The following is a 412,150-nucleotide window of genomic DNA, read 5'->3' as shown; positions in this document are numbered from 1 at the left end:
CCATCCAGGCTGGCAGGACTAGCACTGCATCAAAGCCTTAGGAAGTTCTTGCACTCCTCTGTCCATATTCATAGCAACACAAGAAGCTGCTTATCCTGAGTCACAATATTGGTTTCCCCATGTAATTTGTCTACCAGTGTTACCCAAACTTGGGTGGCCCGCTGTTTTTGGATTACAATTCCCATCATCCCTGACCACTGGTCCTGCAAGTTAGGGATGCTGAGAGTTGTAGTCCAAAAACAGCTGGACACCCAAGTTTGGGAAACACTGGTCGACAATGACTGGCAGCAGCCCTCCAGGGTGCTTTCCTCCCCAAAGAAATTTATTTAAGGAAGGACATACATTTCAATAATGTAAGAGAAAGGAAGGAAGGAAGGAAGGAAGGAAGGAAGGAAGACAATACAGCTGATTAAAAGTTAAAATTAAAATTAAACATATACACAAAAGAAATTCGAGTTGTTACATTCACAGTCCCTAAACAGAATTATTAGTGGGAGTAACTCCCCTTGCCAACATTTAATTATTTTATTTCAAATAACAATACAAATGTTTGAGAGATACAGAAAGAAACAGTGGCTTGCCTTGTCAACATCCAATGGTCCACAACTTAAGAAATGAACATTTGATGCGGAGTGGCGAAATGGTTATTGCAGAAAGATGTAAACAATACTAAATGATAAGATCATGATTCAATTGAAGTGCAATGGATCAGTCAACAATAAATCCTGGAATACAATTAAATCCAGGAAAAAATCATACTTTGTAGGTATCTGCCAGGCATGAGTATGTATTTTGGCATAAGTCATGAACAACCATCATGTACCTGTATAATCCATAGCTTTGGCTTTACCCCTGGAAACTCTTAAAGAATCAATGAATTTTTCAGCTATTGTGATAAGCAAGACCTTCTTAAACCAGGTATCCAGGGGAAAGGCCGAGTTAGTTCTTCATCCTAGGGTTAGTTGAGCGGCAAGCATGTATTTCAGACAGGGATTCTCTCCTAGCCTTCCCTGCAAATTCTATCGGGGATTGAACCTGAGACCTTCTGCATGCAAAGCAGATGCTCTGCCTCTGAGCTACGGCCCTTAGGCAAAGTGAAGATCCATTTGGCAGCTTACTCCATTGCTATAGGCCTTTGATGGCTTGTGTTTGCCGGCAACTGAGATCTGTGACACCCCTTGGTTCTGGGTAGAGGAGTGGGAGCAGCTGGAACAGAAGAGCTGGCTGTAGGGATTCAGTCAGCAATCAGGGCTGGCCCCACACATTTTGCTGCCCAGGGCAAAGGGCAAGAAGCTGATTGGGCTAGAAGTTGACTGTTGACACTGGCACTGGAATGGCGCTCGGGTGGGGGGTTGCCGCTGCTGCCTACCCGCTGTATCTGCTGCCTGAGGCATTTGCCACACTCCGCCTAATGGCACTTTCAGCAAATGAGGGAGAGCTGAATTTGCTGAGCTGGGGTGAGGTGCACTCCACAAGCATATGGTGTGCTTTTGGGGGATTGCACTCAACTTTAAAGCTTAGCATCATCTGCAAGCTCACTTAACCTCCATGCTGGCCTTCTGCTCTGAAGAATGAGCTGGTTGAGGAGAAAGTGCACCAGCTAAGCTCTCCTCCTCCTCCTCCTCCTCCTTACCTGAAGGACCCTTGTTCCCCGTGGCTGTCTCATGCAACCTGTGTGACAGTCTGTGCTAAGATGAGCCAGTGGAAATTTCCTCGCCATCCCTGGAGCCTTGGGAAAACATAATAAAAACATCTGCGGGCTTCTTTACCTTCAGCCGACAGAGAACAACAGCAGCTATAAACAAGGTCTCTTAATTACCCAACACAGAAATAAAGCCAGATGAATGATTGATCACACAGCGGAAGGACCAAAGGATTGGCATTCCAGGTCCAAGGGCCACCCCCTGCTCACTGCACCCCCAAAGAGCTCTCTCTAGCCGCTGTGTCAACAGCACAGCCCACCCCGACTGTGATGCACTGCAGTGTCACAGCAGGCCACTCTGAATGCTACACCCTATCACATCTCTCTGCTGAATTCACTTCTTCCATTACTCTCTCGCAGGAGTGGGGGACATTTGGTCCTGCAGATGTTGCTGAACTACAACTCTCATCAGCCCCAGCAGGCATGGCCGATGGCCAAGGGTGATAAAAGTTTTTGTTCAGCAACATCCCTGCCCCTGCTGTATCCAGTGAAAGCCACTGGTACTGTGTTCAGGACAGATACACAACAAACAAGTAAGCTCTGCGACTTGTTGCTGCAGGACATTATCAGTCAAGCATCCTGCTTTTACTGTGGCCAGCTAGATGGCTTTGGGAAGCCCACAAACTGGGAGTGCAAGGCATGGTCCCCTCTTCTTGTTTGACTTCAGAACCTGCTCTTCAGAGCAGACCAACTCTGTTTGCAGGGCTTACAGTCATACCCCATGTTAAATCCGCTTCATGTTACGCTCTTTCAGGTTACGTCCTGCGATGACCCAGAAGTACCGGAAAGGGTTACTTCCGGGTTTCGCTGCTCACGCATGCGCAGATGTGCAAAATTGGCATCACACGCATGCACAGAAGTGGCGAATCGCAACCCGTGTGTGCACAGACACACCGCTGCGAGTTGCGTTCTTTTCATGTTGCGAACGGGCCTCCGGAACGGATCCCGTTCGCAACCAGAGGTACCACTGTTCATGGGACTACTCTGGCTAGCAGCCAGGAAAAGATGTCTCCTCTGCAATTTGTCCAGACTTTTTTTATCTGTTTCCATTGCCCCCATTCTGTAGTGAGGAATTTCATAGCTGTGCTCTGTTGAATAGGATCTTTGGGGAATCTGCAGGGGCGCCAAGTATAGGGGATAGAAGGGACTTTTTGGCCCCTTCAATATTTGTGGGCAGGGGCAGAGCACCCCCAGTGTTGAGGGGGTCCCAAACAGATTGGCCTCCCACCTGCAAACATGCCCTCGGCCCTCCCCACCACCCACCCCGCTGACATGTAGGGAAGGCGATCTTGAAGGTGTACTGGTTCCAAGTTCTTAAGGGTTTTATATACTAATAGTAACGCCTTGAACCTGACCCAGTAGCAAATCTGCAATCAGTGCAGATCTGAGCACAGGTGACAAAACCTCATTGCTGTCCGCAATAGTGCAGCAGCATTCTGCACTACCTGCAGCTTCTGGATTAAGCACGAGGGAAGCCCCCCATTCAGCCTCCTATACAAAAGTAAGAGAAGCTTCTTCACTTGCTCCTTTTCAAGCAGAGAGGCAGGATCCCTGATTGCAGGCAGCCTGTTGCTGCCACTTGAAGCGCTTCTCTTAATTGTGCCCTTAATAGTTCCCATCGTCCCTCCAAGGAGATCTTTAATTGCTGGCTTCCTGTGATTATTAGTTTTGGCACATGAAATTTTTGGGGGCAAGTCTTTTAATTATATTCATGCACGCACACGCTTTGTGCATTGCAACAACTTAATCTGTAATGACATGTAATCAGTTTCTATTTCTGGAGTCTTTTGCTTGCCACTGTCAGAGACTGAGTACTGGGGCAAGTCTGGACATCTTGCAGGGCACCAGTACCAGGAATAAGTGAATCCCTCAATTTCAATTTCTTTAGTTTTTTGTTCCTTTAATCCATTCTTCCCATTTCCACGAAAATTCACCAGCACCCTAGTGCAAATTTCTCTTATTAAATTTTGTGTGCAGTTTTGACTAATGTTCACATATGTGTCATACAATTTCCCCCTAATATCACACACTTATGTGTGTTATTTTCACAAATAGATGGATTTTTGTGCACCCTTTAACCTTAATACATACATTTCTATACGCATTACTGGGCTGGAGAATTGCACTGAGAATGTCAGAGAAATGCAAATGTTGAAGGATGGCTGTCTTTGAGTTTGAATATTGCTTCAATTGTTTAAATCAAATTTCTCCACCTGTCCATAGTCAGACTCACAAGAGCAAGGCCCTGTCAGCACTTCTGAGCAGCTCAAAAACATTGTGCTTAGCTGTTTAAAACACGGTGGTACCTCAGTTTTTGATCGTCTTGGAAGTTGAACCTTTTGGTTTTTGAATGCCGAAAACCCAGAAGTACCCGCTTCAGTTTTCAAACACTTTTTGGAAGCCGTAAATGCTTCCAAAAATGCATGCTTCAGTTTTTGAACGTTTTGGAAGGTGAATGGTCTTCTGGAACAGATTGCAGTTCGAAAACTGAGGTACCACTGTAGCGGGTTCCAAAGTGGGCGGTACTGCCCCCGGGGGGAGGGGGATTACTTAGGGGGCACTAAGAGGGAAGAGATGGCAGGCTGGAGGTGCAAATGGCTATCAGACTTTGAAGAGCTGGCATTGCTGGATAAATTTAATCAGTTTTGCTGAATTAAACTAAATAGCTTTAATTGGATTTTGGATAAATATGCAACTAATTGTTACTGTTTTGAATTTTATTGTGCTACTGTCTTCCTTAGTGGGTTGTGCAAACTACTATTCTGAATAATGTTTTTTGAGGTATAGGGTAAGGGCACTGGGGATGAGTTTATGGAACCAAGCAGGCAGTGGCCGGAAAAAGTTTGAGAACCACAGGTTTAAACATTCGTTTGTCCAAAACAGAATCTTGCGCATACCGTACTTCTTTCCCAATCTTTCCTCATTTGCCTTTTTTTTATACACATCTGTTTGTATTTTGGGGATTTCCACAAGACAGCTGATTGCACATTCCATGCTGCTTCTGGCTATGAATCTCACACCTTGTCCACAAGATGTGCTCATTAAAATGCTGTCTCATATTGTTTCCTCATTTAATCCGGATTTGCTGTTTCTGTGGAAAACTCAGTAAAAAACAACAAAATGAAGTACGGGAATGGCAAATCCAGATTAAATTGAGGCAGGAGAGGGGATGACATTTTGAGGATGCTGACCTCACACTTCAAAAAACCTTGCATGCGTGTGCAGCCCTTGAGAGTAAGCCCTTCTGAGCTCTCTTGAACATAAAAACGTGATGAGGATGCTTCTTTCTGGCTAATGATCAATTGAGGCAAGGAAAAGACAAAGCCCAGTATCTTAATTCAAGGACTCAACAGCAAATGGGCATTCCTAAATTTCGGGAAATGAGAATCTCCTGTGCAAGTTCAGAGGGATAGCTGAAGAGACACGGGAAGTTGGAACAGAATGTTCCCAGCTAAGAATGACAACCTGGTGCCCTCCAGATGCATTGCACTACAACTCCCAGCAGCCCCTTGGGCCAGCACAACCATCTTCCTTTGCAGCTGTGGTATGAATGAGAAAGCGTTTAATAGAACCATAGAATTGTAGAGTTGGAAGGAACACGAAAGGGTCTTCTAGTCCTTCTCTCCAGCTTTATTTCAGCACATTTTGAATTTGGTTGTCACTGAGCAATGGGGAAAAGTGTCAGGTCCAAGAGTGTCAACTCCTATGCCAGCCATTGGAAAAGAAGATTCGGGAGGGTTACTGAAGTGGTGTGTGTGTTGTTGTTCTTCCTGCCATTTACTTGTCCTGTCCCTGATGCCACATAGTATCAGGTGATGGACCGATGGGCTCGGTTCAAGCCAAACCATCCTTAGGCCACTTTTGGAGGGCAGGGCTGGTAGGCCAATTTCAGGCCCAGTCCAGGTGTTTCCTGAGGCTGTTAGGTGATCTTGAGTGGCAACCCTTCAGGCTGGGTCTTCTTCTCTGTTGGGTATCAACCGCCCACTTTTGTCTGGCAAATTCTTTTGCTTCCTCTCTCCTGGTGTGATCCAGTTTCCCCATTGTTTGGATTTCTCTCACCTTATATCCATTCCCAAGTAAAAATGGATCTAACCAGACAAAATGGATCCCACAGTATACCAAGAAACTGCATAACGTTTCTGGGTGACCAAATTAATAAGATGTGTCATACTGTGAGCTGCCCAGTGACCTTCAGATGAAGGCCAGTATACAAATTTAATAAATGAAATTAATATTATGAACTTGTTCCTGAGTTTGTTCATTTCCTCCTCCATCCCAATCCAGTTTCATTTTCTGTTGTGTCTTTTAAAAATGCCCCTCTCTTCCTTTTTTAGTGATCTGTTAGCCACTCTGGGAGCCTTTTGTTGGCTGAAGAGCAAAACAAATCAATGATATATAGTACATACAGGGCTGGCTCTGGGTTTGAGGGGGTCCTGGACAAGATACCCCCTGGCAGGCTCTTGCCTACTTTAGTGGACTTCCTGGGCCATACACATCACTGCAGCAGTGGCGACTTAGCCTCACAGTCCACCATCTCAATTTCCCACAATGCCTGACACTGTGTCTCTCTGGGACACTTTGGGCCTTTCAAATGATGGCTTAGAAACCCAGTCACCTGGTGCAAGGGGCCAAGGCGAAGCCTTGGTGCTGGTGAACCTATCAGGAGGATGTGAGAGCCCTAACAACTGCCTGAAGATGCTGGCTGTTGGTACTGAGATTACAACACCTACCTCTGAGGTCCTCCTCCCCTCCAGAGGAAAATGGGGGTATGCAATAGACTAGCACCACCTGTCAGATACTGGAGGGAGGAGCAGACCAAGAACTCTTACTTGTCCACTAGCCAATGAGCACCAAGGAGGGCAAGACCTCTCCCCAGCCTCCAAAGGAGGATAAAAAGGCATCTTTTGGATGGGGCTGTCGTGGAGCAGTGTCTCATCAATGAGGAGTTGCAACTACACCGCTAGAATCACTCACACCAGCAAAGCGTCCTCTTTTTCCAGGTTCAGAAGAACAAGCGAAGGGTAATTAACTTCTCTCAGCACTGCAGACTTATTTCCTTTGAGCTGAAAATCCTGTGTAAGACTTACTAACTTTATTGCAGGCACCAGAACCTGAGATTTCCTCTCCGTCCTGAAAGCCCTACTGTTAAGTCCAAGAACTGAGCCCGACCAGTGAATTGATTGGTGTCGCTTAAGCCAGACTCCCCCAGCCTGTGACCTCCAGATGTTTTGGACCACAACTGCCATCAGTCCCAGCCAGCACAGCTGTGTGGTGCCAGGTTTGATGGACGCACAGCTATCCTGACTGGCTCTGGGAGTTCGGGTCCAAAGCATTTGCAGGGCTCCAGGTTGGGGAAAAATGCTTTAAGCAATTGCTTCCAGCACCTTAATCTCTGTCCACTGGGAGGCTTAAAGATAGTTCAGGGACTGTGTTAATAATGATTAATTGGCTACACCATCTTGTCCTGCACAGACCTTGCCCAGCCAGTGAGACGTGTATGGGAGGCTGCCTGCAAAATGCCCCCAACTTCTGAGATGTGACGGGTGGTTATCTTTTGGGTTGTAGATAAGGATGGGGGGAGAGATTTGGTTTTTGTTTGCATTTTACTTGGAAACTAAAAAAATCACATTTCTCACTGAATTTTGCAGAGCAGTCCTCCAACTAAATAATGTAAAAAAATAAAAAAACCTATTGGAGGGAAGCGTGCATATAAAATGCATGCGTTAGAGAAAATAGCATACAAAAATGCATTCTATCGGGGGAAATTGCTTGCAAAAATGTGTGTATATGAGTCAAATGTGTACGCAAAAAATGTGTCTGTTGGGAAGGATTTGCACTAAAATACTAACAAATTTCTGCGAGGATTTAAAGAGAAGAAATTTGCAAATTGCTGCGAAATGTGCAAAACTGAATTTGGGAAACTAAACTGGGCAGATTCACTCTTCCCAAATTATCTCTTTGAGGTACCCTTGCCAAGGATGTTCATTCAATCCCTCTGCACATACCGTTTAGGTACTTTTTATTATTTTCTGAGGCATTTAAGTCTTTTATCACCTTTAAGCTGTAGGGCTGCATTTACGACAGCTGCTGTGATTTGCTTTCTGCCGTTTGTAGGATGATATTTTTATTGTAATTAATTATAACATGTTTTTAGATTTTAATTTTTTGTATTTTTTAAACTGCTTGACACCCTGGGGATTGTAGCTGTTGAAGGAGTGGGATAGAAATTTATTACATAAACAAAAGCAAATGATGTGTTTCATAATGAGAATACACTGATTTAATTGAGTACTAGAATCTCCACACTTTTGTAATTGGATGCTGGGTTATTTCCATATCTTAGGAGTTGCGTGCTTTGATCTCTGTGTCTTTGAAGCCTGATAATATTCATGGTGCTTTTGCAATCCATGCCTTTCTGATTAAACAAAACAAATAAAAGATCAGTTGGCTGAGATGTCCTAGGGCAGGCATAAGGGAACTTTTTCTCAACCAAAGGGCCACATTCCTTTCCAGGGAAATGACTGGAGGGCCTCATTCCAGTGGTGGGCAGGCCCAGAGTAAAAAGTTGGGTGGGCCAATGGATGAGACCATTACCTTTCTGCAGTGGCCTTTATTCTAGCTGTGCCAAAGACGAGAAGGTTTGGTCATACATCTCGCCATCCAGGTTAACTCAGTCCCTCTGCACATACTGTTTAGGTACTTTTTATTATTTTCTGAGGCATTTAAGTCTTTTATCACCTTTAAGCTGTAGGACTGCATTTATGAAAGGTAGTGGGGCTACCTTTGAAGGTGACCCAGAAACTACAATTAATCCAGAATGCGGCAGCTAGACTGGTGACCGGGAGCGGCTGCCAAGACCACATAACACCGGTCTTGAAAGATCTACATTGGCTCCCAGTACGTTTCCGAGCACAATTCAAAGTGTTGGTGCTGACCTTTAAAGCCCTAAATGGCCTCGGTCCACTATACCTGAAGGAGCATCTCCACCCCCATCATTCTGCCCGTTAACTGAGGTCCAGTGCTGAGGGCCTTCTGGCGGTTCCCTCGCTACGAGAAGCCAAGTTACAGGGAACCAGGCAGAGGGGCCTTCTCAGTAGTGGCACCTGCCCTGTTGAACACCCTCCCACCAGATGTCAAAGATAAGAACAACTACCAGACTTTTAGAAGACATCTGAAGGCAGCCCTGCTTAGGGAAGCTTTTAATGTTTAACAGACCACTGTATTTTAATATTTTGTTGCAAGCCACCCAGTGGCTGGGGAAACCCAGCCAGATGGGCAGGGTATAAATAATAAATTACAGTCATACCTCAGGTGCTGCAGGTTGAGCGTTTTCAGGTTATGCTCCGAAGCGACCCAGAAGTAACGGAATGCATTACTTCCGGATTTCGCCGCTTGCGCATGTGCAGACGCTCAAAATGACATCACACGCATGCGTGGAAGCGGTAAATCGTGACCCGTGCACGCACAGACACGCAGACACGGGTTGCGTTTGCTTCAGGATGCGAACGGGGCTCCGGAACGGCTCTCGTTCACATTCAGAGGTACCACTGTATTATTATATTAACTAAAGATACCTTCACGGTTCCAGTAAGGCCACTGAGCCATGCTAGAGGGCAAGAGGTCCCTTGTCTGAGACCAGAGCTGCTTGCAGTCCTCTATATTCTGACACACTGTACAGATCTCCATAAGGCAGCCTTTGCCAGCGTGGTGCTGGCTGGGCTTGATGGGAGTTGTAGTCATTTTGGACTACAACTTCCATCAGGTCTAGCCAGCACCAGTCTGGCAAAGGCTGCATTATAGAGATCTGTATAATGTGGAGGATGCCAGACTGGCCAAGGCTGCAATAATGGCATAACATTGTACATAACTGTTTTGTTTTTCAGTTCCGTTCCTAATGCATAACAGCAATTTCTGCTCACCACACTGACATTTCCAGAAAGGCTTAAAAAAACAAAACAAAACTTTACAGGCAATTTCCATCCCATAGATGCCCAGCTTCCTCCAGTCCTCCTTCCCCAAAGACTGACTGATGGTGCATAATGAAAGACCCTCTGTACATGCTCAGGGGCACTGTTCCTTAGTAATACTCTGCACATTCCGCAACAGTGCGAACAGGCTCTAGGGCATCACCTGGTAGTTCCTGGTAGGTGGCCTGGGTGAGGCTTTCCTAGTTGTTGACGAAAGGCACCGGTGATGACACTCTGCACGTGCACAGGAGCACTCTCTCCTCCACATGTGTAGAGAGACCGCAACTGCAGGGAAAGTGCCTATGCTCTGAGGAGGACCTGTTTCCTCCCCTCCCCTTCCCCCTTGTGGCGCCATGGGTTTTGCACTCTGCACTTCAGTCCAGGCAGGCAACCAGACTTGGCTCAGGCCCGCAAAACAAATCCTTGAACCATAGAACCACCCAGATAAATAGCTGTTATTTCTCTGTCAGCTGAAACACACTCAATGACTTTTACTGCATTTTTTTAACTGCACAAATCCCTTCCACTCACCCCACCCACACCTTTTTTTGTTTTGTTTATTTTACACTTCTTTTATACCACAGGTCAAGCAGGGAGTGTGCCAATATTTTACGGGGATAGTAAAGCGTTCGGTGCTGAGGAAACAGAACCATTCTGCAGAAAGGACTTGCTGGTGGCTAAGCAGGCATCTCTGATCTCTCTTTCAGGAACAGACAGCTGGAATAGTTGGAGCTGGTAAGTGAGCAACAGTGGATGGATGGGGAAGGGGGGAGGCAGGAATTCCCTCTCCAAACCCTTTGCCTTGGGAATGGATGGAAATGTTAGAGAGGGCTTGTTGGAGAGTATAGGAAGTCTCTCTCCCCCCCCCCATTAATTTACAGTGGTACCTCAGGTTAAGAACTTAATTCGTTCTGGAGGTCCATTGTTAACCTGAAATTGTTCTTAACCTGAGACACCACTTTAGCTAATGGGGCCTCCCACTGCCGCCGCGCGATTTCTGTTCTCATCTTGAAGCAAAGTTCTTAACCCGAGGTACTATTTCTGGGTTAGTGGAGTCTGTAACCTGACGCGTCTGTAACCCAAGGTACCACTGCATTATTAGATTTGCATCACACCTTAGTGCACATTTAAACTGTGGAACTCCCTCCCACAGGAGGCAGGGATGGTCACCAACTTGGATGGCTTTAAAAGAGTTTTGGACAAATTCATGGGCTAACAAAGGGCTAACAATGACTAATAGACATGATGGCTATGCTCTGCCTCCATAGTTGGAAGCAGCAATGCTTCCAAATGCCAGTTGCTGGGTGCCACAGTGGTAGAGAGCTGCTCTTGTGCTCGGATCCTGCCTGTGGGCATCCCTTTGGGGCATCTGGTCAGCCACTGTGAGTGTAAGGAGGTCCTACACATGAGTAGGAGTCCAGTAGAGACACATGCCCAGCTGGCATGTTCTCTCCCTCCTGGTCGGTTGTTTGAGAGATTCAAAATCTTTCTCCAGCCCAAACATCACAGCAAATAGTACCTAAGTGTGGAATGATGCTCCAAGTGTGTGTATGTAAATACAGTGGTACCTCAGGTTACAGACGCTTCAGGTTACAGACTCCGCTATAGCTGTCAACGTTTCCCTTTTTTAAAGGGAAATTCCCTTATTCCGAATAGGATTCCTCACAAAAAAAGGGAAAAGCTGACAGCTATGGATTCTGCTAACCCAGAAATAGTACCTCGGGTTAAGAACTTTGCTTCAGGATGAGAACAGAAATCGCGCGGCGGCGCAGCAGCAGCGGGAGGCCCCATTAGTTAAAGTGGTACCTCAGGTTAAGAACAGTTTGAGGTTAAGAACGGACCTCCAGAACGAATTAAGTTCTTAATCCGAGGTACCACTGTAAATATACTTTAGCCAAATTGCTGTGCTATTGAGTCTGAATGCTGACTGCCTATACTCTGCTGATCCTGAAGTGTGCTGATGCCCCTTAGGTATCAGTCGCTGCGATGTTCAGGCTGGAGAAAGATTTTGAATCTCCCGACCGACCAGGAGGGAGAGAACATGCCAGTTGGGCATGTGTCTCTGCTGGACTCCTACTCGTGTGTAGGACCTCCTGACAGTGAAATGCTGAACTAGATATGCCTTTCGCTTGATGCAGCAGGCTCTTCTTATGTTCTTAGGAATTCACTCCCAGAAGATGTAGCAATGGCCATCGACCTTAAAAGGGGATTGGAGAAATCCCTGCAAGATAAGGCAACCAGTGACTGCTATCCATGATGGCAATGTTCTGCTTCCTCTTTTGGAGGCAGCATGTCTCTGAGTACAAGCTGCTGGCAATGGCAAGCGTGGAGAGCAAGTGAGACCAGTGGCAGATCTTGCCGTCTCAAATTTCAGTGGTGTCCTGTGTGACACCGAAATTTGGCGCCCTTCCGCCTTGCGCCATTGTAAATCAGAGCTGCAATGTTGCTGAGGCTCTGTGCCCTGTGCGACCAAACCAGTGGCGCTCCCCTAAGCCTTCCTCCACAGCTTCAATGTGCATGTGTGAATCTGATAGCCTTGGGAAGTGTAGTTCAGTGACAGAGACCCTGCTTTTTATGAAGAAGGTCTCAAGTTCATTCCATGATGGCACCTCCAAGTAGAATTGGGACTGTCCCCGGCCTGAAACCCTGGAGAGCTGCTGTCAGTCAGGGTTGACAATCCTGAGCCAAGTGGAGCAGCGGTCTTGCTCTGTATAAGACAGAAACATGAGGACTAGAATCTTGATTTTCATTTAGGGGCAGGGCTGTAGCAGGCAGAGCCTCTGCTTTGCGTGCAGAAGGTGTCAGCTTTAATAGCTGCTAATGGCATCTCCAAAAGGGACGCGGGTGGTGCTGTGGGTTAAACCACAGAGCCTAGGACTTGCCGATCAGAAGGTCGGTGGTTCAAATCCCTGTGACAGGGTGAGCTCCCATTGCTTGGTCCCTGCTCCTGCCCACCTAGCAGTTCAAAAGCACGTCAAAGTGCAAGTAGATCAATAGGTGCCGCTCCAGCGGGAAGGTAAACGGTGTTTCCGTGTGCTGCTCTGGTTCACCAGAAGCGGCTTAGTCATGCTGGTCACATGACCCGGAAGCTGTACGCTGGCTCCCTCGGCCAATAAAGCAAGATGAGCGCCACAACCCCAGAGTCGTCCATGACTGGACCTAATGGTCAGGGGTCCCTTTACCTTTACCTAATGGCATCTCCAGGTAGGAATGTCCCCTGCCTGAAACCCTGTAGAGTTTCTTCCTATCAATGCAGACAGTTCTGAGCTCAATGGATCAAGGGGCTGACATGATAGAAAGCAACTCCTCTTGCTCATTGCCCAAAACTCTGGCTTGGCTGCTCTGAAGAAATGGAATGCAGGGCCAGATGGACCTTGGCCTTATCAATGGAGGCAATTGTTGTGCCCTATTATTAAGAGGAGGGTGACTAAGTTTCCCTCTCCCTTGCGGAAGGCCAGCTCTCCTGTGTGGTGGGAGCCAGAGAGGGAACAATGGGGATGCAGCCTTGCCAAGTCCTTGCCCCGAGTCCAGAACAGAGCGCCCCATGGGAACAGCACATACAGTGGCATTTGGATTTAAGTCTTCATTGTGTCACATACCAGGGTCAACCTCTGTTCAGCTGACCTGGGAGGGCTCACCAGGTGCTGGCTGGTCACCAAAGCCTGGCTCTTGTCTTCCAGATTTGCCCAGGCATGACAGACGTGGAGTTTGGCCGGATGTCCGTCAAGGAGCTGGATTTAGAGGGCAAAAGCAGCCCCCCACAGCCTCACTGGTTTGAGCAGTACGTCCAGCCTTGCATCGGAGAGCTGGTGGGGTCGGCCTTCTTCATCTTCATTGGCTGTGCATCGGTCATCGAGAACACGGATGGCACCGGGAGGCTGCAGCCAGCCTTGGCGCACGGACTGGCCTTGGGGCTCACCATTGCGGTTTTGGGGAACATCAGGTGAAGGAAAGAGGGAAGGTGGTCTTTCTTAGCAGGGGGAGCGGGGCAGGAACAGGACTCTTGGGTTCTATCAGTTCCCAGGGAAGGTGGCTGTTCCTGCAAAGGCTTCTGGGAGTTTTTGCAAGGCTTAGGCATCTCCAGCCAGACCTTTTTGGGGGTGGGGTGGCGAGAGAAAGGAGGGATGGAGAGATGTGTCAATTTCTGTTTATCCTTTTTCCAATCTTAACATTTCCTTATCAGTTTGCAATTTAAAAAGGAAACCTCATGACAATTCATCAGCATTTTAGGGCAAATCTATCCGAATATGCACATATTTGCCTGCAATTTTGCCTAATGGAAAAGTGATTTCCTGTCATATAATGCATTTTTTCATGTCACATTCAGTTGTGCATTTCTGAACACACACTGTTAGGCTGGAGAAATGCATTGCAAAATCCAGAGAAGGGTAAAATCTTTGAAGGATCGCTGTGCTTCTGTTCATATAATGTTTCACAAAGTGAGAATTAGGTGGCTTTACCCTTAAATGTGAGCTGAGCTGAGCTGAATGTCTGGCCCCTGTGGGAACCTGAGCCTGCCAGTGAGAGGACGGTTCTGTTCTTACTTCTATGTCCTGAGATGGCAGCAGGGATGGCGTTCCTTCTCCCCCTACCCCCCTTCCAGGCGAAGCTTAACTGAAAGGAGCCAAGACAGATCTCTCAGGGGGTTGCAGACCCTGATGTGGGAAGCCATCCTTCAGCAACCAGCTTCTGGCTGTGGGATGGAAGGAAAGCGGGGGCAGACGTCCAATCGGGATCTACTGGCATATCTCTGGGTGATTCTCAGCAGATCCATCTTGAACACAGGAACATAGAAAGCCATCACTGAACAGCAGCAGCAACAAAATAAATTTCTCCCTACCTGAATGAGGCAGCTAAAATGAAGAAAGTGAGAGGGAGAGTGGACTTTTGTGTGAAAGCTCTGTGAACTCAATACAGTTCCGACACTGAAAGCATATCCTTAGGGTCCAGAATGTGCTCAGAGGCATCCTTTTTTTAAATAAAAAAATAAGATGCTCAACCCTGCCTCCAAGGTCTTAAGCAGAGAGGAGAGGAAGTGTTGCCTATCAGGCAAACTTGAGATGGTTGGGTACCGATGAATCCCAATAGGAGGCCAGGAGCTAATTTGGAAGGGTCTGTGGTCACCTCTGAATCTGATTGAGGTGAGGCTGCGTTCTGGAATGGGGACAGTCATATTCCAAATGTCTCCAATTCGAACTCCAGCTCCCCAGCTAGAATGGCAGTAGGGTGATTGGTCCCAAAAGGTTTAATCTTTTTGCCTCTTGACGCAAGGGACATTTGCCCTTAAAACTTTGTTCTCCTTGATTAATGGAGTAAACAAGTCCCTTTAAATCAGGACGTAGGGCTGCCATATGTCCGGATTTTCCCGGACGTGACCAGGATTTCAAAGGCAGAATTGACATCTGGGGGGAATTTTCAAAAGGTAGCATTTTGTCCTGGATCTTAGGCAAGTCAATAAAAATAAATAAATCACTTTTTTGGCATTTTTTTTTTTGGGGGGGGGGAAACCCGCTCAATAACTTTGGGGTTTGTTTTTTAAAAAGCTCAATCATTTTCAGGTCCGCCCCCCAAAAGCTTTTACTTTTTGAAATATGGCAACCCTAAACCCTAGTCACCTGTAGTTTATGATCTGTTTTTCCCTCCCTCTTTATCTGCTTGTCAGTAACATCAGTGCAGAAGGGACTTAGTGCAGAAGTGATTCTTGGGCCTCACAACAGGGGAGGTGAAAGCTCAGGTTATAAACTGTTCATGTCCTATCAGAAGTAACTGCTGATGATGATAACGTTAAGTGCAGAGTGCGCTGTGATCTCAGAGGAGCAGCAAAGTTGGGGGGGGGGGTTGTCCATTGGGCCCTTCTCAGCGCACATTCCAGCCTGTGAATATCCTTCTTAAACTGTGGTGCCCAGAGCTAGATGCAGTGGATTTCAAATGGGGTCTGACCAAGTCAGAATAGAGTGATACTATTACTTCCCTTAGGGGATGTGGGTAAAACCTCATTGCCTAGGACTTGCCGATCACATGGTCGGCGGTTCGAATCCCCGCGGCGGGGTGAGCTCCCGTCGTTTGGTCCCAGCTCCTGCCCACCTAGCAGTTCGAAAGCACCCTTAAGTGCAAGTAGATGAATAGGGACTGCTTACCAGCGGGAAGGTAAACGGCGTTTCCGTGTGCTGCTCTGGTGCCGGTTCGCCAGAGCAGCTTCGTCACGCTGGCCACGTGACCCGGAAGTGTCTGCGGACAGCGCTGGTTCCCGGCCTCTAGAGTGAGATGAGTGCACAACCCTAGAGTCTGTCAAGACTGGCCCGTACGGGCAGGGGTACCATTACCTTTTATTACTTCCCTTGATCTGGACACTAAATATCTTTGGGCACAGCATGAGATTTGTTTGCTCCTGCAGCAAACTGGTAAGCTTTTTGTCTACTAAGACCCTTAGGTCTTTTTCACATGGACTGCTGTCAAGCCAGGCATCCCCCCTCAGGGGTCAGCAAACATTTTCAGCAGGGGGCCGGTCCATTGTCCATCAGACCTTGTGGGGGGCCAGACTATATTTTGAAAAATATATATGAATGAATTCCTATGCCCCACAAATAACCCAGAGATGCATTTTAAATAAAAGGACACATTCTACTCCTGTAAAAACACGCTGATTCCTGGACTGTCCGCGGGCCAGATTGAGAAGGCGATTGGGCCGGATCCGGTCCCCGGGCCCTAATTTGCCTACCCATGGAGTACACTATTCTTTCTCAGGAGCCCTCTAACAATGCTCTCTCTCCTCTCCCCCTACAGTGGTGGCCATTATAACCCTGCGGTCTCCCTCGGGGCCTGGCTCGTGGGTGGGCTGAACATGGTGATGGTCATTCCTTACTGGATCTCCCAGTTGTGTGGTGGGCTCATCGGAGCTGGGCTGGCCAAGGTATGATCGGTGATGGGGCTGGATAGGGGAGGGGGAAGGACAGCATCTGTCAATGGGCATGTGTGAAGGTTTGCTTCTTGGGATGGCATGGCATTGCCATAATCAGAGGCAGCAGCAGATGGCAGGTCTCTGTCATTCTCCCAAGCATGCCCCTCTGAAAAGTGCCCAAAGAACATCAATTATGATATCTGTTAATGCAGCAGGAGCTGGGGCGGTGTGTGCTTAGGACTCACAGCTAAGGATGGAAGGACCCTTCAGTTTTGGTTCTCCCACTTTCTCATTTTCCCAGTTTGAAGTTCCAGATTTCTGCAGCAATTTGTGAATTTCTTTTTTTTAAAGAAAAATTGCCATGAAAATGCATCAGCAATTGCTTGCAAATTTCTCCTAATAAACACATTTTCAATGCAGTTTTGACACACATTTTTGCAAGTAGTATAATGCATGTTATTTTCACCAGTGTCTTAGCTTCTATGCATACTTTCCCCTAATGTGTGCAGTTTTGTAGGGTTGCCATATCTTGAAGAGCAAAAAAGAGGACAGCCTGAGCTGGGGAATGAGGCACATGGGTGCAGGTGCACGGGGCCGCTGCTGTGCCTACATGCCTGTTTCCCCAGCTCAGGCTGGCAGCAGCCGTGGCATGCAGAGCAGTCCAAGTCCAAGCCACCCACACCCGAGCCTGAGCCCAAGTTGCCTATGCCTGCACCTGTGCCCACACCCTTCCCAAGCCCATGCCACCTGAGCCCCACCAAAACAATACAAAAATTTTAAAAAGCAAAACCCCAAATCCTGGACATTTACTTTCATATGTGAAAATTCCCCTCCCCAAGATGGTCATATTGGCCCCCCAAAAGAGGGCATGTCCGGGATTTCCCAGACGTAAGTTTTGCAGACATCAGTTGTATGGAGAACTGCATCACAGTATTTGGATCAGTGCAGATTTGGAAATATGGTTCTGTATTTCATTTCTCGTGTTGTTTGCCCCACTGTCAAAGGACTTCCAGTGGCAACGGTATGAAAAACAACCAACTGGTCTTAGAGACGGAGTCTGTGCCATACATGATGGGACTAAAATGTATGTGTGTGGGGGGACCCAATATGTCCACATCTACTTTTGTATCCCTTGTGCATCTGAAATTAAATTTGGAAACCTCTAAATCTGTTGCAGGTGATGACCATCTGGGAAAGGTACGACAATGCCACAGGAGCGGCGTTCACCTCCATCACCTCGGATGACCAAATCCCTGCAGCTCTGGTGGGTGAGATTGTGATGACCATGTTCCTGGTCATGACGGTCTGCATGGGGGCCATCAACGAGAAGACCAAGACCCCCCTGGCTCCCTTCTGTATCGGCTTCACCGTGACGGCGGACATCCTCGCAGGGTGAGTTTAGCTGGCATTCCTGCAAAGGGAGCTGATGTAATTCATCCCTCCCAGACTAATACATGGACTGGAACGTAATTATCCTTTGGATTTCACAATACACTGAATTTTGAGATGCAATTCTCCTCTCAAAAGAACATACCAAAATGCATTTGTTTTTATAAAACATCATCAGATTGATTCATCGCTGAAAAATTGGCTTGAGAATGAGCTATAAGGTGTGTTTGGATAGATTCAGCACATGGTTTCCTCAACCTGCATTTCAATGCTCACATTCCTTGCAAAGACACTTAGGGTTGGATCTGTTCCTGGTTGATAATGCGGAAAGCTATCAGCAAGGGCTGTGTTTTCCCTCCACTGTCAGAGGCAGGATTCTGCTCAGTCCTAGCTGCTAGGACTTGCACTCTGGCCTTGCTTATGGGCTTCCCGTTGGGGCATCTGCTTGACCACTGTAAGAATGGGGTGCTGGACTAGATGCCTCCCCCGGTTTGATCCAGCAGCCAGGCTCTCCTTATGGAACCTCCAGGTCCAGAGGCAGTCTACCTTGATTCTGAGGTTCTTAGGAGTATTTGGCCACTGTGAAAGCAGGAGGCTGGACTAGACGGGACTGTTTTGGCCTGATCCAGCAGGGCTCCTTACGCACTTTTGTGCTCTCAAGCCAGCTTCAATGCTGACACCACACGCTAAGGGCCAGTGTCCTTCATGTGAATCCTGACAGCCAGCAGCAGGTTGCCTGTTGGGTCTCCTTGAATTGCTTGCATCCGCTAACCAGAACGGACAGTTATCAAGGCAAAAAAGGTTATTCAGCCACCAGCCCTGCTCCCCATCTTTAGTGAGAGATGAGGCTTTTGCTTAAACACTGAGAAGGGCTTCAGACACCAGGATTGATCTGTCGCTGACAGATGGGTGTAGGGATAAAATCCTGCAGCTTCCCCGTCACAGATGATTGTCGGCAAATGGAAAAGAGCTCTCGCACCCGGCCCTGAAATGTGCCCCCCTCTTGGGAAACGGCAGCTCTGCTTTCACGGAGGCTTTGGGATATATTATGGGATGTTTGCTCAGCATTGACCTTTGATACACGGCTGCTCCTTTTCTTTTCCCGCCATGCAGGGGAGGTGTTTCAGGAGGCTGCATGAACCCAGCCAGAGCGTTTGGCCCAGCACTTTTCGCCAACTACTGGGACTACCACTGGGTGTACTGGGTCGGCCCTATGGTGGCCGGACTCCTTGTTGGTGCATTGATAAGGTAGGTAGATGGGGGGGGGTGAGGGGGGGAGGTGGTAATGTGAGTGGATGGAAAGCTCTTGTTGTGTTGAGATAGGAGTGCAGGTCTTTCATGATGATAATGATAATGATAATGATAATGATGATAATAATAATAATAATAATAATAATAATAATAATAATAATTGCATTTATATCCCCCCTCCCCCCCAAGGAGCTCATGGTTCTCCCCCTCCTCATTTAATCCCTACAACAAGCCTGTGAAGTAGGCTAGGCTGAGGGGCGGTGACTGGCCCAAGGTCACACCCAGTGAGTTCCATGCTAGAGTGGGGATTTGAAGCCTGGGTTGGATCTACACACAGGGGGGAAAATGCTATAAATAAGTCAGAAATTAAATTGTTGTAACAAAAAAAAATTCTATGTAAAAATCGCATAGAAAAAAATTGTTTGCTCTCTGGTGCCATCTGGTGTTGCATGTTTGTAATGCATTCAAAGCATTTTTTGACTAATGTAGCTGAGTCCCTGGTCTCCCACCCTGTTCTGATTATGCCATACTGGCTCTCTCTCACAGAGCTTGGGGCCTCTGAATCAATGTCACCAGCTACTCATTGGGGGCCATTTCATGCTCCCAACTTCACCAGAGATTGCGCCACCCATGATTACACTGAACTGCTGAGTTCCATTCTACAGTCACAGTGCAGCCCAGCCATCCCCAACCTGGTGCCTTTCAGATGTATTTAATTTAATTTAATTTAATTTATAAACATACTTATGAAATGCTCTGACTTTTGTTAAAACAAAAACAAAAAAACAGAGCAGTTAGCCGTTTTACAATTCTACATAAAACCAGACAATAAATATCATATAAAAAAGTTAAAATGGGAAAATTAGCTCGCTGTTATGGAAAGATGTATTCTTAGTTGCCTGCTGATGTCTGATAGAATAGAAAAGTTTTCAGTAGGCATTTAGAAGTTGAAACTGTTGCTGAACTGCAACTCCCATCAGGCCCCTGAATCAAAGCCAAAGCAATGCTTCTGAATGTCAATTGCTGGAAACCACATGAGGGGAGGGTGCTCTGTGTTCAAATCCTACTTGCTGGTTTCCCCCAGGTATCTGGTTGGCCACTGTGACAACAAGAGGCTGGACTAGATGGGCCCCCTTTGGAGGGGGAAACTCCCTGGCTTCTTCAGCAGTCTGCCTCATCTCTATCTCTTGAGGCCTCCACTCCTGCTTCTCATTTTGGACTGCTCTCTGCCACAGACTCTTCCTGCTCACTAAACCATTACCTCTTCTGTTTCTGACATCTCCTCCTCTCAGTCTGCTACCTCTTCTCCCTTTGTCCACTCATCGTCATCCCGCCACCAACCCCCTGGTTCTGAGCCTTCCCCCCCTGGGGGTTCCCCCCAACCAGTCTCTCCCACCGCTCCTCTACATCCAGCCAGCCCACGACATTGGGCCACTGACCTGACCCAGAAGCCTGTTCTTAGATTCTTATGTTTAGAGTCACCCATCCTCTCCAGCTGCTATAAATGGAGCCTAGGAATGCCCTCCCCCCAAAGTACTGATTCTAACTGGTTCATCCTTTTGTTCCTTCAGGACTCTGATTGGGGACAAGAAAACCCGCATCTTCCTGAAATGAGCATCCTCTGAGCAGGCTCCAGCGCTGGGCAGCACAACATCAACAGACCACTGCTCCAGAGCTCTCCAACAACCCTCCACTTCTCAACCTCTGCTTCCCCATTTCCTTTGTGGCCAAAGTCTTTGGGCGGCCTCCACCTGGAGGAGACAGGCAGGCGCCTGGACCGTTCTGTTGAGTGCTGCTCTCTACTATTTAAAGCAGGGGGGCTCCTTCTCCCCGTGCATTGCTGCTAGGGAAACCCAAGCAGAGAGAGTTGCTGCTGTTGGGCTCAGGGCCTGCCTCGGCCAGCCACAGTGAGACCAGGATGCTAGGCTGGGTGGCCCCTTTTAGCCTGACCCAGGAGCTGGGCACTTCTTACTGTCATATGTTCTCAACGCTGTTAGGATATTGGACACAGACACCACCAGCACCCTCATTGATCCAGATGGTGGCTCTCCTCTGGGCAAGTTCCATTAGAATAGCCTGGAGTTCTTGGGCAGCACCTGGGAATCTGCTGGCCCAGCTCACCCTCATTCCACTGGGGCTTGCACAAGGCCTCGTGTAAATTGATCAGTGCAAATTTTAGTATGAATTTTCCCCACTGTACACATTTTCGGGAAGCAATTTCCCCATATATAATCTTTTTGGGTGTGCTGTTTTCACTGTAATATAGCATATGCATTATTGTATACACTACAGAACAGCATTGTATACACTACATTGTATACACTACAGAACATCACTACAGAAAATTCAGAGAGGTGCAAATTTCAAGGGATAATCGAATCTGTCCATTTTGGTGTCTCTCAGTTTCTCCAGTCTTAGATTCAGATCTTTGCATTTCCAAATCATTCTGCATTTTTTTAAGTCCTCATGAAAATTCACCAGCGTTTTAATGTGAATTTCTCCTAACGAGCATGTTTGTATGCAATTTTGCTTAATGTACACATTTTTGCAGAGCGATTTCCCCCAATACAGTGCATTTTTTGTATGTTGTTTTCCCTGTTATGTGCATCCCTATGCACACTTTACTCAAGCATATTGCTTTATTGATGGTTTGCTAACCATTTCATATGATTTGTGTTGTATTTTTGATGTTCCAGTATGTTTTGTTATTGTTATTGTTGTTACTGTTTGTAAGCTGCTTTGAGATTCATTTGAATGAAATACAACAAATCAGTTTGAATCAAGTGTATGCCTTTTTTGTACACATGACTTGGCCGGAGAGCTGGCTTGCAAACTTTGGAGAAGTGCAAATTTCAAAGGATGGCTGTGTTTCTGTTCACAACTTGTTTTGCAAAGTACGAATCAGGTGAGTCTGCTTTTTAAATGGAAACTGAGTCAAAGTTCTCTTCTGTCCTTACACAAGAGAACAACAGGTGCATCAGGGTCCCCTGATGGTCAGGAAGTTGAGAGAGAGGGAGAAATCTCTTCAGGGAAGTTTTTAATATTTAACGCTGTACTGTTTTTAAAACTTGATTGGGAGCTGCCCAGAGTGGCTGGGGAAACTCAGCCAGATGGGCAAGGTATAAATTATTATTATTATTATTATTATTATTATTATTATTATTATTATTATCTTTCCTCCTCCAGGGACTCAGGCTCTCCACTTCCTTGGAGGGCAGATCACATTTGTGGAGGACACAACAGGGAACAATTTCCCCAGAGACCCGTCTCTTTCTCTCTCTGTCCTTCCCCAAAGCACTTCACCCCTCCCTCCACGCTGGTTGCCAAGAGCTGCTCAGAGACAGCAGCTGTAAGCCTAATAAGGTGAATCAAAGCAGAGCCCAAGGCGTGCATATTATAAATCATCCTCAGTGACAGTGCTAATTGATTTCCGAAATCCAGGGGTGGGGGAGAGAGACCATTGCAAATTAGGCACCACTATGGAGTCGGTGAAGAAATCTGGATTTGCAACAGCCCGATAGACGGGAGCAGCAGCCCCACCACCCCAGCCCTCCTCGTGGGTCATTCTGCAACCTGGCTTTCTGTGAGTTGTTGTTTCCAGTGTTGCACACTTGCCTCATAGATGGGGGTGGAGAAATACTCCCCTCCCCTGGCAAAAATGAGCCAGTCCTCAGAACCATTTAGGTGCAATGCTTGAAGAAGAAGAAGGAGGAGGAGGAGGAGGAGGAGGAGAAGAAGAACGAGAAGAAGAAAGAGAAGAAGAAAGAGAAGAAGAAGAGTTTGGATTTGATATCCCGCCTTTCACTCCCTTTAAGGAGTCTCAAAGCGGCTAACATTCTCCTTTCCCTTCCTCCCCCACAACAAACACTCTGTGAGGTGAGTGGGGCTGAGAGACTTCAAAGAAGTGTGACTGGCCCAAGGTCACCAAGCAGCTGCATGTGGAGGAGCGGAGACGCGAACCCGGTTCCCCAGATTATGAGTCTACCGCTCTTAACCACTACACCACACTGGTGAATCCTTCAACAGGCCAGGAGAAGATCTTGGGGTTTGTGTTGTCCTGAAATTGTGCCACTTTCTGAGTGGCAAGCTCTGAGACCTCGTTCCAGTTGTCTGGTGGCTGACGATGGTTGCTCCCAGATTACGCCTCTAAAATTCTCCTGTGCCCTACACAACTGCCTGAGAGGCCTCAGTCTGACAGGTCCAGCTTCTCCGAGTAAAGAGATGGAGGTTGAGGAAAGGTTTCAGCAGCTGAATGGCCAACTGGCTGTTTAAAGGCATGAGAGGCCCTAGCTGCAATAGTGGGCACATAGAAAACCCTAGGCTGCTTACCAAAGAGGAGAGTGCACTTCTGATATGGGCAGAGGCTCTTTGAGATGGTCATCATTTTCCATCTTTCAAGGCAGAGCTGTTGTATTCAAAACAGATGCCCTGGCTCTACCCTTGCTGAATTTTTTTTATATACAGGAAACTTGCATCTTATGCTTATTTTACTTACACAATCACAGCTTTCTGTGGGTGGGGGAAAAATAAATTGATAAATGAAGGAGGAAACCCCCTCCCCATTTACCTGTACTTGTAAACCACTTAGAAGCCTGAAAAAATAAATAAATGCAGTCCAGAAATGCACGTCCTGTTCATGGCTTCCAAACAAATGCAGAGTGAGTTCACCTAAGCAGCTGAGTTTCTTTGAATAAACAAAAGGGGGAAACTGAGGGGTGTGTGGGTGTGTGCAGCTTTTAGACTGCCTGGGCTGGAATTACCCAGATTTCATTCACCCAGAAAGTGTTTTTTTGGGGGGATGTTCTGATCAAATGGAAGGTGCCCGGGACCAAGACATTTATTCCATTAAAAAGAAAGTCTGCATGAAAATCTGCCTGCGTTTACCTGCCCATTTCTTCCAATCGATGCATCTTTGCCTAGCCTAAGCATTTTTTCAAACAATTTCCCCAAATGTAATGTAGTTTTGCACATTGTTTTCATGAGTTTATGCATATCTGTGCGCGAGTTTTGTTTGGAGAACTGTTTCACAAAGTTCAAAGTGCTAATCTCAAAGCACGGCTCTTTCTCCGTTTGCTTACGGGTGAATTACGAAGGTTCACCTTAAAATGCAATGCGAGCACATTTCTCTCCCTACCCAGAACCTTAACACTACCAAGGGGGCGGGGCACACCTAAGACCCCCCCCCCCATAATCACCTAGAGGGAGAGAGCTAATGAGTTGTCTCATGAGGAGATGACTTTTCATCTAGACTAGCTAATAGATAGGTTTGTTTCCTTAATGGTCTTTGACAGCCTTGGACTGCTGCTGGCAACTGGCTATGGAAAATATCCTGCCTGATTGGGGCAGAAGCAGCCTGGCAGCTGGGTTGAAGCCAGAAAGAGACATCTGGTTGGAAAGAAGGGGCCCGGGATCGGTGAGGGAATCTAGAGAAAGGTTTTCTGGAGGTTTTCTTTTTTTTTAATTTTAAAAAAATGAATTACGTGTGACAGCAAACACTGCATGTCCATGGGTCTCACTTCCCATGTCTCTGTGTGTCTCAGCTCCTTCCCCCTGCTCAATTTGGATTTTGGCAATTAAATGCATTAGCCCACAGATCATAGCAAGAGGTCTTCTCTTTGCCTCTCTTCTTGGGGAAACACGCCAGAAAAGTCTGCTGCTCCTGGGGTTGTTTATTGCTTGAGACATTGCCAGCCCACCCATCAGGCAAGGTGAGGCGAATGCCTCAGGCGGCAGGATTCATAGGGGCAGCAGATCCCAATGTAGATCTATGCGAGGGGGGAAATGAGATCTGTGTGACCCACTTGTGGGTAATTGACAAAAGAATCAGCCCGATACCTGGATTCAAAAACATGGGGCTCTGCTCACATTCCAGTGGGAGAGAGTCCCCAGCAAAGTTTAAAACAGTCACAGAGTTTAAGCAGCAATATAGCATGGGAATATAATATAATTGTTAGACCCCTTTTTATATCCCTTTTAGTCCACCTGCAAGGGACACGGGTGGTGCTGTGGGTTAAACCACAGAGCCTAGGACTTGCCGATCAGAAGGTCGGTGGTTCGAATCCCCACGACGGGGTGAGGTCCCGTTGCTCGGTCCCTGCTCCTGCCAACCTAGCAGTTCAAAAGCACGTCTAAGTGCAAGTAGATAAATAGGTACCACTCCGGCGGGAAGGTAAATGGCGTTTCCGTGCACTGCTCTTGTTCGCCAGAAGCAGCTTAGTCATGCTGGCCACATGACCCAGAGGCAGTACGCCGGCTCCCTCGGCCAATAAAGCGAAATGAGTGCCACAACCCCAGAGTCGGTCACGACTGGACCTAATGGTCAGGGGTCCCGTTACCCTTACCTAGTCCACCTACAGTGCTTGCCCCTCACTCTACCCCTCTGGGGAAACAGCCCCATCATGTTTTTGACCGTGAGACCAGGTGTCCAGGGCTCTTTCAACACTACCCATGGCTGAAGCAAGATTCGAACTCAGGCCAGCACAGGATAGCCTGCCTTTGCCACACTCAAGGTCCAGCTGGCTTCCAACATATGCGCAAGAACCAGTCCACACACAGAGAAGAGGTCCCGCCATTAGGTGGATGGGGCAGCTTGTCTCATGCAGCGGGCTATGTTATCTCATTCAAGGCAGAAAACTGGTCAGCTTTCTGTTTCCTGAGATACGAGTTCATGTGGATTTCCTGCTCCAAGGCAGAGAGATAAACCTCTCTCTCTCTCCCCTCTCTCCCCCCTTTCCTCCCTCCCTCTTTCCCCATAGGGCTCCCCCCATCCTGACCCCATGCCCCTCTGTTCCACAGCTGAGGACAGCACTGAGGCCACCAGCTCAAACATTTGCACAGATGATGCTGTGAAGGCAGGAGGTTCTCCTAGATGTTATTGCCGCAACCTCTCCAAACTGGCATTGCAGCAGTCTGCGTGCTTTTTTGTGTGCACAAAAATGCTTCCTCACCCAGTTGACCAAATACATTAATGTGGCCTTTCTCCTCCTCCCACCCCTCACTCGTCAGGTTGAGGGGGATCCCGGAGGGAGCGTGGCTAGAATCCGAGTCTTTTTGGCACGGTATTTTTAAAAGCATCACCATGGCAACGCATCCAGCTCGCTCGCTAGCATCTTCCCACAGTGTGTCCTTGGTGCTGGAAAGGGTTGCCCCCATCTCCCTCGCAAAGGAATAGCTCTCAATTTCTTGACAGGTAGCCCCAGACTAGGATTGCAAAGAAATGAGAGGGGAGATGAAGGACCCTCTTCACCTTGTCCCTAGGCAGAGTTCATCCTTTCAATGCTCTCAAAGCAAACAAGATTGCCCCCAGCACGACAGACCTTCAAGACCCCTGAGGGTCAGTGCTGGACAGACTCTAGGCTTCTTGGGTCTACAGTGGTACCTTGGGTTACAGACACTTCAGGTTACAGACTCCGCTAACCCAGAAATAGTACCTCGGGTTAAGAACTTTGCTTCAGGGTGAGAACAGAAATTGTGCAGCAGCAGCACGGCAGCAGCAGAGGCCCCATTAGCTAAAGTGGTACCTCAGGTTAAGAACAGTTTCAGGTTAAGAATGGACCTCCAGAATGAATTAAGTTCTTAACCCGAGGTACCACTGTACTTTGTCTTTTAAACTAGAACCTCAAGACCCACCAATCAGGTGCGGAAGTTATCATGAAAGAGCAGGGTGCCTCTGAGCACAGGGAATTGTTTTCAGAGCCAGCTGAGCATTCACTACCTTCACGCAGAAGTCCGCTCTAGGAAACCTAGCTGCATTTCAGCAGTGTGGTGTAGTGGTTAAAGTGTCGGCCTAGAACTTGGGGAGCAGGGTCCCAATCCCCCCACTTGGCCAATGAAGCTGGTGTCGGGGGGGCAGCCACTGTCTCTCTTTCAGTCTGTGTCAGGGACTGGACTGAGGGGGGCGAGACTGAGGAGGAATTTTGGAGACCGCCCCCCTCCTCCTGAAGCTTCCAGAGAAGAGGAAGGCAGTATTGAATTACAGCAGTGGTTTGAGGATGGTCACAGCTCAGAGGCAGGCGAACAGAAGAGTTGGGAGGTGTTGGGAGAAGAGAAGGGGAGACAGAGACAGAGCAGCCAGATGACACGCTATCACTGGAGAGTATTTCTGACCCCGCTTCTCCCAGAACCCGACGTGCATAGAAAGTGGAAGAGCAAAGAACTCTTGGAGCAACGCCATTAACCTACAGAGGCCTCTCATTGTGAATATTGAATAAAGACTCTGTAAGAGCTTCCTGTCTACTTCCTTGGCTGTCTGCCGTGAGAGGGGGGAGGACCGGAATTCACTGAAACCTGACAGGGCTGACCTACTCCACAGGGCTGTTGTGTGGCTAAAATGAAGGCTTCGGGAAGAGCTATGTTATGCCACACTGAGTTGCTTGGAGTAAAGGAGGTGGAGTGTCAATGTAATAATGCATTGTTATAACTTGGGGAGGGGCAAGAGTCCCCTAAAATCTCTGGATTCAGTAAAGGGTTAGAATTTAAGCAAACCCCTAAATTCCTGGGTCTACTTGAGGCTGGTGTTTCAACAAGTTTTTCCGTGCCTGGCAGAAGAACCATCAAGAAGGAACCATCGAGAGGTAATCACTGGAATGGCTGAACCATTAACCTAACGAAAGACAGGGAGAGATGCTACCAGCGAAGCCAAGGTGCTGTGCCATCTTGGGATGTGAATGCTCTGCACTCTCTCCATCTAGACTCGTGTTGCATATATGTGTAAAAGGTAAAGGTAAAGGTGTTGGTTTTCTGCTCTCTTCACTGTGCAGCGAAGTGCTTGTCACGAGACAGGTGTTTACATTCCACAGTCTGTGCTGTTGGGTTTTCCCACGGGAAAGGAGACTGGATGTGACGTACACTGGTTTCCTGTTTTTCACTGTTCTCACTGTGTTCTCTCCGTGCTTTAGAGGAGAGAGGATGCTTTCTCTGCTCCGGCATAGGCAAGATGTTTTTCTGTAATCTACCAGCTTTGAAGTGTAAATAAAGTAATATAGAGTATGTGGCACGTACTCCTCATCATTCCGCTGTGCTTGGGACACTGCAAAATCAACATTCCTGGTTATGGGGCCCAGAAGAAAGACGCAGTCATCTGAATGCCGGCAAAAGGATCGGAATGCAGAGGGACGGATCGGACGGTATCTGCCGTCAAGATGATTGATGAGGTATGTGCTCATGCTCCGGGCAGCCTGCCAGCTTCTAATGAATGGCTTTATGGCTGGACTCTGAACTTTTATGGCCATTTTGCCGGGCACAGGCAAAGGCTCAAAGGAACAAGCTCCTATGCTGGGGGAAACCGAAAGTAACTTTTCAAAGTGCTTTTGGAATAAAGCAGCTGCAGAAAACAGTGACGCAGCTTGATTTAAGGCAGCAGAGAGAAAGCACTTTTGAACTTGCCTTTGGAATGAGGCTTGAAGCAGCAGAGACGCAGCTTGTATAAAGCAGCTTGATTTAAAGCAGCAGAGATGACGCAGAAGGCTAATGCCAGAGTCATGATGGCTAGCTGCAGAAGGCTGGCTGATGCAAATGGGGAATCTGATGCCAATCAGCCACATGCTCAGCTCAGAGTAGCCTGTGATACTGCCATGATTCAGAATGAAGCAGACCGCCAGGGTAATAGCTGCATGGGTAAGGATGGGTAAGGGGGAGTCTTCACAGACGTCATCCCAGAGTGCAGTGGAACCACCAGATGGCGCCAAAGCTTTGAAGGCAGTGAAATGCTACTCGTGTGGACGTCTAGGCCATATGAAGAGGGAATGCAAATATCCCAGGGCCAAGACAGAGCAGCGCAGCGGAAGCTCATCGCGTGGAAGAGGCCAGAGCAAAGGCAAAGGTCCGGTGTCCAGGACAACGCAGCACAAGGCAATGGTCTCACGCTTCACTCCAAAGGTTGCAAAGGTCCAGAAGACGTCTAAATCTTTCTTCGTTGTTGATTCAGCGGCGACCCATCACATGTGCAACGATAAGCGACTGTTCGTGTCTTTTACACCGCAGGAAGGTGCGATTCACCAGGCGGATGACCACACAATCCCCAGTAAAGGCTACGGAACTGTTGTTCTTCACAGTTTGGACTTATCGATACAGGATGTGCTTTATGTGCCGGATGCCAAACATAATCTGCTCAGCGTTGGACAGCTGAATGAGCGGAAAATTGACGTTTCCTTTAAGAACAAAAGGTGCATCATCACAAAGAAAAATGATTATGTATTGCATGCTGAATATGTTGATCGTTTGTATGTTTTGTATTATGATGATGTTGTGCAGGATGAAACTTGTTGCATTGCAGGTTCTAACAAAAGTTTGCATGCAGAATGTATTCACGATTTTCATCGAAAATTTGGTCATTTGAATTTTGAGGCAGTATCTAAAATGCCTGCCTTGGTTGAAGGTATGACTATTAAACCCTGCAGGTACCACATGAAGTGCAAGGCATGCGCAGCAAACAAGGTGAAAATGGCTGCGAAAGGTAAGGTGTCTAGTAGGCAAGCTACAGAACCATACCAGGTTGTTCATGCTGATTTGGTTGGACCACTAGCGCCCTCTTTGGGTGGAAACAGGTACTTCATGGTTCTCATTGATGCATTTTCCAGATATATTTATGTGTACAATCTCAAGCAGAAATCAGAGGCTTTTCCAAGGTTCAAGGAATTCTGTGCTTGGTTGGAAAATGTGCATGGTAAGAAGATAAAAATTCTTTTCACTGATCATGGGGGGGAATTCACTTCTCAGCAGTTTGAAGCTTTTCTGTCTGAGAAAGGAATTCAACACGATTTGTCTAGTCCTCGCTCGCCATGGCAGAATGGGCTTTGCGAGAGGGCAAATCAAACATTGCTTCAAGGGTTAAAAACCTTGCTGCATGATGCAAATCTTCCAGAGAGTTATTGGGCCGAATCTCTCTCGTGTTTTGTTTACAGTTATAATCGCAGGTTATCTTCAGCGATTGGTTGTACCCCCTATGAGAAGATGTTTGGCAAGAAACCATACATCAAACACATGAAAATTTTTGGTTCTGACATGTGGGTTCACTCACCACAAATCTCCAAGTTAGACAAGCGTGGTTTGCATGGTATCTTTCTAGGTTATCAGAAAGGGTCTTACAGAATAATGATGACTGACTCTAAGACAATTAAGCTCACAAGAAGTGTTGAGTACAATGCCAAGTGGGGGGAGAATGTGGGAATTTTCCAATGTTATCCTGATGACAGTGATGAGACTGAGGATAATCAAAAGCAGCCACAGCAACCCACACCCACTGATGAAGGTTCTGATTCTGAGTCTGAAACTGAATCGGGTGATTCAGAGGATTTCAAGAGTGCGAAAGCCTCTATGCGACCCTCTGAAAGCTCTGATCAAGAATTGGAGGAACCATTGTTCACAATAGGTCACTTTTCTCCTAAGAAGGAAGAGGAGAGTGTTGAAGACTTAAGGCTAATTCGTAGGTCACAAAGAGCCACAAAAGGCAGACCTCCAAAGAGATTTGCTGATGAGTTTGCTAAGATAGCAGTAACAGCTGTTAAAAGCTCCAAGAAGGTGTTTGAACCTTCAAGTTTCCAAGAAATCCAGGATTTGGATTCAAAGGAAGCTGAGCCATGGTTAAATGCCATGAAGGCTGAGCTTGATTCCTTAGAAAGGAACAAAACATGGGACCTTGTTCCAGTAGTTCCAGGAATGAAACTGCTTGGAAGCAAATGGGTCTTCAAAGCGAAGACAGATCAAAATGGCAAGATAGTCAGACACAAAGCCAGATTGGTAGCCAGAGGTTTTGCACAAGTACCAGGTGAAGACTATCATGAGACCTACTCACCCACAGTGAGGTATGAGAGCATTAGGCTTATGCTCAAGCTAGCTGCAGAGGAGAATTTACACATTAGTCACCATGATGTGAATACAGCTTTTCTGTACGGATCTCTAAATGAATCACTTTATATGCTTCCACCTGATGGCGTACAGGTAAAACAGGGATTTGTTTGTGCTCTGAGAAAGTCCCTTTATGATCTCAAACAAAGTGCACGGTGTTGGCACACAAAACTCACTGAGGTATTGTTTTCTCTAGGTTTTCAGCAAGGGAAAGCTGATCCATGTGTATTTATCAAAGAGGAGGGGCAAAAGAAATTGTATTGCTTGTTTTATGTTGATGATCTTTTATTCTTTTGGGATGATGTCACAATGTACAATAACGCCCTAGCTCAACTGAAAGAACACTTTGACATGAAAGATCTTGGTGAGGTAAACAACTACCTATCTCTTGAAATAGAGAGAGATCAAGATGGTAACATTCTAGTACACCAGTCACGGAAAATTGCTGATGTGTTAAGCAAACTAAACCTGATGGATGCTAACCCTGTAGACACACCGATGATAACAGGTTATCAGGTAGATGACACTGAAGAAGCATTTTCTGACACTACACTGTACAGAAGTGTGCTAGGCAAGCTAAACTTCATTGCCAGATGTTCAAGACCAGACATTGCTGTTAGCTGTAATTTGCTAAGCAGACAAGTCAACAATCCTACTGTTAAGGATTGGAAAGCTCTGAAACGCATAGCGCGGTATTTGAAAGGCACTATGCATTACAGACTGAGATTTAACAATCAGAAGTCTGGTGGTCTTGAGATATTTGCAGATGCAAGTTTTGGAAGTGACACTACAGACAGGAAAAGCATATCTGGAGTTTGCTATATGTACAATCAGGGTCTATTTGATTGGTCATGCAAGAAGCAAACAACAGTTAGCTTAAGTACTTGTGAAGCTGAACTGAATGCACTGTCTTATTCACTTAAGGATTGTGAATGGTTGTTACAATTGTGCAAAGACATGAAAATTCCTGTCAAATGTCCAATCCAGGTTTACCAGGACAACAAAGCATGTTTGGCTTTGCTGAATTCTGAAGGTTGTAAGCAAAGCACGAAGCACTTGCAATTGAAGTTGCAACATGCTAGGGAACGTATTCAGAAGGGACTCGTAACGGTGTCCTATATGCCAGGTAATGAAATTCCTGCTGATGTATTGTCCAAGATTGTATCAAGGGATCAACACTGTACCTATGTGCAGAAGTTGGGTTTGTACTGATATTGTACGAACACGCTGCCCAGTGATGTTCACAGAAAGGGGGAGAATGTTGGTTTTCTGCTCTCTTCACTGTGCAGCGAAGTGCTTGTCACGAGACAGGTGTTTACATTCCACAGTCTGTGCTGTTGGGTTTTCCCACGGGAAAGGAGACTGGATGTGACGTACACTGGTTTCCTGTTTTTCACTGTTCTCACTGTGTTCTCTCCGTGCTTTAGAGGAGAGAGGATGCTTTCTCTGCTCCGGCAGAGGCAAGATGTTTTTCTGTAATCTACCAGCTTTGAAGTGTAAATAAAGTAATATAGAGTATGTGGCACGTACTCCTCATCATTCCGCTGTGCTTGGGACACTGCAAAATCAACAAAAGGACCCCTGGACAGTTAAGTCCAGTCAAAGGCAACTATGGGCTTGTGGCGCTCATCTCACTTTCAGGCCAAGGGAGCCGGCGTTTGTCCACAGACAGCTTTCCAGGTCATGTGACCAGCATGACTTAACCGCTTTTGGCACAACAGAACACTGTGATGGAAACCAGAGTGCATTTACCTTCCTGCTGCAGCAGTACCTATTGATCTACTTGCACTGGTGTGCTTTCGAACTGCTAGGTTGGCAGGAGCTGGGACAGAGCAATGGGAGCTCACCCTGTCTTGGGGATTCGACCCATAAATAAACCCTATATCATAAAGACACCACAGCTGCTGTGCCTCATTGTCCGAAAGGAAACCCAACCCCTGGCTAAGCAGCTGAAACTCCCTGGATTCTTGCACTGCTAGTGGAGATCAGAGGTGGCATGTAACAGCATAAATCAAGAACAATAATTTAGGTGGGGAAAGTCGTTTTGTTGTCGTCGTTGCTCTGCCTGAGCTCTCGGGAGTCCGAATGCCTTTGCAATCCACTGCAGATCACCCAAAGAGTGTCCAGGGGATCCCAAACTACCCCCTGCCTCCCCCCCACACACATGGTAGGTGCTTTAAGTCGTCTTTCATCTAATTCCTCTGGTTATCAGTAGTGAAAGCCAAAGCAGTAACACGTGGGCAGAAAAAAAAGCTGTGAACCCCCCAAGCACAGAATTTCGATTAAAAGAGAACATCCATTCACTTCAAAGGTATCTGAACATGAAAAGGAAGACGTTGTATTCCAAACTGGCAAGAAGGTAGAAACACAAGATCCTGGAGGCCGTGCTGTCTCAAGGCGCTGGTGGGAGCTCTAGTCTAAAATATTTGGAAGGCACCAGGTTGGGAAAGGCTTGCTCCCAATGGGCCAGTGGGCGGGTGCGCCCGAAGCTGCATCATTGGAGGAGAGACGCACCTTGACATCAGCCAAAGGCACCGAGAGATGTGGCAGGCTGCCTTATCCTCTGCAGCAGCAGGAGGAAGGCAGTGACTCAGAGACAGAGGAGAAAGGTTTGCACTGCCCACACAGTAGGAAATAAGAATTTCAGAAGAGCTTGCAGGGGGCCCATCTAGTCCAGCATCCTGTCCTCACAGTGGCCAACCAGATGCCCCAACGGGAAGCCCAAAAGCAATAGGTGAGAGCAATCGCCTTCTGCCGCTCTCCTGCATTCTAAGGTAGACTGGCTTTGTCCCAAGAGGTTCACTTTAGGAATCATAAAACACAAAGAAGAGCCCTGAAGCAGCTGGGTCAGGCGAAAGGGGAGGGGGGCATCTAGTTCAGCATCCTGTTCTCACAAGAGACCCCAAATGGAAGAAACCCAGAAGCAGGGCCTGAGCACTATCGCCCTCTCTCCTCCTGTGGTTTTGAGCAACTGGTATTCACAAGTACTGCTGCCTTCAACCATGGATGCAGAGCATACCCATGACAGCAGTAGACACTGATAGCCTTATCCTACATGAATAGCCTTCTCTTCCATAGCATAAGAAGAGCTTGGCTGCTGGATGAGCCCAATGGCCCAATGGCAAGGAGACCAACAGTAGGTGGCGCCAGAGCCAACTCATTCTAGTGTCCCTCTCCCTGCCAAGTTCTGCAAGGGGGAGGAAGAAGCAGGCAGGCAGTGCTGCCCCCTGAATAGGTTGAAAGCAAGAAAGCAGGCAGGCGGGGGCTGACTGAGGGTAGACTGAGACTGGTGAGCAGCGGCAGAGCAAGCCGATCGGGCACCTGAGGCAGTGTGCATGCCCTGCATCCAGGGGTGGGGCCAGCCAGCTGTGGGGCAGGGCGAGCTGGGGCAGGACGCTCTGTGGGGCCTCTGAGGAGTCTGCCTGCCTTTTCCCACTCAGCCACCCTACAGCTGAGGGGGAGGCGGTGGGAGGACCATTTGGGGCAGTGCGGAGCCTGCGGGCACCCAAGCCACCAACTCACTCCCAGGAGAGATGCGTGGCTTGGGTGCGCTGCAGGCCCCACAGGGAGTGCCACCTGGAATTTTGTCACCCCCTCAGTGGTGACACTCAGGGTGAACCACCCCCACCGCACCCGCTTCCTCTGCTCCTGCTGGTGGGGCAGTGCCCTGTTTGCCCCATGGATCATCTCCCACCACAGTCTCTCCTAGAATCCATTTCGTCAATAAGCAGATTGAATGTGCTTGTGTTTTATTCATCACACGTCTCCATGTCTTTGCTGTTACCCACTACCCTGATGCTGTAATAGCACTCTGGAGTAGGATAGGCAGGCATTTAATCTGACACATGAATGGCTGCTGAGAGAGGGGGGCGGGCAGGCTCTGGAAGTAGGGACTGACAATGTTTCTGATTTGAACATAAAATTGCAAGCTGCCTCCCAGTCCAGGGTGTGTGAACAGAGGTGCCACATTTAAACTGAGGCTGGGATGTCTGCATAGGGTTGCTGTATTTCAAAAATTTCTTCCCAGAAACTGCTTCTGACCGCCTATTCCGTTTATGTCTGGGAAATCCCGGGCGAAAGGTCATGCCTGCAATAGGACCCTAGGATCCTACTCAGAGCAGACCTATTAAAATCAAAGGGTAAGGTTTTCTTACCTTCATTCATTTCAGTGGGTCCATTCAACCCAAAGACACCCCTGGGCATGTGCTGAGTGCTGTTCTGTTAAAGGTAAAGGTACCCCTGCCCGTACGGGCCAGTCTTGACAGACTCTGGGGTTGTGCGCCCATCTCACTAAAGAGGCCAGGGGCCAGCGCTGTCCGGAGACACTTCCGGGTCACGTGGCCAGCGTGACATCGCTGCTCTGGCGAGCCAGAGCCGCACACGGAAACGCCGTTTACCTTCCCGCTGGTAAGCGGTCCCTATTTATCTACTTGCACCCGGAGGTGCTTTCGAACTGCTAGGTTGGCAGGCGCTGGGACCGAGCAGCGGGAGCGCACCCCGCCACAGGGATTCGAACCGCCGACCTTTCAATCGGCAAGTCCTAGGCACTGAGGCTTTAACCCACAGCGCCACCGCACCAGGCAATTGTAGACTCTCCCCCAAACCCCAGTTAGCATGAATGGAAAGGGTCTCCTAACAGGATGGATGGTAAGATCTCCAGTGAGGATGCCGGAACGGCATAGCTGCCTTTGTCAACATTGCAAGAAAAAATGGTTTGGCATTTCTAAAGCATAAGGTGGTGTCCAGTAGCATCACTGATGCTCAGTTTCTCAAGATACCCATCCAAGCTGGCTAAAAATATTAAATGATGGGTAGGCAAACTAAGGACCAGGGGCCGGATCCAGCCCAATCGCCTTCTAAATCCGGCCCACAAACGGTCTGGGAATCAGTGTGTTTTTACATGAGTAGAATGTGTCCTTTTATTTAAAATGCATCTCTGGATTATTTCTGGGGCATAGGAATTCATTCACCCCCCCCCCAAAAAAAATAGTCCGACCTCCCCACAAGGTCTAAGGGACAGTGGACCGGCCCCCTGCTGAAAAAGTTTGCTGACCCCTGTATTAAACCATACCTGCTTCTCTGGTCTAGCACCCTACAGATCAGTGATTCTCAGAGTGGGCTGTGGGGTAGCAGAGGGCACTGGAAATGTAAATGACTATGCCTTTATCAAGTTCATTGCCATATGTCCATATGTCCTTTTTCATGGGTAGAGTCGTCATAGCGATCCATAGTTAAGAGTAGTAGCTGATAAACGTGTCCTCTTTTTTGCTCTTCAAAATATGGCAACCCTATTGAAGTACCTTGAATTGAACTACATAGTTTTAATTGGAATTTGAATAAGTGTGCAACTGATTGTAACTGTTTTGAATGGGCTTTGTGCTATTCTCTTCCTTGGTTGTGCAAACTGCTATTCTGAATATTTTTATAGGATGGGGTAGCGGATAGTGGGAATGAGTTTATGGGACCAGGGGGGAAGTGACCTGAAAAGGTTTGGGAACCACTAAACTCGGTGTTTTGGACTACAACTCCTAGCAGCCTCAGCCAGCACTAAGGAGGATGGGAGTTGTAGTTGAAAACATCTAGAGTTGGGGGAGGCTGAACTAAGCTAGCCCTGATTGTGCCCCTGTCTGTTTTTGCTGCAGTGAGGTGCCTGGTGACGGGGCCTTGTTTTTGTTACGGCTGTTTAGCATTCATCAAATAACAGATTCTCCGCTTGCAAGAGGCACACAGACGGGTGGCTTAATGAGCCAGTAAATGCAGCCTCCTGTTGCGCCAGTTTGAAAACCACCTGCTACCTTGAGCCTCAGGAAAACGCAGCTGCCCTCCAGTGTCTGGGGGCCTGGAGCAGGAAAATCAAAGCCCAGCCCTGTCCATGCTCAGTGCCATTTCCCTTTCTGTGTATGGGGTCCTGACAATGGTAAGGGTCGTCTGCCCTAGTGCAGTCATAGGAGCACTCTGCTTGCCTCCGTTGTTTTGGAAATTCCTTGCAGGGTGGCTCAAACAAAACTTCCATTCAAAAGATGGGGAGCTGAGATTTCTGTGCTCCACAAACTTGCCCAAGGCCACCCTCTGTGGACAGGTGAGAGGTGTGGCTTGCACCCTCAACTCCCAGGTCCATCACTTTAGCTGCTACATCACATGGCCATCTGCACAGGACCACAGCAGGATGCCTCAGACTCCATCTTTCTGCTGCTGGCCCTATTTCAATTGCATTCCCAGATGCGCATTCAGGCCCCATGGAAAAGGAGTCCAAGGTCTCTGGGGCCCTGCTTTGATCAGAAAGTGCTTCAGCCTTGAAGCAAATTACTTTTCCTCTGAGATTGTGGGGGTTGCAGAGCAAGTCCCAGGTAGGGAGGGAAGGAGAGCGAGAGAGATGGAACAGGAAGGTGCAGGAGGAGAAAAGCCATTCTGCTATTTATTCTTCTGTTTTTCTCCAGCCTGGCAGCAGGGAAAATATCCTGCCCTTGTGATCTATTGCCTGCCAATGGCCCTAATTGATGAATGGGTGGGCCTCTCCTTTCACCTGGCTGTTTGCAAAGAGCAGCAGGAGGAGAAGGTCCAGCTCAGGGCTGAGTTACGGCCTGGCGCTTACAGCTGGTTAGGAGAGCCCATTAAACTCAGGGCCGGCGGTGTAATGGACAAGAGGCTCTCACACCTGCTCCAACAGCAAAATGCACAAGAGAACTCACTTGTGTCACCTTGCTGGACTTTTATGGGGGAGGATTTTTATGTTCCATCCCTGTGTGGATCTGCAGGTCCTTGTGGGTGCCTGTGTATAGGAACGTACACACCTATTTATTACATTTATATGCCCCTTGATGCCAAAATAGGCTTCTAAGCAGTTCACAAGTACAAAAAAAACCAATTACACAAACATTAATCAGCATGCATAATTAAAACACACAATAAAGAAATCTATTTTTCTTTTAGCACTCTCAGGATGAGAAACAGAGAGTGGAGATTACACCCTACCTTTTCCCCGTTCTGTATTTTTAAGAGTATAGTTGTACCTTGGAAGCCGAATGGAATCGGTTCTGGAAGTTTGACTTCCAAAGCACTGCTTCTGATTGGTCCTGCAGCCAAGCGGAAGCTGCACTGGATGTTCGGCTTCCAAAAATCATTCAAAAACCAGAACAACCCCTTCCGGATTTCGATCGTTTGCCTCTCTTTGCTCCATGCTGTTTGAGTATGAGTTCATCCTTCACCAATGTGGTGCCATCCAGATGTTTTGGACGACCATTCCTATCAACCCTGACATCATGCAGTTGTGCAGGCCAGGGTAGGCAGGAGCTGCAGTCCACAACATCTGGATGTACCAGGATGGTGAAGGCTGGTGTGGATACTGCTGGCAGGCAAGACTATTCGTAATGAATCCCCCTGCAGCTGGATCAGGCCAAAGGCCCATTTGCTCCAGCATTCTGTTCTCACAGTGGCCAAGCTGATGACACTGGGAAGCCTGTGAGCAGGACCTCAGTAATCACATAATCCTTTTCTAAGCGCTCATGGACTGCATGGCCATCTGTCACGGATGCTTTAATTGAGATCCCTGCATGACAGGGGGCTGGACTAGATGAGCCTCAGGTTCCCTTCCAACCTAACAATTCTAAGATTCTCTGTCCTGCAACAGCCAACTCCCTGCCCTTGCCTCTCAGCAACTGGTGTTCAGAGGAACAGCCCCTCTGATACTGGAAGTGGTACACAACCACCACATCTTGTAGCACATTGATGGCATTGTCCTCCATCAATTCCTCCAGAAGCCTTAAAAAGCTGTCCAAGTTGATGGCCATCCCTATCTCTGGCAGGTGCAAATTCCATAGTTTAATTTTGTGATTTGTAGGGCTGGGCGATATATCAATATATCATCCAAAAGCCTGTTTGAAGTCCATATCACAATATCGGTTTCATAATTTTTGACCTGGCAACATATCACAAACTGTGATGTATGTGTGTGTTATGCAAAAACTATGATGCAGGAAAAACTGTGAAGCCAGCCAATGCCTCTACATAGCTCCATCCTTATTTCAGACATCGTGATATATCGGTATATTGCGATGCTTAGCTGCTGATATATCACAATGCAGAAAACCAGATATTGCCCAGCCCTAGTGCTGCGTGAAGGACTTCCCTTTGTCCTGAATCATTCAATATTCAGCTTCCTTGGATGACCACACCGGCTTCTAATATTATGAGAGTGGGATCCGATCCACTTCTCCCACACCTTGCACCATCTTTTATACCACAATTATGTCTCCACCCCCTCACCTTTTTTCTAAACTACAAAGTCCCAAATGTGGCAACCTTCCCTCGTAGGAGAGCTGCTCCAGAGTCCAGACCCTTAATTGTTTTGCTTGCCTTTTTCTGAACCTTTCCCTGTTCTACAGCATCCTTTTTGAGGTGCAGCAACCGGAACTGTACACAGTATTCCAAGCATTGCCATGCTGCAGCCTACTCCTTGTGCGGCAAGCTGCTTCGAGACTCCTGAAAGGTACAACCAGCCAGCCAACCCCTACCGCCCATCCCAAATACACACACACATTCCTTTCCACTCCTCTGCATGGCAAAGGAGCCCGTGGCGATGGATTCGGGGCCCACCTTGCCTTCTTGGCTGCGCCTTGCCTTGTGACCATCCTGTGCTCTTCCTAATCTCAGCTCAGAGTGATGCAATTTTTCCCTCTGATGGGTGAGAACAGATTGCCACGGACATCTGCAGGAAGCGGAGCTGTTATGTAACTCCTTTCAGAGAACTGCCCTCTTTTCTTCCCGCTCCTGCGTTTATTTAAAGTGCTCAGAATAGTCCCTTTAAGGCGGAGGAGCAATCTCCAATCATTGGTTTTTTCCTGGGAGCTGAGCTGCTGCTTGGCATTCCAAGGGCTGGTGGAGAAGAATTCTTTCTGCCACAAGAGAACCAGCAAAGGGGCAAGGATGGAGAGAGAAAGATGGACAGGCAAGGATTCTAGACCAGCCTTCTCCCCAGGCCTGGGGGATGTTTTGGGCTACAGTCTCCATCAGCTCCATCCAGCACAGCTGTTCTTCCTTCAGCTGGGGGGTGGGGAGAATGGGAGTTATTACCATCTGCACAATCTTATTTGGCCATATACCCAAAGGGTATTATTACTATTATTATTATTCCAGTAGTGAGTTTGGACAGAGGCAAAAGCATTTTTTCTTAACAAATCTTTTATTGGTTATTTTTTAAAAAAGATAAATGCAAATATAATAATCATTAGACACTTATCCAGCAGTACATCTAATGGTGTTTGTTTTATCCATTGTCTCTAGACATACACTTATACATTCAACCGTCAAAAATATCACTTAGCGTAACATCTCCACTGAGAATATTGAGCGGCTGGTATAACAAGGCCTTGATTTGGGTCATTAACATAGTTAAAGAAAGGGGGTCCATGTTTCTTGCAAGGTGTCTCTAATTGTTATGCCTCTAATTGCCCTCCTGTGTCTGGTGAGATGCTCAGACATTGCTGCATCCCAGATATTATTCTCCCATACAGTCAGGGGTATTTCAGTCTGGCTCTTCCATTGTTGAGCTAATTTTGCTGCGGTCAGTAAAAAGTTGCAGGGTGGAATCCAAGTCTATGTCCAAAGTTAGTAGAGCTTAGGCAGGATTTGGAGAAAGGGTTGGACTGTAATGGCAGATATAATGGAGAATATTCCAAAAGTTCTTAACACGGGGGCATTCCCACTAAACATGAATAAATGAACCAAGCTTTCCACAGCCCTTCCAACATAAAGGGAAAAGGGAGGGGTTAATTTTTGCCAGAGGCAAAAGTGGGTGGGGCCTGGAATGTAAATTTTATCTGTGTATGGTCAGCTAATTTCTACATGCACTTTCTCTCTCCTCCATCTGGGGAAGAAAGAGTTCAAGGACAGATGCTGAAGATGCACTTCTTTGCCCTATCTTTTGACACTTGAGAGGTATATTTTTAGGAACCACCTTATTTCTGTACTTCTAAGTTGTTGCAAACTGTTCTTAACATTGTGCAAGACTGCATTTTCATGTTAGCTAAAGGTAAAGGGACCCCTGACCGTTAAGTCCAGTCGTGGACGACTCTGGGGTTGCAGCGCTCATCTTGCTTTACTGGCCAAGGGAGCCAGCGTTTGTCCGCAGACAGGTTTTCCAGGTCATGTGGCCAGCATGACTAAGCTGCTTCTTGCGAACCAGAGCAGTGCACAGAAATGCCGTTTACCTTCCCGCCAGAGTGGTACCTATTTATCTAATTGCACATGGATGTGCTTTCGAACTGCTAGGTTGGCAGGAGCAGGGACCGAGCAACAGGAGCTCACCCCATCGCGGGAATTCGAACCGCCGACCTTCTGATCGGCAAGTCCTAGGCTCTGTGGTTTAGACCACAGTGCCACCCACGTCCCATAATATTATGTCATGCCATAATAGTTGCCACTCACCCTGGGACCTTAGAGTGAAAGCAGAGAGTAGTAGTAATAAAATTATTATTATTATTATTATTATTATTATTATTATTATTATTACTGTATTATTATTCCAGCTAGGCAAAAGACTCAAGGAGGATGTGTATTGGAATAATATGGTTGAATTTCCTATTGAAACCCTTTGGTATGAGTAGCATTTGGTAGTGAATCATCATTAGAAATTAGACCTTCAGTCGCACACACAGATGTTTGCAGCGTAAGAAGAATAACAAGTAGTTTATTGCAAGACGTACACAACTTGGCTAGGAAAATATCTAGTTCTAACCTAACCAGCTAATCTAGAGAAGAACAAGACAACCAAGTTATGACTGTAGTTAAATTTGCCCATCCCTCATCACAAGGACACTGCAAAGAAAAACTCAGCAGGACCCTGGGACCAGGAAGTTGGCAACAAGCACCGTTTTGCAACTTGGATGTCCTGCTTTGTTTCAGCAAGGTCTCCTTTGCCTTTAAGAACTATCTAGAGTCAGAAATAAAGGAGCTGGGCTTTTCCTGGGGATGGAAATGGGCAGGAAGTGGCTTTTCATGGCTGAAATTTTGCCTGGCTGTGAAGGCAGGTAGGTATGCAGGTGTGCACAGGATGTAGTCCTACCAGGACAAAAGTTGTCTGCCTTTCTAATGACTAATGGAAGAAAGTGTTACCTCCTTCTAGAAGCATCAGTCCCACAAGAAACAGGTCTATTTGCCTTCATGTCTCTTGCAAATCTCCAGGGATTCATCTTTGCAATAGTTGTCCAGGCGAGACAAATGCATTTTTATAGTCCCATAAAACGACCTTTATTGAGTTTCAAATAAGCCAACAATATGAGAGGGGAGAGCAAAGATATTTGCTGGCAGACATTATCCTCGGGGGAGCCGAAAAGAGGCGTTGTGGGATGCTTCTTTCCCCCAAGGAATGCTGGGATGTTCCAGACTTTGTCTTGCTTGAGTGGAATAAGAGAATGAGTAGGAAGGATCACTGCACGGCCCGTAATGGTGTTTTTGAGATCTCTCACGTGCACAGCTGTACCTTTCTTAAAAAGGGGTGAGAGGTGGGGGAGCAGCCTACGAGTTTTCCTCCTTATCGGTCAGCCCAAACTGTGAAGCCAGCAGATGTGCAAAGTGTGAGCAGACACATGTGGAAGGGAAGGGAAGCTTGACCCTATAGACCCTATAGAGAAGCCAGGGGCACATCACAGCGTGTGCCGTTGGAGAGGCATTGAATTATGCAGGGTTTTGCTGCTGGAATTACTCGGGTACCAGGAATACTAATGAGCCGTTGCCAGTGCAGCTTCCCTCAATTAGCATAGAGGCACAATGAAGACGGATGAATGCAGCTAGCAAGATGCAGGCGCAGGAGGTTTCTCCCAGAACTCAGCAGGCCTGGAAACCAAGCTTGTCAGCAATAGGGTAGCTTTGCTTCCACGATTGGACATATTCAGGGAGGAGAGGGTTGCCGAGCCATGATGGCTTTGCTCTGCCTCCACAATCAGGGACAGCAATGCTTCTGAACACCAGTTGCTGGAAACCACAGGAGGGGAGACTTGGTCTTGTGCTTGCATCCTGCTTGCTGGTTTCCAACAGGATGCTGGCCTAGATGGGCCATTGGCCTGATCCAGCAGGCTTGTCCTGTGTTCTTAAGGTGCCTGAGCACAGCTATTGGGAGATTTGGCATGAGACCTAGTGTTGCTCAGAGGCAGGGCTTTCCACAGCATGAGTGAGGCACCTTAGCCTGGAACTATAGTATCCAGAGTCTAGGGACTGGTCCACATGTTAGAAAATCGCTGTGATGTTTTATGGAGATCCTCAGAGCTACTTTTTAAATTTTCTCAGTCGGTTACACCAGGGTGCTGATAATGCTGAGATTGCAGGCTCGATCCTTGTATGGCACAGCTGCATTTTCTTGCATTGCAGGGGGCTGGACTAGATGACCTTGAGGACCTCTTCCAATTCTACAATTCCATATCCTTCAACACCTTCTCATCTAAATCCTGGGAATTCCTCTGCCCTCCATGCTGCCTTCTCCCTGCACCTGCTGAAACAATAACTTTTTGGGGTGTTGATGCTATGAACCCCTCCATTGTAGTCTCAGCTTGTATATATGTGTAAATAAACCATATATCTTAAGGACACCACAGTCTCTACTGTGCCTTATTCCAAAGGAAACATGAATCCTGGGGAAGCGGCTGGAACCTCTGGATTCTCACACCGCTCAGAGATTAAGATGGCATGCAACAGCCTAAGCTCGATTTCCCCAGGCTTATTAAGGCCCACTCTGACTCGCAGCAGATCTCCAGAGTGTCAGGCAGGGGGCCTCTTCCATTATGCAACCCTTTCAATTGCAGATGCCAGAAATTGAACCTGCTACCTTCTGTGTGCAGAGCTGCAGGTTCTGCCTGTTAGTGGTAGCCTGTCCCCCAAAGGAGAAAGTCCAAGGAGCTTCTCCTCCTTGGCAAATGGCAAAGAGCCCTTTTAATAGTATTTATAGTGCAGCTTCCTAATTTGGGAAATGAAAAGGAGCACCCTGGGAGGATAACTGATGCTGTGCACACCAGGACGAGAGTCAGAGATCCCACTTATGAAGGGGAAATTTGGCAGCTTAAAGGCTGACAGGGCTGTCCCTTGAGCCATGATCTCAGAGCCTCCCTACAAATGACAGCTGGTGTGCTGCAATGGCGCATGTTGGATTTTGGCCACAGCTTCAAGGGCCTGCTCAGCTTTTTGGGTGGCCATAGGGCAGCCCCCCCCCTCATCTGTTCTACCTCACAGGGTTATTGTGAGGACAGACTGGAGGGAGGACCTCTGGGGCTCCTTGGATGGAGAGTGAGATGAAAAATGTAAGTCTTTGACCCAGGGGTCCCCACACTGATCCACGTGCAGAAAAGAGGCGTCCCCAGGCTCTGCACCATCATTCTGCCAAAGAAGAACGCAGCATCCTTGGGAATGTAAACAAAGATGTACAAATGATGGGAACAACCAATAAAAAAGGAGCTATTAGTCACACTTGTAGCTCTCGGAAGAATCCTTTGCATCTTGCTCTTCTTGGCAGCTTTCCTTTCTTTTTCTCATTGGACGCCAGCCCTAGGCAGCTGCTGCTTCTGTGGGGAACTTCTTTCAACCTAAAGGCCACATTCCCTCATGGGAAATTTTCCGGAGGGCCACAAGGCAATGTTGGTGTGTCCATAGTGAGAAGAAGGAAAAAGCCCTGCTAGGATGCCATCACCGGCTGAATGACCATAAAGGTAAAGGGACCCCCGACTGTTAGGTCCAGTCGTGACTGACTCTGGGGTTCCGGCGCTCATCTCGCTTTATTGGCTGAGGGAGCCGGCGTACAGCTTCCGGGTCATGTGGCCAGCATGACTAAGCTGCTTCTGGTGAACCAGAGCAGCACACGGAAACGCCGTTTACCTTCCCATCGGAGCGGTACCTATTTATCTACTTGCACTTTGACATGCTTTCGAACTGCTAGGTTGGCAGGAGCAGGGACCGAGCAATGGGAGCTCACCCCGTGGCGGGGATTTGAACTGACGACCTTCTGATCGGCAACTCCTAGGCTCTGTGGTTTAACCCACAGCACCCCCTAGAATTAAGGTTAGTGGTTTTTTTAAAAAAGCTCACTCAAACAAAGTACAGCACCAAACCACACAGGTGGCTCTAGACAGCAGTCTTCAACTGGCCCAGAACTGAGACTCACCTCTGACTCCCAAGCTGCAACATGGGACCGGTTTTCATTTGTGGTGTATACTTAATAAAGATAAAGGTAAAGGACCCCTGAATGGATTACCATATTTTCCCGTGTATAAGACAAGGCTTTTTGCTTTTAAAAAAATGGGCAAAAATTGGGTGCTGTCTTATACACAGATAGTGAACGCAGAGGGGGGACGTGCGATCAATGGCAGCAGCAAGCAGGAGATTGGCAGCAGCAATTGGGCGGGTGATTGGTGGCTGCAGCAAGGCCTGCTGGCCATTGGCTGTTGCTGCGGGAATTGGGCAGGCGATTGGCAGCTGTGGCAAGTGGGCGGGTGGGCTGTTGGTGGAGGCAAGTGGGCAGACAATTGGCGGCTGCGGCCAGGTATGCGATCGGTGGCTGTGGCAAGCGATTGGCAGTGGTGGGCAGGCGGATGAGTGATTGGCAGAAGTGACCTCCCCCCCCCCAAAAAAAAGCTAAACAACTTAATTTATTAATTTTGAGTTTTAAAAAAAGGAGTCGTCTTATACATGGGGGCGTCTTATACATGAAAAAATATGGTAAGTCCAGTCAAAGCTGACTATGGGGTTGCGGCGCTCATTCTTAGGCCAAGGGAGATGGCGTTTGTCCACAGACAGCTTTCTGGGTGATTCAGGCCAACATGTCTAAACCACTTCTGGTGCAACGGGACACCATGACAGAAGCTAGAGCTCACGGAAATGCCATTTACCTTCCTTCCGCAGTGGTACCTATTTATCTACTTGCACTGGTGTGCTTTTGAACTGCTAGGTTGGCAGGAGCAGGGACGGAGCAACGAGAGCTCACTCCATTGTGGGGATTCGAACCATTGACCTTCTGATCGGCAAGCCCAAGAGGCTCAGTAGTTTAGACCACAGTGCCACCTGCGTCCCTTATACTTAATAGTCCTAATAATATACTTAATAGTACCAATAATGCATGTTGCATATCCCAAAATGGCAATTCGTGGAGCAATATGCATCGTCTACGAAGTGAGAAATAGTCCCGCCAGTGGCAAGAGAAAGGTGTAGGCATGTGGCTGGCCAGAAATATTTATCTTATTGAAAAAATGGCTTGTGCCTTTCCCCCTGTCGTGTTGCAGCACCTATGGAAATAATGGATAATGGATATATGGTTTAGCATCCTGTTCTCACAGCAGCCAACCAGATGCCCCAGTGGGAAACCCTTAAGCAGCATTCACGCACAAGAGCCCTCTCCCCTCCTGTGGCTTCCAGCGACTGGCATGCAGACGCATTGTTGTCTCCAGCTGCGGAAGCAGAGCATAGCCATTGTGGCTGGTAGCCACCGATAGCTGTAACCTCCATGAATTTGTCTAGCCCTCTTTTAAATCCATCTAGGTTGGTTACCATCACTGCCTCCTGTGGCAGTGAGTTCCATAGTTCCATCAGAACATGTCCTAGTCCAGACATCCTTTGGTCTGGTCCACGGGGAGTTTCACAAGCTTTGAGGTTTGTGTAGGATTGCAGGATTCGTGAACTTATCCTAAAACAGGGTTTACCCTGATTATGATTATGATTATGATTATGATTATTTTACCTCATCCACCCATGGCTTACTCAAATTTTAACCCCGGATTTTATGAGTGCTCATTTTGTACTGCCTTATACTGCACTTTCATTTTTCTGTTGTGTCAATAAAAGAGAAATAGAGCATATTGTTAGAAGTTATCTCATTTCCCTGCCAGGTTATGATAATAACGTGTTAACTGCCATTTGTCATTTTAGACGTGGGAGACTGACAGCTCTGACAAAGTTTGTTTTGCAGTGAAATGGTTTCATTAATTATTTGAACCAAAGATAGCATTCCTTATCCGTTCAAGACAATTGTTTCTGATTTCAATATAGCATTCTCTTTCTTCCTAATATGGACACAATGTTTGTATGCTTGTCTTTTGAAAACAACAAAGGAAGAGTTATAAATAAAAAACCTTATCCAATGTTAAAATTCAGCTCTTAAAACTTTCTTTCCTCTCTTAATTTATACAGCTTAGAGTTAGCATTTGTAATCCTTGGTAATGTTGAAGGAGATGTTTTCCTTTTTGTTGTTGTCGCCTTGGGCTAGAGCTGTGTTCTGCTGATTTTCATCTGCAGCGAATGAGCACAAACTGGAAACTGGGGGGAAAGAAGCATACCTGAAAGATAACTGATGGGAATTCATTTCTCTGCATACACTTTGGAGCAGCCTAGTTAACTGCTTCTGATGTAGCACAGCATTGGTGCAATAAGGGTGATAAGACTGACCTAACTTGCCTGGTGTACTTGTAGGTGTAACAAAGGCAACACAGGAAAAAGGCTTTCCATACCCCAAAACTAAAAGGTGTAAACGACAAGTATTATTGTTAGTATTGTTCCTGTCACAGGGCCATCTGCTGACTTGCTGTGTCTAAGGGGGGGGGGGCAGAGTTCATCATGCCCCAACAGTCCAGACTTCTAAATTGATCGTTGATGTTTAAGATCCACAATTTAATTCCTGGCCCAGATTTGTCTCAAGTCCCCCACTCCTCTCAGAAGCAGACCTCTATACAGTGGTACCTCGGGTTAAGAACTTAATTCGTTCTGGAGGTCCGTTCTTAACCTGAAACTGTTCTTAACCTGGGGCACCACTTTAGCTAATGGGGCCTCCCGCTGCTGCCACACCGCCGCTGCACGATTTCTATTCTCATCCTGAGGCAAAGTTCTTAACCTGAGGTACTATTTCTGGGTTAGCGGAGTCTGTAACCTGAAGCATCTGTAACCCAAGGTACCACTGTACTTGGGTGTAGCCAGGATTTTTGTTAGGGGAGGCAGGCCTTTTGTTGGGGGGTGGGGTGGGGAGAACATCAGTTTGCTATGTATTTTTATTTATTTGGGGGCAGCTACCCCCCTTGCCCACCCAGGCTACGCCCATGCTTCCATATCATATGGAAGTGAGGCAAGTTAACCCAATGAGATCCTGGCCAAGCCACTCCGTGCCCAGAGTGCTGCTTCCCCTGTGCCAACACCTCCCTTGGGTGCCCCCCCTGCTTTTAGTCTTTCTTCTGCCCCCACCTTTTCCACCACCCTCCTCCTTATGAAGCGCTTCTGTTGCTATGGAGATGCCGATGTCATGAATACAAGTAAAACCAGGGTTTCAGATGTTTGGATGCGTGCTTGTAATTTCTGAGCAGAGATTACAGCAATAGAGGATGAAGGTCAGGGGGCTGGATTAGGCATAGAATGGTAGAATAATAGAGTTGGAAGGGGACACCAAAGGCCATCTAGTCCAATGCCCTGCAAGGCAGGAATCAGAGCTAAAGGATCCCTGGGATGTAGCCACCCAATGGCATCTTCAGGTAGGGCTGAGAAAGACTCCCGGCCTGAACACTTGGAGAGCTGCTGCCAGTCAGTGTATGTAATACAGTGGTCTAGATGGACTCGAGATCTGACTCAGTACAATGCATAATCTTCCTGATCCAGGAGTGGGAAGGAAGTGAGGCAGCTCCCTTTAGATATGGAAGGAAAGCAGAACGTTCATTCTCACCCCTTGGAGAAAAAGGTGGGATACAGATGCATAGACAGACAGACAGCAGATTAGGGCGTGCAATTTAAAGCAGGCAAATTGGGTGACTTTCCCATCTTAGTTTATTTCTTCATTTAATAAAAGTTATACACTGCTTTCTCATAAACAAACAAACTCAAAACGATTTACAAAAAAATGACATAGCAATAAAGTTATCAATATGAAAAGTTAACAACAATCATTTAAAACTTTTAAAATAACAATAAACTAAGAATAAATTTAAACCACATCAACCTTCTGAACAGGCTTGCTTAAATGTTTTCAGCAGCTGCCGAGAAGAGTCCAGTGAAGGCACCTCCCTGATGTCAACAGGCAGGGAGTTCCAAAGTGTAGCTGCTGCCACACTAAAAGACTAATTTCTTACAAATGCAAAACGTGGATTATGCGGCACCCGTGGCAGTGCCAGTTCCACATATCAAAGCTGTTTGAGTGGGCATATATGGGGTAACTCTCGTGCCATAGTCGACAATAGTCTGCTGCTGCACACCTAACTTTGAGTAAGGTTCGAGTCTTCAGTAACACTCCAAACACTTGCAACTCTCCTGTGATCACAGGCATTATGCAAAAGAAGAATATCAGAAACCATTCATGGAGGGTATTGTGACTGTCCTGCCTGCCACGAAGGCAAACTAATCAAGCCATAACGAGCACCTCAACTGAGGGCGTTAATTGGTCCCATGTTGCCTGTCTTCCACAATCTACATGTGGCTGTTATTGTTTTGCATATGTCGTGTCATGGGATTTCTGATGCTCAGATGATAATTGCTCAGGCAAGCTTAATTTTTTCATTGCATGGTGGGAAGGCAGGTTCCACCCCTCCCTCGCCATTTCCTATTCTTACAGCTCACCCACCCACTTCCCACCTCTGACTTTTTAATTCTGGCCTCTCCTCTGTTTCCTAGAAAGAGCAGGTAATTAGAGAATTAACTCCCTTATTTAATTATTGACCCAGAGCGTCAGCGAAGATCTTTATAAGAGATCTTTGCTGGAAAACAAAGCACGGCTGATTTTTCTTGAAGGCAGGCGGGCTGCCTTCTCTTTCCCCTAACAACCAGTGCAACATGCTGCCTTTGTCAGATTGCCGCCTTCACATCAGAAGCGGGTCAGGCACAAAAGTTCCCGGCACTTTGACGAAAAGCAACAGGATGATTTAATTATAAACAAACTCCCGCAGAGAGGAATTCACCAGGCATTTTCACCAAGAGCCGGGGAGAGAGAGGATGGGAGGCAGTTTGAAATGCAAACAAAGGTCTGGAGAAGAGCAAAGGTTGCCAACTTTCTTCCCCTGTTTTGTTTACCAGCCTGTCTTCCTGTGCAGCTCATTGAATTGCAGCTTGACCTGCAGGCCTGAGCAGATGATGCTGATGTTGTTCTCGATGCCAGGAAAAGTTTATGCATCTAGAGTTAAGCCTCTCATCAAAGGCATAGGAACAGGCCAGGCCAGTTTTTCTCCTAGTCATTTGGCAACACAAGGAGGAGAAGATGGACACTCACATACTTGACTGAGCTGAGAATTTGGGTGGCTTGCCTTCAAAATTTAGTGCAATGGGATAAGTGTCAAATGGCCCTTAAATTGCACCTGACTGTATCCACTTTTTTTGCCTTGCTCAGAAGTCCCAAGGACTGGACCACCTGGTCATGATAGTTTGCCTTTTATGGATGTCATGTACCGAATGCAATATTCCACACACTCTACTTCCCTAAGGAAGTTCCACTTAAAGGAACCTTAAGGGAACCACTTTCTATGTTAGGAGAAAGGAGGACTTCCTGGATTTTTTTATTTTGTTTTTGTCATAGCTGCTGAGTTGCAGATGCACATGTTGCAAATGAGGGAGCAATCACCAAGGGCCTTCTGGTGGTTCCCTCATTGCGAGGAGTGAGGTTACTGGAAACCAGGCACAGGGCCTTCTCAGTAGTGGCACCCGCCCTGTGGAATGCCCTCCCACCAGATTTCAAAGAAATAAATAACTACCTGACTTTTAGAAGACATCTGTTTAGGGAAGTTTTTAATGTTTGATGTTTTATTGTGTTTTTAAATATCCTGTTGGAAGCTGCCTGGAGTGGTTGGGGAGGCCTGGCCAGATGGGCACGGTATAAGTAAATAATAATAATAATAATAATAATAATAATAATAATAATTTGTTGTTGTTATTATTGAATCTAGTCCCAAAGCAGCAGCAAATGCCCTTGAACCTCACCCCAATGACCCCTCATTTTTTGCAAAAAAACCCTCATACCTATTCAGGAGCAGAAGGAACCATAAGGTCTATCATTGGCCCTGATTATTAGGAGGCAGTATGAAGCATTTGCAGGGACGCAGGTGGCGCTGTGGGTTGAAGCCTCAGCGCCTAGGGCTTGCCGATCGAAAGGTTGGCGGTTCGAATCCCTGCGGCGGGGTGCGCTCCCGCTGCTCGGTCCCAGCGCCTGCCAACCTAGCAGTTCGAAAGCACCTCCGGGTGCAAGTAGATAAATAGGGACCGCTTACCAGCGGGAAGGTAAACGGCGTTTCCGTGTGCGGCTCTGGCTCGCCAGAGCAGCGATGTCACGCTGGCCACGTGACCCGGAAGTGTCTCCGGACAGCGCTGGCCCCTGGCCTCTTAAGTGAGATGGGCGCACAACCCCAGAGTCTGTCAAGACTGGCCCGTACGGGCAGGGGTACCTTTACCTTTACCTTTATGAAGCATTTGGAGAGCACAAGGCCAGATCTGCTGCAAACCAGCTTACACCAGCCTTGTGCTCTCCAAATGCTATCAGGCCCAGGCAGCACAGCTGTAGCCCAAACCATCTGGAGGGCACCAGGTTGGAGAAATCTGGTTCAAACTTGAGGAGCCTGGCCCTCTACCTTTCCCTTCCAGTACCAACAAGATGACTTCAGGCAGCACAAGTTGCAGAGAGCCCCACCCCTTTAGTGTGGGTTTGGGTATGTCCAGCCCCTGTTACCCTTAGGCAGGCAGGCAGGCAGGCAGGGCTGACCACCAGCCAATTCTTCCCAGGCTGATAACAGCAGATGCTTCCTTAGCAGATTGAAGGGCTGCATGTTTCCCATGCAGTGCCCTTTAAACGGAGATAATCCCTGATGGTAAATTGTGAGGTGGTGAATGAGGAGAGGCCAGTCCATTCCCTATGCCTGGCGCCTGGCTGAGCTTTGGGCATGGGCTGAGAATGAGGCTGAAAAATGCAGAGGGAAGACATCAAAGTGCCAAATGGTCATAGTGAATAATTTTGGCAGAAATAGATGCTTTGGACAGAACTCATCTTCTAGCAAGCTGGTTAACAAGAAGTCCATGGCCACAAACTTTCAGGGTGCGATTCTATGTTCATGGTTTGCTGTTGAAGGGGACATAAAATCTTCTGCCTAAGGAATGCCCATTATGTCAGTGAAGTTCTCCTTTCTATGCTCTACGCATGCCCTGGGGCCAGGAAGATAGAGCACCTTCCTGTCACTCTTTTCTCTCCCAGGATGGCATTTATATATATATATTATATTATTTGAGTGCTGACAAGTGACAGCCACCTTGTGATGAACATCCCAGGCTGAGCAAGCCCCAGATATTGGGGCGGGGTGGGTGGAGGCTGGCTGCTCTGCTGATATAGCAGCAGCAGCATCTCTCTTTCTCACTGCCCTGAGTTTAATTGGAGCACACGTTTACTTGTGTACTTTGCAGAAAAGAAAAGAAACAGAGAGAGAAAAAGAAAGCCCTCTTCAGAAATGCCAGGATGTGAAATTGCCATGTTTTCAATTAGTAGAACGGAAATGTTTTAAATCTTTTCTTAAACACAGAAACAACAATCATGGGCCTTTTTGCCGGTAATGTAAAAACTGACATTTTCAGAGGGAAATTAATGTTTGAGGTGACATTTTGAATTGAGGGAAATCTTGGTGTACTTTGAAATGTCACTTTTTTGATCCTCCCCTTCATTTTCTTCCTTGGTTAAAGCAACTCCCGCAGGGGGACTACATACACTGCGCTGAGTGGTCACAGCCAAGTTCCTTCTCTTAGCATCAGTTCTTTCTGCATAAGTAAATTGGAATCCCTTCCTCACAGTGTAGCCTGGAAGATGATCAAGTGAGGAACCAAGGCAGCATTCAATTGCATCTTTCTAAGAGTCCAGTTCCAAGGGCTGCTTGGACAGAATTTCTGCTGGGCATGCAACCAACCTTTCATGTCTGGTATTTTATTATTAATAATTTTTTAAATAAAAAAACTTATTAAGAATTTCAAAACAAATATTTTGGGAAGATTTGGGAAGAAGGCGTGAGGCTCTGGCAGGGTCCTAAAGCCCTCCCACCTCCTTCCCAAAGCTGAGAAAATGCTAATAGGCTTTGGGAAGGAGGCAGGAGGCCTCTAGGACACTGCCAGAGCCCCTATGCTTCCTTCCCAAAGCCCCGCACCTTGCTTACCAGGCTTTGGAAAGGCAGTGCAACCCTTGCGGGGGGGGGGGGGGGCACATCAAATTTTGCTGAGGGCTGTAAAAAATGCAAGATCTCATTGCCGGCATATGTTAGGGTACTTTACTGCTGCGAATGAGCAAATCCGTCAATTCTAAATTTCTCAGTTTTCCTGTTTTCCACATCCATTTGTGATTTTTTAAAAAAGTATTCATGAAAATTCAGTAGCTTTTTAGTGGCAATGTCTCATGTACACATTTTTTAATACAACACAGTGGTACCTCGGGTTAAGTACTTAATTCGTTCCGGAGGTCCGTTCTTAACCTGAAACTGTTCTTAACCTGAACCACCAATTTAGCTAATGGGACTCCTGCTGCCGCCGCATTGCCGGAGCACGATTTCTGTTCTCATCCTGAAGCAAAGTTCTTAACCCGAGGTACTATTTTTGGGTTAGCGGAGTCTGTAACCTGAAGTGCCTGTAACCCGAGGTACCACTGTACCACCTGCTGTACACAGTTTTGCAAAGTAATTCCCCCTCATATAATGCATTTCAGGGGATATTATTTTCACTATTATATGCATTTCAAGGACACCTTATTCTACTACAGTGGTGCCTTGGTTCTCGAACGTAATTCGTTCCAAAAGTCCGTTCAACTTCCAAAATGTCTGAAAACCAAGGCACAGCTTCCAGTTGGTGCAGGCGCCCTGGAAACAATAGCCGACAACTGCATCGGGCTTCCAAAAAAAAGTTTGAAAACTGGAACACTTACTTCTGGGTTTTCGGCATCCAGGAGCTGAAATGTTTGAGTACCAAGGCGTTCAAGAACCAAGGTTCCACCATATATGCATTTTCACATGCATTCCCCTGCAAGAGAGCTGTACTGCAGAATTCAGAGAAGTGCAGATTTCGATCAATGGCTCTCTTTCACTTCAAGTGTCATTTGGAAAACTCTGAATTTAGGAAGATTCGCCTTGAAAAATTGCAGACTGAATTGACTACCTCCTCCACCCCTATTTGATGCAGCAGCCCAACAGCATGATACAATATCGAAGCAGTGCAAGGTGCTTGCTCTTGATCCTAGCATTGCTCTGCCTTAACTGCAAACTTGGAGAACAGCACAAGAAAGAAATATCATTTGCTCATGGGGAATATTTCAGCTGAAGAACACCCTGTCGACAACATCAGGCACTGAATGAGGTTTATTCCCCCTCCCACATCTTCTTCCACCTCCCAAGTCCATAGTTGCCCTGTGCTTCATCTATTGGTGTTTATGTCTTCCTCTGAAGAATCATGTATGAGTTGTTTTCTGAGGCAGGAAGAAGCCTGCCTAGATGGATCAATAGCTTCATCTGAGATGACAAACCCTTTATTCCTATTATCTCCCCCGCCTCCCCTCTCTCCCTCAACGTTCACCAAGAGGATGGTGAGAGACAATGACTTATCCTGACCTTCCCCTGTGAGATCTGCCATGTCTCCTTCCTGTTTCTACTCACTTTCTCCCTTCCTGTTCTTCGATGGGTATACAAGGCTGCACAGGATAGAACTAGATGTAATGGAAGTCATGACACTGCCACTAATTTTATTTATAAACATATTTGCAGACACCCACACACACCAAAGTGGTTTACAACAGCCAGAGAGAGAGAGAGAGAGAGAGAGAGAGAGAGAATAAAAACCACGTAAAAGATTCAAAACTGGAGATCAACTATTACAGAAATACATTTTCTTAATTGCCTTGTTCATAAAACATTTGCATGCCAGTATTAATTAAATGTTAACAGTCAAAATCAGAAATCAACTATTTTAGAAATAAATCTTCTTAATGGCCTTATTTAATTATTATTATTTTTTAAAAAATAAATAAAAGAGCAAAATTCTCATACCTAGTTCTTATCATAAGAAGAGCCGGCCTAATCCAGCTCCCTTTCTCCTACAACAGCAAACCTTATGAACAGACAAACTTAGTAAGAGTCCTGCTGGATCTGGCCAGCATCCTTTTCTCATAGTGGACAGGCAGATGCCCCAATGGGAACCCCACAAACAGGGCCTGAGCACCACAAGAACTCTCCCCACTCATCCTCCACAGCCACTGGGCTCCAGAGGCAAGACTGCCTCTGATCCTGAAGGGATCCTGACCTTCCTCTTTTTCTCCCAGCTGCCACAGTTTGAGCCGCAGGGGGCTGCTGAGCACCTTTGCTTTGCTTCTGGACAAGTATTGGTGGCCATTATCATGGAAGAAATGTGCTGTCTTTGCTGATGCTTTCCTGCCTTACAGGCATGCAGCTGCTGCTGTCACCGCTGCCTCATATCCTTGTGCAAGCAATCAGGTTGCAGAGTTGGTGCATCTGCAGTTGGAAGTTGAGAGCACGCTCTTAAATGCCAGATTCTTCTGGCACCAGCCAGTGTGGGACAGCAATGGGTTCTTGAGCAAGAAGCACCAATTGCACCAATATAATTTTGCCCCTGTGCTTAGACTCCAGCAAAACACTGCCAGTTCAGCAGGCAAACCTCTTGCATTCCAGATTATCCAGGGAGCCCTCCCTTGCAAACTTCCCTCCAAGACCCCCTTTGGGATTCGGTTTGTTCGAAAGAGAGCAAGCGCCCGAGTCGGCTTTGTTCCTTCTCGACTTTCAAGGGAAGCTTGCTAGAAAGGCCCCTTCATTATTTATCGACTAGGATGGAAGCAGCTGAACCCAAGGCATAATCACAATGCCTCAATGAGATGGCAAACAGCGCTTGCTCTTTTAACAAACAGTCTCTCCTTCCCCGGGCACATGGGCGCTGCTGTGCGGATCAATGGTAGGGATGGTGGCAGTGAGGAGAAGAGAAGATCTCGTAGGCTGAAATTATCTCTCACTCCCACTCAGCAAAGTGGAGCTGTCAAGAGAGTTCTTGCATCTATGAGTGTGCTTTTCTGTGATAATGCCATGATTGTCATTCTCAGTCTTTTGTCTTGAAGGCTGCTTCAGGCAAAGGAGGTCAATCTTGCTGAAGCCTCTTTCTTCATCCTTTTAGGCACCCCCCCCTTAGGACACCTCTAAGCAGAGCTGTGTTTGAAGGAGGAGGGCTGCCAACTATCCCCTCACCCCCAAAATATGGTCTCATACCCAGGGGCGGAGGAAGGGGTGTGTGGTGCGGGCGGGTAGCCCCGGGTGTCAACACTGAGGGGGGTGACAAAATGCCAGGCAGCACTCCTGGGAGTGACACGGTGGCTTGGGCACACACAGGCTCCGTGCTGCCCAAAGGGCCTGCCTGCTGCCTCCCCCCCCCCAGCTGTAGGGCAGCTGAGTAGGAGGAGGCAGGCAGACTCATCGGAGGCCCCACAGAGCATCCTGCCCCGGCTGGCCCTGCCCTGCGGGCAGCTGGCCCCACCCCCACGGGTGGCTGGCACCTCCCCTGGCGCAGGGCACATGCGCTGCCCCAGGTGTCCAATCGGCTTGCTCCGCAGCTGCTCATACCCTCCAACATTACTCCAATGAAAATAGGGACGTCCTATTCCATAACAACAACAACAACTTTTTTTTTTTTTACTCTTCATGCCCCACTGAGATGACTGCATCTCAGATGACTGCATCACCCCAGCCGTTCTTGGCAGCTTGCAACATATATAAAAACATAAAACATTTTCTTAAAAAAACCCTTCCCTTTACAGGGCTGCCTTAGATGGCTTTGGGATTGCATAACTCTATACCTACCAATATTTCTCCAATGAAAATAGGGGCGTCTCAAGGAAAAGCAGGACATTCTGGAGTCAAATCAGAAACTGGGACAGTGTCCGTAAATCCAGGATTGTCCCTGGAAAATAGAAGATTCTGTGGTCACCTGCTCTAAGCAACAGCTCAATCTTCATAAAGCAGGAAATGCACCTCTTCATGGTGATAACCTTCATCACCTGTAAAAATTGGGCAGGCCAGGCCAGGCCAGTAAAACACCTGGGGACCTTCATAAGAACATAAGAATTTGCCCTGGTGGATTAGGCCAAGGGTGACCTCTCTGATAAAGTCCAGTATCCTGTTCTCACAGTAGCCAACCTGATGCCCCAAAGGGAAGCCTGCCAGCAGGACCTGGGCACAAGGGCACTCTGCCCGCCAGCAGTCCCCAGCAACTGGTATGTGGAGACATGCTGGCTTGGCAGCAGAGGTGGAGTCAACGAGAGCCTTCTCCTCCTAGTTGCCATCAATGGCCTTCTTCTCCATCCTCTTGTAAAACAGATGGCTGCTTTTCAATAAGCATATTGCGATCCAAATTTTGTTTTGTCACTTGTCACACGGAGGTCATGGGCTTCTTGCAGAACCAGGGGTGGACACGCACATGCGCACTCCCTGCACATGCACATCTAGCCCAGAAGGCTAGATGAAAATGGGACCTGCTTCACACATGCAGATAATCTGAGCACTTAGCTTGCTCCTGATAACATCAGTCATCCAATGAAGCTGAATGTAGGAATTTTCAGGGCAGACCAAAGAAAGTCCCTTTTCATGCAGTGCCTAGTTAAACTATGGAACTCCATAGTGATGGCCACCAGCCTGGGTGGCTTTAGAAGAGGATGGGACAAATTCATGCAGGATTAAGCTCTGAATGGCTTCTACTTATGCTGGCTATGATTCCCCTCTAGTGTTGGAGGCAGTAATGTGTCTAAATATCAATTGCTGGAAACCACAGGAGGGGGGAGCTGCTCTTGTGCTCAGGTCCTGCTTGTGGTGTTCCCATTGTGGCCTCTGGTTGGCCACTGTGAGAATAGGATGCTGGACTATGCAGGGTCATTGGCCTGGTCCAGCAGGTGAAGTTCTTATGCTGATATTGAGATGTATAGGACTTGATGGATTGTTTGAGCAAAAGACTTTGTTCCAATATGCGAGATTGGATGTCAGCTGTGATCAGCCAGCACTTATGGAAGGAAAAAGCCTCAGCCAAAGAAGATGATAAAGAAGAAGACTGGCAAAATAAAATACTGAATTTTGCTGGACAAGTTATTACAAAAAGGGGCAACTGTGCAATGCATATTTTTAAAGCTTTGTGTATAGATTCTTACATTGGTATAACTTTTGAAAGTCACTTGAAATAAGATGAAGATTTTAAAATTGGATTGTTAAGTGTATAAGGATTTGTGGAACCAAGGGGGGAGTGGAATGAAGTCAACCAGAAATTTATGGTTTAATATGGTTATGATTTTTTTCTGGGTTTTTCCCCCCTTTCCCTTTCCCTTTTTCATTTTGTTATATTTGGAAAATCAATAAAATGTTACCAAAGTAAAAAGGGGGGGGGGAGTTCTTATGCTGATATGAATAGGGAATGAGGGATACAGTGGTACCTCGGGTTACATACACTTCATGTTACAGACTCCTCTAACCCAGAAATAGTACCTTGGGTTAAGAACTTTGCTTCAGGATGAGAACAGAAATCAGGCTCCGGCAGCGCGGCGGCAGCGGGAGGCCCCAGTAGCTAAAGTGGTGCTTCAGGTTAAGAACAGTTTCAGGTTAAGTACGTACCTCCAGAACGAATTAAGTACTTAACCTGAGTTACCACTGTAATGCCTTTGAGCCTACCAAACCCTCCAGCATCCAGAGACCAGTGGAAGTTGGGTCACAGGGTTAAGGAAACATACTTTTCTCTTGCAACTAAGAAACAAGACCTGTGGCAAAGTTGTAGCTTTTGCTGCACAGTACTGTAACAGAATCAGATGGAGTTTCTGTTCAGGGGGTTGCCAACCAGGTATCCCAGACAGCCGGGTAAACAGGTGCAGTGTTCCTGCCCCTTTAATTGCTTCATGCTACAGACAACATCACCTGTTGCATAACTGTCTGTCTTGAAGCATTCCAGGGTGCAGGGTGTAGGTTGGCATCCCCAATGAAAAACAGCCATTCATATCCTGGGCACTGCTGCTGCTCATGCTCATGCGGTGGGTCTCCTGTGTAGCCTGCAAGGAACAGGTGGTGGGAAGCATCCTGCACCAGTGACAAAGCAGTGCAATGAGCGATAGCCAGCAAGTGGAATATTAGAAGTGCCTGCTGGATCCGGCCAAAGCGGAAAATGTGGTTCATATGAGACCCAGGACTTATTCACAGATGGCAAAGGGGAGGCAGGTGCAACAGTTATATTGGGGGTTTTTTTTGGGGGGGGTGTAAGCTGCTCTGGGAACTTGTCTGAAGGGTGAACGGTTTTACTTATTATTTGTTTCATAAAATGTATGTACCATTTGATTGTAAATAGATACCTCACAGTGGTTTATGAAAAAGAATGAAACAGTGAACTTGTCAGTAATTAATTAAAATTGTTAATAAGCTAAAACAATAAAAAATGGTGTCAATAGGCAGGGAGTTCCCAAGTGTGCGTGCTGCTAGTCTGAAAGATAGATTTCTTACCCACTGTAAATCATTCCCTTCCATTGCCAATGTATGGGGTGTGAATGTTTTGCTACTTAGGCAGCCAAAACAGCTCTGCCCTCTCACAAGAAGTGGCATGCAGCGGAGAGGGTGAGGCCCAGCTGGCATGAGAGGCTCAGCTCAGTCCTGCCCAGCTCTGGCTGGAGTTGGAGTTGGGTTGTGCAGATCCAGCACCAGCAGACTCAGTTGGGGTGTTTAGAGTATTGAGAAAGAAAACCCAAACTGCAAAGGGGAGGGGAATGGAATGTGGACTGGCTGTTGGGAGAAGGAAAAGGAGAAAAGAAAAACTGTGTGTGATGTGGGAGATGGAATGGAGTATCCTGGAAAAGGCCATGTCTGTGGAACAGTGAACAGCAATATCATCAAAAGAGCCTGGCTGCTGGATCAGACCACAGGTCCAGCTAGTAGCCCAGAATTCTGTTCTCAGCGACCAACCAGATGCCCATCATGGGAAGTCCCAAAGTAGGACCTGTGCACAACAGCAATCTTCCCACTTGTGATTCGCAGCTCCAGCTCTTCAGAGGCATTGAATCATAGAACTGTAGAGTTGGAAGGGACCCCCAAGGGTCATCTAGTCCAACCCCCTGCAATGGAGAAACCATGGCACCTCCAGGTTGGGAGGCAGCACATAGCCTCACTGCAACATTTTGTTGCCGTTTCCTCTTGCAAAGAGACACATTCTAAGAAGCTCGGATCCCAGGGCTCAAAACGCAGACACTCTCCCTCTCTCTCTCCTTCCCAAAAGCCCTTGCTGCTGTGAGAGGTGCACTCTGCATGTGCTCAGAGGCACTCGGGGTCTTCCAACGCCCTGCCCCTTCTGGGCATCCTAATATTTTGAGCCTTTGAGAAACAGGCCTTGGAGGAGGAGGAGAAGGAAGATAAAACAAGAAGGGGCCCCCACCGCCGCGCATCCGGAGGACGATCAGCAAAACGTAGCGAGGGGGCGTGGGCGGGGCCTGCACAGCTAGAGCTAGGGTGGGCGTGTCCTCGGGCACCGCGGGGCGGAGCCTGGCGACGCCAGCCCCACAAAAAGCGAAAAGGGAGCGAGCGAGTGGGCGGGGCCCGGCATGCAGAGGAGGGGGCGGGGCCGGCAGGCGCGATTGGCTCCGGCGCTGGCTCTGCCCAGCTGTGGCCAGAGGTGTCGCGCGCCGCAGCAGCAGCTTCAGCACCAGCAGCAGCAGCAGCGCGGAGAGGAGGCGCCGCGGCATCCTTGCAGCAGCAGCGGCGGCGGCGGTGGCGGAGGCAGCAGGCTGGGCTGCGGGAGGGACCATGGCCGATCCAGCGGCGGCGGCTGCGACGGCGACGGCGCCGTCCGGGTCCGAGGGTGAAGAGGGCCCGGTGCGCTTCGCCCGCAAAGGCGCGCTCCGCCAGAAGAACGTGCACGAGGTCAAGAACCACAAGTTCACCGCCCGCTTCTTCAAGCAGCCCACCTTCTGCAGCCACTGCACCGACTTCATCTGGTGAGCAGAACCGACCTCCCCCCAGGCCAGGGCGGCAGGAGCGTGGGGAACCCCACTTGCTCGGCATCTCCCCCCCTCCCGATCTTGGGCTGCGCCACCCCTCCCTTGCCTTTGCTGAGCCGGGGTCCCCTCCCCCTATCGAGGGACGCCCCCTTGGCACCCGGCACCCTGGAGAATATGAAGAAGGGCTTCCTCTTCCTCTCTTCCCCGCGGTCCCAGGGCAAGCGAGCTCCTGTCCCCACTTAGCCCGGTCTCGGATCCTCCCCCTATCTCCCCTGTCCCCTTTTTCAGGACTGCAGCCCCCGAGCCGTGTGATGCGCCTCAGACCCCCCACCCAGCGGACCTCGCTTGCAGCTTTTAGTCATCATTTCTCCTTTCCAGCTCCTTTTCCGGGGGGGGGGGGAGCTTCCTCCCAACTTGCACCAGCCCCTGTACTCCAGGGTTGGGGGAATGCCTCCCCCCCCCCGTCCCTAAAATCTCCTCCCCAGATATGAGAAGACGAGCACCAAGCTCTCTCTGTCTCTGTTTCACACCCTGTCAAAGGGAGATCGCCTTCCTGTTGCAACCCCTTTAGCTGGAGTTTTTCTCCCTGGAGGGCCCCCTTCCTGCAGGATTCGGAAGAGTCCTTTCCACCACCCACCTACCTTTGCTGCCTGGGGCCCCTTCAGAGAGGTACCACCTCCACCAGCTGCATGAATGCAGCAAGCCGCCTCTGAATTGTGTAGTCTCTGTGACTATGTTCACTGGCAAAGACCCCCTAAGTAGATTCTAAGACCCCCACCCTTTTCTTTCTGTTGAGAGATTCCCCCTCCATCATCGTTTTCAAAACATGCATCCCGTCCCAGCATAAAAAACCTCAGCAGAGAGCTCCATTCGTCCTCCCTGTCAGATACCACTGAGAACTGAGCAACCCAGGTTTTTTATTTTTATTGCCCCATCCATACCACAAAACATTTCTCACAATCTTGACCTTTTCCATAAAGTGCCTTCCTGCCTCATTTGTGCCCCTCTTCCCATTTCAGCATGCAAGGGCATCCCCTCTCTGATGATATTGGACCTGACAGGATATCTGCAATAAGCCCCCCCCCACTTCTATCATTATTGGATGCCCCACCCCATATCCTACTCCACAGTTCCATGCACCCCATGGAGAAACTTCCAGTGGCCAACAAGTAGCTAGCCATGGTGAATCCCATCCACTTTCTACCTCTCTCCATCTGTTGTGGAATTAGCTTAACAAGGTCTCCTCTCAGTCATGAATTCACTAGGTGGCCAGCCATAGACAGGCCACTCCCTTTAAAACACACACACACACAACATGCCAGTAATGACTCTGACCTACTTTATAGGGTGGTTGTTGGGGACAAACCACAATTGTGTGTGTGTGTGTGTGTGAACACTTTGGCTACTCTAAAGCACCGTACAATGCAATAATAGAATTGTAGAGTTGGAAGGGGCCCAACGGGCCATCTAGTCCAACCTCAGCAAATCACAATGGCCAAGGTGCAGTGAAACTGCCCTCCATCTTTGTAGATTCCAGGTATCCCTGAATTCTGTGGGGTGAAAATCCCACTTTGGGAGAAAGGCAGGGAAGGGAGAGGCTTTGGGGTTATTGGAGGCAGGGTATGCAGAAATCGGGAGCGGGGTGTTATTGAGCATGTCCAGAGTGCCTTTATCTTTCCACCAAGTAATGGCACCTGGCTTCACATGGATCTGGAACTAGGGAGAGAACAGAGGTGGAGCAGGGGCAGATTGACTTCAGTCTTGTAAGAAGGATTCATTCTTTTTTAAACAAAAAACCAAAAACCACCCACACTAGAATTTTCGTGGTCCACCATTGTGTGGTGTATTTGCAAAGCAAGAAAGAATATTTGGGATATGCTGGCAGTTAAAGCATAACAAAGCTGTGCTCAGTGAACCTAAGTATGGAGGACACCAAGGTCCACCATTCACAGAATCATAGAATTGTAGAGCTGAAAGGGATCTTGAGGATCATCATCCAACCCCTGCAATGCAGGAATCTCAACTAGATCATACATGATAGATGGCCATCCGTCCTCTACTTTAAAATTTCCAGGGAAGGAGAATCCTCCACCTCTCATGGGGGAATCCTCTCCACCTCTCCACTGTTGCATCTCCTTCCTTGTAACTTGAATCCATTGCTTTGGATCCTACCTCCAGAGCAGCAGAAAACAAGCTTGCTCCATCTTCCATGTGATGGCCCTTAAAATATTTGAGGAGGCTATTGTATCACCTCTCAGATTCCTCTTTTTCAGGTTAAACATTCCCACCTCCCTCAACTGTTCCTCATAAGGCTTGCCTTCCAGACACCTACTCACCTTGGTTGCCAGCCACTACATACATTCCAGCTTGTCAATACCCTTCTTAAATTGTGGTGCCCAGAACGGGACACAGTATTCTAGATGTGGTCTCACCAAGGCAGAATAGAACAGGACTATGACTTCCCTTGATCTGGATACTATGCTTCTGTTGATGAAGCACTAGAATAGCATTAGCTTTTTTCCTGCTGCATCACACTGTTGACTCATGTTAAGTTTGTGGTCTATATTGCTGGGTGTGAATGTGAGTCTTATTTTAGCAATGATCCCATCAAGTGATGTGGAACAAGGTCTTCTCTCTGCACAGGGTCTTGGAAAGCTGCTGCCAGCTAGAGTATCTCAGGCTGATGAAAGCTGTAGTCCCAAACAGCTGGAGGGCATCAACATCATCTCTGACCTGGCAGTTTCCTAGGTGTGCTAGGCTAGCAAGTGGGCCTCAGTCTCCCTCCTGCCAGCTCTGCTCTGGAGCAAAGACTGTCAGTTCTGGATAGACTTCAGACCCTGCAAAGGCCCCAGGAGGCAGTGATGGCCACCAACTTAGATGGCTTTAAAAGAGAATTGGACAGATTAATGGAGAAAGAGAAGGCTATTGGCGGCTCCTAGCCACAATAGCCATGTCCTGCCTTCATAGGTGGAGGCAGCAATGCTCATGAATGCCAGTTGCTGGAAACTACAGAAGGGGAGAGGGCTCTTGTGCCCAAATCCTGCTTGCTGGTTCAGCTACTAAGCGCAGGTTCCTGGGCTAGGTGGGCCACCAGCCTGATCCAGCAGGGCTCTTCTGAAGCTCTTTTGGAACCTCCAGGCTCAGAGGCAGTCTATCTTGGTACAGTATATAGGTTTTCAGAGGCATTTTGCCACTGTGAGAACAGGTTGCAGGACATGATAGGCTATTGGATTGATCCAACAAGCCATTCAGTTGCACAGTCCTTTTCTGGGGCATTCAACCTACCTGGAGGCTCTGATCTATTGGTGAGTGTGGGAAACCAGGCACTATGGTTCTTCTTTCTTTTTTTAAAGCTCCCTAGTGAGGAAATACTTTTCTTTCTATCCTCCGCCCAGTGGCGTAGCGTGGGTTGTCAGCACCCGGGGCAAGGCAAGTAATTTGCGCCCCCTAACCTGTGGATTTGCGCCCCATAACCCTACCCCTAACCCCCAGATGTTGCGCCCGGTACGGCTGGGCCCCCCTGCACCCCCCACGCTATGCCACTGCCTCCGCCCCATCTTCTTTATCTCCCCAGCCCACCATCAGTGTCACTAGAGCTTCTGTTGGGCGTTGTTAGGGAACAACAGGTCTCCCTTTTTTTTGGAGTGGGGAGGGCAGTTGCTGCCTGGAAGGCCTGGAGCTACAGAGGCTGGGACTGCAGTGCTTTTGGTAGAAAAGTGAATGTTTGGGTTGTGTGGGTTTGTGCACACACACACTCCCTAACTTGGTGTTTTTCTCTCTTGCAGGGGGTTTGGCAAGCAAGGGTTTCAGTGTCAAGGTGAGTTACACACTATATGCATATGTGAGTGAGTGAGTGCAAGTCTTGGATGTGGTGTCCCCGAAAAACCTGAGTTCAAGTCCAGGCTTGCTGGAGACAGAGCCCCAAACCTCTTTTAAGTGGTGGGGCTCATCAGGTGTTGAAGAAGAAAGGTAGAAGCAAGCCCCCATAACCCTGTAATTTGGAGTCAAGGTCTTACTTCTTAGGAAGGAAGGAAGGACTCATCCATTCCAGATGCTGAGTGCCTCTGCGAGTATGATTGGTGCGCATGTGTCTCTGTATTACATCATTTGTTTCTACCCTATAACATAACCACTTGTCTTCTTACTGTGGGAAAAGGGGCACCCACTTTGTGGGTGCTGCGTCTTGGACGGCTAATGTGTTGTACACCCCCCTCGTATTGCAGTATATATATATTAAAGGTAAAGGGACCCCTGACCATTAGGTCCAGTTGTGACTCTGGGGTTGCGGCACTCATCTCGCTTTATTGGCTGAGGGAGCTGGCGTGCAGATTCCGGGTCATGTGGCTAGCATGACTAAGCCACTTCTGGTGAACACCGTTTACCTTCCTGCCGGAGCGGTACCTATTTATCTACTTGTACTTTGCTTTGACGTGCTTTTTAACTGCTAGGTGGGCAGGAGCAGGGACCGAGCAACAGGAGCTCACCCCTTCACAGGGATTTGAACCGCCGACCTTCTGATCGGCAAGTCCTAGACTCTGTGGTTTAACCCACAGCACCACCCGAGTCCCTAGTATATATATTGGAGGTATGTAAATAAGTAAGAGTCCTGAGCCAGCTTGCCTGCCCCCTCAGCACCATATCAAAATCGAGTGGTTTGCAGGGTAACTAGATTGTGGAACCACCACCACACATCTTGCTGTTTGGACTTAGCCCCGGAACCTGTTTGAATGTTGTTGCTTTCTTATGAGTGTTGGCCTGACTGAGATTCGGGTTGCAAGCTGGGGCGCCTCTCCACCCCCTTGAGCTCTCCTGCATGGCAACCCGCAGCCCCCGTTCTTCTGCACCCTTCATGTTGCCAGCTCCTGGACTGTAAGAAGTGACTGATTGGCTGCCGACACCCATCAGGATGTGGGAGGCGGGTGGTGAGGCTGAAGGGGGAAGTGGGTGATGTGTTGATGTGACAGTCCAAATGTTGGGCTTCCTTTTTTCTCGGTGTCAAATCGCGTTGCAAGGGGGGTGGGGGTGGGGGCTGCTTTGAACGTGTTGTACTTTTGTTTTATCGGTCTTTCATGAGGAAATGGGTGATTCTCCTTCCGTTCTGCGGAGGGAAGGGTCCAAACTGAAGGTCTGAAAGTCTCAAAAGAGAAACTGACAGCTTGCAGGGGTCAGAGTGACCCTTTGGGTTTTCGTTTTGCTTTCCAAAGGTCCGATTTCCATTTCCGATTGTTTTGTGGCAGCGTTCAAGGTGCAGTTGAGTGCAACACCAGAGGAAGCATGAGGTGTATATCCTTAGACTGTGCAGTGCACAATGCAGATTAACCCTATTTCATTATACTTTTTTTTGCCTCAATCAAACCATCCCCAACCTGGTGCCCACCAGATGTTTTGGATTGCAGCTCTCATCTGTCCCCAAACATCTGGAGGGACCTGGTTGTCTTAATAAAATCCTGATAAACCTCACAAGGTGGTGAGTTTATTTTATGTGGCTTTCACTTTGCCTGCTGTTCGTCTCTGCTTCATTGCAAGGTGATGATTTTGTTCTGTTGTGAGCTGCTTTTGAATGGTATGTGGGTGAGAGGCAGGGTATACTTTCAGGAAATAAATAAAGGGATGGATTTCCTCCAATTTTTCAGCTGCAAGTTCATGGATGAAGTATGAATTTTAATCAGAACGAGTGTCTGCAAGTGTGGAATTGCAGAGGGGTGGTTGATCCAGAAAAAAGCGGCCTATTATAAATCTGGATGCATGCAGAGGGTGTGGAACCCTATTTTATCTAAGGAAGATCATGGGTTTAAATAAGATGCAACATGTCAAAGTATGCAGAGTGATCTGTGTGATAACTTGTCAGGAGGTGCTGTTGCCATTTAACAGTATATCCCTTGGAAGAAGAAAAGTCATGAATTAAGAATTTGTAGGTCGCAGAAGGTTTCTCTTTTCATATGTAATCTACTTTGGAAATATTGCTTTAGCCACAAAATGGAGGAAATCGAGGTTCTCGTCTAAACAAAGACAGTAAGAATGCTGTATTTAAACACAGTAAATAGTTTTTATCTCTTCTCCCGCACCCCACCAGGTGTTTAAGGAGATTGGGCAATGCTTTTAAATCAATAGCTTTCCAGTTTTTGTTACTAGAGCTGAATGAATGCAGCTGAAGCACTTTATAGATTGTGTGTACAAAACTGGGTCTGAATAAGATGCTTTGTGGATTAAATAACTCAATGTTGTCCTACCTCCACTTTATGCAGTCTTTAAAGACTTGAAAGGCATATTAAATTTCGACAGATTAAGGTCTGCTGATGCTTAAAAATAAGAGAGTTTCTACTGTTTTAAATGACAGAACTATCATCTCTTTGAATGATATGGCTGTGAGTTTTTCATGTGTTCCAGGATTGATGTTGTATCTTCATTATTCAGTGAAAGGAGCTGAATATTTGATTTTTTTGGGGGGTGGAGTCCTTCTTATACCCAGTTACAGTTTTGAAGCATTGTTCTGGGGCTCCTTTTAGCTTCACTCCCCCTCGCCCACATACACACACCTGATTTGAGATTTTGTATAGCTTTGACCCATCCCTGTTGAATGACAGTTGAAGCCTGGTTGTGGGTGCCTTTGAGATAAGAAGGTGGATGTCCTATTTTGTCTCCCACCTTGCTGCTGACCTTTCTGAAACCTTGTGCATCTTCCACAGATACAATTCTCAGAAACTTGCACGCCATACAGTTGGGTCCAGGATACCTCATGGACTGCCTAATCCCTTATATTCCATTCCAATCACTCAAATTTTCAGGGGAGTCACTGTTAGTGGTCCCCCGTGGCTCGGATATGTGGCTCATACCCACCAGGATAATGGGCACGGTTTTTTGGTGCTCCCCAGTGCTTTTTTATCCTTTAAAAAATGTTTAGGGATACTCTCATTTTCCTACTCATATTGAAATACTGACCCTCAATGAGGCCAAACTTAGATTCACAAAATGTTTAGGGGTATGCATATCCCTGCGTACCCCCAGAAAAAGCACTGGTGTTCCCTTCCAGTTGAAATCAGACAAGCGTAAAAAAGCGCTAATAGGCGGGCAATTCCAAAGTTTTGGTGCTTCCGCGCTAAATGATCTTACAGCCGTGGAATAAGTGTTACGTTGCATCTGTAAGAGTGCCAGTTCTGCAGTTCTGCAGTCCAGAGTGGTTGAGTGTGCACAAGTCAGCCCTGCAAGGAAACCCTTTGGAGGGAATCATGAGCCCGCCCCCCTCAAAATCTCTTCATCTCCAAAATCTTAAATGGAACCTCAGAACACAGTTAATTTAAAGGATTGTGAGCTAATACAATGTGTCTTTTGAGTGCCTGTCTTGCTGCCTGCCTCAGCGTAACTCCTTTCTGGTGCTGTCATTTGTCCCCAAAGTAAAAGCCATGGATCAGGGAGCTGATGGTTCCCAAACATCTTCTGGAGAACATGAACGCCAAAACGATTCCAGCAGGGGCCAGTTGTGTGGAAAGCTGGTGCAACCCAATTTCTGCGCATATCTCTGTATATCTTCCTTTGAACCGTATTTAATGCCTTGGACCAGGCGCTGTGCTGCTTGAATCAGTCCATGGGTTGCCTCCTTGCACCAGCCTGGGTCAAGCACAGCAAGGATGGAGTCCGTAGCATCTGGTGGGCACTAGGCTGGGGAAAGCTGCCTTAAGAATCTGAATTGCTATGATCATTCAATTAGCCATCGATTTAAAACCAGAGTTTATGGTGTCAGCTTTTGTGCTTTACCTTTTGAGGAATTAAACAATGGGGCTCTTGGTTAGAGGAAGGGAAAAAGAGCTGTGTTTATTCACAGGTGTGGGAAGATGGTGGGGCTGCTAATGCATTTTCGGTTTTCACACTTTCTGAAACAATATGCAAACTAAAGATTAAGAGCCTACAAAGAGCTTGTTGAATCCAGCCAGTGGCCCATCTAGTGCACCATCCTGTTCTCACAGTGCCCAGCCAGTGGCCAAAGCACAGCTCTTCTTGGAAATTCACCCCTCTCTGAATTTTTTCTTGCAGTTTTCCAACCAAAGAATGTGTGCAAAAATGCATCCGTTCAGGAAAAGAACATATCAGGTGTATTGTATTGGGGAAAATGTGTGCATTAGGCTGAATTGCATACAAAGGTTTTTATTTGCACTGAAATGCTGTCAAATGTTCATGAGGACTTTTGAAAAACTGCAACTTACAATTTGATGCGGAAATGTGCAGAACTGAACTTTAGGCTGGGGGGGAAATGAGAAACTGAAATAGTTGTCCATGCCTAGCTACGAGTGCTGTCTGGGTAGAGGAAAGGGGTCTAGCTCCAGAGGTGTCCTGAGAGGTTCTTCCCAGCCTTTGATAGTTCCTCATTTCCTCAGCTTGATGTCTTCCCTGCAGCCTTTTTTCCTGAAGGCTTCACTGCCTACTTTCCCTCAAGTTCCATTTCCTGCCTACTTAGTCCTCCTGCTACTTAGTCCTCAATTGCTTCCCCACCTCCTGGGACTTCTTCCTACACAATTTCCAGCCCTCCATCTCACTGCCTGTCCATAAAGCCCATGTGAGTGAGGCTTTCATGCCAACCCAGCCAAACTGACGATTCACTTCCCTGGTAAAAGCCTGGGCTGTTCACAAACATGGTGGCCTTGGCAGTGTCATGATCCCTCCAGCAGAGTTTTGTGAACATTCCATGACATCATAGCAGCTCAGCCGATCCTTGCCCTTGGATTACCTAGAGAGGCATGTTGTGCCCGCACTTCCCCGAAACTATTTTTCTCAATCCATATTTTAGTATTAATTTTGGCTGTATTTCTTTCATATCACATGTTATATTTTTCATAACAGTAGTTCAGTTGGCATCAGGGGCACACTATATTTCTTTGCCTTTTTCTAATTGCTTGAGCTTTGGCCTCTCTCTCATCCAGAAAGCCCAGCCTCATTTAACATTTTGAGGCTTTTAAATTCTCATTTTGGAGCCATTAAGGCTGTAGCTTACTTTGGATAAGAATGTGAGCTTGCTTTGAGGTTTAACCTGTGCATCTCACAGAAGCTTTAAGTGGAGTGGTCAGGGAGGTCTTGGTGTGGTGAAATCGGTCAAATGAAAAAGCAATATTGGGGTTGTCAGAAAACAGCATGTGCACATTATTGCTCTGAGACTGCTCTGTTTGCTGACAAGGGCTATGCTGTCACGGGGATGCTGAGACTGGGTGGGGTGCAAACCTTGTAGAATTTCATAGAATCATAGAATGGCAGAGTTCAAAGGGACCCCAAGGGTAGTCTAGCCCAACCCTCAGCAGTGCAGGAATCACAATGAAAGCACCTCTGAAAGATTACCACCCTACCTCTGTTTACAAACCTCCTACAAAGGAGAGTCCATCACTCCACTGTTGCTGAAGAAGAGGAGTTTGGACTTGATATCCCACCTTTCATTCCCCTTAAGGAGTCTCAAAGCGGCTAACAATCTCCTTTCCCTTCCTCCTGAGGTGAGTGAGGCTGAAAGACTTCAGAGAAGCTTGAATAGCCCAAGGTCACCCAGCAGCTGCATGTGGAGGAGCGGGGAAGCGAACCCGGTTCCCCAGATTACGAGTCCAGCACTCTTAACCACTACACCATGCTGAACAGCTCCTACCATCAGAATCTAATGTTCAATCAGAATCTCCTTTCTTGTAATTTGGATCCATTGGTTTGCATCTTCTGGAGCAGCAGAAAACAAACTCGGCTTTCCACCTTTTCTTGTAGAGATTCGGGTCCTTGGGGACCCAATACCTTCAACTGCCTTCTGTGGGTGGGAGATCAACATAAGAACCTGCTAGATCAGGCCAATGGTCCAGCTATTAAAGCATCCTCTTTTTACAAGGACCAACCAGATGCTCATGGGAAATGAGTAAGCAGAAGAGCAAATATCCCCTCCTGTGGTTTCCAGCAACTGGTATTCAGAAGCATTGCTGCCTCCAACTTTGGAGACAGAGCAGAGCTGCCATGGCCAGTAGCCATTGATAGCCATCTCCTCCATGAATTTGTCAAATCCCTTTTTTAAAAGCCTTCCAGGTTTGTTGTCCATCTATGCCTCCTGTGGGAGAAAGTCTCATAGTTTAACTATGTGCTGTGCTGAGAAGTCTTTCCTGTTATCTGTCCTGGACCTTCCAACGTTCTGCTTCATTAGGTGGAGTATGTAGAAATTACATCTCAGGAACTGAAAATGGGAGCTTTGTTAGAGCGCTTTCCCCAGCCCGGTGCCCTTCAGATCTTTTGAACTACAGTGGACGCTCAGGTTGTGAACGTGATCCATGTGGGATGCACGTTCACAACCCACAGCGTTCACAACCCACAGCGTTCACAACCCACGTCTGCACATGCATGGGTTGCGATTTGGTGCTTCTGAGCATGCACACAATGCAATTTAGCGCTTCTGTGCATGTGCGGCCACTGAAATCCGGAAGTAACCCATTCCGGTACTTCTGAGTTTCGGCAGTCCGCAACCCGAAAAACTGCAATTTGAAGTGGCTGTAACCCAAAGTATGACTGTACTATTCCCTTTAGCCCCAGTCAGCATGGCTGTGGGACGATGTGTCTGAGGGGAGCACAGCTGTGCTGGCCATTAGGGCTGAGCGATGTCTGGTTTTCAACATCATGATATATCACCAGCTAAATATCATGATACTGTATACTGAAATATCACAATGTCTGAAATAAGGATAGAAATAATGAGGTGAACTGGGTAATATCCTGGCAACTGCCGCTACTTAGAAGTCTAAAATGGATACATTTTTCTGGCAGGGAGAAACCTCCTCTCCCTTGTGCATCTATCAATATTTTATATTTTATTCTATCACTGTTTCCCCCACATCATGATTTATTTATTTTTTACATAGCATGCACACACACATCATGATTCACGACATATCACATGCCCAATATTATGGAACTTTTACCACAATGTGGACTTCAGACCAATTTTGCATGATGTATCGATATGTCCCCCAGCCCTAACTGACCGGGGCTGATGGGTTGTAGTCCTAAACATCTGGAGCATTCCAGTTTGGGGAAGACTGTGTTAGAGTATGCTGGTGGCTGTGATATTTTTGCTTCTCACCTGCTTTACAGAGAACCCACCAGGTTCTCTGCTTTGAAAAGCATCCTTTTCAAAATAGCTGAAGTCTCATGGAACCTCCAGGTCCAAGGCAATCTTTCTAGATTCCCAGGTCCTTCGGGGCATTTGGCCACTGTGAGAACAGGAGGATTTGGCCTGATTCAGCTGCACAGCTCTTCTTAGGTCCTTATCTGGATGCACCCTCACTTAGTGCCAGAAGCTGAGGCATGAGACTAGTGGCTACCTGGGAATGTTGGAGCACCCTCTTCAGGCATGGAGGGGAATGGAGTGTGCAACATCAGCCACCCCCACCCCCCGATTGACAGACAGTAGAGACCTTTTGGCTAGTTAGACTGGGTATAATTCCTCCAGGAGCCTTCTGTTGTTCTAGCCCGGCCACCAAATCTGCTTCCTTTTGACTTCCAGCTTGTTCATTCACCCCTGGGTAAGATTTCAGGTGCAGTTTCCTGGGTTTTCTCCTTTCCAGTTTTGCTTTTCTGGGACATCCTTGTCAATAATGAGGTTGCTAATTAGCTCTTAATACCTGTTTAAAGTCTCTCAGTTGAAACGCTGGAGCAGATTGGGTTGAAACGGAAGTAATTGGAAGCGCTAATAGGTTGCTGCTAATTGCTAGCCCATGTTTGCAGTGAGCCAGGTAAAGTGTGGAAACTGCGGGGGGGGGGGGGTTGGGGGGGCTGTGTGGTATTGAGGGCAATGCCAATATGAATTTCATTTCAATTTTAAGTGCAGTAAAAGAAGTAGTTCTCTGCCTACCATGCTGTTGGCTTCCATAAATTTTCTGCGATTGCACTGCCTGTGAGCAGAATCTCACCTATTATCTCCTGTGAGTTGTGCCATATCAACACAACTCTGAAAATAAAATGCTGGGGTCCCAGCTTGTTGAGTATGTGAGTTGATAAGAGATGTCTGAGAAGGGGTGGAAAGAGCTGTAGTCTGAGCTGTGCATTGGAACCAAAGTGCCATATCTGCTTCTGTGGGTCGCTGGACTGTGGGTAGCTGATGCTGTGGGGAGCTGAAGCATGAATCCCAGCAGGATTGGGACCAGAGTTGGAAGCAATGCTGGGGAAGCTCTAGGGCAGGCATAGGCAAACTCCGGCCCTCCAGATATTTGGGACTACAATTCCCATCATCCCTAGCTAACAGGACCAGTGGTCAGGGATGATGGGAATTGTAGTCCCAACCATCTGGAGGGCCGGAGTTTGCCTATGTCTGGTCCAGGGGTGCCGACTTGAGCAAATTATTGGGCAGGCCAAGTAAGCCCTGCCCCCCACAATCAATCACATGACATGGCGCAAAGACACCATTTGAATGGCAATGCCCATCAACTTTGGGGAGGCCCAGCCCCCTCAAATATTTTATGGGGCTGGGGGTGAAGGGACCTTGGCCCCTAGGAGTTGGCTCCTACAGGCAGATCTTCATCTGGCAAGGCAGCATCAATTGAAGGATGGTCTATAGCAGGTCAGGATGTGCAGAGGAAGTCTGTCCAAGGAGGACTGTGAGGGGAAAAAATATATCGATGAGGTAAGTGTGCATTTGGGAAAGGGAAGAGAGCCTCAGATCCCTGGTCCATCTAGCTCAGTACTGTCAACACTGAGTGGCAGCAGCCCTCCAGGTTTTCATACCAGAGCCTAGAGCTACCAGGGATTGACCTTGGGGGCTTCTGCACTCAAAGCAGATGCTCTACTATTGAGCCACAGGAAGAACAGATGGTCTGGAGCAAGACTGGGGAGCCACATGTGCAGAGTGCCGCTGCCATCTGTATAGAGGCCAAAGCCTGAACCACAAGTATTTTTAGCCAGAGAGGAGTCATGCCAAGGCCACGGCAAATCTGCCTCTTCTCCTCCTTCTCTGCATCCATGAGTGATTCTCCAATTGCGCTAGCGAGCAGCTTCCTGCTTCTAGGGTCCTGGCCAATCCCAGCAGTTAGGAGGTCCTGAGTTATGAACTTGCCTCATTATTCCCTCTACTAATGCCTTTATTTTTTTTGGCATGCCAGACGAGGGATCGTGTAGCGAGGCGGAAGCTAAGCCTTGCCTCGCCTGCCAGCCAGCCAGCCAGCCAGGCCTCCTCGGATGCTCACTTGTTTTCATCCTTCGTTCCAGAGCGTCGGCGCATGCCTGAGATGCTCTCAGCCCACGTCTCGGGCCTTGGCAGGTTGACAGCCGTGTCTGTGCTAATATACAACACGTTGCATTTTTTTTGACACAGCTGCTTTCCTCGGAGAGGGGGAAGAACCCACCCAAACAGTCCTCTTTGGCAAGATCCCCTCCCGCCCACAGACGGCGAGTGAGTGAGCCTTCCTTACGTACACCACAAATCCCACAGGCAGGGGCGGGAGAAAACTCGCACTGCCACATTTTGGGGCAGATGGGATTTCTAGGTTTGTGCACTGTTGAGTCCAAAGCGTTCCACTGAGGATGCTGAATGGAGAGGCAAAACTTGTTTAAGGCCAAAGGCCGTATTCCTTTATAGGCAACCGTGTGTGTGTCACATGTCAGTGGTAGGTGGAGCCAGAGGCAGAAGTGGGCGGAGCAATGTATGTATGTATGTGTAATGGTTCTAAGGGGGTTGCTCGTGCTTAAGTTGCCGCCACTCCTGGCTAGGTTGCCTGGTTGAACCCTTTCCCTCTGGACAGCCTTGCACTCGTGGCTGTCTCAGTCGCTGGCAGAATCCGTCAGTGGGCGTTTCTTGAACTTCTTCCAGCAAAGAAGTTCTTTGACACCCAGTCGCCTCCTACTCTCCCTGCGCGGAAGTCTTCTGCGCAGGGAGGGTGTGGGCAGCGGAGGACCCGTGCACTCCCCGCTGGTCTCCGGTGAGGAGTCCAGGAGCCTTTTCTCCGATTCCCCCATCTGCCCCCCTTCTCCACTGGTGCTACGCTGATTTCCTTCCCCAGTGGATGGGCCGCCTCTCTCCCTACTGGGACCCTCTCCGGCATCCCTCTGGAGCCCTCTCTCCTCCTTTGGCTCCGATGGCAGTTCCCTGACAGTATGTATGTATGTATGTATGTATGTATGTATGTATGTATGTATTCATTTTTTGCTTTATACAGAAGACTACTTTCTACTCACACTCATTCACCCCCTCTGTTCTCCATCAGCATTTAAGGGCACATTCCAGTGAGGCAAAAATACTCAAGGTAGACAAAACTGAGTAGATGGTCCAATGTAGACCCTTCAAGTGTCCCTATTTTCCAGGGACAGTCCCAGATTTACAGAAGCTGTCCAGGTTTCTGATTTGATCCTGGAATGTCCTGTTTTTTTCTTATGACGTCCCTGTTTTCATTGGAGAAACATTGGAGGATATGGTAGGACATCTCGATTGTCATTGGAGTAAGGTTGGAGGGTATGGAGTTATGCAATGCCCGAGCCAAGGAGATAAGTAACTATGCAATCTTTAGAAGACATCTGAAGGCAGTCTTGTATAGGGAAGTTTTTAATGTTTAAATGTTGTTGTTGTTTAGTCATTTAGTCGTGTCTGACTCTTCATGACCCCATGGACCAGAGCACGCCAGGCACTCCTGTCTTCCACTGCCTCCCGCAGTTTGGTCAAACTCATGCTGGTAGCTTCGAGAACATTGTCCAACCATCTCATCCTTTGTCATCCCCTTCTCCTTGTGCCCTCCATCTTTCCCAACCTAAGGGTCTTTTCCAGGGACTTCTCTTCTCATGAGATGGCCAAAGTATTGGATCCTTAGCTTCAGGATCTGTCCTTCCAGTGAGCAATGTTTAATTATGTTTTTATAAATGTTTGAAGCCACCCAGAATGACTGGGGCAACCCAGTCAGATGGGTGGGGTATAAAACTATTATCATTATTATGGAATAGGGCATCCCTATTTTCAACGGAGAAATGTTGGAGGGTATGTCAATGGTCTGGCTTGGTATAAGGCAGCTTCTTGAGTTTCTATTTAAACTAGCCATTTCTGCAGAACCATGAGAACATTTTTTTAAAGGAGAAGGAATACAGGTGAGTTGTAGAACACATCCTTTGCATGCTTAAAGTCCCAGGCTAAATCCTCAATGGCCTCTCCATGTAGAACTGGGAGAGACTCCCTGGCTGAAACCCTAGAGAGATGCTGCCAGTCAGGGAGGACAATATTGTCATAGATGCTCCAATGATCCAGTAAAAGGCAGTTTTCTACATTCCTCCACTTCCTTTGAACCACCATGACGCCTATCCACAATGTTGTAGCCCCAAACATCTGGAGAGCCCAAGGTTGGGTAAGGCTGAGTTAGTTGGAGGAGTGCAATGGGGCACAGCAGCGCCTGCTTCCCCTCGGCTGCTCCTCTTAACCCACCTCATTGCTTCCTGTTTTAAGCAGGCTTTGAATGAGATGGTTCTGCTTGATGTTTGTTGAGCATCTTCTGCTTTCCAGATGAAAGTGACTTTTTCTTTTTTTAAGGGAAAGAAAGATTTAAATTCTGCAGAATTGGAAGCCACCTGGAAATGTTTCCAACTGGCTCTGTCTGCTTCCTCTTTCTCTTTCCACCACTTGACTTGCCTGGGCCAGTAGTGGTTGCAAAGGAGCCAACTCCTGGGGGCTGAGGTCCCTTCACCCTCCAATAAAGCATTTGAGGGGTAGCCCCTCAAATTTTGATGGACATTGCCATTCAAATGGTGTGTGTGCCACATCTTGTGGCCAATTATGTGGGGTGGGGCTTACCTGCGCACCCCCCAATATTTTATTCTAGTTGGCACCTTTGAGTGGGTGACAAAACCAGTGCAGCCAAGTGGAAGGAGTTTTGACTCGGGGGCAAGTGTGCCTGGGTCCAAATGTCTGCTCACCTCTCTGTCTCACTTCTGCAACTTCAGCAGAAGGGAACTGAGGGTTGCCTGTACCCCTTGTTCATCACTGGAGGCTCCTTTCAGATACCAAGAAGAACATAAGAAGCACCTGCTGGACCAGACCAATGCCCCATCTATTCCAGCATCCTGTTCCCACAGTGGTGAATCAGATGCCTCAATGGGAAACCTGCAAGCAGGACCCCCAGCACAACGACAACTCTTGCATCCTGTAGTTTCAGTTCCAAATGTGGATGCAAAGCATAGCTGCCATCATAGCTAGGAGCCATTGATAGCCCTCCATGAATTTGTCTAATCCTCTTTTAAAGCCATCCAAGTTGGTGGCCATCACTGCCTCTTGTGGGAGTGAGTTCCAAAGTTTCACTATGTGCTGTGTAAAGGACTTTATGGGTGCTAAATCTTCCAGCATTCAGCTTCATTGAATGTCCATGAGTTTTAGTGTTCTGGGTGAAGGAGAAAAACTATGCTCTGTTCACTTCCTCCCTGCCACACATACCGTATTTTTCGCTCCATAAGACGCACCTGACCATAAGACGCACCTAGATTTTAGAAGGGGAATGCAAGAAAAAAACTATTTTTAAAGGGATCACTGAGCAGAGCCTGTATGCATCCCAGGCTCTGCTCGGTGCTCTCTTTCATGAGCCGTGAGAAGTATGTGTGCAACGCTTGCAGGCTTTTCCCCTGGAGGAAGAAAAGCCCCCAAGAGCCGCGCACTCTTTAAAGGGTGCGTGGCTCCTGTGGGCTTTTCCCCGAGGAAGGAGAAGGGACTGACTGGCCGCGTCAGTCCCTTCTCCTTCCTCGGGGAAAAGCCCGTAAGAGCCGCGCGGAGCATGTGTGGGCTTTTCCCACCTGCCTCCCGCCTGCATTCGCTCCATAAGAAGCACACACATTCCCCCTTACTTTTTAGGAGGGAAAAGGTGCGTCTTATGGAGTGAAAAATATGGTAATTTCATATGCATCAACCATGCCACCTCTTACTTGCTTATTCTCTAAACCAATTAGATGGGGAAGGGGCTCTTGCTCTTAAAACTTTGAATATGGGATCCCGTCACCAGGGAAGCTTTTGACCTTGGTGGTACCACTTTGGACATGGTTTTCATGGTAATCCCATGTTTCTTTAGGACATGGGTAGGCAAACTAAGGCCTGGGTGCTGGATCTGGCCCAATCACCTACTAAATCTGTCCTGTGGATGGTCCAGGAATCAGCGTGTTTTTACATGAGTAGAATGTGTGCTTTTATTTAAAATGCATCTCTGGGTTCTTTGTGGGGCATAGGAATTCCTTCATCCCCCCCCAAAAAAAAATAGTCTGGCCCCCCACAAGGTCTGAGGGACAGTGGGCCGGCCCCCTGCTGAAAAAGTTTGCTGACCCCTGCTCTAGGAGAACATGTGAAGTTGCCTTACACCGAGTAAGACCACAAGTCCATATAGCTCTGTGTTGTTAATGCTGACTGAAATGTGAATGTTCCCAGGTTTAGGAATTAAATCTGAGCCTTTAGCATGCAGTGCAGACACTGTGCCCCTGAGCGATGGCCGTCTGAGGAACTCAACATGCTTTGTGTCTTTGGCTTCTTCCTCTTTGGAGGCCCCTGCGGTGGGGGAGGGGGAGGAAAAAGTGGGTTTCGGAAATCTGATGTTACTGCTCAGAACTCTTTGTCTTTGCTTTGCACACTCTGGGGAACCAGTCATGTGAGGGCAGCTGCACAAACCCCTCTCATCTCGTGGGCAGAACTCAGTGGTAGACATCAACTGGCTCTCTCCTCTGTCCTTCTCTCCAGAATACCCTGCCTTTTTCTGTGAAGGGGGGAGGGGTTCAGAGAATTATTGGCAGGCACCTCAAACTACAATTCCCCAGGATTTTGAAGAAGAGAACTGTAATGTAGGTTTAGCAGATGAGCATGAAACAGGGGAGATGGGTGTGCCTCCCTCCTGCCACTGCTGCCAAACTGGAGACTAGAAACATGGAAAGGATGTACTTGATAGTCCTAAGAGTGTAAGAACAGCCCTGCCGCTGGATCACAGCAAAGGGGGAGGTCCATCATTGCTCAGCATCCTGTTCTCATAGTGGGTGACCAGATGCCCCAAAAGAAAAAACCTAAAGCAGGATGGGGGGGAGCGCTTTTCCCTCCTGTAGTTTCCAGCAACTGGTACTCAGAGGCATTCTGCTTCTAACAGTGGTGGGAGAATGTATCCATCAGGCTCGATAGCCTTCTGCTCTGCTCTGGGAGCTAGTGTGGTGTAGTGGTTAAGAGCAGTGGACTCGTAATCTGGTGAACCGGGTTCGATTCCCCGCTCCTCCACATGCAGCTGCTGGGTGACCTTGGGCCAGTCACACTTCTCTGAAGTCTCTCAGCCCCACTCACCTCACAGAGTGTTTGTTGTGGGGGAGGAAGGGAAAGGAGAATGTTAGCCGCTTTGAGACTCCTTTGGGTAGTGATAAAGCGGGATATCAAATCCAAACTCTTCTTCTCTGTGGCGAATTTGCCTAACCCTCTTTTAAAGCCATCTGAGCTTGTGCCTCTCGTTGCCTCTCGTGGGAGCGTATTCCATATTGTAACTTTGTGCTGTCTGTGAAGAAGGATTTCCCTTTGTCTGTCCTGAATCGTCCAACATTCTGCTTCATTGGCGATCCCTGAGTTTTAGTGTTATATGATCATAGAACTATAGAGTTTGACCTTAAAGCGCCATTTAGTCCAACCCCTTGCAATGAGTGAGCCAAAGTCCAGGCTTCTCTGGATTGGCCCTTGATATGCATCATTTCAGTATTATTATACTGAAGTAATAGAACAAGGTTATGCTAATAAAGGCAGTCTTTGTTTAGTCTAGCCTTCTCCAACCTAGTGTTTTGGACTACAACTCCCATCAGTTTCAGCCAGCACATTCAAATGCTGAAGTGTGTTTATATCTGCTATCTTGGGCAACCAGCTGGAGCCCACGGCAAGGCTATTTCCTGGGCTGTATCTCTTCAGCGGTGATGGGGGGGGGGGGATATCACATGTCTGTTCCCTTCTCTGGGTTTGAAAACTGGCAGAGCAGGGAGGCAAGCTCAGTGGTTAATTTTATTTTTTGGATGCACAAGTGAGGTTCTTCTTCCTCCTTTCACTGCTGCTGGGGAAGGGCTGTGGCTCAAAGGTAGAGCATCTATTTTGCATGCACAAGGTCCCAGGTTCAAACCCAGGCATTTCCAGGTATGCTTGTGGGCAGTGTTAGAAACTCAGATATGTAACCTAGGCACCAAATGGCTCCTAAGACCAAGGTTACTGTCAGGGAACTGACATCAGAGCGAGAGGCGGAGGCAGGGCTCCAGAGCGATGCCGGAGAGGGGACCAGCAGGGGGGAAGGAATTCAGCGTAACACCAGTAGAGAAGAGAGGGAGATGGAGGAATTGGTGACAGGGCTCCGAGACCTTTCACCAGAATCTAATGGAGAGAGCGCTGGCAAGCCCCAGCCTTCCCCTTACTTGCACAGACGAGTTCCGCGCAGGGAACATAGGCGGAGACTTGGCGTCAAACAGCTTTTATGCTGGAAGAGGTTCAAGAAACGCCCACTGACGGATTCTGCAAGTGACTAACAGGTCACGGAGGGTGAGCTGTGAGCCTAAGCATGGTTGGGCAAGCAATCAAACTAAACCGGAGGCAATTTACGCACAAGTAACCCCCTTACAACCATTACAGTTACAATTGCCAGAACGGCATATCTAGGTGCCATTTTGGGGTAAGGCAGCTCTAAAGTCTTATTTTTCAAAAGATGAACTGATTGTATTTGATTCTCAGTTAAGCATCTGGCTAGTTCAGAGGACAACTTTGCGCTAGTTTAAGAACTTTGGGAATTTAAAGAAAAGTCACCCTAAGGTCCCAGGGCAGGTCACAACAATTAAAACACAATATTAAAAAGTAGTTTTAAACAACTTGCAATCACAGAAATATGCAAAAGCCAGACATTCCAAGTGTCCAAAACCAGGCTACAGAGTTTGGTCTGTAGCTGGGTGGTTGAGGTAGGTAGATGGATGGATGGATGAATGGACCAGGCCTACTTCCCACCCCCACAACTGGAAATGGTACAGGAAAAAGGATGGGCAATTGATTTGGTTAAATGTATAAGGCGCCATTTGGTAATGAAACAATTGTTGTTGTTTAGTCGTTTAGTCGTGTCCGACTCTTCGTGACCCCATGGAGCAGAGCACACCAGGCACTCCTGCCTTCCACTGCCTCCTGCAGTTTGGTCAAACTCATGCTGGTAGCTTCCAGAACACTATCCAACCATCTCGTCCTCTGTCATCCCCTTCTCCTTGTGCCCTCCATCTTTCCCAACATCAGGGTCTTTTCCAGGGAGTCTTCTCTTCTCATGAGGTTGCCAAAGTATTGGAGCCTCAGCTTCAGGAACTGTCCTTCCAGTGAGCACTCAGGGCTGATTTCCTTAAGAATGGATAGGTTTGATCTTCTTGCAGTCTATGGGACTCTCAAGAGTCTCCTCCAGCACCATAATTCAAAAGCATCAATTCTTTGACGATCAGCCTTCTTTATGGTCCAGCTCTCACTTCCATACATCACTACTGGGAAAACCATAGCTTTAACTATACGGACCTTTGTTGGCAAGGTGATGTCTCTGCTTTTTAAGATGCTGTCTAGGTTTGTCATTGCTTTTCTCCCAAGAAGCAGGCGTCTTTTAATTTCATGGCTGCTGTCACCATCTGCAGTGATCATGGAGCCCAAGAAAGTAAAATCTCTAATGAAACAATACTTTTTTTAAAAAAAACAACAACTAATGAATTGGCACCAAGCTCTCCAGCTGAAAGCTCCAGAGCTAGATCAAGGGGTTAAGTTAGATTCCCTGAAACGATGGAGAGACTTTTAAAAGTGGAAGAAAGACAAGTCTAAGTTCCTTCTTGCAGTACAAGACAGTGTGTCTAGCACTGCAGCCTCTGTGTCTCTGGAAAAGTCAGTTGCGTTCTGCTGTTGGCACCCAGGAACTGGGCTTCCTTTGTCTTCTACATCTTGGCGGTTGCTCCACTGCAAGAGGCATTGTCTGCTGGCTGCAGCAAAAGGACTGCAGAGTATTAATCATTTTGAGGCTGGATGCACCAGCAACCACTTCATTGGAAACTTGACTGCAGATTGTTTTGATCTTTGCTGTCCGTCTCTCTAGATCCTCCCTTCCCTTCTCTTTCTGCTGACTGGACTTGGCCTGCGTACAACTTCTCTTTCTAAATAGTAATAATTTTCAGAGGGGTAGCCACAAGAGATATATAGATATTCATTTTTAATTATATTTAGAACCTGCCAGTGTCGAACAGGTGGTTAGAGTGTCGAACAGGTCAGCATGTGGCAAAGTCTGATAAGCTACAGTATCTCAGATTTTACTTGACCCATCTACATGGCTAATCCAGGAAGAAGAGTAAATCATAGTGCAGGTGGGTGGGGGGAGCTTGAAAACCAATGTCAGCTAATGGGGTTGAAAGGGGGAGTTGGGGAGGAATATTTCAGCCTCTAAAACGCTTAAAAACGTCTCAAGAACAGCTTCTTCTCCAGAGCGATCTCGGCCCTGAATGGGAAACCTGGACTTTGAAAGTCATCTAATCTTCCTTGCTGTATTATATTGTATTGTTTTAATTAGTGTTTTTATAGTTGTTCTGATTTTGTGTGGAGTGCCCTATCTGGGTAGATGGAGCTGCCAAGTAATTTTCGTTGTCCCCGAGAGGGGGCAATGACAATAAAGATTATTATCTTATCTTATCTTATCTTATTATCTTAAAAGTTTGGGGTGGGCTGCTTGAAGTTTCCCCAAAGCTCCTATTGGCAGTAAAAAGACGGAGTGTTTCAGAAACTTCAGGCAAGATGCTAAATCAAAGAGAAAACATCAACAAATATTCAAGATGTGCCAAAAGTTTCAATTTCACCCGCAAACACTAATTAATTGTTCTTAATTATTTCAAGGTTTGGCAGGTACCTGCTGTGAAACCTCAGAAGATCACCATTACAACAGTAAAACATAAAAAATAAACTTGCTGTCAAATGCTAAATGCTACTGCGTACCAACTGTCAAATTCTGTCAGATATAGCTGGATGTCAAATACAGATGGGAATATTAGAATATCTGATAAATATGAGGCAGCAGCATTCTTAGGGGTGTGTGGAAATCTAGGAACAATCTTTTTTTAAAAAATATTATATCTACCTGTTCTTCTGCAATGGAGCTCAGAATAACTTCCATTGAATAGAAGGGGAGCTAGTCTCCATACAGGAACTGAACAGTCCCAAATTCCTTAGCTCCAGCAAGGAAGCTTCATTATGTTGTTTTGGCACTATTAAATACCAGCATTGAATTTGGGAGAAGATTCTGTTCTTGTTGTTGGATTAGACAATTAGGTGTCTATTGACACCTAATTAGGGCTGGCCAATAAATTGATACATTGCCCAGAACCGGTTTGAAGTCCATCTTGTCATATTGGCTTCGTAATTTTTGACCTGGCAATATATTGTGAATCATGATGTGTGAAGCCAGCCAATGCCTCTGCATAGCTCCACCCTTATTTCAGACACTGTGATATATCAGTATATTGTGATGTTTAGCTGGTGATATATTGTGATGTTGAAAACCAGATTTCACCCAGCCGTACACCTAATTAGGGGACTCTAGTCATCAGGGTTTCTTTAGATGTAAGAAGAGCTTGGTTACTGGATCGGACCCAAAGGGGATCCATCTAGGGCAGCATCCTGTTCTCACAGTGGCCAGTCAGATGCCCCGTTGGACACCCAGAAACAGGACCTGAGCACAACAGCCCTATCTTCCCAGCAACTGGCATTCCAAGCCTCTGAAAGTGGGGGTGAAATCTAGCCATCATTGCAAGTAGCCATTGATAGCCTCATCCTCCATAAATGGTCCCATTCTTTCTTAAGGCCATCCAAGACAGGGGTCTCTTGTGGAAGTGAATTCCATAGGTTTGTGGGGCGCCTGGACTTCCGTTCTAATTCTGGGGTGCCCAGCATTGAATTTAGCATGTTAAAATATAAGCCAGGCTGGCTTTCTGGTGAAGTTATCGCCTGCAGAGATGGACCATTAAAAGAGCTAAAAGAAATGGGTGATGTACCATTAAGAAGGCCATTAACAGAGAGCCTCTCCCTGAGTCTAGATTCAGGTAGGTAGTCGTGTTAGTCTGATGCAGTCGAAATAAAAAAATTGTCCAGCAGCACCTTATAGACCAACTAAGTTTGTTCTGGGAAGAAGCTTTTGTGTGCATGCACACTTGAGAAATAATTAACAGAGACAAAAGGCCAGAGTTTCAGGAGGTAGGGGCAGAATTGTAGTGGGCGATGAGGTAAACAAACAGGAAAAAAGTGTCATTTTTGCAAGCTGGAGAATGGGGGTGCAGAGCATGGGGCAGGCTGTCTGTTTTATGCTGCAGAGAGGGTCAGACACAATATTTTGGGTCTTTTCATCTATATATCAAACTTTTTTTTGGTCACAGACCAGCATAAGAGAAAACATACGGATAAAGTAAACACATAAGACTTAAAACAGGTAAGGAAAAAAAAACTAGTAGTTAAGAGGTGATTATATCATACATAACTTTAAAAAGTTAGAGACAAGGACAAACGTTTAAAAGTGACTATAAGGGAGGGAGCGTGAAGGAGCACAGGTCTTGCATTTTGGGTCTAGTTTGTGGCGCAAACCATCCTTCGATGATGGTTACAGCTGTTACAGCTAGGTATGTAACATTTGTGTTTTCATCTTGAAATAGCGGGGAGGTATAAAGTTCTTCTGTGTGACATGGAAATTTATGTAGTATAGGCGAGATGAACCTAGCTCATATATCTGTATAGTACTGGCAGTGAAAAAAGGCATGTTCCATTGGATAAATGTGTAAAATCATATATAATAAAGGCACCACAGTCTCTGCTCTGCCTTATTGCCCAAAAGGAAACATAGACCCTGGTAAGCACACCTGGTACCCCTGGAATCTCACATTGCTCAGAGATTGGAGTGGTGTGTAACAATAATTTAATTCTGGGCTGTGTGGAGAAGTCCATCGCTTTGTCCTGTATGTTCCCATATTTAGCTTCATTTGTTGGAAGTCTGCAAGTTCTGGTGCTATGAGAGAGGGAAAAAACACTTTCCCTCCATTATTGCTTGATTCTGGAGGAATGGCCACCATGGCGTAGTATTTTCCAACCCTGCTGTTGATTTTCTGCAGGGCTGACTATGTCTTGGCCTTGTGGCGGCCATTTTCTACGTCAGATGGATTTTTGTCAAGTGCCTTTTCCAAGAAGGTGATATCTTTGACCTACAGGTATCTTGTCTTTTGCAGCAAAGTGAAAATCCTGCCAGCTCAGATGCCTGTTCCTATCTTTGTGTTCCTCTGGAGGGACATTTTAAAAATAGCACTATGATTTTTGTTCCTCCCTTCCCCACTCCACCTCTCGTTCTTCGTCTCATAGCCTGCTTCTGGGAAGAATCAAAGTTTGTCTTCAGGCAATTTCTGTGAAGCTTAAAAGGGCCCCTGTGCCCAATTTGCTACCCTGGAGGAGACATGCTGTCCTAGTACCGTGCCCTCAAAATTTCAAAAACAAGGGAGCACTTTTTGTGTGATAGGATGTTGAACCAAAGGGCATGCTTACAGGAGACTTGAAGTGTGCATGAAATATGCATTCTTTAAGAGGAAGAAGACAGACCAGTAGGCAATGGTTTAACATCTGGGGGCCCAGACTCAGTTCCACTCTGTGCCATGATGGCCTCTTCCTTCTCTTAGTTCATGGGGCTGCAGGCTGTGAACTTGACCCAGCGATGATTCTCAGAAAGGGGAAGATCTGTGAATTAGGCAGCGCTTCCATTGTTCAGACCAGCTTTCCCTAGGCTGGCAACTCCAGCTGTTTTGAACTATTTATGTACTATTAATTTCATAAAATTTACACACCTTGTAAAAAAAACCCACACCTTTAAAACCCCCCAACCTACCTCAAAGTGGTTTACAAAAAAGGTGAAACAAAAAAAACCTATCAATAAGAAAAACCAACAATAATTGTAAACGTTGAAAAAGTTACAATATCAATAGACTAAAAGCAGATTAAAACCCACACCTACTTTCTAAACATCTGGGTGGCCTCGTCTAGACAAGGATGTTTTCAGCAGGGACCAAAAAGGCTAAAGCGAAGGCGCCTGCCTGATGTCAATAGGCAGTGAGTTCCAAAGTGTTGGTTGCTGCCATATGAAAGATCAAGTTTTTACAAATGCGAAGCAGGTACTATGTGGCATCTGACTACAACTCCCATCAGCCCCAGCCAGAACAGGAGATGCAGGTTGCTTGTACCTTTTCCCATACACCTGGGGTAGCAGCTTTAGGGATGGTGTGTATGACCTGAACAGTGGCTATTATTTTTATTTTATTTTTAAATTTAGGAGACTATTACAGACATGTCCCAAGTCTTGTTATGTCTGATCCACAGCAGATCTCTTTCCCAGAGCTGCCAGGGACTGCTCCTGTGGCATTCAACATGCAAACCGCCTGCAAACTATTGCTGGACCCTCCAGAAATCAGAGACCATTTTGCTTTCAGTGTTGGGTAGCTTGCTTGGCATATTCTGTACATGCATTCCTGCTAATTTTCAACCAGACTTGGGTGAGAAGAGGCAAGTCTTTACTTTTGTAGCATCCTTCAGGCCAGGGACTTGCTTTCCTCCCCAGTCAGGTGGTTTAATGTTACATCAGCTCTCCTTGACATTTGCAGTAGCCTCCTTTAAATAATGTAGGAGTGGAAAGAAACATGGGTGATCTCCCCCTACTTGGAAATGCATCAGCGTGGCTGAATTTAGCCATTAGCGTAAATTTACTCTAACCTCAAACTTTCCAGATCAAAATCTCCTCCTCCTCAAAGGAATGTTCTTTTCAGCAACCCACCTTCAAGGGGCTAGATTGGGTTGGGAGGGGGCTATATTTTGACACACACTAAAAATGGAGCAGTTCTGCTTTCTTCAGGACATGGTTGAAGCTGTATGTGATGCGTGAAACTGTCTCTCTGAATTTTTCAAAATGAAGAAGTTGCAGTTGGTCAAAGCCTGTTTTCATTTTTATATGCCCAAACGCTACCAAGGCCTTCCATTTATTTGTGCATTGCATTTTTTCTTCTTTGCTAAGAGCAGGGGAGCAGGATGCAGCTTGCATGCATTCTGAACCATGTAGTTGTAATGGCACCCTGTGTACTACAACTCCCATTAGCCCCAGTCACTAGTACAAGGTGTGCAAAGGGTGCCAGGTTGGCAGAAGGCTTACCCAGTCAGTAGGTGCTTGCTTCAGTGCTAGCCATTGCAAGTTTGTTGGCATCATAAAACTATAAGATTGGGGGATTTTTGATCACATCTGTCAGAGCCACCCTGGGTCCCAGCTCACAAGAGACCAAAGTCCAGTCCAAGTTATATACAAAAGGTTTTATTGAAGATCATTCTCGTCATTACATCCAAACTCCGTGGCTCCACATCTGTTACCCTTAGATGTTAGAAGTCCCCTCTGAGTCCGTCCCTCCCCTGCACCAGTTTAAGAGGCTTGTGCTGCTCCACCTTTTCCTCTCCTTCCTTTTCCGCAGGGTCTTCCTGCCCCCCTGTGTTCCCTCTTTCCGGGACTCCCCAGAGGCTGAGTCTTCTCCTGCCTGCTGCCCCCTCCTTCGTGCTTTAGCACCAGGCTCCTCCCCAGAGCTCTCCCCACTTCCGCGCGCCTCCACATTTGAACTTGGCGCGCGTACGTTGCTCCTGACCTTCCTTTCAACAGCCACACTGCTCCCGGTACTGCTTTCCGCCCCTTCCGGCAGGACGTCTTGCCCCGATCTCCTTCCCCCCTCTGCTCCTTGTTCTGTTCCTCCCGACACACTGGTAACTCCACCCTCTTCACTCCGTTCCGGTGGAGAAGCAGGTCTCGATCTCCCACTCCCACTGGCGGTTCCCCCTACGTTCCCCTGCTCCTGACTGCTTCCCCCTTGGGCTCCCCTTGGCTTGACCAGGGGGGCTCCCTCTTGGGAATCCTCCGATTCACTGGACGGACTCATGGACCATCTCGGGTCATTGTCGTCCTCTTCCTCGTCAGGCTGGAATCCTTCTCCCTCACTCTCGGTCTCCTCCCTCCTCTGCGCCTCTCTCCCTGAACCCCTGACATCCATCCCCCCCTCGAAGCCCCCCCTTCCCCCCTCCCCCCCATCGGGTGCGGGTTGTGGGAACTGCAGCTCCTCGGAGGTAGATGCAGGATACAGTTCGGCTACGTCCATGACCTCTGCTGGCAGCTCGGTGTACGTGTGTTCGAATTCGGGTTCCTCACCCAAAATGTTCGCAGTTCCCTCTTCCATTGCTACTTCGTCTGGTGCTGCCAACCAAGGCCCCTTTAGCCATTTCTTGCGCCAGGCCTCCTCTGGTTGCTCATCCCACCAATAAGAGGGCTCTGTGTCCACCCCCGAACACGATCCCCTGGGCGAGTTTGAGTTCGGCGTTCTTTCCTCGGCTGAAGAAAAGCCGTGGAAAGTGCTGCCTGAACATGTGGGGGTAAAGAGCCAGTCATCGAAGTACTCGGCTGGCATGGGTCTATGTGGGAAAAGGGCATGGAACTCGTCCTTTAAAAGAGGTTCGTCTAAAGCGTAGTCCGGCACCCACCCACTGGCACTAACTGGTGCACCCTCTCTGACTAGAAAGTATTCTATTCCCTCTTCCCCCCATCTCGAGTCCAGGATCTCTGTGACCTCGTTGAGTGGTTCGACCCTAGGCGATCCCTCCCTCCTAGGTGACTCTGTGCGTGGCTGCGGTACCGTTTCAGACTCCTGAAACCTGTGCGGGGCCTTGTAGGGAGTGAGCACCGACCTATGAAAAACCGGGTGGACTCTGGAACCTTCGGGGAGGGCCAGTCGAAAAGCCACGGGGTTGATCTTAGCCTCCACCTGGTATGGTCCTAGCTGCCTGTGCCCTAGCTTCTTCTTGGCCAACAACTTGGTTGGCATCGCCTGGGCCGCTAACCACACCCAGTCCCCCACCTGGATGTCCTCTCCCACTCTTCTGCCTTTGTCTGCCTGCACCTTATATGCTTGTTTGGCTAGCTCCAAATGTCTCCGCAGCTCCTCGTGCACCTCTTGTAGTTCTGCAGCGAACTGGTCGGCCTCTTGCGGCTCCCCCTCTCTTGGTGCTACGAACCCCGGGAAGGTCCTGGGATGACGTCCATTGTTCGCGAAGAACGGCGTCACCCCCGTCGACGCATGCTTCGTATTGTTGTAGGCAAACTCCGCCATCGGTAGGTAGTCCACCCAAGCTGTGGGTCGCTGATTTGCATAACATCTCAGGTACTGCTGCATGATCGCGTTGACCCTCTCGGCCTGGCCGTTGGTTTGTGGATGTCTTGCCGACGCTAGGTTGATCTTGACGCGCAGGATACCTAGGAGCTTCTGCCAAAAATTGGAAATAAACTGGCGCCCCCTGTCGGACAGGATGGCCCGCGGTAGCCCATGCGCCCGGAACACGTGGTCGATGAAGAGCTTGGCGGTCTGTTCCGCCGTCGCCACCTTCGCGCAGGGAATGAAGTGCGCCATCTTGGTGAACAAGTCCACCACCACCAGTACCGCCGTCTTGCCTCTGGAACTGGGCAGGTCAGTGACGAAGTCCAGCGCCACCCTCTCCCACGGTTGCTGTGGTGTTTCCAGTGGTTCCAGCAAGCCCGCCGGCTTCTGGTGTACTGGCTTGGACCTCTGACAAGTGTCACATCTGGCGACGTACTCCGCTACTTCTCCTCGCATCTGGGGCCACCAAAAGTCCCTGGCCACCAGTTCTATTGTTTTCTCCCTGCCGAAATGGCCCGCACTGGGAGCGTCGTGCAACTGCTGCAGAACCTTTGCTCGGAGCTCGTCGCTCGGCACGTATAGGGCACCCTTGTGAGTTAACAGTCCGTCGCGTAACTGGAACTCTTCGTCTCTCAGCGAACCCCTACGCAGCTCCTCTATTTTGGATTGTGCAAACTGATCTACCTGCAACGCGCGTCGCACTGCGTCCAGGTCGACAGCGATGGCAGCGCACGCCCACGCCTGCGGTGCAAAAATGTGCCTGGCTGCTATTGGCGCCGCTTCCTCAAGATATTGCGGTTTCCTGGAGAGCGCATCGGCTATAACGTTGGAGTCCCCTGGGACGTACTCTATCCTGAAGTCGAAATCCGCGAAGAACTCTGCCCAGCGCATGTGTCTTTGGCTCTGGAGTTTCGCCGTGCGCCAATACTCTAAATTCTTGTGATCCGTGCGGACCTGCACTGTGTGCTTGGCTCCAATGAGGAAATGTCGCCACGCTTTGAACGCTGCGTGAATGGCTAACAGCTCCCTGTCCCATATGGTGTAGTTTTGCTCCGCTTTGCTGAGCTTTCTGGAGTAAAAGGCACCGGGTCTCCAGTTTCCCTGTGGATCTTCTTGCAGGAGTACGGCCCCAACCGCTCTGTCTGACGCGTCGGTCTCTACTCGTATGGGCTTGCCTGGATTCACGTGCAGCAGCTGCTCCTCGGAGGCGAAAAGGCTTTTAAGCTTCTGAAAAGAGCGCTCCGCTTGTTCCGTCCACACGAACCTCTTCTTCTTGGAACTGAGAGTGTCCGTGATCGCTGCCGTCTCCTTTGCAAAACCTCTGATGAATTTGCGGTAGAAGTTGGCGAAGCCGATGAATCTTTGGACTTCCTTCCGATTGCGAGGGCTCTTCCAGTCCAACACCGCGCGGACCTTGGCGCTGTCCATGGCCAGCCCCTTGTCGGACAGCTTGTAGCCTAGGAAATCCACGTCCGTCACATCAAACTGGCACTTCTCTAACTTGGCGTAGAGCTTGTTCTCCCGTAGTCTCTGCAGGACTTCCTTTACGTCCTTCTCATGGGCTTCCTCCGTTTCCGAAAAGATCAGGATGTCGTCGAGGAAACACACGCATTTCTTGTAGAGAAGTCCCGCTAGCACGTGATGCATAAATGCTTGAAAGACGTGAGATCCATTTTGGAGACCAAATGGCATCACTCTGTATTCGTACGTGCCCAGAGGCGTGAACATGGCCGTCTTCCACTCATCGCCCTCCCGGATGCGTATGAGGTTATACGCTCCACGCAGATCCAATTTGGTGAAGATCTTCCCCTTCCTTACGGTTGCCAGGAGATCATCTATCTTGGGCATGGGGAAGGCCTTGGGTTTGGTCTTACTGTTTATGAATCGATAGTCCACAATGAGTCTTTTTTGGGGCGTGTCCTTTTTCTTTACAAAGAAAACAGGACTGCCCCCCACCGCTTTCGATTCTCGGATGAATCCGCGCTTCAAATTGTGCTCTATGAACTCCCTGAGTTCTTGCATCTCGTCCTCAGACATGGAATACAGCTTTGCAGTCGGCAACTGCGCCCCTGGCACCAGGTCGATGGCACAATCATAAGGCCTGTGGGGCGGCAACTGGTCAGCTTCCTTCTCGCAGAAAACCTCCAGGAACCCCTCGTACTTGCGGGGTACTGCCTGCACCATGCCAAGTTGCAACTGCTGCTCAGCTCCCTCCTCCTGGCTGGACTGGATGCAATGTTGAGCACAGTACGATGAGCAAAAGGTGATCTGCCGTTGGTACCACGCTACAGCAGGACTGTGTCTCTCCAGCCAACTCATGCCTAATACTATAGGCGTGTCTGAAAGGCGGGTGACATTGAAGCTGATGACTTCTCGATGATTTCCAATCCTCATCACCATGGGAGGCGTCTGTTGCACAACTTGTCCTCCTAGCAATTTCCTGCCATCCACCGTGACTACGTTCAGAGGTGTTGTCGCTGGCAGAAGCGCTATGCGATGCTGCTTGACAAAGTGCGTCCCCACAAAATCTGCGTTGCTCCCAGAATCAATCGTGATGGGGACTTCCAGGGTGGTTCCATTCGGCAACTGAAGTGTTGCAGTGAGCTGCACCGCTGGCTTGGGTGGTAAAGGGTCTGTGCGTTGCAAAAGCGCTGGGGACTGCTCTACAGATTCGCCTGGCTGAGCCCCAGCAGCTCTGCTTCCAGCCAGGCACTGTCGTTTCCCTGAGGTTGCTCTGCTTGCATCATGTCTGCTGCAACAGTTGCTAAAGCTGCAGTGTGTTTCTGCAGCCTCTGGGGACACTCTTTCGCCCTGTGCTGTGCACTGTCGCAAATGTAACACTTCCTGGTCCCTCTAGGAGGCTGTGCCTTTACTGCACCGGAAGCTGGGGCTCTGGCTGTTGCTTGAGCCTTAGCACCACCAAGTTCCATGGGCTCCTCCCCCTGCCTTCCCAGTGGCGAAGGATGTGACTGACTGAACTCCCTGGGGATGAAAGAAGACGTCCTCGCTGGTGGACGCACCTGACGTTCTTCCTCAGTGTGCCAAGGACGTCCCTCGTGCCTTATCCCAATCGCCAAAGCCCTCTGCACAAGCTCCTCCAGGGTCTGGGGTCTGTCTCCCCTGGCAAGTTCATCCTTAATGGGACCGCTGAGCCCCTCCCAGAACAAATCCCTCACAGGTGCACAATCCGTCTCCCAGCTTAGCGCAGTCAGTAAAGCAAAAAATCTGGAATGGTACTGACGCACAGTGGCTTTGCCTTGCCGCAATCCAAAAATTTCCCTGCGTGCAAGATCCACATCTACAGTTGACTGGAAGCAGGCATCCATTGCTTTAATGAATTCATCTGCATCGCGGCGGGCAGGGCCATCTTCACGCCACAAATTGCGCAACCAGTCTCTGGCCGGCCCATGCAAGTGAGAAACAATAAACCCCACTTTCTCCTCCTCATCTTTAAAGTCATGACGAAGCAAGTGCAATGCATACAAAACGTCTGCTCTGAAACTGGGGTAGTGCTTCAGGTTCCCATCGAAGTGGGTGACTAGGCTGCCCCCCCTCCGTCCAAGTCCAATCCCTTCTCTGGACCCTGGGAACCCTTCCCTGCTTGCACGTTCCCACCTGGTTTGCAGGTCCTGGCAGCGCTTCTCCATTTCGTCATGCTTCTTCTGAGACGCAAGGACTGCAGCAGTGAGTTCGGAAACTGTAGTTCGCAGAGCTGTCAACTGCTCCTCCGCACTCATGGCTGTCACCGTTCGTGAGCTTTGCAAAAAAAAAAAAATTTTGCGTTCTTTGGAGGGGACTTACTGTCAGAGCCACCCTGGGTCCCAGCTCACAAGAGACCAAAGTCCAGTCCAAGTTATATACAAAAGGTTTTATTGAAGATCATTCTCGTCATTACATCCAAACTCCGTGGCTCCACATCTGTTACCCTTAGATGTTAGAAGTCCCCTCTGAGTCCGTCCCTCCCCTGCACCAGTTTAAGAGGCTTGTGCTGCTCCACCTTTTCCTCTCCTTCCTTTTCCGCAGGGTCTTCCTGCCCCCCTGTGTTCCCTCTTTCCGGGACTCCCCAGAGGCTGAGTCTTCTCCTGCCTGCTGCCCCCTCCTTCGTGCTTTAGCACCAGGCTCCTCCCCAGAGCTCTCCCCACTTCCGCGCGCCTCCACATTTGAACTTGGCGCGCGTACGTTGCTCCTGACCTTCCTTTCAACAGCCACACTGCTCCCGGTACTGCTTTCCGCCCCTTCCGGCAGGACGTCTTGCCCCGATCTCCTTCCCCCCTCTGCTCCTTGTTCTGTTCCTCCCGACACACTGGTAACTCCACCCTCTTCACTCCGTTCCGGTGGAGAAGCAGGTCTCGATCTCCCACTCCCACTGGCGGTTCCCCCTACGTTCCCCTGCTCCTGACTGCTTCCCCCTTGGGCTCCCCTTGGCTTGACCAGGGGGGCTCCCTCTTGGGAATCCTCCGATTCACTGGACGGACTCATGGACCATCTCGGGTCATTGTCGTCCTCTTCCTCGTCAGGCTGGAATCCTTCTCCCTCACTCTCGGTCTCCTCCCTCCTCTGCGCCTCTCTCCCTGAACCCCTGACAACATCTTTTACATTTATAAAGGCAGCCTCCTGATCTGGACGCCAAAACTAGGATTCCTAAACATTTTTTGGTCCACTGCCCCCTTGGTCCCATAAACTCATCCACTGTCCTCTACCTTGCCCTATAAAATGCATAGCGGTTTGCACAACCCACTAAGGAAGATAACAACACAAAACCATTAATTTCTTCTTTGAAGACATGCATATTTCTTCAAAATCCAGTTAAAATGATTTAGTTTAATTAAATTTATAGGCGCAAGGGCGTGACACTGATGCACACAAAAAGAAATATACGCTCTGATCTAACCTCGTAGCTAGAAATAGAAAATGCAGCAAAGAAAACGACAGGATAAATCTTTTTACTCATCCTTACTAACAAAAACTTAAGGGCTGAGGAAATTCGAAGCATAAAATATTTACATATAGCTACTGACCAAACATGCATAAACCTTCACTTACCACAGATGTACGGTAACTAATTTATAAGAAAATCAATAGCTATTATGAATAATCGGCTATCTTGTGACAACTCAGAATTGTAAATACAAACAAATGCGATAAAAGAAAATAGCTTTGAAAGCGATAAGAACAATGAAACTTTAAATACAAAACAAGGAAGGTGTTCCACTCCAGCCTGGCACTGCCAACATGGGCTGTCATACATCTGGATTTTCCCAGACATTTTTCCAATTTCCACCTGGGAAACCGTGTTTGTATGTGTGTATTTAGTCACTTTCAGGGGGGTTGGTAGATTTTAAGAATTGCAGAGAAAGGGGCTTACATTTAAATATTAAATAGCCAACTTTCCCCCACTTTCCTTTTAACTGCTGATTCAATGGCCATTGCCATTCTCTGTTCCCAAAAACACTCCCCCCTGAGAATGAGAGATGTAAGTGCACTGAAGGCAGTGTGGCTCAGTGGAAAGAGAGAGACTGTAAGGATCCTGGGTTCGAGTTCTGCACCTGCAGGCAGTGGGAGAGGAGGCAAGCTTCTGAACCTTCAAATGACTGGTAGAAAATGGAGTCTTTTGTTCTCATTCTCCTGCAGTAAATCACTCTTCTGCCTATTCCCAACTGTGCAATGGGATCAACGCCAGTCTACCTTGCAGGGTGGTGGGTAGTGTAGAGGGTTGCAAATTGATTCAAATGCGTGGGAAATTTCGCATAACATTATCCTGGCTGGCATGAGGAACAGAATGTTCTCTTTGCTGCAGAATACTTTAGGGACAGCGTGGGATGGACAGGTTGTACTTAAGAGAAGTCTCTTTCCCCCCTTAGTTTTCTTCTTTTTTCGCTATCCTTTTTCCCTGTAGGTCCTTTCCTGGGTTTGGGTGGGCTGATGGAAGGAAGATGCTACGCTTAGTTTTCCAGGCTGATGCGCTGGATCCCTGAGGATCTATCACTCTTCTTGTGTCAAAAAGTTCTTATGAGGTTTTTCTTGGGGGGAGGACGGTGCCTCCCTTAAAGCAGTGACAGGATGAATTTAGGGATTCTTTGTGATTTCTACATTACATAGGGTTAGACTAGTTGATACTTCAGGTCTCTTTGGGCTGTACAATTCTATGCTTTCTATATGATATACCCAAATCAACTACAGTGGTACCTTGGTTTTCGAATGTAATCCATTCTGGAAGACCGTTCGAATTCCAAAATGTTCGAAAACCGAAAGCTCAATACTGAAAACTCAATGTGAGGGGCTGGCAACGTTTTTGGGCCATGGGCCAGTTCGTCATCCTGCAGACGCTATGGTGGGCTGGAGTGTGTGCATGTGTGTGTGTGCGCGTGCACACGCACGCATGCACAAAACCATTTCCAGCACAGAGGAGGCATGTGCAGCTTGCCCAGTGTCGTGGAAGGCGGTCCCCGCTCTGCTCTGCACTGGTTTAGCGCGGTGAATGGGAGTCAACCGAGTGGGCGGTGGGGGTCCATGGGCTGGTTAAACGACCCCCATGGGCCACTTCCGGACCATGGGCCTTAGGTTGCCTAGGCCTGCTCAGTACAGAAGTTGTGTGGCATGTTCGACTTCCGAGGTGTGTTTGAAAACCGAAGCATTTACTTCAGGGTTTACAGCATTTGAAAACTGAAATGTTTGTCAATGGAGACGTTTGAAAACTGAGGTACCACTGTACGCATGTGAGAGTGACATATGAAAAACCATCTGCTTATTGACATCAACAACAGTGGTTTCCTGATACAGTACATGAAAGTTCTCCAAAACTGCTGAGTAACAGATCAAAGTATTTCAGGGCCGTATGTTTGAGGGATGGGAGGCACAGAGTGATGAGCTGGATTCGAAACTAGCACCTTTTCAGAAGTGTGAATTCTCTGAATTTAAATATTCTTTGCCACTTCTGTCGGAGGTGGGATGTCTCTAAATGCTGATTGATGGGACTCAGAAAGTGGGGAGCACAACTATTCTTGCGCTCAGGTCCAGCTTGTTCCTGCAGGAGGCAGTGATGGCCATAAACCTAGATGGCCATAAACACAATCATGCATGTTAAAAAGCACAAAATACATAACAAAAACAAATACAAGTCAATAACCCCCCCAAAACACTGAACATTTGTGATTGTGGGTGGAACGTGATTGTGTTGTGAGCTACAGGCCTATCTTTCTCTACCCTATTGCTGGGGGTGTATCCCCATCTCTCCCTCACCCTTGCAGGTTAATGGAGGGATCACTCACTCAACTGACTTGCATAGGGGGCAATAGATGACCGCAGCTCCAGAACAGCTAGTTCAGGGAGAAGCTCAGGCCCACCAAGTTGTTGAGGTTAACCCCTACCACCAGCCATTTCTCTGGGTAAAGGTAAAGGTAAAGGTAAAGGTAAAGGGACCCCTGACCATTAGGTCCAGTCGTGACCGACTCTGGGGTTGCGGCGCTCATCTCGCTTTAATGGCCAAGGGAGCCGGCATACAGCTTCTGGGTCATGTGGCCAGCATGACTAAGCCACTTCTGGCGAACCAGAGCAGCACACGGAAACACCGTTTACCTTCCCGCCAGAGTGGTACCTATTTATCTACTTGTACTTTGATGTGCTTTCGAACTGCTAGGTTGGCAGGAGCAGGGACCGAGCACTGGGAGCTCACCCTGTCGCGGGGATTTGAACTGCTGACCTTCTGATCGGCAAGTCCTAGGCTCTGTGGTTTAACACACAGCGCCAACCCTATTCTCGGGGTACAACTGCTCATTTTCCCCACACAAGGCAATGGAGAGATCCGTTTGCCCATTAACTTGCATTAACTGCCTGTACAGGTGTATATGGAGGCATCCAAGGAAGGACAGGGAAGTGATCCTTCAAGAATCACCCACTTCCTGTGCAATTGCCACTCCTCACAGTGACGTTTGCTGCAGAGTCGTATGCCAAAGAGAAGGAAGGAAGGTCACGGGGACTGAGGACCCTCCCAACACTTTATTGTACTTTGCAGGGGTATGTGGGGTGGGATGGTGTTCTGAAAGAGGGAAAAGAGGCTGCATTGCATCTCCTTGAGAGTGACCCACATTGCAACTGCAAAGAATGTGTTGAAAACAATGAGAGCCTTCAGGGATGGATTGCGCCGCTGACTCCCTTCAAAGGAAAAGAAGCCAAACAGGTCCAGTCTCCATGGCGAAAGAGCAAAAGTGCAGTCCTGCGTGTGCATTTGGCGAGAAAAAGGAACTCTTTCCCACAGGTTCCGTGTGAGTTGATGAGGTGCACTGTAATTGTTGAGTTCTTGTTAGATTCTCCTGCTTCGTTCCCGGGCAGGCATTCCCAGGAGTGTTGTGTAACTGCTCTGCAGAGTGGGCCTTCTTATTACAAAGTTTAATTTTTAATCTCCCTCCTCATTGCTTTTTAATTCCCCTACCCCTCTCAAATGCAACTCAGAGGCCTGTCAAGCAGAAATCACTCTTACCCCCCAGCTCATCTCTGGATTGCCCAGGCAGACTCAGAACGCATCGCCCTCCTTGGAGAAGTCCCAACTGAGCACACAGTGCTCTCTGTCTCTCTTAAACATGCACCCCACTCATCCAGAGTGTGCTGCAAAACAGGATTCAATCAGGCATCTCTGAACCCCCTTTTTTCTCCTTTTACCTAGAGGAGAAAATTCAGTACCCTTTAAGGCAAACTTATTTCATTTGTTCTTCCCCCAAACACAAGTGAACCAAAACATAGCCATCCTTCAAAGCTCACAGTTGTTCAATTTTTGTGATGCGGTTCTCCAACTTGGGGGGGGGGACTGTGTACAAGAAGGAGGATGTAATATGCATAAGGATTCATGTGTTAGTGAGAACATAGAAAAAAATGCATTGCGTTAAGAAACGTTGCTCATCCACACTTACCTTTTGCCGCAGAGGTCTGCACTTTCCAAGCTTTCCCCATGGAAACCCGCTCTTCTAACACTGAATTTGGGTTTTCTATGGATTGCTGTTTGCTCCAATTCAGCAGTAAAGAGCAGATTTTCACAGGGAAAGCAGCAGGAAACTTCAAAGTGCAGACCTGTGCCTGGAAATGCAGAGCAAAGAGAAGTGTGGGTGAGCCCACTGTTAGAAGAGGGAGGAAATCACTAAAATGCTGGTGATTTTTTGTGAAGCCTTAAAAAAATAAAGATGTGGAAATGTGGTGAACTGATTGGAAAGTGAGACAGGCTGAAACTGACAGGTGCTGCCTGGAAAAAGGAGAAAGGAAGAGAAACTGAAATTGACAGGTGCCTCCGTTCTTAGGTAAAAGGCAGGTCAAGAGCTTCTCACGTTGCAGGAGGGAACAACAGCTTCTCTCACTTTACAGCCAACAAACTAGACTGGATGTAGAGTCCTCCCTGTTTTCATGGACTCCTGGAATTGCAGAACTGGAAGGGACCTAGAGGGTCATCCAGTCCAACCTCCTGCAATGCAGCTGTCTCAACTAAAGCACCCATGACAGATGGCCATCCAACCTCTGTTTAAAAACCTCCAGAGTTTTGTTTTGTCAAATAAAATCTAGCCATCAGGGCAATACAAAGTTGGTAGGAGATCTATAATGAAATGAAAAAGGTATTTAAATATACCTTTCTGAAGAAACCAGAGGCCTTTCTCCTGGGCATGGTCGGCCAATTGGTGTCAAAGAAGGATAGAACTTTCTTTATGTATGCTACAACAGCAGCAAGAATACTTATTGCGAAGTACTGGAAGACACAAGATCTACCCACCCGGGAAGAATGGCAGATGAAGGTGATGGACTACATGGGATTGGCGGAAATGACTGGCAGAATCCGAGACCAGGGAGAGGAGTCGGTGGAGGAAGATTGGAAGAAATTTAAAGACTATTTACAGAAACATTGTAAAATTAATGAATGTTAGAAGGATGTTGGAATGAAGTTATGTGGTTTTAGCAGAAATGTTATAAGGGTTTAGGAAAAAATAGACTGTTAATTGGTGAAAGGAGGGAAAGTAAAGTTACATCATATTGAGATAAATTACAGAACAAAAATTGGAAAAGATGGAAAGGATTTGCTGAAATAGTTAACCAAATTAGAATACAAAAAAGGGAGGTGTGAGGAGGTCAAGGAAACAAGCAAATGAAAGATAAGTTATGGGAAGATTAGTTGTGTTTTTTTCCCCTTTTCTTCTTTTTTCCTTATTGTGATGTGTTGTTTTGTTTTTGTTTAATATGGTGTTTTTACTTTTGCTTTTTGTAACCCTTAAATTTTTTAATAAATATTATTTAAAAAAAATACAAAGTTGGTAGGGGTAGGCATAGGGAGAGATTGCTTTCACCTTCAGGGTTTCTTTTTTCTGTACCTCGTTCCCCTGTGTGGGGGAAAGTTAAGGAGAGGAGATTTTATGGCGGAAACTGCCTCCCTGTTAACCACCCTAAACCACGAGAGCCTGGCTTCCTGATGCAGAATAGAACATCCCTATTTTCATTGGAGAAATGTTGGAGGGCATTGCTGCCTCTGTGGAGGCAGAGCAAACTCATCCTGGCTAGTAGCCATCAATAGCCCTCTCCTCTATGGATTTGTCTAATCCTATTTTAAAGCCATCTAGATTGGTGGACATCACTGCCTCCTGCAGGAATGAGTTCCATAGTTAAGTAGGTGCTCTTGGCTAATGCTGTCACAGTCGCTGTCTTTTAGAGCCACTGCAGCTTTCACAGCAGCAATGAACTTTCAAACTGCAGAGGCATTATTGAGGGTTCTCATCCAGCTATTATTGTGGGACTGGATTGAGGAATACTCTGCGTGGCTTGCAAAATGGAGAAAAGGGTGACTTAACATGTTTTGCTTCAGACTTCAAGGAACACAGAATTTTGCCTGGATACTTTTCCTTTGCAAGTGAGTAAGGGCTACTTTGTTTGTGAGCCTGTTCTCATGCTATCCTTGACCATGTGGCCAAGTTAGTTCTGGTTTGTGCTTAAGAATTACATTCATATAATTTCTTCCCCTGCCACCCCAGCTTTGATTGTGGGACTGCAAGTCAGGTATATCCAGGTTTTTGAAAGGCTTGCCTCATGCGCAACAGAAGCAGGATGCACAGACAATCTTGTGTGATGTTAGATCAGAGAGGGCTTTCAAAAGAACTGAGGTCTTGCAAGGAGCTCACTGCTTGCACCGGTTTTGCAAAGCTTAGGCGACCAACAAGCTTTCCTGCACAGACCTTGAAGCTGCAGTATCCCCTTCAGCCTTTGCCTAAATACCCCAAGTAAAGGAGAGCCCATCACCTCCTGAGGCTAACTGTTCCTCAGCTGTGCTTAGGGATGTCAGAGAATTCCATTGGAAATGGAAAAGGAACAGAAATTGCTGGTGTTCTCTTATCCGTCGCATGTCTAAAACCAGAAATCAATCCAGCAACTACAATTGGTATTTGCTCTTGTTCTTGCTTCCAGTCTGCAAATGGTACACAATTAATTACTTCCTTCTCCCTTCCCCTTGCAATGCATTTCCTTTGCATGAAAAATAGTAGAGTGGAATAGCAGAAAGATGGCATAACTTACATCATGAATCATATAAGTGTAGCAATTTTGTCACAATGGACAGTGAGAGGAAGAACGTAGTTTGGGGTGGAAGATGCACTGCAGCAGAAGGGAAATGGTGCTTCAGGTGACAAATGCAGGGCAGAATGGAAAAGGATGCCTTCTTATGACCTGAGCTCCTAAATACCAGCTGCTGGAAACCCCAGGAGGGGTCATTCCTCTTGTGCTTGGGTCTTGCTTGCCAGCTTCCCAGCACAGCCTCTGGCCAGCCACTGGGAGAGCAGGATGCTGAGCACAGAACTCCAGATTGCACCTCCAGGTTGTACAAATCTTCATCCATAACCCCAAGCTTTACAGTTTTTGCTGTGCCGCCTGCGGAGTCTCAAGGCTCTACCTTATCCTTTTAAGGTCTCGGATGTGTGTGTGTGGTTGTGGTTGCTTTTTTTATAATCAAAGATTCAAAGAGGAAGCTTGTTTCCTGCTGCTCCAGAGGAAAGGACCTGAACAAATGGATTCAAATGACAAGAAAGGAGATTCCAGCTAAACCTTAGGAAGAACTTTCTGATGGTAAGAGCCATTTGACAGTGAAACGGAATCCCTCGGAAGATGGTGGCCTCTCCCTCCTTGGAGGTTTTGAAGCAGGGGTTGGGTGGCCATCAGTCAGGAATTCCTCAGCTTTGATCCCTGCATTGCAGGGAGCTGGACTTAGATGACCCTGAGGTCCCTTCCAACTCCACAGTTCTAAAATGTGCTTGCCAATGTCTTCTGGCTTTTGGGTTGGTTTGAAGTCGCCTGGTGTGATTCATTCCCTGCCTTCCACTCCAGTGACTCTTCTGGCTGGTTTTTGCCGCTGCTTCATTTTGCAAAGACTCCGTATTGCATTTCAAGTGGCCATTCTGCTAAATAACAAAAACTTGGCACCTCAGTGGGTGGCGGAGGCTGTTGACTTAGTTTGGTGTGTGTGTGTGTGTGTGTGTGAGTCCTTCCCTTCTGACTCTGTAGCAGTTGAAAGCCACAGGCCTTGTAATAAGTTGTATACATCCTTCAGTAGAACTGGCAGAGTCTGTGACAAGTGGAAACATCCGGGTTGCTGTCCTAAAGCATTGCTGCAGGGGTTAGGCCAGGTGGTCTCTCTCCTTTCTGATGACCACAGCAGATTGCATTTGCAAAGTTAAAAACCCACAGATTTTGTGACATTAAGTGAGGAACGTAAACATCACGTTCTGATATCCTCCTTCTCTCATAGAGGGTGGCTGGGAGGGCTCGCCTTGCACAGCTGGGGAGCAGGTTAAACATCTGTATTCATCAGGAGTAAAGATGAGGATCTAGTGTGCATTCTGGATGAACTGGGAAGAACCATCATTGCTCAGTGATGGAGTACCTGCCTTGCAGGTAGAAGGTCTCAGGTTCAATTCCAGCAGCATCTCCAGGTAGGGCTGGGAAAGACTTCCTGTCTTCCTGAAAAGGATTATTGTAGAGTTGGAAAGGGTTCAGAAAAGGGCAAATAAGTTGCAGGGACATAGCGTGGGTTGCTGGCACCCGAGGTGGGACAAGGGTTGTGACCCTCCTGGATGACTGCACAAAAAAACCAAGCGTGCATGTGTAAGCTAAAGCAAAAAAAACAAAACAAAATCTTGCATGAAAAGGCTGATTTGAAAATTCAATTTAGGTGAATTGTAGTGTATTCAGCATCAAATGCTAATGAGTAGAAACAGATGGAGTAGCTTGCATAAAGCACCCATTTCCAAATACATCCTTCATCAGTGTACATACATATTGCTGTAAGGCCAAACACATAAAACAATAATTAATATCTGTTCAGTATACCATCCTGATGAAGGATGTATTTGGAAACTGGTGCTTTATGCTAGCTACTCTGTCTCTTTTTGCTCATTAGCATTAAATAACAGACAGCATGACCAATAACATAGCATTTAATGGAAACTGCACTGCAGCAGAACTGAAACAGCTCTGGCTGAGGCAAAGAAGGGTTGCAATGGGAATCTCTGCCTTCTTCCATCCCTAATGCAGGTGCAGGGCTCTCCTGATGTCCTTAGCAACTGTCATGGTCTTTGGTCCAGTCTAATTTTCCTGGCTGTGTTTGGCTCACCTCCCATTTATGCCTGTTGTGTATAACTGCTGTATAAATGTCATTCTACCGGCTTCCCATGCTGTGGGTCAGTCATGAGGCATCCTCATACCTGACTGCAGATCTATGCCCATGTTGTGTGGCTGAACAGGCTGGCTTCTCAATCCATCCTTGCAGCCATGAACCGTGCCAGGCTCTGAGCTGCCCTCGTGACGCAATTAGCATCCTCCGTGAAGGCTTGCAGTCCTTGTTGACAGTGCGAGGATGCAACTTCCTCTCATGAACGCGAATGTAATTACCCGCTGAGTGCAAGAAACAGGAGCGGACCTTGGCAGAACGCCTTGGGAGCCAGGAAATTCCTCTGGCTCCTCCTATGCCTATAGCATCGTAGAGTTGGAAGAGATCTGCGAGGGTCTTCTTTTCCAAACCCTGCAATGCAGGAATCACTACTAAAGTATCCCAGAGAGCTGGCCTTCCAACCTCTGTTGAGAAACCCATGATGGAGTCTCCACCACCTTCTGAGGGTGTCCATTCCACAGCTGAAGAGCTCCTACTGTCAGTAAATTCCTCCTAAGGTTTGGTCATCATCTCCTTTCTTGTCATTTGAATCCCTTGGTCTTCCCCTCTGGAGCAGCAGAAAACAAGCTTGCTCTCTCTTCCACGTGACAGCCCTTCAGATATCGGAATATGGCTCTCATATCACTCTTTAACTCCCACCAGGCTGTTTTAGATTGTAAGTGAGCCTCTTGGGTGAGCGGGGGACCCGCTTTTATGTTCATATCAATCTATAAAGCATTATGCCTATTGAAAGCCTTTCAAAAATAGCTTACAATGATGATGAATTGAGCAGATGTGGGGCTTTATAGATTTCAAAGAGCAAACTAGTAGGAGCTCTTAGACAAAAGCTTGGCTGTCCAAAAGCACCTAGCTCAGTCTGTTTTTTTTTACCCTAAATGAAACTTAATTTTTGCCCTTGTGTGTATAGTGGGGGGTGGTTGAGGGGGGGTTCTATCTCTTCCTATCCTCCTCCTCCTCCCAACAACATGGTGGTCAAATGGCCATTCTGTTTGTGTGCAACAGGTTAAAAGCCCAGCATCTCCAGTATACAGCAGTCTTTCCCATCCAAGAAGCTTTGGACTGCAAATCCCAGGAATGCCCAGGATTGATGGAGGCTAGGGAAGCCTACAGAGACGCAGGTGGCGCTGTGGGTTAAACCACAGAGCCTATGACTTGCCGATCAGAAGGTCGGCAGTTCGAATCCTTGCAATGGGGTGAGCTCCCATTGCTGAGTCCCTGCTCCTGCCAACCTAGCAGTTCGAAAGCACCTCAAAGTGCAAGTAGATAAATAGGTACTGCTCCAGCAGGAAGGTAAACGGCATTTCCGAGCGCTGCTCTGGTTTGCCAGAAGTGGCTTAGTCATGCTGGCCACATGACCCGGGAGCTGTATGCTGGCTCCCTCGGCCAATAAAGCGAGATGAGTGCCGCAACCCCAGAGTTGGTCACGACTGGACCTAATGGTCAGGGGTCCCTTTACCTTTACCTTTACCTTTACCTTTACCTTTACCTTTACCTTTACCTTTACCTTTACCTAGGGAAGCCTGCGCTACTGGTTCCTTTGGATAAAAGAACCCTTAATGTGGTTTAGCTCTTGACTGGTTCCCACCTACTAGGCTGGATCAGAGGCTAGAATGAGTGGCAAGGGACCTCAGAGGTGTTGTAGTCCAACCTTCTGGCCATGCTCCTGCAGCATCCCTGAGAGGTGGCCAGCCTTTCTCTCTTTTAATGAAGGGGAGTTCACCACTTTCTGTGAGGGAGCCTGCTCTGTTGCCTAGTCAGAATTCCCTTTCTCAGGGCTTGAACCCATCGGTTCAGGACGTAGCTTCTGGGGCAACAGAAAACAAATTTGAGCATGAGAAGAATGGCAAGGAGGAGTTGTTCATTGCCTGGAGGGCATGGGGTGAATGTGGAGACCCCCTGACGGCTGCAAGGGGAGTGGGGATGTTGCGTGCATCCAACTGCCAAACTCTGCACTGCCTTGATCAAACTGGCAGGCCACCATGAGAAAGCAATCCTACATGCACTTCTAGGAGAGCCAGGGAGGTGTAGGGTTTGGTTCTGGGCTTGAATCGAGGCAAACCTAGGTTCATATCCCCACTCGGTCTTATGCTGAGTCAGACCATTGGTTCATCTTGCTCAGTATTGTCTATGCTGACTGGCATCTTTCCAGGATTTCATTCATTTCCTGGGACATTCCCACCCTACCAAGAGACCCCATGGGGAGGAGGAGGTTGAATCTGGGACCTTCTACAGGCAATCCTCTTTTAAAGCCGCCCAAGTTGGTGGCCATCACTGCCTCCTGTGGGAGTGAGTTCCATAGTTTAATGATGTGCTGTCTGAAGGACTTTATTTTGCCTATTCTGGCTCTCCAGAGTTTCAGGAAGGGGACATTCCCAGCCCTACTTTGAGATGCTTATGCACATTGAACCTTCAATTTTCTGCAGGTAACGTGGGTGTTCTTGCCCCTGAGCTGCTGGCCTTCCCTTTGAAATGAGTCCTGTGCAGATGTCTCCAGGTGGATCAGTCCACATGGGCCAGATCTATCCGTCTGCCTCTTGCACCCTGTCAACTCAAACAACACCTCCAAACTGTCCTCCTTGCTGTCCTCCATAGCAAGGCAGCTTCTGTTTCTAAGCAGGAGAACTGCAAAGATGTTCTGGCAAGAGTTCTCCCCTCCGATTCTCTTTTTCCTCTGACTTAAATGATGTGTGTTTCTAAATTAGGTTCTCCCCATTGTCGAAGCTGGAGTGAGCGCTATGACTAAAAGAAGTTCTAATAGCAGGAATTGCAATTTGGAGGGGGGGGTGAGGGTGAGGGGAAACAGCAGCCCCCTCTTCTGTCAAAAGATGAGAATGTGCAAGTGTCAGAGAGTGTCACTTAGAACTGCAGCTGACGGGGGAGGTAATATTTCAGGAGATGATTTTGCAAATTGAACAAAGTGTATCAGGCTCTTTTCTCCCCAACCCCACCCCCCAAAAAACCCTCTCTCTCATGCACACTTTCACCCAGTGCTAATGGAACTGTTTAATGCAGTTTCAGAGAGAGCGGTGAAGATTGGTGGAGCAGATCTAACAGATGGGAGATTGAGCAGGATGATGTGGCAAGATGATGTGAGCCCCAGGTGGGATTGCGAAAGTGCCAGGGCAGTGGGTGGGTAGCAGAGGGTGACAGAGAGAGAGAGCGTGCCTGGGAGGATTCTGCAGTGTTTGGAGGCTGACTAGGAGGCTCTGGGCTGGTCAAACAGCTGGTTAGACCCAGTCTCCCAGCTGTTCGTTTATCATGTTTGTAGCCTACAGGGTGGAGAGGGCTTGTGCTGGTTTTATAGGGAAGGAGACACAACTGAGTGATGAAACACATGCTTGAAGCTCTCAGTTACAAGGACTGCAGGCAAGAGGGTTAGGAAAGCAGAGGCCATGGAAAGCCACTGCCAGGCAGGTCAGACCCAGCCTCCCAACAACCTGATGTCCTCCAGGTTTGGACTCCATTTCCCATCAGCCCCAGCTAGCATGGCCATTTGGGGCTGATGGGAGTTAAAGTCTATTGAAGATATTAATATTGTGCCACTTGAAGAGACTGGATGCATAAGAAACTGACTCCTTTAAAACATTGTCAAGGCCCATAAGTTTAATTATAGCTTTACTTGCAGAACTTTCTACAAAACAGAACGAAAACAGTAAACAATGCATTCAAAATATCCGTAAGATCATGGGCAAGTTTGTCATGAACTAGCAGAAGAATGGGGGGTCGGAAAAGGATCCTGGCAAGCGATGTAGCTGGGAGCAGGACACACCGGAGCAAGCTAGGGATCAAGCCCACTTGCTGCAATCAGCATGCAAACTTTAAAAGGGCAGCAGAGCTGGGATGTTGAGCCTACTCAACTGCCCATGGTGATGGACCTCAACTTGGATGCTCCAGGATCTCTGTGGGACGGAGCTTTGGTTTGGACTTTGGACATGTGGATTGACCCTGGATGGGGACTTGACATACTGACTTGCTGCCAAGTAGGCCAGGGGTTCTGGATGAGGTCCAGCACAGGCTCAGTTTCCTATAAAATATGAAGTACAGTGGCATCTGAGTTTTTGAACAGAATGCGTTTGACTCCCGGAACCGTTCGAAAACCAAAGCACAGCTTCTGATTGGCTGCAGGAGTGTCCTGCAGACAATCGGAAGCTGTGGAAGCTGCACCAGACTTTTAGCTTCCGAAAATCGTTTGTAAACCAGAGCACTCACTTCCTGGTTTTGATTGTTTGGAAGCCGATTTGTTCAGGAGCCAAGGCATTCGGCTTCTAAGGTATGACTGTACTCCAAACAGATCTAAAATCACAGGTCTGTTTCTCCTTACAGTCTCCGTTTTGCCTGCAGCTGTATTCGCTCACTGGAGAGTCATTTACACATCCTTACTTCCACAGAGCATGAGAACAAAGATTCAGAATGGAGATTTGCAAACAAATACCTTCGTCACCTGATCTAAGGTTAAACACTCACCTGTTAGCTAGCAGAAAACAACAATAGTTAATTATCAACCCATCAAGGAGTTCAGAGACCACTTAGTATACTCCGGTGGAATTTCTCCACATTAAAGCCTCCAGTAACACACATTTAGACATTCCTCATTTCAAACCTGGAACCTTCTGCATGCAAAGCAGGTGCTCTGTCCTTGAGTAAAATGTGGTTGTTACAAGTTGGGTTTGAACTGGAGATGTTGTCCTGTGCCTGAAAAGGTGGAAGACTCAGTCAACCATCCCTTACTGGCTCTGGGCTTGCATTTTGACAGGTGACCACTGTTATAAACTTCAATGCATGGGAAAGTTTAATTAGAAGAGTTTTCTGCTGGGGTAGGAAGGTGGCCATTTCTGAGGCTCACAGAGCTCCTCACTGCATACATACACTGAAGCCTGACAATGCAGAACCTCCCTGGGGACTGTTTTGCATACACTTTGAGCCTCTTCTCCCGCAAAGGGAAAAAGAGAGTTGACACTACAGCAAAGGAATCAGAAATGCTGTAGATTAAAATAGCCTTTGATAGAATTGAAGAGCCACTTCCTTTTGAGAGCCTCAAACACTCTCTCTCTCTCTCTCTCTCTCTCTCTCTGTGTGTGTGTGTGTGTGTGTGTGTGTGTAGTGGGGATAGTGAGGAAAGAGAACAAAGGTGTTTGGGGGCTAGAGCCAGGTGTGAAACCTTACGCTTGGGGAGCAAATACAGCTCTCTAGTACTCTCTATGTGGCCCCGAACCCTCCCTTCCTAGGCCAGGCCCCCTCTCCCCAGCCACACCCCTCCCCAGCCTTGCTCCACCCTCTCTTTGTGAAGCCTTAATTAGACATACTGCTGGGAGGGGTCAGGCAGAGTGAAGATGGATGCAGACAGATCCCTCTAGGTGCGTAACATGCCCAAATCTAGTCAAATCCCCTGCTGACCCCCCAAAATTAGATTTGGGTTGGGATCCATAATTTGGCCTGATCTAGTGCACAGCCCTAGCTACCACACAGGAAAAGAAAAATAAATAAAATGTAAAGTACAATTAAAACATCCATTATCAATTAAATGTAAAGTACAATTAAAACATCCACTATGCCCCCGGCATAGCAAAAGCCTGTTTTTAAAAAGAAGATTGGACAAATTATGGGAGGGCAAGGCTATCGATGGCTACTAACCATGAATGGGAATGTTTCTGGAATCCAGTTGCTGCAAACTGTAGGAGGGGAGAGCGCTGTTGGGGTTAGGTCTTGTTTGTGGGCTTCCCTTTGGGGCACCTGACTGACCACTCTGAGAACAAGATGCTGGACTGCCTGGGCCAATGCTCTGATCCACCAGGCTCTCTTTACCTTCTTATTAATGTTGGGACTATTTGTGCTTGCAAGGGAAGGGAGAGGCCCTGCTCTGGTTCCTGCACAGCGAGCCCCTCTGCCAGTCTCAGGTAGTCTTGATAGAGAAAGGGGTACATTAGATCGCTCTGCGTTGGGCAGCATGTATGCCACATTAATGCCAACCGCCCCATTTCTGTGTGAAAGAAGCTCCATTCTCCTCCCAACCCTCTATTTCCTCCTCCTCCCTGCCTAGCTAAAGTGGCTCCTTGCTCTGAAATTCCACCCACCAACTTACCAAACTGTTTTGCTCGCTGGGGGCTTCTGGGTCTCCTAGCCTACACAAATCCTTCTGCCATTGCCGCTGGGTTGGTTTTCGGGCTGTGAAAAGACTGAATGTGCCACTTGCTCCCTTTTTAAACAACCCCCCAGCCACTTCCTTTTTTCTTCAAAAAAGGGTCCTTTTGTCCCCTTTGAAAGGGCTGTTCTTCCAACGGAGGTATAATTTCCAAGTCCCCTGTGGTGGCCATACAAATGAGCCCAACAGAAGGTGTGCATTATGGAAATGTATAGTTTTCCAGAAAAGATGGAGGTTGCTTCTGTTGAGGGTGTGTGGGAGGGATGTAAATAAAACAAAAGCACCAAGGAGCCAAGTGTGAAGGTGCTGGGCGTGGGTCTCCTTGAAGGGCTAGGCGGAACGCTACAGAAATGCCCAGGCTTTGGGATGGGCTGCCCAATGACTTATGGTTCTCATTGCCTCTCCTTGGCTGAGGGCGGCCCCTCTGGGTCTAATGAGACCAGAAAGTGGGGTGGGTGGAGCAATGATTGATGGTTCCCCCACAGATGTGCCTTGCTGGGATCCCACTTCCCTTGCCGATTTTTTCAATGGACAACAAAGGATGCTCGACTGGGGGGAGCACCAATCCAGCCCCCTATTTCCCCCACCCCCGTGCACCACTGCTTCCCTGAACTCCTGTTTGCTGCTTGTGCAAAGAAAGAAACGGCCATCTCTGTTGCCCCCACCCCAAACAACAACGCCTTATTTGCGTGAAAATAGAGGGAGGCCTCAGCGGCAGGAACTCAGCTTGCAGTGCTAATGGGGAGCTCAGATTTGGAATAGCGGAAGGCAAGCCAGCATGCTATTTTTAAGGAACTTGGTGGGTGGGTGGGGGGGTCAAGATTATTGACTATTTAAAAGTGAGAACTTCTGCACAGGTTTCTTTATTCAAAACTTTCCAAGGAGCTGCCTTTCCTGCTTCACAGAAGTGTCCTCCTTTTCCTTTCATGGAAGCCTTTGGCTGGGTCTGCCTGCAGTAAACCAGACGACTGAGTTGCAGGAAAGAGCAGCAGAAGCACCTGGCTGCCGGATCAGACCCAAAGACGACCCATGTAGTCATCCAGTTTCAGGGCACGCCTTAGTTTCTTAGGGGCAAAATAAACGACACAGTGTCTCAAGCCATGTGTTAAAATGCATGCCCTGTCAGATTCCTGTCACGTTATCTCTGGGAATTCATGTGCACAATTTAAAGTGAAGCAGGGAGGTTGGACCTAAGAACAGCCTCCTGGATCAGGCCAATGGCCCATCTAGACCAGCATCCTCTTCTCACAGCGGCCAACCAGATGCCCCTATGGGAAACCCAGAAGCAGGACCCAAGCGCAAGAGTTGCTCTCCTGTCCTGTGGTTTCCAGCAACTGGTATTCAGAAGCATTGCTGCCACCAGCTGTGGAGGCAGAGCCATCGTGACCATCAATAGCCCTCTCCTCCTCGAGAACTCTCCCCCCTCCCTGTTTTGACAGCTCTGTCCAGGCAATCATCTGTTCTTAAATTTGCTTTAGAGAATTCATTATCGCTTTTGAAATCTGCTTTCATTTTTAATTCTATTCCTTTGGAAAAATGACTAAACACAAGGAAGAACTTTCTGACAGTGAGAAAGTGAGAATGTGGTGGACTCTCCTTCCTTGGAGATTTTAAAGCAGAGATTGAATGGCCATCTGCCAGGAATTCTCTGGCCGTGTGATTCCTGCAATGCTGGGGTTGGGCTAGATGACTTTTGGGGATGCCTTCCAACTCTGCAATTCTATGATTCTATGAAATAATAGATCCCCCTTTAAAACAATCACACTGATCTTTCGGCACTTAAGTCTTTTGTATTGCAGACTCCTGAGCTATTTCAGTTTGATGGCTTCGTTTCCAGGTGCTTCCGAGCTCAGAAATGTTCCTCATTCTGCCATGGTGTATCAGGGGCTGCTAGATGAAGCTGTCACTTTTTGTGAACGCCCCCCCCCCTCTTTCTGGCTACCCAGAGCCTGTAACTTCTCTCTCTGGCTTGCACAGTCTCAGCGCAGCTTAGAGGAGCTTATTGGTGGGTGAGCAGGCGGGGGGGGGGGTGTCCCTTATTGGCTCCCCCCTCCTTTCTTCTTTTGCATAAGAATCCTGCTGGGAAATGGCTGTTTATGCTTCAGGGAGGCTGATATTTAAGGAGTGTTTGCAAGGGCTGATGGGGAAATGCTTCTCTTTCTTTCTCTCCCACCACCAAATGGGTGATGCATTTTTATTAGACTTGATATATAATGGCTGCTAATAAGAACTATTCCAGCCTTCCTCTCTGCCAGGGCTGCCACAGCTTCAACCAGCAAAAAAAGCTGATTAAGCAAAACATAGGCTGAGGAGAACATGGGGTGCTGCCTTATACAGAGTCGGACCAACAGTCCATCTAGTCCAGTGCTGTCTACACTGACTGGCAGCAGCTCTCCAGGGTTTCAGACTGGGACATTGCCAGGCCTGCCAGTGGAGATTGAACCTGGGACCTTCTGCATACAAAACAGGTTCTTTGCCCTTGAGCTGTGCGCCTTCCTTTACGGTAGACATAGGAAGCTGCCTTAAATGGAGTCAGACTCTTGGTCCATTTACGCAGCTTAGTATTGCCTACACTGACTGGCAGCAATGGCTCTCAATTCAGACAGGGAGCCTCTCCTAGCCCTACCTGGAGATTGCACCTGGGGCATTCTGTATGCAAAGCAGGTGCTCTACCACTAAGCTGCACCTCTTCCATTTAGGATGATAGTCCTTCTTTAGACTGCCTGCTACAGTGGGTAAAGGGACCAGAAACTCAGTTATTTAAGTACTTTTATTGATTTGCTTGATTGGGGGAGGCAGCTGCCCCCCGCCCCACATTTTTCATTAGGACAGTGGCATATGCCAAAACATTCCTAGACCTGGAAAACCAGCCAAATATTCTCTTTGCAGAGTGGTATGTAAATCAATCTCTTCCATTCTTCAGAGCCTGCCCCCTTCTGAGAGAGAGAGAGAGAGAGAGAATGAGAATGGTACCATTGTGGAACCAGAAGACCTGGGCATAAGACATTCTCCAGGCTAGCTTATTTCCTCCCTTAGCAGAAGGGATCTGATCTAGAGAGGTTTTATCTGAGATCCCTTCTCCCGCCAGATGAAACTGGCTTCCACAGAGACTCCCCAAACTACTTATGTGAAGATTTAGGCAAGCTTTTCAAAGGTTTGGTTTGCAAGGTCAGGGGTGAGGAACTGAGGACTCCTCCACATTTCTGTTTGTTCTGCGATTTCTAGTTGCACTTTCTACTGCTGAATCAGAACGAATATCAATCAGGTTTGTTCCACCCAGTAGTAAACAGCAGGTTTTCCTAGGGAAAGTGGTGGGACAAAACTAAAACATCTCAGATCCATGTCTAGAAGTCACAGGACAAATCTGGGAGAAATCACTGGACAAAGAGTAGTGTTTGGATGAGTCCTAAATTTGGCCAGTAGACTGGATCCTGGCCTCCACTACCTCCCTGCAGGCCATTTTTTTATTTTATTTTATTTTATTTTATTTTTATTTTTGCTTCCTTGACCCTGGCATTTTGAAATCAAGGATTTGGTTGACACTCTGAGATTCTGGATATTTGATTTATTTGGGGATTTAGCTGCTGCTTTTGCACCTGCAAGTGCTTTTTATGGAAAGCACTTAAAAACAATTATGTGGCAGAAAATAAATTGCTGTGCCTGTGTATTTGTCAAGGAAAATGCTAAATCCCATTAGCTGCCTTTGGCAACTTTTCTTGTGGGTCCTGCTGTTCTCCTTTCACAGCAGCCTGAAACACAGAAGTGGAGGAGGCGGAAGCTTTTCCTGTGTGACTCCATTGAACTCGGTGGGACATACTTCGGAGTAGATTAGTGGAAGGGTCTCTTTTTATTGAGTGTGTGGCTCTGCTGCTCAGAACATGTCATTCTTGCTCCAAGGAGCTACAGAGTTTCACCAAAATAATCGAAGGTTGGAGCAGGTCCCCTATGAGGAAAGGTTGCAATATTTGGGGCTTTGTATAGTTGGGGGGGGGGAGATCTGAGGAAGGGGCACATGATTTCAGAGTCTACAAAATCATGCAGGGTGTAGAGAAATGGATAGAGAGATGTTCCCTTCTCCTGCCCATGATTCTAGAACCCGCCCAATGAGGCTGGATGTTGGGAGATTCAGGACAGAGAAAATAAAGTCCTCCTTGACATGCAGGAGGCAGTGATGGCCTCCAATGTGGATGGCTTTAAAAGAGGATTGGACACGTTCATGGAGGAGGAGGCTATCCATGGCTACTAGCCACAGTGATTATGCTTTGTATCCATAGTTGTAGGCAGCAATGCTTCTAAATACCAGTCACTGGAAACCACAGGAGGGAATGGGAGACTATGGAATTGGCTCCCAGTGGAGGCAGTGATGGGCTCCAACTTGGATAGCTTTCAAAGAGAATGAGAAAAAAATCAAGGCTATTGATGGCTGCTAGTTGTTGTTGTTGTTATTGTTGTTGTTATCCAACTTTCCCCCTGACACGACTTAAGGTGGCTTACAGATAAATGTCTATGTACCAACTCCTGTATTGCTGGACTAGATGGGCCCTTAGCCTGATCCATAAGGCTCTTTTGATGCTCTTATGTTCATACATTCAAGCTATCTGACTTTGTCCTTCTCTTTCCCTGGCCCTGGATGAGCAAGTCATACTACTTCTCCTTGTACAATGTCTCCTGTGAGCAGCACATGAGCCCAACCACAGATGTGTCCCTCTTGGCTTCACCTCTGCACCTGTCTCCTGCTCCTCCTTCCGCTTCCCCTCATGTAGCTGTGCTCACTGTGCTGCCAGGAGGCATCCCAGACGTCTTCCTTGGGGAGGGGAGAGGGTGACTGGAGACAGTGTTGTTGAGTAGAGAGCACCCCCTTCCACACATGTACCAGCTTCCACCCAAAGGACTGTGTGGAGATCCATCTGTTGCTCAGCATATACCACAACGGTGTTATTCCCCCCCCCCCCGTAAGTCTTAATTAGCTGTGACAGGTGTAAATAATTCACAGCCTCCTGCTCTTTTTCATGCCTGGCAAATTCATATGCATGCAGTAAATACAGCCTTGGGTTTCATTCCCACATATTCTCCACTGCAGCTCCGATATCGGCTCCATCCTTTCCAGGAGTCCTCAGAAAATCACTGAGCATGAATTGGCCATGTTCTCAGCCCTCCGTATGTTTTGGGCTGTAGCAGGTTGAGGCAGATGGGAGCTGAGCTGCATTGGCTGGTGCTGAGGGGAGCTGTAATCCAAGGCATATGGAGGGACCACCAGGTTGGAGGAGGCTTCTGTAGACGCTGCTTCATCTCCAACATCTAGGATCATAGAATTGGTCTCTGCAATTCAGGAAATACATATGAAGAATCCCTGACTGCTCTGGCTAATGCATAGGCTACAGGCTGCCTACAGCCACCAAGGGGCTTTAGTGGTCTCCCATCAACACCCCCTATTTGTAATTTAAAATAATGATATTTTAAAGCAAGTTTTGACTGCTCCTATGGGACCCCTGCTTTGAAGCTATTTTCTCTCTCCCACCAACCCTCAACTTTAAGTTTTTTTTAAAAATGTTTTTGAAATTCCTGACTGCTCCCATTTTTATTTTTTTATAAATTTTTATTAATTTTCAACATATCATTTCCAACAGTAATTAAACATATTTTGACATCTTATACAATTTTTTTGACTTCCATCAATCTCATCTGAAAATTTTCCAGTCTAATCTCTAAATACACATTTCCCACTTCTTCAATTACATTTAATTCATAACTAATATCACTGTTCTGTTTCTAATTTCCAATGCTTTATAGATTTCCCCTTGTAGCCCTACTAGCGTAATTTGTTGGTTACCGTTGCTCTTCAAATAGTTTGTATATTTCTTCCAATCTTCTGTAAGTCTCTGGTCCCACAGGATTCGAATCCTTCCTGTCATTTTATCCAATTCTGCATAGTCCATTAATTTTGTTTGCCATTCTTCTTTCATCGGCATCTCCTCTTGTTTCCAGACTGCTCCCATTTTTAAATCACCATCATTTTAAAAAGTACTTCTATGGAGCACTCCTGCAGTTCCCCTGATATGATGCCAAAATGTTTCTGTGATACCCACCCCCCGGAAGCATCCACCTCCCTAATGTATCATTAAAAAAACCTTCAGTATTTCCAGTTTGGCACATGGGGCCTTCAGTGTTGACTCATGGGCCAATGTGAGCCTCAGCCTGAAAAAGCTTCACCACCTGTGGTCTAAAATAGGGGTGCTTTCCGAGGATACAGAAGTATTTCCACTCTCTGCTGTCCAGTGTTTGGGCTTCCTGGCATGATCTGCAGCAAATCCTTTGGCCATTTTGTGAGTTGGAAGGCAGGTGTGTGCATTCTGGGGGCTCAGCTCAAATGTGAGGGTGTCTGTCATTTGGCAAGGAACCTCCTTAGATGTGAGTTTCACACTTGGTTCCCCACAAAGACATTGCTTTTGCAGCTTCAGAACTGCTGTTGCCTTAATGTTAAATTGTGGTATTCCGTCCCGCAGGAGGCAGTGGTGGCCCCCAACCTGGGTGGCTTTAAAAGAAAATGGGGAAAATTCATGGAAGAGGAGAGGTCTTATCAATAGCTGCTAGTTATGATGGCAGTTCTCTGCCTCCATAGTTGCAGACAGAAATGCTGTACCACTCACTGCGGAGGGACGTGGGTGATGCTGTGGCTTAAACCACAGAGCCTAGGACTTGCTGATCAGAAGGTCGGCGGTTCGAATCCCCACAATGGGGTGAGCTCCCATTGCTCGGTCCCTGCTCCTGCCAACCTAGCAGTTCAAAAGCACAACAAAGTGCAAGTAGATAAATAGGTACCGCTCTGGCGGGAAGGTAAACGGCGTTTCCGTGCGCTGCTCTGGTTCGCCAGAAGCGGCTTAGTCATGCTAGCCTCATGACCCAGAAGCTGTACGCCGACTCCCTTGGCCAATAAAGCGAGATGAGCGTCGCAACCCCAGAGTCGGCCACGACTGGACCTAATGGTCAGGGGTCCCTTTACCTTTACCTTTACCACTCACTGCAAAGTTACCACAGGAGGCGAGAGGGCTTCTTGTGCTCCAATCCTGCTTGCTGGTTTCCCAGAGGCATTTTGGTGGCCACTGTGAGAACAGGATGCTGGACTAGATGGGCCATTGGCTTGATCCAGCAGGTGCTTCTTATGTTCCTAATGTCCTTTTGCTAATCATCCTAGCCACTGAAGTGTTCTTTAGGCAATGGGTGTGGGATTTTAAAAATATTTTTGCTGGGGCAGGGAGCTTGAATCTGGAATATAGAAGTGGCCTGAGTTTTTATGTGGCTGCTTAATCAGCACAAGTCACACACACAGAGAGAGCGAGAGAGAGAGTGCAATTGATCTGTTTGTTACCAAACCCACAGTGGAAATAAGAAGGAAAACCCTGAAGATTTATTTGAAGTACCTGCTGGGTATTTGGCAGAAGCAACCCACAGTGCATCTTTTTATTTGGATGATGGAAGCATGGGTGTAGCCAGGGGGGCAGGGAGGGGCAGCTGCCCCCCCTAAATCAATACAAATCAATAAAATACATAACAAATGGAGGTTCTGCCCCTCCCCCCCCACAAAAGGCCTCTCTCTCCAACAAAAATCCTGGAAAACACAGGAGAGAAGAGGGTGTTTCATGTGGTATCTGGGTAGCCACTGTGAGAGCAGGATTCAGGGCTGGATGGGCACCTGGTCTGACCCAGCAGCCTCTTCTGATGTTCTTGTGGTTGCTCAAGTAAGGGGCTGGGGTTGTCTCAGAGTTACAAAGGACCTGCAGCAGCACCCAAGTTTAAGAACACCCTGGCCTGCAGCATCTCACCAGACAGGAATTTGCCATGATTTCCCCTGTTCCTGGCTAAGGTGGATTCACCGTGACACGAGATCTGAAGTGTGTGTCTGCAAGATGGTTCCCTTACAGGAACACGATATGACTGAGGAAGTTCTCATCTCGGAGAGGCATCTTGTTTCCTGGGAGACGCGGCGCTCTCAAGTTCTGCAAAGGGCAGGAGGCTTCAGCTTCCGAAGTCGGCACGACTGCCTGCTTGGCAGCTGTCCTTGGGTGACTCGCCAGCAGAGCTTCGCCTCGGTTCCTGTTTCTGGGTCTGAGCAGGCGGCTGTGTGCTTGACTTGCATGGCTGCTTTCTCTCTCCCCTCTTTGGGGAGTGTGGTAGCAGAAACATACGCCCTGAAGGATGAGCAGCCTCAGCCACTAAGGGCAGCATGTTGGAAGTGCAGAGTAGAAGGCTCTTCAAGGAAAAGCAGCTCCAGAGGACTCCCCTTTCATTCTGGGTGGCTTCCAACATCTCTAAAAACATAGTAAAACATCAGAACTTCCCTACACAGGGCTGCCTTCAGATATCTTCTGAAGGTTGTGTGGTTACTTATCTCTTTGGCTTGGGGATCGCATAACTCTGTACCCTCCAACGTTTCTCCAATGAAAATAGGGACATCCTAAGGAAAAGCAGTGGGACGCAGGTGGCGCTGTGGGTTAAAGCCTCAGCACCTAGGGCTTGCCGATCGAAAGGTCGGCGGTTCGAATCCCTGTGGCGGGGTGCGCTCCCGCTGCTCGGTCCCAGCGCCTGCCAACCTAGCAGTTCGAAAGCACCTCCGGGTGCAAGTAGATAAATAGGGACCGCTTACCAGCGGGAAGGTAAACGGCGTTTCCGTGTGCGGCTCTGGCTCGCCAGAGCAGCGATGTCACGCTGGCCACGTGACCCGGAAGTGTCTCCGGACAGCGCTGGCCCCTGGCCTCTTAAGTGAGATGGGCGCACAACCCCAGAGTCTGTCAAGACTGGCCCGTACGGGCAGGGGTACCTTTACCTTTAAGGAAAAGCAGGACATTCTGGGATCAAATTAGAAACCGTGATAGCTTCTGTAAATCCAGGACTGTCCCTGGACACTTGGATTTCGGTAGTGGCACCCGCCCTGTGGAACGCCCTCCCACCAGATGTCAAAGAGAAAAACAACTACCAGACTTTTAGAAGACATCTGAAGGTAGCCCTGTTTAGGGAAGCTTTTAATGTTTAATAGACTACTGTATTTTAATATTCTGTTGGAAGCCGCTCAGAGTGGCTGGGGAAACCCAGCCAGATGGGCGGGGTATAAATAAATTATTATTATTATTATTATTATTATTATTATTATTATTATTATTGGAGGGTCTGAGCTCAGCATCCTAACTGTGGCTTCCAGGCACTGGTATTCAGAAGCATTGCTGCCTTCAACTTGTAGCAGCAGAGCATAGACATCACGGCTAGTAGACATGGATAACCCTCTCCTCCATGAATTTCTTTAATCCTCTTTTAAAGAGATCTAGGTTGATGGTCATCACTGCCTTCCTGTGGGAGTGAGTTCCATAGATTAACAATGCACTGTGTGAAGAGGGACTTTCTTTAATCTGGCCTGGATCTTCCAGCAGCTGACCCGAGCAGAACAGCACCACTCTGTTTGCCTGTGATTCCCAGCAACTAGTATTCAGAGGCATGTTGCTTCTGACAATACATGGAGAATTGGGCTTCTTTAAGTTTCCCATTTTTTTCTGTTCTTAAGCTCGGTTTTGCCACATTTCCAGATCAGTTTGCAAGCATTTATCAAAAGTACACCCGGAGACATGTCAGTATGTGTGTGTGTGTGTGTGAAATACACATTTTTTATTGCAAGCAGTTTTCTCCAATATAATGCATTTTTGTAAGCTGGCTACACCCATGGATGCTTTTTAACATACACCTTTGACTTGTACATTTTTGTATGCCTGTTTTGTTCGGAGAACCACGTTGAAAAATTCTCACTGCAGAGCGAATTTTGGAGGAGAGCCGTGTTTCATTCTGTTTTGTTTGGGGAATTGCAATCAGATGAGTTCCCATTAAACTGTGAATGGAAGCAAATTTCTCCCCCATGCCAATTCAGGGGCTCATTATGTGGACAGACAGAGACTTGTTTCGTTGCCAGGCGATGAAGATTTCCAGAGGAGCAGCAGCTGAGCTAGTTTCTTGCAGCAAAAGCAACAAAGACTCTTAAGGCACTTTAAGGACTAAGACCTCATCCACACTGCCACTTATCCCAACACTTTCCCCTTGGAAAACTCGCTGGTTACTGCTGAATCAGAACAAATGCCAATTGGTTTTTCTGCAGATTGACATTTGTTCTGATTCAGAGGTAAACAGTGGGTTTTCCCATGGAAAGTGGTGAGAAATGAAAAACCACTCAGACCTGTGCCTATAAATATACTTGGTACAAGCAGAAAGTATAATCAACTGTTTTTATTATGTAGTAAATAACTTCCGGATGCCTCATAGGAAGCCATTCACAAATGAAATAACTATTAGAGGCGACCAAGCAACTTTCTTCTGTCCATGTGCTGTTGCTTCATCTCTGATGCAGCAGAGATAAACAAGAAACAAAAACCTGAAAACCTTCTCTTGGGGCAGCAGCAGCAGCAAATGGCAATCCTCCGTTGCTTTTTCCGTTCATCAATCAACTATATGCAAACCCATCAAACCATATCTCCACCAGAGACTGTAATGTGCCCCTTATGTAGGAACTGAGCACCCACACCAGCCTGTTGCCTCCCAGATCTTTTGGACGAAGACAGTCATTAACATAAGCACACAGGAAGCTGCCTTCTACTGAGTCAAGCCACTGGTTCTGCAGGGTTTCAGGAAGAGATCTCTCTCCAAGCCCTACCTGGAGATCCCATCGGGGATTGAACCTGGGACCTTCTGCATGCAAAGCAGATGCTCTCCCACTGAGCTATGGCCCTTCCCTGCATTACTCCCAGTCAGCATGGCTGTATGATGCTGGGACTGCTGGGACTGCTGGCTGGGACTGATGGGAGTTGTAGTGCAAAACATCTGGCATCCACCTGGGTCGGGAAGACTGGCATATCATGTTGAATTGGGAGGGCTCATGGTCATGCTAAGGTATGGTGAGGCACTTCAGTACTTGTGACTTGTACTTCCTGATGAATAAAGATCAAGGCCGTCTGCCTGCTTAGGACTGCGTGTACAGGATACAACCAGCCTTGGTTTTCTATAAAATGAAATGAAATGTGGGCAGCAGCTGTTGCCTCATCATCCCAAAACCCCAAGTGTATAACCTGATATCTCAGCACCTAGGAGGGACTCATCCAGCCTGCAATGTCCATTCAGGAACTCAGTCTATAAGCAAACCTCACAGCAACAACACTCCACCTAATTGTTATTTTTTTATCACCCTGGCCTTTCAAGCAACCACCACTCTCTGCTGTGTTGTAAGATCTCTCCTGATTGCGAGTTCTGCAGAAGTTGGAAACTTGCCACTTTGGGGGGATGTTTTAGCTGGTCCTCTGCAATGTAATACCCAGCTGTGGACTTGGATGGATAACTTTAAGAAATGCTCTGAAAAATGCATTGTGTGTGTATGCTCATGTATCCAGGAGCAGGCCTCTGAATCTTGCTTTGAGATTTGTCTCAAACATAAAATTATGTCCCTGCTTTCAGATCCCTGGCCCCTTTGTATTTCGGAGCTACATTTCCATCTGCTTTGGCAACTTGGGCTGATAACCTTTCTGGCGCCTGCTGAATTCTGAAAGCTTCAGCATTTTGGGAGTGAGATGTCTGTGGCAGTGCAAATCTGTTAATTATACCCTGCAAATATGCACCTCTTCCCCCAGCCCTGTATCAAGCATTGGATAGTCTGGTGGCGTCTGAAATTAGCAGAAGTCTGTTCAGTCCTTTTAATTTTGGGGGGAAACTGCTATATTTTTACTTTTTACTCAGCATCTTTTTCAAAGGGGAAATGGTCTGGAAATGTTGCTTGCGTGGGTCGATGAAGAGAAAAGCTTGCATGAAGCAACTGGTTAGCGGCTCTTGAGTTTGAGGAAACCAGGCAGTGTGTCCCCTGATACCACGATCTGCATCTTAGGAGTCATAGCAAGCAAAGAGACTCAACATTGTTGGATGCTTGTGAAACTCTTTAGGTCCCTGGGTGGTCTTAAGGGGTGAGGAGGATGTGCTTAGGGATTGGGGGAGGGGAAGAAAATGTGGATTAACATACTAAGCACATTTACTAAGGCCCATTGAGCAAAATGAGCCTTGCTTTTAAGTAAATAGACATAAAGAAATAATAACAATAAAATAAATTATATGCCACCCATCTGACTGGGTTTCCCCAGCCACTCTGGGCAGCTCCAAACAAAATATTCAAAACACAGTAAAACATCAACCATTAAAAACTCCCCTGAGCTAGGCTGCCTTCAGATGTATTCGAAAAGTTAAAAAGTTGTTTATCGGTTTGACATCTGATGGGAGGGCATTCAGCTGCATCAGGCTAATGGCCCGTCCAGTCCAGCATCCTGTTCTCATAGTTGCCAACCAGATGACACTGGGAGGTAAAGGTAAAGGTAAAGGTAAAGGTAAAGGTAAAGGTAAAGGTAAAGGTAAAGGTAAAGGTAAAGGTAAAGGTAAAGGTAAAGGTAAAGGGACCCCTGACCATTAGGTCCAGTCGTGGCCGACTCTGGGGTTGCGGCACTCATCTCACTTTACTGGCCGAGTGAGCCGGCGTACAGCTTCCGGGTCATGTGGCCAGCATGACTAAGCCACTTCTGGCGAACCAGAGCAGCACACGGAAACGCCGTTTACCTTCCCGTCGGAGCGGTACCTATTTATCTACATGCACTTTGACATGCTTTCGAACTGCTAGGTTGACAGGAGCAGGGACCGAGCAATGGGAGCTCACCCTGTTGTGGGGATTCAAACCGCTGACCTTCTGATCAACAAGTCCTAGTCTCTGTGGTTTAACCCACAGTGCCACCCGCATCCCTGACACTGGGAGACCCGCAAGCAAATTCAAGCACAAGAGCCCCCTCTCCTCCTGGTGGTTTCTAGAAACTGAGATTCAGGAGCATTGCAGCCTCTGACCAAGGAGGCAGAGGATAGCCCTCATGACAACTAGCCCTCTCCTCCAGTCTTCTTTTAAAGCTATCCAAGTTGGGGGCCATCATTGCCTCCTGTGGCAATGAGTTCCATTGTTTAGCTATGCACTGTTGCACTTTGGATTTTCAGGGCAGCTAGCCGCCTTTGTGTGCTGCTCTTGTGACAAGTCCCAGTATTGCTCATCTTCCCACTGTGCAGAGATGGAGAGGCTAGTGGCCCATAATCCCCATATCAAATCGAGGGCAGAAAAAGAAACTCTAAATGACTCTCTCCCAAACTGCAATGTTCTGCCCACTAGATCACACTCTCTCACAGCACCTTTGCCTGCTTCTGTTTTTATTTTTTGCACATTACAGGACGGCTCTTGGGTCTTCACAGTCAACATGTTCTCATTTCCCCCAGGTGGAGTTTCCCCAAGGGGATAGCGTTGGTGTTCATGCATTTGCAAGTCTGAACAATGTTGCTTTCTTGCTAATTGGTCAGTGACTGAAACTGTCTGTGAGTGCCTTCGAGTTCTCTCTTTCTCTGGCTGGGTACAAGCCATGCATTTGGAGCACATAGCTTTCCGCCCAAGAATCCTACAGTGGATTGTTTATTTTTTTTTAAACCCTTCCAGGGTCAACAGTTGAAGTGTCCTTTGAACCCCTCTTTGCCCCTACAGCAAAAGGAGAATCTGAAGGAAGCACCTGTTGCTCCCTTGGGTATTTGTTCTGTGAGGCAAACCTTAGGTGGCGCCTGTTGACAGGAAGCGGCAGAGAAAACTAGAAGCCTGTCAGTCTCTTCTCCTTAAATCTGTAAGCTGCTTCCTGACCAAGTAAGCCCTCCACCTCTCAAAATGTTTTACAATAAAGCAACGAAAGCCATATAAACAATTGAGCCAACTTTATTTATTTCTTTATTTCATAAAATTGACAACACAGGTTGATTGGGGGGGGGACCCAGCCCTCAGCACAGTTCACAAAGAGAACAAAACAAAACAAAATCAGTAAAAAACAAATCTTTATTTATGTATTTACTTATTAAATTTGTACACTGCCCACAGGTTTCTGGGCAGCTGCAAGTCAGCAATAAAGTAAAAACAGATTAAAACATTGATCGACATTCTACATGTCAGGGTAGGCTTGCCTAAACAAAAGTGTTTCTAGCAGGTACCAGAAAGGTGGCAGTGAAGGCGTTTTCCTGATAACTATAGGCAGGGAGTTCCAAAGGGTAGGCGCTGCCACACCAAAAGATCTTTTTATTTATATACAAATGCAGAATGAATATGATGTGGCACTTGTAACCATGCCAGTTCCACAGGTTCGAAGCAGTTGAGTGGGCATGTATGCGGTAAGAAGATCTTGCTGGTCTTTGAGAATACAATCTTGGGTGCCCTAGTGGATAACCTATGTCACAACTCCAGCTCTGCCCCTTTGGCTTCTGGGGTTTCGCAGGGCTCCACTCTGTGGTGGCTGGTGCCCACCGGGACTGGCAGGGTGGAAGGCAAGGAGACCAACATTAGGTGGCACCAGAGCCAATGACAAGCAGAGCCAACTACTTCTCATTTTGTCTCCTCCCTCCTCTCTGTTCTACAAGGGCAACACCTGAGACAGAGGAGGAGGAAGCTGAGAGCCAGGCTCCACCCCCCTGAACTGGCTTTAAGTAGGCAGGTGGGGCTGGCTGAGGCCAGCCTGGTGGGGCAGTGCCCCATTTGCCCTCATAGAACAGCCTTCACTGGTTCCGCCATGTCCTTCATGCTATTTAACAACCAACGTGAAACAGCTGGGTGAGTTCATCCAGATGTTTGGGCTGAAGAGTCATCAGTAGGCAAGTGACATACTGCTCCACATCTCTTCTTGTCTTAACCAAGAGAAGTAGGGGAACTTCTAAACCGGTATTTGCGGACAGTGAGAAAAACCACCCTTCCTAGCTTTGAGAAAAAAACTGCTATCTGGAGATGTAATTGTTTCCAGAAGGAATCAATCCATTGCAAACGGGAGTAACTGCCAGCGGATTCCTCAGGGATCCTTTGGGATGTTGCATGTGCTGGCGGACGTTGAACAGCCTTTGTCGGAAGCTATTCACTTTCTCGGAAAGCTCCGGTTCCCTGGAGGGTGCAAGAATCAGAATGGATGGGAATAAGGACTTTCTCACCCAGCACACTGTTAGACTATGGTATCTGCTTGCACAGGGTTTCATGATGGCCACCAGCTCAGATGGCTTTGAGGAGGGGATATGGAAATTCATGGAGGATCAAGGGGCACTATGTTCATGCATTCATTAACTGCTTGGGGGCTTCCCATCAGGGCATCTGGTTGGCCGCTGTGAGTAGAGGGAAGAGGGGACATGATAAAAGTTTTTAAAATCACGCATGGCATGGAGAAAGTACCGTAGATAGAGAATTTTTCTCATGAACGTCCAATGAAACTGTATGTTGGGAGATTCAGAACACAGAACAATAGAATGATAAAATCTTAGAATCCTAGTGGTGGAAGGGACCCAAGGGTCATCTAGTCCAACCCCTGCAATGCAGGAATCTCAGCTCAAGCATCCATGACAGATAGCCATCCAACCTCTGCTTAAAAACCTCCAAGGAAGGAGAGTCCACAACCTCCCAAGGGAAACCATTCCAAATGTCAAACAGCTCTTACTGTCAGAAAGTTCTCCCCGATGTTTAGTTGGAATCTTTATTGTAACATGAAGTCATTGGTTCTCCTACCCACCAGAGCAGGAGAAAACTAGCTTGCTCCATCTTCCATGCCTTCAGTTATTTGAAGATGGCTATCGTATCTCCTTGCAGTCTCCTCTTTTCTAGGCTAAACACATCCAGCTCCAGCAACCGTTCCTCATAAGGCTTGGTTTCCAGACCTCTGATCATCCTGGTTGCCCTCCTCTGCCCACGTTCCAGCTTGTCAACATCCTTTTTAAATTGTGGTGCCTAGAAATGGATGCAGTATTCCAGCTGTGATCCCACACATAAAAGAAAGTCCTTCTTCACCCAAAATATAGCCAAACTGTGGAGCTCACTCCCACAGGAGGCAGAGATTAGATAAATTCGTGGAGGAGAAACAAACAATGGCTACAAGCCAGAATGGCCCTCTTACCTAGGTTCTGCTTGCATGCTTCCCCATGTCATCCGACTGGCCACGGCAAGAACAGGATGCTGGACTGCGTGGGCCATTGGCCTGATCCAGCAGGCTCTTCTCATGTTCTTAGAAGCACTTGCAATGGGCATCTTTCTTCAGAGACGTTTGTGACAGAGTCTCAGCGAGGGTGGCTGGAAGGCCAGGCCTGCTTCTCATACCCTCATGTCAAAATTCATTTCATCACTAGAGGCTGTCAGGCATCTCAGATGACTCCACTCTAAGCTGGCAATTAACTGTGTAATTTCAGGGCTCACCTTTCGGCACCTCTCTTCACCTCAATTTCTGATCATGCTAACTACAGAAAGCCAAGCCCAGAGAAGGGCTCACTTCATGCAGGCAGCTTTGAATTTGCCCGCAATGTGGAGTTTTTGAAGCTGGCTGCCAAAGGATCTGCTTAAGGCACTGCTCTTGTGTTTCCGAAACCAGTGTTGCCACAGGGCAGTCACTGCCAACACGTACGTGTGTGTGTGTGTGTGTGTGTGTGTGTGTTCATGTTTGTAAATAAACAACAACAACCAATAATAATAAATGTGTTGTTGCGATGCGTCTAGGAGACACGCCAAAATGGTTTGGCTCCCTGCCCAAGCCGGCTGTCAGGAATTCAGCTGAGGTGTAGTGAAGGGCTGGAAAAATAGAGGCATGAGAAGGGCTAAATCAGAGGAAATGGAGGCACCAGGAGGGAGGGCAAAGGATCATCTATTCCAGCTTTTCTTAAGCTGTGGGTCCCCAGGTGTTGTTGAACTACAACTCCCATCACCCCTAGCTAGCAAGGCCAGAGCTCAGGGATGATGGGAGTTGTAGTCCAACAACATCTGGGGATCCACAGGTTGAGAACCGCTGATTCTAGTCCATCCCCTGGAATACAGGAACCACAGAGAAAGAGTGAATGGTAGGAAAGGGGAGCATTTTTCAGCTGGAGGGGCCACCTTCCTTTCTACACAACCTCCCAGGGGCCTCATGCTAGAGGTAGGCAGGGCCAAGAGCAAGCCTGAGCAGAGCAACGAATGTTCATTTGCTCACACATCCATTTTTCAAGCTCCCATCCAAGCCACCAAGGAGTATTATCTGAATTCAAAGCCATGCTCTAGACAGGCAAAAGCACTCAGCAGGGTACAAAGCAAGGGGGGAGGGGCTGTGGCCTTGGGAGGTCCAAAGGGCCAGCTAGAGAACCCCCAGAGGAAAGGCTATACCTTTTTCAACCTTTTTCAGCCGTGGGCCGGTCCACTGTCCCTCAGACCATGTGGTGGGCTGGACTATATTTTTTTTTGGGGGGGGGGAGAACGAATTCCTATGCCCCACAAATAACCCAGAGATGCCTTTTAAATAAAAGCACACATTCTACTCATGTAAAAACACGCTGATTCCCGGACGATCCATGGGCCGGATTGAAAAGGCGATTGGGCCACATTTGGCCCCTGGGCCTTAGGTTGCCTACCCCTAGGCTATGCTCTGCCTGCACCAGTTTGAGGCAGCAGTGCTGTAAACCACAGGAGGTGACAGGGCTCTTGTGCTCAGAGCCTGTGACAGGCAGTTGCATTTCAATGCTTGGAAGAATGGGAACATCAAGTACAGTTGAAGTCAGAGATGTGTGAACCCAGCAAGTTTGTGCTCAGGACTTGGAATGGATAAAGCTATTCTCAGCCGCCCTCCGCCCCCTCTTGGGAATCAAAAGCAGAGAGCTGCAGGGATCTCCGTGGAATGAAAGATAAACAGATGACATGTGTGGGTGGGTGCAAATTCAGCCGTGTCCCCAATGACAGGGTTTTATGACACTGTTTACGAGCAGCTGGGAGTGATGGAGGAAGGACCACGATTTGTGATACTGCAGAAGACCCAGTGCACCAAAAATGGTCCAGTCAGGGGCCAAAGGGCTTAGAGCAGGTTGGACCATAGGAAAAGGAGGTGGGGAGCCAAAACAGATAGGAGGAGGAGAAAAGAAAGCCTGTTGTAGACTCAGACCACTAGCAAGCACAGTCTGTCCCTCCCTGGCAAATTGAGTGGCACAGAGAGAACAGGAATGAAGTGGGGGGGGGAGAGGGATGACCCCCACCCATTTTTTACTCTGGTTTATGACCCACCCACAGCAGACAAGTATTATTTACTTGTTTATTTGCATTTATATTCAAGGAGCTTGAGGTGGCCTATATAGTTCTCCTCCCCCTTTGTCCCCCCCCCCGCCCATGACAACCTTGCAAAGTAGGTTAGGCTGAGATTGAGTGACTGGTCCAAGATCACCCTATGAGTTTCATGGCTGCGTGAGGATTTAGCCCCTGGTTTACTGGGGTCTAATCCGGTTGGTTCGAAAAACCAATAAGGGCAAATGTTAACGTTCTAGAAAATCAGTAATCATACCAGTTTTTCTTTTAAAACAGGCAGTGTGTTAGTGTTATTATAAAAACTAAAGAAAAAAAAGGGGGAAGCAGAGTTTAATCAGGATTTGGGGCTTTCTAGTTTAGAGAAAAGGCAATGTGATGGCAATGTATAAAATTATGCGTGGCATTGCAGAAAGTGGATAGAGAAAAGCTTCCCCACCCCCCTCTCATGACACCAGAACGCATGGCCATCCAATGAAGCTGAATGCTGGAAGACTGAGGACTGAAAAGGAAGGATCTCTTCATGCAGAGCAGATTTAAACTATGGAACTCACTGCCACAGGAGGCAGTGATGGCCACCAACTTGGATGGCTTTAAAAGAGGATTGGACAAATTCATGGCTGTCCATGGCTATTACTCATGATGGCTATGTTCTGTCTCCATGGTCAGAGGCAGCAATGCTTCTGAATATCAGTTGCTGGAAAGCACAGGTGGGGAGAGGGCTCTTGCCTTCAAATTCTACTTGTGGGATGCCCATTGGGACATTGGGTTGGCCATTGTGAGAACAGACACTGGATCTGATGGACTACTGGTCTGATCGAACAGGGCTCTTTTCTTCTGTTTTCTTATGGTTTATTTATGAATGGTTGGGTTCCAGTTCAGGTCTATCTGCATCTCATGTTGTTCATGCCAGAAAAGGCCCCACAATGGCTTCATCAATCTCTGGAGGGACACTAGGGCTGAATCTAGACTCATCAAAGAAGCATTTCATTTCAAAGAGTTGTAAATTTAAACAGGGAAAACTGGTAGAGAAAAAACGGGACTCCACGTCGCCACCCGGCGGCGCAACATTATATTGCACATACAAGACATATCAATCGCTTTCTCTTTACCGGTCTAGCTGAGTCCTAAGTTGGGGAAGGCTGAAGTAGAAAGACAGCCAGTTGCCCTCTGCAGGCCTTCTGAGTGAACGCAGGTGGGCTAAAAGCCGGCGATTGTCCTTGGGGTGCTCATGTGGCTTTGCCCCCAGACATCTACACAAAGGCTGGGTCCACTTCAGACCTTTGTACATTGAGAAGGAAGGTCCAAAGAGAGATTCAAGTGTCCTTAGCTGAATGCATTTGGATTTGGCTTTCATACCATCATTGCAAGAAGGTGGATCTGTGTGTGTGTGTGTGTGTGTGTGTGTGTGGACACTGGGGGCTTGCCCCAGCCCCCTCCCACCTTTAGCAAATTCCTGGCTAGGGCCAAATGCATTACGGGAACCCCTATGAATAGCAGAATAAAATAAGAATGAAGACCCTTAACTGCGGGCTGCAGATAAATTCCAGCATATAAATCTTTCTTGAAGCTTGACATTGTCTGAAGACAAAAAGCTGTAATGGGATAGGTTTAATTTTTTAAAATTTCCACCCTGGAATTAAGCATACTTATATGTTGCAGTTTCCTTTTGTTAGATGTTCCTTGCCTTCGCATATTCTTTCTTGGAACATTTTGTTTTTACGGGTTGGTGTGCAATGCTCCAATTAAGAAAAACAACCAGTTCCTGAAAGTAGGCTGGTTGTGGGGTGACTTTTCTGAAGATAAATTAATGTTTTAGTACTCTAGTTCGGGGGGGGGGGCTGCTTCTGCAGTACTTGAATGCAACAGCATCTCTCCCCAGGAACTGGTATTCAGAGGCATAATGCCTCAAACAGTGGAAGGAAAACATAGCCAGCAGGACTAGTAGGAGCAACCTTTGAAAATCTTCTCCTCCATGAGTTTAAGAACATAAGAACCCTCCTGGAGCAGGCCAGTAGCCCATCTAGTCCAGCATCCTGTTCCCAAAGTGGCCAACCAGATGCCCCAATGGGAAACCCACAAGCAGGATCCAAGCACAAGAGCCCTCTCCCCTCTTGTGGTTCTCAGCAACTGGCATTCAGAAGCATTACTGCTTCCAACCACTGAGGCAGAGCAACACCCTAATGGCTAGTAGCCTTCAACAGCCCTCTCCTCCATGAATTCGTCTATTCCTTTTTTAAAGCCATCAAATTGGTGACCATCACTACATCTTGTGAGATCAAATTCCATGATTTATGCAGTGGCCACATTTATATCAGGTATTCAAAGCACTCTTATGCCATTTTTCACAGGCTTCCCCCAAAGAATCCTGGGAAGTATAGTTTGCTAAGGATGCTGAGACTTGTTACAAGGCCCCCGTTCTTTCCCCAGAGTTCCCTGGGTCAGCAGCGGAGCAAGCCAGTTGGGCGCCTGGGGTGGTGTGTGTGCCCTGCGCCAAGGGCCAGCCAGCCGCGGGGCAGGGTGGGGAGGGGAGGGGCCAGCCAGGGCAGGATGCTCGTTGGGGCCTCTGCGGAGTCCGCCTGCCTCCTCCCACTCAGCTGCCCTACAGCTGAGGGGAAGGTTGTGGGCGAACCGTTTGGGGCAGCACAGAGCCTGCGGGCGCCCAAGCCACTGTGTCACTCCCAGGAGAGATGTGTGGCTCGGACGTGCTGCAGGCCCCGCAGTGAGTGCTGCCCAGCATTTTGTCACCCCCCCCCCTCAGTGGTGACACCTGGGGCAGACCGCACCCACCGCCCCCCCTCCTCCTCCCCTGACCTGGGTAGAGGGATCAGCTGATAAACCACTCTGGGAACTGTAGCTCTGTGAGGGAAATATAGGGGCCTCCTAACTGCTCTCAGGGACACAGGTGGCGCTGTGGGTTAAACCACAGAGCCTAGGACTTGCTGATCAGAAGGTTGGCAGTTTGAATCACTACGACAGGGTGAGCTCCCGTTGCTCGGTCCCTGCTCCTGCCCACCTAGTGGTTCGAAAGCACATCAAAGTGTATGTAGATAAATAGGTACCGCTCTGGCAGGAAGGTAAATGGCATTTCCGTGCGCTGCTCTGGTTCTCCAGAAGTGGCTTAGTCATGCTGGCCACATGACCCAGAAGCTGTAAGCTGGTTCCCTCAGCCAATAAAGTGAGATGAGCGCCGCAACCCCAGAGTTGGCCACGACTGAACCTAATGGTCAGGGGTCCTTTACCTTTAACTGCTCTCAGTACCCATAACATGCTACAGTTCCCAGGATTCTTTGAGGGCAACCATGACTGCTGCAAGTGGTACAACAGTGTGTCAAATGTGTGGTGTGCATGTGGCCACTGGGTGCTCCTTGGAAGCAAGTTGCCCCAAAGTTTCTATTGCCTGGTCCTTCAGCCTCAACCGAAATGACCTGCATAGATTTCCCCAGCCCAGAGGCAGGCGATGGGCCAAAACTCACATTTTGCTATTGGATCTCATTTGTAAATGAAACGACTTCCTTTCACAGCAATCTATGTTATGGATAGAACATCTGTGTTCCTATCGATCGCTGAAAAGGCCAAGCACTCCCAGTCAATATGAGGTGGCCATCGCAATGGTTGCTCTGCTGCTCATTGGTAGAAACAGGAAGAACAGCTTTGGCCTGGCAGCTAGACTGGATGGCTGGCCAAGGCGGCAAGTGGCTGAGCCTGCTCTGGTGATGGTGGCGGGAATGGGGGATCATGATGTGTTTGCAGTCCTCCATAGCTGGAATGTACTTATTTATTTATTTATTTTTTTAAAAATCCATTTATTAAATTGCACCTTTTTGCAATCTATTTTGATATGGTTGCCTAGTTCTGCACTGTGTAACATTTAGCACCTAATTTTGCTGCCTGGTGAATGAGAGCTGCAGACTCCAGGATGCTACTGGGAAGGTGTGAAGTGTGTGCGTGATACAGTATATGTTTCATGCCTTCCTTAATAATTAAACTTTGAAACAGAACCTCAAGCGCAAGGATCAGAGAGGGTGTCATATCAGAGAAGGGCCGGGTGGAATTCTGGCAACAGCCTTGACTCGTTGGCCACGTCATTGCTGTCTGAGCAACAGGCTCTCTCCAAGGGCAAAATGGCTCATTCCCTCCCCATCTCCCTGTCCTCTGGTCAACAGAGAAAGGAGATGTCCGCTAGAATCCCTGTGTACCCCCACCCTTGACTTTAATATTTAAAGACACCCTGGGGCAAGGGTGGGTGGAAGGGAGAGATAGAGAAGAACTGACATTTGCTCTGCATTTTAAAACGAAGCGACCTAATTTGTACCTCCCTAACTACTAAACAGATCAGAATGTCATTGTCCTTTGGATTTTGTACTGCTCTGAACTTTGCGATACAATTCCTGGCTCAAAAACCACGTGGGGATGCATACACTGACATGAAATACAGATTTAAATATATTTCTTGTGCTACAGTATTCACTTAAATATTGACATGTAAAGACACATCCAGAATTGACACAGTCCAGAAATAAAAGGTAAAGGTAAAGGTACCCCTGCCCGTACGGGCCAGTCTTGACAGACTCTGGGGTTGTGCGCCCATCTCACTTAAGAGGCCAGGGGCCAGCGCTGTCCGGAGACACTTCCGGGTCACGTGGCCAGCGTGACATCGCTGCTCTGGCCAGAGCCAGAGCCAGAGCCAGAGCCAGAGCCAGAGCCAGAGCCAGAGCCGCACACGGAAACGCCGTTTACCTTCCCGCTGGTAAGCGGTCCCTATTTATCTACTTGCACCCGGAGGTGCTTTCGAACTGCTAGGTTGGCAGGCGCTGGGACCGAGCAGCGGGAGCGCACCCCGCCGCAGGGATTCGAACCGCCGACCTTTCGATCGGCAAGTCCTAGGCGCTGAGGCTTTAACCCACAGCGCCACCTGCGTCCCAAATAATCCCTGCGTCCAGAAATAATCCCTAGCAAAAGGCAAATTGGGATCTGCTTATAGATCTCTGGGTGATCACCATGACTTTCTGACTTCCAATTGTTTAAGAACAGTAACAACCCAAAAAATATTCCTCCTTTCAGTTAGGCTGCTGAGATGAAGAAAACTTGGGAGGAGGGGAAAATCTGTGTGTGTGTGTGTGTGTGTGTGTGTGAGAGAGAGAGAGAGAGAGAGAGAGAGAGAGAGACTGGGCTGTGAGCTCAATGCTAGTGCTCAAAATAAAAAATAAATCCCTGCTCTGAGCATATGCTTGGAGGCACTCTGGTCCTTAAATTATGTCTCCAGCCCCACCTGAAGCTGCTGTATTGCACTGGGCTCTGATTGGTGAACCTTGGGCATCTTCTCTGTATGTAGAATGTTCCAGTGGTACCTCTGGTTACAGACGCTTCAGGTTACAGATGCTTCAGGTTACAGACTCCGCAAACCCAGAAATAGTACCTCGGGTTAAGAACTTTGCTTCAGGATGAGAACAGAAATTGTGCTTCAGTGGCGCGGCGGCAACAGGAGGTCCCATTAGCTAAAGTGGTACCACAGGTTAAGAACAGTTTCAGGTTAAGAACGGACCTCCAGAACTAATTAAGTTCTTAACCCGAGGTACCACTGTATGGAGAAAATGGAGAGAAATGTTTTTTTCTCACTCTCCCATAATACACTAGGGTCCAGCAGTGTCATCCAGTGAAGCTAAATATTGGGCGATTCAGCTTCCCACAGAGAGCCAGTGTGGTGTAGTGGTTAGAGCGTCAGACTAGGACCTGGGAAACCAGGGTTCAAATTAGGAAGAACTTCCTGACAGTAAGAGCTGTTCGACAGTGGAATTTGCTGCCAAGGAGTGTGGTAGAGTCTCCTTCTTTGGAGGTCTTTAAGCAGAGGCTTGACAACCATATGTCAGGAGTGCTCTGATGGTGTTTCCTGCTTGGCAGGGGGTTGGACTCGATGGCCCTTGTGGTCTCTTCCAACTCTATGATTCTATGATTCTATGAAATCCCCACTCAGCTATGGAGCTCACTGGGCAATCTTGGACCAGTCACGGTCTCTCCGCCTAACCCTACCTCACAGGGTTGTTGTGGGGATTAAATGAGGAGGGAGGAGAACCATGTATACCACTTTGAAGGAAAGATGGGATTTATATGCAATCAATCAATCAATCAATCAATCAATGACCCAGGACAGACAAAATGCAATACTTCTTCCACCCTTGCTGATTCCAGGCTGATACACATGTAAATGGCTTCTTAAAGGTAAAGGTAAAGGTACCCCTGCCCGTACGGGCCAGTCTTGACAGACTCTGGGGTTGTGCGCCCATCTCACTTAAGAGGCCAGGGGCCAGCGCTGTCCGGAGACACTTCCGGGTCACATGGCCAGCGTGACATCGCTGCTCTGGCCAGAGCCAGAGCCAGAGCCACACACGGAAACGCCGTTTACCTTCCCGCTGGTAAGCGGTCCCTATTTATCTACTTGCACCCGGGGGTGCTTTCGAACTGCTAGGTTGGCAGGCGCTGGGACCGAGCAGCGGGAGCGCACCCCGCCGCAGGGATTCGAACCGCCGACCTTTCGATCGGCAAGCCCTAGGCGCTGAGGCTTTAACCCACAGCGCCACCTGCGTCCCTTCTTGGTCTTAGGCTAAAATGAATCACCTAATAATCTTACCCATCATAGGCCTTGATGCCATAAACCAATAAAAGAGTTCTGGTTTCCACTTGATTTTCTTCAGCAGCTTGCTTGTGAATGACCAGCCTTTCAGTGCCTCTCTCAGAAAGCAAAACAAGAGATGAATAATCCCATTAAACAACCCTTAATTGAGAATTAATTTCCTTGCTTGAAGAAGAATAGGAAACAAATCTGTCATGCCTTGCAAAGCCATGTTAAGTGCAAAATAAATATCTGGCCTGCTGGGGGATTGCAAGACCTGACCGCGCAGGGGTCCCTCAATCTTACCCCTCCTCCACCACTTCATTAGCTCTCCATTAAATTCTCCTTTCTTTGCTCTCTCCTTGCAGTCTGCTGCTTCGTCGTCCACAAGAGGTGCCATGAATTTGTTACCTTCACTTGCCCTGGTGCAGACAAGGGGCCTGCCTCAGATGTAAGTAAACTCCTCAACTAACCTCCGTCTTGCGGGGGGAAGTAGGTGCGATGTTCTAAAAACAGTGAGGGCAAGTTGGAAGAGTGCCCTGGCAAACTGTCCTTCTGCACTTCCTCCCCGCCTCCCGGACCCTTTGCCCTCCGTTAATGAGAAAAGAAGCGCATCCAAAAACTATCAAAGGAGAGACAACATGTTGGTGGGATTCTGACTCCAGGTTTCGGGGGTTTTCTTCTGCTTACCTTACTTCTGAGGTGGCTGCCGGGTGCTTGTGAGCCTCCCTTCTTTCATTCTGCAGATTGTCTCTGATGGGCTGCGTTTTGCAGCTTTTCTGACATTGTTTGTTTTTGTTATTTTGCTTTTGAGATCTAGTGCGGCATAATGGTTAGAGTGTCCAGCTAGGAGCTGGGAGGTAGCACTTGGCCATGAAGCTCCCTGAGTGACCTTGGGCCAGTCGCTGCTTCTCAGCCTAACCTACCTCAAAGGGCTGTTGTGGGGATTAAATGAGGAGCTAGAAAAGGGTGGGATATAAATGTAGCTACCTACCTACCTTTTATTTACTTATTTCATTTGTGCCCTGCTGTTACAGCCTTGCCTGGAGATGCCATTGGGGATTAAACCTAGGGCTTTCTGCATGCCAAGCAGATGTTCTTTCAATGAGGAGTGGGGAGGAACAGGAGCAGCTTGTGATCTCCCCCCACCAACCCCATTTAAATGCTCGCGCTCTCTCTGCTAAATCTTACTTTTGTTGGCCTGTCCAGGGAGCTTGAGCTGGGCTGTTCCACCTTGTTTTTTCTATGGCTCAATCTGCAGTTCTTTGCACCTGCAAGGACAGGAGCCTCCTCCTTGCCCATCGACTTTGGGCAATTTGCCTTGGGACTGTCTGGCAATTTGCCTTCACCATGGAAACGGGCTAATTTCTAGCACTGCCGGGTGATTGATTTTGAGACGCTACTGAACCTCCTTGCTCCCACAGCAGCTATTATTAGCCTTTTTGTGATGAGGAGACCAAAATATACCCTCTGGTCTGTGGCCTTTCTGTCAGATTTAGAATCTTTCTTTCTTTCTTTCTTTCCACCTCTCTCTCTTTTTCTTAAATTTCAAAAAAATCTCTCACTTTAGGGAAGCTTTCTGTAGCCTTATATCCTCCAGATGTTTTGGATTACAACTCTCAACAGACTCAACCAGCACAGCTGTATGCCACTGGGGTTGATGGGAGTTGTAGTCCAAAATATTTGGAGGGCACCATATTAGGGGAGGCTGCTGCAGATTGTAAGCCTACAGGCATGGCCTGCATTGCTGTGCTGAATTTTTGTGCAGCAATTTTAGGAATAATAACAATGACAATACCAGTTTAATAACAAATACCAATGCGGCATTTGCCCAATAACTTTTTAGTGGATCAGGCCCCATGCATTCACTGATTCCTTTACTAAATCTTCTCCAGCTTATAACAGTGCATTTTCCCACCTTTGGTTGAAAACAACTAAGTTAGGAATGAATCAAGTATAATTATCATGATGATGAAGATGAAGATGAAGATGTATATGCATCTCACTGGGTTGCCCCAACCACACTGGATGGCTCCCAACAAAAAAAGCATTCTACCATTGAACAGCTCTTACCATCAGAAACTTCCTCCTAATGTTTAGTCAGAATCTCTTTCCTTGTATTTGAATCCATTGATTTGGGTCCTTCCCTCTGGAGCATCAGGAAAAAACCTTGCTCCATCTTTGCCAAAGCGCTTTGTCTTTTGAGGAGGCAGTCAGCAGTCCACAAAATCTTCACCTGTACTCATTTGTTAGACTTTTTAAGGTGCTGCAAGACTCTGTTGCTTTTTGCCCCAGCTCACTCTCGAGAGTGCCTTTGCCTTCTGCGAGGAGTGAACAGCTGGAAGGCTTAAGAAGACGTCTCCTCCTTATGCCACATAAGGATAAGACCACTTAATCTGCTGGAAGAAGTTCTATTAGCTGTGTTAGTGCTCTCAAGCAGTTCCTTTCCGTTTTGATGGGGCTTGGGGAAACACATTTGCCTGGGTAGTAGGAGCACTTCAGCCTGGATGGGCTCCCTGTGGAATGTGCTCAATGGGATGACAGCAAACCAGCAATGCAGAAGCCTGACTTCAGGGCTGGGAGTTCCCCAGTTGGGAGCAGCAGTTGGTGGTGACATCAGACTGCATTTCCAAACCCACTACAGCTCCTTTGTTTGCAAGTAAAGAAAGGTCAGCTGGCCTGCTTTAAGCTGAACACTGGCCATGCAAAAAACCTCAACACACTTACCTATGCACCAACATTCAGCCTTTGCACTCTGCAGACCCATGGTCTAGATCAGCCTTTGCCAACCTGGTGCCCTCAATATATTTTAGGCTGCAGCTGCCAGCAGCCCCAGGCAACCCAGCTCCACTGCAATTGAAAACCTCTGGAGGCTTGTGACAGGTTGTGGAAAGTTGTTGAATCAGCACATGAACATTGCCTGTATGAACACCAGCAATCTGGTTTTAAATGCATCAAGAGTTACAGAGAGGTCTGCTTATTGTTGTTGCTGTTTAACCACACTAAGGACTCATCCAGACTTCCTTTTGCACTGTGCATTCCAGGCACAGGTCTGAGCTTTCCAGATCTATGTCCGAGCAACTGGGTTTTTTTTTCTTTTTTTCTCCTTCCGCTTTCCCCAGGAAAACCTGCTGTTTACTGCTGAATCAGAACAAACAGCAATTGGGTTTCCCACTGATTGCTGTTTGTACCAATTCAGCAATAAATAGCGAGACTTCCTAGGGGGGAAAAGAAGCTTGGACATGATCTACAAACTGTGCCTGGAAAGCACAGCACAAAAGGAAGCCTGGATGAGACCTAAGTGTCACATTTCAACCAGGGTTTACAACAATCAGGATCACGAGGACCTCAAACCTAAAGTTCAGCCGAGGTTCTTCATAGAAATCATGGAACTGTAGAGTTTGAAGGGGCCCCAAGAGACATCCAGTCCAACCCTTTGCAAGGATGGAATCACAACTAAATAATCTCTGCCAGATGGCCATCCAACCTCCATTTAAAAACCTCCAACTTTCACTGATACTCCAGCTGTTTCTTTGCCAGCACAGAGTAGAATTTGCTTGATTCAGGACCAGAGAAAATGGGGTTCAGCCAAATTTCAGAATCTGTAGTCACACAGTTGTTGTTGGTATTTGTCTGTCTCACGAGACAATGGAGTTTGTCTCCAGGGGAGAAGTCAAACTGCTGTGGGCCACTTGTGACTACGACGGAAAACCCTGCGGTCCTGAGAAACATGGATAGTCCCAATGCAATTTTGAGAACAGCATTTCACAGTCTTGGGAGGCGGATGGGGCGGGGGGAGCCATGAATGCAATTGATGAAAACACATTGCGTACAACCTTAAGCTGCTTTGATAGCCTTAGCTGGTTTGGAACCTCAGTAAATGAAAACTCAGGCAAGACAACATCTCCAACATCTCTGCTTTTAATATATGTTTAGGAAGTTCTGATCTAAATCAACCTTCACAATATGGCACCATCCTGATCTTTCAGACTACAGCTCTCAACAGCTCTTCTACCTGGGGGCTGATGGGAGCTGTCATCCAAAACATCTGATTGGCACCAGCTTGTTTAGGTCTGCTCTGGATGCGTTCAAAGCTCTCTCAGGTCTTTTTTCTCTTCATTTGTGTTGGGTGGGAGTGAGCGTCTTTGGAGATCAGAAGAGGAGCTCTCCGTATTTGGGCTGCTCAATAGATGGTTTCCTTTTGCAGGGTAGAGGGATCAGTTTGTGCCTTTTTTGCTCTCAGAGCTGGTATCAATCTGAAAATTAAGTTCCCCTTTTTTCTAAGAGCATTAAGAGGAAAAATGGAAAGAATGGAGCCTTTTCCAATTATCTAAAAAAATAAAGCCCCACATTCCTCAGCCTTGTGCTCTCTTTTGATCTGTCTGCTCCACTTCATGTCAACGCCCTTGAAGAAAATAGGCCCTCTTATCTGTGCGAGGTCTATTCAGCGTAAGGCTCCTTTGTTGAGCAGATAAAGCATAATTATGCCAACTTGGCAATGTCTCTTTAAATAAAAATTAGTCGCATCAAAGGGCAGGGAGTGAAGTTGAGAGCTTCAAGGAAGGCATCCAGAAAAGCCTCAGGGCTGCTTCTTGCCTTTGGCTGAGGGACAACTGGTGTTGCCAGGTCACCTTGCCTGACGTGTGCAGGGCTTGGGTGGCACATCAGGGCACAGTGATGTTTGCAGAAGATCTTGCAGATCCCCCAGAGTTGTGAACCAGAAGGGGATTCCAAATTGTTTGGCTCTCCCTGCGCTTCCTTCCCTGAAGCAGCAAAAGCATTTGCAAGCATGCAAAGAAAGGGACAAGTGATGCTTTGCCTGCCGGGTTGCTGTTAACAGTGCAGAGAAAAGTCTGCAGCCTTCAACAGCGTTGACAGCTCTTGGCTTCGTACCTGGATCCTCAGTAGGGCCAGGCAATATCAGGTTAACAACATTGTGATATATCGCCAGCTAAACATTGTGATATACGGATATATCACAATGTCTGAAATAAGGGGGGAGCTATGTAGAGGCATGGGCTGGCTTCACAGTTTCCCCCACATTGTGATTTTGGCATAGCACACACAGATATCACGATTCACAATATATTGCCAGGCCAAAAATTTTGGCACCAATATCATGATATGGGCTTGAAACTGGTTTTGGACAATATATCGCCCAGCCCTACACATCATGATTCGCAATATATTGCCAGGCCAAAATTTATGACACCGATATCGTGATATGGCCTTCAAACTGGTTTGGGACAATATATCAATATATCACCCAGCCCTAATCCTCAGAGCTGGACCCTTGCCTTGTGAGGTGTGTGCATGCTCAGGCCTTGGGATCTCTGAGCTGGAGAGCCTGCCCTTCAGGCTGAAGGTTAGCTAGGAGTTCCCTTCACTAGCTTTGTCTGCTTTGCCAATGACGGCCATCAACTACTGAGCCATGTTCAAGGTTCTTGTATTAATTTACAAAGCCCTGAACAACTTAGGTCAAGGGTGCCTCAGGGATCACACGAACCCTTATAATATCCCAACTCAGTCACTAAGAGCAGCTGCAGGAGCATCACTGGTCATTCCCTGAGCAGGTGAGGCTCATTTGACAAGAAGAAACCAAGCCTTCCACAATGATTACCTTTTACCTTTTTAATGGTTTTATTGCATGGTTTTAGTGCTGTAAACTGCTTTGTTTTGGTTTTTTTAAAAAAAAGATATAATGGTATGCAAATTTTTAAAAATAAATATAAATAAATAATTTCCCACAACCCCAGCTTAGTCGTGAGAGCCAGAGGTAGTTTGGGGCACTGCAAAAAGCCTTTCAAGTGTGGCTTGAGCAATGCAGTGCAGCCAGGAGGTTGCTGTCAGACACCTGAGTGGCTTCCAACTGGGAGCACAGTCAAGGCCCAAATCTGTGCATCTGTGTTGAGGTTAGGATGCAGCTGTCTCAGAAAGTGTTGCTGGATTACCCCTACAGGCACAAAGAGGATTCCTGGCTGATGTTGCTTTTGGTTCCTGCTGAAGAGTCTGGGGGCTAGGTCTAGGACAGCTTTCCCCCACCTGGTGTCCTCCACAGATGTTTTGGACTGCAGTTCCCATCACCCTCAGCCAGCATGGCCATATGCATCCTGGGAGTGGTAGTCCTAACCATGTTCATGCTGGCTGAGGCTGATGGGAGTTGTAGTCCAAAATGGCTGTGTGGGTTGGGACTGATAGGAATTGTAGTCCAAAACAGAGGCACCATCTGGCAAGGGCGATTTGTGGAGGGTGGGAGGAGCACTGTGCGTGTGATGTCAGGATGTGGGAGGAGCCAAACATGGCAGCCACGCAGCTTAATGGCTGGCGGCCCCTCCGCTGCCTCCTCCTGGCGCTGTCACTGGCCGGATGCTGCTTTGACTCTCCTTCCCCTCTGTGGCAGAAGAAGGGGAGAAGGAGCCAGCCATTGGAGGCACACTGTGCTCAGCTCCGCACTTTGGCTTCATGCCAATGGGGTGTGTGTGCCCAGATGCTACTCCCAAAATATAGAGGGGGCCAAAAGTGCTTGAGCCCTAAGAGCCAGCACCCAAAACATCTGGTCCAAAACATCTGGAGGGCACAAAGTTGTGGAAGTCTGCTATGGGAACTTTCAGCCCCTTGCCACCAAGTCAAGCACCATTCATTTGGTACAAAAGGTGTCATTAATATGAGCTTGTCATAAATGCACAAACCACATTGAGGCCCAAGAGCAGTGCAGATGTTTAGCGCTGTGGGCAGCTGTGGATTTGCTGGTTGGTCTGAATTCCATGCCAGAGGAATGAGAGTGGGCAGCTTAAGCTGCTGCTTATACCCCATGTCCTTAAGCAGCCTCTGACATCTGGTTTGCTCGACTACTTACTCCTCAAGACGCTTTGGCCTTGGGTTTGCTAGAATAGCAAGAACCTCGGGGGTGGGGGATCATAAGCTGTTGTGGTGAGCAAGTGGCCTGGTTTTAATGCAGCAATGGGCAGATCGGGAAAACGAATCTGTGTAGCATTCCCCTTTGAAGCCTCTCATTTCAACCAGCTGGTATTGAGACTGCCTCCGACAGTAGAGGGAGATCAAAGACATCGTGGCCAGTTCAGGGCTCTTGCCCTCTGCCAAACGGATGGGTTGAAGTTGCACACCTCCATTCTCTTCTGTACCTGAAAGAGGCTCTTAGCTCCCCCAGGCTAGCTGACTCAGCTCTGGCCAGTCTCAAATTACATCATCCCAGTCATGGAGGGGGGAGAAATCCTATCCACCTTGCATGTAAAGGTTAAGCCTACTTAATTCACACCTTCTGAAATGATAAGTGAACTGGGACTGCAGCAGCCACCCTTCAAAATTCACACTTCTCCAATTTTTGCAATGCAGTTCTCCAACCAAGTAATGTGTACAAGTTTGCACGTATGGGGGTAACATGTTCATAGTGTTTATATTAGTGAAAATAATGTGCAAAGAGCCTTACATTAGAGGAAATAGATTTGTAAAACTGTGTATATTAGGTAAAGTTGCATCCACAAATATACCGTACTTTTCTGTGTATAAGACTATGTTTTTTTCTTTAAAAATCATGCTGAAAAGTGTAGGGCATCTTATACATGGGTAGTGCATAGGTGGATGTTTGATTGGGTGCTGTCAAGATTGTCAGCAGCTGTTGTGCGTGTTATTGGTTGCTGTGACAATGTGGGGTGTTTATTGGCTGATGCTCCGGCAGTTGGGTGAGCGATTGGCAGCTTCTGCCAGTGATGGGACAGACGGGAGGTGAGCAATTTTCGGCAATCTCCCCTAAAAAAAGCTCAACAACTCTGTGCCATCAAACCCCATTTTCTTAATTTTGAGTCTCCAAAAAATAGGGGGCGTCTTATACATGGGGGGCATCTTATAGGCAGAAAAGTATGGTATATATCACGCAAACTGATAGGGAAGTGTGAAGAACTGAAGTTTGAAAAAATGAGAAACTTGCTGTGATTCGTGCATTGCAAGGGGTTGGACTAGGTCACCCTTTGGTCCCTTGCAACAATACAATGCTATGATTCTAGAAACCAAAGCCGATGGAGTCACTTAGCCTTCAATCTAACCAGAGCTCCAGAGTCTGACATGCACAGAAAGAAATGGCAAACAGGCAAACTCCTTTTGAAAAACAGAGCGATAACCTGCACAGCCCTCATCCTAGGGCAGCAAATTGTTTTACGTTGAAAACGTGTGGTGCAATATTGGGGGCATGTTTTTATTTTCTTGAAGAAACCTTGAGGCTAAATTACTAAATTCCTCACCTGGACCTGTTGCCTTGTGGACGCTCTGCAAGCCTGTAGCTCTTTGGAAGCTTAGTGGCTTAGACAGGCTGTCACTTCCATTATGCCACCTGGCAGGGCTCAGACCTTTTGAGAAACGCTTTCCCTAATTCGGCACATCAAAGTCACTCCATCAACGTCCTTTTGAGAGAGAAGAGAGAAGGAAAGAACAGCCCTGGAGGCTGCCCTGCCCAGCAGCTAAAGGCTGGCTTCGGACGGGGAGAAGGAGGAACCCAGGTGACAGTGCCAGGGGAAGCCCTGGGATCCCCACAGGTCAGACTAGTGGCCATGAAACCTGACCAGGAAAATATCTGTGTGTGTGTGTGTGTGTGTGTGTGTGTGTGTGTGTGTGGTGTGTGTGTGTGTGTGTGAGAGAGAGAGAGAGAGAGAGAGAGAGAGTTAGAAACTCAGATATATAAGCTGGGTGCCAAATGGCTCTTTAAAGTAAGGTTACAGTCGCCAAAACAGAATGCCCAGTTGCCATTTTGGGGCCAGACGGCTTGAAAGTTGAATCTTTCATATCTTAAGGATGTAAAATGAGTTTTTGAAATTGTAATACAGAAAATTTAATAAAAATTATAAAAAAGAGAGAGTCATACTTTTCAATACGTCTTTTTGGTTCCTAAATTTCATTCTGATTGTGCAGATAAAATACAATGCATTCAATCTTCTCGGTAGGGAGGTTACGTTAAGTAATAGGTTTGAACACTGAATGTGGGGGCTTCCTGTTTCCGGTACTCCAGGAATGGAGTCTCCACCAACCCTGCAGGAGAGAGAGACAGACAGAGATAATCAGATAATGATGGGGGAATTTCATCATCTGCACTCCTCTTCAGTTGGAAGAGGAACCAGGCTCTCACCTGCAGTTGGCCTGGTGGTCTGGCACTTGCTTCCCCATGGAATGCAAGGGGAGGCTAAAGCACTGGGTACATGGAGCACTCCGACTGCTGCGTTCCTGGAAGCACAACTTATCCTGTTAATTGAACTTTAATTGGAGTAAACTACAGGCGTGTGCCAGAGACGATGTGTGCCAGGGACGCGGGTGGTGCTGTGGGTTAAACCACAGAGCCTAGGACTTGCCAATCAGAAGGTCGGTGGTTCAAATCCCCACGACGGGGTGAGCTCCCATTGCTCAGTCCCTGCTCCTGCCAACTTAGCAGTTCAACAGCACGTCAGAGTGCAAGTAGATAAATAGGTACCGCTCCGGCGGGAAGTTAAATGGATTTCCCGTGCTCTGCTCTGGTTTGCCAGAAGCGACTTAGTCATGCTGGCCACATGACCCGGAAGCTGTACGCCAGCTCCCTCAGCCAATAAAGCGAGATGAGTGCCGCAACCCCAGAGTCGGCCACGACTGAACCTAATTGTCAGGGGTCCCTTTACCTTTACCTTTACAGGTGTGTGCCAGAGACGATGAGATAAGAAACTGCAAAAATAACCCAGCTACAAGGATGTGAAAGGTTTGGATTGAGAGTGGATTTCATTTGGTAGAAGAGACGAAAGGGGGAGGGGAGCCCACAGTTTGCTTACTTAAGATTTTTTTCTACATTTATGATAAGGCAACCCCCCCCCCCACCCAGGAATGCAAGTTTTATTTTAAAAATATCTGCACAAGTGAGGATGGAGGAAATTGGAATATAATATGGAATTTAACAAAACTAGTGGAACTGCATGTATAAGAGAAAGGAACTAAGAGGGAAAGGGGTAAGAAATGCTATGCTTTGAAAATATACTGCAAAATCCTTCCTGACCTCCATTATCCACAAAGGAATGTGTTTGAGATAAGGATAAATGGCCATAAATCAGTGGCAGGGAGGGAAGGAGCCTTACCAGCTACGAGGATAAAAGTTTTTGGATTAACTGCAGTCTGGATTCAGACCGTTCTTCCTAGGCTGGAAAGATGGTGAAGGCGACTTGTTTGCTGGAAGCCAAATCACGGGATGAAGTGATGCAGTGACTTTGGAAACTGTGAGATAACAGTTTCTCCTGAGACATGATGGGAACCATCAATGGTTGCAGGAATAAAGGATGCAACACTATATATGGACGGGAAAACATCATGGGAGAAATTGTCACAGGCAGGAAAGAATAAGGATTACAGCTAAAGTTCCTCACTGGAAACTTTATAAATTCCCTATTATATCAACATGAATTGAAATCACAAGATTGCTGCTGTTATATAAGGGATTATTATAACTGAATGGAATGTAATGGAAATTATTAACATTTCAGAATACAGAAAAAAATGTAGGAGAATGAACTCTAGCATGAGAGGGGGCCAGTTTAGTTAAATTGTATAATTTGACATTTGAATAATTGGCATTAATAATTGTATTAATTGGATACAATTGGAGTTGTTATAATGAGGCTGTTATTAAAATGATATTGGAAAATCAATATATTTTTTTAAAAACCCCACACTGAATGTGTGAGCTTATATCTAAAGTCAATGGAAAGAACAAACACTATCAGATGTACTGCTGGATGTTCAGTGGTTATTGTTGTTACTGTAATTGTTAAAAAACCAATGAAAAATTGTTTTTTAAAAATATAATGCAGTGGATAGAATTCTACAGGATGTGTTGCTAGTGTGTGAAAACAGTCAAGTTCCAAGGATACCCAGGCATACACCTCCAAATGGTGGAGAGGTATCTTCACTTGGTTGCAAGTGGCCAATAACCAGGTGCAAAATGTGCCTGGTGAATTTTGAACGTGTGTGTGTGTGTGTGTGTGTGTGTGTGTACAATGGTTGCGTGGCGAGTTCCCGCCCCCCACCATGATAAATAAACACACGAGACACCATAATTAAGGTTAATTGGGCGAATTAGGCCACAACTTTATTGAATTCAGGAATGAGAGGCATTGGCTTAGGCATTGGTCCTATCGACTATCCGGCTCCAGCCCATTTGCTGGAGACACGGGGAAGGGTTAACAACACTAATCGGGGGAGTCTCCCGCCGAGGCACGTCGACTAGGAGCTCCCCCAGGTCACCGCTCTGGGGCGTGCCTTTGGCCCACACCTCCATAGGCTTCGGACAGGGCCACGCCCCCGGGGTCCTTTAATGGACCACCCTTCATTCACTGGGGGGAGGTGATGGCGTTCCTTCCCCCCCACATCCTCTTAACCCCTTCTTACCAATGCCTACCGCCACCGAGCAGTCGCTCGCCGCCAATACTCTCATGCCTAAATCCACTCCCTTAACCCCTTTGCAATATCCATCAGCCAAACATCGTTACCAGCCTCCGAAAGATGCACGCCATCATACCGGTAGAGGGCCTCAAGGTTGAAACGAATGCCCGGGTGGCCAATGACACTCCTACCCAGTGCTGCCACTCTACGCACCACCGCCCGATCCAAGGCTTTCCTAGCCCTATTCATAGCTATCGGGCACCTGTAATCTCTCCAAACCCGCCTCTCCATCAGCGAGGCCCAAATAATTGTGACATTCGGGTAAGCGGCCTTCAGCTCCTCGAAGTCGCTAAAAATGTGCCACTGCAAATCAACTGCCTTCCTGTAGGCTAGGTTGTTTTCCCCCAATTGTATCAGTAAAGCATCTGGGGGGCCCTCCGCTGCTGCTCTGGTCTTAAATGCAGGCAGCATCTCGGCCCAGCGCATTCCCCTCCGGGAGACCCAGGAAATGGTGATGTCAGGTGGAAAGCCCAGGCGTGGCCCGAGACCGGAATTGATGGCGTGGACCCTGGCCCAATGCACAATACTGTGCCCGATAATCCAGACGCGCATCCCCATGTCACCTGTAGGAAATTGAAAGAACAGGCCATGGTCAGTCACCGTCACAAATTCTTTCTCAAATAGCGTATGTACGCGTCAGATTTCCAGCAACCTAAGTCCCTAATCCTTTCCGTCGTAAGACCCAGGTGCATTGCTGTGGTGGCTGCTCCTATCCTGAAAGAGTGTGATGCAAAATCTGCTGCGGGGATGCCGCATTCTCCCAGTGCAAAGCGCATGACCCAAGTGAACTGGTGACGCGTCAAAGGTAAACCATCTGCGTGGATCAATAGAGGCCCTGCCGAGTTGACCCTCAGGGATAAGAAGCGCCTTGTGTCTTTTACTGGACATGGGCCAGGACTGTCGGTGGCCATAAGCTGAACAAGAGCCCCCCTCCCGTACTGGTCTGTTTTTGAGCTGCGTATCCGTATTACCAGGTCCTCCCGTGACAGGGTAACATCGCTTAAGAGCAAGCCCCGGGAGAAACCGTGCCGACCCGCTTCATAAACTACCTCACCCATGCGCAGGGCTCCAAAAAAGGCAATGGAGTAAGCAGCTGAAAATAAGCGCGCCTCATACTTCGACCAGCATACTGTTCGCAATTTTTTATGGATTTGGGAAAGGATGTCGAATGATATCAGCCTTCTCATATCGCAGTTTGGGGGCTGTAGCCTGCGCCAACCCTCTAAGGTCCTTCGTATAACAAAATTGTCACAAGGATCTGTGGAAAATACCGCCTTGCAAAAGAATGAAATTGCTGCGGCTTGAAGGTTGAGGGTTCTAGGGGCGCGGCCCAAGCGTCTCAGGTAAACTAGGCAAGATAGCACCTCTGGCTTGACGGGAGGGGCATTGCTTCTGATGGCGCGGGTTTTGTTGCGGAATTTTAAAAAAATCCGACCAAGCCTTCTTATATGATCTCAAAGTGGAAGGTGCCAATGAGGCCATTACTCCCTGAATCACTTCTGGCTCCCAGGACTCTGGTCCCCACGCCTCTGGTCCCTGAGACTCCACAGATGTTCTGGGAACGGCTGCGGCAGCGGCTCTGCATCCGGTGCTAATGAGCGGAAGCGGTCCATCTGAAAGCGAGATAGGGCGTCCGCAATGTCATTATTTACACCAGGCACAAATTTTGCAGAGAAGTGGATGTTGAGCTCTAAACACCGGAGAATGAAGGAACGCAGGAGGACGTCTACCCTTGGTGACCGTGCGACCTGCCTGGAAAGTACTGCCACTACGGCCTGGTTGTTGGTGTGGAAGCATACCCTATGGTTACTAAAGGTTTCAGGCCACAAGTGCACCGCCACTACAATCAGAAAGAATTCCAGGAAGGTTAAATCTCTGGTAAGGGGGCCCCCTTGCCAGGCGGCGGGCCAGCGCTGAGCGCACCAGTGGCCCCTAAAGTAAACGCCAAACCCCAGAGAGCCAGAAGCATCCGAATGGACCTGGAAGTCAACCTGCAGCGACAAGTTGTCCTGCCACAGGGAAATGCCGTTGTAGTTCTGCAAGAACTTCAACCAGACTTCCAGGTCGGACTTCACTTCCTTGGATAGCTGAACCCTATGATGAGGGGAACGCAGTCCTGCTGACAACTTCGCGAGGCGGCCGCAGAATGGGCGGCCAGGGGAAACCACGCGGCAAGCAAAATTTAAGTGACCTAACAGTGACTGGATTTGCCTGAGTGTAACCTTTCTTAGGGGGAGCAGCTGCCGAATAAGGTCACCAAGCGCGATGAGGTTTTCCCTGGGAAGTTTTGAGGTCTGAGCGACAGTGTCCAGCTCGATACCTAAGTAAACCAATGTCGTAGCCGGGCCCTCCGTTTTGTCGGCGGCTAGGGGAACCCCCAGTTCCCCCGCTAATGATGTGAAGGCTTCAAGGAGCTCTGAGCACTTAAGCCTGCTATCGGCCACGAGGATAAAGTCGTCCAGGTAGTGCGACACGCCCTTGGCGCCGGTTCTAAAGCGAAGTGCCCAGTCCAGAAAGGTGCTGAATGCCTCAAAGGCTGCGCAGGCCACAGAGCAGCCCATGGGCATTGCCTTGTCTACAAAATACACCCCTTCAAATTTGAAGCCAAGCCACTGGAAATCTTCCGGATGAACTGGCAGGAGTCTGAAGGCCGACTCAATGTCACATTTTGCCAGCAGCGCCCCCCTGCCGATCTTGGGGGCTAGCCGGAGAAGAGAGGGCGAGCCCCCTCTGCTCTGGCCCTAAAAAGGGCAAGCCACGCCCCCCCCAGCCAGCCGATTGGCTGGCTGGGAGGCGTGGACGGACGGGATTCCCCTGTTCTCGCGGGGGCTGAAACCAGCTCCCGCTCACGTGGGAAGGGCGTGATGCCCGCAACCCCACCTCCTGGGGCAGGCCCGGAAGTGGCTTTGCTGTGACATTGTTCTGGGGAAAGCTTTAATTCACTGAAGCCTGTGTTAGGCAGAGGGTGGGAGGCTGAGCTTCAAAGCACATTCAGCACTTGAACTGCAGAGTGAGAACATCAGAAAAGCCTGCTAGATCAGGCCAGTGTCCCATCTAGTCTGGCATCCTGTTCTCACAGCGGCCAACCAGATACCCCAAATGGAAACTGGCAAGCAGGACCCAAGCACAAGCATCACTGCCCCCAGCAATGGAGGCAGAGCTGAGCCTCATGGCTAGTGGCCATCTATAGCCTTTTTGTCCATGAAAAAGGATGGCAACTGGAGCAAGGCCTCTTGAAAAGGATCTCTAGGTCTGTAGTGATTTGATTGGGGAAAGGTGATTTTACGGGTTCCTTAGTCCCGAGCCCCTCAGGGGCTCAAGAAGGGCATCTGAAAAAGTACTGGAGTGACATAATCGAAATGGCCAGTCCCAGTTAGCCATTTTGCACACCTGTTTCGGACAAATGAAAGCTTCTGGGTCATTTTCATGAGTCTGCCCCATGAAGAACGCATTGCAGTCACCTAAACAGAATGGATGAATCTGCCAATTTTGTCTGCCCTCACTTTCTCATTTTTCCAATCTTCAGTTCACAATTCACAATTGTTTCTGCATCAGTTTGCAAACTTTTTAAAAAACTGAAATGCATGAAAATCTCAATGTATGCATGTATCTTAATAGGCACATCTTTGCAAGTGATTTCCTTATAATGCATTCTTGTGTGTTATTTTCGTTAATATATATTTTACTAGTTTAATTTGGGCACCCTTTCCCCTATTATACATGCTTTTTGATGCACTTTTTTTTTTTGTTGGAAAACTGCATTGCAAAAGTCAAGAGAAGTGGGTTAAAAAAAAAAAGATTATGTTTTTGGCCATGGATTGGTTGGGGAAGTGGGAGCTGCTATTCAAAATGTAAATGGAATAACCTGCTCCCCATCTCTCACCTCTTGAAATAACAATTGTGCAGTCTCTAAAAATGATAGGGTTACTGAAATCAGAACAATTTGCAAATCTAATTTATGTGGCAAAGGCTTTGGGTGGGGAGAGGAGTCTTTTTTGGTCGCGGAGAGAATTGATGTCAGGCTTTTTGAAATACTCCTCTGCTCAGCTGCAATATTTTCTGTGGCTTCCACTGCTGACAGTTTCTCTCTTGGGCTAAATATGTTGTCAACTTCATTTTCTGTTTTTGTTGCAGGATGGATTATTATGGGAAGCGGGTTGCTCCGAAATGGGCATGTGGGCAGTTTGTTGTTTCCAAAGGGGATATAATATTTTGTTTTACTGCTTTCCGTGCGACGGGGACATGCTATAATGTGAATGTTACCAGCACGTCTCATTTTTAATCCCATTAAGAATTGCTCTGCATTAATTGGCTTCCTGCTTTGATATTCAACAATGCAGCCGCAATGGCTACTAGTAGGCCTCAAACAGATGGTGCAACTCTGTTTTCCGTAGGCACACAACATGTGCTCCAGAATGCAGAGCTGGTGGGTGCAAGCTTCTGGGTGCCTTCTAGACCAGAGGGAGCCTGTTTCTTGGCTGCTGGTTCCAAGAAGCAGCTTTGATTAATTTTGTGGCCAAACCTACGCTGCCCATTTTAGAGCAGTGGCCCTATAAAGCTGGTCACCAGCTGTGAGCTTTCCTTGCCAACACAGCTTGCCAAGGCCAGCTATGAAAGCCTGAATAGGAGGCACATACTGTCTGAAGCCAGCAGGAGCTTAGAGGCCATGGAGCCTGTCCGTTGTTCCAGGCGTTGCTTCTGAGTACTCTGAATTTTTAAGGGAGCACTTTTCATGCCAGGTGTCTGACCCTAACATGGGCTTTGGTTATTTCAGGAGTGAGGATAAGCCTGGCATTGTTTTTCATTGTTTGCACAAATTCTAAATCATTTTCTGCTGTTGGCACAGCCCAGTCCCCTGACCAGTGACATACCTTCCAACATTTCGGCAGTGGAAATAGGGACGTCCTATTCCATCATCGGGACGCGGGTGGTGCTGTGGGTTAAACCACAGAGCCTAGGACTTGCCTATCAGAAGGTCGACAGTTCGAATCCCCGCGACGGGGTGAGCTCCCATTGCTCGGTCCCCGTTCCTGCCAACCTAGCAGTTCGAAAGCATGTCAAAGTGCAAGTAGATAAATAGGTACCACTCTGGTGGGAAGGTAAACTGCATTTCCATGCGCTGCTCTTGTTCACCAGAAGCAGTTTGGTCATGCTGGCCACATGACCCAGAAGCTGTACGCCAGCTCCCCTGGCCAATAAAGCAAGATGAGCGTCGCAACCCCAGAGTCGGTCACGACTGGACCTAATGGTCAGGGGTCCCTTTACCTTTTTTTATTCCATCATCGCCATCATCATTTTACTATTTCTACCCCACCCATGAGCCTGGTATGGCTCAGCTGCTCTGGGCGGCTTCCAACACATATAAAAACATAATAAAACATTAAACATTTTTAAAAATTCCCTATACAGGGCTGCCTTCGGATGTCTTCTAAAGGTTCTAGAGTTACTTATCTCCTTGGCTCGGGGGGTCACATAACTCCATACCCTCCAACGTTTCTCCAGTGGAAACAGGGACATCCTAAGGAAAAGCAGAACATTCTGCAATCAGCTCAGGAACCAGGACGGCTTCTGTGAATCCAGGACTGTCCCTGGAAAATAGGGACACTTGGAGGGTCTGCAATAATAAGCTTCCCTATAAGAACATAGGAAGTGCCTGCTGAATCAGGCCAATGGCCCTTCTAGTCCAGCATTCTGTTATTAGAGTGACCAACCAGATGCCCCAGTGGGAAACTCACCAGCAGGGCATGAGGACAACTGCAACTCTCTCTTTCTCTGGTTTGCAGAAACTGGTATTCAGAGGCATCGCTGCCTCCAGCTGTAGAGACAAAGCATAACCATCATGGCTAATAACCATGGGTAGCCCTCTTCTCTGCGAATTTGCCCAATCCTCTTTTAATAAGACAAGGTGCCAGCGTTATATCGCTGTTTCACCCTAGCAGTCCATACAGTTGAGAGGCTGCTGTTTCATCCCCGGTGGGGCCGATTTGTTGGGATTGGCAGATAGCACACTCCCTGAGCACAGTTTTCTTGGCTTCTTCAGTTGTCTTGTGCTATTGATGTGTCTACTAGTTCTGAATATCCTTGAAGAGACAATTTCTTGGCTTAAGAATAAAAGACTGAATAGCTTAGCTAGGGCGAAAGAGGGATAGAACTTCATACACTGGTTCATCAGCACCTCACAGCTACCAGGAACAATGTTGAACTTACTTTTTTCTTGAATTTTCTTGAACTTACAGTGGTACCTCGGGTTAAGTACTTAATTCGTTCCGGAGGTCCGTTCTTAACCTGAAACTGTTCTTAACCTGAAGCACCACTTTAGCTAATGGGGCCTCCTGCTACCGCCACGCCGCCGGAACACGATTTCTGTTCTCATCCTGAAGCAAAGTTCTTAACCCGAGGTACTATTTCTGAGTTAGCAGAGTCTGTGACCTGAAGCGTATGTAACCCGAGGTACCACTGTATTTAAAAAAAATGAAAAACTGAGTCAAGAATTCGTAAGAATCTAGTAAAATCTGATATTGCAAGTTCACTTTATTTTACATAGTTCGGAAGTTTTCATGGCACTTTGCAAGTAATTGTCTCTTTTTCACATATTTGATAAATGATGCAAAATTATTCTTGAACAACTGTGTGAATATTTGTCGCCATCATGCTGTACGAGTTGTACTATCTTTATCAGCGGCACAGGTAGCATTTTTCTAGCAATCCTCTTTTAAAGCCATCTAGATTCATGGCCACCACTACCTTCCATTTATCCATTGAAGGTCTTGTACACGATCCCTTCCCTGACACATTTTTTTCTTCATAACAACCTGCGAGGCAGGTTCAGCAGAGAGGTTGTAATTGGCTCAGGGTGACAGATGTAGATGTATAAATGGCGAGACCAAACACGGGAGAAGCTTCCTGATATAGAATAGGATGTCCACATTTCCATCGGAGAAATGTTGGAGGGTATGATAATGGCATTACGATATCGGCAGTTTTATTTTCCATTCCTCTGCCAATGATCCCTAGCCGTGTCCAGTCCTTGCATGAGCAGACAACGAACATTGGATACAGCCCTCAGGTGTGAAAACACCAGCCTCCCACCATGAGTGATATGCAGAACCCATCTGGGAAGTTGCCCCTAGAAAAATGTAACAAATAAATGTTAATGCGGTGCCTGGAATGCCTTATGCAAATGAGCAGATCTGCATACATTTGCATTGTCTTGCTTCCAGCATGCACATCCCCCCTCATCATATGCTGGGGGAAGTGGGCCCACACATCTCAGCTGCTCCCATGGGTCTTGCACACTTCCTTCTGTCTTCCTTTTTATTCCTGCCTCCCTTGTCAGTCTCTGGTTGGCACTCTGTCAGTCAAGGGACTCTCAAATAGCAAATGCGTTCCATAAATAGTCCCTTGGAAGAATGATCATATTAAAAGCACTTCCACACACTCCCTCCCCACTCCCCACCCCCAGTAGAGAACGAATCATGTAGAATTGAGCTTCTTAATTTGAGACAGCCATCACACATGAATTGAGTTACCTGTCTTTCTCTGTGGCAGCTCAGAATGCTGAGCATCATTTGAAAGATAGCAGAATTGTGAGGCAAAAGAAGTTTAAAAAGTGATGTGTGGCGTGGAGAAAGTGGAAAGAGGAAGGTTTTTCTCCCTCTCTCATAACACCAGAACCCACGGCCATCCAATGACGCTGAATGTTGGAAGATTCAGAATATATATATATTAGACAAATTCATGGCTATGCTTTGCCTCTGTGGTCAGAGGCAGCGATGCTTCTGAATGCCAGATGCTGGAAACTGCAGGAGGGGAAAGGTCTCTTGTGCTCGAGTCCTATTTGCTGATTTCCCACAGGCACCTGCTTGTCTCCTGTGGGAGCCAAGTGGCTGAAGTTAGCCCTGCAGGCCAGAGTTTCCCCACCCGTCTCCTGGGAGAGGTCAGCTACCTTCTGACTGAGCACAACCACCTCCATCTCTTAGACTTGACTGTAGGGCTTGGGGGACCTTAAAGGGGATGTGCTGTGAGAATGGAAGCTGTACCTCCTGGGCCAATGGGGTGCCTGGAGTCATGGGCATAGCCAGGATTTTTGATAGGGGGGCAGGACTTTTGTTAGCGAGGGGGGGGACAGAACTGACCAGATGGGTCAGTTAGTTAAGTATCTCTATTGTTTTACTTGATCTAGGGGGGAGGCAGCTGCCCCCCTGCCCGTCGCTTGGTGACCCCCATGCCTGCAGTGCACACTTGCCATTTGCTACAGCGGATCTAGAGTCATGGCAGAGCATATGCCCGCACTGCCCAGGGCAGGCACGCTCCTGAGGGGTGTGTGGCACGGAGGGTGCCCTCCCAGGTGTGGGATAGCTGCTCGGGTGCCCTGCAGCCGGGGTCAGAGTGAGCTGCCCATGGCGGACATTCTGCGCGCCACCTGCCCGCTACTCCCAAGCCTCACCCAAGCTGTCAAAACAAAGGGGGAAGGGGGGAATGCCACCGGCAAAGCGGCGCAGCTCCCCCCCCTTACCCCGATGGCTTGGGGTAGGCTTGGGAGTTGCGGGCCGGCGCCACGCCAACTGCCACCCCCCTCAGTGAGGGCACCCGGAGTGCTCCGCCCCACCACCCCCTTCCTATGCCTCTATCTAGAGTGCAGGTTTTCCCACGGTGAGAAGCACTGCCTCTCAATCCCAAAAGTGGAGGTGGAATGTCCATCTCCTTGACTCTGCTTTTATGATGCAGTTGCTAGACTCAGGGCAGAACCTGGCTTTGAAAGCAAGCTGTGGGGCTGCTCGCAAAGCAGCATCACTTCTCAGATCACATCCCAACCAGGATGTGCCAGCTTTCAGGATGGAGCCAGTGTGGTGTAGTGGTTAAGAGCGGTAGTCTTGCAATCTGGGGAACCGGGTTCGCGTCTCTGCTCCTCCACATGCAGCTGCTGGGTGACCTTGGGCCAGTCACACTTCTTTGAAGTCTCTCAGCCTCACTCACCTCACAGAGTGTTTGTTGTGGGGGAGGAAGGGAAAGGAGAATGTTAGCCGCTTTGAGACTCCTTCGGGTAGTGATAAAGAGGGATATCAAATCCAAACTCTTCTTCTCTTCTTCTTGGAAAAGAGCCTGTCCATCTCTAGATCAACCTCTCCCAACCCGGTGCCCTCCAGCTGTTTTGAACCGCAACTTCCGCCAGCCCTGGGGTCGTAGGATTGTGGCTGAGAGAGCGGCAGGTTGAGTGGGGAGGCTGACTGAGAGGCTGCATAGATGGGAATCTCGATCTCGTGGTCGATGAATGAGAGGTGGTGTGCCATCTTAAGGAGCTTCTCCTTCCCCTCCCCTTGTCCCTTGCTGCCAAGGCGATAAATAACTCAGTGTCGCAACAGACATGAAAAGCTGTGATGGGAAGCATCAGGGCAAATCAGGCCAAATGAAAGCGAGTGCCAGCCAGCCTCAAGGGAGTTGTTGGGGAGGGGAGGGGGATGGGAAGACCACAAGAGAGAGACAGGGGGAGCAGATTGCTTTTGAGCGAAAGTGGGTTCAGAAAACAAGGGAAGAGGGAGTCCACCTGCCTGCATCCTGTTACAGTGGTAATTCGTTCCGGAGGTCCGTTCTTAACCTGAAACTGTTCATAACCTGAAGCACCACTTTAGCAAATGGGGCCTCCCGCTGCCGCTGCACTGCCGGAGCACGATTTCTGTTCTCATCCTGAAGCAAAGTTCTTAGCCCAAGGTACTATTTCTGGGTTAGCGGAGTGTGTAACCTGAAGCGCCTGTAACCTGAAGTGTCTGTAACCCAAGGCACCACTGTACTTTCCTCTACTGAGGCAGGTGGGTGAAGGTTCTCTCCCCACACCTGCCCACTCCCAATCCTACCTGGGCAGTGGGAACTGCAGGGAAGCAGGACACAGAAGCAGCAGCTGCAGGCCTTTTGCTTCTTCTGTGAGGTGTCATAGAATAGTAGAATTGGAAGGGACCCCAAGGGTCCTCTAGTCCATCCCCCTGCAGTGCAGGAATCTCAGCTCGAGAATCTCTGGCAGGTGGCCATTCAGTTTCTGCTCCAGTAAAGGAGAGCCAGCCCACCATCTTTAAAGGGAGTCCATTCCACTGTCAAACACCTCTTGCCATCAGAAAGTTCTTCCTAAGGTTTAGCTGGAATCTCCTTTCTTTCTGCTATTCCTGCACTGCAGGGGCTTGGACTAGATGTTCCCTTGGGTCCCTTCCAACTCTATATTTCTATGATTATCTGATTCTAGGCTATGGAGGGCTACATCAGTGGTTCCCCCAAGTATTGACCTACAACCTTTCCACCAAACTCAGGTTCGAGTATAAGCACATCACTTGCCTTAAAAAAGAATACTATCTCCCTTAGAAGCGGAGATTTCTCTAAGTATGTTCTGACTTAATGAATGCGCTTTTTGTATCTGAAGGTTTGCTGAAGACAGGTTAATTGTTGTTAACCCCCATTTTCTCAGGCGTCTCATTACCCAGCTGCTAGCTCAGTCATTAAAAGGAGCATCTTCCGAGCATTTATGAATCTGAAAGAGGTTTGCTTTGGGGTGAAGCCTCTGAGTTTTCCGATGCAATTAACTTTCGTCGCTGCCCGTGCCCAATACGCTGCACTTAAGCAGGTTGAATTAAGTGAAGTTCCATTAGTCCCCATCTCCCTAATGTCGCTCGTTAGCAGGGAGAGAGCGCAGCGCATTACACTGATTAATGCAGGAGAAGAAAGAGGTTGAAAAGCAAGGAGGACCCCGCAGAGTGGACTCCGTTCAACTCATGGACATCCAGTGAAGCGGAATGTTGGAAGATTTGGGAGAGATAAGTCCTCATTCACACAGTGCAGAGTTAAACTATGGAACTCACTGCCACAAGAGCAGCGTTGCTTACCAACCTAGATGGCTTTAAAAGGGGATTAGAGAAGGCCATTAAGGGCTACTAGCTATGATGGCTCTGCTCTGCCTTCACAAGCAGTAATGCTCCTGATTACCAGTTACTGGAAACTGCAGCAGGGGAGAGGGCTGCTCTGCTCAGATCCTGCTTGCTGGCTTCCCACAGGCATTTGGGTAACCAATGTGAGAACAGGATGCTGGACTAGGATGAGTGATTGGCCTGATCTTCTTATGTCCTTCTGTTCTTAGTTTAGGACTTGACATCTTTCCACAGGGCCTGCAAGACAGAGCTGTTCCACCTGGCCTTTGGTTTGGACTCAGTCTGACCCTTATGTTTCCCTCCCCTTATGGTTTTGATCTATGGGTTATTATTAAAATGAGGCTGCATTTTAAATTGTATTTTTAACCTGTATTTTAAATTGTTTCCCCCCCTTCCCCTATGAAGTTTTTATTGTAATTTTACTGGTGTTAGCTGCCCTGAGCCCAGCTCCAGCCAGGGAGGGCGGGGTATAAATAAAATTTTATTATTATTATTATTATTATTATTATTATTATTATTATTATTGGTGCCTTGCTTCACATCCCTCCTCCGTTCTCACTTTTCTCATGAAGTCTTTAATATTGTTGTTGAATTTGTATCCTGTCCTCCTTTCAAGGAGCCTCAGGGATGTCTGCAAGGTTTGCTAATTCCCCCTGCCTGCCCTGCATTTTATTCTCAAAATATATTTGTGTGCTCCATTAGGTTGAGAGATAGCGGCTGTGCCAATATGAGCTTCCTGGCTGGGCAGCCATCCCAAATGGTCTGCTAGATGGGAATTTGAATGGAACCACACACGGAAGCCCATTGCCTGAGGCATCTGTCACCAACTTGTTGCCTTCCAGATGTTTTGGACTACAATTCACAGCAGCATCTGACCGCTAGCCAGGGCTGATGGGATGCCATCCTGTAGAAAAATGAGTTAATGGAGCCCAGCTTCATACCAGACATTTAAAGCACTAAAATACCACTATACACAGTTGTGGTTTCCCCAAAGGACTCTGGGAGCTGTAGTTTGTAAAGGGTGCTTTTTAGGAGACCCCTAGTTCCCTCCCAGAGCTTCAGTTCACAGAATGGTTTAATAATCATTCCCTCTTTGCAGGGAACTCTGGAAATTGTAGTTCTGAGAGCTCTGTTGTGGTCTGACACATTTGGAGAGCAATGGGGGGGGAGGCAGTGCTAGCAGTGATTCCTGCATTGCCGGGGGTTGGGCTAATAACAACAACAACAACAACAACAACAATAAAATTATTTATACCCCGCCCATCTGGCTGGGTTTCCCCAGCCACTCTGGGCGGCTTCCAACTAAATATTAAAAACAATACAGCATCAGACATTAAAAACTTCCCTAAACAGGGCTGCCTTCAGTTGTCTTTTAAAGGTAAAATAGTTGTTTAATGCCTTGACATCTCCTGGGAGGGCATTCCACAGGGCAGGCGCCACTACCGAGAAGGCCCTCTGCCTGGTTCCCTGTAACCTCACTTCTCGCAGCGAGGGAACCACCAGAAGGCCCTCGGCGCTGGACATCAGGGTCTGGGCTGGATGATGGAGGTGGAGACGCTCCTTCAGGTATACAGGACCGAGGCCATTTAGATCAGCCTTGGCATTCCTCCCAACACTATAGTTCTATGATTCTATGAAAAGGCATTTTAAAAGATCTCCTCCAGGTCTGGATTTGAGTTTTATTGCCTGGAGCTCTTGCCTGGTGTTGTGCAACTATGGGATGCCATATTGCCTCTTAGCCTCAGTTTCCCATTTGTAAAAAAACAAAAAGGGGCACAGGATATATTGCAGAGGTCTGTGCATTGATTTGGCACCGTTCATTCATTGGGGCTGTCTTTGATGTGCTGACAAAGTTCCTGATGGGCTGTGATGTTCCTCCTTGTTTGTTTGGAAGTAAATATTGGGCATGGTTCTGAATTTAGATCCCCAGCTAAAGCATCTCTTGGTGGCCTTGATCATTTTGCTCTGTAATCAATTTAGCTTACCTCGCAGGGTGATTGTGAGGGAGTGGAAGGAATAAAATAACCCCAAGCTCCTGAGAAGAAATGGGGCATCTGCAAAAATGTGCCTCACATTATGGAAGATACACTAGGCTTTATTTATTTCATAAATTCACAAACTTGATTGCAGGAAACCTCAAAGCAGTTTACAAAAGAATAGCACAGTAAGATGATTAGTAAAACCAACAATAGACTGAAAAAATCAGCTCTCTAAATATCTAGGCAGTCTTGTCTAAACAAAAATGTGGGCAGCGAAGGCGCCTGCCTGGTGTCAATAGGCAGGGAATTCCAAAGTGTAGGTGCAGAACAGATTTTCATGTGGCACTTTCAGCAGTGCCAGTTCCACAGATGGAAACAGTCAAGGGGGCATATTGTCAGGCTTCGGGGAATCAGATCCCTCCCACGGTGGCAGCCAAGAAGCAGAGAAACGATAAAAGTGCTCACCAAGTACTGTATTTTTTTTTGTGTATAAGACTATATTTTTTCCTAATTTTTTGAAGTTGGAAATAAGGGGTTGTCTTATACATGGATAATGCATAGTGCATTTTCTTAATTTTGAGTCCCCAAAATAGGGGGAGTCTTATACACGGGGGCGTCTTATACACAGAAAAATATGGTAATTTATTCAATATTCACACAGAAAGACGAAGGAGTACAGTATCCCCTAGATCAGGCATGTCCAACTCCCAAGAGACTGCAATCTACTCCCACTATAAAAATTCTGGAAGTGATCTACCAATAAAGGGGGGGGGGAGTGAAGCCAAAGTTGAGCTTTTTTTTAGGGAGGGGGATAATAGCATTAATCCAAGTAACGCCCTCCCCCCAATCTCTCCTATTCTACACCACCCCTGCATCAGCTAATCTGAGCTTTCTGCTTCTGAGCTTTATGTTCTACTACTTTCAATGCTCGCCTGGTCCTGGGAGAGGTGAGGGGTCCAGGAATGCTTTCCAGGACACTGAGTCTGTCAGCTGTCTCTCCCCTGTTGCTTCTTCTTCCTGTTGTTCCTCTTCCAATATTTCCCAGCTTCTCCCCTCTGCAGCCTCTGAACTATGACCTTCTGCAAACCACTGTTCTAAATCTATATTGTCCTCAGGAAGGTTCAGGAGAAGGGGTGGGGCGGCCCCCACCATTCCTCCTCACTCCAGCCCCTGACACATATATATGTAATGCTCTTGATGCATATCAGTGACTTGCATTTATAGGCAAAGCCCAGCACTTAACCAATCGTTCTTTTCTACTGTCTTGTCTCTTTTCTCCAGGACCCACGGAGCAAACACAAGTTCAAAATCCACACGTACTCCAGCCCCACCTTCTGCGACCACTGTGGATCCTTGTTGTATGGACTCATCCACCAGGGGATGAAATGTGACAGTAAGTCCAGTTGCATTGAGAGATATATGACCCAGTCGCAGCATCTGGAGTCTGATTCACAATTTTCTTTGTGGATGCAGCAAAGTCCTTATGATCCCACTTTATCACTCCAGAGTATTGTGGATTAACTGTGTTGCTTGGGTGGGGAGAGTGGGGATTTAATGCACCCGGTGCTAGACTTGGCTGGTTTTTATCATCCTAGTGAAGCAAACCACTGGCTGTTGTTGTGTTGCTTTTTTCCAAAAAAGAAATTTGAAGCGATTTAAAAAAAAAAATGTACATTTAAAAATGAGTATAAAGACAGGATAAAACAGCCCAAAATACACAAATAAATATATATATACCAATCCAACCCTCCAGACCACACCACTAAAATTCATTTGGGGAAGGGTTGTAGCCTAGTGGTTAGAGCATCTGCTTTGCATGCAGAAGGTCCCAGGTTCAATCCCCAGCATCTCCAGGTAGGGCTGGTAGGGAACCCAGTCTGAAATGCTGGAGAGCTGCTGCCAGTCAGTGTAGACCAGGGGTAGTCAACCTTTTTATACCTACTGCCGACTAATGCGGTTCTTGATGGTAAAATTTCCTTACCGCCCACCAGTGCTCTATGGAAGAAGGATTCAGCTTGTGCCATAGAACCCCCTACCGCCCACCTAGAATCCTGAAACGCCCACTAGTGGGTGGTAGGGACCAGGTTGACAACCCCTGGTGTAGACAATGCTGAACTAGAAGTCCCAATGGTCTGGTTTGGTATAAGGCAGCTTCATATGTTCCTAAAATTAAGATCCAAAGGCCAGGGTGAAAAGACGGGTTTTGCCTGGCACCTAAAAACAGCCAGTGATGCTGCCAGACATGCCTCCATGGCAGGGCGGAGAGCATCCCATAAATGAGGGGCCACTACTGAAAAGGCTTTTTCTCATGTTGCCACCCTCAGCACACAAAGAAGGGCCTCCGATGAAGAACACAGGGTCCATGTTGGGAGAGGCACTCTTGAGCTATTGGGGAGCCCCATAAGGTTCAGTCCCCAATGATATCTCCAGGCCAGAAAGGGAGACAGCCCTGTCCAAAACCTTGGAGAGTCACTGCTAGCCAGTGTGAACAATATTGAGCTAGATGGACTAAAGTCTGGCTCTGCATATGGCAGATTTTGGTGTCATATTCAAATCGGCCCATAATTCTGAACCATGAGGACTGGAATCTTGCTTTATTTTAAGAGTGAAGCTATAGCTCAGTGGGAGAACATCTGCTGTGGATGCAGAAGGTCCCAGGTTTAATCCCCAATGGCATCTCTAGGTAGGGCTGCGAGAGCTCCCACCTGAAACCATGGAGCAACTGCTGCCAGTCAGTGTAGGCAATACTGAGTTAGATTGCTATGCCTTTTACGGAGTCAGAACCACTGGCCCATCTAGCTTAGCATGCCAATGAGGCACCTTCTAGATGTTATGGACTACAACTCCCATCAGACCCCTCCAGCATGTCCTGCAGACAGGGATGGTGGCAGTTGTCTTCCACAGCATCTGCAAGCACTGCTTTGGCTACTGGCTCCCTACATCTCCCAGCAGTGTCCCTCCAGAATTTTAAACCATTTTGAACCTGGGACCTTCTGAATGCAAAGCAGATGCTCTAACCCAGGGGTCAGCAAACTTTTTCAGCAGGGGGCCGGTCCACTGTCCCTCAGACCTTGTGGGGGGCCGGACTATATTTTGGAAAAAAATATGAATGAATTCCTATGTCCCACAAATAACCCAGAGATGCATTTTAAATAAAAGCACACATTCTACTCATGTAAAAACATGGTGATTCGTGGACCGTCTGCAGGCCAGATTTAGAAGGCGATTGGGCCAGATCCAGCCCAGTCTTAGTTTGCCTACCCATGCTCTAACTGCTAGGCTATGGCCTTCCTGCCACCTCTCACTTCCCCCAGACAGTGACAGAGGCAGGACCCGGTTTGCTTGCTTTCTCACCAGGACGCAGCTGCTACCCTCCTCCACTGCTCGTATGTTGACCTTTTCCTTTCAATGCTACCACACCCTTTGATTAAGGCCACAAGTCTCCTTATTTGTGCAGAGCTGGTGTGGTCAAATCCACCAGCGGAGGCTTTGCTGTGTTTACAAGAAAAGGAAATCTGAGTGAAGCCTCAGTTGCAAGAAGTGGAACAGGCAACTGTGAAGATGTTGCAGCCTCATGGTTGCTGGTGTTTGTTTGTATAGCACCATCCAAGGACACAGAAGAAAACACAAGCAAAGGAGACATCTTCTTGTCTTGAGCCCCTTGCAATTCAGAATTCAAGAGCGGAGGAGACAACTGAATGAGGGAGGGAGGAGTACAGAAGGAAGGGAGGAAGGGAGGAAGGGGAGAGAATTAAAAAGGGATGCAGAATTCAGGCAGAGGTGGTGGCAAGCTCACATCAGTGATGGTGCCCAGCTGAATTTAAGGATAATTGAACATCTGAGGAATAAGGAGATCCAGGATTTATAGAATCATAGAATTGTAGAGTTGCAACGGACCCTCAGGGGTCCTGTAGTCCAACCCCCTTCCTCAGTTACAGGGAGGGAATAGGGAAGGAAGGGTTCCAGTGCTGCCTCTCCAACAATACAATTGGGGTACAAGAAATATGGCATACAGGAGATCCAGTTCCCAAGGCAGCTACAGAGCCAGTGTGGTGTCGTGGTTAGAGTGCCAAACTAGGACCTGGAAGACCAGGGTTCAAATCCCTACGCAGCCCATGAAGCTCACTGGGTGTGACTTTGGGCCAGTCACTGCCTCACTAACCTACCTTGCAAGTTTGTTGTGGGGATTAAATGAGATGGGGAGATCCATGGACACCATGGGGGGGGGGGGAGAAGGTGGAGTATAAATGCAAGCAATAAATAAATAAGAATAAGCAGAAAGAACAGCAGAATCTATTGCCCTGGTTTGCCCTTCCCAGATTCACCTGAGTTGCCCTTTGAGCTTTCGCTCTGCAACAAGGAATGCTCGAAAAAAGTGACTTTTTCGTACAAAGTAAGAGCTGGACTTTTCAGAGGGGGGTGGAAGGTTCTCACGAGGGGTGGGGTGGAAGAAATGCTGTTCCCTCTCAGGATGAAATTGCTGTTGGGTGGGGGGGATCACATGGATCGGGCCTAGGAAGACCTCTAATGGTCACTGTGTAAATTACAACCTCCCCTTAAATGGTTTATTTATTGAATTTTTATCCCACCTTTTTAACTATCTGTGGCTTTTTTTAGAGTGGGTGGGATGCTTTAATGCATTCTACCTCCTGGTTTTAATGTTTGCATGTTTTTGTTTTGGGTAAGTTATTTTGTAAGTCGCTTAGAGTTGCCATGGCAAAATATGGCAGCTAATGAATCTACTTAATGATAATAATTCTGCAGAGTAGCTTGCTGGGGCCACTGCAATGGAGATGGTGGAAGGAGAGATCTTAGAGGAGTTGATGGATGTAAATGAGGTGGGACAGGAACTCATCAGGTCTCAAGCCCACAATCCTCTAGGTGTCTGATGGCATGTAGGGGTTTTTAGATGGTCAGACTAGGGCCTGGGGGAGACTAGGGTTCAAATCCCCGCTTGGCCATGAGGCTCACTGGGTGACCCTGGGCCAGTCTCTGCCTATCAACCTACCTCACAGGTTTCTTGTGGGAACTAAATGAAGAGGGGGAGAGCCATGTGTGCTACCTTTAGCTCCTTGGAGAAAAAAGTGGGATATTAATGCAACCAAAGAACAAAGAAATAAATATAATTTTTCAGGCGGAAGGCAGGGGAGAATCTAGTGTGTGTTCAGAAATAAACAGCAGCAGAAACCTATGTGGTGTCCCATTAAAGGAGGTGAAATGCATGATATCCTGATGGCAGGTGAAGCACAATGTATTGAACCCCATTTTGGGACCTAAAGTCTCTCCTTCTGATTCTCTCTCCACCAGCCTGCATGATGAACGTCCACAAACGCTGCGTGATGAACGTACCAAGTCTCTGTGGCACGGACCACACTGAGCGCCGGGGCAGGATACACATCACAGCCGAAATTGAAAACGAGGTCCTCACCGTCGTAGGTGAGTCTGGGAGTGGGTGGTTTGCTTTGTGGTTCCTTGAGGGAAAGTTCAGGAGCAAAAACATCTTGCCTCCCTCCTTGCCTTCCAAAGAGCTTTTGGCACTTCGAATCCATGTGACGGGGTGAGCTCCCGTTGCTCTGTCCCAGCTCCTGCAATCTAGCAGTTTGAAAGCACACCAGCGTGAGTAGATAAATAGGTACTGCTGTGGCGACAGGTAAACTGCGTTTCCATGCACTCTGGCACTCATCACAGTGTCCTGTTGCACCAGAAGTGGTTTAGTCATGCTGGCCACATGACCCGGAAAGCTTTTCAGCATGAAAAGGGAGCTTTTTAGCCAATGAGAAGTCTTCTCACCCTTTGTGCCCATTGGAGCCAATCGGAGTGAAAGGAAGTGAGTCAACCACTGAGGATGGGCTCCTAGGGTCACTCCTAGGGAGAAGGTGCACAGGAAGAACACCGAGGAGGAGTTGTTGTGTATGCTCCAAAGCTAAGCACCTAGGAACACCAAAAAGATGAGGAGATTCAACTTTAAGAGAATGGGGTGCAAGTTCTGTTTGCTACGAAGGAAAACACAACTTGAAGTGTCTCTGAAATTTGATATTGGAGCATTCCAAATAATTTGCCTGTGGATGTGCACAGAAAATGTGGAGAGTTGCATTGTTCTTTGCAGGGCACCCCTAATTATTATTATTATTGTATATTTATAACATTATTGCGTCATCTCAGAGTATTGCATAATCTTAGAAAGGGCATGGCTGTGACTACACTTCTGAACATAACGCTAGTAATCAAGGACTGACAGCTCATTTGACATGCATCAAAATTTAAATGAGCATGAAACTCACCAGTGGGTCAAGAAAAAATAACCCAATCATTTCACGTCCCAAAATAGCTCCAAAGTTGAAATTAGTACCTAGCAATTCTCCCCTGTCAGAAAAGATAACAAGAAGCCTTCTTATGCCTCAACCTCAACAGCCAGCAAGTCCTCTCAAGAGTTCTTCTTCTGGATGAAGGCTCCCTTATGACGTCTCTCAGAGCTGGGGGGGGGGGGGCAAGGCAGGTAAAAGCAGGCCACTCCCTGACGAACTGCATCATGATGGCAACACTGAATATTCTACACTTTAATTTCTTTGGAGGGTGAGAACTATTTATTTTAGCAAAGCAGAAACTTAACATTTCAGTTGTCCAAACATTCACTTGCCCACTGTCAATCATGTTTTGTTCCATTACTTCTCCCTGGTCCTGAGTGCTGCTTTGGCACCTTTTTTTATTTTACTTATTTTACTTCTACTTCTTCCTCCTCCTTAGAGGAGGCATGGAGAAGAATTTCATTTGGTCCCTATTTTTAGGCACACAATTTGCACCTCCCAGACTAATACACAGATTGGAGCATAATTATCCTTCAGATTTTGCAATATAGATTTTTGTGATACCAAAATGCTTTGAAATGTGTGTTTTAGGTTAATAGATGTTTATAAATGCATACACTGAGATACACATGGAAAAATGCATACTTAGGTACCTACACAATACACTTATGAATAAATGCCTATGACTCTGAGGTGGGTGGGTCCATCCCTCAATACCACCCACGAAAGGTCCATGCTGTGATGGAGTGCTGGCACAGTCATAATTTGCTGTGCACTGAGCTCCCAGAGGACGGGCGAGTGCATTGTGAGTCAGGAAACAAATATTTTTACAAGGAATGTTTAACAGTCATTGAAAGGGGGAGTTTTGGCTCATCTCGGGGGGGGGGGCAAACATGATAAACAAAAGCTGCAAAGCATGTTTCTGAGGTAGTAGTGCTGTACCCAAGCCAAGGGAGGAGTCATGAATTGCTGAGTCAAGGCAAAGCAGACTGGCTGGCTCATCTTGAATCATCTCCAAGAAATGGCAGTTGTAAGTCTGGCAATTGCTGAATTATACAGCAATTGCTGCTGTTCTTTTTTTCAGTGCATCTGAAATTACAGCATGTAATTTCATAGATCTGTAGAGTTAGAAGGGATCTCAAGGGTGACATCTAGTCCAACCCCCCGCAATGCAGGAATTGCAGCTGAAGACTCTCAGACAGGTGGCCATCCAACCATGGCTTGAAACCCTCAAATGAAGGTGATCCGCCACCTTCCAAGGTAGTCAGTCAGCTCTTACCTTCAGGAAGTCCCTCGGTTTACCACAAATGCATCCACCCACAAACCTCATTTTTTAATAAAATAAAAAAGGAGGTGCCATAAGTTAGAGCATCTGGCTTGCATGCATAATAATAATAATAATAATAATAATAATAATAATAATAATAATACATATAAAAACATTGTTGTTGTTTAGTCGTTTAGTCGTGTCCAACTCCTATCTTCCACTGCCTCCCGCAGTTTGGTCAAACTCATGCTGGTAGCTTCAAGAGCACTGTCCAACCATCTCATCCTCTGTCGTCCCCTTCTCCTTGTGCCCTCCATCTTTCCCAGCATCAGGGTCTTTTCCAGGGGGTCTTCTCTTCTCATGAGGTGGCCAAAGTATTGGAGCCTCAGCTTCAGGATTTGTCCTTCCAGTGAGCACTCAGGGCTGATTTCCTTCAGAATGGATAGGTTTGATCTTCTTGCAGTCCATGGGACTCTCAAGAGTCTCCTCCAGCACCATAATTCAAAAGCATCAATTCTTCAGCAATCAGCCTTCTTTATGGTCCAGCTCTTACTTCCATACATCATATAAAAACATAGTAAAACATTAAACATTAATGCCTTCCCAAGTTCAGTCTCCCATATCTCCAGGTAAGGCTGAATGTAAATCCTGGACAGCCACTGTCAGTCATTGTAGACAGTACTGAGCTACAGATGGAACAATGACTCTGTGTGAGGCTCCTGCCTGTGTTTAGTCCTCCATATTGTGGAGTTGATTGGGAAGTGTGGGTTTATTTCACATGAATAGTACTGTCTTTCCAGAGCAGCCTTTCTGAGCTTGCTGCCTTCTAGATATTTTTGATTTACAACTCCATGCTGGCTGGGACTGATGGAAGCTGTAGTCCATAACGTCTGGAGGGCACCAGGTTGGGGAAGGGCTCTTCTCAAGCATTCCCTCTGGTCTTTTGGAATTTTGTTTTCCAGGAAAACACTAGGTTGCCTTCTGCAGAACGAAGCCTCTCTCTGGGAGGTACAGATGTATCTAGAGTGCTCTCTTGTGGCATCGGAAGCAAAGAGCATGTGTAAAGCCAGGAAATCCAAAGGCCTGTGTTCAAAAGGACAGAAAGCATGTCTCATCTATGGTGAATCTTCAGAGGGATTTGTGGGTTAGTCATGCGGCCAATCTGGATGCCTAGATCAAGGGCGTTTTTCAGCCTAGCCCTAGAACTGGAAGCCAGCCCAAAAAATTTGTGATACCCACCCTTGGCACTAGAAATTGAGAAGGTCTGAATACCAGTTGCTGGAAAGTGCAGGAGGGGAGAGTCATGATGTGCTCTAGGAGTCTTGGTTGACCACAAACTTGACATGAGCCAACAGTGTGACGCGGCAGCTAAAAAAGCCAATGCAATTCTGGGCTGCATTAATAGGAGTATAGCATCTAGATCAAGGGAAGTAATAGTGCCACTGTATTCTGCTCTGGTCAGACCTCACCTGGAGTACTGTGTCTAGTTCTGGGCAGCATAGTTCAAGAAGGACACTGACAAACTGGAAGGTGTCCAGAGGAGGGCAACCAAAATGGTCAAAGGCCTGGAAACGATGCCTTATGAGGAACGGCTAAGGGAGCTGGGCATGTTTAGCCTGGAGAAGAGGAGGTTAAGGGGTGATATGATAGCCATGTTCAAATATATAAAAGGATGTCACATAGAGGAGGAAGAAAGGTTGTTTTCTGCTGCTCCAGAGAAGCGGACACGGAGCAATGGATCCAAACTACAAGAAAGAAGATTCCACCTAAACATTAGGAAGAACTTCCTGACAGTAAGAGCTGTTCGACAGTGGAATTTGCTGCCAAGGAGTGTGGTGGAGTCTCCTTCTTTGGAGGTCTTTAAGCAGAGGCTTGACAACCATATGTCAGGAGTGCTCTGATGGTGTTTCCTGCTTGGACTCGATGGCCCTTGTGGTCTCTTCCAACTCTATGATTCTAGGTCCTGTTAGTAGGATTCCCCCTGGGGCTTCTGGTTGGCCACTGTGAGAACAGAATGCTGGACTAGTTGACCCGTTGACCCGATCCACCAAGCTCTTCTTAGGTTCTTATGGTCTTGCATTTGAGTCCTGCTTGTGGGTCTCCCACAGGCATGTGGTTTGCCACTGTGAAAACAGGATGTACAGTGGTACCTCTGGATGCAAACATGATCTGTTCCGGAGCCCCATTCGCATCCTGAGTAGAACGCAACCCACGTCTGTGTGTGTGCGGCTCGCGATTCGCCGCTTCTGCGCATGCATGTGATGTCATTTTGAGCAGCTGCACATGCGCAAGTGGCGAAACCCAGAAGTAACGCGTTCCATTACTTCCGGGTCACTGAAGAGCGTAACCTGAAAACACTCAACCTGAAGCATATGCGGGTGGCGCTGTGGGTTAATCCACAGAGCCTAGGACTTGCCGATCAGAAGGTCAGCAGTTCAAATCCCCGTGATGGGGTGAGCTCCCGTTGCTCGGTCCCTGCTCCTGCCAACCTAGCAGTTCGAAAGTACAGTGGTGCCTTGCAAGACGAAATTAATCCGTTCCGTGAGGCTCTTCGTATAGCAGTTTTTTCGTCTTGCGAAGCAAGCCCATTGACAGCTTAGCGGATTAGCGCTATTAGCGGTTTAGCGGCTTTTAGCGGATCAGCTGATAAGCGGCTTAGCTGCTTAGGAAAAGGGGAAAAGGGGGGGGGACCCGCAGGAACTCGCAAGACATTTCGTCTTGCGAAGCAAGCCCATAGGGAAATTTGTTTTGCAAAGCGCCTCCAAAACGGAAAACCCTTTTGTCTAGCGGGTTTTCCGTCTTGCGAGGCATTCGTCTTGCGGGGCACCACTGTATGTCAAAGTGCAAGTAGATAAATAGGTACCGCTTCAGCGGGAAGGTAAATGGCGTTTCCGTGCACTGCTCTGGTTCACCAGAAGCGGCTTAGTCATGCTGGCCACATGACCCGGAAGCTGTACGCCAGCTCCCTCAGCCCATAAAGCGAGATGAGCGCTGCAACCCCAGAATCGGTCATGACTGGACCTTTACCTTATGACTGTACTGAGTTATCATCCCATTAATGCAAGGATTTATGTTTGTGCAGCAGGACTCTCCCCTGTCTCCTTCTCCCATGCACCCCCTAAAACTGTTCTAGGGGGTTCCCCCAATCCTCTAGAGCAGATTTGGGGAGGGCAAGGAATGTGCAGGGCGGGGGGAGTCCCATTGCACAAGTGGAAATCCTTGCACTGATGGGGAATGGTTACTTAGTGCTGTTTTGGATACAAATCGGTATAGGGATTCAAATTGCAATGCAATAAAATACAATATAACAAATAAAAGAAGCAGTAAAGATACAGTTAAAGCATCTAGCACTGTGCAGTACAATTGCTACAATTAAAAAAAATCATTAAGTGGTCCAGCCAGAGCCTCAGTGATTTTCGTCTGCGGGAGGGAAAGTTTGGGACCTGCAGATATAGCATGGTATCTAAGCCACCCTTAACTGACAGAGATCTGAACATGATTTACAATCATGTTTTAAAGCAAGAAAATTCAATATAAGCTTGAAACCAAAATTAAAAGTCAGGCCACATCAATGCATCAGATGAATATCCATCAGCTATAGCTGGCTCAGAGGCAGAGCATCTGCATGGCATGCCTCAAGTCCCAGGTTCAATCCCTGACAGTTCCAGGAAAGCCTGGAAAGCTGCTGCCAGTCAGTGCAGACAGTACTGAGCTACATGGACCAATGGTCTCGCTCAGTGTAAGGCTGATTTCATTATTACTAATGACACTATTGATCACAAATAATTTCTCCCCACCAAAGGTCTGGGTGAAGACCTAAGTTTTTAATGGGCACCAAACCCAAATAAGGAAGGCAGCAGACATGTCTGAAGTCAGGGAGGAGACACCACAGTGTAGATTGTATCCCATTTGATCCAAGTCACACCCACCTGCCCATCAGCTGATGTCGCTCTGATGGGCAGGGGACATCAGCTGATGGTCAGAGGGTGGGGTCAATTCTATCTTAGCTGCATGTGCCAGTTCCCCACAGGAAACTGGTGCACTCAGTCAACACAGTCTGTTTTAACACACACACACATCATCTGCTGATGAGCAGGGGTCAAATACTATCCAGCTTGGCAGGAGTCAGTGCAACCCCCTTCCTGAATCAGGTAGCCAACACTAAAAAAAAATCCAGTTCCAATACAAACACCTTCCATCCTGCAGGATTCACAGACTCATAGAATTGTAGCATTGGATGCGGCCTCAAGAGTCATCTAGTTCAAACCCTTGCAATGCAGGAATCACAACTAAAGAATTGGTGTTATATGATGCAATTAGCTGTGATGCGCCAAACTCAGGCAGCTGCACTCTACGCTTCTTGCAGCTTCTAGTCTGCCTTCAAGGGGAGCCCCATGTAGAGTGCATTGCAATGATCTGATCGGCAGGTTATCATAGTGAGTTGGATTACATTTTCTTTAATTCAAAAGTAAGAAATTGTACATCTTTCTGCTTTGTTGCATCAACTGATGTGGCTAAAGGGTGAAGATTAGGATGATTGCTGAGTTTGGCGAGAGCTGGGGTGCTCTGGCAGTGGAAGTGAGGCTTGCAGTACAGCAGCGGAAGTGGGAGCAGGGTGCAGCAATGAGTGGGGGCAGAAGACAGCAATTTCTGTTTCATCTCAGGTGGCAAAATGGGAACAGGCTGCTAATGGGAACACCTACAACTCTGATCAACCCCAACCAACGTGGCTGGACAATGCTGGGGATGATGAAAATTGCATTCCGAAACATCTGGAGGATGCCAGGTTGATGAAGGCTGCCAATGACAATTAAGAACCCCCTCTGGTTCTCCATGCTCAGTTTTCGCTGGGGAATCAATTCATCACTCCTGAAAAAGGGGCAACAAGGAGACCCTTTCACCACCTTTAGCAAGCCTGCGTGTGAAAACAAAGTAACACAGCGTGCTAAGGAATATCTAACCATTGACTAGTCACTTAATCGGCCACTAGTCCCTATGACTTAATTAAGGGGTGACCTTGAATGCCCAACATTTGTGATTAAGAAAATGACTCACTTTGTGGTGCAGTCGCAATTTCAGCCTGTAGATGGCAGTGCTTGACTTCCAGAATCTTTTAGGGCTTTGATTGCCTGGCGTTTGATTTCAAAAGCCACCAGAAATGGCTGGTGTTATAGCAGGAATCAAGGTCGTGTTGTAAGGCTTTGGAAAGAAAGCACCCCACCCCCACCATCTCTTTGATGCAGGCAGCTTCTCTCGGTGACTTAAGATCAGCCGAGGAGGAATCTTCTAAGCTTGCCTGTGTGTCATCTGATTTGCTTTTCTTGTTACAAATTCCTTATTACCAATTCCTTCATAAATATAGAATGTGGTATCTACGTTGTCAGAAACCCCGGCTTCCTCCTGCCCCTGAAGGTCGCGGATCAGCATTTGAAAATGTTTTAGCTGCATCTGTTGACTTCAGAGGGGAAAGACTAAACCAGGGAACGAATAACAAAGAGCCTTGTGGTATCTTAAAGATGACTCAACTTATTGTGGCAGAAGCTATGAAATCTCTTGCTCTTGCTGCAATCCACTAACACGGCCACCTCTCTGGAAATCATTTGCACATTCTTCAGGACCTTGGACAGTAACTGTGATCTGTGCCTTGTTCCCTTCTTGTCTCATTCCCAGTTTCCCTGAGATCTCTGCTATCATGCTTGTCAGAGCAAGGAAGTTATAGTTATTGCTGGCCCCCAAAATAAACCTGAGACTAAGAGAACCAAGTGTTCAGAATTCTATTTTTCCCTTTATGTGTGTTTGTGGAGATTATGCCTAATTTCTAAACTACAGTTCACAGGATTCTTTTCGAGGGAGGATGTGCTTTGAATGTGATCCCAAAGTCAGCTGCTGGAGCAAGTTATCTGCTTGGAGCTGTCCAACTTCCTGCAACTTCAGCTTGACCCTGTCTCCTTCCTGACACCTGCCTAGGCCATTTATCTCGCCCCCACTCATGGTCAGGAGAGGATAGCCTAGTTTATGCAAGCATTTGGCTCCCTTCCCATTTAATTTGATTTAGGTGTGTGGAAACAATCATGGAAACGAACCCTTAAGGTTCTTCTCAAAGTGTGGTTTTAAGGATTCCTTCCAACCCTTCTCCAGTTTGGATCATGGTCTAGGTTAGAGAAGGACCGTCTTTCACCTTGAAGATGTACAAATCCCAAGGGATACTGCAGTGGGTGCTCTGATGCGTTGTGGAGCATTTTGTGGTGATGTGGAGGGAGAAGTCTCCTCCTTCTCTAGACTCTCGTTGGTGCCATTGCCAGCACATCCTCCAGAGTTAAATGCAAGCAGAAGTGGAAGATTGGGAGGAGGCGTTGGGGATGGGTGAGAGTCCACTGTGTCTCACTTTCCAAGTTCTTAGGAATTGGTTCAAGTGATGAGTTGATTTCACTTTGACTTTGATGTGTGGGGAGAGGAATTGGCTCATTTCCAGTTGAAATGGAGGATCAGCTGGTTGTTCTCACTTAATCTAATTGTATTAGATTTGGATTTGCTCTGTTGCTCTGTTACAAATGGTTAGTATTTTGAGGTCTTTTGTGAATTGTAGTTATTGCAAACCACCTTGAGTGCTCTGTATAGGAAAAGAAGGCCAGGGTTAAAATATTGATACACAAATCCAGAAACCATCTTGGGAAATGCTCCTTGACTGCTGAGCCACACAGTTCGAAATCCACACATTCCCATATTTCAGGGGAAGGGAATCCAACTGCAGAACATCCAGTCTATTCTAGTTCCACCAAAATGTCACCAACACAGCCCGGAGTCACTCCTTATTACTTCACAAATCCCAAGGTTGATCCCATGAAACTGTCGGTTGCTTGAAGCAACACATGGAAGAAATGCATCACTCTTGGTTTTTGTTCCGTGTCCCTAGGTTGCTGGCCATTTTGCCACCCGGCATCATTCTGAAGGGCAAATCCATTTGGCAGTTCAAGGTTAATCTGTCCCTTTCTCACGTGGGATTGGTTCTTCCTGCACAGACCTGATACTTGCTAATTGAATGAGTTGATGAAGTGAGTCGTTGGCCCAAACTGGAACAAATTATGCAGCAATTAGATAAACAAGCTAGAAATGCATTAATTAATGTGCACCGGCCCAGGAAGATGCTGCTGTAAGAAGGGCGGTGCATTTTCCATTATAAATATATGTGCAAATTTATTCTTCTGCAGTGTATTAATTACATGTTATAAGGAATGGTGGCACTAATCTTTCTTCCACTTGCTTCATGGAACTGACTCAATCTTCAATGCCCAGATGGGGCCACCCTCACATAATACCACTGCTAGGAAGAAGGGGGAGGCGATAGACTACATTGGCTGAGTTCTATCTCCTGTTGTTGTTTTTCTGGATCCATTTCAGGATCTTATCCCTCCCTGGGACTTTGCATCATCACCTTCAGTTGCCCCAAGGTGACAGTGGGAGGCTGCCTCACAGTTTGGGAATAACTGCCCCAAGTCATGAAGGTGTTCTGTGACGTGCTTTTCCTTGCCTGTTGATTTAGGCTGTCATATTGGGTACATGTGATTGACTTCATGATGCACTAAGCAGAAGTTGACCCTGGGGAGTTAGAAGTTGCAGATTTGGAAAGCACTGGCTCCTCTGTTTTTTGGAATAAAGAGCAATGATGTAGAATAAGGCAGCCTCAATTCAGCTGGCAGTGGTCAGGAAGAAAAGAGGAAATATGGCTCATGTTAAACTGCCAACTAGTCTCTATTTCCATAATGGAAACTGAGGCTGACAGCTGTGAGCCAGTCATAGAGGACCTGCTAAGCTGGGGTTTGCATCCCCACTCTGTGTCCGATTTTCTACCCATGTGTCTGTACTTTGTATGTTTGAATGGAGGAGATAATTGATCCTCTGCAAACAGGTGTGTCAGTGCAAAATATCCAAATTTCACATCTACACTCATGGGGTCTAAACTGGAGGTGACTGTCGAGGAATGAGACCTTGGGGTCACAAGTTGATAGCTTAATGAAGACCCTGACCCTGTGTGCAGTGGCTGTGAAGAAGGCAAATTCCACTCTGTGGATCATTGAGAGAGCAATTGAAAAATGAGACTGTCGCTATCCTAACGTCATTATGCAATCCTGTGGTGTAACTGCATTTGGAATACTGTGTATCGTTCTGGTCGCCTCACCTCCAAAAGGATATCGCAGAATTGTGAAAGGTCCAGGAAAGGGCAATCCAAATGATCAAGGGGGTGGAGTGACTCCCCTATGAAGAAAGGACTTCGTAGTTCTAGAGAAAAGGCAACTAAGAGGTGACATGATAGACATTTATAAAATTGTGGATGGCATGAAGAAAGTGGATTGAGAAAAAACTTTTCTCCCTCTCTCCTAACACTGGAACTTAGCAGACATTCAATGAAGCTGAAGGCTGAAAGGTCCATGAAGGCAGTTCAAAGGAAGGACTTATTCAGGCAGCGCATAGTTAAAGGATGGAACTTGCTCCCATGGGAGACAGTGATGGCCACCAACTTGGATACCTTTAAAAGAGGAGGTAGAAGAGGTCTCTCAGTGGCTATTAGCCCTGGTGAATATACTCTGCCTCCACAGCAGTAATGGCTTCTGAAGACCAGTGGCTGGGTACTGCATGAGAGGGATGTGCTATTGTGCTTGTATTCCCTCAGGCATCTAATCAGCTTCTGTGAGAAAAGGATGTCGGACCAGATGTGCCATTGGCCTTATGCAGGCATCCCCAAACTTGGCCCTCCAGATGTTTTGGGACTACAATTCCCATCATCCCTGACCACTGGTCCTGTTAGCTAGGGATGATGGGAGCTGTAGTCCAAAAACATCTGGAGGGCCGAGTTTGCCTATGCCTGGCCTTATGTTAGAGCAGGATGTCCTTAGGTTCTTAGAGTTTGTTCACAAGGCAGCCCATGGATAACGTGGAGTGCAGGGACCTTTCGCAGGTACTGCGGCACCATCACGGTTGCTCCTGGAGATTTCAAGCTCTCCTGCCTGTCTTTATATTTTAATGATGCCAAACATGCCTCAGCTGTCAATCCAGTTAGGCGGCAATTACCTTAATTGAGGCTTTTGACAACCAAATCGTGGGCAATTCTGCAGGTCAGCTTGGCATCAGGTAGATGATTTCTTCTTTTCCCTGTATCTTCTCGTGCAGAATCTCTAGTGGCTGCATCTTCAGGGTTGGCCTGAACATAATTTCAAAGAACTATGCTGAGCTGAGTGGCTTCCATTTTGGAAACCCCAGCTGCAGTGAAACTTCCAAAGGGGCCTTGGAAGCAAGCAAGGGGCAAGCAAGGGAGTCCAAGAGTCCATCCTGCCTTTCAGGGATAAACAAGATATGACATTAACATATGAACATAATAAGAGCTTGCTGGATCAGGCCCAAAAGGGCCCATCTAGTCCAGCATCCTGTTATCACATGAATTCTGGTGTTATGAGAGAGGGAGAAAAACTTTTCTTTATCTTTGGTGTTTCCAGTATGCAAATGAAAGATAGAGAGTGAATAATAATAATAATAATAATAATAATAATAATAATAATACTTTTATTATTTCTACCCCACCCATCTGGCTGGGTTTCCCCAGCCACTCTGGGCAGCTTATAGCACTCTGGGTGGCTTACACAGGATGCCCTGGCCCTTTCCCACTGAGTCTTTTCTCTCTTCCCTTTCCAGTACGAGATGCCAGAAATCTGGTTCCAATGGATCCCAACGGCTTGTCAGACCCGTATGTGAAACTCAAGCTCATCCCTGACCCGAAAAGTGAAAGCAAACAGAAGACTAAAACCATCAAATGTTCTCTGAACCCTGAGTGGAATGAGACCTTTAAATTGTGAGTACGGCTCAATGGCAACCTTTGACATCTTCTGACGGGTTCCTGGGACTCCAACTTGAAACAGAAGGGGTGGGGTGGGGTGGGGTGGAGATGGCTGGCTGGCTGGCTGGTGACCCTCTCCTTCGCTGCTGCTCCAGATTTTTGACTCAAAGGGTCAGGGAATGGCCATGATGACTCCTTCTTCACACCTTTAGGGTAATAGCAGGAGCCCCAACCATGTGAGAGATGCCCATACTGTGGTGCCTCACCTGGATGCAGGTGCCACAGTGGTGTGGAGGGGGAGCCACCTTGTGGGCTCCTACTGCATGACAGCAGAGCTTCTGATTGTTATCTTTGGCATATAGGAAGGTGTCACATGACAGCTATTCCCTAAGCAAGGAATGGGGAACTTTCATAGGTCATGGGTGTTTTTTCAGACCTTACACCCCAGCTGAGACCCTACTGTGGCTGGGACTAAACCTTGAAACCATTGCGAAGAGTCTGTGCGCACCAGTTTGCACAAAACAGGCATGTGCTGATTCTTATGTATAGATGCAGATTTAGAAATTAAATGTCTCAAAAGGCAAAGCGACAAATTTCACATGCAGGCCTCCTCAGATAAATGCTTTGATTTGCTTGTGCTCAACTCCACATCAGTCCTTCTTTCATTCATTTACCCCAGATTATTTTCCCAACAGACATCTGAAGGCATGTTCAGGGAAGTTTTTAATGTGTGACACTTTAATGTATTTTTAATCTTTGTTGGAAGCCACCCAGAGTGGCTGGGGAGACCCAGCCAGATGGGCGGGGTACAAATAAATTATTATTATTATTATTATTATTATTATTATTATTATTATTATTATTATTATTATTATTATCCTGCTCCAAAGCAATTCAATTTGTCTTCAGTTACCCTGTTCATTAAACCCAGTAAACTACAACACATCCCTCCAATTCAATTCCCCCCCAATTCCCGCCCCCTCCTGGAAACACCCAGGGCCTGGGACCCCCCAGAGACCCACCCATAGCAACACCCCTGCTGAGCCCAGTTTCCTCCCACCGGTCCCTCCTTGCAGGGCTGGTGCTTCCCTAGAATGAATGGGTTGCAAATGATGCTGTGCTTTAATTGCTGAGAAACGCTAAGCGGATTTCAGAGCGAAGCGGCAGGCTCCTTTCTTCAGCTCCTCTCCTCCCTCGCACCCATCCTGTCAGCACTGCTGAGAATGCCATCTCACACTCCGGGTTGGCACTGATCAAAGCCTTGCATTTCAATCGCCAGGTGCTCTGAGGTCCTCCATTTGAAGGGGACCCTGTCAGGAAATGAGGCATTAGAGGAGGCACGTCCACCGAAAACCGTGGCTTCATTTCATAGCTGCTGATTGATTGAGTGCCCACCTGGAAGGCGTGGAAGCAGCTTGCAGATATAGCTCCCTCCAAAAAGAAGATGCCTTTTAAAATCTCTTTCCTCCTCCCTTTTGTTTCTACCAGCCAACTGAAAGAGTCTGACAAGGACAGGAGGCTATCTGTGGAGATCTGGGACTGGGACCTGACCAGTCGGAATGATTTCATGGGGTCGCTGTCCTTTGGGATCTCAGAGCTGCTGAAAGCTGGAGTGGATGGCTGGTAAGGTGGACCTGCCTCTGAAAGGGCTTGGATCAGGGCAATCACTAGCCAGCTGGTGCCCTCCAGATCTTTGCTATCTATTTATTTCATTCCATTTCTGTCCCACCTTTCCTCCAAGTAGCTCAGGTGGCATACATGGTTCTCCCCATTTTATCCTCACAACAACCCTGCAAGGTGGGTTAGGCTGAGAGGCAGTGACTGGTGCCCCAGGTCACACCCAGAGAGCTTGGTGGCCAAGTGGGGATTTGAGCCCTGGTGTCAGGAACTGGAGTCAGGCGTACGTCAGCAAGGAAAACCATAAAGCACCCGATGTCAGTGACGTCAACTCTTGATTCAAAAAACCCCAAACAGCTCGGTCCTAGTGGTTGCAGCAACCCTTCCCAGTAGGTCTTGCCCCAATGAAGCAGTTGTGAGGACTGAAGGTCCCCACCTTCCCACCGCTCTGTAAGGTTTCCCTCCCGGTTCCTCTCCTAGCAGCCTGAATCTCCGTCATCTTTTCTCTCTTTGCTCTTCCTTCCTCATTCCCCTGCAGGTTCTAGGAGACCAGGGGGAAGGGGAGCTGGTCACAGCAGGAGGGGGAGACTCCCTAGCTTCTTCAGCAGCCTGCCTCATCACTGTCTCCTGGGCCCACTCCCCTCCAGCCTCCTCTCCTGCCTCTGAGTCTGAACTGCCCTCTGTCACAGCCTCTTCCTGCTCCCTAAACCCTGTTGCCTCTTCAGCTTCTAACGCCTCCTTCCCCCAGTCTGTTCCTTCTTCTCCCTCTGACCATTTGTCGTCCTCCCACCAACATCCCCCTGGCTCTGAGCCTTCTTCCCCTGAGGGTTCCTTTGGGGGTTCTCCAGATGGTGCCTCCCACCACTCTTCTACATCCAGTCGGTTCATGACACCTGGTCTCCCACACCTGGTCCAACACTCCAAGCACTACACCAGACTGGCTGTCCTTGCTGGGGCTCATGGGAGAGGTAGTTGAAAACATCTGGAGGCCATGGTGGCAGGAGGTCTTGCTGAAACAAAACAGTGGGAGTGTATTGCCAGGGAGGGATCTGATCCTTAGGAGCCCAGTTTGCATCTGCACCAGGCAGAGTTGGTTGCAGAGAACCCAGCAAAGAAGCTTCCTGCCCCTCCCTAGGCTGAAAATTTAATCTGTGGATGTGAAGAATGGGATTACTTGCTGAGGCTTCCCTGTTTCCTCAAATGAAACACTGTCCAAAGCAGTTAATTACTGTCAGTCGAGGCGGGCAGCGTGGGCCTATCAACTCCCAGAGGAGTAGGGCCTGTTTGTTTCTGTTTTATCTTCCTCAGCAGGAAACAGGATTTTAATTTTCTTCCTTCCCACTCCTGGTGCTGAAGAGTTGGGTGACCTTAGCGAGCAGACCAGAATGCCTATAAAACTTCTGTGCGTGCGGCAGGTAGCAGATCTAGCTGGTCCTTCTGTGAGCTGGAGGGGGGACTCTTTCCTTGTCAAACTCAACACCTGGATTTGAGGATTTGAGGAAGGTGGTGTTTTGAAACCAAGGGGAACAGAAGAACAGAAGAAGAGTCTGTTGGATAAGGCCAATGGCACATCTCAGAGTGGCCGAACAGATGCCTGTAGGAAGCCCACCACCAAGATTCAAGGACAAGAGCCTTCTCCCCTCCTGTGGTTTCCAGCAACTAGTATTATGAAGCTTCACTGACCCCAACTGTGAGGGCAGAGCATAGCCAAGGGAGAAAGTTAATGCCATCCTGACCAAGTCAGCGCTTGTGAAATATATTTGTGGAAGTCAAAAGGGTGATTTCTAGGTCCATTGACATCCTGGGCTAATGGCAACAGGTCCTGAAATCCCATGGATTGCTCTGTTCCAGGATGCCAAATGGGGAAGGGCTGTGGTAGCTCAGTGGCAGAGCACATTTTGTGCATACAGAAGGTCCCAGGTTCAATCCCCCTGATAGCATCTCCAGGTGGGACTGGGAGAGGCACCCTGTCTGCAACACTGAAGAGCTGCTGCCGGTCAGAATAGACAATACTGAGCTGGGTGGACTAATGGTCTGGTTCGATATCAGGCACCTTCCTATGTTCCCATTTAAATCAGAACCACAAGGACTTTATTTTTAGGAAAGGGACATGGCTCTGCAGTAGAACACCTGCTTTGCATGCAGAAGGTCCCAGGTTAAATTTGCCCTAGTGGCATCTCCAGCTAAGCCTTGGGAAGACACCCCAGCTGAAGCCCAGCTGCCAGTTAGTTTGAACAATACAGAGCTAGATTGTCTTCGCTATCTGTGTTAGCATCTTAGTCTCCTGATGGATTCACACACACAGTTGTAAATCCACTAGTCGCTGTGCTTACTGGACCAAGACATTGTGTCACCTGAGGTGAAGATGGGGCACACACACACAAACATATACACACACACCTACCTCAGTTTCTCCAATCGCACACACCCCTTTCTGCCCACTTGAACCCTCCTTTGATTCTGATGATGGAGCAGCCTTCTCTATAGCACCTGAGAGCAGTGGGCTTGCTTAGGGGGTATGTAGGTCTGGGTTTTCTGAGTTTTCAAAGGAACTACCCGTGGAAACCTGACCAAAGCATAGACAAACAGCAGGATGTTTTTCCATCTGCACGGCAGACAGAGAACCGGTCCGTTGACCAAATGGTTTTCCCAAAATGCTACGAGGACATTAGCAGTAAGTCATGGACCAATTTGGAATGCACTCCCATGGGAGACAGAGATGGCCACCCACTGAGATGGCTTTAGAAGAGGATCAGGCCAATTCATGGAGGAGGGGGAGGCTATCAATGGCTGCTAGCCACAATAGCTGTGTTCTACCCCTGTGATCAGAGGCAGTCATGCCTGTTGCTGGAAGCCACAAGAGGGGAGAATACTCTTGTGGTTGGGTTCTGCTTACAAGGACTTCCCATGGGGCATCTGGTTGGCCACTTTGAGAACAGGATGCTGGACTAGATGGCCATTAGCCTGATCTTCAGACTCTTCTTATCTTCATATGTTTTCTGCTGCGGGCTGTCAAAGCGAAGCAGGGATGGGGCAGTTGGATCTGGCGTGAGTGGAGCAGGGTTGCAAATGAGTCTGGGCGCCGCTTCTGGTTGGCACCAACCGCCACCACTGCCAACTATACATTGCTCAAGCCCCAGGAGCAGATCCATGTCACATCTGAGTCTGCTTCAGTGCTGAGGACCCGTCCCTGCAGTCTGAGTTGCTGAGCTTAAGATCTCCAGGGTTGGCAGCGATGAGCTGGAGGGGCGTTGGTTCGAGGCAAGCGCAACGGGCCACTCCTCCTCTGAATTTGCCGCAAGCTCTCCGAAGGAAAACAAATTGCAAATTTCCTCCAAGCCCTCGCTGCCACCTGTGGAGCCGTCTCCAGCGGGGAGATGGGCACACATTAAAGAGCATGTAAAATATGGTAAACAGCTCCTTGCTGCATTTTTAAAAACCGTTAAGTGGAGATCTAAGTAATTTTCCTTGTCACAGTGTTTGGCTAAAGTAAACTCCGGGAGGTGGGAGTCTCCAGTGCATTTTTCATCTCTAAAGAGCCGCAGCAAATGGAGGCGCGGAGTTGAAGGGAAGGGTCCGTCCTTGCATTATGCAAATCCTGCTTTGTTCCTTCCCTGCCAGTCAGGCGCACCGCCGCGCTCAGCCGATAATGGCCCCCTGATAAACTCTTCCTCTCCGCTGAAAAGATCTCATTGACAGAACTGGAGCTTCGCCTCCAGCGGCAGAAACTGACTCACAGCTGAATGACAATTCCATGATTCCCCGTAATTGCTTATTAGATTTTGTTTGTTTGTTTGCTCCCCTCCCTTCTCCTTGGGGGGGGGGGTGTCTTTGCTTTGTAGAAGGCTCTTCCTGAAAGGGTGATGGAGCTACTTTTCTGGGATTGCTCAGCCTTGGAGATTTGAAAATCACAGAGCCAGTATGGTGTAACGGTTAGAGTGTTGGACTAAGACCTGGGAGACGAGGGTTCAAAATCCCCACTCAGCCATAAAGCTCTCTGGGTGTCAGGGACTGGCTGGATGAGAAAAAGTGGTGGGAGCATTGTAAGGAGGACACAGAAGAAGACGACTTAGATCCAGGATCCTGGTGGTGGGACACTGAAGAGCAGTCTGGGGAAGGGACGAGCTGGAAGGTAGAAGCCGGGGTTTTGAGTGATCAAGGGAAGTCAGGCAAAGGAGGGTGTTCCAAGACAGGGTTAGAGGCTGAGAGTCACAGTGTGAGTGCAGACTCAGACAGAGGGGAGTCAGAGGTTGTCCCTGCTACACAGCAGCAGGACAGTCCCAGTCCTTCTGGCTCTTTCCCCCCTCTGACACCCCGCTTGAGGAAAGTCCTGTACGTTGTCGAGCAATGAGCCCTGCAAGCCCAGAGAATAAGCCCCTCCCCTCCCATGCTTTCCTGCCTTGTGGATGACCTGGTCTCGCTTGAAAGCTCCTTGACACTGGGTGACCTTGGGCCAGTCACTGCTTCTCAGCCTAACCTACCTCACAGGGTTGTTGTGGAGATTAAATGTGGAGAGATAGAACAGTGTGTGCCACCTTGAGTGTACATGGATGCTTAGATCAGTGTTTTTCAACCTTTTTTGGGCAAAGGCACACTTGTTTCATGAAAAAAATTACAAGGCACACCACCATCAGAAAATATTTCATATTTTTTTCTTTAATGGCAAACAAAAACGTTGCGGACCATTCTCTGCTCAGCGGGGATCGATCCGCTGATCCCCGCTGAGCCGGCGGATGACAGCTCAGTCTCCGCACTGTGTGCGGAGAGGGAGATGTCAGAGCCCCGCTGCTCTCTATGGGGAATCGGATGAGAGCGGACCGCCTGTCCGCTCTCATCCGATCCCATCCGATCTGATCCCCACCCAGGACGGATGGAAAATAGGGTGGACACAGTCCGGCGCCCGCCTAGTGGGCGAAAATTTGACTTTTTTTTTTTAAAAAAAAATCTTTCGAATTTTTCAATTTTTCCCACGGCACACCAGGCAACATCTCGCGGCACACTAGTGTGCCACAGAACAGTGGTTGAAAAACACTGGCTTAGATCATTTTTTAAAACGTGGAATATAAATGACAAAAGTAAAGCAATTACCTGTGCTGTGGAGGACTCCATAAATAGTTTCATGGAGGCACGGTGCTTCCCCCTCCCATTACCTTGGAATTGAGTCTGTCTCCAACTAGACTAGAGGCTCTAGACCAGAGCTTGTTTTTCTAGAGCTCATTTGGGTCCTTCAGCCACATCCATTGTTTTCCCACCTCACCTTGCTTGGGTTGCAGCTTCTGACTCTGGTTCTGCTTTGCTTACCCAATTTCCCCCTGCCTAGGTTTAAGCTGCTGAGCCAGGAGGAAGGGGAGTACTTCAACGTCCCCGTGCCCCCTGAAGGCGAAGAGGGGAATGAAGAGCTCAGGCAGAAGTTTGAGGTGAGCAGCCCTCCCAAAGGACCAACCCCCCAACATCCTTCCCCTGAATGAGGCATTCCGGGGGGGGGGGGGGAGAGAAGGAGGTGTGGGAATGTTCAGGGTGGCAGGAGAGGATATATTGTTTATTAATATCCTTCCTAACTTGCCCTTTACTTTGCAGAGTTTACATTCCCCTTCTCACACACAGGAGAAAGCTGGTTGCAGGCTCGTTAGAACCTCTTACTATTATGCCATTCAATCTGCCTCAGATTGAATTGTATGTTCCTGGTAAGATCCCCTTTAAAATCCCTCCTAAAAGAATGAAAACACCACAGTCTTATTCATAAGCAATAAGAAGAAGGTTTACTCATGATCAGGCAGAGCTTTAGGCTTAAAGTTACAAGCATATACAAATGGGTTTACCCCATATGGGAGATGAGCTGGGGAGACTGCAAGCTAGCAGTCCAACAAGTTTGCAGGACGAAAGGAAGATGGAAAAGAGAGAGAGTGGCAGCATCCCTTGGCCTTTTACCAGGTCTGGAAAGGTCACGCCCACCCACTAGTAACATACAAGGAAGGATGCTCCAGGCCAGGAGGAACAGGAAGTTTCGACTGGCTGGACCAAACATGTCAACTCTAGCAAAACAAGGAATGTTGTATTTGACTGCTCCCAGTGGATTACATCCCACAGGAGATTCACAAGTTGCAAAGTGTGCAGAGGAGCATAGCCAAATTGCTCAAGGGTCTGAAAACCAAGCCTGATGAGGAACAGTTGAGGGAGTTGGATTTGTTTAGCCTGGAGAAGAGAAGACTGAGAGGCAACAGGATAGCCATTTTCAAATATCTGAAGGGCTGTTACGTTGAAGACGGAGTGAGTGTGTTTTCTGCTGCTCCAGAGGGGAGGATCTGAACCAACGGATTCAAATGACAGGGAAGGAGATTCCCACTAAACCTTAGGAAGAACCTTCTGATGGTAAGAGCTTTTTGCCAGGGGAACAAACTCCCTCGGAAGGTGGTGGACAAGAGATGTGACTCAGGGCTACACTCCTCTAAAGTAAGGAACTATGGACTTGCAGCACAAGACCTTGGCTCTTAGCACCATGCTTAGAGGAACAGGAAGCTTATGTGTGATGCTTGGGATAGATCTGTTCCTTCATCCAGTATCTCAGAATTTATTTATTTCATAAAATTTATACTCTGCCTGATTGGGAAGAAAAACGTGGTTTACAAGAAAAATGAAAAGATACAACAATAAGATTATCAATAAGAAGAATTAATAGCAATTTAAGACTTTCAAAAAGTTAAAATAACAATACAGTCGTACCTTGGTTGTCGAACACCTTAGTTGTCAAACAAATCAGCTCCTGGGTGATCGAAACCCAGAAGTGAATGTTCCAGTTTTGAAATGGTTTTTGGAAGCCAAACGTCCGTGCTGCTTCCGTGGCTTCCAGTTGGCTGCAGGAGCTTTGGTTTCCGAACATTATGGAAGACTAACTGACTTCCAGAACGGACCCCTTTCGACTTCCAAGGTACAAGTGCAGACCAAAACAGATTAAAACATGAATCAACTTTCTAAAAAACTGGGTAGGCTTGTCTAAACAAAGATGATTTTAGCAGGCACCAAAAAGAATACAACAAAGGTGCCTGCCTGCTATCAATCAGCAGGGAGTTCCAAAGTTCAGTTGCTTCCAAACTCAAAGATGGAATTCTTACCAATGTGGAATGGGTATTATGTGGCACCTGTGGACAGTGCCAGTTCTGCAGATTGAAGTGGTCAAGGGGGCACAGGTGAGGTAATCTGATTTCACAGGTAAACTAGTCCCAGGTTGTTAGCTCCAGGTGAAAACACCCCAGGGCAAGGGGATTCTGAAATGAATTGGACCCTGCTACTGGCTCTTTGCAGGAAAGGAGCATTGCATCTGCCAATTTTACTCTGCGTTCCAGCTCTCCAACGGTGTTTTTGGTAGCAGAGGGAGCCTTGCCCCCCCCCCCACCAGGTGATACCAGGAAGCCTCTTTTGCGGCTGCCGTGCAAACCTTCTCTCTTGCGCTCGGAGCAGCTGCCCCAATTAAACCACTGGAATCGGCTTAATGGAATTTCATGCTAGGCTGAGCTCTGGGCAGGCTCCTCCAATGTGACATATTTTTTCAGACATTAAAACGAATAAATTGTGAGATAGCTCTGTCTCTGTGCACGTGTGTTGTTTAACAAATTGTGCTCCGGTGAATTAGTTAGCCACCAGACTGCGGTGGGGAAGGGAAGGCTTTGCACGAGGGATGTGATTGTTCACCATTCTTCCGGCAAAGCTCCTTTTAAACAGTCGGCAGGGATTGGAAATTGCAAACGGAATAAGCATTGTTTGTCCCTTTTGCAAAGCAGGCTTGATCAACCGCCATCCATATCGGACACGCACATTTTCATTCAAACTTCTTTCAAAGGAAGAATCACTACCTTTTTGCCATTGTGGGACAAGTCTTTATGTCCAAGGAAATGTTGCTTTTCTTTAAAAAAAAAAAAAAAGAACTTGCAGCTGAGGATCAGTGCAGGATAATGCAGAGCTAGGATCAGTGCTTTTTTTCTTTAAAAAAATCTTTAGGGGTAATACTGCCCTTCAATGAGGCCAAACTTAGATCCACAAAATGTTTAGGGGTGTGCGTACCCCTGCGTACCCCCAGAAAAAAAGCACTGGCTAGGATCATGTGTACACGAGCTGCAATCATCATAGTATTTCTCCCCCAAATATTTTATTGTTGTCACTTATTTATACAAGAAGCAGACATCAATATTCAACCATCCTCACCACAGAAGCACCAAAAGTCTCTTTAATTACGTTCAGCTTTTAAGTCATTGCAGTTTTTAAACAAAAGTATCATTTCACAAGTTGTCATGTGTTCTCAGAGGCCTTTAGCCATGTTCTCTCGATGTTGCATGTGCAATGAGAATATGCCAGGTTGACTGAAAAGTAGTGATTTGCTTGTCTGTTCAGCTCTCTCGGACGTGGGTTGCCAGCGATTGTCAAAGTCTGACTGAGCAGGGATGGAACAAGAATGTTTTGAGGTGAAAATTTGTACGGTGTATGAATGAAAAATCTGCCCAGGAGAGCAGGCACAGCTAGGTGCAGTCAAAGCTGCCTGTGAAATCATTTGACTTTGCATCCATGAGATTAGCTTGTATAGATCACTTGAAAGATCCTTTTTAATTTAATTCACTGAAGCTGCAGTGAGACTGCCAATCTCCTCCAAGATGGCTGTGACGGCTTAGTCCAAAATATTTGGGAAGCCAAGGTTGTCTCGTATTTTCACTGCCCTTTGGGAGAGCGGAAGTAAATCAATAAATTCCTTTTTTTTTCCCCCTTAAGAGAGCCAGAATCGGCCCAGGAGCAAAGGCTGCGGAGGAGAAAGCAACCAATGCCATCTCCAAATTTGACAACAACGGCAGCCGCGATCGGATGAAACTGTCGGACTTCAATTTCCTTATGGTGCTGGGCAAAGGAAGCTTTGGAAAGGTGTGTGGCTGGATGTTCCCAGGACCTCTGCCTGGTCGGATGTCTCCTGGCTTCAAGAAAGCTAGTTAAAAGGTTCAAAAGCCCTTTTCTGCTTAGGAAGGCTTTTGGTGCTTGGGGAGAGGAGTGAGGCAATTAAATATTCTTTCTGCTGTACTGTAATCATTGTTGAGTGACTGTTTTAACTGATGATGCTTTGGGTTTTAATGGTGATTTGATGCTTGATTATAAATTTTCATACGAGTGGCTTCGAGAGCCCGGTGGAGCCTAACAAGGAGAATATAAATTTTAGAGCAAATGAATGAATATGTAGATGCATGGATCAATGACCTGACTCAGTGTAACGTGGCTTCCTGTGTTCGTATAAACTGCAGTCATGCCACAAAGCTTTAAGAGATGATAGATCCTTTCACGAATAAAGTCTCGTGAGAATCCTAGCGCTGCAGCTACACGGCATACACATTTTTTGTGGAGGCACCAGCCACAAGTCCACACATTTAAAGCACATGACTTCCCTCAAAGAATCTTGGGAACTGTAGTTTACCCCCTCACAGAACTACAGTTCCCAGCACCCTTAGCAAGCAACAGTTCCTGGGATTCTTTGGGGGGAAGCCATGTGCAGGGATAGCAACCAACTTAATGGTTTTAAAAGAGGACTGGACAAATTCATGGAGGTTAAGAGGGCTATCAGTGACTACTAGCCACAATGGCTATACTCTGCCTTTGCGGTCAGAGGCGGCAATGCTTTTTAATCCCAGTTGCTGGGAATTGCAGCATGGGAGAGGGTTCTTGTGCTCGACTCCTGCTTGTGGGTTTCGCACATTAAACACACAAGACGTAACCAGCTGTAAGGTAAAGGTAAAGGGACCCCTGACCATTAGGTCCAGTCGTGACCAACTCTGGGGTTGCGGTGCTTGTCTCGCTTTATTGGCTGAGGGAGCCGGCGTACAGCTTCCGGGTCATGTGGCCAGCATGATTAAGCTGCTTCTGGAGAACCAGAGCAGCACACGGAAACGCTGTTTACCTTCCCACCGGAGCGGTACCTATTTATCTACTTGCACTTTGACGTGCTTTCGAACTGCTAGGTTGGCAGGAGCAGGGACCGAGCAACGGGAGCTCTCCCTGTCGCGGGGATTTGAATCTCCGACCTTCTGATCAGCAAGTCCTAGGCTCTGTGGTTTAACCCACAGCGCCACCCGCGTTCCATGTAACCAGCTGTACTTTTGAATAAATAAGGTATAATATTCATTGTGTCAAATTGTAGATTTCAACGGAAGTCTCATAAAGTTCAACCAAAAAAGCAGAAGACACAGTGGATCAGTTCATTCTCTAGTCAGTTCATGCATAAGGTCCATACAGGTATAAGTATCTATTCCACCTGTCTGTTCATAGAGTCCAATAATCCACATGAAGGGTTGTTACAGTTCCACAGAATCCTTTCACAGAGTCTAAGACAAGGATTTCCAGAATATTAGCCTTGATTCACCATCCTAGGCTTTATCAGTAGAACAGGCTCATATGTAATATTACAGGATAGTGGATCTTATAGCAAGGGTCATCTAGCCCAACTCCCTGCAACGCAGGAATGCTTTTGCCCCACGCGAGACTTGAACCCATAACCCTAAGATTAGGAGTCCACCAACTGAGCTATCTTGGTGTACGCAACCCCCAGTTCAAAGGTCAAGATAGGAATGTGAAGGGAAGGTCACGTTCCTGGTTTGAAAGTGTCCTGGGGGCTAGGTAGACAGGAGGGGAAGGAGGAGAACAAGGAAGCAAGCTTGTATGAACTGCCCTTCTATCCTGAGGCCAGGCAGCACAGATCAGAGGACCATGGCCATTTTGCAGGTGGCGGAGCTTCCAAGATGATGTAAAGCAGGGGTCAGCAAACTTTTTCAGCAGGGGGCCGGTCCACTGTCCCTCAGACTTTGTGGGGGGACGGACGGACTATATTTTGAAAAAAAAATATGAACAAATTCCTGTGCCCCACAAATAATCCAGAGATGCATTTTAAATAAAAGCACACATTCTGCTCATGTAAAAACACCAGGCAGGCCCCACAAATAACCCAGAGATGCATTTTAAATAAAAGGACACATTCTACTCATGTAAAAACACACTGATTCCTGGACCATCCATGGGCCGGATTTAGAAGGCGATTGGGTCGGATCCTACCCCTGGGCCTTAGTTTGCCTACCCATGATGTAAAGTGTCTCTGAGAATTTGCTGCACCTTGCAAGCTCTTCATCAGCTATTTGACAGAAGCCTGTCAGGTTCCCATGCTTAACTCTCCTCCATTCACTGATTCCCCCACCCCCACCCCTGTTTCCTGCTGCTGGTAGAGCACATTTCAGAGAACAGCCTGACTTGGGAGCCAAGCAGTTAACACTTTGGCACCAGAGGCTGCATCTGCAAGATTAGCATTCCCCTCACTTAGCCGGAGAGAGTCAGGCAAAGCTAGATAGGAGTCTCAGTGGAGATGGCGCAAACCTGGCCACTGATTTTATTGCACTGGAAAGCCTTGCAGGCCCAGAGAGGGGATGGAGAGGATCAATCAAATTAAAGGTTCCCGTCTTGTGCAAGGAAGGAGAAACAACAGCTGCTTTGAGAGTGTCTTCTGGGGCGACAGTGATGATGAGGACAGGGGGTCCAGGAAGACCCTTCTCTTTTCATTGCCCCTTCAGGGGGGCAGCACTATTTCTTTGTGCAACAGGACTAAGGGCTGAGAGAGGCTGCAGCACCAGCTTACAACCGTTTTCAAGGCAGCTCCGTCAATCGCACTCTTGCAATTGCCTCTTTCCCCCTGTCTTCTGGTAAATTTCAGTTCATTGCACTTTTGTGGGAATTTGCAATTTTTAAAAAAGGACCTCGGGGGAAAAAATGATCATTTTAAACCACTTTCCCCCCAATGCACACTTTTTTTTGGGGGGGGGGGTGCAGTTTTAGGACATGTGGGACCAGGGTGCAACACCCATTGGCCTGATCCAGTAGGCTCTTCTGAGGCTCTTGCATTCTTACTTTTGTACCCCAAGTTGAATGCAGCTGCCTGGCAGGGCTTTCTGTCCAGACATAGAATCATAGAATTGTAGACTTGGGAGGGACCATGAAGAAGAAGAAGAAGAAGAAGAAGAAGAAGAGTTTGGATTTGATATCCTGCCTTTCACTCCCTTTAAGGAGTCTCAAAGCGGCTAACATTCTCCTTTCCCTTCCTCCCCCACAACAAACACACTGTGAGGTGAGTGGGGCTGAGAGACTTCAAAGCAGTGTGACTGGCCCAAGGTCACCCAGCAGCTGCATGTGGAGGAGCGGAAACGCGAACCCGGTTCCCCAGATTACGAGACGACCGCTCTTAACCACTACACCACACTGGCTAGATGACCCATGAGGGTCATCTAGTCCAACCCTCTGCAATGCAGGAATCTTTTGCTCAATCTGGGGCTTGAACCCACAACCCTGAGATTAAGAGTCTCATGCTCCACCGACTGAGCTTTCTCCAAAGCCTCCTCCTTCTTCCCTTGTGCGAGTTACTTCTCGTGAGTTAACTGTGCTGTACGCCAGTATCTCCCCAAAGCATGGGGTTTTGTTTTCCTCCCATCTTTTGCAGTTGTGTGAAGCGGTTTGGCTTTCCGCCTGCATGGTGTCGCACATTTGCAAGCTGTACAAAGGCTACTGCATGAAACATGGGCTGCTGTAGCAAGCCCTCGGGAGCCTCTCCCATCCACCTCCCATTTAATTCTGCACTCCAGGAAATGGCTGCCTCTTCCTCTCTTGCAGAGGTTGCAAGGAGCGAACACCAGCCCTGGGCACCGTCTCCCCATCTGTTGGGAGATGTTCACCCTTCAGGAGCCAAATTCGATTGCCTGAGCAGCGTTGGGGAACCATTAGAGAATTATTTACAGTGACTGGAGCCTGCTCTCCAGGGACTGCTTTCATCTTGAAATATAATCGATTTTAATTTTTGTGTTTTACACTCCGGGGAATGTTCTCCCAACACATCCAATTTCTTTTTTGAATGTAGCTCATTGCCAGACAGTCTAAAGACCAAACTGGACGTGATGAGTTTGGAACCTGCATGGCTGTTGGTACCAGCTTTAGGGTGGGACATCGAAAAGTGCTGATTTGGATTAGGGCTGCAGGGAGGGGCTTATATAATTACCCCCTCCCCCCAGGTTATTTCCCCCATTAAAATCACCTCCCCACACACCAAAGCTGCCATCAGTCCACAGGGCAAAAGACTTGTAAGGTGATACACGAAGTTTTTGTTCTGTGGGTTGTTGTGTTGGTTTGGAGTGAATCTCTGGCAGTGTGTGTGCATGTTTTAGGGCAGGGGTGGGGTGGGAATGCTTAATTTCTGAATGATAACCAATGGCGGCGTTTTGCCTTCTCTTTTGTATGTGCTGTAATGCTTGTTTATGGTCACTAGGTGCCACTATAGAGCTGTGAAACACTGTCTGCAATTCCCAAGCTGTACTTTGAACAAATTGTTTAGGGGCCCACAGTCAGCTCCAGGGCTTTCAAGGGCCCTTGGTAGGTTGCTGTACTGGGATTTCTCCTATCTGGATGGGTAGTTCCCTCAGCTGCACAGCCATCTTTGTTTTCCCATAATGCAATGCACTAAAAGATTGGCTCGTCTTTTCAATCTTAAAAATCTTTTAAATGGTTTTTGTATATCATGCAATCATAGAATTGCAGAGTTGGAAGGGACCCTGAGGGTCATCTAGTCCAGCCCCATGCAATGAATGAATTCTGCCCACAGCTGTCCCTGGGTGGGCTCGAACCACCAACCTTCTGATTAACAGCCTGGTGTACTGTCCCATTGTACCACTTCAAAGATCACTGAATATTGTTTTCTGTAGTTTTCAGAAATTTGCCTGGACTTTGGCATATTGATTTCATCTGACACTGTACAGTGGTACTTCAGGTTACATACACTTCAGGTTACATACGCTTCAGGTTACAGACTCCGCTAACCCAGAAATAGTGCTTCAGGTTAAGAACTTTGCTTCAGGATGAGAACAGAAACTGTGCTCCAACAGTGCGGCAGCAGGAGGAGGCCCCATTAGCTAATGTGGTACCTCAGGTTAAGAACAGTTTCAGGTTAAGAACGGACCTCCGGAAAGAATTAAGTACTTAACCCGAGGTACCACTGTATTAGATTTTTGTAGCTTTAAAGCAAAGATGCAGAACCTCTATGACCCTCCATATCTTGTCAGACTCCAACTCCCATCATGCCTCATTATTGATCCTGGTGGCTGCAGGGGTTGGCAGGAGTTCACAGAATCACAGAACCATAGAGTTGGAAGGGACCCTGAGGGTCATCTAGCCCAACCTGGGGCTTGAACCCATGACTCTGTGATTAAGAGAATCATGCTTTACCAACTGAGCTGGAGTCCAACAATGAATCGTGTGATGGATTCTTCAACTGTGATCCCTGCCTTGAAGAGGGTTGGGCTAGATGACCCTTGATATCCCTTCCAACCCTACAGTTCTATGCTGGGCCACAAGTCCCCCAGTCCCCACTGTATGGGATACTCCTAACCAGGCCTCCTCAGAAGTATTAAACTCAAGAGGGCTGACTCCCAGGCAAGTGAGGTTATTTTGCAGTTTTAGAGTTTTATTTTTCTTTCAGCATTTGTCTTTAACTTTTATTAACTTGTGGTGTTGAATATGGGAGTACTTGTGTTACCGAATGAATAAGCTATTTCCGTGACTGCGTATGAATTGCCTATAAATAAATAAGACTGCAAAGTAAGTAGAATGCAAGAAGGGGGCACCAGGCCTAGTAGCCAGTCAGACCACATGAAGCATGAGGCTTGCCCAGGTCAAAGGCAAGACCAGGAATCTGCTCTAGAGCTACCGGTCCAGAGAAGCAGATGAGCAGGCTCAGAGGTCATAGGGGCGGGCTGGATCTGATGTTGCAGTTCGGAAGGATCCTGGGGCAGAGTGGATCAAAGTCAGACGAGGTGGTCCAGAAATCCCCCCTACCAAGGTGGCAATTGACTGTGTGGCAAAACAATCCATTTCCAGGGAATATAACGTCCATTTTGAACACCACAGGCCAGTGAGCAGGTTGTGGGGTGGGGGGAGGTGGCCGTGTTGATTTCCAAAGCAATACCACAACAAATTGAAGCAATGTATCTTAATAACTGGCAGGGTGTTGTTGGCATTTTTCGGGAGCCTTCCTTCGGCTTGATTTGATTAACGACGGAAAATTATGTTGGCAGGAAGCTCTGCGGCTCGGGTTTATTGTAATAAATAAATCTGCAGCTTGCCACAACTGGTTTAAAATATTAGGGGGACAAGTTATTCCACACAGGGGAAGAGGCGTGGGCTGGCTTGCGGGGCAGCCAAATCGGCAGGTGAGGGGTTGCCAAATGGGCATGGGTGAACTTCTTCAATCTCACTCACAGAAGGACAGGCTGGAGCAGTAGAGCACCTGTTTTGCCTGCAGAAGTTCTTGGGTTCAATCCCCAGTGGCATCTCCAGGTAGGGGTGGGAGGGAACCTACCTGAAACCCTGGAGAGGCACTGCCAGTCAGTGTAGATGGACCAAAGGTGTGGATGAACAAAGGCTCTGACTCAGTATAAAGCAGTTTCCTGCCAACCTAGCAGTTCCAAAGCACATAAAAGTGCAAGTAGATAAATAGGTACTGCTTCGGCGGGAAGGTAAATGGTGTTTCCGTGCACTGCTCTGGTTCGCCAGAAGCGGCTTAGTCATGCTGGCCACATGACCCGGAAGCTGTACGCCAGCTCCCTCGGCCAATAAAGCGAGATGAGCACTGCAACCCCAGAGTCGGCCACAATTGGACCTAATGGTCAGGGGTCCCTTTATCTTTACCTTTTTATGTTCCTGTGTCTTTTGGAAAGGACTATAGCTGAGAGCTGCTTTATTGGATTTTGAGTTGATTTTATATTTGTATTCTGCTTTTGCAACAACAAATGTTGAGCTCAAAGCAGCTCACAATATTCACCATAGCATTAAAAAAACAGCAAGCATTACAATCACTATAACATCAAGCACAGCAGCATATGAATAAAGCAAACAACGAAGGAATGAATGCAATTCAATAATGTCATAGTAATTCAAAACATCACACAGAGCTGCTGAATGCCAGCCCTGTGCCAGATGGCATCCGAACCATGAGGACTAGTGTCTTGCAATACTTTTAGTGGAAAGCAGTAGCTCTGTGGTAAAGCACCTGCTGTGCATTAATAAGTATACAAAAAATTCATCGTTTTATTTGTGCGCTGCTTTTCCACACACAAAGTCACATTCAAAGGGACTTACAACCAAGACAACAGGAATGCATTCCGAATCAAACGCTGCAAAACAGTTTTGCAATAACATGATAAAACAACAACCCTATAGCAAACATAACAACAGGCAAAACAATAACAGCATTTCCGGAATCTAGAAAGAACAAGATTACATTAATAACCCGACAGCAAAAATGACAAGGCTGCTTGACAGTTCCACCTTCGTCCTAGGAACACCCCTCCCATGATGTTGCTCACAGTCCTTCTCCTGCAAGGCTTCCAAGGAGCTCCCCACCCGTCCCATGATGTTGTTACTTTGGCATGCAGAGCAGCAGCCAAAGCACCAGCCCAGGAGGTCTGCTCATTCTCCATCTCCCTTGTAACCACCTTTGTCTTCCTCCAGGTGATGCTCTCTGAAAGGAAAGGGACCGACGAGCTCTACGCTGTGAAGATCCTCAAGAAGGATGTGGTCATCCAAGACGACGATGTGGAATGCACCATGGTGGAGAAGCGGGTGCTCGCTCTGGCCGGGAAGCCCCCCTTCCTAACACAGCTTCATTCTTGCTTCCAAACCATGGTAAGGATCCCTACATGCTCACACACTTCTGCCCTAGATCCTGCACAGTTTCCAAGCCAGCAGTTCTCACATTCCAGCCCCCACCACTCCCCACATGGGCTACTTGAAAATTGCTGAGGGTCTTGGCGGACCACTTAATGGTTTTTCTGTCTGTTGAAGAAATAGCAGTGAGCTGTGCTGGATGCTAGGTGATTTGTAATTGAATCAAGATTAAATGCCTCCGTTCTAGCCTCCCATTAACTGTGCTGCTAATCCCCTCCACTCCTTTCAAGGGCCTCCTCCCTTACTCCTGCCATATCACCAACAAACTCCCCTCCAACCCATCCATCTAACTCACCTTCTGGGCAGAACACCAGGTTCTAAGAACCACAGAGTAGCCACTGCAATCACTCATCTTCCCACAAGTACCACATGGTCCATAGACCACAGTTTGGAAGCCCCTGATCTCAGCTGAACAGAGAGCATCCTTGCTTTGATCCCAGGCAATGCCGCCAAGCGATACTGGACAACATGGGGAAGCTTAGGAGAGATGGGAGGAACTGTGTCTTGCTGGCAGGAAGAGGAGCTGGAGATGATATGTTGGGGTATTCAGTTGATGGTGGGGGCTAAGGGAGCCCAAGGCAGAGTGGGTGGAAGGCAAGGACAGAGGCTGTGGCCATAAGGAGGACTAAAGAAGGGAAAGAGATGAAGAAGGGACCACATGGTTCTACTGACTGGGGTTGGTGGGAGTTGAACTCCAAAAACAGCTGAAGGGCACTAGATTGTGGCGATCTGCCCTAAAGCAATGAATCATCCGGAACATCCGGTCCAAAATAAACAGAGGCATTGGGGGGACCGCTTGCAAAGGGAGCAGTCATTGCTTCCACAACTGTTTGGAGCTGGCTGCAGATAAGGAAGAGGAGAGGAGGCAGCGATAGGCACAGCGCAAGGCCCATCCTTTCAGGCTTCCTACAATGAGCTCGGAGGATTACACTGAAATGTCAGCCAGCCATTTGGCTTTGCAAAAGGCGTTTTGCTGCAGCGGCAGGCAAGTGGGGCTGGGCCCTTCTCTGCGCTCGCTAATGAAACTCCTGCATGCAGCGAAGCTTTTCCTTTTGCACGTCTCTCTTTCTGACATCTGAAGTGTGTCGGCAGAGGATTAGTTCCCTGAGACCTGCCTGTAGCTTAGCGGTAATCATATTGGTAACGTAATCAAAATTTGTAGCAGAGGGTATTATCAGGTGCTGAGTACAAAGCGCTTTGATTTGGAGGAGAGCAGTCTCAGCCAGAGCTGCTCTTCCCATTTGCTGGCAAGGATGAAAATCTCAAATCTTCATCTCAAAGGGAGAGAGAATTAACTTTTTTGCCCAGGTGTTTTGGGGCCTCTGGATTTGCCTTCCACCTGCTCCCGAGTGACCCTCCTGATCCTGGATAAAATGAGAGTGGATTAAATGTGTGCACCATCTTTCTTCCCCCAAAAGGAGATCAGAGCCTCTACAGTCAAAACAAAGACTGCAGGGAGCTGGCTTCCCCCGAGACCTTGATTCATCTAGCTCAGTATTGTCCACACTGACTGGCAGCAACAGCTCTCCAGTGTAGAGATGGAGGAGGAATCGCCTCAAATCCCCACTCAGCTCTGAAGCTTGCTGAGTGACCGGTCATTATCTCTCAACATAGCCTCCCTTACAGGGTTGCTGTGAATGATAAAATGGGGGGCGGGGGGCATGTGTGCTGACTTATTTGTTTATTTATTTCATAAAAATTCATACACTGCTTGATTGTTAAAAAACAAACCCTCAAAGCAATTTACAAAAAGGTGAACCAATAAATTTGAGGGGGAAAGTGAATACCGTATTTTTCGCCCCACAGGATGCACCGCCCTATAGGACGCACCTAGTTTTTTTTGGGGGGGGGGAAATAAAGAAAAAAAAATTATTTTCCCCCCAGGCATGGGGCTGGCGTGGGGGAAGCCCGAGCTTCCCCCAACCCCAGCCCCAGAACAACCTGCTATCCGCAAGCCTAGGGAGCCGCGCCAGTCTCCCCAGGCTTGCGGACAGCTGTGCGAAGCCCGGGCGCGCTGAAGAGACTTCAAAATGCAGGCAGCTCTGTGCAACCCTCCGGAGGCCGGCGTGGCTTGGTGCCGGCCTCCAGAATGTTGTGTAGAGCTGCGCAGACCCCGGGAGGGCAGGCAGCTCTGCACGACCCTTTGGAGGCCGGCGCGGCTTGGCGCCGGGCTCCGGAGGGTCGCGCAGAGCTGCGTGGAGCCCAGGATCTGCGCGGACTCCGGGAGCGCAGGCAGCTCTGCACAACCCTCCGGATCCCGGCGCCAAGCTGGACCCCGGGAGGGCAGGTAGCTGCATGGACCCCGGGAGGGCAGGCAGCTCTGCGTGACCCTCCGGAGGCCGGCGCAGCTTGGCGCCGAGCTCGGGAGGGTCGTGCAGAGCTTCCTGAAGCCTGGAGAGCGAGAGCCTCTCGCTCTCCAGGCTTCAGCGAAAGCCTGTATTCGCCCCATAGGACGCACCCACATTTCCCCTTCATTTTTGGAGGGGGAAAAGTGCGTCCTATAGGGCGAAAAATACGGTACTTAAAAACATACAAAAAGCTTGAGCTGCTAAAAGGAAAGTCGGATCTGTGTTGCTGTGTACATGCAACTAAACATATAGAGGCACCTGTGTGTTTAGCCCCATGGGACGTACAGCAGTTCCAGAATGGGCAATTTAGATCAAGAAAACAGACTGAACCCCCCCTACCCCCACCTTACTCATACACTTCTGCCTCAATCCAAATTACACGTTCTCACCATTCTCTAATATATATATATATAGAGAGAGAGAGAGTTTTTCATTAATACAGGTAGACGCGGGTGGCGCTGTGGGTTAAATCACACAGCCTAGGACTTGCTGATCAGAAGGTCGGCGGTTCGAATCCCCGCAGTGGGGTGAGCTCCCGTTGTTTGGTCCCAGCTCCTGCCAACCTAGTAGTTCGAAAGCACATCAAAGTGCAAGTAGATAAATAGGTACCACTCCGGTGGGAAGGTAAACAGCGTTTCCTTGCACTGCTCTGGTTCGCCAGAAGCGGCTTAGTCATGCTGGCCACATGAACTGGAATCTGTACGCCGGCTCCCTCAGCCAATAAAGCGAGATGAGCGCCGCAATCCCAGAGTCGGTCACGACTGGACCTAATGGTCAGGGGTCCCTTTACCTTTACAGGGATCTGCTGACTGTTCTCTGGGTGATTTGCAGGACATTAGGGCCAATGGGGCACTGCCCCCAGCAACCCTACTCTGCACCCAGGCAACACCCATCTGCCTGCTGTCTTACTTACAATCCATTTAGAGGGTGTCCCTGGCTGCCAGCTTCCTCCTCCTTGGTCTCAGTGTAGCTGCTTGTAGCACTCAGCTTCTGCTTGTCATTCGCTCTGGTGCCACCTGCTGCTGGCCTCCTTGCCTCCTGCCCTACCAGTCCCAATGGGCACTAGCCGCCTCTGGGCTTCTGTTACATTTCACGCCTCTCTCTCCTCTTCTCCCCTTCTCTAGGACCGTTTGTATTTCGTCATGGAGTATGTGAACGGCGGCGATCTCATGTACCAGATTCAACAGGTTGGAAGGTTTAAGGAGCCCCACGCTGTGTAAGTTGGATGCTCCCTAATATAAAGCTCAGAGGTCAAACATGGCTTGAGGGCCCCATGGGGCAAAGGGTCTCCCATGGGTTATGGGGGGGCAGGCAGATGGACTCTCTCCCTCCACACTGGATGCCCCATGCTGTAATTAGATAGCAAAGGTTTCCGTTTCCAGATGCCTCCCTTCGTTATCACTCTTCTTCTTCTCTAATCTTTACTTGCAGGTTCTATGCAGCTGAGATAGCCATTGGCCTGTTCTTCTTACATAACAAAGGAATCATTTATCGGTAGGTGGGCATGCTTTCTCTCTCGGGCTTCTAGAAAAGGCAGCAGCAACAGCACCTCCCCTCCTGTTTGACAGTCGATTGGCACTGAGGGTGTGCATTCAAGGCTTTCCGCATGGGGACGTGGTTCCTGGTGCTCTAAGAAAGCCCCCAGCTTGCCTTTCAGGTGGCCATTTGGCCCTTGTCCATGGAGTGCATTTCCAGCAAGCAGAGCCAAAGACTTCCGAATGCCAGTGCCTTGTGAACAAATGTGGTGTTTTGTGTGTGTGTGTGTTTCCCCCCTCCTGGATTCTGTAGGGAAGCCGGCTGATCGAGCATCTTTGAGGCTTCCTTTTGCTCGTAGTCTTAAATCTCGGTTTGCTTGACAAGCCACGGCTGGCAGCTCGCAGTGCAGGGAGGGCCCGACGCTGCCTCATCATTGACACATAAAGCTGGCACTTCAGAAGTGATTTGTCTGGAGTCTTGCTGTAAAAACCTGCCATTTGCTGTTTGGCTGCTAAACATTCCAGGACGAGGCTTTGGAAGGCTCTCGGCTGCTAGGGTGCCCAGAGCAGTAATCTATGCAGAAGGCATTAACCCACCCACCCCTGATTTCACTCCCCCCTTCCTCTTCTCTTTGAGTAGCCCCCCCCCCAAAATGCTCAGCAGCCTTGGAGAACATCTAGCTCCCTCCTGTAAACAGCTGGCTGGCTCTGGGGAAGGCCACCAGGAATTGTGGTGGGAGAGAGACAAGTGTTTGACATTATAGCATATCGCACCACCACCCCAATGTTTGACAGATGGAAAATAAAGACGCTGTGGTATCACCTGTATTTATCATTTTTTAAAAAAGATTGCTGCCTAAGGCACATTTCTGAAAGCTCTGCTCTGCCTTCTGTATGCTGTTGTCTCCGTTTATTCCCCCCTGGCCTGTACCCCATTGAAGGCAGAGCTTTCTTCTTAAAGGTACAATGGAATGATGTTGTTGTCCCAGAAAACGGCGCCAAGAATTCAAAATCCATGTCATTGGCTACTGCATGAGTACAATGGCCAGCTGTTCCTGTCCATGTTTGATGTATCAGTTGCTCAGTTTGTGGGGTGCTTCAAAATGCAGAGTTATCTATACAAAACGCTGCTAAACAACTGCAAAACTTTGACACAAATTTTGGGGTTTGTAGTTAATGTTAAGTACAGTAAAGGTAAAGGACCCCTGGACGGTTAAGTCCAGTGAAAGGTGACTATGGGGTGCAGCACTCATCTCACTTTCGGGCCGAGGGAGTCGGCGTTTGTCCACAGACACCTTTCTGGGTCATGTGGCCAGCATGACTAAACTGCTTCTGTCTCATCGGAACACCATGCTGGAAGCCAGAGTGCATGGAAACACAATTTACCTTCCCGCTGCAGTGGTACCTATTTAGCACTGGTGTGCTTTCAAACTGCTAGGTTGGCAGGAGCTGAGACAGAGCAATGGGAGCTCACCCTGTCGTGGAGATTTGAACCACCGACACACACACCCCGATCAGCAAGCCCAAGAGGTTTAGACCACAGCGTCACCCTGTGTTTGATGTATCAATTACTCTGTATGTGGGGCACTGCAAAATGTGGGGTTTCACTGCACAACGCTGCACAAAAACTGCAAAACTTTGGCACAGGTTTGGTGGAGATTCCAAATTGTGGGGGTTCTTAGCTAATTTGCCTGCTGCTGTGCATGCAGGGGCCCTGGAGACAAGGACTAACCACCCATCCACCACTCAGAGATTTTACTTCTAGTGATGCCCAGCAGGGAGGAAGCTGTCACCCTAAAGACTGACAGCTCTGGCAGCCCTTGGGTGTGCTTGTGGGGAGGGGAGTCCCCTCTTCTGTTTTGCAATTGCTGTTGCTTGATGAGAATTAAGAGCATTTTTCTTTCTTAGCAGAGCAGAACAGACAACCTTGAGACTTGCATTCCCACTGTGATTTTTGCCCCCATTGTTTGGTGGTGGTGGTGAGGGTGTTTCTGCCACATCAAAGGATCAAAGGACTGATCCTGAAGGAATTCATGCCTCATAAAGAAGGCGACACCTGCATTGGGGAGGGGCAAATAAGTCCCTTCTTATTCCATCCCCCTAACAAAAGGACCATTATGGAATTGCAGGAGTCATTCCAGGAGTGGTTTGGGCTGGGAAGAAGTGAGATACCCAGGCTTGTCTGCATGCTATTATTCCATGTACAAGCTAAAAATACTGGGTGCAAAAATTGAGGGTTGCTGTTTTTTTATTTTAAAAAAGTCAAGTTTCTAGTCCATATGATTGATTGCCAATATATGGTTTAATCTTATTTGGGGGTGCATAGAAATAACTCATGCTTGTTTTCATTTATTTTCCCTGAGAAAAACAAAATTGCAGAATGCTTAAAATATGCATAGCGTTTGTTTGGCTTTCATTACTGAACTGGACAATATCCTTTGGGTTTTGAAGCAATAACAGGGCAAAATAGCCAATGAATCAAGGAAATAACTGTAGACAAATTAAGTCATGTTTTAAACCCGAGGAACCGTTGTAGAAATGCCAGATAAATCTGCAGTATGCCTGGAAATTCTGCATTTTGTTTTTAGTTTCTATTATTTTTTAACTTTTCTGTGTTGCATTATACGTGAGACCCAAAACTGGTGTTTAGATTCTTAAAGCTGAACATCACAAGACATCCAAACGAAAACAGTTATAAATTGGAACTAGTGGTCTAAATCCAGCACAGATTTATGTTTAGTTGTTGCCTGACTCTGTGTTGGATTTCAGCCAGTGATGTAGCAATCAAACACACCAGCAGCGCTAAGCTATCACAATGAACTGGCCTTGCATGAGCCAGAAACCACAACTCGGGTGGCCAGATGTCCTGTTTAGCAGAAGACTGCCTGGTCCAAGTTCAGCTCAAAGAAGGGAGAATGGTGGGTAGATGGAGTTGATGTTGCCCATCAACAGTTGAGGCTTGGAGAACAGACCAAACAGGCTGCAACCTCACTGGTCAGCTTGCTTTCTGTTGCTCTGGAGAGTAGGACCCAAATCAATGGATTCAGAAGGCAAGAAAGGAGATTCTGACTAAACACCAGGAGGGTAAGAGCTGTTCAACAGTGGAGCAGACTCCCTTGGAAGGTGGTGGACCTTACTTCATTGGGGCTTTAACCAGAGGTTGGATGGCCATCTGTCAAGGATTCTTTAGCTGTGATTCCGTCATTGCAGTTTGGATTAAATGACCCTTGGGGTCCTATCCAACTTTACAGTTCTATGTTTCTAACTCATGGAACTCAGTGGGTCATTATTCTTCTTTTTATAGAGTTTTATTAACACTTTTCAGAATACAATAAAAGACAAGGTAACCTACACAAAGGGATGCGGGTGGCTCTGTGGTCTAAACCACAGAGCCTAGGGCTTGCCGATCAGAAGGTTGGCAGTTCAAATCCCTGCAACGGGGTGAGCTCTCGTTGTTCGGTCCCAGCTCCTGCCCGCCTAGCAGATCGAAAGCACATCAAAGTGCAAGTAGATAAATAGGTACCGGTCCGGCGGGAAGGTAAACGGCGTTTCCGTCCGCTGCTCTGGTCCGCCAGAAGTGGCTTAGTCATGCTGGCCACATGACCCGGAAGCTGTCTGCGGACAAACGCTGGTTCCCTTGGTCTATAGAGTGAGATGAGCGCCGCAACCCCAGAGTCGTCCGCGACTGGACCTAATGGTCAGGGGTACCTTTACCTTTACCTAATCTACACAAAGAATAAAGAAAGGAAAAGAGATAGACGAATAGAAGATCTTCTCTCAGAAACGTATCTTAACTTTTTTCCCCAGATGGAAAAAGATATTTGTCCCTAGCTCTCACCTGGGAGCATCCCTATCTTCTCCCAGCCTCTCACACTGAGAGATCTCTCTCATTCCCTGTCTTTCACACAGGGTCCTTCAGACTGTTCATCAAGTGGATCTACTCAGGACACATTTAGGTGTGCCCTGTAGCTGATCATGGGTGGAAAGCAATGGTTGCTGCTTTCCTGCCAGAGCCAAACAAGCTCACTGCCATTTTCCTTGGATGCAGAAAAGGACCGCTTCCTCCTTCCCCTAAAAAGGGCTGCCTCTGCCCATAACTGCCGCCTTGCATTTGCAGCAGCAGATGGGTGAGTGAGAGTTCTCAACAAGGAGGGAATGATCTCCCCCTTTAAACTTGCCTCCTGGCAGCAGCAGATCATCCAGGGCTCCAGCAGTCCCCCTCCCTCTCCAAACACCTGCCTGTCTCCCCTAAGCCATCTGGGAGACCTTCTCCCTTCCCCGCCCCCCAATTTGGGGGGTGTAGCTTTAGGAGTATGAAATCCAGCTGTCCGACAGCCAGGGAACCTCTGTGCTGCCTCCACAACCCAGCAGGGAGTTTGGAGAACTATCAATTCACTTATGCAAAGCAGACAGCCACATCAGTGAAGGAGAAAGCTGAAGGATGGGAGGGTGACAGTGTGGCCAACCCTGAAAAAGAGGAAATGCGGAAATGCGTCACTCAAAAAAAAAAAAAAAAAAGCCAAGACGGGGAAAGGGCACCAATTTGCATACAATTTGCATGTGCTTGCTAATCTAAATGTGAAATATGCTAATCTAGATGTAAATTACATTTAAACAGAAAGACACTAGGGACTGCCACAGTGGGGAACAAGACCCCCTTTTTCTGCTCTCCCTGTATAGTCTTATTTCTCCTTAAGTAGAGGACACCCTCACCTAGATGGTTTCCCTGTGAGATCCCTTCTAACAGAGGACTGGATCTGAGCACTGCAGTCCTCTTCCCTCCTGTGATTCCTAGCAACTGATATCCAGAGGCACATAGCCGTTGTTAGAGTTGCCATATGCCCTCTTTTTCTAGGCCACGTCCTCTTTTTCATGATGAAAGTCATCTTAGAGATCCATAGTTAAAAGTAGATGTTGGCAAATGTGTCCTTTTTTTTTTTTTTAGCTCTTCAAAATATGGCAACCCTACCATTGACAGCCTTCTTCATGAATGTGTCTAGTTCGGGCCAGTCACTGCATCTTCTTGTTATGATTTTTGGAACTTAGTTATGTGCTGCACAAAGAAGTTCCTTCTTCTGTCTGTTCTGGGTTGCCCAATACTCAATGGATGACTCCTTCATTTATTGATTTCCTGCCTGTTACCATAAGGTGCCAGGGTAGATTACAGCATTGAAAGCAATTTAAAACCACTTCCAATTAAGGTGGGTCCTAAAAACATACATCCACATCTCCTAGTCTTTTGAGACATGGAGAAAACTTTTCTCTTTTGTGGTTTTAGCTCAACTCGTGCATAATTTCCCCCACTTCCTTCGCTTTCCTCTTAGCAATCATTAATCTAAATTAAAAGCCCCAAACACTGAAGTCTTTCCTTTCCTTTCATTCTAACCCCTTGATCATTTTAAACATGATTTTAATTTATCAAAAATGAGCTTAGATTGCTTAAAAATGTTTTCTATTGCTTTAAATATATTTTTATTTTTAATTGTTTTGTTTTATCACTTTGGGGTTTGCCTCCCTGGGCTCCCTTTGGAGAAAGTGCAGAATAGAGATTTAATTGATAATAATAAGAAGAATAGTTTCGGTTGCCTATTTCCGAACCAGCTCTACAACATCCTTTTGATGTGTAAAGCGGCCAGAACTGCGCACAGCATTACAAGCATGGTTACACCGTGGCATTATGTTTTCGGAGGTGTTTTTTTTTTGGTGCACGCTTTTTCTTCAGAGAAGGGGTTCCTGCATTGCAGGGGGTTGAACTAAATGACTCTGGGGAGCCCCTCCTAGCTCTTCGATTCTGCGTGCTTTGCAAAGTTCATAGATGTGCAGCTTTCAAAGGGTAGCTGGGTGTGTTTTGTTTGCTCAGCAAATTGCCCTTCTTGAAAAGATAGCTCATGAACTTAAAAGTATCCAAAGGGCAGAGCTCGAATGACCATGTATAAAAAAATAAATGGCATGGTTTTATTTCTTATACAAATATTAAGGCACCTGGTCACTCAGTGCCTCCAGTATATGCAAATGTCTGGCTCATTTAAGCCTACCTAGAACCTTTATTCTCCACTCATGGCTAGGCAAACTAAGGCCCGGGGGCTGGATCCAGCCCAATCGCCTACTAAGTCCGGCCCATGGATGGTTCTGGAATTGGCATGTTTTTACATGAGTAGAATGTGTCCCATTATTTAAAATGCATCTCTGGGTTATTTGTGGGGCCTGCCTGGTGTTTTTACATGAGTATGTGCTTTTATTTAAAATGCATCTCTGGGTTATTTGTGGGGCATAGAAATTCATTCATTCATCCCCCCCCCCAATATAGTCCGGCCCCCCACAAGGTCTGAGGGACAGTGGACCGGCCCCCTGCTGAAAAAGTTTGCTGACCCCTGCTTTTATTATTTTGTAAAGGGAATCTTTGTATGAGTTAATACTTTATTATCCTTTTGGAACCGCATTGTATCTTTGCACATTTGTCCTTCCAGGTTGTGGCGTTTTATGATTTACGTTTTGGGGTCTTCGTTTTCCTTTTCCATGCTTGCACTTTTGCTGTTGTTAGCAGATAAGAAAACAACAATAATAGTAAAATAAAAAGCTTGCTCAGCTCAAGGGGATTGGTACTCTCGTTGCTGGGGGTCGCCTTCTCTGCTCTGTCCCCCCTTAAACTACCTGCCAGCCTTGTCTACCTTCCATCAGGCTTTCATAACCACGGTCTGTTTTCAATGCTGCAGCGACCTGAAACTCGACAACGTGATGCTGGATTCCGAGGGGCATATCAAGATTGCTGATTTTGGCATGTGCAAAGAGAATATCTGGGATGGCGTCACCACCAAGACCTTCTGTGGCACTCCAGACTACATTGCACCCGAGGTGAGTAAGAGAGAGAGAGAGAGAGACAGACAGACAGACAGACAGACAGACAGACACCCAGGTCCCCTTGCTTTCATCCATTGAACTTGTTTAAAATTTTAAGGGTGCACACACACAGCGGACACACACTCTACAGAAAGCCAATCCTCCGCCTTTCAAAACTTAGGAAATATTCCCTGAGAAAAATACACTTAGCGCACAGAACAATCCCAAAAGCCATCTTGGAGAAACCTTTCCCAATAGTTCTTTTCACTTACGCTTCAAATCTGACCGAAAGAGCACATTTTGTATATGAATAGGGGAGGTCTGTGACGATGGTTTCAGAACTTGGGGTATTTACAATTTCAAAAAGAATGATCCACACTGGCCAAGGTGGGGTGATTGCATGGGCATAGCCCAGAGGGGCGGGGGGGGGGGCAGCTGCCCCCCACTCCAGATCAAGTAAAATAATAGAAATACTTAACTGATCAATCATGTCGGTTCTGCCCCCCCCCCAACAAAAGTCCTGCCCCACAAGAATCCTGGCTATGCCCATGGGCAAACCTTATCAGGTATCTTGACAGACAGGAGACAGGTCACACTCTCAAATTTCTGTTGTAGACTGCCTCTTTCTGTGATGTGCGTGTGATGCCTTTGGGTGGTCTTTGGCTAAGGGGTTGGGCAATTTCTAAAGTCTTTAAAAGGTGCTACACACTATTGTTCAGGGTCCTCTTTGCTAAGGATACAGGGGACTCTGTTGCAACATGAAAATAAAGATCTTCCTTGCTTTCCTTCTACTGGTTCCTGCCTCCGTCTGGTTCTACTGGTTTCCTTCTACTGGTTCCTGCCTCCTTCTACTGGTTCCTGCCTCCGTCCATTTTTCTCTGACCGATCATGGACTTAGGGGACTCAGAGTCCCTTGGAGAGTTGGGCTGCAGAAGCCAACCCCCAATTTTTCTACTACAATCTCAGTGGGTCTACTCTGGAGTAGGACATGTGCTGGATATCACCCTTAGTATTAATAATACGATTCCGTAACTTTCAGGTTTTTTTAATATATAGCTTAGACAAATGCTGTTTGTTTTAAAGGCTTGGGCTTGAAGAAATCTTAATCAATGCATCAGTTAAATTTCCATAAGTGCTCTGAAGGAAAGGAGCAGGCTTGCTTTATTTTTAGCACCTTAACAAGCCGTTACCAAGGGAATAAAGACAATTGATCCTCTGCAACAATTTAGTGGATGCTTAAATTGTTAGAAGTTACAGCCCATGGTCTCCTTATCAAAGCATGTGTGCTTGATGAACAACAAAGTTCATTTTTAAATGAGTTAGAAGCGCCAAGATTTTGGCTGCAGAATCACAAGTTGCTCTGTGTAACTGAGGCTGTGGCTCAGGGGCAGAGCACATGCTTTGCATGCAGAAGGTCACAGGTTCAATCCCAGGTGTCTCCAGGTAGTGCTGGGAAAAGACTCCCACCAGAAAGCCACTGCCAGTCTCTCCCACCTAGAGAGCCACTGCCAGTCAGTGTAGACAGCACTGATCTGGATGGACTGTTGGCCTGGCTCTGGCCTGCAGTATATTGTCTACACGGGCTGGCAGCTCTCCAGCAATTCAGGCAGGGAATCTTTCCCAGCCCCGCCTGAAGATGCTAGAGATTTGTCAAGGGGCTGACAGGACGATCAGGTCATTCACAGGTCAAAAAGGGAGACGCGAGGCTAACATGCAGTTCAGTTTCTTTATTAAGGAAAGGGGGGAAATACAAGAAGTCTCATAAGGGTAAACCACCACCCCCATGAAGAAGTTGCTCAAATTGGTGTGCAGCCTCTCCTTCTGTCTCTACCCCTCTGAGTCAGGGCTCCTCTCTTGTAATCTTCTGCTGCAGCAAACCCCAGGAGCCTCTCTCTCTGTTCCTGTCTGGCCCGTTGCTCAGCAACATGTAACATCCTTTGCGTTCTGGGAGTCAATGGGGCCAGAGAGCCTTCAGCTGAGAGGCTGTTCTATTGGTGCTATGGGAAAGATGCAGGGTCTAGCTCCCCTCAGCCATCTCTGTTGGAGCCTGCATCCAAACTGGAAACCTCATCACCCTGCTCTGTGTTGAGTCACCTGCCTGCTTCTGTCTCCCCATGATCCCTCATGCTTCCTGCTTCTAGTATCTCCCAGCTTGTCCCATCCTCTGAGGTGTGGCCGGTATCCCACCACCAGGATCTGGGATCTAAGTCTTCTTCTCCTGTGCCCTCTCTGGGGGGCTATTGGCAGGCAGCTCCCAGCACTCTTCCTCATCTAGCCAGTCCCTGACAAGATTGAATCTGGGACCTTCTACAGGCAGAGCAGGTGTCCCATCCCCTGAGCTATGGAAGAGAGCTGTGATTCCGGCACTGCAGGCGTTTGGACCAGGTGACCCTTTGGGTTGCTTCCAATTCTACAGTTCTGTGATGGGAAGACAAAGGAAGCTGCCTGATGCTGCTCTGTACCGGATCTCTCCTACACGTCATTGGGTCTCTTTTTTAGGAAGCTGCCTCATACCCAGTCAGACCATGAGTCCAGCTTGCTCAATATTGTCTACACGGACTGGAAGCAACTCTTCATGGTTTCAGACCAAGGACTTCCCCTGCTGTACCTGGTGGTGTTTGAACCTGGGACCTCCTACATGAGAGCCCAAAGTCCACCACTGATGAACTTATGGAACGAAAGTGGCAGGGCTCAAAATGATTTGGGAGCCATGGCTCTAAAGATATGGAGTGCTGCGGCATGTTATATTGATATCCGTGGCTGGTAGCATATCAGGACATCGCTCTTCTCTTCCTGTCTCTTCAAGGAGTGCCTGTGAATGCTAAACCACTTTGTGCCTGTGAATGCTAAACCACATCCTTCCCAGGGAGACGTTTAATTACTAGGCTAATGTGCGTTATTTTCCCCTTGTTCTGCCAAGATTAATATGGGAGCCTGGCCAGCATGTGGCTGGATCTCTGCACATGATTAATGCGCTTTCAGAGTAGAACAAACCATCATTCTCTCCCCCCCCCCCGCCCTTGGTCGGCAACTGGGCATCATCTCCAAAGTGCTTGTTTTCTTGGCTTTTAATTCATTGTTTTTACTTTGGAACGAACAGAGAGCAAAACCACAGACTGCAGTGTTTGTGAAAGTAGATGCGAAATTGGTATATAAGCCACCTGGAGCAATGTGCAAAAGGGACCTAGGAATATTTAAAGGAACTAACTAAATTGCAAACTTTGGCCTAGCTTCTGGAATAATGCCATACTTACGCTCTCTCCAGTCCAGTGCTGTGAGGCTCAAGCAGAACACCCTTGATGGGCGCGGACTCAGATCTCCCAAACCTTTGCAGACAAACATCAGGTTCAAAAGGACACTTTGTTGTGATTCCTGCCTTGCAGGGGGTTGGGCTAGAGCAGCCTTTCTCAACCTGTGGGTCCCCAGATGTTGTTGAACTACAACTCCCATCACCCCTAGCTAGCAAGGCCAGAGCTCAGGGATGATGGGAGTTGTAGTCCAACAACATCTGAGAACCCACAGGTTGAGAACCGCTGGGCTAGAAGATCCTCTTTGTTCCTTCCAACTATACAATTCTGCGACTCATTGATCTCATGTTAGTCCTATTCAGAGGAGGCCCACTGAAATCAATGCAGAGGAGTAACTTGGAGCTATCCATTTCAAGGGGTCTGCTTTTGAGGAGAACATGGTTGCTGATAACCCTGGGGATCTGAAAGGTTGTCAAATGAGGGGATCTCTGCCAACATTGGACCAACACTATAAATGTGTTTGGGACGAGAGGGTTTGTGGTGGTGGGCAAGTAGGCAACTACTCCAAACCCTGCCATAGACTGGAGGTGTGGGGACTAGAGGCAGAGGCAATTATAACTCCCCATCAAAGGTTTTCAAAACTGCACATCCTTCAGTTCTCTTCATTCATTTCAGTGGAGAATAATTGTTCTGATACACACAAAAGAGTGGCCCATTGTTCCTCCAACATCACAGATGTGCTCCCGAGATGAAGGCGGCCAGGAATAACACTTTGCAGCAAATGAACAGGTTTTGCACTTCCAAGCATGAGTGCATCTCATGCTTCCCCTTCCCTTGATCTCATTGATTCTGGGGATTTCTCCTTGGTGCCAAAATGACTATATTGAGTGCTAATGACAGCCAGGAGTGCAGCAAGCTCCATAAACTTTTATCTGGGCTGTTTGGAGGGACTAAAGCTTCACACCCCACTGGTGTACAAACAGTCCTCCATTTCCTACAAGTGCTTCTAATGCATTTTTCTCTGGGGTGGGCAGATCTGCACCTGGTTTCCCCCAAGGCTAGAAAAGAGGCAGGAACTCTTCCAAGCGAGGAAATGCAGAGGTGATGATGCTTCACACCTCTCCCCCTCCATCCTTGCTTGACCTCTCCATGTGGCCTGGACAATGGAGTTCCCTCAGTTCAATCTAAGCTGGGTGGATTCTATGAAGGTCCAACTTAGTACAGCTGCTTCATTAAAACAGCTGGAACAGGAGGCATGAATGTATGGGTACCACACTGCTGTTCTGCCGGTCATGGGCATAGCCCGGGGGGCAGGGGGGCAACTGCCCCCCAAATCAATAAAATACATAGCAAACTGAGGTTCTGCCTCACCCTAAAAAAGGCTGGCCCTCCTAAGAAAAGGCACGCACCCCCCAACAAAAATCCTGGCTACGCCCATGCTGCTATTCCAACAGAAAAACTTCTTGGATTTGCAGCTGGCCAGTCCAGAGGTTGTATGGTGACCTCTGAGATCAGAGTCCAATGTCAAACAGCTCTGCTGCCTTCTGAGTAGAGAAGCTGGAGAATCCCAATGGGAACAGGAGCAGAGATTGCTGATGTTCGCTTATTCATCCCATGTTCAGAATGGAAATCAATCTGGCGAATACAATCAGTATTTGCTGCTGTTGTTTACAGTCCGTGAGTGACACATAATTGGTTATTCCCCAACCTATTTACATTGTGTTTCCTTTGCACTGAAATGAATGGTGTTGGGGGATGCAATTAATTACAGAATTACGTAGAATTGCCCCATTGGTTGGTTGGCATCCGTCTGTCTTGGGAGACAATGGAGGAGTGCACCTTTGGGGGTGAGGTCAAGCTGTTGGAAGGTTGCAGAGCCTGCAGTGTCCATAGAGACTGATGCGGGATAGACATGTTTTGTTGCAGCTGGGGCACGTGAAGATGCCCAGTTTTGTGGCTGCAGATGCACCATGGCTTCCTTCTCTCTTCGCTCCTCCCAACAGCCATTTCTCCTCTGGTCACTGCTTTGGATACACAACTTGTCTCTCCAGGGACTGTGGTTGTCTGCAAGGGATCCTCACATGGCAGGGTTGATGTGGCCAGCCTTCGTGTCATATTTGCAGACATCCTTGTGGTGCAGAGTTGGTCCGCCAATGGGCCTGGTGCTTGAAGCCAGTTCCCCATAAAGTATATCCTTGGGGATCTTCCATTCTGTAGACATGACCAAGATGTTCCTGAGACAGGAGTGCGAACATGCTGGGAATGTGGTCTTGGGAGAGCACATCTTTGTTTGGACTTCTGTGCTGCTCTGTGTTACCCAAAATCCTCCTGATGCAGTGCATGTGGAAGGCATTGGGGTGTCCCTCCTGACAGTTGTAAGCTGCCCACGACTCATTTCCATAAAGCAGTGTGCTCAGCACACAGGCCTGGTGAGCCATTGCCATAGTTGCCTTGCCAATACACCTGTCCAGCTCAGCATTGATGGAGGGAATGCTGAAGGGAGATGAATAAGGTTGTTTTTATCAGAAGCTGGACTGCAGCAGAACAGAAACAAAGCTGCATGCAACAAACAGAGGACGGAATGGAAACCATTGCCTTTTCCCAGCCTTACTTCTGAGCTTCATTGAGGCCTCCCCCTGCCAACACCTGCAGGGTTCAAGCTCCCCATTCAGCCGTTACCTTGGGACAGCCAGTATCTCTCAGCCTGACCTACCTCGCAGGGTTATTGTGAGGGGAGGCAGAGGACCACGTACACCACCTTGAGCTCCTTGAGGAGATGAGAGGTAAATGTGATGAATAAATAATGGAAAATAAAGGTTTGAGATGTCCAAAACAGTTGACCCAAGTCTCTGCTACAAATCGCCCAAGGAACTGCAGGGCAGAAAAAGAGAGTTATGTAAGTGGAGACGAAATCGCAAATAAGCAGCAAGAAATCAGACAAAGTTTTGCCAGGAAAACATATTAAGGGCCAACAGAGAATGCCCCAAAGCACGCAAAAGGAGGAGGAAGAACCTGCATTTTGAAGGACTCTGCCTCCACCCCCCCATTTGTTTGCCTCGTTTAAGCGTATGGGGTTTGACAAGCCCGAGGCACTGCCATCTGTTACTTAATGCAAAACCGTTTCGTCATTTATTCATCCTAATTACAGATTTCTATTCCAAAAAGATTCATATATTCAAACATAAATGCAAATCGCACGGTAATTGCTGAAAAATATACACAGCCTCGATCGTCTTCATCACCAAGAGAAGCTTCTCCCAGACCATTCATCGCGGCCCAAAAGCTCTGATCTGGGCACAAGAGTTTGACAGCTGCATGGAGTACTCTAGTTCTCTCTTGAAAAGAGGCAATATTTCTCCCAATGGGAACTTCCTTGCACAATGGCAAGGAAATGGGGATCCTCTGTGGGTACTTGAAGTGACCTCCCCAAACTCAACCATTTGTCCACTCTGGGCAAATGAGTTAAAACAGTGGATTTTCACATTTGCCCACCTCCAGCTCCTACCTTCACCCTTTCACCTAATGGTGATCCATTAACATTTCCTACATGAACACCCATATTGCAGTTTATGTGACAGGCAGCACCAGGCCACAGACACATTGCAACAGAAAAGAGAGAGATGAAATTAAACAGAAAACAGAATCGCCTGCCATATTGCATGATCCCAGATGAGCTGCTTATTGAGCATTTGTTCTGATTTGCTTGCAGGGAGGTTAGATTTTGCATCAAAGTCAGTGTACTCATCCCACATTTTCCAGTGCATTTCACTGTCACTTTTCTTGTTGGAAAAAGTCCACTCTTTGGGGGAAAGTGGGGGTTTTGCACAAGACCTCCCAATCAACAATACTTGCAGAACCTGGATTTGCTAATATGTGGTTGAATCACACCGAGAAGTAGAGGCAGTCTGGAAGCACACAGTTTTGTGGGTAGGTGGGCAAATGACAGGGCTGGCCATGAAGCAGGCTGAAGCAGTGACTTCAGGCAGTGGAAGCCCCCGAGGTGGTGCCCCCATGGGTGACCCACCCATCCCAGCTCCACCACCAGCAGAGAAGCAGCACCAGAATCAGCACCGATTTCTAGTGAGAGCTCGCCGAAATCTCACAAGATCTTATGGAGTGTGATGGATCTCGTGAGATTTCATGGGATGTTGCCAGAAATTGGCACTGATGCTGATGGCAGAGGCAGCGCGGTGGGCTGTGTGACTGCAGTGGCAGTGGATGTGAATTGCCCATTGGTCTTTCACAAGAAAGGAGGCTGGAGATTCAGGAATGGCTCAGGTCTTTCTTGCTAAGTGTCTAATCCTATTGTTTGTTTGCAATCCCTGGGAAATCAGCAGGAAATCTGCTTGTTGTTGCTGCAACATGGATTTCCAGTTGGAATAATTTTTGCCTTGTGACAGACAGTGGGCCGAAAACCGTGTGTGTGTGTGTGTGTGTGTGTGTGTGTGTGTAATCCTGTAGCTCTGATGTTGTTATCAATGTCTTGCAGATAATCGCTTACCAGCCCTATGGGAAATCAGTGGACTGGTGGGCTTTTGGTGTCCTTCTCTATGAAATGCTGGCTGGGCAGGTAAGGAAATTGGACTAGGGTTTTTTGGGGGGCAGAGGTTGTGGGGTTTTCAGTGAGGTCCAAGGGATTGAGCACAACCCAGATTCTGGAATGGCCTGTTTGGTTGAGCTTGTGGAAGGGGTATGTATATGAAGCAAAGACTAACAGCCTTCCAAGCTGCAGATTGAGAGCTGGTGGTCAGTGTCTTGTCCCAGCCAAACCCCCAGCCTGTCTCCAAGTCTGGATGGGACCGAAGCCATACACAGCATCACAATAAATGGGGGTTGTGTGCTGGTTGCCTGGCTTCTGGGTAGAATCCCAGAAGCATCGTTGGGTAAGCACTTAGGACTGTCATTAGGAGCTTTGCAAACTATGCAGCCACCTGTAGACTTGAATTCTGAAAGGAAAAAGGGGGAAAGAGATGAAGGAGAAATTAAAAGGAAAGGTTAAGGAGGGTCAGGATGCATCAGTTGGAGAAAGTCTGGGCAAAGAAGAAGGGGGAAGCATGTACATGCCACCTGGCCTGCTTACTACATTTTACTTTGCCCGTTATATCACCTGCCCTTCTTTCACCAATTTGGTGAGCTCCAGATGTTTTGAACTACAACTCCCATCACTGGCTGGGGCTGATGGGAGCTGCCATCCAAAACATTTGGAAGGCATCAGGTTGGCAAAGTCAGTTCTATGGCCTGCAGACAGCTCCCTATCTCTGTGATACAGAAATGGATTGCAGTGCACCAGAACTGAGTAGCCCTAAAACTTTTCCTCCTTCTGTTCCCCAATGCTGTAGGCACCGTTTGAAGGTGAAGATGAAGACGAACTCTTCCAGTCCATCATGGAGCACAATGTAGCCTATCCAAAATCTATGTCCAAGGAAGCAGTGGCCATCTGCAAAGGGGTAAGAGCTGCTCAGGGTGTGTTGGATGCACAAAGAAGCAGTTTACCTCTGAGTAATAATACCAGTTGCTGGGAAGCACAGAAGGGGAGAGTGCTGCTGTTGCACTTAAGTCATGTTTGAGGATTTCCTACTGAAGCGTCTGGTTGGTCACTGCGAGAACAGGATGCTGGGCTAGATGGGTCTGATCCTTTGGCCTGATCCAGAAGGGCTTTGCTTGTGTTCTTCATACAAGGTAGCAACTTGGCTTCGGATGTCTGCCATTATCTAATTCACAGGGTCAGGAAGATTCTGGGCTGTAGAGAGGTTATCCTAATTTGCCTGCAGTTTCCTTTTCAGGCTACTGAGATTGCTGCAGTGTGCATGTTCCTCTGAGAACAGAAACCACAGAAGGGAAAGCCAGCAATATTTCCAGTATTAGCCGTGACTCCTCCATTGCAAATGGTTGGGCTAGATGACCCTTGGGGTCCTTTCTAACTCTATAGTTCTATGATTCTATTGTTGTTTCTGTAGTCTGCAGATGTTACATAAATGATTACATTATTTTCTGCATTGTTTTTGACATTTGCCTTCCACTGAAATGCACTGAAGCTAATACCCTAAGAAATTGCATTAGTTTCATCTGTAGTGGAGAGTGAGAGAGTTGCAATAGGTTTGATTCAAAGCTGAACTGTAGCTGAACAGAAGCAGCACTGACTGCAATGAACCCAGGACAGGACAGAAATTGCTGCCTTCTCAACATCCCTAACATCCCTTTCTGATTTGAGAACCAAGTTTATTTGTGTTGAGCTGAGCCCATTGACTTAAATCAGGGCTATGGGTCTTCTGCCCAAACTTCCTCCCTGTGCAAAGGATGGCTGTAGTTCTGCAGCCCATCTAAGCCAGGCCAAATGGGGCACACGTTTGGCATAATTTATTCTCCTTCTGCTAGCAATCAGAGATACAAAGGGAAATCTGACCTTGCCTTTTCACTGCCGGAAAAGTGCTGAGCTCTCCTCTGGCTTTGGAGACTTCCGCACATAGTGTAAAGGCAATTTTTGCAAGCAGAATGTGATTCTCCCTCTTGAAAAAATTAATCTTGGGCTGCACAGGGCCCTGAATGTCAATTTAACCTCAGGATTGTTCATTTGCATTGCATGCATCATCACGAAATGAATGTACCGTTTGGGATGTGTGGAGGAGAGGGCTCCAGGCTAACAACTGTGATTATTCTCTGGGGCCCATGGAGCATTGCTGGGGGCTGAGGCTTCCTTGTCAATTTGCTGCTTTCCATCTCTGATGTCCTCTTTGCTTGCCTTGCCATTTGGCCAAAGTGCTGCGTGTCAGATTGGAGGAAAAGTTGCTCAGCTGCTCCAGGTTTAATGGGCCACGGATGGTGGGAGGGGGAGGAAGGTACTTTTCCAGGTCACCTGGGAGTTGACTTTGCTCTGAAAGTGTGTCTCCGTGTTCCTGTTACTTCAGCCTCCTTCTCCACCTCTGAGGCATTAATTCCTCTAACCCTCACACTTAAACATCAGTGGTGTTCTGACTCTTGTCTGATATGACCCTCTTTCTTAAAAGCCAAGGCAGAGAAGGTGCTGGATCTGCTCAAAATGGTCTTTAACCTCCTTCCTGTCAGCACCAGCATATCCATAACCCAACAAGCTGGAAGGTGAGCAGAGGAGGGCGACCAAGAGGATCAAGGGTCTGGAAACCAAGCCTTATGAGGAATGGCAGAGGGAGCTGAGGATGTTTAGTCTGGATAAAAGAAGGCACGGGTTCGAGCCCCACATTGGGCAAAAAGACTCCTGACTAGATGACCCTCGTGGTCCCTTCCAGCTCTGCAGTTCTAAGTCTGAGAGGTGATATGAGAGCCATCTTCAAATATCAGAAGGGCTGTCACATGGAGGGTGGAGCAAGCTAAAGCAGAAACAACAACAACAAAATGATACACAAGGGGAGAAGGACTGGGCGGGAAGGAAAAAATCCAAATCTAAACTCAGGCACTGATTTCTAAACAGTTGCTCCTGTCATGGGCAGCTGGGGCAAGAGTTCAGGGACAGGAGGTTCCTCATTTAGCAAAGGTGATGCAATGGGCTTTGCTCCCCATCTCTCTTGCACTGAGGCAGTCTGCCAGAATGGCTGCCCCCAAGTGACAGGTGACTTTGTATGCAGAGTAGCCAAGAAAGTCAGAGGGGGCAGCCTGAGATCATTTTGCCTGCACACCAGCTCCTCTCTTCCAGGCTACGGTTGCACAAGTCAACCCCCCAAATATTGATGCCAGCGCTGCTCCATGTCCATTAAAAGAGGTTAAGCTGCGATGCTTTAGTGTGGGGAGTGGGGTAGAATGACCTTTCCCCCCTCGCGGCAGCTGTTAGCGTTGAAGTCAGCTATACCCAAGAGTCATTACTTTGCCCATTGTGTCTGGGAAGAGGAGGGAGGCAGGATTGGAGATTGGCATAGCGATAAAACTTCCTGTCAGTTTTATTTCCTTTCCCATCAGTCCGGGACTGAAGGCTACCAATTGGTAAGAGACAGGACTGATTAAAACATCTGCTGGGTTTTCCCTCTCTTCCTTTCAGTAATGGCCAATTGATAAGCCAACCAAGCAACTGTCGGGTGGGGAATGCGGGGAGATGACCAAAGGCTGTCTTCCCGGAGAATCCGTTCCACTGTGGAACAGTTCTCAACCATCAGAATCCCCCCCAAATGTTTAGTCAGAATCCCCTTTCTTGTTATTTGAATCCACTGGTTTGGGTCCTTTCCCCTAGATCAGCAGAAAACAAGCTTGCTCTACCTTCCCTGTGACAGCTTTTCAGATACAGTGGTACCTCGGGTTAAGTACTTAATTCATTCCAGAGGTCCGTTCTTAACCTGAAACTGTTCTTAACCTGAAGCACCACTTTAGCTAATGGGGCCTTCTGCTGCCGCCGCACCGCTGCAGCACGATATCTGTTCTCATCCTGAAGCAAAGCTCTTAACCCAAGGTAATATTTCTGGGTTAGCGGAGTCTGTAACCTGAAGCGTATGTAACCTGAAGCGTATGTAACCTGAGGTACCACTGTATTTGAAAGTGGCTATCCTGCCACCTCTCAGTCTTCTCTTCTCCAAGTTAAACATCCCAAACAGCATCAACTGTTCCTCATCAGGCTTGGTTTTCAGACCCTTCGTCATCTTGGTCTCCCTCCTCTGCACACCTTCCAGCTTGTCAATATCCTAAAACTGCAATGCCCGGAACTGGGCACAGTCCTCTTGTGGAGTCCACCCAAGGCAGACTAGACCAGGACTATTACACCCCTTGATCTAGACAGTCGACTTCTGTTGATGCAGCCTAGAGTTGCGTACACAACGTACTTTAGAATCACGCAGGTAGAAATTTATATGTGCGCGCACATGCAGAGGTGGTGACATTTTCTTGCTCCTGAAAGCTTTTGCTGTGATGTTATGAACAGTGTCAGCCACAGTGTGTGTATCCAGGATGGGGAAAGGGCAGAGATCTTTCTGCTAATGAGCTTCCCAACTGCCTCATTGGCGTTTGTCAGGCTTTGAAAGGGAATTGGCCCGTGGAAAGGGAGGGGGAGATGAAAACTGCATCTTTGGACAGGGCTTTGCATATGAACACAGAACGGCCTGTTTATTCTGCAGCCCCTTGTTCCAGGAACAATTGGAGTGGGATTTGCTTCTCTCTACCCAATTTGCCAAAGTGAATGCCCAAGTCAGGTGTCATTTAGGGCAGGTTTAGACAGCAAAGGACAAGCTGCCTGCGTTGGCTCTTGGGATCTGTGTTTGTCTTAAAAGGACCCAGGCAAGGAAGCTGGTGTTTGGGTTCCATAGAGAGCCATTGTGCCTGTGTGTGGTCAGGAGGGGTTTTATAGAATCAGAGTTGTCGAGTTGGAAAGGGAACCAAAGGGTCATCTAGTCCAAGCCCCTGCAATGCAGGAAGCACAGGTGCCACAGGAGCAAGGAGTCTCAGGCCGGTGTGTGCAGAGAGCAGTGGCACAGCCAGCCCCCAGCTTCCTGCCCTGCCAGGACTCCTAGCAGGAGATGAAAACTGTGGGCAGTTCAAGCCAAGGTGCAAAGACTTCTACCAGAATGCCACTGGCCCTGGGTTCAAGGCAGCCCTGGACAGCAAATCTAATCCTCCTTCATTGCTAATTGTGCTGAGATATCAGAAACTGTGGCTGCAGGGACATAGGGAAGAAATCCTCCTGCACTGCAAGGGGTTGCATGGCCCTTGAGATCCCTTCCAACTCTACAAATGTTTTGTTTTTTTAAAAAAATTAAACTGCTCTCTCCTGTTTGTTTGTTTGTTTTCACATATTACATTACAATACAAATGTACCAAAGCCAACACCATTTCCTCCCCACCCACCCCCAACATTTACATTTATATTTCCTCAATCCATCATTTTATTCTTTTCTCCTTCCTCCCACTTCCCTCTACAATTTCCCTCTACAATTTTTTGATTCAAAGAAAGTGGTATCAAAGGCGGTGGTGGTGCTTACCTTGAAATCCCTGGATGCCTTTGCATCCTATGTGTTAGGTGCTGCAAGGGTCTGTCTGTCTGTCTGTCTGTCTGTCTGTCTGTCTGTCTCATTTATCTCCCACCCCTTTTCTCCCAGGAGCTCAAAGTGGCATGTACCTGGTTCCCCACTCCTCATTTAATCCCTGTGAGGTTGAAGAGGCTGATGAGGCTGAGAGGCAGCTACTGGCCCAAGGTCACCCAGTGAGCTTCATGGCCAAGTCGGGGGATCTGAACCCTGGTCTCCCCCAGGTCCTTGTCCAACACTCTAACCACTACACCACACTGGCTCTGGAAGCCCAGCAAGTCTTGTATCATGATCTGCATTTGACAGTCCCTTTTTAAAAAATGAAATGTGACCCAAAGCAATTTACAAAAACATACAAACATGAAAACCAAGTACAGTCATATCTCATGTTATGTTTGCTTCAGGTTGAGCGTTTTCAGGTTGCATTCCGTAGCGACTCAGAAGTACCAGAAAGGATTACTTCCAGGTTTCGCTGCTCACAGACGCGCAAAATGATGTCATGCACATGCGCAGAAGTGGGAAATCGCGACCCGCAGATGCGCAGATGCGGTTTGCATTCCTTTCAGGTTGCAAACGGGCCTCCGGAACGGATCCTGTTCACAACCAGAAGTACCACTGTATTAAAAAACCCAAAGAAAATGAAAAACCTACAAACACATCCAGATACCATTTGAGTGTGTGTTGTGTGTGTGTGTGTGTGCATGTGAGTGAGTGAGTGAGTGTAGTCCAACCCTTTGCAATGCAGGAATCACAAGTAAAATTTACCCAAACTCAGAAATGATAGGTGTGGCTGCTGGTGTGCTCCAGGCAAGATATCCAGCTCCATGTAAGGATCTTGAATGCCAGCAGCATTGGGAAGCATCTGAACTGGGTCCCACATGACTTTTCCCTCCAGGCATTACCTGCCTGGTGTTGGAAGCCATGTGGAAGGAGCTCCCACGTCCTTTCAGTTATATTGGGAATGTGCCCAGAAAGGCGAGCCCACATTATTTATGATCACGCGGAGGTATGTTGCTTGCTGGAAGAGGCCTTTGTGAAGATCTCCAAAGCCTGCTTTCAGCAGAGCTGGTGGCGTCGCATAAATAGAAACACTTTCTTTCATCTTGATGTGAGGATTTTAGAATGAGCTTTGAACAATGTGCTGTTTCCAGGTGCACAGATTGCTGGCACATAGCATGCCCCTCTCCGCACAGGAGGCACGAAATTGCTGGCTTCCTCAATGTGTTCTGCAATATATACAATGCCCAGGAAAAGGGAATGATGTCCGGTTATCAGGCAGGCTGTGGGATGGAGATCTCAGCGGGCAAGGAGAGGCTGAAGGCTGCCTCTGACCTTTGGGTGGCACCAACCTTTGAACCAATGTGCAGCCTGCCTTTCTAGAACTACGTCAAAACTAGCTGGAAACGGCTTCCTAATTCTGGCAAGGCCACTGTGGACCATCTGCGATATTCTAAAGCTGCTGATCACAGCCCCACCCCACGGTGTTTTAATTTCAGCTTCTCAGAAATGTCGGCAAATACATTTGGATGAGAACACAAACACTCTTTTCTTCATTCCCTCTCGGAGCAGCCGCGGCAAACGTGACTTTCCCCAGCTTCTTGTTTCTACTCGTCTCCTGTGATGGATTGCACAGCCCTACTTAGGTAGGGGAGACAGGAGGTGCAAAAGTTCTGACCTTCCTTTGAGGCAGGAAGAGGGAAGAAGAGGAAGGGAGAGTTGCTTGCAGTGACATGTGAAAAGGATCGAGGGGTCTTAGCGGACCACAAGTATGAGTCAAAAGTGTGGTGCAGCAGCAGGGGTGGGGGTGGAGTTCATACAATTCTAAAGGTAAAGGTAAAGGGACCCCCTTGACCATTAGGTCCAGTCGTGGACGACTCTGGGGTTGCAGTGCTCATCTCGCTTTATTGGCCGAGGGAGCTGGCATACAGCTTCCGGGTCATGTGGCCAGCATGACTAAGCCACTTCTGGCGAACCAGAGCAGTGCACAGAAATGCCGTTTAACTTCCCACCGGAGCGGTACCTATTTATCTACCTGCATTTTGGCGTGCTTTCGAATTGCTAGGTTGGCAGGAGCAGGGACCGAGCAAAGGGAGCTCACCCCGTCGCGGGGATTCAAACCGCCGACCTTCTGATCAGCAAGTCCTAGGCTCTGTGGTTTAACCCACAGCCCCACCCGCATCCCTCATACAATTCTAGGTTGCATCAAAAAGAAGTCTCGTGTCTGTATCAAGAGAAGTAATAGTGCCACTCTATTCTGCCTTGGTAAGACCCCACCTGGAGGACTGTGTCCACTTCTGGGCACCACCATTTGAGAAGGATGTTGACAAGTTGGGAGCTGTGCAGAGGAGGGACCAAGATTATCTGGAAACTAAGCCTTTGAGGAACAGCTGAGGGAGCTGCGTATGTTTAGCCTGGAAAAGAGGAGACTGAGAGTTGATATGATAGCCATCTTCAAATATCTGAAAGGCTGTCACATAAAAAGTGATGGAAGCTCGTTTTCTGCTGCTCCAGAGGGGAGGACCAGTCCAGAAACAATGGATTCAAATGACAAGAAAGGAGATTTCGATTAAACATGGGAAGAAATTTCTGACAGTTAAGAGCTGTTCAACAGTGGAATGGGGACTCCCAGCAGGATCATCCATGTGAAGGAAAGGGGGCTAGCACCTCAGGGAGAGAGGTTCCTGTACAACTTCTCGTGGCTATGCTAGGTTTCTACTTGAAATTATATTTTTATAAAGTATAGGGGAGCATCAAAACAGTGATCCCACAATCTCTCCTCAGGTACTCCAGTCCATTCTACTGTCTCAAGACTCTGCCAGTTTGCTTGAGGGCCTCTTCCCACCTGGTTGCCACTGTGAGAACAAGATGGCTGGCCTAAGATGGGGCCCCTTTGGCCTGATCCAGCAGGGGAAACCTTATATTCTTACTGCCTCATTCTGCAACAGGTGTCAAATTGAGCACAAGGCTGCACTCCTACGTTAGCCTAGGAATAATAATAATAATAATAATAATAATAATAATAATAATTTATTTATACCCCGCCCATCTGGCTGGGCCTCCCCAGCCACTCTGGGCGGCTTCCATAGAAACCAAAAATACAGTAAAATATCACACGTTAAAAACTTCCCTGAACAGGGCTGCCTTAAGGTGTCTTCTGAATGTCAGTTAGTTGTTTATCGCTTTGACATCTGCTGGAAGGGCGTTCCACAGGGCGGGCGCCACTACTGAGAAGGCCCTCTGCCTGGTTCCCTGTAGCTTTGCTTCTCGCAATGAGGGAACCGCCAGAAGGCCCTCGGTGCTGGACCTCAGCATCCGGGCAGAATGATGGGGGTGGAGACGCTCCTTCAGGTATACTGAACCGAGGCCGTTTAGGGCTTTAAAGGTCAGCACCAACACTTTGAATTGTGCTCGGAAACGTACTGGGAGCCAATGTAGGTCTTTCAAGACCGGTGTTATATGGTCTCGGCGGCCGCCCCCAGTCACCAGTCTAGCTGCCGCATTCTGGATTAGTTGTAGTTTCCGAGTCACCTTCAAAGGTAGCCCCACGTAGAGTGCATTGCAGTAGTCCAAGCGGGAGATAACCAGAGCATGCACCACTCTGGCAAGACAGTCCGCAGGCAGATAGGGTCTCAGCCTACACACCAGATGGAGCTGGTAAACAGCTGCCCTGGACACAGATTTGACCTGTGCCTCCATGGACAGCTGTGAGTCCAAAATGACTCCCAGGCTGCGCACCTGGTCCTTCAGGGGCACAGTTACCCCATTCAGGACCAGGGAATCCTCCACACCTGCCTGCCTCCTGTCCCCCAAAAACAGTACTTCTGTCTTGTCAGGATTCAACCTCAATCTGTTAGCCGCCATCCATCCTCCAACCGCCTCCAGACACTCACACAGGACCTTCACCACCTTCACTGGTTCTGATTTAAAAGAGAGGTAGAGCTGGGTATCATCCGCATACTGATGAACACCCAGCCCAAACCTCCTGATGATCTCTCCCAGCAGCTGCATGTAAATGTTGAAAAACATGGGGGAGAGGACAGAACCCTGAGGCACCCCACAAGTGAGAGCCCAGGGGTCTGAACACTCATCCCCCACCACCACTTTCTGAACATGGCCCAGGAGGAAGGAGCGGAACCACTGTATGACAGTGCCCCCAGCTTCCAGCCCCTCAAGACAGTCCAGAAGGATGTTATGGTCGATGGTATCAAGCGCCGCTGAGAGATCCAGCAGAACTAGGAAACAGCTCTCACCTTTGTCCCTAGCCCGCCGGAGATCATCAACCAGTGCGACCAAGGCAGTTTCAGTCCCATGATGAGGCCTGAATCCCGACTGGAAGGGATCCAAATGGTCCGCTTCTTCCAGGTGTGCCTGGAGTTGTTCGGCAACTGCTCACTCAATCACCTTGCCCAAGAATGGAAGATTTGAGACTGGGCGATAGTTGGCCATCGTGGCCGCATCTAAAGATGGTTTTTTTAAGAAGCGGTTTAATAACCGCCTCTTTCAGCGGGTCTGGGAAGGCTCCCTCACAGAGGGAAGCATTCACCACCCCACGAAGCCCGTCACCCAGTCCTTCCCGGCTAGCTTTTATAAGCCAGGATGGGCAAGGATCCAGGAGACAGGGGGTTGGTTTCACTCGTCCAAGCAGCCTGTCCACATCCTTGGAGGTAACAGATTGGAATTGATCCCACTCAACTTGACTAGACAGAACTCTAGCACTCTCCCGCCCCGGCCCTGCTTCCACGGTGGAGTCTACTTCTTCCCGAATCTGAGCAATTTTATCTGCAAAAAAACTTTGCAAAATCATTGCAGGAGAACATGTGGCCCGTACTGGGCCCCAATGTTGCAGGTGGTTCCGCTAAATTGTGAACTACCTGAAAAAGTCTCCTGCTGCTGTTTTCTGCAGATGCAATAGAGGCGGTGAAGAAATTCTTCTTCGCCGTCGCTATCACCACTTGGTAGGCTCGACGTTGAGCTCTAACCTGTGTCCGGTCAGATTCGGAATGAGTTATCCGGCACCAGCGCTCTAGCCGTCTCAACGATTGTTTCATTGCCCTCAGATCCGTGGAAAACCACGGGGCTGTCCGGGCTCCATGCAATCGGAGAGGGCGCTTCGGAGCCAAACAGTCAATAGCCCTGGTTAACTCCACATTCCAGCGGGCCACCAGGGAATCAGCTGAAAGGCCATCAGCATGGGATAAAGCATCCCCTACCACTCTCTGGAAACCATTTGGATCCATTAAGTGGCGGGGGCGGACCATCCAAATCAGTCCCACCTCCCTGCAGAGGGGATGGGTCGCAGAGAAGTCCAGTTGCACCAGGAAGTGATCTGACCATGGCACTTCTTTCGTTTCGCTTTTACTTAGTGTCAGATCACCAACATCCATAGAGGTAAACACCAGGTCCAAGGCATGTCCGCGGCTATGGGTTGGGCCAGACTTATTCAGGGACAGCCCCGTGGAGGCCATGCTTTCCACGAAGTCCCGAGCGGCCCCTTGTAAGGTCGTGTCGGCATGGATGTTAAAATCCCCTAGGACGACCAAGCTAGGTGTTTCCAGGAGAACATCCGCCATAACCTGAAGCAGCTCGGGCAGGGAATCCTTGGTGCAGTGGGGAGGTCGGTACACCAAAAGGAATCCTGTACTGCCCCTATTGCCCAACTTCCAGAACATGCACTCGGAAAACTGGGTCTTCCCAATAGGACGCCTGGTGCAAACTAATGACTTCCTAAAAATCACTGCAACCCCCCCTCCCCGCCCACATGACCTGGGTTGCTGTGCGTAAGAGAAACCTGGTGGACAAGCAGCGGCAAGGACAGGCCCATCTGCTTCATCCAACCAAGTCTCTGTTACACATGCCAGGTCAAGTCCTCCATCCATGATCAAGTCATGGATGGCAGTGGTCTTATGAATCATTGACCTGGCATTGCACAGCAACACCTTCAGGTCATGTGGGTATCCCTTGCTGATTCTAGTATCCACCTGGTCAGGACCAGACCCGGAGGCAGGAATAGTCCTCAGACAATGACTAAACCTGCCCCCTCGGTAATGACATGGCCTAGTCTGAATAACTGAATTAGCAGCAGATACTTCCAATAAACAGCTCCTGGGCCTGGCTGTGAATTGTGCAAGTTAATTTGGTTTGTATCTACTTGTCAGTTGTGTGCAATGTATCCTACTTCTCATAGACACAAATTCAGAGCTATACACAGTTCAGAGTGGTGTGGTGCTGGCCTCATATTGCCACTACATTTGGCTGGCTGCTGTCTTAATGAAGACTGATGCCATGCTTTTGTGCTTTGCTGTTTTGATCTGTAGCAGTGTTTTAATGTCACATGAAACGTCATAAGAAACTGACTTATGCTGCCTCAGTCCATTGGTTCACCCAACTCATGTTTGTCTACCCTGATGGGCAGTGTCTCTCCAGAGTTCAGGCAAGGAGTAAGGACATAAGAAGAGCCTGCTGGATCAGGCCAAGGGCCCATAAAGTGAGAAAGCCACAAGGACTGTTACCTTCAACTATGGAGGGAGATTGTAGCCATCATGGCTAGTAGCCATTGACAGCCCCCTCCTCAATGAATTTGCCTAATCCTCTTTTAAAGCCCTCCAAGTTGGTGTCTTTCACTGCCTCCTGTGGGAGAGAGTTCCGTAGGTTAACTGTGCACTGCATGAAGAGTCTCTCACATAACATCCCTGAGCTACGGTTGAGAATGAGGAATGTCTTATGGGAGCATTTGCAGCCTATAAATAATTGCTTCTAAATAAAATAATGGAATACACACACACTGACCACTCTCGCTCACTCTCTGCCCACATATTTGCAAGCTTTTTTTCCTGAGCCATAAGAGCTCTAACAAAAGACTCTAAGGATGCTGAATTCTGTGTCAAGCACCACTCAGTCAGGGATGCCCTGGAGACTTGCAGCTCCAGCTGTCAGGTGAAGCAGGGCTGGTTTCCTGACACTGTGCAAAGTGATGCAGAAGCATGGATGGGTTCTATCTTGCAGGGGGCAAATGATGCCTCCGAGCTAGAGTCTGGATTAAAGCACTGTGAATAAATTGTTAGCTGTAGGGGACAAAGCAGAGCAGCCTAGAGGCACTCTAGGGCATCCTCCTCAACCAAGAGGGAGCTGGCATCCAGAACCTTCAAAATGCAGTGTCTGTTCTATGCATTGCAAGCACAAGGGCTCCAAATGCATCATCCTTCATGGTTCTGCCCATTCCCTCTTGCTGCCCTGGGATCTGAAGCCCAAACACATGCAGGAGGCCACCTGACTCCAAACCCCTCCTCAGGTCCCCATGTTTGGCATGAGGCTGCCGGTTCATGCCCTCAGCCCTCATCTTCAGCTGAAGAATGGGCCACAGCAACAGTTTTGCATATGGAAGATCCCTGTTTCAATCCCTGGCATGCCCCCTGCCTGAAACCCTGGAGGGCTGCTGCCAGCCAGTGCTGACAATACTGAGTTAGGTGTGCCAGTGCTATGAATTTATACACAATGAGGATATTTTATTCCACGAAGCAGCACAAACTCAAGACCCCAGTGCATATAAAATGGTGCTTTGCTGTCCTTGCAAACATACTTTAGTATATATATAATAGTAATGGTAAGGCAGCTAGAATTTGCCTGGAAAATATAATTTCTGTCCCTATTGCAACACAGCATAAAATAGTCCTGAGCAATTGAGTGCGGGTACTCAGCTGCTTCAATGCATCATCTGCCCTTGTTGAAATGTAGATTGCAGTTCAGCCTTCCAGGTGTTAAGACCATATGAGAAGAGACTGCTAGATCAGGCCAATGGCCCATTTGGTCCAACATCCTGTTCTCACAGTAGCCAACCAAATGCCCCAATTAGCAGAGACATCACCTTGCCAACAAAGGTCCGTATAGTTAAAGCTATGGTTTTCCCAGTAGTGATGTATGGAAGTGAGAGCTGGACCATAAAGAAGGCTGATCACCAAAGAATTGATGCTTTTGAATTATGGTGCTGGAGGAGACTCTTGAGAGTCCCATGGACTGCAAGAAGATCAAATCTCTCCATTCTTAAGGAAATCAGCCCTGAGTGCTAACTGGAAGGACAGATCCTGAAGCTGAGGCTCCAATACTTTGGCCACCTCATGAGAAGAGAAGACTCCCTGGAAAAGACCCTGATGTTGGGAAAGATTGAGGGCACAAGGAGAAGGGGATGACAGAGGACAAGATGGACAGTATTCTCGAAGCTACAAACATGAGTTTGTCCAAACCGCGGGAGGCAGTGAAATACTGGAGTGCCTGGCGTGCTCTGGTCCATGGAGTCACAAAAAGTCAGACATAACTAAACGACTAAACAACAACAGAAAACCACAAGTGGGACCCAAGCAGAAGAGCACTTTCCCCTCCCTGCTATGGTTTCCAGCAACTGGTATTCAGAAGCATTGCTGCCTCCAATGATAGAGGCAGAAGCATAGCCATTGTAGCTAGAAGACATTGATAGCCTAATCATCCATCTTTAAAAGCAATCCAAGTTAACAGCTGCCACTGCCTCCTGTGGAAGTGAGTCCCATAGTTTAACTACGTGCTGCATGAATAAGTACTTTTCTTTTCTCGGTCCTGAATCTTCCAGCATTCATCTTCATTGGACGTCCACCTGTTCTAGTGTCAGTGTTTTCAACTACAACTCCCAGCAGATAACACCAGCAATTTTGAAGCTGTTGGGAGCCCAGCTGTGTTGGCTGAGGCTGATGGGAGTTGTAGTCCAAAACATCTGGAGGGCAGCAGATTGGGAGCGCAAGGGAGGCAGCTGTAGTCTCTTGCCGTAGAAAATTTCCAGTGTTATTTGTCAAGGGCTATGTATTACTGACAGCGCTTTGGGCAGAGGTGAGATTTGCACTGGAGACCTTCTTGCTTGTGTCTCTGTCGTTTTAGCCACTTCACTGCACTTAAGTTCCTATAAGTGTCACTGGACCCAGAAAGAGGCTTGCTTTACCCACTCAGCCTTTAAACCAGAACTCTCTTTCATATCCCCTTGGTTTATCTAGCCTTTTGCATCCCTTGCTATCTGTCTCTTATCTTGGGGCCAGAGCCGTGTACCACCATCACCAGGATATTAATGTTTCTTCCGAGTCTCTGGGTTCACTTTTTATTTTTCCTGCCCCGCTCGCTGGAGAGTTGGGGGTGGGGTGGGGGCAGGAAGAGATGTAGCTTGGCTGCTTGGAAGGCACATCCCAGCGATAAAGAGCAATAATTCATGCCTCGTCCCTTTCTCGCGGAACGTGCCGTTTCATTAACTGAAGCCTTTGGAGCCGGACGCTGCCAATTCCCTCCCTGTTCTTGGTGTTAATGAAAAAGAGATTCTGAATGGAGATGGCTCCATGCTAAACCGGGTGGCCAGTCTTTGCACTTAATTGCTTTTACAGCGTCAGGTTTGCAGAGATTGCCCTCAAAGTACAAAGCTGCCTTTCTTACCTCTTCATGGTGCTGGGTAAAAGCAGCCCCACATCTTGCCTAACCTCTGATCCACTTTCAGCTGTAGAATGGGAATCGTTTGCATCCATTTTTATCACTTGTGCCTTCTTTAAAAGCATTCATGAACCAGAACAGGATTGTTGTTGTTTTGTTTACTTGCTTAGTTAGTTACTTACACACACACACACACACACACACACACACACACAAAACACAATGTATAATAGCAAATACCACAAAAAAATAAGAGTAGGAAAGGATGACTAGAATTCAACATAGAGGAACAAATTTCCATACTAAAATTGAACATAATAAATTAATATTACAAGGGTCCAAGTAACACAAATGGGTTTACATTATTCCAGTACATTGTGAAACTACTCCATTTCTTGATAAAAACATTCTGTTGTTGCCTGCCCTCTCTGTGTCTCACTTAACCATGCATCCTATGTCCCAAATTGTTGTTGTCCATTCTCCCATTGTTTATGTTTTCATTTTTTCCCATTTCAGACAAATAATCATTCTGGCAGCAGCTAAGAGATGTTGCATTAATTCCCTGTCCTCTATTAATTCAGTTTCTTTAACATAGACAAATAGGAAAACTAGAGACTCTGTGGGCAAAGCATAGCCAGTTGTTACTTCCATTGCCATTGCTATATCTCCCCAGAATCTTCTGCTTTTGGGACATGCCCAGAATATTTGCCATATCCCAGCATTTGCAGCTTTGCAGGCATCCCTGACTGTTCTATATATCCAGTTAAGACATTGCAGTGTCAGGTGAAGCGGAATGAATGTCGCCCACCTAACTCAAATGGTTAGCTATTTAACAAATAAATGTGTTTTTCCCCCACCTCTGTCTCTGTCTCTCCAAGCTCATGACCAAGCATCCAGCAAAGCGTTTGGGGTGTGGCCCTGAAGGAGAGCGCGATATCAGGGAGCACGCCTTTTTCCGCTACATCGATTGGGACAAACTTGAACGGAAAGAGATCCAGCCTCCTTTCAAGCCCAAAGCTGTAAGTTCCTCCCCTCCCGTCTCACTGCCACAATTCTCTTCTTCCAGCAGAGACACTCGCTTCGCATCTGCAGCGTACATTTCAAGCACTCTTGTGCCACTTTCGACGCTTCCCCCAAAGACACCTGGGAACTGCAGCTTGTCAGGGGCGCTGGGAATTGCACCTCTGCAACAACTCCTTGCACCCTTTAACAAGCTAGAGTTCTCAGGATTCTTTAGGGGAAGCCGTGGCTATTTAAAGGGGCATCAGGGTGCTTGGAATGCTGGGTGTGGATGAGGCCAGTTATCACAGCCCCTTCTTGACCCGGACAATAACATGTCCCCTTTCTTATAGCTGTGACTATGTCGGTGTCCTGCATTAAGGGCTGCTTTCTGTTGACTGATTCACACATGCAGGATGTGAGGTGGTCATCCTGTGGGTGCGCAGACTGCAGGATGGGGGCTCACATGATGGGAATATCCTCCAACAGGGGTGCGAACTTGAATAAAATATTGGAGGGGGGCAGGTAAGCCCAGCCCCACGTAATCAATCACAAGACACTGCACATGCACACCATTTGAATGGCAATGCACATCAACGGGGGGGCCCTCAAATATTTTATTGGGGGGGCGAAGGGACCTCGTCGCCTAGGAGTTGGCTCCTATGTCCTCCATACAAAAATAAAATAAAATAAATCCCCAGTACATATTGGGTAGGAAATGTCTACCCTAGTTTTCTCCTTGACATCCTAATGAAGGAGTCTTTTTGAGGGAAGCATTCAGTCAGAGATGCTGGCAGCATCCTATGAGCTTTGATTCATTCACTTCTCACCTGCAGCTGAGATGCAGGTTGGTGGCCTCAACCGCTGCTGTTTGCAAGAACTAGGCCTGGATTGATTTATAGTTCTCTGCAACTCCACAAAATGGCTGCGAAGTGGGGAGCAGAGTTGCTGGCTCTCTTTTCCAAGGCAAGGCATGGGATGTCCCTGTACCCGCTCTGAAAAGCTTGCCTGATACGTGCCTGTTCTCTGAGAAAGATGCGCCTGTGATCACTTTCTTGCATTAGCTCTAAGTGTGTTCGGCTCGAGAAGGCCACGTGGTGATGCCAAGGTCTCCTGAAAGTCGCCCATGGGAGGCATAGACAACATAACCTTTAGCCAGTCTATGGAAAACACTCTGCTGGTTTCCGTCTGGCCAAAATGCCATTCTTAAATCACAAGCCTGCAGAGAGGCAGGAGCAGCCCCGGTACCAGAAGTGGGGTTTCATTAACTCAGGCTACATGGGAGCCTTAAGCCGTGCTCTGCTCACTGGGGGGGGGGGGGATAGGGAGAAAGGACAGGGACAAAAGGTCCTTCCTTTTTTTAAGAGTTTTGCAACTGGCACCCAACTGAGACTGTTAGACTTCTGAATGTTCAAATCACCATTGGCTTTTCTGACTGGCTTGTATGTCGGGGTCTCCTATCCTGGGCCCCATCTCTGCCACCAGCACCTGAGTTGGAGTCCCGTCCCCCCACACCTCTCTCTTTCTCTTGGAGAAGGGGCTGAGAAAAGGTCCTTTTTGCTCTCTCGGAACCTCTAGCTCAGCAACTGCACTGTACGCCTGAATCATTCATGACGTGGTAATTCACTCAGCAGGTAAAAGGCAGGCAGCAGCTTGAATAGTTTATGAGCAGGCGCCAAAAGCCGGGGAGAATTCTTATCCCAAAGAGGATCTGGTGTTCGGCCAGCGTTTCTGCGCCCGATCCCTGGATAATGGCACTTTCTGCAAACTCCTAAAAGGAAAGGGAGTGCACTCCCCAACTTCATACAACCACACTTGGAATCCTAGTGTACAGTTCTGGTTGCCTCACCCTAAAACGGGTACTGAAGAGTTGGGAAAGGTTCAGAAAGGGACAATTGAAATGATGAAGAGGATGGAGCCTCTCCCTGAGGAAGAAAGATTGCAGCCGATGGGACTTTTTAATTTAGAGAGAAGGGAAGTAAGAGGCAACTTGATGGAAGTTTGTAGAATTATGCATGGTTTGGAGATAGAAAGAAGTTTTTCTCCCTCTCTCCTAATACTGTACTAGAACTTACTGAAGCTGAATGTTGGGAGATTCGGGACACATAAAAAGTAATTCTTAATGCAGTGCATAGTTGAACTATGGAACTCCCTGCCACATGAGGCAGTGATGGCCACCAAACTAGATGGCTTTAAATGAAGACTAGACAAACTCTTGGACAAAAAAGCTGTTGATGGCTAAAAGCCAGGATGGCTATGCTCTGCCTCTCTGGTCAGAGGCAAGAATGCTTCTGTATGCCAGTTGCTGACAACCACAGCAGGGGCAAATGTTGCTCTTGTGCTTCAATCCTGCTAGTGGGTTTCCCACAGGCATCTGCCTGGCCGTGGCAGGAGAAAAAGATGCTAGACTTGATGGGCCATTGGCCTGATCCAACAGCTTCTTCTAATGTCCTTATTGTCAACTTCCAGTCATCTAGCTGCAGCTCAGTGGCAAAGTACTTGCTGTGCATTCAGAAGGTCCCAAGTTCATTCTCCAGGTTGGGCTTTAAGTGACTCGCAACTGAAAATCACTGCCAACCACTACGTTAGATGTAGAAGAAGAGTTTGGATTTGATATCCCGCTTTATCACTACCCGAAGGAGTCTCAAAGCGGCTAACATTCTCCTTTCCCTTCCTCCCCCACAACAAACACTCTGTGAGGTGAATGAGGCTGAGAGACTTCAAAGAAGTGTGACTAGCCCAAGGTCACCCAGCAGCTGCATGTGGAGGAGCGGGGAAGCGAACCCAGTTCACCAGATTACGAGTCTACTGCTCTTAACTACTACACTGCACTGGCTCTCCTCTGTATGGGACAGCTTTCTGTGTTCCTACATAGAAAAGCCATGTCTCAGAGGTGGAGGACATCTGCATTATATGCAGGAGGTCCTAGGTTCACAACCCTGATATTTCCAGTTAGGATTGAGAAGATCCTCTGGGGATCTGCTGCTAGTCAGTGTGGACAGTATTGAGCTGGCTGGATCAGTGACTTGGTATAAGGCAACTTCTTACGTTTCTCTCTTTTTTCATGAGCTGGTTTGGTTATTGCTGGACTCTTCCTTTCCCCTTTCTGACTGTTCCGTTTCCTGTTCCCAAGTCGAGCACTCCCTGCATCTCTCGCTCCTGCAGTCTTTTTACTTTGAGTGCCTGGTTCCTTGTGCTGCACCTGAGAGCGGCCAGCGCTGTTCCTTGAAGCACCCCCAACCCCTCCTCTCCCCAATAATCTGTCAGATTGGTTGTGTTTGTGTAGAAGTGGCTGTTCTGACAGGGTCGTGCATGGCTGATCTTTCGCGGCCATCCCTGCATATCAAGTGGCTTGGAGCAAACCTGACGCCAGCTCTCCTTGAGATAATTATGGGCTGCTGGTGGTGGTTGGTTTTTTTAAAAATCAAATTACTTCTTTACATAGAAGCCAGGGCTTGGAGAGCCTGTGTGATCTGAAGGCAAAGCTCAGGCAAGGGGGATGCAGCACATTCTTACAAATAATTGCAAAATATATAGTGCAATCCTAGAAGTGTCTACGCAGAAGTAAGTGCCTTTGCGTTCTGTGGGGCTTACTCCCCAGTAAGTACGCATAGGATTGCAGTCTTCATGACAGAGCGATGGCCTCTTTGGATATAGGGCTTAGATGTTTCAAAGGGTGGGATGTTAAATTGCTCCCACTGAAAATGGCAGGCCTGTGTTTTTATTGATTTATTAAATTTCTATCCCCCCAGCCTTCCTCCCTAAAGGTGTACAGGGTACAGTACAACAGAAACAAAATAAAACATACTTTATAACAATTTAAACCATCTCAAAATGTTTAGAGCATCTGTAGGGAAGATTAAAAGCAATCGCATCCCCTCAGTTCTTTCTATTTAATTTCATGGCTGCCGTGCCCATGGAAGCAGGAATGCTTTTCCACTACTCCTCAAAGCCAGTAGTGAGGGAGACAGACGAGCCTTTCGAGAGGATGTCCTGCAAATGGGAAGCACCACTGAGAAGACCCTACCATACTGAACACCAACCAGGCAGCAGCCAGAGGCAGCCCCCAGCCAAGGGGCCTCCCCTGTGTTGACTCCTGCACCGCTCTGCCCCATAACATTTGGGGCCACTGATCATGTGCTCTGACATCCCATTCGCCATTTCTTTGTGCCCTTCCCTTCTCTGCTACATCCTTGGCAGCAGCTGGTGAGGAAAGGGAGGATTTGGTCATGTCAGGGTGCAAGGTGAGTAACCCTAGGTGTTATGGGGGGAAGTGACTCAGCCCAGGGATGCTAACTTTTGGCACCATTCCTTGATGTCACAAGATTTAAATGCCTCTTAATCAACAAAAACCCCTAAGTGCCAGCCAACCTGGTGCCCTCCTTATTTTTTTTATACTTTTACACTATAACCTCCACCCACCCACATAAGGCAGAAGGCATGGGGACCCGTCTAAGAGCTTTGGACTACAGATCCCTTCTGCCTGTGCTGGCAGGGGCTGATGGGAGTTGTAGTCCAAAGCATCAGGAGGGCACCAGGTTGGGGAATCCTCTTGTAGGGAGTTTCATGTAGTTGCATCCCAAGAGGTATCTTTGACCTCATCTAAAGTTGCAAACACGAAAATGCTTCCCCCACCCCCACCCCCATTTCCACAACAAACGTCTGAAGGTTAGAGGTGGATCTTGAAGGCAGAAGTTTCTGAAGCCCTCTCATTAATTTCAGTGGGTTTACTCTGAGTAGAGCTTAGTTGGAGATATCCCTAGATTTTCTTCTGTCTTTGCAAGGGGTTGGTGTTTTTATAATTGCTCAGCTATATAATTAGTGGGGCTGCAAGCTGTAATCAGTTTAATGGGCAGATTAATCAACTCATGTGTTAGTTGTTTAATCAGAAGGGGCCAATTTTAATGGGCAAGGGCAAACTCTTATTAGTGGGGGCTGAATGTCAAAGGCACACTTCTAATTACAAAGCCACCAGAAAGAAAGAAAAAGCCCAACAGTCCTGACCTGATAGTACTGAGTGATGGCTTTTTATTAATTTGTAAATTATCTCCCCAAAGGCAGCGATATGCAGACTTATTGATTTATATGAAGTGGCCTAGATCCCTCTTTCCTTTATGAAACGATTCCAAAGTGGCTCCCGTGATAAAATGAAATGCAATGCATTCAAAAGAAATCCAATATAACATGACTAAAGAAACCAAATTCCGACAAGAAAGCATCAATCACGGAGGCAACAGTGCTAAAATAATGAAATCTGGGAGGGAAATCCATCAACTAAAGACAGCTACATCTTGGCCAAAATTCCAGAAGGAATGGGGGGGGGCTCTTTGAAATCATACTCAGAGTAAACCTATTGAAGCCCATGGGATTAAGCTTGTTATAATCACCAAATGCCATGCCTCTTCTGGTTCTGGGAGACAAGCGGGATGGGGAGCTTGTCGCAGCAGGAGGGAGAGCCATGCATCCCTCTTCACAATGCACGGCCCATCTCTGCCTCTTGGTCTTCCTCCCCTTCTGCTTCTGCTTCTATCTCTGGACTGCCCTCTGCCACAGACTCTCCCCACTCACTACTGTTACCTCTTCAGCTTCCAACACCTTCTTCTCCCAGTCTGCCCTCTCTTCTCCCTCTGACCACTCATAGTTGTCCCACCACTGCTCCCCAGGCTCTCAGCCTTCTTCCCTCGGGGCTTCCACTGCTGCTTCCTCCCAACCAACCAGTCCATGACAGGCTTGCTGCTTGCTGGATCAATCAATACAATTAAGAGTTTGCAGCTTGCGTGGGGTGCAGCTGGCGAGTGAAAGTGTTTATTTCTGGATGGAGCTGCATAACGCTTTGAGGAACAAGGGTCAGTGGTCACATCTCATCCGTACAAAGGGCAAAAGCTGAATTACATTCTGTGGGAAAGCAGAAACATGCTCGCGCACACCCCAGGGGTCCGGTTCTTTTAAATATGCACTGCAGCACCCCATCAAGGTCATTTCAGGCAATGGCGCTGGAGCTGCAGCTGTCATTGTGAGCTTGCAGCCCTCACATTCTGCATCTCAGATGGTCCTAGAAATCTCAGCAGTTTCCAGGAGTTTGGTTAAGGATCAACAGCTGAAGCCCTGGTAGCTAAATGCTTCACTTCATCTCTGAATACCAGGTGCTGTGGGGGGGATGTATCACAGTGTTCCCAAACTCTTTCAGGGAGCCCCCTTGGTTCCATAAACTCATCCCCAACATTATTCAGAACAGTGGTTTGCATGACCCACTAAAGAAGATAATAACCCAATAAAATTCAAAAGTGACAATTAATTGTAAGGTAAAGGTAAAGGGACCCCTGACCATTAGGTCCAGTCATGACCGACTCTGGGGTTGTGGCACTCATCTCACTTTATTGGCCAAGGCTCTGTGGCTTAACCCACAGCACCACCCGCTTCCCTGACAATTAATTGTACACTTATTCAAAATACCACTAAAACCATTTCGTTTAACTAATTCAACAAGACTGATGTACTTGATCCAGTGATGCCAACTTTTCAAAGTTTGATAGTCATTTACAGTGCCCCAGGCCACCCCCTTGCCTCTTAGCTGCCCCCTAAGTAATCCTGCCTCCCACTTTGAGAACCACTGATGGTGGATCTTGTTGGAATACATAAGCATCATGCCAGCCTCCCCCAGCCTCATGCTGTTGAGATGTCTTGAACGACAACTCCCATCAGCCCCAGTCAGGATGACTGCACTGTAGTAATCCAAAACACCTGGGAGCTGTACTTCCCAGAACATCTGGACAACACCAGGTTGGTGAAGGCTATGTTGCAAGTGCAGAAAGCCTTTCCTAGTACAGTCCTCATTCTGAAACAGGGAGGAGGAGGAGAGACTGCACTGTAGTAATCCAAAACACCTGGGAGCTGTACTTCCCAGAACATCTGGACAACACCAGGTTGGTGAAGGCTATGTTGCAAGTGCAGAAAGCCTTTCCTAGTACAGTCCTCATTCTGAAACAGGGAGGAGGAGGAGAGACACAGCCCTCATCCTTTACCACCAGTGTTGTCAGGCGCCCTGCCTGATGTCTCTGCTGCTCCAGGTGCTTCTGAAGCTAATGGCAGTGACAAGTGTATTTTCAAAGGTTTAGCTGCACGTCCAGGAGCAGGCTGAGCTGGCAGGCGTGTGAGGCTTACAGAAGCAGGTAGAGCTTCCTGCCACACTGCTGCCTGGCCTAGGCTTGCCTTTTTCCTCTTCTGTTTCGGATGCGAAAGCCAGTTTCAAGACATGACTGAGGATGGCTCCATTTTTGGAGCATAGATGGTTTACAAAAAAAGACAAAACCATAAGAAGAATTAACAATAAGGTAAAACTTGCAGGAAGGCAAAATAACAACAGACTGAGGACAGATTAAAAATCACATCAACTTTTGAAACATCTGGGTAGGCTTGTCTAAACAAGAATGTTTGTAGCAGGCACCAGAACGAGCACAGCGAAAGTGCTTGCCTGGTGTCAATAGGCAGGGAGTTCCAAAGTGTAGATGCTGTCCTATTAAAAAAACAATATGGACAATAGGTTGGAGGGGATTGGCCTAAAGAATCTTATAGGATGATCATTTATTATGGCCAGTAAATAACCATTCTGCATTTCATTTCCCACTCCCCAAGCCCGACCTACAAATGCTTGTCCACAGAAACACTTGCCCATTTTGCTGCTAGGTAAACCTTTTTCAGGTCAGCTAGTTTGGTGAACCTCCAAGGCAGTAAGCAAACATAAAGAGCCACCATGAATACCTCTTGGAAGTGATTCCCCATGTTCAGATTTGATCCATGGATGGTGCTGCTAAGTAGGTGCTTTCCATCTGTCTTAAGGGGGTTGATTCCTACAATGCAGGGGTCCCTTCCAACTCTACAGTTCTGTGATTCTATGATTATGATGAGTATCTCTCACACACACACACACACACACATGCCTGCATGGAAGCAAGGGCTCCTGGGAACACATGAGCTGTTCAATCATTTTGATTTCCGAATGTCATTCTCCGTGAGACTTGCCGCTGTCAGGTCGGGTTAGAGGAGACGAATGTCTTTGAAGCTGTCTTCTGGGACGTGAATCATGTGGAAAAGAAGTTCTCCGCAGTTGCAGACTTGTGGCTTGTGGAGAAGGCGCTTGAAGCAGCTTTCAAAAATGTCCAAGGCTTAATAACCACCCCCCAAAAAATAGCTGCTTAAAGAAAAACACAGACATCCAGGCAGGCTGCTAGCTACCTTTTACAGCCGTTCTGCACATCCAGCTCTTAGACACCCTGTGCATGTTTCTTGGGAAGATAAGCTTCAGTGCACGTGCTGATGAAACTCCTCCTCTTGCAGCTGTGAGCTGCAGACTCCGCTATCCAAAATGAAAATGGCAAGAGCAACCTTGCACCTTCGTTACAGGATTGCTGTTTGGCTCCTGCACTCAAAGAGGGGGGGCGATAAAGAGGGGCTCTTGCTCCTTCCCCCAACATGCTTTGCTTTCCCACCGGCCCCTGAGTAAGAGTGACACTTGTCACACTATAGAACGCTGCAGAATCTCCAAAGCGTTTCCCTGACATGGTTTTAGAGATTTTCCCGATAACACTCTTTGGTAGATCATTATTGAAGAGGGAAGAAGTGCAGGCTGAGAGCTTGCCCAGCTTGGGGAAAGGCCATTGGCAGGGCACCCATGTTGTAAACCCAAACCACAGTTGCAGAGCTGGAGGAAAGCTTGTGGGAGTTTGTGAGACGCGGGAGGATCCAAAAGACACCAGAATGGCCAGTTCTGATGCTTTTATTGAAGAAAGGCATTGGCTTACAGCACAGCAGCCTTTCAATTCCCCTTGGCCCAGCTCAAAGCCTTCCATGGGACAAGCTCCACAGCAAGGAGATGGCCAGGCTGCAGGTGGCCGGTACCCAAAACATTACAGATAGTTCCTCTTCTGGGCTCGGAGCCCAACATCCCAGTTCCCATGGATAAGGGTACCATCAAAGCAAGCCAGTTAGTATATCAAAGCAGGCATATCTGAAGATGTATGAGCCCAGAACCACAGCAGCTTTTGATTAATGAAAGGGTTATCTTGAGTGCCAACATGGCATAAGCACAGCTTCTGGAGCAGCTCGCCTTCAATACAGCACAACCTGCTTTGCATGCAGAACGTCCCAGGTTCAACCCCCAATGGCATCTATAGGAAGGGCTTGGAAAGAGTCCCTGCCTCAAACCCTGGAAGCCCACTGCCAGCCAGTGTAGACAACACTGGGCTAGATGGACCATTGGTTTGACTTGGTATATGGTATCTTCCCGTGTTCCTAGTTGGGGCATAATTGAGATTTGATCCAGGGCTTGCCTAGGAGCCTATCTAAGGAGAGACCATCCCTGAGAAGGCCCCTCTCCTTTTATTTATTTCAGCAGGACCAGATGTCTAGAAGTTAGCAGCCCCCACTGGCCTTAGGAAATTAGGTTCTCCTTGTGGCAGGGGGCATATCCAGGTCTCAGGCTATCTGTGCTTCCAGAGACCACAAGCCAAAACACAGCATATCTGCTCTTCTCATATTTTCGATAGGCCTCTTTGGGGATGCGAATTAGCTCATGGATTTTCCAGGCATAGGGCTCTATCCAACACTCTCTGTCCTCTAGTGCAAAGTGAGTTTTAATGTTGCACAACAGATGAATCCAACGCCATACCTGCGCTAACAGAAACGGATTGCACCATGAATTTCGCAATCCGTTGTGCCACAAAGTTGCCAGCAACCTGCTTATGCGTTATCTCATGCAACAACATTTCACTGGTGCAAAACCAGTGGAACAAGTATACCGCTAAGTGACTTTAACCTAGCACTAAGATTGGATACAGCTGCAGGTTCTAAAAGAATCCAACCTTTCCTAAGATTCCAAAAGAATCTAAGGGACTTCCTTGGAAGGTGTTGGACTCTCCTTCATTGGAGGTTTTTAAGCAGAAGTTGGGTGGTCATCTGTCAGGAATTATTTAGCTGCAATTCCTGCATGGCAGGGGGTTGGATTAGATGACCCTTGGGTACCTTCCAGCTGTAGCCCATGGTAAATGTCTCTGCTGAAATCAGACCTCAGTCAACACTACCTCCAATGGTTATGGGGAGGGACTGTATTTCACTGGTGGACAAAATTATTATGCTTTTCATGGGAAAGGTTGTGAGTTCAATCTCTGGTTATGGCCAGAGAGAGAGAGAGAGAGAGAGAGAGAGAGAGAGAGAGAGAGAGATTGAGAAGACCTTTTTTGCCCATGACACTGGAGGGCCAATACCCCTCAGAGATGGCATTAATCTGTTTGATGGGCAAATATTGGAACCTGGTATGAGGCCACTTTCTGGGTTCCAGTGGACTCAGCATGATGGGAACAGCTTTCTGCTTGGATCTCTGGAAAGGAAGGTTGGTGGTGGGGCACCTTTTGCTGAAAGATCATGCGGTGGTCATGGGATTTGGGGAAGGAATACGTGGACCCCAGAGTAGCCTCCTTTCCCCGCTACAAGCTCCCAGTTGTGAGAAGCTGAAGAGGCTTGACAGTTTGCAAGTGTTTGCCTTGAATAATTAATTTTTTTTAAGAGCCTGCTGTTACGTTTATTAAAAATGCAAATTGTTTTTCTTAGCAAATGAAAGTTAAATACCATGCAGGGGGTGAAAAAACAGCGGTGAAAAAAGCTACTGCCTGGGATGAGTGGCTACTTTTTAAAAACTGTGTGTGTGTGTGAAGGAGGGATGTACGGTACTTCTAAGCGCCTCCATTTCCTCTGAGGGCATCACGCCAAGAGAGCAAGGCTTAGATGGTCCGTTTGATATGAACAACAGTTCAGTCACCATTAAAGGGAAGCCATTAATGCTGACGCTGACAGGCCCTTTGATTGGCAGAGTTGAATCCCATAGAAGATGTTCTTGTGTTCCCTTAAAAGCATCCTCTCTGAGCTTGCAATGTATGAGCTAGACACTTAAAGGTCCTCTTTTCAGAGCTGATAGATCGCAACCCAAACAGCCCAGTAGGCGCAGGCAAAGGCTTGGATTATAGGGATTTGGGTGGGGGGCAGGAAGATAATTTTTTCCTGTTCTCTTGTTACTTTGGATGTACTCAATTTGCAATTGCCGGCCAGTGAACAAACTGAAGCACATGGCTATCCTTGGAACTCCACACTGCTCTGAATTTTATGGTGCAGTTCTCTAAAAATGCATATCCTGGTGACAATAATGTTCAAAACTACCTTATGTTGGGAAAATTGGTTGCAAAAAAATTTAAAATGCTTGCATTAGACAGAATCACGTGCAAAAATGCGCACTCTCGGGGAAATGCAAACAAATTTTCATGCAGACTTCTTTTGGGGGGATGGAGGAAATCACAAATTAATGGGGAAAACTTGGGAAACAGAGGGAAACTGAAACTATGCTGGAATTCTTCTTTAATCATTGGTTCTTACAAACAATGGCCCTCAGCCACCAAAACTTGATTTGTCTCAAAATGGGTGTGCCGTAAGTGTTTTCATGAAATGAAATCTTGAGAACTTGCATAAGTGGTGCTGCTCAACGAAATGACTCAGCAGATGCACCAAGCTATCACTGTAATGACTGGCTGATCAAACTCTTCCTCCGAGGAACCCAGCCTCAAAGTAGACATTATAGCGTCTGCACTTGCGATCTGCTGTGGGGGCGAGGGGATCGCACAACTGGCTTGCTATCTCGACCAGTTTGGTCCTCCCTGCCATGTGTGACATCGTCCTTTCCTTGGTTTCCTTCCCTTCCAGAAGCAGCCATTCATGTGAGGTGGGGTGGGGGAAGGGCCTGGAAAATATGCAAAATGAGGGCTTATGACTCAATGTTACAGTTGGAAGAGAAGAGGGGTAAACAGACAGGTGTGTCACAGTGCCTAGTTTGGACTCCTTGGTAATTGAAATACTGTTGTTCTCACAGCAGATTTCCTGGCTTTGCTGAGGGGAGATTGGGGTGAACCTATGTGCCCAGAAGTGGGCAGTGGTTCTCAGTAGTGGTATCCCCTTGGTGCCTTGTCAGATTAAGCAGCCGGTTTTTAAAAAGGTAAAGGTAAAGGAACCCCTGACCATTAGGTCCAGTCGTGGCTGACTCTGGGGTTGCGGCGCTCATCTCGCTTTATTGGCTGAGGGAGCCGGCATACAGCTTCCGGCTCATGTGGCTAGCATGACTAAGCTGCTTCTGGGAAACCAGAGCAGTGCACGGAAACGCCGTTTACCTTCCCGCTGGAGTGGTACTTATTTATCTACTTGCACTTCGTGCTTTCGAACTGCTAGGTTGGCAGGAGCAGGGACCGAACAACAGGAGCTCACCCTGTCATGGGGATTCAAACCGCCGACCTTCTGATTGGGCTTAAAATGGAGTGGGGGCACAGGTCCCCGGAAGCATGTTGCTGAAATTCCAGTCTCTCTTTTTTTTGCAAGAGGGTGCGGTCTGGGGACACCTGAGGCTGCAGCCTGGCTGAAGCTAAGCGGGTGTGAACCTGATCTGTCCCTTGGATAGGAGACGATGGAGAACTCTGTGCAGGAGCAGGATATACAAGTATAATGTGTTTGTTTTTCCAAAAGAGAGATGCCACCCCCCTACACACACACCTTCCCATGCATGTGGCACATTCTGGGACAGGTATGGTATTGCATGCGGCTGGTGGAGTTCTGCAAGTAATTGCCCTGTCATCTCATCCTTCTCCTACAATTACTTGCCGGGTGGCTGGCTGACAGCTTATCAGTTCCCCAGCACCTCCATGACAAAATACTCCGCGGTTGCAATCAGATCCACCCTCCTGCCAAAGGAGTCATAAGTATTTTGCATTGTTTCTTTTTTCGTTCACCTCGTTTTGCTCATTTGGAGATACTTTGCCTGACCACCAGGGCTGGGGGTGGGGGGCTGGAGCCTGGGACGGGGTGGGGATGTGGCAAAAACCACCTCCGACTTTTGCATTTGGGTTGGTTTTGTTTTTGTTTTTTTTCCTCCTCCTCCCGCTTTTCTTTCCCCCTTTTCGCCACCTACCATGAGTTCTTTTTTTCCCCTTTCATAGTGCGGACGAAACGCCGAAAACTTCGACCGGTTTTTCACTCGCCACCCACCTGTCTTAACACCACCCGACCAGGAAGTCATCAGGAACATTGACCAATCAGAATTCGAAGGATTTTCCTTTTGTAACTCTGAGTTTTTTAAAGCTGAAGTCAAGAGCTAAGTAGCCATTGTAGACCATAAGCATCACCCTCCCGCATCCATTACCATCTGCTCCCGGCAGCTGTTGTGGTGACATCCTCTGTTGCAAACCATTAGCCGTCATGATCTGAATTTATTTTGTGGTGATACTAGAATGACCATGTTTCAAAGACTGTGGGGAAAAGAAAGATGCTTCTTTCTGTAGGCTTAATAACACTTGGGATGGGACACAAGGCTTGGGAAGAAAGCCAATTTGCTTCAAAATCAGCCTGAGAAAACCCACCTAGTCCTTGCTTTAGAGCAGGGGGGCTGTGGTCCTCCATATGTGGCTGGACTCCACATCCCATCATCTCTGACCTTAGCCCATGCCGGGTGGGACTGCTGGGAGTTGCAGTCCAACAACATCTGGAGAGTCACGGTTCCCCACCCTTAGATTAGGAGACAAGCAGTGGATTAATTTAATAACTTGTAGAAATCCTGCAGATGCTGCCATCCTTCTCTGCCTCTATTACGTACTTTGCAAAAGGACCGGCTCTTACTGCCTTTTCACTTTTGCAGGCTGGGCTATTTTGCTTGCTTTTACAAAATTCATTGCGGAATCCCTCCCGCATTTTTTCAAAGGGTGCTATCTCCAGAAAAAGTTGGGGAACCTTTGGGAGGAGGGATCATTCAGCACACATGAACCCGTTTCCTTTCAAGTCCTTGCAACCCGACTGAATCCAGCCTGAATGCAGATGCAGCCCACAGCCATTTTTTTTACTGCAGCTGCACAGGAACGGCTGCAGATTGCCTTTGCATTGCAAATTGACGTTGCTGAGTTTTCTCCCTTTGGCTTTGCATGTGGGGGTGCAGGAAGCACAGCCAGGATGTAGGACCCCATAAATCTCCATGAAGTGAAGGAGACTTGGGGGGCGGGGCATGCCTGGATCTACACATACACAAGCTGAATAGCAGTTTCTGGAGGTCACAGAAGGGGAGAGGGGTCTTGCTGGATTCCCACAGGCATCTGGTTGGCCTATGGGAAATCAACTAGATGAGCGACTAGGAAGTTGGACTAGATGAGCCACTGGCCTGATCCAGCAAGATTTTATTGTGTTCTTATGAGCATTATCCCTGAGGAGCCATGGGAATTGCTGGGGAGGGGATGATCTCTTACAGAGCATTTTCAGCGTCCTCATCAAACTACAGTTCCCAGGATGCTTTGGGGGAAGGGAGAGCAAGGTAAAGAGTCAGCATTAAGTACTTATTTACACAGCACATAGGCAAACTCTGCTTTTACAGGAGACAGTGATTGGATGGTTTTAAAAGGGGATTGGACAAATACATACAGGAGAGGGCTATTGATGGCTACTAGCCAGGATGGCTATACTCTGCCTTCATGATCAGAGACAGCAATGCTTCTGAATACCAGTTGCTGGAAACCACAGGACTGGAGAGCCACTCTTGCGCTTGGGTCCTGCTTCTGGTTTTCCCATAGGGGCATCCAGTTGGCCGCTGTGAGAACAGGATGCTGGACTAGAAGGGCCATTAGCCTGATCCAGGAGGCTGTTCTTGGGTTCAACCTCCCCGCTTCCACTCCATACTTCACTTTAAATTGTGCACATGCATTCCCAGAGATAACTTGACAGGAATCTGACAGGGCCTGTATTTTAACACATGGCTTGAGATGCTGTGTTGTTTATTTTGCCCCTAAGAAACTAAAGAGTGCCCTGAAACTGGATCAGACCAGGGGTCCCTCAAGTTCAACGTCCTGTTTCCCACACTGTGGGAAAATTGCATACAAAAAATGTGCATATTAGGAGATACTTGCACTCAAGGCATATCCACACTCACCTTTCTTTCCTCCGTGCTTTCCGGACACGGTCCGTATTTTAAAGCTACATGTCTGAGCAGCCTTTTGTCTCCTCCAGAGCTTTCCTCATGAAAACCCACAATCCATGGAAAACCCTAATTGCCATTTGTTGCACTTCAGCTTTAAAGAGCAGGGGGGTTTTGTAGGGAAGTCTTCATGGCCAAAAAAGGACGCTCGGACATGTAACTTAAAAGTGCAGAGCTGTGCCTGGAAAGAGCAGGGTAAAAACTATGTGAGGATGAGCCTTTAAATGGTGACAAATTTTCTTGAGGGCTTTTAAAAATAAAAATAAAAATTGCAAACAGATTTGGAAATGTGGAGAAGTCGTCTTAAGATTGGATAAATGAGAACTTGAGGTGAACTGAAACTGGCAGATTTGCCGTGCTGTAGCTTAGTGGTAGAGCATCTGCTTGGCATGCAGAAGGTCAGTTGCCAATGGCATCTGCAGCAAGGGCTGGAAACATTCCCTTGTCTGAAACCCCAGAGAGCCACTGCTGCTGATCAGTGTAGACAATTCTGAGCTAGCTGGTCCCGGTGGGTCTGACTCTTTGCCAGGTAGCCCCATATGCTCTTCCTTAAGTTGCAAAGCTCTGGGTTGCATGAGAGAGAGAGAGAGAACTTCTCGCTATCCATTTTCCGTGGTTTGCAGCCCAAAGGGGCCAGCAACATCCTGCTTCTCAGCCCAGGTTGATGCTGAGCTGGTGGCAAGCAGTTGACCAGGGGCTTCTTCCCAAGCAGAGGCTGCAGCTCAGTGTGGGCTCCCAGAGTTTCAGGCTAATTTCTAACCACACGCAGACTGATGCCTGAGCTCCCGGGAAGAAAGAACAGTATCACACGCAGGCAGGGCTGTGTCAGTCAATTCCCTGCCCATAACCCATCAGTCGACTATAATCTAGTCCAGCAAAGCTGAACAAGATGGCAGGATTTCCTGTGAATGCTTTGGAACCAATGGTCACCCTAGTATCTACCACTCATGTCACGGTGTCGACGTTACCCTATCAAACCTTTGTGGGTTTCTTTCCTTAAAAGTATTTGGGGTGGGGTGGGGTGGGGTGCTGTCTGTCCAGTTGCCAAATCGACAAACTCCTGTCTGTTCCACTGCGCTTTACGTGTGTCAAAAACCTGAGTATTTTTACTAAAATGAAGCTGATATTTAAAAGTCCAAACAGTATTTGTGTAACTTGACTGAAGCTGTATTTTATTTTATTTTATTTTATTGTCTCAACTAATCTTCTGAAAGTAACAAAGACTTGCCACTGGAATTCTCCTTTGCCAGTAGGGCTGGCAACCTTGAAGGAAAATGAAATGGGTTCTTTTAAGACTCTGATGCTGCTCGGACACCTTTTATTCTCTCTTTGGGGGTGGGGAGGGGTTCTTCACTTACCGTTCGCTTTGAGTTGTTCATGTGCCAATTTTTTTTTTCCAGATACAATTATAAAATAAAGAGTCAGAAATCTTGGTTGGAGGAAAACTCAATTTATTTGTAAACGAGACTAAATGACAGTATGGTGATAGGCATGGGAGTTACTGCAGAAGAAAATTGCAAGCAGAATCACGGCTCGAATCTGTTTGCAAACAATTTACAGAGTTCAAATTTGAAAACATTTCCAGGTGGGGGTGCTCAGAATTATACTCCAGGGTCTCAGCCAGCTTTCCAACGCAACCTGGTGCCTTCCAGATGTTTTGGACTACAACTCCCATCAGCCCCAGCTAGCATGGCCATATGATGCTGGGTTCAATGTGAATTGTAGTCCAAAACATTGGGAGGGTTTGGGGAAGTATGAACTAAACTACTAAACTTAGCATGTGAAGTCCTTAATGTTGTGAGCTTGAAAGTGTTCTTTCAACAAGGCCTTATTACTGCTTTTATAAAATTGTTTGATGTGATCAGTTTGTGTTTTTTTAAGGAAAAAGAAAGTGCTCCCCTCTCCAGACTGAAATTTCAGTTCTGCATTTCAGTTTGTGGGAAAGTCTATCTAAGCAGTTTTATACACTAGATAATCTGGGTGGAAGAGCCTAACAGGTACTGATGAGAAGCCCAATCTTAAAAAGCCTTCCTCCAGGAAACTCATCACAGCTGTGGACCCTTTGAGCTTCTGGGTTCATTGGGACCTTCTGAGAGAACGTAACCTATCAGGACAGGGTACAATCTATCTGTAGCATCTACATACCTGGAGCAGCCTGGTCTGGGAGCCACGAAGTCACATCTTACAATGAAATTTAAGCCACTTGGAGTTAACATGCTTTTGGATGGATCCAGATGAACACTCTCGTCTCCATTCTCCATCCCTACCATTGACATTGATCCAGTGCAGCAACTCTGAGGCTGGCAATCAAGTGGACCAGGTTTGCACAATAGGTGTGTCACTAGTCAACCCTTCTTGAGTGAGGTGGAAAGATTTGGGTGGTCCAATTAGCCTGCTCCTTTGCTGAACTAAATTCCATGCTCCCTGCCCTGTAAATGTATGCAAAAATTGGATGGGCTTCCCACTAGAAAGGGAAGGTGCTGTGACTTTGTCTCCTGCCCAACTATTGAACAGCCAGCATAAGAAGCCATAAGGCAGGCATAGGCAAACTCAGCCCTCCAGATGTTTTGAGACTACAATTCCCATCATCCCTGACCACTGGTCCTGTTAGCTAGGGACCATGGGAGTTGTAGTCCCAAAACATCTGGAGGGCTGAGTTTGCCTATGCCTGCCATAAGGCCGAACTTCGTTCAAGCCAAAGAATGGAAGATCATACCTTTGTTCTCTCGTTCTCCGCAAAGGAAGCAGCCTTCCTCTGCTAGGCATTTCAAAACTGTTGATGATGTTTTTGATGGGGGGGCACCCCCAAAGTGTTTGCCTCATCAGGTCCCACCTGGTCATTGCATGAGACATCAGCAGCCTGTGGTTTTGCTCTGGAGGCAGATGTCCTTGTGAGCAAATAGCAGCCTTGGGATGTATCTGGTGATGGACTTATCTGCACTTACCTTTTGCCCCACTCTTTCCAGGTACAAGTCCTCACTTTAAAGCTCCATGTCTGAGTACACACACTCCAGAGCTTTCCCCATGAAAGCTGCTATTTAAAGCTGAACAAATGGCTACTTGGGTTTTCCCATGGAATACAATGAGCTGACCGTTGCTGCAATCTTACACTCACTTACCTAGGAGTCAATGGGTCTGACTTGGATTGCAGTTTGGGGCTGGGAGTCAGTCTCATTGCATTTGAGTAAGGGCCATGGATTGGTGGCAGAGCACTTGCTCTGCATGCAGAAGGGCCCAGGTTCAATCCCTGGAAGCATCTCTAAGTATGGCTGGGAATGTCTCCTTCCTGAAACCCTGGAGAGCCACTGCCAGTCAGTGTAAACAATACTGAACTGGGTAGACCAGTGGTTAGGATAAGGTAGCTTCCAGTGTTCCTATTTAAATCAGCCTTCTATTCAAAATCATGAGGACTAGAATCTTAGCTTAGTGGTAGACCATCTGCTTTCACTGCAGAAGGTCCCCAGGCTCAATCCTTGGCACCTTTAGGTAGGGCTAGGAGCCTCCCCTGCCTGAAACGCTGGGGAACTGCTGCCAGTCAGTGTAGACATTACAGAGATAGATGGACCATTGATTCAACTTGGCAGAAGGCAGCTCCAAGTAAACATGAAACAGATGGTGCTGCCAAAAAAAAGTTACTGGGCAATAGCCCTCAGTAACATCAGTATCCCTGGTGCAACCAACCCACTGAAGACCTAAACATGCCTGCTGTCATTTTTGAAACAAACTTCTCTTTTTATCTTGGTCTCCCTTATTATCTTAAACAAGCATTTGGTAAATCTGTAAGGTATATGTTAACTCATTCTCTGAGTCTGGGAAGATATAGAGCCAGCCTGAAACTTATTTATTTCTTTAAGTGTCTGTCAGACAGGATTATTATACCTAAGGTGGGGATCCCTTAAAATGGTTAGAATCTCATCGGGGATCAAAATATAGCCTGCTTCAGCCCAGATCCAACTTTTATAAGATACTGAATGTGCAAAGAGATGAGCTAATTACTTGTTTAAGCGCTAGTGGTAATGGGGATGGCTTGGGACAAATAGCTGAGGTCAACCAGAGAGTGATGAAACCACCAAGAAATGGGTTTGGCCGTCAATCAACTCAAGTCATTGGCCCATCTGACCACGTCCTGCCTACTGGGGTTGATGACATTCCTCCAAGGTATTTCAGCTCCTACTGCATGAATGACGCTTTGGAGGGTGTAAGAGAACCCTGCTGCAAGAGAAAACTGCTCTTGGCTACTAAAGGGATGGAGCTCATAGGGGTAAGTTATGTGGTCAGGGGACAGAGCCCTGTTACAAGACTCCTTTATGACTGAAATAATTTCATGGAGAAGCCAGTCATTTTCAACCAGCTTCTCCGACCTGGTGCCCTCCAGATGTTTTGGACTACAACATCATCCTGCTATGCTCACTTAGTTTTTATCAAAGATTCTTTGACCTGAGGGTGGCAGGGATTGAATCTGGGGCCTTCAGCATGCCAAGCAGCTGTTCTTCCTTTGAGCTATGGCCCTTCCCTATCCATTTGCATGGAATGCTCTCATGTCAATCACAGGCAAGTGTGGTGAGAACACAGCTTCCGACTTCCTGGGCCACATAGCAAAAAGAAACTTAAGTGATGAGCTGTGGCTTGCACAACTTCTCATTGAAAAGTCAGACCTTTGCAACATGAGAGTCTGTCATCATCTCAGCTGTGTGTCAGAAAACACCTACATTAAATATGTGATTGGATGTTTCACCCATCTCAGGGTCCTTAATAAGTGGCCATTTTGCTACATGCTCTACCACACATTAGTAGGCTGTTCATCCCACAAAAGCTTGCTCATTCATATGGTCCTAATGACTTCAGCCATGTTGGCATTTAATCAGCAGCCAGGCAGGAGTAATGCCGGAGGCTGTGAATGCTGGTTCAGCTGCTCCAGCCCCCATAGTTTAGATGTGGGTAGGTGACAGACCTACTATGATGCAACCACCAAGCAGAGGCCTCTCTGGGAGGGCATGCTTCCAAATTCTGACAACCTTAATGGCTATAGAATCCAAGAGAAATTATAGAAAGTGATTATTGTTTGGCAAATGTTTGTTTGTTTGTTTGTTTGTTTGTTTGTTTGTTTGTTTGTAAAAACTAGCTCTGATCCCGAGAATGTACACTCAAGGGTTTTCTTGCGTAGGAATACAGGAAGCTCTTCTATACTGAATCAGACGCCTGGTCCATCTAGCTCAGTATTGTTTACACCAGGCTTCCTCAAACTCAGCCCTCCAGATGTTTTTGGCCTACAACTCCCATGATCCCTAGCTAGCAGGACCAGTGGTCAGGGATGATGGGAATTGTAGTCTCAAAACATCTGGAGGGCCAAGTTTGAGGAAGCCTGGTCTACACAGATAGGCAGTGGCTCTCCAGGATTTCAGGCAGGGTTCCCTCCCAGCCCTACCTGGAGCTGCCAGGGATTGAACTTGAGGCCTTCTGCATGCAAGGCAGATGCTCTGCCACTGAGCTATGTGTGTATGCATGCACTCACCACCCTGTCTTCCACCCAATCTCTAATTGAAGGGAAGCCATATGGACCACGAGACTTTCCTAAGAACATCAGAAGAGCTTGCTGGATCAGCCAGTGGCCCATCTAGTCCTGTTCTCATAGTGGCCAACCAGTGCCTGTGGGAAACCAGCAAGCATGTTCCCCAAAACATCTGGTGGGCACCAGGTTGAAAGCCATCTAGGCTTCCCCTTTCACTGCAGCACCATTATTAATTGCATAATAGAATTTGGGCAGGGAATCCCTGGATTGGCTTCCTCGTAGAATGTATATACATAACAAAGCAAGCGATGACCACCATTAACTAGGATGTCCTTTTGCACCAGCGCCATTGATATGAAAGGGAGTTACACAAGAGTGCTTCTGCCCACAAGGTGTAGTGCAAGAACTGGGAATCTGTAGACATCCAGATGTCATTGGCCTACAGTTCCTATGATTATCCCTGGATGTTGACCAACGTCTGTGGAATCCCAGCCATGCCCGAAGGACTACAGGTTCCCCGTCCTTGGTACTGCAGAAGAAGAGAACTCTCCCCTCAGCATGCAAAATGCTCCCCTTGCTGCAACAGAAGCATTTATGCCTTGTTTTCTGGCTCTAGTTTACTGTGTTTTACAGGGATGCTTCCTTCACCAAGTCTTTTCCTAACTCTGTATTGCAAATCAATGAAATTCAATGAAACGTTTGCATAATAAGAAACTACTATGACTGCTGCTATTATTATTATTATTATTATTATTATTATTCCTACTACTGCTGCTGCTATCATTTTCATCTTCATCACCACATACAGGAGAATGACTTCTTGGCCCCTCTCTAAGGGCAGTAGCATCGTTCTAGGGATATTCAATACAGTGCAAGATGGAAAAAAATTGTTTCTCTCTGTGTTGCTGTTTTTCACTGTTTCCTCCTGCAAATACACTCCCTGCATAAATATGTCACTACCTGGAATGTAAGATGTCCAATTTAATGCATGGCCTTTCCGAAGAATGTTTGAAAATTGATATATAAAACATAAAACTTGTAGGCTGTGCTGGAGAGAGGGGTTGAGTGCACACACTCTCAAGGGGATGGGAGTGAGTCTGACAGTTAACTGAGCAGCAGTTCTCATCACCAAACTCCTAGCCCCCTTTTCCTATTAAAAATGCATTACATTAATAGTATTATTAATACGAATAGAAAATAAGTAGCACTCTTATATGCAATTATTGCTATAAATTTCTAGCTTCCTCTAAGTGCTGCACATATATTGTCTCTGTAATTCTCATAATGATCCACTCCAGCAGATTATTGCCCCCAAACTACAGAAGGGGTGACTGAGGCTGCGGGAACCAAGCTATACCTGAGGCCACGTAATGATGTGTCCAGCTGGGAACTCCCAGCTCATGCTTCGTACCTGCTTACCACTGAAGATCATAGCCATTCTGAGTAAATGAGCATATGCTTGGGATCAGACCACAAGCCTCACCAGCTTAGAAAGTTTTAAAATGAGTGAGGCCACCTTTACTTGTGGGCAGCTTTCTGTAGGCCACATGTCAGTGGTGGGCGTGGTCAGAGTCAAAAGTGGGAGGAGCAACGGATATGACCGTTACCTGTGTACACTTAGGCTACATTCCAGGCGCACACAAGTTTTTGGCACCCATCGACTCCAGACGAGCAAGAGGCATTATCACAATTTGGACAAATTCCAGCCCGGCATAAGTACTCAAGGAGCATGTAGAACAGGGCCAGCAAGAAGAGCATAGTTTGGGGGGAGTCCCGAGGGCCAGATTGACCTGGGGGGGCAGTGCTTTGGCTCCCAGACCTGAGGTTCCCTATCCTTGCCTTAAAAAATGCTTTGAGAACTCAGGCTGCAAAAGCAGCAGTAGAAATCTGCTCTTCCTAGATTGTTGTGTGCACACACTTGGATTGTAACCATTGCTCACATTTTTGGAAGTAGAAAGTTCGGTCCAAAACAAGGGGATATTTATCCCTGCGGAGACACAGAGCCCACTGTCTCCCAGTGATTGCTGCAGGTCCACGGTGATGGCATATCAATATATCTCCTTCGAAATCGGAATGGCTATTCCTTCCCTCTCCTCTTCTGAGCTGCCTGATGGGTCTGGTGGCTGGTTTGTTGGGGGGGGGGAGTCCTCTGCCCTGCTCCCCCGCTCCATTCCCTCGGCCTCCCTTTTTAACCCTGTGCTTTTCATCCAACAGAAAGACAAACACGACACTTCCAACTTTGATAAGGAGTTCACGAGGCAGCCTGTGGAACTCACGCCCACCGACAAACTCTTCATCATGAACTTGGACCAGAACGAGTTTGCAGGATTCTCCTACACTAACCCTGAGTTTGTCATTCATGTTTAGGCGATGTGGCAAATCCTTCTGGTCCTCTGCTTTTGTAATCACAGTCCTGAATTCCAGATTGCCTTGTATATATGGACACGAGTCTTCCGGGGTTAATGGTGCATCCGTTCCGACATCCACATGCCCTCGTTGGAGAAGAGAGGGACGTCTGTCTTTGGCCACTTCTCCTCTGTGTGTGCAATATATGGTTTGTTCTTTGACTGGTCTGCAAAAGGAATAGTGTTTCTAGAATCTCTAGCTAGTTGGCTAAACTACCAATAGAGTTTTGAAACATGTCAAAGAGTATTGTCTCGAAATATCAACTTTACTACTGTCTTTGTATTTTCAAATGAAACTGAAATGCCAGTGTTTTCTTGTCTTATTTGAATGCTAAGCATGGTCAATATCCTCAGCCGTCGTGCCACAGCGTTTTGCAATGACTGTGACCTTGTTTCCCAAGATTCTTTCTGTTCGTTTGTTTCTGTTTAAGCCAGAACTGAACCGAGTCAACCCTGTTGATGTGAAGACGTCTGCTTCATAAACTTGCTTATCTTTTGAAATCTATCTGTCTTCCACGTTAGTTTCTGTCAACACATTTGGGAATTGCCCGTCAAATATCCAGGCAGGAAACTTCCAAAAATGGAATTTCTGTCTATGTTCTTGTAAATGTTGTTTCTGCTTCTTCATTTTTGTAAGGAAAAAAATGGAGATGGCCTTTTCAAATCATTGGAACCATTGGCAGTTTTAACAGTGCCCTATGATGAATTGTTTTTTAATTTAAGACAAATTTTTGCAAGTCAATAGTTATGGAAGAATTTTCAGAATTTGACCAAGTGATTGACGCTGTCTCCGCAAGAGGAAGGAGAGCTTATTCTGGTGGCTTGCCTGGATCAAATGTTGGCTAAATTAATTAGTTTTAATTTTTAAAATTAATTCTATTACATTTTTCTTCCACCATTCCTCCCAGGAGCTGAAGGTGGCACACATATTTCTCCTCACCCATTTTACCTTCAAAACAACCCTGCAAAGTAGCTTAGGCTGTGAGTGAGAGAGTAGCCCAAGGTCACCAAATGAGCTTCATGGCCAAGTGGGGATTTGAACCATGGTCTCTCAGGTCCTAGTCCAACACTCTAACCACTACACCACACTGGCCCTGCAACCATTACAGGTTCGAATTTTCCCTTTTTCAGGGCTTGCTCTTTTAGTAATACAAAACCTTGTGCATTTTTTAAAAGGAAAATTAGAATGTTATTTTTAAAAAATCCTTCTGGTATTTTTAATAATCGGTTTGAGAATCCTTATGGTGGAGATGCAAAGAAGATAGCACCATATGGCAAAGTCTAGCCAGAAGAATGAGGTGGACCTTCATCTGGGGGTAGAAATTGAGCTTGTGCCCAAATTAGAATTCAAAGTGGTTTTCATACACACAAACATAAATATTTGTTTCTTTTCCAATTTTAAAAGTAAGGCACCATGCATGTGTGTGAGTGTAAAGACAGGAGATATATTGTGGATCCTCTGTGCAAAACCTCATTCTCTCTCCCCATCCCAGAAGTCCTTTGGGAAAACAAAGGCTCCCTCCAGACATGAAGCTCTCCTGCCACCTAAAAGGCCCTTCCTGTTGAGATATCCCCCTTCCTGGAGGAGTACAAAGACGTTCAGGACAGCAGTGAATTGATGATGGAGATCAAAGCACACATCCCTTTGATCTAACCCCTTTTCCTGGGCCACCAGGGGGCTCCATATTGGAGTATGGAGTTCTGTATCAGGATTTGCATAAAATCCTACTGTGTGCTAGCTGGCCTTGTTCCCAGGTAAGTGTGCACAGAACCACAGAGCCTCAACCTGTGGATTATCTTTTGGGGACTAGGTGGCTTTGAAGGCCATCTGCATCTCAGTGACTCAGCAATTGCCATCCTCTACACCAGAGCTTTCCAAACTTTTCATGCTGGTGGCACACTTTTTACGACACAGTATTTCAGTTTTACTAGCAAACCAGAGGTTAAACTAACCCCTTTCTAGCCTCAGGAGGAACGCAGGGAGCATTTGCATGACACACCTGCACATTGCAGCCGACACACTAACATGCAGACCCTCCAAGTGTCTCTATTTTCCAGGCACGTCCCTGATTTAGAGAAGCTTTGATCCCAGAATGTCCCACTTTTCCTTATGATGCCCCTGTTTTCATTGGAGAAAATTGGAGAGTATGGAGTTAACCCCCAAAACTGTCTGAAGGCAATCCTGTATAGGGAAGGGGTTTTTTTAATGTTTAATGTTTTATTATGTTTCTATATATTTTGGAAGCCGCCCAGAGAAGCTGGGGCGACCCAGTATGATGTGTGGGGTATAAACAGTAAAATTATCATTATGGAATGGAAAGTCCCTATTTTCATCGTAGAAATGTTGGAGGGTATGTAATGTTTCATGACACTCAGTTTGGAAAGTTCTGTTCTACACGCTTACTTGAGAACAGGGGTGCCAATGTGAATTAAATACGGCAGGGGCAGATAAGCCCCACCCCACATAAGCAATCAGAAGATGTGGTGAGCACACACCATTTGAATGGCAATTTCCACCAACGGGGGGGGGCAGACCCCTCAAATATTTTATTGGGGGGGCACGAAGGGACCTCAGCCCCTAGGAGCTGGCTCCTATGCCTGGTAATGAGTGGGGCTTAATCAAACAATCAGTGTTAGTTTATTGGTCTAGCCAAAGACCATGACAAACCTGCTGCAACAGTACCTGGTGATGAGAAGTCACACACAGAGCTGCTGAAGCACTGTAAGTCATATGAAGACTTGGTGTGAATAAGGATGGGGAAGCTCCAGCTTTCTGGGTGTTGCTGGACTCCAACTCCCAACAGCCCCAGCCAGCATGACCAGTGGTCAGGTATTATGGGATTTAGGGCCCAACAGCAGCTGGAGGGCCACAAGCCCCCTGCTAGTGGTATATAGCATATTCCAAAAGTTCAAGGCACTTCACAGGCATCGTCTCAATGATCCTAACAACAGCCATGTAAGGCAGCCCATAATGCCAAGCTAAGGCAGGAGTGAGGAGGAATTAAAGAAGCTTTTATTGAGGGTGAAAGAGGAGAGCACAAAATATGGTCTGAAGCTCAACATCAAAAAAACGAAGATCATGGCCACTGGTCCCATCACCTCCTGGCAAATAGAAGGAGAAGAAATGGAGGCAGTGAGAGATTTTACTTTCTTGGGCTCCATGATCACTGCAGATGGTGACAGCAGCCACGAAATTAAGAGACGCCTGCTTCTTGGGAGGAAAGCAATGACAAACCTAGACAGCATCTTAAAAAGTAGAGACATCACCTTGCCAACAAAGGTCCGTATAGTAAAAGCTATGGTTTTCCCAGTAGTGATGTATGGAAGCGAGAGCTGGACCATAAAGAAGGCAGATCGCCAAAGAATTGATTCCTTTGAATTATGGTGCTGGAGGAGACTCTTGAGAGTCCCCTGGACTGCAAGAAGAACAAACCGATCCATTCTTAAGGAAATCAGCCCTGAGTGCTCACTGGAAGGACAGATCGTGAAGCTGAGGCTCCAATACTTTGGCCACCTCATGAGAAGAGAAGACTCCCTGGAAATGACCCTGATGTTGGGAAAGATGGAGGGCACAAGGAGAAGGGGACGACAGAGGACGAGATGGTTGGATAGTGTCTTCGAAGCTACAAACATGAGTCTGACCAAACTGCGGGAGGCAGTGGAAGACAGGAGGGCCTGGCGTGCTCTGGTCCATGGGGTCACGAAGAGTCGGACACGACTAAACTACTAAACAACAACAACAACAAGGCAGGGTTTGAAAGTTGAGCCACTTGCATCAGGCCCACCTAGTGGATTTGTGAGTCTTGAAATTGGGATTTCAGAGTTCGCACACTAATGGTGCAACTCTGTGCATGGCCACTCAGTGGTAGTCCAAGGAGCTTCCTCTCAGGTAAGTGTGCACAGGATTACAACACTTGCCTCTACACCAGACAAACAGGACACCAGTGATAGCAAAGCAACCACTGATCAGCACAGTGTGGTGGAAAGGAGACATTTGAACACAAGACCTTGGCCCACACAAGAGCATCGACATCTGTTCAAAGCACTTCCACTCCTTTTCAGGAAAACCAATCTACCCAGGGGTCTCCTTTCTCTTGCTAATCTCTTGCTAATCAGCAACAGAAAGCAATTGCATATCCTCCAACATTTCTCCAACATATCCCGTCCATCTGACTGGGTTGCCCCAGCCACTCTGGATGGCTTTCAGCATATATGAAAACATAATAAAACATTATTAAAAAACTTCCCTATACAGGGTGTCTTCAGATGTCTTCTAAAGGTTGTATGGTTACTTATGTCCTTGACTTGGGGGGGGGGGGTCACATAACTCCAAACCCTCCAACATTTCTCCAATGAAAATAGGGACGTCTTAAGGAAAAGTGAAACTTTCTGGGAACAAATCTGAAACTGGGACGGCTTCTGTAAATTCAGGACTGTCTCTGGAAAATAGGGACACTTAGAGGGTCTGCAATTGCTGCTTAGGTAGAAAACGCTGTTCTTCTTCCCCGAAAGTGATTTTTTTTTTTTTCATCTATGGCAGCCTTCCCTAATCTGGGATTTACCCACTCTTACCTTTCCTCTGCTCTTTCCAGGCATGGTCCATGATTTAGAGCTCCATGTCTCAGTGCCCTTTTGTGTGTGTTTTTGCTCTAGAGCTTTCCCCATGAAAACCCATTCTTTAAAGCTCACTTGGAGCAAACGTCAATCCACAGAAAACCCAAACTGACGGTTGCTCCAATTCATCTTTAAAGAGCAGGTTTTCATGGGGAAAGCTTGGGGCAAAAAATAAAGCTCAGACACAGCTTCCATATGGAAGGAGATCCTTGCCAACATTTTTCAGAACACACACTCTCTCTCTGCCAATTCACTGGTCATACACTCTTGGTGAGTACAATTAAAACACTCAAATGATCCCCTGCATGCTAAACATATAAATCCCTTTGATTAAGTGTCTGTGTTTTGGGGGCTGCCAACATTGCAGGCTCTATAAAGTTATTGCAAGGTATTCTGAAAAGCTCCCTTCTCCTGCTCTCATCATGTGAAGAAGGACAGTGGACTGGAAGAGAAAAAACAATTCCACCACAAGTTATCTTTGCCCCAGACATGTTACCACCAACCTTTTCTATTCCTATGGACAGAAGAAAAAATTCCTCCCTTTCTCATAATGCTACAATTCATGGACATTCAATGCAGCTGAATGTTGGAAGATTCCAAGTGGAAAAAAGGAAGTCTTCCATGCAGCGCACAGTTAAACTGTGGAACTCACTCTCACTGTCCCACCAAAGGCAGTGATGGCCATCAACTTGAATGGCTTTAAATGAGGATTGGACAAATTCATGGAGGAGCTGGCAGTCAGTGGCTACTAGCCATGATGGCTCTGCTCTGCCTCCACAGCTAGAGGCAGCAACACTTCCAACTACCAATTGCTGGAAACCACAGGAAGGGAGAGGGCTCTTATGCTCATGCTCTGCTTGCTGCTTTCCCACAGGCATCTGATGGGCAACTGTGAGAACAGGATGCTTTACAAGATGGGCCAGTGGCCTGATCCAGCAGGCTCTTACGTTCCTAAGAGAACTGAGGTATTGTCCTTACCCCATAATACATATAGAAATAGGTGCAAGGATGAAACCTGAAACTACAGCTTCAACCACTGAACAATGGAGCTCATTCTGAAGATAAGGAGGTGTTGCCCCCTCTGACCTTGTGCACACAGACACACTTCAGGGCGAATGCTTGATTGAGCCTCCAGCACATTATGCAAGGAAATCTCCCTGGAGTTCTTGCCATAGCTGGTTGAGGTCACATGATGCAGGGAAAGGAGCCAATTGTAGAGGAATTTGGGAGGGACTCCACCTCCTCCCAGCCAGTTGAAAAAGGGGGAGAAAAAAGAGGCACATGGAGCCCCCGCTTGTCCATCAAGTGTCAAAGCTGCTCAAAATATGCTCTCACTTATCCCCTTGCATCCAGTGACACAACCCCCCCCCCAAAAAAAGAAAGATTAAGCTGCCATGCTGCAAGCAAAGGAGCTAAATAAATCTCCAGCTCTGCATGGGAAGAGCATACCTGTTTTTGCCAGGAACTGACTGACTTCCAGGACATAGCCTTCCCCCTCCTCAAACAGAAGAGTTTTTTATGGGATCTCTCTGGACCATAAAATAGGGTGACCAGCAGGGCTCCAGGCCATTCCTAGTTGTGCAAAACTGGATTATTCAACATTTGCCATATAAAAAACTGCCTTTTACTGAGTCAGACCTATTGGTCATCTAAGCTCAGTATTGTCAACACTAACTGGCAGCAGCTCTCTGGGGTTTCAGGCAGAAGTCTGTCCCTGCCCTACCTGGAGATGCTGCTGGGGACAGAACCTGAGACCTTCTGCATGCAAAGCAGCTGCTCTAAGCACTGAGCTGCAGCTCTGCCCCTTTATCCATTCCTGCAGTGGCAAGCCATACCCAGCCCAAATCCTTTTCCTACACAACTCTTATAGGCACAGCAGCAGCACCTCACTTTCCTTCTGGCTACCATAACTTAAAAGATCAAGAGCTATGGCTGCTGTGATCCCCTTCTTGCATCAAAAGAGCTCTTTTGGAAGTCTTTATCCAGCGCTTTCACATGTTGTACTATAGGTTGTGAAACAGATGGTATAAGAAACTAGCCTCCACACCCTCACCCTTAATCCTGCTCCCTTATATACCACAATTTCAGACTCAAGATAAATTAACAATAACTGCTGTGGTACCTTGGGTTCCAGATGCTTCAGGTTACAGACGCTTCAGGTTACAGACTCTGCTAACCCAGAAATAGTACCTCGGGTTAAGAACTTTACCTCAGGATGAGAACAGAAATCGCACGCCAGCAGCGTGGCGGCAACAGGAAGCCCAATTAGCTAAAGTAGTGCTTCAGGTTAAGAACAGTTTCAGATTAAGAACGGACCTCTGGAATGAATTCAGTTATTAACCTGAGGTACCACTGTATTGTTCTTTCCAAAGCAGGATTGCATCGCCAGTGGGACTGTGATGAAACAATGTGCCACTTACAGAATCACAATTCTTGGAATGTTTGAAAGATTTGGGCATAAATTGTCTACGTAGCCACCAGATTAGCATAATCTCAAAAGACACAAAGCTTTGTCTCTTGTCCATTTTTTATGCAAGGTGACAGGGCAATTTAGAATAGCTATCCACAACATTCTGCTATCCAGATTATTATTATAATTTATTTATTAATTACCTTCCAAACCGTCATCTCAAGGCAATTTGCACATGAGTCAAGTAAAGAATTAAAAACACAGAAACAACAAATGCATTTAAAACAAAACACTAACACTAACAAGTGGACACTTGGGATAAAGATCCATTTATCCTTCTGAGAAAAGCTGTTGGAGCAATAATGTTTTCAGTTGTTTCCAGAAGTGCAGGTAGTACTCAGTAGGAATGCTACTCCAGAGAATGGGGCAGTCACACTAAAAGCCCTGCTCTGAGTTATGGTGGAACGGGCCTCTTTCAATTGTGCAGGAGTGAGACACCTACAGACTACAGTGATCTACTGGGTGTAGAAGGGATAAGGCCTGGTCCTGTACAGAAACTTCTATGCTAGTACCAACACCTTGAACTTGCCCCTGTAGCAAATTGGCAGCCAGTGCAAATCCTGGGAACAATGTGTTATATGTTGGCAGTAGTTTCCCCCCACAAGCAACCTAGCCACTGTGTTCTCCAGATGCAGCCTCCAAACTAACCCCAACTTTTAGTTTTGGTTATAGCTCCCACTGTGCTGGCTGGGCCTGATAGAAGCTGCCTACCAACACATCTGGAGGACACAAGGTTGGAGAAGGCTGCTTTGGAATGTGGCCAACTGTCTGTGGTCTTTGGTGCCAATACAACAATCAAGAGGATGCCGTGTCAGTATAAGAGATACTGGGACACTGGCATGTAGAGAACCATGGGTGCAAATGCACAGCTTGTGCAAAACTTGGAAATCATGGCCAATGCTGGCTTTGCTGCAGAAATGTGACAGTCCACATACCAAGTGTCCAGATTCCTAAATAGAGTCCCTACTTCATAGGAAATTCATTGTGTGTAAAGCAACATTGAACAACCATGGCATCTAAGGGTGTTCTGATCCATCTTGGATTTTGTCATCACGGAGATGCTGGGCCAAGGTGATAAGGAAGGAGGCCTGGTGTGTCTTGGAGCTAACCTGAAGCAGGGGCACAGTCAGGACAGCCCTGGAGTTGCTGGTTTCAGGACCAAGGCTAGCGACCTCGAAGCTGAGGCAAAAAGACAACATAGGCCTGAAACAACTACAATATTTTATTATCTGTTCAGCCTAAAAGTTCCACCCCCTCAGTGCTGCACCTGGCTAGCTTAAAAGACCTTTTCAGATGCAGTTATTGGCATCTACTAGGGAGGAGAACCTGGTGGGGGGGCAACTCCAGCTCTCATCATTGCTGACCATTGGCCATACTGACTAAAGCCAATGCTCAGCATCTGGAAGTCCACATCCCCATCCACAACATCCTCCACCTTTGCTACAATGCCCCTTCCGACCTTCAGGAGGAGGGGGGGTTGTGGGATCACGACCCCGCCCACACTCTGCGAGGCTGGCGTCAGCCTCGCAGGAGACAGGGATTCACCCAATTAGCATACCCTGTGGCGCCAGCCAATTGGCTGGCGGCAGGGGCGGGCCTTCCTAGGGCCACTTAAGGTCAGGGCAGCCCCTGGCTCACCCCCTTTCTTCCCTGGAGACGACGCAGTTTGCAGTTTGCAGTTTGGGTTTCCCTCCTTTTTGGAGTTTCCTTCCTCCTTTTGCTTCTCCCCCTCTCTCCCCATGGTTTGAATGCTCTTTAATCAGCTGATTTTACACGGTCTCCGTTCTGCCCCCCTTGTTTCTCCCCTCTCCCCAGCTAATTTAAACAGTCTCGGGCCGCACCTTAGCTACATAAACCATAAAAAAAAAAAACAAGAAGGAAGAAAATTAAGAAGTATCTGTTGGTCCGAGGACAAGGCCCAGTTATTTACAGCTGCATACTCCATTGCCTTTGGCGCTATGCGCAGTGGCGAAGTGGTTTGTAAGGGCCAACCAGATTCCATTGCCCGAGGTAGTTTGAGAGACCTGACCTTGTTCAGATCCAATTTAGTCCTGCATGTCCAATGTTCCAAAACCGATCAGCAGTAAAGGACACTAAACAATTCATGTACATGGGACCAACCGTCTCAGGTCCATTCCTCGAACATTGGGATGGCTCCGGCCTTGCACGGCATCAGTCCATGCACGTTATGCGAAGGGCGATTGCTGCCTGAGGTTTACCCTCAGCTAAATTCACGGTTAACTCCTTTCGGATTGGGGCCGCCACCACAGCAGTGCATTTGGGACTCTCATCTGAAAGGATGAAGGACTTGGGGGCAGTGGAAGTCTGATGCATTAAGGGAAGTCTGATGCATATAAAGGATATATTCATAAGACCTTGTGATTGTTCACAGTATACCTGACCTGGCTTTGTTACCTTCTTTTGCTTTCAGGTGACGTTGTGATGCATATTTGGAGTATAGGCCCTGCACCGTCCACTGGGATATAAACCATGCCGCTAATGGGGACCTAGGGTGCAGGAGCTACGAGGGCGCGCATCTGGATAATCGGGCACAGCATGGTGCATTGGGCCAGGGTCCGCGCCATCAATTCTGGTCTCGGGCCGCACCTTAGCTACATAAATATATCTTGGATCTCTCGAAGGAGAATGCGCTGGGCCAAAAAATGTTGCCCGCTATTAGGGCCAGAGAGGCGGCGGAGGGGCCCCCAGATGCTTTAGATATCCTATTAGGCGAAAAGTGTTAGCTTACAGAAAGGCAGTCAACTTGATGTGGCATATCTTTAGTGACTTGGAGGAACTTAAGGCCTCTTACCCAAACGTCACTACTAGTTTATTTGGGGCCTCGTGGATGGAGAGGCGGGTTTGGAGAGATTGCAGGTGCCCGATAGCCATAAACAGGGCTAGGAAAGCCTGGCATTGGGCGGTGGTGCGTAGAGTGGCAGCCCTGGGTGGGAGTGGCATTGAGGGCCCACCCAGTGCCATGGTCATCCAGCTGAGCGAGAACGACTTGGCGTATAGGAAAGGGGTGGACTTGATATGGAACATTATCAATGACTTGGAATTGTTGAGGGCATCCCATGAAAACATTACAATAATCTGGTCATCTTTGCTGGAAAGGCGATGTTGGAAAGGGATGCAGAAAAACCCGTGGCTGTGAACAAAGCTAGGAGGATTGTGGAGCGCACGGTGGCTTGTAGAGTGGCCGCATGGGGCGGTCGGGTCATTCAGCACCCATGCATACGGTTTGACAAGGAAATGCTTTATCACTGGGATGGCGTGTATACGGTTTGACAAGGAAATGCTTTATCACTGGGATGGCGTGCATCTATCTGATGCTGGCAATGCTATTTGGTTGGCAGATAATTTTCAAGGCGTTAGGGATTGGTTACAGGTCTGAGGGTATTGGCGGCGAGCCGGCTTGCGGCTCGGTGGCGGTAGGCATTGGCCGGGGTATTATCATGCAGATGAGGTTGGGGGGGAGGAACGCCATCACCTCCCCCAATGCTTGAAGGGTAGTTCGTTAAAGGACTCCGAGGGGCGACGCCTCGTCCGAAACCTACGGAGGCTAGGGCCTAAAGCGCGCCCCCGAGCGGTAACCCCTTGGGGAGCGCCCAGGGATATGCATCTCGGGTGGCTCCCCCTGTTGGTGTTTAACCCTTCCCGGTCAGACCGGATAGTCGGTTAGGGCCAATGCCTAAAGCCAATACCCTTCTTTCCTGTAATCAATAAAGTTGTGGCCATTTTTCGCCCATTAACCTAAAACTCTGTGTCCGTTGTCTTCATTTATTCCACCTGTGGGGGGGAGGGAATAGCCACACAATGCCCCTTCCGACCTTCAGGAGGAGGGGGGGTTGTGGGATCACGACCCCGCCCACACTCTGCGAGGCTGGCGTCAGCCTCGCAGGAGACAGGGATTCACCCAATTAGCATACCCTGTGGCGCCAGCCAATTGGCTGGCGGCAGGGGCGGGCCTTCCTAGGGCCACTTAAGGTCAGGGCAGCCCCTGGCTCACCCCCTTTCTTCCCTGGAGACGACGCAGTTTCCCACCCACCCGCCCTTTAGGTTTTGCCACTGACCTTGCTATGGGCTTCGGCTGGTCGCCGCAAGGGGCCTGGTAGGAGTTTTTCCATTTGGCTAATTGGCTGGTTTTGTGAGCCACTTGGTTTTTTCGCCTACCTCGTAGCAAATCGTCACAACTCCCTCGGTTTTGGCGGTAGGCATTGGCCGGGGTATTATCATGCAGATGAGGTTGGGGGGGAGGAACGCCATCACCTCCCCCAATGCTTGAAGGGTAGTTCGTTAAAGGACTCCGAGGGGCGACGCCTCGTCCGAAACCTACGGAGGCTAGGGCCTAAAGCGCGCCCCCGAGCGGTAACCCCTTGGGGAGCACCCAGGGATATGCATCTCGGGTGGCTCCCCCTGTTGGTGTTTAACCCTTCCCGGTCAGACCGGATAGTCGGTTAGGGCCAATGCCTAAAGCCAATACCCTTCTTTCCTGTAATCAATAAAGTTGTGGCCATTTTTCGCCCATTAACCTAAAACTCTGTGTCCGTTGTCTTCATTTATTCCACCTGTGGGGGGGAGGGAATAGCCACACAATTCTAATAAGGCACAACAAGCACTGATGTGACCAGACAGTGGTATCCATGTTGGCCAACATAGTGCTCAGAGCTAGGAAATTGCCAGGATTTTGTGTCATCCTGAAACATTGCCACAACAGCATCCAAGACCCATGGGAGAGATGGGGGAACAGGTTCCCTTTTTGCATGTCAAATTCTGAAACCCTGAAAGCCATTTCCAGCCCTTAAGAATGGGGGAGGGGGAGTAATTTCCCTTCACTTCGTTTGCTGCAGCTTCCTCTAGTGACACGTTTGGCTTTTGTGACACTTCCCTTAATTATGGCAACTGATGACAAAACCATCGTGACAAATGACTCAGCTCTTTTTCGAGGGTGCAGCAAAGGAAGCCTGAAGCCGGCTTCCTCCGCTTCCTAAGGTATATCTGCTTGCGTGGGCACGACACGGGCAGTGAGCGGCTCTATGCCATCGGCCAGGCTGGGCTGAGATGGGAAGCATCCAACAGAATGATTGCTCAGCTTCCCTGTCACTTTGGTCTTGCTCATCAGAGAGAAGATGTGGCCGCCTCCTTCATGTTTGGGAAGAGTGACCAGGAGAGGCAACAGAATGACCTTCCCAAACCTTCTCCTCAGGCTGCCTTTCATTCATCTCATTTGCATTACAATTCTCTTCATTAGGCCTGAGAGGATGTATAGCAAATCAATTAAAGAACGGGACTGGCTGAGACTGCAGCAAGTCGGTTCCTTCAGCAGATACAACTGGGATTTAACTCACAGGGCTAGGAGGAATCAGAATGATATGGGTTCAAATCCCAGTTTGGCTAGGAAGCCATATGGGGTGACTTTGGGCAGTCATTGCCTCAAAGCAATATGCACAGGGGGGCGAGGTAGGTACCAGGTGGGCAACTCTGGGAGCATTCCCATCTTGCCCCCTTCCTCACCTGGCTCAGCAAAAGCATTCTGAACTCAGAAGGAAATCTTCATTAGGCCTGAGAGGATGTATAGAAAATCAATTAAAGAACGGGACTGGCAAAGCAGGTTTACAGAGGAAGAGGCAGGCCTTCAGATCCCAAGAAGTGCAGGGCTTTGTAGCACTTCACATTCTGCCCAGAGACACTGCAGAGCTTTTCCAAAAGTGGTGAGAGATGGTCCATCCAACCTCTTCTAGTCAGCAGTTCTGCAACCTTAGTTTGCAGTAGTGATGTATGGAAGTGAGAGCTGGACCATAAAGAAGGCTGCTCACCGAAGAATTGATGCTTTTGAATTATGGTGCTGGATGAGACTTTTGAGAGTCCCATGGACTGCAAGAAGATCAAACCTATCCATTCTGAAGGAAATTAGCCCTGAGTGCTCACTGGAAGGACAGATCGTGAATCTGAGGCTCCAATACTTTGGCCACCTCATGAGAAGAGAAGACTCCCTGGAAAAGACCCTGATGTTGGGAAAGATGGAGGGCACAAGGAGAAGGGGACGACAGAGGACGAGATGGTTGGACAGTGTTCTCGAAGCTACCAGCATGAGTCTGACTAAACTGCGGGAGGCAGTGGAAGACAGGAGTGCCTGGCGTGCTCTGGTCCATGGGGTCATGAAGAGTCGGACACGACTAAATGACTAAACAACAACAACAAAGTTTGCACCAGGAGAGGTTCCCAAGCCATCTTCAAAGAAACCTCACATACAATGCATTGCAGTAGCATAGCTAGGCCACTTATGGCCACAGCCAGGCTATCTCTGTCCAGAAGGGGCTGCTGATACAATACATCATCCCAAGCTGGCAATGAGAACCATTTCCCCCCATCTGAGCCTCTAAAGCATTTGTAGATGGTTGGGAAAATAAATGCCACTTTCAACTCTTCCTTGGTGACCTTCACATTGCTCCATGCTCCTCTTGAGTTATTTTCCCTAACTGGAAAGTGTCCTGGATATGTAACAATTCCTCTTGTTCGTCTGGATGGGGACATGTGGGGATAGGCAGGTTGTCTTCTTCATGGCTAGAGCAAAGTCCTCTGTGCAAAGCTAAAAGACACAGGTGTTGTTCCTTCATGCCTCTGTCCTTGCCAACCTCTACTTTCGTAGAAGCATAGAATTGTAGAGTTGGAAAGTAGCCCCAAGTGTCATCTATTACAAAGCCCCTGCAAGGCATGAATCACAGCTAAAGAATCCCTGACAGATGCCCATCCAACCTCTGTTGCAAAACCGTGAATGAAAGAGAGTCGACCACCTTCCATGGTAAGCTATTCCACTACTGAATAGCTCTTCCTATCAGAAAGTTCTTCCTAATAGTGTTAGTCAGAATATCTTTTTTCTTTGTTCTTTTTTGTAATTTGGGTCCATTGGTTTGGGTCCTGCCCTCTGGAGCAGCAGGGCAATCTCAGAGCAACCACAGTCTTAGGAGAGACAATTTGGGAATTCTGAAGGTCAAGCAAGCAAGAATATGTTGGGGTCTGGGACAAATTGCTCAGGTGATGAGAAGTTGGTTCAGAATGGTGGGATGCAAAGAGGTATATAAATATAAACATTTTGTAGCACTTTTCAACTCCCTAGTTGTATTTTTCAACTTCCTAAACTGAAACTCAAAAGCTTCAGCTGAGGTGAAGCAGCTGAGGATTTTTCTGAGGAAAACCAAGTTTTGGCAAGGCAAACAGATTTCTCCTGGCTGAATCACACATTTCTGGCTTGATTGACTATTGCAGGTCAATATTAAACAACAAAACTTAACTTCCATACAAATCACGTACACCCACAATGTTCTTGCAAAGGGGCTTATGAGTTCTGGCAGGCATGTAGGCACGTTTTAAATGCTTTTGTTGATATTGCAGTATTGTGATTATTATTTTTAAATTAAATAAACAGCTGCAAATAGAAATTAATGTCTTAATATATTTGAGCTGGGGCTTACTGGGGCTCAAGCTCCTAGAATTGCTTTTCAGGGTCAAGAACTCCTCCTGGAAAATGTGAAGTAAGGAATGAACATGTGCAGAGTGACTTTTCCTCATCTCCACTGATTAATCTCAACTAGTATCAGAGATTGTTGCTCGAACCAGGAACCCTGATGGCTCAGGCTGGACCCTCATCTAGTAGGACCTACCTGGGACTCAGAGCCCTGTTCTGGTACAGAAAATGAAAGGGGTGTACAACTGGAGGTCATGGAACAGGTGAGCAATATGGAGTGACCGCCTGTCAGCTCCAACGCTTTGTACCCGCAAAGTACTTTAAGTCCTTGCTTGCAGCTGGGTTGATCAGGCTTTTTCACAGGCACCTCTCCTTTTCCTCTGTGGTCATAAGATCTGGAAGCATGCATAGCCTGCATTGCTCCCTCAAGACAAAGTTTTCCTCATGTGAGTGCTTGAGCAAACACTGGCAGCAATTCCTTTCTTGCAGAAGTATTTCACTGCACAAATTAATCTGGCATTGATGCACATTGAGGATATATATTTAGATATATTCCCTAAGTTCATATATGCACTAATGAGGTCTGAACTGGCAGAGACTGACCAGGGGCCATGATGGATGTGGCTCAATGAAACAGTCATCCCAGTTTGCAGCAGCTGTGAAAAAAAGGTGAATTCCATATTAGGCAACATTAGGAAATAAATTGAAAATAATACTGCCGACATCATAATGCCTTTTTATATGTGGTGTGACTGTGGAGTCCTAGTTGATGCACCTCAAGAGGAATATTGTAGACACAGAACGGTAGCCACTAAAATTATCAAGGGACTGGAGCAGCTCCCCTATGAGGAAAGATTACAACAATTCAGGCTTTTAAATTTAGATAAAAGTGGGGGGGGCAACAGCCATGTGTCCAAGACAGTGGTCTTCAACTGATGGGTTAGGACTCACTAGTGGGTCATGGTCTGATCTAAGGTTGGTCTCAACAGCAGCACTACTGCCATACAAATAGTGAAAGATTAAGAAGTGGATCCTCAAATGCATTTTTGAGTTAAAAGTGGGTCTTGGGTCTGAAAAGGGTTCTGGATGTAGGATAATAATACACGGTGTGGGGAGAGTGGAAAGGGAGAAGTTCTCACGCTTCCTCTCACACACACCCACACCCATTAATGTCCCATTATTCAGGGCAGACGACAGAAAGTACTCTTTCACACAGCACGTAATTAAACTATGGAATTAACTCACAGAATATGTAGTAATGGCTACTAATTCAGGTGGCTGTAAAAGAGGGTTTGGAAAATTCATAGAAGATAGGGCTACCAGCCATGACGCCCATGTACCTCTGCGTATCAGTTGCTGGGGAGATAGCAAGTAGAGAAGATAACAGTTGTGCCCAGGTCCTTCTATTCCATGTTCAGGTCCTGATATTCCAGGTTCGGCTTGCAGGCTTCCCAGGGGTATCTGGTTGACTACTGTGAGAACAGGGTGCTGGATACATGAGCCTTTGTTATGATCCAGCAGGGCAATTTCTGATGCCAACTCTTTGTTGGAGAACATGCTCTCCAAGTCTAGAGTTGGATACAGTCACCCATAGCCCTGATCTCATCTGGAGAGCCAGACTTCCAGTGCTGGCCTGAGCCCCACAGAGAAATGAATCACTGTGTTAATCCCAATACAGCCAGAGGCTTTTTGGTGGCCTTTATGAAGGCTGTTTCTCGGCTTCACTGTCCTTGCTGTGAAATGGGAATGATGGTGCCCTTTAACTCACAAAGGTGTCACGAAGCCAAACAAGGAAAGTCTGGTTTCTGCTTTGCTGTCAAAGCAGAAACCATTCTGCATCCATGCCTATCTGTAATTTCCACAATGCATACCATGCCCAAGTAAATAATTTGCTTTCATATCACATACATGCAGGTTTAAAATAACCCTTTAATTCTAGAGCGGTTTTGGCAGAGATGCATTTTGAAAGGTTACGTGAGTCATAATCCAATCCAAACAGCAGCAAAAGGAAGCTTAAGAAATCTAACGACCATAGGAGCACATCCAGAAGGAAACTCGGCTGGAGAGATACCATCCATTAAAGAGGGCAAGTGCCACAAAATGCCCCGTTCGGGGCACCTGTGAATTCGGCTGTGTTTTTATGGGGGTTTTTCATGGTGTCACTTGAGCAAAAGAGCAAATTGCAAGAGCTGGTTTCTAGGTAGAAGCAGACAGTTGTTAGTAAGCAAGAGCAATGCAATTACTCAGTGCGGGAGCTAGAAGGGTAACAAACACCTGAGAGAGAGGGTACCTGGAAGAGAGAAGGATAGGAAGGGATGAAGCTGAGCAATGAGTATGCAGACTGAGCTTTTGCATTATGAAGACTAAGAGCCTCAGCCAAAGATGTCTTGCTTACATGCTTCCCATTGGGGTACCTGGTTGGCCACTGTGAGACGAAGATGCTGGACTAGATGTTCTTATGTTCATCATTCAGTGTAATCCTAAATTGGAAGGCATAGATATACATTGAGGCAAGGGGGCGATGTTGAGGAGTGAGGTAAGAGGGCAACATAATGCCTAAAGAAAAGACAATGACAATTATATCCAAGCAAAATAGTCACAGTGGCCATAAACAAAATGCTGGTGGTGATGACGCAAACATTCTAGCATGGCTAAACTAAATGACATGAACAATGGAATAAAAACTGAAAATCTCCATTCAAGCCACAGGTGACAGAATTGAATTTCCTGTTAAACTGCAAATCAGTCCTTTCACACTGGAGTTTCCCTTTGCTCTAACGTGGCTCTTTTAAGAGACGAATTGGACTGTTCTGTGAGATTGAAATATTTTCCCACTGGTTTCTGAATATTGCCTTTCTGATGTGATTTGTGCCCACTTATTGTTTTGCAGAAAGCCTGACTTGTTGGTCTTGTGTAATCTGCTTTGCTAGCAGATTATATTGCATATAATCTACCATATATTTTGGAAGATGAGCAGGTGAATGAACACTCTGATGTTGTGGGTTCTATAACTAGGTTCTATTGCTAGGTTCTATAACAGTGTTGCCAGAGTAGATAAGTGGACAGAGCTGGAATCTGGGTCCATTGCAGGGCCTGGTCCTTGTCTTTGTGTGTCTGTTATGTGGCCTGTTGTTGCTGGTGAATAGCTAGTTTAAGTTAGAGGTGGGGGAGACATCAGTAATACCTTCCACCAAAGGCTTATAAAAGGGAAGAATCATTATCCTGGATGGGCTGTAGATCCTTGATTATGACATTATGAGCTTGGGGGGTCAGTCTGAATGATGCCCTAAGTCTCTTCCAGTTCTTGGGGTCCTGTACCCAGTGAGGGTTAGACTCTAATGTAGGAGATTGCTGGACTGGTCAGACAAGTTTCATTGTAAGACAATGACCTTAGCCAGCCACTTAAGTGTCATCATCAGCATCCCAAAATAATAAGCTAGGTTGCAAGTGGCTGTGCTTTCCAAGCTAATGGATGGGTCTTTCCTCCACACCACCTCTCCTAGCTGCTATGTAGGAGAACGATAGCCTGCATGGTCTGTGTGAACTGAGCTTAATAGCAGGCTGGAAGCGGGAGACACAGACATGCTTGCTCTGTGCTGGATCTAAAGCTTCAAATAATGTAGAAGCATTATCTTTTCAGGGTGTTAGTGTTGTGAGCCCCTCCATCTTATGATCAGGTTGTGTATATATATAAAACAATATATCCTAAGGACAGCACAGTCTCTACTGACCTTCATTCCAAGGAACCCAAATTTGGGTAAGCACTGGAACCCCTGGAGTCTCTTGCCACTCAGAGACTGGGGTGGCATGTAACTATTCACTGGAGTGGTTTCAACAAAGCCGGTGGGTGACAGAGAGGTGTTCTGCCATTTTCCATTATAGGTCTGTGCTACAGTGGATTATTCCTAGGCACCTGCCTGCTCTTACTAAACTGCTTTTTCACATCAATGGGTGGAGATTGTAGCCTAAGAAATGACTGATGCAAATCCTTAAGCTGTGAGCCTCTCTTTGATGAGTCAGAGCAGATGCAGTTGTACTTTAGGGCTTTGTTGCAGACAATGGATTTTGTAGCATGTTCTGGATAGGAGCTAGATGCATGTAGATACACGTCCTTAGTAGGGTTCTGATATAAAGTTGAGCTTTATCCATTTTTAGGTCACTGCACAGTCATGTTCAGAAAGTGAGGCTGCCACCTGGATGGGTCTAGGCTCAGGTGGATGGTGAGGTGGAAGTTCTGGTGGAACAGCATAAGCACTGTGTCCAAATGATAAGGATGGGAGACAGGAATTGAGAAAGCAAATGGTAGTTCCAAGCTGGCCATGAAAAAGTTAGCAGATTGTGAAGCCATGTCAACCTCTATGGTAGTGCCACAGATCTGGTGCTCCAGCATAACTAGCCATCAAACTCTGTCACTTTATACTTACCTATAATTACCTCAGTTTGGGGGAAAACAGGCATCTCCAACCTTGTATATGGTCACCTTAACTATTTTGAATCCTTATGGGCTGTCTGGAGAGTCGATGTGGTGTGGTGGTTAGAATGTCAGACCAGGACCTGGGAGACCAGGGTTCAAATCTTCACTCAGCCATGAAGCTCACTAGGTGACTTTGGGTCAGAGGGGGAGAACCGTGTAGGCCACTTTGTGAGTTCCTTGTAGAAAAGGGGGGTGTAAGTGCAATAAATGAATACGCATTTCATTTTCCTGTGACATCACTTCACTCCATCCATTCCCCTCTGTGGGGGAAACTCTATATTTATCTACCTACAGTATATGCCTATTTAGGAGTACCTTCCACACATTTAATGAAGTGGACTCTAGTTCACAAAAGCTTGTGCCATAATAAGATCGTTGGTCTTTAAGATCTCACAGGGAAACAAAGGGGTCCAAGCAACTTTGCTAGTAAACTAGCACTTTGATTTTCCTTTAGTCAAAAGTAGTGAGATGGTACTCACATGATAGTACAGGAACACAGGACGCTTCCTTATACCAGATGAAACCAGTAAGTATTTTCTACACTGACAGGCATCAGTTGTCTGAGGCTCCAGACCATGTTCTCCTCTAGTCTTACCAGGAGATGCAGGGTCTTGAACCTGGGACCTTCTGCATGCAAAGCAGATGCATTTCCACTGAGCTAGGAAACATAGGAAGGAACATAGGGAGCAGCCTTATACAACATCAACCCATTGGTCTATCTAGCTCTATATTGCCTGCACTGATGGGCAGCAGCTCTGCAGCATTTTTGCTAGGGGGTCTATCCCAGCCCTACCTGAAGATGCTGGTTGCTGAACCTGGAAACTATTGTATGCAAAGTAGTTGTTCTATCCCTGAGCTATAGTCCTTCCCCACAGCATCTTGATAAACCTGTGGGAAAGTTTTTGTGAGTGCTATAGGAGAGAAGTGTGTGTTTGTGTGCGTGCACATGCCTGCGTGTGCATACCTCGTGTGCCTTGCTTGTGTGCGTGAGGGGGGGGGGAGGGAACTGAGTTCCCTGGAAAGCCACCCCCCCCCCGCCTCGAACTCTCATGTAATCAGCCACTTCTCTACCTTCTCCTCGGCTCGGTTCTTCCTTCCAGGCAGCTGTGCGATCTCTGCATCACTCGCTTCCAGTATTTTGGGAGGGACATGGGCAGCTGGGACAAGCAGCTGCTCACCAGTCCGAGTGTCAAAGCTCAGCTGCAGGCGGCGGCGGCAGCGGCAGCAGCAGCAGGAGCAGGAGCAGCAGGGAAGCGCCTCGCCTGCTGATGGGAGCAGCCATCCTCCTCCTCCTCCACCTCCTTCACCAAAAAGTTCCAGCAGAATCCCTCCTGGAGAGCGCCGGAGGCGAGTGGGAGGCGCCTCCTTACATCACAGGGAGCCGGAGTCTAGAATCGCGGGAGCTGTCCACTTCAGCACCACCACACTCCAGGGCACGGGCAGGCGCGCAGGGAGCTGTCCGCTTCAGCACCGCGGCGCCCGAGCGGGCGGCAGCAGCAGCAGCGGGAAGGGAGCGGCCCTCTCCAGCCCAAGGAGCCCACCCACCCCGCTGCTTGGCTGGGGGGAATCCATCCCTCCAGCGCCGAGCTGGGGGCGGGCCTGCTCAGCACCACAGGGGACCCGGGAGTGACTTCCCTTTCCAGTCGCGGTCTCCGCACCTCTGGCAGTTTTCGCCGCCGCCGCCGCCGCCTTTGCTTGTCGCTTCAGAGACGGGGAGGGGGCTTGGGCCGATCTCCTCTTCTCTCCATCGCCAGTCGTGGGGGATATTTCCACCCAGCTGCTTTTAAAGCACCTACTTCTGTCTATTCCACCCGCATCCTCTCTCCCACCTCTTCCTCTCTGTAGCACACACACGCAGACACACACCGTGTTGATCTCGAGCTCTTTGGAATTATTTATTTATTTATTTTGCTCTTGTGACAGGCGTCTGGCTCTCCCAGGCTGAACGAAGGACAAGCCGCACGCCTCTGAGTCCGGCGTGCGGGGTCTGGATCGGGGATGAACAGCAGGCGCCTGGCTGGATCTCAGCCTCATGCTCCATCCAAGAGGGGCAGGGAGGAGATCCCTCGAAACGCAGAAGACCAGCACCTGAGGAGCCCGCGGGGTCCCCCTCCTCTGGTGTGGAGAGCCCGGTTCGTGTAGAGAAGGGGCAGCCCTTCCCCTGCATGCCTCCGGCCCCCTAGCTCCAGGGGAGTGTGAGCAACACCTTTGCCTTCTTTCTCCCTCTGCCTTGCCTTCCCCTCCGGTTGGCTGCCCACGATACCATGCATCATTATGAGGATGTGTGACAGAGGTATCCAGATGCTGATCACCACCCTGGGAGCCTTTGCAGCGTTCAGCCTCATGACCATCGCGGTGGGCACAGACTATTGGCTGTATTCCAGGGGGGTGTGCAGGACTAAGTCCACAAACGACAATGACACCAGCAGGAAAAACGAAGAAGTCATGACCCACTCGGGCTTGTGGAGGACCTGCTGCTTGGAAGGTACTGAAACCCAACTCTTTGTTGCCAGCTCTGGGCTCTCCTCGTCTTTTGGAAGTGAGCTGGGATGGGATGAAGGGAGGACTGCTGGGACTAATGTTGTAGCACAGTCAGGGGAAGTGGTGTTGCTTCCATGGGGAAAGTTGGCTTTGCCTGAGAGATGCAGAGAGAACCCACAGCCCTAGAAACTTCCCTTTGGGCCCTTAGAGTCTCAAGCATTTGCCTGGGTCTGCTTCTAGCTTTGGACTCTGCTCTGACTTCTTTGCAGTGTGGGTCTCAGGACACAACACCGAGGTGGGAAAGGGCTGTTGCACACTTGTGGGCTTCAGACTGGGACATTTGGTTGACTACTGTGTGAGAACAAGATGTTAGAATAGGTGGATCCAGTTGCAGGGCTCTTGTGATGCTCTTACGGTGTCCTGTTCCATTATTACATGTCTATATGTTACAATCTATGCCAGGAAGACAGGCAAGCATTAGATGGTCAGGTAATGGCAAAGCCAAGCCCTGCCCATTGAGAGAGTAGGAAGGGTTGAGAGAGTAGGAAGACTATATTTTCATGCATGCTTTGACTCCTGCAAAGATGGGACTAGAATTTGTGCCGCAGGGTAGGCTGGGGTGACTGTTGTCTCTGACCAGGGCTCACTTGTTGCAGAGGTTTGTGTGTGTGCATTTAACAAAAGGTTCCTTGGGAAACTGATCATGAACCAAATGACCATTGAGCAAGTCAAGGGTTTTCTGTGTGGGTTTTTTAGTGTTGTGGTGTTTTAGTTAACCCTCCTTGGCTGTGGAGATGGTGTGGGCATTGAAGGAGTGTTATTAGGCAATGACAAATACCAGCATCCGAAGGAGCACTTGGATTCTGGGTTTCTCCCTTTGTGTTGTTGAATGTCACCTTCATTAAGATCATGGTGTGAAACTGGGGGGCTACAGAGGGATTTCTACAATATGACAGGAACACTTTACACTGTCCTTCCTTCCTTCCTTCCTTCCTTCCTTCCTTCCTTGGTCTCCCTCACACTCAGTTTCTCCTGTTGTCACAATAGTTATCTGTATGTTACGAGAGAAAGTGATTTAAGCCACATACGTAAATAATCCCAGGAGCTACATTATGTTCCCCATCACCACCATTCCCCACAAGCAAGACTAAGTAGACTAGCACAGCTGCAGGTTTGTTAAAATGAGCTAATCCCCACCCCCACCCCACCCTTCTCTCTGTTTCAAGCCACAGAGGTTTGGAGTCTTTCTCTGTCTTTACGCACTGTTGCAAGAGAATGCTGATGTGGTCCATTAGCCTGGTGGTCCTCAAACTTCCAGAGAGCTGGGCCAAAAAGGAAGCCAAATTTATCTCTCAAGCTGCCTGTTATCAGGAGCTTCAGTGAGTCATCAGGGAAGTGTTCCATGTCTCTGCCCACTAGTCTTTAACCGCTCCCCCCCCCCCAGCTTGTGTAGGTGGATAAATGCAAAGATCCCACTCTTTGGCAACTGCTGCATGAAGCGATGTGGGGAGAGGGTGTTCTCACTGCCCACAGTCTCCTGTCAATGCCTCTTCCCTGTGTATCCCCCATCCAGAAAACCTACTCTAGCTTATATATAGTCTTGGCTCAGCCTTCCTCGTATCTTTCATGTAGAAGCTTCAGTTCACCTTTTGCAGCTGATCATTGCTCCAGGTGGGCCATGTGAAGAGGTCCATTGAAGGGACAGGCTGTCTGATGTCTATGACAAAGAGGCAGGCAGCTCAGTCCAAGGTCAATGGGTAGTCAGGCTAAGGAAGCTCATGAGAGTGAAGGGTGGAGGGGTGGTGGGAGTTCAACCATCCTTCTCACCTCTATGCCAGAACATGAAACAAGGCACACTCCTTTTTCCTGGAGCAACTGATGGTCATTCTGTAAGCCAAGGACTTAAGAAAGACAGAATTCTTCTGCAACCCAAAATGTCAAGGGGGGGGGATAAAAGAGGAAAGGATGGAGTCACAAACATCAGTTGGTCCAATGTTTATTTATTTAGACAATTTGCCCCCCCCCCCAAAAAAAACCCCACTTTTTGTCTCAAAAACACACACAAGGTGACTATATAATCTCAGTCTCAATTCCTTACACTGGACCAAGCTGAATGCATTCACACAGCATCCAAATTGCTCTCAGGGAAGAGAAATTGAGACAAGCCCTCATGCTCATCACTCAAAAGTCCCAAATACCTGAGTCTTTGGCATCCACAGTACTCACCAGCAAGGCTAATTTTATTGCTCTTGATGGTAACTGCTGCTCCAGGATTTGGCTTTAGCAGTAGTACATATCTAGGAGATAGATATTTTCAGGACACACCTTATTTCTGTTGTTGCGAGTTGTTTTAAACTGTTTTAACTGTTGCAACCAGCTCAGTGACTTTAGGGTGAAGGGAGGGTGGTGGTGATGACGTCCCATTTTCCTAGAGACAGAAAATTATGGGGAGGCATCACTTGGGCCTGCGTCACAACGTAAGTGCCTTGGAGCTTAAGAGAGACTCCAACAGGCATGTTGGGCAGTAACTTTCTTCTGATTGCAGCGGTTGCTTCTGTTGCCATCAAATGCTGTGTCAATTTAACACCTGGCTGTGAATGGCTTTCTGGATGCCCAGTGCTTCATTAGCCTCCTTGTTATGCATCTCTGGACTGGGAAATTATCTGGCTCCGTTGATCAATGGAAGGATCTGTCTGCTTCGACTGTGATGCTCAGAGATCTGAGTAGAAAGTCTGAGAGGCAATTTCTCTTTCCCCTTTCCTCTCACACTTATGTAGTTTGGAATATTTGATTTACAGGAATGGGATACAGACGCCATCCCTATGTTGCAAATGGTACTATGTGTGTGTAGGGGGCTTTATTTCGAATCTCAACTCAGGCAAGAGCTTGCTAGGTGTCATTAAGTCAGATGTTGACAGGCAGATTAGAGTGTTGGACTTGGGCCTGGGAGAGACCAGTGTTCGAAACCCCGCTAAGCCATGAAGCTCACTGGATGACCTTGGGCCATTCACTGTTTCTCAGACTCACCAACCTCAGAGGGCTGTTGTGGGCATAAAATGGGGAGAAGGAAAACTACATTGAACTCCTTGGAGGAAAAGGTGGGATAGAACTGCAGTAAATAAATTAAAAAAGTAACGAAATGGTTTGAGCGACAATGCTCATCAGCCCTGACTATGGGCTGTGCTGCATGAGACTGGTGGGAATTATCCAAAACACAGAGGTGGATGGGAAACAAAGCTGAGAGTGGCTGCCTTAGGCAACCCTCAACCTGCCCATTCTTGGTGCAATATAGGGATGATGATAATATCAGACTACCTTTCAGGGTAGTTGTAAGGATTGTGGAGTGCTGTGAGCACCTTCAATGTTTATGTAAATTAACAGTAAATATTATGATGATGATTTTACTTTATCTCCATGGGAGCAAGCAAAAGATATCCAAACTCAAACAGGTGTCGGGAAGCTCAAGGTCATTCCTGAAAGAGGTAGCTGCTCTTCCATGTTTAATTCCTACCTAAAATGGGAGACACTTTGAGGCTCAAGCTAGAGAGTGTGGATTAATATTTCTTCCAACATTTAAACAGAGCGGAATCAAATTTATCCTCCCTCCACCCCCCACTACAAAAGCACTGAGGCTTCAAACAATGCAATAGAGTTGCCAACTTTTGAAGCACTCCCTGTAGCTCTGCCTTTAACGGATGTGAGCAGCCTCATCTGCCGACTCCTGCAGATCCAGTGCCTGTTAAAGGCACAAGAGCAAGCCAGGCCTCCTTTTCTCCCTTGCCCTTACACTCCAATCAATGGCCAGTTGTTGACAACCCAGCATTGTTGAAGAAGGCCAGCTTCTTGTCACGAGAAGGCGCAGGCACCCCCTTGCCCTTTGCCTGGGAGTTTGCTTTGTGATCTGCTGGCTGGTGTGGTGCTCGAAGAGCCGCAGTTTCCTCCAGCAAAATTTGAGCAGCAAAACTGTCTAAAGGGAGAGGGAGGGGACAATTTGCCCCCTCCTTTCCCAGCTGAGCTACCCATGAAAGGGTCAAGTATGTAGCTGGTAGGAGAGTCCATTGGGTCTGGTTCTTGAAGCCAAGGATACCTGAAGTACTGAAGGAACTCTCATCAGTACCTGAAGGAACTCTCATCAGCACCAGCTAGTGCAGCCAGTTGTCAGAGAGAATGGGATTTGTAGCCCTTGCCCGTGCTGGAGGCAGTAATGAGTTACAACTACTAAATGGAGCTTCCACGAACAGAAGGAGTCTACCTGTGAACCTCAGGTGCTGGAAACAAACATTGTAGCCATGTGTTACTTGCAGGTTTCTCAGAAGCTTCTGCTTAGATGAATGTTGGACTAGATTGAACTTTGGTCTTTTTCGTTCAATATTACTCCCACGTCAGGAACTCTTATCATCACGATTTCCCTGAGTACCATGAGCATTAATAACACCGAGAGAGGGAGAAAGGTACACACACAGAGAGAGAGAGAGACTTCCTTTGTTGAAGATGCCCGTGTCTGCAGTATCCACATTTCTGGATTTTAAAATGTGTTAAATGTGTCTGACTCCTAGTGCTCTAAATGTTGGCGCTCAAAGAGTCAGCACCCACCGATCTAGTAACCAGTTCTATGAGAGGGGCATAGTTATGCTTTTGAATTGAAAGAAAAGCACTCTGTACCTGCCCAAGCTCACTAATTATTTCACAAGCTCCCCAGCTGCTAGACACGAAATAATAAAATAAAATAAAATAAAATAAAAGCTCCATGTTGCTCCTCTACTCCCATCAACCGTTCAGATGAACATCACAAACTATTTGCATGTCCAGCAGAAAATTCACCTGCACTTGGAAACCAGCCAGAATGACCAGGAGAAGTTACCGGTACATCATGAGAAGCAAATGAGGCAATTGAGGAGCATATGACCCCCCCCCAACCCTCCCAGTGTGGAGGAGCCCTGTCATTGCAGTTTAATTAAGGGATTGAGGTGGAGGACTGAGTAGGAATAAGATGCATGTGAAAATGTTGTTACCACACGCACACCATGGTGGTGCTACTGCTGTCAAGCCTGTGGTTAAGCTAGTATTACACACACACACACACACACACACACACACACACACACACACACCAGTGGGGGGGTGGATTGCATGATCTAAAGTGCCTTCAATGCAAAGGAACGTCGTTCAGTGGCAAAGTATCTGATTTACATGCACTGTGTCCAACTTTCAATCCCTGATATCGCCAGTTGGATCTGGAAGAGATGCCCTGAATGAAAGAGAGCAGCACCCTGCCTGGAGAGATGCTGCCAGTCAGTGTAGACAATACTGAGCTCAATGGACCAAATGGTCTGACTCAGGATAAGGCAACTTCCAATGTTCCTAATGCTTGGAAAATTCAATACCAATAAACTGGTAGCTATTCTATTTTACTTATTCCCATAATGTATTTTTCACCCAGTCTTCCTCACAACTGATCTCAACGTACAGAACAAATCTATTTAACAACGAAGGCATGTAAAGCTACCAGGATTCCTGACCCACCTGCCTTGCATGCAGAAGATCCCAATGGCATCTCTAGGGCTGGGAGAGACCCCTGCCTGAAACCCCCTAACTGCTGCTGCCCATCACTGTCAACAGTACTGAGCTAGATGGGCCATAGGAATGCAGCTTCCTATGACCCCAAGTTCTTACAGCTACAGATCCTTAAGAACAACAGATTATGATTCAGAACTCCAACAATAATATGGATTAAAATGGATGTCCCCAAATGCCTCAGCAAAGAAATGAGGTTTTGCCTGGAGCTGGAATAAAAAGAAAGAGTCCATGTCAGACATACCTCTGAGGGGAGGCCGTTCTACAAGCCAGGGACCATCACAGATAGGATCCTTATCAGGCTCAGAAAAAGGCTTAATTCTTCCACTGTGGGGTTTCAAAGAGCTTAACCCTGACTAGATCAGTGCTGTGTTCTTTTACTCTATTGCAGGGATATAGACTTCTATTGGTGTGTAGCAAGGGTGGTTTTTTAAAAACTGAACCAGTTTTTATATCATTGCAGAAAGACTTTTTCTTTGTATTTTTAAAAATAATTGAAATATTACAACAGTTCACTCAGCTTTTTAACTCTGTTATCAAGCACTGCAGTTTTGCGTTCATTGGGTCAAATAGTTCAGCTATTCCGATTATTTCAATGAAACATTAAACTAAACTCAAAGAAGCTTCAGTTTGTATTTGTCATATTATTTATTATGAATTTATATAGCCACCTCACGGAAATGCATCTGGATGCAAGAATTGGCATTCTCTGAAAAAACAATATAGTTCGGATTCCGTCCAAAATATATACAGTGGTACATCTGGTTATGTATTTAATTCGTTCCAGAGATCCGTTCTTAACCTGAAACCGTTCTTAACCTGAGGTACCACTTTAGCTAATGGGGTCTCCTGCTTGCCCACAGCACTGCCACCACCGCTGTGTGATTTCTGTTCTCATTCTGAGGTAAAGTTCTTAACCCGAGGTACTACTTCTGGGTTAGCGGAGTCTGTAACCCGAAGTGTTTGTAACCCAAGGTACCACCGTAGGGGCGAAAGTAGATGCTGTGGGTTTTATTGAAACATGCTGTCTAAAATCTCTTCATGGAAAAATATTAGTGACTTTTAATTTTTTTTTGGGGGGGGGGGGATCACCACATAGTTTGGCCAATAGTACATTTTGAATTGTTTGCAGATTCAGTGTTATATATCTGTTTGAAGCTTCAGATCAGGGTTCCTCAACCTCGGCCCTCCAGATGCTTTTGGCCTACAACTCCCATGACACCTAGCTAGCAGGACCAGTGGTCAGGGATGATGGGAATTGTAGTCTCAAAACATCTGGAGGGCCGAGGTTGAGGAAGCCTGCTTCAGATGCACTCCTTCAGATCGCTTTTGATTCATTCTCTTGTCTAAATTACTGAGTGAGAGAGTAGGGAGGGATTTATATGAAAGCAAATGGGGGGGGATGTGGCAACATCAAAAGGAATAGAATTTTCCAATATGTGATTTTTGGGAAGCTATTTGTATGCAATAGAGTCAGCAGCCTTCCCCAACTTAGTATCCTCCAGATCTTTTGGACTACAACTCCCATCTGGCATAGTCAGGTTGATCTGTAGAATCCTGGGTCTGATGGGAGCATCGCTCTCTGGCTGTGGCTGATGGGAGATTGATTTATGCATTGATTGATTGATTGATTGATTGATTGATGCATTTGTATCCCACCTTTTCTTCCTCCGATGACCTTAAGGTGGCATACCTAGATCTCTCCTGCCTCATTTAATTTGCAGAACAATGCTATGAGGCAGATTAAGCTGAGAGGCAGTGTTTGGCCCCCAAGATCACCCAGTGAGCTCCATGAATGAATGGGGGGGATTTGAACCCTGGACTCTCCAAGCTCTTAGTCCAGCACTCTAGCCATACCACCACACTAGCTCTCTTTCAGCCAACAGCCCCATCTTAATAAACCCCCTCTTGTTCTGCAGATATACTAGGTGAGCACCATTTAGTAGTTATTAGATATTTAAGTGCTGGTCTCGCATTTCTTCCTAGGCATTGGTTTTCATTTTATTTTAAAATCTAATAGAATTTGTAGAGGATCTAACTACAAAGTGTATCCAGTTATAGTATTTATATGGATTACGCCCCCCCCCTCAAAAAAAGTCTACTAATTTTTCACAGATATAGCATGCAGGCATTGCCCACACTTCCAACCTGTGTCCTTGGCATTAAGATATATTTACTATTTTCCCCAGGCGGCATATACCAGCAATACTATATTCTGAATATAACATATATTGAAATAAATTTATTTCACATTGATTCCCCCCTCCAATGGGACAGGGAGCTTTCAGCCATACAGAGTTGTGACTACATAATTCTAGACTTAATTGTCTTGCAGGAGGCCACCTTTCTATGAGGTATGACTACATTACACACATTTTCCCCTTCCCCATCCCCTGTCACGTCATTCCATATTTTTTCATTTTGTTTTACATTGCATGTTTTTATCTAGTTTAGCATAATAAGTATGCTTGGTTGGGGAAGGAAACTTCAAAGCAGTTTACAAAAAAGAACAAAACAATAAAATTATCAATAAGAAAAAAATAGCAAAAATAATTAAAATTATGAAAAGTTTTTTTAAAAAAACAGATTAAAACTTTCTAAGCATCTGGGTAGGCTTGTCTAAACAAAAATGCTTTTAGCAGGCTCCAGAAAGAGTACAATGAAGGTGCCTGCCTCATATCAATAGGCAGGGAGTACCAACGTATAGCTGTGGCCACACTAACAGATCGATTGCCTTTGCATTCCTGATACATTAGAGAGAAGGGTTTGTCAACCCTGATATTTATAAAAGAAATACTCTGAGCATGTGCAGTTTCACATTCAATTTTATTTTTTAACTGTTTTTATTTCATTCTGCAATATATAATAAACAAGAATGGTGACATTTCCATCATAGCTGCAGTATTTCTGGCTACAGCCCTCCACATGGAGCCTGCAACACATCATCCACTGAAGTGAATGGAGAATTCTGCATTTGCAGACATTTTGTGGCCACCCACAGGGGCTAGGAACTTCAAGACTTGAGGTGCAAATGCGGCCCCCCACGCCTCTCTATCTGGCCATCAGAACTCTCCCCAAGGCACAGCTTTTGCTGGCCACAAGTGGCTTTGCCTGGCTCTGATGTGTCCTTGAACTCTAATAGCACCTCTTCCTTGTCTGGATGGAAGATAGAGTGTGGTGAGTCAGTGTGTGTTGAAACTAGCCCATTGTACAAAGGTAAAATGCTCATTCATTGTTCTGCCCCCTTTCCCTTCTGGCTCCACCTACCACAGACATCTGGCCCTCGGAAAGTTGCTCAGAAGGCAATGCGGCCCTTGGCCTGAAGAGGGATCCCCGTCCCTGAAGGATATCACTGGTGCACATTCAGTTCTCTGGTTGAAGTGATGTGGGTCTATAGGAATGTGGTTGTCAGAGGTCCTTGCCGTATATACCAGCCCTTCCATTGCTCAGTTTTCCTCTGGCATCTCCCCAGCCCCAAGCTAAAGTTCCAGGGGGGAAACCCTTTTGTTTGGGCTTCCGCCATGAAATTATTATTGCTTTTATTTTTGATTGATTTGCACAATACCGTTCTAATCACACACTCAAAATGTTGTACAGTAAAACCAAATCTTGAAAACAGCAGGAAGGATCACCTGCCACCAGTGAAGCACTTAACCAGCCTCAGGCACCCCAGGAAAAGCCCTCGCAGAGGCCCAATATTATCCACTGTTTGGGCTATAATGAACCAGAACTTGACACGGATCCAGGCTTGGGGGGTGGCATGGAAGGTGCCAGCGGGAATCCAGGCTCACTCCTTTGATTAAGGCAGCCTCCCGCTGGGCTAAAGAACAGCTCCTGCCCGATAACTAGCGCCTTATCCCTTTGCTCATGTATATTGACAGAACTCAGCAATGGGTCAATAACAGGCTGCCAGTTCGGCGTCTGCTTGAAGACACACGATCTGAGATTTCTCTACAACATTTTGAAAGATGGAGGAGAAGCGGAAGACACAGCAGACTGCCGGATTGCTCTGGCCTTTTCAGGCAGGCTGACAACTCCTGGAACATTTCTGATGACACTCCATCACCCTCGCTTCCTCTAATGAGTGCCAAAGAGTTTGGGAACAAAACGGGCCCAACACCCAAAAAGAGGAGGGCACCACAGGGCTCCTGTTCCAGGCTGACTCTTGGGAGGTGGGCATACACGGCAACATTTCATCTTCTCAAATGTTTAGAGTCTTCTTGTTTTAAATCCTCTCTCTCTCTCTCTCTCTCTCTCTCTCTCTCTTTCTTTCTTTCTTTCTTTCTTTCTTTTCCTTTTCCTTTTCCTTTTCCTTTTCCTTTCTTTCCCTATAAAATCTAAATGATAGCTAGAGGTATATACTCCAAGTTTTGCCTAATGGGCAGGGATTGGATCACTGCTAAGCCTCTCTGTAAGAGTAAAGCTGAACACCATATCAATCTATGAGACCCAATTGTGCTAGAGGAAGATTTAAGGGAGTGCAATTGGTTTTCACACTCTTGGCACCGACTTAGAATGGAAGGCGAAATGCTGGGAGGGGGAAGAGAATTGGTGTTTCACAGGGCGCTACTGAAATTTGCAAGCCCAAAGTCCGCCACTGCTTGTGGATGATGACCCTTTTCCCCACCCATATGATGACAGGACTGGTGGGGGAGGACTGGACAAATTCATGGAGGAGAAAGGGCTATTGAAGCCTACTATCTATGTTGGCTATGTTCTGCCTCCACAGTTGGAGGCAGAAATGCTTCTGAATACCAGTTACTGGGGATTGTGGGTGCAGAGAGTGCTCTTGTGCTTCTGTCCTGCTTGCAGGCTTCACAGAAATGTATCTGGTTGGCCACTGTGAGAACAGGATGTTGGACTAGAGCCTGATCCAACAGGCTCTTCTTATGTTCTTAAGGAGATGAAAAGGGCAGAGCTTGTGGTGGCATAATGTGCCCATAAAAGGGGTGGCATAAGTAAAGAGTATCCCTTGAAGTCAATGAAGGAAGAGCCCTCCTTGAATGGTTGTCCCCTGCCTGAAACTAGACTGGCCAGGCACATGAGAGAACAGGGCTGCTGACCCTTTAATTGCTTCTTTTACACAACTATTAAAGGCATGGGAGCCCTGGACTCTGGTGCATCAGGACATTCAAACCTTTCTAACTGCAAAGCCACAATGCAGAAGATTCCCGTTCTGCAGCTAGTCGCTATACAGAAGTGTTCATCAGCCCTGGCGAGGAAACAGTTGACCAGAACATGGTATGGAGAGATGCTCTTCTGCCCCATGTCTGGAGAACTAGGATTAAGTGAGTAGGTACTTTAGTGATGGGGCATTTGATGATAGGCAGCCCTGTTTACGGAAGCCTTTAATGTTTAACAGACCACTGTATTTTAATACTTTGTTGGAAGCCGCCCAGAGTAGCTGGGGAAACCCAGCCAGATGGGTGGGGTATAAATAAATTATTATTATTATTATTATTATTATTATTATTATTATTATTATTAGAAAAACTTTGCACAAGAAACAAAAATACCCAGGAGCCAAGGGAACTTTCCCCCAAAAAAGGATGGGGGAGAAAGGGTAGATAGATAACAGTTGTGTTCTCAGACCTTTTACAGGTGCTGCGATTCCAGACTTCAAATATAAATACTCTCAAGAATCGGCAACTCCAAGGACAAGAGGACCACCACAGGTAAAAAGCAGAGCCTTTTGCATTCCTCCCATCTCTCCTCCCCCCCCCCCGACCTCTGCATGTCTTCCCCAGCCCTCCCATGCAATGCAAACCAGGCATTCCAGCTTACCAACCCCACACCCTGGCTCAGCAAGGTGCAGCAGCATCTCCCACAAGTATGTCCCGTGCACAAAAACAGGGGATCTGTTGACTGCCGGGCCCCAAATCTAGATCAGTTCTTTCACTATGCACTGGCACAAACAAAGGGGAGCGTGGTACCATTGTAGGCGAACTATCTGCTGGGTCCTGTTTTTCCTAGCAGGATCAGAGCCAGGGGACATGAAGGCCAAGCTCCAGGGCCACTACTTGGGGCTTCTGGGTGAGGGCTGTTTCACTGGTGACAGCATCTCCCTCAAGAAGAGGTTTTTTGGATGCAGACCCCAGGCCACCTGCCAACAAAAAGAAATCATAGAACTGTAGAGGGACTTCCAAGGGTCATCTAGTCCAACCCCCTGTAATGCAGAAACCGAGGCTAAATGGATGGAACCTAGCATATGACCATCCAACCTCTGTTGACTAGAAGCACTTGGGGGGCAGGACCCCCCTCCTCTGCTACTTCCCCAAGAGTTGTCTGCTGCAGCCTCTTCTCATTGCTCATTACTACCACTAACTATCCCCATGTCTCTCTACAGGCAACCAGGCAGCCCTCTGCACTCATGGAGGAAAAGATGTTCTCCACTCCCCAGTGCCATAGAGGCCACAAGAGAGGCCTAGAGCAGCAGCAGGTGACTCGTGAGATGCCAGATGTTCCTCTGTGGGGTCATTACTTTTCCTGCTCTCGCATGAGTCCTGTCCCTTTCCGGAATGCGTAAGAGACAGGGTTGCAACCAGAGCAGCTGTACTCTATGACACTGCCAGAGCTCACTCTGCCATGGATGTCCTTCAATAAAAGACTTGATGATTTCAGTGTTGCCTTTGTTCTTAAGTAAATGAGCTGGTGCCTCCAGCACTGCACCCTTCTTAGTCACCTCCCTGGTCTTCCCTATGGGACACGAGAGGAGGACCAGGAGATGTGCCACCACAGCAGAACGGGAGGTCTGCATGCTGGCTGTGGGTCTTGCTGCTGGAGCGTTGTCAAAAACAATGGCCGAGAGGACGACATTCTGAATACAAGTTGCTGAAAACCTAAGGAAGGAAGAGTGCTCTTGTTTTGGGGAACTGCTTGGGGGTTCCCTTTGAGGCATCTGGTTGGCCACTGTGAGAACGGATGCTGGACTAGATGGGCCATTGGCCTGATCTAGCAGGCTCTTCTTAAAAGCATTTGTGTGTGTTTTAATAAAAATAGGACAGACTCTAAGTCTTCCATTCTCCTCATGTGGTTGTTGCCAGTGTGATAAGCCAGCCGGCAGAGCTGTATCAGTCACCCTCTCTAGAAGGGCTTCTAGAGAGGATGCCCTACAAATGCTGGCAATAAACTGAAGTTATCCTGAAATGCAAGGGAGGTGCATCTAAATATTGGGCATGGCACTTGACGGGGGAGGCCATTGGCCATTGCATCACTCACTCAGATTGCCTGTGTCGCACTGCACTCTCTTGCAGGAGCAAACTGAACACCTTTTGTGGGCTTTTGTGGGCTGAAGATGCGTTGTTCCAGCCAGTGGCGTAGCGTGGGGGGTGCAGGGGGGCCGGCCGCACCGGGCGCAACATCTGGGGGTTAGGGTTAGGGGTAGGGTTAGGGGGCGCAAATCCACAGGTTAGGGGGCGCAAATTACTTGCCTTGCCCCGGGTGCTGACAACCCACGCTACGCCACTGGTTCCAGCTGAGGTCCTTCAGTACTGAGCTGTGTGGCTAGATGATTCATGTGGAGCTGAGGAGAGCAGGAGGAGGGCCACAGCTCAGCAGCAGAACATCTTGCTTTACATGCAGATGCCCCAAGCATCAATCCCTGAAATTTCTCAGTAGGGCTGGGAAAGACTGAAACCCTAGAAAGCCTCTGCCAGTTCATTTTGAACAATATTGCTGTAGGTGGCTGACATAGGATAAAGCAGCTTCCTGTTTTGTTCCTACATCATGGGCTAGACAAATTGCAAATCTTTCTTTTGCGTGGCTGTGTGGTTACTGGCGCTCCTTTATTTATCATATATTTGTTGTTTGTTTGTAGTTATAGTCCACCTCTTGCCAAAAGGTCCTGGGGTGGGATAGGAAAATGTCACAATTCAAGCAAGCACCATTTTCAATCAAAATGCACCCCCCCAAAAAAAGAAAAAAGCACACAGGGACCAAGTTGCACCTCAGAGGGGTGGTCATTCCACAGCCTGGGAGCCACCATGGAAAATACCTTCTCATTCATTGAGGAGCCCTGCATTCTAGTTCCACTCTTGTTATTTTTCACCCAAAATCATTGTGTGCAAGACATTGGAAGGGAACCAGTGATGCAGTGGTGAGAGCATTTGGACTAGGAGATGGGAGACCAGGGTTCAAGTCCCTACTCAGCTATGAAGCTCAGCAGGTGACCTGGGGCCAGTCACTGCCTCTCAACCCCAACCTACCTCACAGGGTCGTTGTGGGGGGTTAAATGAGGAGTGGGGGAGAACCATGTCTGCCACCTTGAGCTCCTTGTAGGAAAGGAAGGTGGGATATAAATGCAATAAGTGAAACTTGTTCAAGGCTGGTACTCAGGTCTACTCCCTTTGATTCCCTGCATCCTTGATATCCTTACACATTGCTCAAAGAGAGGGAATGTGTCACTGGAAAAGGAGGGCACCTATTTGCATAAAATTTGCATGTGCTCATCTAGATGTATAGCTGCAAGTTGAGGAATAAGTGCTATCATTTAAATAGAAATTATTTAAATGAATTCCACCATCATAGGAACAAATGTGGTCTGCGCCTGCTCAGGGTGCTTGCCCGACTGATAACTGTTGATAAGCAACTTCAGGGCTCTCACCCTCTGCAAATCCTTAGCCTTCACTTTCTCCTTCTGCCGGACTTGCACATTTCGGCTGGAGTGTTCCATGCATGTTTAATGTGGGGGCAGCGCTGGTGCGCAATCTCATGATTGGTGGGTTGCCAGGTACACTGTGGGAGTGTCTGTCAGTCGTGTCTCTACAGCTATTTTTGCACTTCTTACTTTGCTCTCAGGAGCATGTAGGACTGAAACTATAGAATGCCAGCCGTTAGCTCTGGCATGGCAGCCACAGGCAAGCTGGAGCCATGGGAAATGCTTAAGAATCAAGCTCCATCAGAATAGAAGAAGGGGGCTTTCTTCCAAATAAAGCAAGCCAGTGCAGAGCAGTGGCAAAGAGTCTGAGAGTACAAGGTGCCCAGAGCTCAAATTCTATCTCAGCGCCTTTTTCCTCTTCATTTCTTTTGCAAACAAGTGTTTTGAGATTGCTTTTGCTTTTTTTATTGATACAACAAAAAAAGGAAAGCACAGATACAGAATTACACACAAGAATAACAATAAAAACAAAATTTTCTTAACAAACAATAAAACATAAATTGGTCTTAGCACTATAGACCCGACCTCCCGTCTATTCCTTACTTCAGTTTCATATTACTTATTGCCAATACACACTTTTATCATAATTTAACTTTTTCTTAATATATCTTAACTCTTATGTCTAACTTGCAACTATTACTGAAATTCCTCAAATCCTGCAACAGAGTATAAACTACTGTAATTATATTTCAAATATTCTTTGAAAACCTCCCATTTTGAAACAAATTCCTGTTTTGGTTTATTCTTCATTTTTTCTGATAGACCATCTAATTCAGTGTATTCTGTCAGCTTTTGGGTCCATTCATGTATAGAGGGAATTTCAATACTCTTCCATTTTGAGATTGCATTTGCAAGTGCAGAGTTCTTGGAGCAGATGTTACATCCTGTTGTGTCAATTCAAAAGAGGACCGTGGTGAAGAGGGCTGTTGAAGGCTACATTCATGATGGGTATGCTCTGCCTCCACAGTTGGAGGCAACAATGCTTCTGAGTACCAGTCACTGGGGATCACTGGTGGGGAGTGATCACTTGTGCCTGGTTCCTACTTGTGGGCTTCTCATTGAGGTATCTGCTTGGCCACTGTGGGAACAGGATGCTGGACTAGATGGGCCATTGGCCTGATCCACCAGGGTTTTCTTATGTTCTTATGACCACATTTTGTCCACATTCACCTAATACATTTCAAGCCCCATGATACCACTTTAAACAGCCGTGTTAGAATCTTCTAACAATTCTCAGCACCCTTAATAAATTACTATTAGTATTATTATTAATCATTTATACCCCGCCCATCTGGCTGGGTTTCCCCAGCCACTCTGGGCGGCTTCCAACAAAAGATTAAGAATACATTAAAACATCATTCATTAAAAGCTTCCCTAAACAGGGCTATTTAAATAAATAAATAGCAGATCCCATTATGCTTTGGTGGAAGCCATGGCTGTTTAAAGATGTATGATACTCATACAATCATACATTAAATGCATAGTGTGAATGTGGCCTTTGTGTGACTTGATGGACTGCTGCTAAGCGCTGATGATCACTTAGGGATTCTAGAACAGCATTCCCCAACTAGGTGCCCTCCTGGTGGTTTGGACCACAACTCAACAAACCTGCTTTACCTGGAACTGGGTTTGGAAGGTGCAGCTGAATGGGACAAAGCTGTGGGCAGCTTGAAGTAGCACCATCCACCTTGGGCCTGCCCATAAAAAGAAAGTCTAGAGTGAAAGACTAGAGTGATGCCTGCCGTTTCCAGGATCTCTTCTCGTTGTGAGAATTTTGTGGACAAGTTAAGAGTTTGTTTGGCCCCTGGTTGAGAACCTGGAGTCTGAAAGGGAAGGTGTGTCAGAAGGGAGATGGTATTGATTAATAATTTTGTACTACTGTAACATTCTTTATATGTAACTGTATTTTTCTAATATTTTGCTTAAGTTGTCTGTTGTTGCTTCAGTTCTTTGTACACTGCTTAGATATATTTTTAAATAACCAAATCAAACTCCCATCAGCCCCAGCCAGTGTGCTGTCTTAATTTTAGTGTTTCTATGAGACACTAAATGTGTTTCATAAAAGCATGGAATGGTCAAGCTGGAAGGGACCCCCCCCCCACCCCAGGCTAATCTGGTCCAGCCCCTGCAATGCAGGAATCACAGCTCAAGAATCCCTGACAGATGGCCACCCAACCTCTGTTTAAAAACCTCCAAAGGAGGAGAGTCCAGCAACATCTGAGGGAGTCTGTGTTACACTGTCGGACAGCTCTTACTGTCAGAAAGTGATGACAATAGCAATAGCAATAGCAATAGCAATAGCAATAGCAATAGCAATAGCAATAGCAATAGCAATAGCAATAACAATAACAATAATAATAATAATTTATTTGTACCCTGCCCATCTGGCTGGGTCTCCCCAGCCACTCTTGGCGGCTTCCAACAAAGATTAAAAATACATTAAAATGTCACACATTAAAAACTTCCCTAAACAGGGCTGCCTTCAGATGTCTTCTGAATGTCAGGTAGTTGTTTATCTCTTTGACATCTGATGGGAGGGCGTTCCACAGGGCAGGCGCCAATACCGAGAAGGCCCTCTACCTGGTTCCCTGTAGCTTTGCTTCTCGCAGTGAGGGAACTGCCAGAAGGCCCTCGGAGCTGGACCTCAGCGTCTGGGCAGAACGATGGTGGTGGAGATGCTCCTTCAGATATACTGGACCGAGGCTGTTTAGGGCTTTAAAGGTCAACACCAACACTTTGGTTTACTCAGGTTTACTCAGAATCACCTTTCTTGGTATTTGAATCTATTGGTTCGGCTCCTGCCCTTCGGAGCAGCAGAAAACAAGCTGGCTCAATCATTTCTGATAGTTAGATGTTTCTTCAGTGAACAGTGACAGTTGGTGGCTACTGAGAACACCCCCACATGTATTTGAATAGAAGCTGAAGAAGCGGGGGTAGGTATCTCCAAGTAGATCTGCTAGCTTTGGCAGAGATGTGTGTGTGTCTATGAAACTGATGTCACTTCCTAGCACTGTTAGGCTGGCTCCTTGTCTGAGGTCCTCCCAACCCAGCACCCTTAGCTTTTATTTTTTTTCAGATTGACAGCTGTCCTGAGGAAGCTAGAAATGCCTACAAGGCCCCACTCCAAGGGGACCCCCTGAAATTAATGAATCATCTTTAGCCGTGTCACTTCAATGGGTCCACTTTGAGTAGAACTAGCACTGGATGCAAAGTTTTGCTCTCTCCTCACAAGGAAACCAACCCTGTAGCAGCTGCATGTCCAAAATGACATCTAGTACAACACACCCCTCCTTTGCAATGCAGGAATCGCAGCTAAAGAATCCCTGACAGATGGCTATTGGACGCATACAAAAAAACCCAGGAACCAGTGGAGATTCAGCCAGAACAGCCAGTTAGGGGCCAAAGGACTCACTGAATGGCAGGGGGAGCGATCTTTCCCTGCCAGCAAAAGGAAAGCAAAGAGAGGGCAGCCTAGTCTCCTGTGGAAGGGAATTCTACAATCTGGGAGCAGCTACCGAGAAGGCCCTGTCCAGTGTACTCACCAAGCGTGCCTGTGAAATGGGTGGGACCAAGAGAGAGGTCTCCCCAGAAGATCTCAAAGTCCAGGCAGGCTCAAATATGCTCCTATACGGTCCTTCAGATAGCCGGGACCCAAGCCATATAGGGGTTTATATTGAATAGTGTGCAGAAACAATAGAATCATAGAACTGGGAGGGTACCCAAGAGTCATCTAGTCCAACCCCTGCAATGCAGGAATCAAAGCTAAAGGATCCCCGACAGATGACCATCCAACCTCTGTCCAATGAAGGAGAGTTCATCACCTTCTGAGGGAGTTCTACTAGATCCTTTTCGCATGTACTACTGGCAAACCAGGTGTCCTCCATCTGGTGCAGGTGGTTGTTCCTGCCTAAGTCAGCTGTTGTTTCCTTGTGCCCTTTAAGCCACCCTCCTCTGCTGTTTGCTGAGCTGCCGTGATGCCATGGAATGTTCAGAAACATTCAAATTGCTTGAGTGATGAGTTGGAATATTGGCAACTTCTGCGATGTACAAAAAGAAAAATGCCGTAAAAGTCCACGCAGCAGGAAGAACTGCATGCTGGGGCAGATGGCAGCTGTCATCTGAAAACCTCTGGCAGGAACCTGGTGGGGGGAGGCTGCGTCTGAGCTTTGCTGTGATGGGCTTGTCTTTCCAGAGGGGTTGTTCTCCTTGCTAGGTGCTTTTAAAAAATAAATAAATCATGAGAGTTGAACATTTGTGGTTGCATGACGCTTGGGTCACATACACACCATACATCGAAAGCACGTTTAATGCATGTCTAAGGCATATGGCTTCCCCCAAAGAATCCTGGGAGAACTGTTGTTTTACCCACCCCCACCCCCTGGGCTTCAGTTCATAACACCCTGAACAAACTACAGCTCCCATAATTCTTTGGAAGGAAGGAATGCTGAATGTGCTTTAAATGTATGGTCAGGGTGTGACCTGAGTGCACTGCACCTCTTTTCCAGTTGAGTGAGGCAATACCAATCTGCTATTTGTCATAGAATCATAGAATTGTAGAGTTGGAAGGGACCCTGAGGATCATTATTCTTGACCAACCCCCTGCAGTGCAAGAATATACAGCTGTCCCACACAGGAATCGAACCTGCAACCCTGGCGTTATCAGTACCATGCTCTAGCCAACTGAGCTATTTCAGTTCTCTTTGTGTTTGTGCATTAAGCATCATTCATATTCTTTGTGTTTATAGCATGTTTGTTTGTTTGTTTGTTTGTTTGTTTGTTTGTTTGTTACTCGAGAGTTTTCCTTGCATTATTTAGTGTCAATATTGTTTACAGGCAAAACTATGCTGTAATCCTCTTGAATTGATGTTTTTTGTGTGCTCAGACACTGTTCTGAGTGCTATTTTCTCGTGGGGAAAACAGCATAGAAATTAAAATATAATCTAAAACTGGCCCAGTATTCCTCTGCAACAGGCAAAGATGGAGACACACAGCCCTCACAACAAAGGCTCCCCACACAGGGCTAGTGCCAGGTTTGGGGGAGAGGCAAGTCAAATTGACCTCTGGTTAGCAGCAGAGAGAGAAATTCAAGTCGGTTTGCATTTAAAGGTAAACATGCCCAATTCACACTTTTTGAAACAATACGTGAACCAAAACACAGAACACCCTTCAAAATTCACTTTGCCAAATTTTTCAGTCCCATTCAAGCAATATGTAGGAAAATGCATGCATTAGTAAAAAGACACATAGAAATGCATTCTACTAGGGGGAAATGGCTTTGCAAAAATATATACCAATTTGCATAAAATGTTTATGAATCTTCATTGAGATTTTTTATCTTTTTAATAACAAAGTGAAGTGGAAATGTGGAGAACTGAATTTAAGATTGGACAAATGAAAAATGGAGAGAAACTGGAACTGATAAAATTCACCTCTCTGTCTCTTTGATCCCCACACTCACAAGCACCCACACACAAGGAAATGAAGAGAGCAGCAGCTGCAGCCGCCCAACCTGGTCCTTCTCTGCTGAGCACTGCCAGTCACCCCATAAGCTAACCATGCCAGGCAGAGATGGCTAAAATAAAAAAGCAAGCAGAGAAGAGATTAGCAATGAGGCTGCAGCATCTGCCCTCATGATTGTCCTCTGGGCTCATTCTGAAATTGAGTCTGCCACATTTCACATCAGTTCATATATTTTTTAAGTCCTCAGGGGGGAAAAATCACTGTGCATTTTGTATATGCAATTTTGCCTAACGGACACAATTTTTGCAAGCACTTTCCCTGAGTATCCTGCCTTTTAATGTCCATTTCGCTAATATATCACTTTCCCTTTATACGTGCATTTTGCAAACATTTTCAGGTTGAAGGACTGCATTGCAGAATCCAGTGCACCTCCTGAAGAGTGGCTCACTACTTTCCCAAAGTGGAAGTCAGGGAGGCTCACATTAGAACATGAACCAGCCTGAATTTCTCCTACCACCATCACTGCACCCTCATAATATGGTCTCTCTTTCACTGGAGGTTTTAAAACAGAAGTTGGATGGCCATCTTCCAGGGATTCTTGAGCTATGATTCCTGCATTGAAGAGGGTTGGACTAGATGACCCTTGGGGTCCTTTCCAACTTTACAGTTCTGTGATTCTTTGGTCAATGAGGTTCTGTGATCAATGAGGTAAATGAGAAGAAAGCCACATGGTTCTCTTCCACATTTCTCACCTTAGGGCTTCCAGGACAGAAAGCAGAGCTCTCTAGACAGAAGAATCTTCATTTTGAAATAAATCCCAAGCTCTGTTTTTTTCTGATCCTATGACCCTTTCCAAGGTCATCGCGAGTCCTGGCCACAAAGGCATCTTTTCAACATCACCCCCGTTGCCGCCGGCATATCTCTGGTCAAAACCTCTCATGTGGAATTTAGACTCCCATCTCTGGCAAAGGCTTCTTTCTCTTCCCTGCTCATTCAAGAGCAACTATCTCGCGTAACCCACTGTCCTAGATTCCAGGGATGGGAAACTGTTGCCAAGTTTATTCTTATTTAATGGGAACAGCTCGGAGGTGAATGGGAAGTAGCATATTGTTCCAGTCCTGAGAGCGGGGAGTGGAGGGCAGAGATGGTGGGGGGCAGGGCTGCCGAGTGCACAATTATATTCCCTCGCATTTGTCAAGGTCCTCAAGGCACACCCGAGCTATGAGCACTCGCTATGAGATGGTGCTGTTTGTGAGGCAGTAGCAAGACATGGCACTTGAGAGCGATGGTTGAGTCAATGGGTCTTCTGGTTGATGCTTCTGTGCCCAAAATTGCATGTGCTGTGGCCCGGCTTGGGTGGTTTTTCCCTCTTCGATTGTGCATTTCTGCTTCAAATCACTATAGGAAAACAAAAGCTTGGAATCAAACTTGGCTATTATTATATTGTTCCCAAAGTTGGGTGCCTCCCCCTTTCTCTGTTGAGCAGTAGCAAGAGTCCATGGGGGCACTCACCCAGGGTCTTTGTTCTTTCAGAGACACAACAGAAACTGTTGTAGCTTTAAGAAACATGGTTTAGTCATCTATTTAAACTTTCAGTTTGCATGAAGGGAGTACAGATCTTAAGGCATGGTCATTTCAAGAGGGGGTTGTCCCCAACAGCAGGGTAGCCATGGAGTCCAAAGCAAATCTCCCAGCCAACCTTCAGCCAGCCTGCCCAAGATGGATGCCACTCTTTCTTCTTCCTTCTTCTTGCCAGAACACCTTGCTTTAAAAAAACCCTCTCTTTTCCTGTCACCCCACATCCAGTTACCCTGGCTACCTTCCAAATCCCCAGTCTCTGTTCACATCTCAGGACAAGAGGGGAGGATAGTTCTCTTGCATTGCCAATGGCTCTCAATGTGTTGTTTCTTAATGGCCCCAGCTTGGCCAAGTCATTTTGCGTAGGCTAGCTCAGGAATTCCTCTGCAGCTTGTATTTCTCCCTTCACATCCCCAATAATTAAAATCCTACCTTTTATTAATTTCTAGGGCAGTGTTTCCCAACCTTGTGCCGCCAGCTGTTTTTGGACTACAATTCCCATCATCCTTTGCCACTGGTCTTGCTAGTCAGGGATTGCTAGTTTCTTTAACAATAAAAAAGAAGCAGCTGCTTGCATGTAAGAGGGGCTCTATTGGGGCCAAGCACAGAACAGAAAAAAGTGCAGTTTTTGCAAGCTTGGCAGTGGGGGCCAGAGCAGAAAGAGGGAAGTCTTGTTTTATTCTGCAAAGAGAGTTGGACACAATGTTTGGAGTTTCTTGTACTCAAAGGCTGCAGCAATGGAAAGAACAGGACACCCTTGGGATGTGAATGCTCTGCACAATCTCCATCTAGATGCAGGTTGTATATATGTGTAAATAAACCATATATCATAAAAGACACCACAGTCTCTGCTCTGCCTCATTGCCCAAAATGAAACACAGACTCTGCTAAGCATGCCTGGTACCCCTGGAATCTCGCACTGCTCAGAGATTGGGGTGACATGTAACAGCTGCTTCCAGCTGTGGAGACAGAGCATAACCCTCATGACTGGTAGCCATCAATAGCCATGAATTTGTCTAATCCTCTTTGCATTTGTCTAATCCAGTTCCTTTTAAGTGAGAGGAACTAAGCTGAGGACCTTGGGCAACAAACGATGGAGCTTACCCATCATCTTCCGTCAGCTCCTTGGCTCTTTCTTCTTCTATATTGTTTTTGGCTTTTCGAAACTACCTTGTGTAGGTTGTAATTATCCCACAGATTCCAGGATAGGAGCATGATTCATTGTTGCAATGTAGACATTTCCATGTACGCACACACATGCACACACACACACACACACACACACACACACACTTATTCATTTTTTAAAAGATCATGGCAGGAAGAGTTCCCTCTGAGTTTCCAAGGACTACTTTAACTGGCCAATTTCTATCACCTGCACCTTTTCTCTTTCACTTATGCAAAAAACCACACCCTCAAGTGCGTTCTCTCTCTCTCTCTCTCTCTCTCTCTCACACACACACACACACACACACACACCTCCATCCATTTGCACCCACCAGCAGCATACTCCAGTCATCCAACTCACAGACAAGTGCCTTTAACATTGTGTATTATTATAAGGCTTTTTTGAGTAGAGGTTTGGAAGGGGGCATGAGGCTCTGTATCAGCCAGAGATCCTGATGAAATCTAGTGGGGGAAAACAACAAAAGGCAGAAGTAGGGAAGGAAAATGGGGGAAGTCAGCTAACCTGACTGCATTCTTGGAGGGATGAGCAAAGTTTCATATTTTCAGATCCCGTGGTTTCTTTCAGTGTCTGGTTTTTCCAGTTTCAGTTCTCCACATTTCCACATTTGTTTTTAATTTGTCTTAAAAAGCCCTCATGAAAATTCACCAGCATTTTAGTGCACATTTCTACTGTCAGACACATGTTTGAATGCAATCTTCCCTAATGCACTGTTGCACGCCACCCAAATATCAGAGCGGTGAGAGATTGCAGGGGTTCCAGGCATTTACCCAGGGTTTAGTTTCCTTGGAATGAACGCCAGCAGAGAGTGAAGTGTCTTTAGGATGTATGGTTTATTTGCACATATATACAACCTGAGCCTACGATGGAGGGGCTCATGGCGTTAGCACCCCAATAATGCTCTGCTTCTCCCATAGCCACAGTCTTGGATTCCAGCAGAAATCAGGCATGGCTCTCACTCTCATGCTTCTCCCTGCAGCCTCCTTCTCTCTCACACAACTCTGGCTCTGGCTTTTGTCCTTCTAACTACCAGCCACATGAAGGAGTGGGGACACTCATATGTCCTCTGGCACAGAGCCACTGCCTTTGTTACCTTAATGACCCATACTTAGCAGAACATTACCAGGCTGGCCTGGCTATTCCAGCCATGGAATCCCTGCTAGATGCAGGAATTAGAAGGGGGCTCAGGCCTACAGCCTAACCCCCCCCCACCTCCCAAACTCACAACAATACACAGTTTTGCAAAGCAGCTTTCCCAAACATAGGTATGTTATTTTCACAAAGATGTGCATTTTTGTACATGTGCATGATTTGGTTGGAGAACTGCACTGCAAAATTCAGAGAAGTGTGAATGTGTTTCAGTTTGCATATTGTATCAGAACATGTGGATTTGATAGCTTCTCCTGTAAACGTGAAGTGGATTGAATCTTGCCCCCATCCTTAGCTCTAGTGCAGGCCCAGCTGTGGCAGTGTGCGCTGGACTGGAACCCAGAACCTCTGCCTCTGATGCCAGGAGTCCAACTCATCCAGCTGACTGCTCCTTGCCTGGGGAAGAATCAAAGAATAGGGGCCATCATGATGACCCAGGCAAAACATATAGACAATCAAGGCTGAAAAGAGAAGACCCTGCTGTTGTAGCATTGGCTGCTGGTTGGTCAGAACTTTGAGAATCAGCTCTACTTTCAGACCAAGGCCTTTTGGGACATAATATATGATGAATTTTGTTTTTTTTTAAAAAAAATAAGCTGACCTTTCCCAAAAGGCCAGAAGACTTCCTGATGGGGAGACTGAGCAGTGAAATCCCAAAGAACAATTCAATTGTATTTATGTATATAACCACAGCAGCAAGGAATCTTTATGCACAGAAGTGAAAAGATAAGAAAATACCCTCAAAGGAAGACTGGCTGGTGATAATCCTGGAATATGCAGAGATGGCAAAACTGAAAGTACTGGTTCTTAGAATCTTTCAAGAAGAACTAGAAACCTTTTATAGTCTATTTAAAAGACTCTTTTCCCTACTTGAAGTCCACTGCACGGTTTGACATTTAAAGGGAGAAAAGCAGAATACAGTGGTGCCTCTGGTTACGTACTTAATTTGTTCCGGAGGTCCGTTCTTAACCTGAAACTGTTCTTAACCTGAAGCACCACTTTAGCTAATGGGGCCTCCTGCTGCCGCCACACCGCAGTCATGCGATTTCTGTTCTTAACAGAACAAAGTTCTTAACCTGAAGTACTATTTCCGGGTAAGCGGAGTCTGTAACCTGAAGCGTCTGTAACCCAAGGTATCAGTGTACACTAAGAAGTTGGTTAAAGAGAGTGCAATTGGACATGAGGGAATTTAAAAACGCAATTGTCTGTAAGCTTGATTATAAACATTGATGATGAGTGAGCAGGAAGTCATCAGTATTGGAATACAGAATTGGAATACAACTGTTGAGTGACAAAATGCAGCTTTTAAGCCTGAAATAAAAGAAAGTAAAACATTATATCAAGAGAGAGAGGTTGAGAATCAGCCCTCCTTTCAGGGAGAGCTCATGCTGCGCCCCTCAGAAGCAAATGAACATATGGAAAGGAGCATGTCTTCCCTCCCCCCACCCAATGTTTCCCCCGGGCATGCTAGTGCATAGTTTGTATTCTGTCTCATGCCATTGGATGGGAATTCAGGGAATGCAGATGCTGGAGAAAACCCACTCGACTCTGACAACAACAAGGGCTTTCCAGGCTAGGAAAGAGGCAACATTCTGCAGCAATCCCAGAGCTCGTATAGATTTGGAAATAAGATGCAAGGCAACCCAGGTGGTCCAAAAGGAGGGATGGCTAACCTGTGACTCTCTAGCTGTTGCTAGTCTACATCATCCCTGACCATTGGTTCTGCTGATCAGGGCTGTTGGGGACTTGGAGGCCAAGACTGTTATCTGGAGGGTCACAGGTTAGCTAAATGAAGTGGGGACTTGCCCAGGCAAAGCCAAGAGTAGCCACCTTTTTCTTCCATTCCAGACTCCACCTCCTGCAAGTCTTTCTTTGGCTATATCAAAACCTACTGGCACCACTTGGTCCAGGCTGAATGCATAGATTCAGATTCCAGGGTTGCACCCATGTTGTTGATGAAGTTACCCAAAGGCAGCATGTAGAGAGAAGAGAGCAGAGGGCTGAGAAGGGATCCCTGAGGGATCCCACTGAGGAAGAGCTTAATGAGTCTGGCAAGGATGAAGGTTTGGGCAGTGGCATAGCGTGGGTTGCCAGTGCCTGGGGCAAGGCAAGTATTGCCCCCCCTAACCCATGGTTCCTGTCAGGGCTGGATGGTAGCAGTGATTGTGGTGGGAAAAGGTCTTCCCAGCAAGGACGCGGAAGCTGGGGAGGCAGCAGTAGCGGTGACCATTTATTTTATTATTATTTATTTAATGAATTTTTAATTGTGCTTGATTTTTTTAAAAAAACCACACACACACACCCTCAAAACACTTTATTTTTCTTTAGCAATTTTGCACATACACCCCCAATTTCTGCACCCTCTAACCCCCACCCTCGCTATGCCACTGGGTTTGGGTGATACAGAGGAGATTATTACCAGGAGGCAGGAAGAAGTGGGATCAAGGAAGATGGAACTGGTGTTAGGAAAAGGCAGCAAGGAAGTCAACTCACCAAGTGAGACAGGGGAGAGAAAAACAAAGGAGCATAGGATGCTGCCTTATACTGAGTCAGACCTTTGGTCCATCTAGCTCAGCAGTGTCTACACTGGCAGACAGCAGCTCTCCAGGATTCCAGGAAGGAGTCTCTCCAGGCCCTACCTGGGGACACCAGGAATTGAACATGAGACCTTCTGCTTGCAAGTCAGACACTCTACTGTGCTATGGCCCTTCCAAAAAGGCAAAGGTCAAAATGTGATAGACAACTAGGAGAGTGGAGGGGAAAGAGGAAGCAAGAGCTGAGTGGATGGCTTTGATTTTTGCATTGTAGAAAGAGGCAAAGTCTTGGGCAGAGAGTGGAAAAGGCAGGAGAGGCAGAGAAGAGGTGCTGGTGTTAATGTGGATCAGATAGATGCAGTCATATTGTTTGGCCAGAGACGCAGAGGATGAGGAGGAGAGTCTGACTAACACATTTGGTGTGCTGCAATGAGAGCATATTACAGCCCTTGAATCCAGTGGACACTGAATTATCAGAAGAAAGCCTCTTGGAGAAGGAATCCTGGTGGGGGGCAACTCAAAGGTCCAGCAGAAGCATTGAGATCCAAATGGGAAGAGGGAGGGTCTGAGCAGACTGTCCCCTGATCAGGGAGTGGGGCTTCAGTGCCCCAAAGGGTTCATTGGTTCCCTCCCTCCTCTCCACCAATATCAGGGGCAACAGATAGGTTCTGCAACCTGGGCTGTGGTCTGCAAATTGGTTTAAAATCACAGAATCCAGCTTCTCTTTGCACCAGAATTGTACAGTTTAGGGAGGTGACAGAATAAATTATGATTTTCCCCCTTTTTTCTGCTACACAGGAGATGCAATTCTGCATATTGTGGGCCAAATAGAGCAATGTGGCAAGAAGGAGACTTCCCCAGCCTGGTACCCTCCAGATGTCATGGACTGCAATTCCCATCAGCCCCAGTCAGCATAGCCAACAGCAGTCCCTGCGTCCTCTGGTCATGTTGGCAAGGTCTGATGGTAGCTGCACTCCAAATCATCTGGTTCTAAAGCTAACCACTCACTTAATTAGCCTCAGTGATCCAGACTAGGCAATGGTGAAACAGAGAAAAGGCCTTTCCTATGTTCCTTAGCTGTGATTTCTGCATTGCAGGAGGTTGAACTAAATGGCCCTTTGATTACCAACCAACTCTTCAATTCTATGTTTCTATGAATAAAATGAACTCATGGGGAGAATCTTGAGAACTGCAAGCACTTCAGAAACATAAAACTGGGTGATACAACCCAGGGTCAGCCAGGTGGGCCTGGGCTGCTCAGATGACAAGACCTCCCTCTCAGCCTCGCTGATGTGGTCCAAAGAAACAAAGCAATACATTTGGCACCAGCTTGGCTGCAGGAGTTGCCAGAAGGAGGCAAAAGAGGCACCATCCAACTGCCTTAGGGGCTCCACTCTGGATTTGTGAAGGGTTTACTCCTAAGCCTTTTCTTCTCCTGCAAGGCAGTGGAGGTTTAGGACCAGTGTTTTCCTTCTCCTAGGTGGGCTACCTTCCCAGGTTGATCTACCCATCACTTCCCTCTACAGCACATGCAGAAACTGCCTTCTTGTCCATTGGACCCTCTATTGCTCTCATCCGCTGAATCCTCCAGAGCCTGCCTTTGCATGCAAGGGAAGTCCCTAACTCATTGAGGGTTTGAGACCCATCAGCTGCCCTCACCTGGTTTAGCTGGCTAGTCAAAGCCGTTTTCCAGGTTGCAACTGCTGTCAGATGCTGACAGCTTCTAGGAGCCACAGGTGAGAGCTGAGTGTAGGGTGGAGACCAAAGGTGGACAAACTACCTCAGAAGGAGCATGTTGTGTTCCCCACCCTCCCCTAACACCCCATACACCCATCAGTGGGTCTAATATGAGTAAAATTCTGTTGGCTACAATCCTTTATGTTTACGAACCCCCACCCTTAAATATAATTGCTCAGGCTACTCTCTCTAACCACACTCACAGTGCTCACACTCCAGTGCTCCTGGTATAGGCGTAAATCAAAACCCTCTCTGTTCCCTTCCTTGTAATTTTTCTAAATTTACATCTGTGTAAAAAAAAAGAGCACATTTCCCTTGGATCTGCCTGTCAGTCGCTCTGCAGTGATTACAGCATCCCTTCCATGCATGCTCATTTTTCATTGGTTTTTTTTCCCTCTCTCTTTACAAAATTGCTCCAAAAAAAGCACGGCTGCCTTCTGGGGTGCAATTCCCCAGAGCCTTGGGGGCCAAGAAGAGACATAGCAGAAATCAGCAAAATGTGGGGCGTTCCATGGGTGGCAGTGGTCCCCTTCATCATGACAGGGGAGGAGAGGGAGAACCAGGGACAGACAAGTGGCCATGGATGCGCCTGTCTTGTGGGGAGAGGGCGTGAGCATCCCAGGCCCACCCGCCCATCTGGTTGACCCTCTTAGTGGTCTGGTTGTGCCACCCAGTTTTATGTTTCTGAAGATGTCCCTGAGCAGCCCAGCCACACTGCCCAGGCTTGCACCTCAGAGAGGTCACTTCAGTGTTGCTAACACAGCAGTTTACCTTTGCCCCCCAGAGGAGCACTCCATTGTCTCTCAAGACAGACAGATGCCAGCAGCACAGACTCACTGAAATAAATGGACCTAAATCTTTCATTTCACTGGGTCTACCCTGAGTAGGCTTAGCATTGGCTACAACCCCACTTTTAAGATCTGCCTTTTCGTGTAGCAAAGCATACACTCTAAAACACCTTGACAATTGCCTTCAGTGGACGCTTTTCTGTACCTGCTTAAAAAAATTTTGCTTGGCAAGGTTATCCAGACACATAGATGTTAACCTGTTTTAATTCGTCTTGAGACTTCAGTCAATTTTAATCATCTTTTAATTACTTGTTTTTAACTGTTTTTAGTCATAATTTTATTTTATTTTAGAGGTTTTATTGCAATCAAGCAGAGGTGGTTTCGGCCACCAACTTGGATGGCTTTAAAAGAGGACTAAAATTCACGTGAGAGAATAAGGATATCAGTGGCTACTAGCTGTGTTGACCATACTCTGCCTCTGTCTTCAGAAGCAGTAATGCTTCTGAATACCAGTTGCTGGAAACCACAGGAGGTGGGAAAGACTCTTGAGCTCAGGTCTTGCTTACAAGCTTCCATACCCTCCAACATGTTGAAAAACCAGGATGCACATCTTCTAGGGCTGCACTCCTGTATGAGTCATGTGACACGCATGAGATCACAGCCCTGAAGGATGCACATTTTTCAGAGCTGTGTATTTGCAGTGCCCCAAAATGTGTGTTTTGGAGCTCCATGAGAGATCACAGTCCTGGAGGGGGGGGGAGAAGCTTTTGGGGTGAGATCATGGTGCCAAAAAATGCATGTTTGGGGGTGCCATGTTCTAATGCAAAAACATGGGATGTCCTGATTTTATTGGGACAGTTCAGGGGTATGGGCTTCCCAGTGGGGCACCTGGTTGGCCACTGGATCAGTGCCGGATTTATGCGTAAGCTAAGTAGGCTCAAACCTAGGGCCTCTAAATCTGGGGGGCCTCACCAGCCTGCCCGCTGCCCAGTGCCACAGTCTCCCCTCTCCCAAAATTGTAAACCCAAGACTTCATGCAAGGGCAGGGCAACTCAGGCCCAGCAACTATTAGACTCAGGGCTAGCCAGTGGGGCCCAATTTGAAGCAGTGGGGCGCAACTTGATTTTTTATTTATTTTTATTTTTGGTAGGGCCCCAGTTCACAGCCAAAGTCTGCAAAATCTTATAGATATAAATAAAATCCATCTAGATTGCCCTGGTGCAGGGGCCCCCTTAGGAGTGGCCTGCCGAGCCCAATTTGGCCCAATTGCTCCAATTGCCTTAAGGTCAGCCCTGATGAGTCTGTGCAGGGATTGGACTGACAAGCCCTGCACCTTCTAGGTCCCTGGTGTCACCATTCAGAGTACAGACTCAAGGACTTATTATGGAAATAAAGGGGGGCACTTATTGGAAATTAGTTTTGTCACCTCTTCCCCCCCAACACCGAGACAATGAGCCCAGCCACCTTTTATTCACAGTCGCATAAGCACTACACTACAGCATGGCCATAAACTTGTACGTTCAACCACTGAAATATACACCCAATATTTAGTAATGGAGATTTATGTTACTGCTTTATGAATGAACACTGTGTTTTATGAATGGACTCTGTATTTTGTGAATTACCTAAGAGCCACCAATAGGAAGCTCTAGAATCTGACAGCTAACCAACTGGGTACTGCCAAACAGTGACCCCTATTGCTGAAAGCAGGTGACCAGCAGGGAATGCTTCAGCTCAGCCTTTGCACCATTGACTGAACACCCCCTGCTGTGCAGATAATGGAGAAAGCTTATAAATTGTATCCCTTTTGGCATCCTGGCCAACTCTAATACGCTGGTGTAAACCCTGGTGCACCAGAAGCACAGAATAGCAGCAAATAAAATCCACTCATACGTCAGCAACTGATAAGACTTGTCAACCAGTTCTTCCAAAGTCTTCCTAAATTATAAAGCTCCAAAATACAGGCCAAAAGAGAGAAGGTCTGGGAAGAGTGAAGCAGACAGTGGGCACCACCAGTGAAAAGGCCCTGCTCCGTGTAACTCCTGCCCTGTCATTTGATAGGGTGCCCACTTGCCCTCCTTCTTGACATGGAATGCTCTCTACTGGAGTCTCCAGGTCCAGTACAAAGACCATAAGAAGGGAGAGCAGGGACCTTGAAGTTGCCAACAGCTGTTAATCAAGCAAGCAAGCAAGTGAGCACCCAGGTCACCTTTGTCACAGTCAGGATGCCTATGTCCTGGCCAGGCCTGCACCCAATCTTGTTTTTGTACAATCTTGTTTGTCCTCAGTAACAAAAATTATATTATCTACATATACAAGCAAAAAAGTTGTTTTCCTTCATTTGCAAGGAATCGTGCAAAACAAAGTGGCACTAATAAACAAAAGTTCCAAGGTGGCAACAGAAAGCAAACTAAAAATTATTTTGCAGTTCATCAAAACTATCTAGCAATATCAAGTTATAGGAAAACTGTGCTATTAACAGTAATCCTTCTAGTTGGTTAATTGGTTCGGCAACTTCCATGCACATGACGTGTGATGCTAATTATTTCCCCCAAGAGCTAAATGATAGCTAATCAGAGGCAGCTACAGGAGAGCTATGAGAGTCAGGTGAGGGTCAGATGCCTTGCCAATCCCCGCAGGTATATAAGAGGATGACCCGGCCTGCCCAGATTCTGTTTGTGGGCTTCATCTGCTTGACTACTGTGAGAATAGGATGCTGGACTAAATGGGCCCCCTTTGACCTGATCCAGCAGGATGTTCTAATGTTCTTACACATTTTGTTAAATAAAATTAAACAGATAAGCCGAAAGCAGTGTCACACGGTTTGCCCTGTGCTAGATGATCATCTGTAATTTAGAGAAATTGATCCATAGAAACCACCTGCATGGAGGTGATAAGGCCAATGCTCAGAAACCAGCAAATGAGCCCATATGTTTCAACAGCCCTGGTTTTTGAGAAAGCATCGTATGTAGTTTGTCATTTGGGTGATGTTTAAAAGGACGCATTTAAAAAATGTGCCAGTATGGACATTCATCCTTTAATGCAGCCTTCCACAACATGGTGGCCTCCAGACTCCAATTCCCATCATCCCCAGCAAGCATGGCCATGGGAGGCTACAGCTGATGGGAGCCCAGTGACTGGGGATGATGGGGATTGTAGTCCAAAAGATTTGGAGGGCATCCAGACTGGCTTATCTTGGGAACCTTCCTCTATACTTCAGTTCATGTTGCTCACTATTTATGCATTTAGTGATTTGTTAGTGGGATTCCTTTCCAGTCTTTCTAAAAATGCAGTTGAAGCAGCTGAAACCAGTAATAAAGCAATATAGCCAGTAAGAAAAACCTAAAAGCAAAACCACACGATAGCAACAGTGGAAAGCAGCAAGAGCGGGAAATGCAGCAAGAGCTGGAGAAGGCCCAACAAAATAACAGCAATTTGCTGCCTGCCTGAAAGAGAGGAACAAGTGGGGCCAGGCTGACTTTTCAAGGGGAAGGGGGAGGGGGGGCAAATCCAAATTCCGGGCACCGCAGCCAAAAACATCCTCTCTCTGGTGCCAGAAGCAAGGAGGCAAGGAGGTGTGTCCCTGAAGTGGGACCTTGAAGTGGGACCAAGTTCACAGGTCAGCTGCAAGGATAAGAGGCAAATTTGGATATATATTTTTCTTTTGCAAGCCCAGAGCCCCTAATCTGGTTTAGGACCACAACAGGGGCAAAGGGTTAATGCCCCCTTAGCCCCGCCCTAGAGGATTGACACTGAACAGCCCCACCATTACCACCACCAGGTGTTCAAGGCTAGGGTGGGACAGATTAATAGTTCGTTTCCATTTTAATCAGCTTCTCATTTTCTTGGGTTCTGCATCCTGATTTCCTTCCCCCCCCCCCAAAAAAAAAAGTGCCTAAGAAAATTCATCTGCATTTTAGTGTTCCAGTGTACAAATTTTTGTTTGCCGTTTTGCCTAACAGCAACTTTTGCAAGGAAATTTCCTTAATGTATGTATTTTATGCATTGCATGCCCGTGCTTGTGTGTGTGTGGTGAACTGCACTGCAAAATTAAGGGAAGCGTCCATTTCAAGAGACTGCCGTATTTTTCAGTTCACATGCGACTTCAGAAAGTGCAAATTACGTAAATGTGCATTAAAATCTGAACTGAACTTAATTTTCCTACCTCCTGCCTATCAACCTTTCTGGGTGGGATGCTAAGAAAGGTGTGAACGAATGTCTTTGCTTATGGGTTCTGGTCTTATGCTGAGGTCCTGCTCATAGGCTTCCCATTGGGGCATCTGGTAGGCCACTGTGAGGACAGGATGCTGGCCTAGATAGGTCTTTGATCCAATGCAGCGGGGCTCTCCATATGGAGGTCTACTGTGAGAGAAGAACCTCCATGAGCAGGGGCAGTCTAGCTCTGAATGCCAGTTGCTGGGAATCACAAGTAGGGTGAGTCCTACTTTTGTGCTCAGGTCTTGCTTGTGGGCTTCCTATTGGACACTGATATTCTAAGATATTCTTATGTTCTTATGTTTACAGTGGTACCTCTGGATGCGAACGGGATCTGTCCCGGAGCCCTTTCACATCCTGAGCAGAACGCAACCTGCGCCTGCGCGCCTGTACATGCATGGGTCACGATTCGCTGCTTCTGTGCATGCATGTGACATCATTTTGAGCGTCTGCACATGTGCAAGCAGCAAAGCCTGGAAGTAACCCATTCCATTACTTCTGAACGCAACCTGAAAATGCTCAATCTGAAGCATATTTAACCCGAGGTATGACTGTAATTAGGGACGCAGGTGGCGCTGTGGGTTAAACCACAGAGCCTAGGACTTGCCGATCTGAAGGTCGGCGGTTCGAATCCCCACGATGGGGTGAGCTCCCATTGCTCGGTCCCTGCTCCTGCCAACCTAGCAGTTCAAAAGCACATCAAAGTGCAAGTAGATAAATAGGTACCACTCCGGCAGGAAGGTAAACGGCATTTCCGTGCGCTGCTCTGGTTCGCCAGAAGCAGCTTAGTCATGCTGGCCACATGACCCGGATGCTGTACGCTGGCTCCCTCGGCCAATAAAGCGAGATGAGCGCAGCAACCCCAGAGTCGGCCATGACTGGACCTAATGGTCAGGGGTCCCTTACCTTACCTTACCTTATGACTGTAATTAGCTAGAAATGACCTCTCTCTTTTTGGAGGGAGGTTTCCTAGTGGGACTGGGTCCTTTGGCATCTTGCGTCATGCAAGACTTTGCTGTGGGGCCTTCCAGTCAGGGCATGAAGTGTGTGAATGCACATCAAAATGCTTGTCCCCTTGGGCGCCATGCAGCGCTGGCTGAGAGCTGCACTCGAGTGCATATTCAGCCTCTGTTTCCCTCTGCAGCTCACTCAAGGGTCTGCGCTGCTATTCACAACTACCAATTCTTCATGCACAGCTTCCCCCGCCCACCATGCAAAATCGGATCGGACATAGGAAGATTTGGGATAATTGCATGCACCAGAGGAATGAAAATATCTGTGTAGGAATTCAACAGACCTTCCTGTTTCCCTGCTTCTCTCATTCCGGCGGAGCTCAGTCACCTTTCAAACTGCTTATTAAGTCTGCCTGCGCGCAAAGGAAGTGGATGGCAAAGGCTGGAGTGGAAGGAAGCTGTCAAAGGGAGATGAGAAGCAGCTCAGGGCCCCTTAACAGGAGACTGTCAGGGATTCAGGAACAAGCGAGAGCTTTGCAGAAACTCTCAGCATTATTGCTCAAGCCAACTCCTTGGTGGGGAGGGGGACGCACAGTGACAGAAGGGGGCAGCTCCACCCGCTTTTAGTGTGGCGATGCAGAGACTGATGAAAATGTGGGAGGGGGAGGAATTTGACTTGGCTACCCAATTTGCAGGTCTTATAAATAATATTTATTCAAATTTTAAAGGTTACAAAGAGAAAAAAGAAAAAAGAAAAACAGAAAAAACAGAAAAATACAAACAATTAAAAAAACACAAATCAAACCTTTACATAACTTTCTTTCCTTTGCTTGTTTCCTTGACCTCCTCACACCTCCCTTTTTTGTATTCTAGTTCAATTAGATATTTCAGCAAACCCTTTCCAGCTTTGTTTTTATCCTAATAATTTATCTTAATATACTGTAATTTTACATTCTCATCTTTCACCAATTAACAATCCATTTTTACTTAATCCTTTATATCATTTCTGCTAAAGCCACATTACTTCATTCCAACATCCTTCTAACATTCCTTAATTTTACAATGTTTCTGTAGATAAACTTTAAATTTCTTCCAATCTTCTTCCACCAACTCTTCACCTTGGTCTCGGATTCTGCCAGTCATTTCCGCCAGTTCCATATAGTTCATCACCTTCATCTGCCATTCTTCCTGGGTGGGTAGATCTTGTGTCTTCCAGTATTTTGCAATAAGTATTCTTGCTGCTGTTGTAGCATACATAAAGAAAGTTCTATCCTTCTTTGACACCAATTGGCCGACCATGCCCAGGAGAAAGGCCTCTGGTTTCTTCAGAAAGGTATATTTAAATACCTTTTTCATTTCATTATAGATCATCTCCCAGAAAGTCTTAATCCTTGGGCATGTCCACCAAAGGTGAAAGAATGTACCTTCAGTCTCTTTACATTTCCAACATTTACTATCGGGCAAATGATAAATTTTTGCAAGCTTGACTGGTGTCATGTACCACCTGTAAATCATTTTCATTATATTCTCTCTTAGGGCATTACATGCCGTAAACTTCATACCTGTGGTCCATAACTGTTCCCAGTCAGCCATCATAATGTTATGTCCAACATCTTGTGCCCATTTTATCATGGCAGATTTCACCATTTCATCCTGAGTGTTCCATTTCAACAGCAAGTTATACATTCTTGACAAGTTCTTAATTTTAGGATCTAACAATTCTGTTTCCAATTTTGATTTCTCCACCTGAAAGCCAATTTTCTTATCCAAATTGTAGGCCTCCATTATTTGGTAATAATGAAGCCAATCCCGTGCTTTGTTTTTTAGTTTTTCAAAACTCTGCAGTTTTAATCTGTCTCCTTCTTGTTCCAATATTTCCCAATATTTCGGCCAATTGGCCTCCATATTGAGCTTTTTCTGAGCCTTTGCTTCCATTGGTGACAACCACCTTGGAGTTTTATTTTCAAGCAAATCCTTATATCTTATCCAGACATTAAACAGTGCTTTCCTGACAATATGGTTTTTAAAGGCTTTATGTGCTTTTACCTTATCATACCACAAATATGCATGCCAACCAAATACATTGTTGAACCCTTCCAAATCCAGTACGTCAGTGTTTTCAAGAAGCAGCCATTCAATCAGCCAACAAAATGCGGCTGATTCATAATAAAGCTTAAGGTCTGGCAGGGCAAATCCACCTCTTTCTTTAGCATCAGTTAATATCTTAAATTTTATTCAAGGCTTCTTGCCCTGCCAGACAAATCTAGAAATATCTCTCTGCCACTTCTTGAAACAATCCATTTTATCCAAAATTTGCACTGTTTGAAACAAAAACAGCATCCTTGGCAATACATTCATTTTTATCACAGCAATTCGGCCTAGCAATGATAACTTCAAATTTGACCATATTTCTAAATCCTTTTTCACTTCCATCCAGCATTTTTCATAATTGTCTTTAAATAAATTCACATTCTTGGCAGTCATATTAACCCCTAGATATTTCACTTTCTTAACCATTGTTAATCCTGTCTCCTTCTGAAACCTCTCTCTTTCAATCACTGTTAGATTTTTCTCTAAAACCTTAGTTTTCATCTTATTCGAATCCCGCTACCTGACCAAATTCTTGAATCAGTCCAATTTGCAGGTCTTGAAGCAAGACATGAATCCAAGTTGAGTTCCATTTTGTGATCCTCACTCTCTCAAATTTTGTGGGGCAATTTTCCAACCCCGAAAAATGCGTACCAAGAACTTGTGTGTATATGAGGTGGGTGTGTGCATAAACATGCATATATTTGTGGGAAATAACATTATATTATCTGTGTATATTAGGCAACATTGCCCATTGAAATGTGTATATTATAAGGAATGCACACTAAAATAACGATGTTGAAAAATTGCAAACTGGTGCAGAAAGGGGGGGTGGGAACTGAACTTAAGGTTCTTAAAATAAAAAGCTGAGCAGAGAAATAAAAAGTGACCAATTTGTCCCTCCCTATGCTCATTAGATAGGGACGCGGGTGGCGCTGTGAGTAAAACCTCAGCGCCTAGGACTTGCCGATCGTCAGGTCGGCGGTTCGAATCCTCGTGGCGGGGTGCGCTCCCATCGTTCGGTCCCAGCGCCTGCCAACCTAGCAGTTCGAAAACACCCCCGGGTGCAAGTAGATAAATAGGGACTGCTTACTAGCAGGAAGGTAAACGACGTTTTCGTGTGCTGCGCTGGTGCAGGCTCGCCAGATGCAGCTTGTCACGCTGGCCACGTGACCTGGAAGTGTCTTCAGACAGTGCTGGCCCCCGGCCTCTTAAGTGAGATGGGCGCACAACCCCAGAGTCGGACACGACTGGCCCGTACGGGCAGGGGTACCTTTACCTTTTATGCTCATTAGAGTGACTGGGGACCGTTGCTCCTTGGGCTCAACCCTCTCTCCAGAAATCAGATTCTCTCCCCCAAATTAGAGGTTGCCATTGAGCATCCCTTGGAGTTACAACACTCACTTTAAGAGCAGACACCAGACAGAAAAGTGCCTTGGGAAGTTTTTCCTCTCACTTTTTTGTCCTGCCAAGAAAACATTTGCCTGCGGATGTGCACACACCACATAGTTCAATCACATCCCCCTCCCTATAGGAAGTGTGGAACTCACTTCCACAGGAGGCACTGGTAGCCACCAACCTAAATGGTTTTAAAAGAGGATTAAACAAATCCATGGCATGGGCAAGGGCATCAATGGCTACTAGCCACAATGGCTATGCTCTGTCTCCACCGTCAGAGGCAGCAATGCTTCCGAACATCACCAGTTGCTTGAAACTGTGGGAAGGGAGAATGTTCTTGGGCTTGCAGGTTTCCCAGAAGAGGCAGGCATCTGGTTGACTACTGTGATAACAGGGTGCTGGACTTGATGGGGCACTTTTGGCCTGATCCAGCAGTGCTCATCTCTTCCTATCTTCTTAGGTGGCTGGGTTTCTGCATTCACACTGCCGGCTGTTCCTGTGTCATACAGTCATACCTCGGGTTAAATATGCTTCAAGTTGAGCGTTTTCCACAGCAACCCAGAAGTAATGGAAAGAGCTCAAAATGACATCACGCGCATGCGCAGAAGCAGCGAAACGTGACCCACAGAGACTGCGAGATGCGGGTTGCATTCTACTCAGGATGCAAACGGGGCTCCAGAACAGATCCTGTTCGCATCCAGAGGTACAACTGTACTTTCTGTTGGGACAAACCAGTGGGACTCAGGAGTTGGTAATCCATCTTGTGCACCACTTCAATCGTGGAGGAAAAGGCTATCAAAGCTACTAGCCAGAGTAATGCTTCTGAATGCCAAATATTGGAAACCATAAGAGGGGAGAGAGTGCTCTGGTGCTCAGGTTCTGCATGCTTGACCGCTGTAAGAACAGGATGCTGGACTAGATGGGTCATTGGCCTGATCCAGCAGGCTCTTCTGAGGTTCTTATGAATGAGGTGCTGTCTTCTCCCTAACAACCAATCAGGGCTGGCTTTGCCTATCATTGGTTCTGACTCCGCCTACTCTTGATCTCCCTGCCTTCCAACCTACCTGTCCCCAAAGGGTCTCAGCTGCCACCTCACAGGTCAGCCAGAGGCAGGCGAGCCCATTTTTCCTCCACGATGGCCAGAAAAGGCCCTGCTCTCCACTGGCAGAGCCCCGTGGGAGGGTGGCGGAGTGTGGGCGCCACTTTCCAAGCAATCCATGATCCTTTTCTCTTTGCTTAAATATTATTTTTACGGTGTTTCCTCCGAAGTCTGAGAATATTTCTGGATGCCACATGACTAGGTGGTTGCCATGGGAACTATCTTAGGGTTTTAATGAATAGAGGGGAGGTTTTTAAAAAAAAAAAATCCAAGATAAATGTCAGAGGATAAAATAGACTGGCGCTGGCACGGAACCCAGCGATGGGCACGGCTAGGAGCCCAGTGCCCACACGGGGAGGATTAGATGCCTGCACCACGCAGGTGCTTGTGAAACTTTCTCCCCACATCCCTTCCGCCCTAACTCACTCCACCCACCCACAAGCACATACCCCTTCCTCCATCCCCTCTCTCGCCTTTGAGGATCAGGTATCCAAGGGAGAATCAGCACATTGTTCCCCCTTCCCCAAAATGAAAGCCTCCTTGCAACAACATAGCTTTTCTTTCCAATGTATTATTATGTGCACCAGGTTTGATCTCTTTTTGGAATGAGGCCACGGGAGGCTTTTGGCATTTTTGCAACATTTGTGTTCATTTACAGATATACACGTTGCAGCCGTTCAACCCCTCCAGCAGGCAGACTAAGTTCACTGCACCCATATCCGGTCTTGCCGAGAAACAGGCAGCTGCACCCCAAAGTACCTGTAACTTTTTCTCAGACTCCCTTCTGTGTCTGGCTCCAAAAAAAGAAAACACCTGCCAAGTCTGTCCTTTTGTTACCTGCTTCTCTCTGGCTATTTCCTCTGCCATTGTCGAAGCCAGCTAGTCTGAGCCACCAGCCTATAATTTCCCTAACAAAGGGGATCTGCCTCGCTAAACTTGGCCAACCTTCTTTGACCCACATTTACAATCACAAGAATGGAAGGAATCGCAGGAGATCAGTTGAGTTCAGCCCCCACATCCTGCAACACTACATTACAAGTTCAGTGTCAGCCCCCTGATTTTACCTTTCTTCTTCCAACTGTTTGAATTTGAACTGTTTTATTTACTTTTTGCACTTCTATCCCTCCTTTTTCTCCAAGGAGCTCAAAGTAGTTGTCTCCCTGACTCATTTTATCTTCAAGACAAGCCCAAATTCACCCAATGAGCTTAACAGCCAAGTGGGGATTAGAACTCTGGTCTCCCAGGTCCTAGACCAACAGTCTAACCACTACACCACACCGGCTCTTATAACAAAATACATCTGTATTTTGGATAATGTCATCTGAACATGGATTAAAAATCCAGCCCTAGAAAAGCATTTGAATGCCTGGAAGAGCATCTGCTGTGCCTGCAGAAGCTCCCAAGTTCAATCCCCAACAGCATCTCCAGGTAGGCTGGGACAGTCATACGTTTATATTCATACTGACATCCGTTGTCTCAGACAATGGAAAAGTAAGCCATCAGCACTAAAGTCAAACCATAGGAGAGTTACAGTGCCTGCTGTGGCTGTAGAGACTGATATGGGAGAGACATGTTTAGTTGCAGCTGGGGCAGGTGCTTGGGATACTGCCAGGGAGATGGGGGCATCAGGCAGGCCCCCAGCAGGCTCCAGCCACCAGCTGGCAGCCAATCACCAGTCTCCCTTGGAACAGCATGAATCAGCGACACTAGCCTCAGATACGTTTAGAGACCCATGCACGCTCTATCAGCAGAGTGAATAAATCTCCTCGCAGCAGAAGAGGCGGACAGAGCCATGTGTAAGCAGTATATTACAGCATTTTATTCAGCAGCAGGAACAAAGGAAAAAACATGTCTGCTTCCCTTCGTATCCAGCAAAAAACAGCAGCAATACAAAAGCTATATACAAACGGAAGTTCCCAGCAAGTTCTGGAAGTAAACAGGCATGTGACACACAACAGTCATACCTGTACCCTTTTAAGGTGGAACGGAACTATATCCTAACAGGTGCACCATGGCATTTCTTCTCTCTGCGCTCCTTCCAGCAGCCATTCCTCCTTTGTCTAAATCCCTAGAGCACTGCTGCCAGTCAGTGGTAGACAAGACTGGCCTAAGTCTGACATAAAGCAATTTCCTTTGTTCCTGTGAATCCTAAGACCCACTCTTGCCCAATACTCAGTAGCAGTTCACCATAAGGAGCTTCTGGGGTGGACACTTGAATAGCATTGTCCTGGGAGATGGCATGTCCATGGTCAATGAATGTCTTGGGCTCCCTCAACCACTAGGCTTGCAGTTTCCCCACCCAGCTCAGAGACCATAGCCCAGTGGAAGAGCATTGGCTGGGCATGCAGAACCTCTCTCTTCTGGTCTACTGCTTCCACAGGTGGCAGTGAGGGCCACCAACCTGGATGGCTTTAAAAGAGAATTGGGCAAATTTGTAGGAGAGAGAGCTACCCATGGCTACTTGCAGTTGGAACCAGCAATGCTTCTTATGCTTGGATCCTGCTTGCTGGTTTCCACAGGCATCTGGTTGACCCCTGTGAGAACAGTATGGGTCATTGGCTGGCTCCAGCAGCCTACTCTAGATTCTTAGGTTCTTATGATCAGTTGCATCTCCTGCTCAAGGTCTCTCAGGTTGCAAGGCTGGAGGCGGCTTTGTCCTGGGACCTGGGACCATTGCTGCCTGCTCCTTGGAGTAGGGAGTTAGTTCTCTGCTGGGTGGGGGGTGGGGACTCAAATCCTGGTGAAGAAACTACAGGAGTTCTCTGCCGACTTTTCAAATGCAAACTCTGTGAAAATGGAACAGATGCCGTTATAAATTATAAGTTAGGCACAAGGTTTCATTTTGCAGGGAATCTCTAAATTTCCCTCTCTCCCTCCTGCTACTTTCTCATCTTAAAGAGCACCCACCACCCAGGTTTCTAAGCAACTCCACTGTGGGTGGGAGTGACTTGCCTAATTTCACTGTCTTCTCTTCTGAGTGTAGGAGGGCAAAGTGGGAGGAAGGGGGTTTGCATTGAAAAAGAGGCAAGCCCCCCCCCCCACTTACAGGCACTCTCAAACCATCCCCTGGATGTCCTGGTTCCACTGGGCATTGGGCAGGACAGCTGGGTTGGGTTCCTGAAGTCTGAGTTTCAGGAGACAGTATGAAGAATCCTTTCTGTGGGAGAGGAAAAACTCTAAGAAAGAGTCCTCTCTTACTTGGTAGTGCAGCCAGCACTACCCTTTAAGAAAGCATTTCAAATTGGCCAACAGAAATAAATATGTTTCTTTCTAATTTAATGCCCTTGTGGGAGAGTGTGAGCTGAGAGGCTGTGCTAAGGAGCTCAGATTGTCATTTCCAACTCCACAGAAAACCTGCCACTAAAGATCTGGCTTCCCAGCTCTGATTAATTGGAGAGAGCCACCTCCACAAACTTCCTGCCTTTTGGGGTTCACTGTCCTAAGGACTTGTCAGCCTCAGGCACCTCTGTAGGACCCTTCTGTCCCAAGGCCCAATATCAGGAGTGGAGGCCACATCACCCCAGTGGAAACCTGCTGGGGGCCACTTCCTGATTGTGGCTGATACACACATGCATGATCATATACCCTGAACTGGCCCGGTTAGGCTGGTGCGAGGGGGACAAAGGTTTGGGTCGGAGCAGGAGGGCACATACAAAAACTGTTATCTGCTATCTCTCTACAGTGGTACCTCGGGTTAAGAACTTAATTCGTTCTGGAAGTCCATTCTTAACCTGAAACTGTTCTTAACCTGAAGCACCACTTTAGCTAATGGAGCCTCCTGCTGCCGCCGCACTGCCACCATGCGATTTCTGTTCTCATCCTGAAGCAAAGTTCTTAACCCGAGGTACTATTTCTGGGTTAGCGGAGTCTGTAACCTGAAGTGTCTGTAACCCGAGGTACCACTGTATTGTTCTTTGGGATTGCTGGGCTCTTCTGCTGTCATCTTATTTTTTCAACTTCTAATTATTCTTGACAATTATTTGTTACGCCAGCTACGCAGGCTGCTTTTGGTCTTGGTTCTGATGGTGGTGGAAGGAGACATGTTTTTTTTTTGCCACTGCCTGGAGCACTGGGGTCTTGTAATGCCTGACCCGGACATGATGCCAGTGATGGCTCTCTTTTGAATGCAATTACTTTGTGCTCGCACAGTGTGCTTCATAGATCACTGGAGTACTACAAAACCCATTTTGCTGCACAGTCCAAAGCCACAACAGCAGTGGAGGCTGGTCCATGGGGGCTAGTGGGGCACAGCCCCACCCACCTCAGCCTACCCTCACCTCCCATCCCATGTCTGCCTGACTTCTTACTTATAATAAGTCCAGGGAGACCCTGGAGAAGGATGGGGGCAAAGCCAGAATTGGCCGGCTCTGCCTCCCATTGGCTCTAGCACCACCTACTGATGCCTTCCACACCATCAGATCCATTGAGCACCAGCCACGACTGTATGGGAGCATGAGACACTCCGGTTCCAGTGCGAGGTTTTCTTGCTACCCTTGCAGAATATGTTTAAAGGAGGAAGACCAAAGACACCTTTTCTCTGTCTGTGGTTTTAAATCACTGGAAGACAGAGAGGGTGGGGGGAAGGAGATTTTATACGCATTGCTCATCCAAATCTCCCATTATAGCAATGTGGGCATGGGAAGAAGATAAGCAGAAGTCAGCAATGAGGAGAGGGAGCCATACCTTATGAGTTACTAAGGGAAGAGGTATTCTTTCACCACCCCAAAAAAAAGTGGAATGCAAAATCTGACCTTCATGTTGATCGTGAACAAGTGTGGAGCTTGAATCAAATACTCCTCTGCCTTGGGCCCATCTTCTTCCAAGTCCTAAAGGTTTTTACCACCCTGTGTGGGTTTCTAAATGTGACTCTCAGCAACAAAGCATCTGCCCACAAGCACAAAAGAGAAACACACAGGTGTTCTGTACCAATGTAGGATACAAGTGCATGAATGACAATGTTTTGTGGGCCCCAATAAGAGAATTTTCTGGAAACACTCTGAGCGCAAGGTCTTCATACACACCCATTTTCTTTTATCTTTTTTTAATTATTTATTCCAAAGGGGTGGGCAGGGACAATAAAAAATATACCGTGAAGCAGTTAAAACAGCCTAAAATGCTAACACAGAAACAACACAACATATCCCAGTATGGTGTAGTGGTTAAGAGCAGTGGACTTGTAATCTGAGCTTCCCCGCTCCTCCACATGCGGCCATGGGTGACCTTGGGCTAGTCACAGTTCTCTCTGAAGCCTCTCAGCCTCACTCACCTCACAGGGTGTCTGTTGTGGGGGAGGAAGGGAAAGGAAATTGTTAGCCACTTTGAGACTCCTTAAAGGGAGTGAAAGGCGGGATATCAAGTCCAAACTACTACTACTACTACTACTATTCTTCTTCTTCTGTAGTACAATATTCACTGTAAAAGGTGGCGCTTGCCAATACAATTTTAATGGTCCAGAAATAGCTGTGTGAATAAATAAATTTAAAGCATACATGATATTTATATAGTTTATAGTATATAGTTTAGCTGTGATTCTTGCATCGCAGGGGTTGGACCCTTTGGCTCCCTTCCAAGTCTACAACTCCTTGGCACAAGCCTTATTTGTTGAGAGAAGGGAAGTCTCAGCTGAAAGCACATTGTAGGCCCGGTTATTAAGTGGAGGATACAAGCAAAAGTCAAACATTGGGCCATGGGCCATGGTTCAGCTCAGTTACAAGCTAGTTTCAGTTTCAGACTGAAACACCAGGAATCACCACCCACCGTCCTGGTAAAAATACCTCTTTCCAGGGGCGTCAACTCACCTGCATCTGCCACTACAACCCTTCCAAATTCCTGCTCCCTGGAATCTGAATAGCCCAGCAATTGAGCCACGCCTGCTTGTGCTTTTCCAGCACAGACCTGACGGTGTTATCATGGTGAAAGTTTGGGTTCCATACCAGTTTACAATGCAGAATCAAACACAAGGAAAAATGAAACCAAAACATGAACATTCTGTAAATCACAGCAGCAAAGCTACCGTAGTTCGCAGTCGGTTTAGAACCAGAAATCACAAATGGAAAAGGCCTAGAAAAATAAATGGGGGGGGGGGAGGATTCCACTAGAATGGGAAAAATAGGCTTGGCAGCAGGCAAACCTCCCTGGGGAGAGTTCGGTGTTTGGGTGCCACCAGCAAAGAGGCTCTATATCCAGCCCCCACCTGCCAGACCCAGACATTGTGAGGGTGATAGGACTTTGATAAGGGCCCCCGGGGGTGCAAACTCTAAAAACGCAACCAGCCTTGCATGGAAGGAGGCCCGCCCAGACTGGCAACTTAGGGTGGGGAGGCAGGCGGGAGGGTGAGCAGGACTTTGTTTCCCTTCCCAGTGGCAAGCAGAAATCAGGCCAAACCGTGCAACAGCTAAGCAACCAGCGGCTAATTTGCTTAGCTCGCATGACTTATTCCATGGGCTGAATTCCATTTTTCCTGGCGCCTGGCACCGAATCTGGGTTGCTTTGGTGGACGGAATTTGCTGGCTTCCTTGATCGCTCCTCCCTCCCTAGGAAGGAGGCACGCTGCGGGTAGCCAGAGCTCTCCATGTCAGCTTCTCTCATTTTTCCAATCTTGAATTCAGTTCTTCACAACTCCACCTCAGTTTGTGGATATTATTATTATTATTATTATTATTATTATTATTATTATTTTCTCATGAAAATTTCAGTATGAATTTATCCTAATGGTCACAATTTTGCATACCTATATACATTTTTTAGAAAGCCATTTCCTCTCATATAATGCTTTTCCTCACTTTAATAAGTGCATTTTTATGCGCATTTAAACCCACTGTGTGCAGTCTTGTAAATGCTGCTTGACTGGAGAACTGCATTGCAAAATTCAGAAAGTGTGAATTTCAAAGGACAGCACTGTGTTTCAGTTTGCATTTTGTTCCAAAAAGTGTGAATCAGATGAGTTAGCCTTTAAATGTGAACTGAATCTAATACCCCCCCCCCCTTTCGTCCTCTTGGTCCTTTGCTGGCTGCCATCAATCTCCAAGGAAGGCAAAGATGTCTGTTCATTATTGCAATGATCCTTCTCTGCTTTGACAATGCCCCGCTCTTGCAATATGCCATCCTCTGACAGCTGGCAACAGTCTTAGCTTGCAAAGAACCCCAGGAGGGAGCCCACAAATGGAAGGCCCCATCCCGTATGCCAGGGGTGCGTGTCAGAGTGCATCATCGTGCTGCCTGATCCGCTTGCTCTCGCCACGTCAGTCTTGCAGGGGGAAGAAGCACACCAAGTGTAGTGACCAGAGAACTCAGCTCAGTTCAAGGAGGCCTTGATTCAAGTCCCACCCAACAACACCATGGAACCACTAGGGACAAACTCTGTAAGGTGGTCAACGTATCAGCATTCCAACAAGGCTCCATTCCAGTTCATTTCAATCCTCCTGAAATGTGGTTTTCACAAGAGTCATTGGTGGATCAGGACCAGCCACAGACTCACATACCCAAAACCAGGGAGAAGAGCACATCAGAAGAGAAGGGGTCATCTGTGCTGTAGTCATTCACTTGGGGCCCATTCAAATAGCAGGCCTCTTTGGATAAGGTGGGGACACCATCAATTCTGGGGGTGGGGACACCTCCCAGGCCACAGGGAGGTTAAGCTGGCCTCAACCAGAGCCAGGGCTTTTTGGCCGTGGCCCCAATCTGGTGGAACTCTGTCACAAGAGACTAGGGCCCTGCGGGACTTGACATCTTTCTGCAGGGCCTGCAAGACAGAGTTGTTCCACCAGGCCTTTGGCCAAGGCACAGTCTGCCCCCCTCCTTCGGTAATCCACATAGAACTCTAGCCCAATGGTTGCCATTAATTTGATTTTGAATTGATTTTAGAATGAATTGATTTTAGAATGCATTTCAATTAATTGATTGTGATTTTATGTAAACTGGGTTACTTTTATTGTTGTTGGCCTCTCTGAGCCCGGCTTCGGCTGGGGAGGGCAGGATATGAATAAAAAATTATTATTATTATTATTATTATTATTATTATGGAAGTGAAGCTCGACTGGGAACAAAGAATGCAAGAAGCTAGGGGCCATGTCTAGCGAGGACTCTGAAGGTGTGGTCTGATCTGGTTCCACTTCCAGAGCCAAGAAGCTACTTAGGCAGGGGCAGGCTCAATGCATTTTGCTACCTGACATGATGGTGCCCTTTCCCCAGGCGTGCAAACTCCTAAGGGCAGAAGCAGTCCCCCACCACAAAAAAGTATTACTATTCAGGGGGCATTTGGCTCCACCCCCTGATGTCGCGCAGTGTCACACGCATGATATCATGATGTGCAGCGTCACACACAGGCCCCCTCAACCCCCTTAAGAAGATGGCACCTCAGCCCTTCCCCATTCATACACAGTAGCTGACTAAACATTAATTCTTCCTACAAGGTGGTTAGCTTGCAAACATCCTACATTGCTTCTGAGAGGTAGCGAATGCAGCATAATGAGACACAGCCCTAACCTCCAACATCTGCCTGCACCTCACCTCTCTCTTTCCCTAATGGTTGAACTGGCCCTGCTTAGGCAGAAGGTTTCTCTACAGAGGAAGTGTATCTGTTTAGCTGGATAGCAGCAAACACTTTTCAAGCAAGAAATGTGACCTGAGGGGCTCTGCATTCCAAAGCATCTGGGAGGTGACACATTAGATATGACTGATCTGCTGCTGTCCTTCTGAGACTCTGGGATTCATTCTGGAACAAAAAGATATAAATCCAAATAAAGAAATTAGTGTAGCAGCAGTGGGAGGGGTGGGATGAAAGGGGATATCTGGAAGAAGTCCCAGCTAGAAAGAGCCAAAGATGCCCATTTTTTTGTCTCACTTTTTCATTTCTCCATTCTTAAGTCCAGATCTCCACATTTTCACATCAGTTAGCTGTTGTTGTTAAAGTCCCCATGAAAATTCACCAGCATTTTAGTATGATTTTTTCCCAAATAACATTTACATCCTAATGGAGTTTTATGTTATATTCATATTTTTGCGAGGCAATTTCCCTGAATGCATTTAAAAATGTTAAGTTTACTAAAAGATGTCTTTCTATGCACATTCTACCTTATATATCCATTTTTATGCATATTAGAGAGAATTGCGTTGTGATTTTGAAGGCTGTCTGTGTTTTGGTTTATGTATGGTTTCAAAAAGTGTGAATTAAGTCATGTCCGCCTTTAAATACGAACTGAGTTGAATCTCCCTCTCCTTCCCTACTCCCAGCTAGGACCTTCAGGTGGGGACTGCTGGGGAAGAGCAGCAAGGGTCTGAAAGAGCTGGCCTTGTGGGGTTGATTTTAATCTTCAGGGCGTGCTTTAGTTGATGAGCTGCACTGTCTATTATGATTCCAGGTTCTGGATCTAGTTTAGGGGAATTGTTTTGGGTGGTGAAGGGCCATCTGGGGCTGGCTTGCTTCCTAAGGTTGGAAGGGCAGGGTGAGAAAGAGTTAAAGCAGCTGCCGAGGAATCCAGGCCAGGAGACCGTTTCTGGAAATGAGTGAGCAATGTGAATTCGAGGGAACTGAGTTGGATTCAAACCGCTGCATGCTGAGCCAGCCTGGCCCTTAGGGGAAAGGGAGATGCTATGTGCAGAGGAGAGACCGCTTCCTGCAGTGGTGCTGAGCGAGGCAGCCAATATATGGCCACACACCCAAAAGCACAAACAAATCCAGCAAGGTTTGCTCCTAAAAAGTATCATCTCCTATTTGTGCACCTCTTGTGACACCCAGAACCGTCTTACTTGCCCCCCCTTCCCCCCTCCCGAAGCAACACTGAAAGGCAGGATGCGAGAACCACCCCAGTTGCAGGAGTTACAAGGGATACAGCATATTTACTGATGTTCTTATTAATCTTTTAATTTGTCTTACTGTAATTTTGTAGGCTGCAATTTAGGTGAAATGTTGGGAAGAATTTCCTTACAATCAAAGTAAGTGATTGTAGCAAGATGAAATTGATACGTCTTACACAGACTGCCCTGGTCTTTTACATTTTGAGTGTGTAAGTCATGGAGAAGCCTAAGTCAGGGGTTTTGCTGCATATTCCTCTAATGAAAGCTTAGCTAACTGGTCTATTGATCTGGACTTGTTAGAAGTTGGTTTATATGCTCCCAGGCAACCTCAGCTTCATCCATATAATGACACCTCTGCTAGGAATAATAACAATCTTGGTGCAACTTCCCAGATGCCAAATGGAAGCTGTGATGAGAACTGCAATTTGTGGCCTGACATGAAGGCAATAAAGGAGAATGACAATCTGATGTGGAAAGCCGGGCCCGAATGGGTGAGCCTGAGCCTGAAGCAAAGAGATCCCTTTTTGTGGAGATCTGAAGACCGAAGGATTACAAATTTGATCTTGGGGACATTTGGGCTTGACAGAAGCATGTTGGGGTACCTTAGAGGTTTTAAGTATGGAGGGCTGGCTGGGAAGAATATGGATCCTGTTGGGCCAAAGCTTTTACAAAATCTGGGGTTTAACATTAAGGGCTATCAAAAAGGCCGGCAGAGAGGGACTGAAAAAGATTTAAAAGCCTCGGACGTGAGATCTCCAGGCTAGACAAGATACTGAACTGATGAACACTTTTTGGGGACTGAAACTGGGAAAGGGGAGGGGGAGGTAAGGGAATCCAAAGGGTATATAATTATAATTTGATTTATTTTTATTAGGTTCTAGTATTTGTTTGGAACTGGGGAAAGCCGTGGAAGGGGAATTTTGGTCGACTTTAGGAAAAGTCTAATGAGCAATGTTGTTTAAGTACTTTATGTTTAAATTTGAAGATAAGGATTTGTTGAATTAATAATTTAATTTGGAACACAAGAAGGGGAGGTGAGAGGAGGTCTGAGAAACAAGTTAAGGCAAGTAAGTGTTTGGAATTGTATTTGTTTTAATTTTGTGTTTTTTGCATTTTTTGTGATGTTTTGTCTTTTTTTTCTTTTTTCTTTTTATTCTACAAACTAATTTTGGAAAACTCAATAAATATATTTTTTAAAAAGAGAGATAAAGGCCCTCATTTCCTGCCTGGAATCAAATAAAGCTCCTGGAGAAGATATGCTTCCACCTGAGCTCTCTAAGGGATATTTAGAATGGCAGGTGTCTATCTCAGCTGGCTTATTTACCACCATCAACAATATGAGCCAAATGCCCTCTGGATGGAAAATGAGTATCATTTTCCTGATATATAAGACATGTGATAGGAAGGATCCACAAAACTATCAGCCAGTTAGCTTGTTAGACATCTCAAAGCTATATGCATTACATCTCCTTCAAAAATCTTTAGACTGGTTTGCAAGATAACATTTTTCCTGAAGAACAAGCAGGATTCAGAAGAGGATAGAGAACCATTGATTAAAGTTTTACTCTGAACCGTATTGTAAGGAAATATACTAAGAACATTAAGGATAGTCTTTATGTGGCCTTTATTGATCTTTCTGCTGCATCCAGCTCTATTAATCAAAACAAACTGTGGGAGAAATTTCAAATTGCTATCATTGACTGCAGACTTCTGCTATTGATCCAAGAACTATACAGTAATACAGAAAAGAGGGTCAGAATAGGTTTAAATGGTGGTATGACTGATGCTTTTAAAATGTCATAAGGAGTGAAACAAGGTTGCACTCTGGCTCCCACTCTTTTTAACGTTTATATTAACAATCTGGTGCCATATTTAGCCAATTCAAACTCCCCCTCTCTAGTAATTAGGCACAGAAATATCTTAATATTGATGTATGCAGATGATTTAGTGTTCCTCTCTCTTTCCCAATTGGGCCCCCCCCCCAAAAAAAAAAATCTATTGGAGGTGTTCAGCACATATTGTTAACAGAAGAATTAAGACCAAGATTATGATTTTTGGCACAGTCCTAGTTATAAATGGTGCTTAGATCAGCAAGTTATAGAACAAATTCACTCGTTTAGATACTTGGGTGTACCCTTTAGTGAAACCCTCTCCTGGAGGTGTCATATGAAGACAGTGAAAGTGAAAGCACAGAAAGCCATAGGGACATTGATGTTCTGTTGCAATAAGGAAGGGCAGCTGATTGAACCTAAGGATATTTGGTAGCAAAGCACTTGCTCTGATTTGAAGTCCATTAAAATTTTGGAAACTGTGCAGAATATTATTTTTTTCAGAAGCTATACTCTCTACCATCAGGAATATTAGCAGCTCTTCTTTATACAGAATCCGAGAGGCCAACAATTAAGGCAAGAGCAGACTGTGCTCAGTTAAAGGATATTTATTTTAAATTGCTACTACCATATGCCTATTGAGCATTTTCCTGTGCTATATGGAACTGGGTGATAACCAATTCTGGAAAGCAGCTTGTCCAGATGTTCTAGACTATCATTATTTTCCAGATCTGAGCTCTGCTTTGACCTTGAATACGTGTCAACTAAGGGATTGGCTCTTCTGGATAGAATCCAGAAGGGACCTACAACTAATTAGAAACACCAGATTTCCCCCTTGATACCCACTCATGAGGACAGAGCATTTTAGAGCTGGTTCTCTCACCAAACTCTCACCAGTTTCCTTAAGAAATGACTTTATTGAGCTGTATCTCCATATGATACCTACTGCCGTATTGGATGGTTGGTTGCTAAAACAAGCTCCTATACTCAGGCAGACCTGGTATTTATGGTCCATCTCAGATGGAAGACATCTCTCATTCTCTATTAGCCTGCCCCTTATTATAGAGACACAAGAGATCACTTTCTGAAACCTCTCTTCACATAAGCAAGTAGCAACACCCCGGCAGAAATGGTTCAGTTTCTTTTGAGTGACAATAATAACCGCGTAACACAGAGAGTGGCCCTCTATGCACTGTCTGCCAAAAAAAGAAAGGAAGGAAGAAAAAGGAGTTAGATAAAATCGCTATAAATGGTTTTGGCTTGATTTGATTTGATTGTGTTGGTGTCTCTGGTAACTTCTGTCTCTTACAGCGTGGATGCTGGCAAATTGGATTTTAAAAAGGCAAAATAATAGAATTGGATCTGTCAGAGGTACACAATGCTCAGGAACTTGGCAAAATCTTTTTTATATTATGGATTTTTATTTTATGGATGTATGTCCTGTGCTATATTATCAATACTGTTGACTAATACACGTTTGTCATGGCCTTTGGCTAGAAGAGCAGACTTATGAACCTGAACAATCAAAATTGTCTGGCAGGGGAACTGAACAGCCTGGAGAATGGTGGACTGTTCTTCACTAGAGGTTTTTAGATTCCAGATAGCAGCCTATCAGGGATGCTGTAGGTATTTTCTGCATCAATGGGGGGTGGGCGAACCTTTGAGGTTGCCTTCCAACCCTATCATAGTAAAACTATGAAATTCACTTGGGATCTGGTGATGGTCACCATATTGGACAGTTTTAAGATGGACTGAGACAATTTAACAGAGGGCAAGAGGGTGGGGGTTTTGGTGGGGGTTGTCAGCATTGCATGCTGAACTGCCTGGGCCAGGGGTCTGATCCAGCAGAGCTCTTATCGTGTTCTTAAGCATATTTTCTCTTCTTTATTCCTTAGGGACGTTCAGAGGAATCTGTAAGCAAATCAATCATTTCCCAGAGGATGCTGACTATGAACAGGATGCAGCTGAATACCTCCTGCGTAAGGTTTACAACCTCCCGGGCAACTACAATTCTGTGCTTGTTGGGGGGGAGGGTCTACACACAGAAGGGATGGGGCTCACCCCTGTAGACAACTGAGTGGCCAGCAAAATCCAGCTGGAGATTTCCTTGTCAGAGTATGTGTGAATCCCACTTTCGATGGAGCTTTTTGAATTTTCCCTGAGCATTAAGGATAAGTTGTGGGGTGTATTTTTCAATGCAGTGCATTAACTAATCACTTTCCTTATTTCGTTCATTTGCAACAGTGTCCTTTTCTCCCTTGGACTGACATCATTAAAAGATCATATCTCTGAAAGGGATAGGCGAATCTGTCCCTTTTGGTTCTCTCGTTTTTCCAATATTAAATTCAATTCGTATTTCTGCAGCAGTTTGAGGATTCTTTTTCTTCTTCTTCTTTTAATCCACATGAAACTTTATCAGCTTTTCTGTGTGAATTTCTCCAGATAAACACATTTCTCTATGGCAGGCGTATTTTTTGCACTGGAAAATCATGCCACTGAATGCCAGTTGCTGGGAATCACAAGCAGGGAGAGCTGTTGTTGTGCTCAGGTCTTACTTGAGAGCATCTGGTTGGCCATTGTAAGAACAGGAGGCTGGACTAGACGGACCAGTGGCTGGATCCAGCAGGCTCATCTTGTGTTTTCCTAATATAATGCATCACTTAATGTCATTCTCATCAATTTTATGCATGTTTTCCCCTAATGTAGGCATTTCTCTACATTTTTTTTGACTGGAGAGCTGCACTGTTAAATAAGTGCAAATTTCAGTTCTTCAAGGGTGAATTAGGCAGTTTCTTATCCAAATGCAAACAAAGTTGAATTTCTCCCCATCCCTCATCAGAGGTTTTTATACTTGTTTCAAGATCCAGTCACCTGGGCAGGATGTGATGAGTGAAGGGATGGACAGATCGGCTTAAGCCCCATCCTTATCTGTTTCCCTCAGTCTGTTCTGCCCCCTATTTTTGCAGACTTTCCTAAAGAACCCATGAAAAATCCACATGTAAATTATGTGTGTTTTGTACCCAATGTTTCCTGGAAAATACACATTTCCCAGTGCATTTCCTCCCCAAAATATGCATTTTGTATGCATTTTTATTCTAAAGATGCATATCTTTATGCAGACATTTTTTAACCAAACTGTATAGCCATAGGTGCCAACTCATGGGGGCCAAGCCCTTGTGGTCACCTTCCAATATTTTTAGTAGTGGGCTATGCTCCCCTAATGTCCCAAAAAATCAGAGGGCGGAAGAGGCTGAGCATGGAGCCAAGCATGGCATGGCTTCAGTAACTGGCTCCTTCTCCTTCTCCTCTTGCCATGGAGGAGAAAGAGGACTGAAGCAGCCCCCCACCAATGGCCATGGCAGGAGGAGGAGCTGCCAGTCATTGAAGCCATACTGTTGCCACATTTGGTTCTGCCCCCAGCTCATTCTGATGCCCTGACATCACACACAATGTCACACACACGACATTGCCCGCCCCCCCCCCCCATATCACCCTTGGAAGCTGGCGCCTCTGTGCATAGCCCAGGTGATAGTTGCATTCTCATCCACAATAGAATTTGGAAACGTCAATTCGAGTCAGTCCTCTGTGACAAGCAGACCAAACAAATTCATCCCCCATCACTTGACAGAGGATTTAGTCCTCCCAAAAAAATGTACCCAGTAAATTAAAAGCTCCAGGGCTTACCTGAATATCAGGAGGAGAAATCTAGGCAGCTGCCTGGGCTGGCAAGATGTAGGAAATAGCAAAAATGCAAGAAATAATTATGTCAGTCTGGAGAACCGATCCCATGTTGAGATATTATTTGGCTTGTGTGCAGCGGAACCAATGTGGGAACAGTGCCCTTCACAGACTCACTGTCACAATGTGTCTCCATAGAGCAGTAGAGACTGGTGGGGCAGAAGGAAGGGAGCCCAACAGTAGGTGGCGCCAGAGCCAGTGACAGGCAGAGCCAACTAACTCTCATTTTGTCTCCTCCTGCTCCTTGTCCTTCATCCTCCTCATCATGAATGTGCAGGCGTCCCCCCACTTACATGTGATCGACATGCACGCGACCACATATACGCATGGCGCCAGGAAATTAATAACTAATTCAGTTCAAACCTGGAAGTGGCTGGTGAGAGCTGGAGAGTCTTCCCCAGAGCCTGAAATGGATATCAGTGAAGGCGGAGAAAGCCCTGAAGAGACTGGAGGCGCAGCAAGACTTTGTTTAGACTGCTCAGCCTCCCTGCCTAACAGCTGATGTGTGCGGTACATTAGCAATGCCAGCCACTTTTCAGCTCATCCTCCAGCCTGCAGTCAACCCCAGAGCTTCAGTTCAAGTTGTGGATATTTTTGGATACGGTATTTTTGGTCTGGATTGGAGAGAGTGCAGCAGAGGACAATTTAAGGGTGCTTAGAGGGTGCTTCCCACTTCCCACTATTTCACTTCTGCGCGTGGAGGGCCCAGAATATAACACTTTGTAAGTGTTGGGTGGGGGCCACCCATTTTCATTGCCTTCTGAACCACCCTCTCAGGGCAATTCATGCACAAGTTAATTAAAAGCAGTTATAACGGAGATTATAATGGAGAAATTGACAAGCAAAGTTCAGGAAATAACACAACAGAAGAAATCCAATAACTTTAACAAAATGTGGTTTAGCTATATGACATATGTTTTGTCAAAGGAACATGGTTATAAACCACCAAAAATGCATAGAAATCTGTGGAACAGCTTTTATTAAAGTGACTCTTAATAAATATGCTTTGAAACCTCGTGTTGGGGAAATTAAAGTGGGGAGGGGGCAACTTATTCTATTATTTACTAAAGTATGTAAAATCAAGAAACTTTTTTATAAAAAAAAACCAGTTAAAACACAAAAACAACAAATTCATTTAAAACAAGACTAAAACCCTAACAAAGAGACACTCGTGGTAATGACCCTATTAGAACAAAAATGTCTTCAATTGCTTCCAGAAAGTGCTTGTCATATCTTGACAAGCACTTTCTGCTATTCCAGGGACAGCTACACTAACAGCAACTTCCTCCCCCCACATCCCACTGAGTTCTTCAAGGCAGCACAGAAACTAAGGGAGAGGCAAGCCTAAGCCCTGGGCAGGTTTTAAGCTGGTGGGTTCATGACATTGGTGGGTGGAACTTTAATCAAGGCTTCTCTGAACTGAGCTGTGCTTCTCTGGTCCTTGCACCAGAGCTGAGCTGATGAGCAGTCTGGGTGATATCCCAAATCCCTTCCCATTCTTGGGGTCCTGTAGCCAGTGAGGATTAGAATCTAAGAGAGGCAGTTGCTGAACTAGTTTCTTTAAAGACAAGGACCTTAGCTGGCCATTTCAGGGTCCTCACCAGCATCCCCCAAAGAATAAGCAAGATTTCAAGAGCTACAATTAAGTGACGTTTCACTCCAGATTGATGGGTGGGCCTTTCTTCCATGTATAATGAGTAGAGTGCTAGACTGTCAAGGACTGGCTGGATGATGAGGAGTGGTGAGAAGCTCCAGCCAGAGACCCCCTAGAGAAGCCTCAGAAGAGGAAGGCTTCAAGCCAGAGGAGTGGTGGTGGGACATGGAAGACAGGTCAGAGGATGAAGGTGCAGGGGGCAGAATGGTTGGATGCAGAACAAGCAATAGGCTCAAGTGAGAGATAGGAGGAAGAGGCAGAAAGCACTGCAGATATAGGACAGGCTGCCGAGGAAGAGGAGGCAGGGGCTGAGGTTGCAATAGATTCACAGGAGCCAGCTGGTTCTACTGTATTCAGCTCCCCTGTCTTGTCTCCAAGAGCAAAAAGCAGAGAGAGCACAATGGGGGGAGCCCTCCCCTACGGAGTTTAAGACTGCTTTACTGGGGCCAGTCTTGCCCATAGGTTTCTCTGTTTGTATTCTGCTTCCTTAAAACGTTACTGCTCGTCTCTAAGTCTCCGTGCTGACCTGCAACTAAACCAGCACTAACATAGACTGAGACTCCCCACTCGGCCATGAAGCTCCCTGGGTGTGACTTTAGCCAATAACTGTCTCTCTCAGCCACTACCTCTCAGGGTTGTTGTGAGGATAGAATGAGCAGGAGGAGAACCACACACACCACCTTGAGCCCCTTGGAGGAAAAGGTGGGGTACAAATGTAATAAATATGTCATAATACCAGTCGCCTGAATGGACCAGCCTCCACTAGTACTTTAACTAACATGCTACGGTAATGATGTGAGGGATCGCTTATTCTGTAGAGCATGAGGCTCTTAATCTCAGGGTCGAGGGTTTGAGCCCCATGTTGGGCAAGAGATTCCTTCATTGCAGGAATTTGGTCTAGATGGTCCTTGTGGTGGCTTCCAATATTACAATTCTATGATTTCATGATTCTATGAGTGTAGTCTGAGCAGGATTTGCCTCTTCCCCTTCTCCTTCCTCCTCCTCGTCCAGGTGCAGTGAGAGCATCCAGTATCTTCCCCATCTTGAGTGTGGGTCTGCTGTTCTTCGGAGGTCTCTGTGTGGCAGCCAGTGAGTTCTACAAGAGCAAACTCAATGTCATCTTGAGCGCAGGGATTTTTTTTGTATCGGCAGGTGAGTCCCAAGTCATTTCTCCACTGTCTATGCTGCTCCGCATAAGATCAAAGCTCTGGCCTTTGCTGCCAAGGCTGACTCCCAGCAGTGGGGTGCCAACCAGATTTGAATTCCATGCTCCCAGAAGGAAACACTTTTGCTCTCCACCCTTCTGGCTCCATATGGTCTATTCCAACTTTGCATGCCTATGAATGGGATAGCTGGGTATCTGTCCCAAAAGGCCCATAGAGCAGAACATCTGCCCTGAAAGCAGAGGGTTCCAGGTTCATCCCCCGACATCTCCAGATTTTGATATGGGATGCAGTGATTCTGTGTGAAGATTGAGCCCTCCTTCTCCTCCTCCTTGCCCATTAACCCTTGCCAAGAACTGCTGCTTAGGTCAGGAAGGACCAAAGCTTAGTAGGCACAGCCCCTGCTTGGCATGCAGAAGGTCCCAGGTCCGGTTCTCTGCATCTCCAGGTAGGTCTGGAATGTCCCCTACCTGACACCCCGGAGAGCTGCTGCCCATCAATGTCGGCAATGCTGAGCTGGAAGTGTCAAAGGTCTGACTCAGTATAAGGCAACTTCTTATGTCTCTGAGCTGCTGCTGCAGCAACAGCAGCTTCAAAGGGATTTGGAGCCCCAGAATCCCTCTCAGAGCAGTTTCTGTGTACTTTGATGTATTTTACAAAACTCAGAATTGGCGCTCAACAGCAGCATCTTAATTCTGAAGTTAAAGGTTGAGCTGATAAGCCCTGTGTGATGTCTTAGCTAAGCTGGCTCTCTCTCTCTCTCTCTCTCTCTCTCTCTCTCTCTCTCTCTCTCTGTGTGTGTGTGTGTGTGTGTGTGTGTGTGTGTTGGAAGATGCTGTGCTTTTCTGAGGATGCTCTGCATTTTCTGGAAAGCTAAGCCAACCTTTGTTTCTTGGCAGAATGCAATTGCCTTTAGGGAAACAGCCAGAGGAGTAAATAAGATAATTCAGGACAGCACAGTAAAAGGGTAACCACTGAATAACAGAAATGTCTTGGGACCAAGGTAGCTGAAGGACTCCCTCCAGCCATACAATCCTGCCCAGATATTTAAGGCCAGGTTCTGAGGTCCTGCTTGTACGGCCACCAGGAAAATAAATGAAATTGGTAGTACAAGCACTCTCTCTGTGGTGGCTCCACAGTTCTGGAACTGCCAGCTGGACGGATTCTGTTCAGGCTTGCAAGCAAGCTTTCAAAATGCACCTGTTCCAGGCTGCCTTTTCTCGACAGTCTCATGCTGCTGCCTTTCTGTGCCACCTTAAATGGTCAAGTTCTTGCAATCGCAGAATAGGTATGCTATGGTACCTGTAGTACTGCAAATTCCACTGATCGAAGCAGTCAGCTTTGGGGGGCCACAGCCGGCTTGGTTCCAAAGACTCATCCTAGTGCCCTGTACCCTACTATACCCTCCAACACCTTGAGTCCCCAAACCGGGGTTCACATGTTCCATGCTCCCGAGTCAGTCATGTGACCAGTGCAAGGTCATGCTTTTTTCAGGGCCACACTCACAAGGCACCCAAAAATGCACCATGAGATTGCAGCCCTGGGGGGAAAACTTTGCTTTTTTCTGGGCGATGTCTCAGTATGTTATCACTTGAGATCACAGCACCCCAAATGGCCACTGTGCTCTCACACAAGAAAATTTTTCTGAGATACTTGGGTAAACCCTGCCCTGCCCAATAACAGGCCTGTACAGAGCTTATCTGAGGTCCAAGGTGAGAGTCTTGTTAGAATAAAGTTATGAACACAAACAAAAAAACAGGCAGCCTCTGGCAGGGTAGCCCAGCCAGCTTAGCCCTCTGAGGCCCAGGGCAAGTGCACCCAGCTGCCCCACCCCCTGCACAGGCCTACCCTATAAAAGGCATTATTCAGAAGAGTGGTTTCCATTGCAAGGAGGTCAAACATGAGACCAATCCGGTTGCAGGGAGTTCCAAAGGTGGAACGGGTACTACAGGGGTATACTAGGGGTATACATCCATGACCCACTAAGGAAGACAGTCACACAATAAAATTTGAAACAGTAAGAATTAATTGCACATTTATTCAAAATCCAATTAAAACTATGTGGTTTAATTAATTCAATGAAGCTGATGAACGTGATCCCGTGATACCAGCTTTTCAAAGGCTGATAGTCATTTACACTTCTGGTGCCCCCTACCCCACCCCATGGCTCTTATCAACCCCTCCCCAAGAATCCTAGTGACCCCCAGGGGGCAGTACCGCCCACTTTGGGAAACACTGGTTTGGCAGAACCTGCTGAAACCAGGCCTCTCCCATTCCCAGGAGGCTGCTGTGCCTTTGCACTGCCCTGGCCAATTCAACATCTGGAGAGGAGCAGCCATCTGGAGAGGAATGCGAGCGAGTGGCAAATGGCTTCCTTCCTGACTGCTGTCGTGGGCTATTTCGTGACAGTATCTTTGTCTCCAGGAAATCTTTTGTCTTGGGCTCCCTCCGCAAACGCTCCACCCTAAAAAAAAGACAGAGAGCATTGTTCTCACTTCTTCAGCCGAGAGGAGTAGAGAAGCAAAGCAGCAAACAAAACGCTCTTGGCTCATTAACGCAACACAATGCTCCTCTGTGGCAAGGAAGCAAGGGAGGGGCGCCCCATGCATGTTAGCTGAAAGGGTGCCCCCCCTCCAGTTTCACACAGAGCCCAGAAAATGCCCCTGGGGTGCTGGCTGGTGCTGGTGTCAGGCAGGAATGCTGGAAGCTCTCTGATACTGAGTCAAACTGATGGTGCATCTAGCTCAGTGTTGTTGCATTGGGTCTCCATCAGCTGTCAAGCAGTGGACACTCCCAGTCCTACCTGGAGATGTGGGGGATGAACCTGGAACCCTCTGCTTCCAGGGCGGATGTTCTGCTCTATGGCCCTATTGGGGGACAGATACCCAGCTATCCCATTCATAGGCATGCAAAGTTGGAAGAGACCATATGGAGGCAGAAGGGTGGAGAGCAAACGTGTTTCCTTCCTGGAGTTGAAATGAAAATAGCATGACTTCCCCAAATATGTTGGTGTTTGTGTGCCACCAGTTCATCCCTTGCATACTGCAGAGTCCCATTCATCTCCTCTGACTGGATGAGCAAAGTGTCAGGAACTGGCTGTATGGGGAAGAGTGGCAGAAGCCACCTGACCAGAGCCCCCGGGGGAAAGCACAGAGAGAGAGGGTTTGGATCCTGGTTCCTGGTGGTGGGAAATCAGCCACACCCCAGAGGAGGGGGAAAGCTGGGAAGTGCTGGAGGCTGGGAGCTTGGAGGAGGATGAAGAGGAGGAAACAGGCAGGTGCCCCAGCCCACAGGAATCAGACTTGACAGCTCCACCAGAGCCACCCTGACAATTTCTCTGCTGACAGCCTGCAAGCCTCTTCCCTTCCACTCCTAGAACAAGGCATCTACTGCATGTCACAGAGCAAAGAGCCAGGCAAAAACAGAGAGCGTTCTTTGGGTTAGAGAGTGAAGGCAGGGAGTTACAATCCAGTCCAGGCAACTGCTTCATCTAGACAGGAACAACCCTTAGAAGCCCCTGTGTATTCTCTGCTCTGCTTCTTTAATAACGAAACTAACTGTAACAGGATAGTACGCACCCCGGAAATGATCTCTTTCAGCTTCTGCCTTCTGAAAGAAGGTATAGGGTTATAAAGACCAGGACTAGCCGCCTGAGAAACAGTTTCTACTCAAATTCAGTTCTGGTTCTAAACGCAGCATAAGGAGTCTCTATAGTATATTGTATTTTAAAACAGGGTTTCAGAGTTTTTAGGGGGGGTTGAATGTTTTATGTAGTTTTTCAATTTCATTGTTCTGTATGGGACAATGACAATAAAGATATTGTATGTCGTATATTGTATATCATAAGTTAACCAGCATGTCACTGTCTTTCTCTGTTCTGCAAATGACCTGTTCTCCCTGTTGGCTCCCGGACACAAAGTTACTTTAGTCCTCCTCTGATTCTTCTCTTCAGGGCTAAGCAACATCATCGGGATTATCGTTTACATCTCTGCCAACGCCGGGGACCCTGGGCAGAGCGACTCCAAGAAGAGTTACTCCTACGGCTGGTCCTTCTACTTCGGGGCCTTATCCTTCATCATTGCTGAGATGGTGGGGGTGATTGCCGTCCACATGTACATCGAGAAGCACCGCCAGATCCGAGCCAAAACCCATTCCGTGGCGCTGCTGAAGAAGTCCACCTTTGCCCGCTTGCCTACCTACCGGTACCGGTTCCGAAGGAGATCCAGCTCCCGCTCCACAGAGCCCAGGTCCAGGGACCTGTCCCCCATCGGCAAAGGCTTCAACACCATCCCGTCCACCGACATCTCCATGTTCACCCTCTCCAGGGATCCTTCCAAGCTGACTATTGGGACACTGCTCAACTCAGAGAGAGATCACGGGTTTTTACAGATTCACAACTCCCTCCCCAAAGAGTTCAAGGAGTCCTTACACAACAATCCAGGCAACAGACGAACCACGCCAGTCTGAGGCCAGCCTCGCCCCTGGTTGGCTGAGAGTCCTGGCAGTCAGAGCTGCCCTGCTGGCTGCCATGTATAGAGGTGTATCGTTGAGACTGCATGACATGACCCGCCCCCTGTGATGGTGTAACCAGTGAAACTTTGTTTTTCAGAAGAAACCCTCGGCGGGGGTCCTGCCCCTCATGGGCAACCTGGGTTGAGGACTTCGTTTTTTCCGTTTCGTTTTTAAAATCCTCGAATCTCCACTTGCTAAGCCCAAGCGGTTGTGGCTTTGGTTTGACTGCCGCTGAGCCTCCCCAATTCCCAGACCTCTCATTCTTTGAGCAAGAACAGACATTGTAGCTTTGCCACATGCACAGCAAAAGGGGTTCCCATTGGACTGCCAGGAGGCCCCATCAGGAATGTAGGGAGTACCCCATGGTTATTGGTCCCCCCGTGGAAATCCCACTTGCGCGCTGTGGTCATCCCGAAATCACCTCTGTGGGAAATCTCCAAGCACGAAACGGCGAACCTGAGTGTGTTTGAGAAGACTGTGACCATTGTCCCTTCTTCCATCCGGATTGTATTGAGTGATGCTGGGGGGGTTGGGGTGGGGGCTGTCTGTTTTTGTGTGCATGCATTAAATAGCTTGGAATCCCATTTCCTGCCATGTGGTTGGAAGAGATGGCCCGGAGCCATTTCTGTGGGTATAGGGAGGGCTCTGTGTTTTTCTCGCATCTTCAACGCTCCCATCAAGGACTCCGGGTCAGGTGGGGAGAGGCAAATGCTCCCCCTCCTCCATCTCTCCCAAGGTGCTGGTCGTCATCTGCCATCTGTGGGTCAGCTTTTGACATTGCAGGTAGGATGAGCTCACTCTCTCATGCCCAGAGGTAGATCTCTGGACACCATGAAGATTATGTGTGGTTGAGTTTGCAATCTGCTTTTCCAGCTGCAGCACCAGTCTATGTCCTGTACAGATGGGCGGCCGATATCTGGAATGTTTGAAAGGTCCAAGGAAAGCAAATATATACCAATAAAACACATTCGGATCAGCATTTGTGGTTCAGAGGCCTTTTGTTGGTAAAGGAAGGCATGGAGAAGGGAGCAATATATGGAGGGAGGAACATGGGAGGGGTTTTTTGTTCATATTGCAAAATAGCGAAGATCAGTCAGCAGCTTTCTTGAGGAATCAGCACAAATGCTACCACTGTCAACTTCAAGGAAGCCCTACCTGCGAATTGCAATTTACATGCAATATATTTTCCTGGAGCTGCCAAGAGCATCTGCTGTGTTCTGCCCCAAATATATCTCTCCACACACACACCTTGGCAGGTGGAGCATGGAAAGGCAGTCAGCTTTGAAGACCTGGGGAAGAAAAGGGACAAGCAGTCTGCTGGTTTTCCTTAGCCTTCCTCTGGTCTAAACCGCTGGGTTTGCCGATCAGAAGGTCAGTGGTTCAAATCTCCAGAATGGAGTGAGCTCCCATTGCTCTGTCCCAGCTCCTGCCAACCTAGCAGTTCGAAAGCATGCCAGTGCAAGTAGATCAATAGGTACCACTGTGGTGGGAAGGTAAATGGCATTTCCATGGGCTCTGGGTTCTGGCCCGGTGTTCCATTGCGCCAGAAGCAGTTAAGTCCTGCTGGCCACATGACCCGGAAAGCTATCTGTGGACAAACACTGGCTCCCTCGGCCTGAAAATGAGATGAGCACCGCAACCCCATAGTCACCTTTGACTGGGCTTAACCATCCAAGGGTCCTTTACCTTTACCTTTACCTTTACCTTTAAATGGTGACCTAACTGGCTGATGTTGAGCCCACCCCAATTTTCACCCTACTTTTGATCCCAGAATGCCTGAGGCACTCTGCCTCTGTTTGTTTAAGCTGGTTGGCATTTCCCTCTATGCCTACCCAACGGTTTCTCCAAAACATACCAGCTAAGTGTCCTTTAATGCAAGAGTCTTTTTATGGGTTGGGGGGAATGCTGAATCAGGTAATTATTGGTGGGAAGTGGCCTCTAAGGGAGAGCTCTTTTCCCTAAATACAGGCTATGTTTCCCCCCTTATCTAGAAAGCTTTACATAGTGCTTAATCAGAAAAAAGGGGGGAAACAACCTCTAAGAGGTTTAGGTAAAAACAATAGAAAATAGTCAAAAGGAAAACACAGGTAAAATCAAACTTTAAAGACAAGTAGATGTACAAAATTGAATTAAAAAACAGGGGGAAAACAACAGTTTTTAAACAAATACACATATTGGAATTTTGTGTCTGGGTAGACTGGTCTGAACAAACAAGCCTTAAGCATTGGAAACAGTTCAGCGAAGGTGTCTGAAAAATAAGAACATTTTAAGAGCGGGTCAGCACAGCATTCTTTTCTCACAGTGGCCAACCAGATGCCTGCGTGAAACCCACAAGCAAGATTTGAGCACAAGAGCCCTCTCCTCTCCTATCGTTTCTGGCAACTGGTATTCAGAAGCATTGCTGCCTCCAACTGTGGAACCAGAGCAGATCCCTTGTGGCTGGCAGTCATCGATACCCTCCTTGAATCAGTCCAATCCTCTTTGGAAGCCATCCAAGCTGGTGGTCACCCCTACCTACTGTGGGAATGAGTTCCATAGATTAATTCTGTGCTGCAGGAAGCACAGAATTTTTATCCTTCCCGAATCTTCCAACATTCAGTTTCATCGGATGTCCACGAATTCTAGTGTCATGAGAGAAGGAGAAATTTTTTTCTCTTTCCACTTTCTCCATGTCATACATTATTTTATAAACATCTATCATGTGCCCTCTTACCATAGCTGTCAACTTTTCCCCTTTTTTAAGGGAAATTCCCTTATTCCGAATAGGATTCCTCACAAGAAAAGGGAAAAGTTGACAGCTATGCCTCTTGCCTTTTTTCTAAACTAAAAAGTCCCAAACAATGTAAGTTTTCATCATAGGGAAGTCGCTCCCTCCCCTTGATCATTCTGGTTTTCCTTTCCTGAACCTTTTCCAACTCTACAATATCCTTTCTGAGGTGAGGCAACCAGAACTGTACACAGTATTCCAAATGTGGTGACACCATAGATTTGTATAATGGCAAGAACACCTATTATGTTTGCCTTGGTGTCCTGAAACTCAAACTGTGGCCAGTCTCTTTTGGAGGAAAAACTGTTAAACAGTATTTAAAATAAAGAGCAACATAGCAGGAGAGCAAAGCTAAGCAGCATCCAAATGTTTTCTTTTACCCCCAAGTTCCCACTTGACTATTATTATTATTAATATTATTATTATTGTTGTTGTTGTTGTATACAACCCTTCATCTGTAGATCTTTGGTGGGCTTAGGGGAAACATCATGTTGAGGTGGGTGGAGGACAAAAAATTGGAAATACTCAAATGGCTGAAGCTTCTTTTTTAACCTCTCTGAAGGAAAGAAAACTGCAAGCATATTCCCTCTGCTTGCAAACATATTTTGAGAGCACCCTTCCTAGGACCTCTGTGTCCTTGAAAAATATTTAAAATGCAAAACTTATCAATATTAAATGCAGCTTTTTTGCTAGAGGCAGCGTTCCTGACTGTGAACCATAAAACAGACATAGACTTCCTGTATGGTCTGTAGGAAGGGTTGTGGGTGGAGGTGGAGGTGGAGAAGACTTTTGCTAGGCTAGGGTGTAATGGGAGGGGAGCTCCTTAAAGCAGTGGGAGACTTTGAGACACACATGCTCAGTGGTGGAGCATCTGGTTTGCATGCAAAAAGTCCCAGGTTCAGTCCTCGGTTTTCTGTCTGAAACCCTGGAGAGCTCCTGCCGGTCAGTGCAGACAGTACTGAGCTAGATGCAGCATTGGTCTGACTCTGTATAAAGCATGTTCCAATGTGTCACTTGAGCACCATCTTAAATACATGGTGACTTCCAAATGTTTCAGCCTACAACTCGCACCAGCCCCAGTCAGCATTTTGGAAATCGCAGCTTAAACCTGCGACTGTAAGAGGAGGATCAAAGTTGTTGAGGGTGTTTGTTTTTGAGAGAGAGAGAGAGTCTCGTCCTACCCCTGGAAGAAGATATTTTGAGAACGAAGAACTCGATTCCATTGAGTTAGATCCAAGAATGAGATATTTGTGGCAGCGATGGGTGACGTGGCCAACTGTGGGATGCTGACTCGCGATGCCAAGCACGGACCAGCTGCTTTGTGGAGGAGAGATGTGCCTGTGGATCAGCAGAGGGGGCGGATCCTGGTGCCAGCTCATAGCGGAACCCTCTGGAGGTATTTCTCTCCTGAGCGTAACACATGGAGCCGTGTGGGGCATTCGCCACACTGAGTGGGAGGGGGGCACTCTGAAAGGAAGGTACAAAATGCCAACAGCAGGAAGGTGGCCTTCAAGCCCTCCGACAGTGGAGGTACGCAAGCTGGCGATCCCTGAAAGACATCATGGGTGGGGGGAGGGGAGGGTCCCAAGCAGGTTCTTTCAATTTGGGTTTGCTTGGAAAATATTCAATTCCCTCTCATCCTTTTTAAAGCAAGAGCTATACCATCCATTACAGAGACTCTCCTGGAAAGCTCTAGTGCTTCTGCTGGAAAGCAAAGTGTGGGAAGAAGAACCATGCAGCTCACGGTTCAACTATGGAACTCACTCCTGCACACAGCTGTCAACTTTTCTCTTTTTTTTAAGGGAAATTCCCTTATTCCGAATAGGATTCCTCGCAAGAAAAGGGAAAAGTTGACAGCTATACTCCTGTAGGAGACAGTGATGGCCACCAACCTGGATGACTTAGGCTGGTGCAAATTCATAGAGGAGAGGGCTAGCGATGGTTATTAGCCGCAGTGGCTATGCTCTACCTCCACAGCTAGAAGCAGCAATGCTTCTGAATCCCATTTGCTGGAAACCCCGGGAGGGGAACGGTCTCTTGTCCTCTAATCCTGCTGGAAGGTTTTCCAAATGGGGGATCTGTTTGGCCACTGTAATGACAGGCTGCTGGACTAGATGGGCCAGTGGCCTGATTCAGCAGGCTCTTCTTAAGCTATGTTCTTGTGAGTCTGTCTGTATGAAGGTCCCCAAGCCATGCAGGTGTCAGGATGCTGTCAGCGGCTCTCAGCTGGTTGCCCAGGAAAGTATAAAGACAAAGGAAAGTTTCTCACCGGCCTTTTTTATTTCAGTCTTTATAGAGAGAGGCTATAGAACCCATCCTCTTGGATAATGGTGTTGTCCCAAGTGAATCTACACACACACACACACACACACACACAATATCTCTCTCACTTCCCTCATTCATCACTTCTATGGGTGCTGCTATGTGCCCTCTGTCTCTGAGTTCTTTGCTCTCCTACTTTTAAAGCTCACTGGGTTCTGGGAGATGGAGGGTCTGGAATGCTTTCTAATGACAACGTGTCAGCCAGTTGCTGCTCTGGCTCCTCCACTCCCAACTTTTCCCCAACATCTGCCTCTGAGCAGTAACCTCCCTCAAACTACTGTTGTAAATCTATACTGTCTTCCTCTTCTCCCTGGAAGGGTCAGGATGGGGAGGCGGTCTCGGCCATTCCTCCTCTACCCAGTCCCTGACAGCAGGTGACTCTGCAGCATTGTGCCGTCTGACTGGCAGGCACCTTGAAGCCTCTGGATTGGCCAGGCCTTGTGCTGTAAATACAGTTGGTTGGAGAGCATAGGAAGATGCCCTATACCAAGTCGGAACATCAGTCCCTCTAGCTCAGTATTGTCTGCTCTGACTGGCAGCGCCTCTCCAGCATATTCACCTCTCGACAGAAGTGGAGTCAAACCTCATAAGGACTGAGCAACTGGAGCTCAATTGAGAGAGCAATGGAGGAAAGGGGGGCTGAAAGGCAAACCTCTGTGTCTCTTTTTCCGCCATAGTTCTTGCCCAGGATCAGGGTATTGGCCAAGAGAGGACCAGGTTGTGTGACCAAGATCAGGTGCATAAACTCTCTCTTTAACTGTGACCAGCAGGTTTCCTGCTGGACCTAAATCATCCTATTCATTGAGCTCTACACAGCTTCTGGAAACTAAACTGCTGCATTTAATTGAGTTACATATATAAAGATTCCAGGCAGGTTTCTTAGCACACGCGTGCAGTCCAGATGTTTAATTCTGCTGGAATGCAATCTCCTTTGCAAGAAAGGGAAGGGGCAATACTTTGCTGGTGATGGTTCTGCTTCCACTGCCATTAGCAGATCTCGTCATCCCTACCTGCAAAAGCACAATCCTGGATTAAGAATCACAGCTGGTTTATTGACTCATCAAATGATTCTGCAGGCAGGGCCTCAGTCTATTCCCTAGAAAAGTTTTCTCCATGTGAAAGCTGTAGGCAGACCCAAATCCTGCAATCAGTCCTGCCTGCTCCTATAATATTTTCACCAGACCCACACTTCAACAACAACAAAAAAAAATTTAAATCCCTCTCTTTGAAGAGTTGAAGACTTCAGACAGGAACAGCAGGGAAGCAATTTGGGGTCCACATTACATAATGAACTTGTCATTCTACAACTCTAGAAGTATTGTGCTTGTCAGAACATGGCATACTCCAGAATCACCAGTCCTGCCAGACTGGAAGAAGATGGTCTGAAAATTGCATTAGAATCATAGAATTGAAAGTTGGAGGGTACCCCAACGGTCATCTAGTCCAACCCCCTGCAAAGCAAAAAATCACAGCTGAAGAACCCCTGGCAGATGGTCATCCAATCTCTGTTTGAAACCTTCAAGAAAAGAGAGTCCACCACCTTCCAAGGGGGTCCATTCCATTGTTGTACAGTTCTTACCATCAGAAAGCTCTTCCTAATGGCAAGAAATGCAGTTTCTTGCCATTTGAATTCATTGGTTTGGGTCTTCCCCTCCGGAGCAGCAGAAAACAAACTTGCTCCATCTTCTGTGTGACAGCCCTTCAGATATTTGAAGATGTGGTGATGCTTCATGATATGCCGTCCCTCCCGGTGGGTACTGTAAGGAAGAAGATGAGAAATGATGACTGCCCCCATCAGTACATGGGAACAGTGTGTCTTCATGTGCCGCAGAATCCAGGGACCTTTTCAGATTCTTTTCATACTGGTGTGGCGAGCTGTAGCCGCTCCAAGTGGCTATAGTATAGATGTTTTTACAAAAAAAGGAAAAATAAAAGGCAGCCCTTGGGCCGCAATGTAAAATTGTAAGTAGTTTTTGAAAACAGAGAGAGACATTTGTGTGGATTTTTAAAAATCTGCTCATGCATCTGAAAATGGACCTTCAGTCAGTCACATATGAAATAGACATGGGCTGAATTAAGACCGTTCCATCCATCCTTAGCTGCAATAAAGGTAAAGGTAAAGGTACCCCTGCCCGTACGGGCCAGTCTTGACAGACTCTGGGGTTGTGCGCCCATCTCACTTAAGAGGCCAGGGGCCAGCGCTGTCCGGAGACACTTCCGGGTCACGTGGCCAGCGTGACATCGCTACTCTGGCGAGCCAGAGTCGCACACGGAAATGCCGTTTACCTTCCCGCTGGTAAGCGGTCCCTATTTATCTATTTGCACCCGGAGGTGCTTTCGAACTGCTAGGTTGGCAGGCGCTGGGACCGAGCAGCGGGAGCGCACCCCGCCGCAGGGATTCGAACCGCCGACCTTTCGATCGGCAAGCCCTAGGCGCTTGAGGCTTTAACCCACAGCGCCACCTGCGTCCCTTATCTGCAATAATACTTCCTTTTGGCTCAGTGGTGAAGGGTCACAGCTCAGTGGCAGAGCATCTGCTTTGCATGCAAAAGGTCTAGGTTGAGTCCCCCTGGCATATCCAGGTAGGACTGGGAATGCCCCCTGCCTGAAACCCTCGAGAGCCACTGCTGCCATTCAGTGTGTGGACAAGAGTGAACTAGGCAGACCAGTGGTCTGATTTGGTATGTTCTTCCCTGATCCTGTTCATGCAAAACTGAGCTCTATCAGTTTCTTCAGTCGAGTCTCATTCTCAGCAAGGCTCCCCATTTCAAAATCCAAGAGAGGTACATTCTTTGCACTGCTCTACATAGACTTCATTGTATTAGGTATTGTCTCTTGTACCACAGCTACAAAGGTTTGCTGTCTGAAGTGGGGCTCAAATCTCTGCTGGGGTGGAGGGAGAACACATTTGAAAAGTGTTACTCCACCACTGAGGCTTCAGTTCCTGCCTATATCTCTCCCAGACACACAAAGGTGGTCTCTCAGCAGATCACCGCGCCCAGTCGCAAGGCGGGATCAGCTTTGATTCAGGCTCCATACGGGCATTGCCAGGGCCAGACAAAGACATTTTGCAACCTGAAGCAAAATAGCCCGTGTAAAAGTGCCCAAGGCTGGTCACGCTATTTTAGCACATGAGAGAGGAAATCTCACCAACCATTCTCTCTGGGAATAAAAATGCAATACAGTGGTACCTCGGGTTACATATGCTTCAGGTTACATACGCTTCAGGTTACAGACTCCACTAACCCAGAAATAGTGCTTCAGGTTAAGAACTTTGCTTCAGGATGAGAACAGAAATCATGCTCCGGCGGCGCGGCAGCAACAGAAGGCCCCATTGGCTAAAGTGTTACTTCAGGTTAAGAACAGTTTCAGGTTAAGAACGGACCTCCGGAATGAATTAAGTACTTACCCCGAGGTACCACTGTACAGGGCATTCAAAGTCAACTGCCTTGAAGGGTTCTTAGCAGCAGTGGCTGCTGTCCATTGAGAATGGCGAGGCAGAACAAGTCTTGGGTGTTGACAAGGTGGCAGGTCCAGCAATAACATGTTTCTGCAGATTCCTAGGGGTGTGCACACACTCTGTTTCACAGTTGCAAGGACATGTCAAAGGGAGACTGTGAAACTTGTGGATTACAATACAGGCAATGACCATTTTGCATGGGGGTTACATTACCAACCACCCCCACCCCACATGCACACTGACAGAGTGCACATAAGCCCGCTTGGCCCCACCCCATTATGCCCCCCACCCCTGCTCTGCCCCCACCCCCTTTTCCAGCCACTTCTATGTTGCAGCAATATGCACGTTCGCAGTCACACAAATATTGGACAAGCATAAAACGGTTGTTGCCTTATGTAAAGCATTTCAGTGCCATGGTTTGCAATTTGAATGGAGACAACGGATGTTTAGCACATTATACATATTAATTGGCTCACCAATGCCAAGGTGTTTGTCTCATCAAGAACTGTTTAGTGATTGTCCACTGTTTACATAATTATCCCTGTACTTTTATGAATTTCATTTCCAACCAACCTCACTGTTTACAATCCCTCCCTTCCAAAAAAACCCAAACCCACATGTGAATGTATACCTGGTGGCCGAAGATCTCACTCCCATGCATTTGGTGAAGTGGACTGTTGGTCATGGAAGTTTATGTCTTTTTGAGGTGCCAAAGGACATGGTTATTATCTGAAGAGGATTACCAGATATAAGTTGAATCCATGCAGAAGAGAAGGAGGTCGTTGCATAGCGTGTTTCACTTACTTCTTGAGCAGCATTTAATATAAAGTATACATTTTTACTGCTCTTCCTAGACATGACGCTTTGAATTTCAGGCACTGCTGGCTGAAATCCCCTCACACACAGACTAGCTCTTCCCCTTGGCATCAGACTCCTCCTCATCAACTGGGTGAGGAAGGACTGCTGTTGCCTGCATTACACCCCATTGGTGTGCATCTCATTGCATCAAAAGCATCCAGGGCTGGGAGCTGAGCTCCAGCTGTGGCCAAACAGCTGGGCAGATGAACTCAACGGTTGTATGGCCTGCAGCTGATCAATCAGCTTGGGGTTAAAGCATCCCCTAAGCATCCAGCCAGTGACACACTTCTGGCTTGCCTCCCCAATTTCCACAAGAATACTTAGTTTCAACAGTGAAGGTCCTTGTGGTTATTTGATTTCCCTCCTTCCTTTCAGTAACTGACTGGTTTTTGAGATAGATTAATTGCTTTATGGTAATGCTCAGCACTGGAGCTCATTAATGGATTAGAGTATGGTGTGATTTGAGCCTGTTTCAGTCCAACCTTTTCAACTATTGATAAAACACAGATGGAACCCAAATGTTTTGGAGATGGCAGAGCAACTCAGCCCCAGCCCCTCTGATCTTAAACCCTATCTCTTGGCTCTTATTTTCAGTCCATTTTTAATTGTAGAGAGTTAAATCACACACACCTTCCCTCATTGTCTAGAGAGGAACATTCAGTCATTTGTTCATGAGCATTTTAGTGTCCATGTGTGTCAGAGAGGAGCATAGCTACAAATTAAATGTGCAACTCCTCCACGGTTCCCCAAGTCCCCAAGTGAAGGGGTGGAGGTGTTGGGCCTAGTTTCCTTTTGAATGACACAGAGCAAGGGCATTTGTGTGGTATCTTTATATTTACTTTGCCTTGGTTCCATGGGTGAGCCCATGTGCAAGTAGCAAAGCAAGTCGGATGTTACAGCACCAGGGAGAGCTCAGAGGGACCCACTTGCTCCAAGGCAGCACCATGGACAGCTCCAAGGTAGCAAAGCAGGTCGGTGTTGTAGCACCACAAAGCACTTAAAGTGGGCAACTGGCTTGGACAAGGGCTAGGAGTGCCTCCAGTCTACCTCTCTTACGGTGTCTTTTCCTCCAGGGCACAATTAAAGTTGTTGTTTTCCGCCCAAAATAAAATAAAATAAAAGCTAGCCCGATCCATTGCGGGACTGCAATGGGGAAAGGCATGAAGAAGAGCAAGTTGGTAAGTTTATTTTTATGAAATACAATAATTATCAGGCTTAGCAGCTGTTGCTATTTAAAACAAGCAAAAAAAAAAAGCAGGGCTCGCATTGAAAAATGTTTTGCAAACCAGTTGCACCAACAATCTGTTCCAGCCAAACCAGCCATTATGGAATCCGTATAATAGCAGCAGCTCATTACAGAAAAGTTAAATTGCAAATGATTTTTTTTCCTCCCCTGCACAAAAGCAGGGAGATGAATGCACAATTTTGTCTCAAAGAGAGAGTCTCTTAATTTTTGATGTGGCTGCCAAAAGATACCTCACTTCATGCTGCAGCTGCTTCGTAGGGACTGATTGTCCGTTTCAATGACAGGAAGTTTCTGTTTCAAAAGAAGGATTTAAGAGCAACAAAAAATGCAAGTTAAAAAGCCAGAAGTTTACCAAACTGATATCCATTTAAAAAAAGAAAAGAAAATTGGCTGTCCTGACTATTCAGGAGGATGTTTTAAAAGGCAAATTGCCATGTGTTCTTGTTTGCAATTTTAGGTGCCACTTCACCCATGACAAATTTAATAGGCACATGTTAACAGCCTCTCATGGTGCACCCACAGTGCTGTCCCACAATAGTGCTAAAAAATGAAGAAGCACCTCAAATGTTATAGTCTTAGTGGATATATGTACCTTTAATGCATTGGACTGTAGGAAGCTGCCATATACAGACCACTGGTCCATCTAGGTCTGAACTGTCCACACTGACTGACAGTGGTTCTCCAGGGTTCCAGGCAGGGAAGACTTTTCCCAGCCCTACGCAGAGATACTGTGGATTGAACCTGGGACCTTCTGCATGCAAAGCAGAACCTCTATTCCACAAGGCCCTTCCCCCTAAAGATAACAAGTAAGATTCTAGTCCTCATGGTTGTGAAGAAAGAGCTAATAGAATAGGAACACAGGAAACTGCCTCATTGGGGTCCACCTCTCTCAGTAATGTCGACACTGATTGGCAGTGGTGCTCCAGAGTATCAGGCAGGGGATGGTCCCAGCCCATCCTAAAGATGCCCTTAGTGATTGAATCTGAGGCCTTCTGCAAGCAAAGCAGATGCTCTACCACTGAGTTACTACAGTCCTTCACGACACTGACCTGTAGACCACTGACCTATCTAGTGCAGTACCATCTACACTGATCAACAGCCAACTCTACAATTCTATAATTCTATCTAAAGTTAGAGATGGGTGGATTAGTCTATTTCCAGTCTGCAGTCAGTTTCATTTGCATTCATTCAGAACTCCATCTGTCCTGTTTTTTTGCTTCTTCTTTTTAAGGTTGTGTCCATATTCAGAAGAAATTGAAACACAGGCAAGGAGCATCTTATATTCTGTAGGATTGATTGTCCACTCCAGAAAGAGTTGATTAATCCAACAAACACATTGGATTCTAGAGCTGGAAGGTTCCTGGAAGATCTTCTCGATATTGGGCGATATCCAATGTTAGTCCTATTCTGAGTGTGGCTTAGTTGGATATCACCCACCATATATTCTTCTTCTCTCTAATACAAATAAAGAAACTGTAGCTAAATTCCTGTTCCTGTTGGGAGCAATGAAGACTTGAGAAAAAATCTTATCCAAATATTTGCAACCTTGTTTTCCTAGCTGTTGAAGCAGATGTTTAGTAATCTGGTATCTCACTTGGTATGTAAATGGATGTGTATGTTTTATTGGGAGGTCGTTTGATGGGATCGATGATGGATTGATTCTGCTTTTTTTTAATAATAAAAAAGGAAACTGCACAAAGTTTTGCATTTAAATTGTACACGGGTGGGGAGCTCTTTACAGTCCGCATTCATTTCTGGATAACCTTGGGAGAGGGGCCTACATGCCAGTGGTGGGTGGGGCCAGAGGCAAAAGTGGGTACGGGAAGGAATGTCAATGCTACCTTTGTATACACCTATCTGGGGCGCCTTGAATGATGGTCAGGGGTGCCGCGGGCAACACTGGTCTCTGTCCCTCTTTCCTTCTCTCCCTCCTCTGATGCCCTCTTCCGTCTCTGCCTCCCAAAGGCTTGCACAGCTGTTTGTTGCAGTAGCTTTCCTAGCTACAAGCTCCACAGGTGAATGATGCCCCTGGGACTGGCCAGGGGGTGCTTCTCAGTCCCCTGTGGGGCAGTGTGAGCAGGCAGGGAGGGGGGCAGCTCAAAGACCAGATGTAGCAGCTGCGGCTGCCCAGAGGACTCCCAAGGAGAGGGGAGAGGAGAGGAGGCTGGTGGAACACTCCACAAGGCATGGTGTGTGAAAAAGGGGGAGAGTCTGCCAGCTCTGCAAGTAAGGGGTGACATAACTGGGCACTTGAGGGCCACAGGGGTACCGCAGAAAGAATGCAGTTGGTCAAGGAAGCCGTGGACTCAGAAAGGTTGGAAACCTCTGCTCCATCCAGTCAAGGAAGAGGCATCATCAGCACTCATCCAGTCAAAAATGCTCAAGAAGAGTGCAAAGCAGGGCCTGTGATGTGTGTGGCCTGGAAAGAATACAATGGGCCAGGTTGAGGGGCTGGAGGGCCACATTCAGCTTCCTGCAGAGGTGAGTTCCATAGTTTAATCATGTGCTGCATGAAGAGGGAGTTTATTTTATCTTCCCTGACTCTTCCAGCATTCTTCTTCCTTGGATGTCCCCGAGTTCTAGTGTTAGGGGGAAAGGAGGAAAACTTTTCCCTATCCATCAGCTCTGGATCTCCCTTCATGCATCTGATGACATGGACAGCAGCCCTCAAAAATGCATCTGATAAAAATGTATTCCTTTACGCAACAGCAGCAGCCAGAATACTGATTGCAAAGAACTGGAAGGGGGAGAGAATACCATCATTATTAGAATGGCAAAGTAAACTCTGTGAGTTTGTAGAAATGGTAAAATTGACAGCAACTATTAGTGACCATTCAAATCAGAGAATAATTAAAGAGTGGGAGGGAGTGAAGGAATATATGAAAAAATATGGTTCCGGAACTGGAACCATAATTGATAACGTGTAAAATGTGCAGGGGTAAGCAAGGAAATAATAAAAGAATCAGCTGAACAATGATTATATTATAATAACACAACAAGACGGAAGGAAAAAAAAACTCACATGGGTGAAGGGGACCAGGGGGGTATAGGGGAATTTGAAATATTATTTATAATATAAAAGCTTTAATATAAAATTTCTAACTGTGTTACATTTGGATACAGCAAAGAGAAGTTGGTATATTTTATATTTTAATTTAGTATATTTTAATTTAGTATATTTTAATTTAGATAATTATGTAATAGGTTTATGTTAGAAAATGAATATGGATATTGAATTTGATGTTTGTAATTTTTCTGTTTTTGGTTTTGGAAATAATTTTAAAAAAAAATACATCTGATAAAGTGGGCTGCAAAAACAGGGGGTTGGGGTTTTGAGCCTCCGGTGAGCGACGACATCTTTAAGCCTTTGCTGCATAGCACCACAAGTTCCATTGCCCCCACCACTGTTGCTGTGTTCTTTGAAACCTAAAAATATTCCTCTCCAGGACCAAGCACATAACTTATAAACACGAAAGCACTTATTATCGTTTAATCACCGGCTTTGTCCTCGCCACCCTTAGCAGTCGCTCCGTGCTCCCATCAAGATGAAAATTAATTTGTCATTTCAGCTGTATTTTTAGGAAGGGATTTCTCTCTCTCCCCCTCTCTCTCTCCCACTTCAAAACAATACACAGCGCTTGGAGATTGCTCCAGAAACACCCGCCTGCCCTCCTTGCACCTTGACTGACCTCATGCCCTAGAACAGACTTCTCCAACCTGGTGCCTGCAAGATATTGGGAACGACAACTCCAGTCATAAGAATGTAAGAAGGAAAGATGAGCCTGTGGCATCAGGCCAGTGGCTCATCTGGTCCAGCACCCTCTTGTCACAGTGGCCTTTGGGAAATGCGCAAGCAGGATTCAAGCACAAGACCCCTCTCCCCTCCTGTGGCTTCCAGCAACTGGTATTCAGAAGCATTGCTGGCACCAGCTGTGGAGGCAGAGCACAGCCTTCCTGGCTAGTAGCCATTAGTGAGCCTCTCTTCCATGAATTTGCCCAATCCTCTTTTAAAGCCGCCTAAGTTGGTGGCTTCTAGGGACGCAGGTGGCGCTGTGGGTTAAAGCCTCAGCGCCTAGGGCTTGCCGATCGAAAGGTCGGCGGTTCGAATCCCTGTGGCGGGGTGCGCTCCCGCTGCTCGGTCCCAGCGCCTGCCAACCTAGCAGTTCGAAAGCACCTCCGGGTGCAAGTAGATAAATAGGGACCGCTTACCAGCGGGAAGGTAAACGGCGTTTCCGTGTGCGGCTCTGGCTCTGGCTCTGGCTCTGGCCAGAGCAGCGATGTCACGCTGGCCACGTGACCCGGAAGTGTCTCCGGACAGCGCTGGCCCCTGGCCTCTTAAGTGAGATGGGCGCACAACCCCAGAGTCTGTCAAGACTGGCCCGTACGGGCAGGGGTACCTTTACCTTTACCTTTAAGTTGGTGGCTATCACTGCCTCATAGGGGGTGGGGGGGTTTCCACAATTTAACAATGCACTGAATGAAAAGGGTTGTTTTGTATCTGTTGTGAAATTCCAACATTCAGCTTCATCAGACGTCCACAAATTTCAGTGTTAGGAGAGAGGGAGAAAAACTTTATTCACTTCCTCCATGCTGTACATAATTTTATAATCTTCTATTGTGTTGCCTCTTCCTCACCTTTTTCAAATCTAAAAGGCCCCAGATGCAGCTACCTGTCTTCATAGAGGAGTTGCTCCATCACCTTGAATCATTTATTGAAGGTTGAAAAAGTACAGTGGTACCTCAGGTTAAGAATTTAATTCATTCTGGAGGTCCGTCCTTAACGTGAAACTGTTCTTAACCTGAAGCACCACTTTAGCTAATAGGGCCTCCCACAGCCGCCACACCGCCGGAGCACGATTTCTGTTCTCATCCTGAAGCAAAGTTCTTAACCTGAGGTACTATTTCTGGGTTAGCGGAGTCTGTAACCTGAAGCATCTGTAACCTGAAGTGTCTGTAACCCGAGGTACCACTGTAACAGCATTGCATTATCTGGATTTGGGGGATACCCTGTGAACTAACACAGATTCCTATGTCCTAACTCAGCCAGGATTCATAAAAACTGCATATACACTAAACACAGAGACTGGAGTTCGAATCTGTGAGGTGCTTTATCAACCTTCTATAGGAATGGTTCAACAGATGACAGCTGCTCAATGAGCAAGGAAGACAGACTTTGGTTTTTCTGCTGGGCTACCTGAAGGTGGCAGCTGAAGAATATTTGTGCTATTAAGTTCCACAGAGCTCTTCATTGCTTAGAGCGAAGGCATTTATACTGTTGACATCAGAAACTTGCCAAATATTTTGAAGAGTGACTGCTATCTGAAATGTAAATGCTTCTGGGCATTTGCAACGTAAACCAACACACACAAAACCCAGCGCAAAGAGTGTTGAGCTTTGCAAATAGTTGAAAGCAATTGTGCTGTCATGGTTTTTATGCTGCTGTAAGACACCTTAAAATCCTATGGGCAGAAGGGTGGTATGTAAACATTTTGAATAAATAAATGTAGTGCACTATAAGCCAGCAAAATATCAATCTATTTTTCTGGCCTGGTTTAGGGACAACAGCTGCTTTGATAACTCTGTATTAAGTATTAATGTGTAAGTATTTTTATAGAGTTATATACATTGTTGTATGCATCTGTGTATGTGCTGGTTACCTTAGGAAACCTGAACCGTATAAGCATATAATATGCACATGTTATTATAATGTAATGATGCATATAATATGCAATCATTGTTCACATTTTAAGTGGAATCAGTGGGAAGTAGGGGGGAATATCTGCTTCTTCTTGCGCTAAAGGAGCAAGATTGGAATTGGGAGGAAATCTGTGTGGATAAGCTCAACATTAAGGGCAGATCTACACCATAAAAAAGCACATCCAATGGCTCCCCCGAGGAATTTTGGCAACTGTAGTAAAGGGCACTGAGAATGGTATCTCTGTGAGGGGGACGCTACAGATCTCAGGATTCATCTGCAGAGTCATGTGCTTTAAATGTGCGTTGAATGTGTGGATCTGCTGCCAGATTTTCAGAAAATGCCATGCATCCATGACATCCAGGCAGCACAATGGAGAGCTCCAAGTGACTCATAAGTTGCTCTGGCAGAAGCTGGAGGTGAACTGAGGCCGTGGGAGCCTCTTCCCCCAGATCACCTTTCCCAAACTCTACCAACTTAGCCTGAAGACCTGGCATATTCCTGGCGCTGTTGGGCAGGTGTGGTAGTGCAGCAAGCACTTGGTTGCTCTTGGTTGCAAGTCAGGCTCAGGAAGGATCCCAACATGGGCTATGCAGAGCCCAGGCCGCCAGCCTCAGGTTTTCTGTGCTCTAAACCACCAGCATCAGGACGCTGGTCCAATTCCCCAGTGGGTGATGCAGCAGCTTCCTGATTCCACCCATAACTGTGGGGGGAAGTTGCAGGCTCAAAGTTTTGTGCAGTTGTAATATCAGGGCTGATATTGAGTTCTATAAGGCACCCTCAGTTCAGTTAGCTCATACGTTGCTTAAGTAAGTGTTAAGTATTCATGGGAATAACAAAAATGAGAGGTGAAGAATCTGAGATCAGCTGAGGCAAGCTAGGACTGAGCTAGCTGAGAAGTGAATAAATTACTCTTTCTTTCTTTCTTTCCTTCCTTCCTTCCTTCCTTCCTTCCTTCCTTCTTTCTTTCCTCCCTCCCTCCCTCCCTCCCTCCTTTCTTTTGCAAGTCCCTTTGGTGTTACCTCTGAAGGTTCAAGGACCTGTGAAATAAGAATGGAAGAAGGTGACTTATACTGAGTTCAAACCCTTAGTGCATCAAATTTAGTATTGTCAACACTGAATGGCAGATGCTCTGTAGGGTTTCCAACAGAGATCTAGGGTCTTAGTGGACCACAAGCTTAACATGAGTCAACAGTGCAATGCTGCAGCAAAAAAAGCTAATGCTATTCTAGGCTGCATCAACAGAAGTATAGTGTCCAAATCAAGGGAAGTTAATAGTACCACTCTATTCTGCCTTGGTTTAAGAAGGATATTGAGAAGCTGGAATATGTGTAGAGGAGGGCAACCAAGATGATCAAGGGTCTGGAAATCAAGCCTTATGAGGAATGGTTGAAGGAGCTGGGTAAGTTTAGCCTAGAAAAGAGGAGACTAAAAGGAGATATGATAGCCATCTTCAAATATTTCAAGGGCTGTCACATGGAAGAGGGAACAAGCTTGTTTTCTCAAACAGCTAGGAGCTGTTTGACAGTGGAATGGTCTCCCTCAGGAGGTTGTTGACTCTCCTTCCTTGGAGGTTTTTAAGCAGAGGTTGGATGGCCTTCTGTCATGGATGCTTTGGCTGAGATTCCTGCAAAGCAGGGGGTTGGACTAGATGACCCTTGGGTCCCTTCAAAACTCTACAATTCTATGATTCTGTTCTCTCTCCCAGCCCTACCTAGAGATACTGGGGATTAAACTGTTGGAATCTCCGCTCAACCGAGCTCCTCCGAGCTCCTCTGGAATCGCCCTCCGACGTGATTAACGACCTGAGCCTCTGATAAGGCTCCAGGCTCCCTGTTCATCAGAGTTTCCAGCACAGGGAAGAGACGAGAAGTTTGAGCTACATTGCTAGGTTTTATTACTAAGCTACGCAGACAGAAAAGAAATACATCCTCTCTCTGTGAGAGCAGAGAGCAACTGAACAAACAAAGAAGACAGGAAACCAGTAACGTCACATCCGTCTCCCGTGAGACTGCCAACAGTATGGAATCTCTGGAATGTAAACAGAGTCTTGTGACTCCAAGAACTGCACAGTGGCAACAGACAGAAACTAACATAAACCTGGGACCTTCTACATGCAAAGGGGGTGGTCCTCCTCCAGATTGTGGTCTCTCCACTTCCTTAAAGCCCTGGAGAGCCACTGCCAGTCAATGTAGACAATTCTGAGCTAGGTGGACCATTGGCCTGATTTGGTATAAGGCAGCTTCTGATGTTCTTATGTTCTCCGCCAAACATACAGGGTCAAGCTCCTGGTCCATGTCGATGAAATTTGTTTGAAGTTCTTTTCCAGGCAGCGGCTTCTCAAGATTTCAGACAGGGAATCTTTCACAGCCCTGCCAGCAGATTGAACCTGCAACCTTCTACATGCAAAGCAGGTGGTTTTCCACTGAGCTTGACCTCCTTGTGCATCTTCTGCAAGGGGAGCAGGAGCTCTCTGTGAAGTGTCTGCAAACTGAAGCTGTGAGCTCTAAACAGGCTGGGGGAGGAACAAAAGGCTCAGGAGCGCAGGATTGGCCCTCTGGAGGCTCTGCAGAAAAACAGCATAGAAAACCATGTCTGTCCCCAAAGAGACACTGATGCCTTTCATCTTTATCAGCCAGAAAAGACAACAGAGGAGAAAGTGTTTCAAGTGTGTAATGGAAGCAAGACACCTCTACAGTCCAGGTGTGAAAATCACCTAGGCAGCTTCATGTGAAAGAGAGAAAGGAATCTGTCACACGGGTGAAGGGGCACAACATCTCCTACCAGTGTATAAGAATGTTCGGATTTTCAATGGCTGCAATGTAGCCAACAGTACAAATTTCAGCTACCCCTGAGGAAAGGACTCCTGACCTGTTCAGAGCTTAGGACTAGGAGTTGAAAATAGGTTAACCCTTGTATCTTTGCAGTGCAGGAAATAATAAATTAAAGGAAGAAAGGAAATAGGTTCTGGGGCTCTGCTCTGCTCAGTCGGCACTGCTGCTTGTTTCAGATGCAATTTGCAATAGCCTCCCCACCTCATTATCTCCCCTTTATTTAGTGAATTGATCTCCAACTTGAGAACTCCATTGATACTGTGGAGGCTGCTCCATTAGGCTAAATGGTGAACGCCTTTGCCAATGTAATAGGAATTTTGAGGTCTTAGATATATGTTAAATGTTCATAAGTGTACCAAGAGCCTTCCCATTGTCTCAGGAATTGAGTAATCAGCATTTTAATGGGTGACAGACTATCAGGAAAGGCAATCAGATAATGGGTGACAAACTATCAGAAAAGACAATCAGGAAATGCTATCAGGAAAGGCAATCAGATAACCTGGCAGACAGGAAAAACAACAACACCTTTTCTGTGATGTAGATATGATGTTTGTGAGGGGTGGTCTTGGGTTACACCCCTTCTGTGATGTATGTATGATGTATGGAGGGGTGGTCTTGAGCTCGAGGGCAGGGAATTTAAAATGTCTACATAAGGCCTTGTGCGCCATTGTTCTGGGTTCCTCCTCCTTTCCTGAGTGAGGGGAGCATCCTGTTGAAACAGATCAATAAAGATCAAGCTCACTAGCTGCCTTGCTTCTCAATATTCTCTGGTTGGCCTCTGTTATTTTCTCCTACCAATAGGCAACCTATGTAAGGACTCTATATGGGCTCTTGGATACCCCATAAGGGGAAAAGGGCAGATTTGGTTTACAACACCACCCCGCTACCTGCCTTCAACCAGACCCCAACTACCTGGCTGCTTTCTCACAAGCAGGAGTACTGCCAGTCAGCTTCTTCTTCCTCTACCAGCTTGGTCTTGCCTTTGTTGAGCTCAGCTGAGAGGAGGATGTCCTAGAATCATAGAATCATAGAGTTGGAAGAGACCACAAGGGCCATCGAGTCCAACCCCCTGCCAAGCAGGAAACACCATCAGAGCACTTCTGACATATGGTTGTCAAGCCTCTGCTTAAAGACCTCCAAAGAAGGAGACTCCACCACACTCCTTGGCAGCAAATTCCACTGTCAAACAGCTCTTACTGTCAGGAAGTTCTTCCTAATGTTTAGGTGGAATCTTCTTTCACCTCATGTCTTTCACCTCATGTCTGGCCCTGCCTGGTGCTGGATGCTGAGTCCTGGGTGGCAGCGGCTGAAACCAGACACTCCCCAGACCAAGGATCTTGAGGAGCAGGCAGGAGCCCCAAATCCAATGCTGAAGATCCCCTTAAGGGGCCCTTTCGGTAGAGTCCTGGGACTCAGCTACGTTGGTCAGAAAACAGCAATTTGAATGTCTTATAAACGTGCAACACCAGATGGCGACAGAGAGCAGGAAATTTCTGACTTATTTATAGTGGGGTTTTCCTGTGTGTAGATCCACCCCGGTGGGGAAAAAAATCCTGGAACTGTCATTCATGGGTCTACTCATGAGTAAGCAGTCCCTGATACTGCTTCGCTGCCAGCAGCTGTGATTAGGGTTAGCTATGATTCCTACATTCCTTCCTCTTGCATAACAATAAGACCACAGTAGAGTCATCTAATGAAGCTGAAGAGTTAGAGATAAAGGGCAGACAAAAGCAAGGACCTCTTTAGACAATTTGGAATGAACATATTGAAATCCCTGCAGCTGGGTAATAGTAACAGCAGCAACAATGATACAGTACAGAAGGTGCAAGGTGGGGAGGGTTCATTTTAGCATTGCACAGAGCGCCACTGACACTTGAAAGTCCAAATTCCATCATTGTCATAATTGAGCTTCGTAGCTAACTGGGACTGTGCCCAGCCTTCCACAGTAAGGTGCCAATCAAATGTCTCAGGTTGCAGCTCTCATTACCATCATGGTCATTTGATCCTGGGGCTGATGGGACTTGTAGTCCAAAATGGTTTTCTTGGTGGGGGTGATGGGAGTTGCAGCCCAAAGCATCTGGAAGGCACCAGATTGCGGTAGGCTGGTCTGTCCATTGCAGCTGGCTCTTTGTCCAGCAGAATCTCCACTGCAGGACATAACAGGGGGAAAAGAGGATTGTTGCAGCCACTAGGTTTGGTAGTTGAGGGGTTGGGGTGGGGTTGGGTTGGGGTGGGGTAAAACAGCCAGAGCTCTCTTCCTTTGACAATTATTTTAACGAGCTGCAATCTCCGGCAGCCTGACATCAGTGCAGTGCACGCTGCATTAAATGCACAAATAATGAATATATATTTGTTTCCATCTGATCAGCATCTTTGAGGTTCAGAAAGCTCTCATATCATCAGATGCTCCAGCAGGGATGGTCACATTGTGTTTTGCTCTGCAGGAGTGAATCTGTCAATAACTTTTTAAAGCCCTATTAGGAAACATGAATTGACAGGAAGAGCCAGGAGGGAAAGTTTGCTATTCCGGCTCATGGCCAAGTCTTCATTATGCACAACAACAAGAACTCTCCCCCATTTCTGTGCCGAGGCAACCGAAAGCCAGTGTACTAAATACAAGATGTAAATTAAGCAAATGGGCAATTTTAAAAACCCCTATCATTTTGCATTCTGTTTCTGCAAGCCATGGCAAGAAAGAAGGTGCTGAACTTTCCTCTCCTGATCAGTGGAAACTCCTGCTCAGTCTCATCACTGGGTTCTGTTGATTTCATTTGCTAATTTTCAAGCTTATTTCCTACAGCCATGAAGTCTAGAAACTTGCTTTTTTCATACATTATTTACTTAGCACCATCCATACACAGAGATGGCATATATATATATATATATATATATATATATATATATAATTTTAAACTGTTATTGATATTAATGTTGTTGTTTTTTAGTTTTAGATTTTATGATTTATGTGTAAATTGTATTCCATTTGATTGTGTACCTTTTGATGTGCTTTATTCATTATCTATGACTTTTGTTCTGTTGGTAATTATGTAAATCTTGTCATGTTGTAAGCAGCCTTGAGCATAGTTTCAACTATGGAAAGGCGACATACAAATAAAATGATGGTGATGGTGATGATGACACTTTAAAAAGGATGAAAAGTCAAGTCCCTGATTCAGGGGAGCTTATAAACAAGAAAAGGAAGGGGGGGATTGAGGAAGCCTAAGAGGTTGGGGGTGGAGGGTGGGAATATACACTTATTTTCATTGCCCCTGTTTAGGCTTAACTGCATCTAGACATGAAAACTAGGTGGGTTTTCTGCTTGCCCATGGCTGGGAGCTCAGTAGCTCTCATTAGACTACCACAAGATTGACAGTTTCAGAGTTGATTTGGCCTCTGAAAGTGGAGCACATATTGATGAATGGAGACAGCAGTGTGGGGTAGATTTGGTTAAATTCACATTTTAATGCAAACCCACCTAATCTGCACTTTCGGAAACAGCAGACGGACTGAAATGCAACCATCCTTTAAAATTGACACTTTTCTGAATTTTGCATCAGAATTATTCAACTCAGAAATGTGTACAAAAAGGCATGTATGGGGTGGGGTTAATTTCATTTTATAACTTATATAAAACAGAGAGAACAATTATAACAACAGATGAAAATTAAAGGATGAAAAACAGGCACATAGAATGAATGCAGTTGCACGTGGGTTAAAACAGCAAAGTCCAAGTACAAAGTATCAGCACTGTCAGATTATCAAGTTGGGGGAAGTCTTTATTAATGCATATATTGGTGAAAAATGCAGAATGCCCAGGGAAATTATTTGCCAAAAAATGCATACAAGAGCAGAAGTGCACACTAAGATGCCGGTGAAATTTCATGAGGACCTTTTAAAAAAATATATTGCAAACTGATGCGGAAATGTGGCAAATTAGAATGAGGCAAATAGGAAAGTGAAAGAAGCAGGAATTGACAGCTGCATCCATCGCTACGTGAGAGGGAAGTTCTGTGCTGTGCTGACTGAGCTGCCATTTGGGCTACTTTTAAGAAGCAGCCACATGGCTGGTGGGTTGTTTTTGTTGGAAATCTGCCTGGGTCAGAGGGATGTGCCAGTCTTCCAGGCACCGGCAGATATTCCTCGGCGACCTCCCGGCTGCTACTCCCGTGGCAGATAAGCAGGCGAGGTCTCGGCGATTTTTCTCAGGCTGTGAGAAAAACACACCGTTCCTTCTCTCTCCCCTTTGGTGTCCCCCAGGGAGGGGAAAGAAGCAGACAGAAATCTATTTACATCCTTTATTTCTGTCCTTTACATCAGTACAGAGAAACATGTCTGCACTCAACAGCAGTAAGAAAAAACTCCACCCATGTACATCCTGTACAGGTCATATGACACACACTGAGCTCACATCCTGTGCTCAATGGACTGCCCCTTTGTTTCCATGGCAACAGTCACAAACTTCCTGTTTGGCTTTCCAGCCACAAGCAGCTGACTGAGCTGCTAGAGCCTTTGCTTGCTGCTGCATTGCTGCTTTAGAATAACAGTTTTCTTCTCCCGCAAGACCTTTACACAATGCGCAGTGAGGCAAATTGGGGCAAAGAGAGCTGACCTTTGACAAAAGTGCAGGCCTCCCATCCCCTTCTGGGAATAAGAATTACCTGTAATTTGTGAGGACTTACACTACAAGGAGATTAAACAGGTGCAGGCAATGGCTCGGCTTGGAAGGTGGTTGGGGGGCAGGCAGGCAGTGTTTCGGAATAAATCAAGAGCCCGCAACACCTTCCTGCCAACTGATAATCACCCGCCACCTTTTCTTGAGCACAGACGGACATTTCCTCCAATCCAAAAACCATAAGGGTTGCTCTTAGAGTGTCTCCCCACCCCCCACCCCCAGGCATGTTTAAAAAAGTTCCCTTCTGTTTTTAGAAGCGGGTCTGGAAATCAGAGTGTTAACGGAACTGTTAACGGAGAAATCTGAGGGCACCCTTGGACAAAAAAAACAAGGACACCAGTTAGGAATACCAGAGCAAAACAGCAGCCAGTAGGTTTGGTCTTTACTGAAGCCTTTCACAACAGGACTCCCACCTGCCACAAGGTGGAACAAGATGGAAGCCCCGAACAAAAGAGAACCCAAACTTTTATTAGCTGCTAATCCCCATGTTACACACACCCCCAAACTACATCACTAATACATCATGGTTATATCATGAAAGGGGAGGTCTGGTGGTAATAATCTGAGAATCCTGGACCCTGCCCCGTGGTTCCCCTTGCCCTCCACCGAACACCCACCAAGTGTAACAAAAGAGATATTTACATTTCCCTGTTTCCCAGCCAAGTTAATCACACCCTTTTGTCTTCATCTGGGTTTGTTATTTCTGGAATGGCTACCTGTCTGGCACTCAGGTATCAGGATGCCAGGAATTATCACTCAGGCAGAGGGGCTGCTGAACAGCTGAGCTCACATATCTAAATGAATTTCTGAAGTTCTCCCAGTTGTGATAGGAATTTTGAGGTCTTAGTTATATGTTAAATGTTCATAAATGTACCAACCAAGCATGTACATAGATCAGCAGAAGAAGACCGACCTGGAACCATTTTGATTCCCAAACTGGGCAAATGTTTTCCCTGCAAGGAAGGAGGGGGGTCAGGAAGCCTTCCCATTGTCTCAGGAATTGAGTAATCAGCATTTTAATGGGTGACATTAAAGGAAAGACAATCAGGAAAGGCAATCAGATAACCTGGCCGACAGGAAAAACAACACCACCTTTTCTGTGATGTAGATATGAAGTTTGTGAGGGGTGGTCTTGGGTTACACCCCTTCTGTGATGTATGTATGATGTATGGAGGGGTAGTCTTGAGCTCGAGGGCAGGGAATTTAAAATGTCTATATAAGGCCTTGTGAGCCATTGTTCTGGATTCCTCCTCCTTTCCTGCATGTGAGGGGAGCACCCTGTTGCAACAGTTCAATAAAGATCAAGCTTACTAGCTGCTTTGCTTCTCAATATTCTCTGGTTGACCTCTGTTAATTTCTCCTACCAATAGGGAACCTTCGTAAGGACTCTATATGGGCTCTTGGATACTCCATGAGGGGGAAAGGGCAAATTTGGTTTACAACACAGTCAGCCAGTACACAGACACATTTATCAGTGAATTCTTACATTTGGTATCATGCAGCAAAGGCCCTTTGAATAGATAGGAAGAAACTGTGATGAAGTGTTTTGTGGGGACAAATCACAAAAGTCACAAAAGTGATTGTGCTGATTTTGGCAGTGGTCTGCGTGTGCATGATATCTGCTGGAGGGGCAACCCCCCCCCCCAACCTATACATAAATTCCTGCAAGAAGAGGAAGTAGGGAAAGTAGCTATACAGAGAAGCAAACAAAATTCTGTTCGTAGACGCTGTACTTCCACTGCTGGCAATGCAAACGTTTGTGTCCTTACAGAGAGAGACATACATTAACCCAACTTCTCAGAAGGTCAAAGCAGAAAGTCTGCAGTTGTAAGACTATCAATGGCTACTAGCCTTGATGGCCCTGCTCTGCCCCACGGTCAGAGGCAGCAATGCTTCTGAATCCAAGCGACTGGAAACCACAGGAGGGGAAAGTCACTGCTGTTGTGCTCTGGCTTGCTTTGCGGGGTTTCCATTGGCCTGACCCAACAGGCTATTTTACGTTCATTAAGTTGGTAGTAATGTTCTGAGCCAGAGAGATAACTCTCTGAGCCAGAGAGATAACTCGGGCAATGGCCATGGTGGCTCTAGGAGCACTTCCAAACTATGGGCAAAACTACACCATACATTTAAAGCTCATCCAACACACATTTAAAGCACATGACTCCTCCCCTTGAACTCTGGGAACTCCTGTCTGGCAGGTTACTTGAATGGATTTCCTGGGGAGCCTGGCTAGTCTTTTGTAATAATAAATACTAAGTTCCTGGGCCAGGTCACAGGCTCACAGCCTATTCTTATCTTAAATGTTCTCTTAAGACAGAATTTGTGAGGAAAGAGACAATGGGGAGGCTTTTCCATTTTCCTTTGACCTTGCAGAGAAAACATTTGGTCAGTTTGGGACAGTTTGGGAATCAAAATGGTTCCGGGTTGGTCTTCCTGTGCTGATCTATGTACGTGCTTGGTTGGTACACTTATGAACATTTAACATATATCTAAGACCTCAAAATTCCTATCACAATATAAACTACAGTTCCCTGGGACAGCCGTGCGCTTTCAATATGCAGTGTGGATCTACCCTACATACCTGCTTCTTCAGAGGGAGTGCAAACCCATCCATATAAAGACATGGCTTCAAGGGAAATGGCTATTCTTGCAATGCCCCCCACCCCACAGTCACTCCTGCTTCTCTCCTAACACTGTGGACTGTGTTCTATGATCCTTTGACCACCAAGGATCAGCTGCTCCTCCCTTCCTACTCAGTACCCTGGGCTCCTTCAAGAGGAAGTGGGTGATATATAAATTCAATAAATAAATACTTTGTCAGCCTACTTTTTGCATGCTGCACTTTTGCAGATTGATTCTTGGCAGTGGTTGGGGTTTTTTATACATATATATAAATGTGTCTGTCAGCTGCTTTGAAAAGCTACAGGTGTATATTAAATGCTTGGAGAGGCCTGGCTTGAAAAGCAACATGCTAGCACTATAAATAAAAAGGACGCGGGTGGCGCTGTGGGTTAAACCACAGAGCCTAGGGCTTGCCGATCAGAAGGTTGGCAGTTCGAATCCCTGTGACGCGGTGAGCTCCCGTTGCTTGGTCCCAGCTCCAGTTCGAAAGCACGTCAAAGTGCAAGTAGATAAATAGATACCGCTCCGGCAGGAAGATAAACGGCATTTCCATGCGTTGCTCTGGTTCGCCAGAAGCGGCTTAGTCATGCTGGCCACATGACCCAGAAGCTGTACGCCAGCTCCCTCGGCCAATAAAGCGAGATGAGCGCCGCAACCTCAGAGTCAGCCATGACTGGACCTAATCGTCAGGGGTCCCCTTTACCTTTACTTTAGCACTATAACAAAATTGGAAACTGAAAGGGAAGCCAAATGTAGGGAGCCACAGGCTAAATGGCTTGGAAGGACCAAGATCCCAAATAAGCCACCTGGATAGATTTGATACTCATAATAGAGGCAAGATACTGGAGAGGCCTGACCCCATCATTCAGGCTTGGGTGGTGTTTAGGTTAGACTACTGTAATTCACTCGATGCCTTTGAAGACAGGAACTTTCCTTGGTACAGAATGACACTTCATTTTGAAGCAGGTTTTCTTTTCCTTTTTTATAATATACATGGGCTGGGAGGGAGAGAGAAAAAAAACATATATTTACATTCCCACCAAGCACAATTAATTTTTGAAAAGTCTTGTCCGCATCGCCAGCAAATTGCCCCTGACAAATTATACATCTGCTGCTATTTATGTGCGGTCAAATACTATAAATAAAGCATTTAGTAATGAAATAAATTGAATTCTTTCACAGCTAGATCTAAAAAGTGTTTTGAAGTCTGGCGTTCAGAAGTCCTGCCTTGTTCAGAAACTGAAACAGCAGGCTTTCCAAGAGAGTTTTGCTCTGGCTTCCATCACAGGGTTTTTTTGGGGGGGGCAGGTAGCAAGATTGGCTGCCCCTCACAGCAAGCCCCTTTTCGGTTAGAGCCATGGTAACTCTTTATTATTTATTTGAAAGCCTTTATACACTGCTTGATATTTCAAAAAAAATAAATCTCTTTTTAAAACTATGACAGCAATCTCCTACACACAGAGACACTCAAACAGCCCCTTCTCCTCCCTGATCCATGCAGATCAGCTGAGAAAGAGTGTCTGGTTACCCCATTCATCACCTGAGGACCAAGGAGGAGGGACCTGCACCCCCTTCAGGCTGCTTAGGGCTCCTCCAGATGTCCCTTTTTACTGCACATTCGTGACTGAGTTGTGCTTATAATGTTACTGGGCTAGTCATATGCAATTCCACATTCCGTACTGCTTGCCCACAAAGGGGGAGGGAAGTTCATGTGATGAAAGACCTATAATCCCCACATGCCTAGACACTTGGGGTTCATGCTAGTGGCAGTTTAGGATCAATGTTGTAAGAACCATAAAAGGTAGAGGTAAAGGGACCCCTGACCATTAGGTCCAGTCGTGACCGACTCTGGGGTTGCAGCACTCATCTCGCTATATAGGCCGAGGGAGCCGGCGTTTGTCCGCAGACAGCTTCCGGGTCATGTGGCCAGCATGACTAAGCCGCTTCTGGCAAACCAGAGCCGCGCACGGAAACGCCATTTACCTTCCCGCTGGAGCAGTACCTATTTATCTACTTGCACTTTGACGTGCTTTCGAACTGCTAGGTGGGCAGGAGCCGGGACCGAACAACGGGAGCTCACCCCATTGCGGGGATTCAAACCGCCGACCTTCTGATCGGCAAGCCCTAGGCTCTGTGGTTTAACCCACAGCACCACCCGCGTCCCATATGTAAGAACCATAGAAGCATATAATTGTAGCATTGGAAGGGACCCTGAGGATCATCTAGTCCAACCCTCTGCAATGCAGGAATATGCAGGTGTCGCATGTGTTGTAAACAAAAATCTGCCCTTTTCCCTTATGGGGTATCCAAGAGCCCATATAGGGTCCTTACGTAGGTTCCCTATTGGTAGGAGAAAATAACAGAGGCCAACCAGAGAATATTGAGAAGCAAAGCAGCTAGTAAGCTTGATCTTTATTGATCTGTTGCAACAGGGTGCTCCCCTCACCCGCAGGAGAAGAGGAGGAACCCAGAACAGTGGCGGGCAAGGCCTTATATAGACTTTTGAAATTCCCACCCTGTAGATCAAAACCACCCCCAGAAACATCATACCTACATCACAGAAAAGGCGGTCTAAAACAGAACTTGTTGTTTTTCCTGTTTGCCAGGTTATCTGATTGCCTTTCCTGATAGACTGTCACCCATTATCTGATTGCCTTTCCTAATAGTCTGTCACCCATTAAAATGCTGAAGTTGTCTGGGGAATGCAGGGTGTTTTGGTCTCAGAGTTCCTCGGTTTTAGGAAGTTTAGTAGGGTCTGCCAGGTAAACTAGCAAGCGACTTTGTTCTTGGACTATGACAAGGCAACACTTGAGTGCAAGTTGAGTGCAGGGTGAACCAAGGAGTGCTGGGTGCACTGGCTCAGAGCCTTTCCTTTTTTTAGCAACTGCTTTGGTGCATCCCAGGACCCCTTCCATCTGGCTGCGGGAGTAAGTGAGAGGGTGGCAGCAGCAACCATCTGAGAATAAGACCCAGTAGCAACACTCCAGGGCTGTTGTGTCGCAGCAGAACAAGGAGAGGGGTACGAGAGGCTCTCTTGGACATTGCTGCCCCCGGCCGCTTCATCGCAGCTCAACTGCCACTTTACCAGTCTGTGTACATCCTGTAACTTCATGCTGAAATCCCATAACTTTTCATAACACAAACACTCTGAGATTTCTCCCACCCCCCACCCCCCCCCACACTTTTCTTGTGCTTTGGCCCCCATCAGACAGCAACGAACAATTTATAAAGCGTAACAAATCAGAACTACTGTTATTGTGTCAAGAACATGGTGCAGAATATCACCTGCAATAAATCACCAATCTAGAGGGGCTCCCATGTGGGTGAACAGATCTAATCTTACACTCATCACAGCAATGTGTTTACAGTGGTACCTCGGGTTAAGTACTTAATTCGTTCCGGAGGTCCATTCTTAACCTGAAACTGTTCTTAACCTGAAGCACCACTTTAGCTAATGGGGCCTCCTGCTGCCACCATGCCGCCGGAGCCTGATTTCTGTTCTTATCCTGAAGCAAAGTTCTTAACCTGAAGCACTATTTCTGGTTTAGCGGAGTCTGTAACCTGAAGCGTATGTAACCTGAGGTATCACTGTATTTGGCTTTTTTTGCTGCCCTAACCCTAACATTCATGGGGTCTCAGGGAGCCAGAAAAACTGAGTCTTGATCAGATTCCCAGACTGGGAGTTCTAGAAAATATGGTTGGGCTCTGTATGCCAACTTCATTCCTGTGGGCTCCTACAGTTTCCTAGCAGCTATCAAACCACCTGTGTGCTCTGTCTCCTCAGGGTTGGAAAAATTCACAAGGAGAAAGGGGTGCATTTGAATGGTAGGCTAGGAAGGGCTTGGCTAGTCAAACACAGAAAGTCTGCTGGGCTTCATGGCCTGCATCAAGAGATTGCAACATCTTCCGTTGCCTCCCAGTGCCCACTGCTGGCCAGTTGTGGGAAGGCGCCACAAGCCAGGATTGCATCCCACAAACTCTGTTTGAAATGCAGATCAAGCAGGACAGCAAAGCCATTTTTCAAAGTTCTGGAAGCCAGCAACTCTCCTTACAGCTAAAGCGCTGAGGCCAAGACAAAAAGTGGGAGAATTCAATGTTACATTTTTAAGCTTGATGTTTACCAGCCTGTGCCTCTTGGAACAGAACAGCTGCAGAATTGGGGGGGGGGGGGGGGGGCTTGTTTCAAAATAAAGTTTTGTTTTGTTTGTTTTGAAATCCCATGAAGTGTGGGGTGCACCTCTAGACAACCTGGTTTCTGAGCATTCATCCTGACCTGTTTTCAGAAGAACAGACCATGTTGGCTATTTAATAAGCATTCATTCTGATTTGTGAGCAGAGATGTTAGATGTGCAAGTGCTATTATCCCACACTTTCCAGGGCATTTTCCTGTTGCAAAAAGTCTGATCCTTTGGAGAACGATGTTTGTTGTACAACAGCTTCAAATCAACATGCATTGTGCAGCCTGTATTTGCTGGCACGTAACAGCTCCTTTTTACCATTTGAGCTCGCCTTGTATTTTTTAATTGCGTTGTTTTTTTTTGTTTTTTTTTATAATAATTTTTATTCGTTTTTCAAACAGATAACAAAAGTACCACAAAACAACATAATTTCCAACTGATCGTTTCATACCCTTCTTTCTTTTGACTTCCCCGTACCTCCCCATCCCTGCATCCTTGTTTAGTGATTCTTTAGCAACCCTTAGGTCCATTATCTTAATTCCCTTTCATAAAAGTTCCTTTAGTTTTTTTGTTTACTGCTGCAATTCTTTACTTCTTACCCCCTGACATCTTAACATTCCTCAATTTTACAGTTATTTTTAAGATATATTTTGAAATTCTTCCAGTCCTCTTCCACTGTCTCTTTCCCCTGGTCCCGGATTCTGCCCGTCATCTCAGCCAGTCCCATAAAGTCAATCACCTTTGTTTGCCATTCTTCCAGAGTAGGTAGTTCTTGCGTCTTCCAATACTATTTTTTAATTGCGTTGTTGCCTGCCACTCTGTAATGCCACTTACAGATTCTAATATAAGTAGCTATGAATTAGGGTCCTCTGTCAGAATGGATGCCAATATGCTCCAAAGTCACCAGAAAAGGTTCAGTGTCCACACTGACTCCTGCCACTCGCCCACCCTCCTTAATTAAGATTAAAATGAATATTCCGCTCCGGTGGGACATCACAACTCTTTGCTGGAGGCCTCTCGGGAGGCTGCTTTCTACCCGTGTGTCTTGAGCAAAGAGTCTTCCCTCCTCTCCTCCCTTTCAAAGGATTCTTGCAGACCCCTCCTTCTATGCAACCCCCCCCCCGCAACTTTTGTCATTTACTCCTTTTTGTCTTTCTCCCTAGACAATGTTTTCCCTCTCTCTCTCTCTCTCTCTCTCTCTCTCTCTTTCTCTCTCTCTCTGTCAAGCCTGTAATAAAGCACAAAGTTGCTGTTGTTGTTGCTAATTTAATTTACACTGCATAATTGCCCAAGTGACTTCTATGCAGTTTGAAGCACAGCAGAGGAGCCCACTAATGCTTGACCAGGTGTGCTGGCACCTGTGTGACATCTGCTAAATTAACACTGGGCAAATTTCAGACAGCAAATTTCAGAGAGAGTGGCATTTCCCATCTCCAGCATGTAATGCCATTTCAAATGGACCCTTTCAGAGTGGGTGGAGGGTGGTCTCCCTATAGATTTTACTTGCTCCTTCAGTTATAAAAACATCTAAGCCCAGGAACTTTTCTGAATTAAAAATTAACCAAGTATTGTTATGAGTTTGCGGGGAGGAAGTAGGCTGCATGTGAAACCCTTCTAACCCCTGAATCCAGCAAGGGTTAAAATATAACCCAGACTAGCTTCCAGTGTTTAGGCGATCACCTGGGTGACGGGCAGGGCTTTTTTCAGCCAGAACTCAGTGGAAATCAATTCCGGCACATCTCAGATGGGCGCCATGGCCATTATAATAGCACAAGGGAGGAGTTCATGGTGAGTTCTGGCACCTCTTTTTCTAGAAAAATAGCGCTGGTGTTGGGCCATTATGAAACAAAGGAAAGGGGGCTCTGAGCAAGAAGGCAACTCAACTGAGAGATAGTTATAAGGTCAAAGCCTGAGTTTAGAATTGTGAATTGGCAGTGATGTGACCTAGAGGTAAAGCAGAAAGTTGGAGAGAGAGTCAGAGCAATGCTTGATTTCTGTTTGAATCCGAGGCTGCAGCTTTGGGAGAAAAAAACCCTTTTTGGGTGTTAATGCTATGAACCCCTCTGGCCCAGGTTTTATATACATGTAAATAAAAACCACATATCATAAAGACACTGCAGTCTCTGCTGTGCCTCATTCTAAAAGGAAACAGGAACCCTGGGTAAGCTCCTGGAACCCCTGAAATCTCACTCTGCTCAGAGAGTGGGGTGGTGTGCAACAGTATATTCATTGCAAAGATCTTACTACTATGAGCCATTATGTCCCATCCTTCCACAAAGCGCTTGCTCCATCCCTCTCTCTCCAATGTTGCCAAATGCCTATCACAGTGGTGAGGTTCCAGGGGCTGCAGTAGAGAAGGAGAGCCACAGGGGGGCATCCGTGAACATCCACATTGGCTGTGTTTGTGTCTGCCCGATCAAATCCTGGTTTTGTAAGCCATGCAGGTGCTTTCTGCACCCATCCAAAGCTCCTTCACTCCTCCCTTTGCACAAGCAGGGTCTTAGTTGATCACACAACAATAAAATAGAATCAGAATTATAGAGTTGGAAGGAACCCCAAGAGTCATCTAGTCTATGGATGTAGCAGGAAATGATGGTTAGCTGCATCTTCCTGGTTAAGTTTCCCTGCTTGTGGCAAGGCAGAAGAGAAGCATGAGCAGCAAAGGTGCTGGACTCCAGTGTGCAGCAGCACCCATACATACTCTTAACATGCAATAAAACTTGCACATATTAAGCCAATAACTGATTGTGTGAACACAGCCACTGAGTGTAAGGTTGTGGGTCAACTCAGTGGCAATAAATCCTTCTGTTCTGTTACAAACTAATATGCAAGGAGGGAGGGGGGTCAGGGAGCCTTCCCATTGTCTCAGGAATTGAGTAATCAGCATTTTAATGGGTGACAGACTATCAGGAAAGGCAATCAGGTAAGGCAATCAGGTAAGGCAATCAGATAACCTGGCAGACAGGAAAAACAACACCACCTTTTCTGTGATGTAGATATGTTTGTGAGGGGTGGTCTTGGGTTACACCCCTTCTGTGATGTACGTATGATGTTATGGAAGGGTGGTCTTGGGCTCCAGGGCAGGGAATTTAAAATGTCTATATAACGCCTTGTGAGCCATTCTTCTGGGTCCTCCTCCTTTCCTGCGTGTGAGGGGAGCACCCTGTTGCAACAGATCAATAAAGATCAAGCTTACTAGGTGCTTTACTTCTCAATATTCTCTGGTTGGCCTCTGTTAATTTCTCCTACCAATAGGGAACTTTCGTAAGGACTCTATATGGGCTCTTGGATACTCCATGAGGGGAAAAGGGCACATTTGGTTTACAACACAGTCAGCCGGTACACAGACACATTTATCAGTGAATTCTTACATTTGGTATCATGCAGCAAAGGCTCTTTGAATAGATAGGAAGAAACTGTGATGAAGTGTTTTGTGGGGACAAATAACAAAAGTCACAAAAGTGATTGTGCTGATTTTGGTAGTGGGCTGCGTGTGCATGATATCTGCTGGAGGGGCAAAGCCAACCCCCCCAATACATAAATTCCTGCAACAAAAGGTACTTCCCTTCTTTATGGCAAGGATTTGCGCTTCCCCACTCACCGTAGTTTCTTTCACTAGTCCATTAATTCAATTCATGTATACTTGTATCTAAACCTATGTACTGTATCCTTGTGCGTGTCTTTCATATATTGGACTGATTTTTTTAAAAAAATATATATTCCATATTTTAGACTTTTATATAAAATAAACAATAGACAGGGCGAAATTTAAATAGGTATCCTTGCAATATATCTTTGAAAGCTGCAAGAGGGCTGCGTGCTTCCAAAGCCAGCCCCCTCCTCCCCAACCACCATCTTCGGCTTCTCTCCAAGAAGGGACCCCCCGCCCCGGTGCCCTTCCTGCCTGCGCCTTTAAGAGGGAGGAGCCCCGGGGGATCACGCGGCTGAGAGGGGAAGGCGAGGAGACGATGGAGGCGGAGGGCTAAGCCCGGAAAGCACCGCTCTCCTTCCTTCTTTGCCCTCCCTCCCTGCCTGCCACCCCGCCCTTTTCCTTTGTCATAATGCGCAGGGTCACGTGAGGCCGAAGGTGGCGCACTGTGACGCATGCGCAGACCAGTAACCCGGGAGGGGGGAGGGACCGCCTGCGCCTTGCGCTGCTGTTGTGCGTGGAGCGGCCGTTCCCTCCCTCCGCAGCCCCTGCGGTCGCTGGCCGGGAAACCCCATCGAGCGGAGGAGCGGTAGCGGCGTCGTGAGGGGAAGGAGTTGGAGGCCGAGGCCGAAGACGGCGAAGGAGGAGAAGGAGAAAGAAAAGGAGCGGTGGGAGACCGAGAAAGAGGAAGAAGGAAGGCAGGAGAGAAAAGGAGAAGAGAGGTGTTTTAGGAAGCCGCCGCCGCCGCCATGATGGCGGCCTAGCCGGCCCAGCGCAACGCCTGACGGGAGCCGCCGTTGCTGCCGTCGCGGAGGACCATGGCGGAACGAGGCGGCCTTTGAGGAGGAAGAAGCCGCCGCCTCACACGGGAGGACGCCCTTCGCGGCCCTTTTTCTCCCTCGAGGCATCTTTCCCTCCCCGCCCGCCGCCGTAGTCTCGGCGCCTGCCCATCCCCCACCCGCGTAGCGCCCCCCGTCCCTCCCTCCCCTCCACCGCCATGTCCTGCGTGCACTACAAGTTCTCCTCGAAGCTCAAGTATGACACGGTCACCTTCGATGGGCTCCACATCTCGCTCTGCGACCTCAAGCGCCAGATCATGGGCCGCGAGAAGCTCAAGGCCGGCGACTGCGACCTCCAGATCACTAACGCTCAGACCAAAGAAGGTAGGAAGGACGACGACGGGCGGCTCTCGTGCTCTGTTTTCTCGTGTCGTCGTCGTTTGGCTTTCTTCTCTTCCTCTTCTCTTGTGGGGACACGACCAGCATCCCTCACACACAGCGCGCGCGCACCCACCCACCCGCGATCCAGGCGAAGAGCTTACCCACATGATGCGTACACACATACACAACAACATGGGTTTAAAAGGCACGTTAACACACAAAGGGAGCAGAAATAATCCCGGGGTCTGGGAATTGTGGCCTTGTGAGGGGTGGAGATGTGCTTTAGATGTATGGATGGTGATGTATGCAGCCACAGTCTAAATCGGGGCAGGAGTGACAAACATCCTTGACTCAGAAAGCCCTTCCCTTATGAGGGTTCCTAGGCCACCTTTTCTCCAAAGGGTATGGGTCTTTATCTTCACATGCTTTCACTTTGCTTTCTGCAGAGTCAGGCCACTGGGCCTGTTTAGTATCATTGACACCTTTGGTTTTCAGCTGGTGGGTTGGGACCCACTACTGGGTCATGGTCTGATCTAAGATATTAAGTGCCAAGTGGGTTTCCCAATGCATATTTGGTGGGACTCAGGCCTGACAGTATTGAAGATTGCTGCCAAAGGCTCCCCATGATGTCAGTCAGACTGGGGAAATTCCCAGCCTTACTGAAGATGCCAAAGTGTGAACCTGGGGTTTTCCACTGTGCAGGTTTTAAAATTGCACAAGGGTTGTTATAAAATTTTAGGATGCAAACACATATCAGACACACACTCCACAGAAAACCAATCCTTCACCCTTCAAAATTTAGGAAATATTTCCTGAGAAAATTGCCCATTATTTTAGCACACAGAACAATCCCAGAAGCTATATTGGCTCTCCTAATGACTCAAAATATTAGAAGAGAAACCTTTCCCAATAGTAGTTTCAGTTCCAAATCCTTCAAATCCCATTTTAAGGGGGTATTTTGTGTATGAATAGGAAGTGACCTGGATTCAAGAACTAAAGTATTTACCATCTCAAAAGAATGGTCAGACTGCCCAGGTACAGTCATACCTGGGGTTGCGATCACTGTGGGTTGTGCGTTTTTGGGTTACGGACGCGCTGAACCCGGAAGTACTGGAATGGGTTACTTCCGGGTTTCGGCGCATGTGCAGAATCGCTAAGTCGCCTCCCTCACGGATCACGTTCACAACCCGAGGTTCCACTGTAATGCAATTAGTTAAAAGGTTATTAGGTATCCTGGCAGGCAGGAGTGGAGCCTCACTCTCAATTTATTGTTGTAGACTGCCTCCTCGTTCTTTGATGTATGTATGATGTTTTTAGGGTGGTCTTTGGCTAAGGGGTTGGGCAATGTGTAAAGTCTTTAAAGGGGCTTGCACATCTTTGTTCTGGATCTCCCACCACCTTACAAGGAGGCAGTGGCTTTGTTATAACAGAAAAATAAAGATCTGCCTTGCTTTCACTGGATCCTGCCTCCATCCATCTCTGACCCATTATTGACTTAGGGAACTCAGAGTCCCTTGGTGAGTTGAGCAGCAAAAACTAACCCCCAATTCTACAACAGGCTAAATACAAAGGGAAAAATACGAAGCAAATGCTCCACTGTTGAACTAGGCATAGGAAAAGTGAAGGCCACAGTTAAGCTGTGGGCAATATTGGGAATTTGAACCTGGAACTCCTTAGTCTTTGTCCAGGACTCTTAGCCACCCCCAGCCTGATGTTTTAGAGAACAGCTCCCATCAGCCCTAACAAGCATAGGGTGAGAAACTATGGGAGTTGTGGTCCTAAAAATCTGGAGGGCTCACACCACTGTGTACACCTTTTCCGTTACCTACCTTCCTTTGATAGATTAGTGTGTGTATGGGTAGCCAGTGGTCAAGCTGTTGCTCTGTATGTGGTGAGATGAATTACTAAGGTGGTAGCATCTTTAGTCTTGTGATCTTCTAGGTCTCACCACCCCAGACCCAAGGGTATATGGCCGATAAAGAATGCAACTACTCATGTAAGCAATTTAAAGTTACATTATATAGCACTTTTGTGTCTGCAACACTATGTTACTTCAGTAGTCCTTACAGCAGCTTGAAGCACATGCTTCCCCAAAACTACCTAGTGTGCTAAAGGTAACAGTTGAATTGGGGAAACAGTTTAAAACTTGTTTCATCAGTGTTACTTAGTTTCCCATTCCAATACCAGACTGGTACACAAAATCTTTACACTGCTTCCCTGAATATGTAATAAATACCTAGAAAAATATTCTGGTTTTTATATGATAAATAAGTAGAGAGCTTGGCTTGTATCTGGTCATAGTTGAATCCATCAGAAGTTGTTGAATCCATTAACAAGGCCCCTCAGGTTTTTTTTTGTTTTGACTGCAAGTGAGGCTCAGGTGGCCTGATTAGCTGGTGTCTGTCTGTAGCAGCAGTCAGCAGCAGATGCGTCAGAGGAAGTGCGTGGTAAACAGTTGTTGGCATGAGCCATTCCAAGCCCTCACTCCCAGTTTCCGGCAGTTCCAAGATTCCACATACTGTTTAAGCAGTTACATCATGGCTAATAACCACTGGTGGCATACTTACCTCTGAATTAGTTACAATCTTATTATCCTTGTTACCTGATGGTGTGGCATATGGTGTTATGTCAAAACATACATACTGAATTTGCCTATGAATAGAGCTGCTTGAGTAGATTTACGATCTCCTGATTTCACCATTGGTACAGTATAGGGACACTCTGTAAGAGCCTAGGATGAGGAGGGGTGCTTTGTAACAGTTATGTCAGGAATAGGGAACTTCTGTTCTCCAGGTATTGTTGGCCTCCCAGCTTCCATGAGTTCCAACCAGCATAGTCAGGGGTGACTGGAAATCTAGTCTTCCCACATCTGGAGGAAATAGGTTCCTTATCTTTGACTTACGACAGCCTAGGGTGAATACACTGGATACGATTCGTTTCCTGATTGGTAGTAGGCCTGGTGGACAGTGACTTTGATAATGTCAACACTCATCTCAGTAACCTCCCTGGCATGCTAAAAAGTGGACCAAGACTGTCTTTATGTGAATCTTTAGGAAAGTACAAGTCATGTTGGCCCTGCTGAGGATATGTGCATTTTAAACATTGTGCTTGTTACCACAAATCACGGCAAACAAAGCAGACTTCAGACTGCCACAAAAGCCTCTCATATGTACAAGACTTTATGGAAGAGAGAATGTTTGTCCTGCATGTATGTGCATTGTGTGTCTAAGGCAAGTCCCCGAGGTTGTCATGTGCAGGCAAAAAGCTCCAAACTAACTGCTCACTGAAAATGGCATGCACCCCACTGAGAGAGTTCACTGTAAATGTAGATTAGATGTGTCAGGACTGAATTAGGCAATTGGATTAATGTTTATTAGGCAGCAAGGTTATAGTAGTTCATCTAGTAAGGCAGTGTTTCACAACCTTGGGCCTCCAGCTGTTTTTGGACTACAACTCCCATCATCCCTAGCTAGCAAGACCAGTGGTCAGGGATGATGGGAATTGTAGTTCAAAAACAGCTGGAGGCCCAAGGTTGGGAAACACTGTAGTAAGGCACCCCAGACAGGTATTCTGGGGGAAATAGGCTGTGTCACATTTATCCTCATGCTCCTTGTCCCCGCTCCCCAAAGTATGTGTACCATTACGCAAGTTTTGTGTTAATTCCTGGAAAGTGTGTATAATTCCAGAAGAGACTGTAGAAAGACTGTTTGGGACAGTAAGTTGAAAAGTGAACTATGGCAAGTTCTTGATGTAAACACAAGCCATTTATTTCCTCGAGAGAATTGTACAGTGAATTTCTTAATTAATTTTCATGTCAGCTAGTTGATTTTTTATGACAATAGCTGTTTCAGTTGCTGAACTATCTGGAGTTTTAAAAAAACAACCACCAGGTCCCTGGGAAATTCAGTCATGTGTTATGCTTGCCATTTTTATGCTCTTGTCCAGGGAAAATCAGAGACATCTTCACCAAACGCACTGTTAGCTTATTGTGCCCATGCGTAAATGATGTGTGTTAAAACATCCACATTGGCACAATGATATTAGCAGCTCCAGGCTGGTGGGGGGTAGTTAGTTGTAAGCACCCATCCTAACTATGGAGCCATGTGTTAATTTTATAACTGGGTGCTTTTTAAAGAAATAGAGCTTTCAGTGTATGGGGTTGGGTGGCTTAAATATTTTGGGTGGAATCCAACTAACTCCCTCTCTGATTAAACCCATTGGAATTGCTGGACCTAAGATAGTTGTGTTCATTCATTTCAGTGAATCTACTCCAACTATAACTGTTATTAGATAAACCTTTTATAATCCTGTTCTTTGCAACGTTTCACAAGGACAAGCTAACATTTTGGTTATGTGATTTTGGCAAAAAGAGGTAGAACATTTTTCAGTATTCCCAAAAGGGTAAGTCCAGTGAAATTGCTACCTCAGATCATTGTGCTATAGTAACTGCCATACCTGCTTTCTTGGGAACACTTTGCAAACTAGACTACAAATTCATAGACTTAGGTTGCAGTCATATATACCCTTGCTTGATAGACTCAGTAGGGTTTACTTTTGAGTATACATGTATAGGGTTGCAGACAGAGTGTGCATTCCCAATACAGTGTGAAGTTCCAGATCACTCTGTACATAAGTTATCTTTTGCTTTAAATATCTCCCTATGAAATCCTTGTTCTGGAGTGCACTCTTAATTGGCAGGGTCCATTTAGCATTTTAAAACTATCCCAAAGATGCTAAATATGGTCCTGTCATACTGTGCTTTTAGCCAGTGTCCTAATAAATTACATTTTCATTAGTATTCATTCTACAGGTCTTGGGTATATTAAGGAAAGTGGTCCAAGTTCCACCAAATGCTACTTCAATAATTGTGGGATAAGTATTAAGGATCCCAAATGGTTACAATTGCTGAAAAGTCCCATGGTTTTGTGGCTTATTTTGAGAAAATTCCACATTGGTTTTCTTTTCTTTTATTCTGAACCAAGCATACATGTTTTTTCTCTCCTTTCCTAGAATATACTGATGATAATGCCCTGATTCCCAAGAACTCATCTGTTATTGTCAGAAGAATTCCTATTGGTGGAGTAAAATGTACAAGCAAAACATATGTCATGTAAGTGTCTGTTTTTTTGTTCCAAGTACTAAAATAAACATATGGGTTCTAACTAACATGTAGAAGCTTAGTGATGCAAGAAACATAGTTTATTTCTGTTACATGAAAAACATGCATGCAAATTCATTTTGTCATATTTGACCATGCCAGCATATGTAAGTTGCACATTTCCATTTCCGTCTATGGCAGTTACATTCCTATTTATTCTCCTGACGAAGTTACACTTTCTAACAGAAGTTACAGGAAAAGCAGTTTTCTATTTGCTAGTTTGCTGGGGATTTCCATCAGAATCCTCTCCCCCACCCATGCAGGCTTGAGTTCCATGTGAGTGAATTAGGCGCATCCAGCTTCTAGTTGGTAATAAGTTATGTGTTTTGATATGTTTGGTGACAGTGGGACAATAAAGTCAAAAAGGTTATTTTGTTTACTGAATAATACTTTAAAATTATACTGTGCCCTTTCTGGTAGTCCTTTGAAAATGAAGAATCAGAGTTGGAATGGACCCCTGAGGGTCATACATGAATGAAGTCCAACCCCCTACAATTTGGCATCACAGCTGTCTAACCTTAAAAACCTCCAAAAGGAAGTCTACCACCTTCCAAGGGAGTCTGTTCCACTGTTAAACAGCTCTTACCATCAGATTTCTCCCCCCCCCTTAATGTTCGGGGGGGATCTCTTTTTTGGGGGAATCTCTTTTTTTGTCATTTGAATCCATTGGTTAGGATCGTCCACTCTGGAGCAGCAGAAAACAAATTTGCTCCATCTTCCTTGTGGCAACTCTTCAACTATTTGAAAATGGCTATCCTGTCACCTGTTTCTTCTCCAGGCTAAACATCCCTAACTCCTTCAACAGTTGTTCATAAGGCCTGGTTTCCAGACCCTTGATCATCTAGGTCTCCCTCCTCTGCACACGTTTCAGCTGACCAACTTAAACGGCTGTGCCCAAGAATTAGCCCTATATCTATTCTTGTTTAATTTTTTACATTCTTTTACTTAGAGGCACTTGAAGTAGATTATTCCTCTCCAGTGAATAGACTTGTGTTCCTGCAGTTTTGGAATTTGGAAAATAAACTGGACTGAAATCCTGAGTGTGGGGCTGATTCTTGAAGTTCAGGTTGGCAATAGGCCCAATTCTGAACATCTGGAGATAGAATATTTTATGTTTGGATTGACTTGGGGATGATAGAGATTAAATTGTAAAAGGAATGGCTTTTTCACATTATGATTCATTATAAAATTAATTATGATCAGACAATGTTGAGCTTAATGATGAAAAGAAATTTCTATGGTATGTAGAGACAGGATGAGGAGAGAAACGCTTGGGACTGGTTTTCCATTATAGGAGTTTGGGCTTGTCTATGGATTGCTTAATGAGATCTGCATTCTACATGTGGGTAGGAGTTCCTGGACACAGGACTCATTCATATTGCCTTTTGGGGAGGAATTGGGTGGAAGCAAGCAAAAGCAGTGGATGCTGGGCAGGGCAAGATTCTGGTGGATTGTGCTTCTGAAGATCATGTTTTGAATATTTTAAGCAGATACTGTTCTAGTCCTCTTGTGCATTTGTCATAGCATGACCTCTCAGCCATCAATAGCATAACATGTGTATGGTGTGTTTGTGTGTGAGGGGGGGGGGAGAATAAGAAAGAGGGAATCATAGAATTGTAGAGTTGGAAGGATGATCTAGTCTAACCCCTTGTGATGCAAGAATATGCAACTGCCCCATACAGGGATCAAACCTGCAATCTTGGAGTTATCAGCACCACACTTTAACCAACTGAGCTGGTCTTAGGTTTGATACTTGGTAACTGGATGGCACCCTTCCACACAGCTGACATAGGTATGATGGGTTAGCACTAAAGCATAATGTACTCTGGAGTGAACATTGACTTGTTCCTTTAAAGTCAAGTGAATACAGAGCACATTTGCTTATTGTCAGGGACTCAGCGGGAGCGCAGGGAGGAGAGGAGATGGAGAGCGAGGGGGAGCAATCCGAGGGCAGCGTAGGAGAGGATGACAGCAGCCCAATAGATTCCGTGAGCCTCTCCAGCGAATCGGAAGATTCACAGAAGGGGGCGCCGATGGGCAGGGCAAGGGGGGACCCAAGGGGGACACCCCAGAAACAAGGGGCCAGCGGGTACTCCCAGAGCAGCAGTTGGAAATCAGGACCAGCTTCCCCACCAGAGCGTAGTGGGGGGGAGGAGTCCCAGGTATCAGAGCCCACATATTCACCACCAGCGAGAGAAGAGGAGTCAGGGGTGGCCACGCCTCCATCGGAGAGCGAGGGAACGGTCAAGAGGAAAGTTGCAGGCTGGGCGCGCGCGCCAAGTTCAAATGTACAGGCGAGCGGCACAGAAGGTAGCCCGGATAGGGAACCAGGTCCTAAAGCCCGCCGGAAGGAGGGAGAAGAATCATCAGGGTCAGCGTCAGAGGAGTCCAGGAAGGATGAAACCCTAGCGGGCAGGAGGGCCCAGAGGAGAAAGGAACTTAGGAAGAGGTGGAGCAAGGCGAGAGTCTTAAACTGGTGTGGAAGGGGCGGAGACTCAGACGGGACTTCGCCGGTCTAGGGTTGAGACGTAGAGCTGCGCGCTGCGGCTTTAAAATGGAAACTGAACCTCAATAAAGACTTTTGTACATAACTACAGCCTAGCGTTGGTCCTCTGTGAGCTGAGACCTAGAGGCAGCTCTGACACTTATGTTTGCAAGAGTTGCTTATGGTAAAGATGTTGTACATTTGTAGGGTAAAATGTCTATCCTCAGGAACATATCCTCAGGAACTCTTGAGAGTAATTTTTGCTGCCTGCTGAGGCCAGGTCTGGTGTCTACTCCATCCCACCTGCCAGGCCAACACTAAAATGTCTTGCTGCACCATTCAGGCACTTAATGCCTGTCTTCCCACCCCAATGCTCGCTTAAGCAGCCTGCTCCCTCCTCCTACAGAAAAATACTATTCCTGGTGCAAGGACCAGTTTTCTGCTTAGAGTTCCATTCCTTGGTATCTGTCCACCCACCCCTCACACACACACCATGGAACATGCTCGTTGAGTGTGCAGTACTATCCCCTCACCCCATGTGTAGTTTTAACTTAATGTGTGCCTGTGGCCTTCACTTTGTACCACCAGAGACCATGATTAGGATTAGTTCTTTCCCCAGTAATAAACATGACAGACATCAACCTCAAAAATGAGACAACAAAATAGCAGGATTCAGATAATTTTTTTTTTTTTTTTAAATACAAAATTGCTTTTATCTTGGGTTACTTGCTGCTTACATTTAAACTGTTTTCAGTGACAAATATGTAAGGCATGTGGTATAAGGCCCTATTCAGACATTGGCTTTGGACTTGCATGCACTCACTCCTTAACAATTGTGAGGAGATCAGTAACTTTTAAGCAATATGTGGTTCTCTGTAACATCCAGGCTGTGGTTACTTAAATAACTTTTAACGAGAAGAAGCTAGCAGTTTCAGATTCTTCCTTGTTATCACAAACCTTCGTTTAAACACAGTTCGCCAAAGTTAAGATTTAATGAGTAGTTGTGCTTTCTATAAAAGCAGGTGCTTCTGCTCACCCACAGCCATTAAAGAAGGGGAGGGGCTCACCATAGCTTATGCACATAGCAGAAAACCATGGTTTCCCACTACATCTGAATAAAGCTTAAGTGTGTTCATTATATGATGGCTCTTGTGCGGGAGATGCAGTTGATTAATACTGTTCTATAAACAGTTGTCTCTGGGCCAATAAAGTCTAATAATAATAATAATTGATAATAATAAATTATTTATACCCCGCCCATCTGGCTGGGTTTACCCAACCACTCTGAGCAGCTTCCAACAAAATATTAAAATACAAAACAGGCATACGGTTTGTACCTAAGGTGGCAGTTTCCTCTGTTTTGTGCTACATGCCATTGCTGTTTTTCTGACATTCTCTATTTTCTCTTTTTAGAAGTCGAACTGATCCAGTGAGTGGAACTTCAAAAGCAGTATGTAAAAACACAATATCACACTTTTTTCCTTCTACACATTCACTTAATGTTTTTAAAGTAATGTAGCAATAAAATACTTTTCTAAATATTAATTTACATTGATTTCTCACAGAGAACCATTTATATTGTAAATACAATGTATTTTGAATCAGTATAGCAAAATTAAGCAATGCAGATCATTTTAATGTGAATATTGACACTTGTGCAAAGTGACGCACTGTATTGCATATTGAATGCAAGATTATTTCCTGTATGACTATGTGTTGTACAGATACTGTATGATCATTTATAGATCATGTAAGATAAGGGTTTCACTGCTAAACGTGATTACCTTGTTCAACATCTGTGTGTCTCTAGTTAGTAGCTATATGTTTGTATAGGTTGTTGTGTGCCTTTTTGTTTTCTTGAAATAAAAACATTTGGAGTGTATCTTTTTTTGCCACTATTGCATTGTATCACCTAGGCTTTGTTCTAAGTATTTCCCTTTATGGTTTTTGAAAATGTCAAAAACTACATTAGTGTTAAACTTGTTTTTTTTCCCCTTTTAACTTGGGGTTCAGGCACATGTTAAAACATCAAGAGTAGTTTTATGCAGCTATAAATGTGCCCTGTCATACACAGTCTTTGCACACGACTTCCAATAGCAATAAGAATTTTTTTAAAACCATCTAGAACTGGTATCCTGCACTTGCTTCTGTTTTTTTGTGAGCAAGCACATAATTTAAATTTGTCACAGTAGTCAACATACAGGGAACATATTTTGGCATAACAACCCAGCTGCAAGTCCTGCTACCTTTTTAAGAAACCTTCCCAGTTGAGGCCTTACTTCTTTCCTCTTCACCAGACAAATTCCCTAATGTTATTTTATATTAGATATACTCTGAAATTGAATACTCTAGTAAATCCTTCTGTAGCATACCATTGTTTGTGTATGATAACATTGGCAGCATTTTTGTTTGATTCTGGTGTATTAATTTTAGCCGGTACTAACACATATTCTGTTCAGTATGGTTTTGCTTAATTTAAGATACTGCAAACCTAGTTCTAATTAGTTTTCAGCTTGGCATATCTTGCGTGTACTTGTTTAAGTGTAGCTGGCTTTCTTTTTAGAAGAACGAAACCCAAAAAGTTATTTTGTGGATTTACTGGTCTTGGTGACCAGTGAGAATATTGATGAAATCATGGTTAACTAGAAATGTTTGGTCTTTGTGTAGCCTTTCAAAATGTTAAACCATAGGCTGCATTTGACAACTCGTCATACATGTTTTAAAACTGCTTCCCATTTATAGTGACCCAATGACTGCTGTAATACATAATATAGTGGATTTGTGTAAGCTACACTTACCTAATTCTTTTTTCATGAGCAGTCCTTTTCTTTGCTAGTATGTATATAAACACGACTATATGTTCGTAAATAAAGTTCAACATTCATTTAGAATATTGTGTTCCCTGGCATGTCTATTATACATCTGGGTAGTTCTTGTAGTTTGATCAAATGTTTTTTTAATGTGTTTTTTTAAAGCAGGCTTGCAAACAGGTCCACAGAATTTACTAGCCTACAAACTTTTATCCATATTGTAACTTATTTGCGTTCTAAAGTGGGGGTGATGGGTGTATACTTTTTAAAGCTTCCCTGTCGTAAGTACCTGGAGGTGATTACTACTTCCTGGCCTAGAGGGTGGCTGTTTAAAGCCTGCTTTAAAGCTAAGGCGGAACACTTAGTTCCTTTACATAATTCATCTGCTATGCTGTCTTGCCCAGATGTCAACTGAGAATTCAAAAGAAAATTCTTTTTGGAAATAGGTCTTTCCAATTCTGTGTGAAGTGTTCAGTGCTCTGGGAAACTTGGTTTAGATGGTGGGGAGGAGACTTCAGTGCTTCCATGTGATATGTGACAAAGCGAAAAACTCTGTAGGTTGAAGATGAGGCTTGGCACTGGGCTGAGAGTAGTATAGAGTGCAGGTTTCTGTAAAAAAGTCAACATGTTCTGAATTGTCAAGAATTCCTCAAAGTAGTACTTCTTTGATTGTTGTCTTAGTATCCAAAAAGTATAGCATCTTTTTGGGTGGGCTTTCTGCATCTAATATAGACTGCTAATGTTCTTGACAAGGCCTCCACAAGTCAGGTTTCCTAAGAAGGCAAGGTGTCCCACACACAGATTCCCTCTCCTGTGTTGCAAATAACTTGGGATCTAGGAAGTTGTGAACTCAATCATATACAGGGCTGGATCTAACATGATCCTTAGTGCCATGGCTCTGGGGTTTTCTTAGCTCTTTGTGGTACTCTGAGTTCATTGTAGGGCATGGGTTTGACTGGGTGTGAAATGTGAATCAGCCGTTTGTGGCCATGCAAAGGAATGGAAATCGGGACGGACAGAAATCTCAACTGGAATTGATGACTTTTAAGAGCAAAGAGTTTAGCATTAAAGGAATAAGAGCAGCCAGAGGACTTCCAACTACTAGGAGACCCAAAATTCACTTGCTTGTGGTATTTTAGAGGCCAGGATGCAGTGTGTTCCCTTGTCCCTATTCTCTTAAGCAATGCTTTGCTTGTAATCTGTTCAGTGCTTTCCACGGGAAATATTACCTCTGTGCCCATGTTCCATAACTTGCTTCATATGGCTGCAGCTGCTTACAGTAAATAACACTTGATGAGCTGTTACGCTCTTCAGTTTACCTGCTCAGCCTGTTACCACACATAAAAATAACTGCCATGATACAGGTTATGAACTCATTTTCTTGAAAAGGCTGCCTTTAGAAAGCTGTGTTTGAGTATACTGCTTTAATTAAATTGCTGCATAGTTCAAGCTACAAAAAATGTTAGTAGTCAGATAGCTCTGATTGTGATTGGTGGGACATTATGGAGGTGAGGTCATTGCAAATAACACTGCGTTGGCTGAGGCTGGCCACCCAGCTTTAGGAATAGTGACCAGGATCCACTCTTAATGATGTCCCAAGTGTAGTGCTGGTGGGGTTGAATGGCAGCTATTCACTTGAGCAGGAGAAAGTAAAGGGGTACCCTCATAACTTTGGGCAAAGTGTGAAACCTATTGACTCGAGCATGTTCTCCCATCCTGCCAAACAGAGTCCTACAGAACTCCATAGAGGCAAGCTTATTTCTTTTTCAGGGTTAGCTTCTATCTGCCTAACCCTATGTTTTACTGTCCCCCTTTTAGGCAGACATTATTGTAACACTAGTCACAAACACCTGAAATGTTGGGAGTTAGAAGGGAAATGTGTGTTTTATTATCTTAACATAAATCCATTTTTCTTCTTCAGCAACTTTTTGCATTACACTTGAAGACCATAAAACAATGCTAGTGTTTTACGATGTTATATTTCTGATTGCTTTCACTTCAGAGCTACCTGTAGGCACTACTTAAAATGTGTCTTAAAACTTAACGTTGAATGTTGTATCCTAGGATTAGCCTCTCAAAAATGTGGCTTTATTTACTTAGCGCCAAGCATGTAAGCGCTTGAGACCCAATCTTGGTATCTTGAAGCAAGATACCACCATGAGAAGCAATACATGTTTTCATTGAAATTGTTTTCTAAAGTAGTAGCTAGAGTCCTATTCCTTATGTCACAAGAAGGGCTATCTTATCTCATTACTGTATTTCTGGTATTGAATGCAGCCTTATTCCAAAGTTAGTTTGAATGCAGCCTTTGCCAACCTGTTGGACTCTGGATGTTTTGCACCACAACTCCCATCAGCCCTTGCATGCACAAGTCTTTAGGATGCTGAGGCTGATGCACACCAAAGCATCTGGAGTGCACCAGGTTAGTGAAGGCTACTGCTCTACAGTAAATGAAAGAAAGTTGATCTACACAATCTGGTTTAACACTCATGGCACCTCCAACAAAATAAAATCTTTTGCTTTAGGGGGCTTCAGTTCATTTTCTGAGCAGCATCCCAAGACTTGTCACAGCACTGAAGTCTGATTTCTTGCTATATTATGCCATTTCTCTTAAATGGACAGTAGCTGTAGTTTAGCCCAGTGCTAGAAATCAAGTTCCTGAACTGATCCCTGGACTTCTGAAAATATTTGCCATTACTGATTTAGATATTACAAACAAAATTCTTTAAATGTTACCTCTTTATTTCAATAGTTTCCATTAAAAATGTAATTTGAGAATCATATAAATATTTTAAGTACTTAATTCCAACACTTTTCCTGCCACAGAGCTATTGCTATCGACATTGGCTTTTTTCAGTTAAGCATTAACAAGTTTCCAGAGGCTTGAAATCTGCCAGTTTTCTATTTTTTTTAATATAGGAAAATATTTGGCTATTTTGTGTGACTGCTTTGTGGAACCTACTGCAGCATGCTATTACATGCAGAATGAAGATTTTTAATTATTGAAAAAGCAATTTATTTTTATTGTGAAAAAATGTAGGCTTGTTTATGTTGATCTCTGAACATAAGCCTGATGAGTTGATTCCATTGAGTGAGTGCAGCATTAGTTGCTCTCCTGTGAAACTGAATATTATGTATACCTGACTGCACAAACTGTACAGACAATGATATGTTTTGGCCAAAGGCTTCATTACTTTGAAAAAATGCCTCTCTGTAGGACTAGATATTAATAACACAGTAGAGGCTAAATATTTTGCTTCATTTTGATTGTGGAACTTGAATGTGTGTTTAATTTTTTATGAACAGATTGATGACTCTTCTGCATCTATTTCTCTGGCCCAGCTTACAAAGGTATATATACATATATTCTTGTCAAATATAGCCAAATAAATTGTTGCTTGCTTGGTATTTTCAATGTTTTTATGCTGTGATCCTTATCTGGTTAATTTCTGTTACTGGTGCAAAGCATTTTTAGTAAAAAGTACCAAGCCTAAACATTGAAAATGTGTGTATATTTATTGATAACTATCCTGTAAAGAGTAGTTCCCAGTATGGGAAGATAGAAGGGGAGTCCCTTATCAGCCTCAACATAATGTTGCCGTTTTACTCATCTTCAAGACACAAAGAAGAAGCACCTCCGAAGCTGTTTTATCGTTTCTTTCATACGTTCCATTAATTTTGCATTGGAAAAATAGCACAAAGAAGAATTTTAATACTTTGGCTATTTATGGACTCCTAGGATTTCTCAATGTGACAGCCAAAATAGAAGTATTTCCCTATCACATGGACACTTTACATGATAATTTTGGGATTCTGCATTCAAAGCCAGTGATAGTGCAATAATTTGCATAAAATTTGATAAAAGTTGTACACTTGTAGTGTATGCAGTGGGCAGCAGCTATGCAACTAATTTGTTTGAACACAGACTGTGTAAATGTAACTGTTTATAGGAATATACCAATGTGTATGTGTGGCATATTAGCAAATGTGACCTTCTGAAACTGTTGTATCTGCCTTGTTTTGCTATGAAACTGCTTGCATTTTCTGCTCAATAATGTGTAACTTTGTCTGGGAAAGCACTAGTGATAACGCTCATCAAGTAAATTAGCTGCTCTTTAAAATTCCTATTAAGCAGTGTTGCCTAATACATTTGTGTTCCCTTTGTGAATAAAGACTGAAGTTATGTGTTTCCAAGAAAAACTTTATCTAGTAAAGTTGGGAAACTCTGAAGTGCACTTGCAAATACAAAATTTAAGTCAAGCAAGGTAGCTTTAGTTTGGTTTCCATTAGTGCTGTCCTTAAATTTGTCCTCAGTTCTGTAAGCTCATGTCAAGTTCTATTTTTATTGAGGTGTGAAAAAATGTCCAAGAGGTATACAAGTTACAGAGAACTTAAGTATTTCTGACTATTTTGTAATATAAAGTAGTTGAAAACTGTTACTTGCTTTAAAACCTCTTCAATGCACAGAGTCTTTGCATAGAGGAAATGTGTTTAACAGTTTTCTGTTTTATTCCTATTATGTATTAAATGCCATATTTGAATTTTGGTCTATTCCTACTAATGTTTTGTGCTATTGGATGTGTTCTGTAAAACTGTTTGGGTTCAAACAAATTAGCTCAGTATTTGTAAAATAGTCTTATGTAAATGTGAACAATTTAATAGTTGTTAATCTGGAATGTTAAGAAAAAATATGTATTTTAATCAACTGTTTAATAAAATGTTGAAACTAGCTGGTTGCTTTTGTGGATGAATGTATAAAGTATGTGTGGCTGATCTGAATGTTAAGTGATTGAATATCTGAACAGTTAGTAAACCAGTCCCTTAGACCCTGCTTGTATCTGTTTATAGAGTGTAATGAACCATCCTAACAGGTACCAAGTTTCTGGAAACATTAGCTCAATAAGGGAGCCTCACATTTAGGGCTTGCACCTTAAGGGTAGTGTCATCTTGAAAGTTGTGTTTCCAAAACATTTTGTGCTGTCTTTAATTCCAGTTGGGGGAAATTATTTTGTCTGAATATTTTTGTGCGTTGGTGCGATACAGTTTTTTGGATACATTCTGTTGCACTCAGGCATTTTCCTTTTAAAGACATCTGAAAGGGAATAACAAGCCCATTTCCCAAGTTTTTAAAGGTGGTCTAGCTGGGCTTCTGAACCCTCAGTTTTCAGGATGACATTGTCCTTTTAAATATTTTAAGCATAAATAATGCATAGCATTATATAGCAAATTGAGGCAGTAGTGAACAGCATCACTTTACAAAAGGAAACAGCTCAATGCCTTTTATCTTGTAAGTATTACAGAAGGCATCTTTCAGAACACTTAACTCCAGACCATTTAAATTTATCACAGCAAACTGGAGCAGTTACACAAGCCATTACATAAGATACAAACTGCACCTAAGGTTTAGTTAGAATGCCCCAGCAGAGTTTTTTATCTTTTCATTTTAGGTTAGCAAGTACACAAACATCATGTAACGGCATAAGGACTCCCTGGAACATCTTCAAGACAATCTGATATTAAAGAGCTGTTTTTGAGGCAACTTTCAGTTAGCTTTGTGCTGCTCTTTACAGGATTGGATGAGTGGTGTTTGTCTTTGACTGGATGGACTTAAATGTGTTTCTAATGTGTGTGTCAAATGATTACCTATTGAACAGACCGCCAATCTGGCTGAAGCCAATGCTTCCGAAGAAGATAAAATTAAAGCTATGATGTCACAGTCTGGCCACGAATATGATCCAATCAAGTAAGTCTTCAGCATGCCACAAACCAAATTTTTAAAAAGCTAACTTTGGAAAAATTTACAGATTTACTATCTTCTTAATTAAAGCAAAACAGCAAAGAAACACACTTCTCTTCTTACACCTTTTTAGTTACATGAAGAAACCCCTGGGTCCGCCTCCGCCAACATACACTTGCTTTCGTTGCGGAAAAGCTGGCCATTACATAAAGAACTGCCCGACCAATGGGGTAAGGGACTGTGAAATGGAAGTTTTGATTAGTGTTAACTTGTTTATCTTTATTTTTATAGACCTCCATTAAACCTGTAGCAAGAAAATTAAAGTTTTATTCCTTGGTTTATTGTATATGGGGGAGTGTAATATCCTGCTAAGTCCTTCTTTCTCTCCACTTTCAGATTGTGTCTGTCTCTTCAATGATCCATTTGGTAGTGCCACCTTGTATTTGTATCACTTTTGACTCCAGTAATGCAAGATCAGTGGGGTTGAGGGAGGGCTACCTGTCATGGATTATTATTGCGGGGCACTGCTCACTATGAAAAGTAGTTTCTTAATGATAGCTTACAGTAAACATTCTAAGAGCAGTAGACAATTTTGTTCAATTCTTTCATGCTTCAAATGAGATGTGACTGACTTAAATAGCATCCTTGGTGAAGCTGCAAAGTTCATGTCATGTGCCTGAACAATGTTGTTTCAACACAAGCCAAGAAGCTTAGTTAAATTTGGGCAGGGGTTCTGTTTGGAGAAGCTGTTGAATCTTTCTCTTATAGCTTAGAGAGATCTTTTGTGTTTTTTACCCCTTCGATAGGACAAAAACTTCGAGTCTGTTCCCAGGATTAAAAAGAGCACAGGAATTCCCCGAAGTTTCATGATGGAGGTGCAGGACCCTAATACCAAGGGTGCCATGCTCACAAACACAGGGAAATATGCCATCCCAACTATTGATGCGTAAGTATGCAGGTCTTTAGAACCTTTAGAACAGAAATGTTGTCTCTAACGTTCAATATTCCTAGCTAGAGCTTTGCAACTAGGGAATCTTATTTATTGTAAGCAGGATATTTGTAAAAAAACAAAAACAAAATAAAAATGTCATAATAAGAAATAATTGTGAATGTTTGTGACAGTTCATTTATGGCATCAGACAATGTCTTCAGCACCAGACAAAAACATTGCTTTTCAAAAACACCTCCAGAAACACCTGGTTTTACCATTTTGCTGCTGTAGTAGAGGGAAAGCCTCCTGTTTATTGATTTCTCATGCAACTATTCTCTTTGATAATTCTGGTTTGATTCTGTCCTCCAGTGTTTTGGTTTGAAATTGTAAACTGCTTGAGTTCATTGAATATAAGGCAGGATGTTGTTAGAATATAGTATTTATTTGACTAGGCCTGTGACTTGGGTCAAATCCACACCATAAACATTACTTCTATCCACAAACTGTAGCTTGGTAAGAGTGCTGGGAATTGTAGTGTTGAGTTCTTTGGGCAGAAAGGTGGGACACAAGTGGAATAAATAATAATAAATATTAAACACATATATCTAATGCTTAACATCATGTATGTCTGTGTTTTCAGTGCTGCTTATGCTATAGGAAAGAAAGAGAAGCCCCCTTTCCTGCCAGAGGAGCCATCGTCTTCCTCAGAAGAAGATGACCCTATTCCAGATGAGCTTTTGTGTCTGATTTGCAAAGATATAATGACTGATGCTGTGGTCATTCCCTGCTGTGGAAACAGCTACTGTGATGAATGTGAGTTCCATAAACTGGCTTGTGTGTCTGAATGTGATGGGAGAAGAGCAAGGCTGATTGGGTTTTCCCACCTCTAGTGTTACCTGAGAAGGAGAATAGAAGGGTTGCTTTTACTTTAAAGTGTTGGGTACTTACTTGCACCTGGACTGCTTCATTACTTTTTTTAAGAGGCAGGAACTGGACTGGGGTTTTTAAACCAAAATTTTTACTCTTCCTTTGACCCACAGAATCCTACTTTTTCCTTAAGTTCATTGGTGTTTTGGGTATATGATACACTCTAAGATATCAAAAGCCCATTCCACAGTAACTCAAAAGTGGCTTTTTTAGTGTAGTTGCACCTGTTCTATGGAACAACATCCCTCTTGAGATAAAACAAGAGCTGGCTATCTGCACTCTTTTGAAACAGTTGAAGACATTTTTGGTCTGCAAGGCTCTGCCATGGGTGCTTATTTTGTGTGGTTTTCAATTTCATCCAGTATTATTTTCTGTAGATTATAGCTGTTTTGTACATCATCTTGATGTACAAAAGAAGGCAATTAATAATAATATTCATAATAAAAAAGCTGAAACTGTTGTCTTGCTTAAATTCTGACCTGGAATGCTTTATAAAGCAAGGACATTCCTTTTCAGGCATTGGAGTTTCCCTCTGCACCTCCATGCCTCTAGAAGGACAACCACCCACCCCCTTCTGGAGCAGCGGCTTTTCAGGAGGCATATGGGACTGCAGTGGGTGTACATCTTTGGGACATGCCCTTTGGATCCCAAAGTTGCTACTAGATTTCTGTACTGATCTACTATTTTGTGGCCTTTGCAATGTCCTTTTAGTTACAGCACATCCACATTTAGAAGTCTTCTGGCATTTGTTGTTGTTTGCAGTCTTAGTAGCTGTGCTAGTACATGTGTACCATTGAGCAGAGTGTGAAGATTTATATAACCGTTACACATTTCACATGGCATTGAAAAATCATTCACAGGTATCAGAACATCGCTGCTAGAATCGGAGGAACATACCTGCCCAAATTGTCATCAGACAGATGTTTCTCCTGATGCGTTAATTGCCAACAAATTTTTACGCCAGGTAACTTGAGATCTATCTGTATCCAGTTCTGCATGCCTGAGTGTACATCTCTTTCCCCCTTATTCTTACTGTTCCACTGTGTTGGCCCAGATGAGAAGGGGTGGGAGTTAAGCTGATTTGGTCCCTCTGTGACCTGCCACCCAAGAAATTGACCCACATGCTTTGTCCCTTCCTGCAGTAAAGGTATCCACAGCAAGATCTGATTTTTTATGACCTCACCAGGCCTGATACCAAGTAGCACAGATGTTTTAATGCAATCTTAGGGAAGCTTTGCTATGCTTAATCATTTCTCTTGACTGGTGATTTTTCTTCTCTAGGCTGTAAATAACTTCAAAAACGAAACTGGCTACACAAAAAGACTTCGCAAACAGGCCCAGCCACCTAGACCGGTAGTTCAGCGGAATGTGCCTTCATTACAAAGGCCAACAGGTTCCAGGCAGCAGGATCCCCTCATAATTCCAGCCACTTCAGCTCCTCTTCATACACCTGCATCCCTCACCTTGTCATCAGCTCCTGGCCAATCAGTATCTTCAGCAGCCACGTTGTCAGTCAGCCATTCTGCCACCACATCTGCTAGTGAGGTCTCTGCACCAATGTCCCTGGCAATTCATGCTGACAAGCCAGAAGGACCTTTCCGGTAGGTCGATTTGTAGAAAGAGGCCACTAGATTGACAGCTTGGCTTCGCTTTTATACTGTCCTGGGCTCTGGTGGTGTTGTGTCTAACCATTTGTATGCCTATCTCCCTGGAAGGATTGACTGCCAGTTCTTGAGTGTGTTTGTATGTCTTAGTAACTTTTCTAAGGCTGGCAGTGAGTTTTCAAGTTACATGGGGTTCTTAGAAATCAAATCCAAAGTAAGGTATTTCAAGCCCAATGCTTGCTTTTGGCCTGTTAAAATTGAGTGTTCTTATGGGAGGGAAATGATGCTTATATGTTTTAATGAGTTACTACATTGTTTTGAATTTCATGCAGTCTCCAGGGATTGATTGATATTGCTATGCTTGTATCACATTTTGCCTTTTAAGATTTTAAGTTTGAAATCTTAAAAGACAAAGTGAGCTAGGTGAAGCTGTGAGAATATCCTAGTGAATTTCAAGAATTTCTCCTTTGGGTGCTGCAAGCATCCAAGAAAGCAATAATCACACTTTATCTGTATTATTTGATTAAATTTCAAACTACAATGTTCTCATCGGCCGTCAGCTCAATTCAGATAGTCCTCAAGAGCCATGCTATAAATTGCCAATTTGGATATCACAGCAAACTGATTAACTTTAAACAGGAAATGGAGAATGGGAGGCAGGGCAGGAGGGACCTGGTGAATCCATAGCATGTCAATTCTCCTGAAACCATGGCTTGGAAGGTTCTCCGGAGCCTATCCACACCACATGAGGCAGATTAACATCTCATTGAAAAACTTAGTCATAGCACAGTTCCTTTCTGATATATGCACCTCATCTGTTTAACCACAAAACACTTTCTTCATAGAGAGGTTCTCCCAACCATTTAATTATGTGTGTTGATTTGTTTTGCCTGCCCTTCCCCACCTTTTTAAAGTATTGTGAATATGACTACCTCCAGGGTCTGCAGAATGACTTTGTAGCACCCAGTCTCTCATTTTCAGTCTCTTGCCTAGTAGTTCCTAACCTTGAATTTGCCTCTTTCACTGCAGTGAGGGCGATGGTATTGGACCAGCTGCTGCTATAGTGACTGCCTCAGAACACTCAAAGCCACCTTCCACACTGTCAATTAATACTGTGATGGAGGAGAAGGTAAGCTTTGTTTTGGAACTAAACTTGTTTGCACATTTTAGCAGCATCACAGTCTAATTCTGTTCCTCTTCCTTTCTGCAGGGCTATCAGGTTCCTGTGCTTGGGCAGCCAGCTTTGCCAGGACAGCTGGGCTGTCATGGGCATTCAATACCCACCATGGGTAAGTGGTACAACTTTGCTCTTGGCTATTTTTTGCAATAGGCCTGCCATCTACATTTAATAAGCAACTTCTTCCCCTTTTCAACATAGGTCAACCGATGAGAACTAATCCTGTTCGCTCTGCAGGCAATAGGTCAGGCTGGGAGCCGTAAGTATACCTCCAAAACATATTTTTTGTATCTTAGGTAGTAAGTTTAGAACATGATAAGCATATTAAACAGCTTGATATGCATAGAGAGGCTTTTTTAAAAGTTGCTGGTTAAAGGATCTAGTTTGGTATTGAGCAACACTCTAACCTCACTCCATTTTTTAAAGTGTCAAACTGTTATCGGGATCCGGGGACACCTTTAAAGTCCTAGATTAGAAATAAATATGATTGATTTCAAAATAACTCCAGTTTATTATAAAAAATAATGTTTATCGATACTGCATTCCAGAAAAATAGAGCTGTATCCAACGAAGACATTGCATGATTGAAACAACTTCTGCTTGTGCAGTGGACCTTCTCCTCCTGCTGCAGCCCAACCCCCGAATCTACTCTGGGGGTTCCCCAATACCCTATGGCAGGTTTGGGAAAAGATGTTGGGGGCGCTTGTGAGGAGGAGAGAGAGAGGGAAGTTCCGTTTCACAAGTGGAAGTTATTCAACTCAACACAATACAGTACAATACAAACTCTTATCTAGTCCAAAAGCTATTGGGGATACATTGAACCCCACAATGTCTATTCAAATTGCTCATTGAGCTATCGGTAAGCCCTAGAGGAGAAAACAGAAGAGATGCATAAATGAAATACTGAACTTTTAACAGAAGAGAAGATAAACTAGAACCCAAGCAAGGCCTAGTAGGTTTTTTCTTACAAATGATAAATCAGTGTTGAAAGCCAGCTTCGAGGAGAATTAACTGCTTAAGAGAAGATTCATTCCTGTGATTTAGTGGACCCCTGCAATACTTTGTTCTGGGGCTTTGTACACACAGGAATGTGCAGAAAAACTGGACAGAAGATGTACTCCAGTGCGCTGAACACTAAAGTTATTTTACCTATCCTGTTTTGATAAGTTGCTGGGGATAGAATAGGCCCCAGTTAGTGAGTGGTTTCACTTTCCCATTCATTTCAACAGGGTAAATCAGCCTCTGACAACTTTGTAAATTAACAATTTTAAAAATAATTGAAAGGAGGCAGGGAGCAAAATGAGATGTTACAGGACAACTGACTCCATAATTGCTGAGGACTATGTGGAGTAGGTTTGCAAAACATTTTACAGCATATTTGCAGCAGTTGCTGGTACCAACATCAACATCATTAGCTGCCATTGGGCTAAAATAGGTAGTTTTTAGCACAGGGTGAGGGCCGGGGTTTCAAATTGCCAGGCAGCAGAATTTAGATTGCTTGAAAGCACCCTCAAGTTTTTGAATTGCAAGCCATAGGCAGAGGGTAGAGAAATCCAAACCCTGACAGGTCTGTATTAGACATACTGTGCTAGGTATCCTTTTTTAACATCTACAAAATGCCAGTGTACAAAAGAAATGCAGTTGTGATGGGGATGCTGGATGGCAGGCATTTAAAACAGCAGCAGTAGCAGATTAACTATAATGTTCATGAAAGGCTTGGAGGAGGAAAACTGTGGTAAGTGTTCTGTGTGACAGGGAGGGCTCTTGGGAGGATCTCTTGAACTGGAAGTGCTGAGGGGGAGCAAAAGAACAGTTTAGACTGGGTAGGCTGTAAGACTGAGGATGGGCAGTTACTGCAGAGGGGTGCTATCCATTTCACATTTCTCTCTTGAGAACAAGGGGCAAGTGTAACACTCAGTGACAACGTGTTTTTGGGTTTCTTTAGAAGTTCAAACCGAGGACGCCCGCATAGTGACCGTACACAAAGGACTCAGGCCCCAACACTGCCAGCATCAACACCAGTCTTTGTGCCCGTGCCTCCTCCTCCCCTGTATCCTCCTCCTCCCCATGCACTTCCTCTTCCACCGGGGGTACCTCCACCACAGTTTCCTCCTCAGTTTCCACCTGGTCAGCCTCCACCTGCTGGGTACACTGTCCCCCCTCCGGGATACCCCCCAGCTCCAGCAAACATATCAACACCTTGGGTACCAACACCAGTACCAACGGCTCATTCAAATGCCATCCCAACGACACAAGCACCTCCTCTCTCTAGGGAGGAGTTTTACAGAGAACAGCGGAGACTTAAAGAGGAGTAAGTATTTGGCTCTGAATGAAGTTCCGTTATATTTCATTCTTCTGTTTCCGTAGAATATCAGACTGCAAAACTATGCTAAAAATGCGTCTGCCGTAAGCAAAAATGACATATAACGTGAGATTTCAAATGTTGGTTTTCACCAATAAAAATAATCCTTCAGATCTCAAACCCAGAAAACTGTAATTCTAACAAAATGCCATGAAGCATCTCTTGGAAACCTGCGTTGCTTTTTGCTTTGTTGTAGCATGTTCACATCTCAGTTGCATGCAGAGTCCTTTTTTGAGTGGTGTGGTTCTCTTAATGCCGCCTTTAACATTGCCCAATGACCTGACATCACGATCTCTCACTTTTGACAGGGAAAAGAAAAAGTCAAAGCTTGATGAGTTTACAAATGATTTTGCTAAGGAACTGATGGAATATAAAAAAATCCAGAAGGAACGCAGGCGCTCTTATTCCCGGTAATTGTTTTTATTGTGCCTGTATAGATGAGCCGGAACAAAATCCCCCGTTCTTTTCACCTTGCAGATTCCCCTATTCAGTCCCTGGCATCATATCTAGTTTTTGGGTCTTATGTAGTACAGAGATGTAGTGCCAATGGTACTGGGCAAGGTGGGCTAAAAGTCAGACATAGCATGGCTTATTACAGGTACAGAGAACCTCTGGCCCTCCAGATAATGCTGAAGTACATCTCCCATCAGCCCCTCAGCAAGCATAACCAGTGGCCAGGGATGATGGGTGTTGTAGTTCAGCAATATCTGGAGGGCCAACGGTTCCCCAAACCTGGCTTACTATGTTCATAGGCATTTTTCCTATGAAGACTAATGCAGGATACAGATTTGCATCTGTTGCCCTACATTTCAACTTTGATGCTAACTGCAGGCAATGTTATACAACTTCTTTCCCCCAATATTCAGAGGAACAACATGCTCTGAATTTGCTAAGGCTTTGAAAGAAATATTGTTTTGGATTTTTAAGGGTTAAATAGTTCCTGGGCTATTTTGAGAATGCACACAAAATGTCCAGTAGTAGCTTTCTGTGAAAGTAAACTCTGAAATAAAGGCTAATGATTGTCTGCAGACCAAATAATTTCTGAATACTCTGTTAGCTAGTCACATAGTGCATGAAAATGTTTCCCAAAGAGGAGCTGTCACCATCAGCTGGTGAATTGCTTCTTAAATATTGGGTGTACAAAAGCAATTTGTGATAACTTATTTGGTGCAGAGTGAGGAGCTATTCTTCATTGACAGTAGTGATAATAATAAAGCTGTAAAAGTCCCACTGAGCTTGAATGAGTTGTTAGGGGTGCCCAGAAGAGCTCTGTGCATTGTCTCCTTCTAGGTATCTGCAGTGACTGCTTCATAACAGATTCTGTGACAAAAAAGGGAATGCTCTTCACTGTGGTTGTGCCACATAATTTGTACAAAAGTGAAGAGGCTACAGTTACACATCTTTCCTTCCCCCACCCCCTTTGCTTTGTTTCTTAAGGTCCAAATCACCATACAGTGCATCTTCATACTCAAGAAGTTCCTATACGTACTCCAAGTCCCGATCTGGCTCATCCCGTTCTCGATCCTATTCTCGGTCATTCAGCCGTTCCCATTCCCGCTCCTACTCACGATCTCCTCCATACCCACGGAGGGGCAGGGGGAAGAGTCGGAACTACCGTTCCAGGTCAAGATCCCACGGCTATCACCGCTCAAGATCCAGGTCACCCCCCTACAGAAGGTATCATTCTCGATCGAGGTCTCCAGTTTACAGAGGCCAGTCCCCAAACAAGCGCCCTGTTCAGCAGGCAGAAGGGGAAAGGGAATACTTCGGCCGATACCGAGAAATTCCACCTTACGACATGAAAGCGTACTATGGCAGATCCGTGGATATGAGAGACCCATTTGAGAAAGAGAGATTCCGGGAGTGGGAGACCTACCGGGAGTGGTACGAGAAATACTACAAGGGCTACACAGCTGGAGCCCAGCCCAGGCCTTTGCTTAACAGGGAGAACTTCTCCCCAGAGCGCTTTGGTCCTCCTGGCCCTAGGCGAGAGAATTCCCCATACGTTCGGGGCCGTAGAGACGATTACCCTGGAGGGCTGGGCCATCGGAATCGGAATGTAGGTACTGGCTATTCTGAGAAGCTTCCAAGTAGAGAAGGCCATGGCATGAAAGAGGTGGCCAAACTGAAAGACAAGGAGGTTGAGATCCCACCAGGAGACGGGAAGGGAAACAAACACAAAAAGCACCGCAAGAGAAGGAAGGGGGACGAGGGCGAAGGCTTCCCCAATGCTGACCTGTTGGAAGGCTCGCGGAAGCCACGGGATCCTGCCCCTGGGGAAGAGGGCAGCAAGCCTGACCCACTCTTCATGCTCCCAAGCAGGGATGATGCTACTCCTGTCCGAGATGAGCCAATGGAAGCAGATTCCGTTGCCTACAAACCCACTTCTGACAAGGAAAGGAAAGAGAAGCCAAAGGCAAAAGCCGAGAAGACAAAGCGAAAAGCAGAAGGCCCTGCCACTACCAAGAAAGAGGTGCAAGTGAAGCCAGCTAAAGCACCCCAAGAGAAAGTGGAGGCAGATCGTGAAAAATCCCCCCGGGCAGAACCTCCTGCGAAAAAAGCCAAGGAGGAGTTGCCAAAGGCTGATCCTATTAAGTCAGTGTCCTCTCAGAAAGATGAGAAGGCACTTGGTACGCCACGCAAGGTTCATCTCCGAAGCTCAAAAGAGCATCCAGAAACCAGATCAACCAAGGAGGAGAAGGCCAAGAAAGATCCCTCCAAGGAAGTCAAGCAGGAGAAGCAATCGAGTAAGGAGGAGAAGTCAAAGAAACCTGTGGACAAGAACAAGCCTGTGGATGCAAAGCCAGAGAAAAGGAAAAGGAAAGCCGAGGAAAAAGGAGACAAAGATCACGAAGCACCGTCATTAAAAATGTCCAAACCTGACATTGTAGAGTCGAAACCGTTGCCAAAGGGGAAAACTGAGCCAGAGGGTGAAAAAGCAGAGAGGACCCCTGAAAAGGACAAAGTTGTTCTGCCAGTTGCTCCTGCAAAAAAGATTAAGCTGAACCGAGAAACTGGCAAGAAGATTGCCAGTGTTGAAAATGTCCCCCCAGTGAAGGAGGCTCCAGCCGAGAAGCCTGAGCCACCCCCCAGCAGCAAAGGGAAACAAGAGAAGGCGAAAGGGAAGCTGAGGAGGAAAGCCGCAGCTGCCGATGGATCTGGTCTGACGCTGGTTGATTATACCAGGTACCTACTGATTAAAACTTAAAAATTAATTTCACTTCCTGTCCATGTCATGTTGAGTACTGCCTCCTTTCTTAGGCTTTGATTTGGCCTCTCTTAAACCCATGTGGGAGTAGAAGATAAGTAGCTGACATTGGCTGGTCTGGATCTTTCGTCCTATGGACAAGGCAGATCAATCCCTCTGATATAGATCAGTTGCCCTCCAGTCCCAAGCAGTCCAGATTGAGTCATGGCCTTTTAATTTCCCTTTTAGCATGAGGTTTTTTACGAAGCAATTTGCCCACCTTTCCTTGATGCAGATCTGGGCTGTGTCGGTTATTTTGTGCCTGTGGCTAGGTAAAGTGCACTTGCCATTAGCCCTTGGTAGCCCATTGGAAATCTCACTTCAGCATTTTCCATTGAGGGAAAGGAATCACTGCCTGATGTGGCTTACTCTGTAAGTGTGGCTTACTCTGATGTGTGCTACTCTGTGATCTGTGGGTGAGGGGGCCTTTCAGAGTTCCTCAGTTGCCCTGGAGGCCCATCCCCCCCCCCCCCGTCGTCATACCCACCTGTCACTTAATATCATTTGATGTCAGGTGTGCAAAGTGCCCTCATCACAGGGGGGGAAATAGCCTAATCGGCTGTGTCAGGCAATTATTATTTTCCCTTGGTGGAAAATGCTAAAATAAGACCTGCAAGGGGTCACCCAGGCTTGATGGGAAGGCTACATCTGGATTTGGATCCACTCAGGAGCTCCTGATTGAAGTTCCCAAGCAGACCTGATGTCTGCTGAAAGCAGTACAGTTTTATATTCCATGCCAAATGCAAAGAAACAATTGGGAGCCTCTGCAAGAACCACTTGCATTTGGCACTGTTTCAGTTTGGCACTGAGTGCCCACTATACTACTTTTGGCCAGGGTAGATGCACTCCAGTAGATCTGATCTGGCAGCACGGCTTGGATTCCTTGCCGCATTTTAATGACATTGAATGCATGGCACGCTCGCAAAAGAACAATCCCACCTGCCAAGCGTGGCCTGCAGAAGGTTTGCCATAGCTGAATCCAGCCCACTGTGTCAATGAGGTTCCCTACGCCTTTTGTTGTCAAACAGAAATCTCTTGAGTCACGACAGCCCCTCTCTAAAGTGTAGGCTGTGAAGAATTAAGGCTTGGTTACTAAGTTTAGTTTTCTGTAGTGGGAAAATGCACATGTTGCCTGGAAAGGGGGGATGGGACTCTGGTCCCCTACGTTCCTGAGGGGAAAAATAAACCCCAGGCCAGTTTCTTGATGCAAGGGCTGTTTTCTATGTGAAAATAAAATAGTAAAGTGGGGCTTTTAGCCCTGCAAAAAAATGAATATCCCCACAATCTAAATTTGGAATTAAATTATGCTGCATTGATGTTTTCCTTAATAGGCTGTCTTTGGTTTTTCCTTCCTTAGCACCAGCTCTGCTGGAGGAAGCCCTGTGAGAAAGTCAGAAGATAAGCTGGACATGAAGCGAACTGTCATCAAGACCATGGAAGAGTACAACAATGACATAACAGCCCCTGCCGAAGATGTCATCATCATGATCCAAGTTCCTCAGTCCAAGTGGGATAAAGACGATTTTGACTCTGAGGAGGAAGAAGAGGAGGAGGACGTTAAATCTGTGCAAGTCCCCTCTGCAGCTGGGAAGCCCTTGAGTGTCATCAAGAATGTCAGTACAAAGCCATCCAACTCCCTCAAACACAGTGAAAAGGATCCTGAAAGTTCACAGCCTGAGTCCAAAAACTCCAAAACAGTGTTATTGTCCAATGAGAAAGGGAAACTCAAAGAGAGGGATCACACTGCATCTGACAAAGACTCTTCTGAGAAAAGGAAGAGTGGCACTCAACAGGAGAAGGAGCGCTCCGAACGCAGTGCTGAACAAGGCAATGCAAAGAACTGCTCTTCTAACTCTTCCAAAGAGGCCAGGTCTTCAGATAAACATGAAGCTGCTCATGGGTCCTCTGGGAAGGATTTCACTCCTAACTGGGACAAAAAGTCAGACTATGACAGCAGCAGTAGCAGAGACTATTCTGGTTCCAAGCGAAGAGAGGAAAGGAGCGACCTGGCACGGAAAAAGGTCTCTCCTCCTCGCAGCCGTGATTCTGCCACCTCTGGACAAAAAAACAAGGCCAGGGATGAGCGAACGGAGCAGCCCAAAAAGGAAGCTGGGGACTCAAAGCGAGGCAGTTACAGCCCTCCGAGGGACCGGAGGCCAAATGACCACAAAGCTGCATATGACTCCAGGCGTTCTGCAGAACAACACAAGTCCCAGGAGAGAAGTTCGGGCAAGGAAAGAGAGAAACGCCCGTCCTCTGAGACTACCTGGAGCAACAAGGAGAGGGTGGCAGGTGGGAACAAGTCCTTGCACCGGCGCTGCTCACCAGAGGCAAGAGAGCCAGGGACAACGGTGCCGAATGACAAGGGCACCACCAAGCCAAAGCCTCTGCCCAGCCACTCTGCCCGCCTCTCATCTGACCCAACGAGGGAGACCGACGAGGCAGCTTTCGTCCCAGACTACAATGAGAGCGACAGCGACAGCAACGTCTCTACAAAGCAAGAGGACTCCCCTGGAAGAGCCACCCGGGAGGGGAAGGATAAGGTCCCTGAGAACAGTAAGCCCAAGGAAGGAGCGGTGGGGGCAGCAGTCTTAGCCCCCCCAGTTGGCGGGAGCCAGAGCCAGAGCAGCCCCAGCATCAGCCGCAGCCAGAGCCCTTCTGAGAGCCAAGGCCGGAGCCGCAGCAGCAGCGCCAGCTCGGCCAACAGCCAGGACAGCAAGAAGAAGCGGAAGAAGAAGGACAAGAAGAAGCACAAGAAGCACAAAAAGCATAAGAAGCACAAGAAGCACGGTGGGACAGAGTCGGAGGCAGAGCGGAGCCAAAAACACAAACACAAGAAGAAGAAGTCGAAGAAGAACAAGGAGAAAGGAGACGACCAAAAAGCTAAGGCGGCCCCCCTCTAGGGCGGAGGGCAGGGCAGGGGGTGAACCGACCTACAGAGGGACTGAGTCGCCTGTGTGAAATTTTGTTATAATGTAAACAAACGAGAGCCTTGTAAATAATGCCATGACGGGCCCTGTGCTGCACTTACACAATTGCTGCTTGATTTGATTTTTACATCAGAGCTTTATAAAGTGAACATTTTGTACAGACTTGTGAGTTGTGACCATGTGATATGGGGGAGGGAGGTGGGTTTTTTATTTAATTTTATTTTTATTTGGGGGGGGGCTCTTTTAACCACCATTAAAATAGTTTGGGTGGTGTTTACTGTACTGTGAAAAAATTCACACTTAATTTTTTTTTTTTTTAATTGCCTGTCAGGAAAAAGAAAAGGGCTGATACCGGTTCTAAAATATCAGCCAGAGGACTTGTGGAATGCATTACAGCCCTGTTCTGTTACTTTTGGATTACAATAAAAAAAAATTCATTAAACTTTATAATCAATGTGTTAGATTTGCAGCACCAGCTTTAATCAGGCAAGGAAGGGAAGGTGACCCTCACCTCCCCAATGAGCTCTACCCTTCATGAGAAATTGTCTGTCTCCGACAGAACCTATTGGTTTAACACAGAGAATGTTAAACTGGAGGGTGGGTGGCTAGGAAGCTCTGTGAGCATTAATCTTTGAAGGCAGTCAAGTTCGCTCTTCCATGTAGAGTACTTGGACTAGTAAATGCATCATCCTAGGAGGCTGCGTGCTTAAAGCAGCACTCCTCGAGCCTGTGGTGGTGGGCTCCCTTTGGGGACCTGAACACAATGTGTGACCCCCTTGCCATTGGACCCATATTGGTCCACATTTTGATGCATAGTGAGGATGATGGTTGGGGTAAACTGGTTTAAATAGAAGCTTGGCTTTCCAACCTGGCTGATTCAGGGTTACATGACAGCCAGCAATAATTGCCTCAGGCAGGATTCCAGACTGCCACAGGGCCCTTTAGCTTGGTGAGTAACAACCCAAACCCTATGCTCTGCTAAGCAGCCAGAGCAGGTGGCTGGGGCTCGTTCTGTGCAGCTAGCCAGCATTGGCTCCTGCCAGCAATTTGGGAGATTCATTTTAGCCTTTCATTGTCGGCTCTGTCAGACTTAAGATTTTTGGACGGGAAATTGTTTTTTTTTGAAATTGGCATGTTTTATTGCCTCAAAAGGTTAAACACCAAGTAAGGAGTTCCTGTTTATAATAAGAAAAAAATGTATCCTGCAGCATTAAATTACAATGCTAGATTTCTAATGCCTCAAAATTTCAGGTAAAATCATGGAATGGTGCTGTCAGTTGAAATTTTCTCTGACACTTTGGAGAGTGGGTGCTGCATTGCTCCTGCTCTCCTCAGTGGGCCAAAGAAGGTCCTAATATTCCTCCATGGTGTTAGAGCAAGCAGACAAAAAGGTACAACCCTAACTTAGCTGCTTCACACTAATACTTGGCTGTGATTCCCTCCATTTTCCTAGCACTACACATGGTTGCAAAGTGGTCATTGGGAGTTTCCACAAGAAGTATTAAACAAAAGAGGAGCTTGCTGGATCAGGCCAATGGCCCATCCAGTCCAGCACCCTATTCTCACAGTGGCTAACCAGTTGCCTCTGTGGGAAGCCCACAAGCAAGACCTGAGTGCAACACCTCTTTCCCCAATTGCATTTTCTAGCACCTGCTATTACTGCCTCTAATAGTGTAGGTAGCACAGACCCCTTGTGACTTGTAGCCATTGATAGCCTTCTTCTCTGTGAATATGTCTAGATCACCTTTAAAGCCACTGAGGTTGGTGGCCATCACTAGTTCTTACGGGAGCAAATTGTCATAGATAGACACTGTTCTGTGAAAGGCTGTTCAAATATGGACTCTAGCACTTCTGCCGCAGGTGATCTAGATATAATTCACAAAGGAGAATACGGCTATCAATGGTTACAAGGGGTGTGTGCTACCTCCACTATTGGAGGCAGTAATGAGCACAGAATAGAGGTGAAACACTTCCTTTTTTTGATACGTACGCTGTGATCCTGTTACTGCAGCCTCAGCTATCATTAACATTTCTGAAAGACTTTTCACATGTACCGCTCCCAAGTCAGGACTCCCTCATCCAACTTACAGTTGTGACTTTGGTGCCGAAACACAAGGCTACCTTTCATCTCTGGAATTTCATCTCAGTTTCAGCACAGCTTTCCAACCTTCCAAGTTCATTTTCATCCTTGATTTTGTCTTTGGTGGTTCCCCTCACAACTTTGTGTCATTTGCAGATTTGATGAGCTCCCGTATGCCTTTGCCACCACAAATTCATAAATACATTTACCAGCTCGGGACCTAGGCCAGAGCCTCGTGGTGTTCCAGATGAGACAGCTCTCCAGGTGGATGTAAGCCATTAATGGGTACTCTGGTGCTGTTGTTCAACCAGCTGCAGATCCACCTAACAGTAGCATCATCCTGCCCATACTTTAACCATTGGTCAAAAATATTATCATGAGAAAATTTATCATATGCTGTTTTGCAACCAAGTTATACTGTCTACCACATTTCCATGAACTAAGTTAGTAGCTGAGATAAAATTGATTTGGCATGTTTTGTCCTTCAGATAGACCCTCACTGGTTTAGTAATAAAACTTCATTTCCCACATTTTGAAGGGGCAGGTATACGTTTTTTTCTCCCATATCAGTTTTGTCCTAACAGTCAGGTTATGTTTGAACCTGGGTATATGAAATTCGGGGTTCCACTCACATTTCAACACCACCATGAGCAATTCAACCAAGACTGTTGGAGAAGCCCAATAATGCTTCAGAACATACTGTTAAAGTTGGTTGCTTATAGATATTCACTTAAGTGGGGCTTCTTAAAAGTGGCATCCCATTATGCTGAGGACTACAACCTTCTTCAACAACAACTCTCTGGTTCAGTGTTTTGGATTTGGTTCCTCCCTATCTGAGATGCTCAGCATGTTAACAGTTTTTCATTTAGCTGAGCCTTTTAATTTCCCCATTAAGGGATCTCTGCATGCTGCCTTGATTAAGAAGAGGGAAATTGCCATTTATAGACTACCATTTATGTTGACTTTAAAACTTGGGTATTTTGCGCAGTACTGGAGAACTGCATCTCTCTCAAACTGACGGTCCTTAGAATCATGGAACAATGCCTCCTCTGACCACTTCAAGGGCCACCACATTCTCAATATGGCAAGAAGAGATCCATTGGAAGCAAGAATTGGACTTCCCTGCAGACAGAGTGTTGGGTGGGCTGGAGAGGAGCTGGCTTATTCAGACAGGCTCCCCCATGTACAGGAAGGCAAAGAAGAGGCTGCTTAGTAGGTGTGAGTTTACAGGTTCATCTCTTCCCCTTGCCCCAACTTTCTAATTACACAGGGTACTTGGCTATTCCTCTGTAGTTAATGATGGGAAATGGGCCTTCTTTGGGGAACCCAAACTGCTTAGGCAGTGAAAATGTATAGTACTTGATAGCTGTGGTTGCAAGAATCTCTGCTGTGACAGAGCTACACATAGACAATTGTTAACTTTACAGCTCATAAGCTTATCTGTATTATTGCAATGGGCCTATAAACACACAAAACTTCTCAAATACTCAGAATACACAGAATTTCCAGATTTCTGTGCTAAAATAATTACTGCTCCAGATGTTTTAGACTACAGCTCAGTCCTGCCCTGGGTCATCTCACAACACCACAATATCCATTGTAACCAAGGAACTAAACATCAGAAAAACAGCAGCACAGAAGTCAGGACACCAGACACTGAAAGAAAGTTGGCCTGGGTGAACAGCGGTCAGCCTTCCCCAGCCAGGCACCCTCCAGATGGGAGAGGGTTGGTTGTATATTGCCTCCTGTGAATACCACTGAGGAAGCTCCCTTACACTTGAGTCAGATGGTTGGTACATCCAGCTCGTTACTGTCTACACAGACTGGCAGCAGCTCTCTTAAGGTTTCAGAGAGGGGACTTTCCCACCCACACCTGGGGATGCCAAGGAATTGATCCGGGACCTTCTGCACACAAAGCAGGTGTTCATCATTGAGCTGAGATCCTAGTCCTAGTGGTTTTGAACAAAGGTCTGATTTAAACAGGAACACAGCATTGGCCCATCTAGCTCATTACTGTCCACACTGACAAGTGGTGGCTGTCCAGGTTTTCAGGCAGGGACATTCCCTGCCCTATCTGCAGATGCCACCAGCAGGGATCCAACCTGGGGCTGTCTGTGTGTAAAGTGGATTCTCTGCCACTCTGGCCTCTGGTTTTCCTGCAGCCAATCTCCGCTTTCTTCGGATTTCCTTGTGCTCCACCACTCAAGGGCATTCCCTGTGTAGCAACCAACCTGGCAGTTTTCCAGTGCCACCCGCCCGCCCGCCCTTCTTCTGGCCTGCTCATTTCCAGAGAGACAGAGCAGCTCATCTTGGCTGATTGCAGTGCCAGGTTCCTCTCTGTTCTTGTGGATGCTGCGTGCCACTTCCCAGGCTCCGGGGAGCCGGTGGCACCTCGCCCAGATGGCATTTCTCTGTGTCTTGAGGAGGTAGCAGAGCGCCAAGGAAGCTGCCTGCCACTGGCATCCTCCGCAAGGGACAAAGCTTGAGCAAGTTGCCTCCCAGGAAAAGAGGGAGGGAAGGCACTTCATGTGCCAAGGTGCCATCTGGAGCATCTCCTTGGCCTACATGAATGCCTCCGTGCCTGGCACCAGCCGTGGATCCCTTTGTGCTGCAGAGAGCCAGTGGGGGGGTGCAGCCTGAGACTTCACCGGCATCATTTGTCAGCCTGCCTCTCCTTGTGCTGGCAGAGCAGGTAGGAAGCAAGCCCACCCCTTTTCTCCCCCTTAATTGGGGGCGCAGGCCGCCCTCAGCCATTGTGCACCAATTCTGGCTCACTTAATGGTATTGGTTGCATTTGTATCCCACCTTTTTCTACAAAGAGCTCAAGGTGGCATAGATAGTTCTCCCCCCCAAAAAAAAAAAATTCATTTAATCCCCACAACAACCCTGTGAGGTAGGTTAGGCTAAGAGGGAAGGACTGGCCCAAGGATGCCCAGTGAGCTTCTTGGCTGAGTGGGGATATGAACCCTGGTCTCCCAGGTCCTAGACCAGGGGTCCCCAAATTAAGGCCCGTGGGCCAAATAAGGCTCGAGGGACTCATTTATCCGGCCCGCGGCGACCCCCACCACCCGCTGCTGCTGCCCACTCTTACCGGTGCTGCGCTGTGCGGCTGCCCACTTCCGGGTTGGAGGAGCACCAGAAATAGCTTATGTGCATGTGCAAGCATTATTTGTGCATGCGCAAGCATTATTTCCGGTGCACATCCGGGTCGGAGGAGGCCCGTGCACATGTGCACAAGCTATTTCCGGTGCTCCTTTGACCCGGAAGTGTGCCGGAAATAGCGTGTGCGCACGTGCTCCCCCGCTCCCCCCCCCCCCTCCGGCCTGCCACGCGATCGGCACTGGAGACACCAGTCTGAGGCGTGGTAAGTTTGCTGACCCCTGTCCTAGACCAACACTCCTCCCCACTACACCACACTGGCTCTCAAAAAGCTCAAGGCCTATGAAAATCTGAGTGTTTGCATTCATTCCTTCATTCATACATCCATTACATTTCATAGAATCATAGGATTGTAGCGTTGAGAGGGATGCAAAGGGCCATCTAGTCTAACCCCCTGCAATGCAGAAATCACTCCTTTTTGCTCCAGTGAGCACAAGGGTCGCCTCCCCCTTCAGTGAATCTTCACAACAACCCTATGAGGTAGGTGACGCTGAGAGGCAGTGACTGGCTCAAGGTTGTCCAGTGAGCTTCATGACCAAGTGGGGATTTGAACCCTGGTCTCTCCAAGGCCCTAGTCCAACACTCTAACTCAGGCATCCTCAAACTTGGCCCGCCAGCTGTTTTGGGACTACAATTCCCATCATCCCTGAGCACTGGTCCTGTTAGCTAGGGATGATGGGAGTTGTAGTTCCAAAACATCTGGAGGGCTGAGTTTGGGGGTGCCTGCTCTAACCGATACACCACATTGGTGGTCAACTCTAGGCTGTCACAAGGATTTGTTACCCTTATCTGTTGGGTGGCCACCCTAGGTGGTCCCTGACCCCAAGAGGATTCGGTGCCTTGACTGGGAATGCAGGTCTTGCACCAAGAATCACCTCCTGGCTAACCCTCCCTCTGCTGCTTTTGGGCCTCTGGTTTCTGCCTGCAATGCAGCTCCTATTGATTATTCCCTTAGGCTATTCTGGCTGTTCTCCAGCCAATCTGCTCAGCTGCTCTTGGACCCAGTTCAGTCTTGCCAGTCTGAGATTGCTCATCTCCTGTCTTGACTTGATTTGGCCCTAGGCTACGGTGCTGATGTGGGAAAGATTCCAGGACCCAATACCGCAAGTCCATCCCAATTCAGGCTTCTGGCTCCCATTCCCACCAGCCCACTGTTTCAGAGCCATGTGTGTTCTGTGATTCTGCATAGTAGTCTGGGATGAAGAGTAACATGCTTGGATCCTGATAAATTCAGCACTTAATTCCTTCCCCGCCAGCAAATTGCTAGTGCATATGACTGCCAAGTAGGTCCAGATGAAAACGCAGAAGCTGATGAAATCTATCCAATTTGGTTTCTCTCATTTTCCAGTCTCAAATTCAGTTCTGCATATCAGTGTGTGGTTTTTTTTAAAAAAAATAATGTCATTTTAAAAATTCATCAGCTTTTTAGTGTGAATTTCTCCTAATATGCATGATAGTCTATGAAACTGCCTGATATAATGGCTTTTGTGTGTTAGCTTCACTAATACAGTCGTAACTTGATTGCCGAACACCCTGGAACTCGGACATTTTGGCTCCCAAATGCCACAAACCTGAAAGTGATTGTTCTGGTTTGCAAACGTTCTTTTGGAACCTGAACGTCCGACGGGGCTTCCTGCAGCCAATCAGAAGCCGCGATTTGGTTTTCAAAAGTTTTGGAAGTCAAACGGACTTCTGGAATGGATTCTGTTCAACTTGCAAGGTACGACTGTATATGCATATTTATGCACACATAACCCCAGTATACACATTTATGAGTACCTTACTGGGCTGGAGAACTGCATTGCAAAATTCAGAGAAGTACAAATTTCAAAAGGTGGTTGTGTTTTGGATGACATGCTGTTTTGGGAAGTGTAAATTGGGTAGGTTTGCCTTTAAGTGCAAACTGAAGTTAATAGCTCCCCTTTCCCTACTTGCCCATCCCAAGTAGCAATACCCTTGCTTCATTTCATTATCAAGATCTTTCTTTCTTTCTTTCTTTCTTTCTTTCTTTCTTTCTTTCTTTCTTTCTTATGTTTGGGATGTTGCACTACTACTAGCTCCCTATTTCTTAAAGTTGCACAGTTCCATCTTCTGGGGGGAGTGGGAATAGATCAGGATTTAGCCTCAATCAGCGTTGGGGGCTCAGGCAGGGGGTGGAACCAGGTTTCTCCCAACCATCTCTTTGTTCTCGTCTTTAAGAAACACTCTCAAGCACTGTGGATCTCCACAGCCATCTCTAATATGCACGGCTTTAAGATTTTAAGTCTTTTTAATTGGGAACTGAGGTGGTAGCGCTGTTCAGCCTTGTTGGAGATGGCTGTGAGTTGCCTCTCGTAATTAGTCATTAAGACGAGCTGCCGGTGCACCTTGAGATGCAGGACAGGGAAGCCTGGCGGTGGTTATGAGTTATGCTTCCCCCCGGTCTCCTTTGTGACAGATTCCAGCTTGAGAGAGCCACAACCCTGCAGACTGACGGCAGAGGCGTCAGATTTGCGATTAACAAAGGAGGCTATTCAAATGGAGTTGGCACTGGTCCAGGTTGCGGTTTATGAGAAATCGAAGGCGCGGGTATTAAATATTCATAGGCAGGTTCATTGGCATTTAGCTGGCTTTCTTCCTCTTCTTTTTCCTCGCAACCCCCCCCTCCCCCGCTCGCCTGCCCACCCCCTCAGGAACAATTGCTTAATTGCAAAGGTTAAATGAAAGCTTCTGCAATGAATTCATTCACTGAGACGTTAAAATCCAGGCACATTGGGGGGGGGGTTTGGGGGGTGTTGCCATGTGACTATTGACCTTGATCACATGACAGCCCAGACTGGTGCTAAAGGCAGCATGTGACCCTAAGAAGCTATGTGAGCTTTTTTAAAAAAAATAAATACAAAAATATCAGGAATTCTGTCCTTCCTCCCTTCACCTGCTGTTGTAATAGTTCATTTCCTCCCCAGTTCTGAGTCCCTGGAAAGACCACCTGGGCATAGTAAATCCTGCCTGCCCAGCTCCCTCCCTGCGCCATGAGACTCCTGCCCCCCCTCCCTCTCCCTGCGTGTTACACCGCCCTGTTTGGTAAGTTAACAGATACTTTGAGCAATTAATTTGCGCAGCATTTCCCAGAGTAACTCATTAGCATGCACACTGCACAGCCGGCGTGGAGGCTGCCTGACAATGCCTGGTGCGCCAGCGCCACTGCAGAGGGTGCCTTGTTCCGTGTGCTTTGCCTGCGGGCTGCCGTTGTATCTCCAGCTCGGGGGTGGCGGCGGGGGAAGGGGGCTTCCTGGGAATGCCTTTTTCTGTTCACCCGCTGGTTTGAGAAATGCTCTCTGCAGCCCCAATGTCTGAATTGGTGCAAGCAGCGGGGCTATCGCCCAGTGCTTGGCACCTTGTTGTGCTTGGAGAGTCTGAGCCTGTCGAGAGAATTTTGGAGGGTGGCCAGCCAGGAACCCTGGTTTGCACCCAAAGGGTGGTTGTTCATCCAAGTAGCGGCTTCTGAAGCTGGTGGCGAATTGTTCCGGTTGCAGGCGGGGAGATAATTTCCCTTTCCCTCTGCCCAAAGTGGGATGTCACTTTCCAAGACGCTTCAGTGTCAAAGCTTAAGGTAAAGGTAAAGGTACCCCTGCCCGTTCGGGCCAGTCTTGACAGACTCTAGGGTTGTGCGCTCATCTCACTCTAAAGGCCGGGAGCCAGCGCTGTCCGCAGACACTTCCGGGTCACGTGGCCAGTGTGACAAGCTGCATCTGGCGAACCAGCGCAGCACACGGAACGCCGTTTACCTTCCCGCTGATAAGCGGTCCCTATTTATCTACTTGCACCCAGGGGTGCTTTTGAACTGCTAGGTTGGCAGGCGCTGGGACAGAACGACGGGAGCGCACCCCGCTGCGGGGATTTGAACCGCCGACCATGCGATCGGCAAGTCCTAGGCGCTGAGGTTTTACCCACAGCGCCACCCGCGTCCCAGTGTCAAAGCTTGCCAGTACCCAAAAAGCAAGCTGGCATCCCGGCACTCAGTCTTTTGTGATGTTCAGGGATGGCTCCACTTGCTCTTCTGCAGTTTTTAGCCGTTCGGAACTGATCTTGCCCTCAGATAGCAGGCTGGGCTTGCAAAGACAAGCAGTCCGAAATTTAAGAGGAGGCAGGACATTCCCGCTCTCTCTCTCTCTCCAGGTCAGCAGACTGGCCCTTCATTAGGATGCAATGCCATTGTCGTTACCGTGGAGATGGTGGGAGGGGACTTGGGCGGGGGTGTCCGGCTGACTTAGCATGTGGTGTGGTTGGTAGCCATGCTCAGAGAAGGAGGATTTGAGGCAGTGAATGATTGCCCCCATCCCAACATCCCGCTTTTGTTTCATTGTCAACAGAGAAAACTGGAAAAAGAAATTTCATCGGTTATGTTCAAGAACATTGCCTTCCTCCTTGGGAACAAAGATGGTGCATACATTTGCATCTCATTTTAGAAATAGTGGTGAACCTCAGGCTTCCACTTCACAAGAGGGGATGGCTCCTACAGCTGTGTAATAAGAAAGGGGTCAGGTCAGTGTTTATAGAGGGGGTTATTCATTTTATTCTGAATGCAAAAGAGTTCCTCTTTCTGAATGAAAATGTTCCTCCCAGGTGATGCTTAGGTTAGTGGGAGGAGATGGAAAAGAGAGAGCATTGCAGTGGGAAAGCAGACTTCATTCAAAATACGTTTGGGTGAGCACCAACCACACAATTAAGTTTGGATCCCAATTTAGCACTTTGGAAAGCAACTTGCCTCAGTCCAAGGCACTTCGAAATATGCCCAGTTCAGTTCAGAACTGCCAGGGTCTCCTTTGCTTCCCTCTCTTTCGGTATTTCAATTTTAAAAATAAAATAAAATAGATAAATCCCCTTTTGGCAGAAGTGGCTGAAATTTGCAGGCTTATTAGCTGTTGCATAGGGGATCAAACCTACCACTCTGCCAGTAAATTTGTCCTGGGGCTTTTTGTCCTGGGCACCTTTAAAGTTTTTCTTTTAAGAATGATTTATAATTTTCATTACTTTTGTAGGCAAGGTTGCCCAAGCTGAGGGCATCAATCCTGCCAAATTTCAAAATAACTGCAGTGCCCATTCCCACAATGGCAGCAATTTAAGTTTTAGTGTGAGTAAAAAAATTGAACCACTCTGTCTCCTTGCTTTGTGGGCAATTGGACTGAAAATTCCAAACACAAGAGAGGTGGCCCAGGGTAAGAAAATTGCCAAATAGCAAATAAATAGGTCCAAGGGTTTTTTTGTTTTTTGTTTTGCTAGGAAGCTTTGATTTTAGGATGAGAAGATCTAGGATGGGAATTTGCTTCCCGGGTAAAATAAATCCCTCTCATTACAAGCTGGATTCGTGAGGAACATTGTAAGCTGCATTATACCAAGTCAGACTTACCCCTGGTCCATCTGACTCAGTGCTGCCTACACTGACTGACAGCTTCTCTGTAGGGTTCTAGGCCTGGACAGGGGGTTTCCTGGCCCTATTTGAAGATGCTGAGGACTTTCTGCATGCCAAGCAAGTGCTCTGCTAGAGCCCTTCTCAACAGAGCCCTCCATCCACCCTCTCCCCACTCTGGCTTTCTATTCCCCCATCACCCTACCCTGAGCTCACGGGATTATGAGAGGTGCCGGAGCTGAGCTCCTGAAAAAAGCCCTGGATTTACCACCACAAGATACATGGATGGCCACCAATTTGGATGACCTTAAAGAGGGATTGAAGAGACGCGGGTGGGGCTGTGGTCTAAACCACAGAGCCTATGGCTTGCCGATCAGAAGGTCAGCGGTTCAAATCCCCGCGACGGAGTGAGCTCCCGTTGCTCGGTCCCTGCTCCTGCCAACCTAGCAGTTTGAAAGCATGCAGTGCAAGTAGATAAATAGGTACCACTCCAGCAGGAAGGTAAATGGCTTTTCCGTGCGCTGCTCTGGTTCGCCAGAAGCAACTTAGTCATGCTGGCCACATGACCCAGAAGCTGTACGCCGGCTCCCTCAGCCAGTAAAGTGAGATGAACGCCGCAACCCCAGAGTCGGCCACGACTGGACCTAATGGTCAGGGGTCCCTTTACCTTTAAAGAGGGATTAGACAAATTCATGGAGGTCAAGGCTATCAGCCTCCCAATAGTGGAGGCAGGATGCCTCTGAGTAATATCAGTTGCTGGGGGTTGATGGGGTTGAGGTGGTCCACTCCTCACTGGTAAACTCCTTTTCTTTCTCTAATAGACTTTGCTTTAATGGAGGTGTTTATTACATATTTTAATTATGGGTGGCTGCAGTTTTACAATTGGTTACTTTCCTCTTCTTTTGAGGCTGGCCTTTATTTGCTTGTGAAACACCTTGGTATTTTTTCTTGAAAGGTGGCATATACATTTTTTTATTATTATTAAGAAGAAGAGAAGTGTGGTGCAGTGGTTAGAGTCAGAAGACCAGAGTTCAAATCCCCACTTAGCCAGTCTTTGGGGCCACTCAGTCCCTCTCAGCCTAACCCTATTACAGTGGTACCTCGGGTTAAGTACTTAAGTCATTCCGGAGGTCTGTTCTTAACCTGAAACTGTTCTTAACCTGAAGCACCACTTTAGCTAATGGGGCCTCCCGCTGCCGCTGCGCCGCCGGAGCACAATTTCTGTTCTCATCCTGAAGCAAAGTTCTTTACCCGAGGTACTATTTCTGGGTTAGCGGAGTCTGTAACCTGAAGCGTATGTAACCCGAGGTACCACTGTATTATGGAGAGGCAGGACCGCTTCCTTCAGAACAGCTCTAGGAGGAAATATACAAAAGCAGAGATTACTGCATTTATTTCCCCTAAGCCCAGAGCCCCAGATCTTTCACAGAACCTCTTGAATTGTCTTTACAGAAACGTAACTTAGCCAGGCAGGCGTAGCACTGGGGAAAGCTTTTGGTGAGAAATTCTAGGGAACAACCTTTTAAAACCAATGAAGCCAAATTTCCAAAATGGGAAGAATGTTGTTGGGGCGAAAGGGCAAGGCAACACAGAGACAGGTTTGCAAATAAAAGTAATAAAGTCGGTCTAATATAGCTAGTTATATGTTACCTGCTTTAGTGGAGTCTTGATCTTCAGAGCATGTGCAGACTTCCTTGTAGAAGAGAAGTTCTGAGAGACAGCATCTTTGGACTCCCAGTTCAATGTTTCTGGGAAGACCAAAGCTGAAGCCTTACATATTACTTTTAGAAGGCCGCCCTGTTTAGGGCAGCTTTTAATGTTTGATGCATTACTGTATTTTAATATTTTGTTGGAAGCCGTCCAGAGTGGCTGGGGAAACCCAGCCAGATGGGCAGGGTATAAATAACAAATTATTATTATTATTATTATTATTATTATTATTATTATTAACCCTCTCCCCTCCTTTGGTTTCCAGCAACTGGTATTCAGAAGCATTGCTACCTCCCACTGTGAAGGCAGAGTGTAGCCATCCTGGCTACTAGTCATTGATAGCTCTCTCCTCCGTAAATTTGTCTAACCATCACTGCCTCCTGTGAGATCGAGTCTCATAGTTCATGCGCTGTGTGTAGAAGTGCTTTCTTTTATCTGCCCTGAACCTTCACACATGACATAAACTGGGTCTCACTCTATCTAGTCCAGTTTTCTGATGCTCTTTCTGGTCCTTCAGTCTCCAGCTCCTCCAAGTCTAGTATAGTACCCAGCAAATTTCCCAGTTCCAAAATTCATGGGAGGCACATTCCTTGCATTGCTCTGTGCAGAAGCTGTACCCTGCTGACATGGCCTCATTGTCTGCTACTGAATCAGATGCCATGCAGGTGGAACAAGCAGACAAACATGGTCCTGAAACAGCTCCAAACACAGGCCTTCAGCAGGGTTTCTCATAGGGCAAAGCAGACTAACATGTTTTTGGACTACAACGTCCATCACCCCTGAGTGTTGGCCATGCTGGCTGTGAGGGCTGATGGGAGCTGGAGTCCAGCAACATCTGGAGAGCCACAGGTTAGCCACCCCTGGCGTAGCGGCAGGTAGGATCTGTACTTGGTGAGATGTCACACGCTTCCCGCCCTGCTTTTTAACACAGCACACCGGCAATCTTATCAAGGCAATTGGCCTTACATCTTGGATGCAATGAATAGTCCATTTAATAGAGCTGGTTTTTGCCCATGAGTCTGAGCAGGCCTCTCTGGATGGGAATGAATGGAACCTAATTAGGGAGGGGGGGATGAGGGAATCCAGGAGAGGTGCTGATCCCAAGGAAAGCCAGTGATAATGGGGAAATGAATGAGCTGCCACCATCAGTGGAGAGACGCTGTAATTATCTTGGCCTGACACGCTGCAAGCTGTCTGTGATAATGAGGCAGTGCCTCAAATCAA

General features: G+C 46.8%; 5 protein-coding genes and 2 long non-coding RNA genes across 12 annotated transcripts; 5 read left to right on the top strand and 2 right to left on the bottom strand.

Moving 5' to 3' along the window:
• The first annotated feature begins 10,098 nt into the window (after positions 1-10,098).
• Positions 10,099-21,665, top strand: AQP8 (aquaporin 8). The gene is made up of 6 exons (XM_079952820.1): positions 10,099-10,404; positions 13,350-13,612; positions 16,453-16,579; positions 17,745-17,959; positions 19,070-19,204; positions 20,779-21,665. The coding sequence occupies exons 2-6, from the start codon at positions 13,362-13,364 to the stop codon at positions 20,819-20,821; spliced, it is 771 nt and encodes a 256-aa protein (XP_079808946.1). The 5' UTR covers positions 10,099-10,404; positions 13,350-13,361; the 3' UTR covers positions 20,822-21,665.
• A 38,945-nt stretch (positions 21,666-60,610) lies between these two features.
• Positions 60,611-251,649, top strand: PRKCB (protein kinase C beta). 2 transcript variants are annotated; one of them, XM_079952777.1, is made up of 17 exons: positions 60,611-60,995; positions 64,784-64,815; positions 134,118-134,200; positions 159,377-159,488; positions 163,403-163,531; positions 175,352-175,508; positions 176,982-177,116; positions 182,431-182,527; positions 185,865-186,011; positions 193,665-193,838; positions 197,353-197,444; positions 197,660-197,722; positions 204,417-204,555; positions 212,278-212,358; positions 213,128-213,235; positions 228,073-228,213; positions 250,954-251,649. In XM_079952777.1, exons 1-17 carry the CDS (start codon positions 60,805-60,807, stop codon positions 251,104-251,106), a joined length of 2,034 nt encoding a protein of 677 aa, XP_079808903.1. In that variant the 5' UTR covers positions 60,611-60,804; the 3' UTR covers positions 251,107-251,649. The 2 variants fall into 2 exon arrangements, with proteins under 2 accessions (XP_079808903.1, XP_079808902.1); XM_079952776.1 differs by lacking the exon at positions 250,954-251,649 and adding an exon at positions 241,216-248,321 and having other exon boundaries at positions 60,651-60,995.
• LOC307202670 lies at positions 106,688-109,026 on the bottom strand. The gene is made up of 3 exons (XR_013832967.1): positions 108,950-109,026; positions 107,080-107,245; positions 106,688-106,894 (listed from the first exon to the last, which is right to left on the bottom strand). It is a non-coding gene; the product is annotated as an uncharacterized lncRNA (long non-coding RNA).
• Positions 145,114-147,840, bottom strand: LOC307203104 (uncharacterized protein). The gene is made up of 2 exons (XM_079953606.1): positions 146,695-147,840; positions 145,114-145,772 (listed from the first exon to the last, which is right to left on the bottom strand). The coding sequence occupies exon 1, from the start codon at positions 147,774-147,776 to the stop codon at positions 146,703-146,705; it is 1,074 nt and encodes a 357-aa protein (XP_079809732.1). The 5' UTR covers positions 147,777-147,840; the 3' UTR covers positions 145,114-145,772; positions 146,695-146,702.
• Positions 251,650-271,192: 19,543 nt separating the features above from the next.
• CACNG3 (calcium voltage-gated channel auxiliary subunit gamma 3) lies at positions 271,193-334,736 on the top strand. Of its 2 annotated transcripts, none has more exons than XM_079952816.1 (4): positions 271,193-272,655; positions 324,586-324,669; positions 329,100-329,234; positions 333,198-334,736. In XM_079952816.1, exons 1-4 carry the CDS (start codon positions 272,445-272,447, stop codon positions 333,710-333,712), a joined length of 945 nt encoding a protein of 314 aa, XP_079808942.1. In that variant the 5' UTR covers positions 271,193-272,444; the 3' UTR covers positions 333,713-334,736. The 2 variants fall into 2 exon arrangements, with proteins under 2 accessions (XP_079808942.1, XP_079808941.1); XM_079952815.1 differs by having other exon boundaries at positions 271,195-272,655; positions 329,094-329,234.
• On the top strand, positions 281,170-284,825 carry LOC307202668. The gene is made up of 3 exons (XR_013832965.1): positions 281,170-282,397; positions 283,816-283,900; positions 284,572-284,825. It is a non-coding gene; the product is annotated as an uncharacterized lncRNA (long non-coding RNA).
• A 33,775-nt stretch (positions 334,737-368,511) lies between the features above and the next one.
• On the top strand, positions 368,512-398,750 carry RBBP6 (RB binding protein 6, ubiquitin ligase). Of its 4 annotated transcripts, XM_079952738.1 has the most exons (17): positions 368,527-369,223; positions 374,231-374,330; positions 378,277-378,313; positions 382,980-383,024; positions 385,328-385,416; positions 385,544-385,640; positions 386,217-386,356; positions 386,982-387,154; positions 388,129-388,232; positions 388,550-388,869; positions 389,902-390,001; positions 390,083-390,161; positions 390,251-390,308; positions 391,995-392,360; positions 392,720-392,821; positions 393,849-395,597; positions 397,016-398,750. In XM_079952738.1, exons 1-17 carry the CDS (start codon positions 369,058-369,060, stop codon positions 398,559-398,561), a joined length of 5,271 nt encoding a protein of 1,756 aa, XP_079808864.1. In that variant the 5' UTR covers positions 368,527-369,057; the 3' UTR covers positions 398,562-398,750. The 4 variants fall into 4 exon arrangements, with proteins under 4 accessions (XP_079808867.1, XP_079808864.1, XP_079808866.1 ...); XM_079952740.1 differs by lacking the exon at positions 391,995-392,360; XM_079952739.1 differs by lacking the exon at positions 392,720-392,821.
• Positions 398,751-412,150: the final 13,400 nt, after the last annotated feature.

The sequence above is a fragment of the Podarcis cretensis genome (genome assembly GCF_951804945.1).
Source record: "Podarcis cretensis genome assembly, chromosome: 14".
Lineage (NCBI taxonomy): Eukaryota > Metazoa > Chordata > Lepidosauria > Squamata > Lacertidae > Podarcis > Podarcis cretensis.
This window is presented reverse-complemented; position numbering and strand designations above follow the sequence as displayed.

Coding starts and splice junctions, on each gene's coding strand:
- PRKCB (XM_079952776.1), top strand. CDS start 60,805: ATGGCCGATCCAGCGGCGGCGGCTGCGACGGCGACGGCGCCGTCCGGG. Junction 182,528..185,864: donor AGCTCAGGCAGAAGTTTGAG/GTGAGCAGCCCT, acceptor TTCCCCCTTAAG/AGAGCCAGAATCGGCCCAGG. Junction 213,236..228,072: donor CAGTGGCCATCTGCAAAGGG/GTAAGAGCTGCT, acceptor TGTCTCTCCAAG/CTCATGACCAAGCATCCAGC.
- AQP8 (XM_079952820.1), top strand. CDS start 13,362: ATGACAGACGTGGAGTTTGGCCGGATGTCCGTCAAGGAGCTGGATTTA. Junction 17,960..19,069: donor ACGGCGGACATCCTCGCAGG/GTGAGTTTAGCT, acceptor CCCGCCATGCAG/GGGAGGTGTTTCAGGAGGCT. Junction 19,205..20,778: donor CTTGTTGGTGCATTGATAAG/GTAGGTAGATGG, acceptor TTGTTCCTTCAG/GACTCTGATTGGGGACAAGA.
- LOC307203104 (XM_079953606.1), bottom strand. CDS start 147,776: ATGCCCATGGGCTGCTCTGTGGCCTGCGCAGCCTTTGAGGCATTCAGC.
- RBBP6 (XM_079952738.1), top strand. CDS start 369,058: ATGTCCTGCGTGCACTACAAGTTCTCCTCGAAGCTCAAGTATGACACG. Junction 385,417..385,543: donor CACGAATATGATCCAATCAA/GTAAGTCTTCAG, acceptor ACACCTTTTTAG/TTACATGAAGAAACCCCTGG. Junction 386,357..386,981: donor GCCATCCCAACTATTGATGC/GTAAGTATGCAG, acceptor CTGTGTTTTCAG/TGCTGCTTATGCTATAGGAA.
- CACNG3 (XM_079952815.1), top strand. CDS start 272,445: ATGAGGATGTGTGACAGAGGTATCCAGATGCTGATCACCACCCTGGGA. Junction 324,670..329,093: donor TGCAGCTGAATACCTCCTGC/GTAAGGTTTACA, acceptor CTCCTCGTCCAG/GTGCAGTGAGAGCATCCAGT. Junction 329,235..333,197: donor GATTTTTTTTGTATCGGCAG/GTGAGTCCCAAG, acceptor TCTTCTCTTCAG/GGCTAAGCAACATCATCGGG.